General features: G+C 40.0%; 18 protein-coding genes and 2 pseudogenes across 23 annotated transcripts in view; 17 read left to right on the top strand and 3 right to left on the bottom strand.

Moving 5' to 3' along the window:
• Positions 1-8,608: 8,608 nt before the first annotated feature.
• Positions 8,609-26,148, bottom strand: LOC307053395 (protein C3orf33). Its single transcript, XM_079704786.1, has 5 exons — positions 26,019-26,148; positions 24,134-24,193; positions 16,732-16,879; positions 11,694-11,854; positions 8,609-9,404 (listed from the first exon to the last, which is right to left on the bottom strand). The coding sequence occupies exons 1-5, from the start codon at positions 26,130-26,132 to the stop codon at positions 9,003-9,005; spliced, it is 885 nt and encodes a 294-aa protein (XP_079560912.1). The 5' UTR covers positions 26,133-26,148; the 3' UTR covers positions 8,609-9,002.
• Positions 26,149-37,573: 11,425 nt separating this feature from the next.
• SLC33A1 (solute carrier family 33 member 1) lies at positions 37,574-58,763 on the bottom strand (the record flags this gene model as incomplete). The annotated part of the gene is made up of 6 exons (XM_079705406.1): positions 37,574-37,741; positions 38,431-38,646; positions 40,980-41,097; positions 41,369-41,553; positions 45,695-45,885; positions 57,989-58,763. 6 exons carry the CDS (start codon positions 58,761-58,763, stop codon positions 37,574-37,576), a joined length of 1,653 nt encoding a protein of 550 aa, XP_079561532.1.
• A 17,155-nt stretch (positions 58,764-75,918) lies between these two features.
• On the top strand, positions 75,919-155,859 carry GMPS (guanine monophosphate synthase; the record flags this gene model as incomplete). 2 transcript variants are annotated; one of them, XM_079704629.1, is made up of 16 exons in its annotated part: positions 75,919-75,963; positions 91,347-91,528; positions 95,201-95,315; positions 101,699-101,796; positions 104,467-104,570; positions 115,841-116,034; positions 116,436-116,601; positions 139,710-139,861; positions 140,953-141,126; positions 142,516-142,621; positions 143,990-144,105; positions 146,950-147,075; positions 150,272-150,387; positions 153,470-153,600; positions 154,510-154,682; positions 155,737-155,859. In XM_079704629.1, the coding sequence occupies 16 exons, from the start codon at positions 75,919-75,921 to the stop codon at positions 155,836-155,838; spliced, it is 2,100 nt and encodes a 699-aa protein (XP_079560755.1). In that variant the 3' UTR covers positions 155,839-155,859. The 2 variants fall into 2 exon arrangements, with proteins under 2 accessions (XP_079560755.1, XP_079560756.1); XM_079704630.1 differs by lacking the exon at positions 75,919-75,963 and adding an exon at positions 77,466-77,492.
• A 61,784-nt stretch (positions 155,860-217,643) lies between these two features.
• On the top strand, positions 217,644-470,675 carry LOC307053752 (vomeronasal type-2 receptor 1-like; the record flags this gene model as incomplete). Its single annotated transcript, XM_079705235.1, is given in 11 exon segments — positions 217,644-217,844; positions 217,846-217,886; positions 222,494-222,569; positions 222,572-222,671; positions 222,674-222,786; positions 225,344-226,216; positions 460,085-460,312; positions 467,394-467,517; positions 469,599-469,639; positions 469,641-470,006; positions 470,010-470,675. Coding segments are annotated over 11 exon segments (2,829 nt in total).
• Positions 270,310-271,092, top strand: LOC307053369 (proline-rich protein 23C-like; the record flags this gene model as incomplete). Its single annotated transcript, XM_079704748.1, has 1 exon — positions 270,310-271,092. The coding sequence occupies one exon, from the start codon at positions 270,310-270,312 to the stop codon at positions 271,090-271,092; it is 783 nt and encodes a 260-aa protein (XP_079560874.1).
• LOC307053164 (proline-rich protein 23C-like) lies at positions 284,944-285,726 on the top strand (the record flags this gene model as incomplete). The annotated part of the gene is made up of 1 exon (XM_079704472.1): positions 284,944-285,726. One exon carries the CDS (start codon positions 284,944-284,946, stop codon positions 285,724-285,726), a length of 783 nt encoding a protein of 260 aa, XP_079560598.1.
• LOC307053163 (proline-rich protein 23C-like) lies at positions 299,575-300,357 on the top strand (the record flags this gene model as incomplete). Its single annotated transcript, XM_079704471.1, has 1 exon — positions 299,575-300,357. The coding sequence occupies one exon, from the start codon at positions 299,575-299,577 to the stop codon at positions 300,355-300,357; it is 783 nt and encodes a 260-aa protein (XP_079560597.1).
• LOC307053162 (proline-rich protein 23C-like) lies at positions 314,212-314,994 on the top strand (the record flags this gene model as incomplete). The annotated part of the gene is made up of 1 exon (XM_079704470.1): positions 314,212-314,994. The coding sequence occupies one exon, from the start codon at positions 314,212-314,214 to the stop codon at positions 314,992-314,994; it is 783 nt and encodes a 260-aa protein (XP_079560596.1).
• LOC307053161 (proline-rich protein 23C-like) lies at positions 328,851-329,633 on the top strand (the record flags this gene model as incomplete). The annotated part of the gene is made up of 1 exon (XM_079704469.1): positions 328,851-329,633. One exon carries the CDS (start codon positions 328,851-328,853, stop codon positions 329,631-329,633), a length of 783 nt encoding a protein of 260 aa, XP_079560595.1.
• LOC307053160 (proline-rich protein 23C-like) lies at positions 343,491-344,273 on the top strand (the record flags this gene model as incomplete). The annotated part of the gene is made up of 1 exon (XM_079704468.1): positions 343,491-344,273. One exon carries the CDS (start codon positions 343,491-343,493, stop codon positions 344,271-344,273), a length of 783 nt encoding a protein of 260 aa, XP_079560594.1.
• On the top strand, positions 358,126-358,908 carry LOC307053159 (proline-rich protein 23C-like; the record flags this gene model as incomplete). The annotated part of the gene is made up of 1 exon (XM_079704467.1): positions 358,126-358,908. One exon carries the CDS (start codon positions 358,126-358,128, stop codon positions 358,906-358,908), a length of 783 nt encoding a protein of 260 aa, XP_079560593.1.
• On the top strand, positions 372,762-373,544 carry LOC307053368 (proline-rich protein 23C-like; the record flags this gene model as incomplete). Its single annotated transcript, XM_079704747.1, has 1 exon — positions 372,762-373,544. The coding sequence occupies one exon, from the start codon at positions 372,762-372,764 to the stop codon at positions 373,542-373,544; it is 783 nt and encodes a 260-aa protein (XP_079560873.1).
• LOC307053367 (proline-rich protein 23C-like) lies at positions 387,401-388,183 on the top strand (the record flags this gene model as incomplete). The annotated part of the gene is made up of 1 exon (XM_079704746.1): positions 387,401-388,183. The coding sequence occupies one exon, from the start codon at positions 387,401-387,403 to the stop codon at positions 388,181-388,183; it is 783 nt and encodes a 260-aa protein (XP_079560872.1).
• Positions 402,040-402,822, top strand: LOC307053158 (proline-rich protein 23C-like; the record flags this gene model as incomplete). The annotated part of the gene is made up of 1 exon (XM_079704466.1): positions 402,040-402,822. The coding sequence occupies one exon, from the start codon at positions 402,040-402,042 to the stop codon at positions 402,820-402,822; it is 783 nt and encodes a 260-aa protein (XP_079560592.1).
• LOC307053366 (proline-rich protein 23C-like) lies at positions 416,689-417,471 on the top strand (the record flags this gene model as incomplete). The annotated part of the gene is made up of 1 exon (XM_079704745.1): positions 416,689-417,471. One exon carries the CDS (start codon positions 416,689-416,691, stop codon positions 417,469-417,471), a length of 783 nt encoding a protein of 260 aa, XP_079560871.1.
• LOC307053365 (proline-rich protein 23C-like) lies at positions 431,303-432,085 on the top strand (the record flags this gene model as incomplete). Its single annotated transcript, XM_079704744.1, has 1 exon — positions 431,303-432,085. The coding sequence occupies one exon, from the start codon at positions 431,303-431,305 to the stop codon at positions 432,083-432,085; it is 783 nt and encodes a 260-aa protein (XP_079560870.1).
• On the top strand, positions 445,920-446,691 carry LOC307053370 (proline-rich protein 23C-like; annotated as a pseudogene). The gene has a single exon. The product of its transcript is annotated as a proline-rich protein 23C-like (transcript).
• LOC307053157 lies at positions 457,927-459,068 on the bottom strand (annotated as a pseudogene). The gene has a single exon. The product of its transcript is annotated as an uncharacterized misc_RNA (transcript).
• Positions 470,676-526,435: 55,760 nt separating the features above from the next.
• KCNAB1 (potassium voltage-gated channel subfamily A regulatory beta subunit 1) overlaps positions 526,436-576,716 on the top strand; it is a gene marked incomplete at both ends in the record, with an annotated part of 412,699 nt that continues 362,418 nt past the window's right edge. For 2 of the 3 annotated variants that reach the window (XM_079704949.1, XM_079704946.1), the window contains one exon: positions 526,436-526,710. In XM_079704949.1, coding sequence (XP_079561075.1) covers positions 526,436-526,710 — 275 coding nt within the window. Of the gene's footprint in view, positions 526,711-556,912; positions 557,155-576,716 lie in introns of those variants that run through there. The other variant, XM_079704947.1, reaches the window with a different exon arrangement.
• Positions 530,821-532,425, top strand: LOC307053218 (lupus La protein homolog). The gene is made up of 2 exons (XM_079704573.1): positions 530,821-531,482; positions 531,708-532,425. The coding sequence occupies exons 1-2, from the start codon at positions 530,862-530,864 to the stop codon at positions 532,314-532,316; spliced, it is 1,230 nt and encodes a 409-aa protein (XP_079560699.1). The 5' UTR covers positions 530,821-530,861; the 3' UTR covers positions 532,317-532,425.

The raw sequence follows: 576,716 nt of genomic DNA, 5'->3' as shown, positions 1-576,716 counted from the left end.
GAAGAGAGGCCTTCTTGCTTTTACCATCTGTAAATAAGATTGAAAGGGGGGCTTCCCTGGTGGCGCAATGGTTAAGAATCCACCTGCCAATGCAGGAGACACGGGTTTGAGCCCTGGTCTGGGAAGATCCCACATGACGCCGAGCAACTAAGTCCGTGTACCACAACTACTGAGCCCGTGTGCCACAACTACTGAAGCCCTCCCGCCTAGAGCCCGTGCTCCCAACAAAAGAATCCACTGCAATGAGAAGCCCGAGCACTGCAACAAAGAGTAGCCCCCGCTCACAACAAGAGAAAAGCCTGTACGCCGCATCAAAGACCCAATGCAGACAAAAATAAATAGATAAATAAATAAATTTATAAAAGAAAAAAGATTGAAAGGGATTCTAATTGACCTGGTTCAAGTCACGTGTCCATCCCTAGGCCAATTAATGTGGTCAGCAACAAATAGAGTATATATGTGGCCAGTTCCTGATTATACACCCACCCCTATAGGCAGGAAGGTGGGATACTATGAGTAGCAGCCCCATCAGAACTTGGTGGAGTCAGGGAGGATTTGCTCACCATAGTAAGGGGGTTGCTCTTCCCAAATGAGGATAGGAAGGGAATCTGGCAGATGAAAAAAGCAGGTGTTCCCTACAGTGCCCTCTCCTGAATGTGCCACTAAAGAAAGACAGGAACACCTTTTGTACAGATTCATATGTGTATGACAGAGAGAAAAATGAGAAGAGAAGCTTCCTGAGTCCATCAGGAAGGATGGGGGGTAGGGGAGTAGACCAGTGTAAGTGCCACCAATCTTTCCCTCCCTCGCTGGAGAGTCATGTGTCCACACATGTGGCCAACCATCATGCTGAGATGGAGATGGAGAGAAAGGAACATAAGCAGAATGGATGATCTTGGGAAGAGTTGCTTGGGTTTATGTTTTTTACTTTTTATCATGGAAATTTTCATACATACACAAAAGTAGAATAGTATAATGAAGCTCTATGTATTACCCAGTTTCAACAAGTATAAATACTTTGCCAATCTTTTATCTATTCAGGAATGTGGGAAATCCACTGGAATACTTAAATTCATAATGGAAGAAATGCATGCCTCCAAAATAACTAAAGTGAATAAGACCAGTACATGTGAAGCTTCTTAGCAAAGTGTCTGGTACAAAATGAGCTCTCAAAAATGTCAGTTATCTTTATTGCTGTCATTGGCAACCTGTTTCAAGCTTTTAAATGCTAACAAAGTCTACACGTTGAAATGTACTTGGCCTACAAAAGAGAAAACATTTTAAGGCTAAACTCTTTACCAATAGACAATAAATAACATTTTTAAATGATCCATTTTTAAATAGGCTATTCATATTCTTTTTTCTAAAAAGCCTTTATAATTGTTTCCCCTTTTATATGGAAATGTCAAAAATATTAAAAGCAAATGCAATTTTCACCTTACAAATAAGGAGAAAATATAGGTTAAATTGTTTGTCAAGATCAGGAATGAGTTTGGACTAGATATCCAAATTCTAAACTCTAGGTTCCCTACTTTAATACCTTGGGAAAGAAATTCATCCTGTGAATGCTGGATGAAGGTAAAAGAGCAGAGTTGTGGCTGCCTAAGTTCTTCAATTCAACTAAGATTTTCTTATACACCAGTTATACATCTCAAGAGAGCTTCAGTTCCCAGCATAGAATGAATACTTTAAAAGGCAGAAAGTATGCAATTAAAGTGAACTTTTCCCATTTTCTATTTTTTCCCAACTTATTGCGTTGTTTTTTTCTCTTGGGGGTTGAGGGAGGGAATGAAGTATTTTACAGGAAACAATAGTGTCAGAGAAGGACAGAGCCCCTTTTCCTTCCTCCTGAAAGCTTCACAACTCAGCTCTGTGCGTTTTGTTTCCAAAAAGACCTCCCACAGAGCCAATATCCACAACTTTCAAGATGGCCAGAGTCTGAGGGTCAGGACAGGCATATAACCGAAGTACTTCCTACAGCATAGGAAATAATATTAAAACTTTGAGATTACATGTTTCCATTATGGAATATACTGGGTTTCTCCCTCCTGTACCACACCATTAGAAATTCCTACAGAATCCCATAATATAATCAAAAGAAAAATGAATCTTCTTAAACTAATTGCAGACCAGTCATCTAATACAGCAATCATTTTTATAGACATTGAACAAAAGTTTAGGCAAATGAGCAAATGGTATTGCAGAGAGAAAATGTAGAAAGAAACTGGTAAGACAATATAAATTCTAAAACTTTGAAAGCTGGGGGCTGGATGAGGCAATTTACACCATGAGGAAAATTCTATTTGGACCCCCTAATGAGGCATGCACTCTCCATTACTAACACTTGTTTATTTAAACCAGACAACAAGTGGTTAGGTTTTCCCATACAAACACAGTGAAAGGGAAAACTGCATTTTAAAAACCATATGTTAGTTTTTGTTTTATTTGCATATTTAAACTAAATATATACTTAGGGGGCTTGATTTGTCCAAAATAAATATCATGTTCAAATTTGACAAGCTTAAAAAATGTGCTTTCAGACTATTTAAGGCAAATTAATCTTCTTGGTGTAGGATCATGAGATGTATAGGAGAAAATTAGACTGGGAAAATAGGTTTTGGTCAAAATGAGAAGGCAATGCTGTAATGGTCCACTTCATTCCTTATTTGATTCCTTTACCTAACAAATATTTATAGAGTTCCCCAGTGAGCAAGAAACTGAGCTAAATGCTGTGGATGGAGCAGAAATGATCCAAAATTTATAAGGTATCGTTTGAGTAACAGGACCCACCATACCTCGGATGTGAAAGAAGACAGGCAGATCTGCACATAATGTGTCAAGGGCTAAAATAGATATGTGTAGTGTTGTTGAAGAACAGAAGAGGGCGCTAATTACTCAATTTCATTGATGGTTAAAGTCTCTAGAAGATGTTTTCATAACCAAAACAAACGACCCCAGTGAACTCAATTTTTGTAAAACCTCATTTCTGTCTGAATTAGCTGTGGTCCTAACTTTAGTTATATAAATCTGTTGATTAGGCTTCTTCAAAAGAGTGTGTGCAGAATGAGAGCTTCGGTCGTGACTTTCAGTAACCCAAATATTTTTGCATTCCAAGCCAGTACACACATTCAAATATATTTGTAACAAAAAAATGTAACAAACCAACACTTATCTTTGCTATGTGCAATGCACTCTTATATATTATCTTCTGTTCTTTTATCTTTTTTAATTGCTAGTGGCAACCCAATAAATTGATTCCCCATCTCACTAATTATAGTTCATGGCCTACAGCTGAAAAACATGGTTCCAATACATCCTTTAAAAGTGAAAAGGAGGCAAAGCAGTAGTGTTCAGTACACTGATAGATATCAAAGCCATGCAGAATTAAATCTCTGGGAGAAAAAAAAAAGGCATGTGATTGCTCAACCCTCTGGCCATGAACCCACATCAACAGAAAGGGGCTTCTAAAGTTGTCCAGCCCTCAAAGGGTGGATCCTCCCCAATGCCTACTTGGAAGATAAGGGCAATCTTCCGGATAGCAGAACTGGGCACCCAGAATGACTGAGAAATTCACACACTGCCAGGACTGGGAGTCATCATTATCACTGTCCAGCAGGGTGAGACATATGCTATAAACTACTGACATTCTATTTTCCCTCCATGTTGTAGATTGGATGCACTGCCATTTGGTCTTAGGCTTCCAGATCATGAGGAACTACCTTGGGACCTAAGCAAAAGGAATTCGTACCACTCAGAGATTCCAAACTAGGGTATGGACTTACTTCCTAAATGAACTCACCTTCTTTCCTGAGAAATACTGAACCCTAGAATCATCAGTATCTTGATCAAACTCTTTTCATCATAGTTTGCAAAACTTCAAAATGTCTAGCTGGCAATGGCATTATTGATACACTGTTTTCCAACTTTGATACCATTTTTTTCCATTCTAATATTTGTTTGATATTTTGACATAATTTGAATAGAAGTTAAATGAGTGAGCTCAACAACCACCTTGAAATAGAAATACGGTTCATTTTTAAGCTTTTTTTTTTTTTTTTTTTACTATTTTACTTTTAAATTTCTGTTAACATTTTAATTTTTAATCCTGGGTTTCTTTATTTTCTTCACTCTTTTCATAAATTTGTATTACTTTCTTCCTGCGATTTGCCTTCAATGAAATAGCTACCTTGGTAATGGCATTAGAAAAGTTCCAAACCACTGGTGGGGTTTGGGACATGCTACCCCAAAATATGGCACTTTAGTATATTGAATATTTTAAGCGGAAGGAGTTTGAGAAAACAGCAGAAGGAGGAAGTTCACTCTGACCTCCTCCTTCCCTCACCCTTCTTCCCTGAAACAGGCCATAAAATCCTCACATGAGAAGTGCTGGAGGAAAGGAGCATCCTTATCTCCAAAGACAAAGGGATACCGAGAGGAATCCTAACAAACTTTTCCCCCAGTTTACAATTACCTCAGACTCCTTTCCCAATCATATTCCTCCATGAATGTGTACTCCTCATCAAGCCTACCATAAAGTACTCAGGTCTAACTATTGCTTTGGGTCTTTATTTCCTTATGAAGGCTCTTGTGTCATATAAAACTTGTATTAAATAAATATGTGTGCTTTTCTCCTGTTAATCTTTGTCAGTTTAATTTTCAAACCCAGCCAGGGACCCTCAGAAGGTCAAGGAAAACTTTTCCCTCCTCACACCAGAAAAAAGAGCCAGAAAATCATCTCCACCCTAGCTATCCCAGCAGCAGTTGCTTCTCCTTAGTATGTCTGTCATCTCTTTTAATGGTGACTTAAGCAATAATGACTCTGTTGGTGCCTTGAACTTCTGAAATGCTGCTGTTTCTTGGCTTTTTGAAATATGCTGTCTCTTTATGAAAAGTCACTGTCTTCAAACCAATGCCATATGCAACCATTGAATTTAGGACAGACGGTCAACAATATGCCCCTTGACAGCACATGGAATTACATTTCTCCAGGGAGAGACTCATATCTCAAAGATGTAAACTTCACCCTGGTGAGGAATCAAATGATGCTGGAGACACTTTTACACTGTTAGAGGGAATGTAAATTGGTACAGCCACTATGGAGAACAGTATGGAGGTTCCTAAAAAACCAAAAATAGAACTACCATATGATACTGCAATCCCACTCCATGGCATATATCCAGACAAAATGATTACAATTCGAAAAGATACATGCACCCCAATGTGAACCCCAATGTTCACTGCAGCACTATTTACAGAAGCCAAGACATGGAAACAACCTAAATGTCCATCGACAGATGAATGGATGAAGAAGATGTGGTACATATATATACAATGGAATACTACTCAGCCATAAAAAAGAATGAAATAATGCCACTTGCAGCAACATGGGTGGACCTAGAGATTATCACACTAAGTGAAGCAAGTCAGAGAAAGACAAATATCATATGGTATCACTTATATGTAGAATCTGAAAAAAAAAAAAGATACAAATGATGCTGGAGATATCCAGAAGAGGATACAACTCTTGGTACACCATTACCTGCCTGCTTCAGATGCAGTTAACTCTCCTAAAGCAGGTTTTGCAAGTGTACCAGGTTGGTATGAGGTACTGACTGGGATCTTTACCATGCTTGGAGTTACCAGAGATGAGAGACAGCAAAACTGTTGGGATCAGTGGCCCTAATTTTTCATTGACTCCAGTTTTTAAAAGATGGCATTTCAGGCAGCAGATTCCCCAGGCTTTCCCAGGGGTGGGAAAGGTCAAGCCAATTTAGAAGGTTCCATGACCAGGAGATATAAGAGGTCTTGAAGTAAGGAGGAGTTGGGCAGTTAGTTTGTCAGGCAGCAACCATCCCTGCCCTCTCCTATTTACATAGGGGAGAAAGACTTGACATTAGCACTGCACTCTCCTTTCTACAAGACTGAAGGTGCCATGTATCCTGTTTCCACTAAGTTTGGAAATAGTGATTATCTCTTTCCTGACATTTACTAAGCCACTGGACCTCATTTTCCTAAGGAGAAAGAAGCATGATAAAAAGAGGGAAGCAAAAGAGGAAGTGCCTAGTGGTCAGTTTGTGACTACAGGAGTTTCCTATAAGTTGGGCTGACATCATAGAAAGTGGCAGGAATGATCAGGCTTGCTAGTACACCCCCCGACATACACAGTGAGTGGAGTAACTAAGCCCAGTCACCTTCCACAAACAAACTCAAGTGTCCTTCCCATCCCAGATGGTGAGAATCCATCAGTCAAAGGCTGTGGACTAGACTGCCTTGGGAGTCAAGCAGGTGGGGAAAGAAGAGTTAAGAATCTCCCAAGCCTGAGGACTATGACAGCGAGCCCTTATGGAGCCCTCACTGAACAGTAATTGTCCCATGTACTAGAGAAGAGCCAGTATTTGTCCATTTGTCTCATGGATGGAACTAACAGAAACACCAACACAACAAACAGAAAGCAACATGCAAGGAGCCCTTAGTTGTCTGTTTTCCTCCTTTGGATGTTGCTGGAATATGCTTTTAGCTGCCAGTAATGACAGTGCTGAATGATATACGTATGGGCATAGTTTTCACTCTTCTCCCAAGTTTTGTTCACCATTAATTATGATAAAGCTGGTATTGCTATCAACATGGTATATATAAGAAGTATGATTGAAAAATGAAAAACAAATAAAACCCCCAAAAGGAAATGTGGATCTCAGACAAAATAGATTTGAAAGGGCCATAAAAATTCAATCTTTTAGAAATACAATAAGAACTAAACTCATTTGATAGAAATATATTTAAAAAGTAAAGGGTTCTAAATACCCAAGATACCAAAAGGAAAAAAGGTCAAGAAGACGGTGGTCATAGACCCTGTTGTTTTGAAGATAAGAGACTAAGAAGTAGTAAATCCTCTATTTGAAAAAGGTAAAGAACCTGGGCTTTAGTCAAAAATTCAGCCTAAAAGGACTTTTCCACTTTTTCAGATGGCCCTGTTATAACCATCTCCAGTGACAAAGATCTAGCCTCTCTGCAATTATCTAGTTCACCTTGCCCTTGGACTATCAAACAAACTGGTCTAATCAGGGTTCCCTATTATATCTTCAAGGGAAAGGTTAGACCAGGTCACCTAGTCCCCAGAAAGACCTGCACCAGCCCCACATTCACACAGCTTAACTGGAAAGACAAAAATGCACTGGCTGAGCTGGTAGAGGCCATCAGTGATAACTGTGATGAGATCTGACATCATTCTGAGGCAAACCAAGAAAAAAAAAAAAAGGCTCAAGAGCTTGCCACAAAACTAGTTTAACATCCCTAAATAAAGATCTTGTTAAAATCTCTACATAAAAATAAAACATTCTCGAGGGCTTCCCTGGTGGCGCAGTGGTTGAGAGTCCGCCTGCCGATGCAGGGGACGCGGGTTCGTGCCCCGGTCTGGGAGGATCCTACATGCCACGTAACGGCTAGGCCCGTGAGCCATGGCCGCTGGGCCTGCGCGTCCGGAGCCTGTGCTCCGCAAGGGGAGAGGCCACAACAGTGAGAGGTCCGCCTACCGCAAAAAAATAAAAATAAAAAATAAAATAAAAAAATAAAACATTCTCTTAAAACAAAACAAAAAGCTATTGAGGCATTAGACCCAGGGAATAAAAACTACCACATAACTTCCTAATCCTACCCCAAAGACGATGAAATAAAGTCACACACACAAAAAGTATCTTTGGAAGATTTGAGACCTCACTAAAAATTAATGTTGTTTAATTAGAAAATGTTGAGAAATCTACTTTGCTATGTTTTAAACAGGAAAGCAGCAGTTTCCTGTTTTAATCAGGTAGCAGCAGTAAACTTTTCATTCTGTATTACTGATTCTGACAGGAGTCAACTATTTAGACCAGATGATACCTCTGACTTTGGTCAGTATCACAAATCATTAAGAAGAACTTCTGGAGGGACTTCCCTGATGGTCCAGTGGTAAAGAATCTGCCTTCCAATGCAGGGGACACACGTTCAATCCCTGGTCAGGGAACTAAGATCCCACATGCTGCAAGGGAACTAAGCCCATGCACCACAACTACTGAGCCCACGCACCTCAACTAGAAAGAAGCCTGCACACTGCAAGAAAGAGTCCATGTGCTGCAACTAAGACCCGACTCAGCCATAAAGAAATAAATTAATTAATTAATTAAAATAAAATAATTATAAAAAAAGAAAAACTTCTGGAGACATTGTGGGTGGATTATTGCTGGTGTTGTGAAAGAAGCTTATACTGTCAGGAGGATTTTAGCAGCAAGTATGTGTGTATATCACATCCTCAAACCAACTAAAACTGGCTTTAAAAATAAAGAAATTTACTATCTCACGTAATAAGAAACTGGGAGGCAAGAGAGTTCAAGCCCTTAGGGGCTCGACAATGTCAGAAGGCATCCCTATTCTTTTTATCCTGTGTGCTGCCATCCTTGGCTCATTCATGATTTTGTCCTCAGGATTATCCCCCTCATCTAACAACAGGTAGAAATAAGCCACTCTTTACTAGTAGAAAATGGTCTAAGTGACCTTCTCTTGTAGCTCTGCTTCAAATTCACAAGCAGTTATAAAGCAGTGGAGAGAAAAGAGCAGCCTCAGACGTGATGCATAAAGAGTCCCTTTATTATAAGTAATCAAAAGTAAACAAATACTCTCCTTAAACAAAAGTTAAATATGGCTGCCCAAAATGACTAAAATAATACAATGGCCAATAGTTAAACTCCCTCTTCTTATATTATCACTACATGTATATTGCCCTCAACCTGATAACTTTTTATAGAGCGTTTCATTTTTCCTAAAAGGATATTACATTAATCACAATTTATTTAAATTATTCTGATATTACATTTATAAGAATCATCTCTTAAATATTTAAATACATTAGAAGGCAACTTTGATCATTTGGGGGAATTTCCCATTCCAACTCAATGAAAAATATCCATTATATTTATCCATTATATTTTATTCTTTTTGGAGTAGGTCACCTCCAGATCTCTTGGAATATTTCATCCTTTTCTACGAAAGTGTATGCGACTCAGAAGTTCTCTGAACTTCAGTATTAAGGAGTAGTTATTCATGTTTTCTTTCCATGTTTCATAAGTCCTTCTAAATTTGTCATAATAACTTTCTTTTTTCAAGTTGAAATCCGATCCAATTTTTTTAAAATAACTGTCTTTTTTCCATATTTCTCTCCAGGAGCCTTTGAATTTTTCCAAATAACTTTCTTTTTCAGATTCTTCCTTCCATATTCCTTCTCCTTTTTTTAAGGCTATTAATTCAGCTTTAAGTAAGTTTCTGTGAATTCTCCAATAGATTTTAGAATCATAATTTAGCCCTTTAACGAGAACAGTTTTGCCAAGGCCTCTTCTCAAAATTTCTTCATTCAGACTCACACTAAAAAATCTACCCTTGAATAAAAAAATAACACAAGCCAATTATTTAATAAAGTTACTAGCATATCTATAACACTTTATTTACTTTAACATCAGTCATTCTGCAACTTGAGTCCTCCAAATAAAAGTCAAAAATATAAATGCAAAAGGGTCCTTAAGAGCTTAAAACAGTTAATGCTAAATCCAAGAATTTCATTACTAGAAGAGACCATTGCTCAAAGACAATTCACTCTTTTATAACATATAGTTCTCCATGGGCTCACTGGTCTCCTACCCAAAAATGTGCAGAAGCAATAAAGCACAAAAAGGGTTTTTTGGTTTTATTGTTGTCATTTGGAGGGGAAATGGAGCACACACCAGATAGGTAAAATGACAGGAGGCCACAGCAAAAGAAAAACTAAAGAAAAGTAACGAAACTAAAAGGTAGACAAACGCAAAATGAAATGAATCATCACTGAACTGTTAATTTAGGTTCAGAATTCCAGTGTTGAGGAAGGCACTGGCATGTAAATACATTTTTAAAAGATGTCCCATAAAATAATGAACATAAAAATAGTCCTGGCCCTTGAATCTTCACCCTTCAGGAAATTTCATTCATACCTCACTGCCTAATGAAACCAGATAAATGGGATTTTTTTTTCTCGCTAATTTACAGTGTAAAGGAGATCCTGCTTAGCTATTTCCATAGTCCTTGTGGGATTTTAACTTAACAAGATTAATTTTAACAAAGTATTAGTAATTTTATAGCTTCATTAGACAAGTAATTCACAGTTAAATTTTTTTAATGTGAAAACTAAAAGTTTAAAGTAGGAAACATTTTCTAAGACTATATAAAGGAATAAAGTAACCTTTTGTTCCTTTAAATGCAGTAACTTTTGGTACATGATGATAAGTGGCTAAGAAATACAGTTTTAAAGGGATTATCATATTTGTCTCAATGTTTTAAATTTAATGAGCTGAACCAAAATAAAAATAATTAAAATTCAGCCTCACACTACAGTAAAATTCAACAGAAGTAAATTATCAAAATATGCATAAAGCATAATTTGGTCACCTTCTAGGAAAGAGTATAAGGTAAAGACAGACAAAGTGAAGTGTGGGCTCAGGAGCCAGGAAGAGCTGGGCTTGAATACCGGTTCTTTCACTTGGTTACCCAGAGTCCCCCCTGTAAATGAGAATGAAATGATTCCATAGAGGGGTTTTGAGGATAAATAATATATACTCCTCAATTGAAAAGAGAAGTTAATATTTTTGTAAGGCCTTTGGGATCTTTTATATACTTTTGTATTATCAACTTAGTCAAGTGTAAGATGCTTCAACCAATCGGTATTGGATAATTCTTATTTTGAAAGAACTGAATGTGATCTGGACATGCAAAAATTAATGGATTTCATTAGGTGTTCTATTAATAATTCAAAAAGCTTTTAATAATTAAAATGGTTACAATTCTAATCACTTTAATGTGAGGTTATTTTTCTCTTCAGATTATTCTTGTTTGTTATATGATAAGGAGCTTTAAAAGTAAGAAAAATTACCCTTAATCCTGTTATAATAACATTTCAACTATTTTATTTTTCCATGTTCTTTTTTCAGTAATTGTCCACCAAAAGAAATTTGGAAGAAGGCACATCGAAGGACTCAAGACAGTGACAGGGCAACAGTAATGAAGCTCTAAGGCATCCGCAGTTACAGAATGGCTAATAGCCACTCATAAAAGTAAGGAAACTCTGAGGCAATGTCTTCAGATGACTGACTACTGATCATGAATAGTATTTAAATAGGCTCAATTTAAATATGCCCAGTAGTATTAAATATGCTCAATGTTTTTAGAGTTCAAAGACTTATATGTTAAGGCATACCTATCTACAAGGTATTGGACCAGAATAAGCAATATTTACCTTCAGAAAACACCCTTGCTCTTTGCAATTTCCAGTTGACAAGTCGCACTCAACAAGTGGTTTATAATAACAAGTGTGATATAATGTCCATAAATAAATGTATAAGATACTCCTTAAACTGGCAATGTCCAGAGTCAATAATAATTCGAAGTTTTTTTTACTTTTTCTTAATTTTCTATTTTTTCTATAATAAACATATAAACATAATTTTTTCTATAATAAACAAATTTTATAGCAAAATTTATATATGAAACATCTAGTTCTCTATACATAATCACTGTGAGTAGTACTTTAAAAAGACAAAAAAATTCAGTCTCATGATATATTCAAGGTTCTGATTAATGATGAGTTTATGCATTAAATAATAAGAATAAAATATTGCTAGTTATTTCTTCACACTACTTACCTTATTCACTAAAAGGTAGCAAAAGAGTGCTGAATTCTCCTTTCCAAGAAGTTGGAACCATACTACTTGGGAAGGTTTTAGCTCTTTTTGTAACCACACCTTCCCAGTTTCAGTGAGTTCTACTCCAGCCAAGTTAACCAGCAAAGCACCACACGGCTCTTCTAAAAGGGTTAGGTAGAACAGAGTTTTAGCTTTAATAACACGTTGCAAAAGCAAATTCCAAAGTCATTTGGGCTCCAAAAAACAACTGGATATATTATGTTTATTTATAAATACCCAGACTCTCTAGATATAGATCCATTCATTTCTATAGTCAACTTGTCTTTTAAAACAATACAAGTATGTAACAGATGGAAATTTCAAAAACTCATTTCAGTAAGCACCAGAACAGGATGTGGGGTTTAACCAATTTACCTTTTTTAAAAAAATCTGCCAGATTTATTTCTCTGCACACATACACGTAATGCTACAAGATATGTCGTTCGATAATATAAGCTCCTACGACCAATAGGACTGTATAAACTGCGTTTTCACTTAATGTACTGAGGATATCTTCCCATCTCAATAAATATTGATTAATATCAACATTATTGTTTTTATATACATTTTACAAAACTGACTTCCAGACACTATTTTATCAATTTATTATCCAAGTAACGTAGTGATAAGAAAGTCTGGGCAAACTCTTGATAAAATTTTAACCAATTGAACTTTAATAACAGGATTTTATTGCAGAAAAAGTTTATAACTTTCCATAAAGGATAATGGCTGACAAAAAAAAATCTTAATGACTTTTTTTGAAAGAAATTATACATTTAACATATGTTAAACTCTTATACAAGTAGCTGAAAGTATAAAGTTAAGTTCATTTAATTGCTAGGGGAAAAGTAATACTTGAGTTCAGGAAGATATCCTAGAAGCTTGCCACAATATTATTTGATGATAGAAAAACATTTTCTTTAGGGCATGGGCTCTTGAAACCTGTCCTAGAGTTTCAGTTAGAGAAGTATCAAAAGGTGTAAGTAGGATTATGTCCTTAGAAAAATCTGTGACACAGTAAATACACAAATTAGATTAAGGCAGAACATATAATAAAGACTAGATGAATTCAAATCATTGGTACATAATGAGTTAAGGGAAGCCTGAAGATTCTGAGGTCTCTCTTCAATCCTTTAATGCTGCCATCAACACCAGCTATCTTCCAATAAAACACCCTCTAGTCTTTAAGACCAAAATTTTGGGGACCAAAAACATGAATCTAAGTCAACACTATCAACCTTAAGTATTAATGTCCTAATTCTTCACTTCACAAAAGGTCACTGGGATTCCTTTAAAATTAGCAATTCCCCACTAAGCATTTAAAATATGATGCACCCAATAAAAATTTAAAAATAAATCTTCCAAGAACTAATCTACTGAATAAGGTTAGTTATATCCATCATATATTTTTGCCCAAACAGTTGAGGTTTTCTTGAAAAAGGAGATGCAACTTTTAATGCTTATGATGTCTAATTTTAGCTTTGAGTGAATCCCTCTATCTTACCAGCTCTTCAACAAATCTTTCATGCACATATTTTAAAAAAGCCTAATTCATACTGGATTGGATGACACAGATGATGCCAAAGGTTATAAGGGGGCAGCAACATGGGCTCCAGTGGAAGAGCCCAAGAGCAGGACTTGGGTTTTGCAGAATGAACAGAGAGGCAGGAGGAGGAGTAGGAAGTGAGTATGTCAAGTAAGGGAAAGACCATGGGCACCTGGAAAAAACTGCAGACATAAGATGAATACGGAAGCAAATCACCACTAAGGAGTTTGTTATATTTCTGTTCCATCAGATGGGTTGGAAACTTCATGACTAAATATTCTTAAGGTTTTTATAAAGATAGTACATGATAGAAAAACAACTGATTTATACCCTCAATTTAGAAAACATTACAAGTGAATTCATGACAATGGACAATTTCACAAGACAGGAGTATCACATACGTCAAAAAGATTATTTTTTACCATCCGGGATAGGAGAAGCTTTGAGTAATATCCTCACTAGACTGCAGGTTTTGTGACTACTGTAGGATCACATCCATTGTTTGCCACTATATACTGAGACTGTGACAAAACAGCAGGCCTTCAGTAAACATTTATTGAAGAAATGAAGTGTCCTAAGAGTTCCACTTAATAAAAATTTTCAGCTCTGTGTGTGTTTGCCTCCTCATCATACACACCAAAGATAAGATCATAGAAGGAAGGGATATCACAGAATAGTCATGAGGAAGGAATCTTGGAAATATTATAATTCTCTTCTTTGATGGTGGTGGAAACCATAAGCCAAAACTAGAAATAGAACACAAGCTCTCCACGCCAATATACATTCTACTACACTACACAGACTCTACTCTGATGTAGTTTTCTGAGCTAAATCTTTTTGGTTAGAATGGCCTTAATTTGGGGAGCCTGAATCCTAGCCCTCCTTACAATAAAATCAAAAGTCCATCCCTGGGACTTCCCTGGTGGCGCAGTGGTTAAGAATCCGCCTGCCAATGCAGGGGACACGGGTTCGATCCCTGGCCCAGGAAGATCGCACATGCCGCAGAGCAACTAAGCCCATGCGCCATAACTACTGAGCCTGCGCACCACAACTACTGAAGCCCGCACTCCCCAGAGCCCACGTGCTGCAACTATTGAGCCCACGTACCACAACTACTGAAGCCCACATGCTCTAGGGCCCATGTGCCACAACTACTGAGCCCATGTGCTGCAACTACTGAAGCCCGCGCACCTAGAGCCTGTGCTCTGCAACAAGAGAAGCCACCGCAATGAGAAGCCCGCATACCGCAATGAAGAGTAGCCCCTGTTCGCCACAACTAAAGAAAGCCTGCGTGCAGCAACAAAGACCAATGCAGCCAAAACAATAAATTAATTAAAAAATAAAAATAAAAAAAAAATAAAAGTCCATCTCTACCCTACAGGCCAGGTAGTAAAAACAGTGAAAGGAACATAAGGAGCTTTCAATTAACAGCTATTTTTAAATGAAAAAGATTATGCTGTAACATCTCATTATATCATTCAAAATAGTGCTTGGAAAGCAACCTTCTAGTTCTACAACCATTTTATCAGTAAATAGGTTTAACTAATGAAAATGCAAAATGATCTCTTTAACACCAACAATTTATGTCAGTTACAAAAAGTATTAATACTACCGTTACATTTGTACTGGTCATCATCTATTGGGACGAATAAGACATGTCTGTTTCTTTAACTTTTGCATTTCTATACATAAAGTTGTGGACTGGGTAGCAGAAAATCTGTTTTCTACCTTTGATTTTATCAACTGTTAGGTAGATAGCTTCATACATGGCCTTTAACTTCTACAGAAAATATTTAAATAAGTGGGGGAGAAAAGTAAGTTTCCTTTCAGCTCTAAAATTTTGATTGTTTGTACCAACCTGATAAAGATTTTTATTTGATGTGAAACCCATTAATAACAATATGTGTATATGGCAGTTAGAGTGCTGTGGCACTGCTTGACTTCCGGGGCAGATTCCCACTGAATACCATCCCTGGAGTTGTGCGATGTACAGCGTGGATAATCACAAGTGATGACCTTGCTGTCTAAGCACTAAAGAATCATCACTATTTCAGACAGGAGAGATTTAAATTATTGTAGCATTACTACAACAACTGAGAGGGTAGAGGACTTATGAAGTATAAACCATGCTTAGAGCTGAAATGGCCATTAAATGGCCAAATAAACATCTCAGGTACCTTTCTTTAGGGAACAATACTGTTTGATTTGTTAAAGAAGTCAATCATGTCAGGTATGTTTGGGGAAAAAAAATTAATCTTATTCCTTTGCAGCCCTATCTAATTGAACAGAGTGATATTCATTCATCTGAGGCTAAAGAAATAAGAATTCCTTTCTTCAAAACAGTAAAATAATATTAAGAAGATCTTTAAATATAACTCAGTTAATTCATTTGACAAATTTTGCCAAGTCTCTGTTGGCTAACAATTATTTTTCTAGGGACTGTGAATAATGAGGTAGATAAGAAAAGTTCCCTGCCCACCAGGGGGTCACAGTTTAATAGAAGGATATAAACCTAGATACATAATTACAGGAAAATGTGTTTCAGTACTTTAATTGTAGTGTGTATAAATTGCTTGGGGGATAGGAAAGAAAGAGGCTAATTCTGCTTGGGAGTTAAGGAGAGCTTCACAGAAGAGCTGACATTTGAGCTAGATCCTAACCAATCCACAGGAGCCAAGTCACTCTGGGCAAAGAACTATGCCCAGGGCATGAGAACACATGGAAGCAGCAGGCATGTCTGTGTGGCTGGGGGCTTTGCCATGAAGCAGGGAGAAATGGGAATTGCAGCAGCAAAGCTATGGACTCTGCCCAGTTCTCCAGCCTCCTTTGGTGTCTCTTGTCCCCTTCTTCCCTATGCCCCGGCCAGACGAGCCTTCACGTGCTTACCAAAAGAGGCAACTCATCCCTGCGTATATTCTTCCTAGCCAGCCCCCTCCCATTCTTCGGGTATCTGATTAAATAGTAACTCCTCAGTGAGGCCTTCTCTGACCACTATATATGTAGGTTCGCCCTTCATACAACTTCCAATAATTCTCATCCTATACCCTGATCCTCTTCTTCATAGCTCTTAGGACAATTTCTCATTTGTCTGTTGCCCATCTTCCACCTGTACTATAAGCTCCAAGGGGTAGAGTGGTCTTGTTTATTTCACTCCGCACGTACGGCTAGCGTAGGACCTAGAACATAACATGTGATCAATATTTGTGGAATAAATGCTTGAATGCCTGAATGAACCACTGAGTGGTTGAATGAGAAAAGGAGGAAAGGAAGAAAAGAAATCTAGAGCCAAATTAAATAGTTCCTGTATGTAAGTGAAGAATTTGGACTTTCCCTCATAGACAATGGAGCGTTACTAAAAATTAAAATGACTTTTTTTTGCTATTTTTAAAATAACTTCTAATAAAGGAGCATTAAAATAGTTATTTAGTGTTATTATTTTTGCACCTTACTTACTTCTCCATGAAGATATAATAGGTAAAGTAATGGGAATATGTTCAATCTCTAAACCATTCTCGGTTATTCGGCGTAGTCGTCCTCGTAGTTTAACATTCCTTCTTATAAATTCTACTGGAATATCTGAAGAACTTGTGAATTTTGATGTCTGTTGATTTACAAGGAGAAAAATATAACATTTTATTACCATTTTCATATTAAAATTAAGCATGTCAAATTCTCTAAACATTTTAAAGAAGATATAACCACTGAAAATTTTTAATTTGGTTCTTAATTTTATATTAAAATTGTAATAAGATTTAACAGAAAGTGTTTATGGGAACATTATTTAGAAATCTTTAGTCATTATTTTACTATTTCAAGCTACTATATAGAGAACATTAAACAGACTCCTAACTTCTAAAAGCTTACATCCTCGAAATATGACACAATCCATCAAAAAGCAGTGAGTCTGAACATGGCACCACACAAATCTGACTAAATAGTCACTATCCTATACTATAGATGTACCATCTATTCATGCAGGCACTGCTGGGAGAACCTAACCAAAACTGAGGCAAGTTAAATTTGACTACTAATCAACAAGGTTTTTTTCCTTATTTTTTATCTCATAGGAGAAAAAGGCCCCTCCCAAAAGGCCAACATTAGGAATTTATTTAAATACCTAACACCTTGGAGTTAGTCAACATTTTATACCTGTGTCTTCCATATTAACAGTACTATAGAGACAAGCTTAATTCATAATCATGGCCGGGTGAGAGCCTCATACAGGCAGAAGGATAAATGAGTACCCCACTTCCTAAGATAGTAAAGTTGGTCTAAACATTAAAAAAAATGTTTCAAACAAGAAAAATATTGTAGCAGACAAATCCAGAATGTGGAACGTTAAAAATGGGATAAATGACTTGGTTACTCTAACAAATCAATGGCGTAAAGGGGAAAAAATGGGGGTGGGGTTCTAGACTGTTATAAAATAAATGAGTCATAAGAGATATAACAAACAAACGCAATATATGGACCATTTGAATCCTGATTTGAACAGATCATCTATTGAAAAAAGACACCACTGAGACAATCAAGGAACTCTTAATATGGTCTGGGTATTAGATGATGCTAAGGGGTTATTAATTATCTTAGATGTGATAATGTTCTAAGACAGACGGACACTGTGAGTCTCCTGATGCGGCACAACAGGAAGCAGTATACACCGTCACCTTCTTGTTCACCCTAAATCTACCAAGGAAACACAAATCTAGACTGTGGGACATTCTCTAAGACAAGTGGCTTGGGCTCTTCAAAAATGGCAGTGTCATGACAGACAAAAATTAAACATAAAGTGGGATAAAAGTCTAGATTAAAGGAGACTAAAGAGACATGACAACTAAATACAGTGTGTGATCCTGGACTGAACCTTAGACTGGGAAAAAAAAACAGCTTCAAAGGATATTTTCAGAAGATAAATATGAATATGAACTGAATTTTAGATATTACTGCAAAAATGTTAAATTTATTAGCTGTGATATTAATGTGACTATGTAGGAAAATATCCCTGCTCTTAGGAAGTACACTATGAAGTCCTTATGGGACAAGTTCCATCATGTCTGCAACTTGCTTTCAAATGGTTTCACTGAGGGAGAGAGAGAAAGCACAACCATGGCAAAATGTTAACAACTGGTGAGTCTAGATAAAAAGGAGGTGACTGCTTTTTCTGGAGAAAACACTGTGAGGAAAAAGATTCTGAAGGTATGTATTGTCAGCATTCATTCAAGAATGTGGAATATGCAGAACATAAACAAAAGGGAAGAGAAATCCTAAATCAAACACACATGAAAAGTTTGAGTGAGTCACCTGACAGAAGTTGTCTATGAAAAGTTTATGGGAAAGACAGAGAAATGTGGGCTAAACATCCACATAGATGGCTCCCAGTATGGTTCTGTGACATCCCTAGGGTAGCACCGATGAGTTAACGTCAATGGGAGGGGCACACTAGGAATAAGCCACAGGGCTCTGACCTGGATCCTCTCCTGTTTAATATGATCACCAGTGACTTGAATGAGAGCATAAGGATCGAACATCAGCAGGTCTGATGCTTGGAAGGGTATGAATACTAAGTCGGAGTTAGTATTTAAAAAGATCCTGACAGGGCTTCCCTGGCGGCGCAGTGGTTGAGAGTCCGCCTGCCGATGCAGGGGACGCGGGTTCGTGCCCCAGGCCGGGAAGATCCCACATGCCGCGGAGCGGCTGGGCCCGTGAGCCATGGCCGCTGAGCCTGCGCGTCCGGAACCTGTGCTCCGCAACGGGAGTGGCCACAACAGTGAGAGGGCCGCGTACCGCAAAAAAAAAAAAAAAAAAAAAAAAAAGATCCTGACAATTAGAATGAATGGCTACAACATAAAAGTCTGCCCCTGTATCCTCCCAAACTAAAGGATAGAAGAGAATAAAGTAGCATATATGGAAAAGATTCACAGGTTTTAGTTAATTGTGAACTCAAAATGAGTGAAAATGTGACAAGGCTGCCAAAAACAAAAAGTGCAAACTCCCTCTCCTCTTTGCCCAGCACCCCCACCACTCCCCTCTGCAAAGTTCCACCCAAAGCAACATATTAGAAGCAGGATCCAGAACAAGAGAGATGAGGGAGAGAATACTCTAAATCAGGCTCTAAGTGGAATCTATCAGGCTGCTCTGGGTGTCATATTGCATAAAAGACTTCATCGAACTGGAACAAAGCCAGAAGAGGAGAAAAAAGATGTAAAGAGCCTGGAAACTACATCAGATGAGAAAACCAAGAGTATTTTGCCCAAGGAAGGCAAGACTTAGAAGGAGTAGAGAGGGACATTAAAGATGTCTTCAACTACTACAGGTCCATCCTTTAAATTCTGAAGTGTTTTCATTAAAGGATACACATAAAAGGGCAAAAGTGTGCCTTGATGCTTGGAGTTTGGGAAGTTATTAAGAGCTAGGGGAGGAAACGGAAAAACGTAGAACCCAATGTTCTACTGTCACGAAGCTCACGGTCTATGTGAAGGACATCTAAAGGCAGATGCCACTGCATCTACCTCATGATGGGAGGAATCCAATAATCCCTCAACAGCCAAAAGTTCAGTGCAGCATTTCTGTGACATAGAAGGCACCATCTGGAAGACGAAAAGGCCATTTGCATAAAACCAGAATACAACTATAGAGCAACACATGAATAGGTTTAATATAAAGTGTAAGTGCTAAAGGGTCAAAATGGAAAGGATAGGAACACCTGAGGATAGGAACATCTTTCAACAAAAAAATCCTGAGTTTGTGATAAACACAGCCCGCTCTCCGGAGCAGGCAGAAAGATGATCCTACTAACAAGGGTGCTATGCCCAAGCTTCAGAGGGTGAAGGGCGTGTCCTAAAGGCAAACAGACAAAAGCTGGAAGCATCGCAGTGAAGAGAAAATAATAAGGGTTTTAAATTCAGGAAGACGTCATATGAAATCCAGTTCTGCCATGTACTAGCTGGATGATCTTGTCAGAGTTATTTCTCTGAACATCCATCTCCTCATCTATAGAAGTTAGGCATAAGAATACCTCTATCACAGAATTATTTTACCTATTAAATGAAATTATATATATAAAGGGCTCAGCACAGTACCAAACTTAATAATCTTTTTTATTTTTTAAATACGAAATTTGGAATTGTCAATCTGTAACTGAAAGAATATGAGAAACTGATAAACTCTCAGAGGGAAGAGGAAGGAGAGAAAACCAGCAATCCAAAAAGAAAGCTGGAGAGGAATTATCAAGGCTCCTTGTGGCAAGATATCAATGCAACATCCATTCCCAAACCCATTCTCCCTTGAGAACATGCTCTGTATGGGGTGGAAAAGCTAAATGGCCACTTGCCCAGCCTACTTGCCCCAGCTAGAGGTGGCCATGTGACAAAAGGATGTGTGCAAAGGTCTACAGAGGGCTTCCGGGAACGTTTTTGCTTTTTGCATAAAAGGAAAAGATGCGGTTGGCACCTTCCTTCCTTTTTTCTCTCCTCCTGCCTTGAGCAGGCTGCTATAGCAGCCATCTGTGCCATGAGGAAAGGCAAGGAAAATCAGACAGACCTAAATTCTATGTTACTGAGCTGGGAAAGCAATGCTAGCAGTCTCTAACCTCCAAACTTCTTGTGACATGAGAAAAATCAACTTTTTAATTGGTTAAGCCACTGCTGATTGGGGTTTCTCTTATTTCTAGCTAAACGTCTCCAACTGTTCTATAATATAGTTTTTTATCCCCTAATGTTCCAATGTTCTTTTTCTCTTCCTTAGTCTGCTCTTCTCATCACTATTATCAAAAACCATAAAATCTAAGAAAAAGAGACCAAACTTAAGTCTAAAATAAATAAACTCATAACTATATATATATATATATATATATATATATATATCATTGAATAATTTGCATAAGTCAATGACGTACCTAACATAAGCAGGATTAGGACATGAAAGTCAATGAGAAAAAAAAAAAGCATGAAAGTCAGTGAGAATAAAAGTGAACATAATAAACAGTAACACACTCTGCTTTTAATATTACCAAAGTGAAGTACTGAACTATATACTAAAAATAACGAAAAACTTACAATGATCTCTAATTGATTCATGTGTTTTTTTAAGGGCTAACAAGAGAAATGATCCCTCAGCACTATTTTCCCCTTAACTCTTAATCAGATAATTTAATATTTTGGCAATTTTGGAAACTTCAGAATACAGATATGTCATGGAATGTAGAGATATAAGAAAATGAAAAAAGTAGAACGAAAAGAACTAAAGTTTCAAAAGTTCCATTCTAGAAGAATATACATAGGCTAAAAATGAATGACTTACAAAATCATGGAGGTGTTATAAGAAAGAGCCTATTAAGTATAAGGTTAAAAATGAGTTCAAGCCCCTCCACCCCAAAAAAGACAGCCACTTCAATAAACGGTGTTGGGAAAACCGGACAGCTACATGTCAAAGAATGAAACTGGACTACACTCCATGCACAAAAATAAATTCCAAATGGATTAAAGACTTAAACGTAAGGCCTGAAGCCATAAACCTTCTAGAATAAAACACAGGCAGTATGCTCTTTGCCATCAGTCTTATTAGTACTTTTTTGGATATGCCTCCTCAGGCAAAGGAAACAAAAGTGAAAATAAACAAATGAGACATCAAACTAAAAAGCTTTTGCACAGTGAAGGAAACTGTCAACAAAACAGATAGGCAGCCTACTGAATGGGAGAAGATATTTACAAATGATATATCCAATAAGAGCTTAATTTCCAAAATATACACAGCAGTTATACAATTCAGCATCAAAAAAAACAAACAACCCAATTAAAATATGGGCAGAAGACCTAAAGATACATTTTTCCAAAGAAGGTATACAGATGGTCAACAGGCACTTGAAAAGATGCTCAACATCACTAATCATCAGGGAAATGCAAATCAAAACCACAATGAGATATCACCTCACACTTGTCCGAACGGCTATTATCAAATAACAAGTGTTGGTAAGGATGTGGAGAAAAGGGAACCCTCATGAACTGTTGGTGGGAGTGTAAATTGGTGCTGCCACTATGCAGAACAGTATGGAGGTTCCTCAAAAAATTAAATACAACTACCATATGATCGAGCAATTCCACTCCTGGGTATTTGTCCAAAGAAAACGAAAACACTAATTTGAAAAGATATATGTACCCACATGTTCACTGCAGCATCATTTACAGTGGCCAAGATATGGAAGCAACCTAAATGCCTATCGATAGATGAATGGATAAAGAAGATGTGGTATGTATATATACAATGGAATATTACTCAGCCATAAAAAAGAATGGAATCTTGCCACTTGCAACAACATGGATGGACCTAGAGGGTATTATGCTAAATGAATAAGTCAGACAGAGAAAGACAAATACTGTATGATTTCACTTATACGTGGACTCTGAAAAATAAATGAGCAAGTGCAACAAAACAGAAACACAGTCATACATACAGAGAACAAACAGGTGGTTGCCAGAGGGGAGGGGAGTGAGGGAAGGAAAGAAATAGGTAAGGGAGATAGGACTAGGAGATAAACTTCTAGTTACAAAATAAATGAGTCACAGGTATGAAGTGTACAGCATGGGGAATTTAGTCAGTAATTATGCAATATCTTTGTATGGTGACATAGTAACTAGACTCGTGGTGATCATTTTGAAACGTACTGAAATATCAAATCAGTACGTTGTGTAACAGGAAGTAACATAGTGTTGTAGGTCAATTTTACTTCAAAAACAAACTCAAAGAAAAAGAGATCAGATTTGTGGTTAGGAGAGGTGGGGGTAGGGGAAGGGGGAACTTGGAAGGTACAAACTTCTAGTTATAAGATAAATAAGTACTAGGGATGTAATGTTCAACATGATTAATATAATGAACACTGCTGTAAGTTATCTATGAAAGTGGTTGAGAGAGGAAATTCTAAGACTTCTCAACACAAGGAAAAAAAATTTTTTTCTATTTATTTAATTTCATATCTATATGAGATGATGGATGTTCACTAAATTTACTGTGGTGACCATTTCATGAGGTATGTAAGTCAAATCATTATGCTGTACATCTTAAACTTACACTTTCACTGTATGTCAATTACCTCTCAGTTTAAAAAGATGAGTGCAAGGCACTAAAACAAAAAGAAGGGAAAAGAGAGACAAAAGTTTTGAAATTGGTGTCTGGGTGAAAAGGCAACAGTTGGAAAAGATATAGTATGATAAAGTAATGGGGTGTAGTCAATGATAATACAAAACAATATAGAGATAAGTGTAGGAAATAAATATATATAGAAGCAATATATCCATTGCAGTTGGATGACACATGACACTGACACTGAACATGACACTGAAATTACATCCTATGATAACAATAAGGTGTATTAAAAAATACCTGTAAATCTTGAATTATCAAATGGATTTCCACAATGTCTATTATTAATACATGATTGAAAGGGCAAAAAAATACACTAAATGAAAGCATAAATTATTTAGTTCTAAGGGACATAATTCAATGGCGATTTAAATTTAATACCACCATAGGAAACACTTTTGACTGTTTTCAACATCTGAATTGCAAATTTAGCGGTTACACCATTCTAGCAAATTAAATCCTTTTCAGATTCCTCTTTAAGCAGGAAGAAAAATGATTATGGAAATACAGGCTGTGCAATTACTTTCCATAAAATCCTGTGGATGTGTTACTTTTAAACCAACATCTTAAAATATGTTCATTGTTCTAAAATACTATTTAAAAGCTTCTAATATGAATAACAAAATGATACACTGCTTGAGATATCATCTGTCTCGTTTGAAGTGAGAAAAATTAACTGTCTGGTGCTTATCGTAATGTCTTCTTCATTTTTTTAACTTACCAGTCGAACACTTCTTAGAAGTAACATTACTCCAGCTATGGCCATTACGGTGCTGATGTTCTTCAAAAAGAGATTTAATGATTAATCCTAATTATTATTCACAATAGTGAAAGTACTAATTAGAAGGCAGAAAAAAAAATCCTCTCTGTACCTAGCTGCCCAAATAAGGCATATCCTTCAACTAAAGGTTCACTTCTTCCAAAAAAACTAACTGCCCACCTGCCCATTAATCTTCCCTTTTTTCTCCAACCAAACTGGCACACACAGTAATTATATACATAATATGGTACTGCTCTCTATTGATTGTATTGCTTTAACCATGAGTTCCCTGAATGCATGAATTAGTCTAATACTTCTTCTTCAAGGCCCACAGGAACTCCATAACCCTGAGTCTGCAGGCAGAATTTAAGTATCTGGTAGAAAACTTTATCACCAAAACCTTAAAATATAGCACTTGGGAAATACATGTTGCAAACAGTTGGGAAAAACTTAGCGATGCCTTTAAAGTGCTTCGTTTAAACTGAAACAGACCTAAAGGAGTTTAATTAATTAATAAGGATCCTGTAATTCCCTCAAGTGGTAATCTAACATGCTTCCCTTCAATAAATACAACTAAGCATATAAGAGATGAAGTTGAAAATATACACAAGGGTACATTCTGTGATTGGATTATTTGGAATGAACTATCCATGTGCTTGCTAACTTAACACTGTTTCCTCCCCAGTGCTAATGAGGTTATTTTTTAATTTGTAATAACCAATGCATCTCTTCCTGCTTAACTGGAAGAACCAAGGCCTTGTCAATTAACATATATGTGTGTGTATATTCACATATATATATTGCATTAATGCTACAAATATTTATCTAGCACTTACTAAGTGGTATTTACTACTCTAAGGACTGAGCTGCACTGGTGAGTGAAAACAGACATGGTCCTGGCTCTTGTCCTGCTTGGCTGCAAAGTATTTGCAAAGCTGATGATCCTACTCAACTTCCCAGCAGAATTCAACAAAGTTAATCATTCCATCTGAAAACATACTCTTCACTTGGCTTCCAGGACACCTGGTTTTCCTGATTTTCCTCCTCTTCCCTGTCTGTTCCTTCCTAGTCTTTGCTGACCTCCTTTTCACGCCCCAAATTCTAAATGTTAGAGAGGCCCCCAGGTCTCAGATCTAGGGCTTCTTCAGGAGCTTTTCTGACTGGCTCCAAGACGTCATCCAAGCTTTAAATACTACTCAAGGTTTATGCAGCCCATTCTCAAAGTTATATGCCCAGTTCTGATTTCCCTTCAATACATGACTCCTGTCTCCAGTTGCCTAGAACATCTACAGCTACGTTTAGAAGTCTAATGACCATCTTCAAGTTCACACATCTCCATTTAGAGGTCTCACAGGCATCCTCAAGTTCACACGTGCAAAAAGCTCCCTAGATTTCCCTAACAATTAATTTATCCCAACTCCTCTGTATCAGCAATTTCCAACACCATTCACGAAGCAGGCAGCCCTCTTTATTCCTCTCTTTGTTAGAAAGAAAGGAATCACCACAATCCTCTCGTCTAGCCGCCGAAGCCCCCCTCCCCCCCGCCCCCGCCCTTTGTTGGAACTCCAATGGCCTCTCACTGCATTGAAGAAACGAACTCCTCCACTCTCCGCAGGCGTATGGAGTTACGTGCCCTGCTTTGGTCTCTGCCCGGCCCTTCCCAACTGCCCCCGCGGCCCCGCACACGCTGCCCTGACCGGGCGGCCCTCGAGCTGCTCCCCCGCGGCCCTCCATGCCTCCCTGGCCCGGCGGGTCCGCTGCCCGGGCCTCCCCAGGACGCGTCTCCCTCAGGCTCGCGCCGCGCAGCCCGCGCCCACCACCTGCCCGGCCGGCGGGTCAGCGGTACCCGGACGAGACGCAGGTGGTCGTCTGCCCATTGCGAGATCCACGCCACCACATTGGGCGCCGCTCGGTCCCGGTCCGGCGGCGGGGTACCGGCGGCCGCGGGCCTCCCCGCCATGTTCCCGGCCTCCCGCGAGCCCGCGCCGCCTCTTTGACCAGGCGACAGGGGGCGCCGCTCTCCGCGACCGGGCGGACGTGTTCGCGCTCCTCCGGCTGGAGGGGAAGCCGTCCGAGCCGACCGCCGGGTCCCCTTCTCCACAGCCTAGGAGTGGCCGGGGGCAGGCCTCCCAACCCATAATGAGATATCTTCACAGTGACCCCAGCATTTATGCGGGGTTTTCCCACAGCGCAGGAGCTCTCTGTGATACGGAGACAGGAGCTGCAGAATTCCTGGCCATGCTGATGGGAGATGATCACTTTCAACTCGCTTAACTCACATCAGTGTGGGTAGCATGTGCCACACAAGAAAGAAAACCGAAGTAGATCATTCCTTACACCTGCTCCCAAATATAACAAGATGCGTATTTCTTATAGTTGAATTGTTGCTTCCTAAGCCAAATATCAGATGCTCTAAATCTTTGAACTGTTAATTGATTAAATGTAGGGAGCTGACATATTCCAAAAATCAATACATGGATATTAACTTATTGCGGTAATCATTTTGCAATATATGCTTATATCAAATCATTATGGTGTACACCTAAAACTAGGAAGTGATATGTCAATTATATATCAATAGTGTATTTTAAAACAAACAAAAATAAGTCACAGTACAGTGCAAATTATATAATATTTATGTAAAAAAAATTGTGTGTCTGAACCATGAAAAGCTGTGCAAGAAACCTGTAACAGGGATTACCCCTGGGAGGAAGGATTTGGGGGTAGGAATGGGAGGGAGCTTTCACTATCTGCTGGCTCTAATAGAACATTTTGCAAAGACAGAAATGTTCTGTATCTGCACTGTCCAGTTTCATAGGTAATAGCCACATGTGGCTATTGTGTGCTTGAAATGTAGCTAGTGCAACTAAGGAACTGAATTTTTAATTTTATTAATTTGATTAATTTAAATCATCACAACTGGCTAGTGGCTACCATATTGAACAGTTTTGTTTTACCGTATGCATATATTCCCTTTAAAAGTCAAAATAGAGTATGCTGTATTCTAATAACACATATTATAAGGATTGCTTCAAGGAATGTATTGTCTGAGTACTATAGTCAATGCAAAGTAAATACAATAGCTAACACTTAGATCTTGCTTACTATGTGCCAGGCGCCGTCCTAAATACTTTTCATAATTAACACCTTTGATCCTCATAGCAACTTTATGAAGTAGACACTATTATTAATCTCAGTTTTAAAGAGGAAGTATTTACAGAGTGATTAAGCCAGTAGCCAAGGTCACCAGCCAAAAACTGGTGAGCTGGGACGTAGTGCTGGGATTCAACTCAGCCAGTTGGCTCAGTCTGTGCACTTAACAACACTGACTCCCACAAAGGCAATCAGCTAAATCACATAAATCCTTATAAATTTCCAGTGATGGTACAACCCAAATGATATTGGGGAAAATCCAAAAAAAAGATACACTACAACCAAAATCTTTAATCACTATTTCAAGTAAAAACAAAAGTTCTGTATATTAATTGATTTTGAATAGCGTTAGTTAATAAATGAAAAAATAAGATTACGGGCAATTATGTGCCTAATTCTGCTTCCTTTGCTTTTCCAATGTCCTGTATCTCTTACCTCCTTTCTGCTCCCACTCTCACTGTCCTAGTTGAAAATATCTAGTCTGTTCTCCCTACTTTCCATCCAGTCTTTTTTTCTGTACCCCAGATATCAGCCACCTGGGTGTCTCTAAGACTTCTCAAAAGGTCCTTCTCAATAATATTTCAGCATCATCCCAATAACCATTGATGTGAGAAGTATAGTGCCTGCCCCAGGATTTCTGCAGATTAACCAGCAATTTAACATTCTCCTGGGGTAGCTCCACCAAGGAACCCTGCTCCTTTTTACTGCTGGTGACCTCTGAGAACTCACTGGATATGTTGCTTAGGCGAGTGGAGAGGTAGGCAGAAAAAGGCACACTTAGATTCTCTGCCCATCCCTTAATTTCCCACAATACCATAGACACAAAAACTGTCTATAATGATTTTTTGAGGAAAGTTTGATATTAACTAGGTACAATTACATTTAAAAAAAATCAACTAGATATTAAAGTGAATGTTCCTAGAATCCAAAGAAAAAGGGGAAAAAAATCGAATGGGACCACTTACAAAACCCCCCCAGTTTCTATCCTTGGCTTCTGAAATCAGGAAGTGAGGTAGTAAAACTCTGAAATGTTTGCCTCCTGGGGTTATCACTACAGTCCTTAGCTCTTATTAAACTTACATGCACTGTTTACTTTCACTTCAGGGCATTAATCTGGTAATTAATTCTATGTAAGGAATTTCTGGCAGATCATTGCAAATTATATACAGACAAAATCTTTAATATATTAATATATATCCCTAATTTTAGCCTTTGCGGTAGAACTATATTTATTTTATTGAGCTCTTCTGTTGGCCAAGAACAGAGATTTACTTTGTCTACCTCAAATAAAAGAAATCAGGAATTCTCTTACTGTGGTCGGTATGTAGATTATGCAGTGAACAGAGTCTGTTGAAAAATGTGACAAGATCATGAAGATAATATGGATTTTATCACTTAGGGGAAGCAATTTACTCTAAAAAAGAGTTCATAATTTCTGACTGAATTTTGGAAGAACACTATAATATCTGTAGTGAGGAATATAGACATAGAACTGAGACTAAGAAGAACAATCAGAAGGCTATTGCACAATCCTAGATTGATAAGCACCTCAAAAAATACTATGATATTCACCATGAGGAGTATGAGTTTTGATAACAAAATTCCAACTCATAATTTTTTTTCTTATTTTTATCAGGACTGGAATAATGAAGAGGGTGTACCATTAGATTTTTCTACAGTAATAAATGTTAATTTTTAAAAAGAAAACTATGATCTTCATCCTGCCTTCTCCAGAACTTTGTCCTACAAATTTCCCCCTTTCTCCTTTGCACCCTTAATGGGTTCATTTCCCTGGCTCACTCACTGAACTCAAGAGAATGCTCAAGTCTCAATTCCTTCGGAAAAAAATGTTTGAAAGAAGTCCCTATTTACACTCATACTACCATCTTCTGATTAAAACTGCCTTCTCTTTCAAAGTTGCTCCCCCATCCACATTTCCTACATCATCTACACTCAAAGGTTCATGTCCTTGCTTCCTATAGTATCCAACTGTCCTTGCATTTCACCTTCACAATCACTGGAATCCATTTCCTCTTTAATATTACTATTCTAGTTTGGTCCCTGTCTATTCTGAAGGCCTTTAACTGATCTCTCCTCCAATTTCATTTTATTAGAAATTGGCAAAAAAGAAAAGAAAAACATCACTAATAAACCAATGCTTATAGCCTGCAAAATCTTAGCTTTTGCATTCTCCGACTATATATATACCTTATGATCCATGTATACGTCAATCTCAGTGTGGGCAGTATCTGATTAGCAATTTTAAAAAAATTTGAGGACTGAAAAGAAATGAATTTTTTAAAAACACTCTACTTTTGGTGTGGAGAAAAGGGGACCCTCCTACACTGTTGGTAGGAATGTAAATTGGTGCAGCCACTATGGCAAACAGTATGCAGGTTCCTTAAAAAACTAAAAATAGAGCTACCAAGCAATCCCACTCCTGGGCATATATCCAGAGAAAACCATACTTGGAAAAGATACATGCACCCCAATGTTCACTGCAGCACTATTTACAATAGCCAAGGCATGGAAACAACCTAAATGTCCATCGACAGATGAATGGATAAAGAAGTTGTGGTTCATATATATACAATGGAATACTACTCAGCCATAAAAAAGAATGAAATAATGTCACTTGTAGTAACATGGATGGACCTAGAAATAATCATACTAAGTGAAGTAAGTCAGACAGAGAAAGACAAATATCACATATCACTTATATGTGGAATCTAAAAAAGTTATACAAATGAACTTATTTACAGAACAGAAACAGACTCACAGACTTAGAAAATAAACTTATGGTTACCAAAGGGGAAAGGTGGGTTGGAGGGAGGGATAAATTAGGAGGTTGGGATTAACATATACACACTACTATACACAAGATAGATAATCAACAAGGACCTACTATATAGTACAGGGAACTCTACTCAATACTCTGTAATAACCTATATGGGAAAAGAATCTGAAAAAGAATAGATATATGTATAACTAAATCACTTTACTGTACACCTGAAACTAACACAACATTGTAAATCAACTATACGCCAACGTAAAAGAAAAATTTTTAAAAACTCGACTTTTTCTTTTATCAGAAGTTATTAACGTAGCAAACAAAGAAGTTCAAAAAACTGTAAAAGTTCAATTTTGAAATGGCTTCACCATTGCTTTTTTCTTTTTAACCCAGAGTTAGTTGTTTTTGCTTTTGTAATAATTTTCATCTCCTGACTTACAGGGTCTGGTTCCTTCACATATAACTTCCAGTTTTTGCCTCAGCTCATACCTCACTACTGAACTACTAGATTTACAATTTCCTCTACCCACAGGAGTGGAGTTTTTTATTATCACCTTAAGTTGAATTACTTAGATAATTTGCCCCATTTAGGCTAGGAGAAAATATAAAAGGAAACATCTAATCACTTGAGACTGAACTCTGGCTTCTAAGACACAGGTTTTCATAACCCCAGGCCTCTGACCATAATATAACCAAAAAATGTGAACTAAACAGAATTCAGTTTCAAGAAACATCAGCTAATACATGTCTGTTAAGTTATATTTATCCACATTGTACTGAAAGTACACACAGTCTCTGGAGCAGCGACAGATTTAATTATTACTTTTAATAACCACACTGGTTTCCCATACTCTAATTCTCAATTCTCACCTGTGCTGTGACTAATAAGAGCCAGACTGATAACAGCTTATCAGACTGATAACAGCCTACATATACTAGGTTTAGTACTATCGATGAGGAATCAAAATATGAATCTGGGGCCCTATATAGGACAGCTGTTATCAGTCCTATATGGAAGCCCTCCTCTCTTCCAGAGAAGGGAAGATAAACCTTACCTCCTTAATTTAAATAAATTCTCCTAGGAAAGGATCCTGTACTCTTACCCTTTGGAATGTAAATATATGTCTTTAGGGGCAAGACAAGACTTGTGTCTCCAGATTTACAGCCCAGAGATGTCCCCATGGTCTCCAGTCTCATACCCTCTTCAACTGTGCATAACAGAGATGTGAACATCTGTGTTATGGACTGAATTGTGTCTTTCCAAAATTCTTATGTTGAAGCCCTAACTTCCAATATGACTGTATTTAGCGATAGGACCTTTACAGAGGTAAATAAGGTTAAGTGAAGTCATAAGGGTGGGTGCCTTATTCAATAGAACTGGTGTCCTTATAAGAGGAAGAGACACCTCGGATGTGCATGCACAGAGAAAAGGTCATGTGAAGACAGCAAGAAGGTGGCAGTTTCCAAAACAAGGAGAGACCTCAAGAGAAACCAAACCTACTGCCACCTTGATCTTGGACTTCCAGCCTCCATATCTGTGAGAAAATCATTTCCGTTGTTTAAGCCTGTAGTCTGTAGTATTTTGTTATGGCAGCCCTAGCAAACTAATATATACTCAGGATGGTTTTTCACTATCTATTCAGTCACAATTTAACTTTGAAGGTTTCTCTTTGAGCCCAGGTTCCAAGTCTGAGTAAAATTTGCTCAGAAAGCTCTAACTCTGCAGAAACAAAATATTTTATCTACAGTCCCAAATTGCCCTTTAAAGAAATTTTCAAAACTGTAACTACTGACGAAGCCGTATCCAAACACAAATGTTTCAAGGGAAATTCTTTATAATCCCAAACTATCCATACATCATTTCCTCTTGAAGGAGAAGTGTTGTGCCTCCACCTGTTCTCCATTTTGCCCAGGTTACTAATAGTACAACCAATAATTCAGGCTGACTTCATTAAAACAGACAAAAGATTTGGTGGAAAGCGTACATCTCTTGAAATTACTGTATTTGTTTTTAATTATATAATGCCAAGCTAGTATAATTTTGATATGAATGATTTGAAGGTAAACTTGGTTATTACGTAATGAAAATGAAAATAAGAATCTTTCATTAATTTTTTTTTAGAGATTAATTGTTAAGTAATCATTTTGAGCATTTAAATAATCCTTTATATAAAAATCTGGAGAATTTATTTCATATATACTCTAAATATTTAAATACTGCATAAATATCAAGCTTTAACACACATCTTTTAATAAATTAGCCAAATAAACATTTCACATATACTAATGCTAAACTAACAAAGCTAATGCTAGATCTTCCAAAAATGATAATAGAAATGATTTTGGACTGTGCATTTTTAATTCAAAACTGGACACAGGTACAATGATTACATAAAAACCTCAACAATGAAAGCTTTCAACATTGAGTATTTTTTTCAGTTTTACACTAATCCTTGCAAAGGCTCTATCTGAGGACACAATAGATAATAGACTCACCAATAAAACTTGACAGTGGTAATCTATCAATTTATCAGATATGCCAAACTAACTTTTTAAATTAATCAAATTTCCCAACTTTATATTTTCCTAATTGTATAGTTGCATGTGATAAAAAAATTTCAATTTCATTAACTATAAGGTTATAAAAAGTAAACTTTTCCCAACATTTAAAGTCATTCTGGGGACTTCCCTGGCGGTCCATTGATTAAGACTCCACACTCCCAATGCAGGGGGTTACAGGTTTGATTCCTGGTCAGGGAATTAAGAATTACTGCATGCCACACAGCACGGCCAAAGGAAAAAAAAAAAAAAGATAAAGTCATTTTGATGAAAATAAGAAGTCTTTAATACTCATATTTTATATTGACTGATTTAATTGTAACTAAGGTGCTAAATTTTAGAAACTTAGGATAACTCCCTAAGAATTATACCAAAAACTTGTTCATTTCTATCACACTGTTTACTCATTATTCTTAACACTAAATTGTTATAAAAAGTTATGTCTATATTGACAAAAAACTATTAAAATGTAGCAACATTTTTGTCTATGCTTCAAGACTTCTTATAAACTATGCAAATTAATATTGCTGATATTTTAAGATGATCTTTTAAACTATACCCAGCAGGGCTTCCCTGGTGGCGCAGTGGTTGGGAGTCCGCCTGCCGATGCAGGGGACACGGGTTCGTGCCCTGGTCCGGGAAGATCCCACGTGCCACGGAGCGGCTGGGCCCGTGAGCCATGGTCGCTGAGCCTGCGCGTCCGGAGCCTGTGCTCCGCAACGGGAGAGGCCACAACAGTGAGGCCTGCATAACGCAAAAGAAAAAAAAAAAAAAAAATTGGCACTGTCAAATCAGGCAGAGATTAAACTGAAGTGGAAAAGTACCTATTATAGATACTTTAAATCTTCTAAGAGAAAATCAAATAATTATGCCTTACTACCTACCAAAGACATTGGTTTAAAAAAAAAAAAAGTAGTTACAAGGCACTATATTACCTTCCCTTCTGTAACTAAAATGGCTGTTAAATATATTAATCCTATTTATTATGAAATTATTTTTTAAATTTATTTTCTTTCTGTAATACTAAAGTAAAATACATTTTGGAAATCTGCATGGAATGTTCCCAACAGTTTGGTTCTTTACTTTTAGCAGGGTCTGAGTTATATAGTTTTACTCATTATTTCAAATACATGAAAAGACATTACCCCCAAAATACAAAAACAAATCTGGTCTTGTGTTATATTAAATAATGATCTCAACCATTTAATACAAAATAACATACTTTTTGGGGGGGTATGTTAACAAGGCAAAATATAAGTTGTTTATAGGAGGGAAAGGATTTAATGACTAAGATATGTCTTTTGTGGAATACCGTTCACCCTTATGTCCCTCTTTCACCAGTAATGTCTTATCTGCTCTAATCCCTTCAAGATTCAAGTTCAGTACTACAAACACAGAGATTTTCTAGTTTTCAGCATAGATTTTTCTTTTAACATTGTTTTCAGAATGCTTTAAACAATTAGTTTTACAACTATTGTATCAAATACATGTTTAAAATTCACAGTACAGCCCATATTCAATAAGGCCATAGCTTTTACATCTTTTTGGATCACAGACCATTTAATATTTTAATAAGAACTCTCTCCAGAAAAATTAAAAATTGCATATCCAGAGTTTTGCAAGTAGTACAGGGGTTTCAAGGCTCCAATGACAACTGTTTAGTATAAAAACCCTTGTCATAAAAGGATGAAATCAAACAATAGGTTTAGATTTCAAAGGTTTAATTTTTTTTTTTGGGGGGGGCGTGCTGCGCAGCTTACAGGATACTAGTTCCCCAACCAGGGATTGAACCCAGGCCCTCCGCAGTGAAAGCGCAGAGTCCTAACCACTGGACCACCAGGGAATTCTCTCAAAGGTTTATTATTTTTAAAAATAGAGAATTAGGGACTTCCCTTCCGGTCCAGTGGTTAAGACTTTGAGCTCCCACTGTAGGGGAGCTCCCTACAGCTCCCACTATAGTTCCCACTGTCCCTGGTCAGGGAACTAAGATCCCACATGCTGTGCTGCATGGCCAAAAAAATAAATTAAAAAAAAATTTTTTTAATAAAAATAAAAAATAGAGAAATCTATTTCAGGTGTTGAACAAATTTTTTGATTCATCAGGCAAAATTAAAATATTTACAAAGGAGTACCACGCAGCTTGCGGGATCTTCCCTGATCAGGGATTGAACCCAGGCAACCACTGTGAAAGCCCAGAATCCTAACCACTAGGCCACCAGGGAAGTCCAAGGAGTTTTTAGTTTTAGTCTCAGCTAATCTTAGCTAATCTTATAAGAGCTTTTCAAACTCATTTTTTGATTTAAACGGGTTGCAACCAATGTGCAAATGGAAATACTGATATAAAGAGATGTATATATATATATATATATATATGTATTTATAAATGTATATATGTATTTATATTCAATATTAGCCAGTAAATATATAATTCATTAACTGGAGTAGTTAATGTTCATACTTGAGGGTAGAGTTTATCAGGATCTGTCAGTAAGGAAAAACACATGCAAAAATAGGCAGTGTTTTCTAGCAGATTTACAACAGATCCTCACATTCAGGTAGATCATTTATAAGATGCCATCAGTGATCAGTGTATGCAACATTGATATTAACAAGTCATTTTTTTGGCAAACCTTACAAGCATGTATCCAAATAACCAAATGACTACAATTCAAAGCAAGTGTTCATTTCTAGAGCAAGTGCAATGAATGAAATGGCTTTCACCTTACAGTTAAGGCTTAAAATACATTTTAAAACTTCAAGTCATCAATGATTTATAAACTTAAAGTACGTTTGAAAGTATGTATAATTTGTAATAACATGGGGAAAATATAAAGGTAATTATGGCAATGTGAGCTTCTTAATCCAAAAGTTAAAAATCAAAATACAGGGCCTCCCTGGTGGTGCAGTTGTTGAGAGTCCGCCTGCCGATGCAGGGGACACGGGTTCGTGCCCCGGTCCGGGAAGATCCCATGTGCCGCAGAGCGGCAGGGCCCGTGAGCCATGGCCGCTGAGGCTGCGCGTCCGGAGCCTATGCTCCGCAAGGGGAGAGGCCATGACAGTGAGAGGCCCGCGTATCGCAAAAAAAAAAAAAAAAAAAAATCAAAATACATTTCACATATGATAGTGGGTTTTCTTTATTAAAGTAAACATTTTGATTATAATACATGACAAAGGACAACACACGTGACAAAGTACCGTAGTCTATGGTTTGGTATGTCTCTAGGACGATTTTCCAGGTGATTCTTCAGGATCTGACAGCGATGCCCAACACAGGCTTTCCAATGGCACTGCATGAGTTCTAGAAGCCACTGCCTCTATCTTTCTTCAGATGCTGAGTGCCATTTTCTCCCACCCATTTTACCCTCCATTACTTATAAAAACCCCACTCTAAAATTCAACCTATGTTATAAAATTAACAAAATCAAACATTAGTATGTATTTTCCCACAAAGATAGTAATTATTAAATAAGAGTCAACTGATATGGGGACATATGTATATGTATAACTGATTCACTTTTGTTATAAAGCAGAAACTAACACACCATTGTAAAGCAATTATACTCCAATAAAGATGTTAAAAAAATAAATAAGAGTCAACTTAATATCTCTTTTTATTTAACTTTTGAAGGCTTTATGTAATCTCTAAAGAGTCGGAGTACCATACAACACAAAATATGCAAAGAACCTTATTACCAGGTACACATAATATGTTGGAAATTGCTAAAGTACTCAAAAGCTTAATTCTCCTGGGATAGCAATTCTCCACTAGAAACTATAGTTTACAAACAGAAGGTTGTGTTTTAATAAGAGGAAACAGTACCTGATTCGGTATAATTGTGAGAGCTTTTCTCATTAGTACAGTGCTTAATTAAGAAATCTTTTTCCAACCCATTATTTGTCAAAGGCACAAAATGTCTTTGTCTCTCTCTTCAAAACAGTTTCTAAAATTACACTATTATTCATTTAAAATTCTCTTTATCAGTAAGTTTTACTGTTTTTCTCTCAATAATAAAAAGAAAACTACTTGAAGAAAAATGTTTAATTTTTATTTTCAAAACTTTGCCATGAACATACATACAACATTAAATTTGAACCACTTGTGAGCTGTCCATGTGACATGAAGCACTTAGGACAAAAAACCATATGTAAGCTTTAGGGTAAAATTAACAAGGAATCAAAATATCTTCCAAAAGGGGGAAGGGGGAGGGGAACCAATAAAAGTCATAGCTTTCATTTTATAAAAAATAGCTTGAATAATCTTCCTATAAATCTTTAATGCTTACAAAAGCAGGAAATACATTTAAAATGGTCTTTTTAACACAGATTCATTAACACAATGTGGTTATGGTCAGAAAAATTAAAACTAAAATGGTATTTCAGTAGTTTATATTCTCTTCTCAACAAATTCCACATAAAATTTAACCAATTTACAATTCAAAATAAGATTTAACTGCCAACAAGGCCAAACTAGTTGTAGTTAGTACCTGAATATCAAGCTCTGTTCCATTTAATATATTTTACCAAACTTTTTAATATAGCTCAATGATAGGTACTGGTAACAATACTTGACTGCATGGTTACCACCCATGACTACTGCATTGCAGCTTAAAACACGCTTTGGTCAGTAAATAAAAAATACATAAATCAAATAACAAGATCAGAAAAGTTGTTTTAGTACCAATTTCCTGACCTTAAGTAAACTTTAAATACATTGACAAGGCAAGGAAAAGTATATTTAAATATACAGAGAGGTCTCTATATTTTTAACCATTTGGCATTTTATATTAATAATTTCCTGTTTAAAATAATATTTTATACTCCTGTACACTGATTACCATAACTCTCTGAGTTAAAACTAAACTAGAGTTACCTTTCTAGAATGTCCAGTAGTGAATGCATTACTTGCTTCTTTTGCACTTCCATGAAGATGGTCCTTCATCCTGTAACTTTTTAAGTTTTGGACCAAGAAAGAACCACCAACCAAATCCAATAAAAACACAAATAATGGACTCCACATAATAACCATCCAGTGCTGTAACACATGAGCCACCGAGTTTTTTGCAAAGCTGTAAAAATAAAATTATAATATCAATAAATACTCCACAATTTCAAAATGGAATTATTCAGCAATTTACATGTTTCTACTTTGTTATTTAAAGGATTAATCAAAATATACTTTTGTTAAAACATTTCATTCACTCCAAGTGACAAAACAAGTTAATGTATCTTAACCTCTCTAATGCTACTAACGGTATTAAAAACAATTTTCAGCTCTTGCTGTAAACAATATTCATTTTTAAGATACAGCTTTTCATATTTGGAAATGTGAGGAAATTTCCAAGGAATTTACTCTAGAAGTGGGTTAATGTTACTTTGAAATAATTTATCAACAAACTACTAACCATTCAGTTTTACCACCATTTGTTATATGAATAGCCAATGGAATTCTCCTTCTTCTATCATTATATACCTTAGCTATTAATCATGCATTTATTAAATGCCTAGTGTATAAGGACAATGGTACACAAGGTGAAGGAGAGGGAGACTGCTCCTCCCTTGCTGAGAAGCAACTTCAAGTGAGCTTCACTTACTGATGTGAGTGTGTTTATACCCTCAGTTATGATGGGAAAGAAAAAACTATTAGAAACTATGGGCAGATACGATTTTAAAAAGATGTAGTACTTATAGAGTCAAAAACAAGGAAATTAATATCTTAATACTACCTTAACATTATCTAAAATTGCAACATACTTACCTCAACAGCATCATGTGTTTGGCAATTCTGGTTTGATGCTCCTACACACTCTTTCACTGTGAGGGGATCTACCAGCCAAAGAGCTACCGTAGAAGGCCAGTTTCCTCCCAGGTTGGACACAGTATTTAAAAGGGTCATATATGTTCCGCCAATAAGTGGATCACTAACCTTCGCATTGAAAGCCATTATGGAAACATACATGCTATACAATGTAACCTACAGGGAAAATGTAAAACATCTTCAGTACAATTAGACTTTAAAAAGCTATGGTCTAAATTAAGAACATTGAAAGCATAAACCAGAAAATTAATTTTCATGACCCTTATTAAACTCAATCAACAAACATTTATTGAGCACCTACTACAAGCCAGGCTTTATGTCCTGGTCATGGCAATACAAAGATGAATAAGACACAGTCCTTCTGTGCCCTAGCAGAATTCATGCTAAGCTGGGAAAATAGGGAATAAATAATTATGATGAAATGTGGTAAGTATTGAAAAAAGAAGTACACACATTGTGCTATCAGGGCCTAAATATATGGGAGATTAATTTTATCACAAGTAGTCAAGGAAGGCTCAACTGAGAATGACAGATGAGGTAGTACTGAAAGATCCATATAGTAATAAGTAAAACACTATATTTATACTATACCTAAATGTACCATATGTGTATAGTATATATGTATTATACATATAAGCACTCAAATATTCAAAGGGAATATGAATATATAATTATATGTATATAATTTTCTTATATATAATTCAAAATTTATGTGACAAACTGAAGAGAAAAATCTCCTTGAGAGGCAAGAATTAACCCTTCATTTAGGAACATGAAAACAACCCATGTTTCTAAAATAGAATTCCTTTGAATACTGTTCCATGGGATGTTCATAGAAAAAGGAGTTCCAAAGTCAAATAAGACTGAGAAACACTAAGTTACACAAAATTAGACTGTAGGCCTCCTGAAAGCCTTTAGAATATAAACTCCTTAAGGGTAGGGATTCTGGCATGATTTATTCACTGTTTTATTTTAGTACTTACAATGGTTCCTGGCATGGAATAGGTGTATTCACTTAATATTTGTTAAAGGAATGATTAAGATGCTACATAAAGAGGGGTGATGTCAGGTATCATTTCTCAAATTTACTTGGCCTTGTAATTTTTTTTACCACAAAGCATCTGGTTTTCTGAGTTTCGATGACTACACTTTGGAAAATTCTCTAATGAAATCCAAAGCCAAACAAATGATTTTTGGACAACTACATCATATTTTTCTTTACTTAACTCAAGAAGTGAAGCATTACTAAGCTAAACTACTTCTTTTAACTTCAATTTGGCACCTAGCATTAACTATGTGCAAAACAGAAAAAAAATTATATTTGACACCTTAGCCTCAATGTTTTTACATACAGCTAGTCAGACATGATCCACTACAGAATTCTCCTAAATGATATAAATGTATGCAAAAACTTACTGAGGTTACCTGGTAGCCATGTTTTTAGGTTTCAGTTAAAAACAGTGAGGAGTTGGTAAATATAATTTTCAGAGTTTAAACTAGGTACTATAGAAAAATTCAAAGTGAATCTGAAACACACATTAGCAATAACTGCAAGTGAGTCCAAAAGGTTACTACTGGGCATCTGCCATTTATTTGAACCATTTATTCCCAGGGAAAGAAAAACCCACTCTGCAACAGCAGCTTGGGTGAGACTATGGAAAAGTGGAGATCAGTTCTTTTGGGGATTACAAACACATTTAATAAAGAAAAAAAAGCAGATTAACACCCAGCTTCCAAAACCACAAAGACTAAGTCATAATTTTTAATACAGGGAATTCCCTGGTGGTCCAGTGGTTAAGACTCCATGCTTTCCTGCCAAGGGCCTGGGTTCAATCCCAGGTCAGGGAGGGAAGAAAGAAATGAAAGGAATGGAAGGAAAGGAAGGAAAGAAAGAGAGAAAGAGACAAAGAGAGAAAGAGAAAGGAAGAAAGAAAGAAAGGAAGGAAGGAAGAGAAGAAAGAAAAAGAAAGAAAGAAAGAAAGAAAGAAAGAAAGAAAGAAAGAAAGAAAGAAAGAAAAATTTAATACAGAATCTAAACCAAAAACCTGGGATGTATAATCTAGAAGCTGTCATTATTTCTCAATACTTTCAGAAAAAAGAAAATATCGGTACTAGAAGAAGGAAAGAATCCAAATCTAGGGATGAACTGAGGGATACTTAGCAAGGGTAGAATTCCTAACTAACTTTGGAATAAATTCTGAAATGTAACAAATATTTGTTGAATGAACAAAAGAAAAAAAAATGAAGTGAATGAAGAAGAAACTCTCTTTCTATGAATAAAACTCATTAAAATAAAATCCAAAAAATAAAAATATAAAAAAAATAAAATCCACAAGGTTTAAAGTTCACTGTCAAATAATTTCTTCAGAAACAGATTCATGCTTAAATCTTTAAATTTATTATCATTATTTTAAGGCAATTGTAGAAGAACTTCGTCTTTATTTTACATAGGACAGTTTACTTCCTGGGAAAAACCATGGCAAGCTTACCTGATGTAATGCATAACTGAGCAGCACTATAATATAGTAATATATAGGGAATCCCCCTTGATGTTCTACTTTAGGAGTCCACCAGACCAGTAGAGCATATTCTAATCCAAGCAATAATCTATAGAAAAAGAAAGAAAGTTGGAGCTGACCTCCATTTTAGGTTAAAAAACAATAACAAAAACAGAAATCTGTGTGCCTACCATATGAAAGAAGCCTGTATCTAAAACCTGTTAGGAAGTTAAAAAGAGATAAAAGTGCATATAAATGATACTGAAGTTAAAGATGTTTTTCAAGCCTTTTCCCATATACACTCTATACACAGATATTAGTGATACTGATGACCACTCTTTTAACCTCTCTTATTTAGTAAGGTTTCATTTCATTTTTACCTGTAGGGCATGGCTTTGTAAAATATGTTTAGTGGCTGGGGACCTGCAGTATATTTGCTGATAATCAGAGGCAATATTATTTGCAAAGGAACCATTGGAACTGCCAATAAGGCTAAATGTTCTTTGGGTACTCCCTCTTCTACCAATTTCAGTCCTGTTACTGCATCTGCTGCTGAAAAACCAATCTGCAATATAAAAACAAAAAAATATTTTAATTTGTGACTTATGAAATATTTTTCTCCAAGCATATGTAAGTAATTTAAGAACCTCAGTCTCATTATTGACCCATGCCAGTTACAAGTAAGTATCATATTATTATATCTGGTACAACAATCAAGTTACGGAGGCACACTTTGCCCTTATGGTCTACTAACAATACGAAGTAAAAACAAGTGAAAATTCAGCACTCTTAGGAACTGTAATTTTAATTACAACTAAATTCCATTTCAAAAAGTTCTATATCTTACAATAAACAGTGTCCAAGTCCAAACCTACTGATATGTATATTTTAAGTTTAAAAGAAAAGCCTTTGACTCCAAATAAATCTGGTTAAAATGAAGCATCATTGCTACAAACCATACACATTTTTGATGATTTCTGACTGACAACAAAATTTCCAAAATGTCATCTAGCTTTTCAAAAATAATTCTGAGAAAACATTATATCTAAGAGGTTGAGTTAAATGAGGGGTAAGAAAAGGTATAGTTAGGTTAATTCTTTTTTGTTTGTTTGTTTGCGGTACGCGGGCATCTCACTGCTGTGGCCTCTCCCGTTGCGGAGCACAGGCTCCGGACACGCAGGCTCAGCGGCCATGGCTCACAGGCCTAGCCGTTCCGCGGCATGTGGGATCTTCCCGGACCGGGGCACGAACCCGCGTCCCCTGCATCGGCAGGCAGAATCTCAACCACTGCGCCACCAGGGAAGCCCTAGGTTAATTCTTAAAAACAGCAAAAACAAATAAGAATGCTAAAAGTAGTGGGTAAAAGTTTGAGGTGAAATAAGATATTTAGATAGTCTCAAAGTATTTCCCCACAAATTAGTTTTTAATTACAAAAGGAAAAATAGTAACTTTGCAATGGATTAACAAGGTAATCAAGGTTAACAACAATAATTAATGGATAAAGGGACATGATATGGCTCCTGATATAATTCCCTGAAGATGTCACAGTATTATTTCTGTGATATTTCTGACATAAATACACAGCACGAACCTAAACATGAAGAAACATTAGACAACCATAAATGGAAGGCCATTCTACAGAATAACTAGTCTGTCTTCTTTAGAAGTGTCCAGGTCACCACATACTACTATGTATAAGGTAGATAACCAACAAGGACCTATTATATAGCACAGGGGACTCTACTCAATATTCTGTGATAACCTATATGAGAAAAGAATCTAAAAAAGAATAAATATATTGTATATGTATAACTGAATCACTCTGCTGTACACCTGAAACAAAACATTGTAAATCAACTATATGCCAATAAAATAAAATAATAAAATTTGTTTTTTAAAGTGTCCAGGTCATGAAGGACAAAGAAATGCTCATACTAACTAAATGCAATGTGTGATCCTGAACTGGATCCCTGACCAGGAAAAAATAAAGTTATAAAGGCTGCTCTGGGGACAACTGGTGAAATCTGGATATGCACTGTGATTAGAAAATAGTACTATATCAATTTAAATTTCCTAATTTTTTATTAAGTTGTGGCTTTGTAAAAGAAAGTCCTTGTTTTTAGGAGATACATACTTAAGGTATTTATGGATAAAGGGACATGATATGTACAAACTACTCTCAAATACTTCATAAGAAATATGTAAAATAGCACAATTTACAGAATAAAGAAAGTGGAGCTAAATGTTAAAAATCACAGAATTTAGATAAACATATATGACATTCTTTCAACTATACAAGTAAATTTTCAGTAAGTGTGAAAATATACAAATAAAAAAAAATTTTAATGATAAATATTACTTTAAATACTTTAACTTCTCGGAATGGAGCCAAAGAGCAAATTTCACATAAAAAATTAAAGGTCAGAGATATTTCATTTAAGTCCAGAAAAGAATTTCACTTATACTTAACACATTCTCTTTGTAAACATTAGATATACAAACTGACTTCAACATTTACTCTGTCTTAAAAGTGGTACAGGAGATATTTGTAATACACATATCTAACAAAAAAAACTCATATCCAGGATATATAAAAAATAAAAATTCTACAAATTTAAAGAGAAGGGTAACTCTGGATATTCAAATGGCCAATAATCATACGAGAAGATGCTCAACTTCTTTAGTCATCAGGGAAATGCAAATTATAACTATAATGAGATGCCACTACACACTCACCAGAAAGGTTAAAATTGAAAAGACAATACATGTGGTTTCAAGGCTGCGTAGTGATTAGAACTCCCTTACAGTGCTGGTGGTGGAGAAAATTGGAACAATGACTTTGGAACACTGTTTGGCAGTATATACTATGCTTTTCTTAATGAACAGCAATTCTACTCCCAGGTGTTTACCCATCAGAAATGTCCACCTATGTTCCCCAAAAGTAATTTACAAGAAAGTTCATAGAAGCGCTATTAATAATAGTCCAAAAGTAGAAATAACCTAAACATTTGCTGATAGAATGGATAAATTGTGGCATATTCATACAATGGCATTTATAAGCAATGAGATGAACAAACTATTGCTATAAATAACAATATGGATAAATTATACAAACATGATGTTGAGTGAAAGAGTACAAGAGCTAGACATAAGAATACATACTGGATATTCCATTTATATAAAACTCAAAAGCAGGGAAAACTAATCTATGGTGTTAAGTTAGGAGAGATGTTACTTTTGGTGAGGTTTACTCTACAGGGGGAACATGGGATTCTAGACTCTGTATTTGAAGCAACTCCTTATACATTGCTGGTGACAGTATAATTTATTATTAAAATCTTTTAAAAAGCAATTTAACCATCATATTCACTGATCCATTAATTGCTCACTTAAGAATCTATTGGAAGGAAATATTCAGAACACCAAAGAGTTACACACAAAAATATTCACTAGTGCATTTTTATAATTAAAATACATGGCAAATTAAATATACAACAATAGAAAAATGAGTACATTATGGCAAATTTATATACTGTGACAATTTATAGCTATTAAAAAGTATATTATAAAATATTATTTAATGATACAGGAATATGGAATAAGGCAATAACAAAATAAAAAATTATACACAGTATGATCCAATTCCACTTTTAAAGTATTTGTGTGTATATAAATATATTAATATTAATTCTTAATTATAATTAATGTATTAATTATATATATCAAGTTTATGTACACACATGTGCATGCACACACATACATACATAGGGGAAAAAAGGAGGCTGGAGGGAAATATACCAAAAATGTTACCAATGGTTATCTCTAAATGATATAATTAGATAATACTATTATCTTCCTTGAAACTTTTAGCATTTCTAAAGTTGAACCTTAAGTTTAAACCTTCCTAACATTTCCTAAAAATTTAACCCTCCTTATCCTTAGAGAGGAGGAAAAATTCAGTACTTCAAAACAATGAGGCTGTAATTTTTACATTAGGGTTATCAAAAGATAGCTGTGAAAGTGTTTATGTTGATAGGTTTAAATATAATATGAAAATCCTATAACTGATTTTATATTTTAGGATATTAATTCCAATACTAGCAATAGTTCACTATAACAAAATATACTTACCTTTCTTCTAACATAATCTCTTTAAAATGTTTTAGAACTATAAAATTAAGACAACTTAATACAGAAAACATACAGAATTCTTAAAAAGTAACCAAAACCCCCCTTTATTTGATAGTATATTTCCTTCTAACATTTTAAAATTATCCAACTGATTTTTAAATGGACTTCTAATAATCATACATTTCCATATCTTTGTAAATTACATTCTAAGTAAATAATTTTAATACCTTTGACATTAGGTATATACTCATTCTAACAGTGGAGAGCTATTATTTTTTTAAGGTATTCATTTCCATTCCAAGCATTAATATCATTCATTTAAAAACTCACATTTATTAGAAGTACTTCAAACTGCCATAATTTTTTTCAAGATCTTAAGACATTTAGCTTACTTTGAAGTTATGTTCGATTTGATATCATCACACCTTTTAAAACACATTTAATAAACAAAGTATATTAGTTTTTATTGTTAAATTCTAATATTACTGGAAAGGGACTTACGAAAAGGCAACAGAAGTATTCCATGATATTGTTAATTGTAACAGAATGAGGAATTTGCTTTATAAATCTCTTACCTTTGCAGTTAGAATCAGAAGGCAAAATGTCAGAACTGCAGGCATTTTTATAATTGCAAAAAGCAGCTTGTAAGTATCTGTGATCCCTTCGGTTTCTTCTTTTCCTACTGATACTTCTTTGTTTTCTTTTTTCAGAAGGGCAACTAAAGTTGTTGTTATCAAAAATACAGTTCCCCAGAAGAAAAGGAAGTCTGAAATTAAAAATGTTTTAAATCTATAATTAACCTTTGAAATAACATATCTTCATTGATACTAAATAATTCTGTACACAACTTTTCCTCAACTAAAATCTGTTAAAAAAAAAAAAAGAACACATAGGGCTTGTCATGTTCAAGGCACCAGATGAGGCACACCAGATGAATAAGACAGTCCTGTCTCTGTTAAACATACATTACATAGACAGTGATACTTAACAAGGAAAAAGGGAAGGGTTTAGTGGGTCGAATGAAATAAAAGTTACCAAACTGTGACATCTGCTGTGTCATTTTATTCAAGGAAACTGCTTAAGGGCAGGAGATGATCTTCATATCCCATAAGATCCATCTTAAGTCATGCTTCTTAAGCACTTAAACCATTTCAGTTCTTTATTAAATTTTGACAACTTAAACAACAGATGATCATTTACATTAGATTTTCTGCCTTTTGTTTTTAAACTTTGTTTTTAATCTGTTTAAGAATAACCTTCTCTTTCAATACTATGATACATAAGTAATTTTCTCGTACTTGTAGATGCACAAAAAAGACACATGAAGAGTACTATTTGGGTTGTTTCAGTGAAAGATGCCTGGGCCGTTAGCCCTTATTGCAAACAAATTAAGCGGAGGGAGTGAATAATGTCCTGGAAGATTCTGCATAACAGCTAAAAATAATAGTAATAATAGAGGCACCATTTCTTGAGTGCATACCATGTGCCATAAATGTGCTAAGCATCTTACATATATCATTTCCTTTACTACAACAGTACAACAGGGGAAGTTATTACTAGCCCCAATCTTCAGATGAAGAAACAGGCTGAGAGGTTACATTGCCTGATGTTACATTTTAAGTCAGTGCCTCATACAACTGATTTCAAAAACCTGTGTCTCCTTAACCACCCTAAGAAATGCATCTTATTTTGTCTCTATAAAACTTTCTCCAATACCTGTATTTTATGCTACATGTAATGGAGTTGAACCTTTTTATTATTTAGTAATTCCTATAACATGTTCCAATACTTTTCATTTTCAAGACTATTACTCTATTGTTTCATGGCATTTCTAGAAATATATCTCCATGAGATATGTACTTTGTTTCATATTGAAAAGTATAAAATTTACCTTTAATTCCTGTGTGCGTATCCTATGGTTATCTGCATGTATTATTTTTCATTATTCTAATAAAATTTATTTTTTAAAAATCCAAAACTTAGTGGATAACCCTCAGTTGCTTCATCTATGAGTTCCCCAGAAAATCCCAGATGTTTTCTAGCTCTAACATTCTAAAATCATATTCAGTTTTAAATGTGTTTGCTTTTTATTTTATTGCTCATGCAGCATAACTAACTGTTCATGAAGCCTAGTCGCCTTTTTCCAAAAAAAGGTCTACCATTCTTGAGTCAGGGTTTCCCTCTGTATTCAGTCTTGCTCGGCTGCTGTGCTGGGTCACTACAGCTTAACTCTCACTTACGATGGAGGCAGACAGCATCATTCATTTAGATCAACTTCCCTCATGCATAGACCAAATTCACCTTAGTATGTAAATGTTCCTTTCTTATAAGTTATTTCATTTGAGTTTTGTAGTAAACACGTGAGACAGGCAAAGTAGGCATTATTATACTATGCAGAGACAAGGAAAAGCTCAGAATATTTAAACCTTTGCCAAAAGTCAAGTTATTAACAGGCAGAACTTGAACCTAAATCTTCTGAATTTGAGATTCATACTCCTTCCATTATTTCACAGTGCCTATATAAAGACTTTAAAATTAATGTTGAATTAAGAATCTATTAGAATTGGCTAATTATGTAGTCTCCACAGCCTAACCAAAAACAAGGCTCTGCTATTCAAATTTTGCAAATTAAAGACGCTAAACTGCTTCAAACACATAGAAATTTGTATTCTGAGGTGAATTCTTTTCTCCATAATGTGAAATTTATACAGATGGTCCCTGACTTATGAAGGTCTCACTTGATTTTTCAACTTTATGATGGTGTGAAAGCGACATGCATTCAGTAGAAACTGTACTTCGAATTTTGAATTTTGATCTTTTCCCAGGCTAGCGATACTCAGTATGATCCTCTGTCATGATGCTGGCAGCATCAGCACAAGGGGCTTCCCTGGTGGCGCAGTGGTTAACAATCCGCCTGCCAATGCAGGGTACATGGGTTTGAGCCCTGGTCCAGGAAGATCCCACATGCCATGGAGCGACTAAGCCCATGCGCCACAACTACTGAAGCTTGCGCACCTAGAGCCCGTGCTCCGCAACAAGAGAAGCTACCACAATGAGAAGCCCGTGCACTGGGACAAAGAGTAGCCCCCGCTCGACATAACTAGAGAAAACCTGCACGCAGCAACGAAGACCCAACACAGCCAAAAATAAATAAATAAGAATAAATTTTTAAAAAACGTTAAGTGAAAAAAAAAGTTAAGTGAAAATTAAAAGTTTTCAGTTATATACTACTTTCAGCAAAGAAATTTTTTAATTTGCTTAGTATACACTCCCATTTTTTTTTTTTTTTTTTTGGCTGCGCCACAAGGCTTGCAGGATCTTAGCTCCTCGACCAGGGATTAAACCCATGCCCCCTGCAGTGGAAGCACAGAGTCCTAACCACTGGACCGCCAGGGAATTCCCTATTCTCCCAATTTTAATGAACAAAATCTTCATCGGAATTTAAACTCCTTGATACCAGTACCAAGGGAAAAAAGAACAAGTTAAACAGGTTTCAGTATTGTTTGCAGATAAGATTATTTCTAATTTATTTGTACTTTGAGGGTAAGATAACAGTAGGAAAGAAAGAAGTAGTGACAATAGGTCATTCAGAGCCCTCATTCAAAGGCTTTCCATTGCTCACAGAGACTGAAGAATGAAGTAATAGCTCAGAAAGAGAGGCTTAAACCACTGCCAGAAAATGTATTAAGATTTATGAACGCCATTACCATAAATACTATTATTAGACTATTGGCTATTGTTTATTAATACTGCTGGGATCCTACAGAACAACCATTGTCTGATATACCAACCAATGTAAAGATATTATTAACAAGAATAATCTAAATATTTCATTATTAACATTTTGGTTGATTCTGATTTATATATTTTATCTGCAAAAGCACTGTGACATATATATGCATGATCAAGATGTCAGAGCTGATGTTCAAGTTTCTTAAACACAATTTTGTGCAAAGACCTGTAAGACAAGTTAAATATTCTGAAGGGGCTACTAGATCTTACCTAATGCTCCAATGAGTGCAAAAATTAAGAGCATGTCACAATGCACCAGTAATCAAAAAGGATATAGTAGCCAGCACCTGAGCTCTTATTATGCCAAAGCAAAACACAGGACAGGGCAATAACCCTCAAACTCACTCTCCAAGACAAGCATTATTATTCCTGCTTTATACTCAGTGAAAGAGAATCACAAACCAGGAAGTGCCAGAGGTGGGATTCAAACTCAGATCTGACTCTAAAAAAGGAATGTTCTTCATTATACTACCCAGATGCTCAGAAACACCTACTGCAGGTAGGCTGTCTTCCTACTAAACAGATACACCTGAGAAAAAAGGTACTTACTGTAGCTCCAATCACCAAGTCTGGAACACAGACACTTAAGAATACTTCTTTGAACTGGTTACTTGTATTCCCCCCTCACCACCCCCATCTCCCCATATGGTAGTATGCCATAGGGTACGCAAACCAAACATGGTCCATCTTCCTAAACAGTTCATTTACTCAATAACTTAGAAAGACACATTTTCATGAAAAACATATATCATAGAGAAGGCAAAATTTCCATGAATTTTAAAGATAAAACATTAGATTTCAAAAAAATTTCAACCTTTCAAGGCTTTGGACCAGGCCCCCAGACCCTTCGTGGTACAGGTTCATTCTCTTCCACCATCAGAAGAGGTAGAAAAATTAAGAAGCACTGTCTGATACAACCATCCTTGGCTCAGGCCAGGTTCTCTCTCTAACTCTCACACTATGGAAATGAACTTTAGTCCTTCAGAAGTCGCAGGAAAACAAACTTTCAGTTTCTGTTCTAGATAACCATCAGGCCTTCCTTTCATCTTGCTTTCAGTACAGCTTTCTCTACTTCACAAGTTAGAGCATGAAGGGACTTTAGACACCTATCATCAGTCCACTGCTCTTTCACAATGGAAGAAACTGAAACAGATATACTATGTATCTGGCCCTGGGTCTCCAGCTAAGTCTTAGCAAGAAACAGAATTTTCTTTTATGTCACAAATCTCCCCCTTTTAAGCATTTGCTCGAAATTATGCTGAGAAGCACTCCCAGAAAATTCTGTTTTGATTATAATACAATATAGTCGTATCTTATTTGGGGATTAGATTTTTGAAAGACAGCATGCAATGCAAAAATTGACTAAATACAAAGCTAATTTTGAAGGCTTCCTAAGCGTTTGGTTTTCCTAACGCCTTAGGAAGGTGCCATGTTTACATCACATACTTTTTCATTAACTCCAACAATGCCAGGTTCTCCTCTGGGGTAGAAGAAATGGTTTCTTCAATCAAGCACTAGTTTAAGCAGCTGTCTGACTATCAAGATCCCTGTTGTCCCAAAACACTAGACTTAAACTCAGCCCAGGATGCAAGACTGAAGCTGAGAGGCCAATAGATTCAATGCTCCCACCTCATGCTAAATCTGGGGCCTGTATCACTGAATAGATGGAAATGAATCACTCTTTCCATTTTTTAAAATATGTTCAGGCCAAGCACAAAATCCATTTTAATTAAACATGTATGACATTATCTCTACTCTGATGCTATGATAGGAGGTTCTTGCATTCAGCTTTTGTACAACCTACATCCTGACACCCCTAAATCACTTTCTGTAAGCTGAAAGCTGAATTCAGACTTTTATAAAACAGTTGACAGTGAGCATTCCAAACTATCACATGAAGATGCAGGGTTCATGAGAATAGCTAAAATGAAAAATAATGGTAACATGAAATGCTGGCAAGGATGCAGAGAAACTGGATCACTCACGTATTGCTGGTGGGAAGATAAAATGACATAGCCACTCCAGAAAAAAATTGGGCAGTCGCTTTCAAAAGTAAAAATGCACTTAACATAAACAAGCATTTGTACTCTTGGGCATTTATCTGAAAGAAATGAAGACTTATTTTCACATAGCAATAGCCAAAAACTGAAAACTACTCAAATTGCCTTCAATGGATGAGTGGTAAAATATACTGTGGTATGTCTAACAAATGGAATATTTCTCAGCAATAAGACTGAACAAATCATTGATCCATGCAACAACTTGGATGAACCTCAAAGAAATTATTCAGAGTGAAAAGAGCCAACCTCCAAAGGATACATACTGCATGATTTCATTTATGTAACATCTCTGAAATAACATAATTATAAAGATGGAAAACAGATGAGTGGCTGCCAGGGATTAGGGACAGAGAAGAGGAAATGGGTACAGCTGTAAAGAGGCAACACAAGAGTCTTGTGGTGATGGTACAGTTGAGTATTTTGATAGTGGTGGTGGAGGTTATATAAAGCTACACATGATAAAATTACACAGAGGTACACACATACACACATAAATGAATACATGTATAACTAGTGAAATCTAAATAAGCTCTATGGATTGTACCAATGTCAATTTCTTGGTTTTGATATTGTACTATGGTTATGTAATAAGATTTTAACAATGGATGCTAGGGGAAGAGTGCATGGGACCTCTCTAAACATTTCTCTGCAACCTCCTGTGAATCCATAATTACTTTTAAATAAAGTTTTTAAAAACTAATGGGAAATTTAAGAATGCAAAAGTTCTACGACTGTGCTAGGAATAAGAAATGTAGGTCTCAAATACAAGACAATATAAAATATCTAAAAAGAAAGAAATCTTTAGGTGTTTTGAATCATGTATTCTGTAGCCTTAACTGATGATGATTGGACTTCAGCTATCATGTGTTCAAAAGTAAAGGGAAGGGAGACTTCTCTGGTGGTACAGTGGTTAAGAATCAGCCTGCCAATGCAGGGGACATGGGTTCAATCCCTGGTCTGGGAAGATTCCCACATGCCGCGGAGCAACTAAGCCCATGTGCCACAACTACTAAAGCTGCGCTCTAGAGACCGCGAGCCACAACTACTGAGCCCACATGCCACGACTGCTGAAGCCAGCGTGCCTAGAGCCCGTGCTCCGCAACAAGAGAAGCCACCGCAATGAGAAGCTCGCACACTGCAACGAGTAGACCCCGCATGCAGCAATGAAGACCCAATGCAGCCATAAATAAATAAATAAATAAAAGTAAAGGGGAAAAATTAAATTAAAAATATTTTTCTTAGATAACACCAAACCAAGAAATAGAAATTCTGTAATGGAACAAACATCTTGCTTTTTGAATATGCACCCCATCCTTAATAAATGTTTCAGCATGCACACTCACATATAAAATACATACTTGTATTGACACATACCAATGCTATATATATAAAATAGAAAACTAGTAAGAACCTACTGTATAGCACAGGGAACTCTACTCAATACTGTCATGGCTTATGTGGGAAAATAATCTAAAAAAGAGTGGATATATGTATATGTATAACAGATTCACTTTGCTGTACACCTAAAACTAACACAACATTGTAAATCGACTATACCTCAATAAAAATTAAAAACAAAAATATGTATTTGTGACATAAGATATATATATACACATTGTAAGGTAAAAACCCCACATTAAAAAATATGAAATAATAAAAAGAATGAAAAAGATGTATAAAATGCAACATTTATCCAAAATTGTATTTAAAAGAACAGGTGGAATCAGGGGTTTTATACTTTTCATTAAAAAAAAATAATATATTTATTTATTTATTTTTTTTTGGATGCGTTGCGTCTTCGTTGCTGCGTGAGGGCTTTCTCTAATTGCGGCGAGCGGGGGCTACTCTTCGTTGCGGTGCACGGGCTTCTCAATGCGGTGGCTTCTCTTGTTTCGGAGCTCGGACTCTAGGTGCGTGGCTCAGTAGTTGTGGCGCATGGGCTTAATTGCTCTGCGGCATGTGGGATCTTCCCGGACCAGGGCTTGAACCCGTGTCCCTGCATTGGCTGGCAGATTCTTAACTGCTGTGCTACCAGTAAAGTCCCTATATTTCATTTTTAATTTTCTAGGAAAACATCTTGTATTAGGTAAGTCTATTTTGCTTTCTCCAATTAAATTATAGCTTTCAGGAACACTATAAATGAAAGTAGGAGACTGCTTGTAATTAGTGAGGTTCTGACTTTTTTGTTGATAAATTTACACACTAAAGGCTAATTTAATTGGCCTCCAAATAAATTTCAATAAAATTAGAAGTGAAATTCAGAGTAAGACATATGCCAAATAAAATCAAATACTTTTTTGGTTTACAGTGTATTTTGTAAATTGGCTTTTATGCACCCCATCCACAAAAGCTATTCTACAGTTCTTTACTGGACAAGGAAAGCATACAGTACCATTTCTCCTTTGCTTTGTTTTAAAAAGAAAAAAGGCTTTAAACCTTCTTTCTGGGGTATGGTCTCCAGTTTTTGATATTTAATCTCTCCTGAATCTAGTAGCCCCAGTATTCCCGGCTATCTCACTTTACTACTAGGGCCCCAACATTTGAAAAGAAGTTCACTTCTTCCTTTGTCTATACTGAGATGTGAGATCCACCAGATTTATGAATTTGTTCCATTCAAGGCAAAAATAGAGTGAAACTGAAGGACTGTATGTCATATACTGTGTATGATATTTACCCAGGGATTAACTTGTAAGGTAATGGATTCCTTTTTTAAATTTTTAGAAATCTTAAGTAATTATACAGTAAAACAATTTTTTGGTGTACAGTTCTATGAATTTTAACACATGCATAAATTCAAATCATTACAGAACAGTTTCAACACCCCCAAAACTCCTTCATGCTATTTATTTATAGTAACCTTCTTACCCACAACCCCTAGCAACTACTGATCTGTTTTCTATCTCTATAGTTTTATCTTTTGAGAATGTAAGGGAATGTTTCAAGCCTAGATTTAGGTGCTAAAGAATGTATTACAGCCTACATAAGAATAACTGATCTAGAAATGGGTCAGTTAGTTCTGCCCAAATTCTAAATAGCATTTCTAATCACGTAAAATATATTAATGAGTACTGCTTCAGAAAGCAAGACAAAGAAATTTGTCACTAAGTCAGAATTAATGGTCCTGCTCTCTTCCTAATTCAAAGCATGAATATCATGAGTCTCCCTGGTGGTCTAGTGGTCAGAATTCAGCACTCTCTCTCTCAAAGCATAAATGTCTTAAAAATAATGTTTTTACTATTATTATCATCAGTTTGATTACCTTCATACTTAGAGCATCTGTTTTTTCAAAGCATCATTTCATTTTTCTCTGATTTACTCCTATATGTGCAGGCCTATCTATAGATAAACAGATTCATAGCTCTAATATGTTTGGCCCTCTTCTCCACTATCAGACTATACTGCTCCCTGTCTCAAAACCCAAATATACTGCTCCCATGCCAATCACTTCTATTCATTGTTGTTACCACTGCTTCTATTTTTTTTCCCTTTTTTTTGGCCATGCCATGCGTGTTATATGGGATCTCAGTTCCCTGACCAGGGATCGAACCTGCGCTCCTGCAGTGGAAGCACGGAGTCTTAACCCCTGAACCACCAGGGAAGTCCCTACCACTACTTCTAGAGGAGCAGGCCTCGACTACCAGTTCGCAGGCTGGATCTGGCCTAAGGACATATTTTATGATTATAGCAAATGTTTTTAAAATGAGGAAATAAAAACGGAATTTCCAGCTTCTCCTGAATACTCATAATATCTAGCAATCCTGGGATCCTACTGCCACAAGAGGACAATTTATTGGAGATGAAGCTACCTGCCTTTAAAAGGGCATGAGTTTTTCAGGTCATCACTGTCCCCTCCAATACCTACAGTCCTGCATCAACTCATCATTTTGGTTTGCAAACCTGCACTATAGACTATAAATTCCTTGCAAGCAGAGAATGTCCAGGTTTTATTCATCAAATTGTAACACCTACCACATGACCAGTACCAAACAGGCATTCAATGCTGAGTAAATGAATGACAGGGCCACTTTAAAATCAAAATAACAACACAACAAGAAACCCTTAGTCTGTAACTTCTGGGCATCTGGCATTCTGGGAGCATGTTGATGTGTTTTAGACATCAGCAGTCAGAGTGCTGATTTCTCTTATAGAAAAGCCCAATCAGCACATATTATATTCAGGTTTTGAGGCTTTTTTTTTTTTTTTTTTTTTTGAAGTTTTTCCTAGTTTCCTACCAACTGGAGGAAAAACACCAAATAAGGAGTCAGGAAACCTAAGCTGTAGGTATATCTATCTCTACCTCTAACTAGCCAGTTAGAATTTCCTGATCAGTTTCCTCATCAATAAGAATGAGGAACTGAAATATATGATCTTTTCAAGGCATAAAACTTTATGTTCTAATCTCTGTGTTCTACTGGGTTACTCTCACATTGCTTGAAGCTTAAAAGGTTATCTCTTTTTGCTACTAAAGGTCCTTGAAAACCAAGGGGGCAGGAGCAAAAAAAGGCTACCTCCGAGTTAAGGACTGTTCTGTATCCCTGAAGGTACCACAAAGCCAATCTCAGCATAATCAAGGTTTTCTTTCTAAGGGACTGTGTTTTCATCCTCTCCTTCCTGTTCTAAATTTACTATTTAGATTACTGCTTTCTAGATGGCAAAAACTGTTCTTTCTCAATATATTCTATCTCTATGTATCTGTAACTCAAAACAAAGTGCTAATAACAGAACGTATTTCAGAATTTTAAAAAATAATTATGTCTTGGGCTTCGCTGGTGGCACAGTGGTTGAGAGTCCACCTGCCGATGCAGGGGACGCGGGTTCGTGCCCCGGGCCAGGAAGATCCCACATGCTGGGGAGCGGCTGGGCCCGTGAGCCGTGGCTGCTGGGCCTGCGTGTCTGGAGCCTGTGCTCCGCAACGGGAGAGGCCACAACAGTGAGAGGCCGGCGTACCGCAAAAAAAGAAAATAATAATAATAATAATTATGCCTCTTTTTAATTTCCTCATTTTGTAAACATCTGCCTCAATGTTTGCCTCTTCATTTATTAGCTAAGCAACTGTATTTCCTTCATGATTCTTTCTGTGCTCTCTAAATTCCTCAAAGCCACTGGTTACTCTTAGTTATACTAAGTTCCAAAAAAAAAACCTATAAATGTGATATGTACAGTCATACAAAGGAGAATGAAAATGCAGGACTCTTCAACTCTTATTAAAAAGTAAGCTATTTTTACAATTTCCTGGAGAACAAAGTTCAAATTCCAGAACAAACAGCTATTCAAAATAATAAATCAGTGTAAATAAAAATCCAGTGGCACAATTTTGATTTTCCCATAGGGGAACAGTTAATGGCATTCTCTGGAATGATATTTTATTAATCACTCTTTTATCACACTTATGAGAAAGCTCTAATTTACTTAGTAATTTAGTTTCCATGGTCTCTTCAATCTTGATTTCTTTATTGAGACTTTCCCATGTTAAGTAACACATCATCCTATTATCCCTTTTTGGTGATATGAACAGTCCCAGTAAAAAAGGAAAAGCAAGACACATAAAAAAGCAACGATGCATTCATGAAGTATTTGTAAGCAGAGAATTATCCATATAGCAGGAGTGGGACCCCAGAACACTCAGAGACAAATCTGTCTAGGTGCAAAGCAATATCTCTCAACCATTTTTGGCCGTAAACCAACTGAGGAAAAGTATAACTATTATTTCATCAGTAGTAGTGGCTCACTGGCAGTTTGAGGAGGTAGCAAGGGGGTCACTTACAGGGTGTAGGGGTGTGGAGGGGGTGTATACGATTTCAGTAATACAGTTGGGAATCGCTTCCTCCCTTCCCTGAATATTATGAATAGCCCTTAAACTTCCCTCACCACACACCTTGCCCTGACATTTACCCTATTGGGAATCCCCTAGTACTAGGAAAATGAGAGAAAGTTTAGCTGTTTAAACTTCAAGAGACAGTCACCTAAACTGATCATCACTACCAGAATGAAGAATTCTACTATATTCCCAGTGTTGGTCATTCCTGATATTGGTAATTTTACTGTTTCTCAGTTGTTAGGAAAGTTAAAAAACAAAACAAAACAAAGAACAAGAAAACCTTACCGGGCCTTGTATTGTGCTCATGCAGAAAGAGGGGGAAATCTGTAGAATTTACACCCAATTTCCTACGGGATAAACTTCAAACTCTTACTCATAGCAACTAAAGAATTTGGTCAACAACCTTTAATTTGGTCACAACCTTTCTTTCAGCATCATTTTCCAAAATCAGGCCCCACAAAGACTGCTTCAGGTACTCTGAACATTGTATGTACTGTCTTGTATCTTTCTGTACTTTGTTGCTTCAGTGCATTTTCACCTGGTGTTTTGTGCATTCTGGAACTCTACTTACCCATTTCATGAAATCTTGTAATTCAACAACAGCAAATGCCAAGCCTGACTCTGGCAAGTTCTTCTTGTGGGCGGGACTTGGCTTTAATCATAGGAGGCCCTTTGAACCCTGTCACTTAGCCTGCTCATTAATGTTTAAATGAATTAACCCTGTTCCATTCACCAGAAGGCTAGATGAGGGCTCTTGGTATAAGGGTAGGGGTAGAAATGGACCAGAAAACATGGAGCTAGAAACCTCAGTCTAACAAAAGACGAAAGGAAAATTCTGAAATAAGGCTGGGCTCATGTCTTCACACTAGCCAGTCTTCTAACAAATGTGCATCTGAGTATTATTAGGCAAGTGCCAAGGTATCCCTAGACTCAGAGTTTTGTTTGCTATGACACAACAATGTTTACTGGATGGGTTGCCTTCCCCTGCTCACTTCAGAATACTGATCAATTATGATTGCTCTAATGTAATCATTGTGGCTGAAGCTCATTTTAGTAGAACAGAAAACTTACCTCGGATTATCTCCCATAAAATGATTTCCAGTACATTCAATAATGGTTCCTTCTAACACCACACACACTGTCAAAAGGATTCATAAACGTACAATAAACCTAACAGCATAATAAATTAAATACACTACCTGAAAGAGTAACGATTCCCCTGGGTTGAGGTTGAAACCGCAAATATTTGTTACAAAAGTCGGCAGATTCAAGGGCCAAAAACAAAACATTGCCCAAAAAGTAACCGGCTGTTTGGCCCACTGAATTGCAAGTAGAAGCATAACCCACGTTTTCCCGGGATAACATAGTTAACGCCCAACCATCCACAGCGATGTCCTGAGTAGCTGCCAGGAATTCAAACAAAAAGAATGTCACAGTGAGAGCAACCACATCGGGGGTTTTGCCACCTGTATTTCCGAGCAAATGGTCCACTTGAGTGGAGAGATATATCATGAAGAGTCCCAGTATATACTGTGTAGGGACAAGCCAAGATTTGCGACGACCAAAGTTCCTAAAGTAAACCGCATCAACCAACGGGGCCCAGAGCAATTTGAGACTGAAGGGCCAAAAGACAAAACTGAAGAAAGCTTGATCTGTATAGCTAACATTTTTGCTCTGTAAAATGAGTGGGATGCTTCCCGCCAGGCCCAGTGGAATACCCTGAAGCACGTAAAGAAAGAGCAACAGCAAAATGCTGCTTAATTCCGCCCGGCAGCTCCGTGGGGGTTTTGAGAAGTCACTAGCGCCGATATCCCGCAGAAGAGCTTCTTGGTCCCCTTCCCCGCCAACGAACTCCGGATAATTATCATCCCAGGCGCCCGGCGGCAGAGGACCGCTCTTCATATCTAGAGAGTGGTTAAAAGTCCCTGGCCGTCGTTGCCGACTGCTGTCCTTGTGGGAGATGGTGGGTGACATATCAGAGACGATGCAGAGCCCCGTCTGTAGGAGGCCAGGGCTTAGCGTCTTGGATCCGTCTAGTCCCAGGTCCAAGGCTGTCGCTCTGGACCAGGGTCTCGATGGCTCGGGGAGGGGGGCAGGGCGCGGATTGATAAGGGCACCTCTTACTGTGGCCCTGAGTGCTGAAGCCGGGAGTCAGTCTCCCGGCGGGAGGCCCAGGCGATGCCCAGGTAGATGCCCCTTGGAGCGGCGTCAAAGAGCCTGAAGGAGCCCCCCGGGAAGCCTCGCCGGGGTCTGGACTGGAGGAGGGGGCCGTGGTGCTGCGATGGAAACGGGCCCCTAGCTGCGGCGAAACCAAACAGCCAGTCCGCCGACCCACCGCCTGCTCTAGCCGTCACCAATGCGGAAGCCGGTACTTTCCCCACGGGACTCCAGAGATACCAGATAACTTCCTGTCTCGCGCTTCAGGAAGTGGTCCTAGTCTCAAATGAGTCCTCAGCCCGCCTCCAGAGCAAGCCAATTTGGAAACGCTCTCCCGGCCAAGTTCGGAAACAATGCTCGGTAGGAACCCGCAGCCCCAACGGCTGGGACCTCATGGGAGGATTAACGCGGGCGCACCGTGCGGCCGGGGCGGGGCGTCGCGCGAGCTCCGGCTCTGTGAGCACTTGCAGCGGCCTGGAAAGCGTGGGCGTCGGTCATTGGGCCCCTGCGGCCACGTGATGGCGGATTCCGCTAGGTCGCACCTCACCGCCGAAGGTTAATACGGTTCAATCTTTGAAGCCCGGGCGATGCTGTGAGGGCTCGTCACTAGGCTTGGGTGGGTAATACCCAAGCTCCAGGCTGGGAATTTTGTGATGCTCCTGCTTTCGTAGGCCGGGCAGAAACAGAGAGGAGGGGGATTGAAGTTTACGGAATTTCCTTATCAGCCGGCAGGGGCGCCTTGTGTCCCCAAAAGGGTAAAAAAGGCCTGGCTAAAACGTGAAGCGCGTCCCTTACAGTGCCTACTTACTCATGGAATGAATGAAACTGCTCAAGTGGCTCTAGGTTTCGTTGTAGTCCGTTTTTCCAAAGTGGTGGAAGAAGCGTAGGGGAACTGGTGTCTGGGTAACAAACTAGTTACATTGGGTAGATTGGAATGATAAGACTCGTTACATCCCTCTATTTTTGAGCTATTGTAAAAGATCTTGTAAGAGCCAAGTATTAAACTTTTGCTTCATGTTAACAGGTGTGAGTTACTGAAATGATCCTACAGAGAACTTAACCTTGAGTAACCAGTATCGTAATTTGTAATGTATAGAAAATACGTTACCTATACAAGTTACATATATACGTATATCTGTATATATGTTGGTTTCTATTGGGTAATTAAATACTAAAAACAAAAACTTAAAACCTATAATTAAAGTTAGGGCGTTCCCTGGCGGTCCAGTGGTTAGGGTAGGGCCCTTTCACTGCGGTGGCCCAGGTTCAACCCCTGGTTGGGGAGCTAAGATCCCGGAAGCCCGCGCAATGCGGCCAAAAAAAAAAAAAAAAAAAAAACCCAAAACAAAAAACTGTAATTAAAGTTAAACCTCACACCATTTAAAAGGTAAAACATGTTATAGCTGGCCTCTTACAAATATAAATGCAAATTTGAAGTAACTGTTCATCTCAAAATTATTCGGAAAAAAAGATTAGCTTCCTGAAGATGGACCTTAAAATTTGAATACAATATTGTATCTTGATCAATAACTCCAGAACTTGAATAGAGAGTTCTTGTATTTTATACATGAAAGTGCCATCAAGCCTCACATTCAGTAATGAATTACCCATACTGGTTAAGGATACCACCTACATTGTTAGTTCGATGAGAAAGAAAGAAAAGAAGTAGGAAGGGAAAGCAAGATCATTTTAGGCTTCTATTTTCTTGAACTCCCATAGCCAATTAATTGGTCACCTGTCAAACTTCTTGGAATATATCCTCATGACCCATTTTATGAAGTGTTTCCTGGCTATTCCTAATCTCTAGGAAAATGTGGTTATTCTGAACTCTTTGTTATCACTTTGCTTTAAAGCTTGCATTGATAATGTTTTTTCCTGACTTCCTTCTCTAAACTCATGTCAGGGCCTATGTTGTCTTCATGTTTGATTTTACAGTGGCCAATACAGTGCTGACACATGGTAGGTATCCAGTAAATATTTGTCAAGTGAATTGTGTCATAAGGTATCAGAGGCTGAATTAATAATATGGCCTTTTCAGAAATTGGCAGTATGACCAAGGATAAATTTCTTCATGTTTATTTTCAGTTTCCACATCTATCAATTGGGAATGTGCTGTATTATTTATCTTCAGCAAAGAGATGTTGAATGATAAACAAAGAGTCATTTAAAACAAAAATGAAGTGCTGGAGAAATGATAATGAATTATATTAGATTATGGAACTTGGAAAAAAATTGGAATACAAAAAATTACACACTTATTAAATGTAACCTAGAGCTTACACAGGAAACCAAACTATACAAATAGCACATTTCTGAAAACTAACATTATGCAATGTTTCAGGAAAGTTTTTGCAGGGATGGTAGTTCTTAAGTTCCATTTGTGGGCATCAAAGGTCTATTCACTTGCTGAGAATTTTTTTAAATACATATGCATAGTAAGTGACAAGTAAATACTTGCTGAATGATGAATTATGTAATAGAAAGTTTAATACTAAGCTATGTAAGTGAAAATTATTTGTATTTCAAGACTAATTTTATAACATATTACAAATTCCCATTCATACTGTCAGCATCCATTTAGATTTAAATATTGCAAAATAGCCTTTTGTGTGTGTGTGCTTTTTTATCTTGCCTGTAAGATCTTGGTACATTCATGATTAAATTCTATTCAATTTTTATATGGTTAGAGAATTTCTTCAATTATTTTTTAAGAGAGGATGTATAGGTAAATTGAACATTTGCTTATCCAAAAATTGTAGTTGTTGACTTCCAACTTCTACTATTACTGATAAGAAAGAAATATTCATCTTATTTTGTTTCTTTTGTAAATAGCTTGTTCTTTCTGTCTGATGCTTTAAGATTTTTTTCTTAATTTCTAGATGTGCCTTTAAAAAAATAAATCGTAATCCTTCCTGGTTATATTCATTATCTATTGCTGAGTAACATATTACTTCAAAACTTAGCACTTTAAAAGAGCAAACATTTTATCTCACAGTTGTTGGTTAGAATTCAGAAATGGCTTAGCTGAGTGGTTCTGCCTTGGTATCTCTCATGAGGTTGCAGTGAGATATTAGCTGGGGCTTCAGTCATCTGAACGCTTGACTGGGGCCGGAGAATCCACTTCCAAGATGGCACACTCACATGGCTGTTGGAAGGAGGCCTCAGTTCCTTGCCATGTGAGTCTCCCTGTAGAGCTGATTAGGTAGTTTTCCAACATGGCAGTTGGCTTCCTCCAGAGCAGGTGATCTAAGAGAAAGAGCAAGGAAGAAGTTACAATGCTTTTATGACACAGTCTCAAAAGTCACATACTGTCACTTTATTTATTTATTTTTTAAAAATCTCCACCATATTCCTTTCATCAGAAGCAAGTCACTAAGTCCAGCCTACACTCAAGGGAAGGAGAATAAAACTCCACCTCTTGAAGGGAGGAGTATCAAAGGATTTGTAAACATAGTTTAATACTATCACACTGGGTATCAGTGAATCATTTCAATCTGAAGATAAAAATCTTTTTCCAGTTCAGCAAAGTTTTCTTCTATTATTAAAAAAAATTACATGTAATAATTTACTTGTAGATTTTTAAGGGTTTTTAAAATTGAGACATTTTCAGGAAGGAAAGGTGCAATTTTGGCTTAACTCAGATGTAGGTGCCAATGGAAGGACTTTGCTATATTATAAATCATTTGAATTACAATCTGCTATTGTATTTGTCATCTAACCCCTAAATCCATAGGTTACTATTAGAGTTAATACTAACTATAGTTATAAGTATAGTTATATATCAATTTATAACTATAGTTATGTTATTATTGTTAATATTACTAACCCCAACACACCTACTCTGTATCTCTGATACTGATATTACTACTGTTACTGATGTTTCCTAGAGCCTCAAGGAAACTCCAGGGATGTCAAGGATAAAAAAAAAAAACATAGACTACTGAAATATGCTATAGTCCAATTATTTTCTTAGATATTCAGATGCTACAACAAAATATATTGAAGTCCATCAGACCAAGTAAATTTATATAGTAATTGGTACTTGTGGATTACTATAAATAAAAAAAATTGTATCTCCTTAGTGTAAACCCTCAGGAATATTCTTGTGTATTCAGATGGTCTTCATGTACTTACTCTATCAACTGTGACCTGTAGTTTTGACAGGTAATCCTGCATTTCCAAGTATTCGAAACAAACCTCTTAGGAACTTATTGTTTTTTAAAGCCCAGTTAACTTATCAGGAGGAGTCCAGGACATAGGTGTCTACACTGACTACAAGTTTCTAATCTAAAACAAGTGATCATACTGACCATGATACCAAAAAAACCCCCCCAAACAAGAAATTCAACAACTAATATAAATCTGATGTCTAAAATCATCCAAAATAATACAATTGCCCTTGACTATTTTCAGGCCAGCCAAGAGAGCCATACAATAGCTAATATATCTTGTACCCATCAAAAAAAAAAAGATGAAATGATTAGTCATTTTTTTAAAAGGCTGTTTGGTTAACTAAGGTTGATCAAACTGATCCTTGATATTTAGTCTCCTGATTAGGTACAGGCTGCCTAAAAAATTAAATACAAAATAGTTTCCAAACGTCTCATGATATTTATAATTGTCCTCATTATGCCATTCTCCACAATCTGCCAGAGGTTTAAATGTTACTACATGGCTATCCAGAGCTGACATTCAACTAATAATGCTGCATCAAAAAGAGCCAAATCCCTCTCGGTCAATTCCTCTCATTTAAGAGCAGAATTTTGACCAAAAGCACTTTGAGGGTGAGGGATAGTCAAGCAATTCTGATGTAGGATATGGTGCAGTCTTGGTGTAATTAAGGTGTAGGTAGCAATGTAATACAATGCCAGATATTACATATAGTAAGCCAGCTGGTCATACATAATGTATACTCCACATTGAGTATCTAAACTGTTGAGGTTTTTTAGAGGATCCAACCCTAACCCTAAAAACATATTATCTTCCCTGAACTTGATACGGCAGTTTTAAAAACATAGCTTCCAAATTCTTCACCCCTTCTCCCTTTGAGAGGTAGAGTCTGTGTCCCTTTCCTTGAATCTAGGCTCTGTGACCAATAGAATACAGCTTAGGTGATGCTGGAATAACTTCCAGGCTCAAGTCTTAAGAAACTGGTAGTTTTCACTTCCTGTCTCTTGAGATAATCACTCTTAGAACTGAGTTCCATGCCCATACTTATGATACTGATGACCATTTAGGTTCTTTCTGGTTTGATGGTTTGTTTTCCCAATACTCTCCCAAATACATACATAAAATGTAAGATTTATATCAATATTATAAATGTGTATAAAAATAAGACATATATTTTAGAAGTGAAATTTCTGGGTCAAAATATATATTTAAAATGTAATATATTGCCAAATAGTCCTCCAAAAAATACCTTTTGTACTAATGTATACTGTTTAGCTGTGATTAATTGGATTTGCTTGCCCCTCATCTACCCTTCGTATTTCAAACTTGTCAGTCTACACCAGTATGAAAGCACAAAAATGTGATGTTATTTTCATTGTAATCTATTAATGATAAAAGCATATGTGCATGTTTATGATATCAATTTTTAAAAATGTTATTTCTTCTTTCCTGTGACTTGAGGCTGAAGCTCTCAAAAACAAGATACGAATTACACCAAAAAAAGTTACTTATAACATATTATTATATGATTGTTTTCCACTATTGCCAACAAAAAAAATGTCACTCACCATCTGGTTCTATAAGAATGAAGTCACTAGCCACTGTAGTCACTGACCTTTAACACACCCTGAAAGGAATTCAGGGTGGAAATCAGAAATGAGGCACTCTATGCTCTGGGAAAACTGGCAGAACAGGCCTTCTCATAGTGAAATATTTTCAGGAGAAAATTTTATGAACCAAATTTCTTGCATCTTCTCTTACGTAGAAAAGCACTAAAATCATTAACGGAGACATCTGCTCCTCGTGACTAGCAGCAATCTTCTACTGAGATGTGTGCTTGATTGCATATATCTCTTTGCCAAAATCACACATATACTGACCTCCCCACCTTACCTCTTCTGAGTGCTTCCTCAGAACTCTCTGAAGGGCTGTCTCCCAGGCTATAGTCTATAGTCTTCAGTAACTCCCCAAATACAACTGAACTCAGAGCTCTCACATTGTGCTTTTTTTTTTTTTCCTTTCAGTTGACACCATCAATCCATTTTTGTTCCTTTGCTGGTATCCTGTTTTTCCATTTGGAAGCTTGTGGAGTTTTCTTTTTTTTTTTCAGAGTTCAGAATTTTCACCAGAATGTGTGAAGGTATGTGCATGTATGTTTTTCTGTTAATCTTATTCAACATTTATTAGGCCTTTTTGAAGAAAGTTCCAAATCTTTCATGAATTAAGGGAAATTTTCTTTTATAATATATTTGATTTTTCCTTTTTTTCTTTCCTCTTCATTAACTCCTCCTGGAAATCCTAGTAAACTTTTAGTTTGTTTACTGGACTTATCTCTTTAGTCTTCTCTTACAACTTTCCCTTTTCTGTTTTGCTTTATGTTATTATAAACTTCCAAACTAGGTCTGTCCAAAACAAATTGGAATTGTATAGTTAAACTTTGTGCATTTTGCCAGGGGTTAGGGAGAGGGAGGAATGAATAAGAGGAGCACAGATAATGTTTGGCAAAGTGAAAATACTCTGTATGACACCGTAGTGATAGTTATATGTCATTATGTATTTGTCCAAACCCACAGAATGTATGACACCAATGTAAACTATGAACTTTGGGTAATAATGATGTGTCAGTGTAAGTTCATCACCTATCACAAATGTACCACTCTGTGATGTTGATGATGGGGGAGGCTGTGCATGTGTGGGGACAAGGCATATGGGAAATCGCTGTACGTTCTGCTCAATTTTGCTGAGATAGAATAAGCCTATTTTTTAAAAACCTGTGCATTTCAAAATAATGTAAATTTATCTCATTAGAAAAATGACTGTAAAAAACTATTTGCATGAGGGTTGGAAGTGATGAAGGTTTGATGAATTAAGAATGGCAGATTATCAATAACTTGACGTTTGGTGATATTGGAGTTCATTATACCATTCTGTTTATTTCATACATGTTCAAAATTCTGTGTAATGAAAAGTAAGAAGAAAAACAAAACAAACAAACAAAAAGTTGGTTAACAGCCTTAGTAGTTCTGCTATTTGGTCTGTTTCAGAAAACAAAAACAAAAGCAGAGAGAGAGAATTTAACTGGAAGGATATTGATGGCTTCCCAGAATCAGTGGAAGCCTGGGAGACCTAGCTTAGCAAAAACACAGAAACCAATGCAGCTTAAGGCTTGACAGCAGGAGTTATAGCTATGGATTTATAGGAAAATTTTGAAAAAAACTGCTCCAGGCCTGTGATCTCTGAGCTTCCAGCATTTCCTGGGCTCTATTACAAAAATTAATACCACCATCTAGTGGCCTCTTCCTAAACCTGTGTGTAGTTGCAGATTTCTTGACTGCTTTTCCAGTTCACTACCATTCATATGCTAGTGGACTGGAATCTTCTATATATTCCTCAGAATTTTTTAATTGCTTTTTTCTTGGGGGGGTAAGGGGGATCAGGTTTACTGAGGTATAATTTATGTACAGTAAAACTTTAGTGTACAGTTCTATGAGTTTGGACAAATATAAACCATTTTCACAAATAGTTGTGTAACCACCACCACAGTCAAGATATGGAATAGTTTCATCACTCCAAAAAATTCTCCTGTGCTCATTTGAAGCCAGCCTCTCCACCCAGCCCACAGCCCCTGGAAACCCCTGATACGTTTTATCTCCCTATAGTTTTGTCTTTTCCAAAATGTCAAATAAATGGAATCGTACAATATGTAGCCTTTGAGTCTGGCTTCCTTCAGTCCACATAATGCATTGGGATTCATCCATGTTGCTGCCTGTATTGATAGTTCCTCCCTGAGTACTCCCCTACCCCCCATTTTTTTGGCTGAGTAGCCTTTCATTGTATGGATGTACCAACGTGTGTTTATCCATTCACCAGTTCAAGAACATTTGGACTATTTTCAGTTTTTGGAGATTATGAATAAAGTCACTATAAACACTTGCATACAGGTTTTTGTGTAAATAAAAGTTTCATTTCTCTTGGGCACTTACTTAGGATAGGATTGCTGAGTTGTATGGTATGTGTATATTTAACTTTATGAGAAACTGCCGAAGTATTTTCTAAAGTAGTTGTGCCATTTTGCACTCCTGCCAGAAACATTTTTCTCTGCTTATGACCTTCTACCTGTTTTTCTAATATTGCCACATTTTACTTAAAATTTTTTTCTTCTCTCATTTTATGGAATTTCAGAAAGCTGGGAAAATGATGCCAAAATATTTAAAATAGCATATCATGTTTATTAACTATTTGTACTGCCTAATTTGTGAATTTTGTCTCTACCTTTCTCAATTGGGGTCTTGGTAATTTTTGTTTTTATTTATTATAATGTGCTACATATACTTTAGAGATTAACATACCTGTTCTTCTACTGTTAAAGTTTCCCTATCTCTTGTCATGTTCCAATGTACATGGTTTTAAAAATGAGGACAGAATATATAATACTTACTACATCATTGGGTACCCACAATGTGCTAGGCAGTGGAATATATTCTGAAAATAACATTTTGTACAGTGTTTTATCATTTACAGAGTGCTTTCATATATATTATCTAATGCTATATAAGAAAATTAAAAGAGAAGAAACACAATTGAAACAGGAGGGAAGGGGGCAGGGTACAACATTTAAAAGAATGACATAGCCATTGAGGATACAACATAAATTGATTAGAACCAACTAGGTCCAAGATGGTAGAAGATTCGCCTTACAGTGGACCTTGAGCCTCATATGCTCATTGTAATTCATTAGCATATGCTAAATGACACACCCACCAGCGCCATGACAGTTCTGAGGCTGACCATAAAAGGCTAAAAAGCAGGCGGTGGCCCAAATCCGGGAAACCCCTGCCCCTACTCCAAAATAGTTGTAATAATCCTGCCACTCATTAGCCTATGAAATTACCCAGCCCATAAAAACTAACCACCCCATATTTCGGGGCCTCTCACCTTCTGAGGTGGCCCACACTCTGTCTCTGGAGTGTTTTACTTCCAGGGCTGCTCTTGCCTTTTGAGATGAGAGCATTCTGTCTATGGAATGTGTATCTCTCTAAATAAATCCCTTCTTACTCATTACTTTGTCTCTCGCCGAATTCCTTCTGTGCTGAGACATAAAGAACCTGAGCTTCATAAGTCCTGAGAGACCAGGTGTGCGATCTCAATTAAAAGACAGTGGGTTCAAGTCCCAATCTGGGTTTTGGCTGGGTTCAAGTCCCGTTTGAGTTGTACGATTTCACAATCACCCACAACCAAACATTCTTTTCATGTATATATTGTGGACAATTAAAGGGCACAGAGAAATGTCAAAATGAACAATAGAAGGACAGTCAAAAGATGTGTTGGGGCTTCCCTGGTGGCGCAGTGGTTGAGAGTCCGCCTGCCGATGCAGGGGACACGGGTTCATGCCCCGGTCTGGGAAGATCCCACATGCCGCGGAGCGGCTGGGCCCGTGAGCCATGGCCGCTGAGCCTGCGCGTCCGGAGCCTGTGCTCCGCAACGGGAGAGGCCACAACAGTGAGAGGCCCACATACCGAAAAAAAAAAAAAAAAAAAAAAGATGTGTTGAATTGGCTAAGGAGTGAAGAAAGTTGGAGAATGAGGTAACAAATGTGTGAGTGGGAGGCTGGCAAGTGGAGAAAGGAAGGCCATTCAAAGAGTTTTGGGTAAACATTCCCTTGGGTATCTTTACAATATACTTTCACATTTTTTTAAAAATCTATTTATTTATTTATTTATTTTTGGCTGTGTTGGGTCTTCATTTCTGTGCGAGGGCTTTCTCTAGTTGCGGCAAGTGGGGGCCACTCTTCATCATGGTGCGCGGGCCTCTCACTATTGCGGCCCCTCTTGTTGCGGAGCACAGGCTCCAGACGCGCAGGCTCAGTAGTTGTGGCTCATGGGCCTAGTTGCTCTGTGGCATGTGGGGTCTTCCTAGACCAGGGCTCGAACCCGTGTCTCCTGTATTGGCAGGCAGATTCTCAACCACTGCGCCACCAGGGAAGACCTACTTTCACATTTTTAAATAGTCTTTTGAAATGCTGCTTACCTATCTTTTCCAATAAGTTGTTCCCAGAGAAGGAATTTTACTTTGGGCAACTAACACCGCCACTAGGGAAAGAAATCTTAGGTAAAATGGGAGTAGGTTTGAAAAGGCAGACTTTGTGAAGTTTCTCCTTTCAGGAAAAGCATCTACTCTTGTAACAGTCCCTAAGTAAATTTGGGCCACGCCGCTTTTTTTTAGCCTCAGATTTGTGGTGTCTTGGTTGAATTGAGGCTCTGAATGTAGAGCTTATTACCAGAAAGATGCAGAAGTTTAAAGGCATCAAGCTATTGGTTACAAATTGAGCTCAAAATATATGCGAAACTGAGTCCCCTTAAAACTGAGCTCCCCTGCCAAATTTATGATTAACCTCTCTACCCAAAACTTGATTCCCTTTCTTGTCCCACTCCTGTCCCCCTCAGCATTGAGAAGTACCAAAGAAAAGGGGGGATTGAAACTGAGCAGGACCGTGCAGGGCCCTCACAAGTACGAAGGCCCCTCCTGTCCCCAGTTCTTTTTTGTTGAAAAAAAGAAAAAGGCTTTGGCCTCCTAGGCCTTCCCTGAGTTCCAAAGAGCAGACTCAAGCAATTAATTAAGGAAGTGAAAGAAACAAAGGAAAGCAGTTAAGAAACAATAGTTTAGCGATAAAACAGAGTCCCAGTTCCTTCTCAAGGGCTATACATAACAATCTGACACATATTTTGAGTTGTTCTGCAGGAACTAAGACCACCACCCAGGCGAAGGATGGTGGTTACCTTCTGAGCACAAGCACTAGTCCCCAGACTGGTTGGAACCAGAAGGTTGGTGACTGAGATTCCTGAAACACCACCCTGTTACTTCACCACCAACCAATCATAGGAAAGGCAGGTACCCTGCAGTCCTCATCCCAAATGTTGCCTTTAATAACCCTTCCCTGAAAGCCATAGGGAAGTTCAGGGTTTCTGAGCATGAGTTGCCTGTTTTCCTCACATGGCACCTGCAATAAACACTGTACTTTTCTTCACCACAACCTGGTGTCAGTAAATTGCCCTTACTGTGCGGCAGGTGAGTGGACCCAAGTTCACTTCAGTAACATATGTACTTGTATAAGTATTATGATTCCTATTGCCAGAATACTATATTCATGGACATTATGTAAAAAGTGATTTTGACATATGAAAACAGCTTAAAGTCCTAAATTTAAAAATTCCATGTAGGGACTTCCCTGGTTGCCTAGTGGGTAGGACTCTGTGCTCCCAATGCAGGGGGTCCAGATTCAATCCCTGGTCAGGGAACTAGATCCCGCATGCATGCCACAACTAAAAGTCCTCATGCCACAACTAAGGAGTCTGCACGCCGCAACTAAGGAGTCTGCATGCTGCAACAAAGATCCCGCGTGCTGCAACTAAGACCCAGCACAGCCAAAATAAATAAATAATTTTTTTAAAATTCCATGTAAAGTGTTATCATTACTTATACAAGAACAGAAAGCATACTACATTTCAAAACCTGAAGAGCTTCATTTTCTTCACCCTCACTGTGAGCTATTTTATGAGTTACCATGTTTCATTCCTATATTTTCAGTTTTTAATATATGAACATGCCAATAGCAGCATTATGCACAATAGCCAAGATGTGGAAGGAACCCAAATGCCCATAGACAGTTAAATGGATAAACATATGTATATATATTTCATATAAAATAGAATTTTATTCAGTCTTAAAAAGGAAGGAAGTCCTTTCACATGCTACAACCTGGTTGAAACTTGAGGGCATTATGCTAAGTGAAATAAACCAGTCACAAAAAGACAAATACTGTATGATTTGAGGTATTTAAAGTAGTCACATTCATAGAAACAGAAAATGGAATGGTGGTTATCAGAGGTTGAGAGGAGGAGGAAATGGGATGTGTTTTTTGCAGAATGAAAAAGTTACGGAGGTTTGTTGCACAACAATGTTAATATACTTAGCACTATTGAACTGTACACTTACAAATGGTTAAGATGGTAAATTTTATGTTGTGTATTTTTTTACCACAATTAAATATATAAACACCCAGTGAATTTGTGCCATGAATTTTGTTAAGGATAACCAATTCAAAAAAATTTATCAAAATCATGGCACTGCAAACAGATGAAAGAAACAGTGGTTAACAGGGCCATTACTCTGCTTTAAAATGTGCCCAGTAATACGCGTGGCTTTAAAGATTGTTTGGCAATGTATATTTTGAATATTTAATAAACAATAAAAGGCTAGAGCCAGTTGGCCTGGTTTGAATCTCAGTTTTGTGGTTTACTGTCTATATAACCTTAAGTTAGTCTGTCTCTCTGTCTTCTCAATCATAAAAGGGCAATGAGAAGATAATGTACCCATCTCATAGGACTGTTATGAGGATTAAATGAGTTGACATATATAAGGAATTTAGAATAGGGCCTTGGCATATAAAGTGCTATGTAAGATTACTACTACTACTACTACTACTACTACTACTACTACTACTACTACTACTACTACTACTGTTAAGGGTTTTCTTCATCACCAGTTTTAGAAACTTGTCAAAGGCAAGACACCAAAAATTGCATTCCTCCCTTTCCTAGAGATGATGAAGGGACAGGATTTGGCTGAATCAGTTCTCACCAGGAGGATGTCAGTTTGCCTCTAAGAGAAGGTGACCAAAATTTGAGAGAACAGTTGAGACAGAGGGCATAGCAGAGGTAATCAATAAAAATATAATTATGATAATAACATTCAATGATCTGCTTTAATGTGACATTCAAAAATATTGTATCATATATGGGTGGTTATTTCATTACACAATCATCTGTTGCTTTATGAAAGGATTAATCGTAAGATTTTTAAACAACAAGCTTTTATGGTGTGTCTTATTATTTTTATTTATTATTTCAAACTTATAGCAAAGTTGCAATAAAGAGCTCCCATAAACCCCTCTCTTAGAGCATTCAAGGTTTGCCAACTGACCCAATAGTACCCTTTATAGCAAAAGTTTCAATCTAGGTGCATGTATTTCTCTCAGCTTCAATCTAAAACAGTTCCATATACTGACCTTCATTTTTTTAAGATTACTGTAGCTGATTGTATTTTCCAAGCATTGCACCACATTTGCAGTTCCACATGCTCTTCCAGAACCCTCTCCTTGAATCTGGACAGGGCTTGTGACTTATTCCATGAATAGAATGCAGAGAAGTAAACGGTGACTTCAAGGCTAGATAGAAAAGGCCAGACAGGTTCTACCTGGTTCTCACTAGTTCTTTCTCTGTCTTGCTCTTGTGTGTGTGTCTCTCTCACACACTCACACTCCCTGGGAGTCCTGAGCTGACCCATAGGAAATCCAGTTACTGTGAAGCTGTGGTAATGGAGAGACCACATAGAGACAGAGATGCCAGATGGGCTGCAGCTGTTCCAGCTCTCAGTTGTTTGAGTCTCCCTGTTTGGGTGTTAAGAGATGTGAGTGGGAAAGCCTTCACGTGATTCTAGCTCCAAGCCTTTGAGCCACTCTAGCTGAGGTCTAGTGGAGCTGTGCTCGGCACTGTATTAGCTGACACATTAGGGCAAAGAAGAGCTGCTCCTGCTGAACCTGTCCAAATTGTAGTAAAATGAATAATGTTGTTTTAAACCACTAGATTCAAGGGTGTTTGTTGCAAAGCAAGAGATAACTGGAAAAATTACAGACCTGTTATTTTTTTAAACGTGCCTCCATTTGGGTTTGCTTGATGTTTACTCACCCTTAGGTTATACATTTTAGGCAAGCACTACTGAAGAAATACTATGGTTGCCTCATTACATTCATCAGGTGACACACGTTAATGATTTTTTCCTAACTTCGACCACTTGAGTAACGAGGTATCCTCAAGTTTTTCCACTGTAAAGTTACTATTTTCCTTGTATAATTATTATTTTGTTGGGAGATACTTTAAGACAATGTAAATAAAACCTGTTCTTGATCCTACTTTCATCCACGAATTTTACCATCCATTGATGTTTCTTGTCTGAATTTATTATTTGTGTGATGGTTGCCAAATGATGACTTTCCTTTTTTTTAAATTAATTTTTATTTTATATTGGGGTATAGTTGATTTACAATGTTGTGTTAGTTTCAGGTGTACAGCAAAGTGATTCAGTTGTACATATACATATATCCATTCTTTCTCAGATTCTCTTCCCATATAGGTTATTATAGAACGTTGAGTAGAGTTACCTGTGCTATAGTAGGTCCTTGTTGATTATCTATTTTACATAGTGTGTACAAATGATGATTTTCTAACTCAATTATTCCTTTGAACTTTATTAGTTGACTATTATATGGAACGGTTTTCTCCCCATTTAATCATTTATTTATATCATCAGAGACTGATGGATTCCTAATTTAATCAGAGCGTACAATCTGTTTAGCATCGCTATTTTGATATATTGTTCCAGATTTGGCCAGTAAAATCTTTTCAAAGTGACTCTGTGTCCCTCTGAAATGTGCCCATCACTCTCTGAGCACTTCCTAACTTCCTGGCACAAAAAGATGTTCCTGGTCACCTTGTCCCTGCCTCAGTCCTGAGATCAGCCATTTCTCCAAGAAGTCCTAGTTGTTCTTGTTGGAGACTGGTATTTAAAAACCAGTATCTGGGTGCTAGGTTTGCTTGTTGCTACTGGATGTTACTGTTTCCAGGGCTTTTCTGTGGACAGAGACGAGTGAACAGGTAACACTGTAGAGGGTAGTGAGTAATGATGAAGGAGAAAGGATTATGGGGGCACAAAAGAGAAAGAGACATCTAACCCAAGACTTCGGGGTTGTGCGGAGGGGAACAGAAATATTCTAGATAAAAGACATTTCTGTGCAAAAGGCCCAAGTCAAGAGAGATCATATCATATTTAAGGAATGAAAGAAGTTTAATATGGCTAGAGTGAGGAGGGCAGTGGTAATAGCAGGCTACAAGGTAAACGGGCTGATCAAATTTCCAAGTACCAAGTAAGCAATGTTAGAAGTTTTGGAGTTTATCCTGAGAGCAATGGGGGCCCATTAAGAAGATTCTGGGCAAAGGATGTATGATCAAATTTAGAACAGTTGTCTTCAAGTTTTTTTTATTTTTCTAACTCACATACCATCCTAAAATGATTTTGAAAAACTATGTACTTCCTTCCACATTTTAAGTTGACCTCTAATATTCTTTGTAAGTTTAAAAGTTAATTTTTTTGTTAAGGGAAGATCTAAAATATTAAACATTTGAAAGATGAAATAAGATGACCATGGATTATACATGAAATAAATACTTTATGATATGATACTCATCAAATCTGAAAAGTCACGTAAATTTTCTCTGTGGATTTTCTGAAATGTTTCTTTTAAAATTTATTGGTCCCAGAAACCACACAATTACATTTATAAGAATCAGTATCACTATTCTATGTTGCCTAAGTTGTTCTGAATTCAGGGCAATCTTCACCCTTAACCTTAATAATCATATAAAAATATGATAGAACAGGTAACAGAAGGAAGACCTTACAGGTTTAAGATGCCTCAACTAATCATTAAAACACTTCCACTTCTGCCAGAATGGAGTAACGAACTGGATGCACCCTCCTGGAAACAAAAATAACAGAAAACTCGGACAAAATATATGCAACAATGGTTGCAAGATACTGGCTATCAAGCAACAAAGGACAAATCCCTGAGAGACAGGAAGCAAAAAAGATGAGCCCTTCAATTGCCTCAGCTTACTGCCTTGATAATCTCCAGATTAAAGAAATAAACTTAACCATATCAATAATCACATTAAATGTAAATAGTAAAAACACTCCAATTAAAGCAAGATGTAATTATGTGCTGTCTACAAGAAACACTTTAAACATAAAGACACAAACAGGATAAAGGGTTGCAAAAGATATATCACGCCAAGAACCAGTCAGGAAAGCAGGCATGCTATTTTGGACACAGTAGATGTAAGAGTGAAGAATATTACTGGGGATCTAAAAAATATCATTTCATAACTATAAAGGGATCAATAATGATTCTAAACATTTATGATCCTAAAAACAGAGCTTCAAAATACACAAAGCAAAAACGGATAGAACTATAAGGAGAAACTGATAAAATCACAATTACCGTTGGAAATTTTAGTGCCCCTCTTTCAATAATTGATATATAAAATGAACAGGAAATTAACAAGAATAGTCTTGAACAACGTTTTGTTTCAGACTTGAGTTTGGGACCCACTATGACATTTAACATCTAACTGAGGATGTATACAGTGATAGGGACCTGGAGCTCAGAAGAGAGAGCTGTCATACAGCCTATTAAGGTGTTTTTAAGCAAGTCTATATTTTTAAATAAGTGCCCCAGGGAAACACAGGTGAAGAATAAGATGAGAAGAGGGCTAGGAATGGAAATACTGAAGAAAACCAATACTTAAGTTTCCTCCTATAGGAAAGATATACAAAGAGGGACAAGAAAAGGTGATGGAGAACAATCATGGAGGTAAAAAGACACCTCTATGGTGCCCTGTAAGGACATACAGTTTCAAGAAGGAGGAAGGGGTGAATAGAGTCAAAAGCTTCAGAAGACTTAAGCTATAAGGATTCTGGTACATGCTGACATTCTTAGCCATAAACACAAGTGACCACTAGAATATATTTAAATTAGACATTATCTAATACAGATGGGGTTTAGCCAATCCTTAATGCCGGCACATCACATTCCATTCCATTCCAGGTGGATGTTAATGCAATTCTCCTATTGGTTACCACACTGTTCTCTGGATTGTTCACTCAGACCTATCAAGAGAACACAGTCTCCATGGCTTTAGAAAGTTCAAGTATCCATTTTTCACCTCGAAAAAAGGTAAGTAAAATACTTTCCTTGAGTGTGAGGTCCAGGAGGGCCTTGGGCTTTTTGATCCTGTAAATGTTTTACTAACAAACTGTCTATCCCTTCCCAGGTCAGGTACCCCTTACCTCCTATATAGAGAGGCAAAAACACATAATCTCACTGGGCCTCAAATTTCTTATTAGTAAAAGTGGATAAGAACATCAATCTTACTGCACTACTTCCACGGGATTATTTAGAATAAAATGAGTTTTTGGAAGTCAGGGCAGTCTCACTCTAGCTCCTTAATACCTGGACTAGAGCTTGACACACAGCATGAGCTCAGCAAATATTGGCCGTATTATAATATTAACTGAATATCTGTTAAAAGGCTTTGTAAACGGAAAGCCGCCCCAAGTGTTATTATTTATTCCCCAACCCTGGTTTAGACCCACAGGTGACCAAATTCAAGGTACTGTAATACTTGCATTGACGGGTATCAGTGAGTAGCTGGAGAGACTACAGTTCCTCCCTTTCCCACAAACAATCCAAATAAAAATATTGCTGTGCAAACAGAGCTCTACTCCGCCGGTCCAGTTTCCCACCAGGTTGCTGCTCCCAAACCCCTTCCTTTTGGAAATTCTGCACCCGCTGGAGAACTTTTGAGGGACCTAAGTGATCAAATGTCACTTTTAAGTCCACGTTGAAGTCACCACGAAACTCTTCAAAGCAGCCTTGGCCTCTCCCATGACCCGCAACCTGGGATGAGGCCGCACCACCGGGTAAGCGTTCCCCAGCGACCCAGCTCTCTGGAGGCCTCCTCTTCAGTGCCACCAGCCTCTCTCGCATCGAAGGCTGCGGGCCGGCGGGCCAACAGTAAGCGCACGGCAGCTTGGGTTTTTCTCCGAGGCCGGCTTTAGCGGCAGGGGTGGGGCAGGGCGCCACCGGCCTTCCTCTCAGCGCCTGCTGCCGGGAACGGGGACGGGACCGGGGCAGCTAAGCTGGGCGCCGCGGGCTCCTCCTTCACAGGGCGGGCCAGACAGGGGCGGGGGCGCGGCCGGACGCCGCAGGCCCCTCCTCTTGTGGGTGGGCAGGCCTGAGACTTGCAGGTTTCTTCTCCCGGGGGCGGGCCTCGGCGGCCCGGACGGACCTGGAGGCGGGGCCGGGCGCCAAAGTCCCCTCCTCCAGAGGTGGGCTTATTGGGCTGCAGCAGCAGTGGCGGCGGCGGCGGCAGCTGCGGGTGTCCGCTGCTCGGCAGCCTAGCCACAAGGGCTCTGGCTCCTCCCAGTGGCCGGCCAGTGCGGAAGCAGGAGGCGGGGGCAGCGTGCGCGCTGCTGGTCTGCTCTCCCGCGGCGCTGGGGCCCGCGCTCCGCGGCTGCTGCTCCACTCGGCGCTTCGCAGGCGGCCAGCTCCTCTCCGCGCCTCCCGCCCGCTCCTCGACCAGGCCTCCTCCTCAGCCCCGGCCCGTGGCGTCGACCCCACCGGCCCTCTCCCGCCCCGTCTCATCTCTGGCCGCCGCCGCCGCCGCCCCAGACCCGATGGCTCTGTGCAACGGAGACTCCAAGGTCAGTCTCTGGCGTGGGGGGTCCCTGCCTCACCGCTTCCGGACGGAGGCAAGGCTCCGGGGCCGGGGAGCCACCGCGCGGGGCCCTTCCCCGCCTCCTCCCCCCAGCCCGCCAGCGGAGCCCTGCGGCCCTGGCAGCGGCGCGTCGGAGAGCCTCCAGTCGGGGCCTGTGGCATGTTTTCTCCTCGGGAGCGGCAGGTGCTTTGTTGATTTTTGTCTGCGTGTAGGGGTTCCTGCGCCCGCTGAGCTCCTGGCGTCGGGGAGGGCGTCAGCTTCCCGTGGTCGCACCGCTGGCCCCAGCCTCCCCCGCGTCGCTGTGGGGCTCAGAGCCCGCGGAGCGCGGTCGGAGGGTGGGGGTAGGGAGGCGAGCGGGCGTGTGTGTGTGTGTGTGTGTGTGTGTGTGTGAGTGAGTGTCTGTCTGTCTGTGAGGGGGGCTTCCTCAGCCCTCACCCAGCCCCTTCAGGAGTCGGGCAGCCTTTTGTGGAGCTCCCGGGGTCCTCCGAAGGCAGAGCGGGGTCGGGGCCTCGCGTGCGGCATTGGAGCTGGGCGGGCCTCCAGTCTTCCCGCCACCCCGTTTCCCGCCTGCCCTCGGTGGGGCTCGCCGGGTTCCCCCATTGGGGTCCGCGGCGGCGAGGCCGGCCCCGGATGAGGCCGCGTGACCGCGCGCCCTACCCCCCAAGCCCCCGTCAGCGCCCTCCCGGGGTCGGGGCCGGTGGCCGGAGGGTCGCTCACTCCGTTCCCCTCCCCCCATCCTTCTCCGAGGGAAGGAGCGTGTGTCCAGCCCCGCCCCCATCCCGCTCACTCTTTATTTTTCAAGTTGGTTTGAGACGGGATCCGCTCCCGCCCTTGCGAGCCCTTTCCGGGACGCAGGCCGCCGCCAGCGCGCCCGGGAACCGGGGGGGTCGCGAGTCCCGGGTGCGGGAGAAGTTAACTCAATGTGCCGAGTGGAGGGAGTAGTTTGGGCCGCCCCTGCGTTTCTCGCCACCTCCGACGCACTTCTTCAGACCTTCTTTCGTCTCGCTTCTGAATCGAGCACCTTCGCTTTCACTTCTGTGTTAAAATTTTCGTTGGCCTGGAGTTCTCTCAGACCCGCACAATCAGTGTTGTCAGCGGGAACCCGCGCGATTTTGAATTGCGATTTAAGCGAAATTTACCTCCCACACGCTGTTTAGGCCTGGCTAAAAGAAATTACTTCATTACGTTTCATTCAGGATGTGTGGAACTTTAAACATCAGGTGGCAGTTGGTGTTCTAAGTCAGGTAGAATTGTCTTTTCGGCAGTATTCTCTTATAAAGGTGGTGCCTAGTCACATCTTAGTGGGTCCTCTCCATGAATAATTGCTTACTCTCTAGTAAACATTCTAAGAAATATTTGTTGAACAAATTAGTAAAGATTAAGGTAGCTGATAAACTCCTTTAAACCCAGGAAAACTAATGCTCAGACTAGTTGGAGCTCTTTCTCAGGATCATAAAGGTGAATGAAGACACGCTAACCTTTAGTTTTTGGCCTCAGAAGCTTATGTAAACCTCAACATACAGCTCTTTCCTGTACACTAGTTAACTTACAAAGCATTTTTCTTCTCTCTTTAATTTTGAGCCGTAAAATCATTGAAAAGATTCATCTTTGTGCTGGTAAAGGAAATGACTGTTATTAGGAGGATTCAAACCTAATTTACAGACTTTGAAAAATATGTGCTGATTTGAAAACAGTATTTACACAAAATTGAGTGACAGCAGGAAGTTAAAAGATTCAGTTTCCAAGTTACCTGACTCCGGTGTACAGAGCATACAGTATTTTTGCTAGCTGGTATGTTTTTTTTTGTTGTTGTTCAACTTGAATTTTAAAGAAAATCTTATCAGTTTGATATATATGAGACCCAGGTGAATTGCTGGTTACCTTATTTTTATTTCAAGGTTCTTTATGTTTTGTAGCATAAACAAGCATGTGTCTTTTTCTTTCTTTCTTTCTTTCTTTCTTTCTTTCTTTCTTTTTTTTTTTTTTTTGGCTGTGCTGCTTGGCTGCTTGTGGGATCTTACTTCCCAGACTAAGGATCCAACCTGGGCCCAGGCAGTGAAAGGCCGGGTCCTAACCACCGGACTGCCAGGGAATTCCCATTGTTGTTTTTTTTACTTTACTAACAATTAGATGTAAAACAAATTGAAAGCATTTTCAAGAGGAGCAACCCAGGAAAATAACATTTCATCACATCTATGATTATTTCATGTACTCCTAAGAAGGGGGAAAAAAAAACCCTATAAGTAAGCCATGATATGTAAAAACTTTCTATTGATATGATCAATGATACACCATTGATCATAAGAAACATTTAAAGTAAAGAGATGTTTAAATATGGGGGGTTTTGCAGTTTAAAGTAAGTGAAATATGATATTCTGAGAGGTCCACCCAGAAATCTAAGTAGGCATCTATTTTCCATAGCTTACCACTGAAACCACCTTTCCCTCTGGTGTGAAATACGGGTACTGGACCCAAGCTTACATAGTACATCTGTTGTGCCTCTGACAGTTGTGTGTAAATCTTAGTTGATAAATTAAAGTGGGGAAAGAGCTCATTTTGATTCCTGTTCTGGTACATCTCAGTATTTTTCAGGGTTTTTGAAAAAGACATTTCTGCATGATAGAAATTAGGGAGAGACCTACCTAAATTCTGTAAAAGGATTTGGGCTGTTTTCATTTAGTTTTACCCACAGAGTATCATTTAGAGCTGGAAAGGACCTTTATGAGTTCTAGCTTCCTAAGCTGAAAAAACATAGCTGGTTTTTCTTTTTCTTCAGGGCTACTTTGGTTAAACATCCAAGGCAGAGATTATTCTTTTCCTTAAACAGCTGATATAATGTTATTTAGTTAAGATCTTATCTCATATAAACAAGAGCATAAGCAGTCAGCTTTTCTTTAAAAAGTTTTTACAACTATTCAGTGTTTTATATGAATATAGGTATGTAGCAAACATCAGACATAGTAACTTTTATCAGTTTTATTAAGGCAAGATTATAAGAGTAATGTTCTTTGGACTACTTGTCAAGTTTCCCACTTTTGGTCCCATCTAAGCCTTAGACTTTTTTTTTTTTTTTAAACATCTTTATTGGAGTATAATTGCTTTACGGTGGTGTATTACTTTCTGCTTTATAACAAAGTGAATCAGCTATACATATACATATATCCCCATATCTCCTCCCTCTTGTGTCTCCCTCCCACCCTCCCTATCCCATCCCTCTAGGTGGTCACAAAGCACCTAGCTGATCTCCCTGTGCTATGCGGCTGCTTCCCACTAGCTATCTATTTTAAATTTGATAGTGTATATATGTCTATACCACTCTCTCACTTCGTCCCAGCTTACCCTTCCGCCGCCCTGTGTCCTCAAGTCCATTCTCTACATCTGCATCTTTATTCCTGTCCTGCCCCTAGGTTCTTCAGAACCTTTTTTTTTTTTAGATGCCATATATATGTGTTAGCATACGGTATTTATTTTTCTCTTTCTGACTTACTTCACTCTGTATGACAGTCTCTAGGTCCATCCACCTCACTACAAATAACTCAGTTTTGTTTCTTTTTATGGCTGAGTAATATTCCATTGTACATATGTGCCACATCTTCTTTATCCATTCATCTGTTGATGGACACTTAGGTTGCCTCCATGTCCTGGCAATTGTAAATAGAGCTGCAATGAACATTGTGGTACATGACTCTTTTTGAATTATGGTTTTCTGAGGGTATATGCCCAGTAGTGGGATTGCTGGGTCATATGGTAATTCTATTTTTTAGTTTTTTAAGGAACCTCCATACTGTTCTCCATAGTGGCTTATCAATTTACATTCCCACCAACAGGGCAAGAGGGTTCCCTTTTCTCCACACCCTCTCCAGCATTTATTGTTTCTAGATTTTTTGATGATGGCCATTCTGACTGGTGTGAGATGATATCTCATTGTAGTTTTGATTTTCATTTCTCTAAAGATTAATGATGTTGAGCATTCTTTCATGTGTTTGTTGGCAATCTGTATATCTTCTTTGGAGAAATGTCTATTTAGGTCTTCTGCCCATTTTTGGATTGGGTTGTTTGTTTTTTTGTTATTGAGCTGTATGAGCTGCTTGTATATTTTGGAGATTAATCCTTTGTCAGTTGCTTCATTTGCAAATATTTTCTCCCATTCTGAGGGTTGTCTTTTCGTATTGTTTATGGTTTCTTTTGCTGTGCTAAAGCTTTTAAGTTTCATTAGGTCCCACTTGTTTATTTTTGTTTTTATTTCCATTACTCTATGAGGTGGATCGAAAAAGATCTTGCTGTGATTTATGTCAAAGAGTGTTCTTTCTATGTTTTCCTCTAAGAGTTTTATAGTGTCCAGTCTTAACATTTAGGTCTCTAATCCACTTTGACTTTATTTTTGTGTACAGTGTTAGGGAGTGTTCTCATTTCATTCTTTTACATGTAGCTGTCCTGTTTTCCCAGCACCATTTATTGAAGGGACTGTCTTTTCTACACTGTATATCCTTGCCTCCTTTGTCATAGATTAGTTGACCATAGGTGTGTGGGTTTACCTCTGGGCTTTGTATCTTGTTGCATTGATCTATGTTTCTGTTTTTGTGCCAGTGCCATATTGTGTTGATTACTGTAGCTTTGTAGTATAGTCTGAAGTCAGGGAGTCTGATTCCTCCAGCTCTGTTTTTTTCCCTCAAGACTGCTTTGGCTATTCGGGGTCTTTTATGTCTCCATACAAATTTTAAGATTTTTTTGTTCTAGTTCTGTAAAAAATGCCATTGGTAATTTGATAAGGATTGCACTGAATCTGTAGATTGCTTTGGGTAGTATAGTCATTTTCACAATATTGATTCTTCCAATCCAAGAACACGGTATATCTCTCCATCTGTTAATATCATCTTTAATTTCTTTCATCAGTGTCTTATAGTTTTCTGCATACAGGTCTTTTGTCTCTCTAGGTAGGTTTATTCCTAGGTATTTTATTCTTTTTGTTGCAGTGGTAAATGGGAGTGTTTCCTTCATTTCTCTTTCAGATTTTTCATCTTTAATGTATAGGCATGCAAGAGATTTCTGTGCATTAATTTTGTATCCTGCAACTTTACCAAATTCATTGATTAGCTCTAGTCATTTTCTGGTGGCATCTTTAGGATTCTCTATGTATAGTATCTAGTCATCTGCAAACAGTGACAGTTTTACTTCTTGTTTTCCAATTTGTATTCCTTTTATTTCTTTTTCTTCTCTGATTGCCGTGGCTAGGACTTCCAAAACTATGTTGAATAATAGCGGTGAGAGTGGACATCCTTGTCTTGTTCCTGATCTTAGAGGGAATGCTTTCAGTTTTTCACCAATGAGAATGATGTTTGCTGTGGGTTTGTCATATATGGCCTTTATTATGTTGATGTAGGTTTCCTCTATGCCCACTTTCTGGATAGTTTTTATCATAAATGGGTGTTGAATTCTGTCAGAAACTTTTTCTGCATCTATTGAGATGATCATGTGGTTTTTCTTCTTCAATTTGTTAATATGGTGTATCACATTGATTGATTTGCGTATATTGAAGAATCCTTGCATCCCTGGGATAAATCCCGGTTGATCATGGTGTATGATCCTTTTAATGTGTTGTTGGATTCTTTCTGCTAGTATTTTGTTGAGGATTTTTGCGTGTTTATTCATCAGTGATATTTGTCTGTAATTTTCTTTTTTTGTAGTATCTTTGTCTCATTTTGGTATCAGGGTGATGGTGGCCTCATACAATGAGTTTGGGAGTGTTCCTTCCTCTTCAGTTTTTTGGAAGAGTTTGAAGAGGATGGGTGTTAGCTCTTCTCTAAATGTTTGATAGAATTCACCTGTGAAGCCATCTGGTCCTGGACTTTTGTTTGTTGGAAGATTTTTAATCACAGTTTCAATTTCATTACTTGTGATTGGTCTGTTCATATTTTCTATTTCTTCCTGGTTCAGTCTTGGAAGGTTATACTTTTCTAAGAATTTGTCCATTTCTTCCAGGTTGTCCATTTTATTGGCATAGAGTTGTTTGTAGTAGTCTCTTAGGATGCTTTGTATTTCTGAGGTGGCTGTTGTAACTTATTTTTCATTTCTAATTCTATTGATTTGAGTCCTCTCCCTCTTTTTCTTGATGAGTCTGGCTAATGGTTTATCAATTTTGTTTAACTTCTCAAAGAACCAGGTTTTAGTTTTATTGATCTTTGCTATTGTTTTCTTTGTTTTTATTTCATTTATTTCTCCCCTGAGCTTTATGATTTCTTTCCTTCTGCTAACTTTGGGTTTTGTTTGTTCTTCTTTCTCTAGTTCCTTTAGGTGTAAGGTTAGATTGTTTATTTGAGATTTTTCTTGTTTCTTGAGGTAGGCTTGTATAGCTATAAACTTCCCACTTAGAACTGCTTTTTCTGTATCCCATAGGTTTTGGATTGTCATGTTTTCATTGTCATTTGTCTCTAGCTATTTTTTGATTTTCTCTTTAATTTCTTCAGTGATCTCTTGGTTATTTAGTAACATAGTGTTTAGCCTCCATGTGTTTGTGTTATTTATGTTTTTTCCCCTGTAATTCATTTCTAATCTCATAACGTTGTGGTTAGAAAAGATGCTGGATATGATTTCAATTTTATTAAATTTACTGAGGCTTGATTTGTGACCAAAGCTGTGATCTATCCCGGAGAATGTTCCGTGAGCACTTGAGAAGAAAGTGTAATCTGCTGTTTTTGGATGGAATGTCTTATAAATATCAATTAAATCTATCTGGTTTAGTGTGTCTTTTTTTTTTTTTTTTTTTTTTTTTTTTTTTGTGGTATGCGGGCCTCTCACTGTTGTGGCCTCTCCCGTTGCGGAGCACAGGCTCCGGATGCGCAGGCTCAGCGGCCATGGCTCACGGGCCCAGCCGCTCCGTGGCATATGGGATCCTCCCGGACCGGGGCACGAACCCGTATCCCCTGCATCGGCAGGCGGACTCTCAACCACTGCGCCACCAGGGAGGCCCCTAGTGTGTCTTTTAAAGCTTATGTTTCCTTATTAGTTTTCTGTTTGGATGATCTGTCCATTGGTGTAGGTGAGGTGTTAAAGTCCCCCACTATTATTGTGTTACTGTTGATTTCCTCTTTTACAGCTGTTAGTAGTTGCCTTATGTATTGTGCTCCTATGTTGGGTGCATATATATTTATACTGTTATATCTTCTTGGATTGATCCCTTGATCATTATGTAGTGTCCTTCCTTGTTTCTTGTAACATTCTTTACTTTAAAGTCTATTTTATCTGATACGAGTGTTGCTACTCCAGCTTTCTTTTGATTTCCATTTGCATGGAATATCTTTTTCCATCCCCTCACTTTCAGTCTGTATGTGTCCCTAGGTCTGAAGAGGGTCTCTTGTAGACAGCATATATATGGGTCTTGTTTTTGTATCCATTCAGCAAGCCTGTGTCTTTTGGTTGGAGCATTTAATCCATTCACGTTTCGGGTCATTATTGATACATATGTTCCTATGACCATTTTCTTAATTGTTTTGTGTTTGTTTTTGTAGGTCCTTTTTTTCTCTTGTGTTTCCCACTTAGAGAAGTTCCTTTAGCATTTGTCGTAGAGCTGGTTTGGTGGTGCTGAATTCTCTTAGCTTTTGCTTGTCTGTAAAGCTTTTGATTTCTCCATCAAATCTGAATGAAATCCTTGCTGGGTAGAGTAATCTTGGTTGTAGTTTCCTCCCTTTCATCACTTTAAGTATATCATGCCACTCCCTTCTGGCTTGTAGAGTTTCTGCTGAGAAATCAGCTGTTAACATTATGTGAGTTCCCTTGTATGTTATTTTTCGTTTTTCCCTTGCTGCTTTCAATAATTTTCCTTTGTCTTTAATTTTGCCAATTTGACTACTATGTGTCTCGGCATGTTTTTCCTTGGGTTTATCCTCCCTGGGACTTGCTGTGCTTCCTGGACTTGCGTGGCTATTTCCTTTCCTATGTTAGGGGAGTTTTTGACTACAATCTCTTCTAATGTTTTCACGGGTCCTTTCTCTCTCTCTTCTCCTTCTGGGGCCCCTATTATGCGAACGTTGTTGCAGTTAATGTTGTCCCAGAGGTCTCTTAGGCTGTCTTCATTTCTTTTCATTCTTTTTTCTTTATTCTGTTCCGCAGCAGTAAATTCCACCATTCTGTCTTCCGGGTTATCTGTTCTTCTGCCTCAGTTATTCTGCTATTGATTCCTTTTAGTGTAGTTTTCATTTCAGTTATTGTATTGTTCATCTCTGTTCGTTTGTTCTTTAATTCTTCTAGGTCTTTGTTAAACATTTCTTGCATCCTCTCGATCTTTGCCTCCATTCATTTTCCAAGGTTCTGGATCATCTTCACTATCATTATTCTGAATTCCTTTTCTGGAAGGTTGCCTATCTCCACTTCATTTAGTTGTTTTTCTGGGGGTTTATCTTGTTCCTTCACCTGGTATGTAGTCCTCTGCCTTTTCATCTTGTCTGTTTTTCTTTGAATGTGGTTTTCCTTCCACAGGCTGCAGGATTGTTGTTTTTCTTGCTTCTGCCGTCTGCCCTCTGGTGGATGAGGCTATCTAAGAGGCTTGTGCAGGTTTCCTGATGGGAGGGACTGGTGGTGGGTAGAGCTGACTGTTGCTCTGGTGGGCAGAGCTCAGGAAAACTATAATCCGTTTGACTGCTGATGGGTAGGGCTGGGTTCTCTCCCTGTTGGTTGTTTGGCCTGAGGCAACCCAACACTGGAGCCTACTTGGGCTCTTTGGTGGGGCTAGTGGCAGCCTCTGGGAGGGCTCATGCCAAGGAGTACTTTCCAGAACTTCTGCTGCCAGTGTCCTTATCCCTATGGTGAGCCACAGCCACCCCCCTCCTCTGCAGGAGACCGTCCAACACTAGCAGGTAGGTCTGGTTCAGTCTCCTATGGGGTCACTGCTCCTTCCCCTGGGTCCCGATGCCCACACTACTTTGTGTGTGCCCTCCAGGAGTGGAGTCTCTGTTTGCCCCAGTCCTGTCGAAGTCCTGTAATCAAATCCCACTAGTCTTCAAAGTCTGATTCTCTAGGAATTCCTCCTCCCGTTGCTGGACCACCAGGTTGGGAAGACTGACATGGGGCTCAGAACCTTCACTCCAATGTGTGGACTTCTGTGCTATAAGTGTTCTCCAGTCCGTGAGTCACCCACCCAGCAGTTATGGGATTTGATTTTGCTGTGATTGTGCTCCTCCTACCGTCTCATTGTGGCTTTTTCTTTGTCTTTGGATGTGGGGTATCTTTTTTGGTGAGTTCCGGTGTCTTCCTGTCAATGATTGTCCAGCAGCCTGTTGTGATTCTGGTGTTCTCACAAGAGGGAGTGAGAGCATGTCATTCTACTCCGCCATCTTGGTTCAGGCTTATACTATTAATTTTTATTCTCATCCCAGCAGTTGCTCCTTATTGTGAGCCCTGACCCAGAAGGGAGTCCTGGCCTGTCAGTTTCAAAGGTTCAGGGGAATTAAACCCATTCCACCCTTTAGGCTTTCCTTAGGTTCTCTTGCTGCCTCTGCTCTATTGGAGTGGCCACACCTCCTCCCAATGCAGCTGCTGTTCTTAAATTGGCCCCTGTGCCTTTTAGCTACTACCTGTTGGCCATTGTGGAATTCTCTGGTTTTCTTTAATGATTCCTGGTTGATTCCCACACAGATGCTGTAACACCAGGGATTGTGGCTCTGGTAGTTCATTCCCACCAGCTTGTATTTTGGGGTTCTTGGAGGAATAACTTGTCATTTAGTTATGTATGTCTTGGGTTCTGGTTTTGATATCCGGTGGTCAGTGATATGAGGAGATTCAGGAGGATCCAAAATGATGCCATTTCCATATTTATAGTATCTGCAAGATTCTTTTGCCTTATTCTTAAATAAGGTGCTGAATATGGTTTAGTTTTTACTTAACATTCTTGCTATCATAAAAGATATGAACATTACTTACTTTATTATGACTTCAGGTCACCTGAGAGGGTTAACCTTCGTGTTTAGTTTTAAATCAATTTTATACATAGGTAAAATAGGTTTTTCTGTGTTGTGATGTTGAATTTCATTTGTCTCGACTACTGATGTGACTCATGAGCTATTTTTCTCTTTAGGGTGCTCTTTCTAATCCCTTGAAGGTTTGGAAGCCTAATGATCAAACTTTACAACTCTGTGTGAAGTAAGAGTAAATAGATTCAAAGTTTTCAGGGAAAGGAACTTTTGCTTTTATTACTGGTGACGTTTTTGCTTTTCCCTGAGTTGTTGAAGCTTTTTGCTGGATAGGCAAGTTGATAGCTGAGGTAGAAAGAAGTGAGGCAAGGATTCATTGTTTCCTCAGTGATCTCTGATGTCATTTGATTGAACAGTTTCAAAACGTGCTAAGAAAACTATAAAATTTTCTTTTAAAACATTTATTTAAGAAAAAAATGGTTGATTTAAAGAAATAGACAGTCCTCACTGTATGATAGTAAAATGATCGTGAAAATGGACTTGCAAGCTGAAACCATGCAAAGCAATCATATAATCAATGGGAAAATTATGATGGTTTTGTGACGTTTTAAAAATTTTTGTTGAAATATTCTTATTGTTAATTATAAAGAATAGGGTAGTAGTGAAACTACTATTTAGTATAACTTAAAACTTTAGAAACATTGAGAATTGTGCTTTATTTTTAATTTTTTAATTTTTAATTTTTTTTTTTTTGCGGTACGCGGGCCTCTCATTGTTGTAGCCTCTGCCATTGCGGAGCACAGGCTCCGGACGCGGAGGCTCAGCGGCCATGGCTCACGGGCCTAGCTGCTCCGTGGCATGTGGGATCTTCCCGGACCGGGGCATAAACCCGTGTCCCCTGCATCGGCAGGCGGACTCTCAACCACTGCGCCACCAGGGAAGCCCTATTTCTTTTTAAACTACTCTTGATAAGATTTTTACACCATGCTTCCCTTCACATCTTTTCTATGCTTTGATGGCTTTCAACATTTTATCCTTTGCACTTTGAATGTCATGAAATATCTCCTAGAGTTTCTTTAATTTGAAGTATTTTCTCAGAGTGACTTCCTCTGGGACATTGTTATCTGTTTTATCACAACCATTCATTGATGTTGATAAGTTGCCTTCCCTAAGTTCCTCTGACTGCACATCTAGAGGGGCTTATACTGCAGCAGTGTCAACCTTGCCACAGCCAGCTATTTCTTCTATAATTGCATTTACATTGGATTCGAAATTCACTTCCAGCATATCACTTTTAATTTCTTTGCTGCACTTTCATCTTTGTTGATTATTCATATGTGTAAAATGGCATGTGGATTTATCACTGGGCAACAAGAAGGCAGCACAATTGCACTCTCGGCTGTTTGTTGTGCAGTGACTAATCACCAGTAGACTTTGAGAGAAGGGACATGATTGGCTACTGATCATGATGTTCATATTATTTATGTGATGATTTGTGAACTGAGGAGCAACGTTTGTACTCTATGTAATTATTATATGTTAATGTATGTTAACTGAAATTGGAGCCATGATATTGGGGACTGTTTGTAGTTAACTAAACCCTGGTATAAAGCATGGCATGAAATTCTTGTGTATCAGAATCATGCAAAGTGAGAACTCTGCCTGTAATATGAGAAAACAGGTTGTACTTGGATTTGGTGAAAATTGTGAAGGTGATAATGGACCTAAATCTGAGACATTTACACAATAACATAGTGGTCTTTAAAAAGTACTTTAGTCTTTACAAAAAATAAATTTAAAAAATTTTAGATGAATTCCTTAAAGGGGAATGTGTGTGTATATACGTATACTAAGACTAAGGGTAAAGGTCTGAAAGGAGAAAGTTTCAGCATTTCTTGCATTAATATATTTTATAAACTTCTGTTTTCTGTGATCTGATTATTCTACATTGCTTGATATTCTTATGATTAAAACCTTCATTTTGTGATCTGAGGAATTCTTTCTGGCCTATGGTTGGGTTCCTCTCACAAATCTTCCTCTGTAGATGCCTGTGATTGTTGCTTTTTCATTACTGCAGTGAAGAAGTGTTAGTGGTGTTGTGAAGTCTGCATTTGTTTTTATTTACTTTTTAAAAAAATATGTATGTATTTATTTATTTATTTGGCTACGCCGGGTTTTAGTTGTGGCACGTGGGATTTTTGTTGTGGTGTGAGGAATCTTTAGTTGCAGCACGCGGGATCTTTTGGTTGCGGCATGCAGGCTCTTAGTTGTGGCAGGCGGTATCTAGTTCCCTGACCAGTGATGGAACCTGGGGCCCCTGCATTGGGAGCATGGAGTCTTAACCTCTGGACCACCAGGGAAGTCACAGTCTGCATGTATTTATTCACTTAAATGGAGAGGGAAGAGGGATGAAAGTGTTACACAGATGCCTAAGGGGCTGGCTTAAGGTTTTTTGTTTTGTTTTGTTTTGTTTTTAATCTACATCTAGCACTTCAAGTGTTTCTTGTTTTTGTTTTTTTTAATTTTATTTATTTATTTATGGCTGTGTTGGGTCTTTGTTTCTGCGCGAGGGCTTTCTCTAGTTGTGGCAAGCTGGGGCCACTCTTCATCGCGGTGCGCGGGCCTCTCACTATCGCGGCCTCTCTTGTTGCGGAGCACAGGCTCCAGATGCGCAGGCTCAGTAATTGTGGCTCACGGGCCCAGCTGCTCTGCGGCATGTGGGATCTTCCCAGACCAGGGCTCGAACCCGTGTCCCCTGCATTGGCAGGCAGACTCTCAACCACTGCGCCACCAGGGAAGCCCTGGCTTAAGGTTTTTTTTAGTGTACAAATTTTACAACTGGAGAGGGAAAAACTACAAAAATATGCTTATTGTAAATATTTGAACATACTGAAGAGCATAAAGAAAAATTTTAAGTCACCTACTATAATTCCATTAGTACTCAGATACTGCCTCTGTTAATATTTTGGTGTATATCTGTCTATACATTCTTTTTCATACATTTACATACACTTTCACTTTTACACAAAATGTTTTAAAATGGGATCATATTGTATATGCTTCCTCCAAGTGGATTTACAGGGTACATACACATTTTAAAGCTTTTTCTTATGTAAAATATACAAAAACAGAATAGAGACTAAAGTGAACACAATATATGTATCACCCAACTTCAGTGGTTTCAGTGGTTGACCTATAGTCAATCTTGTTTCATCCATACCCACCTACCCTTGCATTATTTTGAAGCCAGTTCCAGGTAAATATTTTAGCATACTGTAGATAAATATTTCAGCACATATGGTTAAAATTTTATGTTTTGCCAAATTGCTCTCCAGAAAAGTGTTTTCAATGTAGACTTGTCAGAGATAAGATTAAAAAACATTTAAAAACTTAGTGTTATGGGTCAGATGCATATATATTTTTTCCTCAGGTAATACAAAAAATCCTAAGAAAGTGAATTTGGGTATGCTTATATACTCTGGGAGGAAACTTTCAGTTCCTCATCAGTATGTCCCTCATAGGAATGCTGTGACAATTAGATTGGGTGATCATATAATTTATTGCCCAAACTGGGCTGCTTTTGAGATTTGAAGGGGGCACTATTAATAATAATGCCAGTATAACAGGCATGGCATAAACCAGTACTTTATTTTGGCACAGCTGGACTGTATGCTTACCCTAGTATTGGATAATGTGCATAAGATGCATTAAACATAAAGTGACTATATCGTGTAGTCAGTAGATGGTAACTTATATTTATGCCTGTGTATGGATATGTATAAAAATCTTTTCTTAAAGAAGTGTTTGAACTGGCAACTCAAAATCCTAAGTTAACAGTTTCTGTGTGTTTTTGGAGCTGACAGTGACCACAGTTTTTAAAAGTAGCTCTAATTTTCATAATTTTCATAATTAAAAGACATTTGTGTTAATATTTGCAGCTGGAGAATGCCGGAGGAGACCTTAAGGATGGCCACCACCACTATGAAGGAGCTGTTGTCATTCTGGATGCGGGTGCTCAGTATGGGAAAATCATAGACCGGAGAGTGAGGGAACTGTTTGTGCAGTCTGAAATCTTCCCCTTGGAAACACCAGCATTTGCCGTAAAAGAGCAAGGATTCCGGTAGACTTTTAACTTACGTTTTTCTGAGGAGGCTGAGCTTAGATTGTAGGATATTTTATTATTTATTTGTTTGGGCACTGAATTACTTAATGAAAATAAGACATGGAATGGTTTTACAAGAAATTTCCCATGGGTCTGGGAATTAAAAGGAATTTAAATTAAAGGAAAAGATTACATTAATTTTATTTGCATAGTTTTAAGAATTTATCTTTTTTTTTTTGCGGTACGCGGGCCTCTCACTGCTGTGGCCTCTCGCGTTGCGGAGCACAGCCTCCGGACGCGCAGGCTCAGTGGCCATGGCTCACAGGTCCAGCCGCTCTGCGGCACGTGGGATCCTCCCGGCCCGGGGCATGAACCTGTGTCCCCTGCATCAGCAGGCAGACTCTCAACCACCGCGCCACCAGGGAAACCCAAGAATTTATCATTTGAACATCTTACATTTCATAGGATTTCTGGATCAGACTTAGATTTGGCTATTATGGTCATTCATTCATTCATTCATCCCAGAGCATTTGATCAAAGGAACATATATGTATAATGGCTAGAATACCTAAATTAGAGAGTTCTGTGTACAATGAGTCTCCTTTGCTTCCTATTCCAGGAAACTAGTTTCTAAATTATGAAGACTTCTAATTTAAGGGCTAATTCATAGTTTGTACACTTAAAACTAGTCAAAATGACATCCAACTTGTAACTTCTTCCTTTAACAACTGTTTCTGGTTAATGCTGTGTCTTTTCTCTTGGAATTAATGTTTTTTTTTTATTGAATGTTATTCAGAAGCAAGCAACTGCAGTTTATATCCTTAGTTAGTTCTTAAGCCTTAATGCTGTATTTCTTCCAAAATATAATGTTTAATTTTTCTTAAAAACATAATGTTTTTCCATTAGACAAATGGTTAACTTTTAAAAACTTCACAGATGAATATACATTATCCTTTGTTTCTTCTTTTTGAAATAGAGTGAATTGCAAATCAGAAAAAGCAGGTTTACTTTTAACTCTGTTCTTATTTTAGGATGTAGATGAAAAACAGGTATCTCTTTTAAGCTGTAGAATTTTGGAGTAAGAAGTTTATCTAATTGAACTGTCTTGATTTGCCAGTGAGAACCAGTTTTAAGGGAATCAAAAACTGCAAGAAATCTGAATAGCTCTCTGTCAGATCCAAGTTCCATCATTCTCCCAACCCAAAACAAACACAAAAATCCCCAGCAAACTAATCGACCAAATGTTTTGGAATAGGGTAACCAGTATTGGCAATAGAAGTCTGATTGTTTTTCTTGTCATCTGTCAACCGTTCCTAGGTCCTGCTTATGCCTATAGCTTCTTTTCTCTGTAGAAGAATAGGAACTATATAGCACTGTGGCTTTCATTACTATAATCCTTTCTGCTGAGATAGTTATTTTGACCACCCTTTTTCTAGAATAAACTTTAGATTTATGATTTGAGAGACATCTTAACCTACCTGTTTTTAGAACCTTGATTTGCTTGATACATAAAATTGGTATCTGGAATGCCTTAAGACTTCATGGGCCTTGTAATTGCAAGTTGTTTCAAAATAATAGCAGGGTTGAAATAGAAAACTCAGAATGAGTGATTAGCTCTTCTCAAGACTTACTGAGATAAGAATTTTCATAATTGGCTTAAGTGCAGCTTGAGTTTTATCCTTGACTAAGTCTGTTGCCTTTTCTTTTTAATAGTATTAAGAATCTTTATAGCCTTGAGTTGTTTAGCAGATTAATGAGGGATGCTGGGCAGTTGCATGGTGGTTATCCCTTATAAAACTAAATAGAAACTAAATACTGAAATTCTAGAGATTTTGATTATTAAGTATGTTTTAGAGAGTCTTAGCTTCTGCATTTTTAAGAGGCTAGGTTACATATCTACCCTTAGGGCTAGCCCCATTCCCCTTTAAAATTGTTATCTTAAAGGTGTCACATTTATCATCTGATTAGATTATCTTCAGTCTCTTTTGCAAGAGATAAGCTGACAGACATAATGTATACCAAAATTCATGTTACCAATACAAGGTTTAAAGAGTAGGGCTTTTGTGCTCACTTAAATTATTGTTATATATTTTTTAAAAATACATTATGGGCTTCCCTGGTGGTGCAGTGGTTGAGAGTCTGCCTGCTGATGCAGGGGACACTGGTTCGTGCCCCGGTCCAGAAAGATCCCACATGCCGTGGAGCGGCTGGGCCCGTGAGCCATGGCCGCTGAGCCTGCGCGTCCGGAGCCTGTGGTCCGCAACGGGAGAGGCCACAACAGTGAGAGGCCCGCGTACTGCAAAAAAAAAAGACCAAAAAAACAAAAAAAATTACCTTGTTGAGTAATTTTTATGAATTTGACTTATATTATTTTTCTGGATGTATTAAAGTCTAGCATTTTAGTTTATATATATTTTTGCATGGCAGGCAGCCACTAATTATAAGGTGAATTGTAATCCAATTTTGTTTGTAAGTAGATTTTGGTTATATCTTGGAATGCATTTTCCTTTAGAAATATAGATAAATCAGGATTCCTGCAAACTCAAACTTAAAATTAGTTTGAGGGTACTTTAAATTGATTAAAGGGCATAAGTATGCCTGTATTGTGTAAACTGGAGAGCATTAGTAGTCTGAAGGTGCAAGTCTCTCTGTGATTCCAGTTATTTGTGGCCATGTAAGGGTGAAAGTCCAGTATTAGCAGATTTTTTCCCTTGTTTTCCCTAAAGAAAATCTAGAAATCTGAATTTTTATGTAAAAATCATAACATTAAAGTGTTCTATAAAGTTTTTGATAGAATGCTGAGGATCAAAGTTAGCTGTATTAGAGGCCAGGTGAGGAATATAGGTCTCTATTTTCAGCTTTCTTTATATGAATAGTTCTATTCCCAAGTTAACCCATGGAATGCTCTATAAATTGTAATGTAGTTAAGTGATAATACTGACCATGGTTCTGAGAGCAGGGCATATGAGGCAAGTCGTGTTAGCTCTTATTCCTAGGTCTCAGGTAAAATTGTTGGGAACATTGGACAGGTTTTAAACAGGCAAAGTTAGGTAATTCTTCACATTTTCTGCCATTCTTTATTGTAGAGTATTTTACTCTGCATAATCCAGGGCCTTCATAATACCTTCAGTTGCCCTGCTGTGACCTGCTTCACTCCTGACCTCTCAGGAGACCTATATTTTCACCATCTCACTTTAGAATTCTCATTTACTTCCTCTGTTGATGAGGAAACAAAACAAATACAGGCTAACCTTCATAGATTGAAACATTGGTTTTATATATTTGGTAGTTTGTACTTATTAACAAGTGTTTGTTGAATTGATAAACTTTCATGTATTGCAATAAAGTAGAGTAAAAATAAGTAAGCTGTGTAGAGGACTTCCCTGGTGGTCCAGTGGTTAAGACTCTGTGCTTCCACTGCAGGGGGCACGTGTTCGATCCCTGGTCAGGGAAGGAAGATCCTGCGTGCTGTGGCCAAAAAAAAAAAAAAAAATTAAGCTGTGTAAGAGGCTGTTAATAGGCTGATAGAATCTGGATCTGCTATAGCATAGTGAAAACATCACAAAATCTCTGAATCTGTATCAAGTCTCCCTCAGTGGTACAAGCAAGAGAGGGCATAGACCTTGTATAAAAATTTGTATAAAAATTAGCAGTTAAAGATCTTCATTACTCTCTTCCTTAAATCCACAGTGCTATTATCATCTCTGGAGGACCTAATTCCGTGTATGCAGAAGATGCTCCCTGGTTTGATCCAGCAATATTCACTATTGGCAAGCCTGTTCTTGGAATTTGCTATGGCATGCAGGTATATGCATCTGTGAATTTGCCTTAAGAGTTAATTTATTCTGCTTTTGACTCCTACTGTATTAGTATTTTCTATCTTTAGAGTAAGTAAGATATTTAGTTATATGAGATAATTTGTTCATATTACAACTGTTTATGAATTGCTACACTAGTGTGGCAGAACTGACTTCAGTGGGGATTTTCAGAAAAGCAACTATATATTACTGCTTACAACAAAACACTGTCCATTAAAAAAAAACTTAGACATTTAAATACACATAAAAGTTGCAGAAGTAGTTCACAGAGCTCCTGTATACTTTTACTCATTTCCCCAGTTATGACATTTTTAACCATTTTGAGAGTAATTTGCAAACAAGGTGTTCTGTTACTTGTTGTATCCTAAGTACTAGAATTCTGTCCTACGGAACCACAGTATAGTTATCAAAATCAGGAAGTTAACATTGACTCAGTGTTAGCATCTGATCCACAGACTCCATTCACATTTCACTGTTGGTCTCATTAATGTCTCTTATAATTCATGAATCCAGTCTAGGACCATGTGTTGTATTAGGTTGTCATGTCGCTTTACATTACTTTAGTTTAGAATCATTTCTCAATCTTTCCTTCTCTTTCATGACCTTGGCAATTAAAAAAAAAGTACATTCCAGTTACCTTGTAGAGTAGTCCTCAGTCTTGGTTTGTTTGATGTTTACTCATTGTTAGATTCAGGTTATGTATTTTTGTCAGGAATACCACAGAAGTAATGCTTTGCTCTTCTCAGAGCATCTCATTAGGAGGCACGTGATGTCAATTAATATCATGATAGGTGACGTTCATTTTGATTATTTTGTTAAGATGGTGTCTGCCAGGTGTCTTCACTGCAATGTTAATTAAGTGTGTATGTAGGGGAGTGGCCAAGATGGTGGAATAGGAAAACCCTGAGCTCACCTCCTCTCATGGGCACACCAAAATTAACGACTATTTACAGAACAACTATTGATGAGAATCTAGCAGAAGAGGTCTTCTACAGCTAAAGATATAAAGAAGGAACCACAATGAGATGAATAGGAGGGTCAGAGTTACAGTCAAAACTCAGAGCCCTGTGTGGGTGACCCACAAATGGGAGAATAATTACAATTGCAGAGGTTTCCCCCAAGGTCAGAGCCCCATATTGGGCTCCCCAGCCCAGGGGTCCTGCACCAGGAAAATGAACCCCCAGAACATTTGGCTTTGAAGGCCATTGGGGCTTACTTTTGGGAGAGACAGAGGGTTGTGGGAAATACAGATTCCACTCTTAAAGGGTGCACACAAAATCTCACACGCTCCAAGACAGAAGCAGTAATTTAAAAGGAGCCTGGGTCAGACCCACCTGCTGATCTTGGAGAGTCTCCTGGAGAGGCAGGAGGCAATTGGAGCTCACCCTGGAGACATAGACACTGGAGGCAGCTATTTTTGGAAGCTTATTCTACCATGAGGACCCCAGTGTTGGTGCCATTTTGGGATCCTCCTCATTTTAGTAGTGAGCAGAACAGTGAATTGTCTTTTTTTTTAAACAACCTGGTTGAAACTTGTGTATTGATATGAATAATGCACAAAGGGAAGCTATTCAAAAGTTAGAAAGTGAACAGACCAATACATTTTCTAATAACTGTCTCTGGAGCTTTCAGTAAAGGAAGGAAACATAAATCAATGTTCACGTAAGAATGTGAATATTTTTATTATTATTATTATTATATTATTATTATTTTATTATTCTGGATACAAGGGCAGAATATTAGAAATCACTGGTCTGCAAAACAGCTTTACCAGATTTTGCTTCTTGTTAATTGATTGTTATGGTTTTCCATTGATTTAGAGGAAATGCTGACTAAAAATATATAAAATACAAAATCTATAATAATGGATTTTTCTTATCTAGGCAACAAGAATTTTATAGTAAAAGGTTCTTTCTCCCCTGTAATGTGCTCCGAAAAGTCAACTGGTGATTATAAATTTGACTTGGATAATAGCTTATTTTTAGATTTTCCCACCTAGTATTCTAATATGTTTTCTCATAAGAGCCTGTTTCCTGATCAGATTGAACATTGGAAATTGGCTGACTTTTTTTTTTAAATATGTCTTTGCCCCATGATGTAATGTATTTACATAATTTATTGATCTTCCTTGCCTGAGTAGTCAATATTAATCATAAAGTACAACTAATAATTACAATTTAAAAAAAAGAAAGTTTTGGCCATGCCACACAGCATGTAGGATCTTAGTTCCCCGACCAGGGATCAGACCTCTCCCCCGGGCTTCCCTGGTGGTGCAGTGGTTGAGAGTCTGCCTGCCAATGCAGGGGACACGGGTTCGTGCCCCGGTCCGGGAAGATCCCACATGCCGCGGAGAGGCTAGGCCCGTGAGCCATGGCCGCTGAGCCTGTGCGTCCGGAGCCTGTGGTCCGCAACGGGAGAGGCCACAACAGTGAGAGGCCCGCGTACAGCAAAAAAACAAACAAAAAAACAAAACCTGTCCCCCTTGCATTGGAAGTGTAGAGTCTTAACCACTGGACAGCCAGGGAAGTCCAGCACAACCTGTAATTAAATGGTTTTTAGTATATTGAGAGGTACTATAACATTTTGTAAGGAAGAGTCTCACAAGATATTTTTTTGGCACCCACTTAGAGTGGAATAGGTCTGGAAAATGCTCCCTTAATTTAAATGATAGTGGCTGACTGTTTCTCCATTATGTCAGTACCCCCTTATAATTGTAAGACCACATTTTTCTGTCATTCAGTAGGGGTCTGTGATAGCCGGAGCCTGGCCTGCTTATGTTAAATGCATAAAAAATTTTGCCTTTGTCATCTGAACTTTCATAGTAGTATAAGGGAATAGGCTGATCTTGCTCCTTTGGGCAGAAATTGTCTTTCTATAAAATATTGATAAATAAATAAATAATAATACCACGTAGCTAATATGCTGTTTGTAAAGGACTACCGCTTATTAGTGACTCTTAGTTGAGTAATTTTAGCACCAAAGTTCTCACTCTGGTATATACCTTTGCCCCTTCCATGGCATCCTGAAATTTTAGTTATTTCAGTGTCTTCTGTACCATCTTTTGCCATTAACTCTTGTCAAGAGTCTTTCTGATTGCTTCCTGGTAGTTCTTTGCTTTGGAAGAAAAAAGTCTGTCCTGCTCCTTGCTCCCTTTACCTCTATTACCGTTTATGCCCCACTCAGCATAAGAAATAGAATATTAGTAGAACTTCTAAAACTCTCTTCATGCTTTTTTCCATTCTACATTCTTCTCTCTTCCTGCAAGAGGTAACACTTTCCTGAAATGTTATTCATTCCCTTTCTTTTATTTGTAGCTTTATACATATTGTATTTCTAAATAATATTTTACTTAGTTTTGCCTATTGACCTTAATATGAGTGAAATCATACTTCATGTATTTTCATTTTTGGTTTTGAGATTCATTAATTTTATTTTCACTACTGAGTTTATTGTTTGAATGTAGCACAAATTAATTATACATTCCACTGTTAGTATCACTGGTCTTTTCCCAGGTTTTTGCTATTACAGATACTGCCATGAATATTTTTGGACTCTTCATCTGGTATTGTACATACACAGACTTTTCTCTAGGCTAATCATTAATTGAAATGCCGAGTCTCAGCTTCACGAGGAAATGATATTTGCCCCCAAAGTACATTCCCAGAGCAGTATATAAGTATATAAAAATTCCTTCTGCTCTATATCCCTGCCAGGACTTGACACGGTCAGCTTTTTTTTTTTTTTTTTCCCTGAATTTGCCTAGCTGAAGAGGTATTAAATGACATCATGTTGTAGTCTTAATGGTCATTTTCCTTATTTTGAGATTCATGTGTTTATTTGCCATTAGTCATTAGTGTCTGCTTTGCTGTAAAAGCTTATTTGTGATTTTTTGCACATTTTTCTGTTGAATTTTTTAGATTGTTTTTATGTATGCTGGATACTAAACTTTTGCCAATCATATATATTGCCTGTACCTTCTAGACTGACTTCTCTCTTCACTATAATTTCATTTTTTTTAAAGAAACATCTTTATTACAAGCATTTGGCTTCTTTATAGACTCCCACAGGTTTTTATTGGTGGAATTTCCTCCCGTTTCCCCCTCCCAAATCTAAGATTTATTTTAAAACTTTGGCATATAAGACAGATAAGAGGGAAGCTGACCCAATTAGAGTGGTAGACCTAGTAGACTTACAGGGGTGTTTTTTGAGGCATTTAGGACCTTGAGGTTACCAGGAATCCATACTGAAAACCATTTCCTTAAGTCAAAATAGAATATTAAAACAAAATTTTAACAAAGTAAAGTGTTTTACTCTACATAAAGTTATTCCCTCCTCCCACACACACACTTAGCTGGTCTTTCAACTCCTTGTATTTTCACCCTTAAGTAGCATACATAGTCAGGAATCAAGAATAAGCATGAAAGCCTTCTGAATAGGTGACATAGCTTTAAATTTTACTTCAAGCCTTTGGCTTTGTAAAAGCCTTTAATTTAGACTCTGTGAACTTTTAAATTGTGTAGCGTTCCAACAGCTTTGGTTATCTTGATCATTCAGCTGTCTTCTAATTAAGAACTGCAAATTAGAGGAGGCAGAGGTTCACAAGGTTCATTGAGTGGTGTAGAGGAAAACATTCATTTTTCATTCAGCAAATTTGAATGACTGACTGCTCTGGGCCACATACTTTCTTAGGCCCCTGGGACTGTGAAGAGACCTGAAGACATGGTGGGGGGAGAGAACACGGTCAGCTTCAGTAATCACACCAGTTTGAATGGCTGGAGTAGAGAATGACAGGGAAGATGAGAAGTGAAATTAGACGGGGGCAATGTATTGAAAAGTCTGTTCCATATTGGACTTTATCCTGTAGACAAGGAGTCAGCAAACTATAGCCTGCTGCCAAAGCTGGCCCACTGCCTGTTTTTGTATGACCTGCAAGCTAAGAATGGTTTTTATGATTTTAAAATGGTTTTTATGGTTGGAGTTGAAAAACATTTTAAAAAAATTATATTTTGTGACATGTGAAAATTAAGTGAAATTCAAATTTCAGTGCCCATAAATAAAGTTTATTGGAACACCGCCACATCCAGTCCTTTAAGTATTGTCTGTGGGTGCTTTTGTGTTAACGACGACAGGAGTTGAACAGTTGCTCCAGAGACAGTAGGGCCTGCAAAGGCTAAAATACTTACTCTTTGGCCCTTGACAGGAAAAATTTACCAACCCAGATGTAGATGATAGAGAGCCATTAAGAATTTAATAATGGACTAACAGAATCATATTTATATCTTAGTAGCTGACATTCATAGATCTCTGGAATATAGGCTGGAAGATAGGCAAGACTGGAGGCAAGGGGACTGATTAGACTGCAGCAGTGTTTCCTAAACTGTGTTGGTTAAGGTGCTGCAGAAAGTGTTTTACTTATGAGTCTTTAGTTTGGGAAATACCGGGTTAAACAAGGATTAGCAGGTTTTTTTTTAACTGCTGGACTTAACCCAAACCTTTATTGCAGGAAGGTTAATTGTGAATGTCTAAGAGGAGAATGTAGAGGGCAGCATTTGCTGATGGTTTTGAAGAATATGCTATTGTGCATCACAAGAATGAACATTTATTTAGCCCTCTGCCGACTTTTCTGTTGGGGGCTGGGTCAGCCTGCATCACATATTGTTGTGGCAGGTATCTTATGACATCTGTTGTGGAACAGACATACCAAGATGGGTTGTAGTGATTTTATTGATGCACATTTAATGTTCCTAAAAATCTTGTGTGTGTCTGGTGTTGGGGGTGTTTTGGACATACGTAAGTGATAAATAAGAAGATTGACACAAGAAGGGTCAGAATGTAGAGACCACTTAAAAGTCTGTAGGTGTATGGGATTTGAACAAATAAATTTAATTGAAAGACCATATTTTATTGCTTATCTCATCTCCACAGGACAGCCTTTTGCAGACTTTCAGACTATTCCTTTGGAACCAAAGATTAAACAGTTTGGAGGAATTTATATCTGCCTGGTTTTAATACCAACTAGGTACTTTCTAAGCTCAAAGTGCCTTTTAAAATTAAACAGATGTAAGTGTTAAAGAAATCCCTATTTTTAACAGATGAATTAAAGTACCCTAAATGGAAAATTTGCCAGTGTTTAGGAATTTGACCTGAGGTTAATTTTTATTAATTTAGTTTTGTTTTATAACTATGCCTTTTAAGAACTTTATAATTATATACAATAACACCAAGTTATCTACAGTTATCAGACTTCCTTTATTTTGGGGGCACAAATATAACAACTATCCTAAAAATAAGAAACATAAATTATTAATGTAAGAAATTGAGTAATTTTCTTTTGATTTATATTAACATCAATTTATTTTCTCTTGAACAGATGATGAATAAGGTATTTGGAGGTACTGTGCACAAAAAAAGTGTTAGAGAAGATGGAGTCTTCAGTATTAGTGTGGATAACACATGCTCGTTATTCAGGTATTAAAGATATTTTTAGATCAATAAGAATGTTAGTAGATTAACTAACTTACAGCTGGGAATGTTATTCTTCAAAATTGGAGATTCTGTAATTCTTAGACAAAATTAAGGCCACAGTAGTGGCCAAAGGTGTTAATTGTCATATTTGTCTTCCAGTTGAGTGTCAAGACAGCAGCAGATCGCAGTGATGCTAATTAGGGATAAGAAAAGCACTTAATGACATAATTTAAAAGTACCTGTGCAGTCTTGAACTCCTCTTTGGGACAGCATATTGTGATGCCAACATTTGTAGTTTTCCCTTTTCACTCTTTTAGTAGAGTGTGATTCTAAACATTAGTATGACAGACGTGGCAAATGGATAATGTTTTAAACTGTCCCGCATTTGTATACGTCTTCCTCTACCATGTTCTTGCTCTGGGTACTTAGCAAGCTACCCATTGCTGGACCCATTACTAAATATGTGTTTTATTTCCCTCTTCCTCACTTTCTCTACTGTATCTGAGCATAACTATACTTTGTGTACTGTCTTTAATACAGTGAATGTATTAATTTATTTTATTGCTAGGTGATAATAGATTAAGTACAGCAGCTCTAATGTATTTGAAGATTAGTGAATGAGCTGTTCATTGGCTTTCTAGAATCATTTATCTTCTGCCTTACTAAAAAAAATAGCTGAGTTTTCATTCAGCTTCCTGAAAGACCAGAAAACTTAAGTTTTAGTCACTTGCTTTCTTTTTTAGGGTTTTCTGATGTTTTGGATATAGTCCACCATTTAGGTGGACTGTTGATAGAGTTACTCACTTTTTTTTTAAACTAAATTTCATTTTTATTTAAAAATCACATTTCTCCCTAACTGCATTCAATCTGTAAAATACTGGCTGATGTCAGCTAATGTTGTTTTTATTATCATTTCTTATAACTGTACTAATTATTTTTTATAGATTCGTTTATTAACATATTCTTACAGCCTCCATTGAGTTGTGCCTAAATTAATTCTTAATGAATAGTGTTCTCCAAATCGGACAGATCAGAAATTTAAAAATTCAAGTTAAGAACTTTTATCTGAAATGGAGATTTCCCAGTTTTTACACAGAACTGGCTGTGGCTGGCTTTTCTTTAATACTGGAAAGAACAAAAATAAGCATATCTGTATTCAAGTATTCTTGTTTTCAAAGGGGTAGTAATAAAAAAAAGCCCGAGTTGCTCAAAATAATTTTAAGAACTGAAGCTGCTCATTGCCAAAATACGTTTTTGAAATCCAGTGCTTGTTCTACTTCATAATGGAGAGGTGTTGCTTACATTGATCTGTATCTCAAGTGACTACTCTTGAGAACTACTTCAGGAATCTTGCTGGTAGAAGGTGATACTACAGGAGGCTTTAAATGTAAAGATCTGGTTAAGATTTAAAGTTTTTCTGTCTTTGTAGATCTAAAATCCTGGTACTCACTTACAACCTACACAAATCCTAAGTAATAGTGATGACAATAATAACAACCTCAAAACATCCTTTTGCTTTTAAAATACTTTATCTTCTTGCTTTATTTAAAATTTTTTATTTCTTAATATTATTTAATACCAAGTCCTTGTTCAGATTTTTTCATAATGTAAAAAATATCTTTATGGTTGATTTGTTTGCATCAGGGTCCAAAGAAAGTCCACACAATTGCATTTGATAAATGTTACTTACATAGTTTTAATCCATGCCATTAATTACTTCTGTCCTTAAGATAAATTCCAATGAGATATAATTTTGAAATTATTATCTTATAGCCTCTTGAAATTGTGTATGTGTGGTGGTGGGGGACTTATATTACCAACTTTATTTATTTTTTACTCACAGACTTAGAGAACGAACTTACAGTTACTGGGGAGGGGGACGGGCTGGGGGGTGGGGAGAGTCAGGGCGTGTGGGACTGACATGTACACCTGCTGTATTTAAAATGGATAACCAACAAGGACCTACTGCATAGCACAGGGAGCTCTGCTCAATATTATGTAACAACCTAATTGGGAAAAGAATTTGAAAAAGAATAGATCCATGTATATGTATAACTGAATCACTTTGTTGTACACCTGAAACTAACACAACATTGTTAATCAACTATACTCCAACATAAAATAAAAAGTTAAAAAAAATAACAACTTTATATATTGTTTCAGTTTTCAATTTTTATGGATTGTCTTTTTCTGAAATTTATTATTGTTATTTGCTTTATAATGGACAGAATAAGTTTAAATTCTAGCAGTGTTGCACTGTTACATACTTTCTCTCTTTTCTTGATTTACACACAGAAGAAGCTAGTATTTCTAAAGCAAAAAACTACCAATTATAAGATGAATAAGTTCTAGGAATCTTATGTACAGCATGTAGACTACAGTTAACAACACCGTATTGTATATTTGAAAGTCGCTTAGAGAGTGGATCTTAAATGCTCTCACCACACACAAAAAATGGTAACTGTGTGAGGTGGTGGATATGTTAACTAACTTTTACTGTAGTAATCATTTCACAATATAGATGTATATGAAATCATCGATTGTACACCTTAAACTTACATAATGTTATATATGTTACTATGTCTCAATAAAGCTAGAAAAAAATAAAGCAAAAGAATCCATTAATCATGTCTAATAATTAAGCTATTTGTGTATTGTTTTATTTTTTATTAGGGGCCTTCAGAAGGAAGAAATTGTTTTGCTTACCCATGGAGATAGTGTAGACAAAGTAGCCGATGGATTCAAGGTTGTGGCACGTTCTGGGAGTATAGTGGCAGGTAAAAATTCTAAAACTTTTGCAAATTTCATTGTCAAAAATTTATCTGAGAAGCCTATAAGCATATGTTTCTGTATGAGGTACTGTTTTTGATGTTTCTTATTTTTTTAAAGATATTGTAAATGTCATAGGGTCAACCATTAATTTATGAAGGGTATTTAATATTAGAAGGATTATCTAGAAGTCACTTACTAGTTTGCTCTGAAATACTTTTAAAAATATTTATTCTAATATGTTTTCCAGACATAAAATACAGCTACAACTCAGGAAAAATTTGAGAACTATTTACCTCTCCAGCATGCTGTATTCATAATTGTCCTTTTTTTATGCTTTTCTTAGGTGTATATAGGCATGTATCTTGGATGCTATAAAACACCAGACTAAGCATTCAGGGCATTTCTCTGAACCAGGGTTGGCAGACTATTACCTCTGGGTCAAATCCAGCCTGTAGCCTGTTTTTGTATGTTTAGGAACTAAGAATGATTTTTACATTATTAAAGGGTTATAATAAACAATAGGGGCTATATGTATGTGTCCCACCAAGCTTAAAGCTTATACTGTCTAACCCTTTGTAGGAAGTTTGCCAACGCATGCTCTAAACCATTTTTTGTTCTCTGTTTTTTTGAGGAAGAGGAGTTAATTTTCTGGCAGTTTGTGATTTTTTTTTTTTACTTGCTTACTTGAATAATTGTAACGTAAATAATCACCAGTAATCCTGGATATCTGCAAAAGAAAAAAGTGGGGTTATCAATAAAGTTCTTGTTTGATATGCTACACCTAAAAAGTTGAAAAAAAATTCGTAATGGATAAATTGAATTGAGTATTCTACCTGCAGTTACTTAACAGATTAATGTATTAGCATAGGAATTATCAGGAATGGTTTTTATATTGACGGGTTTTTATTTCGTATATGAGATCAATAGTGGTAGATGAGCTTATGTATTTTAATTCATTTAACAAATATCTGAGTACCCACATGTGCCGGGCACAGTTCTAGGTGCCAGTGAACAAAATGGACAAAACCTCTGTTTAACGTTATAGTTGGTGAGGGCGGAGATGGGGGAGGGTTGGGACAGACAGAACACAGATAAATACAAAATAAGTCAGGTGTTGGACATGTTTAAATGCACTGAAAAAATAAATAGAAGAGAAGAGTGTTGTGGAATGTGTGATTAGGACTGTTACTGTTGTAGATAGGGTATTCAGAGATGGAGATGGTGTTCCTATTAGATGATATGAGACATGGAGGAAGTAAGTGCTGACCCTTTTGGATATTTAGGGAAAGAGTAAATAGCAGTACAGAGTTCCTGGGATGGGACCTTGTTTAAGGAACAGCAAGGAAGCCACATGGTTACAGCAGAGTAAGCATGGAGTGTGTGGTAGAAGATGAGGTCAGAGAGGTTGTTGGGAACCAGAACACCAGGACTTTTGAGGCCACTGTGAAAATGTTGGCTTTACTCATAGTGAGGTGGAGTTTTTAACAAAAGAGAGAGAGACACAATCTGATTTCAGGATTACCCTGGCTACAGTGAGGAGAAAAGAGACCGTTAAATGTAGAAGCAGAGACCAGCTAGAAATCTATGGTAGTAATCAGGAAAGGAGACTGTGTAAGAAACCAGGTGGTAGACGTAGAAGTGCTTAGGAGTGATTGGGTTCTCATATAGATCTTGTACATATTTTGTTAGATTTATACCAAAGTATTTGATTTGGGGGGGGCGTGCTAATGTTAATTGTATTTTTAATTTAAATTCCACTTGTTCATTGCTGGTGTATGGGAAAGCAATGAACTCTTGTGTGTTAACCTTGTATCCGGCAACTTTGTTGTAATCATTTATTAGTTCTATTTCCTTTTCTTGTCCTATGGCATTAGCTAGGACTTTCATTATGATGTTGAAAAGCAATTGTGAGAGGGAACATCCTTACTTTGTTCCTGATCTTAGTGGGAAAGTTTTGAGTTTCTCATGGTTAGGTATGATGTTAGCTGTAGGCTGTAGAAGATAGTCTTTATCAAATTGATGTCCCCCTCTATTTCTAGTCTCCTGAGAGTTTTAATCATGAATGGGCATTTGGATCTATTTCATATGCTTTATCTGCATCTATTGATATGATCATGTAATTTTTCTTTAGCCTGTTGATGTGATGGATTGCAGTAATTGGCTCTATTTCTAACAGAAGGATGTTGAAGTATCTTAACTGCAGTAGTTGATTCATGTATTTCTCCCTATAATTATATCAGTTTTTGCCTCATCTATTTTGTTGCTTTCCTGTTAGGTGCATACGCATTAAGGATTATTATGTCTTCTTTAGAAATGAACCCCTTTATCATTATATATATGCTCCTCTTTATCCCTGATAACTTTTCTTGCCTGAAGTCTGCTCTGTTTGACATTAATGTATCTACTCATGCTATCTTTAATTAGTGTTATCATGATATATCATTCTCTATCCATTTACTTTTGATCTGTGTCTTTATATTTAAAGTGGATTTCTTGTAGACAACATATATAGTTAGGTTTTCTTCTTGATCCACTATGACAACCTCTGTCTTTTAATTGAGGCATTTAGGTTATTGGAGTTTAAAGTGATTATTGATAGTGTTGGATTAATATCTACCATATCTGTTACTGTTTTCTATTTGTTGTCCTTGTTCTTTGTTCTTATTTTTGTCTTCTATTCTTTTTCTGCCTTTTGTGGTTTTAATTGGGCATTTTATGTGATCCCATTTTCTCTTTTCTGCATATCAGTTCTATTTCTTTTTTTACTTTTTTTAGAAAAAGTTGCCCTAGATTTTACAATATACATTTACAACTAACCCAAATTCTCTTTGAAATTACACTGTACCACTTCACAAGTAGTGTACCTTATAATAACAAAATAAACCTAATTCTTTCCTCTCATCCCTTGTACATTGCTGTCAGTTCATTTCACTTATAAGTAAGCATGAATAAGCATATCTATCTACAAGCATACATAAATGTATCACTGTTGATATTATTCTGAATACAGTTATCTATTACATCAATTAGGAAGAAGAAAATTTTAATTTTACCTTTATTTATTCCTGCTCTGATACTCTTTTTTATGTATATCCAAGTTTCTGATCTTTATCATTTTCCTTCTCTCTAAAGAACTTTTTTTTTGAATTTTATTTTATTTATTTTTTTATACAGCAGGTTCTTATTAGTTATCTATTTTAGACATATCAGTGTATACATGTCAATCCCAATCTCCCAATTCATCCCCCCCCGCAACCACTTTCCCCCTTTGGTGTCAATACGTTGGTTCTCTACATCTGTGTCTTTATTTCTGCCCTGCAAACCGATTCCTCGGTACCATTTTTATAGGTTCCACATAAATGTATTATTATATGATACTTGTTTTTCTCTTTCTCACTTACTTCACTCTGTATGACAGTCTCTACATCCATCCACATCTCTACAAATGACCCAATTTCATTCCTTTTTATGGCTGAGTAATATCCCATTGTATATATGTACCACATCTTCTTTATCCATTTGTCTGTCGATAGGTATTTAGCTTGCTTCCATGACCTGACTATTGTAAATAGTGCTGCAGTGAACATTGGGGTGCATGTGTTTTTTTGAATTATGGTTTTCTCTGGGTGTATGCCCAGTAGTGGGATTGCTGGGTCATACAGTAATTCTATTTTTACTTTTTTAAGGAACCTCCATACTGTTCTCCATAGTGGCTGTATCAGTTTACATTCCCACCAACAGTGCAAGAGGGTTTCCTTTTCTCCACACCCTCTCTACCATTTGTTGTTTGTAAATTTTCTGATGATGCCCATTCTAACTGGTGTGAGGTGATAACTCATTTTAGTTTTGATTTGCATTTCTCTAATAATTAGTGGTGTTGAGCAGCTTTTCATGAGCCTCTTGGCCATCTGCATGTCTTCTTTGTAGAAATGTCTATTTAGGTCTTCTGCCCATTTTTGGATTGGGTTGTTTGTTTTTTTTTACTGTTGAGCTGCATGAGCTGTTTATATATTTTGGAGATTAATCCTTTGTCCATTGATTTGTTTGCAAATATTTTCTCCCATTCTGAAGATTGTCTTTTTGTCTTGTTTATAGTTTCCTTTGTTGTGCAAAAGCTTTTACGTTTCATTAGGTCCCATTTGTTTATTTTTGTTTTTATTTCCATTACTCTAGGATGTGGGTCAAAAAAGTTGTTGCTGTGATTTATGTCAAACAGTGTTCTTCTTATGTTTTCCTCTAACAGTTTTATAGTGTCTGGCCTTACATTTAGGCCTCTAATCAATTTGAGTTTATTTTTGTGTATGGAGTTAGGGAGTGTTCTAATTTCATTCTTTTACATGTAGCTGTCCTGTTTTCCCAGCACCACTTATTGAAGAGGCTGTCTTTTCTCCATTGTATATTCTTGCCTCCTTTGTCAAAGACAAGGTGACCATATATGCGTGGGTTTATCCCTGGGTTTTCTATCCTGTTCCATTGATGTATATTTCTGTTTTTGTGCCAGTACCATATTATCTTGATTACTGTAGCTTTGTAGTATAATCTGAAGTCAGGGAGTGTGATTCCTCCAGCTCCGATTTTTTCCCTCAAGACTGCTTTGGCTATTCAGAGTCTTTTGTGTCTCCGAATTTTAAGTTTTTTTGTTCTATTTCTGTAAAAAGTGCCACTGGTAATTTGATAGGGATTGCATTGAACCTGTAGATTGCCTTGGGTAGTACAGTCCTTTTCACAATATTGATTCTTCCAATCCAAGAACATGGTATATCTCTTCATCTGTTGATATCATCTTTAATTTCTTTCATCAGTGTCTTATAGTTTTCAGAGTACAGGTCTTTTAATTCCTTAGGCAGGGTTATTCCTAGGTATTTTATTCTATTTGTTGCAGTGGTGAATGGGATTGTTTCCTTAATTTCTCTTTCTGATCTTCTGTTGTTAGTTCATAGGAATGCAAGAGATTTCTGTGCATTAATTTTGCATCCTGCAACTTTAGCAGATTCATTCTTTAGCTCTACTAGTTTTCTGCTGGCATCTTTAGGATTCTCTATGTATAGTATGTCATCTGCAAACAGTGACAGTTTTACTTCTTCTTTTCCAATTTGTATTCCTTTTATTTCATTTTCTTCTCTGATTGCCGTGTCTAGGACTTCCAAAACTATGTTGACTAATAGTGGTGAGAGTGGATATCCTTCTCTTGTTCTTGATCTTAGAGGAAATGCTTTCATTTTTTCACCATTGAGAATGATGTTTGCTGTGGGTTTGTCATATATCGCTTTTATTATGTTGAGGTAGGTTCCCTCTATGCCCACTTTCTGGATAGTTTTTATCATAAATCGGTGTTGAATTTTGTCAAAAGTTTTTTCTGCATCTATTGAAATGATCATATGGTTTTTCTTCTTCAATTTGTTAATATGGTGTATCACATTGATTGATACGCATATAGTGAAGAATCCTTGCATCCCTGGGATAAATCCCACTTGATCATCATGTATGATCCTTTTAATGTGTTGTTGGATTCTGTTTGCTAGTATTTTGTTGAGGATTTTTGCATCAGTATTCATCATTGATATTGGTCTGTAATTTTCTTTTTTTGTAGTATCTTTGTCTGGTTTTGGTATCAGGGTGATGGTGGCCTCATACAATGAGTTTGGGAGTGTTCCTTCCTCTGCAGTTTTTTGGAAGAGTTTGAGAAGGATGGGTGTTAGCTCTTCCCTAAATGTTTGATAGAATTCACCTGTGAAGCCATCTGGTCCTGGACTTTTCTTTGCTGGAAGATTTTTAATCACGGTTTCAATTTCATTACTTGTGATTGCTCTGTTCATATTTTCTGTTTCTTCCTGGTTCAGTCTTGGATGGTTATATCTTTCTAAGAATTTGTCCATTTCTTCCAGGTTGTCCATTTTATTGGCATGGAATTGCTTGTAGTCGTCTCTTAGGATGCTTTGTATTTCTGCGGTGGCTGTTGTAACTTCTCCTTTTTCATTTCTAATTTTATTGATTTGAGTCCTCTCCCTCTTTTTCTTGATGAGTCTGGCCAATGGTTTATCAATTTTGTTTATCTTCTTAAAGAACCAGCTTCTAGTTTTATTGATTTTGCTATTTTCTTTGTTTCTATTTCATTTATTTATACTCTGATCTTTATGATTTCCTTCCTTCTACAAACTTTGGGTTTTGTTTGTTCTTCTTTCTCTAGTTCCTTTAGGTGTAAGGTTAAATTGTTTATTTGAAATTTTTCTTGTTTCTTGAGGTAGGGTTGTATTGCTATAAACTTCCCTCTTAGCACTGCTTTTGCTGCATCCCATAGGTTTTGGATCATCGCGTTTTAATTGTCACTTGTCGCTAGGCATTTTTTGATTTCCTCTTTGATTTCTTAAGTGATCTCTTGGTTATTTATGTTTAGTCTCCACGTGTTTGTGTTTTTTATGGTTTTTTTTCCCTGTAATTCATTTCTACTCTCATAGCGTTGTGGTTGGAAAAGATGTTGATATGATTTCAATTTTCTTAAATTTACCAAGGCTCGATTTGTGACCCAAGATGTGATCTATCCTGGAGAATGTTCCATGTGCACATGAGAAGAAAGTGTAATCTGCTGTTTTTGGATAGAATGTCCCATAAATATCAATTAACTCTATCTTATCTGTTATATCATTTAAAGCTTGTGTTTCCTTATTAATTTTCTGTCTGGATGTTATGTCCATTCGTGTAAGTGAGTTGTTAAAGTCCCCCACTATTATTGTGTTACTGTGGATTTCTTTTATAGCTGTTAGCAGTTACCTTACATATTGGGGTGCTCCTATGTTGGGTGCATATAGATTTGTAATGGTTATATTTTCTTCTTGGATTGATCCCCCCTTGATCATCCTTCCTTGTCTCTTGTAACATTCTTTATTTTAAAGTCTATTTTATGTGATACAAGTATTGCTACTCCTGCTTTCTTTTGATTTCCATTTGCATGGAATATCTTTTTCCATCCCCTCACTTTCAGTCTGTATGTAGGTCTGATGTGAGTCTCTTGTAGACATTATATATATGGGTCTTGCTCTTGTGTTTTTTTTTTTTTTGTGGTACGCGGGCCTCTCACTGCTGTGGCCTCTCCCGTTGCGGAGCACAGGCTCCGGAAGCGCAGGCTCAGCGGCCATGGCTCACGGGCCTACCCGCTCCACGGCATGTGGGATCTTCCCAGACTGGGGCACGAACCCGTGTCCCCTGCATCGGCAGGCGGACTCTCAACCACTGCGCCATCAGGGAAGCCCTGGGTCTTGCTCTTGTATCCATTCAGCGAGCCTGTGTCTTTTGGTTGGAGCATTTAATCCATTCACATTTAAGGTAATTTTCGATATGTATGTTCCTATTACCATTTCCTTAATTGTTTTGGGTTTGTTTTTGTAGGTCCTTTTCTTCTCTTATGTTTCCCACTTAGAGAAGTTCCTTTAGCATTTGTTGTAGAGCTGGTTTGGTGGTGCTGAATTCTCTTAGCTTTTGCTTCTCTGTAAAGCTTTTGATTTCTCTGTCGAATCTGAATGAGATCCTTGCTGGCTAGAGTAATCTTGATTGTAGGTTCTTCCCTTTCATCACTTTAAATATGTCCTGCCACTCCCTTCTGGCTTGTAGAGTTACTGCTGAGAAATCAGCTGTTAACCTTACGGGAGTTCCCTTGTATGTTCTTTGTCGTTTTTCCCTTGTTGCTTTCAATAATTTTTCTTTGTCTTTAATTTTTGTCAAATTGATTGTGTGTCTTGTCATGCTTCTCCTTGGGTTTATCCTGCCTGGGACTCTCTGCTCTTCCTGGATTTGGATGGCTATTTCCTTTCCCATGTTAGGGAGGTTTTCAACTATAATCTCTTCATATATTTTCTCGGGCCCTTTCTCTCTCGGTTCTCCTTCTGGGACCCCTGTAATGCAAATGTTGTGTTTAATGTTGTCCCAGCGGTCTCTTAGGCTGGTTTCATTTCTTTTCATTCTTTTTTCTTTATTCTGTTCTGCGGCAGTGAATTCCACCATTCTCTCTTCCAGGTCACTTATCCGTTCTTCAACCTCAGTTATTCTGCTGTTGTTTGCTTCTAGTGTATTTTTCATTTCAGTTATTGTATTGTTCATCTCTGTTTCTTTGTTCTTCAATTCTTCTAGGTGTTTGTTCTTTAATTCTTCTAGGTCTTAGTTAAACATATCTTGGATCGTCAGGATCTTTGCCTCCATTCATTTTCCAAGGTCCTGGATCGCCTTCACTGTCATTATTCTGAATTCCTCTTCTGGAAGGTTGCCTGTCTCCATTTAGTTGTTTTTCTGGGGTTTTATGTTGTTCCTTCATCTGGTACAAAGTCCTTTGCCTTTTCATCTTGTCTATCTTTCTGTGAATGTGGTTTTCCTTCCACAGGCTGCAGAATTGTAGTTCTTCTTGCTTCTGCTGTCTGCCCTCTGGTGGATGAGGCTATCAAAGTGTCTTGTGCAAGCTTCCTGATGGGACGGACTGGTGGTGGCTAGAGCTCTGTGTTGCTCTGGTGGGCAGAGCTCTGTAAAACTTTAATCTGCTTGTCTGCTGTTGAGTGGGGCTGGGTTCCCTCCCTGTTGGTTTTTGGGCCTGAGGTGACCCAGCACTGGAGCCTACCTGGTTGTTTGGTGGGGCTAATGGCAGACTCTGGGAGGGCTCAAGCCAAGGAATACTTCCCAGAACTTCTGTTGTCAGTGTCCTTCTGCTTATGGTGAGCCACAGCCACCCCCCACCTCTTCAGAAGACCCTCCAACACTAGTAGGTAGGTCTGGTTCAGTCTCCTATGAGTCATTGCTCCTTCCCCTGGGTCCTGACGCACACACTACTTAGTGTGTGTCCTCCAAGAGTGGAGTCTCTTGTTTCCCCAAGTCCTGTCGAAGTGCTGCAGTCAAATCACGCTAGCCTTCAATGTCTGATTCTCTAGGAATTCCTCCTCCTATTGCCATACCCCCAGGTTTGGAAGCCTGACGTGGGGCTCACAGCCTTCACTCCAGTGGGTGGACTTCTGTGGTATAATTGTTCTCCAGTTTGTGAGTCACCCACCCTGCAGTTATGGGATTTGATTTTATTGTGATTGCACCCCTCCTACCATCTCATTGTGGCTTCTCCTTTTTCTTTGGATGTGGGGTATCTTATTTGATGAGTTCCAGTGTCTTCCTGTCAATTATTGTTCAGCAGTTAGTTGTGATTCCAGTGCTCTTGCAAGAGAGAGTGAGTGCATGTCCTTCTACTCCGCCATCTTGAACCAATCTTCCTAAAGAACTTCTTTAATATTTCTTGCAAGGTAGTCTCCTGGCAACAAATGGCCTCAATTTTTGTTCGTTTGAGAAAGTTTTTTATTTTTACTGAATTTTTGAAGGGTAGTTTCTCAGGGCACAGAATTTTAGGTTGGTGGGGTTTTTTCTCCCAACTTTTTTTAAAATTTAACTTTTCCAGCTTTATTGAGGTATAATTGACAAAATTATAAAATACTTAAAGGGTACAATGTGATGATTTGATATACATTGTGAAAGGATTTTTCCCCACTGAGTTAATTAACCCATCCATCAGCTCACATACAGTTGATCCTTGAAAAACACGGTTTTGAACTATGTAGGTCAATTTATACGTGGATCTTTTTCGCTAAATATGTCCTTCTGTAGTGTGTGATGTGTTGTTGGTTGAAACTGTGGATGTGGAATTGCAGATCCAGAGGGCTGACTGTAAAGTTATATGCAGATTTTTGAATGCACAAAGGGTAGGTAACCCTAAGCCTTGCATTGTTCAAGGGTCAACTGTATTTACTTTTTTTTGGTGAGAACATTTAATTTCTACTCTCTTAACACTGTATTGGATCCCTGAAATTTGCTATCAGCTATAGTCACCATATTATAGATTATATCCTCAGACCTTATTCATCTTAAACCCAATAATTTGTACCCTTTAACCAACCTCTCCCTATTCCCCTCGTTCCCTAGTCCCTAGGTCACCACTTTTCTACTTTGCCACTTTTGATAGAGATTGAATTGAATCTGTAGATTACTTTGGTGAGAATTGACATTTCAATAGTAGTAATTCTTCTAATCCATGAACATGGAATATCTTTTTATTTGTTCCTTCCTCAGTTTCTTTCATCAAGGTCTTACAATGTTCAGTATACAGATCTTTCACCTTTTTGGTTAAATTTATTCCTAAGTGTTTTATTGTTTTTGGTTTTGTTGATGGCAATGTTTTCTTAATTTTTCCTGCTGACAGTTTGTTGTTGGTACACACACAATTGATTTCTGTAGTTTGATTTTCTTCTCTGCAAGCTTGCTGAAATAATTTATTAGTTCTAACAGCATTTTGGTAGAATCTCTAGGGTTTCCTAGAGACAGTGTTGTGACATCTGCAAATAGAGACAGTTTTACTTCTTCATTTTCAATTTGGATGATTTTATTTCTTTTTTCTGGCCTGACTGTTCTGGCTAGGATGTCCAATACTTTGTTGAATTCTTGTTTTGTTGCTGATCTTAGAGGAAAAGCTTTTCACCACTGAGTATGTTAATTGTGGACTTGTTGTATATGGCCTTTATTATGTTGAGGTACGTTCCTTCTCTACCCAGTTTGTTGAGAGTTTTTATTACGTATGATGTTGAATTTTATCTATTGCTTTTTCTGTAACTATTGAGATGACCATATTATTTTTATCCTTCATTTTGTTAATGTGGTATATCACACTGATTGTCAGATGTTGAAAGCCTGGAATAATATCTCAGAGCCATACATACGGGGTAGTACATGTCTATGTAAAACATCTAGCCTAACATCTGCTGCTTTATAGATGATAAAGTGTCAGAAACACATTAATCAAGTCAATGAAGTTATATTTGGTTAATAGTACCCAAGAAAGAAACACTTAGAATATTCTGATAGGTTTAATGTATGAGGATTTTCTAATATAGAAAATTGGTATCTGCACATTGCATATGAAGGCATATGGGACCGAGACCTAAAATCAAGTTATCACTTCATTAAATAGACAAGACAATTGCAGTAACCTAGGTAGAGAACTGAGGGTACTGTGAATTATCTCTGTAGGACTTATTTCAAGGTCATGTAGTTCATTAATTGCTGTATAAGGAAAGACCTTTATAAAGCTGCACCATGGCAATGTAGTTTTTATTTGTATTTTTTTTCCCCATAGCTAAAAATCCACTAATTTGTATCAGTTTCCACATTTATGGAGGAAGAAATTGTGAGGAATTGCTGTGGGTTCTGGTTGAGTCTGTTCAATAGGAAAAATTTTTAATTTATGATTATTTTCTCTATAAAGGTATAGCAAATGAATCTAAAAAATTATATGGAGCCCAGTTCCACCCTGAAGTTGGCCTTACAGAAAATGGGAAAGTAATACTGAAAAATTTCCTCTTCGACATAGCTGGGTGCAGTGGGACCTTCACTGTGCAGAACAGAGAACTTGAGTGCATTCGAGAGATCAAAGAGAGAGTTGGCACATCAAAAGTTTTGGTAAGCAATTTACATCTGAAAGTGTATAAATTTATGTCAGTGATATTAGAACTCAGAGTTGGCTTACTCAGCATAGCCCTTAAATTTTGACTGGGTGATCATGTGCTTTTGAGTTGCACTGTTTCAGAGTGCTCTTTCAGTTACCATACATACCTTTCGTACAGACAGTGTTTTTTTGTTTTTGTTTTTTTGTTTTGTTTTTTTAGCTCTGCTGCACAGCTTGTGGGATTTTAGTTCCCCGACCAGGGATTGAACCTGGGTCCTTGGCAGTGAGCATGGAGTCCTTACCACTGGACTGCCAGGGAATTCCCCAAACAGTGTTTTTAGGTAGTGATTTAAGCTGATAACTTATCTTCTTTTTCCTTATTCTACTCAGTTTGAATTTTCATTTCACCCTGTAGGTTTTGCTCAGTGGTGGAGTAGACTCAACAGTTTGTACAGCTTTGTTGAATCGTGCTTTGAACCAAGAGCAAGTCATTGCTGTGCACATTGATAATGGCTTTATGAGAAAACGAGAAAGTCAGTCTGTTGAAGAGGCCCTCAAAAAGCTTGGAATTCAAGTCAAAGGTATTGAACTCCAGAAAAGTTAATTTACATGTCAGAACTTGTTTAGTCAAATATAGCGTATGATTAAGTGAGTACACTGCCTTAACTAAGTACAGTTTTTCCACTAAGCTTATGATTGAAAATGTTTTTTATTTTTACCTTGTAATTACTTTTGGTTCAAGAGGGGGCACAGTATAAATGTGGAAACTTAATTACTCCTAATGCTATATATAGATCAGTAAGCTACCTTTTTCCAGCTACTATTCTGTTCTTTCTGTTCATCTTCTTAGGCCTTAACTGCTTTTACATTTGTGGATATCTTTTATACTTTAAAAAAACAAGATGTAAGCAATAGCTATAATGAAATTAAGTCAGTAGTTCAGTGATATAAACTACATATTATTGATTTAATTGGAATTGATGCCAAAAGGTTGAGTATAAAATGAAGAGTTAAACATGTAGTTAAACATGAAGTAAAGATGAGTCTATTTCTTTCTCTTTTGGAAACATCACTAAAATAACAGTGCAGGCATAAAACAAGTATAATGCCAGAAGGATGAGGAATAGGGAGGAGGTAATAGGAGTCTGATGGTTCAAACAAAATGTTGGCAAGTGAAAAGCAGATGGATTATGCAGATTTTGTCTCTTAAGCTAATGAAGCTTAAATTTCTGGACTGCTCACTAGCCAAGCCTTTTCCAAAATCTGGGGAAGGACCCTAGTAGTATCTTCTCATAGTTACAATTTTTGTGCACTTTGCAAGTAAGATATTTTAATAATTTGCAGTTAATTTAGATTACTCTTTCTTTCCACTCTAACTTGCTCTCTTTTGGGTGGTTTTGTAGTGGCTGCAGGCATTTTGGGATTATACTAAGAAAACATTGAGTTGGGGATACATTTAGTCTGGGTCTGGTGCTATATTTGTGATTTGCAGTGTTTCTGTGTATAGTTGATAGTTTGTGTTAGCTGTGCTAGTATTAACTTGAGATTTAAAAAATGCCTGATTTGTTATTCTTTTTTTACATCTTTATTGGAGTATAATTGCTTCACAATGGTGTGTTAGTTTCTGCTTTATAACAGAGTGAATCAGTGATACATATACATATGTTCCCATATCTCTTCCCTCTTGTGACTCCCTCCCTCCCACCCTCCCTATCCCACCCCTCTAGGTGGTCAGAAAGAACCAAACTGATCTCCTTGTGCTATGCGGCTGCTTCCTACTAGCTATCTATTTTACGTTTGGTAGTGTATGTATGTCCATGCCACTCTCTCACTTTGTCAGAGCTTACCCTTCCCCCTCCCCATATCCTCAAGTCCATCCTCTAGTAGGTCTGTGTCTTTATTCCTGTCTTACCCCTATGTTCTTCATGACATTTTTTTTTCTTAAATTCCATATATATGTGTTAGCATACAGTATTTGTCTTTCTCTTTCTGACTTACTTCACTCTGTATGACAGACTCTAGGTCCATCCACCTCATTACAAATAGCTCAGTTTCGTTTCTTTTTAAGGCTGAGTAATATTCCATTGTATATATGTGCCACATCTTCTTTATCCATTCATCTTATGATGGACACTTAGGTTGTTTCCATCTCCTGGCTATTGTAAATAGAGCTGCAGTGAACATTTTGGTACATGACTCTTTTTGAATTATGGTTCTCTCAAGGTATATGCCCAGTAGTGGGATTGCTGGGTCATATGGTAGTTCTGTTTGTAGTTTTTTAAGGAACCTCCATACTGTTCTCCATAGAGGCTGTACCAATTCACATTCCCACCAGCAGTCCAAGAGTGTTCCCGTTTCTCCACACCCTCTCCAGCACTTACTGTTTCTAGATTTTTTGATGATGGGCATTCTGACTGGTGTGAGATATCTCATTGTCGTTTTGATTTGCATTTCTCTAATGATTAATGATGTTGAGCATTCTTTCATGTGTTTCTTGGAACTCTTCTTTGGAGAAATGTCTACTTAGGTCTTCTGCCCATTTTTGGATTGGGTGGTTTGTTTTTTTGTTATTAAGCTGCATGAGCTGCTTTTAAATTTTGGAGATTAATCCTTTGCAGTTGCTTCATTTGCAAATATTTTCTCCCATTCTTTTTTTTTTTTTTTATTAGTTTCTGCTTTATAACAAAGTGAATCAGTCATACATATACATCTGTTCCCACATCCCCTCCCTCATGCATCTCCCTCCCTCCCACCCTCCCCATCCCACCCCTCCAGGCGGTCACAAAGCACCGAGCTGATCTCCCTGTGCTCTGCGGCTGCTTCCCACTATCTATCTACCTTACGTTTGGTAGTGTATATATGTCCATGCCTCTCTTTCGCTTTGTCACAGCTTACCCTTCCCCCTCCCCATATCCTCAAGTCCATTCTCAAGTAGGTCTGTGTCTTTATTCCCGTTTTACCCCTAGGTTCTTCATGACATTTTTTTTTTTTAATTCCATATATATGTGTTAGCATATGGTATTTGTCCTTCTCTTTCTGACTTACTTCACTCTGTATGACAGACTCTAGGTCTATCCACCTCATTACAAATAGCTCAGTTTCATTTCTTTTTATGGCTGAGTAATATTCCATTGTATATATGTGCCACATCTTCTTTATCTATTCATCCGATGATGGACATTTAGGTTGTTTCCAGCTCTGGGCTATTGTGAATAGAGCTGCAATGAACATTTTGGTACATGTCTCTTTTTGAATTATGGTTTTCTCAGGGTATATGCCTAGTAGTGGGATTGCTGGGTCATATGGTAGTTCTATTTGTAGGTTTTTAAGGAACCTCCATACTGTTCTCCATAGTGGCTGTACCAATTCACATTCCCACCAGCAGTGCAAGAGAGTTCCCTTTTCTCCACACCCTCTCCAGCATTTATTGTTTCTAGATTTCTTGATGATGGCCATTCTGACTGGTGTGAGATGATATCTCATTGTAGTTTTGATTTGCATTTCTCTAACGATTAATGATGTTGAGCATTCTTTCATGTGTTTGTTGGCAGTCTGTATATCTTCTTTGGAGAAATGCCTATTTAAGTCTTCTGCCCATTTTTGGATTGGGTTGTTTGTTTTTTTGCTATTGAGCTGCATGAGCTGTTTATAAATTTTGGAGATTAATCCTTTGTCAGTTGCTTCATTTGCAAATATTTTCTCCCATTCTGAGGGTTGTCTTTTGGTCTTGTTTATGGTTTCCTTTGCTGTGCAAAAGCTTTGAAGTTTCATTAGGTCCCATTTGTTTATCTTTGTTTTTATTTCCATTTCTCTAGGAGGTGGGTCCAAAAGGATCTTGCTGTGATTTATGTCATAGAGTGTTCTACCTATGTTTTCCTCTAAGAGTTTGATAGTTTCTGGCCTTACATTTAGGTCTTTAATCCATTTTGAGCTTATTTTTGGGTATGGTGTTAGGGAATGATCTAATCTCATACTTTTACATGTCCCTGTCCAGTTTTCCCAGCACCACTTATTGAAGAGGCTGTCCTTTCTCCACTGTACATTCCTGCCTCTTTTATCAAAGATAAGTTGGCCATATGTGCGTGGGTTTATCTCTGGGCTTTCTATCCTGATCCACTGATCTATCTTTCTGTTTTTATGCCAGTACCACACTGTCTTTATAACTGTAGCTTTGTAGTATAGTCTGAAGTCAGGGAGCCTGATTCCTCCAGCTCCATTTTTGGTTCTCAAGATTTCTTTGGGTATTTGGGGTCTTTTGTGTTTCCATACAAATTGTGAAATTTTTTCTTCTAGTTCTGTGAAAAATGCCAGTGGTAGTTTGATAGGGATTGCATTGAATCTGTAGATTGCTTTGGGTAGTAGAGTCATTTTCACAATGTTGATTCTTCCAATCCAAGAGCATGGTATATCTCTCCATCTGTTTGTATCATCTTTAATTTCTTTCATCAGTGTCTTATAATTTTCTGCCTACAGGTCTTTTGTCTCCTTAGGTAGGTTTATTCCTAGATATTTTATTCTTTTTCTGGCAGTGGTAAATGGGAGTGTTTTCTTTATTTCACTTTCAGATTTTTCATCATTAGTGTATAGGAATGCCAGAGATTTCCGTGCATTACTTTTGTATCCTGCTACTTTACCAAATTCATTGATTAGCTCTAGTAGTTTACTGGTAGCATCTTTAGGATTTTCTCTGTATAATATTATGTCATCTGCAAACAGTGACAGCTTTACTTCTTCTTTTCTGATTTGGATTTCTTTTATTTTCTTTTCTTCTCTGATTGCTGTGGCTAAAACTTCCAAAACTATGTTGAATAAGAGTGGTGAGAGTGGGCAACCTTGTCTTGTTCCTGATCTTAGTGGAAATGGTTTCAGTTTTTCACCATTGAGGACGATGTTGGCTGTGGGTTTGTCATATATTGCCTTTATTATGTTGAGGAAAGTTCCCTCTATGCCTACTTTCTGGAGGGTTTTTATCATAAATGGGTGTTCAGTTTTGTCGAAAGCTTTTTCTGTAGCTATTGAGATGACCATATGGTTTTTCTCCTTCAATTTGTTAGTATGGTGTATCACATTGATTGATTTGCATATAATGAAGAATCCTTGCATTCCTGGAATAAACCCCACTTGATCATGGTGTATGATCCTTTTAATGTGCTGTTGGATTCTGTTTGCTAGTATTTTGTTGAGGATTTTTGCATCTATGTTCATCAGTGATATTGGCCTGTAGTTTTCTTTCTTTGTGACATCCTTGTCTGGTTTTGGTATCAGGGTGATGGTGACCTCGTAGAATGAGTTTGGTAGTATTCCTCCCTCTGCTATATTTTGGAAGAATTTGAGAAGGATAGGTGTTAGCTCTTCTCAAAATGTTTGAAAGAATTTGCCTGTGAAGCCATCTGGTCCTGGGCGTTTGTTTGTTGGAAGATTTTTAATCACAGTTTCAATTTCAGTGCTTTTGATTGGTCTGTTCATATTTTCTATTTCTTCCTGATTCAGTCTTGGCAGGTTGTGCATTTCTAAGAATTTGTCCATTTCTTCCAGGTTGTCCATTTTATTGGCACAGAGTTGCTTGTGGTAATCTCTCATGATCTTTTGTATTTCTGCTGTGTCAGTTGTTCCTTCTCCTTTTTCATTTCTAATTCTATTGATTTGAGTCTTCTTTTTTTTTCTTGATGAGTCTGGCTAATGGTTTATCAATTTTGTTTATCTTCTCAAAGAACCAGCTTTTAGTTTTATTGATCTTTGCTATCGTTTCCTTCATTTCTTTTTCATTTATTTCTGATCTGATATTTATGATTTCTTTCCTTTTGCTAAGTTTGGGGGTTTTTTATTCTTCTTTCTCTAATTGCTTTAGGTGCCAGGTTAGGTTGTTTATTTGAGATGTTTCCTGTTTCTTAAGGTAGGATTGTATTGCTATAAATTTCCCTCTTAGAACTGCTTTTGCTGCATCCCATAGTTTTTGGGTCGTCGTGTCTCCATTGTCATTTGTTTCTAGGTATGTTTTTATTTCCTCTTTGATTTCTTCAGTGATCACTTCGTTATTAAGTAGTGTATTGTTTAGCCTCCATGTGTTTGTATTTTTTACAGATCTTTTTCTGTAATTGATATCTAGTCTCATAGTGTTGTGGACGGAAAAGATACTTCATACAATTTCTATTTCCTTAAACGTACCGAGGCTTGATTTGTGATCCAATATATGATCTATCCTGGAGAATATTCCATGAGCACTTGAGAAAAATGTGTATTCGGTTGTTTTTGGATGGAATATCCTACAAATATCAATTAAGTCCATCTTGTTTAATGTATCATTTAAAGCTTGTGTTTGCTTATGTATTTTCGTTTTGGATGATCTGTCCATTGGTGAAGGTGAAGTTTTAAAGTCCCCTACTATGAATGTGTTACTGTCGATTCCCCCCCTCCTTTTTTTTTTTTTTGCGGTACGTGGGCCTCTCAGTGTTGTGGTCTCTCCCGTTGTGGAGCACAGGCTCCGGACGTGAAGGCTCAGTGGCCATCGCTCACGGGCCTAGCCGCTACGCGGCATTTGGGACCTTCCCAGACCGGGGCATGCACCCATGTCCCCTGCATCGGCAGGTGGATTCTCAACCACTGCGCCACCAGGGAAGCCCCGATTTCTCCTTTTATGGCGGTTAGTATTTCCCTTATGTATTGAGGTGCTCCTATGTTGGGAGCATAAATAATTACAATTGTTATATCTTCTTCTTAGATCGATCCTTTGATCATTATGTAATGTCCTTTTTTGTGTCTTCTAGTAGTCTTTATTTTTTATTATTTATTTATTTGTTTGTTTGTATTAATTAATTAATTTATTTATTTCTGGCTGCGTTGGGTCTTTGTTGCTGCCCGTGGGCTTTCTCTAGTTGTGGCGAGCGGGGGCTGCTCTTCATTGTGGTGTGCGGGCTTCTCATTGTGGTGGCTTCTGTTGTTGCGGAGCACAGGCTCTAAGTGCACGGGCTTCAGTAGTTGTGGCTCGTGGTCTCAGCAGTTGTGGCTCACGTGCTCTAGAGCTCAGGCTTCAGTAGTTGCGACGCATGGGCTTAGTTGCTCTGCGGCATGTGGGATCTTCCCGGACCAGGGCTCGAACCCGTGTCCCCTGCACTGGCAGGCGGATTCTTAACCACTGCGCCACCAGGGAAGTCCTAGTAGTCTTTATTTTAAAGTCTATTTTGTCTTGATACGAGAATTGCTACTCCAGCTTTCTTTTGGTTTCCATTTGCATGGAATATCTTTTTCCAACCCCTTACTTTCAGTCTGTATGTGTTTCTAGGTCTGAAGTGGGTCTCTTGTAGACAGCATATATATGGGTCTTATTTTTGTATGCATTCAGCCAGTCTGTGACTTTTGGTCGGAGCATTTAATCCATTTACATTTAAGGTAATTATTGATATGTAAGTTCCTTTTCCCATTTTCTTAATTGTTTTGGGTTTGTTTTTGTAGGTCTTTTCTTTCTCTTGTGTTTCTTGCCTAGAGAAGATCCTTTAGCATTTGTTGTAAAGCTGTTTTGGTGGTGCTGAACTCTCTCAGCTTTTGCTTGTCTGTAAAGGTTTTAATTTGTGCATCAAATCTTAATGAGATCCTTGCTGGGTAGAGTAATCTTGGTTGTAGGTTTTTCTCTTTCATTGCTTTAAATATGTCCTGCCACTCCCTTCTGGCTTGCTGAGTTTCTGCTGAAAGATCTGCTGTTAACCTTATGGGGATTCCCTTGTGTGTTATTTGTTGTTTTTCCCTTGCTGCTTTTAATATGTTTTCTTTGTATTTAATTTTTGACAGTTGGATTAATATGTGTTGGTGTATTTCTCCTTGGATTTATCCTGTATGGGACTCTCTGTGCTTCCTGTACTTGATTACCTATTTCCCTTCCCATATTAGGGAACTTTTCAACTATAATCTCTTTAAATATTTTCTCAGTCCCTTTCTTTTTCTCTTCTTCTTCTGGAACCCCTGTAATTCGAATGTTGGTGCGTTTAATGTTGTCCCAGAGGTCTTTGAGAGTGTCCTCAGTTCCTTTCATTCTTTTTTCTTTATTCTGCTCTCCGTTAGTTATTTCTGCTACTTTATCTTCAAGGTCACTTATCCGTTCTTCTGCCTCATTCTGCTATTGATCCCTCCTAGAGAATTTTAAATTTCATTTATTGTGTTGTTCATTGTTGCTTGTTTCATCTTTAGTTCTAGGTCCTTGTTAAATGTTTCTTGCATTTTCTCTATTCTATTTCCAAGATTTTGGATCATCTTTACTATCATTATTCTGAATTCTTTTTCAGGTAGACTGCCTATTTCCTCCTCATTTGTTAGGTCTGGTGGGTTTTTATCTTGCTCCTTCAATTGCTATATGTTTTTCTTTCTTCTCATTTTGCTTATCTTACTGTGTTTGGGTCTCCTTTTTGCAGGCTGCAGGTTCATAGTTCCCGTTGTTTTTGGTGTCTGTCCCCAGTGGCTCAAGTTGCTTTGTGTGTTGTGTAGGCTCCCTGGTGCAGGGGACTAGTGCCTGTGTTCTGGTGGATGAGGCTGGATCTTGTCTTTCTGGTGGGCATGTCCACGTCTGGTTGTGTGTTTTGGGGTGTCTGTGGCCTTATTACGATTTTAGGCAGCCTCTCTGCTAATAGATGAGATTGTGTTCCTGTTTTGCTAGGTGTTTGGCATGGGGTGTCCAGCACTGTAGCTTGTTGGTCGTTGAGTGAAGCTGGGTGTTGGTTTTGAGATGGAGATCTCTGGGAGATTTTCACCTTTTGATATTACGTGGAGCTGGGAGTTCTCTTGTGGACCAATATCCTGAAGTTGGCTCTCCCACCTCAGAGGCACAGCACTGACTCCTGGCTGCAGGACCAAGAGCCTTGCATCCACACGGCTCAGAATAAAAGGGAGAAAAAGTAGGAAGGAAGGAAGGGAGGAAGGGGATAAAAGAAAATAAAATAAAGTAAGGTAAAATAAAATAAAGTTATAAAAATAATTATTAAGAAAAAAAATATTTTTTAAGTAAAAAAAAAAAAACGGACAGATAGAACCATAGGACAAATGGTGAAAGCAAAGCTATAAAGACAAAATCTCACACAGAAGCATACACATACACACTCACAAAAAGAGGAAAAGCGGAAAAAAATAATAAATTTTGCTCTCAAAGTCCACCTCCTCAATTTGGGGTGATTCGTTGTCTATTCAGGTATTCCACAGATGCAGGGTACATCAGGTTGATTGTGGAGATTTAATCCGCTGCTCCTGAGGCTGCTGGGAGAGATTTCCCTTTCTCTACTTTGTTCGCACAGCTCCTGGGGTTCAGCTTTGGATTTGGCCCCGCCTCTGTATGTAGGTTGCTGGAGGGCGTCTGTTCTTTGCTCAGACAGGATGGGGTTAAAGGAGCTGCTGATTCGGGGGCTCTGGCTCACTGAGGTGGGGGGGAGGGAGGGGTGCGGAGTGCGGGGCAAGCCTGCGGCGGCAGAGGCCAGCATGACATTGCACCACCCTGAGGCGCGCCGTGCGTCCTCCCAGGGAAGTTGTCCTTGGTTCTTGGGACCCTCGCAGCGGCAGGCTGCACCGGTTCCCGGGAAGGGGGGTGTGGAGAGTGACCTGTGCTTGAACACAGGCTTCTCGGTGGCGGCAGCGGCAGCCTTAGCGTCTCATGCCCGTCGCTGGGGTCCGCGCTGTTAGCCGTGGCTCGCACCCGTCTCTGGAGCTCCTTTAAGCAGCGCTTTTAATCCCCTCTCCTTGCGCACCAGGAAACAAAGAGGGAAGAAAAAGTCTCTTACCTCTTCAGCAGGTCCAGACTTTTTCCCATACTCAGTCCCGGCTAGCCATGGTGCACTAACCCCTTCAGGCTGTGTTCACGCCTCCAGTCCTCCCCATTCGATCAGACCAAAGCCCGAGCCTCAGCTCCCAGCCCCGCCCACCCCGGCGGGTGAGCAGACAAGCCTCTCGGGCTGGTGAGTGCTGGTCAGCACTGATCCTCTGTGGGAATCTCTCCGCTTTGTCCTCCGCGCCCCTGTTGCTGCGCTCTCCTCCGTGGCTCTGAAGCTCCCCGCCCTCCGCACCCCATAGTCTCTGCCCATGAAGGGGCTTCTAGTGTGTGGAAACCTTTTCTCCTTCATGGCTCCCTCCCACTGGTGCAGGTCCCATTCCTATTCTTTTGTCTCTGTTTGTTCTTTTTTCTTTTGCCCTACCCTGGTACGTGGTGAGTTTCTTGCCTTTTGGGAGGTTTGAGGTCTTCTGCCAGCGTTCAGTAGGTGTTCTGTAGGAGTTGTTCCACGTGTAGCTGTATTTCTGATGTATCTGTGGGGAGGAAGGTGATCTCCGCGTCTTACTCTTCCACCATCTTCCCCCTCTCCTGATTTGTTATTCTTTTTCTTGAAGAGGACCTCCAAATTGTTTAAGTTTCAGCTCTACAAAAACCTGCATCTGTCCTTCTTAACTGACATAGTAGAATGGAGGACTCCAAAACCTTGGGGTGTGGGGTCAGGGAAGGAAGCCAACAAAACAGAAGACTTATGTGTAGGCTCAGGAGTTGGAAACATTGACTCCCCAGTGGGGCGTGGTTCACTGGGTTAGCCTAAAATGGATTGGTTAAAAATCTGAGAAGCAGATCCTTTTTCCTTAAAACAGGAACACATTGCTGCTATCCCTCCTTATCAGAAGACTGTGGATTTATTCTCTAGAGACTCTAGGCTAAACAAGAGAGAATTTGGTCTTGGGCATATCAATACCAGGCATAGCTGAGGGTGGAAGTAAGATGAAGTAAAAATGTTATGTACTGTATGGTATCTCCCTCCCCCTTTCCACTTCCTCTATTCAAACTATCACAATGCTGATAAGCAGGAAATAGGAGGTGTCTTCTCCGGGTAATTAACCAGCTTAAGAGAAAGACCTACAAATTCACTGGTGTCCTCCAGTGAAGTAGCCAGGTGCCTTGGCATCTTATAGTGAAGCTCATCAATTGTTCAGCCTTGCTACCAAATAAAGGTCCTAGTTTTTTAAATTCTTTGCTCTTTAGAAGGACAGCCAGGGGTGACGTTTGAGTGGGAGGCGGGGCCTAAGCTCAGGACACATGCAGCCAGAAAAGACCTTCGGGGCAGGGCCTAGGCAGGGCGATGTTCAGGCATGGGGTGGGGCCTCTGCTTAGGACCTCTGTGGAAGGGGAGAGGCAGCATGGCCAACAGGGGGCCTCTGGAGTGTGGGGTTTGGAGAGACAGCAGAAGGAAGAAGAACTACAATCCTGCAGCCTGTGGAACAAAAACCACCTTCACAGAAAGACAGACAAAATGAAAAGGCAGAGGACTGTGTACCAGATGAAGGAACAAGATAAAACCCCAGAAAAACAATTAAATGAAGTGAAGATAGGGAACCTTCCAAAAAAAGAATTCAGAATAATGATAGTGAAGATGATCCAGGATCTTGGAAAAAGAATGGAGGCAAAGAGCAAGACGATCCGGGAAATGTTTAACTAAGACCTAGAAGAATTAAAGAACAAACACCTAGAAGAATTAAAGAACAAACAGACAGAGATGAACAATACAATAACTGAAATGAAAAATATACTAGAAGGAAACAATAGCAGAATAACTGAGGCTGAAGAACAGATAAGTGACCTGGAAGACAGAATGGTGGAATTCACTGCCATGGAACAGAATAAAGAAAAAAGAATGGAAAGAAATGAAGACAGCCTAAGAGACCTCTGGGACAACATTAAATGCACCTACATTCACATTATAGGGGTCCCAGAAGGAGAACAGAGAGATAAAGGACCCGAGAAAATATTTGAAGAGATTATAATAAAAAGTTTCCCTAACATGGGATAGGAAAATGCCACCCAAGTCCAGGAAGCGCAGAGAGTCCCAGGCAGGATAAACCAAGGAGAAACACGCTGAGACACATAGTAAGCAAATTGACAAAAATTAAAGACAAAGAAATATTATTGAAAGCAACAAGGGAAAAATGACAAAGAACATACAAGGGAACTTCCATAAGGTTAACAGCTGATTTCTCAGCAGAAACTCTACAAGCCAGAAAGGAGTGGCAGGATATATTTAAAGTGATGAAAGGGAAGAACCTACAATCAAGATTACTCTAGCTAGCAAGGATCTCATTCAGATACGGCGGAGAAATCAAAAGCTTTACAGAGAAGCAAAAGCTAAGAGAATTCAGCACCACCAAACCAGCTCTACAACAAATGCTAAAGGAACTTCTCTAGGTGGGAAACACAAGAGAAGATAAGGACCTACAGAAACAAACCCAAAACAATTAAGAAAATGGTAATAGGAACATACATATCGATAATTACCTTAAACATGAATGGATTAAATGTTCCAACCAAAAGACACAGGCTTGCTGAAACGATAAAAAAGCGAGACCCATATATATGCTGTCTACAAGAGACCCACTTCAGACCTACAGACACAAACAGATTGAAAGTGAGGGGATGGAAAACGATACTCCATGCAAATGGAAACCAAAGGAAAGCTGGATAGCAATACTCATATCAGATAAAATAGACTGTAAAATAAAGAATGTTGCAAGAGACAAGGAAGGTCACCATATAATGATCGAGGGATCAATCCAAGAATATATAACAATTATAAATGTATATGCACCCAACATAGGAGCACCTCAGTACATAAGGCAAATGCCAACAGCTATAAAAGAGGAAATTGACAGTAACACAGTAATAGTGAGGGACTTTAACACCTCATTACACCAATGGACAGATCATTCTGACAGAAAATTAATAAGAAAACACAAGCTTTAAAGGACACAGTAGACAAGATAGAGTTAATTGATAATTATAGGACATTCCATTCAAAAACAGCAGGTTACACTTTCTTCTCAACTGCACACAGAACATTCTCCAGGTTAGATCACATCTTGGGTCACAAATCAAGCCTTGGCAAATTTAAGAAAATTGAAATCAAGTATCTTTTCCGACCACAGTGCTATGAATTAGAAGTCAATTTCATGGAAAAAATGTTAAAAAACACAAACACATGGAAGCTAAACAATAAGTTAAATAACCAAGAGGTCACTGAAGAAATCAAAGAGGAAATCAGAAAATACCTAGAGACAAATGACAACAAAAACACGACAATCCAAAACCTATGGGATGTGGCGAAAGCAGTTCTAAGAGGGAAGTTTATGGCAATACAATCCTATCTCAGGAAACAAGAAAAATCTCAAATAAACAATCTAACCTTACACCTAAAGGAACTAGAGAAAGACGAACAAACAAAACCCAGTTAGTAGAAGGAAAAAAATCATTTTCAGATCAGAAATAAATGAAAAGAAGTGGGGGGGGGGATGCTAGCAAAGATCAATAAAACTAAAAGCTGGTTCTTTGAGAAGATAAACAAAATTGATAAACCTTTAGCCAGACTTATCAAGAAAAAGAGGGAGAGGAGTCAAATCAATAAAATTAGCAATGAAAAAGGTAACGTTACAGTGGACAGCGCAGAAATACAAAGCATGCTAAGAGACTGCTACAAGCAACTCTGTGCCAATAAAATGGACAACCTGGAAGAAATGGACAACTTCTTAGTAAGGAATAACCTTCCAAGACTGAACCAGGAAGAAATAGAAAATATGAATAGATCAATCACAAGTAATGAAATTGAAACTGTGATTAACAATCTTCCAGCAAAGAAAAGTCCAGGACCACATGGCTTCACAGGTGAATTCTCCCAAGCATTTAGAGAAGAGCTAACACCCATCCTTCTCAAACTCTTCCAAAAAATTGCAGAGGAAGGAACACTCCCAAACTCATTGTATGAGGCCGCCATCACCCTGATACCAAAACCAGCCAAAGACACTACAAAAAAAGAAAATTACAGACCAATATCACTGATGAATGTAGATGCAAAAATCCTCAACAACATACTAGCAAATAGAATCCAACAACATATTAAAAGTATCATACACCATGATCAATTGGGATTTATCCCAGCGTTGCAAGGATTCTTCAATATACACAAATCAATAAATGTGATACACTATATTAACATATTGAAAAATACAAACCATATGATCATCTCAATAGATGCAGAAAAAGCTTTTGACAAAAGTCAACATCATTTATGCTAAAAATAAAAAACTGTTCAGAAAGTGGGCATAGAGGTAACCTATCTGAACATAATAAAGGCCATATACGACAAACCCACAGCAAACATCATTCTCAATGGTGAAAAACTGAAAGCATTTCCTCTAAGACTAGGAACAAGACAAGGATGTCCACTCTCACCGCTGTTATTCAAAACAGTTTTAGAAGTCCTAGCCATGGCAACCAGAGAAGAAAAAGAAATAAAAGGAATACACACTGGAAAAGAAGAAGTAAAACTCACTGCAGATGACATGATACTTATACTTAGAAAATCCTAAAGATGCCACCAGAAGACTACCAGAGCTAGTCAATCTGGTAAAGTTGCAGGATACAAAATTAATGCACTGAATCCTCTTGCATTCCTATACACTAACAACAAAAGATCAGAAAGTGAAATTAAGGACAGAATTCCATTCACCATTACAACAAATAGAATAAAATACCTAGGAAAAAACCTAGCAAAAGAGCTTAAAGACCTGTACTCAGGCGGCTAACACCATGGACCCCAGAGATGGGCATGAGATGCTAAGGCTGCTTCTGCAGCCACCAAGAAGCCTGTGTGCAAGCACAGGTCACTATCCACACCGTCCCTCCCGGGAGCCTGTTTAGCCTGCCACTGCCACGGTTCCGTGATCCAGGGACAACTTCCCTGGGAGAACACATGGCATGCCTCAGACTGGTGCATCGTCACTCTGGCCTCTGCTGCGGTAGGCTTGCCCCGCATTCCATACCCCTGCATCCCCCTGGCCTGAGTGAGCCAGAGCCCGCGAATCAGCTGCTCCTTTAACCCCGTCCTGTCTGAGTGAAGAACAGATGCCCTCAGGTGGCCTACACGGAGAGGCGGGTTCAAATCCAAAGCTGAACCCCAGGAGCTGTGTGAACAAAGAAGAGAAAGGGGAATTTCTCCCAGCAGCCTCAGGAGCAACGGATTAAATCTCCACAATGAACTTGATGTAGCCTGCATCTGTGGAATACCTGAATAGACAAGGAATCATCCCAAATTGAGGAGGTGGACTTTGGGAGCAATGACATATATATTTTTTTCCGCTTTTCTCTTTTTGTGAGGGTGTATGTGTATGCTTTTGTGTGTGATTTCGTCTGTATAGCTTTGCTTTTACCATCTGTCCTAGGCATCTGTCTGTCCGTTTTTCTTTTTTTTCAATTACTTAAAATAATTTTTTAAATAATTTTTTATTTTAATAACTTTATTTTATCTTCTTTCTTTCTTTCTCTTTCTTTCTTTCTTTTCTTCTCTCCCTTCCTTTCTTTCTTCTCTCCCTTTCTTTCTTTCTTTCCTTTCTTTCTCTTTCTTTCTTTCTCTCTCTCTCTCTCTCTGCCTTTCTTTCTTTCTTCCTTCCTTCCTTTCTTTCTTTCTTCTCTCCCTTTTATTCTGAGCCTTGTGGATGACAGGCTCTTGGTGCCTCAGCCAGGCATCAGGGCTGTGTCACTGAGGTGGGAGAGCCAAGTTCAGGACACTGGTCCACAAGAGACCTCCCAGCTCCAAGTAATATCAAACGGCAAAAATCTCCCAGAGATCTCCATCTCAATGCGAAGACCCAGCTCCACTCAATGACCAGCAAGCTACAGTGCTGGACACCCTATGCCAAACAACTAGCAAGACAGGAGCACAACCCCACCCATTAGCAGAGAGGCTGCCTAAAATCATAATAAGGCCAGAGACACCCCAAAACACACCACCAGACGTGGACCTGCCCTCCAGAAAGACAAGATCCAGCCTCATCCACCAGAATACAGGCACTAGTCTCCTCCACCAGGAAGCCTACACACCCCACTGAACCAACTTTAGCCACTGGGGATAGACACCAAAAACAGCGGGAACTACAAACCTGCAGCCTGCGAAAAGGAGACCCCAAACACAGTAAGTTAAGCAAAATGAGAAGACAGAGAACCACAGAGCAGAGGAAGGAGCAGGGTAAAAACCAACCAGACCTAACAAATGAAGAGCAAATAGGCAGTCTACCTGAGAAAGAATTCAGAATAGTAATAGTAAAGATGATCAAAAATCTTGGAAATAGAATGGAGAACATACAAGAAATGTTTAACAAGGACCTAGAAAAACTAAAGATGAAACAAGCAACAATGAACAACACGATAAATGAGATTTAAAATTCTCTAGAAGGGCTCAATAACAGAATAACTGAGGCAAAAGCTCGGATAAGTGACCTAGAAGATAAAATAGTGGAAATAACTACAGAATAAAGCAGAATAAAGAAAAAAGAATGAAAAGAATTGAGGACAGTCAGAGACCTGTGGGACAACATTAAACGCACCAACATTCGAATTCTAGGGATCCCAGCAGAAGAAAAGAAAAAGAAAGGGACTGAGAAAATATTTGAAGAGATTATAGTTGAAAAGTTCCCTTATATGGGAAAGGAAATAGTTAATGAAGTCCAGGAAGCACAGAGAGTCCCATACAGGATAAATCTAAGGAGAAACACACCAAGACACATATTAATCCAACTGTCAAAAATTAAATACAAAGAAAAAATATTAAAAGCAGCAAGGGAAAAACAACAAATAACACACCAGAGAATCCCCATAAGGTTAACAGCTGATCTTTCAGCAGAAACTCTGCAAGCCAGAAGCGACTGACAGGACATATTTAAAGTGAAGAAGGAGAAAAACCTGCAACCAAGATTACCCAGCAAGGATCTCACTCAGATTTGGCAGAGAAATTAAAACCTTTACAGACAAGCAAATGCTAAGAGAGTTCAGCACCACCATACCAGCTTTACAACAAATGCTAAAGGAACTTCTCTAGGCAGGAAACACAATAGAAGGAAAACACCTACAATAACAAACCCCAAAATTAAGAAGATGGTAATAGGAACATACATATTGATAATTACCTAAAATGTAAATGGATTAAATGCTCCAACCAAAAGACATAGACTGGCTGATTGGATACAAAAACAAGACCCTTATATATGCTGTCCACAAGAGACCCACTTCAGACCTAGCAACACATACCCACTGTAAGTGAGGGGATGGAAAAAGATATTCCATGCAAATGGAAATCAAAAGAAAGCTGGAGTAACAATTCTCATATCAGACAAAATAGACTTTAAAAAAAAGACTATGACAAGAGACAAAGAAGCATACTACATAATGATCAAAGGATCAATCTAAGCAGAAGATATAACAATTGTAAATATTTATGCACCGAACATAGGAGCACCTCAATACAAAAGGCAAATCCTAACAGCCGTAAAAGAGGAAATCGACAGTAACACAATAATAGTAGGGTACTTTAACACCCCACTTTCACCAATGGACACATCATCCAAAATGAAAATAAATAAAGAAACACAAGCTTTAAATGATACATTAAACAAGATGCACTTAATTGATATTTATAGAACATTCCATCCAAAACCAACAGAATACACAGTCTTCTGAAGTGCTCATGGAACATTCTCCAGGATAGATTATATCTTGGGTCACAAGTCAATCCTTGGTAAATTTAAGAAAATTGAAATCATATCAAGTATCTTTTCTGACCAGAATGCTATGAAACTGGATATAAGTTACAGGAAGAAATCTGTAAAAAATACAAACATGTGGAGGCTAAACAATACACTCCTTAATAACCAAGAGATCAGTGAAGAAATCAATGAGGAAATCAAAAAATGCCTAGAGACAAATGACAATGAAAGCACGATGACCCAAAACCTATGGGATGCAGCAAAAGCAATTCTAATAGGGAAGTTTATAGCAATACAATCCTACCTTAAGAAACAAGAAACATCTCAAATAAACAACTTAACCTGGCACCTAAAGCAATTAGAGAAAGAAGAACAAAAAAACCCCAAACTTACCAAAAGGAAAGAAATCATAAAGATTAGATCAGAAATAAATGAAAAAGAAACAAAGGAAATGATAGCAAAGATCAATAAAAGTAAAAGCTGGTTCTTTGAGAAGATAAACAAAATTGATAAACCATTAGCCAGACTCATCAAGAAAAAAAAGGACAAGATTCAAATCAATAGAATTAGAAACGAAAAAGGAGAAGTAACAACTGACACAGCAGAAATACAAAGGATCATGGGAGAGTACTACAAGCAAGTATATGCCAGTAAAATGGACAACTTGAAAGAAATGGACCAATTCTTAGAAAGATATAACCTTCCAAGACTGAACCAGGAAGAAATAGAAAATATGAACAGACCAATCACAAGCACTGAAATTGAAACTGTGATTAAAAATCTTCCAACAAACAAAAGCCCAGGACCAGATGGCTTCACAGGTGAATTCTATCAAACATTTAGAGAAGAGCTAACACCTATCCTTCTCAAACTCTATATAGCAGAGTGAGGAACACCCCCAAACTCATTCTACAAGGCCTCCATCACCCTGATACCAAAACCAGACAAAGATGTCACAAAGAAAACTACAGGCCAATATCACTGCTGAACATAGATGCAAAAATCCTCAACAAAATACTAGGAAACAGCATCCAACAGCACATTAAAGGGATCATACACCATGATCACGTGGGGTTTATCTCAGGAATCCAAGGATTCTTCAATATACGCAAATCAGTCAATGTGATACACCGTATTAACAAATTGAAGGAGAAACACCATATGATTATCTCAATAGATGCAGGCAAACTTTTGACAAAATTCAACACCCATTTATGATAAAAACCCTCTGGAAAGTAGGCATAGAGGGAACTTTCCTCAACATAATGAAGGCCATATATGACAGACCCACAGCCAACATCATCCTCAGTGTTGAAAAACTGAAACCATTTCCGCTAAGATTGGGAACAAGACAAGGTTGCCCACTCTCACCACTATTATTCAACATAGTTTTGGAAGTTTTAGCTGCAGCAATCAGAGAAGAAAAAGAAATAAAAGGAATCTAAATGAGAAAAGAAGTAAAGCTGTCAGTGTTTGTAGATGACATGATACTATACATAGAGTACCCGAAAGATGCTACCAGAAAACTACTAGAGCTAATCAATGAATTTGGTAAAGTAACAGGATATGAAATTAATGGACAGAAATCGCTTGCATTCCTATACACTAATGATGAAAAATCTGAAAGTGAAATAAAGAAAACACCCCCGTTTACCACTGCCAGAAAAAGAATAAAATATCTAGGAATAAACCTACCTAGGTAGACTAAAGACCTGTATTCAGACAATTATAAGACACTGATGAAAGAAATTAAAGATGATACAAACAGATGGAGAGTTATACCATGTTCTTGGATTGGAAGAATCAACATTGTGAAAATGACTCTACTACCCAAAGCAATCTACAGATTCAGTGCAATTCCTATCAAACTACCAATGGCAATTTTCACAGAAGTAGAACAAAAAATTTCACAATATGTATGGAAACACAAAAGACCCCAAATAGCCAAAGAAATCTTGAGAAAGAAAAACAGAGTTGGAGGAGTTAGGCTCCCTGACTTCAGAGTCTCCTACAAAGCTATGGTAATCAAGACAGTATAGTACCGGCACAAAAACAGAAATATAGATCAATGGAATAGGATAGAAAGCCCAGAGATAAACCCACGCACATATGGTCACCTTATCTTTGATAAAGGAGGCAGGAATGTACAGTGGAGAAAGGACAGCCTCTTCAATAAGTGGTGCTGGGAAAGCAGGACAGCTACATGTAAAAGAATGAAATTAGTACACTCCCTAACACCATATACAAAAATAAACTCAAAATGGATTAAAGACCTAAATGTAAGGCCAGACAGTATCAAACTCTTAGAGGAAAACATAGGTAGAATACTCTGTGACATAAATCACAGCAAGATCCTTTTTGACCCACATCCTAGAGAAATGGAAATAAAAACAAAAATAAACAAATGGGACCTAATGAAACTTCAAAGCTTTTGCACAGCAAAGGAAACCATAAACAAGATGAAAAGACAGCCCTCAGAATGGGAGAAAATATTTGCAAATGAAGCAACTGACAAAGGATTAATCTCCAAAATTTACAAGCAATTCATGCAGCTCAATAACTAAAAAACAAACAACCCAATTCAAAACTAGGCAGAAGCCCTAAATAGACATTTTTCCAAAGAAGATATACAGATTGCCAACGGACACATGAAAGAATGCTCAACACCATTAATCATTAGAGAAATGCAAATCAAAGCTACAATGAGATATCATCTCACACTAGTCAGAATGGCCATCATCAAAAAACCTAGAAACAATAAATGCTGGAGAGGGTGTGTAAAAAAGGGAACTCTCTTGCCCTGTTGTTGGGAATGCAAATTGATACAGCCACTATGGAGAACAGTATGGATGTTCCTTTAAAAACTAAAAATAGAACTACCATATGACCCAGCAATCCCAGTACTGGGCATATACCCTGAGAAAACCATAATTCAAAAAGAGTCATGTACCAATATGTTCATTGAAGCTGAATTTACAATAGCCAGGTTATGGAGGCAACCTAAGTGTCCATCAACAGATGAATGGATAAAGAAGATGTGGCACATATAAACAGTGGAATATTACTCAGGCATGAAAAGAAATGAAATTGAGTTATCTGTAGTGAGGTGGATGGACCTAGAGTCTGTCATACACAGTGAAGTAAGTCAGAAAGAGAAAAACAAATACCGTACGCTAACACATATATATGGAATCTAAAAAAAAAAAAAAAAAAGTCATGAAGAGCCTAGAGGCATATCGGAAATAAGGACACAGACCTACTAGAGAATGGACATGAGGGTTCGGGGAGGGGGAAAGTTAAGCTCTGACAAAGAGAGAGAGTGGCATGGGCATATATACAGTACCAAACATAAAATACATAGCTAGGGCTTCCCTGGTGGCGCAGTGGTTGGGAGCCCACCTGCCGATGCAGGGGACACGGGTTTGTGCCCCGGTCCGGGAAGATCCCACGTGCCGCGGAGCGGCTGGGCCTGTGAGCCATGGCCGTTGAGCCTGCACGTCCAGAGCCTGTGCTCCACAACGGGAGAGGCCACAACAGCGCGAGGCCCACATACCGCAAAAAAAAAAAAAAAAAAAAAAAAAAAAAAAAAAAAACATAGCTAGTGGGAAGCAGCAGTATAGCACAGGGAGATCAGCTCGGTGCTTTGTGACCACCTAGAGGGGTGAGGTAGGGAGGGTGGGAGGGAGGGAGATGCAGGAGGGAAGAGATATGGGGACATATGTATATGTATAACTGATTCACTTTGTTATAAAGCAGAAAGTAATACACCATTGTTAAGCAATTATACTCCAATAAAGATGTTAAAAAAAAGTGCATTAGAAAAAAAATACCTGTACTCAGAAAATTATAAGACACTGATGAAAGAAATCAAAGATGACATAAACAGATGGAGAGATATACCATGTTTTTGGATTGGAGGAATTAATATTGCGAAAATGACTATACTACCCAAAGCAGTCTACAGATTCAGTGCAATTCCTATCAGATTACTAGTGGCATTTTTTACAGAACTAGAACAAATCTTAAAATCTGTATCTCTGTATGGAGATACAAAAGCCCCCGAATAGCGAAAGCAATCTTGTGGGAAAAAAACGGAGCTGGAGGAATCAGACTCCCTGACTTCAGAGTATATTAAAGCTACAGTCATCAAAACAGTATGGTGCTGACATAAAAACAGAAATACAGATTAATGGAACAGGATAGAAAGCCCAGAGATAAACCCACACACCTGTGGTCAACTAATATATTAGAAAGGATCAAGGATATACAATGGAGAAAAGACAGTTTGTTCAATAAATGATGGGAAAACTGGAAAGCTACATGTAAAAGAATGAAATTAGAACATTCCTTAACACCATACACAAAAATAAACTCAAAATGGATTAAAGACCTAAATGTAAGACCAGACACTATAAAACTCAGAGGAAACCATTGGAAGAACACTCTTTGACATAAATCAAAGCAACATCTTTTTTGACCCACCTCCTAGAGTAATGGAAATGTAAACAAATGGGGCCTAATGAAACTTCAAAGCTTTTGCACAACAAAGGAAACTATAAACAGGGCAAAAAGACGAAAAGACAACCTTCAGAATGGGAGAAAATATTTGGAAATGAATCAATGGACAAAGGATTAATCTCCAAAATACATAAACAGCTCATGCAGCTCAATATTTAAAAAACAACCCAATCAAAAAATGGGCAGAAGACCTAAGTAGACATTCTCCAAAGAAGACATATAGATGGCCAAGAGGCACATGAAAAGCTGCTCAGCATCACTAATTATTAGAGAAATGCACATCAAAACTACAATGAGGTATCACCTCACACCAGTTAGAATGGGCGGCATCATCAGAAAATCTACAAACAACAAATGCTGGAGTGGGTGTGGAGAAAAGGCAATCCTCTTGCACGTTTGTGGAAATGTAAATTGATATAGCCACTATGGAGAACAGTATGGAGGCTTCTTAAAAAACTAAAAATAGAATTACTATATGATTCAGCATTCCCACTACTGGGCATATACCCAGAGAAAACCATAGTTCAAAAAGACACATGTACCCCAGTGTTCATTGCAGTACTATTTACAATAGCCAGGTCATGGAAGCAACCTAAATGCCCATTAGCAGACGAATGGATAGAAGATGTGGTACATACATACAGTGGAATATTACCGAGCCATAAAATGGAACAAAATTGGGTCATTTGTAGAGACGTTGATGAACCTAGAGACTGTCATACAGAGTGAAGTAAGTCAGAAAGGGAAAAACAAATACCGTATATTAACTCATGTATGTGGAGTCTAGAAAAATGGTACACGTGAACTGGTTTTCAAGGCAGAAATTCAGACATAGATGTACAGAACAAACGTATGGACACCAAGGAGGGAATGTGGAGGTGGGGGGTGGTGGGATGAATGGGAGGTTGGGATTCACCTATGTACACCAATATGTATAAAATAGGTAACTAATAAGAATCTGCTGTATAAAAAATAAACTAAAATTCAGAAAAAAATAAAGAGACAACCAAGGATCACTAAATATATGTTTATACATCTCTGTTTTTCAAGAGACTGGTCAGTGTGCACTTCTGAGGACTTTGATCCCTGTGTATGTGCCACTGCTTTGATTCCCTTGGGGTTATGCTTTTTGGGGGGCTTTTGCTTGTTGCTGTGGTGAAGCACTGAATAAGAGGGGAGGTAATTAGCATAATTTGTGATATTATGGCCCTAGATAATTAATATTTATTTATTTGGTTGCACTAGGTCTTAGTTGTAGCAGGCGGGCTCCTTAGTTGTGGCTCGCTGGCTCCTTAGTTGTGTCATGTGAACTCTTAGTTGTGGCATGCATGTGGAATCTAGTTCTCTGACCAGGGATCAAACCCAGGCCCCCTGTATTGGGAGCATGGTGTCTTAACCACTGCGCCACCAGGGAAGTCCACGGCCCTAGAATTAATGCCACACGATTCTCAACGGAACAAGATTCAGTGAGTGCCTGTGTATGGACTCTGTCAGTCATAGTTTACTGGTAGTTCTGGAATGTGTAGGCAAATTACGGGGAGATCAGAGGATCCATCTGGGTTTTCTTTTTGTAGTTTGACCTATCATTTATGATTTTCAAAAATCATGTTAGTTTAAAACATGCTTCTCTCCTCTTACCCAGTGATAAATGCTGCTCATTCTTTCTACAATGGAACAACAACTCTGCCAATATCAGATGAAGACAGAACTCCACGAAAGAGAATTAGCAAAACCTTAAATATGACTACGAGTCCTGAGGAGAAAAGAAAAATCATTGGGGATACTTTTGTTAAGGTACCTTTTTAATATCATCAGTGTGTACTATTTTCGATGTGAATTTTAGTATTTTTTTCTTATCATTATACCAAATAACCAAATTTTGTGACTAATTTTGATTCTTTTGTTGGCTAAGAGTTTTACCGTATATTGCTATTATACTGAATTAGTAAAAACTTTTATGTTTTTAAAAAACATGTACTTATGTTTTCAGTTTGTTTTCACTGCTTAAGAATAGATATTTTCAGTTGATATTAGATTTTAGTTCTTTGGGTATTTCAGTGGCTAGATCTTTTTAGGCTTTTGATGGGAATGTTCATATACCTTTTTGAATCACATTAAGCATGTGTTTTGAGGGTTTTTTTGACTTTTTAAAAAATTTTATTAGTGTATAGTTGGTTGACATTGACAATGTGTTGGGTTTTTAAAAAATTTTTATTGCTAATATTTTGTCTCTTTTTTACATCTTTATTGGAATATAATTGCTTTACAAAGTTGTGTTAGTTTCTGCTGTATAACAGCGTGAATCATCTATATGTATACATATGTTCCCCATACCCCCTCCTTCTTAAGTCTCATTCCCACCCTCCCTGTCCCACCCCTCTAGGTCATCACAAAACACGGAGCTGATCTCCCTGTGCTATGCGGCTGCTTCCCACTAGCTATCTGTTTTACATTTGGTAGTGTATATATGTCCATGCCACTCTCTCACTTCATCCCAGCTTCCCCTCCCCGCCCCCATCCCGTCCTCAAGTCCATTCTCTACGTCTGTGTCTTTATTCCTGTCCTGCAACTAGGTTCCATCAGAATCTTTTTTTTTTTAGATTCCATATATATGTGTTAGCATACAGTATTTGTTTTTCTCTTTCTGACTTACTTCACTGTGTATGACAGACTCTAGGTTCATCCACCTCACTACAACTAACTCAATTTCGTTTCTTTTTATAAGCATGTGTTCTTAAAGGAGTTTATTTTGGAGGATGGTAGATTTCATCTCCTGGTCAGTATTACAAAAGGACTCTTAAGAAATTTAGCTGAAAGTATAAAATTTTGCTGTCTTTTAGAAGAATTCATCTCTTAAAAGGCTGTTTTACTCCTGTTGTTTATAGATTGCCAATGAAGTAATTGGAGAAATGAACCTGAAACCAGAGGAGGTTTTCCTTGCCCAAGGTACTTTACGGCCTGATCTAATTGAAAGTGCATCCCTTGTTGCAAGTGGCAAAGCTGAACTCATCAAAACCCATCATAACGACACAGAGCTTATCAGAAAGTTGAGAGAGGAGGTAAAAGCTTATGAGAACTTTCGCATAAAACCTCCCTCCCTTAACCATTTTTAAGTGTACATTTCAATAGTGTCAAGTGTATTTGTATTGTTGTGAAACAGATCTCTGTAACTTTTTCATTTTTCCAAACTGAAACTCTATACCTGTTGAGCAACAGCTACCCTTTTCTCCCTCTCCCTAACCCCTGGTAACCTACCATTCTAATTTCTGTTTCAATGAATTTGACTACTTTAAATACCTCATAAGTGAAATCATACAGCATTTGTTTTTTCGTGACTGGCTTATTTCACTTAGTATAAGTCCTCAAGTTTCACCCATATTGTAGCATGTGATAGGATTTCCTTTTTAAGCTGAATAATATCCTGTTGTATGTGTGTGTGTGTGTGTGTGTGTGTGTGTGTGTGTGTGTGTGTGTGTGTGTATATATATAGTTAATTTATTTATCCACCGATGGACATTTGGATTGCTTCCACTTTCTTGTTGTTGTGAATTGTGCTGCTGTGAACATGGGTTTACAGATACCTCTTGGAGCCCCTGCTTTCAATTCTTTTGGATATGTACCAGGAAGTGGGATTTCTGAATCTTATGGTAGTTTTATTTTTAATTTCTTGAGGGACTTCCTTAATGTTTCCTTAGAAGTTATACGATATTACAGTCCCACCAACAGTGCACAAATCTTCCAGTTTCTCCATACCTTGCCCAACGCTTGTTCTTTTCTGTTTTTTTTTTTTTAATTAGCCATCCTAATAAGTGTGAATTGCCTGTACCTTTTTATTATTTTAGGCATCCTAGTGGGTGAGAAGTGGTAGGTTATCTCACTGTGGTTCTAATTTGCATTTCCCAAATAGCTAATGTCAATCATGTTTTTTGTGCTTATTGGCTACTTATATGTCACCTTTGGAGAAATATCTATTCGGATCTTTTGCCCATTTTTAACTTGGCTTATTTATCTTTTTATTATTGAATTGTATTTGTTCTTTATATTGTCTTGTTACAGCCCTTTATTAGATATATGATTTGCCTTCTGTAGGTTGTCTTCACTTTTTTGATGGTATCATTTGAAGAGTTTTAATAGTTAAACACTAGTATATTTTCTGATTTCCTTGTATTACAGTGAGAACTAGATCAGAGATTGGTGGGTAGGTTTGTTCTGATTTATTTCTATTTAAGAGGTTTACGTTTAAAATGTGTTTCAAAGAGAAATGTGGAGATCACTAAAATATCTAATTCCTTATAAGCACATAGGAAGAAATACTTTAAAAGATGAAGTTTTAAAAACTGATTTTTAAAGGTAAAAGACAATAGGAAAAGCCAATAATTTGTTACTTTTTGTTTTCCATGTCATTTTGGTTACTAATTTGTATTAATTGGCCTTTTTATTCCCTGTAGGGAAAAGTCATAGAACCTTTGAAAGATTTTCATAAAGATGAAGTAAGAATCTTAGGCAGAGAACTTGGACTTCCAGAAGAGTTAGTTTCCAGGCATCCATTCCCAGGTAAAAAATAGAATTCTGTTTGATTTGTTACTGTGCCTTCATGTTGAACAAAAATCAATTCAGACAGCTTTTGAAGTAATTTATCATCTTAGGGAATATGTAATTTTAAAGAAAGGAAGGGATGGATAGGGAATAAATATTCTTTTTAGTGCCTACTGTATATATTTCATTTTATTACTCATTTTTTATTGTATATATATTTAAATATTACATTATACTTGTGTAAATAGATTGTCATGTAATGTTGCCATCAGATGAGAAAGCCAAGAGATATTTTAATAACATCGCCACACAATTCTTAGTGTTAGAACTTGGGTTTATATGTTCTTTCTACTATACCATGATGTATTCCACAGGGATAAAACTCAGTTCTCTGAAATCCTTATCCCCTGACTTGTCTGAATGGCTGAACCATTTCTTTGCACAGTGCTGTATGTATTTAATTCATGACCAAATGAAAATATTCAGTTTTTAAATAGTCATTTGCTGTCATAAAATAAAATTAATTAGAGGTGGTATTTGTTAAAGTTAGGACTGTGAGTCTTAACCTGTTTTTGTTATGAGTTCTTGAGCTTGGCAAATCTTATACCTCAGTTTCTAGGTCTCTACAATAGTCATTGGGTGATGAGTTGAGGGAATGGTCTAATTAAATGAAAAAGCATAGTAATAGTTAACATTTCTTGAGTACTAGTATGTGCTAGGCATTCTGCTAAATACAGTATTTTACACATGTTGTCTTATTTGATCCTCACAATAGAAACTATTATGATCCTGTTGTCCAGCTGAGATAATTTTGGGACAGAGGCTAGTTTGCCAAAAGTTATGCAGGTTGGGTTTGGAACCAGGATTCTAGCCCCAGTAAGCTCTTCTCAGAGTTTGTTACGCTTAACTACCATATTGCCTCCATAAACAGTGTTACAAAGGTATAGCCCATATGGAGATTAGCACTTGTTTTTATTTTCAACTGTAGTAATTTGAGATGTTCAGTCCCTAACATGTGTTGGCAAAGGATTGTGTATGAAAGTAATTTTAAATAGATTGGCATGTATATTGTGAATTAAAAATATTTATTGGAGAATTTTGAGATTCTTAATACAGGGACTATTAAAATAAGAGGTGTATATCATTGATGTGAACAGAACTGAAACATTCTAAAAATGATGAGTTGGATGGGAAACTAATAGCTGCATTTCATATTAAACACTTTAAAAAACCTAAAGTGTATATGTCAATTATATTTCAATAAAACTGGTTAAAAAAACAATGGCAAGGGTGTTTTATATTTTGGGAATAGTGACCTTTTTTTATTTAAAATTTTATATTAAACATAACATTTATATTAAATACCATTGTTACTCTTCTCTTTAGGTCCAGGCCTGGCAATCAGAGTAATATGTGCTGAGGAACCTTATATCTGTAAGGATTTTCCTGAAACCAACAATATTTTGAAAATAGTAGCTGATTTTTCTGCAAGCGTTAAAAAGGTAATAATTTGTGTTGAATTTGGTTTTTTAGGAGCTTTAAACAGACACAGCTAATTGGTGCAAGGAATTGAATGGATTCTTGCTGTACTCCAGTCTTTACAATAAAATTGATTAGGGTTTCATTATTTGAAAATTCAGGGTAATTTAACCATTGGAGATGACTATGAAGAAAGTATTCTACAGACACTCTTAAATGCAGACTTCTCTTTTCAGCCATTCCATATATTTTAACAGATTGGATACCTTGAATCCCTGAAAATACTAGATACAAAGTATTTTAAAATACCCTTTCAGGGCTTCCCTGGTGGCGCAGTGGTTGAGAGTCTGCCTACTGATGCAGGGGACATGGGTTCGTGCCCCAGTCCGAGAAGATCCCACATGCCACAGAACGGCTAGACCCATGAGCCACGGCCGCTGAGCCTGCGCGTCCGGGGCCTATTCTCCGCAACGGGAGAGGCCACAACAGTGAGAGGCCCGCGTACTGCCAAAAAAAAAAAAAAAAAATACCCTTTCATATTTATTGCAAGAAGGCAAGGGAGATCATTGTAGTTCTAAATTGAGGGTGATGGAAATGTCTCCAGTTCTTCTGTATATTTGGTGCCTAAATTTATAATCTGTGTTAAAGTGGGCTTTGGTTGGTAGTGCTTCCAGGTGTCAGACAAGAAGCAATGTAAATTCTCTTTGGAGTCTCTTCAACCAGACCTCAAAGAATTCCCATAAATAGAGTTTCAACAAATATGAGTTTACAATAAAAAACTATAAAATAGATATAAAAGTAAGGCACCATGAATGAGAGCTAGTGGAAACAACTAGTAGAAGACCCTCAAGTACTTCAGATACTGGAATTAGCATATAGGCAACATTTAAAAGTACTGAGAATTAAGAGAAGCAATTTTTAATAAGAATAAGGTATATAAGAGACTAAAAAGTGACTGGGGAGCTTTGAAAAAAAAATTCCATTCTAGAAATGAAAATAACTAAAATTAAAAAGAGCTAAAGAGAGAATTAGTGAAGATTGATGTTAAATTATCCAGAAATTGGAACAAAGCATCAAAGACAAAATATGATTCAAAGAGGTTAATGTAGAATGAGAATGTCAACTTTAATGTATATCCAGAAGGAGATAATAGACAAAAGTATTGAAATTCCTCCACACTGGTGAAAGATACCATGCCTCAGATTCAGGAAGCATAATACATCCCAATCAGGATAAAGGAGAAGAATTTGACACCTAATAGGCATAACTATGGAAGCTACAGACTGCCAAAGACAAAGCAGCTGCAAAGAAAAGAGTGATTGCTGCATAAAGGAAAGGCTATTACTGGAAGCAGTAGTTAAAAGCAGGAAGAATTCAAAGTACCAAGAGAAAATAATTGTGAACAATAGTGAACAGATAAACTGTCTCAAAGAACTAGGGCAAAATAAAGACATTTTCACATAAACAGAATTTACTACCAACAGTCTGTTACTTAAGGAACTATAAAGGCAGTGGTTCTCAACCCTGGCTGTGTATTAGATTCAACAGGGGGAGCTTTTGAAGTATTCTATGCTTGGGTCCCTTCTCCCTAGAATTTATTTAATTGATATGAGATGGGACCTGAGCATACTAAGAAATTTGAGTGTATAGCTCAGGTTGAGAACCACTGTTTTAAAGAAATGACTTGAGGAGAAGCAAAAGGATACCAGTTGAAAGGTCTGAGATACAGGGACTGGTAAGCAAATAAAATGGTAAATGGATAAAATTAAATAGACATGGACTGTATAAACTGATCTAAATTTTGGTGTTTATTAAAAAAAACAGTATAACATTATATAGCTAAAATAGCATATAAGCCACAGGGGGATCAATTGGAGTTAAAGCATTCAAAGATCTTTGTATTTTGGGGGGCTTCCCTGGTGGCACAGTGGTTGGGAGTCCACCTGCCGATGCAGGGGACGCGGGTTCGTGCCCCGGTCCGGGAGGATCCCACGTGCCACGGAGCGGCTTTGGCCCGTGAGCCATGGCCCCTGGGCCTGCGCATCCGGAGCCTGTGCTCCGCAGCGGGAGAGGCCACAGTGGTGAGAGGCCCGTGTACCGCAAAAAAAAAAAAGATCTTTGTATTTTTTGCCATATGGGCAGAGATGATTCTCTTTTGTTAAATATCCCCACTTAAGGGGAAATGATAAAGAATAAAAATGGAGGGTTTAACTTCACAACTAGTAAAGGGGAAATAAATGAGCTGGGAGAAATCATCAGTTCAGAGGAATATAAAAAAGGAGAAAAATATAAAAAGTGGGGCAAATAGAAACTACTGAATTAAATGGTAGGATGGAATTCAACCATATTATTAACCCACAATTAAAAGGATTAACATCTTTAGTTAGGACGTAATTGTCAAACTAGATTGAGGAATAAAATCTAACTATAGTCTGTTTACTTTGGGATAGGAAGAGGGAAGGTAAAAGAACAGAAAAACATATACCAGGCAAATAAACCAAAAAAGAGGAAGTAGGTAGAGATATATTAATTTCAGACAAAGTTGACTTTATGGCAAAAAGTTTCCTTAAAGATAAGGAGAAGGTTTGACTCACGTGAGGTGTCCCTTGCTGTTGACAGAGGATTAAAGCCTCCATGTATGTAAATCTAATCTGTGTTTCTTGTCCTGATATTTAACTTCTCATAGCCCTGGCCCTCAGAAATGAAATTCTGACACACTGCATAGCACACACAAGTCAGAGAGAAATACCAAATAGAATCTATTGCTATAAACCAGAAAGTGTAGATACATAAGATAGTAAAATGTACCAAAAGAGTGAATACTGTATTTCTTGAAACCCTGAGAAGTGTGTCTTTGGTTTTCCTAGCCACATACACTATTACAGAGAGTCAAAGCCTGCACAACAGAAGAGGATCAGGAGAAGCTGATGCAAATTACAAGTCTGCATTCACTGAATGCCTTCCTGCTACCAATTAAAACTGTGGGTGTGCAGGTGAGTTGTGTGACTTCATTGACCTGTGACATAACTTTCTGCTGCTCTTTTTGCTAATATTAAAATAGGAATGCCTTAGGAAAATGAAATATGAAAGTATATATACCAAGTTTAAAAATGTAAAAAGGCAATATTTTATAGAATGTTTATGAAGTGAATAAGGTAATAGGAACTAAATATTCAGGCTGAGATTTTATAGATTTGAAATACCTGTCACTAAAATAAAATACCTGTAACTAAAGTAAAAAAAATTCAAAGAATGATTTGCTATAGGATTGGCTTGCTTGCTTCTGCCTTGAAGAACAGGTACCGAGAGGTCATGTCCTCATTTATCCTTCTTGATATGAAATATTCTGTGGCTTTAGAAGTCTCTAACTGCGAGAAGGCCCCCAGATGTACATGTTACACTATTTACGCATTGGTCTCAGCTTGTGTATTCCTTAAACCAGTGTCCTCTGCCTCTTCAACATGTCCCATCTCTCCCTCTCTCTCTCTTAGCTGTGATAACGTACAACTAACATTTTCAGTATGTTCTGTCTTTCCAATTGTAAGAGCGTATGACTGTAATATAGTTCTCATTTTTGAAATGCTATTCATAGATTATATTAAGTTCTTTATTTATATGATCATCAGGTGAGTTTCTGGGGGGAATAGCTTGGGAATCTAGGGAAGAGGAAGGTTTCTGTGATTTAGAATTTGAAGTTAAATGAAAACTAGAAAAGGTGTCAATAATTCAACTCAGAATGGTGCAAGTGCCAGTTAAGTGGTTAATGTGTTTATAATGTTCTCTTATAGTAGAATTATGCGTGGGAAGAAATTAAATACATTTTAGAGATTGTTCATCTAAAACTTAATATATACTCTTTTCCATAAATATGTGAATCTGAGCCATCCTTTTAAATTCCTCTTTCCCCTGAATTCAGGTAGCTCTGTTTGTAAATAAGACAATAAAAATTCATCGTTACTTTAAAATTAAGCTAAAATATTTTAGTTCATGGAAATGATAGGGCCAGCTATTTCCCCTCTTCTCCCTCTTTTTAAAGGTCCTATGTGAAAGCTACTTATATTGTTTTTAAATTATGTTGAAATAACCATTCCTGGAATTGTAGGAATAATTTTCTTTCAGTGGTGTATGGATTATCTCATTTATCATATACAGATTCATTTTGAAACTCATCATATGATATTTCAGGCAGATATTACCCTACTATATAAAAATAGAAGAGCAGACAAGTGGTATTTTTTGTTTTTGTTTTTGTTTTTTCCAGTCCTAAGTAGATCTGTTATAGAAAACTTCCAGCTCTGTATGCTAACTCCTGCTAGGCAGGGAGTTGAACTAGTTCCCCATTCCCCTTTTTTGATAAGTTCGTAGATAATGCTATGGATAAATACATAAATATAATTTGTTGGATGAGTGATTTCTTTTTTAAAAAATATGATTAACATATATATACACTACTATATATGAAATAGGTAAGCAACTGTATAGTACAGGAAACTATATAACCTGTAATGGAAAAGAATCTGAAAAAGAGTATATATATATGTGTGTGTGTATATATATATATGTATAACTGAATCACTTTGCTGTACACTTAAAACTAACACAACATTGTAATAACTACACTTCAATTAAAAAAAAATGAAGCTTATTCAGGCTCCACTATTTTTCCCATCAAAATAGAAGTTTCTTTTGTTGTTGGTTATCTTAACTTTATTTAGTCTCTTAGGCCTTTGAAGCTGAGACTCTTAGAAGTCCAGATAAAAATCATAATTCATGGTTAGTATAGCAATGAAGTTTATTTTCTAAATACCAAAATAAACTGCATTTGTAAAAAAAAATGTACAGTACATTTAAAAAGTAATTCTCCCTATTTCTGCTCTCCAGTTAAATGTTCCCTCCAGAACCATTTAGAAAGAAAATGAAAGGGAATTATTGACACATTGTTCATCACCTTTTTCTCTTAACTGAACATCATGAACTTCTTTTCATTCCATTGCAAGTAGATTCTTATTCTTAACTGCTGCCTTATATTCCATGTATGATTATACCATAATTTATTTAATCATTCCCCTACCAATGGACATTTAAACCATTTTTACTTTGTCACTATTATAGGCATTTCGGCAAGTAATAACTTATTTTTTCAAGCAGTTATTCATGTATTTCAGTAATATTTTCTGGATTAAAGAGCATGTACATTTTAAACTTTGATAGATACTATTATATTAACATTCAAATAGTCTGAATTCTTAAGTTTACTGTGTATTAGGTAGTTATCTAATGAATCTTACTTTTAAGTTGCTTTTCAGTTTAATTTTTTTTTTTTAAGCAAATGACTTGGATTAAACAGGACAGAGGAAACGGGAATCAGTATTATCAGTTTTATTCACTTATTTTAAAATTAACTTTCTTATTTTAAAGGAATAAATTATTTTTATATCTGACTTGAGAATCCTTTATCCATCTAAAGGATTTGGCAGCTCTTGTCTGCCAAATTAAGTGTGCTGGCTATCTGTAGTTCGGCAGGTATTTGGAATGAAATCCCAGTGAATCTCTGGTGTATGTTGAATAAATTATTGAAATTACCGTGACACTTCTTTTTAATGTCTGAGCTGATTTAGGTAGAATTTAACAGGGGATGTTAGGGACTTCCCTGGTGGTCCAGTGGTAAGGAGTCCGCCTTCCAGTGTAGGGGACACGGGTTCGATCCCTGGTCAGGGAACTAAGATCCCACATGATGTGGGGCAACTAAGCCCACACTGCTGAGCTTGTGTGCCTCAACTAGAGAGCCCGCGTGCCACAAACTACAGAGCCCACATGCTCTGGAACCCACACAACACAGCTACAGAGCTCACGGGCCCTGGAGCCTGTGTGCCACAACTAGAGAAGACAAAACCCGCACAGCACAATGAAGAGCCCACGCACCGCAGTGAAAGATCCCGCGTGCCTCAACTAAGACCCGACACAGCCAAAAATAATGAATAAATAAATAATACAAAAAAATGTTAAATAGGGGATTTTAATTTAGGATTTGTTTATATCATTAGCAAGCTATCCATATATACTTATAGTCAAGCATATTTTTGTTTAAAAAATTGCTATTAATGGTGTCATCATGCATGAAATATTTTCCAGTCCATCTTTTGAATTCTGTAAAATCATTAAAATTATCAATTGTATTTTTATTTTCAGGGTGACTGTCGTTCTTATAGTTATGTGTGTGGAATCTCCAGTAAGGATGAGCCTGACTGGGAATCTCTTATTTTCCTGGCTAGACTTATACCTCGCATGTGTCACAACATTAACAGGTATGTTCTGCAGGTGGTGGAGGGGTGAGATGTAATGGAAGGATGTGTTTTTTTTAAGGTCTTCCCATGTTGAAAGACCAGTGGCTCAAGTGTAGATACAGGTATGTGCTTAGGTCATAATCCAGCAGATATTTAATAATACCTTGTACTTTGTTCCTACATCACAGTGCAATCATCTGCTTATTAAAAATTTTTTTGCTTGAGAAATAGGAAGGTTTTTAATTGTAGTATGAAATACTAAAGACAGCTTTAAAAACATGTCTTCCCAATTAGCAATTTACACTACTTGTTTTATGATTAGATGTTTTATTCCAGAAGGATTGAAAGAATTGTACAGGTTATAGAATTACCGTTAGGGACTTAGTCAATTTAATAATAATTCCAGGGTAAATCAAAAGAAAGAGACATATGCCAGATATCGTCAAAGTAACAGCGTTAAATGTTTAAAAAATTTTGAATTTAGTTTTTCAGATCCAGTTTTCCTTTAATTTACACATTAATTTCTTATGTTGGATATATCAATAACTGATTTATTGATATAACCTTTATGTAATACTGAGCATTGTCTGTTATAAGTTCAAAAGTCTTACTCATTTAGTACCAGATTGCTAATTAAATGTTCTTATTTTACAGTGTTTCACTCTTTTCTATTTTCTTCGTGGGTTTTAGGCAGTTAACAACCAAAAAGAATTTCTTGAGATTTTAGTTTACTCAAATTAGCTACAGAAATTATAAACCTACTTGTTGATGTTTACTTAGCAGGGTATGTATATTTCTATACTGGTGTGGCTAGTATTTGTAGGCTGGTATGGCCTTCAAGACAAGAAGTCAAAGGGAAATCACATTTTTACTGATGGGAACATGTCCTTTAAAAGGCTTGCATAGATGAACCGAAGGCCCCCAAATACGGAAGCACCTTTAACACACTGAAAGGGTGAATTATTAATAAATAATGGTAAATTTGTAATTGCCTGTTTTGAATGAAGATAATTCTCTTGGTTAAAATAATGGTTCATAATTCATCTTCTGAAACATGCTAATACCTAAATAAACTTCATAGGCCATACAGAAAATTCCCTTTCACTAAGTTTGGCTCCACGGCTTTTACTATATAATTAATACATTTTTCATTTCACAACATTCTTGTTTCATCTGTCTCTCTGTCCTTTTCTTTTGCCGAAGAGCACTTACCCTTGTTTAAACTTTATCTTGGTCCTTTTATAGTCTGGTTTCTCTGCCTGTCTTTTCTTTTTTCCCCATTTGTCTCCCCCTCCATTCTTAACCCTTCCTCCCTCCCCAAAAAAAGGAAAAAAATAAAGTCTAACAACCAATAAACAAAAAACTAGATTTTAAATATGAACCTAGCAAGCCCTTAAAGGGTGTTGGTGAATTTTTGATTTCTTTGCCAGGGTCTTTTTTTGGGAATTGGAATTAAAAAAAAAAAAAAAAAAAAGCTTTCCATTTTTACCAGTCTTTCCCCCCTAATTTGCATGCTGGAATCTTTATACAGAGAGGGACGGTTCCAGTTTTACTGGAAGGCTGCCTCTCCCTGTACATTCTATGATCACTCTTGTTTGAACGAAATAAAAGAAAAAGGAGCAAGTTCATGGCATTCTTTTGCATAGTTGCTTTTTTCCTCTAAGGATTGTTTATGAGCTCTAGGAACTATTTTGTTTAGAAGTGTGGCTTACTTTCTATGCATGGAACAAAACCCTTCTTGTGACAGTATGTTTGGAAGGAGGCAATGAAGTATTTGGTGGTAGTGGTGGTTTTAATCTGATGTTTTTTTCTTCCATATGTTTTATTTTAAGTACCTATTAAGAAAAAAGAAAAAAACATTATTAAACTTCACCATGGTAGTTGCAGGGGAGATTTATTTTCTCTGCTAAAGACAGATAGGGCTAAGGAAAAGGGACAGTTGCCTGCTGGCTGGAGTTGGATTGGAAAGAGCCAGGTGGCACTCATCTCTACCCCTTCTCTCTCTTGTTTTCTGGGTGAAGGTTGTAGAACAGATTCCCCAAACCAGTGGCAAGATTCCCCTTGAACTGTTGTAATTATTTGATCCTAATTTCCTCAAGCTACCTTCCAAATCCTACTTTTATTAACATCTGCAGCATATCTTCATAAGTTTCAAACAGACATTTACTTGAAGCAGTAGTAAGTCATTCCTTTTCAACCAAGTCTTAACTTTGGTGATATTCTTAACCTTTCTTTGGGATCAGTGTTTTCCAAAATGTAAAAAAAAAAAAAGGTTGAGTTGGCAGTCAAATAAGTTTGGGAAATTCACTGTAGTAGTCTCATCTTGGAAGTTTCCAGCGCATATTAGCATATTATAGTTTCTGAAGTTTTGTTATAAAACCTATTTATTTAATTTAGTGTTTCCCCAGGAATTTCCTAGGGCTACCATAACAAATTTCCACAAACTGGAAGGCTTAAAACAACAGAAATCTATTATCTCACAGTTCTGGAGGCTGTTGAAGGCTATAAGTCTGAAATCAAGGGTGGTGTCAGCAGGGCCATGGCTCTCTCAGAAGGCTCTAGGGGGAGAATCCTTCCTCGTTTCTTCATAGTTTCTGTTGTTTGCTGGCTGTCGTTGGCTTGTGGCAGTATAACTCCAATCTTTGTCTCCATCTTTACATGGCTGTCTTTTCTCCATGTGTCTGTGTTTCCAGATTTCCTTTTTCTCAGAAGAACACCCACCAATCACTGGATTAATCCCCCCAAACACCATTATGACCTTTATTCGGTTACATTTACAAGGAGCCTCTTTTCACCCACAGATTCCAGATGGACATGAAGTTTTGGGGATACACTTCAATCCAGTACATTAAATGGAAAGAGGATTGTGATAATCACTTATATCTTTTTGCACCTTCTGAGATACTAGTATTCCAGAAAATATACTTTGAGGAAGGTTCATAGAATAGAGACCCTTCTATAATCTTATATCCTATCCTACCTATTTGGGGATTTGAAGTAGGTAAAGAGGGGCCTAAGAACAAATGGAAAGAATGTTATTTTATGTAATTTGCTTCTCTTACTAAAACGTATTTTCTCTATAATTTTCACTACCCCCTTCTAGAGTTGTCTATATATTTGGCCAACCAGTTAAAGAACCTCCTACAGACGTTACTCCCACTTTCTTGACAACAGGGGTGCTCAGTACTTTACGCCAAGCTGATTTTGAGGCCCATAACATTCTCAGAGAGTCTGGTAAGCTGCCCATTTTGTTCATCACTGAATGCTCTAATTAGATTTTGGAAGCATGGCATTATTATTTCTAGTAGGAGGACTCAGCTTTTAGTTTTATTATTTAATTCTTTGGGTAGTTCTGTGACATTGCCTTATCTGTATAAAATTTATTCACCTTTGTGGTCATTTGCGGACATGTACAAAGTGGCAAAAAATTCGAATTGCTCAACTCATATGTTTCCAGCTGAGGTTGAACAAGGCAATCCTCTGCCTTCTGGTTTCAGCTCTTTCTATAAACAAGTGTCCTTTTTGTGGTCTATTTAATGACATGTTTTTTGCATTTTTGTGCTTTTTGTTGGTGATTTCACTGTTTAAAATAGTGCTGAGGTGCTGTCTAGGTTCCTAAGCATGGGAAGGCTGTGATGTACCTTACTGAGAAAATAGGTTTGTTAGATAAGATTCATTCAGGCATGAGTTATAGTGCCATTGGCTGTGAGCTCAACGTTAATGAACCTACAATAAATATTGCATAAGGTGTCTTTAAACAGAAACACACATAAGCAAGGATATGTATTAATCAGTTGATGAAAGTGGTCAGGAACCTAACTCTGTATTTCCCCTAGGGTTAGTGGTTCAGTATTTTCTTATTCAGTGTCTGCAGTATAGAAGATAACTACTATGAATAATGAATTGACTTTATATTACATCACTGTAACATATCACTGCAGTCATCAAATTCTGTAATTTGTATTTGTGATTATGTTTACTTACAGTGCTATGAGAGTAGCTAAAAACAGTACATGATGACAGTCCTAAGAAGTGGTGTGTGTATGTGTGCAATTTTAGATCTGTCTAGGGGGATTTAATTGAGCAGAGAATGCTTTTCTATGGTGTGGTGATTGGTTTTGCATGTTAACTTCCTTTCTTTAGGGTATGCTGGGAAAATCAGCCAGATGCCGGTGATTTTGACACCTTTACATTTTGATCGGGACCCACTTCAGAAGCAGCCTTCGTGCCAGAGATCCGTGGTTATTCGAACCTTTATTACTAGTGATTTCATGACTGGTATACCTGCAACCCCTGGCAATGAGATCCCTGTAGAGGTAACTTATACTTTTTTTCCTAATGTACATTTTTAATACCTTATACATTTTATAATAATGGTGAATGGAATAGGCTATGGCAATGTTGGTATTTCTGAGGTTGGTTTTCTGTTCATAAAATAGGCTCTTTTTAATCTCCACGTAATTGGTTGTTTAATACACTATAGTAGAAAAAGGCCTTAAGTTTATTAAACTCCAGATTTCTGATTACTGTGTGGAGAATCACCAACTCTGATCTATCATTTTATCTAATCTTGCCAACCTCTACTTTATAAATAGTATCCTCCAAGTAGAGAAGAAAACACTAAGAGTGAAGAAGAGTTTATGAGACATAAGGGTGAGATTTGATGGCGTTATGGCCAGGCACCCATGAATTTCTTATTGCTCTGCCTATTACCAATTGCAGTTTTGATCACCATCTTCCTTTCTTATTATCCCTCCACTAGAGTGTTCCAGAGGAGCTATTTGCATAGTGGCAAATGAAAGTCAAAGTGAGACTTTATTAATTGGACCACTGTTCCAGGACTGTAATACAGGGCTCTGATTATATATAGCTAGATAGCTGGGTTGGAGAATGTGGCTTAGAGTTTGTTTTCCCTTAGGCTCACATTTGCCAAGTCTCTGGCCAGTCAAGTGACAAGGCCTTCCTCATCTATACATGTAGCAGTGATTATTATTACCTTGCATTACGTGCCACCTTGGTGGCCTCGACGTTGTAAGCCACAGATAATTTGTGAAGCATTGGCATAAACCCGTAAAATCAGATACTTGGATGCCACAGCAATGTCAAATTGCTATAAATGCTTCTAAACACTTGTTAAGGACCAGTAACAAACATGACTTGCAGACTGCACTTTGAGTAGTACTGAATTTAAGTCACTTAAATCTGTAGAGGGTCACTACATAAATTAATCATAAATATATCCCATATACAGAGAGGACAATAGTAAAAATAGATTGTGTTTTAATTTCAAATTACAATTGCAGGACTTCTAAGTCTGTTAGACACACAGTGGACCCTGGCTCTTTATTTATAATCTTTGTTTTATAACAGGTGGTGTTAAAGATGGTCACTGAGATTAAGAAGATTCCTGGTATTTCTCGAATTATGTATGACTTAACATCAAAGCCCCCAGGAACTACTGAGTGGGAGTAATAAACTTCTTGTTCTACTAAAGTTCCGTGTGCAGATTAAATTGATTAGAAACCATTCCTAGTATTGACATGCAGTACTGTCAAAACAGTTACTGGAGCAACTACATCACATCTGAGTTCTCTGCAGCAAAAATCTACGGCTTAAGAGCTGAGGTGGGGATAACTAAAAGGGACTGAAGAGTTTGTATGGGTATAATCAAAGCACCATTGCCTACACTCAGACAGACTGACACTGCTTTTGCCTTTACCTCTGCCTCACTTGTTCTTTATGTATAAACTCACTGTTGCTATTGATGTCTCTGTCATCGAAGATGTATGGGAGTGGGTGAGTTTGGGGTCTGGTAATGGACTTCTTTCCCCTTGCCAGTTTCTAAGAGATGTTAGAAACACCATTATTTACCAGTGTGACTTAGTATGTATTCCTTATGGAGAATCTGCGTTTACCGAAAAGTAACCTCATTCCTCCAAAGGTTCTGGGAAGGGGTCAACATATCAGATAAAGGTTTAGGTGGGCTATTCCATCCACTTTTGCAGGACACCGGAGCCATAAAATGGTAAGCTACCTTAAGATGGAAAAGCACCAGGAATTTGTTCAAGTACTTTGAATTTTATGTCATCACAGCCATGGGAGGAAGGAACTATGAATAGTCTCAGTTTAAAATGTTTTCAAATCATGCTCCACGTTGCATGCTGTCAACCTGTTCATTGGTAAGGAGCTTTATCCTCCCAGCCTTATTGCCAGCTCCCATAGCCTTGTAGAGGAAGTTTCTCTTCTCTCCCCAGAAGACACTGTCTTTGGTCTAGCATAGTTAAAGTTCAAGCATTTTAATCTTGTTTGGTCCGAGGAGCAGCTCTGAGATCACAGAAACTATCGTGCATGCCCACAACTTACAAATGCATGCCTGCAGTAATCTCGTAAAGAGTTTTAAAATGAACTCTTAGATGTAATCTATAAATACATTTTTTTATGCACTGCTCAGAAGATTGTGACCAGTCTTGGCTCGTGCGAAGTATTGCCAAACTTTGTACTCCTTTCTGCCAGCTGTAAGAGAAGATTTAAGAACTGGTGTAGGACTCTTTGCCATTGCCACCAGTTTCTAACAGATGCTTTTATAACATTCATAAAAATAGACAGTACTAGGTTTGAATTCTGCAGCCATTTCTCTCTCAGTATTTTAGCTGATGTTACTATTTTTAAATGTTACCATGTTTTTCTCATACCAGTTCCATCTCAGGTTGCTGCCTCTTACCTAATCTTCAAGATCTTTTGTATTAATCAGGTATATAATTTTGTTTGGGATTCAGTGTTAGGTAAATAATAAAATTATGCATGGCAGAAGTCTTCCTTTCATTCTGTTTGGCACAGGGTATAAGAAAACTGTTGCTGAACCAGCAAGGGAAGAGCTTCTGACTGCTGTAACAGGTATCTGTATCTGAGAAACAGGAGTATTTGATTTCTAGAAAAATTGAAGAGTTCATTCTCTGTACTAATGATGAGGAACTCATAATGGCTTTTTGCAAAAAGGGTATATTAGTGGTCTGGCCTTAACAGATTTGGAGGCATGTTATTTTAGAGCTGGAATAGACAACCTAAAAAAGGCTTATAAACATTTGTGTTTAGTGAAAAGAATTCCTCTTCTAGCAAAAGTATCTTAGGACACTTTTGGAACCTAGGAAGACTTTTTTCCTAAGGTGTATTCTGTGGAACACTGTTGAGATAAAGGGTTAGGTGATCATATAAGTTTGGAAAGTGCTGCTCACTTGTCCTTCCATCTTGGAGATTTATGGTATACGTTATTTTCAAAGCTCTGAGAAATTTTGAAGTTAGAAACAATTGTTTTTTAACTTAATGTTTTCCTGATATTTGTTCACTAAACTCCTTTTATATAATCCTTAAAACTGTAAAAATGGTTTCTCCAAAACACTTCTCGACATGATATAGTAAAAAAACCTAGAATTCAGAGATTTCTTAATATTTAGTACCCTCTCTTCCTTTGCAAAGAACTTTTTGCTTTGTGCCCTATAGTATTACTCTATACCTTCACAGTATTTCATCTGAGGACCTGAGAAAAGTTAAGATTGAAGTTCCATTTTACAGTTAAGGAAACAAGCTCAGCTTAGTAATGGCTACCTAAAGAGTTTCAGAATTAAATGTAGGGTTTCCCAGTTATTCTTTTTTTAAGTGAATTTTGGCACCTAAAATTATATAAACTTACTGGATGGTTATTTTTAACCAAGGCTTAGAACAGTGGCTCCCTGTCTAATAACATTCATTGGTTATCCTTGACAGCTCATGACTGCTTTCCTAACACTCACCACTTACCTGGGAATATATTCTATCTAATAAATATATTTTGTTTCTTTGTACCTATAGAAGGAGGAAGGCAGGTTAGTGAAAGCATCATCATTTATTCTTAAGATTGGTGGACACAAAAGAAACTTGAGAACCAAATAACCTTGCCCCACCTTTGTGGCCCCATCTAGCATCATCAGCTCTGTTAGAAGTAGCAACCTGGCATAATTGCCAAGAGTAGGTCTTTAGATGTATCTGGGAGATAGGGTTACCCGAGTTTCCCATCTTTTGCCACTCCTTTATCCTAAGATAGGTGCATGCATGTAGCCAAACAAGCATCTTAAAAGTTTGTTTCCTTGCTATGTTTGGGCTTATCCCCTGATAGCCCATTTTATTGAGTAACTTGAATCAAACCTCTAGAGCAGTTGTCCTCAACCCCTGGACCGCGGACTGCTACCAGTCTGTGGCCTGTTAGGAACTGGGCCGCACAGCAGGAGGTGAGCGGCGGACAAGGGAGCAAAGCTTCATCTCCCGCTCCCCATCGCTCGCATTACCGGCTGAACCATCCCCAGCCCGTCTGCGGAAAAATTGTCTTCCACGAAACCGGTCCCTTGTGCCAAAAAGGTTGGGGACCGCTGCTCTTGAGAATGAGGACATTCAGAGTAGGTAGGTAGGGCCATTCATCTTTAGTGCTTTCTCTTGCCATTAAACAGCTGTGTGAACTTGGTCATTTCTGTGTTTTTTTAACATGTAAGATGAGGCAGTTGAATTATATTTACATCAAATCCAACTCTAAATTCTTATTTTATAAATAACAAGAAAAAACATAGCAGGAGATAGAATGGAGAAATGGGATAGTTTTAAGTGCTTTTAACATCAGATATGACCCGGCCAAAAGTAAACATTAAAATATTGTAAAATCAGTTATTAATTACCATTTTTTGAACCTGAGGCATAGATCAAGGTTTGACTACTTAAGAATCTTTCTTCTGTTGTGGCCGTGACACTTGGAAGATACTCATCAACAACATGTTCCTAAGAGCAATCTATTTATGTGTTTTTGGAAAAGTTAAGAGTATGCTTTGGCTTTGAGACCAATGAAAAGTCTCCCATACTCAACTTATATATAGCTAATTGTTGGCAAAGCTAGAATCCAGATTTTCTGCTCTGTGCATTGAAGGGGTAATGCTCCAAGGCCCTTCAAGGCAAGGCTTAACAGGAAGTTCTCAGTGTGTAACTGACCATCAGGGATTAGTGTATTTCCAAGGTGTTAGTCATCTCCTTACAGCTAAGTGAGTATTAGTTTCTGGAAATAGTACTGTCTCTCAGAAATCTTCTGAAACTCTCATGCCCAATGTTATATCTCTGTTTCTTCCTACCTTTCCAAACAGCTCCCTTTCCTACTCCTAACACCCTCCTTCTCTCTTCCCCTCTCCTGAATTCTCATTGGACTGTGGTGAGAACACACCTTAGCTATTACCTCAGTAGATGCTTCTTTCATTTGCCCCCAATTAGAATTTTTTTGGACTGTTCGTAGTTTTATTTATTTATTTATTTATTTTTGTTTTTTTACCTTTACTCATTCTTTTTTTTTTTAATTTTTATTGGGGTATAGTTGATTTACCATGTTGTTGTAGTTTCAGGTATACAGCAAAGTGAATTTGTTATATATCTACTTTTTTTTAGATTCTATTCCCATATAGGCCATTACAGAGTATTGAGTAGAGTTCCCTGTGCTATGCAATAGGTCCTTGTTAGTTACCTATTTTGCATATGGTAGTGTGTATGTGTCAGTCCCAATCTCCCAATTTACCCCTCTTCCTCCCCCTCCCTTTACCCCTGGTAACCATAAGTTTAATTTCTACATCTGTAACTTTATTTCTGTTTTGTAAATAAGTTCATTTGTAGCCTTTTATTAGATTCCACATATAAGCGATATCATATGATATTTGTCTTTCTCCACTCAGTATGACAGTCTCTAGGTCCATCCATGTTGCTGCAAATGGCATTATTTCATTCTTCTTTATGGCTAATATTCCATTGTATATATGTACCACATCTTCTTTATCCATTTCTCTGTTGATGGGCATTTAGGTTGCTTCCATGTTCTGGCTATTGTTAATAGTGCTGCAATGAACATTGGGGTGCATGTGTCTTTGAATTATGGTTTTCTCTGGGTATATGCCCAGTAGTGGGATTGCTGGATCATATGGTAGTTCTATTTTTAGTTTTTTAAGGAACCTCCATACTGTTCTCCATAGTGGCTGTACCAGTTTACATTCCCACCAACAGTAATGAAAATAAAAACAAAAATAAACAAATGGAACCTAATTAAACTTAAAAGCTTTTGCACAGCAAAGGAAACCATAAACAAAACAAAAAGACAAACCTCAGGAGAAAATATTTGCAAATGAAGCAAGTGACAGGGATTAATCTCCAAAATATACAAACAGCTTATGCAGCTCAATATCAAAAAAACAAACAACCCAATCAAAAAATGGACAGAAAATCTACATAGACATTTCTCCAAAGAAGACATAGAGATGGTTAAAAAGCAAATGAAAAGATGCTCAGCATCACTAATTATTAGAGAAATGCAAATCAGAACTACAGTGAGGTATCACCTCACACCGGTCAGAATGGCCATCATCAAAAAATCTACAAATAATAAATGCTCTAGAGGGTGTGGAGAAAAGGGAACCCTCTTGCACTGTTGGTGGGAATGTAAACTGGTACACCCAATTAGAGTTTAATAGGGAAAACTGAATACAAGTTGAATGTCTCCACCCTTGGAAAGTACCCCGTTGTCCTTACTGAGGTAGTTTAGCCACACAGAAAATGTAGGAAACCATGGAATCTTTTTCATCAGTGTAGGGCCTGACAACAATAATGGTGGCATCCTTGGCTTTTATATTTCCAAACATTTCATTTAATGACAAAAGATTTGAAATCCCCCAAAGATTGTCAAAATGCCAGCACCCACCCTAGTCACATATTGAAGATGCCCAGGTATACCACCCAAATCTAACCTTTTTCAGTGGTTCTCAACCCTGGATGCCTGCTGTTACTACTTGAGAAGTTAACTCTGTATAGCACCCAGACCCCACAATCAGTTAAATTAGAATCTTGGTGAGGCCCAAGCATTGACAGTTTAAAATCTCCCAGTTATTGAGGGACATACCTGGCCTTTCTAATTGTAGCTTAAAATCTTTGTCAAACCTATAGGTGAGAAGAGAAGGCCCTAGGTACTGCCTTGGTGAAGATCCGTATAACTAAAGTAGTTCAAAGCTAGGGACCAGACTCTGGAACTGATTCTACCTATACAGGTTATCCCCACTATCCAAAAGTAGAGCTTTCCTATGAAAGCTTTTAGGCAAAATGTCGTAAAGCAAAGAAGCAATTACTTTAGGACACATCTGGCTAATGATGTATGAAATAAATCCAGATAAAGCACAGATGCTCACAGACAGAGTTCAAAGCCATGGCAGCCAGATGCTGAGTATAGTTCGAAGGGAAGGAGCTTGGGACCGCCACTCTTGCTGCTTGAGGTGTGCGCTGCCTCTGTATCAGCTCACTGCAGAACAAACGCAGAATGCTATTTTCACTTTTCATCCTTCTTCCTAAAAGCAAAAATCCTTTTCCAACTTCTTTCAGTTTGTGAAAACAGGAACTACTGTCGGTCTTTTGCAAAAGTGTAGTGGTGTAAAATGAACTTTCAAAAAGCAAGGAATACCTGTACTGTCTTGTAGGTCAGACACTCCACGGGCCCGTTTGGTAATACTCAGGGTAGCTGACATAGATGTTACTCCCTTTGAGGTCTGTGCAGCAGCTACACAGGCTTCTCTCTTTCAACCTCTTTTTTCCTGCTCCTTTTGCTTTTCGTCAAAGAGGAGAAATCCACCCCTATGCTGCAGCCAAGTCTCCAAATTGGACTTTAGCCAGATTATGAAACTGAGACTGAGCTATTACTCAGAAAGCCTTCTGGAGCCATGTCATTTCAATATAATTCTCTACAAAGCTAGAAATTACCTACCTGTAACCTCAGTTTCCTGAATGAAATCTTTTGAGCAGTTCCGTCTTAATTTACCCATTTAGGGTCTTTGTTCACTGGTGAATCCTGTGGCATCCCTTGACCTTGTTAATGACCCCTGAATTAGCAAAATCAGGAGACTGTGGGGGGAGTTTGGCTATTTCTTGGGTATACTAAGTTCAGTAGCTCCAAACTCCTCTGAGTGTTCCAGGAAGCCTGAACCTTGACTGATCCAAGTAGAGTATATACCTTTGGAGAATACAGATGTTTAAGGTAAGTAATTTTCTGTTTTTGAATCCACTATGACCATTGTTACAACCTTATGATATTAAATGAAGACGTGAATGTAACCTCCTTTCGAAGAGATTTTTTTATAAAGAAATATTTTGTTAACCGGAGTAACTAGTGTAGTTGTAAAATCACTATGTAATTGTTCATGGTATACTGAAATGTCTATTGTGTGTTGTGGTAATAAAGTTGGCATAAAATAGCTTTGCTAAATTAATGTGAAATGATTTTAATGCTTTTCTGTCTTCAATATACTTCCTAAAGGAGGAAATGATGACTTTCATATTTGTCATTAAGCTTCAGGGTTTGTGAGAAAAAGAAGGAGAAAAGAGGACAGACACTATCAGCATATGGGAAATAGGAAATTGCGTATGCTGTCAGAGGTTTCTGGATGATAAAGTTAATCTATTTCTCTTAGTTATATAGGAGGGTGTTAGTGTTTTACCTACAGTGTTAACAGTGGACACAGTAGACATAAAATATTGGGTATCTTTTTATTTAAATGATTAGCTAAAGGTGTTTGTATTTCCAAAATTAAAGTCATGTATGTACACATACATACTTATTTGATTTCTTACATATTCATTTATATATGATCAAAACTGTTCTCAATTTCTTAAAACATAAATTGCCTTTATTTAATACAGAAGTCAGATTCATTTCATTGTTTGGAACTATGTTATCAGAGTTGATCAAACCCATCAAAGTAAATGTTTGTATTAGTGAGTTACCAATATGAAGATTAGAGGAAATGACATTGTTCAGAACTGAATTCAGTAATTACTTTCAGGTGGCTACATTGCTCTGGTAGCTGGATCCTTTCAGATCAGTGACCTAGTCTGGCCTTCTGCTATCTGGGAAGAATGTATTTGGTTCATCTGTATTTTGTAAAGTTTTTACTGTTTTAACATGGCTCAAAACAAAAATATTACTGAGTTTTTATCTTGCACTCTCACAGATCTGTCATTTTACCTTTCAAAAAATTCTACTTTTATCAAAAGCTATATTTTACACCACAGCTAAGATTTTTCTTGGAGTGTCAGTGAATTATTTGAATGAGTTATATACATTAGATACTAGGAAAAGCAGCTAGGAATCCTACTTAAACCTCACTATTATCCAGATACTGTGTTGAATTCTAATGAAGAAAAATTTTTTTATGTTTCAGGATGCTGTTTCATATGCAACTGTATATTACTGTTCTTTTAGACAATATATAACCTGCCAACACATACACTTTTTAAAAAAATTAACACCATAGAGAAAACTATATTTTAAATTCCCACATTAAAATAGTGGAAAACATGAGCGCCTTTTGCCAAGATGCCTTTACCTAATTGCATTAGGACATTGATACTTGGTCTAAATAAGAAAAAAAGTTCCAGGGGACTAAATTTTAGTATTTAGCAAAGTGCAAGAAAATTCTTTGGAAAGCAACTACTATTGCAGTGTGAAGTGTGAGTGGTGAGGATATAATGAATTGAACTCTTATTTTTAGTCCCTATTCTGTGGAGTGCCTGAATGAACAGTTTGAGAACCATGTAGTCTCAGTATTTTCATTTCTTTTTCTTCTCAGTTTAGTTGTCTTAACTTCAAAGGGTATGTCTAAAATACACTTGTGTCCTTAATATTGAAAGAGTTGTCTTTCTTGGTTTTGACATTTAAGAATTGGAATATTTTGCAAAAGTATAGATATTTAAAAATCTTAAGTGCATCTTCCTAGGAGTGTAGAAACAGATATGCCATATATTATATAAAGTATATATGTATAGAATGTGCCTAGATCCAAGTTTGATATACACTTTCATTCACTTTGGAGCTTGTTTTGTCAGGTACCTGTTGTTACAACAGAGGCTTAAAACTATCCTATGCTTTTCAGACCTATATGTAGTAGTGAGTATTTTAATTTACTGGATTTAGACTATGCTAAATGTGCTATCTACAATTTGTTACTACTATATTAATTTCTCTTTGTAAAACAAGGGAAAACAGTCACATACCACACACACACTTTAAAAAAATCTTCGTTAAGTAGACAGTGATGGCATGGCCATCTCTTGAATGTGTTTTGAGAGTTTAGAGATGTCACTCTGTCTGGCAGAGAGAGGGAATCAGCACAGCTCACATTAGTTTGGGAATAAATTGAACTTCAGCTTATGAAGGGAGCATAACTGTCTTGTGTATAGTTTCACCATTGTGTGATTTCTTCACCCTAAGTCTCAGAAGAGAACCATTGTAGAAAATAAAAAGCTTCTGTCTGAGACACGGGAATAGAATCTATCATGAAATCTTAAGAGTATTAGTGACATCAAGTAAGATTCCTATTAAACTGGTAAGTGTAAGTTTGGGAATGTATTTTAGAAATAATATTTGTTCCTAATTCTGCTGATTCAACATTAGCCTGAAATCCAATAAACTTGATTAATTTCTGACTCTGACTCCGTGTAGCTATGTTACCTTGGGCCAGACGCCAATCTCCTGGGCAACAGTTAACTCAAATGTAATTTAGGAATAGTATTGCCTGTGTGGGTCAAGTATGAAAAATGAATATGTATGAAAATATTATCTGTAAAATGCTAGTGTAAGCATAACCTGTTACTTAAAACAGATGGCAGTGCACATAAAACACATGATACGGATTAATAATTTCCTTGTGCTCAATTAGCTGGGACAATTCAGATAAATTTACACTATGCCAGATCTCCAGATTTTGAGCTAATTCCTTTTAGCTGTACAAGGACTGTGTATTCGTTTTTATGAAATTTATACCATGTGATAATAACCCTGACCAAGGGAACAGATCTCACTGACTTCTGTCTTTTAATTTCCTACCTTGCACTTGAGAAGTACAAAAATTGTATGTCTACTTTCCTTTCTCTTCTGATTCTAGTGGTTTGTGCAATAATGAAACATTTGTCCTCTCTGTCTTTTGGTTGGGGAAAGAAATTTGGGACAATAACAGATGTGATAAGTTAGCATGTGAGTAATTGCAGAATAAAATATTCCGGCAATAATTTCCATAAAAAGTTGAGAGGTGAGGGCTTCCCTGGTGGCGCAGTGGTTGAGAGTCCGCCTGCCAATGCAGGGGACACGGGTTCGTGGTCCAGGAAGATACCACATGCCGCGGAGCGGCTGGGCCCGTGAGCCATGGCCACTGGGCCTGCGCGTCTGGAGCCTGTGCTCCGCAACGGGAGAGGCCACAACAGTGAGAGGCCCGCATACCGCAAAAAAAAAAAAAAAAAAAGTTGAGAGGTGAGGGAGAACACCTCAAGCTCATTTGATATTCAGATGCTTTATGTCACCCTTTGGATTGGAGCTGAGTCCTCGAAGTAGTCCACGGAGAGGTAGAAATTATGGAATATTCCTGGTGGGTGGAGGCCAGAAGGAGCCAGAAGTGAGTAAACTTTGACCAGCCTGAGTTGTTTGGGAGGATAAAATTGGAGAGTTAGTGCAAAATTATGGAGGGCTGTCAAGGGTTTGAATTGTGCCCTGTTGGGAGTGTGTACTGGCTAAGTCAAAAGGACTGGAAAAGCTGGTAGCCCACTTCCTCTGTAAGAAAGTGGCATCAACCCTTTTCCCTTGCTGTGAATAAGGTCTGTGATAAGCTATGGTCAGGCTAGTCAGTCACGAATAGTTTCTCCATACTACTTAATGTGCTTCAAGTGACATACTATATGTTTGAGAAAAGTGTTTAGTCTAGCTTCTAAGGCCCTCCACAGCCTAACTCTTGCCTACCCATCAGGCTTAAACTTGCCTTCTGCATCCAGGTGGATCCACTTGTGGGTCCTTCAAGCCCTTGGTGTTTCACTTCCCCCCTTTGCCCCTACTGCTCCATCTATCTGGAGTGCCAGCCCCAGGGCCCTTGATGTCTGCAAACATTTAGTCACAACTTTCAATAGAAGGTCTCCTCTATGAAAACGTCATACATTTTCCAAGCTCCCACTGCCTGTTGAGGAATCCCATGACTATTTGTTTATATTTTATTTCTTATTTCTCTTTTACTTGTTTGTATTCATTTTCTTCAGCCAGACTGTAAACTTTTTTTTTTTTTTTTTTTTTTTTTTTTTTTTTTGCGGTACGTGGGCCTCTCACTTCTGTGGCCTCTCCCGCTGCGGAGCACAGGCTCCGGACGCGCAGGCCCCGCGGCCATGGCTCACGGGCCCAGCTGCTCCGCGGCATGTGGGATCCTCCTGGGCCGGGGCACGAACCCTCGTCCCCTCCATTGGTAGGTGCACTCTCAACCACTGCGCCACCAGGGAAGCCCCAGACTGTAAACTTTTGAAGGCAAGGTCAACAATTAACTTATCTTTGAACTCTTAGAGCCTGGGTCATAAAATGTAAAATTGGAATGCTTTTTAGAAACCTGCAAAAAGAGGACAAAGCTTTTTTCAAAGGAATAAATGTCTAATAGTAGAATTCCAAATAACAGACACCTAGGTGAAAAAGCTAATCTCAGGCAGATAACCTAGCCTGCACCCTTGCTTCCACACTGATATCACCAAATAGGAAACCACTTATATTTTTAGTTACCTGTAGCTTCAGCCTTTTGTGTTACAGCCCTAAGTACAGTGCTGTGTTTTTTTAAAAAAATATTCTTTTTTTAACTCTAGGCAGTCTGTTTTTTTGTTTTTTTGTAAATTCTGTTTGAATTATAAATTAAAATATGAATGCTTAGAGAATAGCATTCAATTATTGGGGATTTGTTCAATAAGATTGGGTGGCTGGGGACTTCCCAGTGTGGGAAGCAATAAACCACAGAATTCAAAGAAGTGGAATGGTGGTCCTGACTTAAGGTGGTCTGAACAATTTCCACGGTGCTTATAGTTAGGCTAGTTGGCAGTTCAGGTTTCCTTTAGAAACTGTTCTTTAGTTCTGCTCTGGACATCTTGTAAGTACTCTTTTTCACAAGATTAAAGCAGAATTTTGGAAAAGGTTAGGCAATTAATCCTGAGTGAGGGTTTCAGTGTTGTTTTTCAGCTTTTGTTGCAGAAGGGAGACACTAGTTCATTACTCACAAAAGTAAAGAATAATGGTATTTATCTTATGAGGTTTTTTTTTTAATTATTTTTTTGGTCTGCTTTGGGTCTTTGTTGCTGCGCACAGGCTTTCTCTAGTTGTGGTGAGCGGGGGCTACTTTTTGTTGTGGTGCGTGGGCCCCTCATTGTGGTGGCTTCTTTTGTTGCGGAGCATGGGCTCTAGGCGCACGGGCTCAGTAGCTGTGGCTCATGGGCTCTAGAGCGCAGGCTCAGTAGTTGTGGCACACGGGCTTAGTTGCTCCGCCGCATGTGGGATCTTCCCGTACCAGGGCTTGAACCCATGTCCCCTGCATTGGCAGGTGGATTCTTAACCACTGTGCATGAGGTTTATTTTTGAGTACCAGTATGCTGCTGAGTGGCCTGGCAAATGTGAGGCAGCCATAGGCTGTTTTATATTGTGGCTTAATGGTAGAAGAGCAAGGGAGATTTATTATCTATTGTAATAATTAAACATTTTGCATTTATTCAATAAGGGGAAGGTGTATGCAACTTGACATTTATTATCCTCCAAGAAGCAAACACGCATTCATTCATGACAGTAACTGCTGGCTGAGCACTTGTTCTGTGCCTGCCTGGCACTGTGCTAGACTCCAGAGAACGAGGCTCCAAGCCTGGAGGAGATCGTTTTATGGTTGATTCCTCTGGCTCCTTCACCATACCCAACCCTCCACACATAAATCCACTTTGTTTTCAGATGACCTTGCCTCCTTCCAAGATGGCTCGTCAGTCTGCTCCTTTCCATTCCCAGCTTCAACCATAGTCTAGGCCCTTGGTTGTCCCTGATCTGTTTCATTGCAGTAGCAACCTAGGGGTTTTCTCTGCCCCTGGTTTCTTCCCTATCCACGCCTGTATCTCTGTTTCAAAACACAGATCATGGGCTCATAAAGATGTTCTGGTCACCTTATTCATCTGCTCAAAACACAGCAATAACTTACTGTCTGTGGAATAATGCCCAGACTGCTTTACCTGGCGTGTAATTATTTTTCCATCTTCATCTTCTAAGACTATCCTCCAGCCATTGGATTTCCTCCAACTTTAGGCATCTTTCTTCCCCTGTTGTGTGTCCAAGCTGTGCTCTGCCTAGGCTGGTGTGATATGAAGCCAGCTTGTGCTTTAAGGCCCAGCCCAAGTCACCTTTCTTAGAAGCTTCCCTCAGTTCCTTTAGGTCAGAGCATTTGCTCTCTCCTCTAAGTTTTATAGTATATTATGTGCATCTGTCTTACGGCTTTTATTCCATTCTGCTTTACTTTGCAGTTGTTTGCTTGCCTATTTCCCATACACAGTTGTCAACTTTGTGAGGGCAGAGAATGGGTCTTGCCTTTTGTGTCGCATCAACACCTGTAACTGTGTTTGGTCTGTAGCGGGTGCTCAGCAAATGTTTGATTGATGTTACGTTCTGTGTTTTGGGTGTATTTGTAATCGCTTGCCTTTTGGCCAGCAAACTGTCTTAGTTTTCATAAATTACCAGCATCAATGCTTAAAAAGGAAGCAACTCTCATCACCCAGACTTAACAGGGATTGGGTAATGAAGGTCAAAGGTGGTTTGTGCATGACAGGCAGGTCAGCAGAGTAGAAGTAACATGGGATAGGGAGTCCTTGAGGTTGTTTCTCCAGCTTCATCGGTTATATCAGCTGTATAATCTTGGACAAGTTACTTAATCTTTCTGAACTTTTTCCCTCACTTGTAATCAGATGCAAATATTACCTACTTACTGGGATTGTTGTAAGGACTAAATAAGATTAGATGTAGCACCTAGTGCAATGCTGGCACATAACAGTTTTCCAGCAAATGGTAGCGATATGCACACCTTGCCTGCTCTGCCCACAGCCTCTGCTGCTTTTGTGGACTGGTTCTGTTCTGTATGACCCTTCACACCCTAACTACCCTAACTACAACTGACAGGAACAGACAAAAGCAGTCTGTTCATAGACGGGCCAGTGACCTGAGATGTGGCCTGACATGAAGGCCTTCTCTCGGGTAGGGGTAATTATTATTTCCTGCCTTGGGAATTTAAACTAGGGGATCCTGAAAGACTGAGTTATTAGGGATGTGGGAACTTAAGATAAATTAGAGTTGGATCCTGAGAGGCTGTGTTGGCCCTGTGCAAGGTGAGGTTATAAGTAAGCAGGGGATGGTGGTTAAGTAAGAACAGAAGAGATGTCCAGAAAGGAGCCAGGGATATTGGGGGGGCGGGGGAGTGGGCTGAGAGTGGAGAGGGAGAGTGAGAGAGTGAGCAGACTCTAGGGCTGTAACAGTCCAGCTAGTTAGGCACATTCATGCAGAGCTGATGCCTGGTGTGCTTCTCTAGACAGAGTTACTGAAGAATTGTCTGCAGTATGATCTCTGGGTCCTTTTAGCATTGGAGAGTCATGACAGGAGCAGTCTTTGTTTCCCTGGAAGGCTCAAATGTGGTCACTTGGGGCACCAAGGTATAGGGTGCTGGGCTGGTAGATCCCAGTCATGACTCATAGGATGGATAGGAGCTTGGCATTAAGACCCAAAAGAACCAAAGAGCAGAGTTGGGGGTGGGAGTCCACAGAGTATGCAATTTACAGCTGAGATTAAATGATCAAAATGATGCCACAACTGTTGAAAATTTGAGTAACAAAGGGAAAAAAGCCTTAGTTCATTTTTGCAGTTTAGGCAATGAAACTGGGCTAATAAAATCCACGCATCCTTGTCTAATAGTTCAGAAATAATGTTAAGGTTTACCTAAGGGTCCTCTTTGCATAACAGCGTTTAAGCACTCCCCAAATCTCCAGCTCCCCCTCTCCTTCCTCCCACACCCAGATTGAGGCACAGAGCTCTTAACCAGCTTAGTTTCTGATTCAGCGTCAAAAAGAGTTCCTATTTTAATTGGTTTCTTTTCCTTCTCATCCTTTAGCACCAGAAGTCAGCCTGTCTCAATTTAAAATACTTTTGCAACCAGATGTCTGAAAAAAAAGAAAAAAAAAGATGTGAAGCCACTTTTTCTTTGTTTTAAACAATTGGATCATTTTATCACTCTGCTACAGCCTTTTGCCTTCTAGGAAAAACAAAAATAGGGTGTATAAATTGGTGGGTGCAGGCTGTTGAAGGTCATATAGTGTGGCTTGGTCCTATTATAATTTGTTTAAAAAGCTTTTTGATACCTACCTATCCATCCCTCAGTTATGTGAGCCTAATTATTTATGCCCTCTGTTCCCTGTCTTCTTACTGTCTGACTTTAGCTGTAGAACTGCTTGTTACCTTGGTCACTGGGAAGGAAAGAAGAGGGAAAGTCATAGAAACACTAATTTTATTTCTTGATAACTTCAGCCTATAAAGAAGTTTAGTGGGGTGGGAAATACTGTTAGCCTCAAGGCTATTCGCGACTTGTCTCTAGTTCATTCAGATTTCTAGAAGATGTGAATTGGTAAGGATCTGGGGAAAGAGTTGTATTTTATCCCAAAGGGCAACTAAAGCTCCAGTGATGGGAAGATTGCACAACTGGTTAGAAGTGGAGCTATGTAGAGGATTCCAGCCTGGGGGGCACGTCTCTCTACATCAGACTCTCGGCCCTGTAGAGCTTCATAGGACCCATCTCCCACCAGCCACAACCCCACTTGAGAGCAAATGTCTCTTCCCGTTGGTCTGGTCTATGTCTTGGGTCACTGACATGTCATTTGGGGCCTCCTGTCAAGTTTAGTTTAAAACTAAGAAGCCTGGGACTTTCCTGGTGGCGCAGTGGCTAAGAATCTACCTGCCACGCAGGGGATACAGGTTCGAGCCCTGGTTGGGGAAAATCCCACATGCCATGGAGCAACTAAGCCCGTGCGCCACAGCTACTGAGCCTGTGCTCTAGAGCCCGTGAACCACAACCACTGAGCCCATGTGCTGCAACTACTGAAGACCATGCGCCTAGAGCCCGTGCTCTGCAACAAGAGAAGCCACAGCAATGAGAAGACCGCATACCGCAACGAAGAGTAGCCCGCGCTCGCCACAACTAGAGAAAGCCCATGTGCAGCAACGAAGACCCAACACAGCCAAAAGTAAATTAATTAATTAATTTTTTAAGAAAGAAAGAAACCCATCCTGCTTCCTTCTTGGAAGCAAGACCAGAGTCCTGTTAGCAGAGAGAGAACCACCACCTGCAAGATCTTTTCCTCTTTCAAGCTAATTTGTATCAGATCATAGAGACTGATTTTTCAATCCTTAGTGGTCTTTCTAGAAAGCAGAATTTAACTTTTTAAAAAAATATTTATTTTATTTTTGGCTGCGTCAGGTCTCGGTTGCGGCACACAGAATCTTCGCTGGGATCTTTGTTGTGGCATGCGGATCCTCCACTGCGGCGTACAGGCTTCTCTCTAGTTGTGGTGCGTGGGCTCTCTAGTTGTGGCCCACATGCTCAGTAGTTGTGGCATGTGGGCTTAGTTGCCCCACGGCATGTGGGATCTTAGTTCCCCGACCAGGGATCGAACCCACGTCCCCTGCAATGGAAAGTGGATTCTTAACCATTGGACTACGAGGGAAGTCCCTAACTTTTTAAGCGCTTGAAAAAAGGATATTTAATGTCTTCAAAAGCTAATTTATTTAATAATTTAACCAACATTTGAATGCCCACTCCATGCTTGAATCATCTCATGACACTTAGGAGAGAATCATGATATGGTTTTCAGATACTTTGCTTCTGCTTTATATTTTAATCTATCTTGAGACAGAGCTAAGGAAGTGTTGTTTCTTTTTTGAAACTCATGGCTTTTTTCATGAGGACTCCTGGAATAGCAGTGGTAGGCCTGGATGAGACAGTCTTCCAACATGAGGGCTGGGGTGAGGACACCTAAACATGGTTTAGGCCTGTCCCCAATCCCCACATGTCCATGAATCCCAACCTCAGTATGGGGAGACGATCCCAGACTGAAGCAGCACCCAAGCAGGAACCAAGGCTTAGCTTCCATAAGTAGGGCTACAAGAGAGGCAGGGCTTTCAGTGGTTAAAAATACTGTGGAGTCAGGCTTGAGTGCATTTCTATGTACTACATGGATCACAGCTAAGGAACTAACATTGGTGCATTACTATTAATTAAACATGTTTTATTCATATTTCACTAGTTTATCCCTAATGTCCTTTTTCTGTTCTAGGATTCTATCTAGAATACTACCTTATAGTTAGTTGTTATGTCTCTTCAGCCTCTTCTTGTCTGTAACAGTGTCTAAGACTTTGTTTTTGATTACCCTGATGGTTCTGAGGTTTACTGGTCAGGTATTTTGTTGAGTGTGCCTCAGTTTGTTTTTTCTTTGTAATAATGGCTTTATTGTGATAGAAGTCACATACCATAAAATACACCCATTTAAAGTGTACAATTCAGTGGTTTTAAGTATATTTACAAAGCTGTGCAACCATTTCCACAGTCAGTTTTAGAACATTTTCATTACTTCAGAAAGACACTCCATACCTAATGGCAGTCATTCCCAGTACTCCCTTCCTCACCCCAACACCCCTACCCTAGGCAAACACTAATCTACTTTCTGTCTCTATGGATTTGCTTATTCTAGACATTTCATATAAATTGAATCATACAATAAGTAGCCTTTTATGGCTGACTTCTTTGACTCAGCATAATGTTTTCAAGATTCATCAGTGTTGTAGCTTGTATCAGTCCTTCATTCCTTTTTATGGCTGAATTCTTTTAAAAAATTTTATTTATTTTTGGCTGCGTTGGGTCTTCGTTGCTGTGCACGTGGCTTTCTCTAGTTGCAGTGAGCGGGGGCTACTCTTCGTTGCGGTGCGCAGGCTTCTCATCACAGTGGCTTCTCATTGCGGAGCGTGGGCTCTAGGCGCGCAGGCTTCAGTAGTTATGGTGCATGGGCTCAGTAGTTGTGGCTCACAGGCTCTAGAGCGCAGGCTCAGTAGTTGTGGCGCACGGGCTTAGTTGCTCCGCGGCATGTAGGATCTTCCCGGACCAGGGATTGAACCTGTGTCCCGTTCATGGCAGGTGGATTCTTAGCCACTGCGCCATCAGGGAAGTCCCAGTATTTCCTTAATTTGGATTTTTCTGCTGTTTTTCTTCTAAGAATGGAGTTATGTTTTTTTTTGAGGAAGATCACATAGATGAAGTACCCTCATGACATATCAAGGAGTACATGCTGTCTGTATGACTTATCACTGGTGATATTAATCTTGATCACCTGGCCAAAGTAGTGTTTGCCAGGTTTCTCCTCTGTAAAGTTGCTTTTCCCTTCCTTTCTCTACCCTACTCTTAGCCAGCACCTGGGGTGGGGAGTGGAAGGTGGGAATATTTACATAAATTATTTGGAGTTCTGTCTAGGAGATTTGGTTCTTTTCTCCCATTCAGTTATTTATATTAATATATTTCTTTATACTTTAGATATTTCATGGATGTTTGTTTTATACTTTGGGCCCATGTCATTTATTTTGTTACTCAAAGTGTTCTAGTTTTAGCCGTTGGGAGATCTTTTAGGTTGGCTCCTGTGTTGTGTCTCTTTGACATCCCGCCTCCGCACCCCCCCCCACCAACCGCCTTTTTGTTAAAGCCTTTTTTTCCTGTCACTGTAAGATGTTTCTGGCTCATCTTGTGTATTCCCTGCCCCAGCTCTAGAATCAGCAGTTTCTCCAAGGATTCTGATTTCTTTTATTGGATAATGGTATTGAGTATTAGAAGCCAGGATCTGGGTGCTGGGTGTGCTTTTTGCTACCGAGGTGTGTTTCACTGTTTCTAGGCTCTCTCACTGGACAAAGCTAGGAAATCTATGTATGTATATTAGCCCATGCATATACACATATCTATAATTATTTTGGTGTCTGTACCTAACACTAAACATGACTTTGAAGTAAGATCACTTTTAAAGAATTACACTGTGAGACGGGCAGAAAGGTTTAGTGTTTAAATACTGTGGCTTCTTTGTGCAGGGGAGAACCATTTGTTCCATAAGTAGAAGCAGTGCCAAAAAATCCTCTACCTGACAAGATTACCCATCTACATCTCATCACAAATGCATCCTCACCCTCCCCATCAGAAGACAACTCCCATTATGCTGTGGGGCTGCTCTTCTCAGGGTTTCTGGTTGGTGTCCACTCTCTTCTAGGTGCAAGTCCTCAGGGTCTGGTAACCTGAGGACAATAGCATATTGGTTAAATGAATTAAAGTACATTCATGTGATCATTAAAATTGATATTACAGAAAATCATCATAAGAAAGTAGTTTTTGTATGTAAAATATTATGAACTAAATGAACCCATTACTGCAAGAATATGCATATGAAAAAATTGTAAGGATATTCACTAAAATGTTATTGCTGTGTTAACTCAGGATAGTGAGATTAGAGGGGATTCTAAAATTTCCCCTCATTTTGTTTGAATTTTCTGAATTACCCACAATTAAATGCATGCTTTCACAGTAAGAAGAAAATTCTCATGAAACAAAAGTAGATACTCCTCTGAGAAGAAGGTCTAACCATACTTTAATTAGACCACAATTTTAGCTGGAGAAACCATAACCATTAGCTGAAGAAACCAGGAATAGGACTTTTAGATGAAGTTAATGGATTAAAAGAGCTTTTTAAGAGCCTGGAGGAATATGGGAAAGGACAAGTCTTGATAAAAGTAAACTTTTTGACACTTGGCAGAGGAGCATGAGTTCCCTGAAAGCCCAAGAAAAAGTGCAAAAACAAACAAACAAAAAAGCAGTTGCCTAACAGAAAACCTCCAGCCTTACGTTTTGGCCTGATGCCCTTGTTGGAAATTTTGAAATTAAGTGTGTCTAGGGAACCTGGGCACCTTGTAAGGAATGAGCTCCATGTTATTTAATGTGTTTAAATGTAAATCCATAGCTAGAAGCCACACAACTAGGGGCCTAGATTAGAGAGGGGACTCCACTCAGGCCCTTCCATTGAAGGTAAATAGTGGCTCTTGAAAGGTGCACATATGAGAAATGAGTGTGTGTGTATGTGTCGGGGTGGGAGCTTATAAGTAATGACATTCTTTGACATACATTGCTTTATTTTTGGTTATTTTGAATTTTAATATTGAATCACTGTCACTAATTAACTGTGGTTAATTGTTGTCCTAACCAGGAAAGTTTATTTAGAAAAACACAAACTGGTTTACAGTTGGTCCAAATCAGCCTAAGCCTGGACAAACTCCTTTTCTATTCCAAGTGTCAAATCTTGTCAGATAAGAGTTAAAGGAAAGGGAAGAAGCTTTCATAATTACTCAAAATTATTTAAAAATTCCTTAGTTTCTTTTTCATTTAGGTTTTGTATTGTCATGAGATTTTTAGATCAAGATTTAAATGAATATTTAAAAATATTTTGCTATATCATCAATTGCAACTGAGCACTCATTAAGAACAAGTGCTAAAAAACTTGCAGATGAGCAAAAAGGGTATTGAGTAGAACTTTTAGGTCACATCTCACCTCTATCATTCTTTGCAGTAAATTGGGAGAATTAATGAACCAGTAGTGAAGGGAAGCAGAAATTGAACAAATTGTAAAGGAGATGAAACACATCATTGGATATATGGCCTTGGACAAGTTACTCAGCCTCATATAACTTCATGACAATTCTACGAAGTAGGTATTGTTCTTATTATCCCTGGTTTACAGACAAGGAATAGGCAGAATACAAAGCCCTTAGATCAGAGCCTGGGCTATATAAAGTTCTATAGTAGAGTTGGTTAAATAAATAACATTAAAAAGGGGACTGAAAGACCATATTGTGTCTGTGACCTTGTCTGTTTTTGAATCTTTCAGCCTCTGAGGAATCAAAGTTGATTAGTTCAACTTATTTTCCAGAATAATAATTAAATTCAGATCCTCTGTTGCTTCTGGATCACTCAATATTGTACATTCTTTGTAAATACAATCTTAATTCCAAGTTTGGTGACTAGGCCTGCAGGAGAGGAGAGGAAAAACTATCCCTCATCTGATCTCTACCTTGGTTTAATAGGAGCTGGCCCAGGTATGTAGACAAAAAAGTGCTTTCCAAAGTATTTTGTAACAATGTCCTAGAATTCAGGGGATTGCAGGACAAGGGTGGTATTCTGTGAAATTCAACTTCTGATTCCTAAAATCTGTAAAGCCATTTAGTCTACAGAGCTATATTTTTTCACTGAAAATCCAGAAAATGGAGGATCTGAGAAAAGTTTCTCCTTCTGTATTTTAAGTAAGAATTCTTAAACTTGGCAGATTTATCTGTATTTTTGGACTTTAAAAAGCTGAGAAGCTTTGTTTTAGAAAATGTGTGGACCAAGTGTATTATTAATACCAGGCCCATTGAGCTTCAGAAAGAGCAAAGATTTCGTCTGTCTCTTCCTTTCTCCCTCACTACTCTTCCCTTTTTTCCCCTTACTCAACTGTGTTCTTGCCTATGCATACTAGAGAAATGATGTCTGTTTTTTAAATTACTTATATATATTTAATGCAATGTGTGTTTCTTGGTCTTAATTCTATTGCAGCACTTCACAATTCTCTTTATAAAGGAAAACTATTAAGTTGGCTTTAATTATACATTCACCTTGAGTTCATGTAATGATTCATGACACACAGATTTTTGACTTATATAAGGATTATCATGGTAGAAATGTATTTAATGATATAAGATAGGGAAAAACACCTTGTCCATCCAGAGAACAGTAGAACAAAATAGGGTTCATGCCTAATCTAGTATTCATGTAGCTGCTAAAAAGAATAAAAAGCTCTATGTGCTGATATGAAAAACTCATATATAGCTTAATCATACTTAAATGTAATTCTATAAATGCATGAAAAAGAACTATGAACTGTCTAAGTTAGTTGCCTTTGGGATAGGTCAGTGGAGGGGGGAAATTGGGACTTCAACATTTTGCTCTATTCTGTATGCTAGAACCTTTCAAGAGAATAAATTAATGTATTATTTCCATTTCTGTATTACAATTTCTTCAAGTCCACACTAGGGATACAGTGTTCCTTATCATTTGTGTACGTGGATAGAATATTGCAAAACTCTGAAGAGAAGTTTTTCTTCCTCTTGAAATCCTGTTTCCTATTCCTCCTTCTGAGCAGTGATCTGGTACATATGCCACTCTTCTCCAGTGGCCAGTAGCTTCTGAAAGAACCTCCCTGTGATGTTAATACTTCAAGTTTATTGCTCCATTTGCTCCCATTAAAATTTATATATACCCATCTCTTTCTCCTGGAGCTTTCCTCCTTATTACATGAAAATGGGAAGCCAGTACCAACAAAAGCTACCTCAAAAGCCTTTTGGAAGCAGAGAACCAATCAATAATATATTAAAGAATAACTTATATACTAGTTGGTAATGCTAAAACTATAACTTTTATCACTCTATTTAAAAATTCCATGTAGCACAAATGTCTGCTCTAGGTCACTCCAGATTGGGGTTTGGCGATACTCTAGTTGGCCCAGTCCAAACCCTCAACTCAGGTGTGTATATGGCATCTTCTTTGCCCCTACACCTTGCAGTGTTGAGTGATCCTCTTGAACCTTGTCTGTGTCTAAAGGCATTTGGACAGCAGCAATTTTTTCAATACCACTAATTTTCTCCTAGTATGCATTTTTTTCTTCTCTCTCCCTGTATCTACATTTCTTTCTTTCTTATTCTCAATGTCAACTTCAACTATTTGTTTGAAGCTCCTCTTTCTGTGTGTCTTACTCTATTATCTTAAAACATTTTTTTTTAACTATATGAGACTGCCTCATTTGACCACCCACAGGAGCAGGGCTCACTGCTCCAACAGATTTGAGAAATTAGTTCTTTTCCACCTTTGTCCTTTTTTTTTTTTTTTTTTTTTTTTTTTTGCAGTACGCGGGCCTCTCACTGTTGTGGCCTCTCCCGTTGCGGAGCACAGGCTCTGGACACGCAGGCTCAGCAGCCATGGCTCACGGGCCTAGCCGCTTCACGGCATGTGGGATCTTCCCGGACCGGGGCATGAACCTGCGTTCCCTGTATCGGCAGGCGGACTCTCAACCACTGCGCCACCAGGGAAGCCCTCCACCTTTGTCCTTTTGAATCCAACTTAGCCATCTAGTTTTATCCTAATTCAGTTTCTCTCTAAGCTCCTGTACAATCACCTTAAAATTCTTCCAGTTACCACCAACAAAGGAACTAACATTTTGGGGAGCCCAGATCCTCACCTAATGTGGACACTTACTAGCTGGTCCCTATGTATAAATGGCCATCCCAAGTTTTGCCCTACTACTTGACTCTAATGTCTTTAGTTGCCCTAAAGCTGTTGCAATTACCACCAAAAAAGGAACTACCACTTTCTAGTACTCTGGTCCTCATTCAGTATGAACACAATCATAATTGTCCCTATGGATAAAAATGGGCTAAGTTTTGTCTTACCAAATATTTCACTATAGCCTCCTCTGTAGTCACTGTCAAGCACTTCCAATTACCATCAACAAAGGAGCTAACATTTTCCAGCACCAGTTCCTCACCAATGTGACCACTACCTGGCTTGTCCCTATTAACTAAGGTTGGTCACCCAAGTTTTGTCCTATCACAGTTTCACTCCACCTACCTCTGTAGTGTATCTTACATTCCTGCAATTAGCATTAACAGGAGAGCCAACATTTTGTAGGGTCCAGTCCTCACTAATGTGGGCCCCACCTGGCTCTCTAGATTCAAGCATACTGTTATAAAGAGGCAACTCCAGGAGCCAATTCTTTGCCCAGTTAAGATGCTAGTTCTCTGCATGCAGGAGAAGACTCCCTATACAACAACCACAGCTTCTGTCCTTATATCTCTACCCATTCCATGCTCAGAAACCAATGCACTAGTGTTGGCACTTGTCAGTCCAGTGCCCCCAGATCTACCTAGGATTCCAAACTTCTGGACATCCTCCCAATAGCTGCAGAAGTGATACTCAAGGGGTAAAACTAGGACCCTTGTGATACATCCATTGTCTGGTAATTTCTCCCTTTCCTTGCACCCTCTTATCTCATTGCTTTCTGACACCCTCATCTCTTTCCCTCCCTTTGTCTATGTGGATTTAGAAGTGACATCAGAGAATTTCTCCCATTAGAGTGAAGCAAATGCCGCTCTCAACAAAACACAACAGGCAATTCCTTTGTTTTGACCCCAGCCTTAGAAAGAAGTGGCTAGCTCTCCAAAAGTTAGTCTTGGATCACTTCATGCTTCAACTGTTTTTTATGGTTTTAATGGCCATGTGCCTTTTTTCATCCCCTCTTCCCCCTCTACCTTTACCTTCTCATTATCATGAGCAAAGAAAAAACAGACATTCCATCTCCCCTCCCGACCTAGCCCGCTACCACTGAATCTGCAATTATCCTATGTCCCTTACATTCCACAAAGCTCCCTCAGACACTTGAGAGGCTCTGCCTTCTTAAGGAGAAACCTTAAGATTCTGGAATATCAATCTGTGCCCTGTCCTAAGGCTGGCAATACTTTCCCTCCTAGGAGAGAGGAGCTCCTTAACTACACCATGTGCAGTTATTTTTCTTTATGTCTCAATAAACAGCTCAGCCCTCAGAAATTTTCTTTCCTGCATAGAGAAGTGGCACCCAGAAATCTCAGATGTCCAAGGTAAACATCTTTTTTTTTTTTTTGCCGTACGTGGGCCTCTCACTGCTGTGGCCTCTCCCACCGTGGAGCACAGGCTCCAGACGCGCAGGCCCAGCGGCCATGGCTCACGGGCCCAGCCGCTCTGCGGCACGTGGGATCCTCCCAGACCGGGACACGAACCCGCGTCCCCTGCATCAGCAGGCGGACTCTCGACCACTGCGCCACCAGGGAAGCCCAAGGTAAACATCTTTTACAGCAGCTGGAGCTAAAGCCGCCAGTTAAGGAACTGACCATTACATACATATATACCTAGTTTATGAAGTGAACTTAGAATATTTTGCAGTGAATTAAATATTTTCCGTGAATCTCCTTCCTCCTGAAACAGGCTTTATTGCACTCTGAGGATCTGGGTCAGCCACGCTGCATCTAGTTCCCACTACATTTATCAGCCCAAACCCCCATAATGTTTCTTAGTTGGCTCTGCTGCCTTCCTCCTCCCCACCATTATCTGTCGATTGAAAAGAAATCAATAATCTCTACCCCTTTGTTTTCCCAATGGGAAATACGACTAGGAAGTTCAGCAATCAAGAGCTGCTCTGCTTCAGTCCCAAAGCTGGTAGTGTTCCTCTTGTCCATGATCCCCTAGCTTCTGAGCAGTCTAAGAGCTGTCTGTCAGGGGCTCCAAGACTTCCTGGCAGGGTTTCCCTGGCTTCCAGGCAGGGGTTCTAAGACCTCTGTCAGAGTTTCCAGGCAGTGAATCCTGTCAGTTCCCAAGGATTTCAGCAGGTGGTGCTGGGGAGCAACAGCTCATTCATCAGCAAAGCTTTTTTGGTGCTGCCCTTAGTAGCTGCTTTCCTCAGCCAGTTTCATTTATTCAGCAATCATTTAAGGGGACTCTACTAAGCACAGTTGTGGAAGATGATTATGAGACATGATATCAACCCCCAAACACCTCATTGCCCCTTGTGGGAGGACCTTCTCCTCGAGAAGCTGGTTTCTAAAACAGGTCTGTCTTCAGTTTCCAGGGTGCATCGTTTCTCTGCCTACCGGCTTCCAGTAGACCCGACAACTCTGTATTCCACTTCTACCTTCACATGGCCGGGGAAATTCCTAATGAGTTCCCTAGCAGTGGACCTAGTCCAAGCTCCTCCAGGGAGTGTATCCAGCCTCTTCTGGATTGGTGTTAAGGGAGCAATCATCTTTTAAATTTACCTTTAAGCTTTCCTTTTGCTATTCTCTGAGCCAGGAGGAAAGATCCCCAGATTATCCTTGCCTCTAGGGAACCCTCATATCTCCAAAGAGGAGCTCCAGGGTTCATAGGAGAGAGCTCAAGAACACAGTTATGGAATCCTGGGATTTCCAGAGAGTGGGCATTCAGAGATCATTCAGTCATTCAACAGCTCTGCTTAGCCCCACCCCCTAGACCTACTTATGTACTTTCCACCTCATTTTCTTCATCCTGGGTGTGGAATTCCACTGACAGCCAGACAAAATGAGTGGAAGCGCTGAAAGCACATACTTTGTTATTCAAAGCTGTTCTTAATTATGCTATAAAATTTTGTAATTGGGAAAACAAGGTTCTCATATAGCACTGAATGAAAAAAGCAAAACACAAAATTATGTTTACCCTGTGCTCATGCCTGGATAAAAATGTGGATGCTTGTAGACCAGATCTGGAAGGGAATACAAAACTGAACATGTGTGTTAGGGATGTGGGTTCATAAGTGATTGTATTGTACAAATTTGTTTTCCTTTGTGATTATAATTTTTCATTAATTTATGCAAAACATATACAATATAGTCAGAAAATGAAAATAAGCAGAAGAAGGAACTGGGACAGAAGAGAAGGGAGATAAGGAGAACTGCCGAGTAAAGTCTGGTAACTGCTGCATCTCGACAGACCCAAGAGGCCTGGTAAGTGAGCATGAAGCAGGAGGACTGCAGGGCCGGCCACCACAAGCTAGGGATCTGGGCCCTGCTGCGCGAGAAAGAAAAAGCAGCCCCTGACAGCCGTGAGCTGGAGCTGGCCTGGCACTCACGGATAGGCTGTGGTGTTCTGTTGAATGTTAACTGTTTCACAAAACCAGTATCTACCAAGGTCATTCTGTGTCTGAGATGGAGGGAGACAAAACCAGACCACTCTGTAATCATGTCTGAGCACAGACAAAAAAGAACATGGTGCAAAATGCAAGAATACCTAACATCCTCTCACGTGGCTCACACCAGTGACCGTTGCTTATCTACCAATTACAGCATTCTCCCCACCGTTCCTTCTGCCTGCTAGATACAAATTATCAAGATGTCCCAGTATACAGTTGCCCCTGCTCCCTGGGAACACTCAATCCAGAACAAAACCATGCTTATCGAATCTTCCCCCAAACATCTAACACAAGTCCAAATCATATAATAAGCTTTTCCTAAGAAACTTAACCGAGAGGGCCCATGGCTTTCCGTGCTTGCAGATATTCCATCAAACCTAGCTTTTTTTGGATTATAGATGTGTTCCTGCATTTAACTTCCTCTGGGTTTTTGGACAAGGAATTCAAGCTTACCATAACTAACTTGCTTTTATTTATTCAATGGAGAAGGTAATCTCTGGAAGAAAAAATGAGAAATTGCATGTGAAAGTACATTATAAACTATACAATGTTATATGTACCCTTTACTTCCTTTGAAAACATGACATTCTCTCACTTCCATGGCTTTACATATGCTTCTCTCTCTGCCTCAAAAAACCTTCCCCCAGCTGCCTTCAAACTCTTATTCATGGTTTGGCTCCACGTGCTGAAGATATTGGTGTATTCATTTTCCATTGTTGCTATAACAATTTACTACAAATTTAGTGACTTTAAACAGCATAGATTAATTTTTTTTTTATAGTTCTGGAGGTCAGAAGCCCAAAATGGGTTTCACTGAGCAAAAACGAAGTTATTGCAGGGCTGTGTTCTTGCTGAGGCCCTGGGGGGAGAACCCATTCTCTTGCCTATTCTAGCTTCTAGAGGCCTGCATTCCTTGGCTTGTAGCCCCTTCCTCTACTTTTGACACCAGCAATAGCCAGTTGAATCTTTCTTACATCACAGGACTCTGACCTCTGCTTCTGTCATCACAGCTCTCCGATTCTCCTGCCTCCCTCTCTCACTTACAAGGAAATTAGTGATTACACTGGATTACATTAATCCAGAATAATCTGCCCATTGCATGGTGTTTAACTTAATCACATGTGCAAAGTCTCTTTTGCCATGTAAGATAACGTGTTTACAGTGTCCAGGGATTAGCATGTGCACACTTGCTGAAGGGAGCCTTATTCTGCCTACCTTAATCAGCAGTGAAGAAAACAAAGGTCCTACATTTCAGTAGTGAGAGACTGGCAATAAACAAATGAGAAACTTAATAGTGACAGATAATCTTTCTATGAAGAAAAATAAAGCAGGGCAAGGGGCTAGAAAGTTGCTGAGGGTATGCTAGTCTTTTATATGGTGGACAGACAACGCCTGTCTGATTGGGTGATGGGTGAGCCAGGACCTGAGTGAAGTGAGGGCAGGGAGCCACACATATCTTGGGAGGAACGGTTCCAGAGGAGGAGGATGGGGATAGCTCCAGGAGCCAGGTCAGAGAAGTAGCCGAGGCCTGGTTAATGTAGGACCTTGTAGGCCGTGGGCAAGTAAAATGCTCATTCCTGAGTGCTTTCCAGCAAGCTGACCAGAGGTCAGTCTTTCAGGATCAGTTTCCTTGATGCATTCTAATAGCAAAGCAGAACCTACCTGAAATCTGTCCCTCTGATTCCTAACCAGACTAAGCCTGCAGAAGCAGGGACTGCCGTGTTCACTGTTACATCCCTAAACAGCAGCATGGTGCCTAGGCACTCAGTAAACATCCATTATACAATGGGGGGCTACACTGGTTCAGTTTAGGGTAATCAAGCTTGAGGCAGAAGTGGAACTACTCTGCCCAGGTTTGGATTTGAGATAGGCATGTACCTCCTGGTGTTTGGGGGACCAACTTTGTTCTGTCTGGGAAGGAGAAGAAACATTTGAAACGGTCGGTAGGACTGGGAGATGCTGTGGCCAGAAGCAGTGCTCGGTACCTACCAGTGCCACTAGCATCCAGCATGGTGGCACAATAGCAGCAATATTGATTGAGAGAAGCAGCAAGGCGAAGGCTGCAGCTGGGGAAAATGGTGCCCGCCTGGCCCTGGGGAGGCCATCCTGTCAGCCAGGTGGCAGAGTTGACAGCCAGAAGCATCATCCCTGACTCCAATGCTCAGTCAGAGGGGGTCACGGTTACAGAGGGCTGAAGTAAGGAATGGTGAGATTCCCCCATTAGGGAAAGGAAGAGTCTGGGGTGGGATCCAGCATTCAGGCCTAGCAGGGGTCAGCCAAAAGCTATGGATTTTGTCATCATATTTTAGTTACATCCCAAGACTGCCATTTCTCAGGGTGGTGGTTAGAGAGTGTACTACGTGAATCAGGCATCAGAATCACTTCTCAGTGAGGTCCTCCCTGTGACAGCTGCAGATTCCTCAGGCATTGCTGCTAGGAGAGGTAGCACCTGACTCCCTGTCTTCATTCATTCACTCACTCCTTGGCTGAACTTACTGGTGTGTCTAAGCTGACTCTCACCCACTTTATATTCAGTGATATCATGTTGGCAGCTTGAAACTGGCCATAGTGGGACTATTTACATCATGGAACTGGGCAAATACTATAAATCAGCCCCCTATCCCCACCCCCAAGAACTGGTTGTTAAACATTTACCAGCACACCACTGGGGGTAGTAGAGATGTAAGGGTAGTAGAAATGCGATGCAGAATATAGACCCCAGAACCAGGCTGCCTCTGTTTGAATCCTGGTTTCGCTACTGTTAGCTTTGGTATGTCAGGTGAGTTACTTAATCCTTCTGTGCCTTGATTTCTCCATCAGTTTAATAGGGATAGTAATGGTACCTGCCTCGGGGGGAGTTTTGATGAGAAAATAAGATGGGTAAAGTGTTTGGAACAGGGTGTAACATGTGAAAAGCATAAATACCATTTTAGGTACTGTGGGCATCGATCTGCTGCTAATTGTCATGTCATATTTTCACCTTAGAGTGAACACTCAGAATCTCAGCCGCTGGAAGCCTAGTCCCCAGAATAGCTAGAGAGTAAGTGTTCTGCTGGAGTATGCATCTTTCTTTGTCTGGTCCTTCCATGACCTATTTCTCTGCACAACCCTGAGGACAGAGGACAGTGCATGTCGGGCATTTTCGAGCCCTGTCACTGGTCTGTGCATCCTGTAATTGCCTTGGCACCCTGAGGCAGTGACTTGGCCTTCAGAACTCTTACAGCAGAAAGGGGCAGATAGCTGCCAACGTCCGCATGAACATTTGTCAAACATTTGCTTCCTACTTTCCATACAACAGGCAAAGGTATACTTAGAGCTAGCTGTTCTTGTAAAAGGAGGGAGTCTAAACTCTGTTCGAAAGGGCAAGTTCGGTGTCCAGATTAACCCTTATCTAATTGTGGAACCCAATTATTTTATTATTATAAAGTTACAGGGAGTGAATGATACATAGGAAAAAGCACTGTACTAAAAGTCCAGAGTTTAGTACTTAAGTCCTGGTTATATCATTTCTAGTTCTTGACTAGAATTTAAATATTTGGTTGTTGAATTAACCCAGATTATCTTAAAGGGCTCTTTCTCCTAGGACATGTTTTTTAAAAAATTGTGAAAGTGAATATTCTAGTTCCCTCAACCAGACCTACTCATTTGAATTCAAGGTACAGGGCAATTTATAACAAAAATAAATAGGAAATATTTCTTGTAAGAAAACCTTAGGTGGCAGTCCATTATCTATGCAGCCAGTGAGTTGTGAAGATTTGAAATTATTGTGCAGGGGTAAAGGCTGGCTGGGCTTCTGAGTCTGTAGGGAAAGTACATGCTTGTTGGAAGCATTGGGCTCAATGTTTTGGGCAAAGCCTTGTGACAGTGTTTAGAAGGTGGTTTGATAAAGGAACTGAGCTGAGACCTTCCTCCCATAAAGAAATTCTGAGAGGAAAGAGAAGTAACAACTTAATCTTTAAATATCTGATTCACCCAGTAAATGGATGCCAATAGGGGGTGAGTTGTTGTTTTGTTTTTGTTTTTGTTTTTTTTTTGCCGTACACGGGCCTCTCACCGCTGTGGCCTCTCTCGTTGTGGAGCACAGGCTCCAGATTCGCTGGCTCAGCGGCCATGGCTCACGGGCCCAGCCGCTCCACGGCATGTGGGATCCTCCCAGACCGGGGCACGAACCCACGTCCTCTGCATTGGCAGGCGGACTCTCAACCACTGCGCCACCAGGGAAGCCCGGGGTGAGTTTTTATACAGACATTGATCGTGATCCATGGTGAGGAGCCCTGGGAAGCCTGAAAGAGGAAGTGGGCAGGATTCTGTGTGGTTTTTATTTTCTCTTGTTAATGCAAACCGCTCCCTTCTCAGCTTTTCCTCTTTCACATTGAAAGTCCCAATCATTGTTTCTGTGTTCCTTCCCCTTTCCCTTCTCTCTCCAATCTGTCCCTCTCCTCTCTCTGCCTGAAGTGACTCATTTATGTTCATATTTTATAGTCTCTTTGAGTTATTTGGTGACCTGGAGTTAATAAAAATTGGCCTTTATACAGTTAGCATCTTTATTAGTTTGCTAGGGCTGCTGTAACAAAGTACCATAATTTGAGTGGCTTAAATAACAGAAAGTTATTGTCTCTCAGTTCTGGAGGCTGGAAGTCCAAGATCAAGGTGTTGGTAGGGGGGGTTCCTTCTGAGGACTGTTATAGACAATCTGTTTCATGCCTTTTCCCTAGCTTCTGGTGTTATGTTGGCAATCTTTGGCATTCCTTAGCTTGTGGATGCATCATCCTGATCTCTGCCTTCATGTTCACAGGGCACTCTCCCTGTGTTTGTGTCTGTATCTGTGTCCAGATTTCCTCTTTTTATAAAGATACCAACCATATTGGATTAGGGCTTACCCCTAAAATGACCTCATTTTAATTTGATTGCCTTTGTAAATGCCCTCTTTCCAAAATCGGGTCACATTCTGAGAGTTAGGACTTTAACATTTTTGGGGGGTGGGCAAGGATGAGTGGACAGAGTTCAACCCATGACAGCATCTAAGGGAACAGCAATCAGGTGTCTAAATGGTTCAGTAAAGTAATTAAAGATGTTATGGAGCATTTCCTATGGGCTGGGCACTTTATACATGTTACCTTACTTCTTAAAAGAGTGAGATACGTATTATGCTGATCCCCATTTTACAGATGAAGAAAGCGAGGCTTGGAATAAGTGACCTACCCACAGTCACATGGATAGTACGTAGCAACACCAGGTTTCAAGCTCAGGACTAACTCTAGCCTCTGAATTTGTAACCTCTATGCATTCTACCTCTGGGATAGACCACCTGGCCTAGAATAAAAGATTTTTCATAGAAAGAAAAAGCTCTATGCTCTTTATTTCATTTTTATTAAGTAAAACCTATTCACCTTTTACTCCGTTTCTGACAGGAAAGTTGAGCCCTATAGGCCAGTTCCCCCTCTTATTGTTTAAGATATTATTCTGTTGAATTTTGGTAATTGCACAGTCATGTAACACCACCACAATCTAGATTAGAATAGATCCTTCACCCTAAGAAGGTTCATCCTGGCCCTTTACAATTGATCCCCGTCCCTGTCCCCCACCCCCAGGACTAAGCATCCATTGATCTGTTCTGTGTCATTATAGTTTTGTATAGGCCCGGTTTTGGTTTATAAGCGCTAAGATCCTAAAAAAACCAAGTCTTCATTATTAACCAAAGAAAGCTGAACAAGGAAAGCAGAGAAGGTCCCTCTCTCCTGCGGTTACAGAGGGAGAGAGATAACTTTTTGTTAAACTTGTTAAAATAGTTTGATTTGTTGGGGCTTTCCTGGTGGCGCAGTGGTTAAGAGTCCGCCTTCCAATGCAGGGGACGCGGGTTCGTGCCCCTAGTCCGGGAAGATCCCACATGCCCTGGAGCGGCTGGGCCCGTGAGCTATGGCCACTGAGCCTGCGCGTCTGGAGCCTGTGCTCCGCCAACGGGAGAGGCCACAACAGTGAGAGGCCCGCATACCACAAAAAAAAAAAAAAAAAAGTTTGATTTGTTAAGAGTTAATTTGACAGCATTCACAAGATTATTAGGTTTCCTACTCTGTTATTTTAAAATTCATCTATTTTGCAATTTGAATTGACCTTTGACCCATGTATAATTTTATAACATCATGCATTGGTCATTTGGAGAATATTGGCTTGCTGTTATACAGTTCTTCTGAAAGTGGCACATTGCCGTATACAATTAAAAAAAATCATCTTTGTTAATGTCACCACTGATCTCATCAGAAAAGCCTTTGAGGGTTGGGAAGCTGTCAAGTTCGTGGTGGCCATCATAAGTTTCCAAAGATTTTAATGTCATCTTTAAAACTTGAATTTTATTATTAGCGACAAACACTGTAAGGTGTTTTCTTTGAAGTGACAGGCTCGCTTCGTTCATTTTTGAGAAAATGCCTACCAAACCCAAATCTGAATAACCTAGTTTATCTGTCAGCTATTCTTTCAAGTAAAAATGGTGTTCCATGGGCTTCCCTGGTGGCGCAGAGGTTGAGAGTCCGCCTGCCGATGCAGGGGACACGGGTTCGTGCCCCGGTCTGGGAGGATCCCACATGCCGCGGAGCGGCTGGGCCCGTGAGCCATGGCCGCTGAGCCTGCGCGTCCGGAGCCTGTGCTCTGCAACGGGAGAGGCCACAACAGTGAGAGGCCCGCATACCACAAAAAAAAAAAAAAAAAAAAAAAAAAAAAAAATGGTGTTCCATGCAAAAAGCAGTTCAGCTTGCAAATGAAACAGCTGCACAAGTGCTTTCTCTGAGACAACTATCAGACGTGGGTGTGCGGCAGAAGGACTCTATGTGTACTCTCCATTTCATGCCACAAAATATGTAAGAGACATCTGCTCAAGTAAGATAAAATGTAATTGTTTTTACTGCTTCATCAAGGACATTGACAAGTGACCTGGCTCCTTCCCCCAGGCCCCAGCCCCTGCAGGTGCGTGGAGGTGAAGAATGCAATAGCTACTAGCATAGTTGGTGCCACTGTGCTGATTCATGCTAAAAAGCCAACGTTTTACCCACTATTGCTTTTGCACCATCAGTGCAAATGTCAACACCCTTTAAAAATGCAAAAAATGTTAGTGTTATTGTGAAAGTAGTTTTGACCTCATGAAATTCTTGAAAGGATCTTGGTCCTCCCAGGGATCTGCAAAAACCACATTTTAAGAACTATTCTTCTAGTGGATGAAGCAAAAACCAGAGTGAGCCTCTATCAAACAATATGTTTTCAAATCAGTAGCACACAAATGAGGGGCTACAGTGCTATATAAAGTAGATATATTGAAATCTTCTGAACACACAAAACAGAAAATGTCTACAAAAGTCACCTTATAGCCATGAAAATATCTTCAACTGAAGTAGAATTTTTAAAGAAAAAATCAGAACTTCTTGCCTTATCAGTAGATTGCAACACATTCAGCAATCAAAATTACAGATGGCACATGACACGTCTTGTATAGGACATGTTTTAGAGTTAAGGCTCTCTAGACATGTTAAGAGTCTTAAAGAGTCATGTAGTAAAAGACTAAGGAGCTGCCCTGTTTCATAAGGATATTTCAGAACTCAACTTCAGCCTGGATTTTCCTGGGTCCAGGCTACTGCCAACCAAAAATCAGTTTAGTATTTAAAATTTTGTTTAATTAGTTAATATTTTATTTATATACAAATGTATACAGCACAGATGTAAGTTATAAGGCGTAATAATGAAATAAACACTGATGAATTCACAACCTAATTTAAGAGAGCTTTGCCAATGCCATTTAACCCGTCAGTTCTCCTCCTCCTTTCTATCCCTTGCCTACCAGAGGTAGATGTTATCCTACATTTCATTTTTTTAAGTAAATAGTTTTATCGCATATATCACTAAATCATATTTTATTTTTGTGCTTTATAAAATTGTTTTTAAACTGCATGTAGTCTTTTATTTTTATTTTTATTTTTTTATTTTTTGCGGTATGCGGGCCTCTCACTGTTGTGGCCTTTCCCGTTGCGGAGCACAGGCTCCAGATGCGCAGGCTCAGCGGCCATGGCTCACGGGCCTAGCCGCTCCGCAGCATGTGGGATCCTCCCGGACCAGGGGACCAGGGCCCGAACCCATGTCCCCTGCATCAGCAGGCGGACTCTCAACCACTGCGCCACTAGGGAAGCCCTGCATGTAGTCTTTTAAAACATGGCTTTTTTTCAGTCAGCTTTATTTTCTAAGATTCATTCATGTTGCATGTAACTGTGATCCATTAATTTTTATCTCTGTATAGTTTTCCATTGTATGAATACACCATAATTTACTCATCCATTCTCTTGTCAGTGGTCCTTTGGGTGTTCCAAGTACTTATCTGTCTTGAACAATGCTTGTGTAAAAATAGTTGTACATGTCTCCTGGTTCATATGTGTAAGAGTTTCTCATGGGTGTATAACAAGGGGTGGGATTGCTGAGTTGTAAGATTCACACATACTTACCTTTACATGATAATGTCAAATTATCCTCTAAAGTTTCTGTACCAATTTGTAGTTCCATTTAGGGTTTAGGAGTGTGGGTATGTGTGAAAAATATATATATATATCCATTGATCTACTCCTTTCCAATACTTGCTATTGTCAGACAATGTAGTGAGTATACAATGGTGTCTTATTTATTTTCTATTTCCTTGAGAAGACTGAACATCTTTCTATATTTATATTCACCATTCTTGCTTCCTCGTCCTTGAAATACCTGCTGATGTCTTTTGCACATTTTTCTATTATATCCTTTTTTATTGATTTGTAGGAGTTCTTACATTCTTGGTATTGATTCTTTGTTAGATATATGTGTTGCTAATATCTTCTCTCAGGTTGTGGCTTGTCTTTTCAGTTTCAAAGTTATCAATGTTTTGTTTTACGGGTAGCACTTTTTCGTATTGCTTACATCCCTATCCTGAAGTCGTAGAGTGTTCTCCTGTTAATCCATCTGGCTGAGGCCTGTAATTCAGAGTTGAACTGAAACTATTGAGGAGTGTCTTAGTCTGCTGGGGCTGCCATAACAAAATACCACAGACTGGGTGGCTTAAACAACAGAAATTTATTTTCTTACAGTTCTGGAGGCTGGAATTCTCAGGTAGAGATGCCAGCAGGTTTGTTTTCTGATGAGGCCTCCTTTCCTGGCTTTCAGATGACCATCTGCTTGCTGTGTCCTCACATGGTCTCTTCTCTGTGCATGATGATGTTTAGAAGAACAACATCAGTTCTGTCAGATTAGGGCCCTAACCTTATAGCATCACTTAACTTTTATTACATCCTTACAGGCCTTATCCCCACATGCAGTCACATTGGGGGTTAGGGCTTCAACATATGAATTCTGGGGGGGACGCAATTCATAACAGAGGGTGTCTTAATCTTTTTCTTGACTTTAAAGGGAATACTTATATCATTGAGAATTATGTTTGCTCTTGTTCTTCAGTCTTTATGTGTATTTTATCAAGGTAAACAAGGTTCCTTTTTTTTTTAAGAGGTTTGTTTTTTTGGGGGGCCCCACTGTGTGGCTTGTGGGATGTTTCCTGACCAGGGATTGAGCTCGGGCCACCACAGTGAAAGCCTGGAATCCTAACCACTGGGCCACCAGGGAACTCAGCAAGGTTCCTTTGATTCCTAGTTTGGTAAGAGGGTTTTGTTGTTGTTAAATCATGATTGCATATTGAATCTTATCAAATGTTTTTTATAAATCTATTGAAATGATTATATGTATGGTTTTTCTTTTTTAATCTATTAACATGATAAATGCATTTACAGATTTTATACAGTTTAACTATCCTTGCATTTCTGGTATTAACCCAACTTGGTCAAGATGTACAGTTGACCCTTGAACAACATGGGTTTGAACTGCACAGGTCCACTTATAAACAGCTTTTTTTCAGTAAATACATTAGAATACTACACAATCCAAGGTTGGTTGAATTCACAGATGTATAATGGTAGATACATAGGGCTGACTATAAAGTTATACACAGAATTTTTATTTCTGAGGAGGCGGGCAACGTCCCAACCCCCAAATTGTTCAAAGGTCAACTATATTATCATTTTTATGGGTTTGTTGTGTTAATGCTTTGTTTAAAATTTTTGCATTTATGTTCATGAGTGGCTTTATGTTCATGAGTGGGTAATAATACTTTCCCATGTGCTACTTGTCTGATTTGATCTTGAGTTTATACTTACTTCATAGAATGGATTGGAGAAGTGCATCCTCTTTTTCTGTTCTCTGGAAGAGGCACTGTAGTATAGTGGTAAAGGACATGGATTCCTAAGGTCCCAGACTATGTGTGGATGAGTTACGTAGCTGTCATTGCCAGGTACTGTGAGAATAACTTGGTGATGAGGCCAGTGGGACTGTTAATACCCAAACTCAAATTCCTTTTCAGAAATCCCCAAGTGATAAGGTCTATTAAGTTAAAAGCTAGAAAAAATAATATGCTTGTAAGCCTTAAAAGAAAAAGCAGGTGCTACTTACTGTTGAGTGATGTTACTGGCTATCATCCTAAAGTCCTAAATTTTCTCAGTGTTTCCACTTTAATCACAAGTGTAGAATATTATAAATGTTAGAAATGTCAGTGTCAAACTGTAGACATGATTCAGTATCCTTATAAAATGGCTATGGAATGTTAAAATACTTACTGTAGCAACTGGATGCCCACAGGGTACTCTTTCTTTCCAGGAAGCCAGGTGGGATGTAAAGAAGAATTTTCAGAGATACAAATAAAAGAAAGAAACCCATAGATATTCACCTGGATTTCCCTTGTGTGTGCTCTGTATTTCTCCAGCTGTCTAAGAGAAACCAAACCTTTGTTTGTTGGCAAGACTGTCTTCAGAGCTTTAGGACAAAACAGATGCTGGGGAGAGTATTGTAAGATAAGTTACTAGTGTTCTAGTGCTTTATTTTCACTATGCCGCTGGTCCTCTATTTCAGCTCAGAAGGTGACAAATGCAACAGCAAGGGGAAACCTCACTTCTCTGCTGGCAGGAATAGATGTTGGTTGGAGTGTTCAGAGCTGTAACTGGCAGTTGTTTTTTCAGATTCTTCCGTCTCATAATTTTGAATGCTGCTCAAAGGGAAGCTGCCCTATAAAGATGACATTTGGAAACTCAAGGATTCCAAATGGAGAGTTTTCTGTTTTTTAAATTTACATTATTTATATTTAAAACCCCCAATAATAGAACTCTTGCCATACTTCAAGCACGGAGATTCTTTCCTCAGCTGTGCTCAGTCTACTAATAAGCCCATCGGAGGCGTTCTTTATTCTGTTACAGTGGTTTTGATCTCTAGCATTTCTTTTGGATTCTCTTAGAATTTCCATCTCTCTACTTACTTTACCCATCTGTTCTTGCATGTTGTCTATTTTTCCCATTAGGGTCCTTAGCATATTCATCACAGACGTTTCAAATTCACGGTATGGTAATTCTAACATCCCTGCCGTATCTGAGTCTGGTTCTGATGTTCGCTCTGTCTCTTCAAACTGAGTTTTTTGCCTTTTGGTGCATCTTGTAATTTTGTTGAAAGCCAGACAGGATGTACTGAGTGAAAGGAACTCCAGCAAATGAGGCTTTGGCGGTGTGGTGGTGAAGAATCTAGGGAAGTGCTCTTAGTCCTGTGATTGATTAGGTCTCCGTCTGTTTGTGAGCCTGTGGCCCAGGCCTGTGAAATTCACAAGTGCTGCTCAGCCTACGGCCAACTCCCCACCCCCTTAGGTGGGATGGGATGGCTACCTGTGAGCTGGAGTTGCTATTTCCCTTCCCCCAGGCCAGTTAGCCTCTGATAAAACCCCAGTAGAGAATGGACTTGAGGATGTGGGGAGGGGGAAGGGTAAGCTGGGACGAAGTGAGAGAGTGGTATGGACATATATATACACTACCAAATGTAAAATAGATAGCTAGTGGGAAGCAGCCACATAGCACAGGGAGATCAGCTGAGTGCTTTGTGACCACCTAGAGGGGTGGGATAGGGAGGGTGGGAGGGAGACGGAAGAGGGAGGGGACATGGGGATATATGTATACATATAGCTGATTCACTTTGTGATAGAGCAGAAACTAACACACCATTGTAAAGCAATTATACTCCAATAAAGATGTTAAAATGAAAATAAAAGAAAAAAAAAGAAAACCTCAGTAGATAAGGCTGTGGTAAAATTGTTTCTCTGGAGGGCTGGCCTTGTTGCAAAGAATAGAACGTTCGGCTGTATTTCCAAACGGTTGCATCTCTCTTCCCCCTGCTGGAATCATAAGAGGGTTTTCCTCTGATACGCGCTGTGAGAATCTGGTTCAGCGCCAGGAGGTGAAACTCACAAAAGCGTGGGGGAACGCCCTCACCCCCTGGGGTTTTAACTCTCAGAGTTGTCCACACGGAGCCTCCAGCTGTGCATCAGTTACAGTTCCCTTCCCACCTTGGCAATGGTTCCTGCGGAGGTGTCTGCTCTCCTGCTTTGGCTCTGGTAAGTTGTGATTCTCTGTATCTGCCTATCTCTACAATTTGGGGGGTAGCAATTTACCCTGTGACCTCTCTTTTCTGATGGCTCTAAGAAGAATTGTTGATTTTCCCATTTGTTCAGCGTTTTTTTTTTTTTAAGTTTAACTGATTTTATTAAGATCAGTCTTTTAAAAAAATATTTAATCAACTAATTTATTTTTTATTTTATTTATTTTTGGCCGCATTGGGTTTTAGTTGTGGCACACGGGATCTTTCGTTGCAGCGTGCAGGCTTCTCTCTCTCTAGTTGTGGTGCAGGGGCACCAGAGCACGTGGGCTCTGTAGTTTGTGGCACAGCAGGCTCTCTAGTTGAGGTGTGCGGGCTTAGTTGTCCCATGGCATGTGGGATCTTAGTTCCCTGACCAGGGATCGAACCCTTGTCCCCTGCATTGGAAGGTGGATTCTTTACCACTGGACCACCAGGGAAGTTTAGTTCAGCTTTTTATTTGTTAGCACAAAGTGGTGACTTCTAAGCACCTTACATGCCACACTGGGAAGTAGAAGCTGGTACATGAGAGAACTCTTTAAAATTTATTTTAACTTACTCCTAAATTCTCAAAACGCTTTTCAGGGACATTAAGTGGTATGCTTAGTAGGCTGGGGAAAAGAGTACTTGGTGTTAGGAGACAGAGGTAACATAATAGTAATTGTATTTATTAAAAGATAATTTCAAAACAACAAAACAAAAAATCACTGCTTTTAAGACAGTTAGTGAGAGAATATAAAGCATTCTGAATTGTTTGGAAGAAAAATGTCTAAAATGCAAGTATCATGAATTTGTTGTAGTAAATTTTATCTGTCAGCTTAGGCTCAGTTATGCTGTGGCAGCAAGCAGCCCCAAGATCTCAGTGGCTTATGAAAACAAAGACCTGTTTTTCACTCATGCTGCATTTCCATTGCTGAGACTTTGCTCCATGTTATTTTACTCTGTGACTGAGGTTGAAGGAGCAGGCTATCCCTGTGACATGCCAGTCAAAGGAAAATAGGATTTTGTTCAAAAGAGGCACACAGCACCTCTCTTCACACATCTTTGCCAAAGTAAGTCATGTGGCTACTCCTGCATTCAAAAAGATGGGCTCCAGGAAAGGGTACTACAAGTCACATGGCCACGTATGACAGCAGCACAGTGGAAGGTGTAATCTTCCTACAGAAAGGGTGTCAGATATTTTGAATATTAATGCAGTTTACCCTAGTTTCTACCAAGTTCTTCTCTAGTTTATTGTGAGTTGGCCAGCTAGAATTCTCTTATCCGAGTTGTTCCAGGACTGTGCTTTTTGCTACTGTGCAAAATTTCAATTGGCCATCTCCATACCTACTTTGAATTGAGTTGTTGTTGTTTTTTTTTTTTTTTACATTCACTTGCTAGAGGATGAGGGGACAAAGGAATCCTCAGTTAAACGCTTCTGTGAGGAGCTCCTGGGCATTGAGTGGGAGTGAAGACACAGCACTTGTTTTCAAGGTATTTACAAAACAGCTCCCTCCAGCCAGTCATTGGTGTAGGCACATATGTTCCTGGAATCTGCGTTGTGAGACAGATGGTAGAAAAATAACTCCTCTTTTATGCCACATCAGAGTTTGGTTCTTGAGAAACATGTGGCTACCCCTCTTGCCATCATGTTGCATTTGTGTACTGATAAGGAAATAAGTTGAGTGATGGTTGGTTATTTCTTCTATACAGAGATGGGGATAAAAACTACTAAATTGGGAGAATTAGGAACAGGTTAGGAATAGGTAAGCTCTGTTAAATAAATGGGTAGAGAAAATGCAAAGCAGTGAAAACAAAAATTGCTTGTTCTGACAATAGAGTACAAAGCTACAAAGCTGCAAAATATTAAAGAGAAAATCTGTGACTCAAAGGTCACAAACTGGCAGCTCACAAGGATGAGTCTCGGCTCCTATATATGTTTGGGGGAGGCCACAGTATGTTTTAAATATCAGGCAATATTACATAGAATTATGGCTTCTCTTGAAAGTGAAAATATTTTCCATTTTTGTTGATATTCCTGGATTTGGTAAAGTTGGCTAGAGCTGCATTGCTAGCTTCCCCTTGGGAGCTAGCATGAATCTCCAGTTCTCCACATGGAATCTAGGTGGATTAAAGACCTTAATATGAAAAGTAAAACTTTAAAGTGTATGAAAGAAAATGCAAGAGAATATTTTTGTCATGTTGTTTGAGAACAGATTCCATAAATAAGACTCCAGATAGTCTACAGTATACATTAAAAATTATTTTTTATCAAAATTAAGGATTCCTATTCAACAATGGCCATCATAGACAAGCAACCTATAGGAAAAGAGATTGGAAAAGCTATTTTCAATGTATAATACCAACAAAGAATTAATATCTAGAATATTCAAGGAATTCTTGAACATAATTTTGACTCATAGCAAGAAAAGTCAGAAATCAAAGACTGTTAATAAGTAATTAATAGAGAAGGAAACGTATAATCATTAAATATCTTAAGTGAATATAATCAGAAAAATGCAATTTAAAATAAAATGACTCCATTTGCCAACAATCCAGTTGGCAAGAATTATGAAATCAAGTATCATCAAATACTGACCAAAGATGTGGGGACATGAGAATCCTCCTATGTTACTGGTGGAAATATAAACAGCTGTTCCAGTGAGCTATCTTGGCAGTGCAGAGTGAAATTAAGGATATGTATATACTATGCTTAGAAATTCCATGCCCAGAGAAACTTCAGCATCCAGAGAACCACTTGCATGGTTTTACAAAAAAGATGTCCTCAGAAAAACATATGAGAATGTTCATGGCAGTATTACGTGTTCTAACAAAGGTCAGAAATCACATAGGTGTCTATCTACGTCTAAATGTCTAAATGAAATGTAATACATGAATTTAATGGATACTATGCAACAGGCAAAGGCTTGATATAAACAAGATTTACATATAATATAGATATACATATATCTAAATAAATATATATGAAAGATAGCTCGAAAGATCAAACTTTAAATGTACCAGAGTGGTTGTTTATACTACCTGGGAAGAGATTGGGACTGGGAATGGGAAATAAAGTGATTTAAAATAAAACAAACTGAAATAGAATATAATAGCCTTGTGGGTGCCACTGATGATAGCATACTGTGAATTGAGGAATACGGTCCATTCCATTCTGTAAAACCTGAAGTTATAAAAGACAGCAACAAAAAAGAGTTACTATTCCTTTATGTTTCGGTCAAAGATAATTCTTTTATTATTATTTTTTTTGAATTTGTAAAGGTGGAATAAATTCTATGGTTTGTCCTGACTTGAGCAGCTCCACTGCCAAACATTAATCTAGTTGTTGTAATTTCTTACTATTCAGGCATACATTTGTGATCTCCCTATTTTGTTGTTTTCTGTGTGTTTGTTCATTTACCTGCACTCAGTAAAGCCCTCCATGGGACTTCCCTGGTGGCACAGTGGTTAAGAATCTGCCTGCCAATGCACGGGACACAGGTTTGAGCCTTGGTCCGGGAAGATCCCACGTGCCACAGAGCAACTAAGCCTGTGCACCACAACTACTGAGCCTGTGCCCTAGAGCCCGCGAGACATAAGTACTGAGCCTGGGTGCCACAACTACTGAAGCCCTCAGGCCTAGAGCCCATGCTCTGCAACAAAGAGAAGCCACTGCAATGAAGAGTAGCCCCTGCTTGCCGCAACTAGAAAAAGCCCCCGCGTAGCAACGAAGACCCAACGCAGCCAAAAATAAATAAATAAATAATTTATACTAAAAAAATAATAACGAAGTCCTCCTATGTATAACTGCCAGGTGACCTACTCCACCTTTGCCTAAGCAGTGTTTTTCTAGAAGCCAGAAGGAAAATGTCTGCAAATTAAACTACCTTAGTGCTGCTGGATTTGAAGTGCAGATGGTGGTTGGATTTTACAAGTCCCCTTTGCCCTCTTCCTTCATTTTCTGCCTGCTTTTATATTAATCCTCCCTGTGTAGATCTGGCTAAGTGTGTGAAGCACACTCCAAGGAACTCTGTTAATGATTAAGCCCAAAGCTAGGTCTCCAAAAAGTCATACGGCCTTTCATTTGCAGGGTCTGGGAAGCCCCTTCCGGCCCTTACCATATTAAAGTTTTGCAGCAACTGTGATATTTAGAGAGAACACACATGCAGGATGGGGTTGGAGGGTATGCCCGCCTTCGCAGCACAGGGCCTCCCAGCAGGCTGGATTTATTGGATTTTTCACTTTCTTTCACCATTTGTATTTCCAAATACTTTTTATTAGTTCAGTCTTTAAAGTTGAGAAATTAAGCCAAATTGTAATGAAACACTGTAGCCTTAGTCCCCTGGGGCCTAAGAACAACTGATGAACTCTTCCAACTTGGCTGCACAGCAACTTCTGCTTCAGTCTCCTGTGCTTGCCTCCTCATCCAAAGGGACATCACACTTGCCGTGCCAGGATTTATGATTTATGAATCTTATACATCAGTTTTTTCAAAATCCTATGCTTCAAGTTAATGTTTCTACTTTAGGAGTAACTGAAGTGATTTCACAAGGCTTACCAGAGCAAGATTTGTTCCTTAGTTTTGAGTCCTTCATTCGTTCAGTAAGTATTTTCCAAGCATATGTGTAAAATATATGGCTCTAACACTCACCAGGTATGGTTAGGTTGTCCTTTTCCTTTGGTGATGAGCTGTTGTATTATTTTTTTTGGACTACTCCGATCATACTTCTGTGAGATGAATAAATGCTGGAAATTAAGTTTCCATTCTCTTGTTAATTTGCTACATGGCTTTTCAAATTATTAAATAAGGAGTTGATGTTCTTGGAAGCAGAAGGAAGAAATGGGTGCCTTACATCTCTGACTTAAATTCTCACTCAGCAGTAATCTTTACTGTTAGGTTTTAGTCAACATCAGCTACTTTTCACACTGTGCTGCAGTGAGACATAGTATGGTATGGTGTAGTATTTTATAGTATAGTACATTACAGTACAGTATAGTGGGTAGACCTCAGATTCACATAATATCTCAAGCATCAACTTTGCTATTATCTAGCTTTGTGATCTTGGGTAAGTGTCTTAAATTTCTGTGCCTCACTTTACTTAAAATTATAGGAGTGTCTGTGCTTGGAGTTATTGAAAAAAATTAGGTGAGGAACTGTAGGCTCACAGCACATAGTAGATGCTCATTAAATGTCAGCCTCTCCTACAGCCATCTAAGAGGAACATAAAGGAGGTAGAAAGCCCAGGCCTAGTCCTCAGGGACTAAGAGTCTAGTCAGGAAGATGAGACGTAGACTCTATGTAAAACCACCGGGGAAAATGCCTCTCAGAAGAAACCTAAATAGCATAAGTTAATAACTCTGTCCCCTCATTACCACCAATTCTGGAAATGAAAGACAGGCTCTTCTCATCAAAGCATGTTTACACTTGATGTGTATAATTGATGTCCAGAAAGCTTTCTATAAACTAACAACCCTTCTTGGGGGAAATGAAGCACTTGGGTTTTAAATTTGGCTCAAACACACACTCACACTCACACACTCACATGAACATTATAGTGACTTAGGGTTCCATCAGACTTTCATCTGAAAGTTGTGCAAATGTTTCATCCATCTGGTGACTGCTCATAGAACATGTTATTTCTAGTGTTTGCAAATAATTATCTAAATAGATGTCTGCTTGAAAAGGTTCTATTCAATGTGTATATTCTGAAAAATAATTTCCTTTGCCATTTTATGTATTAAAAGAATTGAAAACCTTCCTTACATTTACATGTCCTCATGCTGTTTGAGGTGCAGGTCATGGCTGTAGAGTTTGAATGTGTCATTTGATAGTGCTAGGTCCATGTGGGTATGTCTCTATCAGGGGCCTCTTTCTGAAGTGGTTATTTAAAATCCTCAGTGGTCTTATGCCAGCAGGTTCCATGGAAAAAGCAAGGGCCTTGAAGCTAATGAGACTTAGGTCCCTTGGAATGAGGTATTCAAAATTTGCAGGGATGGTGGTAGTCACATTTGTATAGGGGGTATATGGAACCTTCTGGAATCAAGGATTGATGCTTTTCCTTTTCATGTTAACTGCTATTAAAAGATCTCTGATGGTTAGAATCGTTCCAAGTGGTGAGCAGTGTAAGAAAGGCCACGCGGGATCTCCCCAAGGGGCACTTCCTAGGAAGGTGAGCCCCAGCCCCATGCCAGTGCCTCAGTTATCTTGGGGAAGGAGATGGTTCTGGATATAGTTTGTGTCTGAAGTTGGAACTCGAATGCTTACTCTTTGGCAGTGAGCTTAACAACACTTTGGAGGAACTCCTAATAACCTGCTGCATGTCTGCTGACTTTACATCTCACAAAGTTGCTGGTGTCACATGCAGGGGCAGTGTAGCTGCAGGTTCTTCAGTGATCAGTTTCTGGAGGTGACTATGCTATTCTGAAGCCTCGAGGTGGCGCCTGTGAGCTTCAGTTGCATTAGTGAACTTGTAGGATGGGGGGGTGTCGTGGAGGTACAAGGGTGGAGGGTTGGGAATAAAGTAACTCTGGGTGTGGTGACAGCCAGGGAAGGGGACTGACTGACTCCTGTAGGGTTAGGGACTGGGCGCACCTAATCACCCCTCCCCTTGGAGAAGTAACTAACGAATTAAGAGCAGAGCTGGGACTTGAATGCAGGTCTTGTTCGGCCTCCAGTCCTCAGTGTCTCTCCAGTCTGGCCATCCTTAATGAAATGATGTAGGGATCTGGAGGAGACAGGAGTAGCTTATTTGGCTAAACCTTTTCCTTGATGCAGGAGTGCCCAGGGCTCAGGCGTCAGTGGCCACTATTCCTGAACCCATGCACAGCTCAATTGGGGGTGCTTCTACATCCCCCAGTGCATTTTTTTTCTTTTTTTTTTTTGCGGTACGCGGGCCTCTCACTGCTGTGGCCTCTCCCGTTGTGGAGCACAGGCTCCGGACGCGCAGGCTCAGCAGCCATGGCTCACGGGCCCAGCCACTCCGCGGCATGTGGGATCTTCCCGGACCGGGGCACGAACCCGCGTCCCCTGCATCGGCAGGCGGACTCTCAACCACTGCGCCACCAGGGAAGCCCCCCCCCCCAGTGCATTTTTTTGACAGGGTAAATTTAAGCTTCTGGCTCTTTCCTTGACTACTTTTCCTGTGTTATTCTCAGGAGTGAAGAATTCAGAGCTCTACATAGCATTGTTCACAGCTCCTTGAATGAACTTGCACAAGTCTTAACCTCAGTGAGTGTTGGGGACAAAAACACTTATCTTACTTGCTTTACATGTTTGATGCTAGATTAAAGAGAAAAAATGTGTATGAAGTGCATTGCAACAAGACTCTATTAGAAATGGAAGAATACAAAGCATGCAGCAAGAAGCATTTTTAAGGGTTCCTAGAAGATCAGAATGAAATTTAATATTCCCTTAAAGTAAGTAAGTTTTTCCCTGTTAAAGCCCATCAACAAAAGATCATTAGGAACGCACTTATTAGAGTAAAAAGAAATTCAGTTTATTTTTCTTGCTGTAACAAGACTGAAGCATTGCAAAGGAACCATGAGGAGTTGGGAGATGCTTCTTACAGGATATGGGTTTGTGCTGGATGATTCAAGGTGAGTTTAAGGGAGTGGAGGCCAATTCTGGATGACATATTTCAGGCGGCAGGAGCAATTTTGTGATTGTGTATCTTAACAATATTTATTGCTCAGATAGGAGGACCACAGCGGGATGGGCCTCTCCTTGGTGAGGTAAAGGAGCAGCAGTCATTCCTGTTAGGCAGAAGAGAGGGATGCTTCACCGTTTTTGTGGTTGCAGAGTGGCCTTATTCTGTCTCATTCTAAATATTGTCATGGAGTGGCCTGGTTTAGACATTGTTTCTGTTCTGTGAGTATGGTTTATATTCAACTGGGAACATCATGGCCTAGCTGCCAGCAGGACTGCTTTCTCATCTGGTTTTAGGTGTATTTATTTGTTCCCTTTTCTGGAAGGCAAAGAAGGAAGTCATATTCTAGAGGGGTGCCAAGGCTTAACACTAGGGTAGAGGGTCTCCAACTGGCTGTATAAAGAACAATTAAGTTACAGAACCAAAACGGGGAACAAAATCGCCACCAAAAACTAAGGAGTAGGGCATATCAAGCAGGGTGAATGGATGTGGGGTGGTCTTGAAGCAATTCCAGAGATGGAATGCAGCTTCTCCTTTAAGTATGTGTCTCCTCATGGCTACAAGTGAGGAGTTGGGCAGGATTCCTGTTTCCTGACTTTAAATCCAGGGACCAGAATCCCTTCCCAACATCAAGGCAATGTTATCCCTTGTACCTCCCTATTACCTTCTTGTGATCCCCTTTCTGTAAGGTCTGGGTCTATATACGTAATCTTCACTTCAGGTAAAACTGGAAGTGGTCAACTATTAACACTGGTTACTTCTGGGAAGTGATACCTAAGGGTTCAGGGAGAAGTCATCACTCTTTGCTTAATACACTCATATATTATTGAAATTTTATGAGTCAACTTATTTTTCAATTAAATTATTAAGAACAAAAATGAAACAATATAAGAAATGGCAGTGGTGGTGGAACATGTGTTTTGCCACTGGGGATGCTCCCTGAGGGATGATTTTAGAATTAGTATTTCCCTTGTTTTGAAAGGAAATTCAAAATTCACTTTTGTGAAGGGGATGGTATTGGTGTCTTGGACCTGTTCAAAAGATAATTTTGGTTAAAAGCCAAAAAATCATGATTCTCATACAAATATAAAATGAAAGATATCAATGCTTTTAATTGATTCATTAATTAATGGGAGAACCAGTAAGATGTATAACCAGTTCAAGAGAATTCAAAGAGCAGACACACACATAGACAACTAGGAATGCTGAACTGAATTTACTTAATAAATGTAAAACCGGTTTCTTGGAGAGAGGGAAATCAATTTGCACCTCTACCTGAGATAATTCATTTACAGTCTATGAATGAGAGACATTTGCCTGCTACCAGTAATCTACATTAACCGAAATAGTTCAAAGACAATGAAAGGCAGACACACCCATAATTATGCACTGGACAGGACACTATTCATCTTACTTGCCTGTTTTAAAATTTTCACATTTTTTCTTGCCAGCTCAGAATAACATTTGTTAAAAGTCAGGTGTTTCTGCCCAAGACCTGTACTTATGATTACGTGTCTTAAAAGAGAAAAGGATATTTGTCATAAGTTTATTTTGATATTTATATTTTGGGTGATAAATGACCAACCCAAAAGGACTGTAAAAAATAATTCACTGATTTCAAGAACATGTTAATGACATAATTATCAGTGAATAGTTTTAAATTTGCTTTTATTTTCCATTTTATCTTCTGGAGTGGAGCAGAGAGCAAGCATCTATTATGATAAACAGGATAATTTTAAAATTTCTTTCTACCCTGTATATAAGATTATCCACATCTGTTTGCTTGGGTTTTTTAAGTTGGTTTCGTGCATGCACACACACACGTACATGGGCACATACATGCCCCATTCCCCTAATGGAAGAAAGCTTTAAAAATCGGATTTAATTGCAACCAGGAGTGGGTAAGCTGTGAGTCTGATACCGACCAGGGTTCTTGGCTTTCCCCAATCAGTCGAAATTGATAAGAGGCCAGTTAAGAAATTCAGTCAAGGCTTTACTGGGGGAGGGGGCAAGCTGGTTCCTTATATGGGGTGAGGGTAGGGGTGTGTCCATGGGGTCTGGCCTGAGGGGTGGCTTAGGTGTTTTGCCCACCCCTTTGGTGGTGTTGAGTGCAGGGGGCATGCTCAGTACCCTGCTTTTCCTCCTGACGCCCTGTTTTTGCTCCTGGCTCTTCAGAAATGGTAGTTGGGTTTTTTTGGTCTTTTTGTGTCTTGTTGTCCAGGATTTGCCCCAACCGCACATGCATGCAGTTATTTTTAGTCCATTATAGTTTCTTTGTTGCTCTAGGAGACATTTGTCCAGGTGCAAGCACTGCAGCCAAGGGGCCAGGTCCCAGCCTGTCTCAGGAAGGGGAGTGGAACTGTTGAGGAGAAGTTAATAGGAAGGGAGTCATAAAAACATGCTTATGTTCAGCTGATCCGTTTGAACAAAATTAAGGGAGTTTATTTCTCTCACCTCCTTTTCCCATGCCTTCCTTGTCATTTCTTTGCTATTTTTCATGTCACTGCAAGGTTGTGCTTATTGGGTGCTCTAATGTTTGTGTCTATAATGAAAATTAATGGAGTTTTATTTGGAAATGAAAAATTTTAAGTTTGGGAAAAGGATGAGGAAGAGAAGAGAGTTGGAAGAGAGATTTTGTAATTTTTAAAGGGAATAGCACTAGTTACTCTTCTCTCATACCAAACCAAACAAATTTATTACCAAAACAGGGAAAGGAGATTCAGAATTCCTCCTGATTATGGAAATAAGATGAAAATTTAAAATAAAGTAAGAGGGACATTTTGGAGGTAGTATCAGTCAGATTCTTCCCTGTATTTATTTGCTGCACTGGGACAGTATCCTCATGTCCCAGTGGTAGGGGGAGTTGCTATGACTCAAGGAGAGCAGTAAAGTTTTTTCAAGTCCTCTCCTTTGTTTTGAAAGAATTACCCCCAAAATTTCAAAACATTTTTCTTAAATAGCATATTGTTCACATTTCCTCAAATGTAGATTCTGCAAAACCAAAGAAGTAGACTGTGTTAATTATGAAGACAGATAACCCTCCAGGGGAGCAGTTCTGCCTCTGGTTCTAAATGCTATAGCGTCTCCTTGCTTTAGGCTCCACACATTCTTAATTCCATAGGGACTAGTCTGAGGTTTGCTCAGCAAGCCCTTTCTTCACAGATGGTGAAAATTAATACTATAAATAAGACTCTGATAGTGTCTAGGGTGGTAGTAATTTATATTCATAAGAGCAGCTATATTCCAGGCAACCTAGAAATATCATTTGGATATTTAGTTAAGTTAAACACATATTTATTATTTAGACTGCTAGGTTTAGAGGAAAATGGAAAAATTATGCTTTCTGATGTGGGTTATTGAAATTGCAAATCTGGCTTATTTTGAAGAGCTCTCTCAACCACAGTTTGGATGAATGAACCAATGAACAAAGGACTATCATAGCCCAATTTAAGTTATTATATATATCTCACTAAATTAAAATATTTTTTGTTCCCCAGATCTCTCCATAATGGTAGTTTCTAAAGAATTGCATTTGGTTCAAGGCAGTTATGTGATAACATTTTGTGATTAAATAAAGCTTAATTAGAGAGCATGACTGTGAGCCTAGGAAATGTATTGGCTTGTTTCACTGAACTGCATTTGGACAACGAGATAAATGATTTTAGCCAGGTTCCAAAATGCTTCTAGTGCATTCAGAAGTGACTTTGACAATTAAACCACAATAATCAGATATTACTGAACACTTAACAATTGTACACAGAAAACTATGTACCGATAATAGCATTTATTAAAGTATAAAAAGAAACATTTTCAATGCTATAAAATATATAGTATTAAATAGATCATTTAAAATGTGCAAACATCTTTTCTGGTTGGTTTTAATGTGCATGTGTGTGACAGACCCTACATTTTCACCTAAGATTTTGTTGGGTTGACTTGAACTACGCCCTTTCTCAGAAAGCCAGAATCTACCGCTTTCCAAGGTCTTAATGAATTCTACCCAATGCAACATTGCCATCTAAGGTTAGTCAGGCAGCTCAGCAATGACCTCCTGCAAGGAGATCTAAAACACAGAGGTAGAATTTTATGGATGTTGTAGGAAATGAAAATAATGGGTATCCTTTGTTTGTTTAGTGTCCCTTTTCTGCTGTTCACAATGTGAATAGTGTTTATGTTGAATTTCTTATATGAAATTTAATAACCTGAGTGAATAGCTACCTTAATACCTAAGGGACAAAGAAACATTGTTAATTTCTGATGTTACCTAGGCACTTCATTGTGTGCCAGTGCCTGTGTTGAGTGCCACACCTGCTATTTCACAGTCATGCTTAATCCTCATAACAAGCTTAATATTGTCTCTGTTTTTTACACATGAGAAGACAAATATAGAAGAGTTAAGTGACTTGCCTAAGGTTATGCATTTAGAGCCAGGCTTCTAAATCCTGGAGAAAGAGCTTCACACTTAACCATTGCTATTGTAAAGAAATAGATTTTTTTGACTTAAACAACAGACATTTATTTCTCACAGTTCCTGAGGCTGGAAGTCCAAGATCAGGGTACTACTGTGATTCGGTTCTGGTGAGGACCCTTTTCTCGCTGTGTCCTTACACAGTGGAAGAGGAGAGAGAACAAGATCTCTGGTGTCTTTTCTTTAAAAGGCACTAATCCTATTATGAAAGCCCCAGGCTCATGACCTCATATATCCCTAATTACCTCACAAAGGCCCCATCTCCATATATCATCACATTGGGCATCAGGCTTCAACATATGAATTGAGGGGGACACAATTCAGTGGATGGAAAGAGAAGGCTTCTCCAAGGAGGAGCCCTTGGAGCAGCTTCCTGGGTAAAATGAGGGAAAAGGGATAAGAAACGGCTATTTAAAAAATAATTCCTAATGTACTTGCCTCTTGGTAATTATTTTTCTGAGGTCCTTCCACCATCAGGGCAAGATCCTAAGGCTTTTTATGCCAAGAAAGGGAAAAGATATTCACCTGTAAAAAGAAGCTCATGGGATTGGTAAGAAGGAGGCTATGACATAAGGAAAGTTGTTTCCAGAAGGGAGAGTAAGTAGAAAGTCCTTCTGGTACTAGGAGAAGAGGGGGGCTGAAAAAAAAGAGGAGGGCCAGATAAGAGTTTCTTGGCTCTTCCGGTTCTCAGGGTTGAACATGAGTTGGGTGTGGTTAAACATCTAAACAGGTTTGGGTCTGTCAGAGAGTGTCTAGATTGGAGAGACTGTAAGCTGTGGAGGGAAGCCTGGGTTTGTGATGGTACCTTGTTCAGTGTGGCACCACTGCATGGGCTCAATTCAGAAGTGAATGTTATAGAGAGGTGTTTCCATGGATGGGCCTAAAATAGTGTCTCTGTTCCCTGTGGCCTGTACCATCACATACTGGAGAGTCACAAGTAGTTGCAGACTGTGTGAAGTGGAGAGGAATTTGGAAGCTGAGAGGACGAATAGATTAGAAGCAGCCTGGAGTCATGGAAAGGAGGTCACAGAGTACAGGGCCTTGTGAATGGAGGCATGACTAGAGGTCTGCAACATTGTTGGTGGGTACCAATATGAAAGCCACAACAATGACAAGTGGGGTGAGGCCCGCAAAGACCCAGAAGATGGCACATGGACCAGAGGCTCTTCCCCACCTTGTCATGAACTTCACTTCAACTAAGAGGGAAGAAGAATTGGTCAGGGAGACTCCTTAAGAGGAAAGGAACCACCATAATGAAGATTCTAAATGTGAAATACACTGGTTCTTTACCTTAACAGAGCATTAAAAATGGAAAGAGATGCTATTACCTTTATTTGGCAGAATCAAGTGTTCCTCCCCAGCATTATCCCAACTCTACCTCAATGGCCATCAGCAGAAATGGAGCCAGAGCAAGCTGGAGCACGATGGGAACAGTTGTGGAAAATAAAGTTGTATTTAGTGCACATTTGAATTATTATAAATTCTGATTCTGCTATCTCATATTGATGTATGACATAAATATTAGAAGTCACTTCTGGCAAGTTGAGCAGTAACCTACTTCCCTTAAAAACAAACTGATTGGCATGACCCCTTAGGCACTAGAAATTCCTTGAGCCTTGAGCAGATGTCAGTCAGCAATTTCTGGCTACATTTTCATCCTCATTGGAAATCCCCAATGGAGTGGGGGAGCTACTGGTAATGCCTCCCACTTTTTTTTCTTAAAGACAGATAGGCAGTTAGGATATGTGTAATCCCCTGGGCAGATCACTGACTAGAAAATTCATTGACACCGCTAAGGACTTTGGGACCTTGAGAATATTGGTTAACTTTTCTGAGCTCCAGGTTCTTATGTACAAAATGGAAATCATAGTAAAATAGTATTTGTTGCATATAGTTTTTGCAAGGGTTAGTGAGCAATGAGAAAAATATACTGTGGAATATAAAACTATTATTGCTATTGTTAACATTATTACCATTGCTATTACTGTTGTTATTACCTGGTATATTTTGAACTAATAGTTGGGGGATCCTGATGTGGATAAACACCTAAGCACATGCAAAGCTGGGTGTATGGTTTTGTCAAATACTACCTCATTATTCTCCTAAAATTCAACATTTTATTGTGTATTATTTCATTTTAAATTTATTTTATTTAGTTTTGTTGATTCTCATCATCTAAGTGACCATTTCTAGGCAGGCACTGTATCTTATGGCACATAAATACCCATTTCTGTAACAGAGGTTCTAATATATGTCTAGTACATACAAAAGCTATATAAAATATGAACTGGAGGTTAGAAGTACTCATTTTCAACCAATTTATACAATAGAAAAGTTCTTGAAAACAATGCTGAACAAATAATATAGGAAAAGCTGGATGCATATAAATTAAAAATTAAGAAATCAAGTCCAGTCAAGCTCTTAAAATTTCCAAGTCCTTCCCTTTATTTTCTTTTCATTCATTGCTTAAGATTATTTTATTGCCTTTCTCCCTTATTATTTATTTTTTTTTATTTTTTATTTTTTTGCGGTACGCGGGCCTCTCACTGTTGTGGCCTCTCCCGTTGCGGAGCACAGGCTCCGGACGCGCAGGCTCAGCGGCCATGGCTCACGGGCCCAGCCGCTCCGCGGCACGTGGGATCTTCCCGGACCGGGGCACGAACCCGTGTCCCCTGCCTCGGCAGGCGGACTCTCAACCACTGCGCCACCAGGGAAGCCCCCTCTCCCTTATTATTACAAAAATAATGCAGCCTTAGGCTCATTGCAGATTAAAAAATTAGCATAAAGAATACCCATTATCTGTTCGTGTGCACCCAGGAACTCCAAAAAACAAACAAACAAAAACCCCACAAAAAAAACCCAAAACAAAAAAACAACAACAAAACAAAGAGTACTCATTATTCTATGCACTTTAAAAACTAGATGGATAGCCTTCTAGAGCACCTTTAATATATTAAAAAATTGATCAAATCACACTTAATCTTTTGAAAATTATCAGAAGTTATATAACCAGTTCCATCCTGTGGACATTTAGGTTGTTTCCAACTAACCCTTCTTATTGGATATCCAGGTTGTTTCCAACGTTCTTTTGTTGCATATTAGGTTATTTCCAACTCATTACTATTACCTATTGTTGCTGTAACAGATTACCACACATTTAGTGGCTTAAAACAACACAGATTTATTCTCTTACAGTTCTGGAGATCAGAAATCTGAAACCAGCCTCACTGGGCTAAAGTCAAGATGTCAGCAGGGCTGGTCTTTTTGGAGGTTCTGAGTGAAGAATCTATTTCCTTACATTTGTCAGCTTCCAGAGACTGCCAGCATTCTAATCTCTGCTTCTGTCACTTTGCCTTCTCTTCAGCATATATCTCCCCCTATTTTCCCCTTATGAGGACACTTGTGATTACATTATTGGGCCTGCCTGGATATGCAGGATAATCTCCTCATCTCAAGATCCTTAACTTAATCACATCTGCAGAGTCCCTTTTGCTCTATAATGTAACCTATTTGCAGGTCCTAGGAATTAAGACATGCACATCTTGAGGGGCAATCATCCAGACAATAACAAAATATATAAATAGTATAAGCTGGTAGAATAGTCTGGGAAAAATACTAGGAAAAAGAAATCCTGAAAATTTTATGAAAAGTGATAAAAATGTTGAGACATACAAACAGTTGTAAGATTGCCAAAATTCCCAATACTGCCTGAAATAGGGACCAGTGTCCATTGGTATCCATGTCAACCACGATATTTCAACCAGTTTGAAGTCTTGATCAACCTGTTTTCTATCAAGTAACCTAAAGTCCACCATGTAAGTACAAGGAAAGATAAGTGAGGTAGTCTGTGGGGCCTGTGTATCTCAGGATACAAGTCTCAGAGGAAGTGAAAAATGAGCTGAGATCTGAAGGAATAGTCATGAATTAGGTGATAGGACATACGGGGAAAAGCTCCTAAAAACACAGGGAAGGAGGTGTGTGTGTGAGTGAAGAAAGACCTGGAGATAAAGGAACATTGTGTTTTTAGGGAACTGAAAGCAGGCTTATGTGGCTAGTGGTGTATTTTGAGTTGGCAGTGGGAGGGGATTCCTGCAAACGAGGAATCTGGTTAACTAGGGGCTGGATCAAGGTGGACCTCGTAAAGCCTGTTGTTCATGGATTTTTATCTTAAGCCAGATGCAGGGCCCTTGAAGATGAGTTGAGTCCCCAGATAATAATATCATTAATATGGCAACATTCCCCAAGTTGATCTGCAGATTTAACACAATCCTTATCAAATTTCCACTTTTTCCCCCAGAAATTGATGAGCTGACCCTAAAATTCATATGGAAATGGAAAGGACCCCAGAATTGTTAAAACAATCTTGAAAAAGAAAAGCAAAGTTGGGGGATTTACATTTCCTGATTTCTTACTACAATAATGAAGATACTAGAATAATGAAGATAGTACAACATTGACATAAGGATAGACACATAGACCAATGGAATAAAAACCCTCACATTTATATAGTCAGTTGATTTTTGACATGGGGTCATGATAATTCAATGGGGAAATAATAGTCTTTCCAACAAATGGTGCAGAAATAGTTATTTACAATTAAAAAAAATAACGAACTTAGAGCTTACCTTATACCATACACAAAAATCAACTGAAAATGGATCATAAACATACATGTAAGAGTTAACATTTGAAAGTGTCTAGAAGAACACATAGCTTTCTTTGAGTCATTAGCTATTAGGGACATGTAAATCAAAACCACAGTGAAATACCACTTTATTTCCACTAGAACGGCTATAATAAAAAAGGACTGGTAATAACAAGTAGTGGCAAGGATGTGGAGATATCCGAGCCATCATACATTACTAGAGGGAATGTAAAATGATACAACCACTTTAGAAGAGAGCTTGGCACTTTCTCAAAATGTTAAATATATAGTTACCATATCAGCAATTCCACTTCTAGATATCTACCCAAAAGAATTAAAAATATATGTCCACACAAAGACTTGTACAAGAATGTTCATGGCAGTAGTGCTCATAACAGCCAAAGAATGGCAACAACCCAAATTTCCATCAGCTGTTGAATGGACAAATAAAATGTGGTATATCCATATGACAGAATTTTATTTGGCAATAAAAAGTAAACAAAAGGAATAAAGCACTGATAATATGCTAAAACATGGATGAACCTTGAAAACATTATGCTAACTGAAAGAAGTTGGTAAAATGATCACATATGATTCTATTTATGTAAATGCCCAGAATAGAGACATCCTTAGCAGCCAAAAAATAGATTAGTGGTTGTCTGGGGATGGGGTGATGGTGGGGGAGACTGGGGAGTGACTCCTGATGTGTATGAGTTTCTTTTTGCGGTGATGAAAATGTTCTAAAATTAGATTTTGCTGATGGTTGCACAACTCTGTAAGGATACTAAAGCCCATTGAATTGTACATTATAAATGGGTGAATTTTATGATGTGTAAATTATATCTTAATAATGATATTTTAAAAATGAAATCTAATACAAAGTACAACATGAATAAACCTCCCGACATTATGCTTTGTCAAAGAAGCCAGGCACAAAAGACCACATACTGTAAGATTCCATTTAAATGGAATGTCCAGAATAGGCAAATCTATAGAGACAGGAAGTAGATTTAAGTGGTTGCCTAGAGCTTGGTGTGATGGAAGACTGGGAATTGAGGTTTCCTTTTTTTTTTTTTAATATATATTTATTTTATTATTTATTTGGCTACGTTGGGTCTTCATTGCTGCACACAGGCTTTCTCTAGTTGTGGTGAGTGGGGGCTACTCTTCCTTGTGGTGTGCAGGCTTCTCATTGTGGTGGCTTCTCTTGTCGCAGAGCACGGGCTCTAGGTGCACCAGCTTCAGTAGTTGTGGCACGTGGGCTCAGTAGTTGTGGCTCATGGGCTCTAGAGCGCAGGCTCAGTAGTTGTGGAGCACGGGCTTAGTTGCTCTGTGGCATGTGGGATCTTCCCGGACCAGGGCTCGAACCCGTGTCCCCTGCATTGGCAGGCTGATTCTTAACCATTGCACCACAGGGAAGTCCCGGAATTGAGGATTCCTTTTAGGATAATGGAAATGTTCCAAAGTTAGATTGTAGTGATGGCTGCTCAAGTCTGTAACTATGGTAAAAACTATTGAATTGTTCATTCTACATAGATGAATTTTATGGTATATAAATTATATCTCAATAAAGCTGTAAAAAATTTTTTTAGTGGCCGGAGGGTTGACATGGTCAGTTTCCTTCAGTGTGGGGATGGATTAGAAAGGGGCCAAAGTGGAGGGCAGGAAGGCATGCTAAATTTTTCAAATGAGAGTTAAAGCTGGTCAGGATTTTTCAGTTTCAGATTTTATTAAAAGTAGATGTTTGTTCTCTAGAAGACTGTGATGATAATGGTTTCCCAGCTCTAGTCAGTTGCTTACCATCTTCACCATTTTTGTTGCAGCCACAGCTCACTATAGCTATGTAACAGGTGATGCACCCTGGGAGAAAGCATGCATTGTTTCTGAATGTTAATAGTTTGCTGCTTATTGAGTCAGCTGATTCAGAGACAGGGCATTAATCAGGCTGTCAGAGTTATTTCCCTGAAAATAGAAGGAGCAGAAGAGATAGTAACCTGTGGCTTTCTTAAATCAGCAAGGCAGCCATTTAAAACTTTGTATGCCTGTAGTGTCTGAGTGTCTCTCTCCTTGGCTATAATTGAAGGCTTTCTCTATTGAGACACACAGGAGACACTTCTGCAACAAGTGGTTAGTACTGACGTGTTAAATATAAAAAGCGAAAGCCTGCTTCTTATACATCTCCAGGCCTCTCATCAATAACTTGCACCTCATATAACAATACACTTATGAAAACTGATTTATTTTTAGTCTTCTTTCAGGTAAGCCATCATGTCATAATATCACAAAATTTAATACAGGTAATAATTTTTAACTGTTGGAAACATACATTTAAAAAACTAGTATGTGTATCATAAAGACAGCAATTTAAACACAGGTAACTAAGTGTTGGTTCATTCCTTGACTGTTTAGAAGGACAGCTCCGCATGGGGAATAAGAAAATGGAGTAGATTAGTGTATCCATTCATCTGATGCTGTGGCATGAGTATTACCCAGGATTCTAAATGATTATAAATGTAAGGGAATGACAGAGAGGAATATAAAAGCCAAGTGATATCTAACAAGCTGAGCCTGACTACGAGACTGAAATCCACCGTGAATTCACTATGGCTGCTGTCGTGCTGGGGCTTTGCTGAAACTTGCAGCAGTGTTCCCCTGCAGTTGATATGGAGTTTGAGCTTTTCCTGGAAACCATGTAAACAGCCTTTAAATACTTTTATAGGCTTCGTTATTAAGATCGTTCTCATAACCTTTAGGGGCTCAGATGTTTTCCTTTGCTTGAAGGCAGAGACAAGCCTGGGCAGAATGTGTTATTGTTCTTGGAAGGGAACCTGACCTTCGCCAGGGCCCTGGGAGAACAGCAAGGATCAAACAAGTCTGCGAGAGGGTGGTGAAAACATACAGCGCACAGACTCAGACCTAAGAGTCTGGGTGTGACACATGGGACTAAATACCCGTGGCCATTTGTAGCAACATTCTGATGTCTTTTGCTTTCATTGGGGGTTCTTGAAATCAGAGCCCCATGGAAATAAAAATTAGGTTCAAAGTATTATTGAGTAAACAATCTCACCTTGATAGTTAACAAAACAACTTGCTACTGCTTCCTCTAACAGCATATTAATAGGCTATCACTGAACAGAGCCTCGAAAGGCTCACCCCCAAACCAGAACATCGCTGATTCCTTTATCACCATAGACCCTGGGAAAGGCCAGTTAGTCCAGAGAGATGGAGAGGGCTGGGCCGCGAAGAAGCTGGACCTAGGGTCCACCCTCCCGGACTCGGTCTGTGTCCTGTCTCTCTACTACAAGGCCTTAGAAAGGACATAGGCTTTGGTATCTGCATGTTTGCACGTACTAGCCATGTGAACTCATTTGTAAAGTGAACAGAAGAAAACCAGTCCCATAGGGTGTCATGAGGGCGAGGTGAGGTGTTGAACATCCATCACGGTGCATTTAATAAAAATGCTCTGCCTTAGAGCACGGATGTTGTTTTTCCTATTCTCTGCCTCATCTTTGATGAATTCTACTACATTTGGAGGATGTAGTCATGTGGCCCCAGCAAAATATACTATCATCCTGGGAATTATTGGATATCAGAAGCCTCATCAACACTGAATCCATTTCCTGACCTAGAGGAAGAATAATGCATGTGGAAACAATTTGTACAATATAAAATGCTATAAAAATGCTAATTTTTGTTATTTGTATAAATTAATCAATTTTAATGATTTTTATGACACCTAGTGCAGCTTTTGCCCAGAGGATTAAGACAAAACAACTTTGGTAATAAACATATCTTTGTGCAAGGGTAGCCCTTGGCAACAAGAAGCGTAATTGCTTAGAAACAGCTGCCTTCTGGTAAAAAGGAAGAGCAAACATGAGTGAGGAATAGATCCAGATAGTTCTGAGAAAGCCCTGGACTAAATCTTTTCAGCTCAAGAGAGGGGTTCTCAGGCTATTGTTGAGGAATGGTCTGTCACCCAGAGTGCCATTTTGTTTGGATGAAGCCAGACTCTGGAGCCTGTCAAGGAAGAGATTTTCCTGGTAATCCATCTTTTCCTTTAAGTCATTTCAGTATCATTTTTAAAGACTGAGGGTGGAATCTGTGGACCACGCACATTTTAGAAAACTAAGACTAGTCAGATATTTGACAGACAGATGTCAATCAGGGGCCAAGGGCATGCCATCCACTAGCTCGCTTGTGAAGGTCTAGTCAGATATGGGGGGCTGTGGTGTGGGCCTGCAATTCCACCAGTGAAGTGGTAATGGGAGGCTCTCTTTTGGGATTCCCCAGAGTCAGGTGAGATTATACTTAACCAACAAATATGTACTGGAAATTCTTCAGTGGAGAAGTAAAGGAAATGACTTTTGTGTGGAAGGGTTGGTGGGACCCAGGTGACTGATGATGATGATATTAGGGGAGTAACTGTGTGTGTTCGTGTGTAGAGGGGATTGCAGTAGAATGTGCATGTGTGGAGGAGTTGTAAAACGGGGGGATTTTTCTTACAGTAGCATCTTTTCTGTTTATAAAAGAAGTACAGGAATATTGTAGAACATGTGGGAAAATATGGAAAAGTATAACGAAGAAAATTAAAATCACCCATAATCTACCACCAAAAACTAACTAAAAGTACTGCAGGGGTGTCAGTCTGGGCTGGCAATGAACATGGAAACATGAAAATCATTGGTTCATTAAAACAGTAGGAAAAGGGATTTTTATTCTCCTTTTTTCTTTTTATTTCAGTTTGCAGTGGTTTCTTCTAGTGCTTTTAATGGAAATATGTGTAGGAAAGAGAGCTGTAATATATTGGTAAAGTTTAGAAATTTAGAGTACGATTGTATACACTGGTTTGTTAGCTGTTATCTTTGTGTTAAGCATATTGAAAAATTTTTAAAAATTATTTATTTATTTGGCTGCATCGGGTCTTAGTTGTGGCATGTGGGATCTTTCCTTGCGTCGCACAGGCTTCTCTCTAGTTGTGGCACGCGGGCTGTAGAGTGTGCGGGCTTAGTTGTCCCGCGGAATATGGCATCTTAGTTCCCTGGCCAGGGATCGAACCCGTGTCCCCTGCATTGGAAGGCAAATTCTTAACCACTGGACCACCAGGGAAGTCCCAAGCATATTGAAATTTTATGTTGTGAATAAATATTTTTCTAAAACATGATTCAAATGGCTCCTTTGTTTTCTGTCATGTGAATAGATTGTAATTGATTTTAGAAACTCCCTACTGTGTATATTTAGTTCGTCCAATTTTTTCACTCTTATAAATAAAACTGTACTCAATATTCTTATGCATTATGTTTATGTGGATCTCTATTGCTTCCTTGGGATAAATACTTTGAAGTAAAATCACATGATCAAAGGGTATACACATTTTTCATGTTCCTGATACATATTGCTGGACTGCATTCTGAAAATACTCTATGAATTTATACTCCCATGGGGGATGTTTGAGAAGGGCCAAAGGTGACTGGGAATCTATGATGAATTGACCTGGAGAGAGAGATTGGAAGACGTCTCTGAGAGGGGCCAAGAAAGAAGGCACAAGAGGGGATTCTGAGGAAGGAGCCCAGAAATTCTCAGGGATTTGTGCCTGAACCAGTGACGAGGTCAGCAACGTGAGCTGAGGGCAACACTTCACCTTGAAGAGGAGATGAAAGAAAATGATGTATACGAAAAATATTCCTTGAACTCTACGGGCTTTACAGAATTTTTCTAGGGCAGCTTATTATCATCCTAGTCACTAATGAGGAACTTGAGGCATAGAAATTAAGTGACTTTCCCACCATCACACTAATACAAGTGGCAGAACACAGATTCAAAATGATGTCTTCTAGTCCAAATCCCCCATGGTTTTCCATTCAACTTTTTCTATACCCCTAAGGAAAGAGCTTGACCTGATGTCTCCTGTTTTTATACTTCGTGATGAATCAGAGTGCCCTTCTTCACTTTTGGGGCAAGTGCAGCTCCCACAAGGCTGGCTGAAGTGAGAATGAATGAGGCTGATAAACAAGAAAGGGACAATTTCTACAACGTGAAAGACTCTAAACTCAGAATCCCCTATTCTGTCATTATATAATATTGCTAAGCATAAAAGAGATTTTTATGAGGCTCTTTTCAAAAGGATTACTCAGCTCCTAGTGCAGATGCATAAGTTGCAGGTGAGTGTGAGGCTCTGTGATTGACTGAGGCATGACAATTAGGTAGCAAGTAGTGGCAAGCTGAGTCCCCTGTGATGGGGCATGCACATACTCACTGGAACGCTCTCTCAAGGTACCTCGTTAAAAGTTTTAACACTGGTCATTTCTCCCAAACTCTCCTTATTAAAATGGCTAGCAGAAAGAAATGCTTGGTTCTAGGACTGCTTGCCTTTTTATGGGCTGAATTGGGCATTGAAGGCAAAGAAGAGGAAGAAGAACAGACCTGTCAGCTGCTGGGCAAGTTTGATTTGAATGGGTATGTAGGTGCCAGAAACCCTTCACTTGTTATTGGAGGACTGTTTCCTATTCATTCCAGGACCACCCCCAGCAAACGAGTCTGTTTTGGAGCCAGTATCAGCAAAATGTGAAGGGTAAGCCATTCTTTTTTCTTCTTTTTACATCAGTTGTAGGAGGTGGGGGTAAATGAGTGGTGGGTGTGGGAATCAGAGTCTGGAACTGGAGCCATGATGCCAGCCCTGACTTTGACACTATTTATTTGACTCAGGATAGGTACTTGCTATTTCTGTGCCTCAATTTCTCCGAGGTAGACATTCTAGGATTGCTTAGAAACAAGAAGGAAAAAAGACAGGTTTTATATGCTATACAACATTGCTCCTCAGAGGGTGGTCTGTGGACCACCAGCATCAGCATCATCTAAGAGCTTGTTAGAAATGTAGAATCTCAGGCTGCAGCCCACATCTGCTGAATCAGAATCTGCATTTTGACAAGACCTCCTGATGACTCATGTACACAATAAGGTTTGAGAAGCATGATGTAGAGTTGTGCAGTGTTGCAGCTTTACTTTGAATTGTTATTAGACTAAAGTCTCCCCAGGTGAAAATACACAATGCTGGAATGCTGATTTATTTATGAGCTAGTGTTCATAGCGAGATTCCTCCAGTTGGAAGGCTTCTGCCCTACTCCCCTCATCCCAAAATTGTCATGTCAAGAAATGGGATCCATGACTGACAATCTGAATTTGCAAGGAATCCATTGTAAGAAAAGCAAACATGGGTTATATTTCTGGGTGTGAAACACACACACACTTTTGATATGAAAAGAATGCCAGAAATTAAAGGAAAATTACTGTCCACACTGTTCTACTACCATAATAAAGCAGCTCTTTCCTTTCATTTCCATATATTCTTTCTCAGCCCTTTATATAAATGCAACTGTAATTTTTTTCATAATGTGGCAATAGCATGGACACAGTTTTATATTGGGCATTTTACATCATATCTTAATCACTTCCCATGATGCTGCGTGGTAATTATAATTACAAATGCATGCTGTAAAAATTTTGGCTGCTTCTTATACAACTAAATCTTTACTGATCATAACTCCTTCCCTTTGGTCATATATCATGCTACATATTTGAAATACCACTAAAGGGGTGGATAAGCTGTATGTTGGCAAAAAGAAAGGATTGCAGTCAGTCTGTACTTAACTCTTCCCTGGACCTTCTAATTCTTTTCCATTCTTACAGTGAAGCAAAGGGAAGTGGGAAAGAAGCACTTCTGCTCATGGCTACATTATTTAGAGTCAGTTTATTATTTATCAGAGAAGTTTTCACTGATTTAATCTTTAATAACATAAAATGAAAACCAGAGTTTGTCACAGTATAGTACACTCATATTTCATCAGTGGAATCACTTAATTTGTTCTTCACCCTTCATTGGAGCTTCTGAAGGTTATCTTCCTAGCAAGGTAAAATAGAAAGGCCAATATACATATTTTTAGTAAAAATCCACTCCCTTATTAAAAAATAGTTTGGTATATCCACTGTGATTGACACAGTGGTGAGAAGTAAGTATGTCCCATTTAAAAAAATAATTCACTGTATCAGGGATAATTTGGGTTTTTTTAAAAAATAAATTATTTATTTATTTTGGGCTGTGTTGGGTCTTCGTTGCTGTGCATAGGATTTCTCTAGTTGTAGCAAGTGGGGGCTACTCTTCGTTGCAGAGCGCAGGCTCTAGGCACGTGGGCTTCAGTAGTTGTGGCACGTGGGCTCAGTAGTTGTGGCGCACGGGCTTAGTTGCTCCACAGCACGTGGGATCTTCCTGGACCAGGGCTTGAACCCATGTCCCCTGCATTAGCAGGCAGATTCTTAACCACTGCACCACCAGGGAAGTCCCCAGGGATATTTTGATTTCCATCTCTAGTCCACTGTTCTTATTTAATTTTCAGAGTAGTCTGATAGTTGCTTTATATGTTCAGTCCAGGGATCTTAATTGTAATCAGTGGGAGAGAGCGGGTGGTGTGTGCTTACTCCATCTTGACTTTAACTCAAAGCCTAAGGATCCTTGAAAAGATTACTTCGGCATCTTCTGACTGCCAGTGTTGCTGCTGAGAAGTCTGATGACATTCTGATTCTTCATATTTTGTATGAAACTTGTTTCACATGATCCAGGGCATCTAAAAAGCCAGTTCCTTGTCCTGAATGTGGATCAGAAATGTAAGGCATCATTGCGGGGGTTCTGCTTGTCTCCCAGCTTGTTGACTGAAACCCAAATTTCTCATCTTCACTCCATACAAGCCTAAAACTTTCCCAGCACTTAAATCCATCCTAAACATATCTATTGGATATTAATAACATCCCATATTTACACTTTTTGATATATGTTCTTCAAAATTAGAGCTATATAATGACTTTTCACCAATAACCATCAACAGTTTCTATCTATCTGTACCCAATTCCAATGTTCTCCTAGCCTCCCTCCCAATGGGAGAACCCTCATGGGAGGCCTGGATAGGTGGTACTCAGGAGCTGGGCGTAATCAGATAACAATTTCATTTTGGCATCATTAACGTTTACCTATAACTGATCTAGATATGCAAGTTGGAGTTTGGAGAAGTCTCATTCTGAAACCCACAATTTTAACAGGATAATAGTTGTGGTTGGCCATCAGCCAAAGTGAACAGACGAGGAAGACTTTTATTTTGAAAATCTTCAGAGCAGAGAAGACAGTGAAATGGAGGGAAGAAGGGAGTATTTTAATTCTTGTTTTGGTTGATCTAAACAAAGTTAGGATTTAGAGAAATTTTCTGCAGAACAAAAGGTATACATTGTATAACGATACTGTGAGTATCACAATGGAAATCAACAACTGAAAGAAAAATCATCCCAAATCCCACCCTTTCAGTAATTATCCTGTACTCATTTAAACTTTTTACCTGTTGATAGTTTTCCAAATGTTCACATAATTTATGTGTAGTTTTAATTATAGTATAGAAACAACTTTGCATACAGACTGTTTTACCTAATATTATATGCATGCTGCAGTGTAATTTCTCTAATCATAGTTTTTTAATTATGGAAAATGTTCCTATCAAGTCAGTGTACCATAATGAGCATGTAAATTCTTTCCAATTTTTCAATATTATAAATAATTCTAAAATGAACAGTTTGGAACATACCTAGTTTTTTTCTTTTGGGAAGAACAGTACCTTCAGATAAATTCTCTGGGGTGTAATTATTGATTCAAAACAGGTGAACATTTTCTAGCTCTTGAAATGTATTACTCTCTCACCTTAAAAAAGATATTGCTATATTTATTTCAAAAATATATATGCCAATTTGTATGGCCATCCATGTAAATTTAGAGGCCAGTTGTCTTAGGACGATAAAGCCCTTCATGTTCAGACTCCTGATTCTCCAGTCTCCTCTTCCCATGCCATACCTATTCCTACCCTGTTCTCCAAGTGTCCTGATCTTCCCATTCCTAGAATGTTAGGTTCTCTTGTTGTCATGCCTTCACACATACCGTGCCCTCTGCTTACAGCATTCGTCCCCTGTTTTTACATTACCCTTCAAGACTTAGCTTGGCTGTTAAGTCCCCCAGGGCAAGGTTCCCCACCCCTTTAACTGCTGGTCCCTATGTCTACCCCTATCGCTGTCTTTATCATTTTGTGCATGGCTATTTTTCTGTTTCTTTGCCTAGACACTGCAGTGCCTATCTTTTTCACTGTTGCATTTATAGTGTCTCGCACCAGTGCAACTCAGTAACTACGTGTTGAATAAAAGGCAAAGCTAAACTAAACTAAAAAACCCAGTTAAAGAGACATGGAGGAAAAATCTAATCTGCCAACAGGGCTATTTGCTATTAGATATTTGATTCAAAAATATTTATTGAGTAAAGATAGGTAGTTAGATACTAGAGCTACAGAGGACATTAAGAGAAAACATCCTTGAGGTCCTTGCTTTCAAATAGGTTAAAGTTTGGTTAAAACTGGGAAGAAAGAAAGAGAGTTGGAAATAGAATATTTATTTTTAATGGAGAAGAAATTGAAAAAAAATGTGCTGATGGACTAAAGGGAAGTAATTTTCCTTTTTGTGGCTAGGGAATGGAAAGGAGGAGGCATCTCATTCATGGTTAAATGTAAGAGTGATAGGAAAGAGATGTTTCTTAATTTAAAAGTCTCAACACTAACGATCAAATCATGGCAGGAAAAATTATCTATTGGAGTCATAATATATATCGTATATATAAATATTATGTACTGCTTTTATGTAGTCCTATCATAAGTATTTTCATGTATTTACAAAACTTTTATTATTATAATTAACATCTAGAAGAAACCAGGAGAAACCTATAGGAAGGTAAGGAAGAGGGAAAGGAGACTGACTCATAGGGTACTGGGGACTTCCAATGAATGGGGAAAAATGTATTGAGGAATTATTGCGTGTTCTGCATGGTGGAGAGAATTGCGAATATAAGAATATTTTTGTGAAAAGAGATAATCAGCTGTCCAAAAAGATGCTTCCCAGCCCAAGCCAATCAATAATGAATATGATTCATACTTGAACCCTTTAAATTGCAATATCTTTTAATGAAATATTAACATGCTCACACAAGGCAGGTGCCCCCTGAAGTTTTGGCAAAATGCTCTCAGCACCAATCCCAGCTAAAAGCTGCTTTCCCCTCCACAGATCCACCCACTGACTAAGGCCTTACAAAAACTATTTCCTTTTCAGTTTCAACTTCCGGGGCTTCCGCTGGATGAAAACCATGATCCACACCATCAGGGAGATTAATGAAAGGAAGGATATTTTTTGCCCAACATCACTTTGGGCTATCAGATCTTTGATACCTGTTTCACCATCTCCAAATCCGTGGAAGCGGCATTGGTATTCCTCACAGGGCAGGAAGAAAACAGCCCAGTTTTAGAAACAGCACCAGGGCAATGCTGGCAGGAATTGTTGGAGCAGGTGGATCATCCTTATCAGTTGCTGCTTCAAGAATTCTAGGGTTGTATTACTTACCTCAGGTATTTCAGAATATTTGTCCTGGGTACTAACTTATAAAGAAACACAAGGTATGTGAAAATTGCTGCAAAGAGTAAGTTAGGTGCTCAGGTGAGGCTGGGATAAGTTACACAGACAAACAGGATGGTGGTGATGCTGATGCCCCTAATTACTCTGTTCAGCCTGGCCTCAGCAAGTGTGACTGGTGATTTCAGACTCTTCTACATCCCTTAGGATCCTGCCTTAGTTTTGAGCTTGAGATAGTGACCTAGTGATTTGTATGTTGACATCTCAGTAGGCAATACACTCGAAAACACTGGGTGAAGCACAGAGTAGGTGATTGAGAAATACTTGTTGGTTGATTGATAGATGGTATAAGGAACTCATTTTGTTTCTGGCCTGTATTAATACTTAGTAATCATGACCCTTTTTGTTCATACGCTAACATACTGAAACGAGCTGGGATGCTCATTTACGGATTATTTTAAATTCAGGGACAGTGACACATTTCAACCTAAGAATAGATGATATTAGGAAGAATGGATGAGGACACGGGGAGGGGGAAGGGTAAGCTGGGACGAAGTAAGAGAGTGGCATGGACTTATATGCACTACCAAATGTAAAATAGATAGCTAGTGGGAAGCAGCCACATAGCACAGGGAGATCAGCTGAGTGCTTTGTGACCACCTAGAGGGGTGGGATAGGGACGGTGGGAGGGAGGGAGATGCAAGAGGGAAGAGATATGAGGATATATGTATACATATAGCTGATTCACTTTGTTATACAGCAGAAACTAACACACCATTGTAAAGCAATTATACTCCAATAAATATGTTAAAAAAAATAAAATAAAATAAAATATAAGTAAAGCTCTATATTTATTTCCAGGGGTGGTTCACAAAAATATCAAGTCAGGACTTATTAATGTGAAGGATGATTAAGCTTATTTGTGTTACTGAAGTAATGGGAGAAGTTAAAATAATTGTTAAAAAGTAGCATTTACAAAGTGTGTCTTATAAAGCTGCAAATACAAAGGTAGGGGGAACAGGGTAATACTGAGGAACAGAACCAAGAGGAGGGGTCAGGTGACACAGCCGACATCTTCAATGTGGGCTTCATGCAGCTTAGACAAACTGCTGCTGCTGTGAGCTCTGCTTCCCACCAAATACCGACTGTGGTCCAGGCACCTGCTAGAAACCTCTAGATAGATCTTCTCATTTAAGTCTTGTAGTAAATCTGCAAAGAGGGTAAAAGAAATCTTACGTACAACAGACACTTTCACGTGTGTTGTCTCATTTAATATGCTGAGCAACGTTGAAATGTAGATGTCATAACCCTGATTTCACTCATGGGGAAACTGATTTCAGCAGGTTTTAGTATCCAATCTTACACTGATTATGTAGCTGGAATCAGAAATCAGGTGTCTCTGCTTCCTAAATGAGATTCTTTCCTACATATGGCTTCCATGATGTTGGTGCTTGAGGTTCCAAAGAAGAATGTAAACTTTAGCCAGTGGAGTAAGGATAAGACAAAGGATAAAGAGAAAAATAGGAATAATCTGTCACTTATGAAAGAATTGGCAATCATGGAGCTATGTAATTATAATATAGGAGGTCTTATTGGAGGTGATGCAGTAATAACATGGGATGGCAATGGGATGGGATAGGAGAGAATGTGACATATCTTCTTAACGGCAGAGTCGCTGAGACTGAGAGTAAGGTACAGCAGAAATGTATGTAAGATTGTCAGAAATTCATGTTACTGGCCATTCTACTTTCATTCTTAAGTTCTTGCTGATAGAACATATGCACAAGAACCACTGGCAAGATAAGAAAAATACCTCTTCGTTTATCTAGCAAGTGCCTATAAAATGAGGGCCTCTAGTAACTCTGTTGGAGACTGAGACTTAAACCTGAGGTGGTAGTGGAGTTTCCTACCGTATTTCTCAGTCTAAGTCTTAGGACTTTAATACCCAGAAGTCCTGGCAGAGAGAAACAAGGAAAGAGAAGAGGAGAAAAAGAGAGAAAGCAGTGGTGACAGAGAGGGAGAGAGAGGGAGAGAGAGAGAGAGAGAGAGAGGAGAGAGAGAGAGAGAAAGAAAAGAAAAGAAAAAAAAGAAAGAGGAACTGGGCCTGACAAATAGATTATGAGTCTGCTTACTCCATCACCTGTATGGATGAGGAGTTAGATCAGAGAAAGAGCCTGGATGGCTTGAATCACACACCTAGTCTCAAGAAAACATAGATGAACGGACTGGTCACCTCCCTTTCCGAGTATTTGACCCCGAGTATGAAAAGTGGTGCATTGAATGTCATCACCTTAATAATTAGCTCCTCCAGCTACCTTGGGGTGGGGTGGGGTGGGAAAAGGGTGGATAGGGAGGCCCAAAGTGCTCCCTCTAACAGTCCCCACCACCCACAGAGCAGGGAGAGGAGTAGAAGTCCTTCTGTCTCTGGAAGGGTGTGAGAATAAAGGGAGAACTGTTAAGTTCCCTCCTTCTCCAATACAGATACTCAGAGGTTGTGTAATTTGAGGTTTGGCTATTGCTTTCTAATAACTGCATGAATATTTTCAGTTGTAGGTGGGTTACGCCTCTACCTCCTCACTTCTTAGTGACAAATACCAGTTTCCATCTTATCTTCACACAGTAGCCAGTGATAAGATCCAGTCGGAGGCCATGGTACAACTCATCCAGCATTTTGGTTGGGTCTGGATAGGCACCATAGCAGCTGATGATGATTATGGAAAATACGGAGTAAAGATTTGTAAGGAAAAAATGGAGAGTGTCAACCTCTGTGTTGCATTCTCTGAAACCATTCCCAAAGTCCGTTCTAATGAGAAAATGCCAAAAACTATTGATGCTATAAGGAACTCCACTGCCAGAGTCATTGTGCTCTATGCATCTGATATTGACCTAAGTCCTTTCATGCTGGAAATGGTTTACCATAACATAACTGACAGAACATGGATAGCGAGTGAAGCCTGGATTGCCTTCGCTCTCATCACAAAGCCTGAATATTTCTCGTATTTTGGTGGAAGTATTGGATTTTCAATACCAAGAGCTGATATACTGGGATTAAAAGAACTTCTTTATGATGTACATCCTGGCAAGGATCCAAATGATGTCCTGACCATTGAATTTGGGCAAACTGCTTTTAACTGTACTTGGCCCAATAGTAGTGTTCCATACAACACTGACCATAGAGAGAATATGACTGGTAAAGAGGACAGATTACATGCCATGTCTGATAAATTCTATACTGGAAAGGAGAAGTTGGAAGATCTTAAAAATACCTATCTGGATGTGTCTCCGCTAAGAATTACACACAATGTCAACCAAGTTGTGTATTCTATGGCATATGCCCTGGATCGTCTAAGTAGATGTGAGGAAGGACACTGGCCACATATTTCAGGAAACACCTGTGCATATATACTGATTTTTCAGCCTTGGCAGGTAAGTTGTGGTGTGTTTTACTTCATGATATAGTTTGACATAAAAAGCATTCATACAATTAAAACCATTGATCTGCTTTTGTACTTCATGGACATGATTTTATCACATGCCCCCTAAAAGAATGGCTTGCTTATGTTACCTAAATGGGCATTTTAGAGTTTCCATTTGTTAACAGAGTTATTATTAGGTTTGTTGTGAATGATAGAAACCGCCCCCCTGCCAAACAGTGCTTTAAACAAGACAGTTTTTTTTCCTTCACATAAATGAAGTTTGGAGGTTAGCATTCTGGGACTGAAAGAGTGGCTTAGGGATTGAGGTTCCTTCTACCTTGTCATTTCATCACTCTGAATCTGTGGGTTCACCTCATAATTCCATATGGCTAATTGGGCTTCAACCATCATGTTCACACTCTAACCAGCAGGAAGGGGAAAAGACAAAGATGCGTATATGGCTCCATTTAAGGACATTTCCTGGAAATTACGTACAATTCTCCTTACATCCCATTAGCCGGGATCTAGTTATATGGTCACATGTAGCTGCAAGGGAAACTGGAAGATGTAGTCTTTGTGCAGTGTCAGAGGGGCCATGCTAGGGCGTGAAGGCAAGGAGGTGAAGATTATTAGGACCACCTTGGAGATTGGCTCTCGCATCTCCTGTCTCAGGTCTGACGTCCCAGCAATTCATGTTGGGACACAGAAGCCCTAATGGTCTCACCAAGATGCACACCTAATCAGAGGGTTCCTCTGCTTACATCCTTCAGTACCTCCCCTCTCCTATATAGGATAAAGCATGAGCATCCCTGGTCTGACACTGTCAGCCTTCTACGATCTAGGCCATCAGCATCTCTGACTCCATTGCTCTTTCCATGACCCTCACCACTTTATTTTCCAGCAACACCAAATTGCTTGTCCCAACAGGGTCCACAGTGGCTGGAACAACTGCATCTTCACTTTTATTTTTATTTTCTAATTGATCCCACAATGCACTTAGTTTTATATTCTTTAGCCTCCACCAATCTGTGGCAGTTCTTCATTCTTCCCTTTTTTTTTTTTTTTTTTTTTTTTGCGGTACGCGGGCCTCCCACTGCTGTGGCCTCTCCCGCTGCGGACCACAGGCTCTGGACGCGCAGGCCGAGCAGCCATGGCTCACGGGCCAAGCCGCTCCGCGGCATGTGGGATCCTCCCCGACCGGGGCACGAACCCATGTCCCCCGCATCGGCAGGCGGACTCTCAACCACTGCGCCACCAGGGAAGCCCTATTTATTTATTTTTATTCATTTATGTTTGGCTGCGTTGGGTCTTTGTTGCTGTGTGCGGGCTTCCTCTAGTTGCAAAGAGCTGGGGCTGCTCTTCGATGCAGTGCACGGGCTTCTCATTGTGGTGGCTTCTTTTGTTGCGGAGCATGGGCTCTTGGCCTGTGGGCTTCAGTAGTTGTGGCACGCAGGCTTCAGTAGTTGTGGCTCGCGGGCTCCAGAGCACAGGCTCAGTAGTTATGGTGCATGGGCTTAGCTGCTCCGTGGCATGTGGGATCTTCCCAGACCAGGGCTCGAACCCGTGTCCCCTGCATTGGCAGACAGATTCTTAACCATTGCACCACCAGGGAAGTCCCTCCTTAATCTTTTTTATTGGATATCACTTCAAATCCAGATCAACTGGTATAGTCAATAGGGTCATCCCTTTCTTTTTCTTTTGTGTTTTTGAAGTATAGTTGATTTACAATATTAGTTTTTGGTGCACAACAAAATAATTCAATATTTTTATAGATTATTTTCCAGTTAACGTTATTACACACAATGGGTGTATATTCCTCTGCTGTGCAGTATGTCCTTGTTTCCCCCGTACTGTGTACACAGTAGTTTTAACCCCTCAGTCCTCTACCCTCTCTTGGTCCTCCCTCCCCTCTCCCCGGTGACAACCACTACTTTGTTCTCATTATATGTGAGTCGGTTTCTGTTTTATTCTATGCATTTATTTGTTTTATTTTTTAGCTTCCACATATGAGTGATAACATAAGAGTATATGTCTTTCTCTGTCTGGCTAATTTCATTAAGCAGAATATACTCTAGGTCCATCCACGTTGTTGCAAATGGCAGAATTCCATTCTCATCAGACTGGCATCCATTTGCACACACTTTGCAGTGGGTATTCAATAAAACCAAATGAGCCTTTCTTCTCCTGATTTTCTTTTGCCCTGATAGTTTGGCTTTAATCCAGAAAGAGTGTTCTCTTTGGTGTCAGGTGGTGGAGGCTCTGGAGTCTGCATTCAGAGAAGTCATGTTGGGGCCTAAGTCATGAGATGTACAAGCACCTCGTTTACCCACCATTGCCAGCTCTTATGGGGTAGTGTAAGTGTAGAGCTTCTACTCTTCCAGGAAAGATGCCTGCTTCTTACATGTCATCTCATTCAACTCCTCATAGCTTCACTAAGGAGGATTTGGCTTGAACAAAATTGTGCATTTGAGAGGCTCCTTCGATAAGAAGGGGAGAAGATTTCTCCGTTTCAATGGGCAGCATATTTTGATTTGGTATAAGGAGGCTTCCAAACAAAACTCTGAATCAAAAGCTGCTTCATCACATCATTCTCTGGCCAAAGCTAATGACCAATTTGGAAAACAACTAGACCTATTTCTCTATTAAGTCCTCCAGTTGCCTTTCCCAGACCTCCCTCTGCCTCTCCTCCTGCCATTCTCTCTCCTTCTGAATTCCACTGACTCCTCCTTTAATTCCCCTTGTCCCGGTCCCCTGCCTTTGCCCAACAAACCTCCAAGAACCTAAAATGCTAGCTGCCTCTGAAGCTCCACCCCCATGCACCAGGTATTCAGACAACTTCAGAGTTTAAACCTTGGACCTGAGCTGAATTAAGAGCTATTTGTAAAAATGTCTCTAAATTCAGACAAGACCAGCAAATATTCAGAGAAGAATTTAGCGTTCTATTGGGTGCATAAGCCCCAGACTTGTCTTGACACAAATCACTCATACACATATTGGTCAGAACTGCTGATGCTCATTTCTGGCTGGCAAAGCAGACTGGACTGACCCAGGAAAGGACCTGCAGGATCTCTCTTACCACAATACACCTAAGGGTTCAATAACAAGCCTGAAAAGTTGGGCAAAGTCTCCTAAAAATCATACCTGAAACATTTCCAATAAAAATCAATGCAACTGCTACTCTTTCTATAATAAGCCCTGCTGCCACCTTTGCTCAGCCTCTTCCTCGGCATAAACATCCCACGCATGTGATCAGTATTTCAAATAATGCACAGATTTTCCCTGTCTCCCAGCCTTTATATGTAACCCTTGAGCCCTCTGACTGGAAACATTCCTTCCTGCTCCGTGACAACACACCTGCCAATCTAACAGGGTAGAACTTAACTTTACACATAGAATTGTTATATGAGAAGCACACCAGAGGGACTATTTCTTGAGTTTTCAGAGGAGTTCTCTATTCATAATCAATTGTGTCTGGTCTGAATATAGCTTTACATTCCACATTATATTTGATAGATACTCCAGATAAATGTCTTGACACAACATCTGACCTTTATGAGTTAGAAATTTCACTGACGTAGGAAAGATAATGGGAGCAGAACTTATTAAAGTTCAGATACATTCTACAAAACCATTACCCAAACTTCCCACAATATCCCTTGATTCCAAAAGAAGAGCTCAAACGTATAGTTGAATGCCTTCTACAAAGGTCTTCCCATGCACTGCCTTTGTAACACGCTCATCCAGCAAGAAATGAAGCCAAACAGACAACGATTTTGATTTGTTCAAGACCTTAAGGCCATCAATAAAATAGGTATACCTCATTTCCTGACAAAAATTTACCCAAAAAACCGTTTTATCATCAATTCCACATGAAGCCACTTGCTTCACTCTACTGAATCTCTGCTCTGCCTTTTTCAATGTGTTTCTAGACCAAGACAGTCAATTTTCACCTTCACCTGAGGAGGACAATAATATACCTGGACAGTCATGCCCCTGGAGTACATTGGAGCCCCCTTCTATTTTTCCCTGGTTCTGGATCATCACTTAAAAGGTCTAAATTTCCCTTCTGATTCAGTTCTTAATACAATGTGTAAGATAATTTACTTTGTTCAAAGAACAAAGAAGCCTGTAAAAGGAATCCATTGACTTACCCCAGCCTTATCAAAAAGGAGGCATAAAATTTCAAATATAAGTTATAATTTTGCCAAAATACAGTCCATTATTTAGAGTATACCCATTTCAGGAGGGGAAAAACTTCTTTTCTGATAAAGACAATTCAAACATATCCTAGACCCCTCACAAAAGACAATTGAGAGTATTTCTGGTTTTAACTGAATATTTGCAGACAATGGATGCAAGTTTTACTAGACAGAAACACCTCTTTATGAATTGACACTCCCCTCAGTAAGAGACCCTATCCTGGGGAACTCAAATGTGAAGAGGTCTTCTGTAACCTGAAGAAGACTGTTCAACAGCCTCTTTCTCTATTCAAGTCTAACTACTAAGAAATTTTGTGTCTATTTTTGAATAAGCTATCTGACAAGTGTTTGAGATTTTAACTCAGCTTGATGAAAACTATCAAAAACCCATTGCTCCTAAAACTGGAAACAAGTAAGATGTCTTTCAATAGGTGGAGAAATATCTGTGATTATACATAATCTATATATCTATATATAATACATATATATCATATATATATAATATATGGAATATTATTCAGGTTAAGAAAAAAAGGAAATGAGCTACCAAACCAAGCAATAAATAGAATAATCCTAAAGGCATATTGCTAAGTTACAGAAGTCAGTCTGAAAAGACCACATACTGTGTGAATCCAACTATATACATTCTGAAAAAGGCAAAACTATAGAGACAGTAAAAAATCAGTGGTTGCCAGGGGTTCAGAAGGAGCTGGGTAAATAGGTGGAGCGCATGTGATTTGTAGGGTGGGTATCTACTCTCCACGACATTATATGGAGTGGTTCATATGGGAATTCTACCAAATACTTAAGGAAAAGTTATACCTATTCTTCACAAACTACTCCAAACAGTTGACGTGGGGAGAACATTTTTTTTATCTTTATTTTTTTTTTGCTTTATAACAAATTTAATCAGTTATACATATACATATGTTCCCATATCCCCTCCCTTTTGCGTCTCCCTCCCACCCTCCCTATCCCACCCCTCCAGGCGGTCACAAAGCACCGAGCTGATCTCCCTGTGCTATGCGGCTGCTTCCCACTAGCTATCTACCTTACGTTTGGTAGTGTATATATGTCCATGCCGCTCTTTCACTTTGTCACAGCTTACCCTTCCCCCTCCCCATATCCTCAAGTCCATTCTCTAGTAGGTCTGTGTCTTTATTCCTGTCTTACCGCTATGTTCTTCATGACATTTTTTTTCTTAAATTCCATATATATGTGTCAGCATACAGTATTTGTCTTTCTCTTTCTGACTTACTTCACTCTGTATGACAGGCTCTAGGTCCATCCACCTCATTACAAATAGTTCAATTTCGTTTCTTTTTATGGCTGAGTAATATTCCATTGTATATATGTGCCACATCTTCTTTACCCATTCATCCGATGATGGACACTTAGGTTGTTTCCATCTCCGGGCTATTGTAAATAGGGCTGCTATGAACATTTTGGTACATGTCTCTTTTTGAATTATGGTTTTCTCAGGGTATATGCCCAGTAGTGGGATTGCTGGGTCATATGGTAGTTCTATTTGTAGTTTTTTAAGGAATCTCCATACCGTTCTCCATAGTGGCTGTACCAATTCACATTCCCACCAGCAGTGCAAGAGTGTTCCCTTTTTCCCACACCCTCTCCAGCATTTATTGTTTCTAGATTTTTTGATGATGGCCATTCTGACTGGTGTGAGATGATATCTCATTGTAGTTTTGATTTGCATTTCTCTAATGAGTAAAGATGTTGAGCATCCTTTCATGTGTTTGTTGGCAGTCTGTATATCTTCTGTGGAGAAATGTCTATTTAGGTCTTCTGCCCATTTTTGGATTGGGTTGTTTGTTTTTTTGTTATTGAGCTGCATGAGCTGCTTATAAATTTTGGAGATTAATCCTTTGTCAGTTGCTTCATTTGCAAATATTTTCTCCCATTCTGAGGGTTGTCTTTTGGTCTTGTTTATGGTTTCCTTTGCTGTGCAAAAGCTTTTAAGTTTCATTAGGTCCCATGTGTTTATTTTTGTCTTTATTTCCATTTCTCTAGGAGGTGGGTCAAAAAGGATCTTCCTGTGATTTATGTCATAGAGTGTTCTGCCTATGTTTTCCTCTAAGAGTTTTATAGTGTCTGGCCTTACATTTAGGTCTTTAATCCATTTTGAGCTTATTTTTGTGTATGGTGTTAGGGAGTGATCTAATCTCATACTTTTACATGTCCCTATCCAGTTTTCCCAGCACCACTTATTGAAGAGACCGTCCTTTCTCCACTGTACATTCCTGCCTCCTTCATCAAAGATAAGGTGACCATATGTGCGTGGGTTTATCTCTGGGCTTTCTATCCTGTTCCATTGATCTATGTTTCTGTTTTTGTGCCAGTACCATACTGTCTTGATTACTGTAGCTTTGTAGTATAGTCTGAAGTCAGGGAGCCTGATTCCTCCAGCTCCATTTTTCGTTCTCAAGATTGCTTTGGCTATTCGGGGTCTTTTGTGTTTCCATACAAATTGTGAAATTTTTTGTTCTAGTTCTGTGAAAAATGCCAGTGGTAGTTTGATAGGGATTGCATTGAATCTGTAGATTGCTTTGGGTAGTGTAGTCATTTTCACAATGTTGATTCTTCCAATCCAAGAACATGGTACATCTCTCCATCTATTTGTATCGTCTTTAATTTCTTTCATCAGTGTCTTATAATTTTCTGAATACAGGTCTTTTGTCTCCTTAGGTAGGTTTATTCCTAGGTATTTTATTCTTGTTGTTGCAATGGTAAATGGGAGTGTTTCCTTGATTTCACTTTCAGATTTTTCATCATTAGTATATAGGAATGCCAGAGATTTCTGTGCATTAATTTTGTATCCTGCAACTTTACCAAATTCATTGATTAGCTCTAGTAGTTTTCTGGTAGCATCTTTAGGATTCTCTATGTATAGTATCATGTTATCTGCAAACAGTGACAGCTTTACTTCTTCTTTTCCGATCTGGATTCCTTTTATTTCCTTTTCTTCTCTGATTGCTGTGGCTAAAACTTCCAAAACTAGGTTGAATAAGAGTGGTGAGAGTGGGCAACATTGTCTTGTTCCTGATCTTAGTGGAAATGGTTTCAGTTTTTCACCATTGAGGATGATGCTGGCTGTGGGTTTGTCATATATGGCCTTTATTATTTTAAGGAAAGTTCCCTCTATGCCTACTTTCTGCAGGGTTTTTATCATAAATGGGTGTTGAATTTTGTCGAAAGCTTTCTCAGCATCTATTGAGATGATCATATGTTTTTTCTCCTTCAATTTGTTAATATGGTGTATCACGATTGATTTGCGTATATTGAAGAATCCTTGCATTCCTGGAATAAACCCCACTTGATCATGGTGTATGATCCTTTTAATGTGCTGTTGGATTCTGCTTGCTAGTATTTTGTTGAGGATTTTTGCATCTATGTTCATCAGTGATATTGGCCTGTAGTGTCTTTCTTTGTGACATCCTTGTCTGGTTTTGGTATGAAGGTGATGGTGGCCTCGTAGAATGAGTTTGGGAGTGTTCCTCCGTCTGCTATATTTTGGAAGAGTTTGAGAAGGATAGATGTTAGCTCTTCTCTAAATGCTTGATAGAATTCGCCTGTGAAGCCATCTGGTCCTGGGCTTTTGTTTGTTGGAAGATTTTTTATCACAGTTTCAATTTCAGTGCTTGGGATTGGTCTGTTCATATTTTCTATTTATTCGTGATTCAGTCTTGGCAGGTTGTGCATTTCTAAGAATTTGTCCATTTCTTCCAGATTGTCCATTTTATTGGCATAGAGTTTCTTGTAGTAATCTCTCATGATCTTTTGTATTTCTGCAGTGTCCGTTGTTACTTCTCCTCTTTCATTTCTAATTCTATTGATTTGAGTCTTCTCCCTTTTTTTCTTGATGAGTCTGGCTAATGGTTTATCAATTTTGTTTATCTTCTCAAAGAACCAGCTTTTAGTTTTATTGATCTTTGCTATCGTTTCCTTCATTTCTTTTTCATTTATTTCTGATCTGATTTTTATGATTTCTTTCCTTCTGCTAACTTTGGGATGTTTTTGTTCTTCTTTCTCTAATTGCTTTAGGTGCAAGGTTAGGTTGTTTATTCGAGATGTTTCCTGTTTCTTAAGGTGGGATTGTATTGCTATAAACTTCCCTCTTAGAACTGCTTTTGCTGCATCCCATAGGTTTTGGGTCGTCGTGTCGGGGAGAACACTTTGAAACTCATTCTACAAGGCCAGCATTACCCCGATACCAGAACCAGAAAAAGACACTAAAAAAAAAAAGAAAATTACAGGCCAATATCATTGATAAACTACATGCAAAAATCCTCCACACAATATTAGTAAACTGAATTCACCAATACATAAAGAGGATATTACACCACAATCTAGTGAGATTTATTCCATGGATTAAAGGATGAGTTCATATCACATCACATATGAATGTGATGTGATACAACACATTAACAAAACAAAGGATAAAAATTATATGGTCATCTCGTGTATGCATAAAAAGCATTTGACAAAATTCAACATACATTCATGATTAAAAACTCTCAACAAAGTGGGTATAGAGGGAACATACCTCAACATAATAAAGGCCATACATGACTAAGCCACACTCACATCATACTCATTGGCCAAAAAAACTGAAATCTTTTCTTCCAAGATCAGAAACAAGACAAGGATGCCCACTGTTGCCATTCCTATTTAACATAGTAGCGGAAGTCCTAGTGACAGCAATCAGACAAGAAAAAGAAAAGGTATCCAAATTGGAAGGGAAGAAATAAAGCTGTCACTATTTACACATTACATGATACTATATACAAAAAAACCTTAAAGATTTCACAAAAAAACCTGTTAGAACTAATAAATGGATTCAGTAAAGTTGCAGGATACAAAATTAATATTTAGAAGTCTGCTGCCTTTCTATATACTGATAATAAACTATCAGAAATATAAATCAAGAAAACAATCCCATTTACAATTGCATCAAAAGGAATAAAACACCTAAGAGTAAATTTAGCCAAAGAGATGAAAGACCTATACTCTGAAAATTATAACACACTGATGAAGGCAATAGAAGTCAATATAAATAAATGGAAAGATATCCCATGTTTATGGATTGGAAGAATTAATATTGTTAAAATGTCCCAACTACTCAAAACAATCTACAAATTTTTTGCAATTCCTATCAATAAACACACATTTTTCACATAACTAGAAAAATAATTCTAAAATTTATATGAAATCACAAAAGACCTCAAACAGTTAACCTTGAGAAAAAGAACAAAGCTGGAGGTATCATGCTCCCTTGCTTCAGGCTACACTAGAAAGCTAGAGTAATCCAAACAGTATGGTACTGGCACAAAAATAGATAAATAGGTCAATGGAACAGAATAGAAAGCCCAGAAATAAACTCATGCACACGTGGTCAATTAACCTACAATGAAGAGGGCAAAAATATATAATGAGGAAAAGCCAGTCTCTGCAACAAAGGGTGTTGGGATAATTGGAAAGCTACATGTAAAAGAACAAAATTAGAACATTTTCTCACACCATGTAGAAAAATAAACTCAAAATGGATTAAAGACCTAAATGTAAGAACCTGAAACTGTAAAACTCTTCAAAGAAAATATAGGCAGTATGCTTTTTGACATAGTTTTTAGCAGTATTTTTTTTTAATCTGTCTCCTTAGGAAAGGAAAACAAACAAACAAAAAAATGGACTACATCTAACTAAAAAGCTTCTGTAAAGTGAAAGAAACCATCAACAAAATGAAAAGCCCATCTACTGAATAAAGAAGATAGTCACAAATGATATATCCAACACAGGATTAATATTGAAAAATATATAAAGAACTCATACAACTCAATATAAAAAGATAAAAACTACCTGACTATGAAACAGGAAGAGGATCCAAATAGACATTTTTCCAGAGAAGACATACAGATGGCCAATAGGCACATGAAAAAATGCTCAACACCTCTAATCGTGAGGGATATGCAAATCAAAACCACAATGAGATACCACTTCACACCTGTCAGAATGGCTATCATCAAAAAGACAAGAAATAATAAGTGTTGGCAAGGACGTGGAGAAAAGGTACACTAGTACACTGTTGGCAGGAATGTGAATTGGTGCAGCCACTATGGAAAACAATTCAAAGGTTCCTCAAAAAATTAAAAATAGAACAACCATATGATCCAGCAATTACACTCCTGGGTATATATCCAAAGAAAATGAAAACAGTAATTTTAAAAGATATATGTACCCCAATGTTCACAGCAGAATGCCAAGATATGGAAGTAGCATAAGTATCTATCAACAGATGAATGGATAAAGAAGTTGTGGTATATATAAATATATATATACATATATGTAATGGGATATTACTCAGACATAAAATACATATAATGGAATATTACTCAGCCATAAAAAAAGAATAAAATTTTGCCATTTGTGACAACATGCATGGACCTAGAGTGTATTACGCTTAGTGAAATAAGTTGAACAAATACTTCATGTTTTCATTTATATGTGGAATCTAAAAAATAAAACAAATAAACAAATATTACAATTCAGAAATAGACTCACAGATGTAGAGAACAAACTGTTTGTTACCAGAGGAGAGAGGGTTGTGTGGGGAGAGACAATATAGGTAAAGGGAATTAGAAGGTACAAACTACTAGATATAAAATAAATAAGTGACAAGGATGTAATGTACAGTACAGGTAATATGACCAATATTATATAATAACTTTACATGAAGTACATCTATAGAAATATTGAATCACTATGTTGTATAGTTGAAACTAATATTGTAAGCCCACTATAGTTCAATATAAAATAGACATAATTAATTCATTAATTAAAATGATGGGTAAAAATGCCAACAGTTTTTTTGCATACATAGAAAAACCCACCCTAAATTCATATGGAATCTCAAAGAGCCCCAAATAGCCAAAACAATCGTGAAAAAGAAGAATAAAGTTAGAGCTCTCACATTTCCTGATTTCAAAAATTATTACATAGCTACAGTAATCAAATCAGTGTGGTGCTGGCATAAAAACAGACCAATTGATTAGAATACATAGCCCAGAAACAAACTCTTGCATATATTGTATAATGAAATTCAGCAAGGATGCCAAGTCTACTCAATGGGGAAAGGATAACCTTTTCAAACAATTTGGTTGGGGTGGCAGGAGTTTTGAAATAAGTAAAGGGGATTAAGAGGTACAAACCTCCAGTTATAAAATAAACAAGCCATGGGGATATAATATACAGCATAAGGGATTTGGTCAATACTATTGTAATAATGTTGTATGGGAACAGATGATTACTAGACTTATCATGGTGATTATTTCATAATGTATGCAAATGTAAAATCACGATTTAGTGCATCTGAAACCAACATAATATTGTTCTTCAATTATATTTCAATAAAAAATTTTTTGTTTTTGGGAAAAACTAGATATCCACATGCAAATAATAGATGAAGTTGAACCCTTACCTTACACTGTATACAAAAATTAACTCAAAATGGGCCAAATACCTAAACATAAGACTTAAAACTATAAAACTCTTACATGAAAACATAAGGGGAAAGCTTCATTATATTGAACTTGATTTCTTGGATATGATACCAAAAGACAGACAACAAAAGTAAAATAGATAAATTGGACTACATAAAAATTTAAAACTTTTGTGTATAAAAAGACACAACTAATAGAGTGGAAAGGCAACCTACAGAATAGGAAAATATTTGCATATCGGCTATGTGATTAATATCCAGAATACATTAAGAACTACAACTCAACAGGAAAAAATACCTGACATTTAAATGGGAAAAAGACTTGATAGTCATTTCTCCAAAGAAAATATACAAATATATATAAGCATACAGGAAGCATATGAAAAGATGTTCAACATCACTAATCATTAGGGAAATGCAACCTACCATGAGATGTCACCTCACACCTATTAGGGGGTTTGCTATTAAAAGAAAAAGAAAAAAGAAAAAACCAAGTGTTGGCAAGGATGTGGAAATTTTGAGACCATTGTACACTGTTGGTCAGAATGAAAATGGTATAGCCTTTATGGGAAATAGTATGTCAGTTCTTCAAGGAATTAAAAATAGAACTACTGTATAATCCAGGAATTTTGACTATATATCCAAAGGAATTGAAAACAGGATCTTAAAGAGATATTTGTACACTCCTATTGATAGCAACATTATTCACAATAACCAAAGGTGGAAGCAGCCGGAATGTTCATAAAAGGATGAATCGATAAACAAAATGTAGATGCATACAATAGAATATTACTCAGCCTTAAAAAGGAAGGAAATTCTGGGGCTTCCCTGGTGGCGCAGTGGTTGGGAGTCCGCCTGCTGATGCAGGGGACATGGGTTCGTGCCCTGGTCTGGGAGGATCCCACATGCCGCGGAGCGGCTGGGCCCGTGAGCCGTGGCCACTGAGCCTGCGTGTCCAGGGCCTGTGCTCCGTGGCTGGGGGGGCCACGACGGTGGGGGGTCCGCGTGCCGCAGAGAAAAAAGAAAAAAAAAGGAAGGAAATTCTGACACACATTACAACCTGGGTAAATACTGAGGACATTATGCTAAGGGAAATAAATCAGTTACAAAAGATAAATACTGTATGATTTTACTTACATGAGGTATCTATAGTAGTCAAACTCATAGAAACAAAAGTAGAATGGTGGTTTCCAGAGGCTGGAGAGAGGGGGCAATGAGGAGATGTTTAAAAAGTAGACTGTTGGGGCTTCCCTGGTGGTGCAGTGGTTGAGGGTCTGCCTGCTGATGCAGGGGGCGTGGGTTCATGCCCCGGTCCAGAAGGATCCCACGTGCCGCGGAGCGGCTGGGCCCGTGAGCCATGGTCGCTGAGCCTGCGCGTCCAGAGCCTGTGCTCCGCAGCGGGAGAGGCCACAGCAGTGAGAGGCCCGCATACTGCAAAAAAAAAAAAAAGAAAAAAAACAAAGTAGACTGTTGGGCTTCCCTGGTGGCACAGTGGTTGAGAGTCCGCCTGCTGATGCAGGGACATGGGTTCATGCTCCGGTCCGGGAAGATCCCACATGATGCGGAGCGGCTAGGCCCGTGAGCCATGGCCGCTAGGCCTGCGCGTCAGAGCCTGTGCTCTGCAATGGGAGAAGCCACAACAGTGAGAGGCTCACGTACCGCAAAAAAAAAAAAAAAAAAAAGTACAGACTGTTAGTTTCGCAAGATAAAAAGTTATGGAGACTGGTTACACAACAGTGCAAATATACTTAACACTACTAAACTGTACACTTAAAATGGGTATTTTATGTTATGTGTATCATCACAATTTTGTTTAAAACACATCTGAGGTTATTTCCAGGTCGTATGTCATCTGTCAAAAACATGATCCTGGAAAAACTGTAAAAATGGGACATAGCCAAGAAAAATGTTTCAAAGGCCCTTTGAACACCTTCAGATAGGTTTTTTTCCCCAGCTTCCACTCTTCATGAGATTTGAACAGGTTTAAATCCATTTTCAGGATGGGTTAAATCATTTCCAGGTTGAATATCTACAGTCGTTACAGTTGCTAAAAATCTGCTTCCTATGGTGTTTCCAACCTGGATCATACCAGTGACCAAGGCACATACTTTACAGGAACCATCATAAAAGAGTTCTCTAAGGCATTGCCCCTTACTCATAAACTATACTGCCCTTACTAGCCTCAATCTCCTAGAGAGGTTAACAGCACCAATGTCATCCTTAAGTTAAAATTAGGAACATTTTAAGAAACCCTTGTGCTCCCTTGGCCAATTGTACTCCTGCTAGATCTCATGAAGCTATACTTTCCACTTCCTTGGGGACATATTGATTATCCCCCTATGAATTAGTAAAGCCCATGAATTTAGGGATTTCATCTCCAATTCTAGATTATACTCTATTATATATAGACATGGCAAAATATTTCAGAAGACTCATACACGTACCCAGTCCTATCACCAGCAGGTTAAGTCCACCTCTCAACCAAGTCTTCCTAAAATGCCACTTTATGATCTTTAGCCAGGAATTTCATCTACTAGAAGAGATATAAAAAAAAAAAACCTGCTCTTGAACCTCATTGGAAGAAACTTTATCAGTTACCATTAACAATAAACACATCCAGGAAACTCCAGGAAGTTAACACTTTCACATTCACAACTAAAGAAACAATTCAGAGTTCCATAAAATTTAAAATGTATTCCACTAGGGGATATCAAATTGAGGTTTCTCAGAGTACTCTAGAAGAAGCCAATCTTTAGAACCATAAAGCTAAAGAATGACATCAACCAGAAAGCAGAATAGGAAATCCCCAGCACCCTTCCCCCAGACAGAAACAATGATTTGACTGCCATCCATGGGTAAAAGTTCCTTTGTAGGAGCCTTGGGACTAGCTAGGAGGTTGTGAAATCCCAGTGGAACTCAAGACCAAGGAGGGTGCTTTGACAAGGAAGGCCCTAGTGGCAGGCCCACTGACTGATGTGGTAGCAGCTGTAGTTTCAAAAACTGCCACATTCCTCTGTGGACTTGGCTCCATCCCCACTTGTCTGAGATCCTCCCACCAGGCCCATCCACCAAGGAACACAGGAGGAGCCACTCCATCAGCACCCTCAGTAACAGGCCACCGACCATGGACCCAACTGCAGACCCTAAAAGCAGCCCTGTAATCCAGCTCCAGTCCTGTTTGACCACAGTCCCAGAGATAGTCCCATAATTCTGGAAATCCAGTAGGAGAAGCTTTTACTAGGCAAAACCAGTTCCTTAAAGATTTTAAGAGGTGTCTGCTCCTTCAGATGCACAGACATCAATGCAAAGCTACAAGGATCATGAAGAGTTAGGCAAACATGACACCACCAAAACAAAAATAATAAAGCTCTGTAACCAATCCTAAGGAACTGAAAATCTGTGAACTACTGGACAAAGTATTTAAAATAATCATCGTAAAGAAATTCAATAAGCCACCAGAGAACATAGGTGGACAGCTAAATAAAATCAGGAAAACAATATGTAAACAAAATGAGAAGTTTTATTAAAGAAATAGCATAAAAAAAGAACCAAACATAAACCTTGGAGCTAAAGAATATGATGACTGAACTGAAAAATTCAGGGTAGAACATAATGAAAGATTCAGTCATGTAGAAGAAATAAACAGAAAACTCAAAAAGAGGTCATTTGAAATTATCCAGCTAGAGGGACAAAAAGAAAAAACAATTTAAAAGAGTGAAAAAAGTATATGAGACTTATGTGAAACCATCAAATGAAATAAGATACACATAATGAGACTGCAGAAGGATAAGAAAGGGGCAGAAAGCTTATTTAAAGAAATAATGGCTGGAGAGAACTTCAAGATGCTGGAGGAGTAAGACATGGAGATCACCTTCCTCCCCACAAATACATCAGAAATACATCTACATGTGGAACAACCCCTACAGAACACCTACTGAACGTTAGCAGAAGACCTCAGACTTCCCACAAGATATATATATATTTTTCTTTTTCTCTTTTTGTAAGTGTGTATGTGTATGATTCTTTGTGTGATGTTATCTGTATACTTTTGCTTTTACCTTTTGTGATATGGTTCTGTCTGTCCTTTTGGGGGGGTTCTTTTTAGTATAGTTTTTAGCACTTGTTATCATTGGTGGATTTGTTTATTGGTTTGGTTGCTCTTTTTCTCTCTTTTTTTTATGACGTTTTAATTTTTTCTTTTTAATAATACTTTTTATTCTAATAACTTTATTTTATTTTATTGTTTGTTTCCTTCTTTCTTCTTCTCCCTTTTCTTCTGAGCCGTGTGGCTGAAAGGGTCTTGGTGCTCCAGCTGGGTGTCAGGCCTGTGCCTCTGAGGTGGGAGAGCCAAGTTCAGGACATTGGTCCACCAGAGACCTCCCACCTGCACATAATATCAAATGGCGAAAACTTTCCCAGAGATCTCCATCTCAATGCTAAGACCCAGCTCCACTCAACGACCAGAAAGCTACAGTGCTGGACACCCAATGCCAAACAACTAGCAAAATCACAATAAGGTCAAAGACACCCCAAAACACACCACCAGACGTGGTCCTGCCCACGAGAAAGACAAGATCCAGCCTCATCCACCAGAACAAAGGCACTAGTCCCCTCAAATTGGAAGGCTACACAACCCACTGAAACAACCTAAGCCACTGGGGGCAGACACCAAAAACAACAGGAACCACAAACCTGCAGCCTGTGAAAATGATACCCAAACACAGGAAGTTAAGCAAAATGAGAAGACAGAGAAACACACAGCAGATAAAGGAGCAAGGTAAAAACCCACCAGACAAAACAAATTAAGAGGAAATACGGGGGTTCCCTGGTGGCACAGTGGTTGAGAGTCCGCCTGGCAATGCAGGGGACACAGGTTCGTGCCCCTGTCCAGGAGGATCCCACATGCCGCAGAGTGGCTGGGCCCGTGAGCCATGGCCACTGAGCCTGCACATCCGGAGCCTGTGCTCCGCAATGGGAGAGGCCACAACAGTGAGAGGCCCGCATACTGCAAAAAAAAAAAAAAAAAAGAGGAAATAGGCAGTCCACCTGAAAAAGAATTCAGAGTAATTATAGTAAAGATTATCCATAATCTTGGAAATAGAATGGAGAAACTGCAAGAAACGTTTAACAAAGACCTAGGGAACTAAAGAACAAACAACACAATAAATGGAATTAAAAATTCTCTACAAGGAATCAATTGTGGAATAACTGAGGCAGAAGAACGGATAGGTGACCTGGAAGATAAAATAGTGGAAATAACTACCAGAGAGCTGAATAAAGAAAAAAAACAATGAAAAGAATTGAGGACAGTCTCAGAGACTTCTGGGACAACATTAAATGCACCAACATTCAAATTATAGGGGTCCCAGAAGAAGAAGAGAAAAAGAAAGGGACTGAGAAAATATTTGAAGAGATTATAGTTGAAAACTTTGCTAATATGGGAAAGGAAATCATCAATCAAGTCCAGGAAACAGAGAGTCCCATACAGAATAAATCCAAGGAGAAACAAGCCAAGACACATATTAACCAAACTATCAAAAATTAAATACAAAGTAAAAATATCAAAAGCAGCAGGGGAAAAAAAACAAATATATACAAGGGAATCCCCATAAGGTTAACAGCTGATCTTTCAGCAGAAACTCTGCAAGCCAGAAGGGAGTGGCAGGACATATTTAAAGTGATGAAAGAGAAAAACCTAAAACCAAGATTACTCTACCAGGCAAGGATCTCATTCAGATTCGACGGAGAAATTAAAACCTATACAGAGAAGCAAAAGCTAAAAGAATTCATCACCAATAAACCAGCTTTACAACAAATGCTAAAGGAACTTCTCAAGTCAGGAAACACAAGAGAAGGAAAAGACCTACAATAACAAACCCAAATCAATTAATTGATTGTAGTAATAGAAATAGAATATTTCTATTACAATAGAAATTGTAATAGAAACATACATATCGATAACTACCTTAAATGTAAATGGATTAAATGCTCCAACCAAAAGACATAGACTGGCTGAATAGATATAAAAACAAGGCCCATATATATGCTGTCTACAAGAGACCCACTACAGCCCTAGGGACACATACAGACTGAAAGTGAGGGGATGGAAAAAGATATTCCATGCAAATGGAAATCAAAAGAAAGCTGGAGTAGCACTTCTCATATCAAACAAAATAGACTTTAAAATAAAGATTATTACAAGAGACAAAGAAGGACACTACATAATGATCAAGGGATCAATCCAAGAAGAAGATATAACAATTGTAAATATTTATGCACCCAACATAGGAGCACCTCAAGACATAAGGCAAATGCTAACAGCCATAAAAGGCAAAATCGACAGTAAGACAATCATATTAGGGGACTTTAACACCCGACTTTCACCAAAGGACAGATCATCCAAAATGAAAATAAATAAGGAAACACAAGCTTTAAATGATGCATTAAACAAGATGAACTTAATTAATATTTATAGGACATTCCATCCAAAAAGAACAGAATACACTTTCTTTTCAAGTGTCCATCGAACATTCTCCAGGATAGATCATATCTTGGGTCACAAATCAAGACTTGATAAATTTAAGAAAATTGAAATCACATCAAGTATCTTTTCCAGCCACAATGTTATGAGACTAGATATCAATTACAGGGAAAAAAATCTGTAAAAGATACAAACACATGGAGGTTAAAAAATACACTACTAAATAACCAAAAGATCACCGAAGACATCAAAGAGGAAATCAAAAAATACCTAGAAACAAATGACAATGAAAACACGACAACCCAAAACCTATGGGATGCAGCAAAAGCAGTTCTAAGAGGGAAGTTTATAGCAATACAACCCTACCTAAAGAAAGAAGAAACATCTCAAATAAATAACCTAACCCTACACCTAAAGCAATTGGAGAAAGAAGAACAAAAAAACCCCAAAGTTAGCAGAAGGAAAGAAATCATAAAGATCTGATCAGAAAGAAATGAAAAAGAAATGAAGAAAATGATAGCAAAGATCAATAAAACTAAAACCTGATTCTTTAAGAAGATAAACAAAGTTGATAAACCATTAGCCAGACTAATGAAAAAAACAACGGAGAAGACTCAAATCAATAGAATTAGAAATGAAAAAGGAGAACTAACAACTGACACTGCAGATATCCAAAGATCATGAGAGATTACTACAAGCAACTATATGCCAATAAAATGGACAACCTGGAAGAAACCAACAAATTCTTAGAAAAGCACAACCTTCTGAGACGGAACCGGGAAGAAATAGAAAATATAAACAGACCAGTCATAAGCACTGAAGTTGAGACTGTGATTAAAAATCTTACAACAAACAAAAGCCCAGGATCAGATGGCTTCACAGGTGAATTCTATCAAACATTTAGAGAAGAGTTAATTCCTATCATTCTCAAACTCTTCCAAAATATAGCAGAGGGAGGAACACTCCCAAAATCATTCTATGGGGTCACCATCATCCTGATACCAAAACCAGACAAAGATGTCACAAAAAAAGAAAACTACAGGCCAATATCACTGATGAACATAGATGCAAAAACCTGAACAAAATACTAGCAAACCAAATCCAACAGCACATTAAAAGGATCATACACCATGATCAAGTGGGGTTTATGCCAGGAAAGCAAGGATTCTTCAATATATGCAAATCAATCAATGTGATACACCATATTAACAAATTGAAGGATAAAAACCATATGATCATCTCAATAGATGTAGAAAAAGCTTTCAACAAAATTCAACACCCATTTATGATAAAAACCCTCTAGAAAGTAGGCATAGAGGGAACATACCTCAACATAATAAAGGCCGTATATGACAAACCCACAGCCAATATCATTCTCATTGGTGAAAAACTGAAACCATTTCCTCTAAGATTAGGAAAAAGACAAGGTTTTCCACTCTTACCATTATTATTGAACATAGTTTTGGAAGTTTTAGCCACAGCAATCAGAGAATAAAAAGAAATAAAAGGAATCCAAATAGGAAAAGATGAATTAAAGCTGTTACTGTTTGCAAATGACATGATACTATACATAGAGAATCCTAAAGATGCTAACAGAAAAATACTAGAGCTAATCAATGAATTTGGTAAAGTAGCAGGATACAAAATTAATGCACAGTAATCTCTTGCATTCCTATACACTAATGATGAAAACCCTGAAAGAGAAATTAAGGAAACACTCCCATTTACCTTTGCAACAAAAAGAATAAAATACCTAGGAATAATTCTACCTAAGGAGACAAAAGACCTGTATGCAGAAAACTATAAGAGACTGATGAAACAAATTAAAGATGATACAAACAGATGGAGAGATATACCATGTTCTTGGTTTGGAAGAATCAACATTGTGAAAATGACTATACTACCCAAAGCAATCTACCGATTCAATGCAATCCCTATCAAAATACCAATCGCATTTTTCACAGGACAAGAACAAAAACTTTCACAGTTTGTATGGAAACACAAAAGACCCAGATTACCCAAAGCAATCTTGAGAAAGAAAAACAGAGCTGGAGGAATCAGAGTCCCAGACTTCAGACTATACTACAAAGCTACAGTAATCAAGACAGTATGGGTAAAGTAGCAGGATACAAGGTAAAGTAGCAGGATACAAAATTAATGTACAGAAATCTCTGGCATTCCTGTACACTAATGATGAAAAATCTGAAAATGAAATCAAGAAAACACTCCCATTTACCATTGCAACAAAAAGAATAAAATATCTAGGAATAAACCTACCTAAGGAGACAAAAGACCTGTATGCAGAAAATTATAAGACACTGATGAAAGAAATTAAAGATGATACAAATAGATGGAGAGATATACCATGCTCCTGGATTGGAAGAATCAATATTGTGAAAATGACTCTACTACCCAAAGCAATCTACAGATTCAATGGAATCCCTATCAAACTACCACTGGCATTTTTCACAGAACTAGAACAAAAAATTTCAAAATTTGTTTGGAGAAACAAAAGACCCCCGAATAGCCAAAGCAATCTTGAGAATGAAAAACGGAGCTGGAGGAATCAGGCTCCCTAACTTCAGACTATACTACAAAGCTACAGTAATCAAGACAGTGTGGTACTGGCACAAAAACAGAAAGATAGATCAATGGAACAGTATAGAAAGCCCAGAGATAAACCCACGCACATATGGTCAACTTATCTTTGATAAAGGAGGCAGGAATGTACAGTGGAGAAAGGACAGCCACTTCAATAAGTGGTGCTGGGAAAACTGGACAGGGACATGTAAATGTATGAGATTAGATCATTCCCTAACACCACACACAAAAATAAGCTCAAAATGGATTAAAGACCTAAATGTAAGGCCAGAAACTATCAAATTCTTAGAGGAAAACATAGGCAGAACACTCTATGACATAAATCACAGCAAGATCCTTTTGGACCCACCTCCTACAGAAATGGAAATAAAAACAAAGATAAACAAATGGGACCTAATGAAACTTAAAAGCTTTTGCACAGCAAAGGAAACCATAAACAAGACCAAAAGACAACCCTCAGAATGGGAGAAAATATTTGCAAATGAAGCAACTGACAAAGGATTAATCTCCAAAATTTATAAACAGCTCATGCAGCTCAATATCAAAAAAACAAACAACCCAATCCAAAAATGGGCAGAAGACTTAAATAGGCATTTCTCCACAGAAGATATACAGACTGCCAACAAACACATGAAAGAATGCTCAACATCATTAATCATTAGAGAAATGCAAATCAAAACTACAATGAGATATCATCTCACATCAGTCAGAATGGCCGTCATCAAGAAATCTAGAAACAATAAATGCTGGAGAGGGTGTGGAGAAAAGGGAACACTCTTGCACTGCTGGTGGGAATGTGAATTGGTACAGCCACTATGGAGAACAGTATGGAGGTTCCTTAAAAAACTAAAAATAGAATGGCCATATGACCCAGCAATCCCACTACTAGGCATATACCCTGAGAAAACCATAATTCAAAAATAGACATGTACCAAAATGTTCATTGCAGCTCTATTCACGATAGCCCAGAGCTGGAAACAACCTAAGTGTCCATCATCGGATGAATGGATAAAGAAGATATGGCACATATATACAATGGAATATTACTCAGCCATAAAAAGAAACGAAACTGAGCTATTTGTAATGAGGTGGATAGACCTAGAGTCTGTCATACAGAGTGAAGTAAGTCAGAAAGAGAAAGACAAATACCGTATGCTAACACATATATATGGAATTAAAAAAAATGTCATGAAGAACCTAGGGGTAAAACGGGAATAAAGACACAGACCTACTTGAGAATGGACTTGAGGATATGGGGAGGGGGAAGGGTAAGCTGTGACAAAGCGAAAGAGAGGCATGGACATATATACACTACCAAAATAAGGTAGATAGATAGTGGGAAGCAGCCACAGAGCACAGGGAGATCAGCTCGGTGCTTTGTGACCGCCTGGAGGGGTGGGATGGGGAGGGTGGGAGGGAGGGAGATGCATGAGGGAAGGGATGTGGGAACAGATGTATATGTATGACTGATTCACTTTGTTATAAAGCAGAAACTAATAAAAAAAAACTGAAAAAAAAATCTTCCAACAAACAAAAGCCCAGAACCAGATGACTTTACAGGCAAATTCTATCAAACATTTAGAGAAGAGCTAACACCCATCCTTCTCAAACTCTTCCAAACAATTTCAGAGGAAGGAACACTCCCAAACTCATTCTACGAGGCCACCATTACCTTGATACCAAAACCAGACAAGGATGTCACAAAGAAAGAAAACTACAGGCCAATATCACTGATGAACATAGATGCAAAAATCCTCAACAAAATACTAGCAAACAGAATCCAACAGTACATTAAAAGGATCATACACCATGATCAAGTGGGGTTTATTCCAGGAACTCAAGGATTCTTCAATATACGCAAATCAATCAACGTGATACACCATATTAACAAATTGAAGGAGAAAAACCATATGATCATCTCAATAGATGCAGAGAAAGCTTTCCACAAAATTCAACACCCATTTATGATAAAAACCCTGCAGAAAGTAGGCATAGAGGGAACTTTCCTCAACATAATAAAGGCCATATATGACAAACCCACAGCCAGCATCGTCCTCAATGGTGAAAAACTGAAACCATTTCCACTAAGATCAGGAACAAGACAAGGTTGCCCACTCTCACCACTCTTATTCAACCTAGTTTTGGAAGTTTTAGCCACAGCAATCAGAGAAGAAAAGGAAATAAAAGGAATCCAAATTGGAAAAGAAGAAGTAAAGCTGTCACTGTTTGCAGATGACATGATAATATACATAGAGAATCCTAAAGATGCTACCAGAAAACTACTAGAGCTAATCAATGAATTTGGTAAAGTAGCAGGATACAAAATTAATGCACAGAAATCTCTGGCATTCCTATATACTAATGATGAAAAATCTGAAAGTGAAATCAAGGAAACACTCCCATTTACCATTGCAACAACAAGAATAAAATATCTAGGAATAAACCTACCTAAGGAGACAAAAGACCTGTATGCAGAAAATTATAAGACACTGATGAAAGAAATTAAAGATGATACAAATAGATGGAGAGATGTACCATGTTCTTGGATTGGAAGAATCAACATTGTGAAAATGACTCTACTACCCAAAGCAATCTACAGATTCAATGCAATCCCTATCAAACTACCACTGGCATTTTTCACAGAACTAGAACAAAAAATTTCACAATTTGTATGGAAACACAAAAGACCCCAAATAGCCAAAGCAATCTTGAGAACGAAAAATGGAGCTGGAGGAATCAGGCTCCCTGACTTCAGACTATACTACAAAGCTACAGTAATCAAGACAGTGTGGTACTGGCATAAAAACAGAAAGATAGATCAATGGAACAGGATAGAAAGCCCAGAGATAAACCCACGCACATATGGTCACCTTATCTTTGATAAAGGAGGCAGGAATGTACAGTGGAGAAAGGACAGTCTCTTCAATAAGTGGTGCTGGGAAAACTGGACAGGGACATGTAAAAGTATGAGATTAGATCACTCCCTAACACCATACACAAAAATAAGCTCAAAATGGATTAAAGACCTAAATGTAAGGCCAGACACTATAAAACTCTTAGAGGAAAACATAGGCAGAACACTCTATGACATAAATCACAGGAAGATCCTTTTTGACCCACCTCCTAGAGAAATGGAAATAAAGACAAAAATAAACACATGGGACCTAATGAAACTTAAAAGGACCTAATGAAACTTAAAAGCTTTTGCACAGCAAAGGAAACCATAAACAAGACCAAAAGACAACCCTCAGAATGGGAGAAAATATTTGCAAATGAAGCAACTGACAAAGGATTAATCTCCAAAATTTATAAGCAGCACATGCAGCTCAATAACAAAAAATCAAACAACCCAATCAACAAATGGGCAGAAGACCTAAATAGACATTTCTCCACAGAAGATATACAGACTGCCAACAAACACATGAAAGAATGCTCAACATCTTTACTCATTAGAGAAATGCAAATCAAAACTACAATGAGATATCATCTCACACCAGTCAGAATGGCCATCATCAAAAAATCTAGAAACAATAAATGCTGGAGAGGGTGTGGAGAAAAGGGAACACTCTTGCACTGCTGGTGGGAATGTGAGTTGGTACAGCCACTAAGGAGAACGGTATGGAGGTTCCTTAAAAAACTACAAATAGAACTGCCATATGACCCAGCAATCCCACTACTGGGCATATACCCTGAGAAAACCATAATTCAAAAAGAGTCATGTACCAAAATGTTCATAGCAGCCCTATTTACAATAGCCCGGAGATGGAAACAACCTAAGTGTCCATCATCGGATGAATGGATAAAGAAGATATGGCACATATATACAATGGAATATTACTCAGCCATAAAAAGAAACGAAATTGAGCTATTTGTAATGAGGTGGATGGACCTAGAGTCTGTCATACAGAGTGAAGTAAGTCAGAAAGAGAAAGACAAATACTGTATGCTGACACATATATATGGAATTTAAGAAAAAAAAATGCCGTGAAGAACATAGGGGTAAGACAGGAATAAAAACACAGATCTACTAGAGAATGGACTTGAGGATATGGGGAGGGGGAATGGTAAGCTGTGACAAAGCAAAAGAGCAGCATGGACATATATACACTACCAAACGTAAGGTAGATAGCTAGTGGGAAGCAGCCGCATAGCACAGGGAGATCAGCTCGGTGCTTTGTGACCGCCTGGAGCGGTGGGATAGGGAGGGCGGGAGGGAGACGCAAAAGGGAGGGGATATGGGAACATATGTATATGTATAACTGATTAAATTTGTTAAATAAAAAAAATAAAAAAAATAAGACTAGTTTATATGCTGCCTACAAGAGATTCACTTCAGATGTAAAGACACACAGAGACTGAAAGTAAGGGTATGGAAAAAGGTACTCCATGCATATGGAAATCAAAAGAAATCTGGAATAGCAATACTTACATCAGACAAAATCGACTTTAAAACAGACTGTTACTAGAGACAAAGAAGGACATTACATGTTGCTCAAGGGATCAATCCAAGAAGAAGATATAGCTATTGTAAATATATATACCCCCAACATAGGAACACCTAAATACATAAAGAAAACATTAACAGACATAAAGGTAGAAATTGACAGTAACACAATAATAGTAGGGGATTTAAACACCTTACTTACAGCAATAGATCATCCAGGAGAAAATCAATAAGGAAACACTGGCCTTAAATCACACTATACCAGGGAGACTTAATAGATATATATAGAACATTTAATCCAAAAGCAGAATACACATTCTTTTCAAATGCACAGGGAACATTCTCCAGGACAGATCACATGGCAGGCCACAAAACAAGCCTCAGCAAATTTAAGAAAACTGAAATCATATCAAGCATATTTTCTGAACACAATACTATGAGACTAGAAATCAGCTACAAGGAAAAAAACTGGAAAAAACAGAAAAACACAGAGTCTAAACAACATGCTGCTGAACAATGAATGGGTCACTGAAGAAATTTAAAAATACCTAGAAACAAATGAAAATGGAAACACAATAATTGTAACAAATCTATGGTACACTGAAAAAGCAGTTCTAAGAGGGAAGTTCATAGAGATACAAGCTTACCTACGGAAACAAGAAAAATCTCAAACAACCTAATCTTACACCTAAAGGAACTAGAAAAAGAAGAACAAATAAAACCCAAAGTTAGAAGGAAAGACATCATAAATCAGAGGAGAACAAAAAAACAGAGGCTAAAATAACAATAGAAAAGGTCAATACAACTAAGAGCTGACTCTTCAAAAAGATAAACAAAATTGACAAAACTTTAGCCAGATTCATCAAGAAACAATAGAGAGGGCCCAAATAAATAAAATCAGAAATAAAAAAGGGGAAGTTACAATCAACACCACAGAAATACAAAGGATCAGACCATGAACAATTACACGCCATTAAAATGGACAACCTAGAAAATGGACAAACTCTTGGAAATGTACAATCTCCCAAGACTGAGTAGTAAGAAATAGAAAATATGAACAAATTACCAGTAATGAAATTAAGTCAGTAACTTTTTAAAAACTCTCATTTGACAGAGACTTATAGGCAGACAAAGAAGTGAGAAAACTTTGTAGTGGAAGAAGGGAGGGCTTCAGGTATGTATCACTGGCGGTTGCTGGCACAGAGAAGCTGGAGACACACTAACTAGAAGCAGACAATCCTATTTATTTGGTTGGTTTGGTTTGTGTACTTTATGTCTTAGGCATAGCATATTTGACTTTCTTTAGTTGGTCTTGAGCTGGAAATGGGGGTGAAAATTGGGGAAGTTGGCAGTTGTTGACCAAGTCCTCATCAACTGGGGCCAGTTACTGCAGAGGTTATGGTTTTACTTCTGGGATGGTTGCTACAAAGGATGTGGGTCAGAATTCTATTGTCATATGTGATCTGGCCATTGTTCACTTGTATATTATATCTTTCAGATCCTATTATCCCTGTGGCTACCAAGGAAGCCAGCCATCTCCTGCCATCACTGGCCAACCCTGGCCTGCTGAACTCAACCATATTAGTGCCTGGAGGCATTCCTTTTTGCTTTGCTATACAACACCTCTCAAGGCCCTCCCCACACTTCATAGTAGGTGATATATTATTCAGCCTTAAGTAGTATATCCACTGTACCATATCCACTGTGCTGAACTTTTTTATCTTTATTCTATTGTATTGTGCTTAACTTTAGTTACTGGGCTTTAGTTACTGGCCCCTTTTCCCAACAACTCTCCCAAGAACCCAAAATACCAGCTGCCTCAGAAGATATGCCCCCATGCATCAGGTAGAGTTTCAACATTGGACATGAGCTGAATTAAGAGCTATTAGTTACACACTACTATATATAAAGTAGATAAACAACAAGGACCTACTGTATAGTTTAGGGAACTAAATTCAATATCTTGTAATAACCTATAATGGAAAAGAATCTGAAAGAAGTGTGTGTGTGTATAGAGTCACCTTGCTGTACACCTGAAACTAACACATTTTAAATCACCTATACTTTAATTTTTTAAAGAGCTATTACTAAAAATTATTCTAAATTCAGACAAGACCAGCAAATATTCATAGAAGAATTTAAAACTATTTTGGGTGCATATGACTCAGAGTTACCAATACCTGCCATATATCATTCATACACATATTGGTCAGAACAGCAGATGTTAATTCCTGGATGAGAAAGATTGGATTGATCTAGGAAAGGACTTACAGCATCTCTTTTACCAAAAGAGAGGGTCCAAAAACAAGCCTGGAAAGTTGGGCAAAGTCTCCTAAAAACCATACCTGAAACATTTCCAATAAAATCTATACAAGTGTTACTGTTTCTATATTAAGCCCTGCCACCATTGCTCAGCCTCTTCCTTCAAGCAAACATACAACACAGGTGATCAATATTTTAAAAACTCACAGATTTTCCCTATCTCCCAGGCTTTAGCTGTAACCCTTGAGCCCTTTGACTGGAAACATACCTTCCTGCTGTGTGATAACACACCTACAAATTTTCCCATACAATGCCGTAAGTAAAGAAGCCAGTCTGAAAGGACTACATACTATGTAGATCCAACTATGTAATATTCTGAAAGAGGCAAAACTATAGAAAGAGTAAAGTGATCAGTGGTTGCCAAGGTTTCAGAGGGATGGAGGTGAATAGGTGAAGCACAAGGGATTTGTAGGGTGGGGAAACTACCCTGTATGATCCTGTATGGATGAATGACATTATGCATTTGTCAAAAGTATAAGCTATACAACACAAAAGGGTGAATCTTAATGTAAACTATGAATTTTAGTTAACCATAATGTATTAATATCAGTTTGTCAATTTTAAGAAGTGTACCATAGTACTACGAGATATTAATAACAGGGGAAACTGTGTGGGGGAGACGGGAGGTATATCTGTGCTAATAAAAACACTAATTTGAAAAGATACATGCACCTCAATGTTCACTGTAGCATTATTTACAATTGCCAATGTATGGAACAACCTAAGTGTTCATCAACAGATGAATGGATAAAGAAGATGTGGTGTATATACACAATGAAATATTACTCAGCCATAAAAAAGAATGAAATTTTGCCATTTGTGACAATATGGATGGACCTGGAGGGGATTATACTCAGTAAAATAAGTCAAACAGAGAAAGACAAATACTGTATGTTTTTATTTATATGTGTAAGCTAAAAATTAAACAAACGAACAAATGTAACAAAACAGAAACAAACTCACAGATACAGAGAACTAGTGGTTACCAGGGGAGAGAAGTGGGGGGAGAGAAGTTACAAAGATGTAATGTACAGCACAGGGAATACAGACAATATTATATAATAACTATATACAGTGTACAGTCTATAAAAATATTGAATCAGTATGTTGTACACTTAAAACTAATAAAATATTGTAAGTCAACTATACTTCAATGCTAAATAAATAAATAAATAAAATGGGAAAATCGAAAAATGTCAACAATTTTTATTGCTTAAATAGAAAAATTCATCCTAAAATTCATAGGGAATGTCAAAGGATCCCGAATAGCCGAAACAATATTGGAAAAGAAAAATAAAGTTAATGTTCTTATATTTTCCAATTTCAAAACTTATTATAAAGCTACAGTAATCAAAACAATGTTCAACTGGCATAATGACAGACACAGAGACCAATACAATAGAATAGAGAGCCCAGAAATAAACTCTTGCATGTATGCTATAGTGATTTTTAGCAAGGGTGCCAAGACCATACAATGCAGGAAGGACAATCTTTTCAAAAATCTTTCTGTGTTAGAGAGGGTGGACAGTGAAATAGGTGAAGGGATTAAGAGCCAGTTACAAAATAAGACATGGGGATGTTAATATTTGGCATAAGGAATATGGTCAAGAATACTGTAATATTCAATACATATATTGTAATAACTTTATATGCAGACACATGGTTACTAGACTAATCATTGTGATTATTTTAATGTATGCAAATGTCAAATCACTATGTAGTACTTCTGAAACTAACATAATACTGTATGTCAACCATATTTCAATAAAACAATTTGGGGGGGGAACTGGGTATCCACATGCAAAACAATAAATGAAGTTGAACCCTTACCTTAAACCACATACAAAAATAAACTCAAAATGGATCAAAGACCTAAAATAATAAAACTCTTGGATGAAAACATAAGGGAAAAGCTGCATAACATTGAATATGGCAATGATTTCTTGGATATTACACCAAATACATAAGCAACAAAGGTAAAATATGTAAACTGGGATACATCAAAATTTAAAACTCCTGTGCATCAAAGGACACAGTATATAGAGTGAAATGGCAACCTATGGAATGGGAAAAATATTTGCAAAATATCTAAATATCTGACATGTGGTTAATATCCAGAAAATATAAAGAACTACAACTCAATGGCAAAAAAATAAATAAACTGCTGTTTAAAAGGGTAAAGAACTTGAATAGACATTTCTGCAAAGAAAATATACAAATGGCAGTCAAGCATATGAAAAGATGTACAACCTCACTAATAATTAGAGAAATGCAAACCAAACTGCAATGAGATGTCACTTCATACCTATTAGAGTAGTTGCTATAAAAAACAAAAAAAAAGGACTTCCCTGGCAGTCTAAGGGTTAGGAGTCCATGCTCCCAGTGCAGGGGCACATGTTTGATCCCTGTTCAGGGAACTAATATCCTGCATGCTTCAATGAGTGGCCAAAAAAAACAAAACAAACAAAACAAAAAATCAAGTGTTGGCAAAGATGTGGAAAAATTGAAACCATTGTGCACCATTGGTCAGAATGTAAAATGGTGCAGCTATTATGGAAGATAAAATGACAGTTCATCAAAAAATTGCAAATAGAACTACTATATAATGCATTGATTCCACTTCCAGTATATATCGAAAAGAATTGAAAACAGGATCTCAAAGAGATATTTGTACAGTCATACTGATAGCAACATTATTCACAATAGCCAAAAGGTAGACGCAAACCAAATGTCCATAAAGGAATGAATGGATAAACAAAATTTGGTAGATGCATACAATGGAATATTATTCCACCTTAAAAAGGAAGGAAAATCTGATAAATCCCACATCATGGAATAATACGGAGAACATTATGTTAAGTGAAACAAGCCAGCCACAAAAGATAAATACTGTATGATTTTACTTATATTAGGTATCTAGTGTAGTCAAACTGACAGAGACAGAAAATAGAATGGTGGTTTCCAGTGGTTGGAGAGAGGAGGCAATGTGGAGTCATTGCTTAAACGTTTGCTGAAAAGTAGTTGTTGCTAAGAGTCTATAGACTTTTAGTTTTGCAAGATGAAAAAATTAGGGAGATTGGTTATGCAACAATGCAAATATACTTAACACTACTGAGCTGTACACTTTAGTGTGATAAATTTTAAGGTATGTGTCTTTTATGTTATGTGTATCGAAAGCAATTTTGTTTAAAAGACAACTAAGGAAAGGACTTCCCTCATGGCACAGTGGTTAAGAATCCGCCTGCCAATGCAGGGGACACGGGTTAGAGCCCTGGTCCGGGAAGATACCACATGCCGCAGAGCAACTAAGCCCATGCACCACAACTACTGAGCCTGCACTCTAGACCCCATAAACCACTACTACTGAGCCCACGTGCCACAACTACTGAAGCCCATGTGCCTAGAGCCTGTGTTCCACAACAAGAGAAGCCACCACAATGAGAAGCCCATGCAACACAACGAAGAGTAGCCCCTGCTCGCCACAACTAGAGAAAGCCCACGTGCAGCAACAAAAACCCAATGCGGACAAAAAAATAAATAAAAAAAAAAGACAACTGAGGAATTAGGGCCAGAGCAACTCCCCAGCACCTGCAGGAGCTGTGGGGCAAGGCGCCCCTACACTGTGACTCTGATTAGGGCAATGAAAAGTCCATGAGCTCCGGACATTAAAGGACAGGAGGTATGAGTGAAACCCCTTAGGATGAGCCTGGAAGGAGGGGCCTTCACACCAGGGCACCCACCTGTTTCTCACCACAGGACTCCCCTGCCGGGCACCAGCATCTCCTGAGATCCTGTGAGATCTGTCTTCCCAGGAAGTGTAGTCTTGGCCATAGCGCCTGAGGTGATTCTGCCTTTCTCTGAGGGGTCCCTGGTGCTCTGAGCATCCCAGCCCATCCAGCCAATCCTCTCTCAGCCCCATCACTGGCAACTTTTAAAAGAGCTGTTTTGGTAGTGATGTGAGCAAAAGCTGACTGAAGTAGATTGAGAGGTGAGTGGAGTTGAGAAAGCAAGAAGAGACAAAACTTGTACTAACTCCAGCCTCCGTGAATGAAGTCCGAGAGGCATTTTGACTTGAACTGAATTACACCACTGGCTTTACTGGTTCTCCAGCTTGCAGATGGCAGATTATGGGACTTCTCTGCCTCCATAACCAGGGGGCAGACAGCAGAAGCAAGAGGAACTATGACCCAGCAGCCTGCAGAAAGAAGACCACAAACACAGTAAGTTAGACAAAATGAGATGACACAAATATGTTGCCAATGAAGGAGCAAGGTAAAAACCCACAAGAACAAATAAATGAAGAGGAAATAGGAAATCTACCTGAAAAAGAACTCAGAGTAATGATAGTAAACATGATCCAAGATCTTGAAAATAAAATGGAGGCATGGATCAAGAAGGTACAAAAAATGTCTAACAAGGACCTAAAAGAACTAAAGAACAAGTGAACAGTGATAAACAACACAATAACTGCCATGAAAAATACACCGGAAGGAATTGATAGCAGAACAACTGAAGCAGAACAGATAAGTGAGCTGGAAGATAGAATGGTGGAAATAACTGCCACAGAGCAGAATAAAGACAAAAGAATGAAAAGAAATGAGGACAGTCTCAGACACCTCTGGGACAACATTAAACACACCAGCATTCGAATTATAAGGGTCCCAGAAGAAGAAAAGGGAAAGGGCCAGAGAAAATATGTGAAGAGATTAGAGTCGAAAACTTCCCTAACATGGGAAAGGAAATAGCCACCCAAGTCTAGGAAGCACAGAGCGTCCCACACAGGATAAACCCAAGGAGAAACATACCGAGACACATATTAATCAAACTAACAAAAATTAAATGCAAAGAAAAAATATTAAAAGCAGCAAGGGAAAATCAACAAATAACATACAAGGGAATCCCCACAAGGTTATCAACTGATTTTTTAGCAGAAACTCTGCAAGTCAGAAGGGAATGGGATGATATATTTAAAGTGGTGAAAGGGAATAAGCTACAACCAAAATTACTCTGCCCAGCAAAGATCTCATTCAGGTTTGACAGCAAAATCAAAAGCTTTAAAGACAAACAAAAGCTAAGAGAATGCAGCACCACAAAAACAGCTTTACAACAAATGCTAAAGGATCTTCTCTAGGTGGGAAACACAAGAGAAGAAAAAGACCCACAAAAACAAACCCAGAACAACTTTAAAAATGGTAATAAGAACATACATATTGACAGTGACCTTAAATGTAAATGTATTAAGTGCTCCAACCAAAAGACATAGACTGGCTGAATGGATACAAAAACAAGACCAGTATATATCCTGTATAAAGAGACCCACTTCAGGGACTTCCCTGGTGACACAGTGGTTTAGAATACACCTGCCAGTGCAGGGGACATGGGTTCAATCCCTGGTCCGGGAAGATCCCACATACCGTGGAACAACTAAGACCACGTGCCACAATTACTGAGCCTGCACTCCACAGCCCATGAGCCACAACTACTGAGCCTGCGTGCCACAACTACTTTAGTCTGCGCACCTAGAGCCCATGCCCCACAACAAGAGAATCCACTCCAATGAGAATTCCCCACACCGCAACGAAGAGTAGCCCCCACTCACTACAACTAGAGAAAGCCCATGCACAGCAATGAAGAACCAATGAAGCCAAAAATATATAAACAAATAAATTTTTTTTAAAGTAAAGAGATCCACTTCAGACCTAGAGACACATACAGACTGAAAGTGAGGGAATGGAAAAAGATACTCCATGCAAATGGAAATAAAAAGAAAGCTGGAGTAGCAATACTCATATCAGAGAAGACAGACTTTAAAATAAAGACTATTACAAGAGAAAAGGAAGGACACTACATAATGATCAAGGGATCAATCCAAGAAGAAGATATAACAATTGTAAATATTTATGCACCCAACATAGGAGCACCTCAATACATAAAGCAAATGTTAACAGCCATAAAAGGGGAAATGAACAGTAACACAGTAAGAGTGGGGTTCGTTAATACTCCTCTTACATCAACAGACAGATCATCAACATGGAAAATTAATAAGGAAACACAAGCCATAAATGACACATTATAACAGATAGACTTAATTGATATTTATAGGACATTCCATCCGAAGGCAGCAGAATACACTTTCTTCTCAAGTGCACAAGGAACTTTCTCCAGGATAGATCACATCTTGGGTCACAAATCAAGCCACAGTAAATTTTAGAAAATCGAAATCGTATCAAGCATCTTTTCAACCACAATGCTATGAGATTAGAAATCAATTACAGGAAAACACAAACACATGGAGGCCAAACAATATGTCATTACATGACCAATGGATCACTGAGGAAGTCAAAGAGGAAATGAAAAAACACCTAGAAACAAATGACAGGGAAAACACAATGACCCAAAATCTATGGGATACAGCAAAAGCAGTTCAAAGAGGGAAGTTTATGGCAATACAATCCCACCTCAGGAAACAAGAAAAATCTCAAGTAAAGAACTTAACCTTAAGTTAAAAAAACCAAAGAAAGGAAAACAAACAAAACCCAAAGTTAATAGAAGGAAAGAAATCATAAAGATCAGAGCAGAAATAAATGAAATAGAAATGAAGAAAACAATAGCAAAGATCAATGAAACTAAAAGGTGGTACTTTGACAAGATAAACAAAATGGATAAACCTTTAGCCAGACTCATCAAGAAAAAAGGGGTGAGGATTCAAAGCGATAAAATTAGAAATGAAAGAGGAGACGTAACAACTGACACTGCAGAAATACAAAGGATCATGACAGATTACTGAAAGAAACTATATGCCCTAAAAATGGATAAGCTGGAAGAAACGGACAAATTCTTCGAAAGGTACAACCTTGCAAGACTAACCAGGAGGAAATATAAAACATGAAAAGACCAGTCACAAGGAATGAAATTGAAATTGTGATCAAAAATCTTCCGACAAATGAAAGTCCAGGATCAGGTGGCTTCACAGGCAAATTCTATCAAACATTTAGAGAAGAGCTAACACCTATCCTTCTCAAACTCACCCAAAAAATTTCAGAGGAAGGAACACTCCCAAGCTCATTCTACGAGGCCTCCATCACCCTGATACCAAAACCAGACAAAGATGTCACACACAGAAAAGAAAATTACGGGCCAATATCACTGATGAACATAGATGTAAAAATCCTCAACAAAAGACTAGCAAACAGAATCCAACAACACATTAAAAGGATCATACACCATGATCAAGTGGGATTTATCCCACAGATGCAAGAATTCTTCAATATACGCAAATCAAAAATTGTGACACACCATATTAACAAACTGAAGAATAAAAACCATATGATCATCTCAATAGACAAAATTTGACAAAATTCAACACACATTTACAATAAAAACTCTCCAGAAAGGGGGCATAGAGGGAACCTACCTCAACATAATATAGACTATATAATACAAGCTCACAGAAAACATTATTGTCAATGGTGGAAAACTGAAAGCACTTCCTCTAAGATCAGGAACAAGGCAAGGAAGCCCACTCTCACCACTTTTATTCAACATAATTTTGGAAGTCCTAGCCACAGCAATCAGAGAAGAAATAAAAGGAATCCAAATTGGAAAAGAAGTAAAACTGCCACTGCTTGCAGATGACATGATACTGTACATAGAAAATCCTAAAGATGCCACCAGAATACTACTAGAGAACTTCCCTGCTGGCACAGTGGTTAAGAATCCGTCTGCCAACGCAGGGGACATGGGTTTGAGCCTTGGTCCGGGAAGATGCTGCAGAGCAACTAAGCCTGTGTACCACAACTACTGAGCCTGTGCTCTAGAGCCTGCAAGCCACAACTACTGAAGCCCACGCATCACAACTACTGAAGCCTATGCTCCTAGAGCCCGTGCTCCACAACAACAGAAGCCACCATGATGAGAAGCCTGCACACTGCAAGGAAGAGTAGCCCCGGCTCTCCACAACTAGAGAAAGCCCGCATGCAGCAACGAAGACCCAACACAGCCAAAAATAAAACAAATTAAATAAATAAATTATTTAAAAGAAAAGAATACTACTAGAGCTAATCAATGAATTTGGTAAAGTTTCAGGATACAAAATTAATACACAGAAATCTCTTGCATTCCTATACTCTAACAATGAAAGATCCGAAAGAGATCCCATTTACCATTGCAACAAAAAGAAAAAATTCCTAGGAATAAACCTACCTAAGAAGGCAAAAACCTGTACTCGGAAAACTGCAAGATACTGCTTAAAGAGATCAAACACAACACAAACAGATGGAGAGATATACCATGTTCTTAGACTGGAAGAATCAATATTGTGAAAATGACTATACTACCCAAAGCAATCTATAGATTCAAGGCAATCTCTATCAAATTACCAATGGCATTTTTCACGAAACCAGAACAAAAGATGCTACAATTTGTGTGGAAAAACCAAAGACCATGAATAGCCAAAGCAATCTCGAGAAAGAAAAACGGAGTTGGAGGAATCAGGCTTCCTGACTTCACAGTATACTACAAAGCTACAGTAATCAAGAAAATATGAGCAACCAAGACTGTGCGCCACACTACTGAGCCTGTGCTCTATAGCCCATGAGCCACAACTGTTGAGACGATGTGCCACAACTACTGAAGCCCAGGAAGCTAGAGCCCATGCTCTGTAACAACAGAAGTCTCCACAGTGAGAAGCCTAAGCACCACAATGAAGAGTAGCCCCTGCTTGCAACTAGACGAAGGCCATGTGCAACAACAAAGAACCAACGCAGCCAAAAATAAACAATTTTTTTAAAAACACAGTATGGTACTGGCACAAAAACAGAAATATCAATCACTGCAACAGGATAGAGAGCACAGAGATAAACCCACACAGCTCTGGTCACCTAATCTATGACAAAGGAGGCAAGAATATACACAGGAGAAAAGACAGTATCTTTAAAAAGTGGTGCTGTGAAAACTCAACAGCTACATGTAAAAGAATGAAATTACAAAACTCCCTAACACGATACACAAAAATAAACTCAAAATCAATTAAAGACCTAAATGTAAGGCCAGACACTGTAAAACTCTTAGAGGAAAACATAGGCAGAACACTCTATGACATAAATCACAGCAAGATCCTTTTGGACCCACCTCCTAGAGAAATGGAAATAAAAACAAAGGTAAACAAATGGGACCTAATGAAACTTCAAAGCTTTTGCACAGCAAAGGAAACCATAAACAAGACCAAAAGACAACCCTCAGAATGGGAGAAAATATTTGCAAATGAAGCAACTGACAAAGGATTAATCTCCAAAATTTATAAGCAGCTCATGCAGCTCAATAGCAAACAAACAAACAACCCAATCCAAAAATGGGCAGAAGACCTAAATAGACGTTTCTCCAAAGAAGATATACAGACTCCCAACAAACACATGAAAGGATGCTCAACATCACTAATCATTAGAGAAATGCAACTCAAAACGACAATGAGGTATCACCTCACACCAGTCACAATGGCCATCATCTAAAAAATCTGCAAACAATAAATGGTAAAGAGGGTGTGGAGAAAAGGGAACCCTCTTACACTGTTGGTGGGAATGTAAATTGGTACAGCCACTATGGAGAACAGTATAGAGGTTCCTTAAAAAACTACAAATAGAACTACCATATGACCCAGCAATCCCACTACTGGGCATATACTCTGAGAAAACCATAATTCAAAGAGTCATGAACCAAAATGTTCATTGCAGCTCTATTCACAATAGCCCGGAGCTGGAAACAACCTAAGTGTCCATCATTGGATGAATGGATAAAGAAGATGTGGCACATATATACAATGGACTATTACTCAGCCATAAAAAGAAACGAAATTGAGCTATTTGTAATGAGGTGGATGGACCTAGAGTCTGTCATACAGAGTGAAGTCAGTCAGAAAGAGAAAGACAAATACCATAGGCTAACACATAGATATGGAATTTAAGGGAAAAAAATGTCATGAAGAACCTAGGGGTAAGACAGGAATAAAGACACAGACCTACTAGAGAACGGACTTGAGGATATGGGGAGGGGCAAGGGTAAGCTCTGACAAAGCGAGAGAGAGGCATGGACATATATACACTACCAAATGTAAAACAGATAGCTACTGGGAAGCAGCCGCATAGCACAGGGAGATCAGCTCAGTGCTTTGTGACCACCTAGAAGGGTGGGATAGGGAGGGTGGGAGGGAGGGAGACACAAGAGGGAAGAGATATGGGAACATATGTATATGTATAACTGATTCACTTTGTTATAAGGCAGAAACTAACACACCATTGTAAAGCGATTATACTCCAATAAAGATGTAAAAAAAAAAAACAGTTTATACAACTCTCCTCAATACTCTGTAATAACGTATATGGGAACAGAATCTAAAAAACAGTGGATATATGTATGACTGATTCACTTTGCTGTACACCTGAAACTAACACAACATTGTAAATCAACTACACTCCAATAAAAATCAATTAACAAAAATGGGCAGAAGAGGTGAACAGACATTTTTCCAAAGAAGACATACCAGTCGGGCAACAGGCACATGAAAAGATGCTCAACATCACTAACCGTCAGAGAAATACAAATCAAACCACCATGAGATACCACCTCACACCTGTAAGAACACCTAACATCAAAACGACCACAAATAACAAATGTTGGCTAGGTTGTGAAATAAAGGGGACCCCCGTACACTGTTGGTGGGAATGTGAATTGGTGCAGCCACTGTGGAAAACAGTGTGGAGGTTCCTCAAAAAACTAAATAGAATTACCATATGATACAGCAATTCCACTCCTGGGTATACATCCAAAGAAAACAAAAACACTACTTTGAAAAGATACATGCAGCTGAATGTTCATGGCAGCATTATTTATGACAGCCAAAATATGGAAACAACCTAAGTGTCCATCAACAGATGAACAGCTAAGGAAGCTGTGATGTGATACATATATGCATGTGTGTGTCTGTGTGTATGTATATACTCAGCCATAAAAAAAAAAGAGTGAAATTTTGTCATTTACAACAACATGGATAGACTTGTAGGGTATTATGCATAGTGAAATAAGTCAGACAGAGAAAGACAAATACTGTTATGTTATCACTTAAACATGGAATCCAGAAAATAAAACAAACTAGTGAATATAACAAAAAAGAAACAGATTCACAGATATAGAGAACAAACTCGTGGTTACAAGTGGGGAGAGGCAAGATGGGGTAAGAGATGAAGAGGTATAAACTACTATGTTTAAAGTAATTAAGCTACAAGGATATATTGTACAACACAGGGAATACAGCCAATATTTATGTTTTGGCCGTACCCCGCAGCACACGGGGATCTTAGTTCCCTGAACAGGGACTGAACCCGGGCCCCCTGCAGTGGAAGCATGGAGCCTTAACCACTGGACCGCCAGGCAAGGGTCCATAGCCAATATTTTATAATAACTATAAATGGAGTATAATCTTTAGGAATTGTTCATCATTATCTTGTACACCTGAAACGTAACACTGTAACTCCATTATATCCCAATTTTTAAAAAACTAAAAAAGAACCCGACAACGACATATCACTTCATACCTGTTAGAATGGCTTTTATCAAAAGGCAAGAAATTAAAAGTGTTGGCGAGTACGTGGAGAAAAGTGAGCCCTCCTGCGGTGTCGGTGGGAATGTAAACTGGCACAGCCACTATGGAGAACGGTATGAAGATTCCTTAGAAATGCAGGAATAGAACTACCATATGATCCAGCTATCCCACTTCTGAGTATTTATCCAAAGTATATGAAGACACTAACTTGAAAACACTTATGCACCCCCATGTTCATTGCAGCATTATTTACAATAGTCAAGGTATAGCAACAACCGCAGTGCCCATCAACCAATAAATGAATAAAGAAGATGTGAAACACAATATATACAATACAGATACAGCCATAGAAAAAAAATAAAACCTGGCCATTTGCCACAGCATGGATGGACACTGAGAGTATTATGCTAAGTGAAAGAAGTCAGCTAGAGAAAGCCAAATACCATATGATTTCACATAGATAGGGAATTTTAAAAAAAACATACAAAGTAAATGAACAAACCACACCAAACAAAAACAAACATGTAGATACAGAGAACAGAGTAGTGGCTACCAGAGGGGAAAGGGTGAAATGGATAAAGAGGATCAACTCTGTGGTGACTATACAAACTAAATCTTTGTTGGTGAGCATGCTGTAGTGTGTACAGAAGTAGAAATATAATGGTGTCCATATGAAACTTATATAATGTTATAAACAAATGTTACCTCAATAGAAAATAATTTTTAAAAAAGATATACATATAGCAATGATTAAAATGACTATTCGTGGAATTTAAGTTCCAGTTATGGAGGGAAGTGAAGAACTGATAGTTTAAGTTTCACTGAAAAGATGAATTTTTCCAGAAGGGCATAAGCATTGATGGAGTTTGGATATGTAAAGGGCTAAGCTAGAAAGTTAGGAGGTAGCCACTACTCTGAGAATAAATCTTTTAAATTGTGATTACAGAGGGGGTCCCAATTTGGAGTAATTGTTACTGAGCCACGTTCATTTGCCTCACACACAGAAAGCCCAACTCTGAGATAGAGAGGTTTGCAGCAGAGAAAGGGTTTATTCACAAGGCAGTCAAGCAAGGAGAAAGGAGAACAAATCTCAAATCCATCTCCCCAAAGGCCAGGGGCTAGGGATATTTACTGGATAAAGAATTAGGGTGGCCTGAGGTGCAGGGAGTGTGGGGAAAGGTGACTGGAAATGAGAAAAAGATTGGGTCGGGACTTCCCTGGTGGCACAGTGGTTAAGAATCCGCCTACCAAAAAAAAAAAAAAAAAGAATCCGCCTACCAATGCAGGGGACATGGGTTCGAGCCCTGGTCTGGGAAGATCTCACATGCCTCGGAGCAACTAAGCCCTTGAGCCACAAGTACTGAGCCTGCACTCTAGAGCCTGCGTGCCACAACTACTGAGCCCGTGTGCCACAACTGCTGAAGCCCACGCTCCTAGTGTCCGTGTTCCACAACAAGAGAAGCCACCACAATGAGAGGCCTGCACACTGCAACGAAGAGAAGCCCCCGCTCACTGCAAATAGAGAAAGCCCGCATGCAGCAACGAAGACCCAACGCAGCCAAAAATAAATAAATTAAATAAATAAATACATTTAAAAAAAAAGATGTATCGTTATTCTCGGCAGGTGCAACTAAGCTACGTGCTTCTTCAGAGGATGCATGTTCAGAAAACGGCGACATTAGCATATTCTTAGGGTGGAGGTTTTGGCCCTCTGACATCAAATGGCCACCGATCAGACACTCTCGCATGCCCGAGGGGAGAGGCGGTTGTCCCAACCAGTCTTAACCAGCTGAAGTTCAAACTGGACAACTGACTCCAAGTTCCAAAAAAACAACTCGGGCAAACACCTTAAGACTCTTACATCAGACGTACTTATCTGTAGGGGTCGTGAAGAGGCCTTGTAGCTTACTCTTTAGGCTACATCATGCTTGGGGGATATGCAAGTTTTTGTAAAAACAGTTAAAGTGAGCTTGACCAGCGAAGGCAGTTTACAGTTTACTATTTACTAATTAAGTTATAGTCTGATGGATGTAACTGATGACTACCATATAAGTTTCATAATGACAAGGTAAAGAGTATGAGTCAGTGAGGTAGGAGGGAGGACAAAATTACTGAAGAGGAAGAGAACTGAGAAGCCAAGATGTGGGGGGAGGAGGGATCCATGACAATATTAAACTCACCACAAACTACAGCAGATGTGCAATGAGTGAGAATTACAGTGAATCAAGTGCGAAAGTCTTCAAAGACTGTGATAGAGACATTTGCTACACATACATTTGATAAGTGACTGGTAGTAGTATGACTGAACCCCAATGTCTTTAAACAATATTTTGTTTATTTACAGAATGTGGTAATACTATGAAGGCCATAGAGAGAGGGATGAGATAGAGAGTAAGTGAAGAAACCATTCCAAACAAAATGGTCAGAAATGCCCTTTTCAAGAAAGTGCCCTCAGAGTTGGTCTTTGAAGAACGAACCAGCACTGCAAAATGTTGGAGGAAAAGTTGAAACCTAATTTTTTTTAAGTAAAAAAAAACCCAAGAAGATGGGAATATTTCAAAGAATTAAATATAATATTGGCTAATAAGCATGTGAAAAAAATGATCCACCTTGACTGGCAATCAGAAATGCAAAATGAAAACACAATGATATAGCATTTTACTACACCAGGTTGGAAAACAGTTAAGAGTCTATCAATAAGAAATGTTTACAAGGATGTCATGAAATGGAAACATACTCCGCTCACAGGAGTTTAAACTGTGAAAAATATTTTGGGGAAAAAAAAGAGGAAGGCGTTACCTATTAACATTTTTTAAATCTTTTTTTATAATTTTAAAATTTATTTATTTGTTTATTTATTTATCTATTTATTTATTTTTGGCTGTGTCTGGTCTTCGGTGCTGCATGCTGGCTTTTCTCTAGTTGAGGCCAGCAGGGGCTACTCTTGGTTGCAGTGCGCGGGCTTCTCATTGCAGTGGCTTCTCTTGTTGCAGAGCACAGGCTCTAGGCACAAGGGCTTCAGTAGTTGTGGCGCACGGGTTTTGCTGCTCTGCAGCATGTGGGGTCTTCCCAGATCAGGGATCAAACCCATGTCCCCTGCATTGGCAGGCAGATTCTTAACCACTGCGTCACCAGGGAAGTCCCTACCTATTAACTTGAAAAGACACACACAGGACCAATTATAGTAATTCACTCTTAGGTGTATGCAATAAATGTATGAGTTAAGAGTTCATGATTTAAAACCAGAGAAGTCTGCATTGGATGCCTATATGTAACACAAACTTGGTACATATTTAATTTTTGAAACCTCACTTGACCACTCTGAGCTTCAGGTGTTGTGAAAAGTAAAAAAGATCATTTTTTTTTTTTCAGAGAGGGCAGGAAGACACTTTTGCAGGTCATAGATAACTTTTATGGTTTTGATTGTGGTGATAGTTTCACGAGTGTATTCTTATCTACAAACTCAAGTTGTTTACATTAAATGTGTACAGCTTTTAGTACATACCTTAACTACTGCGCCACCAGGGTCCTGGTGGCGCAGTAGTTAAGAATCCGCATGCCGGGTTCGAGCCCTGGTCCGGGAAGATCCCACATGCCGTGGAGCAAATAAGCCCATGTGCCGCAACTACTGAGCCTGCACTCTAGAGCCCAAGAGCCACGACTACTGAGCCTGCGTCCCACAACTACAGAAGCCCGTGTGCCTAGAGCCCGTGCTCCGCAACAAACAGAAGCCACCGCAACGAGAAGCCTGTGCACCGCGGCGAAGACTAGCCCCCGCTCGCTGCAACTAGAGAAAGCCCGCACGCAGCAACAAAGACCCAACGCAGCCAAAAGTACATAAAAATAAAAAATTTTTTCAGAACAAAGATCAGGGCTTCCCAGGTGGCACAGTGGTTGAGGGTCCGCCTGCCGACGCAGGGGACACGGGTTCGTGTCCCGGTCCGGGAAGATCCCGCATGCCGCGGAGGGGCTGGGCCCGTGAGCCATGGCCGCTGAGCCAGCGCGTCTGGAGCCTGTGCTCCGCAACGGGAGAGGCCACAACAGTGAGAGGCCCGCGTACCGCAAAATAAATAAATTAATTAATTAAATTTAATTTAATTTAGTAAATGAAGATCATTTTTTAAACCTCAGTAGAATGGTTGACATATAATAAATACTGAATACAACAATTTAATTATACTAAGATTGCTTTAATTTTATAACAGCTTTTATCTTCAGGAAGGAACTGCCACAAATATTTGACCATTAAGACAGAGCTTTACCTAAACATATATGAGTATTTTCCATTTACTCCTGAAATGAAAGCACAAGCATTAAAGGAATTTCATGGAACGTTTAGATAGGTCCGTTTTATGTTGCCAGGGGGGTGGTCTATTTGAGTGGTTCTTTTCTCTAGAATGCCTGAAATCAAAGGAAAATATTAACCTTAAAGGTGACTAATATTTAAAGTTCCATTTTCGGTGTATCTTTTTTTCTCTAAAAATGAAGTACACGAGTATTCTGGCCCCTGGAGGACTTTAACAGTAGCTTTCTACCAACCACAGCCCCGGCTATTGGGCAGCACAGATACCGCGAGGTCTACGGGGCGGAGCCTTGGAGGGGGCGGGGCTTCGCGTGACATTTTGCGACTAGGATTTCACTGGCTTCACCCGCAACATCTTTCGCTGTCTGTTGCGTAGACGAATCGGCGTGACGAGCTGAAGATTCGAAGGCGCCAGGCCCAGCCCCGCGCCAGACGCCGTTCCCCTAGAAACCTGAACTGCAGGACCAACTGCAGGAGGCGGCCCCGGAGCTCCGAGGACTCGTCCCGTATCGCGCCGTCCTGCCGTCCCCGCATCGCGCCGCCCCGCCCCGGCTTGCCTCAGCCGTCGTCGAAACCCGTCACAGCGTGCAGGATCGAGCGCCTCCTCGCCCTCTGCCAGGCCCCGGGGGCGCCGTCCGTCGGTCGAGGTCATGGGCACACGGCCCCGCAGGCCCAGTGCCTACCCTGCGGACTGGTGGGGACCGCAGACCGAAGGACCCGGCCCCGCCAAGCGCCGCCGGACGGAGGAGCCCGAGGAGCCCGAGTCCGAGTCCGAGGCGGCGCCCAGCCTGGACAACCTGACGGGACCTCCGGCCGCGGACGCGCTCACTTCCGTAGTGGTCCTGCCCGCCGGCTGGGCCCTGCACCTGCCCCTAGATGGCGTCGACGTGCTGCTGGAGCCCAAGCCCACGTCCGTGCTGCAAGTGTCTCTCGGAGATCACATCCTCATGCTGGTCCCCGAGGCCCTCCTGGGCTGGGGCGTGGAAGGCCCGTGGGGACAGGGCCTGCAACGGGCCGCTTTCCTGAGCGCTCCAGGGGAGTACATGGCCCGGGAGCCGGGATTCTTCTGCGCAGCTGTCCCAGAGATCGCCCGCCAAGAAGAGGCCAACCAGGAGGAAGCAGACGCCGAGCTCCTGCCGCCTGGGATGGAGGCTGAAGCCGGCTCCGTCGCTGAGCTCCGCAGCCCCACCGCAAGGGTGTCGGGACCCAGCGCGCAGGGCTTTGTCCCAGAGCCCCGTCCTCGGGCGCCCAATCCTAGTCCAGAGAAACGCTCTCCTCACCACGACGACAACCTGCACTTGCGCCTTCGGGAGCTCTCCCTCGACTCACCACTCCAACCTCTACCTCCCTCTCCGAGTCCGGGTCCTCACGAGCGCCCCCAACGCCCTTACCGTCCTAAGCGCGAGGCCCAGAGATGTCTGTTCCCGGAATGAACTGCACCCCGGTGTACACACACACACACACACACACACACACACACACACACACACAAATTCTGGCTACCATCCTGGAGGCCCAATGGATTTCCCGGCGTCTTTTACACTGAATGTCCTACAACCTGGAAATTAAGCATCTCGTGGGCCAACAACTCCTCTTCCCCTCCAGACTGGCTATAGTAGCAGGAGAAGACGTCAGGAAAAGAAAGCAGACTCTAGACCTCATCTTTGAAATGGAAAATCTGCCCAGGGATACCGGACAATGTGTGTTCAGACGTCTGGACTTCTTTACAACATCATTCTCAGGCCTATCCATTCCCGCTCGTTTGCATTGGTTATTTTCTCTCAAATTCTTCTCTCTCCAGCACCATACCCTATTGCTACCCTATTTCTCCCCAAACCAATAAATAACTGGATTTCTCATGTTATATGTTTTCCCATGCATTTATGAAGATTTTTAGCCATGGCTTTTCTCTTTCTTGGTGTTTTGAGCTGCTCTCCTGGAAAGTTGCAAAATAGTATGATGGTTACTATACATAATTGTATGATGTTTGTTCATAGCTTCCTCTTAACCTGAGGAAGTTCTCTTCCAGTCAAGTTCACTTTTCATTATGAATAAATGCTGGATTTTTTTTAATTAGTTTCTGCTTTATAACAAAGTGAATCAGTCATACATATACATCTGTTCCCACATCCCTTCCCTCATGCATCTCCCTCCCTCCCACCCTCCCCATCCCACCCCTCCAGGCAGTCACAAAGCACCCAGCTGATCTCCCTGTGCTCTGCGGCTGCTTCCCACTATCTATCTACCTTACATTTGGTAGTGTATATATGTCCATGCCTCTCTTTCGCTTTGTCACAGCTTACCCTTCCCCCTCCCCATATCCTCAAGTCCATTCTCAAGTAGGTCTGTGTCTTTATTTCTGTCTTACCCCTATGTTCTTCATGACATTTTTTTTTCTTAAATTCCATATATATGTGTCAGCATACAGTATTTGTCTTTCTCTTTCTGACTTACTTCACTCTGTATGACAGACTCTAGGTCCATCCACCTCATTACAAATAGCTCAATTTCATTTCTTTTTATGGCTGAGTAATATTCCATTGTATATATGTGCCACATCTTCTTTACCCATTCATCCGATGATGGACACTTAGGTTGTTTCCATCTCCGGGCTATTGTAAATAGGACTGCTATGAACATTTTGGTACATGTCTCTTTTTGAATTATGGTTTTCTCAGGGTATATGCCCAGTAGTGGGATTGCTGGGTCATATGGTAGTTCTATTTGTAGTTTTTTAAGGAACCTCCATACCGTTCTCCATAGTGGCTGTACCAATTCACATTCCCACCAGCAGTGCAAGAGGGTTCCCTTTTTTCCACACCCTCTCCATAAATGCTGGATTTTATCAGATGTTTTCAGCATGTATTAGGATATGCATTTCCTTTTTAAATCTCTTCCTCCGGTTATTTTGTCTCAGAGACTGATGTAAAATGTTTGCACTCCTGCTATTCCACATTATTCATACCTTTTAAATTCTACCCCGAGTTTTTCTTTTATAAATCAAGCCTCTAACTTTTAAAACATTAATTTAGGGGCCTCCCTGGTGGCACAGTGGTTAAGAATCTGCCTGCTAATGCAGGGGACATGGGTTCGAGCCCTGGTCTGGGAAGATCCCACATGCCGTGGAGCAACTAAGCCCATGAGCCACAGCTGAAGCCCACGCACCTACAGCCCATGCTTCGCCACCAGAGAAGCCACTGCAGTGAGAAGCCCGTGCACCTCAACGAAGAGTAGACCCCCGCTCACCGCAACTAGAGAAAGCCCGTGCGCAGCAACGAAGACTCAATGCAGCCAAAAATAAATAAATAAAAAATTTAAAAAATAAAACATTAATTAATTACCATATTTCTTTCACATTTTTATAAAAGAAATAAAATCTACAGGTAAAGCCGAAAACAAGATGGTTTCAGTTTTTTTAAACAGCAATACTATTTATATTCACCAACATGCTTTACCATTTCCTCTCTACCTTTTTATTCTTATATTCCACTCTCAAAGTCTAGCCTCAATTTTCTTCTTGCTGAAGAATATACTTTAATAGTTCTTTCCACTATACCCTATGTGTAGTAAATTATCTTGGTTTTGTAAATCTCAACATGTTTTGTGTAGTACACTCTCATAGTCTTGTATATCTGAAAATTTTTATTATGTATTCATTCCTAATTCTAAAGTGTTATTTAAGTACTTTAAAGACATTACTCCATTGTTCTGCCATTTTTTATTGTTGTTGCAGGCAAGAGGTCTCTGCCAATCAAGTTGTTGTTCCTTTTATATTTGACTCAGCTGTTCATTAGCACATTTTTAAATTTTATTTTATTTTTTAATTGAAGTATAGTTGATTTACATTGTTGTGTTACTTTCTGGTGTACAGCAAAGTTATATATTTTTTCCATATTCTTTTACATGGTTATGGTTTATTACAGGATATTGAATATAGTTCCCTGTGCTATACAGTAGGACCTTGTTGTTTATCTGTTTTACACTGAATACATAATAGTTTTATATCTGCTAATCCCAAACTCCTAATTTATCTCTCCCCCACCCTCTTTCCCCTTTGGTAAACATAAGGTTGTTTTCTATGTCTGTGAGTCTATTTCTGTTTTGTAAATAACTTCATTTGTATCATATTTTAGATTCCACATACAAGTGATATCATATGATATTTATCTTTCTTTGACTTACTTCACTTAGTATGATAATCTCTAGGTCCATCCATGTTGCTACAAATGGCATCATCTCATTCTCATTTATGGCTGAGTAGTATTCCATTGTATAGGTATGCCACATCTTTTTATCCATTCATCTGTAGATAGACATTTAGGTTGCTTCCATGTCTTGGAAGCATTTATTTATTTATTTATTTATTTATTTAATTTTTGGCTGTGTTGGGATTTGTTGCTGCACGTGGGCTTTCTCTAGTTGCAGCGAGCGGGGGCTACTCTTCGTTGCAGTGCGCAGGCTTCTCATTACGGTGGCTTCTCTTGTTGCAGAGCACGGGCTCTAGGCACACGGGCCTCAGTAATTGTGGCATGTGGGCTCAGTAGCTGTGGCTCGTGGGCTCTAGGCTAGCGGGCTTCAGTAGTTGTGGCACACGGGCTTAGTTGCTTGGTGGCATGTGGGGTCTTCCCAGCCCAGGGCTCAAACCTGTGTCCCCTGCACTGGCAGGCAGATTCTTAACCACTGCGCCACCAAGGAAGTCGCCAGTTGGCTATTTTAAATAGTGCTACTATGAACATTGGGGTGCATGTATCTTTTCAAATTAGAGTTTTCTCGGGATATTTGCCCAGGAGTGGGACTGCTGGACCATATAGCAACTCTTTTTAGTTTCTTAAGGAATCTCCATACTGTTCTCCATAATGGCTGCACCAATTTACATTCCCTTCAACACTGTAGGAGAGTTCCCTTTTCTCCACACCCTCTCCAGCACTTATTATATGTGGACTTTTTAATGATGCTCATGCTGACCAGTGTGACGTGATACCTCATTGTAGTTTTGATTTGCATTTGTCTAGTAATTAGTGATGTTGAGCATATTTTCATGTGCTTCTTGGCCTTCTGTATGTCTTCTTTGGAGAAATGTCTATTTAGGTCTTCTGCCCTTTTTTTTTTTTTTTTGCGGTATGCGGGCCTCTCACTGTTGTGGCCTCTCCCGTTGCGCAGCACAGGCTCCGGATGCGCAGGCTCAGCAGCCATGGTTCACGGGCCCAGCCGCTCCATGGCATGTGGGATCTTCCCGGACCGGGGCACGAACCCGTGTCCCCTGCATCGGCAGGCGGACTCTCAACCACTGCGCCACCAGGGAAGCCCTAAAGTCTTTAATGCATTGAGATGACTTTTGTGTGTGGTGTGAGATAGTGGTCTAGTTTCTTTTTTTTTTTTTCTTAGCATGTGGCTGTCCAGTTTTCCCAACGCCATTTTTTAATCTAAATTTATTTATTTATTTATTTTTGGCTGCGTTGGGTCTTCGTTGCAGTGCATGGGCTTCTCATTGCAGTGGCTTCTCTTGTTGCGGAGCACAGGCTCTAGGCACACGGGCTTTGGTAGTTGTGGCACAGGGGCTCAGTAGTTGTGGCTCGCGGGCTCTAGGGCACAGGCTCAGTAGTTGTGGCGCACGGGCTTAGTTGCTCCGTGGCATGTGGGATCTTGCCAGACCAGGAATCGAACCCGTGTCCCCCTGCATTGGCAGACGGATTTTTAACCACTGCACCACCAGGGAAGTTCCCCTGTCACCATTTATTGAAGAGACTGTCCTTTTCCATTGTACGCTCTTTGCTTCCTTGCCATGAATTCATTATCCGTATATGTATGGGTTTACTCCCAGGTTCTCAGTTATGTTCCATTGACCTATGTATCTGCTTTTCTGCAAATATAATGGTGTTTTGATTATTGTAGCTTTATAATATAGTTTTAAATCAGAGAGTGTGATACCTCCAACTCTGTTCTTTTTATCAGGATTGCTTTGGCTGTTCAGGGTCTCTTATGGTTTCATGTAAATCTAAGACTTTTGTATTCTATTTTTGCGAAAAATATCCTTGTGACTTCGATAGAGATTGCATTGAATCTGAAGATTGCTTTAGGTAATAGAGACATTTGAACGATGTTATTTCTTCCAATCCATGAGCACAGAACACTTTTCCACTTATTTGTCTCCTCAGGCAAGGGAAACACAGGCAAAAGTAAACAAATAGGATTACATCAAACTAAGAAGTTTCTGCACAGTAAAGGAAACCAGCAACAAAATGAAAAGGGAACCTACCTAATGGAAGAAGATGCTTGCACATCATATATCCAGTAAGGGGTTAACATCCAAAATATAGAAAGAACTCACAACAACAACAACAAAAATAAAACAACCCCAAAATGGGTATAGGACATTTTCCAAAGAAGACATAGATGGCCAATAGACATATGAAAAGATGTTCAACATCACAAATTATTAGAGAAATGCAAATCAAAACCACAAAAATCTATTCCTCTTAAAGTCTATGTCTCATGTAAGTATTGCTCCCCAGCTTTCTTTTTATTTCCATTTGCATGGAGTATCTTTTTCCATCCCCTCACTTTCAGTCTATGTGTGTCTTTAGATCTGAAGTGAGTCTCTTGTAGGCAGCATATATATGGGTCTTGTTTTTGTATCCATTCAGCCACTCTTCTTTTTTTTCAAAACAAACAACTTTTTATTGAAGTATAGTTGATTTACAATGTTGTATTAGTTTCAGGTGTACAGCAAAGCGATCTATATATGTATATATTCTTTTTCAGATTCTTTTCCATTATAAGTTATTATATACAAAATATTGAATAGAGTTCCCTGTGCCATACAGTAGGTCCTCATTTATCTATCGCCCTATGTCTTTTGATTGGAGCATTTAGTCCATTTACTTTGAATAATTATTGATGTGTATGTTCTTATTGCCATTTTATTAATTGTTTTGACGTTGTTTTGTAGTGCTTTTTTCTTCCTTTCTTCTTCTTTCATTCTTTTGTCTTGTGATTTGATGACTATCTTTAATGTCATGTTCAAATTCTTGCCTCTTTTTTCTGTGTGCATCTATTATAGATTTTTCTGTTTGTGTCTATCATGAAGTTTATATACAGTGATATGTTGTTATATGTGATTGTTTTAAGTTGCTGATCTCAAATCTCAAATGCATTTAACAACCCTACAATTGTACTCTCCTCCCCTTATGATTACTGTTTTTGACATCATATTTTACATCTAATTATTTTGTGTATCCCCAAACTGCTTACTGTAGATACAGATGATATTACTACTTTTGGCTTTTAACCTTCCTACTAGCTTTGTACATGGTTGATTTTCTATCTTTACTGTATATTTTTTTAATCTGTCTCCTAAGGCAAATGAAACAAAAGCCAAAATAAACAAATGGGACCTAATGAAACCTAAAAGATTTCACACAGCAAAGGAAACCATCAACAAAATGAAAAGACAACCTACTGACTGGGGGAAAATATTTGGGAATGAGATGACCAATAAGAGGTTAATATCCAAAATATATAAACAGCTCATACAACTCAATAGGAAAAAGCAAGCCACCTGATTGAAAAATGGGCAGAAGGAACAGGATAGAAAGCCCAGAGATAAACCCACGCACATATGGTCACCTTATCATTGATAAAGGAGGCAGGAATGTACAGTGGAGAAAGGACAGCCTCTTCAATAAGTGGTGCTGGGAAAACTGGACAGGTCCATGTAAAAGTATGACATTAGACCACTCCCTAACACCATACACAAAAATAAGCTCAAAATGGATTAAAGACCTAAATGTAACACCAGAAACTATCAAACTCTTAGAGGAAAACATAGGCAGAACACTCTATGACATAAATCACAACAAGATCCTTTTGGACCCACCTCCTAGAGAAATGGAAATAAAAACAAAGGTAAACAAATGGGACCTAATGAAACTTCAAAGCTTTTGCACAGCAAAGGAAACCATAAACAAGACCAAAGACAACCCTCGGAATGGGACAAAATATTTCCAAATGAAGCAACTGACAAAGGATTAATCTCCAAAATTTATAAGCAGCTCATGCAGCTCAGTAGCAAACAAACAAACAACCCAACCCAAAAATGGGCAGAAGACCTAAATAGACATTTCTCCAAAGAAGATATACAGACTCGCAACAAACACACGAAAGAATGCTCAACATCATTAATCATTAGAGAAATGCAAGTCAAAACTACAATGAGATATCATCTCACACCAGTCAGAATGGCCATCATCTAAAAGTCTAGAAACAATAAATGCTGGAGAGGGTGTGGAGAAAAGGGAACACTCTTGCACTGCTGGTGGGAATGTGAATTGGTACAGCCACTATGGAGAACAGTATGGAGGTTCCTTAAAAAACTACAAATAGAACTACCATATGACCCAGCAATCCCACTACTGGGCATATACCCTGAGAAAACCATAATTCAAAAAGAGTCATGTACCAAAATGTTCATTGCAGCTCTATTCACAATAGCCCAGAGCTGGAAACAACCTAAGTGTCCATCATTGGATGAATGGATAAAGAAGATGTGGCACATATATACAATGGAATATTACTCAGCCATAAAAAGAAACGAAATTGAGCTATTTGTAATGAGGTGGATGGACCTAGAGTCTGTCATACAGAGTGAAGTCAGTCAGAAAGAGAAAGAAAAATACCATATGCTAACACATAGATATGGAATTTAAGGGAAAAAATTGTCATGAAGAACCTAGGGGTAAGACAGGAATAAAGACACAGACCTACTAGAGAACGGACTTGAGGATATGGGGAGGGGCAAGGGTAAGCTCTGACAAAGCGAGAGAGAGGCATGGACATATATACACTACCAAATGTAAAACAGATAGCTACTGGGAAGCAGCCGCATAGCACAGGGAGATCAGCTCAGTGCTTTGTGACCACCTAGAAGGGTGGGATAGGGAGGGTGGGAGGGAGGGAGACACAAGAGGGAAGAGATATGGGAACATATGTATATGTATAACTGATTCACTTTGTTATAAGGCAGAAACTAACACACCATTGTAAAGCGATTATACTCCAATAAAGATGTAAAAAAAAAGTTTATACAACTCTCCTCAATACTCTGTAATAACGTATATGGGAACAGAATCTAAAAAACAGTGGATATATGTATAACTGATTCACTTTGCTGTACACCTGAAACTAACACAACATTGTAAATCAACTACACTCCAATAAAAATCAATTAACAAAAATGGGCAGAAGAGGTGAACAGACATTTTTCCAAAGAAGACATACCAGTCGGGCAACAGGCACATGAAAAGATGCTCAGCATCACTAACCGTCAGAGAAATACAAATCAAACCACCATGAGATACCACCTCACACCTGTAAGAACACCTAACATCAAAACGACCACAAATAACAAATGTTGGCTAGGTTGTGAAATAAAGGGGACCCCCGTACACTGTTGGTGGGAATGTGAATTGGTGCAGCCACTGTGGAAAACAGTGTGGAGGTTCCTCAAAAAACTAAATAGAATTACCATATGATACAGCAATTCCACTCCTGGGTATACATCCAAAGAAAACAAAAACACTACTTTGAAAAGATACATGCAGCTGAATGTTCATGGCAGCATTATTTATGACAGCCAAAATATGGAAACAACCTAAGTGTCCATCAACAGATGAACAGCTAAAGAAGCTGTGATGTGATACATATATGCATGTGTGTGTCTGTGTGTATGTATATACTCAGCCATAAAAAAAAAGAGTGAAATTTTGTCATTTACAACAACATGGATAGACTTGTAGGGTATTATGCATAGTGAAATAAGTCAGACAGAGAAAGACAAATACTGTTATGTTATCACTTAAACATGGAATCCAGAAAATAAAACAAACTAGTGAATATAACAAAAAAGAAACAGATTCACAGATATAGAGAACAAACTCGTGGTTACAAGTGGGGAGAGGCAAGATAGGGTAAGAGATGAAGAGGTATAAACTACTATGTTTAAAGTAATTAAGCTACAAGGATATATTGTACAACACAGGGAATACAGCCAATATTTATGTTTTGGCCGTACCCCGCAGCACACGGGGATCTTAGTTCCCTGAACAGGGACTGAACCCGGGCCCCCTGCAGTGGAAGCATGGAGCCTTAACCACTGGACCGCCAGGCAAGGGTCCATAGCCAATATTTTATAATAACTATAAATGGAGTATAATCTTTAGGAATTGTTCATCATTATCTTGTACACCTGAAACGTAACACTGTAACTCCATTATACCTCAATTTTTAAAAAACTAAAAAAGAACCCGACAACGACATATCACTTCATACCTGTTAGAATGGCTTTTATCAAAAGGCAAGAAATTAAAAGTGTTGGCGAGTACGTGGAGAAAAGTGAGCCCTCCTGCGGTGTCGGTGGGAATGTAAACTGGCACAGCCACTATGGAGAACGGTATGAAGATTCCTTAGAAATGCAGGAATAGAACTACCATATGATCCAGCTATCCCACTTCTGAGTATTTATCCAAAGTATATGAAGACACTAACTTGAAAACACTTATGCACCCCCATGTTCATTGCAGCATTATTTACAATAGTCAAGGTATAGCAACAACCGCAGTGCCCATCAACCAATAAATGAATAAAGAAGATGTGAAACACAATATATACAATACAGATACAGCCATAGAAAAAAAATAAAACCTGGCCATTTGCCACAGCATGGATGGACACTGAGAGTATTATGCTAAGTGAAAGAAGTCAGCTAGAGAAAGCCAAATACCATATGATTTCACATAGATAGGGAATTTTTAAAAAAAACATACAAAGTAAATGAACAAACCACACCAAACAAAAACAAACATGTAGATACAGAGAACAGAGTAGTGGCTACCAGAGGGGAAAGGGTGAAATGGATAAAGAGGATCAACTCTGTGGTGACTATACAAACTAAATCTTTGTTGGTGAGCATGCTGTAGTGTGTACAGAAGTAGAAATATAATGTTGTCCATATGAAACTTATATAATGTTATAAACAAATGTTACCTCAATAGAAAATAATTTTTAAAAAAGATATACATATAGCAATGATTAAAATGACTATTCGTGGAATTTAAGTTCCAGTTATGGAGGGAAGTGAAGAACTGATAGTTTAAGTTTCACTGAAAAGATGAATTTTTCCAGAAGGGCATAAGCATTGATGGAGTTTGGATATGTAAAGGGCTAAGCTAGAAAGTTAGGAGGTAGCCACTACTCTGAGAATAAATCTTTTAAATTGTGATTACAGAGGGGGTCCCAATTTGGAGTAATTGTTACTGAGCCACGTTCATTTGCCTCACACACAGAAAGCCCAACTCTGAGATAGAGAGGTTTGCAGCAGAGAAAGGGTTTATTCACAAGGCAGTCAAGCAAGGAGAAAGGAGAACAAATCTCAAATCCATCTCCCCAAAGGCCAGGGGCTAGGGATATTTACTGGATAAAGAATTAGGGTGGCCTGAGGTGCAGGGAGTGTGGGGAAAGGTGACTGGAAATGAGAAAAAGATTGGGTCGGGACTTCCCTGGTGGCACAGTGGTTAAGAATCCGCCTACCAAAAAAAAAAAAAAAGAATCCGCCTACCAATGCAGGGGACATGGGTTCGAGCCCTGGTCTGGGAAGATCTCACATGCCTCGGAGCAACTAAGCCCTTGAGCCACAAGTACTGAGCCTGCACTCTAGAGCCTGCGTGCCACAACTACTGAGCCCGTGTGCCACAACTGCTGAAGCCCACGCTCCTAGTGTCCGTGTTCCACAACAAGAGAAGCCACCACAATGAGAGGCCTGCACACTGCAACGAAGAGAAGCCCCCGCTCACTGCAAATAGAGAAAGCCCGCATGCAGCAACGAAGACCCAACGCAGCCAAAAATAAATAAGTTAAATAAATAAATACATTTTTAAAAAAAGATGTATCGTTATTCTCGGCAGGTGCAACTAAGCTACGTGCTTCTTCAGAGGATGCATGTTCAGAAAATGTCGACATTAGCATATTCTTAGGGTGGAGGTTTTGGCCCTCTGACATCAAATGGCCACCGATCAGACACTCTCGCATGCCCGAGGGGAGAGGCGGTTGTCCCAACCAGTCTTAACCAGCTGAAGTTCAAACTGGACAACTGACTCCAAGTTCCAAAAAGACAACTCGGGCAAACATCTTAAGACTCTTACATCAGACGTACTTATCTGTAGGGGTCGTGAAGAGGCCTTGTAGCTTACTCTTTAGGCTACATCATGCTTGGGGGATATGCAAGTTTTTGTAAAAACAGTTAAATTGAGCTTGACCAGCGAAGGCAGTTTACAGTTTACTATTTACTAATTAAGTTATAGTCTAATGGATGTAACTGATGACTACCATATAAGTTTCATAATGACAAGGTAAAGAGTATGAGTCAGTGAGGTAGGAGGGAGGACAAAATTACTGAAGAGGAAGAGAACTGAGAAGCCAAGATGTGGGGGGAGGAGGGATCCATGACAATATTAAACTCACCACAAACTACAGCAGATGTGCAATGAGTGAGAATTACAGTGAATCAAGTGCGAAAGTCTTCAAAGACTGTGATAGAGACATTTGCTACACATACATTTGATAAGTGACTGGTAGTAGTATGACTGAACCCCAATGTCTTTAAACAATATTTTGTTTATTTACAGAATGTGGTAATACTATGAAGGCCATAGAGAGAGGGATGAGATAGAGAGTAAGTGAAGAAACCATTCCAAACAAAATGGTCAGAAATGCCCTTTTCAAGAAAGTGCCCTCAGAGTTGGTCTTTGAAGAACGAACCAGCACTGCAAAAAGTTGGAGGAAAAGTTGAAACCTAATTTTTTTAAGTAAAAAAAAAACCAAGAAGATGGGAATATTTCAAAGAATTAAATATAATATTGGCTAATAAGCATGTGAAAAAAATGATCCACCTTGACTGGCAATCAGAAATGCAAAATGAAAACACAATGATATAGCATTTTACTACACCAGGTTGGAAAACAGTTAAGAGTCTATCAATAAGAAATGTTTACAAGGATGTCATGAAATGGAAACATACTCCGCTCACAGGAGTTTAAACTGTGAAAAATATTTTGGGGAAAAAAAAGAGGAAGGCGTTACCTATTAACATTTTTTAAATCTTTTTTTATAATTTTAAAATTTATTTATTTGTTTATTTATTTATCTATTTATTTATTTTTGGCTGTGTCTGGTCTTCGGTGCTGCATGCTGGCTTTTCTCTAGTTGAGGCCAGCAGGGGCTACTCTTGGTTGCAGTGTGCGGGCTTCTCATTGCAGTGGCTTCTCTTGTTGCAGAGCACAGGCTCTAGGCGCAAGGGCTTCAGTAGTTGTGGCGCACGGGTTTTGCTGCTCTGCAGCATGTGGGGTCTTCCCAGATCAGGGATCAAACCCATGTCCCCTGCATTGGCAGGCAGATTCTTAACCACTGCGTCACCAGGGAAGTCCCTACCTATTAACTTGAAAAGACACACACAGGACCAATTATAGTAATTCACTCTTAGGTGTATGCAATAAATGTATGAGTTAAGAGTTCATGATTTAAAACCAGAGAAGTCTGCATTGGATGCCTATATCTAACACAAACTTGGTACATATTTAATTTTTGAAACCTCACTTGACCACTCTGAGCTTCAGGTGTTGTGAAAAGTAAAAAAGATCATTTTTTTTTTTCAGAGAGGGCAGGAAGACACTTTTGCAGGTCATAGATAACTTTTATGGTTTTGATTGTGGTGATAGTTTCACGAGTGTATTCTTATCTACAAACTCAAGTTGTTTACATTAAATGTGTACAGCTTTTAGTACATACCTTAACTACTGCGCCACCAGGGTCCTGGTGGCGCAGTAGTTAAGAATCCGCATGCCGGGTTCGAGCCCTGGTCCGGGAAGATCCCACATGCCGTGGAGCAAATAAGCCCATGTGCCGCAACTACTGAGCCTGCACTCTAGAGCCCAAGAGCCACGACTACTGAGCTTGCGTCCCACAACTACAGAAGCCCGTGTGCCTAGAGCCCGTGCTCCGCAACAAACAGAAGCCACCGCAACGAGAAGCCTGTGCACCGCAGCGAAGACTAGCCCCCGCTCGCTGCAACTAGAGAAAGCCCGCACGCAGCAACAAAGACCCAACGCAGCCAAAAGTACATAAAAATAAAAAATTTTTTCAGAACAAAGATCAGGGCTTCCCAGGTGGCACAGTGGTTGAGGGTCCGCCTGCCGACGCAGGGGACACGGGTTCGTGTCCCGGTCCGGGAAGATCCCGCATGCCGCGGAGGGGCTGGGCCCGTGAGCCATGGCCGCTGAGCCAGCGCGTCTGGAGCCTGTGCTCCGCAACGGGAGAGGCCACAACAGTGAGAGGCCCGCGTACCGCAAAATAAATAAATTAATTAATTAAATTTAATTTAATTTAGTAAATGAAGATCATTTTTTAAACCTCAGTAGAATGGTTGACATATAATAAATACTGAATACAACAATTTAATTATACTAAGATTGCTTTAATTTTATAACAGCTTTTATCTTCAGGAAGGAACTGCCACAAATATTTGACCATTAAGACAGAGCTTTACCTAAACATATATGAGTATTTTCCATTTACTCCTGAAATGAAAGCACAAGCATTAAAGGAATTTCATGGAACGTTTAGATAGGTCCGTTTTATGTTGCCAGGGGGGTGGTCTATTTGAGTGGTTCTTTTCTCTAGAATGCCTGAAATCAAAGGAAAATATTAACCTTAAAGGTGACTAATATTTAAAGTTCCATTTTCGGTGTATCTTTTTTTCTCTAAAAATGAAGTACACGAGTATTCTGGCCCCTGGAGGACTTTAACAGTAGCTTTCTACCAACCACAGCCCCGGCTATTGGGCAGCACAGATACCGCGAGGTCTACGGGGCGGAGCCTTGGAGGGGGCGGGGCTTCGCGTGACATTTTGCGACTAGGATTTCACTGGCTTCACCCGCAACATCTTTCGCTGTCTGTTGCGTAGACGAATCGGCGTGACGAGCTGAAGATTCGAAGGCGCCAGGCCCAGCCCCGCGCCAGACGCCGTTCCCCTAGAAACCTGAACTGCAGGACCAACTGCAGGAGGCGGCCCCGGAGCTCCGAGGACTCGTCCCGTATCGCGCCGTCCTGCCGTCCCCGCATCGCGCCGCCCCGCCCCGGCTTGCCTCAGCCGTCGTCGAAACCCGTCACAGCGTGCAGGATCGAGCGCCTCCTCGCCCTCTGCCAGGCCCCGGGGGCGCCGTCCGTCGGTCGAGGTCATGGGCAAACGGCCCCGCAGGCCCAGTGCCTACCCTGCGGACTGGTGGGGACCGCAGACCGAAGGACCCGGCCCCGCCAAGCGCCGCCGGACGGAGGAGCCCGAGGAGCCCGAGTCCGAGTCCGAGGCGGCGCCCAGCCTGGACAACCTGACGGGACCTCCGGCCGCGGACGCGCTCACTTCCGTAGTGGTCCTGCCCGCCGGCTGGGCCCTGCACCTGCCCCTAGATGGCGTCGACGTGCTGCTGGAGCCCAAGCCCACGTCCGTGCTGCAAGTGTCTCTCGGAGATCACATCCTCATGCTGGTCCCCGAGGCCCTCCTGGGCTGGGGCGTGGAAGGCCCGTGGGGACAGGGCCTGCAACGGGCCGCTTTCCTGAGCGCTCCAGGGGAGTACATGGCCCGGGAGCCGGGATTCTTCTGCGCAGCTGTCCCAGAGATCGCCCGCCAAGAAGAGGCCAACCAGGAGGAAGCAGACGCCGAGCTCCTGCCGCCTGGGATGGAGGCTGAAGCCGGCTCCGTCGCTGAGCTCCGCAGCCCCACCGCAAGGGTGTCGGGACCCAGCGCGCAGGGCTTTGTCCCAGAGCCCCGTCCTCGGGCGCCCAATCCTAGTCCAGAGAAACGCTCTCCTCACCACGACGACAACCTGCACTTGCGCCTTCGGGAGCTCTCCCTCGACTCACCACTCCAACCTCTACCTCCCTCTCCGAGTCCGGGTCCTCACGAGCGCCCCCAACGCTCTTACCGTCCTAAGCGCGAGGCCCAGAGATGTCTGTTCCCGGAATGAACTGCACCCCGGTGTACACACACACACACACACACACACACACACACACACACAAATTCTGGCTACCATCCTGGAGGCCCAATGGATTTCCCGGCGTCTTTTACACTGAATGTCCTACAACCTGGAAATTAAGCATCTCGTGGGCCAACAACTCCTTTTTCCCTCCAGACTGGCTATAGTAGCAGGAGAAGACGTCAGGAAAAGAAAGCAGACTCTAGACCTCATCTTTGAAATGGAAAATCTGCCCAGGGATACCGGACAATGTGTGTTCAGACGTCTGGACTTCTTTACAACATCATTCTCAGGCCTATCCATTCCCGCTCGTTTGCATTGGTTATTTTCTCTCAAATTCTTCTCTCTCCAGCACCATACCCTATTGCTACCCTATTTCTCCCCAAACCAATAAATAACTGGATTTCTCATGTTATATGTTTTCCCATGCATTTATGAAGATTTTTAGCCATGGCTTTTCTCTTTCTTGGTGTTTTGAGCTGCTCTCCTGGAAAGTTGCAAAATAGTATGATGGTTACTATACATAATTGTATGATGTTTGTTCATAGCTTCCTCTTAACCTGAGGAAGTTCTCTTCCAGTCAAGTTCACTTTTCATTATGAATAAATGCTGGATTTTTTTTATTAGTTTCTGCTTTATAACAAAGTGAATCAGTCATACATATACATCTGTTCCCACATCCCTTCCCTCATGCATCTCCCTCCCTCCCACCCTCCCCATCCCACCCCTCCAGGCAGTCACAAAGCACCCAGCTGATCTCCCTGTGCTCTGCGGCTGCTTCCCACTATCTATCTACCTTACATTTGGTAGTGTATATATGTCCATGCCTCTCTTTCGCTTTGTCACAGCTTACCCTTCCCCCTCCCCATATCCTCAAGTCCATTCTCAAGTAGGTCTGTGTCTTTATTTCTGTCTTACCCCTATGTTCTTCATGACATTTTTTTTTCTTAAATTCCATATATATGTATCAGCATACAGTATTTGTCTTTCTCTTTCTGACTTACTTCACTCTGTATGACAGACTCTAGGTCCATCCACCTCATTACAAATAGCTCAATTTCATTTCTTTTTATGGCTGAGTAATATTCCATTGTATATATGTGCCACATCTTCTTTACCCATTCATCCGATGATGGACACTTAGGTTGTTTCCATCTCCGGGCTATTGTAAATAGGACTGCTATGAACATTTTGGTACGTGACTCTTTTTGAATTATGGTTTTCTCAGGGTATATGCCCAGTAGTGGGATTGCTGGGTCATATGGTAGTTCTATTTGTAGTTTTTTAAGGAACCTCCATACCGTTCTCCATAGTGGCTGTACCAATTCACATTCCCACCAGCAGTGCAAGAGGGTTCCCTTTTTTCCACACCCTCTCCATAAATGCTGGATTTTATCAGATGTTTTCAGCATGTATTAGGATATGCATTTCCTTTTTAAATCTCTTCCTCCGGTTATTTTGTCTCAGAGACTGATGTAAAATGTTTGCACTCCTGCTATTCCACATTATTCATACCTTTTAAATTCTACCCCGAGTTTTTCTTTTATAAATCAAACCTCTAACTTTTAAAACATTAATTTAGGGGCCTCCCTGGTTGCACAGTGGTTAAGAATCTGCCTGCTAATGCAGGGGACATGGGTTCGAGCCCTGGTCTGGGAAGATCCCACATGCCGTGGAGCAACTAAGCCCATGAGCCACAGCTGAAGCCCACGCACCTACAGCCCATGCTTCGCCACCAGAGAAGCCACTGCAGTGAGAAGCCCGTGCACCTCAACGAAGAGTAGACCCCACTCACCGCAACTAGAGAAAGCCCGTGCGCAGCAACGAAGACTCAATGCAGCCAAAAATAAATAAATAAAAAATTTAAAAAATAAAACATTAATTAATTACCATATTTCTTTCACATTTTTATAAAAGAAATAAAATCTACAGGTAAAGCCGAAAACAAGATGGTTTCAGTTTTTTTAAACAGCAATACTATTTATATTCACCAACATGCTTTACCATTTCCTCTCTACCTTTTTATTCTTATATTCCACTCTCAAAGTCTAGCCTCAATTTTCTTCTTGCTGAAGAATATACTTTAATAGTTCTTTCCACTATACCCTATGTGTAGTAAATTATCTTGGTTTTGTAAATCTCAACATGTTTTGTGTAGTACACTCTCATAGTCTTGTATATCTGAAAATTTTTATTATGTATTCATTCCTAATTCTAAAGTGTTATTTAAGTACTTTAAAGACATTACTCCATTGTTCTGCCATCTTTTATTGTTGTTGCAGGCAAGAGGTCTCTGCCAATCAAGTTGTTGTTCCTTTTATATTTGACTCAGCTGTTCATTAGCACATTTTTAAATTTTATTTTATTTTTTAATTGAAGTATAGTTGATTTACATTGTTGTGTTACTTTCTGGTGTACAGCAAAGTTATATATTTTTTCCATATTCTTTTACATGGTTATGGTTTATTACAGGATATTGAATATAGTTCCCTGTGCTATACAGTAGGACCTTGTTGTTTATCTGTTTTACACTGAATACATAATAGTTTTATATCTGCTAATCCCAAACTCCTAATTTATCTCTCCCCCACCCTCTTTCCCCTTTGGTAAACATAAGGTTGTTTTCTATGTCTGTGAGTCTATTTCTGTTTTGTAAATAACTTCATTTGTATCATATTTTAGATTCCACATATAAGTGATATCATATGATATTTATCTTTCTTTGACTTACTTCACTTAGTATGATAATCTCTAGGTCCATCCATGTTGCTACAAATGGCATCATCTCATTCTCATTTATGGCTGAGTAGTATTCCATTGTATAGGTATGCCACATCTTTTTATCCATTCATCTGTAGATAGACATTTAGGTTGCTTCCATGTCTTGGAAGCATTTATTTATTTATTTATTTATTTATTTAATTTTTGGCTGTGTTGGGATTTGTTGCTGCACGTGGGCTTTCTCTAGTTGCAGCGAGCGGGGGCTACTCTTCGTTGCAGTGCGCAGGCTTCTCATTACGGTGGCTTCTCTTGTTGCAGAGCACGGGCTCTAGGCACACGGGCCTCAGTAATTGTGGCATGTGGGCTCAGTAGCTGTGGCTCGTGGGCTCTAGGCTAGCGGGCTTCAGTAGTTGTGGCACACGGGCTTAGTTGCTTGGTGGCATGTGGGGTCTTCCCAGCCCAGGGCTCAAACCTGTGTCCCCTGCACTGGCAGGCAGATTCTTAACCACTGCGCCACCAAGGAAGTCGCCAGTTGGCTATTTTAAATAGTGCTACTATGAACATTGGGGTGCATGTATCTTTTCAAATTAGAGTTTTCTCGGGATATTTGCCCAGGAGTGGGACTGCGGGACCATATAGCAACTCTTTTTAGTTTCTTAAGGAATCTCCATACTGTTCTCCATAATGGCTGCACCAATTTACATTCCCTTCAACACTGTAGGAGAGTTCCCTTTTCTCCACACCCTCTCCAGCACTTATTATATGTGGACTTTTTAATGATGCTCATGCTGACCAGTGTGACGTGATACCTCATTGTAGTTTTGATTTGCATTTGTCTAGTAATTAGTGATGTTGAGCATATTTTCATGTGCTTCTTGGCCTTCTGTATGTCTTCTTTGGAGAAATGTCTATTTAGGTCTTCTGCCCTTTTTTTTTTTTTTTTTTGCGGTATGCGGGCCTCTCACTGTTGTGGCCTCTCCCGTTGCGCAGCACAGGCTCCGGATGCGCAGGCTCAGCAGCCATGGCTCACGGGCCCAGCCGCTCCATGGCATGTGGGATCTTCCCGGACCGGGGCACGAACCCGTGTCCCCTGTATCGGCAGGCGGACTCTAAACCACTGCGCCACCAGGGAAGCCCTAAAGTCTTTAATGCATTGAGATGACTTTTGTGTGTGGTGTGAGATAGTGGTCTATTTTCTTTTTTTTTTTTCTTAGCATGTGGCTGTCCAGTTTTCCCAACGCCATTTTTTAATCTAAATTTATTTATTTATTTATTTTTGGCTGCGTTGGGTCTTCGTTGCAGTGCATGGGCTTCTCATTGCAGTGGCTTCTCTTGTTGCGGAGCACAGGCTCTAGGCACACGGGCTTTGGTAGTTGTGGCACAGGGGCTCAGTAGTTGTGGCTCGCGGGCTCTAGGGCACAGGCTCAGTAGTTGTGGCGCACGGGCTTAGTTGCTCCGTGGCATGTGGGATCTTGCCAGACCAGGAATCGAACCCGTGTCCCCCTGCATTGGCAGACGGATTTTTAACCACTGCACCACCAGGGAAGTTCCCCCGTCACCATTTATTGAAGAGACTGTCCTTTTCCATTGTACACTCTTTGCTTCCTTGCCATGAATTCATTATCCGTATATGTATGGATTTACTCCCAGGTTCTCAGTTATGTTCCATTGACCTATGTATCTGCTTTTCTGCAAATATAATGCTGTTTTGATTATTGTAGCTTTATAATATAGTTTTAAATCAGAGAGTGTGATACCTCCAACTCTGTTCTTTTTATCAGGATTGCTTTGGCTGTTCAGGGTCTCTTATGGTTTCATGTAAATCTAAGACTTTTGTATTCTATTTTTGCGAAAAATATCCTTGTGACTTCGATAGAGATTGCATTGAATCTGAAGATTGCTTTAGGTAATAGAGACATTTGAACGATGTTATTTCTTCCAATCCATGAGCACAGAACACTTTTCCACTTATTTGTCTCCTCAGGCAAGGGAAACACAGGCAAAAGTAAACAAATAGGATTACATCAAACTAAGAAGTTTCTGCACAGTAAAGGAAACCAGCAACAAAATGAAAAGGGAACCTACCTAATGGAAGAAGATGCTTGCACATCATATATCCAGTAAGGGGTTAACATCCAAAATATAGAAAGAACTCACAACAACAACAACAAAAATAAAACAACCCCAAAATGGGTATAGGACATTTTCCAAAGAAGACATAGATGGCCAATAGACATATGAAAAGATGTTCAACATCACAAATTATTAGAGAAATGCAAATCAAAACCACAAAAATCTATTCCTCTTAAAGTCTATGTCTCATGTAAGTATTGCTCCCCAGCTTTCTTTTTATTTCCATTTGCATGGAGTATCTTTTTCCATCCCCTCACTTTCAGTCTATGTGTGTCTTTAGATCTGAAGTGAGTCTCTTGTAGGCAGCATATATATGGGTCTTGTTTTTGTATCCATTCAGCCACTCTTCTTTTTTTTCAAAACAAACAACTTTTTATTGAAGTATAGTTGATTTACAATGTTGTATTAGTTTCAGGTGTACAGCAAAGCGATCTATATATGTATATATTCTTTTTCAGATTCTTTTCCATTATAAGTTATTATATACAAAATATTGAATAGAGTTCCCTGTGCCATACAGTAGGTCCTCATTTATCTATCGCCCTATGTCTTTTGATTGGAGCATTTAGTCCATTTACTTTGAATAATTATTGATGTGTATGTTCTTATTGCCATTTTATTAATTGTTTTGACGTTGTTTTGTAGTGCTTTTTTCTTCCTTTCTTCTTCTTTCATTCTTTTGTCTTGTGATTTGATGACTATCTTTAATGTCATGTTCAAATTCTTGCCTCTTTTTTCTGTGTGCATCTATTATAGATTTTTCTGTTTGTGTCTATCATGAAGTTTATATACAGTGATATATTGTTATATGTGATTGTTTTAAGTTGCTGATCTCAAATCTCAAATGCATTTAACAACCCTACAATTGTACTCTCCTCCCCTTATGATTACTGTTTTTGACATCATATTTTACATCTAATTATTTTGTGTATCCCCAAACTGCTTACTGTAGATACAGATGATATTACTACTTTTGGCTTTTAACCTTCCTACTAGCTTTGTACATGGTTGATTTTCTATCTTTACTGTGTATTTTTTTTAATCTGTCTCCTAAGGCAAAGGAAACAAAAGCCAAAATAAACAAATGGGACCTAATTAAACCTAAAAGTTTTCACACAGCAAAGGAAACCATCAACAAAATGAAAAGACAACCTACTGACTGGGGGAAAATATTTGGGAATGAGATGACCAATAAGAGGTTAATATCCAAAATATATAAACAGCTCATACAACTCAATAGGAAAAAGCAAGCCACCTGATTGAAAAATGGGCAGAAGGAACAGGATAGAAAGCCCAGAGATAAACCCACGCACATATGGTCACCTTATCATTGATAAAGGAGGCAGGAATGTACAGTGGAGAAAGGACAGCCTCTTCAATAAGTGGTGCTGGGAAAACTGGACAGGTCCATGTAAAAGTATGACATTAGATCACTCCCTAACACCATACACAAAAATAAGCTCAAAATGGATTAAAGACCTAAATGTAACACCAGAAACTATCAAACTCTTAGAGGAAAACATAGGCAGAACACTCTATGACATAAATCACAACAAGATCCTTTTGGACCCACCTCCTAGAGAAATGGAAATAAAAACAAAGGTAAACAAATGGGACCTAATGAAACTTCAAAGCTTTTGCACAGCAAAGGAAACCATAAACAAGACCAAAGACAACCCTCGGAATGGGACAAAATATTTCCAAATGAAGCAACTGACAAAGGATTAATCTCCAAAATTTATAAGCAGCTCATGCAGCTCAGTAGCAAACAAACAAACAACCCAACCCAAAAATGGGCAGAAGACCTAAATAGACATTTCTCCAAAGAAGATATACAGACTCGCAACAAACACACGAAAGAATGCTCAACATCATTAATCATTAGAGAAATGCAAGTCAAAACTACAATGAGATATCATCTCACACCAGTCAGAATGGCCATCATCTAAAAGTCTAGAAACAATAAATGCTGGAGAGGGTGTGGAGAAAAGGGAACACTCTTGCACTGCTGGTGGGAATGTGAATTGGTACAGCCACTATGGAGAACAGTATGGAGGTTCCTTAAAAAACTACAAATAGAACTACCATATGACCCAGCAATCCCACTACTGGGCATATACCCTGAGAAAACCATAATTCAAAAAGAGTCATGTACCAAAATGTTCATTGCAGCTCTATTCACAATAGCCCAGAGCTGGAAACAACCTAAGTGTCCATCATTGGATGAATGGATAAAGAAGATGTGGCACATATATACAATGGAATATTACTCAGCCATAAAAAGAAACGAAATTGAGCTATTTGTAATGAGGTGGATGGACCTAGAGTCTGTCATACAGAGTGAAGTCAGTCAGAAAGAGAAAGACAAATACCATATGCTAACACATAGATATGGAATTTAAGGGAAAAAATTGTCATGAAGAACCTAGGGGTAAGACAGGAATAAAGACACAGACCTACTAGAGAACGGACTTGAGGATATGGGGAGGGGCAAGCGTAAGCTCTGACAAAGCGAGAGAGAGGCATGGACATATATACACTACCAAATGTAAAACAGATAGCTACTGGGAAGCGGCCGCATAGCACAGGGAGATCAGCTCAGTGCTTTGTGACCACCTAGAAGGGTGGGATAGGGAGGGTGGGAGGGAGGGAGACACAAGAGGGAAGAGATATGGGAACATATGTATATGTATAACTGATTCACTTTGTTATAAGGCAGAAACTAACACACCATTGTAAAGCGATTATACTCCAATAAAGATGTAAAAAAAAAGTTTATACAACTCTCCTCAATACTCTGTAATAACGTATATGGGAACAGAATCTAAAAAACAGTGGATATATGTATAACTGATTCATTTTGCTGTACACCTGAAACTAACACAACATTGTAAATCAACTACACTCCAATAAAAATCAATTAACAAAAATGGGCAGAAGAGGTGAACAGACATTTTTCCAAAGAAGACATACCAGTCGGGCAACAGGCACATGAAAAGATGCTCAGCATCACTAACCGTCAGAGAAATACAAATCAAACCACCATGAGATACCACCTCACACCTGTAAGAACACCTAACATCAAAACGACCACAAATAACAAATGTTGGCTAGGTTGTGAAATAAAGGGGACCCCCGTACACTGTTGGTGGGAATGTGAATTGGTGCAGCCACTGTGGAAAACAGTGTGGAGGTTCCTCAAAAAACTAAATAGAATTACCATATGATACAGCAATTCCACTCCTGGGTATACATCCAAAGAAAACAAAAACACTACTTTGAAAAGATACATGCAGCTGAATGTTCATGGCAGCATTATTTATGACAGCCAAAATATGGAAACAACCTAAGTGTCCATCAACAGATGAACAGCTAAAGAAGCTGTGATGTGATACATATATGCATGTGTGTGTCTGTGTGTATGTATATACTCAGCCATAAAAAAAAAGAGTGAAATTTTGTCATTTACAACAACATGGATAGACTTGTAGGGTATTATGCATAGTGAAATAAGTCAGACAGAGAAAGACAAATACTGTTATGTTATCACTTAAACATGGAATCCAGAAAATAAAACAAACTAGTGAATATAACAAAAAAGAAACAGATTCACAGATATAGAGAACAAACTCGTGGTTACAAGTGGGAAGAGGCAAGATGGGGTAAGAGATGAAGAGGTATAAACTACTATGTTTAAAGTAATTAAGCTACAAGGATATATTGTACAACACAGGGAATACAGCCAATATTTATGTTTTGGCCGTACCCCGCAGCACACGGGGATCTTAGTTCCCTGAACAGGGACTGAACCCGGGCCCCCTGCAGTGGAAGCATGGAGCCTTAACCACTGGACCGCCAGGCAAGGGTCCATAGCCAATATTTTATAATAACTATAAATGGAGTATAATCTTTAGGAATTGTTCATCATTATCTTGTACACCTGAAACGTAACACTGTAACTCCATTATACCTCAATTTTTAAAAAACTAAAAAAGAACCCGACAACGACATATCACTTCATACCTGTTAGAATGGCTTTTATCAAAAGGCAAGAAATTAAAAGTGTTGGCGAGTACGTGGAGAAAAGTGAGCCCTCCTGCGGTGTCGGTGGGAATGTAAACTGGCACAGCCACTATGGAGAACGGTATGAAGATTCCTTAGAAATGCAGGAATAGAACTACCATATGATCCAGCTATCCCACTTCTGAGTATTTATCCAAAGTATATGAAGACACTAACTTGAAAACACTTATGCACCCCCATGTTCATTGCAGCATTATTTACAATAGTCAAGGTATAGCAACAACCGCAGTGCCCATCAACCAATAAATGAATAAAGAAGATGTGAAACACAATATATACAATACAGATACAGCCATAGAAAAAAAATAAAACCTGGCCATTTGCCACAGCATGGATGGACACTGAGAGTATTATGCTAAGTGAAAGAAGTCAGCTAGAGAAAGCCAAATACCATATGATTTCACATAGATAGGGAATTTTTAAAAAAAACATACAAAGTAAATGAACAAACCACACCAAACAAAAACAAACATGTAGATACAGAGAACAGAGTAGTGGCTACCAGAGGGGAAAGGGTGAAATGGATAAAGAGGATCAACTCTGTGGTGACTATACAAACTAAATCTTTGTTGGTGAGCATGCTGTAGTGTGTACAGAAGTAGAAATATAATGTTGTCCATATGAAACTTATATAATGTTATAAACAAATGTTACCTCAATAGAAAATAATTTTTTAAAAAGATATACATATAGCAATGATTAAAATGACTATTCGTGGAATTTAAGTTCCAGTTATGGAGGGAAGTGAAGAACTGATAGTTTAAGTTTCACTGAAAAGATGAATTTTTCCAGAAGGGCATAAGCATTGATGGAGTTTGGATATGTAAAGGGCTAAGCTAGAAAGTTAGGAGGTAGCCACTACTCTGAGAATAAATCTTTTAAATTGTGATTACAGAGGGGGTCCCAATTTGGAGTAATTGTTACTGAGCCACGTTCATTTGCCTCACACACAGAAAGCCCAACTCTGAGATAGAGAGGTTTGCAGCAGAGAAAGGGTTTATTCACAAGGCAGTCAAGCAAGGAGAAAGGAGAACAAATCTCAAATCCATCTCCCCAAAGGCCAGGGGCTAGGGATATTTACTGGATAAAGAATTAGGGTGGCCTGAGGTGCAGGGAGTGTGGGGAAAGGTGACTGGAAATGAGAAAAAGATTGGGTCGGGACTTCCCTGGTGGCACAGTGGTTAAGAATCCGCCTACCAAAAAAAAAAAAAAAGAATCCGCCTACCAATGCAGGGGACATGGGTTCGAGCCCTGGTCTGGGAAGATCTCACATGCCTCGGAGCAACTAAGCCCTTGAGCCACAAGTACTGAGCCTGCACTCTAGAGCCTGCGTGCCACAACTACTGAGCCCGTGTGCCACAACTGCTGAAGCCCACGCTCCTAGTGTCCGTGTTCCACAACAAGAGAAGCCACCACAATGAGAGGCCTGCACACTGCAACGAAGAGAAGCCCCCGCTCACTGCAAATAGAGAAAGCCCGCATGCAGCAACGAAGACCCAACGCAGCCAAAAATAAATAAGTTAAATAAATAAATACATTTTTAAAAAAAGATGTATCGTTATTCTCGGCAGGTGCAACTAAGCTACGTGCTTCTTCAGAGGATGCATGTTCAGAAAACGGCGACATTAGCATATTCTTAGGGTGGAGGTTTTGGCCCTCTGACATCAAATGGCCACCGATCAGACACTCTCGCATGCCCGAGGGGAGAGGCGGTTGTCCCAACCAGTCTTAACCAGCTGAAGTTCAAACTGGACAACTGACTCCAAGTTCCAAAAAAACAACTCGGGCAAACATCTTAAGACTCTTACATCAGACGTACTTATCTGTAGGGGTCGTGAAGAGGCCTTGTAGCTTACTCTTTAGGCTACATCATGCTTGGGGGATATGCAAGTTTTTGTAAAAACAGTTAAAGTGAGCTTGACCAGCGAAGGCAGTTTACAGTTTACTATTTACTAATTAAGTTATAGTCTAATGGATGTAACTGATGACTACCATATAAGTTTCATAATGACAAGGTAAAGAGTATGAGTCAGTGAGGTAGGAGGGAGGACAAAATTACTGAAGAGGAAGAGAACTGAGAAGCCAAGATGTGGGGGGAGGAGGGATCCATGACAATATTAAACTCACCACAAACTACAGCAGATGTGCAATGAGTGAGAATTACAGTGAATCAAGTGCGAAAGTCTTCAAAGACTGTGATAGAGACATTTGCTACACATACATTTGATAAGTGACTGGTAGTAGTATGACTGAACCCCAATGTCTTTAAACAATATTTTGTTTATTTACAGAATGTGGTAATACTATGAAGGCCATAGAGAGAGGGATGAGATAGAGAGTAAGTGAAGAAACCATTCCAAACAAAATGGTCAGAAATGCCCTTTTCAAGAAAGTGCCCTCAGAGTTGGTCTTTGAAGAACGAACCAGCACTGCAAAAAGTTGGAGGAAAAGTTGAAACCTAATTTTTTTAAGTAAAAAAAAAACCAAGAAGATGGGAATATTTCAAAGAATTAAATATAATATTGGCTAATAAGCATGTGAAAAAAATGATCCACCTTGACTGGCAATCAGAAATGCAAAATGAAAACACAATGATATAGCATTTTACTACACCAGGTTGGAAAACAGTTAAGAGTCTATCAATAAGAAATGTTTACAAGGATGTCATGAAATGGAAACATACTCCGCTCACAGGAGTTTAAACTGTGAAAAATATTTTGGGGAAAAAAAAGAGGAAGGCGTTACCTATTAACATTTTTTAAATCTTTTTTTATAATTTTAAAATTTATTTATTTGTTTATTTATTTATCTATTTATTTATTTTTGGCTGTGTCTGGTCTTCGGTACTGCATGCTGGCTTTTCTCTAGTTGAGGCCAGCAGGGGCTACTCTTGGTTGCAGTGCGCGGGCTTCTCATTGCAGTGGCTTCTCTTGTTGCAGAGCACAGGCTCTAGGCACAAGGGCTTCAGTAGTTGTGGCGCACGGGTTTTGCTGCTCTGCAGCATGTGGGGTCTTCCCAGATCAGGGATCAAACCCATGTCCCCTGCATTGGCAGGCAGATTCTTAACCACTGCGTCACCAGGGAAGTCCCTACCTATTAACTTGAAAAGACACACACAGGACCAATTATAGTAATTCACTCTTAGGTGTATGCAATAAATGTATGAGTTAAGAGTTCATGATTTAAAACCAGAGAAGTCTGCATTGGATGCCTATATCTAACACAAACTTGGTACATATTTAATTTTTGAAACCTCACTTGACCACTCTGAGCTTCAGGTGTTGTGAAAAGTAAAAAAGATCATTTTTTTTTTTTCAGAGAGGGCAGGAAGACACTTTTGCAGGTCATAGATAACTTTTATGGTTTTGATTGTGGTGATAGTTTCACGAGTGTATTTTTACCTACAAACTCAAGTTGTTTACATTAAATGTGTACAGCTTTTAGTACATACCTTAACTACTGCACCACCAGGACCCTGGTGGTGCAGTAGTTAAGAATCCGCATGCCGGGTTCGAGCCCTGGTCCGGGAAGATCCCACATGCCGTGGAGCAAATAAGCCCATGTGCCGCAACTACTGAGCCTGCACTCTAGAGCCCAAGAGCCACGACTACTGAGCCTGCGTCCCACAACTACAGAAGCCCGTGTGCCTAGAGCCCGTGCTCCGCAACAAACAGAAGCCACCGCAACGAGAAGCCTGTGCACCGCAGCGAAGACTAGCCCCCGCTCGCTGCAACTAGAGAAAGCCCGCACGCAGCAACAAAGACCCAACGCAGCCAAAAGTACATAAAAATAAAAAATTTTTTCAGAACAAAGATCAGGGCTTCCCAGGTGGCACAGTGGTTGAGGGTCCGCCTGCCGACGCAGGGGACACGGGTTCGTGTCCCGGTCCGGGAAGATCCCGCATGCCGCGGAGGGGCTGGGCCCGTGAGCCATGGCCGCTGAGCCAGCGCGTCTGGAGCCTGTGCTCCGCAACGGGAGAGGCCACAACAGTGAGAGGCCCGCGTACCGCAAAATAAATAAATTAATTAATTAAATTTAATTTAATTTAGTAAATGAAGATCATTTTTTAAACCTCAGTAGAATGGTTGACATATAATAAATACTGAATACAACAATTTAATTATACTAAGATTGCTTTAATTTTATAACAGCTTTTATCTTCAGGAAGGAACTGCCACAAATATTTGACCATTAAGACAGAGCTTTACCTAAACATATATGAGTATTTTCCATTCACTCCTGAAATGAAAGCACAAGCATTAAAGGAATTTCATGGAACGTTTAGATAGGTCCGTTTTATGTTGCCAGGGGGGTGGTCTATTTGAGTGGTTCTTTTCTCTAGAATGCCTGAAATCAAAGGAAAATATTAACCTTAAAGGTGACTAATATTTAAAGTTCCATTTTCGGTGTATCTTTTTTTCTCTAAAAATGAAGTACGCGAGTATTCTGGCCCCTGGAGGACTTTAACAGTAGCTTTCTACCAACCACAGCCCCGGCTATTGGGCAGCACAGATACCGCGAGGTCTACGGGGCGGAGCCTTGGAGGGGGCGGGGCTTCGCGTGACATTTTGCGACTAGGATTTCACTGGCTTCACCCGCAGCATCTTTCGCTGTCTGTTGCGTAGACGAATCGGCGTGACGAGCTGAAGATTCGAAGGCGCCAGGCCCAGCCCCGCGCCAGACGCCGTTCCCCTAGAAACCTGAACTGCAGGACCAACTGCAGGAGGCGGCCCCGGAGCTCCGAGGACTCGTCCCGTATCGCGCCGTCCTGCCGTCCCCGCATCGCGCCGCCCCGCCCCGGCTTGCCTCAGCCGTCGTCGAAACCCGTCACAGCGTGCAGGATCGAGCGCCTCCTCGCCCTCTGCCAGGCCCCGGGGGCGCCGTCCGTCGGTCGAGGTCATGGGCACACGGCCCCGCAGGCCCAGTGCCTACCCTGCGGACTGGTGGGGACCGCAGACCGAAGGACCCGGCCCCGCCAAGCGCCGCCGGACGGAGGAGCCCGAGGAGCCCGAGTCCGAGTCCGAGGCGGCGCCCAGCCTGGACAACCTGACGGGACCTCCGGCCGCGGACGCGCTCACTTCCGTAGTGGTCCTGCCCGCCGGCTGGGCCCTGCACCTGCCCCTAGATGGCGTCGACGTGCTGCTGGAGCCCAAGCCCACGTCCGTGCTGCAAGTGTCTCTCGGAGATCACATCCTCATGCTGGTCCCCGAGGCCCTCCTGGGCTGGGGCGTGGAAGGCCCGTGGGGACAGGGCCTGCAACGGGCCGCTTTCCTGAGCGCTCCAGGGGAGTACATGGCCCGGGAGCCGGGATTCTTCTGCGCAGCTGTCCCAGAGATCGCCCGCCAAGAAGAGGCCAACCAGGAGGAAGCAGACGCCGAGCTCCTGCCGCCTGGGATGGAGGCTGAAGCCGGCTCCGTCGCTGAGCTCCGCAGCCCCACCGCAAGGGTGTCGGGACCCAGCGCGCAGGGCTTTGTCCCAGAGCCCCGTCCTCGGGCGCCCAATCCTAGTCCAGAGAAACGCTCTCCTCACCACGACGACAACCTGCACTTGCGCCTTCGGGAGCTCTCCCTCGACTCACCACTCCAACCTCTACCTCCCTCTCCGAGTCCGGGTCCTCACGAGCGCCCCCAACGCTCTTACCGTCCTAAGCGCGAGGCCCAGAGATGTCTGTTCCCGGAATGAACTGCACCCCGGTGTACACACACACACACGCACACACACACACACACACACACACACAAATTCTGGCTACCATCCTGGAGGCCCAATGGATTTCCCGGCGTCTTTTACACTGAATGTCCTACAACCTGGAAATTAAGCATCTCGTGGGCCAACAACTCCTTTTTCCCTCCAGACTGGCTATAGTAGCAGGAGAAGACGTCAGGAAAAGAAAGCAGACTCTAGACCTCATCTTTGAAATGGAAAATCTGCCCAGGGATACCGGACAATGTGTGTTCAGACGTCTGGACTTCTTTACAACATCATTCTCAGGCCTATCCATTCCCGCTCGTTTGCATTGGTTATTTTCTCTCAAATTCTTCTCTCTCCAGCACCATACCCTATTGCTACCCTATTTCTCCCCAAACCAATAAATAACTGGATTTCTCATGTTATATGTTTTCCCATGCATTTATGAAGATTTTTAGCCATGGCTTTTCTCTTTCTTGGTGTTTTGAGCTGCTCTCCTGGAAAGTTGCAAAATAGTATGATGGTTACTATACATAATTGTATGATGTTTGTTCATAGCTTCCTCTTAACCTGAGGAAGTTCTCTTCCAGTCAAGTTCACTTTTCATTATGAATAAATGCTGGATTTTTTTTTATTAGTTTCTGCTTTATAACAAAGTGAATCAGTCATACATATACATCTGTTCCCACATCCCTTCCCTCATGCATCTCCCTCCCTCCCACCCTCCCCATCCCACCCCTCCAGGCAGTCACAAAGCACCCAGCTGATCTCCCTGTGCTCTGCGGCTGCTTCCCACTATCTATCTACCTTACATTTGGTAGTGTATATATGTCCATGCCTCTCTTTCGCTTTGTCACAGCTTACCCTTCCCCCTCCCCATATCCTCAAGTCCATTCTCAAGTAGGTCTGTGTCTTTATTTCTGTCTTACCCCTATGTTCTTCATGACATTTTTTTTTCTTAAATTCCATATATATGTATCAGCATACAGTATTTGTCTTTCTCTTTCTGACTTACTTCACTCTGTATGACAGACTCTAGGTCCATCCACCTCATTACAAATAGCTCAATTTCATTTCTTTTTATGGCTGAGTAATATTCCATTGTATATATGTGCCACATCTTCTTTACCCATTCATCCGATGATGGACACTTAGGTTGTTTCCATCTCCGGGCTATTGTAAATAGGACTGCTATGAACATTTTGGTACGTGACTCTTTTTGAATTATGGTTTTCTCAGGGTATATGCCCAGTAGTGGGATTGCTGGGTCATATGGTAGTTCTATTTGTAGTTTTTTAAGGAACCTCCATACCGTTCTCCATAGTGGCTGTACCAATTCACATTCCCACCAGCAGTGCAAGAGGGTTCCCTTTTTTCCACACCCTCTCCATTCATGCTGGATTTTATCAGATGTTTTCAGCATGTATTAGGATATGCATTTCCTTTTTAAATCTCTTCCTCCGGTTATTTTGTCTCAGAGACTGATGTAAAATGTTTGCATTCCTGCTATTACACATTATTCATACCTTTTAAATTCTACCCCGAGTTTTTTCTTTTGTAAATCAAACCTCTAACTTTTAAAACATTAATTTAGGGGCCTCCCTGGTGGCACAGTGGTTAAGAATCTGCCTGCTAATGCAGGGGACATGGGTTCGAGCCCTGGTCTGGGAAGATCCCACATGCCGTGGAGCAACTAAGCCCATGAGCCACAGCTGAAGCCCACGCACCTACAGCCCATGCTTCGCCACCAGAGAAGCCACTGCAGTGAGAAGCCCGTGCACCTCAACGAAGAGTAGCCCCCACTCACCGCAACTAGAGAAAGCCCGTGCGCAGCAACGAAGACTCAATGCAGCCAAAAATAAATAAATAAAAAATTTAAAAAATAAAACATTAATTAATTACCATATTTCTTTCACATTTTTATAAAAGAAATAAAATCTACAGGTAAAGCCGAAAACAAGATGGTTTCAGTTTTTTTAAACAGCAATACTATTTATATTCACCAACATGCTTTACCATTTCCTCTCTACCTTTTTATTCTTATATTCCACTCTCAAAGTCTAGCCTCAATTTTCTTCTTGCTGAAGAATATACTTTAATAGTTCTTTCCACTATACCCTATGTGTAGTAAATTATCTTGGTTTTGTAAATCTCAACATGTTTTGTGTAGTACACTCTCATAGTCTTGTATATCTGAAAATTTTTATTATGTATTCATTCCTAATTCTAAAGTGTTATTTAAGTACTTTAAAGACATTACTCCATTGTTCTGCCATCTTTTATTGTTGTTGCAGGCAAGAGGTCTCTGCCAATCAAGTTGTTGTTCCTTTTATATTTGACTCAGCTGTTCATTAGCACATTTTTAAATTTTATTTTATTTTTTAATTGAAGTATAGTTGATTTACATTGTTGTGTTACTTTCTGGTGTACAGCAAAGTTATATATTTTTTCCATATTCTTTTACATGGTTATGGTTTATTACAGGATATTGAATATAGTTCCCTGTGCTATACAGTAGGACCTTGTTGTTTATCTGTTTTACACTGAATACATAATAGTTTTATATCTGCTAATCCCAAACTCCTAATTTATCTCTCCCCCACCCTCTTTCCCCTTTGGTAAACATAAGGTTGTTTTCTATGTCTGTGAGTCTATTTCTGTTTTGTAAATAACTTCATTTGTATCATATTTTAGATTCCACATATAAGTGATATCATATGATATTTATCTTTCTTTGACTTACTTCACTTAGTATGATAATCTCTAGGTCCATCCATGTTGCTACAAATGGCATCATCTCATTCTCATTTATGGCTGAGTAGTATTCCATTGTATAGGTATGCCACATCTTTTTATCCATTCATCTGTAGATAGACATTTAGGTTGCTTCCATGTCTTGGAAGCATTTATTTATTTATTTATTTATTTATTTAATTTTTGGCTGTGTTGGGATTTGTTGCTGCACGTGGGCTTTCTCTAGTTGCAGCGAGCGGGGGCTACTCTTCGTTGCAGTGCGCAGGCTTCTCATTACGGTGGCTTCTCTTGTTGCAGAGCACGGGCTCTAGGCACACGGGCCTCAGTAATTGTGGCATGTGGGCTCAGTAGCTGTGGCTCGTGGGCTCTAGGCTAGCGGGCTTCAGTAGTTGTGGCACACGGGCTTAGTTGCTTGGTGGCATGTGGGGTCTTCCCAGCCCAGGGCTCAAACCTGTGTCCCCTGCACTGGCAGGCAGATTCTTAACCACTGCGCCACCAAGGAAGTCGCCAGTTGGCTATTTTAAATAGTGCTACTATGAACATTGGGGTGCATGTATCTTTTCAAATTAGAGTTTTCTCGGGATATTTGCCCAGGAGTGGGACTGCGGGACCATATAGCAACTCTTTTTAGTTTCTTAAGGAATCTCCATACTGTTCTCCATAATGGCTGCACCAATTTACATTCCCTTCAACACTGTAGGAGAGTTCCCTTTTCTCCACACCCTCTCCAGCACTTATTATATGTGGACTTTTTAATGATGCTCATGCTGACCAGTGTGACGTGATACCTCATTGTAGTTTTGATTTGCATTTGTCTAGTAATTAGTGATGTTGAGCATATTTTCATGTGCTTCTTGGCCTTCTGTATGTCTTCTTTGGAGAAATGTCTATTTAGGTCTTCTGCCCTTTTTTTTTTTTTTTTTTGCGGTATGCGGGCCTCTCACTGTTGTGGCCTCTCCCGTTGCGCAGCACAGGCTCCGGATGCGCAGGCTCAGCAGCCATGGCTCACGGGCCCAGCCGCTCCATGGCATGTGGGATCTTCCCGGACCGGGGCACGAACCCGTGTCCCCTGTATCGGCAGGCGGACTCTCAACCACTGCGCCACCAGGGAAGCCCTAAAGTCTTTAATGCATTGAGATGACTTTTGTGTGTGGTGTGAGATAGTGGTCTATTTTCTTTTTTTTTTTTCTTAGCATGTGGCTGTCCAGTTTTCCCAACGCCATTTTTTAATCTAAATTTATTTATTTATTTATTTTTGGCTGCGTTGGGTCTTCGTTGCAGTGCATGGGCTTCTCATTGCAGTGGCTTCTCTTGTTGCGGAGCACAGGCTCTAGGCACACGGGCTTTGGTAGTTGTGGCACAGGGGCTCAGTAGTTGTGGCTCGCGGGCTCTAGGGCACAGGCTCAGTAGTTGTGGCGCACGGGCTTAGTTGCTCCGTGGCATGTGGGATCTTGCCAGACCAGGAATCGAACCCGTGTCCCCCTGCATTGGCAGACGGATTTTTAACCACTGCACCACCAGGGAAGTTCCCCCGTCACCATTTATTGAAGAGACTGTCCTTTTCCATTGTACACTCTTTGCTTCCTTGCCATGAATTCATTATCCGTATATGTATGGATTTACTCCCAGGTTCTCAGTTATGTTCCATTGACCTATGTATCTGCTTTTCTGCAAATATAATGCTGTTTTGATTATTGTAGCTTTATAATATAGTTTTAAATCAGAGAGTGTGATACCTCCAACTCTGTTCTTTTTATCAGGATTGCTTTGGCTGTTCAGGGTCTCTTATGGTTTCATGTAAATCTAAGACTTTTGTATTCTATTTTTGCGAAAAATATCCTTGTGACTTCGATAGAGATTGCATTGAATCTGAAGATTGCTTTAGGTAATAGAGACATTTGAACGATGTTATTTCTTCCAATCCATGAGCACAGAACACTTTTCCACTTATTTGTCTCCTCAGGCAAGGGAAACACAGGCAAAAGTAAACAAATAGGATTACATCAAACTAAGAAGTTTCTGCACAGTAAAGGAAACCAGCAACAAAATGAAAAGGGAACCTACCTAATGGAAGAAGATGCTTGCAAATCATATATCCAGTAAGGGGTTAACATCCAAAATATAGAAAGAACTCACAACAACAACAACAAAAATAAAACAACCCCAAAATGGGTATAGGACATTTTCCAAAGAAGACATAGATGGCCAATAGACACATGAAAAGATGTTCAACATCACAAATTATTAGAGAAATGCAAATCAAAACCACAAAAATCTATTCCTCTTAAAGTCTATGTCTCATGTAAGTATTGCTCCCCAGCTTTCTTTTTATTTCCATTTGCATGGAGTATCTTTTTCCATCCCCTCACTTTCAGTCTATGTGTGTCTTTAGATCTGAAGTGAGTCTCTTGTAGGCAGCATATATATGGGTCTTGTTTTTGTATCCATTCAGCCACTCTTCTTTTTTTTCAAAACAAACAACTTTTTATTGAAGTATAGTTGATTTACAATGTTGTATTAGTTTCAGGTGTACAGCAAAGCGATCTATATATGTATATATTCTTTTTCAGATTCTTTTCCATTATAAGTTATTATATACAAAATATTGAATAGAGTTCCCTGTGCCATACAGTAGGTCCTCATTTATCTATCGCCCTATGTCTTTTGATTGGAGCATTTAGTCCATTTACTTTGAATAATTATTGATGTGTATGTTCTTATTGCCATTTTATTAATTGTTTTGACGTTGTTTTGTAGTGCTTTTTTCTTCCTTTCTTCTTCTTTCATTCTTTTGTCTTGTGATTTGATGACTATCTTTAATGTCATGTTCAAATTCTTGCCTCTTTTTTCTGTGTGCATCTATTATAGATTTTTCTGTTTGTGTCTATCATGAAGTTTATATACAGTGATATATTGTTATATGTGATTGTTTTAAGTTGCTGATCTCAAATCTCAAATGCATTTAACAACCCTACAATTGTACTCTCCTCCCCTTATGATTACTGTTTTTGACATCATATTTTACATCTAATTATTTTGTGTATCCCCAAACTGCTTACTGTAGATACAGATGATATTACTACTTTTGGCTTTTAACCTTCCTACTAGCTTTGTACATGGTTGATTTTCTATCTTTACTGTGTATTTTTTTTAATCTGTCTCCTAAGGCAAAGGAAACAAAAGCCAAAATAAACAAATGGGACCTAATTAAACCTAAAAGTTTTCACACAGCAAAGGAAACCATCAACAAAATGAAAAGACAACCTACTGACTGGGGGAAAATATTTGGGAATGAGATGACCAATAAGAGGTTAATATCCAAAATATATAAACAGCTCATACAACTCAATAGGAAAAAGCAAGCCACCTGATTGAAAAATGGGCAGAAGGAACAGGATAGAAAGCCCAGAGATAAACCCACGCACATATGGTCACCTTATCATTGATAAAGGAGGCAGGAATGTACAGTGGAGAAAGGACAGCCTCTTCAATAAGTGGTGCTGGGAAAACTGGACAGGTCCATGTAAAAGTATGACATTAGATCACTCCCTAACACCATACACAAAAATAAGCTCAAAATGGATTAAAGACCTAAATGTAACACCAGAAACTATCAAACTCTTAGAGGAAAACATAGGCAGAACACTCTATGACATAAATCACAACAAGATCCTTTTGGACCCACCTCCTAGAGAAATGGAAATAAAAACAAAGGTAAACAAATGGGACCTAATGAAACTTCAAAGCTTTTGCACAGCAAAGGAAACCATAAACAAGACCAAAGACAACCCTCGGAATGGGACAAAATATTTCCAAATGAAGCAACTGACAAAGGATTAATCTCCAAAATTTATAAGCAGCTCATGCAGCTCAGTAGCAAACAAACAAACAACCCAACCCAAAAATGGGCAGAAGACCTAAATAGACATTTCTCCAAAGAAGAGATACAGACTCGCAACAAACACACGAAAGAATGCTCAACATCATTAATCATTAGAGAAATGCAAGTCAAAACTACAATGAGATATCATCTCACACCAGTCAGAATGGCCATCATCTAAAAGTCTAGAAACAATAAATGCTGGAGAGGGTGTGGAGAAAAGGGAACACTCTTGCACTGCTGGTGGGAATGTGAATTGGTACAGCCACTATGGAGAACAGTATGGAGGTTCCTTAAAAAACTACAAATAGAACTACCATATGACCCAGCAATCCCACTACTGGGCATATACCCTGAGAAAACCATAATTCAAAAAGAGTCATGTACCAAAATGTTCATTGCAGCTCTATTCACAATAGCCCAGAGCTGGAAACAACCTAAGTGTCCATCATTGGATGAATGGATAAAGAAGATGTGGCACATATATACAATGGAATATTACTCAGCCATAAAAAGAAACGAAATTGAGCTATTTGTAATGAGGTGGATGGACCTAGAGTCTGTCATACAGAGTGAAGTCAGTCAGAAAGAGAAAGACAAATACCATATGCTAACACATAGATATGGAATTTAAGGGAAAAAATTGTCATGAAGAACCTAGGGGTAAGACAGGAATAAAGACACAGACCTACTAGAGAACGGACTTGAGGATATGGGGAGGGGCAAGCGTAAGCTCTGACAAAGCGAGAGAGAGGCATGGACATATATACACTACCAAATGTAAAACAGATAGCTACTGGGAAGCGGCCGCATAGCACAGGGAGATCAGCTCAGTGCTTTGTGACCACCTAGAAGGGTGGGATAGGGAGGGTGGGAGGGAGGGAGACACAAGAGGGAAGAGATATGGGAACATATGTATATGTATAACTGATTCACTTTGTTATAAGGCAGAAACTAACACACCATTGTAAAGCGATTATACTCCAATAAAGATGTAAAAAAAAAGTTTATACAACTCTCCTCAATACTCTGTAATAACGTATATGGGAACAGAATCTAAAAAACAGTGGATATATGTATAACTGATTCATTTTGCTGTACACCTGAAACTAACACAACATTGTAAATCAACTACACTCCAATAAAAATCAATTAACAAAAATGGGCAGAAGAGGTGAACAGACATTTTTCCAAAGAAGACATACCAGTCGGGCAACAGGCACATGAAAAGATGCTCAGCATCACTAACCGTCAGAGAAATACAAATCAAACCACCATGAGATACCACCTCACACCTGTAAGAACACCTAACATCAAAACGACCACAAATAACAAATGTTGGCTAGGTTGTGAAATAAAGGGGACCCCCGTACACTGTTGGTGGGAATGTGAATTGGTGCAGCCACTGTGGAAAACAGTGTGGAGGTTCCTCAAAAAACTAAATAGAATTACCATATGATACAGCAATTCCACTCCTGGGTATACATCCAAAGAAAACAAAAACACTACTTTGAAAAGATACATGCAGCTGAATGTTCATGGCAGCATTATTTATGACAGCCAAAATATGGAAACAACCTAAGTGTCCATCAACAGATGAACAGCTAAAGAAGCTGTGATGTGATACATATATGCATGTGTGTGTCTGTGTGTATGTATATACTCAGCCATAAAAAAAAAGAGTGAAATTTTGTCATTTACAACAACATGGATAGACTTGTAGGGTATTATGCATAGTGAAATAAGTCAGACAGAGAAAGACAAATACTGTTATGTTATCACTTAAACATGGAATCCAGAAAATAAAACAAACTAGTGAATATAACAAAAAAGAAACAGATTCACAGATATAGAGAACAAACTCGTGGTTACAAGTGGGGAGAGGCAAGATGGGGTAAGAGATGAAGAGGTATAAACTACTATGTTTAAAGTAATTAAGCTACAAGGATATATTGTACAACACAGGGAATACAGCCAATATTTATGTTTTGGCCGTACCCCGCAGCACACGGGGATCTTAGTTCCCTGAACAGGGACTGAACCCGGGCCCCCTGCAGTGGAAGCATGGAGCCTTAACCACTGGACCGCCAGGCAAGGGTCCATAGCCAATATTTTATAATAACTATAAATGGAGTATAATCTTTAGGAATTGTTCATCATTATCTTGTACACCTGAAACGTAACACTGTAACTCCATTATACCTCAATTTTTAAAAAACTAAAAAAGAACCCGACAACGACATATCACTTCATACCTGTTAGAATGGCTTTTATCAAAAGGCAAGAAATTAAAAGTGTTGGCGAGTACGTGGAGAAAAGTGAGCCCTCCTGCGGTGTCGGTGGGAATGTAAACTGGCACAGCCACTATGGAGAACGGTATGAAGATTCCTTAGAAATGCAGGAATAGAACTACCATATGATCCAGCTATCCCACTTCTGAGTATTTATCCAAAGTATATGAAGACACTAACTTGAAAACACTTATGCACCCCCATGTTCATTGCAGCATTATTTACAATAGTCAAGGTATAGCAACAACCGCAGTGCCCATCAACCAATAAATGAATAAAGAAGATGTGAAACACAATATATACAATACAGATACAGCCATAGAAAAAAAATAAAACCTGGCCATTTGCCACAGCATGGATGGACACTGAGAGTATTATGCTAAGTGAAAGAAGTCAGCTAGAGAAAGCCAAATACCATATGATTTCACATAGATAGGGAATTTTTAAAAAAAACATACAAAGTAAATGAACAAACCACACCAAACAAAAACAAACATGTAGATACAGAGAACAGAGTAGTGGCTACCAGAGGGGAAAGGGTGAAATGGATAAAGAGGATCAACTCTGTGGTGACTATACAAACTAAATCTTTGTTGGTGAGCATGCTGTAGTGTGTACAGAAGTAGAAATATAATGTTGTCCATATGAAACTTATATAATGTTATAAACAAATGTTACCTCAATAGAAAATAATTTTTTAAAAAGATATACATATAGCAATGATTAAAATGACTATTCGTGGAATTTAAGTTCCAGTTATGGAGGGAAGTGAAGAACTGATAGTTTAAGTTTCACTGAAAAGATGAATTTTTCCAGAAGGGCATAAGCATTGATGGAGTTTGGATATGTAAAGGGCTAAGCTAGAAAGTTAGGAGGTAGCCACTACTCTGAGAATAAATCTTTTAAATTGTGATTACAGAGGGGGTCCCAATTTGGAGTAATTGTTACTGAGCCACGTTCATTTGCCTCACACACAGAAAGCCCAACTCTGAGATAGAGAGGTTTGCAGCAGAGAAAGGGTTTATTCACAAGGCAGTCAAGCAAGGAGAAAGGAGAACAAATCTCAAATCCATCTCCCCAAAGGCCAGGGGCTAGGGATATTTACTGGATAAAGAATTAGGGTGGCCTGAGGTGCAGGGAGTGTGGGGAAAGGTGACTGGAAATGAGAAAAAGATTGGGTCGGGACTTCCCTGGTGGCACAGTGGTTAAGAATCCGCCTACCAAAAAAAAAAAAAAAGAATCCGCCTACCAATGCAGGGGACATGGGTTCGAGCCCTGGTCTGGGAAGATCTCACATGCCTCGGAGCAACTAAGCCCTTGAGCCACAAATACTGAGCCTGCACTCTAGAGCCTGCGTGCCACAACTACTGAGCCCGTGTGCCACAACTGCTGAAGCCCACGCTCCTAGTGTCCGTGTTCCACAACAAGAGAAGCCACCACAATGAGAGGCCTGCACACTGCAACGAAGAGAAGCCCCCGCTCACTGCAAATAGAGAAAGCCCGCATGCAGCAACGAAGACCCAACGCAGCCAAAAATAAATAAGTTAAATAAATAAATACATTTTTAAAAAAAGATGTATCGTTATTCTCGGCAGGTGCAACTAAGCTACGTGCTTCTTCAGAGGATGCATGTTCAGAAAACGGCGACATTAGCATATTCTTAGGGTGGAGGTTTTGGCCCTCTGACATCAAATGGCCACCGATCAGACACTCTCGCATGCCCGAGGGGAGAGGCGGTTGTCCCAACCAGTCTTAACCAGCTGAAGTTCAAACTGGACAACTGACTCCAAGTTCCAAAAAAACAACTCGGGCAAACATCTTAAGACTCTTACATCAGACGTACTTATCTGTAGGGGTCGTGAAGAGGCCTTGTAGCTTACTCTTTAGGCTACATCATGCTTGGGGGATATGCAAGTTTTTGTAAAAACAGTTAAAGTGAGCTTGACCAGCGAAGGCAGTTTACAGTTTACTATTTACTAATTAAGTTATAGTCTAATGGATGTAACTGATGACTACCATATAAGTTTCATAATGACAAGGTAAAGAGTATGAGTCAGTGAGGTAGGAGGGAGGACAAAATTACTGAAGAGGAAGAGAACTGAGAAGCCAAGATGTGGGGGGAGGAGGGATCCATGACAATATTAAACTCACCACAAACTACAGCAGATGTGCAATGAGTGAGAATTACAGTGAATCAAGTGCGAAAGTCTTCAAAGACTGTGATAGAGACATTTGCTACACATACATTTGATAAGTGACTGGTAGTAGTATGACTGAACCCCAATGTCTTTAAACAATATTTTGTTTATTTACAGAATGTGGTAATACTATGAAGGCCATAGAGAGAGGGATGAGATAGAGAGTAAGTGAAGAAACCATTCCAAACAAAATGGTCAGAAATGCCCTTTTCAAGAAAGTGCCCTCAGAGTTGGTCTTTGAAGAACGAACCAGCACTGCAAAAAGTTGGAGGAAAAGTTGAAACCTAATTTTTTTAAGTAAAAAAAAAACCAAGAAGATGGGAATATTTCAAAGAATTAAATATAATATTGGCTAATAAGCATGTGAAAAAAATGATCCACCTTGACTGGCAATCAGAAATGCAAAATGAAAACACAATGATATAGCATTTTACTACACCAGGTTGGAAAACAGTTAAGAGTCTATCAATAAGAAATGTTTACAAGGATGTCATGAAATGGAAACATACTCCGCTCACAGGAGTTTAAACTGTGAAAAATATTTTGGGGAAAAAAAAGAGGAAGGCGTTACCTATTAACATTTTTTAAATCTTTTTTTATAATTTTAAAATTTATTTATTTGTTTATTTATTTATCTATTTATTTATTTTTGGCTGTGTCTGGTCTTCGGTACTGCATGCTGGCTTTTCTCTAGTTGAGGCCAGCAGGGGCTACTCTTGGTTGCAGTGCGCGGGCTTCTCATTGCAGTGGCTTCTCTTGTTGCAGAGCACAGGCTCTAGGCACAAGGGCTTCAGTAGTTGTGGCGCACGGGTTTTGCTGCTCTGCAGCATGTGGGGTCTTCCCAGATCAGGGATCAAACCCATGTCCCCTGCATTGGCAGGCAGATTCTTAACCACTGCGTCACCAGGGAAGTCCCTACCTATTAACTTGAAAAGACACACACAGGACCAATTATAGTAATTCACTCTTAGGTGTATGCAATAAATGTATGAGTTAAGAGTTCATGATTTAAAACCAGAGAAGTCTGCATTGGATGCCTATATCTAACACAAACTTGGTACATATTTAATTTTTGAAACCTCACTTGACCACTCTGAGCTTCAGGTGTTGTGAAAAGTAAAAAAGATCATTTTTTTTTTTTCAGAGAGGGCAGGAAGACACTTTTGCAGGTCATAGATAACTTTTATGGTTTTGATTGTGGTGATAGTTTCACGAGTGTATTTTTACCTACAAACTCAAGTTGTTTACATTAAATGTGTACAGCTTTTAGTACATACCTTAACTACTGCACCACCAGGACCCTGGTGGTGCAGTAGTTAAGAATCCGCATGCCGGGTTCGAGCCCTGGTCCGGGAAGATCCCACATGCCGTGGAGCAAATAAGCCCATGTGCCGCAACTACTGAGCCTGCACTCTAGAGCCCAAGAGCCACGACTACTGAGCCTGCGTCCCACAACTACAGAAGCCCGTGTGCCTAGAGCCCGTGCTCCGCAACAAACAGAAGCCACCGCAACGAGAAGCCTGTGCACCGCAGCGAAGACTAGCCCCCGCTCGCTGCAACTAGAGAAAGCCCGCACGCAGCAACAAAGACCCAACGCAGCCAAAAGTACATAAAAATAAAAAATTTTTTCAGAACAAAGATCAGGGCTTCCCAGGTGGCACAGTGGTTGAGGGTCCGCCTGCCGACGCAGGGGACACGGGTTCGTGTCCCGGTCCGGGAAGATCCCGCATGCCGCGGAGGGGCTGGGCCCGTGAGCCATGGCCGCTGAGCCAGCGCGTCTGGAGCCTGTGCTCCGCAACGGGAGAGGCCACAACAGTGAGAGGCCCGCGTACCGCAAAATAAATAAATTAATTAATTAAATTTAATTTAATTTAGTAAATGAAGATCATTTTTTAAACCTCAGTAGAATGGTTGACATATAATAAATACTGAATACAACAATTTAATTATACTAAGATTGCTTTAATTTTATAACAGCTTTTATCTTCAGGAAGGAACTGCCACAAATATTTGACCATTAAGACAGAGCTTTACCTAAACATATATGAGTATTTTCCATTCACTCCTGAAATGAAAGCACAAGCATTAAAGGAATTTCATGGAACGTTTAGATAGGTCCGTTTTATGTTGCCAGGGGGGTGGTCTATTTGAGTGGTTCTTTTCTCTAGAATGCCTGAAATCAAAGGAAAATATTAACCTTAAAGGTGACTAATATTTAAAGTTCCATTTTCGGTGTATCTTTTTTTCTCTAAAAATGAAGTACGCGAGTATTCTGGCCCCTGGAGGACTTTAACAGTAGCTTTCTACCAACCACAGCCCCGGCTATTGGGCAGCACAGATACCGCGAGGTCTACGGGGCGGAGCCTTGGAGGGGGCGGGGCTTCGCGTGACATTTTGCGACTAGGATTTCACTGGCTTCACCCGCAGCATCTTTCGCTGTCTGTTGCGTAGACGAATCGGCGTGACGAGCTGAAGATTCGAAGGCGCCAGGCCCAGCCCCGCGCCAGACGCCGTTCCCCTAGAAACCTGAACTGCAGGACCAACTGCAGGAGGCGGCCCCGGAGCTCCGAGGACTCGTCCCGTATCGCGCCGTCCTGCCGTCCCCGCATCGCGCCGCCCCGCCCCGGCTTGCCTCAGCCGTCGTCGAAACCCGTCACAGCGTGCAGGATCGAGCGCCTCCTCGCCCTCTGCCAGGCCCCGGGGGCGCCGTCCGTCGGTCGAGGTCATGGGCACACGGCCCCGCAGGCCCAGTGCCTACCCTGCGGACTGGTGGGGACCGCAGACCGAAGGACCCGGCCCCGCCAAGCGCCGCCGGACGGAGGAGCCCGAGGAGCCCGAGTCCGAGTCCGAGGCGGCGCCCAGCCTGGACAACCTGACGGGACCTCCGGCCGCGGACGCGCTCACTTCCGTAGTGGTCCTGCCCGCCGGCTGGGCCCTGCACCTGCCCCTAGATGGCGTCGACGTGCTGCTGGAGCCCAAGCCCACGTCCGTGCTGCAAGTGTCTCTCGGAGATCACATCCTCATGCTGGTCCCCGAGGCCCTCCTGGGCTGGGGCGTGGAAGGCCCGTGGGGACAGGGCCTGCAACGGGCCGCTTTCCTGAGCGCTCCAGGGGAGTACATGGCCCGGGAGCCGGGATTCTTCTGCGCAGCTGTCCCAGAGATCGCCCGCCAAGAAGAGGCCAACCAGGAGGAAGCAGACGCCGAGCTCCTGCCGCCTGGGATGGAGGCTGAAGCCGGCTCCGTCGCTGAGCTCCGCAGCCCCACCGCAAGGGTGTCGGGACCCAGCGCGCAGGGCTTTGTCCCAGAGCCCCGTCCTCGGGCGCCCAATCCTAGTCCAGAGAAACGCTCTCCTCACCACGACGACAACCTGCACTTGCGCCTTCGGGAGCTCTCCCTCGACTCACCACTCCAACCTCTACCTCCCTCTCCGAGTCCGGGTCCTCACGAGCGCCCCCAACGCTCTTACCGTCCTAAGCGCGAGGCCCAGAGATGTCTGTTCCCGGAATGAACTGCACCCCGGTGTACACACACACACACGCACACACACACACACACACACACACACACAAATTCTGGCTACCATCCTGGAGGCCCAATGGATTTCCCGGCGTCTTTTACACTGAATGTCCTACAACCTGGAAATTAAGCATCTCGTGGGCCAACAACTCCTTTTTCCCTCCAGACTGGCTATAGTAGCAGGAGAAGACGTCAGGAAAAGAAAGCAGACTCTAGACCTCATCTTTGAAATGGAAAATCTGCCCAGGGATACCGGACAATGTGTGTTCAGACGTCTGGACTTCTTTACAACATCATTCTCAGGCCTATCCATTCCCGCTCGTTTGCATTGGTTATTTTCTCTCAAATTCTTCTCTCTCCAGCACCATACCCTATTGCTACCCTATTTCTCCCCAAACCAATAAATAACTGGATTTCTCATGTTATATGTTTTCCCATGCATTTATGAAGATTTTTAGCCATGGCTTTTCTCTTTCTTGGTGTTTTGAGCTGCTCTCCTGGAAAGTTGCAAAATAGTATGATGGTTACTATACATAATTGTATGATGTTTGTTCATAGCTTCCTCTTAACCTGAGGAAGTTCTCTTCCAGTCAAGTTCACTTTTCATTATGAATAAATGCTGGATTTTTTTTTATTAGTTTCTGCTTTATAACAAAGTGAATCAGTCATACATATACATCTGTTCCCACATCCCTTCCCTCATGCATCTCCCTCCCTCCCACCCTCCCCATCCCACCCCTCCAGGCAGTCACAAAGCACCCAGCTGATCTCCCTGTGCTCTGCGGCTGCTTCCCACTATCTATCTACCTTACATTTGGTAGTGTATATATGTCCATGCCTCTCTTTCGCTTTGTCACAGCTTACCCTTCCCCCTCCCCATATCCTCAAGTCCATTCTCAAGTAGGTCTGTGTCTTTATTTCTGTCTTACCCCTATGTTCTTCATGACATTTTTTTTTCTTAAATTCCATATATATGTATCAGCATACAGTATTTGTCTTTCTCTTTCTGACTTACTTCACTCTGTATGACAGACTCTAGGTCCATCCACCTCATTACAAATAGCTCAATTTCATTTCTTTTTATGGCTGAGTAATATTCCATTGTATATATGTGCCACATCTTCTTTACCCATTCATCCGATGATGGACACTTAGGTTGTTTCCATCTCCGGGCTATTGTAAATAGGACTGCTATGAACATTTTGGTACGTGACTCTTTTTGAATTATGGTTTTCTCAGGGTATATGCCCAGTAGTGGGATTGCTGGGTCATATGGTAGTTCTATTTGTAGTTTTTTAAGGAACCTCCATACCGTTCTCCATAGTGGCTGTACCAATTCACATTCCCACCAGCAGTGCAAGAGGGTTCCCTTTTTTCCACACCCTCTCCATTCATGCTGGATTTTATCAGATGTTTTCAGCATGTATTAGGATATGCATTTCCTTTTTAAATCTCTTCCTCCGGTTATTTTGTCTCAGAGACTGATGTAAAATGTTTGCATTCCTGCTATTACACATTATTCATACCTTTTAAATTCTACCCCGAGTTTTTTCTTTTGTAAATCAAACCTCTAACTTTTAAAACATTAATTTAGGGGCCTCCCTGGTGGCACAGTGGTTAAGAATCTGCCTGCTAATGCAGGGGACATGGGTTCGAGCCCTGGTCTGGGAAGATCCCACATGCCGTGGAGCAACTAAGCCCATGAGCCACAGCTGAAGCCCACGCACCTACAGCCCATGCTTCGCCACCAGAGAAGCCACTGCAGTGAGAAGCCCGTGCACCTCAACGAAGCGTAGCCCCCGCTCACCGCAAATAGAGAAAGCCCGTGCGCAGCAACGAAGACTCAATGCAGCCAAAAATAAATAAATAAAAAATTTAAAAAATAAAACATTAATTAATTACCATATTTCTTTCACATTTTTATAAAAGAAATAAAATCTACAGGTAAAGCCGAAAACAAGATGGTTTCAGTTTTTTTAAACAGCAATACTATTTATATTCACCAACATGCTTTACCATTTCCTCTCTACCTTTTTATTCTTATATTCCACTCTCAAAGTCTAGCCTCAATTTTCTTCTTGCTGAAGAATATACTTTAATAGTTCTTTCCACTATACCCTATGTGTAGTAAATTATCTTGGTTTTGTAAATCTCAACATGTTTTGTGTAGTACACTCTCATAGTCTTGTATATCTGAAAATTTTTATTATGTATTCATTCCTAATTCTAAAGTGTTATTTAAGTACTTTAAAGACATTACTCCATTGTTCTGCCATCTTTTATTGTTGTTGCAGGCAAGAGGTCTCTGCCAATCAAGTTGTTGTTCCTTTTATATTTGACTCAGCTGTTCATTAGCACATTTTTAAATTTTATTTTATTTTTTAATTGAAGTATAGTTGATTTACATTGTTGTGTTACTTTCTGGTGTACAGCAAAGTTATATATTTTTTCCATATTCTTTTACATGGTTATGGTTTATTACAGGATATTGAATATAGTTCCCTGTGCTATACAGTAGGACCTTGTTGTTTATCTGTTTTACACTGAATACATAATAGTTTTATATCTGCTAATCCCAAACTCCTAATTTATCTCTCCCCCACCCTCTTTCCCCTTTGGTAAACATAAGGTTGTTTTCTATGTCTGTGAGTCTATTTCTGTTTTGTAAATAACTTCATTTGTATCATATTTTAGATTCCACATATAAGTGATATCATATGATATTTATCTTTCTTTGACTTACTTCACTTAGTATGATAATCTCTAGGTCCATCCATGTTGCTACAAATGGCATCATCTCATTCTCATTTATGGCTGAGTAGTATTCCATTGTATAGGTATGCCACATCTTTTTATCCATTCATCTGTAGATAGACATTTAGGTTGCTTCCATGTCTTGGAAGCATTTATTTATTTATTTATTTATTTATTTAATTTTTGGCTGTGTTGGGATTTGTTGCTGCACGTGGGCTTTCTCTAGTTGCAGCGAGCGGGGGCTACTCTTCGTTGCAGTGCGCAGGCTTCTCATTACGGTGGCTTCTCTTGTTGCAGAGCACGGGCTCTAGGCACACGGGCCTCAGTAATTGTGGCATGTGGGCTCAGTAGCTGTGGCTCGTGGGCTCTAGGCTAGCGGGCTTCAGTAGTTGTGGCACACGGGCTTAGTTGCTTGGTGGCATGTGGGGTCTTCCCAGCCCAGGGCTCAAACCTGTGTCCCCTGCACTGGCAGGCAGATTCTTAACCACTGCGCCACCAAGGAAGTCGCCAGTTGGCTATTTTAAATAGTGCTACTATGAACATTGGGGTGCATGTATCTTTTCAAATTAGAGTTTTCTCGGGATATTTGCCCAGGAGTGGGACTGCGGGACCATATAGCAACTCTTTTTAGTTTCTTAAGGAATCTCCATACTGTTCTCCATAATGGCTGCACCAATTTACATTCCCTTCAACACTGTAGGAGAGTTCCCTTTTCTCCACACCCTCTCCAGCACTTATTATATGTGGACTTTTTAATGATGCTCATGCTGACCAGTGTGACGTGATACCTCATTGTAGTTTTGATTTGCATTTGTCTAGTAATTAGTGATGTTGAGCATATTTTCATGTGCTTCTTGGCCTTCTGTATGTCTTCTTTGGAGAAATGTCTATTTAGGTCTTCTGCCCTTTTTTTTTTTTTTTTTTGCGGTATGCGGGCCTCTCACTGTTGTGGCCTCTCCCGTTGCGCAGCACAGGCTCCGGATGCGCAGGCTCAGCAGCCATGGCTCACGGGCCCAGCCGCTCCATGGCATGTGGGATCTTCCCGGACCGGGGCACGAACCCGTGTCCCCTGTATCGGCAGGCGGACTCTCAACCACTGCGCCACCAGGGAAGCCCTAAAGTCTTTAATGCATTGAGATGACTTTTGTGTGTGGTGTGAGATAGTGGTCTAGTTTCTTTTTTTTTTTTCTTAGCATGTGGCTGTCCAGTTTTCCCAACGCCATTTTTTAATCTAAATTTATTTATTTATTTATTTTTGGCTGCGTTGGGTCTTCGTTGCAGTGCATGGGCTTCTCATTGCAGTGGCTTCTCTTGTTGCGGAGCACAGGCTCTAGGCACACGGGCTTTGGTAGTTGTGGCACAGGGGCTCAGTAGTTGTGGCTCGCGGGCTCTAGGGCACAGGCTCAGTAGTTGTGGCGCACGGGCTTAGTTGCTCCGTGGCATGTGGGATCTTGCCAGACCAGGAATCGAACCCGTGTCCCCCTGCATTGGCAGACGGATTTTTAACCACTGCACCACCAGGGAAGTTCCCCCGTCACCATTTATTGAAGAGACTGTCCTTTTCCATTGTACACTCTTTGCTTCCTTGCCATGAATTCATTATCCGTATATGTATGGATTTACTCCCAGGTTCTCAGTTATGTTCCATTGACCTATGTATCTGCTTTTCTGCAAATATAATGCTGTTTTGATTATTGTAGCTTTATAATATAGTTTTAAATCAGAGAGTGTGATACCTCCAACTCTGTTCTTTTTATCAGGATTGCTTTGGCTGTTCAGGGTCTCTTATGGTTTCATGTAAATCTAAGACTTTTGTATTCTATTTTTGCGAAAAATATCCTTGTGACTTCGATAGAGATTGCATTGAATCTGAAGATTGCTTTAGGTAATAGAGACATTTGAACGATGTTATTTCTTCCAATCCATGAGCACAGAACACTTTTCCACTTATTTGTCTCCTCAGGCAAGGGAAACACAGGCAAAAGTAAACAAATAGGATTACATCAAACTAAGAAGTTTCTGCACAGTAAAGGAAACCAGCAACAAAATGAAAAGGGAACCTACCTAATGGAAGAAGATGCTTGCACATCATATATCCAGTAAGGGGTTAACATCCAAAATATAGAAAGAACTCACAACAACAACAACAAAAATAAAACAACCCCAAAATGGGTATAGGACATTTTCCAAAGAAGACATAGATGGCCAATAGACACATGAAAAGATGTTCAACATCACAAATTATTAGAGAAATGCAAATCAAAACCACAAAAATCTATTCCTCTTAAAGTCTATGTCTCATGTAAGTATTGCTCCCCAGCTTTCTTTTTATTTCCATTTGCATGGAGTATCTTTTTCCATCCCCTCACTTTCAGTCTATGTGTGTCTTTAGATCTGAAGTGAGTCTCTTGTAGGCAGCATATATATGGGTCTTGTTTTTGTATCCATTCAGCCACTCTTCTTTTTTTTCAAAACAAACAACTTTTTATTGAAGTATAGTTGATTTACAATGTTGTATTAGTTTCAGGTGTACAGCAAAGCGATCTATATATGTATATATTCTTTTTCAGATTCTTTTCCATTATAAGTTATTATATACAAAATATTGAATAGAGTTCCCTGTGCCATACAGTAGGTCCTCATTTATCTATCGCCCTATGTCTTTTGATTGGAGCATTTAGTCCATTTACTTTGAATAATTATTGATGTGTATGTTCTTATTGCCATTTTATTAATTGTTTTGACGTTGTTTTGTAGTGCTTTTTTCTTCCTTTCTTCTTCTTTCATTCTTTTGTCTTGTGATTTGATGACTATCTTTAATGTCATGTTCAAATTCTTGCCTCTTTTTTCTGTGTGCATCTATTATAGATTTTTCTGTTTGTGTCTATCATGAAGTTTATATACAGTGATATATTGTTATATGTGATTGTTTTAAGTTGCTGATCTCAAATCTCAAATGCATTTAACAACCCTACAATTGTACTCTCCTCCCCTTATGATTACTGTTTTTGACATCATATTTTACATCTAATTATTTTGTGTATCCCCAAACTGCTTACTGTAGATACAGATGATATTACTACTTTTGGCTTTTAACCTTCCTACTAGCTTTGTACATGGTTGATTTTCTATCTTTACTGTGTATTTTTTTTAATCTGTCTCCTAAGGCAAAGGAAACAAAAGCCAAAATAAACAAATGGGACCTAATTAAACCTAAAAGTTTTCACACAGCAAAGGAAACCATCAACAAAATGAAAAGACAACCTACTGACTGGGGGAAAATATTTGGGAATGAGATGACCAATAAGAGGTTAATATCCAAAATATATAAACAGCTCATACAACTCAATAGGAAAAAGCAAGCCACCTGATTGAAAAATGGGCAGAAGGAACAGGATAGAAAGCCCAGAGATAAACCCACGCACATATGGTCACCTTATCATTGATAAAGGAGGCAGGAATGTACAGTGGAGAAAGGACAGCCTCTTCAATAAGTGGTGCTGGGAAAACTGGACAGGTCCATGTAAAAGTATGACATTAGATCACTCCCTAACACCATACACAAAAATAAGCTCAAAATGGATTAAAGACCTAAATGTAACACCAGAAACTATCAAACTCTTAGAGGAAAACATAGGCAGAACACTCTATGACATAAATCACAACAAGATCCTTTTGGACCCACCTCCTAGAGAAATGGAAATAAAAACAAAGGTAAACAAATGGGACCTAATGAAACTTCAAAGCTTTTGCACAGCAAAGGAAACCATAAACAAGACCAAAGACAACCCTCGGAATGGGACAAAATATTTCCAAATGAAGCAACTGACAAAGGATTAATCTCCAAAATTTATAAGCAGCTCATGCAGCTCAGTAGCAAACAAACAAACAACCCAACCCAAAAATGGGCAGAAGACCTAAATAGACATTTCTCCAAAGAAGATATACAGACTCGCAACAAACACACGAAAGAATGCTCAACATCATTAATCATTAGAGAAATGCAAGTCAAAACTACAATGAGATATCATCTCACACCAGTCAGAATGGCCATCATCTAAAAGTCTAGAAACAATAAATGCTGGAGAGGGTGTGGAGAAAAGGGAACACTCTTGCACTGCTGGTGGGAATGTGAATTGGTACAGCCACTATGGAGAACAGTATGGAGGTTCCTTAAAAAACTACAAATAGAACTACCATATGACCCAGCAATCCCACTACTGGGCATATACCCTGAGAAAACCATAATTCAAAAAGAGTCATGTACCAAAATGTTCATTGCAGCTCTATTCACAATAGCCCAGAGCTGGAAACAACCTAAGTGTCCATCATTGGATGAATGGATAAAGAAGATGTGGCACATATATACAATGGAATATTACTCAGCCATAAAAAGAAACGAAATTGAGCTATTTGTAATGAGGTGGATGGACCTAGAGTCTGTCATACAGAGTGAAGTCAGTCAGAAAGAGAAAGACAAATACCATATGCTAACACATAGATATGGAATTTAAGGGAAAAAATTGTCATGAAGAACCTAGGGGTAAGACAGGAATAAAGACACAGACCTACTAGAGAACGGACTTGAGGATATGGGGAGGGGCAAGCGTAAGCTCTGACAAAGCGAGAGAGAGGCATGGACATATATACACTACCAAATGTAAAACAGATAGCTACTGGGAAGCGGCCGCATAGCACAGGGAGATCAGCTCAGTGCTTTGTGACCACCTAGAAGGGTGGGATAGGGAGGGTGGGAGGGAGGGAGACACAAGAGGGAAGAGATATGGGAACATATGTATATGTATAACTGATTCACTTTGTTATAAGGCAGAAACTAACACACCATTGTAAAGCGATTATACTCCAATAAAGATGTAAAAAAAAAGTTTATACAACTCTCCTCAATACTCTGTAATAACGTATATGGGAACAGAATCTAAAAAACAGTGGATATATGTATAACTGATTCATTTTGCTGTACACCTGAAACTAACACAACATTGTAAATCAACTACACTCCAATAAAAATCAATTAACAAAAATGGGCAGAAGAGGTGAACAGACATTTTTCCAAAGAAGACATACCAGTCGGGCAACAGGCACATGAAAAGATGCTCAGCATCACTAACCGTCAGAGAAATACAAATCAAACCACCATGAGATACCACCTCACACCTGTAAGAACACCTAACATCAAAATGACCACAAATAACAAATGTTGGCTAGGTTGTGAAATAAAGGGGACCCCCGTACACTGTTGGTGGGAATGTGAATTGGTGCAGCCACTGTGGAAAACAGTGTGGAGGTTCCTCAAAAAACTAAATAGAATTACCATATGATACAGCAATTCCACTCCTGGGTATACATCCAAAGAAAACAAAAACACTACTTTGAAAAGATACATGCAGCTGAATGTTCATGGCAGCATTATTTATGACAGCCAAAATATGGAAACAACCTAAGTGTCCATCAACAGATGAACAGCTAAAGAAGCTGTGATGTGATACATATATGCATGTGTGTGTCTGTGTGTATGTATATACTCAGCCATAAAAAAAAAGAGTGAAATTTTGTCATTTACAACAACATGGATAGACTTGTAGGGTATTATGCATAGTGAAATAAGTCAGACAGAGAAAGACAAATACTGTTATGTTATCACTTAAACATGGAATCCAGAAAATAAAACAAACTAGTGAATATAACAAAAAAGAAACAGATTCACAGATATAGAGAACAAACTCGTGGTTACAAGTGGGGAGAGGCAAGATAGGGTAAGAGATGAAGAGGTATAAACTACTATGTTTAAAGTAATTAAGCTACAAGGATATATTGTACAACACAGGGAATACAGCCAATATTTATGTTTTGGCCGTACCCCGCAGCACACGGGGATCTTAGTTCCCTGAACAGGGACTGAACCCGGGCCCCCTGCAGTGGAAGCATGGAGCCTTAACCACTGGACCGCCAGGCAAGGGTCCATAGCCAATATTTTATAATAACTATAAATGGAGTATAATCTTTAGGAATTGTTCATCATTATCTTGTACACCTGAAACGTAACACTGTAACTCCATTATACCTCAATTTTTAAAAAACTAAAAAAGAACCCGACAACGACATATCACTTCATACCTGTTAGAATGGCTTTTATCAAAAGGCAAGAAATTAAAAGTGTTGGCGAGTACGTGGAGAAAAGTGAGCCCTCCTGCGGTGTCGGTGGGAATGTAAACTGGCACAGCCACTATGGAGAACGGTATGAAGATTCCTTAGAAATGCAGGAATAGAACTACCATATGATCCAGCTATCCCACTTCTGAGTATTTATCCAAAGTATATGAAGACACTAACTTGAAAACACTTATGCACCCCCATGTTCATTGCAGCATTATTTACAATAGTCAAGGTATAGCAACAACCGCAGTGCCCATCAACCAATAAATGAATAAAGAAGATGTGAAACACAATATATACAATACAGATACAGCCATAGAAAAAAAATAAAACCTGGCCATTTGCCACAGCATGGATGGACACTGAGAGTATTATGCTAAGTGAAAGAAGTCAGCTAGAGAAAGCCAAATACCATATGATTTCACATAGATAGGGAATTTTTAAAAAAAACATACAAAGTAAATGAACAAACCACACCAAACAAAAACAAACATGTAGATACAGAGAACAGAGTAGTGGCTACCAGAGGGGAAAGGGTGAAATGGATAAAGAGGATCAACTCTGTGGTGACTATACAAACTAAATCTTTGTTGGTGAGCATGCTGTAGTGTGTACAGAAGTAGAAATATAATGTTGTCCATATGAAACTTATATAATGTTATAAACAAATGTTACCTCAATAGAAAATAATTTTTAAAAAAGATATACATATAGCAATGATTAAAATGACTATTCGTGGAATTTAAGTTCCAGTTATGGAGGGAAGTGAAGAACTGATAGTTTAAGTTTCACTGAAAAGATGAATTTTTCCAGAAGGGCATAAGCATTGATGGAGTTTGGATATGTAAAGGGCTAAGCTAGAAAGTTAGGAGGTAGCCACTACTCTGAGAATAAATCTTTTAAATTGTGATTACAGAGGGGGTCCCAATTTGGAGTAATTGTTACTGAGCCACGTTCATTTGCCTCACACACAGAAAGCCCAACTCTGAGATAGAGAGGTTTGCAGCAGAGAAAGGGTTTATTCACAAGGCAGTCAAGCAAGGAGAAAGGAGAACAAATCTCAAATCCATCTCCCCAAAGGCCAGGGGCTAGGGATATTTACTGGATAAAGAATTAGGGTGGCCTGAGGTGCAGGGAGTGTGGGGAAAGGTGACTGGAAATGAGAAAAAGATTGGGTCGGGACTTCCCTGGTGGCACAGTGGTTAAGAATCCGCCTACCAAAAAAAAAAAAAAAGAATCCGCCTACCAATGCAGGGGACATGGGTTCGAGCCCTGGTCTGGGAAGATCTCACATGCCTCGGAGCAACTAAGCCCTTGAGCCACAAGTACTGAGCCTGCACTCTAGAGCCTGCGTGCCACAACTACTGAGCCCGTGTGCCACAACTGCTGAAGCCCACGCTCCTAGTGTCCGTGTTCCACAACAAGAGAAGCCACCACAATGAGAGGCCTGCACACTGCAACGAAGAGAAGCCCCCGCTCACTGCAAATAGAGAAAGCCCGCATGCAGCAACGAAGACCCAACGCAGCCAAAAATAAATAAGTTAAATAAATAAATACATTTTTAAAAAAAGATGTATCGTTATTCTCGGCAGGTGCAACTAAGCTACGTGCTTCTTCAGAGGATGCATGTTCAGAAAACGGCGACATTAGCATATTCTTAGGGTGGAGGTTTTGGCCCTCTGACATCAAATGGCCACCGATCAGACACTCTCGCATGCCCGAGGGGAGAGGCGGTTGTCCCAACCAGTCTTAACCAGCTGAAGTTCAAACTGGACAACTGACTCCAAGTTCCAAAAAAACAACTCGGGCAAACATCTTAAGACTCTTACATCAGACGTACTTATCTGTAGGGGTCGTGAAGAGGCCTTGTAGCTTACTCTTTAGGCTACATCATGCTTGGGGGATATGCAAGTTTTTGTAAAAACAGTTAAAGTGAGCTTGACCAGCGAAGGCAGTTTACAGTTTACTATTTACTAATTAAGTTATAGTCTAATGGATGTAACTGATGACTACCATATAAGTTTCATAATGACAAGGTAAAGAGTATGAGTCAGTGAGGTAGGAGGGAGGACAAAATTACTGAAGAGGAAGAGAACTGAGAAGCCAAGATGTGGGGGGAGGAGGGATCCATGACAATATTAAACTCACCACAAACTACAGCAGATGTGCAATGAGTGAGAATTACAGTGAATCAAGTGCGAAAGTCTTCAAAGACTGTGATAGAGACATTTGCTACACATACATTTGATAAGTGACTGGTAGTAGTATGACTGAACCCCAATGTCTTTAAACAATATTTTGTTTATTTACAGAATGTGGTAATACTATGAAGGCCATAGAGAGAGGGATGAGATAGAGAGTAAGTGAAGAAACCATTCCAAACAAAATGGTCAGAAATGCCCTTTTCAAGAAAGTGCCCTCAGAGTTGGTCTTTGAAGAACGAACCAGCACTGCAAAAAGTTGGAGGAAAAGTTGAAACCTAATTTTTTTAAGTAAAAAAAAAACCAAGAAGATGGGAATATTTCAAAGAATTAAATATAATATTGGCTAATAAGCATGTGAAAAAAATGATCCACCTTGACTGGCAATCAGAAATGCAAAATGAAAACACAATGATATAGCATTTTACTACACCAGGTTGGAAAACAGTTAAGAGTCTATCAATAAGAAATGTTTACAAGGATGTCATGAAATGGAAACATACTCCGCTCACAGGAGTTTAAACTGTGAAAAATATTTTGGGGAAAAAAAAGAGGAAGGCGTTACCTATTAACATTTTTTAAATCTTTTTTTATAATTTTAAAATTTATTTATTTGTTTATTTATTTATCTATTTATTTATTTTTGGCTGTGTCTGGTCTTCGGTACTGCATGCTGGCTTTTCTCTAGTTGAGGCCAGCAGGGGCTACTCTTGGTTGCAGTGCGCGGGCTTCTCATTGCAGTGGCTTCTCTTGTTGCAGAGCACAGGCTCTAGGCACAAGGGCTTCAGTAGTTGTGGCGCACGGGTTTTGCTGCTCTGCAGCATGTGGGGTCTTCCCAGATCAGGGATCAAACCCATGTCCCCTGCATTGGCAGGCAGATTCTTAACCACTGCGTCACCAGGGAAGTCCCTACCTATTAACTTGAAAAGACACACACAGGACCAATTATAGTAATTCACTCTTAGGTGTATGCAATAAATGTATGAGTTAAGAGTTCATGATTTAAAACCAGAGAAGTCTGCATTGGATGCCTATATCTAACACAAACTTGGTACATATTTAATTTTTGAAACCTCACTTGACCACTCTGAGCTTCAGGTGTTGTGAAAAGTAAAAAAGATCATTTTTTTTTTTTCAGAGAGGGCAGGAAGACACTTTTGCAGGTCATAGATAACTTTTATGGTTTTGATTGTGGTGATAGTTTCACGAGTGTATTTTTACCTACAAACTCAAGTTGTTTACATTAAATGTGTACAGCTTTTAGTACATACCTTAACTACTGCACCACCAGGACCCTGGTGGTGCAGTAGTTAAGAATCCGCATGCCGGGTTCGAGCCCTGGTCCGGGAAGATCCCACATGCCGTGGAGCAAATAAGCCCATGTGCCGCAACTACTGAGCCTGCACTCTAGAGCCCAAGAGCCACGACTACTGAGCCTGCGTCCCACAACTACAGAAGCCCGTGTGCCTAGAGCCCGTGCTCCGCAACAAACAGAAGCCACCGCAACGAGAAGCCTGTGCACCGCAGCGAAGACTAGCCCCCGCTCGCTGCAACTAGAGAAAGCCCGCACGCAGCAACAAAGACCCAACGCAGCCAAAAGTACATAAAAATAAAAAATTTTTTCAGAACAAAGATCAGGGCTTCCCAGGTGGCACAGTGGTTGAGGGTCCGCCTGCCGACGCAGGGGACACGGGTTCGTGTCCCGGTCCGGGAAGATCCCGCATGCCGCGGAGGGGCTGGGCCCGTGAGCCATGGCCGCTGAGCCAGCGCGTCTGGAGCCTGTGCTCCGCAACGGGAGAGGCCACAACAGTGAGAGGCCCGCGTACCGCAAAATAAATAAATTAATTAATTAAATTTAATTTAATTTAGTAAATGAAGATCATTTTTTAAACCTCAGTAGAATGGTTGACATATAATAAATACTGAATACAACAATTTAATTATACTAAGATTGCTTTAATTTTATAACAGCTTTTATCTTCAGGAAGGAACTGCCACAAATATTTGACCATTAAGACAGAGCTTTACCTAAACATATATGAGTATTTTCCATTCACTCCTGAAATGAAAGCACAAGCATTAAAGGAATTTCATGGAACGTTTAGATAGGTCCGTTTTATGTTGCCAGGGGGGTGGTCTATTTGAGTGGTTCTTTTCTCTAGAATGCCTGAAATCAAAGGAAAATATTAACCTTAAAGGTGACTAATATTTAAAGTTCCATTTTCGGTGTATCTTTTTTTCTCTAAAAATGAAGTACGCGAGTATTCTGGCCCCTGGAGGACTTTAACAGTAGCTTTCTACCAACCACAGCCCCGGCTATTGGGCAGCACAGATACCGCGAGGTCTACGGGGCGGAGCCTTGGAGGGGGCGGGGCTTCGCGTGACATTTTGCGACTAGGATTTCACTGGCTTCACCCGCAGCATCTTTCGCTGTCTGTTGCGTAGACGAATCGGCGTGACGAGCTGAAGATTCGAAGGCGCCAGGCCCAGCCCCGCGCCAGACGCCGTTCCCCTAGAAACCTGAACTGCAGGACCAACTGCAGGAGGCGGCCCCGGAGCTCCGAGGACTCGTCCCGTATCGCGCCGTCCTGCCGTCCCCGCATCGCGCCGCCCCGCCCCGGCTTGCCTCAGCCGTCGTCGAAACCCGTCACAGCGTGCAGGATCGAGCGCCTCCTCGCCCTCTGCCAGGCCCCGGGGGCGCCGTCCGTCGGTCGAGGTCATGGGCACACGGCCCCGCAGGCCCAGTGCCTACCCTGCGGACTGGTGGGGACCGCAGACCGAAGGACCCGGCCCCGCCAAGCGCCGCCGGACGGAGGAGCCCGAGGAGCCCGAGTCCGAGTCCGAGGCGGCGCCCAGCCTGGACAACCTGACGGGACCTCCGGCCGCGGACGCGCTCACTTCCGTAGTGGTCCTGCCCGCCGGCTGGGCCCTGCACCTGCCCCTAGATGGCGTCGACGTGCTGCTGGAGCCCAAGCCCACGTCCGTGCTGCAAGTGTCTCTCGGAGATCACATCCTCATGCTGGTCCCCGAGGCCCTCCTGGGCTGGGGCGTGGAAGGCCCGTGGGGACAGGGCCTGCAACGGGCCGCTTTCCTGAGCGCTCCAGGGGAGTACATGGCCCGGGAGCCGGGATTCTTCTGCGCAGCTGTCCCAGAGATCGCCCGCCAAGAAGAGGCCAACCAGGAGGAAGCAGACGCCGAGCTCCTGCCGCCTGGGATGGAGGCTGAAGCCGGCTCCGTCGCTGAGCTCCGCAGCCCCACCGCAAGGGTGTCGGGACCCAGCGCGCAGGGCTTTGTCCCAGAGCCCCGTCCTCGGGCGCCCAATCCTAGTCCAGAGAAACGCTCTCCTCACCACGACGACAACCTGCACTTGCGCCTTCGGGAGCTCTCCCTCGACTCACCACTCCAACCTCTACCTCCCTCTCCGAGTCCGGGTCCTCACGAGCGCCCCCAACGCTCTTACCGTCCTAAGCGCGAGGCCCAGAGATGTCTGTTCCCGGAATGAACTGCACCCCGGTGTACACACACACACACGCACACACACACACACACACACACACACACAAATTCTGGCTACCATCCTGGAGGCCCAATGGATTTCCCGGCGTCTTTTACACTGAATGTCCTACAACCTGGAAATTAAGCATCTCGTGGGCCAACAACTCCTTTTTCCCTCCAGACTGGCTATAGTAGCAGGAGAAGACGTCAGGAAAAGAAAGCAGACTCTAGACCTCATCTTTGAAATGGAAAATCTGCCCAGGGATACCGGACAATGTGTGTTCAGACGTCTGGACTTCTTTACAACATCATTCTCAGGCCTATCCATTCCCGCTCGTTTGCATTGGTTATTTTCTCTCAAATTCTTCTCTCTCCAGCACCATACCCTATTGCTACCCTATTTCTCCCCAAACCAATAAATAACTGGATTTCTCATGTTATATGTTTTCCCATGCATTTATGAAGATTTTTAGCCATGGCTTTTCTCTTTCTTGGTGTTTTGAGCTGCTCTCCTGGAAAGTTGCAAAATAGTATGATGGTTACTATACATAATTGTATGATGTTTGTTCATAGCTTCCTCTTAACCTGAGGAAGTTCTCTTCCAGTCAAGTTCACTTTTCATTATGAATAAATGCTGGATTTTTTTTTATTAGTTTCTGCTTTATAACAAAGTGAATCAGTCATACATATACATCTGTTCCCACATCCCTTCCCTCATGCATCTCCCTCCCTCCCACCCTCCCCATCCCACCCCTCCAGGCAGTCACAAAGCACCCAGCTGATCTCCCTGTGCTCTGCGGCTGCTTCCCACTATCTATCTACCTTACATTTGGTAGTGTATATATGTCCATGCCTCTCTTTCGCTTTGTCACAGCTTACCCTTCCCCCTCCCCATATCCTCAAGTCCATTCTCAAGTAGGTCTGTGTCTTTATTTCTGTCTTACCCCTATGTTCTTCATGACATTTTTTTTTCTTAAATTCCATATATATGTATCAGCATACAGTATTTGTCTTTCTCTTTCTGACTTACTTCACTCTGTATGACAGACTCTAGGTCCATCCACCTCATTACAAATAGCTCAATTTCATTTCTTTTTATGGCTGAGTAATATTCCATTGTATATATGTGCCACATCTTCTTTACCCATTCATCCGATGATGGACACTTAGGTTGTTTCCATCTCCGGGCTATTGTAAATAGGACTGCTATGAACATTTTGGTACGTGACTCTTTTTGAATTATGGTTTTCTCAGGGTATATGCCCAGTAGTGGGATTGCTGGGTCATATGGTAGTTCTATTTGTAGTTTTTTAAGGAACCTCCATACCGTTCTCCATAGTGGCTGTACCAATTCACATTCCCACCAGCAGTGCAAGAGGGTTCCCTTTTTTCCACACCCTCTCCATTCATGCTGGATTTTATCAGATGTTTTCAGCATGTATTAGGATATGCATTTCCTTTTTAAATCTCTTCCTCCGGTTATTTTGTCTCAGAGACTGATGTAAAATGTTTGCATTCCTGCTATTACACATTATTCATACCTTTTAAATTCTACCCCGAGTTTTTTCTTTTGTAAATCAAACCTCTAACTTTTAAAACATTAATTTAGGGGCCTCCCTGGTGGCACAGTGGTTAAGAATCTGCCTGCTAATGCAGGGGACATGGGTTCGAGCCCTGGTCTGGGAAGATCCCACATGCCGTGGAGCAACTAAGCCCATGAGCCACAGCTGAAGCCCACGCACCTACAGCCCATGCTTCGCCACCAGAGAAGCCACTGCAGTGAGAAGCCCGTGCACCTCAACGAAGCGTAGCCCCCGCTCACCGCAAATAGAGAAAGCCCGTGCGCAGCAACGAAGACTCAATGCAGCCAAAAATAAATAAATAAAAAATTTAAAAAATAAAACATTAATTAATTACCATATTTCTTTCACATTTTTATAAAAGAAATAAAATCTACAGGTAAAGCCGAAAACAAGATGGTTTCAGTTTTTTTAAACAGCAATACTATTTATATTCACCAACATGCTTTACCATTTCCTCTCTACCTTTTTATTCTTATATTCCACTCTCAAAGTCTAGCCTCAATTTTCTTCTTGCTGAAGAATATACTTTAATAGTTCTTTCCACTATACCCTATGTGTAGTAAATTATCTTGGTTTTGTAAATCTCAACATGTTTTGTGTAGTACACTCTCATAGTCTTGTATATCTGAAAATTTTTATTATGTATTCATTCCTAATTCTAAAGTGTTATTTAAGTACTTTAAAGACATTACTCCATTGTTCTGCCATCTTTTATTGTTGTTGCAGGCAAGAGGTCTCTGCCAATCAAGTTGTTGTTCCTTTTATATTTGACTCAGCTGTTCATTAGCACATTTTTAAATTTTATTTTATTTTTTAATTGAAGTATAGTTGATTTACATTGTTGTGTTACTTTCTGGTGTACAGCAAAGTTATATATTTTTTCCATATTCTTTTACATGGTTATGGTTTATTACAGGATATTGAATATAGTTCCCTGTGCTATACAGTAGGACCTTGTTGTTTATCTGTTTTACACTGAATACATAATAGTTTTATATCTGCTAATCCCAAACTCCTAATTTATCTCTCCCCCACCCTCTTTCCCCTTTGGTAAACATAAGGTTGTTTTCTATGTCTGTGAGTCTATTTCTGTTTTGTAAATAACTTCATTTGTATCATATTTTAGATTCCACATATAAGTGATATCATATGATATTTATCTTTCTTTGACTTACTTCACTTAGTATGATAATCTCTAGGTCCATCCATGTTGCTACAAATGGCATCATCTCATTCTCATTTATGGCTGAGTAGTATTCCATTGTATAGGTATGCCACATCTTTTTAGCCATTCATCTGTAGATAGACATTTAGGTTGCTTCCATGTCTTGGAAGCATTTATTTATTTATTTATTTATTTATTTATTTAATTTTTGGCTGTGTTGGGATTTGTTGCTGCACGTGGGCTTTCTCTAGTTGCAGCGAGCGGGGGCTACTCTTCGTTGCAGTGCGCAGGCTTCTCATTACGGTGGCTTCTCTTGTTGCAGAGCACGGGCTCTAGGCACACGGGCCTCAGTAATTGTGGCATGTGGGCTCAGTAGCTGTGGCTCGTGGGCTCTAGGCTAGCGGGCTTCAGTAGTTGTGGCACACGGGCTTAGTTGCTTGGTGGCATGTGGGGTCTTCCCAGCCCAGGGCTCAAACCTGTGTCCCCTGCACTGGCAGGCAGATTCTTAACCACTGCGCCACCAAGGAAGTCGCCAGTTGGCTATTTTAAATAGTGCTACTATGAACATTGGGGTGCATGTATCTTTTCAAATTAGAGTTTTCTCGGGATATTTGCCCAGGAGTGGGACTGCGGGACCATATAGCAACTCTTTTTAGTTTCTTAAGGAATCTCCATACTGTTCTCCATAATGGCTGCACCAATTTACATTCCCTTCAACACTGTAGGAGAGTTCCCTTTTCTCCACACCCTCTCCAGCACTTATTATATGTGGACTTTTTAATGATGCTCATGCTGACCAGTGTGACGTGATACCTCATTGTAGTTTTGATTTGCATTTGTCTAGTAATTAGTGATGTTGAGCATATTTTCATGTGCTTCTTGGCCTTCTGTATGTCTTCTTTGGAGAAATGTCTATTTAGGTCTTCTGCCCTTTTTTTTTTTTTTTTTGCGGTATGCGGGCCTCTCACTGTTGTGGCCTCTCCCGTTGCGCAGCACAGGCTCCGGATGCGCAGGCTCAGCAGCCATGGCTCACGGGCCCAGCCGCTCCGTGGCATGTGGGATCTTCCCGGACCGGGGCACGAACCCGTGTCCCCTGTATCGGCAGGCGGACTCTAAACCACTGCGCCACCAGGGAAGCCCTAAAGTCTTTAATGCATTGAGATGACTTTTGTGTGTGGTGTGAGATAGTGGTCTAGTTTCTTTTTTTTTTTTCTTAGCATGTGGCTGTCCAGTTTTCCCAACGCCATTTTTTAATCTAAATTTATTTATTTATTTATTTTTGGCTGCGTTGGGTCTTCGTTGCAGTGCATGGGCTTCTCATTGCAGTGGCTTCTCTTGTTGCGGAGCACAGGCTCTAGGCACACGGGCTTTGGTAGTTGTGGCACAGGGGCTCAGTAGTTGTGGCTCGCGGGCTCTAGGGCACAGGCTCAGTAGTTGTGGCGCACGGGCTTAGTTGCTCCGTGGCATGTGGGATCTTGCCAGACCAGGAATCGAACCCGTGTCCCCCTGCATTGGCAGACGGATTTTTAACCACTGCACCACCAGGGAAGTTCCCCCGTCACCATTTATTGAAGAGACTGTCCTTTTCCATTGTACACTCTTTGCTTCCTTGCCATGAATTCATTATCCGTATATGTATGGATTTACTCCCAGGTTCTCAGTTATGTTCCATTGACCTATGTATCTGCTTTTCTGCAAATATAATGCTGTTTTGATTATTGTAGCTTTATAATATAGTTTTAAATCAGAGAGTGTGATACCTCCAACTCTGTTCTTTTTATCAGGATTGCTTTGGCTGTTCAGGGTCTCTTATGGTTTCATGTAAATCTAAGACTTTTGTATTCTATTTTTGCGAAAAATATCCTTGTGACTTCGATAGAGATTGCATTGAATCTGAAGATTGCTTTAGGTAATAGAGACATTTGAACGATGTTATTTCTTCCAATCCATGAGCACAGAACACTTTTCCACTTATTTGTCTCCTCAGGCAAGGGAAACACAGGCAAAAGTAAACAAATAGGATTACATCAAACTAAGAAGTTTCTGCACAGTAAAGGAAACCAGCAACAAAATGAAAAGGGAACCTACCTAATGGAAGAAGATGCTTGCAAATCATATATCCAGTAAGGGGTTAACATCCAAAATATAGAAAGAACTCACAACAACAACAACAAAAATAAAACAACCCCAAAATGGGTATAGGACATTTTCCAAAGAAGACATAGATGGCCAATAGACACATGAAAAGATGTTCAACATCACAAATTATTAGAGAAATGCAAATCAAAACCACAAAAATCTATTCCTCTTAAAGTCTATGTCTCATGTAAGTATTGCTCCCCAGCTTTCTTTTTATTTCCATTTGCATGGAGTATCTTTTTCCATCCCCTCACTTTCAGTCTATGTGTGTCTTTAGATCTGAAGTGAGTCTCTTGTAGGCAGCATATATATGGGTCTTGTTTTTGTATCCATTCAGCCACTCTTCTTTTTTTTCAAAACAAACAACTTTTTATTGAAGTATAGTTGATTTACAATGTTGTATTAGTTTCAGGTGTACAGCAAAGCGATCTATATATGTATATATTCTTTTTCAGATTCTTTTCCATTATAAGTTATTATATACAAAATATTGAATAGAGTTCCCTGTGCCATACAGTAGGTCCTCATTTATCTATCGCCCTATGTCTTTTGATTGGAGCATTTAGTCCATTTACTTTGAATAATTATTGATGTGTATGTTCTTATTGCCATTTTATTAATTGTTTTGACGTTGTTTTGTAGTGCTTTTTTCTTCCTTTCTTCTTCTTTCATTCTTTTGTCTTGTGATTTGATGACTATCTTTAATGTCATGTTCAAATTCTTGCCTCTTTTTTCTGTGTGCATCTATTATAGATTTTTCTGTTTGTGTCTATCATGAAGTTTATATACAGTGATATATTGTTATATGTGATTGTTTTAAGTTGCTGATCTCAAATCTCAAATGCATTTAACAACCCTACAATTGTACTCTCCTCCCCTTATGATTACTGTTTTTGACATCATATTTTACATCTAATTATTTTGTGTATCCCCAAACTGCTTACTGTAGATACAGATGATATTACTACTTTTGGCTTTTAACCTTCCTACTAGCTTTGTACATGGTTGATTTTCTATCTTTACTGTGTATTTTTTTTAATCTGTCTCCTAAGGCAAAGGAAACAAAAGCCAAAATAAACAAATGGGACCTAATTAAACCTAAAAGTTTTCACACAGCAAAGGAAACCATCAACAAAATGAAAAGACAACCTACTGACTGGGGGAAAATATTTGGGAATGAGATGACCAATAAGAGGTTAATATCCAAAATATATAAACAGCTCATACAACTCAATAGGAAAAAGCAAGCTACCTGATTGAAAAATGGGCAGAAGGAACAGGATAGAAAGCCCAGAGATAAACCCACGCACATATGGTCACCTTATCATTGATAAAGGAGGCAGGAATGTACAGTGGAGAAAGGACAGCCTCTTCAATAAGTGGTGCTGGGAAAACTGGACAGGTCCATGTAAAAGTATGACATTAGATCACTCCCTAACACCATACACAAAAATAAGCTCAAAATGGATTAAAGACCTAAATGTAACACCAGAAACTATCAAACTCTTAGAGGAAAACATAGGCAGAACACTCTATGACATAAATCACAACAAGATCCTTTTGGACCCACCTCCTAGAGAAATGGAAATAAAAACAAAGGTAAACAAATGGGACCTAATGAAACTTCAAAGCTTTTGCACAGCAAAGGAAACCATAAACAAGACCAAAGACAACCCTCGGAATGGGACAAAATATTTCCAAATGAAGCAACTGACAAAGGATTAATCTCCAAAATTTATAAGCAGCTCATGCAGCTCAGTAGCAAACAAACAAACAACCCAACCCAAAAATGGGCAGAAGACCTAAATAGACATTTCTCCAAAGAAGAGATACAGACTCGCAACAAACACACGAAAGAATGCTCAACATCATTAATCATTAGAGAAATGCAAGTCAAAACTACAATGAGATATCATCTCACACCAGTCAGAATGGCCATCATCTAAAAGTCTAGAAACAATAAATGCTGGAGAGGGTGTGGAGAAAAGGGAACACTCTTGCACTGCTGGTGGGAATGTGAATTGGTACAGCCACTATGGAGAACAGTATGGAGGTTCCTTAAAAAACTACAAATAGAACTACCATATGACCCAGCAATCCCACTACTGGGCATATACCCTGAGAAAACCATAATTCAAAAAGAGTCATGTACCAAAATGTTCATTGCAGCTCTATTCACAATAGCCCAGAGCTGGAAACAACCTAAGTGTCCATCATTGGATGAATGGATAAAGAAGATGTGGCACATATATACAATGGAATATTACTCAGCCATAAAAAGAAACGAAATTGAGCTATTTGTAATGAGGTGGATGGACCTAGAGTCTGTCATACAGAGTGAAGTCAGTCAGAAAGAGAAAGACAAATACCATATGCTAACACATAGATATGGAATTTAAGGGAAAAAATTGTCATGAAGAACCTAGGGGTAAGACAGGAATAAAGACACAGACCTACTAGAGAACGGACTTGAGGATATGGGGAGGGGCAAGCGTAAGCTCTGACAAAGCGAGAGAGAGGCATGGACATATATACACTACCAAATGTAAAACAGATAGCTACTGGGAAGCGGCCGCATAGCACAGGGAGATCAGCTCAGTGCTTTGTGACCACCTAGAAGGGTGGGATAGGGAGGGTGGGAGGGAGGGAGACACAAGAGGGAAGAGATATGGGAACATATGTATATGTATAACTGATTCACTTTGTTATAAGGCAGAAACTAACACACCATTGTAAAGCGATTATACTCCAATAAAGATGTAAAAAAAAAGTTTATACAACTCTCCTCAATACTCTGTAATAACGTATATGGGAACAGAATCTAAAAAACAGTGGATATATGTATAACTGATTCATTTTGCTGTACACCTGAAACTAACACAACATTGTAAATCAACTACACTCCAATAAAAATCAATTAACAAAAATGGGCAGAAGAGGTGAACAGACATTTTTCCAAAGAAGACATACCAGTCGGGCAACAGGCACATGAAAAGATGCTCAGCATCACTAACCGTCAGAGAAATACAAATCAAACCACCATGAGATACCACCTCACACCTGTAAGAACACCTAACATCAAAACGACCACAAATAACAAATGTTGGCTAGGTTGTGAAATAAAGGGGACCCCCGTACACTGTTGGTGGGAATGTGAATTGGTGCAGCCACTGTGGAAAACAGTGTGGAGGTTCCTCAAAAAACTAAATAGAATTACCATATGATACAGCAATTCCACTCCTGGGTATACATCCAAAGAAAACAAAAACACTACTTTGAAAAGATACATGCAGCTGAATGTTCATGGCAGCATTATTTATGACAGCCAAAATATGGAAACAACCTAAGTGTCCATCAACAGATGAACAGCTAAAGAAGCTGTGATGTGATACATATATGCATGTGTGTGTCTGTGTGTATGTATATACTCAGCCATAAAAAAAAAGAGTGAAATTTTGTCATTTACAACAACATGGATAGACTTGTAGGGTATTATGCATAGTGAAATAAGTCAGACAGAGAAAGACAAATACTGTTATGTTATCACTTAAACATGGAATCCAGAAAATAAAACAAACTAGTGAATATAACAAAAAAGAAACAGATTCACAGATATAGAGAACAAACTCGTGGTTACAAGTGGGGAGAGGCAAGATGGGGTAAGAGATGAAGAGGTATAAACTACTATGTTTAAAGTAATTAAGCTACAAGGATATATTGTACAACACAGGGAATACAGCCAATATTTATGTTTTGGCCGTACCCCGCAGCACACGGGGATCTTAGTTCCCTGAACAGGGACTGAACCCGGGCCCCCTGCAGTGGAAGCATGGAGCCTTAACCACTGGACCGCCAGGCAAGGGTCCATAGCCAATATTTTATAATAACTATAAATGGAGTATAATCTTTAGGAATTGTTCATCATTATCTTGTACACCTGAAACGTAACACTGTAACTCCATTATACCTCAATTTTTAAAAAACTAAAAAAGAACCCGACAACGACATATCACTTCATACCTGTTAGAATGGCTTTTATCAAAAGGCAAGAAATTAAAAGTGTTGGCGAGTACGTGGAGAAAAGTGAGCCCTCCTGCGGTGTCGGTGGGAATGTAAACTGGCACAGCCACTATGGAGAACGGTATGAAGATTCCTTAGAAATGCAGGAATAGAACTACCATATGATCCAGCTATCCCACTTCTGAGTATTTATCCAAAGTATATGAAGACACTAACTTGAAAACACTTATGCACCCCCATGTTCATTGCAGCATTATTTACAATAGTCAAGGTATAGCAACAACCGCAGTGCCCATCAACCAATAAATGAATAAAGAAGATGTGAAACACAATATATACAATACAGATACAGCCATAGAAAAAAAATAAAACCTGGCCATTTGCCACAGCATGGATGGACACTGAGAGTATTATGCTAAGTGAAAGAAGTCAGCTAGAGAAAGCCAAATACCATATGATTTCACATAGATAGGGAATTTTTTAAAAAAACATACAAAGTAAATGAACAAACCACACCAAACAAAAACAAACATGTAGATACAGAGAACAGAGTAGTGGCTACCAGAGGGGAAAGGGTGAAATGGATAAAGAGGATCAACTCTGTGGTGACTATACAAACTAAATCTTTGTTGGTGAGCATGCTGTAGTGTGTACAGAAGTAGAAATATAATGTTGTCCATATGAAACTTATATAATGTTATAAACAAATGTTACCTCAATAGAAAATAATTTTTTAAAAAGATATACATATAGCAATGATTAAAATGACTATTCGTGGAATTTAAGTTCCAGTTATGGAGGGAAGTGAAGAACTGATAGTTTAAGTTTCACTGAAAAGATGAATTTTTCCAGAAGGGCATAAGCATTGATGGAGTTTGGATATGTAAAGGGCTAAGCTAGAAAGTTAGGAGGTAGCCACTACTCTGAGAATAAATCTTTTAAATTGTGATTACAGAGGGGGTCCCAATTTGGAGTAATTGTTACTGAGCCACGTTCATTTGCCTCACACACAGAAAGCCCAACTCTGAGATAGAGAGGTTTGCAGCAGAGAAAGGGTTTATTCACAAGGCAGTCAAGCAAGGAGAAAGGAGAACAAATCTCAAATCCATCTCCCCAAAGGCCAGGGGCTAGGGATATTTACTGGATAAAGAATTAGGGTGGCCTGAGGTGCAGGGAGTGTGGGGAAAGGTGACTGGAAATGAGAAAAAGATTGGGTCGGGACTTCCCTGGTGGCACAGTGGTTAAGAATCCGCCTACCAAAAAAAAAAAAAAAGAATCCGCCTACCAATGCAGGGGACATGGGTTCGAGCCCTGGTCTGGGAAGATCTCACATGCCTCGGAGCAACTAAGCCCTTGAGCCACAAGTACTGAGCCTGCACTCTAGAGCCTGCGTGCCACAACTACTGAGCCCGTGTGCCACAACTGCTGAAGCCCACGCTCCTAGTGTCCGTGTTCCACAACAAGAGAAGCCACCACAATGAGAGGCCTGCACACTGCAACGAAGAGAAGCCCCCGCTCACTGCAAATAGAGAAAGCCCGCATGCAGCAACGAAGACCCAACGCAGCCAAAAATAAATAAGTTAAATAAATAAATACATTTTTAAAAAAAGATGTATCGTTATTCTCGGCAGGTGCAACTAAGCTACGTGCTTCTTCAGAGGATGCATGTTCAGAAAACGGCGACATTAGCATATTCTTAGGGTGGAGGTTTTGGCCCTCTGACATCAAATGGCCACCGATCAGACACTCTCGCATGCCCGAGGGGAGAGGCGGTTGTCCCAACCAGTCTTAACCAGCTGAAGTTCAAACTGGACAACTGACTCCAAGTTCCAAAAAAACAACTCGGGCAAACATCTTAAGACTCTTACATCAGACGTACTTATCTGTAGGGGTCGTGAAGAGGCCTTGTAGCTTACTCTTTAGGCTACATCATGCTTGGGGGATATGCAAGTTTTTGTAAAAACAGTTAAAGTGAGCTTGACCAGCGAAGGCAGTTTACAGTTTACTATTTACTAATTAAGTTATAGTCTAATGGATGTAACTGATGACTACCATATAAGTTTCATAATGACAAGGTAAAGAGTATGAGTCAGTGAGGTAGGAGGGAGGACAAAATTACTGAAGAGGAAGAGAACTGAGAAGCCAAGATGTGGGGGGAGGAGGGATCCATGACAATATTAAACTCACCACAAACTACAGCAGATGTGCAATGAGTGAGAATTACAGTGAATCAAGTGCGAAAGTCTTCAAAGACTGTGATAGAGACATTTGCTACACATACATTTGATAAGTGACTGGTAGTAGTATGACTGAACCCCAATGTCTTTAAACAATATTTTGTTTATTTACAGAATGTGGTAATACTATGAAGGCCATAGAGAGAGGGATGAGATAGAGAGTAAGTGAAGAAACCATTCCAAACAAAATGGTCAGAAATGCCCTTTTCAAGAAAGTGCCCTCAGAGTTGGTCTTTGAAGAACGAACCAGCACTGCAAAAAGTTGGAGGAAAAGTTGAAACCTAATTTTTTTAAGTAAAAAAAAAACCAAGAAGATGGGAATATTTCAAAGAATTAAATATAATATTGGCTAATAAGCATGTGAAAAAAATGATCCACCTTGACTGGCAATCAGAAATGCAAAATGAAAACACAATGATATAGCATTTTACTACACCAGGTTGGAAAACAGTTAAGAGTCTATCAATAAGAAATGTTTACAAGGATGTCATGAAATGGAAACATACTCCGCTCACAGGAGTTTAAACTGTGAAAAATATTTTGGGGAAAAAAAAGAGGAAGGCGTTACCTATTAACATTTTTTAAATCTTTTTTTATAATTTTAAAATTTATTTATTTGTTTATTTATTTATCTATTTATTTATTTTTGGCTGTGCCTGGTCTTCGGTGCTGCATGCTGGCTTTTCTCTAGTTGAGGCCAGCAGGGGCTACTCTTGGTTGCAGTGTGCGGGCTTCTCATTGCAGTGGCTTCTCTTGTTGCAGAGCACAGGCTCTAGGCACAAGGGCTTCAGTAGTTGTGGCGCACGGGTTTTGCTGCTCTGCAGCATGTGGGGTCTTCCCAGATCAGGGATCAAACCCATGTCCCCTGCATTGGCAGGCAGATTCTTAACCACTGCGTCACCAGGGAAGTCCCTACCTATTAACTTGAAAAGACACACACAGGACCAATTATAGTAATTCACTCTTAGGTGTATGCAATAAATGTATGAGTTAAGAGTTCATGATTTAAAACCAGAGAAGTCTGCATTGGATGCCTATATGTAACACAAACTTGGTACATATTTAATTTTTGAAACCTCACTTGACCACTCTGAGCTTCAGGTGTTGTGAAAAGTAAAAAAGATCATTTTTTTTTTCAGAGAGGGCAGGAAGACACTTTTGCAGGTCATAGATAACTTTTATGGTTTTGATTGTGGTGATAGTTTCACGAGTGTATTCTTATCTACAAACTCAAGTTGTTTACATTAAATGTGTACAGCTTTTAGTACATACCTTAACTACTGCGCCACCAGGGTCCTGGTGGCGCAGTAGTTAAGAATCCGCATGCCGGGTTCGAGCCCTGGTCCGGGAAGATCCCACATGCCGTGGAGCAACTAAGCCCATGTGCCGCAACTACTGAGCCTGCACTCTAGAGCCCAAGAGCCACGACTACTGAGCCTGCGTCCCACAACTACAGAAGCCCGTGTGCCTAGAGCCCGTGCTCCGCAACAAACAGAAGCCACCGCAACGAGAAGCCTGTGCACCGCAGCGAAGACTAGCCCCCGCTCGCTGCAACTAGAGAAAGCCCGCATGCAGCAACAAAGACCCAACGCAGCCAAAAGTACATAAAAATAAAAAAATTTTTCAGAACAAAGATCAGGGCTTCCCAGGTGGCACAGTGGTTGAGGGTCCGCCTGCTGACGCAGGGGACACGGGTTCGTGTCCCGGTCCGGGAAGATCCCGCATGCCGCGGAGGGGCTGGGCCCGTGAGCCATGGCCGCTGAGCCAGCGCGTCTGGAGCCTGTGCTCCGCAACGGGAGAGGCCACAACAGTGAGAGGCCCGCGTACCGCAAAATAAATAAATTAATTAATTAAATTTAATTTAATTTAGTAAATGAAGATCATTTTTTAAACCTCAGTAGAATGGTTGACATATAATAAATACTGAATACAACAATTTAATTATACTAAGATTGCTTTAATTTTATAACAGCTTTTATCTTCAGGAAGGAACTGCCACAAATATTTGACCATTAAGACAGAGCTTTACCTAAACATATATGAGTATTTTCCATTTACTCCTGAAATGAAAGCACAAGCATTAAAGGAATTTCATGGAACGTTTAGATAGGTCCGTTTTATGTTGCCAGGGGGGTGGTCTATTTGAGTGGTTCTTTTCTCTAGAATGCCTGAAATCAAAGGAAAATATTAACCTTAAAGGTGACTAATATTTAAAGTTCCATTTTCGGTGTATCTTTTTTTCTCTAAAAATTAAGTACACGAGTATTCTGGCCCCTGGAGGACTTTAACAGTAGCTTTGTACCAACCACAGCCCCGGCTATTGGGCAGCACAGATACCGCGAGGTCTACGGGGCGGAGCCTTGGAGGGGGCGGGGCTTCGCGTGACATTTTGCGACTAGGATTTCACTGGCTTCACCCGCAACATCTTTCGCTGTCTGTTGCGTAGACGAATCGGCGTGACGAGCTGAAGATTCGAAGGCGCCAGGCCCAGCCCCGCGCCAGACGCCGTTCCCCTAGAAACCTGAACTGCAGGACCAACTGCAGGAGGCGGCCCCGGAGCTCCGAGGACTCGTCCCGTATCGCGCCGTCCTGCCGTCCCCGCATCGCGCCGCCCCGCCCCGGCTTGCCTCAGCCGTCGTCGAAACCCGTCACAGCGTGCAGGATCGAGCGCCTCCTCGCCCTCTGCCAGGCCCCGGGGGCGCCGTCCGTCGGTCGAGGTCATGGGCACACGGCCCCGCAGGCCCAGTGCCTACCCTGCGGACTGGTGGGGACCGCAGACCGAAGGACCCGGCCCCGCCAAGCGCCGCCGGACGGAGGAGCCCGAGGACCCCGAGTCCGAGTCCGAGGCGGCGCCCAGCCTGGACAACCTGACGGGACCTCCGGCCGCGGACGCGCTCACTTCCGTAGTGGTCCTGCCCGCCGGCTGGGCCCTGCACCTGCCCCTAGATGGCGTCGACGTGCTGCTGGAGCCCAAGCCCACGTCCGTGCTGCAAGTGTCTCTCGGAGATCACATCCTCATGCTGGTCCCCGAGGCCCTCCTGGGCTGGGGCGTGGAAGGCCCGTGGGGACAGGGCCTGCAACGGGCCGCTTTCCTGAGCGCTCCAGGGGAGTACATGGCCCGGGAGCCGGGATTCTTCTGCGCAGCTGTCCCAGAGAGCGCCCGCCAAGAAGAGGCCAACCAGGAGGAAGCAGACGCCGAGCTCCTGCCGCCTGGGATGGAGGCTGAAGCCGGCTCCGTCGCTGAGCTCCGCAGCCCCACCGCAAGGGTGTCGGGACCCAGCGCGCAGGGCTTTGTCCCAGAGCCCCGTCCTCGGGCGCCCAATCCTAGTCCAGAGAAACGCTCTCCTCACCACGACGACAACCTGCACTTGCGCCTTCGGGAGCTCTCCCTCGACTCACCACTCCAACCTCTACCTCCCTCTCCGAGTCCGGGTCCTCACGAGCGCCCCCAACGCTCTTACCGTCCTAAGCGCGAGGCCCAGAGATGTCTGTTCCCGGAATGAACTGCACCCCGGTGTACACACACACACACGCACACACACACACACACACACACAAATTCTGGCTACCATCCTGGAGGCCCAATGGATTTCCCGGCGTCTTTTACACTGAATGTCCTACAACCTGGAAATTAAGCATCTCGTGGGCCAACAACTCCTTTTTCCCTCCAGACTGGCTATAGTAGCAGGAGAAGACGTCAGGAAAAGAAAGCAGACTCTAGACCTCATCTTTGAAATGGAAAATCTGCCCAGGGATACCGGACAATGTGTGTTCAGACGTCTGGACTTCTTTACAACATCATTCTCAGGCCTATCCATTCCCGCTCGTTTGCATTGGTTATTTTCTCTCAAATTCTTCTCTCTCCAGCACCATACCCTATTGCTACCCTATTTCTCCCCAAACCAATAAATAACTGGATTTCTCATGTTATATGTTTTCCCATGCATTTATGAAGATTTTTAGCCATGGCTTTTCTCTTTCTTGGTGTTTTGAGCTGCTCTCCTGGAAAGTTGCAAAATAGTATGATGGTTACTATACATAATTGTATGATGTTTGTTCATAGCTTCCTCTTAACCTGAGGAAGTTCTCTTCCAGTCAAGTTCACTTTTCATTATGAATAAATGCTGGATTTTTTTTTATTAGTTTCTGCTTTATAACAAAGTGAATCAGTCATACATATACATCTGTTCCCACATCCCTTCCCTCATGCATCTCCCTCCCTCCCACCCTCCCCATCCCACCCCTCCAGGCAGTCACAAAGCACCCAGCTGATCTCGCTGTGCTCTGCGGCTGCTTCCCACTATCTATCTACCTTACATTTGGTAGTGTATATATGTCCATGCCTCTCTTTCGCTTTGTCACAGCTTACCCTTCCCCCTCCCCATATCCTCAAGTCCATTCTCAAGTAGGTCTGTGTCTTTATTTCTGTCTTACCCCTATGTTCTTCATGACATTTTTTTTCTTAAATTCCATATATATGTATCAGCATACAGTATTTGTCTTTCTCTTTCTGACTTACTTCACTCTGTATGACAGACTCTAGGTCCATCCACCTCATTACAAATAGCTCAATTTCATTTCTTTTTATGGCTGAGTAATATTCCATTGTATATATGTGCCACATCTTCTTTACCCATTCATCCGATGATGGACACTTAGGTTGTTTCCATCTCCGGGCTATTGTAAATAGGACTGCTATGAACATTTTGGTACGTGACTCTTTTTGAATTATGGTTTTCTCAGGGTATATGCCCAGTAGTGGGATTGCTGGGTCATATGGTAGTTCTATTTGTAGTTTTTTAAGGAACCTCCATACCGTTCTCCATAGTGGCTGTACCAATTCACATTCCCACCAGCAGTGCAAGAGGGTTCCCTTTTTTCCACACCCTCTCCATTCATGCTGGATTTTATCAGATGTTTTCAGCATGTATTAGGATATGCATTTCCTTTTTAAATCTCTTCCTCCGGTTATTTTGTCTCAGAGACTGATGTAAAATGTTTGCATTCCTGCTATTACACATTATTCATACCTTTTAAATTCTACCCCGAGTTTTTTCTTTTGTAAATCAAACCTCTAACTTTTAAAACATTAATTTAGGGGCCTCCCTGGTGGCACAGTGGTTAAGAATCTGCCTGCTAATGCAGGGGACATGGGTTCGAGCCCTGGTCTGGGAAGATCCCACATGCCGTGGAGCAACTAAGCCCATGAGCCACAGCTGAAGCCCACGCACCTACAGCCCATGCTTCGCCACCAGAGAAGCCACTGCAGTGAGAAGCCCGTGCACCTCAACGAAGCGTAGCCCCCACTCACCGCAACTAGAGAAAGCCCGTGCGCAGCAACGAAGACTCAATGCAGCCAAAAATAAATAAATAAAAAATTAAAAAAATAAAACATTAATTAATTACCATATTTCTTTCACATTTTTATAAAAGAAATAAAATCTACAGGTAAAGCCGAAAACAAGATGGTTTCAGTTTTTTTAAACAGCAATACTATTTATATTCACCAACATGCTTTACCATTTCCTCTCTACCTTTTTATTCTTATATTCCACTCTCAAAGTCTAGCCTCAATTTTCTTCTTGCTGAAGAATATACTTTAATAGTTCTTTCCACTATACCCTATGTGTAGTAAATTATCTTGGTTTTGTAAATCTCAACATGTTTTGTGTAGTACACTCTCATAGTCTTGTATATCTGAAAATTTTTATTATGTATTCATTCCTAATTCTAAAGTGTTATTTAAGTACTTTAAAGACATTACTCCATTGTTCTGCCATCTTTTATTGTTGTTGCAGGCAAGAGGTCTCTGCCAATCAAGTTGTTGTTCCTTTTATATTTGACTCAGCTGTTCATTAGCACATTTTTAAATTTTATTTTATTTTTTAATTGAAGTATAGTTGATTTACATTGTTGTGTTACTTTCTGGTGTACAGCAAAGTTATATATTTTTTCCATATTCTTTTACATGGTTATGGTTTATTACAGGATATTGAATATAGTTCCCTGTGCTATACAGTAGGACCTTGTTGTTTATCTGTTTTACACTGAATACATAATAGTTTTATATCTGCTAATCCCAAACTCCTAATTTATCTCTCCCCCACCCTCTTTCCCCTTTGGTAAACATAAGGTTGTTTTCTATGTCTGTGAGTCTATTTCTGTTTTGTAAATAACTTCATTTGTATCATATTTTAGATTCCACATATAAGTGATATCATATGATATTTATCTTTCTTTGACTTACTTCACTTAGTATGATAATCTCTAGGTCCACCCATGTTGCTACAAATGGCATCATCTCATTCTCATTTATGGCTGAGTAGTATTCCATTGTATAGGTATGCCACATCTTTTTAGCCATTCATCTGTAGATAGACATTTAGGTTGCTTCCATGTCTTGGGGTTTTTTTTTCATTCATTTATTTATTTATTTAATTTTTGGCTGTGTTGGGTTTTGTTGCTGCACGTGGGCTTTCTCTAGTTGCAGCGAGCGGGGGCTACTCTTCGTTGCAGTGCGCAGGCTTCTCATTACGGTGGCTTCTCTTTTTGCAGAGCACGGGCTCTAGGCACACGGGCCTCAGTAGTTGTGGCATGTGGGCTCAGTAGCTGTGGCTCGTGGGCTCTAGGCTAGCGGGCTTCAGTAGTTGTGGCACACGGGCTTAGTTGCTTGGTGGCATGTGGGGTCTTCCCAGCCCAGGGCTCAAACCTGTGTCCCCTGCACTGGCAGGCAGATTCTTAACCACTGCGCCACCAAGGAAGTCGCCAGTTGGCTATTTTAAATAGTGCTACTATGAACATTGGGGTGCATGTATCTTTTCAAATTAGAGTTTTCTCGGGATATTTGCCCAGGAGTGGGACTGCTGGACCATATAGCAACTCTTTTTAGTTTCTTAAGGAATCTCCATACTGTTCTCCATAATGGCTGCACCAATTTACATTCCCTTCAACACTGTAGGAGAGTTCCCTTTTCTCCACACCCTCTCCAGCACTTATTATATGTGGACTTTTTAATGATGCTCATGCTGACCAGTGTGACGTGATACCTCATTGTAGTTTTGATTTGCATTTGTCTAGTAATTAGTGATGTTGAGCATATTTTCATGTGCTTCTTGGCCTTCTGTATGTCTTCTTTGGAGAAATGTCTATTTAGGTCTTCTGCCCTTTTTTTTTTTTTATGCGGTATGCGGGCCTCTCACTGTTGTGGCCTCTCCCATTGTGCAGCACAGGCTCCGGATGCGCAGGCTCAGCAGCCATGGCTCACGGGCCCAGCCGCTCCGTGGCATGTGGGATCTTCCCGGACCGGGGCACGAACCCGTGTCCCCTGCATCGGCAGGCGGACTCTCAACCGCTGCGCCACCAGGGAAGCCCTACACTAGAGTCTTTAATGCATTGAGATGACTTTTGTGTGTGGTGTGAGATAGTGGTCTAGTTTCTTTTTTTTTTTTTTCTTAGCATGTGGCTGTCCAGTTTTCCCAACGCCATTTTTTAATCTAAATTTATTTATTTATTTATTTTTGGCTGCGTTGGGTCTTCGTTGCAGTGCATGGGCTTCTCATTGCAGTGGCTTCTCTTGTTGCGGAGCACAGGCTCTAGGCACACGGGCTTTGGTAGTTGTGGCACAGGGGCTCAGTAGTTGTGGCTCGCGGGCTCTAGGGCACAGGCTCAGTAGTTGTGGCGCACGGGCTTAGTTGCTCCATGGCATGTGGGATCTTGCCAGACCAGGAATTGAACCCGTGTCCCCCTGCATTGGCAGACGGATTTTTAACCACTGCACCACCAGGGAAGTTCCCCCGTCACCATTTATTGAAGAGACTGTCCTTTTCCATTGTACGCTCTTTGCTTCCTTGCCATGAATTCATTATCCGTATATGTATGGGTTTACTCCCAGGTTCTCAGTTATGTTCCATTGACCTATGTATCTGCTTTTCTGCAAATATAATGGTGTTTTGATTATTGTAGCTTTATAATATAGTTTTAAATCAGAGAGTGTGATACCTCCAACTCTGTTCTTTTTATCAGGATTGCTTTGGCTGTTCAGGGTCTCTTATGGTTTCATGTAAATCTAAGACTTTTGTATTCTATTTTTGCGAAAAATATCCTTGTGACTTCGATAGAGATTGCATTGAATCTGAAGATTGCTTTAGGTAATAGAGACATTTGAACGATGTTATTTCTTCCAATCCATGAGCACAGAACACTTTTCCACTTATTTGTCTCCTCAGGCAAGGGAAACACAGGCAAAAGTAAACAAATAGGATTACATCAAACTAAGAAGTTTCTGCACAGTAAAGGAAACCAGCAACAAAATGAAAAGGGAACCTACCTAATGGAAGAAGATGCTTGCAAATCATATATCCAGTAAGGGGTTAACATCCAAAATATAGAAAGAACTCACAACAACAACAACAAAAATAAAACAACCCCAAAATGGGTATAGGACATTTTCCAAAGAAGACATAGATGGCCAATAGACACATGAAAAGATGTTCAACATCACAAATTATTAGAGAAATGCAAATCAAAACCACAAAAATCTATTTCTCTTAAAGTCTATGTCTCATGTAAGTATTGCTCCCCAGCTTTCTTTTTATTTCCATTTGCATGGAGTATCTTTTTCCATCCCCTCACTTTCAGTCTATGTGTGTCTTTAGATCTGAAGTGAGTCTCTTGTAGGCAGCATATATATGGGTCTTGTTTTTGTATCCATTCAGCCACTCTTCTTTTTTTTCAAAACAAACAACTTTTTATTGAAGTATAGTTGATTTACAATGTTGTATTAGTTTCAGGTGTACAGCAAAGCGATCTATATATGTATATATTCTTTTTCAGATTCTTTTCCATTATAAGTTATTATATACAAAATATTGAATAGAGTTCCCTGTGCCATACAGTAGGTCCTCATTTATCTATCGCCCTATGTCTTTTGATTGGAGCATTTAGTCCATTTACTTTGAATAATTATTGATGTGTATGTTCTTATTGCCATTTTATTAATTGTTTTGACGTTGTTTTGTAGTGCTTTTTTCTTCCTTTCTTCTTCTTTCATTCTTTTGTCTTGTGATTTGATGACTATCTTTAATGTCATGTTCAAATTCTTGCCTCTTTTTTCTGTGTGCATCTATTATAGATTTTTCTGTTTGTGTCTATCATGAAGTTTATATACAGTGATATATTGTTATATGTGATTGTTTTAAGTTGCTGATCTCAAATCTCAAATGCATTTAACAACCCTACAATTGTACTCTCCTCCCCTTATGATTACTGTTTTTGACATCATATTTTACATCTAATTATTTTGTGTATCCCCAAACTGCTTACTGTAGATACAGATGATATTACTACTTTTGGCTTTTAACCTTCCTACTAGCTTTGTACATGGTTGATTTTCTATCTTTACTGTATATTTTTTTTAATCTGTCTCCTAAGGCAAAGGAAACAAAAGCCAAAATAAACAAATGGGACCTAATGAAACCTAAAAGTTTTCACACAGCAAAGGAAACCATCAACAAAATGAAAAGACAACCTACTGACTGGGGGAAAATATTTGGGAATGAGATGACCAATAAGAGGTTAATATCCAAAATATATAAACAGCTCATACAACTCAATAGGAAAAAGCAAGCCACCTGATTGAAAAATGGGCAGAAGGAACAGGATAGAAAGCCCAGAGATAAACCCACGCACATATGGTCACCTTATCATTGATAAAGGAGGCAGGAATGTACAGTGGAGAAAGGACAGCCTCTTCAATAAGTGGTGCTGGGAAAACTGGACAGGTCCATGTAAAAGTATGACATTAGATCACTCCCTAACACCATACACAAAAATAAGCTCAAAATGGATTAAAGACCTAAATGTAACACCAGAAACTATCAAACTCTTAGAGGAAAACATAGGCAGAACACTCTATGACATAAATCACAACAAGATCCTTTTGGACCCACCTCCTAGAGAAATGGAAATAAAAACAAAGGTAAACAAATGGGACCTAATGAAACTTCAAAGCTTTTGCACAGCAAAGGAAACCATAAACAAGACCAAAGACAACCCTCGGAATGGGACAAAATATTTCCAAATGAAGCAACTGACAAAGGATTAATCTCCAAAATTTATAAGCAGCTCATGCAGCTCAGTAGCAAACAAACAAACAACCCAACCCAAAAATGGGCAGAAGACCTAAATAGACATTTCTCCAAAGAAGATATACAGACTCGCAACAAACACACGAAAGAATGCTCAACATCATTAATCATTAGAGAAATGCAAGTCAAAACTACAATGAGATATCATCTCACACCAGTCAGAATGGCCATCATCTAAAAGTCTAGAAACAATAAATGCTGGAGAGGGTGTGGAGAAAAGGGAACACTCTTGCACTGCTGGTGGGAATGTGAATTGGTACAGCCACTATGGAGAACAGTATGGAGGTTCCTTAAAAAACTACAAATAGAACTACCATATGACCCAGCAATCCCACTACTGGGCATATACCCTGAGAAAACCATAATTCAAAAAGAGTCATGTACCAAAATGTTCATTGCAGCTCTATTCACAATAGCCCAGAGCTGGAAACAACCTAAGTGTCCATCATTGGATGAATGGATAAAGAAGATGTGGCACATATATACAATGGAATATTACTCAGCCATAAAAAGAAACGAAATTGAGCTATTTGTAATGAGGTGGATGGACCTAGAGTCTGTCATACAGAGTGAAGTCAGTCAGAAAGAGAAAGACAAATACCATATGCTAACACATAGATATGGAATTTAAGGGAAAAAATTGTCATGAAGAACCTAGGGGTAAGACAGGAATAAAGACACAGACCTACTAGAGAACGGACTTGAGGATATGGGGAGGGGCAAGGGTAAGCTCTGACAAAGCGAGAGAGAGGCATGGACATATATACACTACCAAATGTAAGACAGATAGCTACTGGGAAGCGGCCGCATAGCACAGGGAGATCAGCTCAGTGCTTTGTGACCACCTAGAAGGGTGGGATAGGGAGGGTGGGAGGGAGGGAGACACAAGAGGGAAGAGATATGGGAACATATGTATATGTATAACTGATACACTTTGTTATAAGGCAGAAACTAACACACCATTGTAAAGCGATTATACTCCAATAAAGATGTAAAAAAAAAAGTTTATACAACTCTCCTCAATGCTCTGTAATAACGTATATGGGAACAGAATCTAAAAAACAGTGGATATATGTATAACCGATTCACTTTGCTGTACACCTGAAACTAACACAACATTGTAAATCAACTACACTCCAATAAAAATCAATTAACAAAAATGGGCAGAAGAGGTGAACAGACATTTTTCCAAAGAAGACATACCAGTCGGGCAACAGGCACATGAAAAGATGCTCAGCATCACTAACCGTCAGAGAAATACAAATCAAACCACCATGAGATACCACCTCACACCTGTAAGAACACCTAACATCAAAACGACCACAAATAACAAATGTTGGCTAGGTTGTGAAATAAAGGGGACCCCCGTACACTGTTGGTGGGAATGTGAATTGGTGCAGCCACTGTGGAAAACAGTGTGGAGGTTCCTCAAAAAACTAAATAGAATTACCATATGATACAGCAATTCCACTCCTGGGTATACATCCAAAGAAAACAAAAACACTACTTTGAAAAGATACATGCAGCTGAATGTTCATGGCAGCATTATTTATGACAGCCAAAATATGGAAACAACCTAAGTGTCCATCAACAGATGAACAGCTAAAGAAGCTGTGATGTGATACATATATGCATGTGTGTGTCTGTGTGTATGTATATACTCAGCCATAAAAAAAAAGAGTGAAATTTTGTCATTTACAACAACATGGATAGACTTGTAGGGTATTATGCATAGTGAAATAAGTCAGACAGAGAAAGACAAATACTGTTATGTTATCACTTAAACATGGAATCCAGAAAATAAAACAAACTAGTGAATATAACAAAAAAGAAACAGATTCACAGATATAGAGAACAAACTCGTGGTTACAAGTGGGGAGAGGCAAGATGGGGTAAGAGATGAAGAGGTATAAACTACTATGTTTAAAGTAATTAAGCTACAAGGATATATTGTACAACACAGGGAATACAGCCAATATTTATGTTTTGGCCGTACCCCGCAGCACACGGGGATCTTAGTTCCCTGAACAGGGACTGAACCCGGGCCCCCTGCAGTGGAAGCATGGAGCCTTAACCACTGGACCGCCAGGCAAGGGTCCATAGCCAATATTTTATAATAACTATAAATGGAGTATAATCTTTAGGAATTGTTCATCATTATCTTGTACACCTGAAACGTAACACTGTAACTCCATTATACCTCAATTTTTAAAAAACTAAAAAAGAACCCGACAACGACATATCACTTCATACCTGTTAGAATGGCTTTTATCAAAAGGCAAGAAATTAAAAGTGTTGGCGAGTACGTGGAGAAAAGTGAGCCCTCCTGCGGTGTCGGTGGGAATGTAAACTGGCACAGCCACTATGGAGAACGGTATGAAGATTCCTTAGAAATGCAGGAATAGAACTACCATATGATCCAGCTATCCCACTTCTGAGTATTTATCCAAAGTATATGAAGACACTAACTTGAAAACACTTATGCACCCCCATGTTCATTGCAGCATTATTTACAATAGTCAAGGTATAGCAACAACCGCAGTGCCCATCAACCAATAAATGAATAAAGAAGATGTGAAACACAATATATACAATACAGATACAGCCATAGAAAAAAAATAAAACCTGGCCATTTGCCACAGCATGGATGGACACTGAGAGTATTATGCTAAGTGAAAGAAGTCAGCTAGAGAAAGCCAAATACCATATGATTTCACATAGATAGGGAATTTTTTAAAAAAACATACAAAGTAAATGAACAAACCACACCAAACAAAAACAAACATGTAGATACAGAGAACAGAGTAGTGGCTACCAGAGGGGAAAGGGTGAAATGGATAAAGAGGATCAACTCTGTGGTGACTATACAAACTAAATCTTTGTTGGTGAGCATGCTGTAGTGTGTACAGAAGTAGAAATATAATGTTGTCCATATGAAACTTATATAATGTTATAAACAAATGTTACCTCAATAGAAAATAATTTTTTAAAAAGATATACATATAGCAATGATTAAAATGACTATTCGTGGAATTTAAGTTCCAGTTATGGAGGGAAGTGAAGAACTGATAGTTTAAGTTTCACTGAAAAGATGAATTTTTCCAGAAGGGCATAAGCATTGATGGAGTTTGGATATGTAAAGGGCTAAGCTAGAAAGTTAGGAGGTAGCCACTACTCTGAGAATAAATCTTTTAAATTGTGATTACAGAGGGGGTCCCAATTTGGAGTAATTGTTACTGAGCCACGTTCATTTGCCTCACACACAGAAAGCCCAACTCTGAGATAGAGAGGTTTGCAGCAGAGAAAGGGTTTATTCACAAGGCAGTCAAGCAAGGAGAAAGGAGAACAAATCTCAAATCCATCTCCCCAAAGGCCAGGGGCTAGGGATATTTACTGGATAAAGAATTAGGGTGGCCTGAGGTGCAGGGAGTGTGGGGAAAGGTGACTGGAAATGAGAAAAAGATTGGGTCGGGACTTCCCTGGTGGCACAGTGGTTAAGAATCCGCCTACCAAAAAAAAAAAAAAAGAATCCGCCTACCAATGCAGGGGACATGGGTTCGAGCCCTGGTCTGGGAAGATCTCACATGCCTCGGAGCAACTAAGCCCTTGAGCCACAAGTACTGAGCCTGCACTCTAGAGCCTGCGTGCCACAACTACTGAGCCCGTGTGCCACAACTGCTGAAGCCCACGCTCCTAGTGTCCGTGTTCCACAACAAGAGAAGCCACCACAATGAGAGGCCTGCACACTGCAACGAAGAGAAGCCCCCGCTCACTGCAAATAGAGAAAGCCCGCATGCAGCAACGAAGACCCAACGCAGCCAAAAATAAATAAGTTAAATAAATAAATACATTTTTAAAAAAAGATGTATCGTTATTCTCGGCAGGTGCAACTAAGCTACGTGCTTCTTCAGAGGATGCATGTTCAGAAAACGGCGACATTAGCATATTCTTAGGGTGGAGGTTTTGGCCCTCTGACATCAAATGGCCACCGATCAGACACTCTCGCATGCCCGAGGGGAGAGGCGGTTGTCCCAACCAGTCTTAACCAGCTGAAGTTCAAACTGGACAACTGACTCCAAGTTCCAAAAAAACAACTCGGGCAAACATCTTAAGACTCTTACATCAGACGTACTTATCTGTAGGGGTCGTGAAGAGGCCTTGTAGCTTACTCTTTAGGCTACATCATGCTTGGGGGATATGCAAGTTTTTGTAAAAACAGTTAAATTGAGCTTGACCAGCGAAGGCAGTTTACAGTTTACTATTTACTAATTAAGTTATAGTCTAATGGATGTAACTGATGACTACCATATAAGTTTCATAATGACAAGGTAAAGAGTATGAGTCAGTGAGGTAGGAGGGAGGACAAAATTACTGAAGAGGAAGAGAACTGAGAAGCCAAGATGTGGGGGGAGGAGGGATCCATGACAATATTAAACTCACCACAAACTACAGCAGATGTGCAATGAGTGAGAATTACAGTGAATCAAGTGCGAAAGTCTTCAAAGACTGTGATAGAGACATTTGCTACACATACATTTGATAAGTGACTGGTAGTAGTATGACTGAACCCCAATGTCTTTAAACAATATTTTGTTTATTTACAGAATGTGGTAATACTATGAAGGCCATAGAGAGAGGGATGAGATAGAGAGTAAGTGAAGAAACCATTCCAAACAAAATGGTCAGAAATGCCCTTTTCAAGAAAGTGCCCTCAGAGTTGGTCTTTGAAGAACGAACCAGCACTGCAAAAAGTTGGAGGAAAAGTTGAAACCTAATTTTTTTAAGTAAAAAAAAAACCAAGAAGATGGGAATATTTCAAAGAATTAAATATAATATTGGCTAATAAGCATGTGAAAAAAATGATCCACCTTGACTGGCAATCAGAAATGCAAAATGAAAACACAATGATATAGCATTTTACTACACCAGGTTGGAAAACAGTTAAGAGTCTATCAATAAGAAATGTTTACAAGGATGTCATGAAATGGAAACATACTCCGCTCACAGGAGTTTAAACTGTGAAAAATATTTTGGGGAAAAAAAAGAGGAAGGCGTTACCTATTAACATTTTTTAAATCTTTTTTTATAATTTTAAAATTTATTTATTTGTTTATTTATTTATCTATTTATTTATTTTTGGCTGTGCCTGGTCTTCGGTGCTGCATGCTGGCTTTTCTCTAGTTGAGGCCAGCAGGGGCTACTCTTGGTTGCAGTGTGCGGGCTTCTCATTGCAGTGGCTTCTCTTGTTGCAGAGCACAGGCTCTAGGCACAAGGGCTTCAGTAGTTGTGGCGCACGGGTTTTGCTGCTCTGCAGCATGTGGGGTCTTCCCAGATCAGGGATCAAACCCATGTCCCCTGCATTGGCAGGCAGATTCTTAACCACTGCGTCACCAGGGAAGTCCCTACCTATTAACTTGAAAAGACACACACAGGACCAATTATAGTAATTCACTCTTAGGTGTATGCAATAAATGTATGAGTTAAGAGTTCATGATTTAAAACCAGAGAAGTCTGCATTGGATGCCTATATGTAACACAAACTTGGTACATATTTAATTTTTGAAACCTCACTTGACCACTCTGAGCTTCAGGTGTTGTGAAAAGTAAAAAAGATCATTTTTTTTTTCAGAGAGGGCAGGAAGACACTTTTGCAGGTCATAGATAACTTTTATGGTTTTGATTGTGGTGATAGTTTCACGAGTGTATTCTTATCTACAAACTCAAGTTGTTTACATTAAATGTGTACAGCTTTTAGTACATACCTTAACTACTGCGCCACCAGGGTCCTGGTGGCGCAGTAGTTAAGAATCCGCATGCCGGGTTCGAGCCCTGGTCCGGGAAGATCCCACATGCCGTGGAGCAACTAAGCCCATGTGCCGCAACTACTGAGCCTGCACTCTAGAGCCCAAGAGCCACGACTACTGAGCCTGCGTCCCACAACTACAGAAGCCCGTGTGCCTAGAGCCCGTGCTCCGCAACAAACAGAAGCCACCGCAACGAGAAGCCTGTGCACCGCAGCGAAGACTAGCCCCCGCTCGCTGCAACTAGAGAAAGCCCGCATGCAGCAACAAAGACCCAACGCAGCCAAAAGTACATAAAAATAAAAAAATTTTTCAGAACAAAGATCAGGGCTTCCCAGGTGGCACAGTGGTTGAGGGTCCGCCTGCTGACGCAGGGGACACGGGTTCGTGTCCCGGTCCGGGAAGATCCCGCATGCCGCGGAGGGGCTGGGCCCGTGAGCCATGGCCGCTGAGCCAGCGCGTCTGGAGCCTGTGCTCCGCAACGGGAGAGGCCACAACAGTGAGAGGCCCGCGTACCGCAAAATAAATAAATTAATTAATTAAATTTAATTTAATTTAGTAAATGAAGATCATTTTTTAAACCTCAGTAGAATGGTTGACATATAATAAATACTGAATACAACAATTTAATTATACTAAGATTGCTTTAATTTTATAACAGCTTTTATCTTCAGGAAGGAACTGCCACAAATATTTGACCATTAAGACAGAGCTTTACCTAAACATATATGAGTATTTTCCATTTACTCCTGAAATGAAAGCACAAGCATTAAAGGAATTTCATGGAACGTTTAGATAGGTCCGTTTTATGTTGCCAGGGGGGTGGTCTATTTGAGTGGTTCTTTTCTCTAGAATGCCTGAAATCAAAGGAAAATATTAACCTTAAAGGTGACTAATATTTAAAGTTCCATTTTCGGTGTATCTTTTTTTCTCTAAAAATTAAGTACACGAGTATTCTGGCCCCTGGAGGACTTTAACAGTAGCTTTGTACCAACCACAGCCCCGGCTATTGGGCAGCACAGATACCGCGAGGTCTACGGGGCGGAGCCTTGGAGGGGGCGGGGCTTCGCGTGACATTTTGCGACTAGGATTTCACTGGCTTCACCCGCAACATCTTTCGCTGTCTGTTGCGTAGACGAATCGGCGTGACGAGCTGAAGATTCGAAGGCGCCAGGCCCAGCCCCGCGCCAGACGCCGTTCCCCTAGAAACCTGAACTGCAGGACCAACTGCAGGAGGCGGCCCCGGAGCTCCGAGGACTCGTCCCGTATCGCGCCGTCCTGCCGTCCCCGCATCGCGCCGCCCCGCCCCGGCTTGCCTCAGCCGTCGTCGAAACCCGTCACAGCGTGCAGGGTCGAGCGCCTCCTCGCCCTCTGCCAGGCCCCGGGGGCGCCGTCCGTCGGTCGAGGTCATGGGCAAACGGCCCCGCAGGCCCAGTGCCTACCCTGCGGACTGGTGGGGACCGCAGACCGAAGGACCCGGCCCCGCCAAGCGCCGCCGGACGGAGGAGCCCGAGGACCCCGAGTCCGAGTCCGAGGCGGCGCCCAGCCTGGACAACCTGACGGGACCTCCGGCCGCGGACGCGCTCACTTCCGTAGTGGTCCTGCCCGCCGGCTGGGCCCTGCACCTGCCCCTAGATGGCGTCGACGTGCTGCTGGAGCCCAAGCCCACGTCCGTGCTGCAAGTGTCTCTCGGAGATCACATCCTCATGCTGGTCCCCGAGGCCCTCCTGGGCTGGGGCGTGGAAGGCCCGTGGGGACAGGGCCTGCAACGGGCCGCTTTCCTGAGCGCTCCAGGGGAGTACATGGCCCGGGAGCCGGGATTCTTCTGCGCAGCTGTCCCAGAGATCGCCCGCCAAGAAGAGGCCAACCAGGAGGAAGCAGACGCCGAGCTCCTGCCGCCTGGGATGGAGGCTGAAGCCGGCTCCGTCGCTGAGCTCCGCAGCCCCACCACAAGGGTGTCGGGACCCAGCGCGCAGGGCTTTGTCCCAGAGCCCCGTCCTCGGGCGCCCAATCCTAGTCCAGAGAAACGCTCTCCTCACCACGACGACAACCTGCACTTGCGCCTTCGGGAGCTCTCCCTCGACTCACCACTCCAACCTCTACCTCCCTCTCCGAGTCCGGGTCCTCACGAGCGCCCCCAACGCTCTTACCGTCCTAAGCGCGAGGCCCAGAGATGTCTGTTCCCGGAATGAACTGCACCCCGGTGTACACACACACACACGCACACACACACACACACACACACAAATTCTGGCTACCATCCTGGAGGCCCAATGGATTTCCCGGCGTCTTTTACACTGAATGTCCTACAACCTGGAAATTAAGCATCTCGTGGGCCAACAACTCCTTTTTCCCTCCAGACTGGCTATAGTAGCAGGAGAAGACGTCAGGAAAAGAAAGCAGACTCTAGACCTCATCTTTGAAATGGAAAATCTGCCCAGGGATACCGGACAATGTGTGTTCAGACGTCTGGACTTCTTTACAACATCATTCTCAGGCCTATCCATTCCCGCTCGTTTGCATTGGTTATTTTCTCTCAAATTCTTCTCTCTCCAGCACCATACCCTATTGCTACCCTATTTCTCCCCAAACCAATAAATAACTGGATTTCTCATGTTATATGTTTTCCCATGCATTTATGAAGATTTTTAGCCATGGCTTTTCTCTTTCTTGGTGTTTTGAGCTGCTCTCCTGGAAAGTTGCAAAATAGTATGATGGTTACTATACATAATTGTATGATGTTTGTTCATAGCTTCCTCTTAACCTGAGGAAGTTCTCTTCCAGTCAAGTTCACTTTTCATTATGAATAAATGCTGGATTTTTTTTATTAGTTTCTGCTTTATAACAAAGTGAATCAGTCATACATATACATCTGTTCCCACATCCCTTCCCTCATGCATCTCCCTCCCTCCCACCCTCCCCATCCCACCCCTCCAGGCAGTCACAAAGCACCCAGCTGATCTCCCTGTGCTCTGCGGCTGCTTCCCACTATCTATCTACCTTACATTTGGTAGTGTATATATGTCCATGCCTCTCTTTCGCTTTGTCACAGCTTACCCTTCCCCCTCCCCATATCCTCAAGTCCATTCTCAAGTAGGTCTGTGTCTTTATTTCTGTCTTACCCCTATGTTCTTCATGACATTTTTTTTTCTTAAATTCCATATATATGTGTCAGCATACAGTATTTGTCTTTCTCTTTCTGACTTACTTCACTCTGTATGACAGACTCTAGGTCCATCCACCTCATTACAAATAGCTCAATTTCATTTCTTTTTATGGCTGAGTAATATTCCATTGTATATATGTGCCACATCTTCTTTACCCATTCATCCGATGATGGACACTTAGGTTGTTTCCATCTCCGGGCTATTGTAAATAGGACTGCTATGAACATTTTGGTACGTGACTCTTTTTGAATTATGGTTTTCTCAGGGTATATGCCCAGTAGTGGGATTGCTGGGTCATATGGTAGTTCTATTTGTAGTTTTTTAAGGAACCTCCATACCGTTCTCCATAGTGGCTGTACCAATTCACATTCCCACCAGCAGTGCAAGAGGGTTCCCTTTTTTCCACACCCTCTCCATTCATGCTGGATTTTATCAGATGTTTTCAGCATGTATTAGGATATGCATTTCCTTTTTAAATCTCTTCCTCCGGTTATTTTGTCTCAGAGACTGATGTAAAATGTTTGCATTCCTGCTATTACACATTATTCATACCTTTTAAATTCTACCCCGAGTTTTTTCTTTTGTAAATCAAACCTCTAACTTTTAAAACATTAATTTAGGGGCCTCCCTGGTGGCACAGTGGTTAAGAATCTGCCTGCTAATGCAGGGGACATGGGTTCGAGCCCTGGTCTGGGAAGATCCCACATGCCGTGGAGCAACTAAGCCCATGAGCCACAGCTGAAGCCCACGCACCTACAGCCCATGCTTCGCCACCAGAGAAGCCACTGCAGTGAGAAGCCCGTGCACCTCAACGAAGCGTAGCCCCCACTCACCGCAACTAGAGAAAGCCCGTGCGCAGCAACGAAGACTCAATGCAGCCAAAAATAAATAAATAAAAAATTTAAAAAATAAAACATTAATTAATTACCATATTTCTTTCACATTTTTATAAAAGAAATAAAATCTACAGGTAAAGCCGAAAACAAGATGGTTTCAGTTTTTTTAAACAGCAATACTATTTATATTCACCAACATGCTTTACCATTTCCTCTCTACCTTTTTATTCTTATATTCCACTCTCAAAGTCTAGCCTCAATTTTCTTCTTGCTGAAGAATATACTTTAATAGTTCTTTCCACTATACCCTATGTGTAGTAAATTATCTTGGTTTTGTAAATCTCAACATGTTTTGTGTAGTACACTCTCATAGTCTTGTATATCTGAAAATTTTTATTATGTATTCATTCCTAATTCTAAAGTGTTATTTAAGTACTTTAAAGACATTACTCCATTGTTCTGCCATCTTTTATTGTTGTTGCAGGCAAGAGGTCTCTGCCAATCAAGTTGTTGTTCCTTTTATATTTGACTCAGCTGTTCATTAGCACATTTTTAAATTTTATTTTATTTTTTAATTGAAGTATAGTTGATTTACATTGTTGTGTTACTTTCTGGTGTACAGCAAAGTTATATATTTTTTCCATATTCTTTTACATGGTTATGGTTTATTACAGGATATTGAATATAGTTCCCTGTGCTATACAGTAGGACCTTGTTGTTTATCTGTTTTACACTGAATACATAATAGTTTTATATCTGCTAATCCCAAACTCCTAATTTATCTCTCCCCCACCCTCTTTCCCCTTTGGTAAACATAAGGTTGTTTTCTATGTCTGTGAGTCTATTTCTGTTTTGTAAATAACTTCATTTGTATCATATTTTAGATTCCACATATAAGTGATATCATATGATATTTATCTTTCTTTGACTTACTTCACTTAGTATGATAATCTCTAGGTCCACCCATGTTGCTACAAATGGCATCATCTCATTCTCATTTATGGCTGAGTAGTATTCCATTGTATAGGTATGCCACATCTTTTTAGCCATTCATCTGTAGATAGACATTTAGGTTGCTTCCATGTCTTGGGGTTTTTTTTTCATTCATTTATTTATTTATTTAATTTTTGGCTGTGTTGGGTTTTGTTGCTGCACGTGGGCTTTCTCTAGTTGCAGCGAGCGGGGGCTACTCTTCGTTGCAGTGCGCAGGCTTCTCATTACGGTGGCTTCTCTTTTTGCAGAGCACGGGCTCTAGGCACACGGGCCTCAGTAGTTGTGGCATGTGGGCTCAGTAGCTGTGGCTCGTGGGCTCTAGGCTAGCGGGCTTCAGTAGTTGTGGCACACGGGCTTAGTTGCTTGGTGGCATGTGGGGTCTTCCCAGCCCAGGGCTCAAACCTGTGTCCCCTGCACTGGCAGGCAGATTCTTAACCACTGCGCCACCAAGGAAGTCGCCAGTTGGCTATTTTAAATAGTGCTACTATGAACATTGGGGTGCATGTATCTTTTCAAATTAGAGTTTTCTCGGGATATTTGCCCAGGAGTGGGACTGCTGGACCATATAGCAACTCTTTTTAGTTTCTTAAGGAATCTCCATACTGTTCTCCATAATGGCTGCACCAATTTACATTCCCTTCAACACTGTAGGAGAGTTCCCTTTTCTCCACACCCTCTCCAGCACTTATTATATGTGGACTTTTTAATGATGCTCATGCTGACCAGTGTGACGTGATACCTCATTGTAGTTTTGATTTGCATTTGTCTAGTAATTAGTGATGTTGAGCATATTTTCATGTGCTTCTTGGCCTTCTGTATGTCTTCTTTGGAGAAATGTCTATTTAGGTCTTCTGCCCTTTTTTTTTTTTTATGCGGTATGCGGGCCTCTCACTGTTGTGGCCTCTCCCATTGTGCAGCACAGGCTCCGGATGCGCAGGCTCAGCAGCCATGGCTCACGGGCCCAGCCGCTCCGTGGCATGTGGGATCTTCCCGGACCGGGGCACGAACCCGTGTCCCCTGCATCGGCAGGCGGACTCTCAACCGCTGCGCCACCAGGGAAGCCCTACACTAGAGTCTTTAATGCATTGAGATGACTTTTGTGTGTGGTGTGAGATAGTGGTCTAGTTTCTTTTTTTTTTTTTTCTTAGCATGTGGCTGTCCAGTTTTCCCAACGCCATTTTTTAATCTAAATTTATTTATTTATTTATTTTTGGCTGCGTTGGGTCTTCGTTGCAGTGCATGGGCTTCTCATTGCAGTGGCTTCTCTTGTTGCGGAGCACAGGCTCTAGGCACACGGGCTTTGGTAGTTGTGGCACAGGGGCTCAGTAGTTGTGGCTCGCGGGCTCTAGGGCACAGGCTCAGTAGTTGTGGCGCACGGGCTTAGTTGCTCCATGGCATGTGGGATCTTGCCAGACCAGGAATTGAACCCGTGTCCCCCTGCATTGGCAGACGGATTTTTAACCACTGCACCACCAGGGAAGTTCCCCCGTCACCATTTATTGAAGAGACTGTCCTTTTCCATTGTACGCTCTTTGCTTCCTTGCCATGAATTCATTATCCGTATATGTATGGGTTTACTCCCAGGTTCTCAGTTATGTTCCATTGACCTATGTATCTGCTTTTCTGCAAATATAATGGTGTTTTGATTATTGTAGCTTTATAATATAGTTTTAAATCAGAGAGTGTGATACCTCCAACTCTGTTCTTTTTATCAGGATTGCTTTGGCTGTTCAGGGTCTCTTATGGTTTCATGTAAATCTAAGACTTTTGTATTCTATTTTTGCGAAAAATATCCTTGTGACTTCGATAGAGATTGCATTGAATCTGAAGATTGCTTTAGGTAATAGAGACATTTGAACGATGTTATTTCTTCCAATCCATGAGCACAGAACACTTTTCCACTTATTTGTCTCCTCAGGCAAGGGAAACACAGGCAAAAGTAAACAAATAGGATTACATCAAACTAAGAAGTTTCTGCACAGTAAAGGAAACCAGCAACAAAATGAAAAGGGAACCTACCTAATGGAAGAAGATGCTTGCAAATCATATATCCAGTAAGGGGTTAACATCCAAAATATAGAAAGAACTCACAACAACAACAACAAAAATAAAACAACCCCAAAATGGGTATAGGACATTTTCCAAAGAAGACATAGATGGCCAATAGACACATGAAAAGATGTTCAACATCACAAATTATTAGAGAAATGCAAATCAAAACCACAAAAATCTATTTCTCTTAAAGTCTATGTCTCATGTAAGTATTGCTCCCCAGCTTTCTTTTTATTTCCATTTGCATGGAGTATCTTTTTCCATCCCCTCACTTTCAGTCTATGTGTGTCTTTAGATCTGAAGTGAGTCTCTTGTAGGCAGCATATATATGGGTCTTGTTTTTGTATCCATTCAGCCACTCTTCTTTTTTTTCAAAACAAACAACTTTTTATTGAAGTATAGTTGATTTACAATGTTGTATTAGTTTCAGGTGTACAGCAAAGCGATCTATATATGTATATATTCTTTTTCAGATTCTTTTCCATTATAAGTTATTATATACAAAATATTGAATAGAGTTCCCTGTGCCATACAGTAGGTCCTCATTTATCTATCGCCCTATGTCTTTTGATTGGAGCATTTAGTCCATTTACTTTGAATAATTATTGATGTGTATGTTCTTATTGCCATTTTATTAATTGTTTTGACGTTGTTTTGTAGTGCTTTTTTCTTCCTTTCTTCTTCTTTCATTCTTTTGTCTTGTGATTTGATGACTATCTTTAATGTCATGTTCAAATTCTTGCCTCTTTTTTCTGTGTGCATCTATTATAGATTTTTCTGTTTGTGTCTATCATGAAGTTTATATACAGTGATATATTGTTATATGTGATTGTTTTAAGTTGCTGATCTCAAATCTCAAATGCATTTAACAACCCTACAATTGTACTCTCCTCCCCTTATGATTACTGTTTTTGACATCATATTTTACATCTAATTATTTTGTGTATCCCCAAACTGCTTACTGTAGATACAGATGATATTACTACTTTTGGCTTTTAACCTTCCTACTAGCTTTGTACATGGTTGATTTTCTATCTTTACTGTGTATTTTTTTTAATCTGTCTCCTAAGGCAAAGGAAACAAAAGCCAAAATAAACAAATGGGACCTAATGAAACCTAAAAGTTTTCACACAGCAAAGGAAACCATCAACAAAATGAAAAGACAACCTACTGACTGGGGGAAAATATTTGGGAATGAGATGACCAATAAGAGGTTAATATCCAAAATATATAAACAGCTCATACAACTCAATAGGAAAAAGCAAGCCACCTGATTGAAAAATGGGCAGAAGGAACAGGATAGAAAGCCCAGAGATAAACCCACGCACATATGGTCACCTTATCATTGATAAAGGAGGCAGGAATGTACAGTGGAGAAAGGACAGCCTCTTCAATAAGTGGTGCTGGGAAAACTGGACAGGTCCATGTAAAAGTATGACATTAGATCACTCCCTAACACCATACACAAAAATAAGCTCAAAATGGATTAAAGACCTAAATGTAACACCAGAAACTATCAAACTCTTAGAGGAAAACATAGGCAGAACACTCTATGACATAAATCACAACAAGATCCTTTTGGACCCACCTCCTAGAGAAATGGAAATAAAAACAAAGGTAAACAAATGGGACCTAATGAAACTTCAAAGCTTTTGCACAGCAAAGGAAACCATAAACAAGACCAAAGACAACCCTCGGAATGGGACAAAATATTTCCAAATGAAGCAACTGACAAAGGATTAATCTCCAAAATTTATAAGCAGCTCATGCAGCTCAGTAGCAAACAAACAAACAACCCAACCCAAAAATGGGCAGAAGACCTAAATAGACATTTCTCCAAAGAAGAGATACAGACTCGCAACAAACACACGAAAGAATGCTCAACATCATTAATCATTAGAGAAATGCAAGTCAAAACTACAATGAGATATCATCTCACACCAGTCAGAATGGCCATCATCTAAAAGTCTAGAAACAATAAATGCTGGAGAGGGTGTGGAGAAAAGGGAACACTCTTGCACTGCTGGTGGGAATGTGAATTGGTACAGCCACTATGGAGAACAGTATGGAGATTCCTTAAAAAACTACAAATAGAACTACCATATGACCCAGCAATCCCACTACTGGGCATATACCCTGAGAAAACCATAATTCAAAAAGAGTCATGTACCAAAATGTTCATTGCAGCTCTATTCACAATAGCCCAGAGCTGGAAACAACCTAAGTGTCCATCATTGGATGAATGGATAAAGAAGATGTGGCACATATATACAATGGAATATTACTCAGCCATAAAAAGAAACGAAATTGAGCTATTTGTAATGAGGTGGATGGACCTAGAGTCTGTCATACAGAGTGAAGTCAGTCAGAAAGAGAAAGAAAAATACCATATGCTAACACATAGATATGGAATTTAAGGGAAAAAATTGTCATGAAGAACCTAGGGGTAAGACAGGAATAAAGACACAGACCTACTAGAGAACGGACTTGAGGATATGGGGAGGGGCAAGGGTAAGCTCTGACAAAGCGAGAGAGAGGCATGGACATATATACACTACCAAATGTAAAACAGATAGCTACTGGGAAGCAGCCGCATAGCACAGGGAGATCAGCTCAGTGCTTTGTGACCACCTAGAAGGGTGGGATAGGGAGGGTGGGAGGGAGGGAGACACAAGAGGGAAGAGATATGGGAACATATGTATATGTATAACTGATTCACTTTGTTATAAGGCAGAAACTAACACACCATTGTAAAGCGATTATACTCCAATAAAGATGTAAAAAAAAAGTTTATACAACTCTCCTCAATACTCTGTAATAACGTATATGGGAACAGAATCTAAAAAACAGTGGATATATGTATAACTGATTCACTTTGCTGTACACCTGAAACTAACACAACATTGTAAATCAACTACACTCCAATAAAAATCAATTAACAAAAATGGGCAGAAGAGGTGAACAGACATTTTTCCAAAGAAGACATACCAGTCGGGCAACAGGCACATGAAAAGATGCTCAGCATCACTAACCGTCAGAGAAATACAAATCAAACCACCATGAGATACCACCTCACACCTGTAAGAACACCTAACATCAAAACGACCACAAATAACAAATGTTGGCTAGGTTGTGAAATAAAGGGGACCCCCGTACACTGTTGGTGGGAATGTGAATTGGTGCAGCCACTGTGGAAAACAGTGTGGAGGTTCCTCAAAAAACTAAATAGAATTACCATATGATACAGCAATTCCACTCCTGGGTATACATCCAAAGAAAACAAAAACACTACTTTGAAAAGATACATGCAGCTGAATGTTCATGGCAGCATTATTTATGACAGCCAAAATATGGAAACAACCTAAGTGTCCATCAACAGATGAACAGCTAAAGAAGCTGTGATGTGATACATATATGCATGTGTGTGTCTGTGTGTATGTATATACTCAGCCATAAAAAAAAAGAGTGAAATTTTGTCATTTACAACAACATGGATAGACTTGTAGGGTATTATGCATAGTGAAATAAGTCAGACAGAGAAAGACAAATACTGTTATGTTATCACTTAAACATGGAATCCAGAAAATAAAACAAACTAGTGAATATAACAAAAAAGAAACAGATTCACAGATATAGAGAACAAACTCGTGGTTACAAGTGGGGAGAGGCAAGATGGGGTAAGAGATGAAGAGGTATAAACTACTATGTTTAAAGTAATTAAGCTACAAGGATATATTGTACAACACAGGGAATACAGCCAATATTTATGTTTTGGCCGTACCCCGCAGCACACGGGGATCTTAGTTCCCTGAACAGGGACTGAACCCGGGCCCCCTGCAGTGGAAGCATGGAGCCTTAACCACTGGACCGCCAGGCAAGGGTCCATAGCCAATATTTTATAATAACTATAAATGGAGTATAATCTTTAGGAATTGTTCATCATTATCTTGTACACCTGAAACGTAACACTGTAACTCCATTATACCTCAATTTTTAAAAAACTAAAAAAGAACCCGACAACGACATATCACTTCATACCTGTTAGAATGGCTTTTATCAAAAGGCAAGAAATTAAAAGTGTTGGCGAGTACGTGGAGAAAAGTGAGCCCTCCTGCGGTGTCGGTGGGAATGTAAACTGGCACAGCCACTATGGAGAACGGTATGAAGATTCCTTAGAAATGCAGGAATAGAACTACCATATGATCCAGCTATCCCACTTCTGAGTATTTATCCAAAGTATATGAAGACACTAACTTGAAAACACTTATGCACCCCCATGTTCATTGCAGCATTATTTACAATAGTCAAGGTATAGCAACAACCGCAGTGCCCATCAACCAATAAATGAATAAAGAAGATGTGAAACACAATATATACAATACAGATACAGCCATAGAAAAAAAATAAAACCTGGCCATTTGCCACAGCATGGATGGACACTGAGAGTATTATGCTAAGTGAAAGAAGTCAGCTAGAGAAAGCCAAATACCATATGATTTCACATAGATAGGGAATTTTTAAAAAAAACATACAAAGTAAATGAACAAACCACACCAAACAAAAACAAACATGTAGATACAGAGAACAGAGTAGTGGCTACCAGAGGGGAAAGGGTGAAATGGATAAAGAGGATCAACTCTGTGGTGACTATACAAACTAAATCTTTGTTGGTGAGCATGCTGTAGTGTGTACAGAAGTAGAAATATAATGTTGTCCATATGAAACTTATATAATGTTATAAACAAATGTTACCTCAATAGAAAATAATTTTTTAAAAAGATATACATATAGCAATGATTAAAATGACTATTCGTGGAATTTAAGTTCCAGTTATGGAGGGAAGTGAAGAACTGATAGTTTAAGTTTCACTGAAAAGATGAATTTTTCCAGAAGGGCATAAGCATTGATGGAGTTTGGATATGTAAAGGGCTAAGCTAGAAAGTTAGGAGGTAGCCACTACTCTGAGAATAAATCTTTTAAATTGTGATTACAGAGGGGGTCCCAATTTGGAGTAATTGTTACTGAGCCACGTTCATTTGCCTCACACACAGAAAGCCCAACTCTGAGATAGAGAGGTTTGCAGCAGAGAAAGGGTTTATTCACAAGGCAGTCAAGCAAGGAGAAAGGAGAACAAATCTCAAACCCATCTCCCCAAAGGCCAGGGGCTAGGGATATTTACTGGATAAAGAATTAGGGTGGCCTGAGGTGCAGGGAGTGTGGGGAAAGGTGACTGGAAATGAGAAAAAGATTGGGTCGGGACTTCCCTGGTGGCACAGTGGTTAAGAATCCGCCTACCAAAAAAAAAAAAAAAAGGATCCGCCTACCAGTGCAGGGGACATGGGTTCGAGCCCTGGTCTGGGAAGATCTCACATGCCTCGGAGCAACTAAGCCCTTGAGCCACAAGTACTGAGCCTGCACTCTAGAGCCTGCGTGCCACAACTACTGAGCCCGTGTGCCACAACTGCTGAAGCCCACGCTCCTAGTGTCCGTGTTCCACAACAAGAGAAGCCACCACAATGAGAGGCCTGCACACTGCAACGAAGAGAAGCCCCCGCTCACTGCAAATAGAGAAAGCCCGCATGCAGCAACGAAGACCCAACGCAGCCAAAAATAAATAAATTAAATAAATAAATACATTTTTTAAAAAAGATGTATCGTTATTCTCGGCAGGTGCAACTAAGCTACGTGCTTCTTCAGAGGATGCATGTTCAGAAAACGGCGACATTAGCATATTCTTAGGGTGGAGGTTTTGGCCCTCTGACATCAAATGGCCACCGATCAGACACTCTCGCATGCCCGAGGGGAGAGGCGGTTGTCCCAACCAGTCTTAACCAGCTGAAGTTCAAACTGGACAACTGACTCCAAGTTCCAAAAAAACAACTCGGGCAAACATCTTAAGACTCTTACATCAGAGGTACTTATCTGTAGGGGTCGTGAAGAGGCCTTGTAGCTTACTCTTTAGGCTACATCATGCTTGGGGGATATGCAAGTTTTTGTAAAAACAGTTAAAGTGAGCTTGACCAGCGAAGGCAGTTTACAGTTTACTATTTACTAATTAAGTTATAGTCTAATGGATGTAACTGATGACTACCATATAAGTTTCATAATGACAAGGTAAAGAGTATGAGTCAGTGAGGTAGGAGGGAGGACAAAATTACTGAAGAGGAAGAGAACTGAGAAGCCAAGGTGTGGGGGGAGGAGGGATCCATGACAATATTAAACTCACCACAAACTACAGCAGATGTGCAATGAGTGAGAATTACAGTGAATCAAGTGCGAAAGTCTTCAAAGACTGTGATAGAGACATTTGCTACACATACATTTGATAAGTGACTGGTAGTAGTATGACTGAACCCCAATGTCTTTAAACAATATTTTGTTTATTTACAGAATGTGGTAATACTATGAAGGCCATAGAGAGAGGGATGAGATAGAGAGTAAGTGAAGAAACCATTCCAAACAAAATGGTCAGAAATGCCCTTTTCAAGAAAGTGCCCTCAGAGTTGGTCTTTGAAGAACGAACCAGCACTGCAAAAAGTTGGAGGAAAAGTTGAAACCTAATTTTTTTAAGTAAAAAAAAACCCAAGAAGATGGGAATATTTCAAAGAATTAAATATAATATTGGCTAATAAGCATGTGAAAAAAATGATCCACCTTGACTGGCAATCAGAAATGCAAAATGAAAACACAATGATATAGCATTTTACTACACCAGGTTGGAAAACAGTTAAGAGTCTATCAATAAGAAATGTTTATAAGGATGTCATGAAATGGAAACATACTCCGCTCACAGGAGTTTAAACTGTGAAAAATATTTTGGGGAAAAAAAAGAGGAAGGCGTTACCTATTAACATTTTTAAAATCTTTTTTTATAATTTTAAAATTTATTTATTTGTTTATTTATTTATCTATTTATTTATTTTTGGCTGTGTCTGGTCTTCGGTGCTGCATGCTGGCTTTTCTCTAGTTGAGGCCAGCAGGGGCTACTCTTGGTTGCAGTGTGCGGGCTTCTCATTGCAGTGGCTTCTCTTGTTGCAGAGCACAGGCTCTAGGCACAAGGGCTTCAGTAGTTGTGGCGCACGGGTTTTGCTGCTCTGCAGCATGTGGGGTCTTCCCAGATCAGGGATCAAACCCATGTCCCCTGCATTGGCAGGCAGATTCTTAACCACTGCGTCACCAGGGAAGTCCCTACCTATTAACTTGAAAAGACACACACAGGACCAATTATAGTAATTCACTCTTAGGTGTATGCAATAAATGTATGAGTTAAGAGTTCATGATTTAAAACCAGAGAAGTCTGCATTGGATGCCTATATGTAACACAAACTTGGTACATATTTAATTTTTGAAACCTCACTTGACCACTCTGAGCTTCAGGTGTTGTGAAAAGTAAAAAAGATCATTTTTTTTTTTCAGAGAGGGCAGGAAGACACTTTTGCAGGTCATAGATAACTTTTATGGTTTTGATTGTGGTGATAGTTTCACAAGTGTATTTTTACCTACAAACTCAAGTTGTTTACATTAAATGTGTACAGCTTTTAGTACATACCTTAACTACTGCGCCACCAGGACCCTGGTGGTGCAGTAGTTAAGAATCCGCATGCCGGGTTCGAGCCCTGGTCCGGGAAGATCCCACATGCCGTGGAGCAAATAAGCCCATGTGCCGCAACTACTGAGCCTGCACTCTAGAGCCCAAGAGCCACGACTACTGAGCCTGCGTCCCACAACTACAGAAGCCCGTGTGCCTAGAGCCCGTGCTCCGCAACAAACAGAAGCCACCGCAACGAGAAGCCTGTGCACCGCAGCGAAGACTAGCCCCCGCTCGCTGCAACTAGAGAAAGCCCGCACGCAGCAACAAAGACCCAACGCAGCCAAAAGTACATAAAAATAAAAAATTTTTTCAGAACAAAGATCAGGGCTTCCCAGGTGGCACAGTGGTTGAGGGTCCGCCTGCCGACGCAGGGGACACGGGTTCGTGTCCCGGTCCGGGAAGATCCCGCATGCCGCGGAGGGGCTGGGCCCGTGAGCCATGGCCGCTGAGCCAGCGCGTCTGGAGCCTGTGCTCCGCAACGGGAGAGGCCACAACAGTGAGAGGCCCGCGTACCGCAAAATAAATAAATTAATTAATTAAATTTAATTTAATTTAGTAAATGAAGATCATTTTTTAAACCTCAGTAGAATGGTTGACATATAATAAATACTGAATACAACAATTTAATTATACTAAGATTGCTTTAATTTTATAACAGCTTTTATCTTCAGGAAGGAACTGCCACAAATATTTGACCATTAAGACAGAGCTTTACCTAAACATATATGAGTATTTTCCATTTACTCCTGAAATGAAAGCACAAGCATTAAAGGAATTTCATGGAACGTTTAGATAGGTCCGTTTTATGTTGCCAGGGGGGTGGTCTATTTGAGTGGTTCTTTTCTCTAGAATGCCTGAAATCAAAGGAAAATATTAACCTTAAAGGTGACTAATATTTAAAGTTCCATTTTCGGTGTATCTTCTTTTCTCTAAAAATGAAGTACACGAGTATTCTGGCCCCTGGAGGACTTTAACAGTAGCTTTCTACCAACCACAGCCCCGGCTATTGGGCAGCACAGATACCGCGAGGTCTACGGGGCGGAGCCTTGGAGGGGGCGGGGCTTCGCGTGACATTTTGCGACTAGGATTTCACTGGCTCCACCCGCAGCATCCTTCGCTGTCTGTTGCGTAGACGAATTGCCCTGACGAGCTGAAGATTCGAAGGCGCCAGGCCCAGCCCCGCGCCAGACGCCGTTCCCCTAGAAACCTGAACTGCAGGACCAACTGCAGGAGGCGGCCCCGGAGCTCCGAGGACTCGTCCCGTATCGCGCCGTCCTGCCGTCCCCGCATCGCGCCGCCCCGCCCCGGCTTGCCTCAGCCGTCGTCGAAACCCGTCACAGCGTGCAGGGTCGAGCGCCTCCTCGCCCTCTGCCAGGCCCCGGGGGCGCCGTCCGTCGGTCGAGGTCATGGGCAAACGGCCCCGCAGGCCCAGTGCCTACCCTGCGGACTGGTGGGGACCGCAGACCGAAGGACCCGGCCCCGCCAAGCGCCGCCGGACGGAGGAGCCCGAGGAGCCCGAGTCCGAGTCCGAGGCGGCGCCCAGCCTGGACAACCTGACGGGACCTCCGGCCGCGGACGCGCTCACTTCCGTAGTGGTCCTGCCCGCCGGCTGGGCCCTGCACCTGCCCCTAGATGGCGTCGACGTGCTGCTGGAGCCCAAGCCCACGTCCGTGCTGCAAGTGTCTCTCGGAGATCACATCCTCATGCTGGTCCCCGAGGCCCTCCTGGGCTGGGGCGTGGAAGGCCCGTGGGGACAGGGCCTGCAACGGGCCGCTTTCCTGAGCGCTCCAGGGGAGTACATGGCCCGGGAGCCGGGATTCTTCTGCGCAGCTGTCCCAGAGATCGCCCGCCAAGAAGAGGCCAACCAGGAGGAAGCAGACGCCGAGCTCCTGCCGCCTGGGATGGAGGCTGAAGCCGGCTCCGTCGCTGAGCTCCGCAGCCCCACCACAAGGGTGTCGGGACCCAGCGCGCAGGGCTTTGTCCCAGAGCCCCGTCCTCGGGCGCCCAATCCTAGTCCAGAGAAACGCTCTCCTCACCACGACGACAACCTGCACTTGCGCCTTCGGGAGCTCTCCCTCGACTCACCACTCCAACCTCTACCTCCCTCTCCGAGTCCGGGTCCTCACGAGCGCCCCCAACGCCCTTACCGTCCTAAGCGCGAGGCCCAGAGATGTCTGTTCCCGGAATGAACTGCACCCCGGTGTACACACACACACACACACACACACACACACACACACACACACACACACAAATTCTGGCTACCATCCTGGAGGCCCAATGGATTTCCCGGCGTCTTTTACACTGAATGTCCTACAACCTGGAAATTAAGCATCTCGTGGGCCAACAACTCCTTTTCCCCTCCAGACTGGCTATAGTAGCAGGAGAAGACGTCAGGAAAAGAAAGCAGACTCTAGACCTCATCTTTGAAATGGAAAATCTGCCCAGGGATACCGGACAATGTGTGTTCAGACGTCTGGACTTCTTTACAACATCATTCTCAGGCCTATCCATTCCCGCTCGTTTGCATTGGTTATTTTCTCTCAAATTCTTCTCTCTCCAGCACCATACCCTATTGCTACCCTATTTCTCCCCAAACCAATAAATAACTGGATTTCTCATGTTATATGTTTTCCCATGCATTTATGAAGATTTTTAGCCATGGCTTTTCTCTTTCTTGGTGTTTTGAGCTGCTCTCCTGGAAAGTTGCAAAATAGTATGATGGTTACTATACATAATTGTATGATGTTTGTTCATAGCTTCCTCTTAACCTGAGGAAGTTCTCTTCCAGTCAAGTTCACTTTTCATTATGAATAAATGCTGGATTTTTTTTATTAGTTTCTGCTTTATAACAAAGTGAATCAGTCATACATATACATCTGTTCCCACATCCCTTCCCTCATGCATCTCCCTCCCTCCCACCCTCCCCATCCCACCCCTCCAGGCAGTCACAAAGCACCCAGCTGATCTCCCTGTGCTCTGCGGCTGCTTCCCACTATCTATCTACCTTACATTTGGTAGTGTATATATGTCCATGCCTCTCTTTCGCTTTGTCACAGCTTACCCTTCCCCCTCCCCATATCCTCAAGTCCATTCTCAAGTAGGTCTGTGTCTTTATTTCTGTCTTACCCCTATGTTCTTCATGACATTTTTTTTTCTTAAATTCCATATATATGTGTCAGCATACAGTATTTGTCTTTCTCTTTCTGACTTACTTCACTCTGTATGACAGACTCTAGGTCCATCCACCTCATTACAAATAGCTCAATTTCATTTCTTTTTATGGCTGAGTAATATTCCATTGTATATATGTGCCACATCTTCTTTACCCATTCATCCGATGATGGACACTTAGGTTGTTTCCATCTCCGGGCTATTGTAAATAGGACTGCTATGAACATTTTGGTACGTGACTCTTTTTGAATTATGGTTTTCTCAGGGTATATGCCCAGTAGTGGGATTGCTGGGTCATATGGTAGTTCTATTTGTAGTTTTTTAAGGAACCTCCATACCGTTCTCCATAGTGGCTGTACCAATTCACATTCCCACCAGCAGTGCAAGAGGGTTCCCTTTTTTCCACACCCTCTCCATAAATGCTGGATTTTATCAGATGTTTTCAGCATGTATTAGGATATGCATTTCCTTTTTAAATCTCTTCCTCCGGTTATTTTGTCTCAGAGACTGATGTAAAATGTTTGCACTCCTGCTATTCCACATTATTCATACCTTTTAAATTCTACCCCGAGTTTTTCTTTTATAAATCAAACCTCTAACTTTTAAAACATTAATTTAGGGGCCTCCCTGGTGGCACAGTGGTTAAGAATCTGCCTGCTAATGCAGGGGACATGGGTTCGAGCCCTGGTCTGGGAAGATCCCACATGCCGTGGAGCAACTAAGCCCATGAGCCACAGCTGAAGCCCACGCACCTACAGCCCATGCTTCGCCACCAGAGAAGCCACTGCAGTGAGAAGCCCGTGCACCTCAACGAAGAGTAGCCCCCGCTCACCGCAACTAGAGAAAGCCCGTGCGCAGCAACGAAGACTCAATGCAGCCAAAAATAAATAAATAAAAAATTTAAAAAATAAAACATTAATTAATTACCATATTTCTTTCACATTTTTATAAAAGAAATAAAATCTACAGGTAAAGCCGAAAACAAGATGGTTTCAGTTTTTTTAAACAGCAATACTATTTATATTCACCAACATGCTTTACCATTTCCTCTCTACCTTTTTATTCTTATATTCCACTCTCAAAGTCTAGCCTCAATTTTCTTCTTGCTGAAGAATATACTTTAATAGTTCTTTCCACTATACCCTATGTGTAGTAAATTATCTTGGTTTTGTAAATCTCAACATGTTTTGTGTAGTACACTCTCATAGTCTTGTATATCTGAAAATTTTTATTATGTATTCATTCCTAATTCTAAAGTGTTATTTAAGTACTTTAAAGACATTACTCCATTGTTCTGCCATTTTTTATTGTTGTTGCAGGCAAGAGGTCTCTGCCAATCAAGTTGTTGTTCCTTTTATATTTGACTCAGCTGTTCATTAGCACATTTTTAAATTTTATTTTATTTTTTAATTGAAGTATAGTTGATTTACATTGTTGTGTTACTTTCTGGTGTACAGCAAAGTTATATATTTTTTCCATATTCTTTTACATGGTTATGGTTTATTACAGGATATTGAATATAGTTCCCTGTGCTATACAGTAGGACCTTGTTGTTTATCTGTTTTACACTGAATACATAATAGTTTTATATCTGCTAATCCCAAACTCCTAATTTATCTCTCCCCCACCCTCTTTCCCCTTTGGTAAACATAAGGTTGTTTTCTATGTCTGTGAGTCTATTTCTGTTTTGTAAATAACTTCATTTGTATCATATTTTAGATTCCACATACAAGTGATATCATATGATATTTATCTTTCTTTGACTTACTTCACTTAGTATGATAATCTCTAGGTCCATCCATGTTGCTACAAATGGCATCATCTCATTCTCATTTATGGCTGAGTAGTATTCCATTGTATAGGTATGCCACATCTTTTTATCCATTCATCTGTAGATAGACATTTAGGTTGCTTCCATGTCTTGGAAGCATTTATTTATTTATTTATTTATTTATTTAATTTTTGGCTGTGTTGGGATTTGTTGCTGCACGTGGGCTTTCTCTAGTTGCAGCGAGCGGGGGCTACTCTTCGTTGCAGTGCGCAGGCTTCTCATTACGGTGGCTTCTCTTGTTGCAGAGCACGGGCTCTAGGCACACGGGCCTCAGTAATTGTGGCATGTGGGCTCAGTAGCTGTGGCTCGTGGGCTCTAGGCTAGCGGGCTTCAGTAGTTGTGGCACACGGGCTTAGTTGCTTGGTGGCATGTGGGGTCTTCCCAGCCCAGGGCTCAAACCTGTGTCCCCTGCACTGGCAGGCAGATTCTTAACCACTGCGCCACCAAGGAAGTCGCCAGTTGGCTATTTTAAATAGTGCTACTATGAACATTGGGGTGCATGTATCTTTTCAAATTAGAGTTTTCTCGGGATATTTGCCCAGGAGTGGGACTGCTGGACCATATAGCAACTCTTTTTAGTTTCTTAAGGAATCTCCATACTGTTCTCCATAATGGCTGCACCAATTTACATTCCCTTCAACACTGTAGGAGAGTTCCCTTTTCTCCACACCCTCTCCAGCACTTATTATATGTGGACTTTTTAATGATGCTCATGCTGACCAGTGTGACGTGATACCTCATTGTAGTTTTGATTTGCATTTGTCTAGTAATTAGTGATGTTGAGCATATTTTCATGTGCTTCTTGGCCTTCTGTATGTCTTCTTTGGAGAAATGTCTATTTAGGTCTTCTGCCCTTTTTTTTTTTTTTTTTGCGGTATGCGGGCCTCTCACTGTTGTGGCCTCTCCCGTTGCGCAGCACAGGCTCCGGATGCGCAGGCTCAGCAGCCATGGCTCACGGGCCCAGCCGCTCCGTGGCATGTGGGATCTTCCCGGACCGGGGCACGAACCCGTGTCCCCTGCATCGGCAGGCGGACTCTCAACCGCTGCGCCACCAGGGAAGCCCTAAAGTCTTTAATGCATTGAGATGACTTTTGTGTGTGGTGTGAGATAGTGGTCTAGTTTCTTTTTTTTTTTTTCTTAGCATGTGGCTGTCCAGTTTTCCCAACGCCATTTTTTAATCTAAATTTATTTATTTATTTATTTTTGGCTGCGTTGGGTCTTCGTTGCAGTGCATGGGCTTCTCATTGCAGTGGCTTCTCTTGTTGCGGAGCACAGGCTCTAGGCACACGGGCTTTGGTAGTTGTGGCACAGGGGCTCAGTAGTTGTGGCTCGCGGGCTCTAGGGCACAGGCTCAGTAGTTGTGGCGCACGGGCTTAGTTGCTCCGTGGCATGTGGGATCTTGCCAGACCAGGAATCGAACCCGTGTCCCCCTGCATTGGCAGACGGATTTTTAACCACTGCACCACCAGGGAAGTTCCCCTGTCACCATTTATTGAAGAGACTGTCCTTTTCCATTGTACGCTCTTTGCTTCCTTGCCATGAATTCATTATCCGTATATGTATGGGTTTACTCCCAGGTTCTCAGTTATGTTCCATTGACCTATGTATCTGCTTTTCTGCAAATATAATGGTGTTTTGATTATTGTAGCTTTATAATATAGTTTTAAATCAGAGAGTGTGATACCTCCAACTCTGTTCTTTTTATCAGGATTGCTTTGGCTGTTCAGGGTCTCTTATGGTTTCATGTAAATCTAAGACTTTTGTATTCTATTTTTGCGAAAAATATCCTTGTGACTTCGATAGAGATTGCATTGAATCTGAAGATTGCTTTAGGTAATAGAGACATTTGAACGATGTTATTTCTTCCAATCCATGAGCACAGAACACTTTTCCACTTATTTGTCTCCTCAGGCAAGGGAAACACAGGCAAAAGTAAACAAATAGGATTACATCAAACTAAGAAGTTTCTGCACAGTAAAGGAAACCAGCAACAAAATGAAAAGGGAACCTACCTAATGGAAGAAGATGCTTGCACATCATATATCCAGTAAGGGGTTAACATCCAAAATATAGAAAGAACTCACAACAACAACAACAAAAATAAAACAACCCCAAAATGGGTATAGGACATTTTCCAAAGAAGACATAGATGGCCAATAGACATATGAAAAGATGTTCAACATCACAAATTATTAGAGAAATGCAAATCAAAACCACAAAAATCTATTCCTCTTAAAGTCTATGTCTCATGTAAGTATTGCTCCCCAGCTTTCTTTTTATTTCCATTTGCATGGAGTATCTTTTTCCATCCCCTCACTTTCAGTCTATGTGTGTCTTTAGATCTGAAGTGAGTCTCTTGTAGGCAGCATATATATGGGTCTTGTTTTTGTATCCATTCAGCCACTCTTCTTTTTTTTCAAAACAAACAACTTTTTATTGAAGTATAGTTGATTTACAATGTTGTATTAGTTTCAGGTGTACAGCAAAGCGATCTATATATGTATATATTCTTTTTCAGATTCTTTTCCATTATAAGTTATTATATACAAAATATTGAATAGAGTTCCCTGTGCCATACAGTAGGTCCTCATTTATCTATCGCCCTATGTCTTTTGATTGGAGCATTTAGTCCATTTACTTTGAATAATTATTGATGTGTATGTTCTTATTGCCATTTTATTAATTGTTTTGACGTTGTTTTGTAGTGCTTTTTTCTTCCTTTCTTCTTCTTTCATTCTTTTGTCTTGTGATTTGATGACTATCTTTAATGTCATGTTCAAATTCTTGCCTCTTTTTTCTGTGTGCATCTATTATAGATTTTTCTGTTTGTGTCTATCATGAAGTTTATATACAGTGATATATTGTTATATGTGATTGTTTTAAGTTGCTGATCTCAAATCTCAAATGCATTTAACAACCCTACAATTGTACTCTCCTCCCCTTATGATTACTGTTTTTGACATCATATTTTACATCTAATTATTTTGTGTATCCCCAAACTGCTTACTGTAGATACAGATGATATTACTACTTTTGGCTTTTAACCTTCCTACTAGCTTTGTACATGGTTGATTTTCTATCTTTACTGTATATTTTTTTAATCTGTCTCCTAAGGCAAAGGAAACAAAAGCCAAAATAAACAAATGGGACCTAATTAAACCTAAAAGTTTTCACACAGCAAAGGAAACCATCAACAAAATGAAAAGACAACCTACTGACTGGGGGAAAATATTTGGGAATGAGATGACCAATAAGAGGTTAATATCCAAAATATATAAACAGCTCATACAACTCAATAGGAAAAAGCAAGCCACCTGATTGAAAAATGGGCAGAAGGAACAGGATAGAAAGCCCAGAGATAAACCCACGCACATATGGTCACCTTATCATTGATAAAGGAGGCAGGAATGTACAGTGGAGAAAGGACAGCCTCTTCAATAAGTGGTGCTGGGAAAACTGGACAGGTCCATGTAAAAGTATGACATTAGACCACTCCCTAACACCATACACAAAAATAAGCTCAAAATGGATTAAAGACCTAAATGTAACACCAGAAACTATCAAACTCTTAGAGGAAAACATAGGCAGAACACTCTATGACATAAATCACAACAAGATCCTTTTGGACCCACCTCCTAGAGAAATGGAAATAAAAACAAAGGTAAACAAATGGGACCTAATGAAACTTCAAAGCTTTTGCACAGCAAAGGAAACCATAAACAAGACCAAAGACAACCCTCGGAATGGGACAAAATATTTCCAAATGAAGCAACTGACAAAGGATTAATCTCCAAAATTTATAAGCAGCTCATGCAGCTCAGTAGCAAACAAACAAACAACCCAACCCAAAAATGGGCAGAAGACCTAAATAGACATTTCTCCAAAGAAGATATACAGACTCGCAACAAACACACGAAAGAATGCTCAACATCATTAATCATTAGAGAAATGCAAGTCAAAACTACAATGAGATATCATCTCACACCAGTCAGAATGGCCATCATCTAAAAGTCTAGAAACAATAAATGCTGGAGAGGGTGTGGAGAAAAGGGAACACTCTTGCACTGCTGGTGGGAATGTGAATTGGTACAGCCACTATGGAGAACAGTATGGAGGTTCCTTAAAAAACTACAAATAGAACTACCATATGACCCAGCAATCCCACTACTGGGCATATACCCTGAGAAAACCATAATTCAAAAAGAGTCATGTACCAAAATGTTCATTGCAGCTCTATTCACAATAGCCCAGAGCTGGAAACAACCTAAGTGTCCATCATTGGATGAATGGATAAAGAAGATGTGGCACATATATACAATGGAATATTACTCAGCCATAAAAAGAAACGAAATTGAGCTATTTGTAATGAGGTGGATGGACCTAGAGTCTGTCATACAGAGTGAAGTCAGTCAGAAAGAGAAAGAAAAATACCATATGCTAACACATAGATATGGAATTTAAGGGAAAAAATTGTCATGAAGAACCTAGGGGTAAGACAGGAATAAAGACACAGACCTACTAGAGAACGGACTTGAGGATATGGGGAGGGGCAAGGGTAAGCTCTGACAAAGCGAGAGAGAGGCATGGACATATATACACTACCAAATGTAAAACAGATAGCTACTGGGAAGCAGCCGCATAGCACAGGGAGATCAGCTCAGTGCTTTGTGACCACCTAGAAGGGTGGGATAGGGAGGGTGGGAGGGAGGGAGACACAAGAGGGAAGAGATATGGGAACATATGTATATGTATAACTGATTCACTTTGTTATAAGGCAGAAACTAACACACCATTGTAAAGCGATTATACTCCAATAAAGATGTAAAAAAAAAGTTTATACAACTCTCCTCAATACTCTGTAATAACGTATATGGGAACAGAATCTAAAAAACAGTGGATATATGTATAACTGATTCACTTTGCTGTACACCTGAAACTAACACAACATTGTAAATCAACTACACTCCAATAAAAATCAATTAACAAAAATGGGCAGAAGAGGTGAACAGACATTTTTCCAAAGAAGACATACCAGTCGGGCAACAGGCACATGAAAAGATGCTCAGCATCACTAACCGTCAGAGAAATACAAATCAAACCACCATGAGATACCACCTCACACCTGTAAGAACACCTAACATCAAAACGACCACAAATAACAAATGTTGGCTAGGTTGTGAAATAAAGGGGACCCCCGTACACTGTTGGTGGGAATGTGAATTGGTGCAGCCACTGTGGAAAACAGTGTGGAGGTTCCTCAAAAAACTAAATAGAATTACCATATGATACAGCAATTCCACTCCTGGGTATACATCCAAAGAAAACAAAAACACTACTTTGAAAAGATACATGCAGCTGAATGTTCATGGCAGCATTATTTATGACAGCCAAAATATGGAAACAACCTAAGTGTCCATCAACAGATGAACAGCTAAAGAAGCTGTGATGTGATACATATATGCATGTGTGTGTCTGTGTGTATGTATATACTCAGCCATAAAAAAAAAGAGTGAAATTTTGTCATTTACAACAACATGGATAGACTTGTAGGGTATTATGCATAGTGAAATAAGTCAGACAGAGAAAGACAAATACTGTTATGTTATCACTTAAACATGGAATCCAGAAAATAAAACAAACTAGTGAATATAACAAAAAAGAAACAGATTCACAGATATAGAGAACAAACTCGTGGTTACAAGTGGGGAGAGGCAAGATAGGGTAAGAGATGAAGAGGTATAAACTACTATGTTTAAAGTAATTAAGCTACAAGGATATATTGTACAACACAGGGAATACAGCCAATATTTATGTTTTGGCCGTACCCCGCAGCACACGGGGATCTTAGTTCCCTGAACAGGGACTGAACCCGGGCCCCCTGCAGTGGAAGCATGGAGCCTTAACCACTGGACCGCCAGGCAAGGGTCCATAGCCAATATTTTATAATAACTATAAATGGAGTATAATCTTTAGGAATTGTTCATCATTATCTTGTACACCTGAAACGTAACACTGTAACTCCATTATACCTCAATTTTTAAAAAACTAAAAAAGAACCCGACAACGACATATCACTTCATACCTGTTAGAATGGCTTTTATCAAAAGGCAAGAAATTAAAAGTGTTGGCGAGTACGTGGAGAAAAGTGAGCCCTCCTGCGGTGTCGGTGGGAATGTAAACTGGCACAGCCACTATGGAGAACGGTATGAAGATTCCTTAGAAATGCAGGAATAGAACTACCATATGATCCAGCTATCCCACTTCTGAGTATTTATCCAAAGTATATGAAGACACTAACTTGAAAACACTTATGCACCCCCATGTTCATTGCAGCATTATTTACAATAGTCAAGGTATAGCAACAACCGCAGTGCCCATCAACCAATAAATGAATAAAGAAGATGTGAAACACAATATATACAATACAGATACAGCCATAGAAAAAAAATAAAACCTGGCCATTTGCCACAGCATGGATGGACACTGAGAGTATTATGCTAAGTGAAAGAAGTCAGCTAGAGAAAGCCAAATACCATATGATTTCACATAGATAGGGAATTTTTTAAAAAAACATACAAAGTAAATGAACAAACCACACCAAACAAAAACAAACATGTAGATACAGAGAACAGAGTAGTGGCTACCAGAGGGGAAAGGGTGAAATGGATAAAGAGGATCAACTCTGTGGTGACTATACAAACTAAATCTTTGTTGGTGAGCATGCTGTAGTGTGTACAGAAGTAGAAATATAATGTTGTCCATATGAAACTTATATAATGTTATAAACAAATGTTACCTCAATAGAAAATAATTTTTTAAAAAGATATACATATAGCAATGATTAAAATGACTATTCGTGGAATTTAAGTTCCAGTTATGGAGGGAAGTGAAGAACTGATAGTTTAAGTTTCACTGAAAAGATGAATTTTTCCAGAAGGGCATAAGCATTGATGGAGTTTGGATATGTAAAGGGCTAAGCTAGAAAGTTAGGAGGTAGCCACTACTCTGAGAATAAATCTTTTAAATTGTGATTACAGAGGGGGTCCCAATTTGGAGTAATTGTTACTGAGCCACGTTCATTTGCCTCACACACAGAAAGCCCAACTCTGAGATAGAGAGGTTTGCAGCAGAGAAAGGGTTTATTCACAAGGCAGTCAAGCAAGGAGAAAGGAGAACAAATCTCAAATCCATCTCCCCAAAGGCCAGGGGCTAGGGATATTTACTGGATAAAGAATTAGGGTGGCCTGAGGTGCAGGGAGTGTGGGGAAAGGTGACTGGAAATGAGAAAAAGATTGGGTCGGGACTTCCCTGGTGGCACAGTGGTTAAGAATCCGCCTACCAAAAAAAAAAAAAAAGGATCCGCCTACCAGTGCAGGGGACATGGGTTCGAGCCCTGGTCTGGGAAGATCTCACATGCCTCGGAGCAACTAAGCCCTTGAGCCACAAGTACTGAGCCTGCACTCTAGAGCCTGCGTGCCACAACTACTGAGCCCGTGTGCCACAACTGCTGAAGCCCACGCTCCTAGTGTCCGTGTTCCACAACAAGAGAAGCCACCACAATGAGAGGCCTGCACACTGCAACGAAGAGAAGCCCCCGCTCACTGCAAATAGAGAAAGCCCGCATGCAGCAACGAAGACCCAACGCAGCCAAAAATAAATAAATTAAATAAATAAATACATTTTTTAAAAAAGATGTATCGTTATTCTCGGCAGGTGCAACTAAGCTACGTGCTTCTTCAGAGGATGCATGTTCAGAAAACGGCGACATTAGCATATTCTTAGGGTGGAGGTTTTGGCCCTCTGACATCAAATGGCCACCGATCAGACACTCTCGCATGCCCGAGGGGAGAGGCGGTTGTCCCAACCAGTCTTAACCAGCTGAAGTTCAAACTGGACAACTGACTCCAAGTTCCAAAAAAACAACTCGGGCAAACATCTTAAGACTCTTACATCAGACGTACTTATCTGTAGGGGTCGTGAAGAGGCCTTGTAGCTTACTCTTTAGGCTACATCATGCTTGGGGGATATGCAAGTTTTTGTAAAAACAGTTAAAGTGAGCTTGACCAGCGAAGGCAGTTTACAGTTTACTATTTACTAATTAAGTTATAGTCTAATGGATGTAACTGATGACTACCATATAAGTTTCATAATGACAAGGTAAAGAGTATGAGTCAGTGAGGTAGGAGGGAGGACAAAATTACTGAAGAGGAAGAGAACTGAGAAGCCAAGGTGTGGGGGGAGGAGGGATCCATGACAATATTAAACTCACCACAAACTACAGCAGATGTGCAATGAGTGAGAATTACAGTGAATCAAGTGCGAAAGTCTTCAAAGACTGTGATAGAGACATTTGCTACACATACATTTGATAAGTGACTGGTAGTAGTATGACTGAACCCCAATGTCTTTAAACAATATTTTGTTTATTTACAGAATGTGGTAATACTATGAAGGCCATAGAGAGAGGGATGAGATAGAGAGTAAGTGAAGAAACCATTCCAAACAAAATGGTCAGAAATGCCCTTTTCAAGAAAGTGCCCTCAGAGTTGGTCTTTGAAGAACGAACCAGCACTGCAAAAAGTTGGAGGAAAAGTTGAAACCTAATTTTTTTAAGTAAAAAAAAACCCAAGAAGATGGGAATATTTCAAAGAATTAAATATAATATTGGCTAATAAGCATGTGAAAAAAATGATCCACCTTGACTGGCAATCAGAAATGCAAAATGAAAACACAATGATATAGCATTTTACTACACCAGGTTGGAAAACAGTTAAGAGTCTATCAATAAGAAATGTTTATAAGGATGTCATGAAATGGAAACATACTCCGCTCACAGGAGTTTAAACTGTGAAAAATATTTTGGGGAAAAAAAAGAGGAAGGCGTTACCTATTAACATTTTTAAAATCTTTTTTTATAATTTTAAAATTTATTTATTTGTTTATTTATTTATCTATTTATTTATTTTTGGCTGTGTCTGGTCTTCGGTGCTGCATGCTGGCTTTTCTCTAGTTGAGGCCAGCAGGGGCTACTCTTGGTTGCAGTGTGCGGGCTTCTCATTGCAGTGGCTTCTCTTGTTGCAGAGCACAGGCTCTAGGCACAAGGGCTTCAGTAGTTGTGGCGCACGGGTTTTGCTGCTCTGCAGCATGTGGGGTCTTCCCAGATCAGGGATCAAACCCATGTCCCCTGCATTGGCAGGCAGATTCTTAACCACTGCGTCACCAGGGAAGTCCCTACCTATTAACTTGAAAAGACACACACAGGACCAATTATAGTAATTCACTCTTAGGTGTATGCAATAAATGTATGAGTTAAGAGTTCATGATTTAAAACCAGAGAAGTCTGCATTGGATGCCTATATGTAACACAAACTTGGTACATATTTAATTTTTGAAACCTCACTTGACCACTCTGAGCTTCAGGTGTTGTGAAAAGTAAAAAAGATCATTTTTTTTTTTCAGAGAGGGCAGGAAGACACTTTTGCAGGTCATAGATAACTTTTATGGTTTTGATTGTGGTGATAGTTTCACAAGTGTATTTTTACCTACAAACTCAAGTTGTTTACATTAAATGTGTACAGCTTTTAGTACATACCTTAACTACTGCGCCACCAGGACCCTGGTGGTGCAGTAGTTAAGAATCCGCATGCCGGGTTCGAGCCCTGGTCCGGGAAGATCCCACATGCCGTGGAGCAAATAAGCCCATGTGCCGCAACTACTGAGCCTGCACTCTAGAGCCCAAGAGCCACGACTACTGAGCCTGCGTCCCACAACTACAGAAGCCCGTGTGCCTAGAGCCCGTGCTCCGCAACAAACAGAAGCCACCGCAACGAGAAGCCTGTGCACCGCAGCGAAGACTAGCCCCCGCTCGCTGCAACTAGAGAAAGCCCGCACGCAGCAACAAAGACCCAACGCAGCCAAAAGTACATAAAAATAAAAAATTTTTTCAGAACAAAGATCAGGGCTTCCCAGGTGGCACAGTGGTTGAGGGTCCGCCTGCCGACGCAGGGGACACGGGTTCGTGTCCCGGTCCGGGAAGATCCCGCATGCCGCGGAGGGGCTGGGCCCGTGAGCCATGGCCGCTGAGCCAGCGCGTCTGGAGCCTGTGCTCCGCAACGGGAGAGGCCATAACAGTGAGAGGCCCGCGTACCGCAAAATAAATAAATTAATTAATTAAATTTAATTTAATTTAGTAAATGAAGATCATTTTTTAAACCTCAGTAGAATGGTTGACATATAATAAATACTGAATACAACAATTTAATTATACTAAGATTGCTTTAATTTTATAACAGCTTTTATCTTCAGGAAGGAACTGCCACAAATATTTGACCATTAAGACAGAGCTTTACCTAAACATATATGAGTATTTTCCATTTACTCCTGAAATGAAAGCACAAGCATTAAAGGAATTTCATGGAACGTTTAGATAGGTCCGTTTTATGTTGCCAGGGGGGTGGTCTATTTGAGTGGTTTTTTTCTCTAGAATGCCTGAAATCAAAGGAAAATATTAACCTTAAAGGTGACTAATATTTAAAGTTCCATTTTCGGTGTATCTTCTTTTCTCTAAAAATGAAGTACACGAGTATTCTGGCCCCTGGAGGACTTTAACAGTAGCTTTCTACCAACCACAGCCCCGGCTATTGGGCAGCACAGATACCGCGAGGTCTACGGGGCGGAGCCTTGGAGGGGGCGGGGCTTCGCGTGACATTTTGCGACTAGGATTTCACTGGCTCCACCCGCAGCATCCTTCGCTGTCTGTTGCGTAGACGAATTGCCCTGACGAGCTGAAGATTCGAAGGCGCCAGGCCCAGCCCCGCGCCAGACGCCGTTCCCCTAGAAACCTGAACTGCAGGACCAACTGCAGGAGGCGGCCCCGGAGCTCCGAGGACTCGTCCCGTATCGCGCCGTCCTGCCGTCCCCGCATCGCGCCGCCCCGCCCCGGCTTGCCTCAGCCGTCGTCGAAACCCGTCACAGCGTGCAGGGTCGAGCGCCTCCTCGCCCTCTGCCAGGCCCCGGGGGCGCCGTCCGTCGGTCGAGGTCATGGGCAAACGGCCCCGCAGGCCCAGTGCCTACCCTGCGGACTGGTGGGGACCGCAGACCGAAGGACCCGGCCCCGCCAAGCGCCGCCGGACGGAGGAGCCCGAGGACCCCGAGTCCGAGTCCGAGGCGGCGCCCAGCCTGGACAACCTGACGGGACCTCCGGCCGCGGACGCGCTCACTTCCGTAGTGGTCCTGCCCGCCGGCTGGGCCCTGCACCTGCCCCTAGATGGCGTCGACGTGCTGCTGGAGCCCAAGCCCACGTCCGTGCTGCAAGTGTCTCTCGGAGATCACATCCTCATGCTGGTCCCCGAGGCCCTCCTGGGCTGGGGCGTGGAAGGCCCGTGGGGACAGGGCCTGCAACGGGCCGCTTTCCTGAGCGCTCCAGGGGAGTACATGGCCCGGGAGCCGGGATTCTTCTGCGCAGCTGTCCCAGAGATCGCCCGCCAAGAAGAGGCCAACCAGGAGGAAGCAGACGCCGAGCTCCTGCCGCCTGGGATGGAGGCTGAAGCCGGCTCCGTCGCTGAGCTCCGCAGCCCCACCACAAGGGTGTCGGGACCCAGCGCGCAGGGCTTTGTCCCAGAGCCCCGTCCTCGGGCGCCCAATCCTAGTCCAGAGAAACGCTCTCCTCACCACGACGACAACCTGCACTTGCGCCTTCGGGAGCTCTCCCTCGACTCACCACTCCAACCTCTACCTCCCTCTCCGAGTCCGGGTCCTCACGAGCGCCCCCAACGCCCTTACCGTCCTAAGCGCGAGGCCCAGAGATGTCTGTTCCCGGAATGAACTGCACCCCGGTGTACACACACACACACACACACACACACACACACACACACACACACACACACAAATTCTGGCTACCATCCTGGAGGCCCAATGGATTTCCCGGCGTCTTTTACACTGAATGTCCTACAACCTGGAAATTAAGCATCTCGTGGGCCAACAACTCCTTTTCCCCTCCAGACTGGCTATAGTAGCAGGAGAAGACGTCAGGAAAAGAAAGCAGACTCTAGACCTCATCTTTGAAATGGAAAATCTGCCCAGGGATACCGGACAATGTGTGTTCAGACGTCTGGACTTCTTTACAACATCATTCTCAGGCCTATCCATTCCCGCTCGTTTGCATTGGTTATTTTCTCTCAAATTCTTCTCTCTCCAGCACCATACCCTATTGCTACCCTATTTCTCCCCAAACCAATAAATAACTGGATTTCTCATGTTATATGTTTTCCCATGCATTTATGAAGATTTTTAGCCATGGCTTTTCTCTTTCTTGGTGTTTTGAGCTGCTCTCCTGGAAAGTTGCAAAATAGTATGATGGTTACTATACATAATTGTATGATGTTTGTTCATAGCTTCCTCTTAACCTGAGGAAGTTCTCTTCCAGTCAAGTTCACTTTTCATTATGAATAAATGCTGGATTTTTTTTATTAGTTTCTGCTTTATAACAAAGTGAATCAGTCATACATATACATCTGTTCCCACATCCCTTCCCTCATGCATCTCCCTCCCTCCCACCCTCCCCATCCCACCCCTCCAGGCAGTCACAAAGCACCCAGCTGATCTCCCTGTGCTCTGCGGCTGCTTCCCACTATCTATCTACCTTACATTTGGTAGTGTATATATGTCCATGCCTCTCTTTCGCTTTGTCACAGCTTACCCTTCCCCCTCCCCATATCCTCAAGTCCATTCTCAAGTAGGTCTGTGTCTTTATTTCTGTCTTACCCCTATGTTCTTCATGACATTTTTTTTTCTTAAATTCCATATATATGTGTCAGCATACAGTATTTGTCTTTCTCTTTCTGACTTACTTCACTCTGTATGACAGACTCTAGGTCCATCCACCTCATTACAAATAGCTCAATTTCATTTCTTTTTATGGCTGAGTAATATTCCATTGTATATATGTGCCACATCTTCTTTACCCATTCATCCGATGATGGACACTTAGGTTGTTTCCATCTCCGGGCTATTGTAAATAGGACTGCTATGAACATTTTGGTACGTGACTCTTTTTGAATTATGGTTTTCTCAGGGTATATGCCCAGTAGTGGGATTGCTGGGTCATATGGTAGTTCTATTTGTAGTTTTTTAAGGAACCTCCATACCGTTCTCCATAGTGGCTGTACCAATTCACATTCCCACCAGCAGTGCAAGAGGGTTCCCTTTTTTCCACACCCTCTCCATAAATGCTGGATTTTATCAGATGTTTTCAGCATGTATTAGGATATGCATTTCCTTTTTAAATCTCTTCCTCCGGTTATTTTGTCTCAGAGACTGATGTAAAATGTTTGCACTCCTGCTATTCCACATTATTCATACCTTTTAAATTCTACCCCGAGTTTTTCTTTTATAAATCAAACCTCTAACTTTTAAAACATTAATTTAGGGGCCTCCCTGGTGGCACAGTGGTTAAGAATCTGCCTGCTAATGCAGGGGACATGGGTTCGAGCCCTGGTCTGGGAAGATCCCACATGCCGTGGAGCAACTAAGCCCATGAGCCACAGCTGAAGCCCACGCACCTACAGCCCATGCTTCGCCACCAGAGAAGCCACTGCAGTGAGAAGCCCGTGCACCTCAACGAAGAGTAGCCCCCGCTCACCGCAACTAGAGAAAGCCCGTGCGCAGCAACGAAGACTCAATGCAGCCAAAAATAAATAAATAAAAAATTTAAAAAATAAAACATTAATTAATTACCATATTTCTTTCACATTTTTATAAAAGAAATAAAATCTACAGGTAAAGCCGAAAACAAGATGGTTTCAGTTTTTTTAAACAGCAATACTATTTATATTCACCAACATGCTTTACCATTTCCTCTCTACCTTTTTATTCTTATATTCCACTCTCAAAGTCTAGCCTCAATTTTCTTCTTGCTGAAGAATATACTTTAATAGTTCTTTCCACTATACCCTATGTGTAGTAAATTATCTTGGTTTTGTAAATCTCAACATGTTTTGTGTAGTACACTCTCATAGTCTTGTATATCTGAAAATTTTTATTATGTATTCATTCCTAATTCTAAAGTGTTATTTAAGTACTTTAAAGACATTACTCCATTGTTCTGCCATCTTTTATTGTTGTTGCAGGCAAGAGGTCTCTGCCAATCAAGTTGTTGTTCCTTTTATATTTGACTCAGCTGTTCATTAGCACATTTTTAAATTTTATTTTATTTTTTAATTGAAGTATAGTTGATTTACATTGTTGTGTTACTTTCTGGTGTACAGCAAAGTTATATATTTTTTCCATATTCTTTTACATGGTTATGGTTTATTACAGGATATTGAATATAGTTCCCTGTGCTATACAGTAGGACCTTGTTGTTTATCTGTTTTACACTGAATACATAATAGTTTTATATCTGCTAATCCCAAACTCCTAATTTATCTCTCCCCCACCCTCTTTCCCCTTTGGTAAACATAAGGTTGTTTTCTATGTCTGTGAGTCTATTTCTGTTTTGTAAATAACTTCATTTGTATCATATTTTAGATTCCACATACAAGTGATATCATATGATATTTATCTTTCTTTGACTTACTTCACTTAGTATGATAATCTCTAGGTCCATCCATGTTGCTACAAATGGCATCATCTCATTCTCATTTATGGCTGAGTAGTATTCCATTGTATAGGTATGCCACATCTTTTTATCCATTCATCTGTAGATAGACATTTAGGCTGCTTCCATGTCTTGGAAGCATTTATTTATTTATTTATTTATTTATTTAATTTTTGGCTGTGTTGGGATTTGTTGCTGCACGTGGGCTTTCTCTAGTTGCAGCGAGCGGGGGCTACTCTTCGTTGCAGTGCGCAGGCTTCTCATTACGGTGGCTTCTCTTGTTGCAGAGCACGGGCTCTAGGCACACGGGCCTCAGTAATTGTGGCATGTGGGCTCAGTAGCTGTGGCTCGTGGGCTCTAGGCTAGCGGGCTTCAGTAGTTGTGGCACACGGGCTTAGTTGCTTGGTGGCATGTGGGGTCTTCCCAGCCCAGGGCTCAAACCTGTGTCCCCTGCACTGGCAGGCAGATTCTTAACCACTGCGCCACCAAGGAAGTCGCCAGTTGGCTATTTTAAATAGTGCTACTATGAACATTGGGGTGCATGTATCTTTTCAAATTAGAGTTTTCTCGGGATATTTGCCCAGGAGTGGGACTGCTGGACCATATAGCAACTCTTTTTAGTTTCTTAAGGAATCTCCATACTGTTCTCCATAATGGCTGCACCAATTTACATTCCCTTCAACACTGTAGGAGAGTTCCCTTTTCTCCACACCCTCTCCAGCACTTATTATATGTGGACTTTTTAATGATGCTCATGCTGACCAGTGTGACGTGATACCTCATTGTAGTTTTGATTTGCATTTGTCTAGTAATTAGTGATGTTGAGCATATTTTCATGTGCTTCTTGGCCTTCTGTATGTCTTCTTTGGAGAAATGTCTATTTAGGTCTTCTGCCCTTTTTTTTTTTTTTTGCGGTATGCGGGCCTCTCACTGTTGTGGCCTCTCCCATTGTGCAGCACAGGCTCCGGATGCGCAGGCTCAGCAGCCATGGCTCACGGGCCCAGCCGCTCCGTGGCATGTGGGATCTTCCCGGACCGGGGCACGAACCCGTGTCCCCTGCATCGGCAGGCGGACTCTCAACTGCTGCGCCACCAGGGAAGCCCTAAAGTCTTTAATGCATTGAGATGACTTTTGTGTGTGGTGTGAGATAGTGGTCTAGTTTCTTTTTTTTTTTTTCTTAGCATGTGGCTGTCCAGTTTTCCCAACGCCATTTTTTAATCTAAATTTATTTATTTATTTATTTTTGGCTGCGTTGGGTCTTCGTTGCAGTGCATGGGCTTCTCATTGCAGTGGCTTCTCTTGTTGCGGAGCACAGGCTCTAGGCACACGGGCTTTGGTAGTTGTGGCACAGGGGCTCAGTAGTTGTGGCTCGCGGGCTCTAGGGCACAGGCTCAGTAGTTGTGGCGCACGGGCTTAGTTGCTCCGTGGCATGTGGGATCTTGCCAGACCAGGAATCGAACCCGTGTCCCCCTGCATTGGCAGACGGATTTTTAACCACTGCACCACCAGGGAAGTTCCCCTGTCACCATTTATTGAAGAGACTGTCCTTTTCCATTGTACGCTCTTTGCTTCCTTGCCATGAATTCATTATCCGTATATGTATGGGTTTACTCCCAGGTTCTCAGTTATGTTCCATTGACCTATGTATCTGCTTTTCTGCAAATATAATGGTGTTTTGATTATTGTAGCTTTATAATATAGTTTTAAATCAGAGAGTGTGATACCTCCAACTCTGTTCTTTTTATCAGGATTGCTTTGGCTGTTCAGGGTCTCTTATGGTTTCATGTAAATCTAAGACTTTTGTATTCTATTTTTGCGAAAAATATCCTTGTGACTTCGATAGAGATTGCATTGAATCTGAAGATTGCTTTAGGTAATAGAGACATTTGAACGATGTTATTTCTTCCAATCCATGAGCACAGAACACTTTTCCACTTATTTGTCTCCTCAGGCAAGGGAAACACAGGCAAAAGTAAACAAATAGGATTACATCAAACTAAGAAGTTTCTGCACAGTAAAGGACACCAGCAACAAAATGAAAAGGGAACCTACCTAATGGAAGAAGATGCTTGCACATCATATATCCAGTAAGGGGTTAACATCCAAAATATAGAAAGAACTCACAACAACAACAACAAAAATAAAACAACCCCAAAATGGGTATAGGACATTTTCCAAAGAAGACATAGATGGCCAATAGACATATGAAAAGATGTTCAACATCACAAATTATTAGAGAAATGCAAATCAAAACCACAAAAATCTATTCCTCTTAAAGTCTATGTCTCATGTAAGTATTGCTCCCCAGCTTTCTTTTTATTTCCATTTGCATGGAGTATCTTTTTCCATCCCCTCACTTTCAGTCTATGTGTGTCTTTAGATCTGAAGTGAGTCTCTTGTAGGCAGCATATATATGGGTCTTGTTTTTGTATCCATTCAGCCACTCTTCTTTTTTTTCAAAACAAACAACTTTTTATTGAAGTATAGTTGATTTACAATGTTGTATTAGTTTCAGGTGTACAGCAAAGCGATCTATATATGTATATATTCTTTTTCAGATTCTTTTCCATTATAAGTTATTATATACAAAATATTGAATAGAGTTCCCTGTGCCATACAGTAGGTCCTCATTTATCTATCGCCCTATGTCTTTTGATTGGAGCATTTAGTCCATTTACTTTGAATAATTATTGATGTGTATGTTCTTATTGCCATTTTATTAATTGTTTTGACGTTGTTTTGTAGTGCTTTTTTCTTCCTTTCTTCTTCTTTCATTCTTTTGTCTTGTGATTTGATGACTATCTTTAATGTCATGTTCAAATTCTTGCCTCTTTTTTCTGTGTGCATCTATTATAGATTTTTCTGTTTGTGTCTATCATGAAGTTTATATACAGTGATATATTGTTATATGTGATTGTTTTAAGTTGCTGATCTCAAATCTCAAATGCATTTAACAACCCTACAATTGTACTCTCCTCCCCTTATGATTACTGTTTTTGACATCATATTTTACATCTAATTATTTTGTGTATCCCCAAACTGCTTACTGTAGATACAGATGATATTACTACTTTTGGCTTTTAACCTTCCTACTAGCTTTGTACATGGTTGATTTTCTATCTTTACTGTATATTTTTTTAATCTGTCTCCTAAGGCAAAGGAAACAAAAGCCAAAATAAACAAATGGGACCTAATTAAACCTAAAAGTTTTCACACAGCAAAGGAAACCATCAACAAAATGAAAAGACAACCTACTGACTGGGGGAAAATATTTGGGAATGAGATGACCAATAAGAGGTTAATATCCAAAATATATAAACAGCTCATACAACTCAATAGGAAAAAGCAAGCCACCTGATTGAAAAATGGGCAGAAGGAACAGGATAGAAAGCCCAGAGATAAACCCACGCACATATGGTCACCTTATCATTGATAAAGGAGGCAGGAATGTACAGTGGAGAAAGGACAGCCTCTTCAATAAGTGGTGCTGGGAAAACTGGACAGGTCCATGTAAAAGTATGACATTAGACCACTCCCTAACACCATACACAAAAATAAGCTCAAAATGGATTAAAGACCTAAATGTAACACCAGAAACTATCAAACTCTTAGAGGAAAACATAGGCAGAACACTCTATGACATAAATCACAACAAGATCCTTTTGGACCCACCTCCTAGAGAAATGGAAATAAAAACAAAGGTAAACAAATGGGACCTAATGAAACTTCAAAGCTTTTGCACAGCAAAGGAAACCATAAACAAGACCAAAGACAACCCTCGGAATGGGACAAAATATTTCCAAATGAAGCAACTGACAAAGGATTAATCTCCAAAATTTATAAGCAGCTCATGCAGCTCAGTAGCAAACAAACAAACAACCCAACCCAAAAATGGGCAGAAGACCTAAATAGACATTTCTCCAAAGAAGATATACAGACTCGCAACAAACACACGAAAGAATGCTCAACATCATTAATCATTAGAGAAATGCAAGTCAAAACTACAATGAGATATCATCTCACACCAGTCAGAATGGCCATCATCTAAAAGTCTAGAAACAATAAATGCTGGAGAGGGTGTGGAGAAAAGGGAACACTCTTGCACTGCTGGTGGGAATGTGAATTGGTACAGCCACTATGGAGAACAGTATGGAGGTTCCTTAAAAAACTACAAATAGAACTACCATATGACCCAGCAATCCCACTACTGGGCATATACCCTGAGAAAACCATAATTCAAAAAGAGTCATGTACCAAAATGTTCATTGCAGCTCTATTCACAATAGCCCGGAGCTGGAAACAACCTAAGTGTCCATCATTGGATGAATGGATAAAGAAGATGTGGCACATATATACAATGGAATATTACTCAGCCATAAAAAGAAACGAAATTGAGCTATTTGTAATGAGGTGGATGGACCTAGAGTCTGTCATACAGAGTGAAGTCAGTCAGAAAGAGAAAGAAAAATACCATATGCTAACACATAGATATGGAATTTAAGGGAAAAAATTGTCATGAAGAACCTAGGGGTAAGACAGGAATAAAGACACAGACCTACTAGAGAACGGACTTGAGGATATGGGGAGGGGCAAGGGTAAGCTCTGACAAAGCGAGAGAGAGGCATGGACATATATACACTACCAAATGTAAAACAGATAGCTACTGGGAAGCAGCCGCATAGCACAGGGAGATCAGCTCAGTGCTTTGTGACCACCTAGAAGGGTGGGATAGGGAGGGTGGGAGGGAGGGAGACACAAGAGGGAAGAGATATGGGAACATATGTATATGTATAACTGATTCACTTTGTTATAAGGCAGAAACTAACACACCATTGTAAAGCGATTATACTCCAATAAAGATGTAAAAAAAAAGTTTATACAACTCTCCTCAATACTCTGTAATAACGTATATGGGAACAGAATCTAAAAAACAGTGGATATATGTATAACTGATTCACTTTGCTGTACACCTGAAACTAACACAACATTGTAAATCAACTACACTCCAATAAAAATCAATTAACAAAAATGGGCAGAAGAGGTGAACAGACATTTTTCCAAAGAAGACATACCAGTCGGGCAACAGGCACATGAAAAGATGCTCAGCATCACTAACCGTCAGAGAAATACAAATCAAACCACCATGAGATACCACCTCACACCTGTAAGAACACCTAACATCAAAACGACCACAAATAACAAATGTTGGCTAGGTTGTGAAATAAAGGGGACCCCCGTACACTGTTGGTGGGAATGTGAATTGGTGCAGCCACTGTGGAAAACAGTGTGGAGGTTCCTCAAAAAACTAAATAGAATTACCATATGATACAGCAATTCCACTCCTGGGTATACATCCAAAGAAAACAAAAACACTACTTTGAAAAGATACATGCAGCTGAATGTTCATGGCAGCATTATTTATGACAGCCAAAATATGGAAACAACCTAAGTGTCCATCAACAGATGAACAGCTAAAGAAGCTGTGATGTGATACATATATGCATGTGTGTGTCTGTGTGTATGTATATACTCAGCCATAAAAAAAAAGAGTGAAATTTTGTCATTTACAACAACATGGATAGACTTGTAGGGTATTATGCATAGTGAAATAAGTCAGACAGAGAAAGACAAATACTGTTATGTTATCACTTAAACATGGAATCCAGAAAATAAAACAAACTAGTGAATATAACAAAAAAGAAACAGATTCACAGATATAGAGAACAAACTCGTGGTTACAAGTGGGGAGAGGCAAGATAGGGTAAGAGATGAAGAGGTATAAACTACTATGTTTAAAGTAATTAAGCTACAAGGATATATTGTACAACACAGGGAATACAGCCAATATTTATGTTTTGGCCGTACCCCGCAGCACACGGGGATCTTAGTTCCCTGAACAGGGACTGAACCCGGGCCCCCTGCAGTGGAAGCATGGAGCCTTAACCACTGGACCGCCAGGCAAGGGTCCATAGCCAATATTTTATAATAACTATAAATGGAGTATAATCTTTAGGAATTGTTCATCATTATCTTGTACACCTGAAACGTAACACTGTAACTCCATTATACCTCAATTTTTAAAAAACTAAAAAAGAACCCGACAACGACATATCACTTCATACCTGTTAGAATGGCTTTTATCAAAAGGCAAGAAATTAAAAGTGTTGGCGAGTACGTGGAGAAAAGTGAGCCCTCCTGCGGTGTCGGTGGGAATGTAAACTGGCACAGCCACTATGGAGAACGGTATGAAGATTCCTTAGAAATGCAGGAATAGAACTACCATATGATCCAGCTATCCCACTTCTGAGTATTTATCCAAAGTATATGAAGACACTAACTTGAAAACACTTATGCACCCCCATGTTCATTGCAGCATTATTTACAATAGTCAAGGTATAGCAACAACCGCAGTGCCCATCAACCAATAAATGAATAAAGAAGATGTGAAACACAATATATACAATACAGATACAGCCATAGAAAAAAAATAAAACCTGGCCATTTGCCACAGCATGGATGGACACTGAGAGTATTATGCTAAGTGAAAGAAGTCAGCTAGAGAAAGCCAAATACCATGTGATTTCACATAGATAGGGAATTTTTTAAAAAAACATACAAAGTAAATGAACAAACCACACCAAACAAAAACAAACATGTAGATACAGAGAACAGAGTAGTGGCTACCAGAGGGGAAAGGGTGAAATGGATAAAGAGGATCAACTCTGTGGTGACTATACAAACTAAATCTTTGTTGGTGAGCATGCTGTAGTGTGTACAGAAGTAGAAATATAATGTTGTCCATATGAAACTTATATAATGTTATAAACAAATGTTACCTCAATAGAAAATAATTTTTTAAAAAGATATACATATAGCAATGATTAAAATGACTATTCGTGGAATTTAAGTTCCAGTTATGGAGGGAAGTGAAGAACTGATAGTTTAAGTTTCACTGAAAAGATGAATTTTTCCAGAAGGGCATAAGCATTGATGGAGTTTGGATATGTAAAGGGCTAAGCTAGAAAGTTAGGAGGTAGCCACTACTCTGAGAATAAATCTTTTAAATTGTGATTACAGAGGGGGTCCCAATTTGGAGTAATTGTTACTGAGCCACGTTCATTTGCCTCACACACAGAAAGCCCAACTCTGAGATAGAGAGGTTTGCAGCAGAGAAAGGGTTTATTCACAAGGCAGTCAAGCAAGGAGAAAGGAGAACAAATCTCAAATCCATCTCCCCAAAGGCCAGGGGCTAGGGATATTTACTGGATAAAGAATTAGGGTGGCCTGAGGTGCAGGGAGTGTGGGGAAAGGTGACTGGAAATGAGAAAAAGATTGGGTCGGGACTTCCCTGGTGGCACAGTGGTTAAGAATCCGCCTACCAAAAAAAAAAAAAAAGAATCCGCCTACCAATGCAGGGGACATGGGTTCGAGCCCTGGTCTGGGAAGATCTCACATGCCTCGGAGCAACTAAGCCCTTGAGCCACAAGTACTGAGCCTGCACTCTAGAGCCTGCGTGCCACAACTACTGAGCCCGTGTGCCACAACTGCTGAAGCCCACGCTCCTAGTGTCCGTGTTCCACAACAAGAGAAGCCACCACAATGAGAGGCCTGCACACTGCAACGAAGAGAAGCCCCCGCTCACTGCAAATAGAGAAAGCCCGCATGCAGCAACGAAGACCCAACGCAGCCAAAAATAAATAAGTTAAATAAATAAATACATTTTTAAAAAAAGATGTATCGTTATTCTCGGCAGGTGCAACTAAGCTACGTGCTTCTTCAGAGGATGCATGTTCAGAAAACGGCGACATTAGCATATTCTTAGGGTGGAGGTTTTGGCCCTCTGACATCAAATGGCCACCGATCAGACACTCTCGCATGCCCGAGGGGAGAGGCGGTTGTCCCAACCAGTCTTAACCAGCTGAAGTTCAAACTGGACAACTGACTCCAAGTTCCAAAAAAACAACTCGGGCAAACATCTTAAGACTCTTACATCAGACGTACTTATCTGTAGGGGTCGTGAAGAGGCCTTGTAGCTTACTCTTTAGGCTACATCATGCTTGGGGGATATGCAAGTTTTTGTAAAAACAGTTAAAGTGAGCTTGACCAGCGAAGGCAGTTTACAGTTTACTATTTACTAATTAAGTTATAGTCTAATGGATGTAACTGATGACTACCATATAAGTTTCATAATGACAAGGTAAAGAGTATGAGTCAGTGAGGTAGGAGGGAGGACAAAATTACTGAAGAGGAAGAGAACTGAGAAGCCAAGGTGTGGGGGGAGGAGGGATCCATGACAATATTAAACTCACCACAAACTACAGCAGATGTGCAATGAGTGAGAATTACAGTGAATCAAGTGCGAAAGTCTTCAAAGACTGTGATAGAGACATTTGCTACACATACATTTGATAAGTGACTGGTAGTAGTATGACTGAACCCCAATGTCTTTAAACAATATTTTGTTTATTTACAGAATGTGGTAATACTATGAAGGCCATAGAGAGAGGGATGAGATAGAGAGTAAGTGAAGAAACCATTCCAAACAAAATGGTCAGAAATGCCCTTTTCAAGAAAGTGCCCTCAGAGTTGGTCTTTGAAGAACGAACCAGCACTGCAAAAAGTTGGAGGAAAAGTTGAAACCTAATTTTTTTAAGTAAAAAAAAACCCAAGAAGATGGGAATATTTCAAAGAATTAAATATAATATTGGCTAATAAGCATGTGAAAAAAATGATCCACCTTGACTGGCAATCAGAAATGCAAAATGAAAACACAATGATATAGCATTTTACTACACCAGGTTGGAAAACAGTTAAGAGTCTATCAATAAGAAATGTTTACAAGGATGTCATGAAATGGAAACATACTCTGCTCACAGGAGTTTAAACTGTGAAAAATATTTTGGGGAAAAAAAAGAGGAAGGCGTTACCTATTAACATTTTTTAAATCTTTTTTTATAATTTTAAAATTTATTTATTTGTTTATTTATTTATCTATTTATTTATTTTTGGCTGTGTCTGGTCTTCGGTACTGCATGCTGGCTTTTCTCTAGTTGAGGCCAGCAGGGGCTACTCTTGGTTGCAGTGCGCGGGCTTCTCATTGCAGTGGCTTCTCTTGTTGCAGAGCACAGGCTCTAGGCACAAGGGCTTCAGTAGTTGTGGCGCACGGGTTTTGCTGCTCTGCAGCATGTGGGGTCTTCCCAGATCAGGGATCAAACCCATGTCCCCTGCATTGGCAGGCAGATTCTTAACCACTGCGTCACCAGGGAAGTCCCTACCTATTAACTTGAAAAGACACACACAGGACCAATTATAGTAATTCACTCTTAGGTGTATGCAATAAATGTATGAGTTAAGAGTTCATGATTTAAAACCAGAGAAGTCTGCATTGGATGCCTATATGTAACACAAACTTGGTACATATTTAATTTTTGAAACCTCACTTGACCACTCTGAGCTTCAGGTGTTGTGAAAAGTAAAAAAGATCATTTTTTTTTTTCAGAGAGGGCAGGAAGACACTTTTGCAGGTCATAGATAACTTTTATGGTTTTGATTGTGGTGATAGTTTCACGAGTGTATTCTTATCTACAAACTCAAGTTGTTTACATTAAATGTGTACAGCTTTTAGTACATACCTTAACTACTGCGCCACCAGGGTCCTGGTGGCGCAGTAGTTAAGAATCCGCATGCCGGGTTCGAGCCCTGGTCCGGGAAGATCCCACATGCCGTGGAGCAAATAAGCCCATGTGCCGCAACTACTGAGCCTGCACTCTAGAGCCCAAGAGCCACGACTACTGAGCCTGCGTCCCACAACTACAGAAGCCCGTGTGCCTAGAGCCCGTGCTCCGCAACAAACAGAAGCCACCGCAACGAGAAGCCTGTGCACCGCAGCGAAGACTAGCCCCCGCTCGCTGCAACTAGAGAAAGCCCGCACGCAGCAACAAAGACCCAACGCAGCCAAAAGTACATAAAAATAAAAAATTTTTTCAGAACAAAGATCAGGGCTTCCCAGGTGGCACAGTGGTTGAGGGTCCGCCTGCCGACGCAGGGGACACGGGTTCGTGTCCCGGTCCGGGAAGATCCCGCATGCCGCGGAGGGGCTGGGCCCGTGAGCCATGGCCGCTGAGCCAGCGCGTCTGGAGCCTGTGCTCCGCAACGGGAGAGGCCACAACAGTGAGAGGCCCGCGTACCGCAAAATAAATAAATAAATAAATTTAATTTAATTTAATTTAGTAAATGAAGATCATTTTTTAAACCTCAGTAGAACGGTTGACATATAATAAATACTGAATACAACAATTTAATTATACTAAGATTGCTTTAATTTTATAACAGCTTTTATCTTCAGGAAGGAACTGCCACAAATATTTGACCATTAAGACAGAGCTTTACCTAAACATATATGAGTATTTTCCATTTACTCCTGAAATGAAAGCACAAGCATTAAAGGAATTTCATGGAACGTTTAGATAGGTCCGTTTTATGTTGCCAGGGGGGTGGTCTATTTGAGTGGTTTTTTTCTCTAGAATGCCTGAAATCAAAGGAAAATATTAACCTTAAAGGTGACTAATATTTAAAGTTCCATTTTCGGTGTATCTTTTTTTCTCTAAAAATGAAGTACACGAGTATTCTGGCCCCTGGAGGACTTTAACAGTAGCTTTCTACCAACCACAGCCCCGGCTATTGGGCAGCACAGATACCGCGAGGTCTACGGGGCGGAGCCTTGGAGGGGGCGGGGCTTCGCGTGACATTTTGCGACTAGGATTTCACTGGCTTCACCCGCAGCATCTTTCGCTGTCTGTTGCGTAGACGAATCGGCGTGACGAGCTGAAGATTCGAAGGCGCCAGGCCCAGCCCCGCGCCAGACGCCGTTCCCCTAGAAACCTGAACTGCAGGACCAACTGCAGGAGGCGGCCCCGGAGCTCCGAGGACTCGTCCCGTATCGCGCCGTCCTGCCGTCCCCGCATCGCGCCGCCCCGCCCCGGCTTGCCTCAGCCGTCGTCGAAACCCGTCACAGCGTGCAGGATCGAGCGCCTCCTCGCCCTCTGCCAGGCCCCGGGGGCGCCGTCCGTCGGTCGAGGTCATGGGCAAACGGCCCCGCAGGCCCAGTGCCTACCCTGCGGACTGGTGGGGACCGCAGACCGAAGGACCCGGCCCCGCCAAGCGCCGCCGAACGGAGGAGCCCGAGGACCCCGAGTCCGAGTCCGAGGCGGCGCCCAGCCTGGACAACCTGACGGGACCTCCGGCCGCGGACGCGCTCACTTCCGTAGTGGTCCTGCCCGCCGGCTGGGCCCTGCACCTGCCCCTAGATGGCGTCGACGTGCTGCTGGAGCCCAAGCCCACGTCCGTGCTGCAAGTGTCTCTCGGAGATCACATCTTCATGCTGGTCCCCGAGGCCCTCCTGGGCTGGGGCGTGGAAGGCCCGTGGGGACAGGGCCTGCAACGGGCCGCTTTCCTGAGCGCTCCAGGGGAGTACATGGCCCGGGAGCCGGGATTCTTCTGCGCAGCTGTCCCAGAGATCGCCCGCCAAGAAGAGGCCAACCAGGAGGAAGCAGACGCCGAGCTCCTGCCGCCTGGGATGGAGGCTGAAGCCGGCTCCGTCGCTGAGCTCCGCAGCCCCACCGCAAGGGTGTCGGGACCCAGCGCGCAGGGCTTTGTCCCAGAGCCCCGTCCTCGGGCGCCCAATCCTAGTCCAGAGAAACGCTCTCCTCACCACGACGACAACCTGCACTTGCGCCTTCGGGAGCTCTCCCTCGACTCACCACTCCAACCTCTACCTCCCTCTCCGAGTCCGGGTCCTCACGAGCGCCCCCAACGCTCTTACCGTCCTAAGCGCGAGGCCCAGAGATGTCTGTTCCCGGAATGAACTGCACCCCGGTGTACACACACACACACACACACACACACACACACACACACACACACACAAATTCTGGCTACCATCCTGGAGGCCCAATGGATTTCCCGGCGTCTTTTACACTGAATGTCCTACAACCTGGAAATTAAGCATCTCGTGGGCCAACAACTCCTTTTTCCCTCCAGACTGGCTATAGTAGCAGGAGAAGACGTCAGGAAAAGAAAGCAGACTCTAGACCTCATCTTTGAAATGGAAAATCTGCCCAGGGATACCGGACAATGTGTGTTCAGACGTCTGGACTTCTTTACAACATCATTCTCAGGCCTATCCATTCCCGCTCGTTTGCATTGGTTATTTTCTCTCAAATTCTTCTCTCTCCAGCACCATACCCTATTGCTACCCTATTTCTCCCCAAACCAATAAATAACTGGATTTCTCATGTTATATGTTTTCCCATGCATTTATGAAGATTTTTAGCCATGGCTTTTCTCTTTCTTGGTGTTTTGAGCTGCTCTCCTGGAAAGTTGCAAAATAGTATGATGGTTACTATACATAATTGTATGATGTTTGTTCATAGCTTCCTCTTAACCTGAGGAAGTTCTCTTCCAGTCAAGTTCACTTTTCATTATGAATAAATGCTGGATTTTTTTATTAGTTTCTGCTTTATAACAAAGTGAATCAGTCATACATATACATCTGTTCCCACATCCCTTCCCTCATGCATCTCCCTCCCTCCCACCCTCCCCATCCCACCCCTCCAGGCAGTCACAAAGCACCCAGCTGATCTCCCTGTGCTCTGCGGCTGCTTCCCACTATCTATCTACCTTACATTTGGTAGTGTATATATGTCCATGCCTCTCTTTCGCTTTGTCACAGCTTACCCTTCCCCCTCCCCATATCCTCAAGTCCATTCTCAAGTAGGTCTGTGTCTTTATTTCTGTCTTACCCCTATGTTCTTCATGACATTTTTTTTTCTTAAATTCCATATATATGTGTCAGCATACAGTATTTGTCTTTCTCTTTCTGACTTACTTCACTCTGTATGACAGACTCTAGGTCCATCCACCTCATTACAAATAGCTCAATTTCATTTCTTTTTATGGCTGAGTAATATTCCATTGTATATATGTGCCACATCTTCTTTACCCATTCATCCGATGATGGACACTTAGGTTGTTTCCATCTCGGGGCTATTGTAAATAGGACTGCTATGAACATTTTGGTACATGTCTCTTTTTGAATTATGGTTTTCTCAGGGTATATGCCCAGTAGTGGGATTGCTGGGTCATATGGTAGTTCTATTTGTAGTTTTTTAAGGAACCTCCATACCGTTCTCCATAGTGGCTGTACCAATTCACATTCCCACCAGCAGTGCAAGAGGGTTCCCTTTTTTCCACACCCTCTCCATAAATGCTGGATTTTATCAGATGTTTTCAGCATGTATTAGGATATGCATTTCCTTTTTAAATCTCTTCCTCCGGTTATTTTGTCTCAGAGACTGATGTAAAATGTTTGCATTCCTGCTATTCCACATTATTCATACCTTTTAAATTCTACCCCGAGTTTTTTCTTTTGTAAATCAAACCTCTAACTTTTAAAACATTAATTTAGGGGCCTCCCTGGTGGCACAGTGGTTAAGAATCTGCCTGCTAATGCAGGGGACATGGGTTCGAGCCCTGGTCTGGGAAGATCCCACATGCCGTGGAGCAACTAAGCCCATGAGCCACAGCTGAAGCCCACGCACCTACAGCCCATGCTTCGCCACCAGAGAAGCCACTGCAGTGAGAAGCCCGTGCACCTCAACGAAGAGTAGCCCCCACTCACCGCAACTAGAGAAAGCCCGTGCGCAGCAACGAAGACTCAATGCAGCCAAAAATAAATAAATAAAAAATTTAAAAAATAAAACATTAATTAATTACCATATTTCTTTCACATTTTTATAAAAGAAATAAAATCTACAGGTAAAGCCGAAAACAAGATGGTTTCAGTTTTTTTAAACAGCAATACTATTTATATTCACCAACATGCTTTACCATTTCCTCTCTACCTTTTTATTCTTATATTCCACTCTCAAAGTCTAGCCTCAATTTTCTTCTTGCTGAAGAATATACTTTAATAGTTCTTTCCACTATACCCTATGTGTAGTAAATTATCTTGGTTTTGTAAATCTCAACATGTTTTGTGTAGTACACTCTCATAGTCTTGTATATCTGAAAATTTTTATTATGTATTCATTCCTAATTCTAAAGTGTTATTTAAGTACTTTAAAGACATTACTCCATTGTTCTGCCATCTTTTATTGTTGTTGCAGGCAAGAGGTCTCTGCCAATCAAGTTGTTGTTCCTTTTATATTTGACTCAGCTGTTCATTAGCACATTTTTAAATTTTATTTTATTTTTTAATTGAAGTATAGTTGATTTACATTGTTGTGTTACTTTCTGGTGTACAGCAAAGTTATATATTTTTTCCATATTCTTTTACATGGTTATGGTTTATTACAGGATATTGAATATAGTTCCCTGTGCTATACAGTAGGACCTTGTTGTTTATCTGTTTTACACTGAATACATAATAGTTTTATATCTGCTAATCCCAAACTCCTAATTTATCTCTCCCCCACCCTCTTTCCCCTTTGGTAAACATAAGGTTGTTTTCTATGTCTGTGAGTCTATTTCTGTTTTGTAAATAACTTCATTTGTATCATATTTTAGATTCCACATACAAGTGATATCATATGATATTTATCTTTCTTTGACTTACTTCACTTAGTATGATAATCTCTAGGTCCATCCATGTTGCTACAAATGGCATCATCTCATTCTCATTTATGGCTGAGTAGTATTCCATTGTATAGGTATGCCACATCTTTTTATCCATTCATCTGTAGATAGACATTTAGGTTGCTTCCATGTCTTGGAAGCATTTATTTATTTATTTATTTATTTATTTAATTTTTGGCTGTGTTGGGATTTGTTGCTGCACGTGGGCTTTCTCTAGTTGCAGCGAGCGGGGGCTACTCTTCGTTGCAGTGCGCAGGCTTCTCATTACGGTGGCTTCTCTTGTTGCAGAGCACGGGCTCTAGGCACACGGGCCTCAGTAATTGTGGCATGTGGGCTCAGTAGCTGTGGCTCGTGGGCTCTAGGCTAGCGGGCTTCAGTAGTTGTGGCACACGGGCTTAGTTGCTTGGTGGCATGTGGGGTCTTCCCAGCCCAGGGCTCAAACCTGTGTCCCCTGCACTGGCAGGCAGATTCTTAACCACTGCGCCACCAAGGAAGTCGCCAGTTGGCTATTTTAAATAGTGCTACTGTGAACATTGGGGTGCATGTATCTTTTCAAATTAGAGTTTTCTCGGGATATTTGCCCAGGAGTGGGACTGCGGGACCATATAGCAACTCTTTTTAGTTTCTTAAGGAATCTCCATACTGTTCTCCATAATGGCTGCACCAATTTACATTCCCTTCAACACTGTAGGAGAGTTCCCTTTTCTCCACACCCTCTCCAGCACTTATTATATGTGGACTTTTTAATGATGCTCATGCTGACCAGTGTGACGTGATACCTCATTGTAGTTTTGATTTGCATTTGTCTAGTAATTAGTGATGTTGAGCATATTTTCATGTGCTTCTTGGCCTTCTGTATGTCTTCTTTGGAGAAATGTCTATTTAGGTCTTCTGCCCTTTTTTTTTTTTTTTTTTTGCGGTATGCGGGCCTCTCACTGTTGTGGCCTCTCCCGTTGCGCAGCACAGGCTCCGGATGCGCAGGCTCAGCAGCCATGGTTCACGGGCCCAGCCGCTCCGTGGCATGTGGGATCTTCCCGGACCGGGGCACGAACCCGTGTCCCCTGCATCGGCAGGCGGACTCTCAACCGCTGCCCCACCAGGGAAGCCCTACACTAAAGTCTTTAATGCATTGAGATGACTTTTGTGTGTGGTGTGAGATAGTGGTCTAGTTTCTTTTTTTTTTTTCTTAGCATGTGGCTGTCCAGTTTTCCCAACGCCATTTTTTAATCTAAATTTATTTATTTATTTATTTTTGGCTGCGTTGGGTCTTCGTTGCAGTGCCTGGGCTTCTCATAGCAGTGGCTTCTCTTGTTGCGGAGCACAGGCTCTAGGCACACGGGCTTTGGTAGTTGTGGCACAGGGGCTCAGTAGTTGTGGCTCGCGGGCTCTAGGGCACAGGCTCAGTAGTTGTGGCGCACGGGCTTAGTTGCTCCGTGGCATGTGGGATCTTGCCAGACCAGGAATCGAACCCGTGTCCCCCTGCATTGGCAGACGGATTTTTAACCACTGCACCACCAGGGAAGTTCCCCCGTCACCATTTATTGAAGAGACTGTCCTTTTCCATTGTACGCTCTTTGCTCCCTTGCCATGAATTCATTATCCGTATATGTATGGGTTTACTCCCAGGTTCTCAGTTATGTTCCATTGACCTATGTATCTGCTTTTCTGCAAATATAATGCTGTTTTGATTATTGTAGCTTTATAATATAGTTTTAAATCAGAGAGTGTGATACCTCCAACTCTGTTCTTTTTATCAGGATTGCTTTGGCTGTTCAGGGTCTCTTATGGTTTCATGTAAATCTAAGACTTTTGTATTCTATTTTTGCGAAAAATATCCTTGGGACTTTGATAGAGATTGCATTGAATCTGAAGATTGCTTTAGGTAATAGAGACATTTGAACGATGTTATTTCTTCCAATCCATGAGCACAGAACACTTTTCCACTTATTTGTCTCCTCAGGCAAGGGAAACACAGGCAAAAGTAAACAAATAGGATTACATCAAACTAAGAAGTTTCTGCACAGTAAAGGAAACCAGCAACAAAATGAAAAGGGAACCTACCTAATGGAAGAAGATGCTTGCACATCATATATCCAGTAAGGGGTTAACATCCAAAATATAGAAAGAACTCACAACAACAACAACAAAAATAAAACAACCCCAAAATGGGTATAGGACATTTTCCAAAGAAGACATAGATGGCCAATAGACACATGACAAGATGTTCAACATCACAAATTATTAGAGAAATGCAAATCAAAACCACAAAAATCTATTTCTCTTAAAGTCTATGTCTCATGTAAGTATTGCTCCCCAGCTTTCTTTTTATTTCCATTTGCATGGAGTATCTTTTTCCATCCCCTCACTTTCAGTCTATGTGTGTCTTTAGATCTGAAGTGAGTCTCTTGTAGGCAGCATATATATGGGTCTTGTTTTTGTATCCATTCAGCCACTCTTCTTTTTTTTTCAAAACAAACAACTTTTTATTGAAGTATAGTTGATTTACAATGTTGTATTAGTTTCAGGTGTACAGCAAAGCGATCTATATATGTATATATTCTTTTTCAGATTCTTTTCCATTATAAGTTATTATATACAAAATATTGAATAGAGTTCCCTGTGCCATACAGTAGGTCCTCATTTATCTATCGCCCTATGTCTTTTGATTGGAGCATTTAGTCCATTTACTTTGAATAATTATTGATGTGTATGTTCTTATTGCCATTTTATTAATTGTTTTGACGTTGTTTTGTAGTGCTTTTTTCTTCCTTTCTTCTTCTTTCATTCTTTTGTCTTGTGATTTGATGACTATCTTTAATGTCATGTTCAAATTCTTGCCTCTTTTTTCTGTGTGCATCTATTATAGATTTTTCTGTTTGTGTCTATCATGAAGTTTATATACAGTGATATGTTGTTATATGTGATTGTTTTAAGTTGCTGATCTCAAATCTCAAATGCATTTAACAACCCTACAATTGTACTCTCCTCCCCTTATGATTACTGTTTTTGACATCATATTTTACATCTAATTATTTTGTGTATCCCCAAACTGCTTACTGTAGATACAGATGATATTACTACTTTTGGCTTTTAACCTTCCTACTAGCTTTGTACATGGTTGATTTTCTATCTTTACTGTATATTTTTTTAATCTGTCTCCTAAGGCAAAGGAAACAAAAGCCAAAATAAACAAATGGGACCTAATGAAACCTAAAAGATTTCACACAGCAAAGGAAACCATCAACAAAATGAAAAGACAACCTACTGACTGGGGGAAAATATTTGGGAATGAGATGACCAATAAGAGGTTAATATCCAAAATATATAAACAGCTCATACAACTCAATAGGAAAAAGCAAGCCACCTGATTGAAAAATGGGCAGAAGGAACAGGATAGAAAGCCCAGAGATAAACCCACGCACATATGGTCACCTTATCATTGATAAAGGAGGCAGGAATGTACAGTGGAGAAAGGACAGCCTCTTCAATAAGTGGTGCTGGGAAAACTGGACAGGTCCATGTAAAAGTATGACATTAGATCACTCCCTAACACCATACACAAAAATAAGCTCAAAATGGATTAAAGACCTAAGTGTAACACCAGAAACTATCAAACTCTTAGAGGAAAACATAGGCAGAACACTCTATGACATAAATCACAACAAGATCCTTTTGGACCCACCTCCTAGAGAAATGGAAATAAAAACAAAGGTAAACAAATGGGACCTAATGAAACTTCAAAGCTTTTGCACAGCAAAGGAAACCATAAACAAGACCAAAGACAACCCTCGGAATGGGACAAAATATTTCCAAATGAAGCAACTGACAAAGGATTAATCTCCAAAATTTATAAGCAGCTCATGCAGCTCAGTAGCAAACAAACAAACAACCCAATCCAAAAATGGGCAGAAGACCTAAATAGACATTTCTCCAAAGAAGATATACAGACTCGCAACAAACACACGAAAGAATGCTCAACATCATTAATCATTAGAGAAATGCAAGTCAAAACTACAATGAGATATCATCTCACACCAGTCAGAATGGCCATCATCTAAAAGTCTAGAAACAATAAATGCTGGAGAGGGTGTGGAGAAAAGGGAACCCTCTTGCACTGCTGGTGGGAATGTGAATTGGTACAGCCACTATGGAGAACGGTATGGAGGTTCCTTAAAAAACTACAAATAGAACTACCATATGACCCAGCAATCCCACTACTGGGCATATACCCTGAGAAAACCATAATTCAAAAAGAGTCATGTACCAAAATGTTCATTGCAGCTCTATTCACAATAGCCCGGAGCTGGAAACAACCTAAGTGTCCATCATTGGATGAATGGATAAAGAAGATGTGGCACATATATACAATGGACTATTACTCAGCCATAAAAAGAAACGAAATTGAGCTATTTGTAATGAGGTGGATGGACCTAGAGTCTGTCATACAGAGTGAAGTCAGTCAGAAAGAGAAAGACAAATACCATAGGCTAACACATAGATATGGAATTTAAGGGAAAAAATTGTCATGAAGAACCTAGGGGTAAGACAGGAATAAAGACACAGACCTACTAGAGAACGGACTTGAGGATATGGGGAGGGGCAAGGGTAAGCTCTGACAAAGCGAGAGAGAGGCATGGACATATATACACTACCAAATGTAAGACAGATAGCTACTGGGAAGCAGCCGCATAGCACAGGGAGATCAGCTCAGTGCTTTGTGACCACCTAGAAGGGTGGGATAGGGAGGGTGGGAGGGAGGGAGACACAAGAGGGAAGAGATATGGGAACATATGTATATGTATAACTGATTCACTTTGTTATAAGGCAGAAACTAACACACCATTGTAAAGCGATTATACTCCAATAAAGATGTAAAAAAAAAAACAGTTTATACAACTCTCCTCAATACTCTGTAATAACGTATATGGGAACAGAATCTAAAAAACAGTGGATATATGTATAACTGATTCACTTTGCTGTACACCTGAAACTAACACAACATTGTAAATCAACTACACTCCAATAAAAATCAATTAACAAAAATGGGCAGAAGAGGTGAACAGACATTTTTCCAAAGAAGACATACCAGTCGGGCAACAGGCACATGAAAAGATGCTCAACATCACTAACCGTCAGAGAAATACAAATCAAACCACCATGAGATACCACCTCACACCTGTAAGAACACCTAACATCAAAACGACCACAAATAACAAATGTTGGCTAGGTTGTGAAATAAAGGGGACCCCCGTACACTGTTGGTGGGAATGTGAATTGGTGCAGCCACTGTGGAAAACAGTGTGGAGGTTCCTCAAAAAACTAAATAGAATTACCATATGATACAGCAATTCCACTCCTGGGTATACATCCAAAGAAAACAAAAACACTACTTTGAAAAGATACATGCAGCTGAATGTTCATGGCAGCATTATTTATGACAGCCAAAATATGGAAACAACCTAAGTGTCCATCAACAGATGAACAGCTAAGGAAGCTGTGATGTGATACATATATGCATGTGTGTGTCTGTGTGTATGTATATACTCAGCCATAAAAAAAAAAAGAGTGAAATTTTGTCATTTACAACAACATGGATAGACTTGTAGGGTATTATGCATAGTGAAATAAGTCAGACAGAGAAAGACAAATACTGTTATGTTATCACTTAAACATGGAATCCAGAAAATAAAACAAACTAGTGAATATAACAAAAAAGAAACAGATTCACAGATATAGAGAACAAACTCGTGGTTACAAGTGGGGAGAGGCAAGATGGGGTAAGAGATGAAGAGGTATAAACTACTATGTTTAAAGTAATTAAGCTATAAGGATATATTGTACAACACAGGGAATACAGCCAATATTTATGTTTTGGCCGTACCCCGCAGCACACGGGGATCTTAGTTCCCTGAACAGGGACTGAACCCGGGCCCCCTGCAGTGGAAGCATGGAGCCTTAACCACTGGACCGCCAGGCAAGGGTCCATAGCCAATATTTTATAATAACTATAAATGGAGTATAATCTTTAGGAATTGTTCATCATTATCTTGTACACCTGAAACGTAACACTGTAACTCCATTATACCTCAATTTTTAAAAAACTAAAAAAGAACCCGACAACGACATATCACTTCATACCTGTTAGAATGGCTTTTATCAAAAGGCAAGAAATTAAAAGTGTTGGCGAGTACGTGGAGAAAAGTGAGCCCTCCTGCGGTGTCGGTGGGAATGTAAACTGGCACAGCCACTATGGAGAACGGTATGAAGATTCCTTAGAAATGCAGGAATAGAACTACCATATGATCCAGCTATCCCACTTCTGAGTATTTATCCAAAGTATATGAAGACACTAACTTGAAAACACTTATGCACCCCCATGTTCATTGCAGCATTATTTACAATAGTCAAGGTATAGCAACAACCGCAGTGCCCATCAACCAATAAATGAATAAAGAAGATGTGAAACACAATATATACAATACAGATACAGCCATAGAAAAAAAATAAAACCTGGCCATTTGCCACAGCATGGATGGACACTGAGAGTATTATGCTAAGTGAAAGAAGTCAGCTAGAGAAAGCCAAATACCATATGATTTCACATAGATAGGGAATTTAAAAAAAAACATACAAAGTAAATGAACAAACCACACCAAACAAAAACAAACATGTAGATACAGAGAACAGAGTAGTGGCTACCAGAGGGGAAAGGGTGAAATGGATAAAGAGGATCAACTCTGTGGTGACTATACAAACTAAATCTTTGTTGGTGAGCATGCTGTAGTGTGTACAGAAGTAGAAATATAATGGTGTCCATATGAAACTTATATAATGTTATAAACAAATGTTACCTCAATAGAAAATATTTTTTAAAAAAGATATACATATAGCAATGATTAAAATGACTATTCGTGGAATTTAAGTTCCAGTTATGGAGGGAAGTGAAGAACTGATAGTTTAAGTTTCACTGAAAAGATGAATTTTTCCAGAAGGGCATAAGCATTGATGGAGTTTGGATATGTAAAGGGCTAAGCTAGAAAGTTAGGAGGTAGCCACTACTCTGAGAATAAATCTTTTAAATTGTGATTACAGAGGGGGTCCCAATTTGGAGTAATTGTTACTGAGCCACGTTCATTTGCCTCACACACAGAAAGCCCAACTCTGAGATAGAGAGGTTTGCAGCAGAGAAAGGGTTTATTCACAAGGCAGTCAAGCAAGGAGAAAGGAGAACAAATCTCAAATCCATCTCCCCAAAGGCCAGGGGCTAGGGATATTTACTGGATAAAGAATTAGGGTGGCCTGAGGTGCAGGGAGTGTGGCGAAAGGTGACTGGAAATGAGAAAAAGATTGGGTCGGGACTTCCCTGGTGGCACAGTGGTTAAGAATCCGCCTACCAAAAAAAAAAAAAAAAGAATCCGCCTACCAATGCAGGGGACATGGGTTCGAGCCCTGGTCTGGGAAGATCTCACATGCCTCGGAGCAACTAAGCCCTTGAGCCACAAGTACTGAGCCTGCACTCTAGAGCCTGCGTGCCACAACTACTGAGCCTGTGTGCCACAACTGCTGAAGCCCACGCTCCTAGTGTCCGTGTTCCACAACAAGAGAAGCCACCACAATGAGAGGCCTGCACACTGCAACGAAGAGAAGCCCCCGCTCACTGCAAATAGAGAAAGCCCGCATGCAGCAACGAAGACCCAACGCAGCCAAAAATAAATAAATTAAATAAATAAATACATTTTTTAAAAAAGATGTATCGTTATTCTCGGCAGGTGCAACTAAGCTACGTGCTTCTTCAGAGGATGCATGTTCAGAAAACGGCGACATTAGCATATTCTTAGGGTGGAGGTTTTGGCCCTCTGACATCAAATGGCCACCGATCAGACACTCTCGCATGCCCGAGGGGAGAGGCGGTTGTCCCAACCAGTCTTAACCAGCTGAAGTTCAAACTGGACAACTGACTCCAAGTTCCAAAAAAACAACTCGGGCAAACACCTTAAGACTCTTACATCAGAGGTACTTATCTGTAGGGGTCGTGAAGAGGCCTTGTAGCTTACTTTTTAGGCTACATCATGCTTGGGGGATATGCAAGTTTTTGTAAAAACAGTTAAAGTGAGCTTGACCAGCGAAGGCAGTTTACAGTTTACTATTTACTAATTAAGTTATAGTCTAATGGATGTAACTGATGACTACCATATAAGTTTCATAATGACAAGGTAAAGAGTATGAGTCAGTGAGGTAGGAGGGAGGACAAAATTACTGAAGAGGAAGAGAACTGAGAAGCCAAGATGTGGGGGGAGGAGGGATCCATGACAATATTAAACTCACCACAAACTACAGCAGATGTGCAATGAGTGAGAATTACAGTGAATCAAGTGCGAAAGTCTTCAAAGACTGTGATAGAGACATTTGCTACACATACATTTGATAAGTGACTGGTAGTAGTATGACTGAACCCCAATGTCTTTAAACAATATTTTGTTTATTTACAGAATGTGGTAATACTATGAAGGCCATAGAGAGAGGGATGAGATAGAGAGTAAGTGAAGAAACCATTCCAAACAAAATGGTCAGAAATGCCCTTTTCAAGAAAGTGCCCTCAGAGTTGGTCTTTGAAGAACGAACCAGCACTGCAAAAAGTTGGAGGAAAAGTTGAAACCTAATTTTTTTAAGTAAAAAAAAAACCAAGAAGATGGGAATATTTCAAAGAATTAAATATAATATTGGCTAATAAGCATGTGAAAAAAATGATCCACCTTGACTGGCAATCAGAAATGCAAAATGAAAACACAATGATATAGCATTTTACTACACCAGGTTGGAAAACAGTTAAGAGTCTATCAATAAGAAATGTTTACAAGGATGTCATGAAATGGAAACATACTCCGCTCACAGGAGTTTAAACTGTGAAAAATATTTTGGGGAAAAAAAAGAGGAAGGCGTTACCTATTAACATTTTTTAAATCTTTTTTTATAATTTTAAAATTTATTTATTTGTTTATTTATTTATCTATTTATTTATTTTTGGCTGTGTCTGGTCTTCGGTGCTGCATGCTGGCTTTTCTCTAGTTGAGGCCAGCAGGGGCTACTCTTGGTTGCAGTGCGCGGGCTTCTCATTGCAGTGGCTTCTCTTGTTGCAGAGCACAGGCTCTAGGCACAAGGGCTTCAGTAGTTGTGGCGCACGGGTTTTGCTGCTCTGCAGCATGTGGGGTCTTCCCAGATCAGGGATCAAACCCATGTCCCCTGCATTGGCAGGCAGATTCTTAACCACTGCGTCACCAGGGAAGTCCCTACCTATTAACTTGAAAAGACACACACAGGACCAATTATAGTAATTCACTCTTAGGTGTATGCAATAAATGTATGAGTTAAGAGTTCATGATTTAAAACCAGAGAAGTCTGCATTGGATGCCTATATCTAACACAAACTTGGTACATATTTAATTTTTGAAACCTCACTTGACCACTCTGAGCTTCAGGTGTTGTGAAAAGTAAAAAAGATCATTTTTTTTTTCAGAGAGGGCAGGAAGACACTTTTGCAGGTCATAGATAACTTTTATGGTTTTGATTGTGGTGATAGTTTCACGAGTGTATTCTTATCTACAAACTCAAGTTGTTTACATTAAATGTGTACAGCTTTTAGTACATACCTTAACTACTGCGCCACCAGGGTCCTGGTGGCGCAGTAGTTAAGAATCCGCATGCCGGGTTCGAGCCCTGGTCCGGGAAGATCCCACATGCCGTGGAGCAAATAAGCCCATGTGCCGCAACTACTGAGCCTGCACTCTAGAGCCCAAGAGCCACGACTACTGAGCCTGCGTCCCACAACTACAGAAGCCCGTGTGCCTAGAGCCCGTGCTCCGCAACAAACAGAAGCCACCGCAACGAGAAGCCTGTGCACCGCAGCGAAGACTAGGCCCCGCTCGCTGCAACTAGAGAAAGCCCGCACGCAGCAACAAAGACCCAACGCAGCCAAAAGTACATAAAAATAAAAAATTTTTTCAGAACAAAGATCAGGGCTTCCCAGGTGGCACAGTGGTTGAGGGTCCGCCTGCCGACGCAGGGGACACGGGTTCGTGTCCCGGTCCGGGAAGATCCCGCATGCCGCGGAGGGGCTGGGCCCGTGAGCCATGGCCGCTGAGCCAGCGCGTCTGGAGCCTGTGCTCCGCAACGGGAGAGGCCACAACAGTGAGAGGCCCGCGTACCGCAAAATAAATAAATTAATTAATTAAATTTAATTTAATTTAGTAAATGAAGATCATTTTTTAAACCTCAGTAGAACGGTTGACATATAATAAATACTGAATACAACAATTTAATTATACTAAGATTGCTTTAATTTTATAACAGCTTTTATCTTCAGGAAGGAACTGCCACAAATATTTGACCATTAAGACAGAGCTTTACCTAAACATATATGAGTATTTTCCATTTACTCCTGAAATGAAAGCACAAGCATTAAAGGAATTTCATGGAACGTTTAGATAGGTCCGTTTTATGTTGCCAGGGGGGTGGTCTATTTGAGTGGTTTTTTTCTCTAGAATGCCTGAAATCAAAGGAAAATATTAACCTTAAAGGTGACTAATATTTAAAGTTCCATTTTCGGTGTATCTTTTTTTCTCTAAAAATGAAGTACACGAGTATTCTGGCCCCTGGAGGACTTTAACAGTAGCTTTCTACCAACCACAGCCCCGGCTATTGGGCAGCACAGATACCGCGAGGTCTACGGGGCGGAGCCTTGGAGGGGGCGGGGCTTCGCGTGACATTTTGCGACTAGGATTTCACTGGCTTCACCCGCAGCATCTTTCGCTGTCTGTTGCGTAGACGAATCGGCGTGACGAGCTGAAGATTCGAAGGCGCCAGGCCCAGCCCCGCGCCAGACGCCGTTCCCCTAGAAACCTGAACTGCAGGACCAACTGCAGGAGGCGGCCCCGGAGCTCCGAGGACTCGTCCCGTATCGCGCCGTCCTGCCGTCCCCGCATCGCGCCGCCCCGCCCCGGCTTGCCTCAGCCGTCGTCGAAACCCGTCACAGCGTGCAGGATCGAGCGCCTCCTCGCCCTCTGCCAGGCCCCGGGGGCGCCGTCCGTCGGTCGAGGTCATGGGCAAACGGCCCCGCAGGCCCAGTGCCTACCCTGCGGACTGGTGGGGACCGCAGACCGAAGGACCCGGCCCCGCCAAGCGCCGCCGAACGGAGGAGCCCGAGGACCCCGAGTCCGAGTCCGAGGCGGCGCCCAGCCTGGACAACCTGACGGGACCTCCGGCCGCGGACGCGCTCACTTCCGTAGTGGTCCTGCCCGCCGGCTGGGCCCTGCACCTGCCCCTAGATGGCGTCGACGTGCTGCTGGAGCCCAAGCCCACGTCCGTGCTGCAAGTGTCTCTCGGAGATCACATCTTCATGCTGGTCCCCGAGGCCCTCCTGGGCTGGGGCGTGGAAGGCCCGTGGGGACAGGGCCTGCAACGGGCCGCTTTCCTGAGCGCTCCAGGGGAGTACATGGCCCGGGAGCCGGGATTCTTCTGCGCAGCTGTCCCAGAGATCGCCCGCCAAGAAGAGGCCAACCAGGAGGAAGCAGACGCCGAGCTCCTGCCGCCTGGGATGGAGGCTGAAGCCGGCTCCGTCGCTGAGCTCCGCAGCCCCACCGCAAGGGTGTCGGGACCCAGCGCGCAGGGCTTTGTCCCAGAGCCCCGTCCTCGGGCGCCCAATCCTAGTCCAGAGAAACGCTCTCCTCACCACGACGACAACCTGCACTTGCGCCTTCGGGAGCTCTCCCTCGACTCACCACTCCAACCTCTACCTCCCTCTCCGAGTCCGGGTCCTCACGAGCGCCCCCAACGCCCTTACCGTCCTAAGCGCGAGGCCCAGAGATGTCTGTTCCCGGAATGAACTGCACCCCGGTGTACACACACACACACACACACACACACACACACAAATTCTGGCTACCATCCTGGAGGCCCAATGGATTTCCCGGCGTCTTTTACACTGAATGTCCTACAACCTGGAAATTAAGCATCTCGTGGGCCAACAACTCCTTTTTCCCTCCAGACTGGCTATAGTAGCAGGAGAAGACGTCAGGAAAAGAAAGCAGACTCTAGACCTCATCTTTGAAATGGAAAATCTGCCCAGGGATACCGGACAATGTGTGTTCAGACGTCTGGACTTCTTTACAACATCATTCTCAGGCCTATCCATTCCCGCTCGTTTGCATTGGTTATTTTCTCTCAAATTCTTCTCTCTCCAGCACCATACCCTATTGCTACCCTATTTCTCCCCAAACCAATAAATAACTGGATTTCTCATGTTATATGTTTTCCCATGCATTTATGAAGATTTTTAGCCATGGCTTTTCTCTTTCTTGGTGTTTTGAGCTGCTCTCCTGGAAAGTTGCAAAATAGTATGATGGTTACTATACATAATTGTATGATGTTTGTTCATAGCTTCCTCTTAACCTGAGGAAGTTCTCTTCCAGTCAAGTTCACTTTTCATTATGAATAAATGCTGGATTTTTTTTATTAGTTTCTGCTTTATAACAAAGTGAATCAGTCATACATATACATCTGTTCCCACATCCCTTCCCTCATGCATCTCCCTCCCTCCCACCCTCCCCATCCCACCCCTCCAGGCAGTCACAAAGCACCCAGCTGATCTCCCTGTGCTCTGCGGCTGCTTCCCACTATCTATCTACCTTACATTTGGTAGTGTATATATGTCCATGCCTCTCTTTCGCTTTGTCACAGCTTACCCTTCCCCCTCCCCATATCCTCAAGTCCATTCTCAAGTAGGTCTGTGTCTTTATTTCTGTCTTACCCCTATGTTCTTCATGACATTTTTTTTTCTTAAATTCCATATATATGTGTCAGCATACAGTATTTGTCTTTCTCTTTCTGACTTACTTCACTCTGTATGACAGACTCTAGGTCCATCCACCTCATTACAAATAGCTCAATTTCATTTCTTTTTATGGCTGAGTAATATTCCATTGTATATATGTGCCACATCTTCTTTACCCATTCATCCGATGATGGACACTTAGGTTGTTTCCATCTCCGGGCTATTGTAAATAGGACTGCTATGAACATTTTGGTACGTGACTCTTTTTGAATTATGGTTTTCTCAGGGTATATGCCCAGTAGTGGGATTGCTGGGTCATATGGTAGTTCTATTTGTAGTTTTTTAAGGAACCTCCATACCGTTCTCCATAGTGGCTGTACCAATTCACATTCCCACCAGCAGTGCAAGAGGGTTCCCTTTTTTCCACACCCTCTCCATAAATGCTGGATTTTATCAGATGTTTTCAGCATGTATTAGGATATGCATTTCCTTTTTAAATCTCTTCCTCCGGTTATTTTGTCTCAGAGACTGATGTAAAATGTTTGCACTCCTGCTATTCCACATTATTCATACCTTTTAAATTCTACCCCGAGTTTTTCTTTTATAAATCAAACCTCTAACTTTTAAAACATTAATTTAGGGGCCTCCCTGGTGGCACAGTGGTTAAGAATCTGCCTGCTAATGCAGGGGACATGGGTTCGAGCCCTGGTCTGGGAAGATCCCACATGCCGTGGAGCAACTAAGCCCATGAGCCACAGCTGAAGCCCACGCACCTACAGCCCATGCTTCGCCACCAGAGAAGCCACTGCAGTGAGAAGCCCGTGCACCTCAACGAAGAGTAGCCCCCGCTCACCGCAACTAGAGAAAGCCCGTGCGCAGCAACGAAGACTCAATGCAGCCAAAAATAAATAAATAAAAAATTTAAAAAATAAAACATTAATTAATTACCATATTTCTTTCACATTTTTATAAAAGAAATAAAATCTACAGGTAAAGCCGAAAACAAGATGGTTTCAGTTTTTTTAAACAGCAATACTATTTATATTCACCAACATGCTTTACCATTTCCTCTCTACCTTTTTATTCTTATATTCCACTCTCAAAGTCTAGCCTCAATTTTCTTCTTGCTGAAGAATATACTTTAATAGTTCTTTCCACTATACCCTATGTGTAGTAAATTATCTTGGTTTTGTAAATCTCAACATGTTTTGTGTAGTACACTCTCATAGTCTTGTATATCTGAAAATTTTTATTATGTATTCATTCCTAATTCTAAAGTGTTATTTAAGTACTTTAAAGACATTACTCCATTGTTCTGCCATCTTTTATTGTTGTTGCAGGCAAGAGGTCTCTGCCAATCAAGTTGTTGTTCCTTTTATATTTGACTCAGCTGTTCATTAGCACATTTTTAAATTTTATTTTATTTTTTAATTGAAGTATAGTTGATTTACATTGTTGTGTTACTTTCTGGTGTACAGCAAAGTTATATATTTTTTCCATATTCTTTTACATGGTTATGGTTTATTACAGGATATTGAATATAGTTCCCTGTGCTATACAGTAGGACCTTGTTGTTTATCTGTTTTACACTGAATACATAATAGTTTTATATCTGCTAATCCCAAACTCCTAATTTATCTCTCCCCCACCCTCTTTCCCCTTTGGTAAACATAAGGTTGTTTTCTATGTCTGTGAGTCTATTTCTGTTTTGTAAATAACTTCATTTGTATCATATTTTAGATTCCACATACAAGTGATATCATATGATATTTATCTTTCTTTGACTTACTTCACTTAGTATGATAATCTCTAGGTCCATCCATGTTGCTACAAATGGCATCATCTCATTCTCATTTATGGCTGAGTAGTATTCCATTGTATAGGTATGCCACATCTTTTTATCCATTCATCTGTAGATAGACATTTAGGTTGCTTCCATGTCTTGGAAGCATTTATTTATTTATTTATTTATTTATTTAATTTTTGGCTGTGTTGGGATTTGTTGCTGCACGTGGGCTTTCTCTAGTTGCAGCGAGCGGGGGCTACTCTTCGTTGCAGTGCGCAGGCTTCTCATTACGGTGGCTTCTCTTGTTGCAGAGCACGGGCTCTAGGCACACGGGCCTCAGTAATTGTGGCATGTGGGCTCAGTAGCTGTGGCTCGTGGGCTCTAGGCTAGCGGGCTTCAGTAGTTGTGGCACACGGGCTTAGTTGCTTGGTGGCATGTGGGGTCTTCCCAGCCCAGGGCTCAAACCTGTGTCCCCTGCACTGGCAGGCAGATTCTTAACCACTGCGCCACCAAGGAAGTCGCCAGTTGGCTATTTTAAATAGTGCTACTATGAACATTGGGGTGCATGTATCTTTTCAAATTAGAGTTTTCTCGGGATATTTGCCCAGGAGTGGGACTGCGGGACCATATAGCAACTCTTTTTAGTTTCTTAAGGAATCTCCATACTGTTCTCCATAATGGCTGCACCAATTTACATTCCCTTCAACACTGTAGGAGAGTTCCCTTTTCTCCACACCCTCTCCAGCACTTATTATATGTGGACTTTTTAATGATGCTCATGCTGACCAGTGTGACGTGATACCTCATTGTAGTTTTGATTTGCATTTGTCTAGTAATTAGTGATGTTGAGCATATTTTCATGTGCTTCTTGGCCTTCTGTATGTCTTCTTTGGAGAAATGTCTATTTAGGTCTTCTGCCCTTTTTTTTTTTTTTGCGGTATGCGGGCCTCTCACTGTTGTGGCCTCTCCCATTGTGCAGCACAGGCTCCGGATGCGCAGGCTCAGCAGCCATGGCTCACGGGCCCAGCCGCTCCGTGGCATGTGGGATCTTCCCGGACCGGGGCACGAACCTGTGTCCCCTGCATCGGCAGGCGGACTCTCAACCGCTGCGCCACCAGGGAAGCCCTAAAGTCTTTAATGCATTGAGATGACTTTTGTGTGTGGTGTGAGATAGTGGTCTAGTTTCTTTTTTTTTTTTCTTAGCATGTGGCTGTCCAGTTTTCCCAACGCCATTTTTTAATCTAAATTTATTTATTTATTTATTTTTGGCTGCGTTGGGTCTTCGTTGCAGTGCCTGGGCTTCTCATTGCAGTGGCTTGTCTTGTTGCGGAGCACAGGCTCTAGGCACACGGGCTTTGGTAGTTGTGGCACAGGGGCTCAGTAGTTGTGGCTCGCGGGCTCTAGGGCACAGGCTCAGTAGTTGTGGCGCACAGGGTTAGTTGCTCCGTGGCATGTGGGATCTTGCCAGACCAGGAATCGAACCCGTGTCCCCGTGCATTGGCAGACGGATTTTTAACCACTGCACCACCAGGGAAGTTCCCCCGTCACCATTTATTGAAGAGACTGTCCTTTTCCATTGTACGCTCTTTGCTTCCTTGCCATGAATTCATTATCCGTATATGTATGGGTTTACTCCCAGGTTCTCAGTTATGTTCCATTGACCTATGTATCTGCTTTTCTGCAAATATAATGCTGTTTTGATTATTGTAGCTTTATAATATAGTTTTAAATCAGAGAGTGTGATACCTCCAACTCTGTTCTTTTTATCAGGATTGCTTTGGCTGTTCAGGGTCTCTTATGGTTTCATGTAAATCTAAGACTTTTGTATTCTATTTTTGCGAAAAATATCCTTGGGACTTTGATAGAGATTGCATTGAATCTGAAGATTGCTTTAGGTAATAGAGACATTTGAACGATGTTATTTCTTCCAATCCATGAGCACAGAACACTTTTCCACTTATTTGTCTCCTCAGGCAAGGGAAACACAGGCAAAAGTAAACAAATAGGATTACATCAAACTAAGAAGTTTCTGCACAGTAAAGGAAACCAGCAACAAAATGAAAAGGGAACCTACCTAATGGAAGAAGATGCTTGCAAATCATATATCCAGTAAGTGGTTAACATCCAAAATATAGAAAGAACTCACAACAACAACAACAAAAATAAAACAACCCCAAAATGGGTATAGGACATTTTCCAAAGAAGACATAGATGGCCAATAGACACATGACAAGATGTTCAACATCACAAATTATTAGAGAAATGCAAATCAAAACCACAAAAATCTATTTCTCTTAAAGTCTATGTCTCATGTAAGTATTGCTCCCCAGCTTTCTTTTTATTTCCATTTGCATGGAGTATCTTTTTCCATCCCCTCACTTTCAGTCTATGTGTGTCTTTAGATCTGAAGTGAGTCTCTTGTAGGCAGCATATATATGGGTCTTGTTTTTGTATCCATTCAGCCACTCTTCTTTTTTTTCAAAACAAACAACTTTTTATTGAAGTATAGTTGATTTACAATGTTGTATTAGTTTCAGGTGTACAGCAAAGCGATCTATATATGTATATATTCTTTTTCAGATTCTTTTCCATTATAAGTTATTATATACAAAATATTGAATAGAGTTCCCTGTGCCATACAGTAGGTCCTCATTTATCTATCGCCCTATGTCTTTTGATTGGAGCATTTAGTCCATTTACTTTGAATAATTATTGATGTGTATGTTCTTATTGCCATTTTATTAATTGTTTTGACGTTGTTTTGTAGTGCTTTTTTCTTCCTTTCTTCTTCTTTCATTCTTTTGTCTTGTGATTTGATGACTATCTTTAATGTCATGTTCAAATTCTTGCCTCTTTTTTCTGTGTGCATCTATTATAGATTTTTCTGTTTGTGTCTATCATGAAGTTTATATACAGTGATATATTGTTATATGTGATTGTTTTAAGTTGCTGATCTCAAATCTCAAATGCATTTAACAACCCTACAATTGTACTCTCCTCCCCTTATGATTACTGTTTTTGACATCATATTTTACATCTAATTATTTTGTGTATCCCCAAACTGCTTACTGTAGATACAGATGATATTACTACTTTTGGCTTTTAACCTTCCTACTAGCTTTGTACATGTTTGATTTTCTATCTTTACTGTATATTTTTTTAATCTGTCTCCTAAGGCAAAGGAAACAAAAGCCAAAATAAACAAATGGGACCTAATTAAACCTAAAAGTGTTCACACAGCAAAGGAAACCATCAACAAAATGAAAAGACAACCTACTGACTGGGGAAAATATTTGGGAATGAGATGACCAATAAGAGGTTAATATCCAAAATATATAAACAGCTCATACAACTCAATAGGAAAAAGCAAGCCACCTGATTGAGAAATGGGCAGAAGGAACAGGATAGAAAGCCCAGAGATAAACCCACGCACATATGGTCACCTTATCATTGATAAAGGAGGCAGGAATGTACAGTGGAGAAAGGACAGCCTCTTCAATAAGTGGTGCTGGGAAAACTGGACAGGTCCGTGTAAAAGTATGACATTAGATCACTCCCTAACACCATACACAAAAATAAGCTCAAAATGGATTAAAGACCTAAATGTAACACCAGAAACTATCAAACTCTTAGAGGAAAACATAGGCAGAACACTCTATGACATAAATCACAACAAGATCCTTTTGGACCCACCTCCTAGAGAAATGGAAATAAAAACAAAGGTAAACAAATGGGACCTAATGAAACTTCAAAGCTTTTGCACAGCAAAGGAAACCATAAACAAGACCAAAGACAACCCTCGGAATGGGACAAAATATTTCCAAATGAAGCAACTGACAAAGGATTAATCTCCAAAATTTATAAGCAGCTCATGCAGCTCAGTAGCAAACAAACAAACAACCCAATCCAAAAATGGGCAGAAGACCTAAATAGACATTTCTCCAAAGAAGAGATACAGACTCGCAACAAACACACGAAAGAATGCTCAACATCATTAATCATTAGAGAAATGCAAGTCAAAACTACAATGAGATATCATCTCACACCAGTCAGAATGGCCATCATCTAAAAGTCTAGAAACAATAAATGCTGGAGAGGGTGTGGAGAAAAGGGAACCCTCTTGCACTGCTGGTGGGAATGTGAATTGGTACAGCCACTATGGAGAACGGTATGGAGGTTCCTTAAAAAACTACAAATAGAACTACCATATGACCCAGCAATCCCACTACTGGGCATATACCCTGAGAAAACCATAATTCAAAAAGAGTCATGTACCAAAATGTTCATTGCAGCTCTATTCACAATAGCCCGGAGCTGGAAACAACCTAAGTGTCCATCATTGGATGAATGGATAAAGAAGATGTGGCCCATATATACAATGGACTATTACTCAGCCATAAAAAGAAACGAAATTGAGCTATTTGTAATGAGGTGGATGGACCTAGAGTCTGTCATACAGAGTGAAGTCAGTCAGAAAGAGAAAGACAAATACCATATGCTAACACATAGATATGGAATTTAAGGGAAAAAAATGTCATGAAGAACCTAGGGGTAAGACAGGAATAAAGACACAGACCTACTAGAGAACGGACTTGAGGATATGGGGAGGGGCAAGGGTAAGCTCTGACAAAGCGAGAGAGAGGCATGGACATATATACACTACCAAATGTAAAACAGATAGCTACTGGGAAGCAGCCGCATAGCACAGGGAGATCAGCTCAGTGCTTTGTGACCACCTAGAAGGGTGGGATAGGGAGGGTGGGAGGGAGGGAGACACAAGAGGGAAGAGATATGGGAACATATGTATATGTATAACTGATTCACTTTGTTATAAGGCAGAAACTAACACACCATTGTAAAGCGATTATACTCCAATAAAGATGTAAAAAAAAAAGTTTATACAACTCTCCTCAATACTCTGTAATAACGTATATGGGAACAGAATCTAAAAAACAGTGGATATATGTATAACCGATTCACTTTGCTGTACACCTGAAACTAACACAACATTGTAAATCAACTACACTCCAATAAAAATCAATTAACAAAAATGGGCAGAAGAGGTGAACAGACATTTTTCCAAAGAAGACATACCAGTCGGGCAACAGGCACATGAAAAGATGCTCAACATCACTAACCGTCAGAGAAATACAAATCAAACCACCATGAGATACCACCTCACACCTGTAAGAACACCTAACATCAAAACGACCACAAATAACAAATGTTGGCTAGGTTGTGAAATAAAGGGGACCCCCGTACACTGTTGGTGGGAATGTGAATTGGTGCAGCCACTGTGGAAAACAGTGTGGAGGTTCCTCAAAAAACTAAATAGAATTACCATATGATACAGCAATTCCACTCCTGGGTATACATCCAAAGAAAACAAAAACACTACTTTGAAAAGATACATGCAGCTGAATGTTCATGGCAGCATTATTTATGACAGCCAAAATATGGAAACAACCTAAGTGTCCATCAACAGATGAACAGCTAAAGAAGCTGTGATGTGATACATATATGCATGTGTGTGTCTGTGTGTATGTATATACTCAGCCATAAAAAAAAAGAGTGAAATTTTGTCATTTACAACAACATGGATAGACTTGTAGGGTATTATGCATAGTGAAATAAGTCAGACAGAGAAAGACAAATACTGTTATGTTATCACTTAAACATGGAATCCAGAAAATAAAACAAACTAGTGAATATAACAAAAAAGAAACAGATTCACAGATATAGAGAACAAACTCGTGGTTACAAGTGGGGAGAGGCAAGATGGGGTAAGAGATGAAGAGGTATAAACTACTATGTTTAAAGTAATTAAGCTACAAGGATATATTGTACAACACAGGGAATACAGCCAATATTTATGTTTTGGCCGTACCCCGCAGCACACGGGGATCTTAGTTCCCTGAACAGGGACTGAACCCGGGCCCCCTGCAGTGGAAGCATGGAGCCTTAACCACTGGACCGCCAGGCAAGGGTCCATAGCCAATATTTTATAATAACTATAAATGGAGTATAATCTTTAGGAATTGTTCATCATTATCTTGTACACCTGAAACGTAACACTGTAACTCCATTATACCTCAATTTTTAAAAAACTAAAAAAGAACCCGACAACGACATATCACTTCATACCTGTTAGAATGGCTTTTATCAAAAGGCAAGAAATTAAAAGTGTTGGCGAGTACGTGGAGAAAAGTGAGCCCTCCTGCGGTGTCGGTGGGAATGTAAACTGGCACAGCCACTATGGAGAACGGTATGAAGATTCCTTAGAAATGCAGGAATAGAACTACCATATGATCCAGCTATCCCACTTCTGAGTATTTATCCAAAGTATATGAAGACACTAACTTGAAAACACTTATGCACCCCCATGTTCATTGCAGCATTATTTACAATAGTCAAGGTATAGCAACAACCGCAGTGCCCATCAACCAATAAATGAATAAAGAAGATGTGAAACACAATATATACAATACAGATACAGCCATAGAAAAAAAATAAAACCTGGCCATTTGCCACAGCATGGATGGACACTGAGAGTATTATGCTAAGTGAAAGAAGTCAGCTAGAGAAAGCCAAATACCATATGATTTCACATAGATAGGGAATTTTAAAAAAAACATACAAAGTAAATGAACAAACCACACCAAACAAAAACAAACATGTAGATACAGAGAACAGAGTAGTGGCTACCAGAGGGGAAAGGGTGAAATGGATAAAGAGGATCAACTCTGTGGTGACTATACAAACTAAATCTTTGTTGGTGAGCATGCTGTAGTGTGTACAGAAGTAGAAATATAATGTTGTCCATATGAAACTTATATAATGTTATAAACAAATGTTACCTCAATAGAAAATATTTTTTAAAAAAGATATACATATAGCAATGATTAAAATGACTATTCGTGGAATTTAAGTTCCAGTTATGGAGGGAAGTGAAGAACTGATAGTTTAAGTTTCACTGAAAAGATGAATTTTTCCAGAAGGGCATAAGCATTGATGGAGTTTGGATATGTAAAGGGCTAAGCTAGAAAGTTAGGAGGTAGCCACTACTCTGAGAATAAATCTTTTAAATTGTGATTACAGAGGGGGTCCCAATTTGGAGTAATTGTTACTGAGCCACGTTCATTTGCCTCACACACAGAAAGCCCAACTCTGAGATAGAGAGGTTTGCAGCAGAGAAAGGGTTTATTCACAAGGCAGTCAAGCAAGGAGAAAGGAGAACAAATCTCAAATCCATCTCCCCAAAGGCCAGGGGCTAGGGATATTTACTGGATAAAGAATTAGGGTGGCCTGAGGTGCAGGGAGTGTGGGGAAAGGTGACTGGAAATGAGAAAAAGATTGGGTCGGGACTTCCCTGGTGGCACAGTGGTTAAGAATCCGCCTACCAAAAAAAAAAAAAAGAATCTGCCTACCAATGCAGGGGACATGGGTTCGAGCCCTGGTCTGGGAAGATCTCACATGCCTCGGAGCAACTAAGCCCTTGAGCCACAAGTACTGAGCCTGCACTCTAGAGCCTGCGTGCCACAACTACTGAGCCCGTGTGCCACAACTGCTGAAGCCCATGCTCCTAGTGTCCGTGTTCCAACAAGAGAAGCCACCACAATGAGAGGCCTGCACACTGCAACGAAGAGAAGCCCCCGCTCACTGCAAATAGAGAAAGCCCGCATGCAGCAACGAAGACCCAACGCAGCCAAAAATAAATAAATTAAATAAATAAATACATTTTTTAAAAAAGATGTATCGTTATTCTCGGCAGGTGCAACTGAGCTACGTGCTTCTTCAGAGGATGCATGTTCAGAAAACGGTGACATTAGCATATTCTTAGGGTGGAGGTTTTGGCCCTCTGACATCAAATGGCCACCGATCAGACACTCTCGCGTGCCCGAGGGGAGAGGCGGTTGTCCCAACCAGTCTTAACCAGCTGAAGTTCAAACTGGACAACTGACTCCAAGTTCCAAAAAAACAACTCGGGCAAACATCTTAAGACTCTTACATCAGACGTACTTATCTGTAGGGGTCGTGAAGAGGCCTTGTAGCTTACTCTTTAGGCTACATCATGCTTGGGGGATATGCAAGTTTTTGTAAAAACAGTTAAAGTGAGCTTGACCAGCGAAGGCAGTTTACAGTTTACTATTTACTAATTAAGTTATAGTCTAATGGATGTAACTGATGACTACCATATAAGTTTCATAATGACAAGGTAAAGAGTATGAGTCAGTGAGGTAGGAGGGAGGACAAAATTACTGAAGAGGAAGAGAACTGAGAAGCCAAGATGTGGGGGGAGGAGGGATCCATGACAATATTAAACTCACCACAAACTACAGCAGATGTGCAATGAGTGAGAATTACAGTGAATCAAGTGCGAAAGTCTTCAAAGACTGTGATAGAGACATTTGCTACACATACATTTGATAAGTGACTGGTAGTAGTATGACTGAACCCCAATGTCTTTAAACAATATTTTGTTTATTTACAGAATGTGGTAATACTATGAAGGCCATAGAGAGAGGGATGAGATAGAGAGTAAGTGAAGAAACCATTCCAAACAAAATGGTCAGAAATGCCCTTTTCAAGAAAGTGCCCTCAGAGTTGGTCTTTGAAGAACGAACCAGCACTGCAAAAAGTTGGAGGAAAAGTTGAAACCTAATTTTTTTAAGTAAAAAAAAACCCAAGAAGATGGGAATATTTCAAAGAATTAAATATAATATTGGCTAATAAGCATGTGAAAAAAATGATCCACCTTGACTGGCAATCAGAAATGCAAAATGAAAACACAATGATATAGCATTTTACTACACCAGGTTGGAAAACAGTTAAGAGTCTATCAATAAGAAATGTTTACAAGGATGTCATGAAATGGAAACATACTCCGCTCACAGGAGTTTAAACTGTGAAAAATATTTTGGGGAAAAAAAAGAGGAAGGCGTTACCTATTAACATTTTTTAAATCTTTTTTTATAATTTTAAAATTTATTTATTTGTTTATTTATTTATCTATTTATTTATTTTTGGCTGTGTCTGGTCTTCGGTGCTGCATGCTGGCTTTTCTCTAGTTGAGGCCAGCAGGGGCTACTCTTGGTTGCAGTGTGCGGGCTTCTCATTGCAGTGGCTTCTCTTGTTGCAGAGCACAGGCTCTAGGCACAAGGGCTTCAGTAGTTGTGGCGCACGGGTTTTGCTGCTCTGCAGCATGTGGGGTCTTCCCAGATCAGGGATCAAACCCATGTCCCCTGCATTGGCAGGCAGATTCTTAACCACTGCGTCACCAGGGAAGTCCCTACCTATTAACTTGAAAAGACACACACAGGACCAATTATAGTAATTCACTCTTAGGTGTATGCAATAAATGTATGAGTTAAGAGTTCATGATTTAAAACCAGAGAAGTCTGCATTGGATGCCTATATCTAACACAAACTTGGTACATATTTAATTTTTGAAACCTCACTTGACCACTCTGAGCTTCAGGTGTTGTGAAAAGTAAAAAAGATCATTTTTTTTTTCAGAGAGGGCAGGAAGACACTTTTGCAGGTCATAGATAACTTTTATGGTTTTGATTGTGGTGATAGTTTCACGAGTGTATTCTTATCTACAAACTCAAGTTGTTTACATTAAATGTGTACAGCTTTTAGTACATACCTTAACTACTGCGCCACCAGGGTCCTGGTGGCGCAGTAGTTAAGAATCCACATGCCGGGTTCGAGCCCTGGTCCGGGAAGATCCCACATGCCGTGGAGCAAATAAGCCCATGTGCCGCAACTACTGAGCCTGCACTCTAGAGCCCAAGAGCCACGACTACTGAGCCTGCGTCCCACAACTACAGAAGCCCGTGTGCCTAGAGCCCGTGCTCCGCAACAAACAGAAGCCACCGCAACGAGAAGCCTGTGCACCGCAGCGAAGACTAGCCCCCGCTCGCTGCAACTAGAGAAAGCCCGCATGCAGCAACAAAGACCCAACGCAGCCAAAAGTACATAAAAATAAAAAAAATTTTCAGAACAAAGATCAGGGCTTCCCAGGTGGCACAGTGGTTGAGGGTCCGCCTGCCGACGCAGGGGACACGGGTTCGTGTCCCGGTCCGGGAAGATCCCGCATGCCGCGGAGGGGCTGGGCCCGTGAGCCATGGCCGCTGAGCCAGCGCGTCTGGAGCCTGTGCTCCGCAACGGGAGAGGCCACAACAGTGAGAGGCCCGCGTACCGCAAAATAAATAAATTAATTAATTAAATTTAATTTAATTTAGTAAATGAAGATCATTTTTTAAACCTCAGTAGAATGGTTGACATATAATAAATACTGAATACAACAATTTAATTATACTAAGATTGCTTTAATTTTATAACAGCTTTTATCTTCAGGAAGGAACTGCCACAAATATTTGACCATTAAGACAGAGCTTTACCTAAACATATATGAGTATTTTCCATTTACTCCTGAAATGAAAGCACAAGCATTAAAGGAATTTCATGGAACGTTTAGATAGGTCCGTTTTATGTTGCCAGGGGGGAGGTCTATTTGAGTGGTTTTTTTCTCTAGAATGCCTGAAATCAAAGGAAAATATTAACCTTAAAGGTGACTAATATTTAAAGTTCCATTTTCGGTGTATCTTTTTTTCTCTAAAAATGAAGTACACGAGTATTCTGGCCCCTGGAGGACTTTAACAGTAGCTTTCTACCAACCACAGCCCCGGCTATTGGGCAGCACAGATACCGCGAGGTCTACGGGGCGGAGCCTTGGAGGGGGCGGGGCTTCGCGTGACATTTTGCGACTAGGATTTCACTGGCTTCACCCGCAACATCTTTCGCTGTCTGTTGCGTAGACGAATCGGCGTGACGAGCTGAAGATTCGAAGGCGCCAGGCCCAGCCCCGCGCCAGACGCCGTTCCCCTAGAAACCTGAACTGCAGGACCAACTGCAGGAGGCGGCCCCGGAGCTCCGAGGACTCGTCCCGTATCGCGCCGTCCTGCCGTCCCCGCATCGCGCCGCCCCGCCCCGGCTTGCCTCAGCCGTCGTCGAAACCCGTCACAGCGTGCAGGATCGAGCGCCTCCTCGCCCTCTGCCAGGCCCCGGGGGCGCCGTCCGTCGGTCGAGGTCATGGGCACACGGCCCCGCAGGCCCAGTGCCTACCCTGCGGACTGGTGGGGACCGCAGACCGAAGGACCCGGCCCCGCCAAGCGCCGCCGGACGGAGGAGCCCGAGGACCCCGAGTCCGAGTCCGAGGCGGCGCCCAGCCTGGACAACCTGACGGGACCTCCGGCCGCGGACGCGCTCACTTCCGTAGTGGTCCTGCCCGCCGGCTGGGCCCTGCACCTGCCCCTAGATGGCGTCGACGTGCTGCTGGAGCCCAAGCCCACGTCCGTGCTGCAAGTGTCTCTCGGAGATCACATCCTCATGCTGGTCCCCGAGGCCCTCCTGGGCTGGGGCGTGGAAGGCCCGTGGGGACAGGGCCTGCAACGGGCCGCTTTCCTGAGCGCTCCAGGGGAGTACATGGCCCGGGAGCCGGGATTCTTCTGCGCAGCTGTCCCAGAGATCGCCCGCCAAGAAGAGGCCAACCAGGAGGAAGCAGACGCCGAGCTCCTGCCGCCTGGGATGGAGGCTGAAGCCGGCTCCGTCGCTGAGCTCCGCAGCCCCACCACAAGGGTGTCGGGACCCAGCGCGCAGGGCTTTGTCCCAGAGCCCCGTCCTCGGGCGCCCAATCCTAGTCCAGAGAAACGCTCTCCTCACCACGACGACAACCTGCACTTGCGCCTTCGGGAGCTCTCCCTCGACTCACCACTCCAACCTCTACCTCCCTCTCCGAGTCCGGGTCCTCACGAGCGCCCCCAACGCCCTTACCGTCCTAAGCGCGAGGCCCAGAGATGTCTGTTCCCGGAATGAACTGCACCCCGGTGTACACACACACACACACACACACACACACACACACACACAAATTCTGGCTACCATCCTGGAGGCCCAATGGATTTCCCGGCGTCTTTTACACTGAATGTCCTACAACCTGGAAATTAAGCATCTCGTGGGCCAACAACTCCTCTTCCCCTCCAGACTGGCTATAGTAGCAGGAGAAGACGTCAGGAAAAGAAAGCAGACTCTAGACCTCATCTTTGAAATGGAAAATCTGCCCAGGGATACCGGACAATGTGCGTTCAGACGTCTGGACTTCTTTACAACATCATTCTCAGGCCTATCCATTCCCGCTCGTTTGCATTGGTTATTTTCTCTCAAATTCTTCTCTCTCCAGCACCATACCCTATTGCTACCCTATTTCTCCCCAAACCAATAAATAACTGGATTTCTCATGTTATATGTTTTCCCATGCATTTATGAAGATTTTTAGCCATGGCTTTTCTCTTTCTTGGTGTTTTGAGCTGCTCTCCTGGAAAGTTGCAAAATAGTATGATGGTTACTATACATAATTGTATGACGTTTGTTCATAGCTTCCTCTTAACCTGAGGAAGTTCTCTTCCAGTCAAGTTCACTTTTCATTATGAATAAATGCTGGATTTTTTTTATTAGTTTCTGCTTTATAACAAAGTGAATCAGTCATACATATACATCTGTTCCCACATCCCTTCCCTCATGCATCTCCCTCCCTCCCACCCTCCCCATCCCACCCCTCCAGGCAGTCACAAAGCACCCAGCTGATCTCCCTGTGCTCTGCGGCTGCTTCCCACTATCTATCTACCTTACATTTGGTAGTGTATATATGTCCATGCCTCTCTTTCGCTTTGTCACAGCTTACCCTTCCCCCTCCCCATATCCTCAAGTACATTCTCAAGTAGGTTTGTGTCTTTATTTCTGTCTTACCCCTATGTTCTTCATGACATTTTTTTTCTTAAATTCCATATATATGTGTCAGCATACAGTATTTGTCTTTCTCTTTCTGACTTACTTCACTCTGTATGACAGACTCTAGGTCCATCCACCTCATTACAAATAGCTCAATTTCATTTCTTTTTATGGCTGAGTAATATTCCATTGTATATATGTGCCACATCTTCTTTACCCATTCATCCGATGATGGACACTTAGGTTGTTTCCATCTCCGGGCTATTGTAAATAGGACTGCTATGAACATTTTGGTACGTGACTCTTTTTGAATTATGGTTTTCTCAGGGTATGTGCCCAGTAGTGGGATTGCTGGGTCATATGGTAGTTCTATTTGTAGTTTTTTAAGGAACCTCCATACCGTTCTCCATAGTGGCTGTACCAATTCACATTCCCACCAGCAGTGCAAGAGGGTTCCCTTTTTTCCACACCCTCTCCATAAATGCTGGATTTTATCAGATGTTTTCAGCATGTATTAGGATATGCATTTCCTTTTTAAATCTCTTCCTCCGGTTATTTTGTCTCAGAGACTGATGTAAAATGTTTGCATTCCTGCTATTCCACATTATTCATACCTTTTAAATTCTACCCCGAGTTTTTTCTTTTGTAAATCAAACCTCTAACTTTTAAAACATTAATTTAGGGGCCTCCCTGGTGGCACAGTGGTTAAGAATCTGCCTGCTAATGCAGGGGACATGGGTTCGAGCCCTGGTCTGGGAAGATCCCACATGCCGTGGAGCAACTAAGCCCATGAGCCACAGCTGAAGCCCACGCACCTACAGCCCATGCTTCGCCACCAGAGAAGCCACTGCAGTGAGAAGCCCGTGCACCTCAACGAAGAGTAGCCCCCACTCACCGCAACTAGAGAAAGCCCGTGCACAGCAACGAAGACTCAATGCAGCCAAAAATAAATAAATAAAAAATTTTAAAAATAAAACATTAATTAATTACCATATTTCTTTCACATTTTTATAAAAGAAATAAAATCTACAGGTAAAGCCGAAAACAAGATGGTTTCAGTTTTTTTAAACAGCAATACTATTTATATTCACCAACATGCTTTACCATTTCCTCTCTACCTTTTTATTCTTATATTCCACTCTCAAAGTCTAGCCTCAATTTTCTTCTTGCTGAAGAATATACTTTAATAGTTCTTTCCACTATACCCTATGTGTAGTAAATTATCTTGGTTTTGTAAATCTCAACATGTTTTGTGTAGTACACTCTCATAGTCTTGTATATCTGAAAATTTTTATTATGTATTCATTCCTAATTCTAAAGTGTTATTTAAGTACTTTAAAGACATTACTCCATTGTTCTGCCATCTTTTATTGTTGTTGCAGGCAAGAGGTCTCTGCCAATCAAGTTGTTGTTCCTTTTATATTTGACTCAGCTGTTCATTAGCACATTTTTAAATTTTATTCTATTTTTTAATTGAAGTATAGTTGATTTACATTGTTGTGTTACTTTCTGGTGTACAGCAAAGTTATATATTTTTTCCATATTCTTTTACATGGTTATGGTTTATTACAGGATATTGAATATAGTTCCCTGTGCTATACAGTAGGACCTTGTTGTTTATCTGTTTTACACTGAATACATAATAGTTTTATATCTGCTAATCCCAAACTCCTAATTTATCTCTCCCCCACCCTCTTTCCCCTTTGGTAAACATAAGGTTGTTTTCTATGTCTGTGAGTCTATTTCTGTTTTGTAAATAACTTCATTTGTATCATATTTTAGATTCCACATATAAGTGATATGATATTTATCTTTCTTTGACTTACTTCACTTAGTATGATAATCTCTAGGTCCATCCATGTTGCTACAAATGGCATCATCTTATTCTCATTTATGGCTGAGTAGTATTCCATTGTATAGGTATGCCACATCTGTTTAGCCATTCATCTGTACATAGACATTTAGGTTGCTTCCATGTCTTGGGGTTTTTTTCCATTTATTTATTTATTTATTTAATTTTTGGCTGTGTTGGGATTTGTTGCTGCACGTGGGCTTTCTCTAGTTGCAGCGAGCGGGGGCTACTCTTCGTTGCAGTGCGCAGGCTTCTCATTACGGTGGCTTCTCTTGTTGCAGAGCACGGGCTCTAGGCACACGGGCCTCAGTAATTGTGGCATGTGGGCTCAGTAGCTGTGGCTCGTGGGCTCTAGGCTAGCGGGCTTCAGTAGTTGTGGCACACGGGCTTAGTTGCTTGGTGGCATGTGGGGTCTTCCCAGCCCAGGGCTCAAACCTGTGTCCCCTGCACTGGCAGGCAGATTCTTAACCACTGCGCCACCAAGGAAGTCGCCAGTTGGCTATTTTAAATAGTGCTACTATGAACATTGGGGTGCATGTATCTTTTCAAATTAGAGTTTTCTCGGGATATTTGCCCAGGAGTGGGACTGCGGGACCATATAGCAACTCTTTTTAGTTTCTTAAGGAATCTCCATACTGTTCTCCATAATGGCTGCACCAATTTACATTCCCTTCAACACTGTAGGAGAGTTCCCTTTTCTCCACACCCTCTCCAGCACTTATTATATGTGGACTTTTTAATGATGCTCATGCTGACCAGTGTGACGTGATACCTCATTGTAGTTTTGATTTGCATTTGTCTAGTAATTAGTGATGTTGAGCATATTTTCATGTGCTTCTTGGCCTTCTGTATGTCTTCTTTGGAGAAATGTCTATTTAGGTCTTCTGCCCTTTTTTTTTTTTTTTGCGGTATGCGGGCCTCTCACTGTTGTGGCCTCTCCCATTGTGCAGCACAGGCTCCGGATGCGCAGGCTCAGCAGCCATGGCTCACGGGCCCAGCCGCTCCGTGGCATGTGGGATCTTCCCGGACCGGGGCACGAACCCGTGTCCCCTGCATCGGCAGGCGGACTCTCAACCGCTGCGCCACAAGGGAAGCCCTAAAGTCTTTAATGCATTGAGATGACTTTTGTGTGTGGTGTGAGATAGTGGTCTAGTTTCTTTTTTTTTTTTCTTAGCATGTGGCTGTCCAGTTTTCCCAACGCCATTTTTTAATCTAAATTTATTTATTTATTTATTTTTGGATGCGTTGGCTCTTCGTTGCAGTGCCTGGGCTTCTCATTGCAGTGGCTTGTCTTGTTGCGGAGCACAGGCTCTAGGCACACGGGCTTTGGTAGTTGTGGCACAGGGGCTCAGTAGTTGTGGCTCGCGGGCTCTAGGGCACAGGCTCAGTAGTTGTGGCGCACAGGGTTAGTTGCTCCGTGGCATGTGGGATCTTGCCAGACCAGGAATCGAACCCGTGTCCCCGTGCATTGGCAGACGGATTTTTAACCACTGCACCACCAGGGAAGTTCCCCCGTCACCATTTATTGAAGAGACTGTCCTTTTCCATTGTACGCTCTTTGCTTCCTTGCCATGAATTCATTATCCGTATATGTATGGGTTTACTCCCAGGTTCTCAGTTATGTTCCATTGACCTATGTATCTGCTTTTCTGCAAATATAATGCTGTTTTGATTATTGTAGCTTTATAATATAGTTTTAAATCAGAGAGTGTGATACCTCCAACTCTGTTCTTTTTATCAGGATTGCTTTGGCTGTTCAGGGTCTCTTATGGTTTCATGTAAATCTAAGACTTTTGTATTCTATTTTTGCGAAAAATATCCTTGGGACTTTGATAGAGATTGCATTGAATCTGAAGATTGCTTTAGGTAATAGAGACATTTGAACGATGTTATTTCTTCCAATCCATGAGCACAGAACACTTTTCCACTTATTTGTCTCCTCAGGCAAGGGAAACACAGGCAAAAGTAAACAAATAGGATTACATCAAACTAAGAAGTTTCTGCACAGTAAAGGAAACCAGCAACAAAATGAAAAGGGAACCTACCTAATGGAAGAAGATGCTTGCAAATCATATATCCAGTAAGTGGTTAACATCCAAAATATAGAAAGAACTCACAACAACAACAACAAAAATAAAACAACCCCAAAATGGGTATAGGACATTTTCCAAAGAAGACATAGATGGCCAATAGACACATGACAAGATGTTCAACATCACAAATTATTAGAGAAATGCAAATCAAAACCACAAAAATCTATTTCTCTTAAAGTCTATGTCTCATGTAAGTATTGCTCCCCAGCTTTCTTTTTATTTCCATTTGCATGGAGTATCTTTTTCCATCCCCTCACTTTCAGTCTATGTGTGTCTTTAGATCTGAAGTGAGTCTCTTGTAGGCAGCATATATATGGGTCTTGTTTTTGTATCCATTCAGCCACTCTTCTTTTTTTTCAAAACAAACAACTTTTTATTGAAGTATAGTTGATTTACAATGTTGTATTAGTTTCAGGTGTACAGCAAAGCGATCTATATATGTATATATTCTTTTTCAGATTCTTTTCCATTATAAGTTATTATATACAAAATATTGAATAGAGTTCCCTGTGCCATACAGTAGGTCCTCATTTATCTATCGCCCTATGTCTTTTGATTGGAGCATTTAGTCCATTTACTTTGAATAATTATTGATGTGTATGTTCTTATTGCCATTTTATTAATTGTTTTGACGTTGTTTTGTAGTGCTTTTTTCTTCCTTTCTTCTTCTTTCATTCTTTTGTCTTGTGATTTGATGACTATCTTTAATGTCATGTTCAAATTCTTGCCTCTTTTTTCTGTGTGCATCTATTATAGATTTTTCTGTTTGTGTCTATCATGAAGTTTATATACAGTGATATATTGTTATATGTGATTGTTTTAAGTTGCTGATCTCAAATCTCAAATGCATTTAACAACCCTACAATTGTACTCTCCTCCCCTTATGATTACTGTTTTTGACATCATATTTTACATCTAATTATTTTGTGTATCCCCAAACTGCTTACTGTAGATACAGATGATATTACTACTTTTGGCTTTTAACCTTCCTACTAGCTTTGTACATGTTTGATTTTCTATCTTTACTGTATATTTTTTTAATCTGTCTCCTAAGGCAAAGGAAACAAAAGCCAAAATAAACAAATGGGACCTAATTAAACCTAAAAGTGTTCACACAGCAAAGGAAACCATCAACAAAATGAAAAGACAACCTACTGACTGGGGAAAATATTTGGGAATGAGATGACCAATAAGAGGTTAATATCCAAAATATATAAACAGCTCATACAACTCAATAGGAAAAAGCAAGCCACCTGATTGAGAAATGGGCAGAAGGAACAGGATAGAAAGCCCAGAGATAAACCCACGCACATATGGTCACCTTATCATTGATAAAGGAGGCAGGAATGTACAGTGGAGAAAGGACAGCCTCTTCAATAAGTGGTGCTGGGAAAACTGGACAGGTCCGTGTAAAAGTATGACATTAGATCACTCCCTAACACCATACACAAAAATAAGCTCAAAATGGATTAAAGACCTAAATGTAACACCAGAAACTATCAAACTCTTAGAGGAAAACATAGGCAGAACACTCTATGACATAAATCACAACAAGATCCTTTTGGACCCACCTCCTAGAGAAATGGAAATAAAAACAAAGGTAAACAAATGGGACCTAATGAAACTTCAAAGCTTTTGCACAGCAAAGGAAACCATAAACAAGACCAAAGACAACCCTCGGAATGGGACAAAATATTTCCAAATGAAGCAACTGACAAAGGATTAATCTCCAAAATTTATAAGCAGCTCATGCAGCTCAGTAGCAAACAAACAAACAACCCAATCCAAAAATGGGCAGAAGACCTAAATAGACATTTCTCCAAAGAAGAGATACAGACTCGCAACAAACACACGAAAGAATGCTCAACATCATTAATCATTAGAGAAATGCAAGTCAAAACTACAATGAGATATCATCTCACACCAGTCAGAATGGCCATCATCTAAAAGTCTAGAAACAATAAATGCTGGAGAGGGTGTGGAGAAAAGGGAACCCTCTTGCACTGCTGGTGGGAATGTGAATTGGTACAGCCACTATGGAGAACGGTATGGAGGTTCCTTAAAAAACTACAAATAGAACTACCATATGACCCAGCAATCCCACTACTGGGCATATACCCTGAGAAAACCATAATTCAAAAAGAGTCATGTACCAAAATGTTCATTGCAGCTCTATTCACAATAGCCCGGAGCTGGAAACAACCTAAGTGTCCATCATTGGATGAATGGATAAAGAAGATGTGGCCCATATATACAATGGACTATTACTCAGCCATAAAAAGAAACGAAATTGAGCTATTTGTAATGAGGTGGATGGACCTAGAGTCTGTCATACAGAGTGAAGTCAGTCAGAAAGAGAAAGACAAATACCATATGCTAACACATAGATATGGAATTTAAGGGAAAAAAATGTCATGAAGAACCTAGGGGTAAGACAGGAATAAAGACACAGACCTACTAGAGAACGGACTTGAGGATATGGGGAGGGGCAAGGGTAAGCTCTGACAAAGCGAGAGAGAGGCATGGACATATATACACTACCAAATGTAAAACAGATAGCTACTGGGAAGCAGCCGCATAGCACAGGGAGATCAGCTCAGTGCTTTGTGACCACCTAGAAGGGTGGGATAGGGAGGGTGGGAGGGAGGGAGACACAAGAGGGAAGAGATATGGGAACATATGTATATGTATAACTGATTCACTTTGTTATAAGGCAGAAACTAACACACCATTGTAAAGCGATTATACTCCAATAAAGATGTAAAAAAAAAAGTTTATACAACTCTCCTCAATACTCTGTAATAACGTATATGGGAACAGAATCTAAAAAACAGTGGATATATGTATAACCGATTCACTTTGCTGTACACCTGAAACTAACACAACATTGTAAATCAACTACACTCCAATAAAAATCAATTAACAAAAATGGGCAGAAGAGGTGAACAGACATTTTTCCAAAGAAGACATACCAGTCGGGCAACAGGCACATGAAAAGATGCTCAACATCACTAACCGTCAGAGAAATACAAATCAAACCACCATGAGATACCACCTCACACCTGTAAGAACACCTAACATCAAAACGACCACAAATAACAAATGTTGGCTAGGTTGTGAAATAAAGGGGACCCCCGTACACTGTTGGTGGGAATGTGAATTGGTGCAGCCACTGTGGAAAACAGTGTGGAGGTTCCTCAAAAAACTAAATAGAATTACCATATGATACAGCAATTCCACTCCTGGGTATACATCCAAAGAAAACAAAAACACTACTTTGAAAAGATACATGCAGCTGAATGTTCATGGCAGCATTATTTATGACAGCCAAAATATGGAAACAACCTAAGTGTCCATCAACAGATGAACAGCTAAAGAAGCTGTGATGTGATACATATATGCATGTGTGTGTCTGTGTGTATGTATATACTCAGCCATAAAAAAAAAGAGTGAAATTTTGTCATTTACAACAACATGGATAGACTTGTAGGGTATTATGCATAGTGAAATAAGTCAGACAGAGAAAGACAAATACTGTTATGTTATCACTTAAACATGGAATCCAGAAAATAAAACAAACTAGTGAATATAACAAAAAAGAAACAGATTCACAGATATAGAGAACAAACTCGTGGTTACAAGTGGGGAGAGGCAAGATGGGGTAAGAGATGAAGAGGTATAAACTACTATGTTTAAAGTAATTAAGCTACAAGGATATATTGTACAACACAGGGAATACAGCCAATATTTATGTTTTGGCCGTACCCCGCAGCACACGGGGATCTTAGTTCCCTGAACAGGGACTGAACCCGGGCCCCCTGCAGTGGAAGCATGGAGCCTTAACCACTGGACCGCCAGGCAAGGGTCCATAGCCAATATTTTATAATAACTATAAATGGAGTATAATCTTTAGGAATTGTTCATCATTATCTTGTACACCTGAAACGTAACACTGTAACTCCATTATACCTCAATTTTTAAAAAACTAAAAAAGAACCCGACAACGACATATCACTTCATACCTGTTAGAATGGCTTTTATCAAAAGGCAAGAAATTAAAAGTGTTGGCGAGTACGTGGAGAAAAGTGAGCCCTCCTGCGGTGTCGGTGGGAATGTAAACTGGCACAGCCACTATGGAGAACGGTATGAAGATTCCTTAGAAATGCAGGAATAGAACTACCATATGATCCAGCTATCCCACTTCTGAGTATTTATCCAAAGTATATGAAGACACTAACTTGAAAACACTTATGCACCCCCATGTTCATTGCAGCATTATTTACAATAGTCAAGGTATAGCAACAACCGCAGTGCCCATCAACCAATAAATGAATAAAGAAGATGTGAAACACAATATATACAATACAGATACAGCCATAGAAAAAAAATAAAACCTGGCCATTTGCCACAGCATGGATGGCCACTGAGAGTATTATGCTAAGTGAAAGAAGTCAGCTAGAGAAAGCCAAATACCATATGATTTCACATAGATAGGGAATTTAAAAAAAAACATACAAAGTAAATGAACAAACCACACCAAACAAAAACAAACATGTAGATACAGAGAACAGAGTAGTGGCTACCAGAGGGGAAAGGGTGAAATGGATAAAGAGGATCAACTCTGTGGTGACTATACAAACTAAATCTTTGTTGGTGAGCATGCTGTAGTGTGTACAGAAGTAGAAATATAATGTTGTCCATATGAAACTTATATAATGTTATAAACAAATGTTACCTCAATAGAAAATATTTTTTAAAAAAGATATACATATAGCAATGATTAAAATGACTATTCGTGGAATTTAAGTTCCAGTTATGGAGGGAAGTGAAGAACTGATAGTTTAAGTTTCACTGAAAAGATGAATTTTTCCAGAAGGGCATAAGCATTGATGGAGTTTGGATATGTAAAGGGCTAAGCTAGAAAGTTAGGAGGTAGCCACTACTCTGAGAATAAATCTTTTAAATTGTGATTACAGAGGGGGTCCCAATTTGGAGTAATTGTTACTGAGCCACGTTCATTTGCCTCACACACAGAAAGCCCAACTCTGAGATAGAGAGGTTTGCAGCAGAGAAAGGGTTTATTCACAAGGCAGTCAAGCAAGGAGAAAGGAGAACAAATCTCAAATCCATCTCCCCAAAGGCCAGGGGCTAGGGATATTTACTGGATAAAGAATTAGGGTGGCCTGAGGTGCAGGGAGTGTGGGGAAAGGTGACTGGAAATGAGAAAAAGATTGGGTCGGGACTTCCCTGGTGGCACAGTGGTTAAGAATCCGCCTACCAAAAAAAAAAAAAAGAATCTGCCTACCAATGCAGGGGACATGGGTTCGAGCCCTGGTCTGGGAAGATCTCACATGCCTCGGAGCAACTAAGCCCTTGAGCCACAAGTACTGAGCCTGCACTCTAGAGCCTGCGTGCCACAACTACTGAGCCCGTGTGCCACAACTGCTGAAGCCCATGCTCCTAGTGTCCGTGTTCCACAACAAGAGAAGCCACCACAATGAGAGGCCTGCACACTGCAACGAAGAGAAGCCCCCGCTCACTGCAAATAGAGAAAGCCCGCATGCAACAACGAAGACCCAACGCAGCCAAAAATAAATAAATTAAATAAATAAATACATTTTTTAAAAAAGATGTATCGTTATTCTCGGCAGGTGCAACTGAGCTACGTGCTTCTTCAGAGGATGCATGTTCAGAAAACGGTGACATTAGCATATTCTTAGGGTGGAGGTTTTGGCCCTCTGACATCAAATGGCCACCGATCAGACACTCTCGCGTGCCCGAGGGGAGAGGCGGTTGTCCCAACCAGTCTTAACCAGCTGAAGTTCAAACTGGACAACTGACTCCAAGTTCCAAAAAAACAACTCGGGCAAACATCTTAAGACTCTTACATCAGACGTACTTATCTGTAGGGGTCGTGAAGAGGCCTTGTAGCTTACTCTTTAGGCTACATCATGCTTGGGGGATATGCAAGTTTTTGTAAAAACAGTTAAAGTGAGCTTGACCAGCGAAGGCAGTTTACAGTTTACTATTTACTAATTAAGTTATAGTCTAATGGATGTAACTGATGACTACCATATAAGTTTCATAATGACAAGGTAAAGAGTATGAGTCAGTGAGGTAGGAGGGAGGACAAAATTACTGAAGAGGAAGAGAACTGAGAAGCCAAGATGTGGGGGGAGGAGGGATCCATGACAATATTAAACTCACCACAAACTACAGCAGATGTGCAATGAGTGAGAATTACAGTGAATCAAGTGCGAAAGTCTTCAAAGACTGTGATAGAGACATTTGCTACACATACATTTGATAAGTGACTGGTAGTAGTATGACTGAACCCCAATGTCTTTAAACAATATTTTGTTTATTTACAGAATGTGGTAATACTATGAAGGCCATAGAGAGAGGGATGAGATAGAGAGTAAGTGAAGAAACCATTCCAAACAAAATGGTCAGAAATGCCCTTTTCAAGAAAGTGCCCTCAGAGTTGGTCTTTGAAGAACGAACCAGCACTGCAAAAAGTTGGAGGAAAAGTTGAAACCTAATTTTTTTAAGTAAAAAAAAAACCAAGAAGATGGGAATATTTCAAAGAATTAAATATAATATTGGCTAATAAGCATGTGAAAAAAATGATCCACCTTGACTGGCAATCAGAAATGCAAAATGAAAACACAATGATATAGCATTTTACTACACCAGGTTGGAAAACAGTTAAGAGTCTATCAATAAGAAATGTTTACAAGGATGTCATGAAATGGAAACATACTCCGCTCACAGGAGTTTAAACTGTGAAAAATATTTTGGGGAAAAAAAAGAGGAAGGCGTTACCTATTAACATTTTTTAAATCTTTTTTTATAATTTTAAAATTTATTTATTTGTTTATTTATTTATCTATTTATTTATTTTTGGCTGTGTCTGGTCTTCGGTGCTGCATGCTGGCTTTTCTCTAGTTGAGGCCAGCAGGGGCTACTCTTGGTTGCAGTGTGCGGGCTTCTCATTGCAGTGGCTTCTCTTGTTGCAGAGCACAGGCTCTAGGCACAAGGGCTTCAGTAGTTGTGGCGCACGGGTTTTGCTGCTCTGCAGCATGTGGGGTCTTCCCAGATCAGGGATCAAACCCATGTCCCCTGCATTGGCAGGCAGATTCTTAACCACTGCGTCACCAGGGAAGTCCCTACCTATTAACTTGAAAAGACACACACAGGACCAATTATAGTAATTCACTCTTAGGTGTATGCAATAAATGTATGAGTTAAGAGTTCATGATTTAAAACCAGAGAAGTCTGCATTGGATGCCTATATCTAACACAAACTTGGTACATATTTAATTTTTGAAACCTCACTTGACCACTCTGAGCTTCAGGTGTTGTGAAAAGTAAAAAAGATCATTTTTTTTTTCAGAGAGGGCAGGAAGACACTTTTGCAGGTCATAGATAACTTTTATGGTTTTGATTGTGGTGATAGTTTCACGAGTGTATTCTTATCTACAAACTCAAGTTGTTTACATTAAATGTGTACAGCTTTTAGTACATACCTTAACTACTGCGCCACCAGGGTCCTGGTGGCGCAGTAGTTAAGAATCCACATGCCGGGTTCGAGCCCTGGTCCGGGAAGATCCCACATGCCGTGGAGCAAATAAGCCCATGTGCCGCAACTACTGAGCCTGCACTCTAGAGCCCAAGAGCCACGACTACTGAGCCTGCGTCCCACAACTACAGAAGCCCGTGTGCCTAGAGCCCGTGCTCCGCAACAAACAGAAGCCACCGCAACGAGAAGCCTGTGCACCGCAGCGAAGACTAGCCCCCGCTCGCTGCAACTAGAGAAAGCCCGCATGCAGCAACAAAGACCCAACGCAGCCAAAAGTACATAAAAATAAAAAAAATTTTCAGAACAAAGATCAGGGCTTCCCAGGTGGCACAGTGGTTGAGGGTCCGCCTGCCGACGCAGGGGACACGGGTTCGTGTCCCGGTCCGGGAAGATCCCGCATGCCGCGGAGGGGCTGGGCCCGTGAGCCATGGCCGCTGAGCCAGCGCGTCTGGAGCCTGTGCTCCGCAACGGGAGAGGCCACAACAGTGAGAGGCCCGCGTACCGCAAAATAAATAAATTAATTAATTAAATTTAATTTAATTTAGTAAATGAAGATCATTTTTTAAACCTCAGTAGAATGGTTGACATATAATAAATACTGAATACAACAATTTAATTATACTAAGATTGCTTTAATTTTATAACAGCTTTTATCTTCAGGAAGGAACTGCCACAAATATTTGACCATTAAGACAGAGCTTTACCTAAACATATATGAGTATTTTCCATTTACTCCTGAAATGAAAGCACAAGCATTAAAGGAATTTCATGGAACGTTTAGATAGGTCCGTTTTATGTTGCCAGGGGGGAGGTCTATTTGAGTGGTTTTTTTCTCTAGAATGCCTGAAATCAAAGGAAAATATTAACCTTAAAGGTGACTAATATTTAAAGTTCCATTTTCGGTGTATCTTTTTTTCTCTAAAAATGAAGTACACGAGTATTCTGGCCCCTGGAGGACTTTAACAGTAGCTTTCTACCAACCACAGCCCCGGCTATTGGGCAGCACAGATACCGCGAGGTCTACGGGGCGGAGCCTTGGAGGGGGCGGGGCTTCGCGTGACATTTTGCGACTAGGATTTCACTGGCTTCACCCGCAACATCTTTCGCTGTCTGTTGCGTAGACGAATCGGCGTGACGAGCTGAAGATTCGAAGGCGCCAGGCCCAGCCCCGCGCCAGACGCCGTTCCCCTAGAAACCTGAACTGCAGGACCAACTGCAGGAGGCGGCCCCGGAGCTCCGAGGACTCGTCCCGTATCGCGCCGTCCTGCCGTCCCCGCATCGCGCCGCCCCGCCCCGGCTTGCCTCAGCCGTCGTCGAAACCCGTCACAGCGTGCAGGATCGAGCGCCTCCTCGCCCTCTGCCAGGCCCCGGGGGCGCCGTCCGTCGGTCGAGGTCATGGGCACACGGCCCCGCAGGCCCAGTGCCTACCCTGCGGACTGGTGGGGACCGCAGACCGAAGGACCCGGCCCCGCCAAGCGCCGCCGGACGGAGGAGCCCGAGGACCCCGAGTCCGAGTCCGAGGCGGCGCCCAGCCTGGACAACCTGACGGGACCTCCGGCCGCGGACGCGCTCACTTCCGTAGTGGTCCTGCCCGCCGGCTGGGCCCTGCACCTGCCCCTAGATGGCGTCGACGTGCTGCTGGAGCCCAAGCCCACGTCCGTGCTGCAAGTGTCTCTCGGAGATCACATCCTCATGCTGGTCCCCGAGGCCCTCCTGGGCTGGGGCGTGGGGACAGGGCCTGCAACGGGCCGCTTTCCTGAGCGCTCCAGGGGAGTACATGGCCCGGGAGCCGGGATTCTTCTGCGCAGCTGTCCCAGAGATCGCCCGCCAAGAAGAGGCCAACCAGGAGGAAGCAGACGCCGAGCTCCTGCCGCCTGGGATGGAGGCTGAAGCCGGCTCCGTCGCTGAGCTCCGCAGCCCCACCGCAAGGGTGTCGGGACCCAGCGCGCAGGGCTTTGTCCCAGAGCCCCGTCCTCGGGCGCCCAATCCTAGTCCAGAGAAACGCTCTCCTCACCACGACGACAACCTGCACTTGCGCCTTCGGGAGCTCTCCCTCGACTCACCACTCCAACCTCTACCTCCCTCTCCGAGTCCGGGTCCTCACGAGCGCCCCCAACGCCCTTACCGTCCTAAGCGCGAGGCCCAGAGATGTCTGTTCCCGGAATGAACTGCACCCCGGTGTACACACACACACACACACACACACACACAAATTCTGGCTACCATCCTGGAGGCCCAATGGATTTCCCGGCGTCTTTTACACTGAATGTCCTACAACCTGGAAATTAAGCATCTCGTGGGCCAACAACTCCTTTTCCCCTCCAGACTGGCTATAGTAGCAGGAGAAGACGTCAGGAAAAGAAAGCAGACTCTAGACCTCATCTTTGAAATGGAAAATCTGCCCAGGGATACCGGACAATGTGCGTTCAGACGTCTGGACTTCTTTACAACATCATTCTCAGGCCTATCCATTCCCGCTCGTTTGCATTGGTTATTTTCTCTCAAATTCTTCTCTCTCCAGCACCATACCCTATTGCTACCCTATTTCTCCCCAAACCAATAAATAACTGGATTTCTCATGTTATATGTTTTCCCATGCATTTATGAAGATTTTTAGCCATGGCTTTTCTCTTTCTTGGTGTTTTGAGCTGCTCTCCTGGAAAGTTGCAAAATAGTATGATGGTTACTATACATAATTGTATGACGTTTGTTCATAGCTTCCTCTTAACCTGAGGAAGTTCTCTTCCAGTCAAGTTCACTTTTCATTATGAATAAATGCTGGATTTTTTTTTATTAGTTTCTGCTTTATAACAAAGTGAATCAGTCATACATATACATCTGTTCCCACATCCCTTCCCTCATGCATCTCCCTCCCTCCCACCCTCCCCATCCCACCCCTCCAGGCAGTCACAAAGCACCCAGCTGATCTCCCTGTGCTCTGCGGCTGCTTCCCACTATCTATCTACCTTACATTTGGTAGTGTATATATGTCCATGCCTCTCTTTTGCTTTGTCACAGCTTAACCTTCCCCCTCCCCATATCCTCAAGTCCATTCTCAAGTAGGTCTGTGTCTTTATTTCTGTCTTACCCCTATGTTCTTCATGACATTTTTTTTCTTAAATTCCATATATATGTGTCAGCATACAGTATTTGTCTTTCTCTTTCTGACTTACTTCACTCTGTATGACAGACTCTAGGTCCATCCACCTCATTACAAATAGCTCAATTTCATTTCTTTTTATGGCTGAGTAATATTCCATTGTATATATGCGCCACATCTTCTTTACCCATTCATCCGATGATGGACACTTAGGTTGTTTCCATCTCCGGGCTATTGTAAATAGGACTGCTATGAACATTTTGGTACATGTCTCTTTTTGAATTATGGTTTTCTCAGGGTATATGCCCAGTAGTGGGATTGCTGGGTCATATGGTAGTTCTATTTGTAGTTTTTTAAGGAACCTCCATACCGTTCTCCATAGTGGCTGTACCAATTCACATTCCCACCAGCAGTGCAAGAGGGTTCCCTTTTTTCCACACCCTCTCCATAAATGCTGGATTTTATCAGATGTTTTCAGCATGTATTAGGATATGCATTTCCTTTTTAAATCTCTTCCTCCGGTTATTTTGTCTCAGAGACTGATGTAAAATGTTTGCATTCCTGCTATTCCACATTATTCATACCTTTTAAATTCTACCCCGAGTTTTTTCTTTTGTAAATCAAACCTCTAACTTTTAAAACATTAATTTAGGGGCCTCCCTGGTGGCACAGTGGTTAAGAATCTGCCTGCTAATGCAGGGGACATGGGTTCGAGCCCTGGTCTGGGAAGATCCCACATGCCGTGGAGCAACTAAGCCCATGAGCCACAGCTGAAGCCCACGCACCTACAGCCCATGCTTCGCCACCAGAGAAGCCACTGCAGTGAGAAGCCCGTGCACCTCAACGAAGAGTAGCCCCCACTCACCGCAACTAGAGAAAGCCCGTGCACAGCAACGAAGACTCAATGCAGCCAAAAATAAATAAATAAAAAATTTTAAAAATAAAACATTAATTAATTACCATATTTCTTTCACATTTTTATAAAAGAAATAAAATCTACAGGTAAAGCCGAAAACAAGATGGTTTCAGTTTTTTTAAACAGCAATACTATTTATATTCACCAACATGCTTTACCATTTCCTCTCTACCTTTTTATTCTTATATTCCACTCTCAAAGTCTAGCCTCAATTTTCTTCTTGCTGAAGAATATACTTTAATAGTTCTTTCCACTATACCCTATGTGTAGTAAATTATCTTGGTTTTGTAAATCTCAACATGTTTTGTGTAGTACACTCTCATAGTCTTGTATATCTGAAAATTTTTATTATGTATTCATTCCTAATTCTAAAGTGTTATTTAAGTACTTTAAAGACATTACTCCATTGTTCTGCCATCTTTTATTGTTGTTGCAGGCAAGAGGTCTCTGCCAATCAAGTTGTTGTTCCTTTTATATTTGACTCAGCTGTTCATTAGCACATTTTTAAATTTTATTCTATTTTTTAATTGAAGTATAGTTGATTTACATTGTTGTGTTACTTTCTGGTGTACAGCAAAGTTATATATTTTTTCCATATTCTTTTACATGGTTATGGTTTATTACAGGATATTGAATATAGTTCCCTGTGCTATACAGTAGGACCTTGTTGTTTATCTGTTTTACACTGAATACATAATAGTTTTATATCTGCTAATCCCAAACTCCTAATTTATCTCTCCCCCACCCTCTTTCCCCTTTGGTAAACATAAGGTTGTTTTCTATGTCTGTGAGTCTATTTCTGTTTTGTAAATAACTTCATTTGTATCATATTTTAGATTCCACATATAAGTGATATCTTATGATATTTATCTTTCTTTGACTTACTTCACTTAGTATGATAATCTCTAGGTCCATCCATGTTGCTACAAATGGCATCATCTCATTCTCATTTATGGCTGAGTAGTATTCCATTGTATAGGTATGCCACATCTTTTTAGCCATTCATCTGTAGATAGACATTTAGGTTGCTTCCATGTCTTGGGGTTTTTTTCCATTTATTTATTTATTTATTTAATTTTTGGCTGTGTTGGGATTTGTTGCTGCACGTGGGCTTTCTCTAGTTGCAGCGAGCGGGGGCTACTCTTCGTTGCAGTGCGCAGGCTTCTCATTACGGTGGCTTCTCTTGTTGCAGAGCACGGGCTCTAGGCACACGGGCCTCAGTAATTGTGGCATGTGGGCTCAGTAGCTGTGGCTCGTGGGCTCTAGGCTAGTGGGCTTCAGTAGTTGTGGCACACGGGCTTAGTTGCTTGGTGGCATGTGGGGTCTTCCCAGCCCAGGGCTCAAACCTGTGTCCCCTGCACTGGCAGGCAGATTCTTAACCAATGCGCCACCAAGGAAGTCGCCAGTTGGCTATTTTAAATAGTGCTACTATGAACATTGGGGTGCATGTATCTTTTCAAATTAGAGTTTTCTCGGGATATTTGCCCAGGAGTGGGACTGCTGGACCATATAGCAACTCTTTTTAGTTTCTTAAGGAATCTCCATACTGTTCTCCATAATGGCTGCACCAATTTACATTCCCTTCAACACTGTAGGAGAGTTCCCTTTTCTCCACACCCTCTCCAGCACTTATTATATGTGGACTTTTTAATGATGCTCATGCTGACCAGTGTGACGTGATACCTCATTGTAGTTTTGATTTGCATTTGTCTAGTAATTAGTGATGTTGAGCATATTTTCATGTGCTTCTTGGCCTTCTGTATGTCTTCTTTGGAGAAATGTCTATTTAGGTCTTCTGCCCTTTTTTTTTTTTTATGCGGTATGCGGGCCTCTCACTGTTGTGGCCTCTCCCATTGTGCAGCACAGGCTCCGGATGCGCAGGCTCAGCAGCCATGGCTCACGGGCCCAGCCGCTCCGTGGCATGTGGGATCTTCCCGGACCGGGGCACGAACCCGTGTCCCCTGCATCGGCAGGCGGACTCTCAACCACTGCCCCACCAGGGAAGCCCTACACTAAAGTCTTTAATGCATTGAGATGACTTTTGTGTGTGGTGTGAGATAGTGGTCTAGTTTCTTTTTTTTTTTCTTAACATGTGGCTGTCCAGTTTTCCCAACGCCATTTTTTAATCTAAATTTATTTATTTATTTATTTTTGGCTGCGTTGGGTCTTCGTTGCAGTGCATGGGCTTCTCATTGCAGTGGCTTCTCTTGTTGCGGAGCACAGGCTGTAGGCACACGGGCTTTGGTAGTTGTGGCACAGGGGCTCAGTAGTTGTGGCTCGCGGGCTCTAGGGCACAGGCTCAGTAGTTGTGGCGCACGGGCTTAGTTGCTCCGTGGCATGTGGGATCTTGCCAGACCAGGAATCGAACCCGTGTCCCCCTGCATTGGCAGACGGATTTTTAACCACTGCACCACCAGGGAAGTTCCCCCGTCACCATTTATTGAAGAGACTGTCCTTTTCCATTGTACGCTCTTTGCTTCCTTGCCATGAATTCATTATCCGTATATGTATGGGTTTACTCCCAGGTTCTCAGTTACGTTCCATTGACCTATGTATCTGCTTTTCTGCAAATATAATGCTGTTTTGATTATTGTAGCTTTATAATATAGTTTTAAATCAGAGAGTGTGATACCTCCAACTCTGTTCTTTTTATCAGGATTGCTTTGGCTGTTCAGGGTCTCTTATGGTTTCATGTAAATCTAAGACTTTTGTATTCTATTTTTGCGAAAAATATCCTTGGGACTTTGATAGAGATTGCATTGAATCTGAAGATTGCTTTAGGTAATAGAGACATTTGAACGATGTTATTTCTTCCAATCCATGAGCACAGAACACTTTTCCACTTATTTGTCTCCTCAGGCAAGGGAAACACAAGCAAAAGTAAACAAATAGGATTACATCAAACTAAGAAGTTTCTGCACAGTAAAGGAAACCAGCAACAAAATGAAAAGGGAACCTACCTAATGGAAGAAGATGCTTGCAAATCATATATCCAGTAAGGGGTTAACATCCAAAATATAGAAAGAACTCACAACAACAACAACAAAAATAAAACAACCCCAAAATGGGTATAGGACATTTTCCAAAGAAGACATAGATGGCCAATAGACACATGAAAAGATGTTCAACATCACAAATTATTAGAGAAATGCAAATCAAAACCACAAAAATCTATTTCTCTTAAAGTCTATGTCTCATGTAAGTATTGCTCCCCAGCTTTCTTTTTATTTCCATTTGCATGGAGTATCTTTTTCCATCCCCTCACTTTCAGTCTATGTGTGTCTTTAGATCTGAAGTGAGTCTCTTGTAGGCAGCATATATATGGGTCTTGTTTTTGTATCCATTCAGCCACTCTTCTTTTTTTTCAAAACAAACAACTTTTTATTGAAGTATAGTTGATTTACAATGTTGTATTAGTTTCAGGTGTACAGCAAAGCGATCTATATATGTATATATTCTTTTTCAGATTCTTTTCCATTATAAGTTATTATATACAAAATATTGAATAGAGTTCCCTGTGCCATACAGTAGGTCCTCATTTATCTATCGCCCTATGTCTTTTGATTGGAGCATTTAGTCCATTTACTTGGAATAATTATTGACATGTATGTTCTTATTGCCATTTTATTAATTGTTTTGACGTTGTTTTGTAGTGCTTTTTTCTTCCTTTCTTCTTCTTTCATTCTTTTGTCTTGTGATTTGATGACTATCTTTAATGTCATGTTCAAATTCTTGCCTCTTTTTTCTGTGTGCATCTATTATAGATTTTTCTGTTTGTGTCTATCATGAAGTTTATATACAGTGATATATTGTTATATGTGATTGTTTTAAGTTGCTGATCTCAAATCTCAAATGCATTTAACAACCCTACAATTGTACTCTCCTCCCCTTATGATTACTGTTTTTGACATCATATTTTACATCTAATTATTTTGTGTATCCCCAAACTGCTTACTGTAGATACAGATGATATTACTACTTTTGGCTTTTAACCTTCCTACTAGCTTTGTACATGGTTGATTTTCTATCTTTACTGTATATTTTTTTAATCTGTCTCCTAAGGTAAAGGAAACAAAAGCCAAAATAAACAAATGGGACCTAATTAAACCTAAAAGTTTTCACACAGCAAAGGAAACCATCAACAAAATGAAAAGACAACCTACTGACTGGGGGAAAATATTTGGGAATGAGATGACCAATAAGAGGTTAATATCCATAATATATAAACAGCTTATACAACTCAATAGGAAAAAGCAAGCCACCTGATTGAAAAATGGGCAGAAGGAACAGGATAGAAAGCCCAGAGATAAACCCACGCACATATGGTCACCTTATCTTTGACAAAGGAGGCAGGAATGTACAGTGGAGAAAGGACAGCCTCTTCAATAAGTGGTGCTGGGAAAACTGGACAGGTCCATGTAAAAGTATGACATTAGATCACTCCCTAACACCATACACAAAAATAAGCTCAAAATGGATTAAAGACCTAAATGTAACACCAGAAACTATCAAACTCTTAGAGGAAAACATAGGCAGAACACTCTATGACATAAATCACAACAAGATCCTTTTGGACCCACCTCCTAGAGAAATGGAAATAAAAACAAAGGTAAACAAATGGGACCTAATGAAACTTCAAAGCTTTTGCACAGCAAAGGAAACCATAAACAAGACCAAAGACAACCCTCGGAATGGGACAAAATATTTGCTAATGAAGCAACTGACAAAGGATTAATCTTCAAAATTTATAAGCAGCTCATGCAGCTCAGTAGCAAACAAACAAACAACCCAATCCAAAAATGGGCAGAAGACCTAAATAGACATTTCTCCAAAGAAGATATACAGACTCCCAACAAACACATGAAAGAATGCTCAACATCATTAATCATTAGAGAAATGCAAGTCAAAACTACAATGAGATATCATCTCACACCAGTCAGAATGGCCATCATCTAAAAGTCTAGAAACAATAAATGCTGGAGAGGGTGTGGAGAAAAGGGAACACTCTTGCACTGCTGGTGGGAATGTGAATTGGTACAGCCACTATGGAGAACAGTATGGAGGTTCCTTTAAAAACTTCAAATAGAACTACCATATGACCCAGCAATCCCACTACTGGGCATATACGCTGAGAAATCCATAATTCAAAAAGAGTCATGTACCAAAATGTTCATTGCAGCTCTATTCACTATAGCCCGGAGCTGGAAACAACCTAAGTGTCCATCATTGGATGAATGGATAAAGAAGATGTGGCACATATATACAATGGACTATTACTGAGCCGTAAAAAGAAACGAAATTGAGCTATTTGTAATGAGGTGGATGGACCTAGAGTCTGTCATACAGAGTGAAGTCAGTCAGAAAGAGAAAGACAAATACCGTATGCTAACACATAGATATGGAATTTAAGGGAAAAAAATGTCATGAAGAACCTAGGGGTAAGACAGGAATAAAGACACAGACCTACTAGAGAACGGACTTGAGGATATGGGGAGGGGCAAGGGTAAGCTCTGACAAAGCGAGAGAGAGGCATGGACATATATACACTACCAAATGTAAAACAGATAGCTACTGGGAAGCAGCCGCATAGCACAGGGAGATCAGCTCAGTGCTTTGTGACCACCTAGAAGGGTGGGATAGGGAGGGTGGGAGGGAGGGAGACACAAGAGGGAAGAGATATGGGAACATATGTATATGTATAACTGATTCACTTTGTTATAAGGCAGAAACTAACACACCATTGTAAAGCGATTATACTCCAATAAAGATGTAAAAAAAAAAGTTTATACAACTCTCCTCAATACTCTGTAATAACGTATATGGGAACAGAATCTAAAAAACTGTGGATATATGTATAACCGATTCACTTTGCTGTACACCTGAAACTAACACAACATTGTAAATCAACTACACTCCAATAAAAATCAATTAACAAAAATGGGCAGAAGAGGTGAACAGACATTTTTCCAAAGAAGACATACCAGTCGGGCAACAGGCACATGAAAAGATGCTCAACATCACTAACCGTCAGAGAAATACAAATCAAACCACCATGAGATACCACCTCACACCTGTAAGAACACCTAACATCAAAACGACCACAAATAACAAATGTTGGCTAGGTTGTGAAATAAAGGGGACCCCCATACACTGTTGGTGGGAATGTGCATTGGTGCAGCCTTGTGGAAAACAGTGTGGTGGTTCCTCAAAAAACTAAATAGAATTACCATATGATACAGCAATTCCACTCCTGGGTATACATCCAAAGAAAACAAAAACACTACTTTGAAAAGATACATGCAGCTGAATGTTCATGGCAGCATTATTTATGACAGCCAAAATATGGAAACAACCTAAGTGTCCATCAACAGATGAACAGCTAAAGAAGCTGTGATGTGATACATATATGCATGTGTGTGTCTGTGTGTATGTATATACTCTGGTTTCTCTTCAGATCGTATAAATCTTTCGTCTTTTCTTTTTTTTTTAATGAACATGATACTTTTCATAAGTACTGGACAGCTATTTGTAACATGTTTTTCAGTTTATGTTTGTCTAATTTTTTTCCTCATGATTACATTTAGGTTATGCGCTTCTGGCAATAATACTGTAAAGGTGATATGTATCCTTTCCTATGTCTCATATCAGGAGGTACATGATGTCACTATGTCTCATTAATGGTGACATTAACTTTGATTACTTAGTGACAGTGATGTCACCATGTTTTTCCATTATAAAGTTACTATGTTTCCCTTTGTAATTAATAAATATATTGTGAGGCAATATTTTGAAGCTCTGAAAATATTCTGTTTTACATAATGCTTTGATCCACAAAGTTTAGCATCCTTTGATGATGATTATTGCCTGAAACAACTATTACTGTGTTATTTTTTAAATGGTAATTTTTTTTCTATTTCCCTCATTCCTTCTACATTTATTAAATGGAATTATACTTTTCCCTCACCAATTTTTTTGCATCACATGGACTCATGGATATACTGTTCTATGAGTATAATAATTCATAACTATCATTACGCATTTTGTTGCTCAAAATTCTCCAGGTTGGACAATTGGGAGCCACTATGAGTAGGCTCCTATTTCGTTTTGACATGTCACTGTAATTTCTGATTAATTTACTTTCTGGAACGCTAAGATGTTCCAGGCTTGTCTTGTATTTCTCTGCCCCAGTCTTGAAGTAGCCATTTCTCCAGAGTCCTATTTCCATTTACTGGAGAATGGAATTTAGAAAGCAAGATCTGAGTACTAAGTTGTTCATCGGTACTAGGGAAATTGTGGTAAATTCAAAATGAGAAATTAAGTTATGCTACAGGTGAGTTCTTTCATTTTAAAAGAAATCCTCTGAGTACTTCTTTTTTAACAAAAAGGATCTTTTTATATGGTAAACAACAATGCTCTAATTTATTATTTGAAGATTTCAATATTACAATTTAAATTTGCTCAAAAAGCAACAAATATGTGTTAGGATTGCAGAGAAAAGAGTTTTTAGGGAGGGTCTATGTACCACATAGTGTCAGGGTGAATGGTGGTGGTGTAGTCCAAGCAAGAATTCATGCTCCTTGACACACTCCTGGAATGATGTAAGTAAAAACTGAAAAGTAAGACCTCACGGTAGAGAGAGTCAATAGGCACATTTAAGGATGCTTCATAAATGCATCAAAAAGTAAAAAATTATGATTTATTTAAAACCAGAATGATAATGCACTCCATAATCATTTTTCTCAGCTTATCTCATTAGCAGACTTGGTCAGAACATATATATATGTGTGTGTGTGTATATATATATATATATATATATATATATATATATATATATATATACATATACACACACACATATATATATATGTATGTAAAACCGTTTTACTCTTGTGGTTTATTTGGACATTTCTAAATTATTTTTCATGCCTCGTGATAGGAAACTGTGTCCTACCATCCAATGATGGTAAACAGATGGAATTATGGAAAGGCTGTAAGGTTGCAGCCTTTGAAAATTTCCTTGCTTGAGTCTTCTGAAGACTGAGAAAGAAAAATGTGCCTCTCCCCAGTGGACTTGGCAGTAAAAGTCACCCTGTTGTGAACTCTGATGTAGATTTCATGTTGACTGAGAATAGCATACAGTAAAAGAGGGAGAGATAAAAGGGCAAGTGACCTGGAGTAGCCCTACTGGTAGATGGTGATTATTATAATACTTACCTTTGTATACTGACTTACTAAAAGCTTCTAGTATATTACCTTAATCTCTACAACAGAGGTAGGGCAGGGATGATTTCCCTTCTTTTACAGACTAGGAAACTGATGCTTAGTTAGGATATATGACTTGCCTAAGGTTATGTCATTTGACAGAGCCAAAATATGACTCCAAATCATCATACACCATAATTCAGGCTCTTTCTGCTATGTTGTTTCTCTGGTTTGTAGAGGGTTAGGGATTGGACTGGGCCCTCTGGTTGGGAGACATAAGTCTAGCATGTGGTGCTGATAAAGACCAAGGGCACAGGATATATCTCAGTGCAGACTGGTTACCTTCATACTAAAGAACATATGCTCTTACCCCAGCTAAGGTTGACTGGGTAAAGCAAGAGTACTAGAGGTATTATTTTGTTAGGGGGTTCCTATTGATGTCTATGAAGTTATTCTGCAGGTGTACAATCAGCTCCATCCACTTTTGTACTCTTAGCAATGGCCTCTTTGGCACACCCTTGTCTCACATATTATTCCCTTGGCTTAGAATCTCTTTGATTCCAGTATTTGTCAGGCAACTTGCTACTATGTTTTTTCTTTTTCTGAGCTGTACTCTAATCCTAGGTTTATCCAACACAATTCTTTTCTCTACACAACAAAGTACAAACACAATATTATCTAAAATGCCACAAAGTTACAAAACTCAAAACAGAAAATGTATAGTACTGACTGTACAATAAAAGCCAAAAAAGCAATGTACACGTTGCCAAGGTAACCTGCAGGACCACCATGAATACCGACACAACGGTGGGGGGTGGGGGGAGCTTCTGTGATGACCCGACAGAGCTGGGTCTCAACTAACGAGTTCCAGAGAGAAAGGTGGATGTGTGTGTGTACACACATGAGTACACGTGAAAAGAACCAGTTTGGGTATTAGGCCCTAGAGGTCAGAAGAGGACTCAAGCAGAGGAGCAGCGCCAGGCTAACTGGAACGGCAGCTGCGTAAAATCACACCCTTTCCTGTGGGACCCTGCAGGCCAACAGGTTAGGGCACGAGCAGGCCACCAGATCGGCCCCAGGTCACCTGTGGAACGGGAAAACATGCTCCCAGGCTGGGGCTGTACCGCCTCCTGGAGCCCCCTGCTCATCCCTGCTGGCTTTGCCACTAAACTGACTCTCAGGAACTAGAAATGTGGAAGCTTTCTAGCCAGAAAACTGGAGGGCATCTTTATAAACACGACCCCAAACCAACAACACTCCTGCAGCCGGAACTCTGCCGCCAGGGGAAATGTAGCAGTTACTGCCTTCACCTTCGAAGCCTGCCTCTGAGTGAGGGATTTCTTTCTTACCGATCCTCCTTCGGCTATAAAAGTGACAAAAGTGAGTTGGATGGGAGTCCAAGTCACAGGGCAGAGCTTCGGTGGCCCTGTGTATAGGGAGGAGTTGAAGCTGGAGCGGCTCCTGTGGCTGCGGCGGCCGGGGGACCACGCCAAGAGGAATGTGACCTTCTCCTCATCCGTGGGGGTGACCTGCGCCACATGGGAGGCGGTGGCAGCATTCTCCTGGGAGGGCTGAATCGCCGGGGGCGGGGGTGTGTGGCTGAGGCCAGGGGGCCAGCACAGCGGTGGTAGTGATCTCCTGGCCATCGATGTGTCCTCCGTCCATGTGCTTCAGCGCCTTCTCGGCCTCATCTGGATTCTCAAACTCCACATATGCGTAGCCTTTAGACAGATGCGGGTGCATCCTTTCTACAGGCACGTCAATCATTTTAATTATCCCATAGGTGGAGAATATCTCCATGATATGATCCTTGGTCACATTCCTGGTGAGCCTTCCAATGTGCACTGTGGTGGGTTTAGGCGAAGGGCTCCGCCTTTTCCTTTCCTTTTCATCTCTTTTGGGTGGTTTGGATTTGGAGCGGGAACGCCGCCTGTTGTCCTGCCTGCGCCGACAAGGACTCGGAGAGCCAGGGGAGCTGCCGGAGCTGTAGCTGCGGGATGTGCTGGAACTTCCTGAGCGGCTCGATGCTGAAGATGAGCTGGAGCTGCTGCTAGAGCCCGTGCTGGTGCTCGAGCCCGGGCTCGAGCTGGACCGAGACCTGGTGCTGCTGCTACCACTGGAGGCGCTGCGCCTCTTTCGAGTTTCATCCCTGCCACGATCCTTCTCGCTGGACTCCTTGGCGGCCCCCTTATCTTTAGAGCGATCCTTGGACTTCTCCTCAGAGCGGTCTTTGCGTTTGGTAGGAGAAGGAGCCCCAGTGCTGGACTTTTGTATTATTTTCTTTGACTCCTAGCAAGCTCTTCTTTATCACTCCTGATAAATCCATTCTCCCCTTCTGAGGTGTTCAAAGCAGCAATGCCCTTCTGACTTGAGTCTGAGAAACGATCCTTAATCGATTGCAATTTACGCCAAAGTGCAGCATCTTCCAGCCGCCGCGACCTCCTCCCCCTCTCCTCAGCCTCTGAGGCCGGCGCCGCTCTGGCGTCAGGATTAGGGAGCGGGAAGGCCTAATTTTTTTAAAACCCAGCTCAGATGGCTACTTCCTGGGGAAACCTTCAGTTTTCCTAAGGCAATTAGTCAGCCACTCCCTCATCTACGCCCTCTCAACACTATTTCCACATCAACAACACAGAGTACATTGAATTTACTATTAGTACCTGTTTATTTGTCTAGCCCTTCTACTGGACTGTGAGCTTTGCAAGGGTGGGGAATGGGTCTTGATCTTCCCGTCTCTAGCACTTGACATGCAGGGAAGGGAATGATGGTAGTAGGGTAGACTGGTACGTATTAGTGAAGAAATCTAAGAGGGAATATCCTCTCTTCCCTAGGTTTGTAGGTATTAGGAAATATTAGGCATCACTTTACCTTGGTATAGATCAGTACTGTCCAATAGAAATTTAAAAGCCACACAGGTAATTAAAATTTTTATAGTAACCAAATTAAAAAATAAAAAGGAACACATGAAGTTAAATTTAATATATTTTATTTAACCCCAAATAATATTTTAACATTTGGTCATAATCAGGATAACTTAATATAAAAATAATTACATGAAATTATTAAGGAGAGAGTTTACATTTTTTGAACTAATTTTGCAACCCAGTGTATATTTTACCCTTATAGCCCATCACAATTTGGCCAGCCACTTTTCAAATTTCAATTGTCATATGTGGTTAGGAGCTGTTGTATTAGACAGCAAAGGTATAGAGGAATAGGAAAAAATTCAGTCCCATGAATTAGATATGAATTTTGAGATTATTTTCTTTATAAACCCTGTTTTCTAGGCAATCAAATTTTTAAAAATTGTTTTTTTCCCTGTTGTTTTTCCTCCTTTTTTTCTAGTTAATGTATTATTTGAAGACACTTAAGTTTACAACCCATAGTGGAATGAGAATAGAAATTGATGATAATGGAGATGTGACTGGATACTATGATATTCTAAATTGGCAATTAGGTGATAATGGAGAGATAGCCTTTGTGAAAGTTGGAGAATATATATTCACAAACTCTAAATTTGAACTCGTGATGATTAAGAATGTGACAATGTTTTGGAACACCGAATCATCAGAGGTTAGTTACTCTGGCATCTTATTTTGTTTATATATAGAGACAATTGCATCTCTATACTCTTTTAGGTGCTATGGAATATCAGAAACCTAGAGCTGGCTATTCCAAGTTAATTTTCCCAAATAAAATACATATCTTTTCTATATATAGGTTCAGATCTTTTGCTTTTGGAACTTTTTTTGATTATAGCTTTAAATATTAGTTCTATGATTTTGTTTTCCTTCTTCAAGTACTCCAAAGTGTTTGACTTCCTTTGTCTCTTCCTTTTATTCACCTTCTCTCTGATAATTTTTGCTTTACTCTTTATTTCATCCTTATTCTCTTTATTGTTTTCCTGCCTTTATTCAATGCCCCTTATTAACTTTTCACTCAAGTATATATATTTTGAACACCTTGTGACTTTTATCTTAATTTCTGAAATAGTTTTTTTCCTGAGACATATGAACTTTTTTCATTTCTTCCAGTCTTATATCCATTGATGTTTTAAATTTTAAAATATCTGGTTCGAGATATTTTTGACATCTACAAGTGCTTTTCTGAGAATACTTAATTGAAGTGCTAGGATATCTATTTAAAGTATTCTTTTGCTTAATGGTTGTGTGTGTACATTTTAGAGGGGAATTTTAACTTACTGGAATATTTTTAAAAAATTTTTATTGAAGTATTGTTGATTTACAATGTTGTGTTAATTTCTGCTGTACAGCAAAGTGATTCAGTTATATATATATATATATATATATATATATATATATATATATATATACTTTTCTTTTCCATTATGGTTTATCACAGGATATTGAATATAGTTCCGTGTGCTACACAGTAGGACCTTGTTGTTTATCCATCCTATATACAATAGTTTGCATCTGCTAATCCCAAACTCCCAGTCCTTCCCTCCCCCACCCCCCTCCCTCTTGGCAACCACAAGTCTGTACTCTGTATCTGTGAGTCTGTTTCTGTTTCATAGATATGTTCATTTGTGTTGTATTTCAGATTCCACATATAAGTGATATCATATGGTATTTGCCTTTCTCTTTCTGCAATGAACATTGGGGTGAATGTATCTTTTTGAATTATGGTTTTCTCTGGATATATGCCCAGGAGTGGGATTGCAGGATCATGTGGTAGCTCTATTTTAAGCTTTTTAAAAAATTTTTCATTGGAGTATAGTTGCTTTGCAATGTTGTGTTAGTTTCAGGTGTACAGCAGAGTAAATCAGTTATACATATACATATATCCACTCTTTTAGATTCCTTTCCTATATAGGCCATTACAGAGTATTGAGTAGAGTTACCTGTGCTATACAGTAGGTCCTTATTAGTTATCTATTTTATATATAGTAGTATGTATATGTCAATCCCAACCTCCCAATTTAGCCCTCCCCCTCATTACCCCTTGGTAACCATAAGTTTGTTTTCTACATCTTTAACTCTATCTCTGTTTTGTAGATAAGTTAATTTGTAGCCTTTTTTTAGATTCCCCATATAAGTGATATCATATGATATTTGCCTTTCTCTGTTTGACTTACTTTGCTCAGTATGACAATCTCTAGGTCCATCCATGTTGCTGCAAATGGATTATTATTTTTTTATGGCTGAGTAGTATTCCATTGTATATATGTACCACATCTTCTTTATCCATTCATCTGTCAATGGACTTTTAGGTTGCTTCCATGTCCTGGCTATTGTAAATAGAGCTGCAATGAACATTGGGGTGCATGTGTCTTTTTGAATTATGGTTTTCTCTGGGAATATGCCCAGGAGTGGGATTGCTGGGTCATATGGTAGTTCTATTTTTAGTTTTTTAAGGAACCTCCATACTGTTCTCCATCGTGGCTGTATCAATTTACATTCCCACCAACAGTGTAGAAGGGTTCCCTTTTCTCCACATCCTCTTCTGCTGGAATGTTTCGATTTTCATTTTTTGTTTTCTTCCTATAGTAAACTTATATGGAGGCACAATTCTATCTTTAGTTGTTTCTGTGGACAAGGATGTGGGTTTTGGGTGGATCACAAGTCTCTATTTCAAGACTGCCTTCTTCTGTTAGTAGACTGCAGAGCAATTTATTTAAGAGATGACTTTTGTGTGGAAAGGGAAGGCTTAACTTGTCTTTTGATTTTATGGTTCACTCTTGTTTCTATGGAGTTCTTAATTTTCCTTTCTTACCTTTTACCCTTTCTATCACTTCTCCTTCTGTATACTTTCTGGTCTCACTGCAGGGATGAAACCATTGCTTTGAGTCCCACCTTCAAGACCTTGCCTTATAGCCTGACATTTTCTTTCTAGGAATGTTTTGTCTACTCTCCAATAACCTTGGCTTGTCTTCTCCCCCTTACTCTTTTCTGCACAGTTTCCCCAGAGTTCCATCATTTCCCATATACCTAGGGATGAGGAGGGAGGTCTAGAGGTGGCCTTGCTGGCTATTTCTCTAGTTATAATTACTTTGAAATTCATAATATTTTCAGGCTCTTTATGATGCTGAAGTTGTGGGTCATGTGTGGTTTTATTTACTCTTTTTTCCTTTTAAATCTGTATGGTGTTTTTCAGAGACTGTGTGGAGAGATTCACAGTTTAGTAGTTACCATTACCCTGGGACAACCCAGAAGTCCTTCCCTTCCCTCTCTGACCATAGTTCTGGAGGAACTTTATTTCTTCCTCTTTTTTTTTTTCTTATTTATTCCCAGGGTCAAGGAATGTGAAGTAGGATTTACAAGTTCATAATATAATTTGATGTAGGGAACATTAGCTTCCATAGTATATATATATATATATATATATATATATATATATATATATATATATATATACACTCACATGGGTGCATAGACATGTCATTAAGCTTTAATATATCATTCAAAAAATCCTTTATGGAGAAATTATAGGAGAAAAGGGTGAGTTTCATAAATTTCAAAATTCTTTAAAAAAATTGTTTTCAAAATCGTTCTGGAAAGCAGTGAATATGAGGTTTGAAGATTTGGTTGTAAAGTACTTACTCCAGATAAAAAGCCGTTATTTTCATTATTATTGTTATTAATTTTTACTTATTAATAATGAATTATTATCCATTATTATTACAATTTTAATTCCTCCACTTCCTATAGCAACAGGCGGGCTTTGCTCTGCAGAACTGCAGCTCTGAACATTTTAGAAGAGAACCTAGAGACAGGGTGCCCTGGTTACACAATGTAAAGATAACACCTAGAGAAGCACTTGGGAAACCTCATCACTTACCAGACCGCTGAACTTTTTACCCTTAATGAAATATTAGTTCTAGGAGAGAAGAACTGTAGGGCTTTTGATATTCCAGTTTAGTGTTTATCTGTAGTGTTACGGTAAACCGATAGGGTGATGGAAGAGCATTGGCAATTTAATCTTCCATGTGAATATTCTGGAGGAAGCAGCAGGAGTGAGAGAGAGCTGTAAGTGGGTGTCAGGACAGCCAGCAGTTTTTCTTTGCTGCTGCAAGACATTTTTGGGGGGAGGATGTCTTTCTTCATCTTGTTTGTTATTCATGTATCTTCCCTCTTCTTGTGTGGCCCTTTTGACCTGGGATCTGAGATCCCCAAATAGTCTTCTGAATCATACTGGGAAAGGACATAAGAATACAAGAAAATTAAGATTTCCAAGCTCCTGTGCTGTGCCAGATACCAAGGGGATCTTTTTATCTCTTTTTTTGGTCCTTGGTTTTCCATGGGTATCAATAAACATATACAGACTCATGTATACTCACAGATACATACACACATACATACATGCATACATGCTAGTTCCTCCCTTTCTTAACCCGACCTTAAGCAACTCTTGAATACATTTTGGCAGGATAAAAATCAAAACTTAGTGTTTGCCACTGTAGGGGCCATAGTTCTTCTGCATTTTATTTCTTTGGCTTAGAGCTGCTCTGTCCAATACAGTTGTCCCTAACCACATGTAGTTTTTAAAATTAAAATTAACTAAAATTAACTGAAATTAAAAATTTGCTTCCTTAGTCATATTAGTTACATTCCAAGTACTCAACCGCCACGTGTGGCTAGGGGCTACCGTATTGGACAATACAGATATATAACACTTCCATCATTGCAGAAAGACAGAGCTGCCCTAGGCCTAGCATATAAACCACCTTTTGTGGCCCAGAGCCCTCTCCCTGACTGGGGCCTGAGACTCTTCCCTTTTGTATTCCTGGTGCTAGCCATAGAGCAGGTGCTCAGTATAATGTTTTGCATGAAACAAGAGAAGATGCTATTGCTTGTATAAGCAAAGTTCATAGAATGCTCATTCTACTAAAAATTGATAGAAAAGTAGTAAAATGTACTAGTAGATTTCTATTTTAATAATGTTTCATTAGAGCATAGTAATTTTATTTTTCTCATCTTTATTAAAATTTATTAAAATTAGGGTTATTTTGTTTTTTTAAATAAATTTTATTTTATTTTTTCCCCCAGCCATGCTGGGAATTTTAGTTCCCTGACCAGGGATTGAACCCATGCCATCCTCAGTGAACGTTCGGAGTCCTAACCACTGGACCGCCAGGGCATTCCCAAGGTTATATTTGTATAATGAAATTGGTTCAAATGTAATTCATTACAAATTCACTAAGCATGTACTATGAGTCTACCTCTGTCTTAAGCACTGCAAAAACAACACTGCCCTCGCAGCACTTAAAGTCTAATCATTAATTAATTGAACAGATATTTATTGAACACAATATTATATGTGCTAGACACTGTTCTAGGAACTGGGGATGTGTTAATGTACAAAACAGAACAAATCCCTGCCTAATAGGACTAACATTTCAGTGGGAAGAGACAGGCAATATACAAGATAAATATATAAGTGATATAGTGTTTTAATGGATGATAATGTTAGGGAGAGAAAAATAGCAGGGATTGAGATAGAGGGTGCTGGCAGGAGTGTTGTAATCTCACATAGTGTGGTCAGGGAAGACCTCACTGGGGTGACATTTGAACGAAAACTGAAAAGACAGTGAATCCATGCATTATCTAGGGGGAAAGCATTCCAAGCAGAGGAAACAGCAACTTTTAAACCCTGAGGTAGGGGTATTTTTCCTGTTTAGAAGAACAGGAAAGAGTTCAGTGTGGCTGGAAAGAGTGAGAGAGAGAGAGAGTAGTGGGAGAGGAGGTAAGAGGGGTGAGAGAGGGTCAGATCACATAGAGCCTTGTGGGCTGTTGAAGGACTTTGGCTTTTACTCTGAGTGGAATGGGGAGCCATGGAAGAGTGTTGACAGAGGAGAGTCATGATCCAACTTAGAGTTTACAGAATTATTCTATCTGCCATGTTGCAAATAGACTGAAGGGGACAAGAGTAAAATCCACTGGATTTGCTGATGGACTGGCCTTGGAAGTGTCCTGCACCAACAATTAGTAGATGGTATAAGGCATGATTTAACTCATGATAATAAACTGAATCTGTAGGTTGGTAAGCAGATGGGCCTGAGTGAAGGTATGTGTAGGCAAGTAATCGAAGATATGGTTGGAGAAGATGGGTGAGACTGGTGGTGTCAGTGACAGAAATAGGGAATTCGGGAGGAGGAATAGGATAAATGGGGGTAGTTTTGGACATGTTGAATTTGAGGTGATGGTGGAATCTCAGAGTAGGGACATGTTGGGAGTTTAGGATATGGAATTAAAGGTCAGGTGGGAAAAGTTGGTGCTACAGTCAAGTTTTGGATGTTCTTAGGTAGAGGTGCTGGTTGAAGACAAGAGAATGAATGAGCTGCTTTATATTGAGAGATAAAAGCAGAGGATCAAGGACTAGAGCCGAAAAAACAACAAACAAACAAACAAAAAACACCCACAGTGATGCAGTAGGTAGAAGAAGTAGAACCAACAAAAGAAATAAAAGGACCCAATGGAAGCCAAGGGAGCCTGCATCTCAAGGAGGAGTTGATCAAGAGTGCCAGATATCCAAGAGAAAGGAGAACGGTACTAGAGGAAGAGCTGTCAGACTTGGCAAGAAACATTTTAGTGAGGTGAGTGGGCTGGAAGCTAGATCATGAGGGTTGAGAAGGGAAGGGATACTGAGAAACAGAACAAAAAGACATCAGCTTACTGTGATGATTTTCAAAGAAAGGTATATGGAGAGCCCTTTTCAGAACACTGGGTCAGGAGAGAGGAAATATAGTCATTCTGTGGTGATACACACACACACACACACACACACACACGCATGCGCATGTGCGTGCACACAACCCTTTTAAGAAGCCTATCTATTGTGTTTAGCAATACATACTTAAGTAATCTTACATACCATAACTGAGCTCATAGATTTCTGATATTTTCCATTGTTATCTAATTCAGATTATCTTGGGAAACTCAACATAGGAAAATTCTGATTTCCAAAATGAATCTTGTCACTTTCCAAAATGAATCTTTGCTTAATGGGGAAATACAGCTTCTCTCCTTTTTAAGTAGGAAGCTCCTCATTTACGTTTAGATATAAACCGATTTACAAACATTGCATTTATAGTGGGTTTCAATGTGCACAACCATGTAGAATGTAAAGGGAAACCTATGTTTACCACTGAGTTTTCTAAGCTCTTTTTGTGAGAAAATATTCCAGTGCTGTGCCTTGTCCACTTTTCCTTTTTGCCATACAATTTTCCACATGGAATAGACCTTTCATTGTTATTTTGTACTGATTCTGTATGACACATCTTCAGACTGTGTTGGATGACTTTGCTGAGAAGTCTTTCTCAGTCACTCAAGATGATTCTTGGGGTCCCCCCTCAAGCAGAAACAGACTTGACAAATTATCCTCTCCTCAGAGCCCCATGGACATGGAGCCTGGTCTGAGTCTTCAAGGTTAGAAAGAGTTAGGTTTGGGATTAGCTTTGATATTTTCTAGAATCAACCACAGGACTTTTCTAGAATCCCATTTCTAGAATCAACTATAGGACTTTTAGCAAAATTCCTCTAGGCTTTCCATGTTATTATTCTCTTTGTCTGTTATTCTTGCCCAGCTATCCTGGGTTACCCAAGATATTACAAAACTTCCACAGAAATCCAGGTGGAAACTTTCTTAGCCTGGCAAAGGGCTTTGTTACATGCATTGTATTTGTCTTTGCTAGCTTCCCCAATCAGTGTGTACTGACCTGTGTCAGCCTGGGACCCGGAAGGGAATTCGTCATGGGGAACTAATATGTTGCTTTGACTGCATCCTGTGTGCTGATGGGCATGTGTCACGGGAACCAGGTAGAGATGGTCATTTTTTTCACTGATATTAAAATGGAAGGAGATTAAAGATGTTTGGGCAAAGAGGGCCTTGGGAGCCTTCTTTATAAATAGATGTGAACAACTTATGACAAAAATTATAATCCATCAAACTATTGGATGTTCTGTGCAGTGCAAAAAATTATAACATTGCGTTTTTTTAATATAAATTTATTTGTTTTATTTATTTATTTTTGGGCCTCCGTTGCTACGCGTGGTCTTTCTCTAGTTGCAGCGAGTGGGGGCTACTCTTCATTGTGGTGCGCAGGCTTCTCATTGTGGTGGCTTCTCTTGTTGCGGAGCATGGGCTCTAGGTGTGCGGTCTTCAGTAGGTGTGGCACGTGGGCTCAGTAGTTGTGCCTTGCAGGCTCTAGAGCGCAGGCTCAGTAGTTGTGGCGCACAAGCTTAGTTGCTCTGCGGCATGTGGGATCGTCCTGGACCAGGGCAGTTTTAGTTCCAAAGCTGCTACATTTGGGCAAAAGACCAACATCTGTGAATTTAAGAGGGGAAAAAATTTTTTTAATGAAATGTGAAATATGAATACATGGGTTCTCAAAAAAAAAGTATTTAAAATTATTTCAATTTCTGAAATAGATTAAATATTAAATATTAGTTATGGAAAAATGTGAATGAGTAGTAAATAAGTGAATTACAGTTCTATGTTTTACAGAATTATCTCTAATTTAGAAATATAAGATTTAGAAGTACATCCCTAAAGGCAAAGACCATAATTACTCAAAGTCTGTAGGACAAGTGAATTCTATATCTACTGCTCTATGAATTTTTCACTACAACCTGTTGAATTGCTGTTCTTGACCAGAATTTTAGTTGGGCTTGGTATGCTTAGCCCTATGGAGCATGTTGCAGCAGGTTTATTTTTATCTCTACCTTCTGTTCAAGATAACAAATTGTATGTCTCTTGCCAAAAGACCCTCTATAGCAATTTAGTTAAAAGAGGATTTTAAAAATGTAAAATTTTCGGGCCTCCCTGGTGGCGCAGTGGTTGAGAGTCCGCCTGCTGATGCAGGGGATACGGGTTCGTGCCCCGGTCTGGGAGGATCCCATATGCCGCGGAGCGGCTGGGCCCGTGAGCCATGGCCGCTGAGCCTGCGCATCCAGAGCCTGTGCTCCGCAACGGGAGAGGCCACAACAGTGAGAGGCCCGCGTACCGCAAAAAAAAAAAAAAAAAAAAAAAAAAAAAAAAAAAATGTAAAATTTTCCACAAATGGAAAACAAGCACAAGGTAATCTGAATAACTCCTTGGACCCCATGTGGCCCAGTCTCTGCACAGAAACAAGAGAAGTCCAATCCAGCAGTCGGAAGTGATTGAAAGGGAATTCCAGTCTTTACCTGCATCTCTCATAGAACAGTGAAGAGATCCATTTCATAATCTACCACAAATTCATCTCAGATTTTTTCTTATGTTGCAATATTCTCCTTTAGAGCCTCTGCCCAGCTAAATGCCCCAAAAGTTTTTTCAACCTTAGTCAATGTGGTTGTTGTTTTTGTTTCCTTTCTTCTAATTCTCAACCTTTCTTTACCTCTTCTCTCAAATCTGGAGGGTGAGGAAAGGAAAGCTGAGTGGGCAAAGACAAAATTCTCTTCAGTAGGTGGAGGAGAAGCTGAATGCAAGATTGAAAACTCTCGTATTTTAATCAACCTTATCACTGTCACAGTACTCTTAATTGTTTCACCTTAGTAGCTTTAATGTTCTCATATATTTGTGGATTGTTCTTGAGCTTATGAGGGTACAGACCTCCCTTCTCAATTAGGTAATTGGAAGAAAAAGAAAGAGGCATCTTACTGAAAAAGGCCCATGCAGGAAGAGCTGAAACCAAGATGGGAGACTGAATTTCCAAAATTGAAATCAATTCTCAATCTGTAATGTTAGCTGCACACTCTAAGACCATTTTATCACTGCTCTTTTTTTTTGAGATATTATATATTCTCTGTAGAAAATTTCAGTGAGTCTTGCATTAGGCCTTTGGCTCCTCTGGGCTATTCGCAGCTGAAGGGGGCAAGTGGATTTCTTTGCAGTCAGTCCTCTGTTCTTTGTTCATTAGGTCAAAGGGAGTGTGAACAATGTGGTGAAGACTATTGGTCCAAATGCACAAAAGAGCGAGTGTGTGCTGAAAGAGGTGGAATTCCTTGCTTATGATGAGGTCCTGGGATTCACGCTTGTCATTCTCTCCATCTTTGGGGCGCTTGTGGTTTTGGCAGTCACAGTTGTGTATGTGATATACAGACACACTCCGCTCGTGGCTGCCAATGACCGGGAGCTGAGCTTTCTCATTCAGGTTTCTCTTGTCATCACGTTGCTGTCTTCCATGTTCTTCATTGGCAAGCCATACAACTGGTCCTGCGTGGCCCGTCAGGTCACTCTGGCACTGGGCTTTTCACTTTGCCTGTCTTGTATTCTTGGAAAGACTATTTCGCTGTTTTTAGCCTACAGAATTTCCAAATCCAAAACCTGACTTATATCCATCCACCCTCTTTATTGGGAAATCATTGTGCTAATCTCTGTTCTAGTCGAAATTGGCGTATGTACTGCCTACTTAGTATTAGAACCCCCAAGTGTGTACAAGAACACAGAATCTCAAAATATAAAGATTATTCTGGAATGTTATGAAGGTTCTAGAGAATTTTTGTGCTCTATATTTGGGATGGATGTCTTCTTGGCCTTGATTTCTTACAACCTTGTGACTCGCCAGTTGCTGGATAATTACTATGAAGGAAAATGCATCACCTTTGGGATGCTGGTCTTTTTTATTGTCTGCATCTCTTTTATCCCTGCTTACTTGAGCACCATAGGCAAGTTTAAAGTGGCCGTGGAAATATTTGCAATCTTGGCATCCAGCTATGGTTTATTGGGTTGTATATTTGCTGCCAAGTGCTTCATTATTTTGCTGAGGCCAAAGAGGAACACAGATGAAATTGTTGGTGGAAGAGTTCCCACTGTAGGTAAGAACATCCAACTGACTTCAGCCTCTGTGAGCAGTGAGCTCAACAATACCATGGTGTCAACTGTTCGGATGAGTAGAGTCATGGGTTGCATGTGTCCCTCAGAGCTGCAATGGTGGTATGGTTCAACATTCCCTTTCAGGTGGTTCCCACAGCAGCTGCCTGATGTTCTGGGGTAATTCTGAGGATTTGGGTTCTGGTAGTGTAGTCAAAGCATGGCATATGAAGTCTCATACCATTTAGCAAGAATTCGAATAACTGTTACTATTTTTTTTAACATCTTTATTGGAGTATAATTGCTTTACCATGATGTGTTAGTTTCTGCTTTATAACAAAGTAAATCAGTTATACATATACATATGTTCCCACTTCTCTTCCCTCTTGCGTCTCCCTCCCTCCCACCCTCCCTATCCCACCCCTCTAGGTGGTCACAAAGCACCGACCTGATCTCCCTGTGCTACGCAGCTGCTTCCCACTAGCTATCTATTTTACATTTGGTAGTGTATATATGTCCATGCCACTCTCTCACTTCGTCCCAGCTTACCCTTCCCCCTCCCCATGTCCTTGAGTCCATTCTCTACATCTGTGTCTTTAGTATTGAAATTGTAAACCACTTCATTAAAACCTTTCAAATACTTTGGTATAAGGAGTGCATGGCAGGGAATATAATAGGCACAAGTAACCTAACGTAGTGGATACAAATATTTGGGTCTTGAATATGTTTTTCCCCCCTATATCATGGGTGTCTGATCTAGAAATTTACATTAGACAAAGTCACCTAGTGGGGACCGAAACAGACATCTTGTTCTACATCCTGTTAATGCCTCTACGGAATAGACAGCTTTGCACTGACTGAGGCAAGAATTACATACAGCTCATAAACTTTCACTTGGAGCAGAGCATTTGGTAAGAGAATTTTTGTTTCAAAGGACTCTGCATCACGCAGAGAATATTGAAGGAATTGAAATGTGAACAAAACTCAGTTCTTTCTTGAATTCATAATGGAAATCGACAAGTTTCTCCCAGAGGGAAGGCAAGGCCTACCTGCTCCAGATTTTCCTGGAGAGTAAGTAGTAAAGTATTTGAGTTTCAAAGCAGTCTTCTTAAAAAATAAAAATGAAGGGAATTAAGTGTCAGCAAAGCAGTTATTAAGTTGATTATATAGTGAATATCCAGCTGGCAAAAAAAGCAAATGTTTACCTACAGCAGGTATTAGAATGAAAGATTTTTTAAGATAAATTAAGTGATAAATATTTGCCCTCTGGTTATCCAGAGTTAACTGGACTGTTATAAAAATGTTTTCAATCTTCTTTCAGATATGAAAGTTTTAAAATGACCTATATATATTTATGTGCATATGAATTAAGTGTGTAGAAAAACAGAACTTGTAGAAATGTTGATCAACAATGGGTTTGGGAAACTAGAGAAAATAAATGTTATGAAAAACAAAATATCAACTGAACTTGCCTGTTTAATGTTTACTGGTATAACCTTACAATTTTTTTTTTTTTTTTTTTTGCCGTATGCGGGCCTCTCACCGCTGTGGCCTCTCCCATTGTGGAGCACAGGCTCCGGACGCGCAGGCTCAGCGCCCATGGCCCATGGGCCCAGCCGCTCCGCGGCATGTAGGATCCTCCCAGACCGGGGCACGAACCCGCATCCCCTGCATCGACAGGCGGACTCTCAACCACTGCGCCACCAGGGAAACCCAACCTTACAATTTTAAGATGCAAATTTGATCTAAAGTGGTCTGAACTTATCACTTGATGATTTGGTACACATACATTGTTATAGAAACCGGCTTATGGCAGATAAATCGAACAATATGTGATTGTCAAAGGATGATGGTGTAATTTTTATTATTGATTTATTCTTTGTAATTAGTTACCTATCAAGTATTAAAATGTTTCTCATAACATTCCAAGATAATATCTCTTTGGATGAATGTGTCATTTAAAAATTATTTCTTGTGAAAAAAATGACTGTATTCTCTATTAGCACCCGTTGCCTCAGAAGAGAATCTCATATAGAAGTCACTATTGATGCTCCCTGCTGTGGGTGAGCATTTGCTGGTAACCACATGCTGGGCCTTTGGGAGCAGCTCAAAATTAATTTCAGAGTGTTGCATCAAAATAATGTGGTTGTCGGCTTAGGGAGTAATGTAAAGACTAATTGTTTGAAAGAAAAAAATTGCAAAAACAACACTTTACTCAAGGCTGACCTAGACACATGCAGGTCTGAGCTCTTTTGAAAAAAGAAATGTTTATCAGGGCTGCTCAAGTCCACAGTATAATATTAATTCCTTTGGGTTAAGCAAAGAAAATTCTTGATGAAAAATGAACATATTATTGAAAAAGGAAAAATATTCCAACTGCCAGATTAATTGCCTTAAAACATGGCTCTGATCTTATTATTTCCTGGCTTGTCAACTCCCAGTGGCTCTCCACTCTCTACTGCATGAATCCAGCTGCCTTAGCTTGGCATTCAAGACACTACAAACTGTTTTCCATCTTCTATTTCAACATTTGTCACCTGCCACCTTCCTGCCCACATTCTTATAACACAATCCAACTGGACTCCTGCAATTCCTAGAACCTACCTTCTATTCTCCTGTTATCATGTTGCTCACACAATTCCCCTTTTCCTCTAATGCTTTAATAGCACTTCAGTCATCCATCCATCCATCTGTCCATCCATCCATCCATCCATCACTGAAAGCTTAGTGTGCACCAGATTCAGAGCTGGACATTGAAAATATACAAAGATAAGGCATTGTTCCCCACTTCCAGGTACTTACCATCATTTTGGATGATAAATAATAAACTAACAATTATCCAGTCATTTGATAAAGCTTTGATTGTGGGAGCATAGAGGAAAGGCTGGGTGAGTCAGGTCAAGAAAGTCTTCCTGGGTGAGGTGACACTTGAATGAATTCCTGAAGGACAAGAAGGAATTAGCCATATGAGAGAAAGATAAACTAATGTATGCATTCTACCTAGCCTAGTGCTTGGAGCATGGTACATGCCAGCTTTCTTTTCCTTTTCTCTAAAGGACTTTAGAGAAACTAAGCTAGGACTTTATCTGTGCCTCTTTTATGTCACTAGCCATTTTCTGCCTTATGCTATGGTTATCTGCTTCTCTGTCATATCTCTATTGCAATGTTATAATTTATTTTGTGAAGAGACCTTGCCATATATATATATATATATATATATACACACATATATATGTATATATATATATGCCTATCTATCTATCTATCTATCTATCTATCATCTATTTCTCTTTGTAGACTTAACATCTAGAATATACCTTGCACTTAATAGGTGTCCAATGATTTTATTAAAAAAAGTGAATGAATGGATGAATGAAGTTATCAAGATAGCTAACCACTCACCTCACAAGGCCCAGGGGCAATGTTTCAATGTAAGTTAAGGAAGCCTGGAGCACAGAGAGGTGGAAGAGGTAGAAAGAGCCTATTGGGGAAACACAGTGCATTTCCAAGACAGCAGGGACCAGTTTAAGAGCAAGAGCCACTTCAGTTTGGGAAGGGAGAGGAACACAGGACTGAAAGGAAAGAGGTGAGTTGAATGGGAGTGGGCAGTCTTGAAAAGAATTTTTCTATGGTATTCATTTGACTATTGTCCCATGGTATTTTCTCCTTATAGTCTCATTTTTGAAGAATAAATGCAGTATTTTATACTCCCTCACAATTTCTTCCCTTTTGAGCTGTCATTATAAAAAGCAGCAGTTTGGAACATCTGAAGGCAGAGTAATTATTTATAACCTCAAGGTAGAATTATTTACAAAATATGTAAAAAAATCTCTGAAATAGACTTGCTTACATTTTTAGAGGATTGTTATACATTTCCCCTGATAGTTTTGGAAAAACAGTTTGGATATAAAAGGCATAATGTGAAAATACAAATAGACCATATATATTAGTTAGGGTAGGTTAACTGCTGGAACAAACAACCCCTAAATCTTAGAGGTTTAACAGATTAACACTTAACACACACTAAGACTAATGTATGGGTTCTTTGTCAGACTGCTCTCCTGGATGGCTCCCTTCCAAGCAGTGATTCAGGGGTGCTGCTGGATAATCTGTATTTGTCCCACCAGACCCATTCTCTGCCCCTATAGACTGCATCACATTAACTCCCTTGCCCTATGGCTTCCAGTGGGTTTTACTTATGAGAAGCACCAATGGGAGACTGCAGAGAGAGAGGAGAGATCAGGGTCTTTGTTGTTTCAGCCATGGCTCATTCTTCTACTTGTAGTCCTCTCCCCTGACTACAGCTCTCACCAGATGCTATGTTTAATGATCTGTCCCCTTCTCCTTTTCCACCTGAGTGTAAGAACAACTTCCCATTGTTCCTAGTCCAAGGTGCTTCGCCATCCTTTGTTAGATCCTTTAACTTTGCCCACTCATGTCGATAGTCCTTCTTTAAACTCTCTTCCCTTCTGAGTATATCAGCTGTTTCCTGCTGGGACCCTGACTCATACAGTGACCAAGTTTCTTTCATTTTATGATGCTGCATTCTTCAATGCAAGCTTTGCAGACTCCAATTCGTGGATGAATGTAAATAGGCTGTGGGAAGGTCTGATGGTGACTAGTCTGGGTGTAGGCCTTATAAACTCTTGAAATATTAAACAATAGTACAACTCAAGGACAAAGCTTCCACTGAGGAGAAAATACTAGGAGTAGGATCCTAACTGGTCAGGACAAAGACAACAGGGGCAAAGAAATAAAAGATTCAATCCAAGTGATCAAAGTAAACCTTACTGATTTAAAACTTTGTCATAGGGACTTCCCTGGTGGTCCATTGGTAAAGAGTCTGCCTTACAATTCAGGGGACGTGGGTTCAATCCCTGGTCAGGGAACTAAGATCCCACATGCCACGTGGCAACTAAGTCTGCGCACCACAACTACAGAGCCCACGCATCCTGGAGCCTGTGCACCACAACTAGAGAGAAGCCCGCGCACCGCAACGAAAGATCCCGCATGCCTCAACAAGGAACCCGCGTGCCGCAACTAAGACCCGATGCAGTAAAAAATAAATTAAATAAATAAATAAATAATACATAAATCTAAAAAAACCCTGTCACGTTGAAATATATGATAGAGTTGGACTTAGGTCTAAAGGTTTTAGATGCTTTAGGATAATGATTATAGTCAGTTATTTTTGCTAATGGGATGAAACAATAGCAAAGATAATCTCAAATTATTCATTAGCTATTACTGTCATATGACTAATTTTATCAATAAACGTTCCAGGACTATTAGTGTGTTTGTTGCAAAGTGGTATGGGATGTTACTGACCATTTTCCCATCAATACAACATCACTCAGAACACTTTGGAGTGCCTCATGGAAATGCTTTGGAGTGTGGAACACATTGTTTTCAATATCCTCAATTATGAAGAATTTATTTTTTCAGAATGATTAGATTTTTTACATTTTTTTTGTGTGTGTGTGGTACGCGGGCCTCTCACTGTTGTGGCCTCTCCTGTTGCGGAGCACAGGCTCCGGACGCGCAGGCTCAGCGACCATGGCTCACGGACCCAGCCGCTCTGCAGCATGTAGTATCTTCCCGGACCAGGGCATGAACCCGCGTCCCCTGCATCGGCAGGCAGACTCTCAACCACTGCGCCACCAGGGAAGCCCTTACATATTTATTTATGGTTAAACATTGAAAGGAAAATATAAGAGAAAAACAGAAAGTATGTATAAGGCTGAATAGAATAAGAAATAGGGTAAAGCAAAACAAAAATGCAATGTTAATTACCACTTTGGGAAACTATTTGCACTATCTACTGAAGCTGAACATATACCTACCCTATGACCCAGCAAATTTACTCTCAGGAATATACTAACTAAATTATGTCTGCATGCTTACCAAAAAGATGAATTGGGTAATTTTGATTATTTAAGCAAGAAACTACCCAAATGCCCATCAAAAGTATAACGGATAAATCAATTTAGATGTACTCACTCATGAAATACTGTACAGCAATGAGAATAAAAGGACTGCTTTGTGGGGAAAAGACTGCAGGCAGGTAAGCTTGAGAGCTAGGAGACCAATTTAGAAATGATTACTGTCATCTAGATGACAGATCATGATGGCTTGGACCAAGAGCAGAGCTCTCAGCAGTTTGTGGCTAAGCAGACACTGTCACATCAGATTTCCTGATATAATTTAGACATTTGACAGTTGCACATTTGAAGCGCATGTTCAAAAGAAAAGGGAACACATTAGTAAGCTACCATTTAAGCACGTAGTATTACTTCCAAAAGTAATCCCATTATTTTGTACTGGCTTTTACTGCCTTTTGAAATTCTGTTTAATAAGGGAATCATTTAAGCTGATAAAGCCACCTGGGTAGAAAATGATTTTCTCAGAGTGGTTGCCAGAGCTCTTTAGTAATTAAAAAATTGAGTGAAAGATTTCCTGCTTCTTTCCCACGTTAAAGTTTAAATATCTGCAGGTAAACACAGACCTTTTTTCCATTCTATCTTTATTTTGTACAGTTATTCTTTTAGAAGTGCTGCTAAGAGAAGAGCACATATTCTGGGTGGTGTCCAGAGAATGAAAATGGATGTAGGATGCAGATGCTGTTTCTGTCCTTTGAAAAATTGCAGGCTAACACAGAAACCATGGCTTGGTAGAAATTATGTGTGAAACAGAAAAACACAGTCTCTCTGAGTCACTTATAAATCTGAAGACATGCAAAGAATTTAGAGTTATAGCCTAAATAGCAAATGCCTTTTTTCCTACTCCCAAAGACATCAAAATTAAGTTCTACCCTTCTCTTTGAAGCTTCTCTCCACGTTGCCCTGCTTTTTTGGGCTGCAGTATATTGATTTATAGGTAAAGCATAAGGGTTTCTAAGGGTAAGCACAAATTATTTACTACATTCTTATTGGTGGAAGTGTTTTTGGCCTTGCTTTATCAATTTCACTTTAAAAGTAAGTCTCCCCACAGTGGTAAGCAGACTGACAGAGTAGCCAACATGCTTAGCTAAGGCCTTTGATTGGGGAAGACAAAGACACAAGGACTTACATGGCACCCTAGTCTCTCAGAACTGGTTGGAAACAGCAGAACAAACTGAGTAAATGCAAAGAATTTAGAATAACATGGCTTGCAATCAGTAGTATACATTCCTGCTGTTTAAACCGAGGTGAGTTACCTTTTTTCTCTAAGCACAAGTCCTGGCACGTAGTAAACATTCAATAACTTTTAGCTGGTGTCTTAGTCTGCTTGGGCTGCTATAGCAAAATGCCACAGACTGGGTGGCTTATAAACAAGAATCACTTCTTTCTCCCAGTTCTGGAGCCTGGGAAGCCCAACATCTTGGCAGTGACAGATTTGGTGTCTGGTGAGGGCCTGCTTCCACATGGTGGGAGGGATCTCTCTGGGACTTGTTTATAAGGGCACTAATCCCATTGATGAGGGCTCTGCCCTAATGACCCATCACCTGCCAAAGACCCCACAACCTAATACCATCACCTCAGGAGTTAGGACTTCAACATATGAATTTTGGGGGGAACATAAACTTTCAGACCATACCCTCTAGTTACATCGGTAACTAACCCTAACCCTAACCTGACCTTAACCCTAATTTTAACAGAGAGAAGTGAACTGTTACCTATTAGTATAATTGTTATTAGCTAGATATCTCCTATGTCTATTTAGTCCCAGCCCCATGGACTGAACATTTTAAATTCCAGTGGGGCAGTGAGCCCTCCTTTAGTTCCTGTGATAGTCAGTGGTGCTTCAGAGTCTCATCTGAGATCAGAAATCTGGGAATCATTAAAAACATTTCCTTTTCCTTTACCTGTCACCTCCATCCACCTTCCAAGCCCCACATACAGCACGATTATCCACTAATTCCTGTCACCTCCATCCTCAATATGGCTCTCATATCAGTTCTTTCCTCTTTATTCACCTAATCCATCAGACACCCTTTGCCCCAATACTTTTTGTCCCTCTTACCCTGCTTCTCTCTGCAGCAAGTGTCCTCCTTCTAAGATGTGTATCTAATTTTGTCACCTCCTGGCTAAAATCATTCACCATTCAGTTCTTGTTCTTTGTTAATCTTTCTCTCTGGATACTCTTTCTTCTTGACCCTTTGTGGCCTCCTTTCCCTGTAGCTAAATTATTTCCAATTCCTTGAATTCATCTCCTCTGAGAAAAGGTGACTTCTTCTTCCTGAATATTACCTCATTCTCTGTCCTCCTGTTGGCAGCTATCTTCCTCCAATCCTTGAAGACTCAGGTAACACGTCACTTCTCCGTGGAAGTTTTCTGAGCACCCTCTCTCCACTAAGTTGGCTTTAGGCACCTTCTCAGTGCTTTGTAGCACTCCACGCCTACTTTGATTGTAGCATTTACCATCCTGTATTGTGATGGCCTTTGGAAGGGAGCACCATGGGCTCAGGGAGCTCTGTATGTTCATCTTCATATTTCTTGTGCCTGGGACACATGATAGGTGCTCAATGAATGCATTCTGCATACCACCATCCAGTGCCAGGTGGCTGCTGTACTGGGAGGCTGGTGTTTTGGGTCACTGTAATCAAGATACAGAAGAAACTACACATAATAAGTTGTGTTCATTTTTAAAGTTTCTAAGCAGCACTGGCATCAGGTTGTATTTTAGTCCCTGATTGTGGCTATATTGGACCTTCCTCAAACATAGCCCTGCTCTGGGACTTCCCTGGCGGTCCATGGTTAAGACTTTGCCTTCCAATGCAGGGGGTGTGGGTTTGATCCCCGGTCAGGGAGCTAAGATCCCACATGCCTCAGGGCAAAAAAACCAAAACCTAAAACAGAAGCAATATTGTAACAAATTCAATAAAGACTTTAAAAATGGTCCACATCAAAAAATGTTTTAAAAAAGCCAAAAACATAGCCCTGCTCTGTAATAAATGCCATAGTAACAGGTACATAAAGCACCATAACAGAATCTGAGATCACTTGCCTCTGGAGAAACAGTCTTTAGCCTATGGACAAACCACCATAAGCCATAGTCACCCATCAAGGTCAGTATAACATGTTGCTGGCTTGGGGTTTTCCAGACCACATCAGCTAAAGCTGGTTTAATATAAACCTCTGCAAACCACTAAGATCAAAATGCCGTGCCTACTCACTGAAGTTCAAGGCTCACAACCACATTTCCTGCTCCTACCAAAAGCCTATCTGCATGAGTATTTTGCCCTCCCCAGTTCCATACCTTTGCTTAATTATGAAATGTTGCATTGAGAATGCACCAAGCAAATTAAACCCTCCTTTCTGGGTTTATAACAAATTAAGATATGTCAAACATTAACACATTTGAGACCAAAATGCCGTCTTTAATAGGATAAACACCTAGTTGAGGATGTAACTTATTGTGAGAGTCAAGGGGGTTTCCTGAATCTGATCCCAAGAATTAAGTCAAATTACCTCTCCAGTCACAAGCAATCTGGGATTGAGACAGGCCTCCCCACAGTGAGGAACTGGCCAGGTAAGACTTGAGTTGTGGGAAAGCAAGGGAAAATTGCCACATCCTAGGAACATCTCATTCCCAAAGAAAATGACAGACAGCATGTCTGAGCTGGGCATGTCATTCCACTTCCCCTCAGGGGTGAATAAGCAGCAGAGAGATGCCAAGGGTGTTAGACTAGTTGAGCTTCCTCAATATGGAAGCGGTCAGGAGTAGGGTAGAAGCATTTCTACCCAGCACTGGCTCATGATAGGGACTCAAATAACTTCTGTGATTTATCAATAAAAATGTATATATAGGAGGTGTTATTGTTCCATATCAGTATTTTGTTCCTTTTAGTTCCTGTAGTTGCCTGCTGTACTGGACTAATTATGGGTAAATATATAGTAATTTTGCAGCAGTCAAGAGGAGGCGGGATGAATCATTTGTGGATGGCTTACCAAGACTAATGGTGGTTACATAAAACGTCTGCCTTATTTCTTACCTGTATTTTGATACTACGCATCACAACACAAACTGGAAAAGTTTCTAAGCCTTGAAGCATGGAAAAAATAATAGTGAACTTTTTTCCATGATTTTTTTGCATTCTTTATTTTCTACTTCAAAGGAAGTGAAATATTCCTAAGAACAAGTTGACTCAATTTATTTTCAAACTGTAACCTCTTTTCAGACTTCTAATTTAAAAGCCAGTAATGGATACGTAGCTTTCACCATAACACATTAATGTTGCATTTTCAAAGCAGGGTAATATGGGGCCATGGGAAGTTTCGCAGATTTAGAAGCCTAATCACTTAATAATGTCACTGTCGCTATCATTATACCATATCAGGTGGCTGCTGAACTGGAGGCTGATGTTTTAGGTCAGTGTAACCAAGATACGGAAGGAAGTGGTAAGCATAGCTGACCCTTCAGAAAGCCTTATGATGTAAAAATGTCCCAACAAGCAGGCTTATTGGGGCTCCCAAAGGAAGTACAAGTGTAGTAAAAAAGAAGTACTGTGCCTCTATTTGTCCATTCATGGCGATGGCATTTCCCTGGCAGATTGGGATATAAAGTCTGGGGTTGGACGAGGTGACTTATAAAGATACTTTGGGGCAGTTATTGGCAAGAGTTAGGATTCCACTGGTCAGTTTGAAAAATCACCAAGTACTTGCTCATTTCTTGCTGTGGCTCCAGCAGTGAGGTCTGTTTGACAGTGAGGGGAAGGAAAATGGAGGAGAGGCGGAGAGGCTGTGGGAGAATGATGACACAGCCCTTATCTTGGGGGTCTACATTCTAGTCAGGGAAACAAAACAGATGCACACAATCATTTGAAGAATGCCAAAAGTTTGGTCAGTAAAAGAGACAGTTTAAGGACATGTAAAATACCCTGGTCCCATCACTTAGCATCCCTGAGAATTTTATCCTTTCTGTCTAAATTTCCTCATCTGTTATAAGGCTGTCCTAATAGCATCTACCTAGTAGTGTTAAGAGAAAATTGTATGAGATGATGCTTATAAGGTGCTTATGATGTTGGCCTTAAAAAACACTAAATGCTAGACTTGTGCCATTAAATCATTGTAACGCAAAGTGCAAAGTGCCTGGATCATGTTTTCTCTGATTTCTGTGGAAAAGTTTTATTAACATTTAATGTTACAGCATTTTGTACAGGGTTGACGTGAGAAACATTTACTTTCCTCAAAACCAGAATTTTGCATTGTCCATTATATAACTCTTCTGTAAACACCTGAATGATAAATCCTTCCAAATCCAAAAGTGAAATGAGAAGAGGATATGAAAGGGAAATTCACAAAAGAAGACATACAGTCAGCTAGTGAATATCAGAAAACAAAGATGCTCAACATCATTAATAAAGAAATGAAAACTAAAATGTCAATGAGACATTATTTTCGTGGGTCCCATTGTAAAGATTAAAATGTAAATTCTTAGTATAAAATGCAGAAATGGGCTTTCTCATATTTGTATAGGTGAAAATTGGTTCAAACTTTCTGGAAAGAAACTTGACAATAGTAAAAAGAATTTTCCTGGTTTCAACCCAATAATTCCACTTATTGAAATTTATCCCTGGGAAATAGTCATGGATATATGAAAGGATTTATCTTCAGCATTGCTTTTATTTGATGTAAACTCCCTCTCAAATCCTTAAATTACAATAGGAAGTTAGCTAAATAAATTATATTATGGAAATACAGTGAAATACTATACAACTATTTAATTTTAGGGGCTATTTGACAGAGAATAGCTTTATTCATGTAGCCTTATATGAAGAAAGTACAGAGTATTCAAGATTTTATTAAATGTTGGTATTGAAAAATGACATTCATAATTACCATTTTTCCAATTATGTGGGAAAATATTCGTATCATGTAGTTAAGAAAAAATAGATTACAAAACAATATTATAGTATAATTGTAATTTTATATAAATGTATATTTCTAGATGATATTGGAACTTTATACATCAAAATGAGAATAATGATTATTTCTGGAAGCTAGGATTATGTATGATTTTAATTTTACCATTTATGTTTTCTTATATTTTATGATTTTTCTTTTAAAATTTAGTTTTAATTATACAAGTAATAGCACACACATATTCACTGTAATAAAATACTCAAACAATACAGAAGTGGAGAGTACAAAGTGAAAGTCCACTTTCCATTGCATTTCCCCCAAGCGCCCAATGCTGATGCTTGTTAGTTATGATTTTGGGGTGCCTTCCCAGAACCCTTTCTGGGGGTTCAGGAACTCCCTACTACCTTCTCTGCATCATTCTAGTTTGCTGGCCATAGACTGGCTGCTCTCAGCCATCTTTCCTGGGCTCTTCTGGCCGCTGTGCTCTGCTGAATGTGGGGCTCCTTTGAGAGGCTCTCAGTACCCCTGGCTCTACCAGGGGAACAGAGTCTCCCTGGGAGTCCCTCTGACCCTCCCCTCCACGTTACTGACCTGAGAGGATCTAATATTGTGCCCTTTTCTTCTCTCCTCCTCCTCTTCTCTCAGTCAGATGTTTCCACCTTCTCCTTAGGTGGGTGTTAACTTCTGAACTTTCTGTACCTTTGGTTTTTGAAAATTTCTCAGCTGGCTGAGGCTTGGTTTATAAGGGAATCTTTAGAATAATGGGATTCATTCTCAATAAATCTTGGCATTCAATAATTTCTTTCTCCTCTCCCTGCTTATCCATCCCTTCCTCTATTTCTCCCTCTCCATTTCCCCCTTCCTCTCCTCCCTCCCTCCTTCCTTCCTCTCTTTCTGCTGTAGACTAAAACATCTCATTTATAAGTCCTCTACCTAACACTGACTCTTTTCATTTTTATTTCTCCTCAAACAATCCTCAGCCTCTAGCTGAATTAGGAGAAGTTCAAATACAAGGAAAAGGGGGAAAAAAGAACACAATGACATATTTTAAAAAAATTCTTATCAAGGTACAGAGTTAAAAAAGGTTATACTGCACATACACTTTTTAACATCGTAATTGGAGTCTAATTGCTTTACAATGTTGTGTTAGTTTCTGCTGTATAACAAGTGAATCAGCTATATGTATACACATATCCCCATATCTCCTCCCTCTTGCGTCTCCTGCCCCTCTAGGTGGTCACAAAGCACAAAGCTGATCTCCCTGTGCTATGTGACTGCTTCCCACTAGCTATCTGTTTTACATTTGACACATACAGACTTTTTAAGGTCAAGTTTATAGAGGTCTAACTTACACATAGTAAAACTCACCCTTTTTAGGTCTATAGTGGATGAGCTTTGCTAAAGGCATGCAGCAACATAACCAAGACCACAATCAAGATGTAGAACATCTGCATCACCCCAAACGGTTCCTTCCTGCCCCTTTGTAGTCAGTTTCTTCCCCCGACCCTCAGCCTCTTGCAGCCACTGATGTGATCTCTAGTTTTGCCTTTTCTAGAATGTGATATAAATTGCAGTATGTAATTTTAAAAATCTGACTCCTTTCACTTAATATGATGCTTTTGAGATTCATCCATGTTGTGTATTAGTACTAGTTCAATCTTTTATTACTAGGTAGTATTACATCATATGAATATACAATAATTTGTTTATTTACTTACCAGCTAATAGACATTTATGTTGCTTCTAGTGTTTTGGTAATGATGAACAAAGCTACTATAAACATTTATGTATAGTTCTTTCTGTGGACATACATTCTCGTTTCTCTTAAGTAAATATCTAGGAGTAGATTGCTAGGTAGTATAAGTGTATGGTTAACTTTGAAAGAACTTTTAAAATGTTTTCCAAAGTGGCTATACCATTTAGCCTTACCACCAGCAATGTATGAGAGTTCCAGTTACTCTGCATCTGATATGGCACTTGCTATTGTCAGGTTTTTCCTTTTTTTTTTTTTTTGTTTAATCTTAGCTTTTCTAATAGGTGTGTAGTGGGATTTTGTTGTGTTTTAAATTGGTATTTCTCTAATTTTAAATAATGTTTAGCATCTTTTTGTGTACTTATCTGCCATTGGTATCTCTTCTTTGGTGACATGTCTGTTTAAAAAATTGAATTGTTTCTTATTTTGAACTGGAAGATTTTAAAATATATTTTGGATACAAGTCTTTTATCACATATGTATTTTGTGAATATTTTCTTCCAATCTGTGGTTTTGTCTTTTAATTTTTTTAATAGTGTCTTTCAAAGAGTGGTAGTTCTTAGTTTAAATGAAGTCCATTTTATGGATTTTTTAATTGCTTGTGCTTTTTGTGTAATATCTAAGAAATCTTTGCTTAACCCAAGGTTGCAAGTCATTTTTTAAATTTTATAGTTTTAGGTTTCACATTTAGGTGTATGATCCATTTTGAGTTAATTTTTGTATATGGTATACAGTAAGTTTTGCAATTCATATTTTTGCACATGGAGAACCAATTATTCCAGCACCATTTATTAAAAAGACTATCCTTTCTCTATTGTATTATTTTGGTACCTTTGTCAAAAATCACTTGATCATATATGTGTTTATTTCTGGACTTTTTATTCTGTTCTGTTAATCTATATGCCTTTGCTTATGCCAATACCACACTCTCTTGATTACTGTAGTTTTATAAGATGTCTTGAAACCAGGTAGCGTGAATCCTCCAACTTTGTTTCTCCAAAGTTAGTTTGTCTATTCTAAGTCCTTTGCTTTTCTATATAAATTTTATAGTCAGCTACTCAATTTCTACAAAGAAGCTGGAATTTTTATTGGGATTACGTTGAATTGATAGCTCATATTGGGCAGAACTGATATTTTAACAACATTGAGTCTTCCCATCTATGAACACAGTACATCTGTTCACTTACTTAGGTCTTTTGTGATTTGTTTCATCATTGTTTTGTGGTTTTTAGCATAAAAATTGTGCACGTTTTGTTAGGTTTATCCCTAAGTATTTATGATTTCTGATGGTATTATAAATGGTAACTTTATTTAAATTTCAATTTCCAGTTTTTCATTGCTGATTTATAGAAACACAATTGACTTTTGTGTACTGATTTTGTATTTTACATCTTTGCTAGATTCATTTATTATTCTATTAGGATTTTTCTAAGTTATTTGGGACTTTCTTTGTAAACAGTCAGTTTTATTTCTTCATTTCCAATCTTCTATTATTATTATTATTTGCTGTTTCACACTGGCTAAGCCCTGCAGTACAATGTTCAATAAGTTTTTTTTTTTTTTTTTGGCTGTACTGTGTGGCTTGTGGGATCTTAGTTCCCCTACCAGGGCTTGAACCCCAGCCCTTGGCAGTGAAAGCATGGAATCCTACCACTGGACCACCAGGGAATTTCCCAATGTTCAATGAGTTTTAAGAGCAGACATCCTCGATATGGATATTTTCAATCTTTTAAATTATTGTCACTTTAGTGAGTGGAAATGGTATATCATTTAAAAAGTTTGCATTTCCCTGCTTACTAGTGAGTTGAATATCTTTTAATATATTTATTGATAATAAATAAATAAATTGTGATAATTGCCTCCATATATCCTTTGTAAATTTTTCCTTCAATTGTTTAACTTCTCTTACTTGATTTGTATGTACTTTTGAAGTATTCTGGTTATTAATCTTGTATATGTTGCAACTATTTTCTCCCAAGATGCTGCTCATCTCAATTTAATAAAATGGGCTTTGGAATATAGAAGTTTTAAATGTCATGGAGTCAAATGTATCAGGCTTTTTTTCTTTTATGATTTCTGAGTTTGTAGCTTGCATAAGAGGGCTGTTCCACTCCAAGATAATACAGATATTATCCTATAGTTTATTTTTCTACTTTTATAGTTTTACTTTTGAACCTTTAGCTCTTTAATCCATCTGGAATTTCTCTTTCTGTGTAGTGTGTGAAAGATGTACTTTTATAGTTGTATAAATGGTTAACCAGTTGTTCCAACACTCATTTAATCAAATATCTTATATTCCCTCCACTGCTTTGAAAGCCTTATTTATCTTTTACTAAATGTTCATATGGCAATGAGTGTCTTTCTGTATTCTGATTTTTTTCCCTTTGCCTTATTTTTCTGAAGTTTTGCTAGTACCATACAATTTTTTTTTAATTGGGGTATAATTGCTTTACAATGTTGTGTTAGTTTCTGCTGTATAACAAAGTAAATCAGCTGTACATATACATATATCCTCATATCCCCTCCTTCTTGCACCTCCCTCCCACCATCCCTATCCCACTCCTCTAGGTGGTCACAAAGCACGCAGCTGATCTCCCTGTGCTATGCAGCTGCTTTCCACTAGCTATCTATTTTACATTTGGTTGTGTGTATATGTCCATGCCACTCTCTCACTTCATTCCAGCTTACCCTTCCCCCTCCCCGTGTCCTCAAGTCCATTGTCTACGTCTGCATCTTTATTCCTATCCTGCCCCTAGTTTCATCAGAACCATTTTTTTTAGATTCCATATATATGTGTTAGCATACAGTATTTGTTTTTCTCTGACTTACTTCACTCTGTATGACAGACTCTAGGTCCATCCACCTCACTACAAATAACTCAGTTTCGTTTCTTTTTATGGCTGAGTAATATTCCATTGTATATATGTGCCACATCTTCTTTATCCATTCATCTGTTGATGGACACTTAGGTTGCTTCCATGTCCTGGCTATTGTAAATAGAGCTGCAGTGAACATTGTGGTACGTGACTCTTTTTGAATTATGGTTTTCTCAGGGTATATGCCCAGTAGTGGGATTGCTGGGTCGTATGGTAGTTCTATTTTTAGTTTTTGAAGGAACCTCCATACTGTACTCCATAGTGGTTGTATCAATTTACATCCCCACCAACAGTGCAGGAGGGCTCCCTTTTCTCCACACCCTCTCCAGCATTTATTGTTTCTAGATTTTTTGATGATGGCCATTCTGACCGGTATGAGGTGATACCTCATTGTAGTTTTTTTGCATTTCTCTAATAATTAGTGATGTTGAGCAGCTTTTCATGTGTCTCTTGGCCATCTGTATATCTTCTTTGGAGAAATGTCTATTTAGGTCTTCTGCCCATTTTTGGATTGGGTTGTTTGTTTTTTTGATATTGAGCTGCATGAGCTGCTTGTATATTTTGGAGATTAATCCTTTAAACAAGATGAAAAGACAACCCTCAGAATGGGAGAAAATATTTGCAAATGAACCATACGATTTTGATTTCTAGAGATTTTCGTGTTTTGCTCTTGTAGAGGGATTCTACTTGGGACAACCTGTGGAGAGGCTTCATCAACATCCATTCCAACCCCTTCAAAAGTGGGAAGGCTAAAGGCTGTGTTGCATAGATTCTCTTGTAGTTGAAGTTCTGTTTGACCTTTAATATTTAGGAGGCAAAGTGGATTGCAGTGTTTTGGAGGCTGCTCTTCGCCACTCTGCTGGTGAGCACACAGGAGGATACATTTGGTTTTTCTACAGCAGTTGTAGCAGAGATGCCATTGTCTGGCCCCTGCTTTGGTGCAAATTGTGACAAATATGGAGCATGATGCAGTCAGTAACTACCTGACTCTGTGAGAAACAGCTGCTCTATTGGAGGCCTAATTCTGCATTGAGGCTTTGGGAGATGGTCCTGGACACTCAGCCCCGGTTTGTTTTGTTCAACTTCCCAATTGATCTGGTACAGTAATTAATATTTAGAATGATTCTCCTTGTTGCTAATTAGATGAATTCTGTTTTCTGAAGATGAGCGCTGACACAATACATCTGCCATCATATTTATTCTTTGTTGGTTGGGAGATGGGGTATAAAGAAGACTTAATTCTTATAATATGCTCTTTTGTCCTTTTTGTCTTTTGTACCAATGTATATGTTACCTATTCTAATAATAATAATAATAAAATCCAAGTTCACAACATTTGTAAGTGATGAAAATTTCATTGTAGATTTTGCAGGAAGATGGTTTGGGCTAGTCTTTGCATATCTCCTGATAAAACTTAAGAAAAATCCTCCATAGAGACTTCAGTTCTCCTCCCAAAGTTCTTCTCAGCTGTCATTTTCTAAATTTCTTTCCCAGTTCATTTCCCACAGGCCTCTTTTTGCTGTCTGAATCCCTCACTTTCCTCCCCTCTCCACACATATCATGAGATTAGTGCAATATTAAATCACTTCAGAATAAACAAACTTAGAGAGAAATATTTCCTTGGAAAAAAATAAAAGAAACCATACAGGTGTGCACTGTTTTGAGCAGCTGGTGTTTCCCATTAAAAGGTTTAGATTCTAAGCAGTAGTTAGAAAGTGTCATTCTTCCCAAATTTGCATAAAAAGACCGAGACTCATTCACCTCACCCTGTGATTAAAGGAAGCCAAGTAATTAGCTTCCTCAGGATCTGTTCATCTCGGTTATTAAAATATTGTCTTTAAAATTCAAATCCAACCTTGATGTTTTGCTTTGTGATGTCCCAGCGGGGACTGCAAACTGCATTTTCTGCTTCGATAGCTGGCTCTGTTAGACTCTGTCAATAGGGGGGGCTAGAGGGAGCCTGGAGGTTGGCAGAGGGAGAAGGACTTGCTGCTTTCTGCTCGCCTTCTGATTCTGAGTGTCATTCCAGCAATGCTTCTTTACCCTGGCAGCAGCAGTTCATTCCCTTAGTAGCAGCTGAGTCCAATTTGCAGCTTTTGTAGCACATGTAAAAGCAGTTTCACTGCGTGTCCCCTCAGAGGCACCAGCAGGCTGATGCCCCACAGGGGATCGTTCATCTGGTTCACGGTTGTATCTCCAGCATCTAGAACAATGTTTTATAGAAGGAATCTAATAAATATTTTATAAATGAATAAATTTTAAAACTTAGGCTGGAAATATGGTAGATTTCAAATGTCAAAAAAGAGTCTCTTTTCCACCCCTCCAAATCAAGATACTATCTTAGGGGCTTTGCATTAATTTTACTAAAGTAGGCATTAATTGTTCCATTTTTAGATGAGGAAATTGAGGCTCAAAGGCTTAAGTAAATCAAATACTTACCCAACTTTACTAATCTTATAAACAACAGAATTGGACTTCAAACTCTAGTCCCATCTGAGCCTTAAACCTGGGCTCTTTTCCCTCTGCCCTACAACAATGGTAACATTTTATGGACCAGGGGGAAGAGTCACTGACAAAGTATACATGTTCCAGTGTTACATATGTATACATTAAGGGCGTGTATCTATGAGGAGCAAAGATTTTAGAAATAGTACTATTATAATTTTCATAAATCTAATGAAAACTCATGGAAATTTGTGATAAAAATGCTTTATAAACTCTGAGAATGACCAGCAGCATACATTCTGGGGAGACAGGAGACTGTGGGTTCTATTTCTGGCTCTGAGGCTAATTAGCTTTATGACCTTGGGTGGCCCCAGGATCTCCTTGTGTTTCACTTCTCTCATCTGCAAGGTGAGGGCTGCAGTTGCTGGGACTTCTAATGCACATACCATCTTAACTTGGCAATTCTATATGTGATATAAAAGTGAACTAGCTTGCACCCTGCAGACAGTGGGAATCATCTAAATGTAAGTCAGATAATAAATAAACAGAAGCATAGACCCACTATTCTTCCATTGAAATGTTTATATTACCACCCATGAAATTTTATTTTTATAATTTATGGTTTGTGCTCTAGGAAGAATTTGCAAAAACATTAAGTAATGTAACATATTTTTAAAGCTTGAATTAGCTACCTTGAAGCTAAAATGATTTCTGAAGGTCTGTGTTGTTTAGAAACTTTATTCTTCACATTGAAAAATTAAGTGGAGGACTCGGTTTTCTCTTACTGGCATCATGGAAGGGTCTATTGAGAGGCTTATCCCATTAGGGGAATGAAATAAGGCTTCCTACTTATTTGTTCTTGAATTATTTCTAAAAGGAGGCACTAAAATATCTTGGTTAAATTCTCTTCGCTTTGTGGCTTTGAAATTCAGTTATTTTGGGGGGATGTATCAGAAAGAATTTTTAAAATGACTCAATTAAAAAGAATAGTTGCATCACAAGTTAAATTCACTGAAATGTCTATTCGTTGACCACATAAGGAACCCCCAACATTCTCACGGATTTATGGATCTCCAAAATTTGTGACCACTGTAGCTTAAGGTAATAAAGATGCCACCTCCTTTCCTCCAAAGGTGCCAATCTCTCTCACCTCCAAGGGAGAGAGTGGAAGAGAGAAGGGCAGAATTTCAGTAGAAAGCGCCCTGGACTGGGGCTTGGTAGTCCTGAGTTACAGTTATCCACTGGCCAGGGCTTTCTTTTCATTTGGGGCAAGTGCACATCTTTCTCTGGGACCCACCTGTAAAGGGAAGAGTGCAGGAAAATATCCTGGAGACTCTTTCTGGTTCTACTAATCTATGATTTTAGAGCTGAATTTTGGGGACATCCATAGTCTAGAGGAGACTGGGTGAAGGGGAGCTGTTTGAAGGAGTTGCCTCAACAGAGGCTGATTTTGAGTAAGGAATACTTGGAACTGAAAAGGCGGAGAGCTCACCACGATGGCATCTTCCCAATGGCTGTGTTTGGATCCCTACCCACAGACAAGCACGCAGCCCAGGATTACCTTTAGTTGGATTCCTGTTCCAGATAAGTAAGGCTGTCTGGGGTGATGCTAACAGAGACCTAACTGGCTTTTCCAGAGGAGTCAGGAGAGGGCTTTAATCTGGTGAAGGCTATTTGACTAATTGGCTTTGTGCAGCTTGTCCTGGGAGCAGCAGAACAAGAACCAGTTCTCCCAGGAGGAGAAAGTACTATTTGTTCAGGCAGTTATATTTAATAACCCATGACCTCCTGAGACAGATACTGATAAGAGAAAAATGTTATTTATTCTCCCTTCACAATCCAAAGTGTCACATTCTTCTAGGTCAAATTTTTGCTTTTCATTTCCACCTGATTTTAATGCAGATAATTTCTATTTTACTAACAACCTCCAAGAATCCTATCTATCAAGGAGAGAAAGAAAAATGGACTAAAGAAAAAAATCCCTTAGGTTAAATATTTTAAAATTACAGTTTATTTGGCTGTTGATGCAGTAAAACTAGTGTCCAGATAATGGTCTCATTCATTCTAGACTTTCAATCTTGTTGTTTTATTATAGTTAGTCATGTTGAAGAGTCTCAGGACTGGAGGGGACTTTTAGAGACAATCTGGTCCATGGTGTGCTGGTAAACTGGCTCTCTGAAAACAAAGGTCCAGATTTGTAGCATTTGCTGATATCTGTGGTGTGAATACTCTCACAGTAGCCAATTTCAAGGTGTCAGTGTGATGTCAGTGAATCTGGAGTTGGGAGATGCACAAATTGGCTCTGGTGATCTGGTAAGAGCCAGTTTCAGCACATCCCTGAACATCCTCAATGAGTAGATATTCTAAGGGATGCAGAGATGATGCAGTTTATTAGTGGAGGATATCTATAGGACTGGTATGATTTAAGGAGTGGGCAGCTTCTGAGAGGTACAATGAGCCAATGTGAATTTTAGATGATTATTAAAAGTGAAATTGAAGCATATAGGTGAATATAAATGTCTGATCTTGGGATGAAAAAAAATAGCTTTTTCCTAAACTTAAAAGTGATTTTAAAAAGGTGGAAAAAATTAATAGAAGAAATTACAAGAAAAATGCCAATCATTTCAATTATATAATATTTAAAACTTCTTAATGTCAAAAAAAAGCATACAATACTAATGGAAAAAGCAATAGTTTGGAAAAGCTCTGTACCTAACTATGAGAGAGAATTGGTTAATAACCTTTATATGTAAAAAATTCATACAAATCAATTAAAAACACTGACACTATAAAAGTAAATGAGCAGAGGATAGATGAGGAGACACTAATGACTAATTAAACCAGATAGCAAGTATATGCAAATTAAAACAGTAAACATGTTAAAAATGAGCATACCCAATTCTGGGTGGGGTGTGCCAAGCAGTGCTTTCTCGTATTGCTAAAAGGTGTGAAAACTGATATAATTTTTTTTTCTGGTAGCAAATTGAAATTTAGACCTTTCGATTTCTTAATTCCACTTCTAGGAATTTAGAAGCTAAAAATAAAAAGGATGAATACGAAGGAAAAATTAAAATAGTTTGTGGAATAATAGTTCATAAATTATGAAACATTCATTTGCAGTAATATTATATAACCATTAAAATATTTCTAGGGTTTTTAATGACTTTGCTGTGTAATAGAGCAAAGAACCTCGAGTTGGGTATATGGTATAATCTCAACAATATGAAATATACTATATCACTAATATATATAAAATTGATAACTAATAAAAACCTGCTATATATAAAGAAAAAGAAATATAGTATATGACAGAGAAAAGAATGGGTGAAGTGTGCCAACAGTGGTTATTATAGGAGGGTGGCATTATGATGTCTGTGTCTCTATTTCTGTTTTGTAAATAAGACCATCTATATACCATTTTTCTAGATTCCACATATATGTGTTAATATATAATATTTGTTTTTCTCTTTCTTACTTACTTCACTCTGTATGACACTCTCTAGGTCCATCCACATATCTACAAATGCCTTTTGGGTAAACTTTGAAAAGGCTTCTATAAAGTGCCATTTTCTTTAACATCCCAGCCATTAGACTTTTTGTTTAGTCCTCTGTCACTAAGAGATTTATAACCTATAAGCATAAAATAATATAAAATATGGACAACAGTAATTAAAATTACATGGATGAGAGGATTTCCAAAAATGTTAAAAATGGATACCTTTTTGTCAAATGTCTTTGACATTTTGAAAAAAACTCTCAAATCTATAGTAAGCTCTCACATGACATCAGCTATTTGCCAAATTGAGCAACATTTGTATTGTGCTTTACCCTTTAAAATGTATGTACATTCATTGTCTCACTTCTTTGCTAATCTTCACAAAACTCAGGGTCAGGAATAATTACTGTCATCTCCAATTTACCACTAGAAAGCCAACTCAGGGCTCATGATTCAAATCTGGATCTTCTCATGAGAAATCCCAAGCACACTACTGTACTCCACAGTTTTTCTACAGTTTTCAAGTAATCCAATAGGGTCCTGACAACAAAAACCAGAAATGTAAAATAAATTTTTGTTACAAGAGTTTTTAGATTTGAAGCTCTATTTTAATTTTGGAAACCGTGATACCATCTGGAATTGCTATCCCATTTAAAGCTGAGACAGTGAGTCATGATTTTCTGACCCATATATATTGTTTACTAGTTTTTTTTTTCTTCTTCCTAAGATTCTCTCTACTAGACAGGAGACAGATGGCTGAAACCTTGTGACAGCTAGAGCTGTTGCACTGTACAGCTCCAGGGAGCACAATTCACATCATAATCCATGAAAATGGCATCTTCTGGAATGGTGTAGTGCCCAGTCTGTGTAGCTGTACATGGCTTTGGTGACACTGGCATGAATCTTGCCTTTCACTGTGTTACTCAGTTCAGATAGTGTTAGTCCTGAGGATGGTGACCAGCATAGGGGTCTAAATCCTTGCATCCTAAATTTTGCCCCAGTCCTAGGTGATATATGTAGCACAGAGGACACTCCAAGAATGCAAATGTTTTGTTATTAACTAAGCTACAATTCTCTTACCCTAACTCAGTGGTTTTCAACCCTGGGCACAGTGGCAATGTCTGGAGATAATTTTGGTTATGACAACTGGGTACCTAGTGCTATTGGTCTCTGGTGGGTGGAGAGTCCAGGGATACTGCTAAGCATCCCAAAGAACATGGGACAGGCCCCCTCACAACAAAGAACTGGCTCAAAATGTCAACTTCCTTTTGGTGAGTTGGGCTAGTTCATTTTCAAATCTTAAGGATTTTCTTGGCTCTTTCAGTCAGGGCTTGAATAAAAGAAAGCTAGAAGGTTCCTATCTCCTAAATCCACACCCTCTTGGGAATTTTCTATTTCCTCTTAGAAAGAGAGAAACAAAAGTCCTTTCTGAGGTGAAATTTTCTGAGCCATTTACCCAATGTCCTTTCTTTCCTATAAGTTTTGGTGCAGCCAGTGGTGTGAAATATTTCTTAGAGCAGGAAATGCATGGTTGGAATCCCCCAGAGGGCATGGGCCTTGAGCACCCCTGAGAGTTCTCACTACTGCATCCCTGAACTCCTACAAGTGGAGAAGAAAGAACGTGTACCTCTAAGGGAATGAGGGTCCTAGCCTGAAGCAGGCCACTGACATATCTTTGAATTCTCTCATTTTATCTTAAAAATATATATGAATTTTTTCCACTCTGAATGTCTATATTAATTTTATATAACTTTTAAAAAGTATACTTCATTTTGTTTCTCCAAGTCTTCAAATAAAATTTAAGTTCCATGAACATGTACGTGTTTACCCTGTTGCTTTGCTTACAGGGCCATGTAGAGTTTCTCTCCATTGGCCCTCTTCAGGGTACTAGGAAGGAACCTACCCCCTTTCTACACTAGGGAGAGAACACCTGATTACTTTGGGTTGGGCCAGGGTTAGAAATGCTGAACTGTGCTGTGGTGTCCAGCTCCACCTGAATCAAAAGGAATGGTCCATCATGGTATCCAAACTCTTAGGAGGGGAGTGTTGAACACACCAGTGGATGCATCATGAGTGACAAAGGGGCTCTTTTTTTTTTTTTTTGGCCACACTGCGTGGCTTGTGGGATTTTAGTTCCCCTACCAGGGATCAAAACAGGGCCCTCGGCAGTGAGAGTGTGGAGTCCTAACCACTGGACCACCAGGGAATTCCCTGAATGCTCCTCAAAAGAAGAGGGATGAAGGGAAGACAGCTGTAGTCTTGGGACTCGAGGTATAGCAAGAGTTTAACAGTGTTTCAGCCAGAAAGCCAGGACTGTGCCTTGCTGGATAAGATACCAGACCAGTTTCTGTGCAGAATTCCAGGGAGAGATGCCAGAAGACTGGCCTTTGGAGGGAGGCCCGTGCCCTTAGTTGTCTGTCAGCCCCCTGAGGGATATGGCAAAGTTGGTCAAATGGCTTAAGCAGCAATGACTCTGGTGGCTCCACTGGGACCCTGGCCAGATGGTCTTGAACTGACAGCACAACGAGTAATGTGGCCTGCGCTGGCTGTTATCAGGTAATGAAACCCAAAAATTTGTATGGGTGGGGCTGCTCAGAGAAGGTGTTCATGAAAAAACATACTAAGGAAGTATCACGAGAATGAAATATCTCAGAGACAGACTGTGGGTGGGTTATGGGTTATGGAGAAATTTTAAGACTCCACCTGCAGGAGGTCTGCATGTTTAAGGCCCAAATCCACTGGGTTGGTTTCGAGCAAATCACTGGGCAGAAATGCAACAGTATTCTTGTCACCTCAAAGAATAAAACTTTTTCAGCCTAAAAGTTTTCTGATTAGTAGTGAGATTAGGGGAATTTTTCGTTAGGCAGTAGAGAAGGGACAGTGGGACATGTTATAATGGCCTGGACCTGCCGGTGCAGGTGAGAGGCACTGGGGTGGGATTCTCTTGATTGCCTTCCAGCTGCAGGATCGGCCTGAGGATCCGGACAAGCCTCCCTCTTGTCACAGTTAATGGTGTGTGCATGGTGGGCGGGGAGTAAGGGGAAGCCAGGGCAACGGAGAACTACAAGAAGAGTGTAGGCGATCAGAATAGGCCACCCCAAAATATCTCCGTTTGGCATAAGGATTACTTTGAGCTGAAGACAACTGAGAAACAGCAGATGCCAAAAGAAGTTCTCTGCCCTCCCCCACTTTTTGCCTAAAATCAGACATAGACTCTTTTTTTGTATTGAAGTATAGTTAGTTTACAATGTTTCAGGTGTACAGCAAAGTGATTCAGCTATATATATATTCTTTACAGATTATTTCCATTATAGGTTATTACAAGATATTTAATATAGTTCCCTGTGCTCTACAGTAGGTCTTTGTTGGTTATCTATTTTATTTTTTTATGGGTTTTTGCATTTCTATTGCCTATTATATATTTCTATTTAAATGTGAGAAAGTTAGCTGTTTGATTCCATTTATACATATTCCAAAACAGGTAACAATAAGGTTATCTATTTTATACACAGTAGTGTGTGTCTGTTAATCCCAAATTCCTAATTTATCCCTCCCCCTCCTTTCCCCTTTTGTAACCATAAGTTTGTTTTCTATGTCTGTGCGTCTATTTCTATATGTAAATAAGTTCATTTTTTAAATTCCACATATAAGTGATATCACATGATATTTGTCTTCCTCTGTCTGACTTTACTTAGTATGATAATCTCTAGGTCCATCCATGTTGCTGCCTATGACATTATTTCATTCTTTTTTATGGCTGGGTAATGTTCCATTGTATATATATACCACATCTTTATTCATTCATCTGTCAGTGGACAATTAGGACTTTTTAATGATGGCCATTCTGACCATTGTGAGGTGATGCCTCATTGTAGTTTTTTTTTTTTTTTTTTTTAAATAAATCTATCTATTTATTTATGGCTGCATTGTGTCTTTGCATGCAGGCTTTCTCTAGTTGTGGTGAGCAGGGGCTACTTCGTTGTGGTGCGCTGGCTTCTCATTGCGGTGGCTTGTCTTGTTGCACGGGCTCTAGGTGCGCGGGCTTCAGTAGCTGTGGCGCAGGGGCTTAGTTGCTCTGTGGCATGGGGGATCTTCCCAAACCAGGGATCGAACCTGTGCCCCCTGCATTGACAGATGGATTTTTAACCACTGTTACACCAGGGAAGTCCCCTCATTGCAGTTTTGATTTGCAATTCTCTGATAATTAGTGATGTTGAGCATCTTTTCATGTGCCTTTTGGCCATCTGTATGTCTTCTTTGGAGAAATGTCTGTTTAGGTCTTCTGCCCATTTTTTGATTGGGTTGTTTGCTTTTTTATTGTTGAGTTGTATGAGCTGTTTTTTTATTTTGGAAATCAATCCCTTGTCGGTCGCATCATTTGCAAATATTTTCTCCCATTCTGTAGGTGGTCTTTTTGTTTTGTTTATGGTTTCCTTAGATGTGCAAAAGCTTATAAGTGTGATTAAGTCCCATTTGTTTATTTTTGCTTTTATTTCTATTGTTAAGGCATTGACTCTTAATCACTGGAGACAACTCTGGACTCTTAACAGCCACTGAGAAGAATCTACCTAACAAATCTTACTAAATTACCCCTTATCTTTCATTAGTTTTCCTCCACATATTATTTTCCCACAATTTTCCATCCCTAAAAGCCTAAACCACTTTTCCTTTGTCTTGTTGATTCTTCTACAGATTTGTTGTTTTCTGTTGAGATGCTATTTAAGTCTAAGTTCTGTCTCTTTGAGTTACTCACTTCCCTGCATGTATTTGTACTGAATGTGTTAATAAACTTGTTTTTATCTTGTTAATCGGTCTTTTGTCAGTTTAATTATCAGGGTCCCCGGCCACTGAACCTAGGAGCATAGAGGGAAAAAATTTCTTCCCCTACAAGAGGAAACCGCAGGATGCATCTAGACTTGAGCTCAGATCATGGAGGATGAGACTGACAGCCGTAAAGAGGCAGGCAGGCCAAATGTTGGCTGCTCACGTGGCACGGTGGAGAATCTAGAACCTCTCAGCCTCTTAGCTGAGATCCTTAATGTAGAAAAGATGTACCAATGCCAGGGGGTGGTCAGGAAATGAGCTTGGAGCCCCAGGCTGGCTCCCTATGGCACCAGTCTCCCCTCCTGTGGACACTCCAGACCCTCTCCACACAAGGGCTGCTCAGCATTTCTGCCCTTCTTTTCCATACCCTCCTCCTCTCACCTCATCTCCAGATCAGCAGGGTAGTAGTAGGTTGTGTTAGTCAGCACCTAACCAGGAAAACAGAATCCTCATCTGGTACAGAGGGAATTTAGTATGGTGAAGTGGTTTTTGGAAGAGCTGTATGGCCAAACTGGAGACAGTGAGGCAGCCCAGAAATTAACAATAGCAAGAAGCTCAGAAATGTAGTTTGCAGGTGTCAACCTCCTGCAACACAGAGCAAAGCAGGGGAAGTATGGGGGGAATGGAAGCAAAAGCAAATGGAGAGCTAATCAGCACACGGATGAAGATGTCAGGACAGAGGGAGGGTTCTAGGACCCTATAGTTTATTTTAGTTAGTCTGTGCATAGACTCTTACAAGACCTTATAGGACTAGCTTCTGTACTCTAAGTATCCCTGGACCTTGAATGCCTAAAGGAAGTTGTGGGGATCTCTGGGCTCTTAGACCCAGCCAAGGTGCTGAGCACAGAAGTATGTGGTCTGGTCTGAGTATGTGTCCTAAGGAAGACCAGTCTCAGCATCTCCATTCTGCGTAACCCATGAGCTAGCATGTGCATCACAGAGAGGCATTCTGACAAGCTCTAGCTAACAGAGGCTCAGTGGGACGGGCCTGAGGAATGAATTAACTTCAGTGATTTCCCAGGGCCTGTGGAATGGAAGGCAAACTAAAATTGGAAGCTTGTAGCAGGAGTGAGGGGTGCAGCTTGTGGAAAAGAGATACAGTTTGTGGAAAGCAGAGCAGCACTGGGTAGAGTTATAGTACTCTGTGCCTTTTGAGGTGTTTTAAAGGACTACTCCATCAGAAATCAATGATATAAGCAGTCTATTACAAACCTCATAATGGCATTTCAGGGTCTGGAGTGAAACAGGAGGGGAGAATTTTGAATTTTGACTCTGCTGTTTACCGGCTCTGTGACCTCAACAAAGTTATCTAGTCTCCCACAGACTCAGTCTCTCCTCTATAAAATGAGGATAATTGTAATATCTCATAAGATTGTTGAGATGATAAATATAAAATGATTTTCTCTATGCTTGGTATATAGTAAGCACTCAAAAAACATTGTTAAGTTTTACTGAGTGCTCACTGCATGCCCAACAATAATTTTTTGTATTGTTTATAACAATACTTAGAATAATAATTATTATTGTGGGAGTTGTTATACATATTAGCCCATGACTAGAGTGGGACTTCTAGAATGGATCTACCATAATCTGCTAACTTAAGATTCTCTCGGGAGATAAAAATGAGGGTCAAGCCCTCCCCAATGTCCAGGATATAGCAAAGGAGGACACCTGTCTTTGAATGTCAGTCTATAGGTGAGCTACAAAGATGCAAATTGTATGAATCCTCACACTGCAGCAGCTGTGTTTAGGGAGAGATGTTTTAAACACATGGTGTCCCAGCTGTCATATAAGCTCTCTAAGGCCCTTTTGCCATCAGCCTATGCCGTGAACCTCTATCTAGAAACTGCTGTTGGACATAACTGAGAGGTCCAGTATTATGATAGGATCTTGCCCAGCAAGTTGGGCAGTCTGGTATATTGCAAAGAGCAGGGAATTTGAGTCAAAGGATCTGGATTCCAAACCTGGCTGAATGGGATCTTAGGCTTAATAGACTCTGAGCCTTAGTTTGTCCATTTGTAAAATAGTGATAATATAATCTGTACTCTTCTTAACCACAGAGTTTTTGTGAAAGTTTTTGGAAATGATAAACATTTACATGTGTTGATATTATCATTTTGATATTATCATTACTGCCCTCAGGCACAATAGAAAGTCTTCTTTATCTATATAAATATAGAAAAATAAGAAACGTACTAAAGGGATGAGAGGAGATGTTTTGTTCAGAAACCTAGAGAGATCTGATTTAGCTAAGAAGCTTTTGCCTACAGAAAGACAAGTACTGCATGATATCACTTACATGTGGAATCTAAAAAAGTCAAACTCATAGAAGCAGAAACTAGAATGGTGGTTACCAGGGGATGGGGGTGCATAGGGACAATGTTGGTCAAAGGGTTTAAAGGTTCAGTTATGCAGGGTGAATACATTCTGGGGATCTCATGTACAACATGGTGACTATAGTTAACAGTATCCTACTGTATACTTGAAATGTGCTATGAGAGTAGATCTTAAATTGTCATCACATACACACATACTATGTGGTAACTATGTGAGGTGATAGATTTGTTAATTAACTTGATTGTGGCAATCATGTCACAATGAATATGTATATCAAAACATCACATTGTATACCTTAAATGTATACAATTTTTCTTTGTCAATTATACTCAATAGAGCTGGAAATAAAATATAAAAAAAGAAGCACAGAAGACCATTGGAGTCTATGTAATTGTGCCCTTCACCCCACAGTGAGGTACCACCCCTCTGTCCTCCTATGGTTGTGACAGTTAAGAAGTAGCTTCCAAAAAAAAAGGTAGTTTCTGAATCACATGCAATCTGCCCAGCACTGCAGACTTTCTAGGATGTATATAATGACTCTTATGAAGACAATTTTCTGAATCATTTGGGGGTAATGCTTCTCAGATCTTCATTCTGACATCTCAGTTAGAGATGGACACTTTGATGACATATGTTGGATGAGCCCACTGCTCTCATTTACAAAAATTGCCTCTATTTGAATCCAGATGACTAGATCCCTTTTCCCCAAACATCTGCTTGGCTTATGTAAAGGGAGCTGGATGGTGTTCACAATCAGAGCTTAAAAATCTGTATGGGTCTGTCTGTAGGTTTCTCTCTTCCCAGAAAAGTTAAAGAGGAAATGAATTCAGATTTATGCTAAGTTTTGAATTAGTCTGTCCTCATTACAGTATTGGGTAAGTCATTTGCTCAGAGGGTATCAAAGTAAAATGGCTTTCCAACAGAATACCAAGCAATTACTTCTCTGTAAACTTTCCCACAGTCCTTACATACGGACAGGCTCTTCTGTTCGAACACCCGTCTCTCTTCTAAATACTCAGGATACAGGCTAGTCTTACATCCTTTGATTAATAATACGCCCTTTGAGGTTTGCGATTATACAGAATGATGTTTCATTGTACCAAGTTTTCAGCCTGAAGTGGAGATCATGGAGACAATGAGAATTCACATCAACATTCAATTTAGTTCTTTTTCACTAAAATCCAGTTTGGAATGAACCAAAAGAGCTCATCTGAAATTATAAATGACTATGAATACATTAAAGGGATAAAACAAGACAGCTCTTTGGAAAAGAGCAAAGGATAAATTAGTCAAGAATTATACTAAAATATCAATGAAGAGATTTTTAAAATATTATACTTCACATTTTCTTTGCTCTTTTTTTCAGGTTTTGTGATCCTTTAATGTCTTTTCAGCTTTAGATACTCAGGATTAAAATAATTACTTTCTATATAGTTTATTCTGCTTCCTTGGTAGATCTTTCTTCAGAGACTCAGTTTAGTCATTCTCCAAACTTAGCTTTCTATTAAGTGTGGCCTCTGAAATCTAATACTGGTCTAGGAAATCAGAAGCTTATAAGAATTGTGTCAACTTCACATACACATACACTCTTATTTTTTCTTTCTTTTTTTTTAAAAGTCTTTCCTCTGAAAAGAATCCACATCAAGTTTCCAAGAGTGGACAGTAGCTGTTGCCCCACTGATAGAGCACAACTCAAGTCCAGCTCACTCATGACCTTCCTTCTGCATTTCCAAATTCCTCCTTCTCTTTTTCTAGACCTGTACAAGCCATCACTGTCTGCCCCATGTCTTAGACTTCAAACCTTATAGTTGGAAACATTGGATTTTGCTTCCCCTCTTTCCATCTAATCCAATTAGCCACCAAGCCCAATTCCGCTGATGAACTATTTTTCTAAACAATTGTGTTCAAGTCACTCTTCTGAACCAAAAAGATTCAGTGCTCCATATTGTTTATAGAATAAAGATCAAATTCCTCAACCTGGTACTGTAGAATCTCCATGTCTTCATCCCAACCTACCTTTGGCCTTATGTCTAATTTACCCATGTGTTTATTTTATGCTTCTGGGAAACCAAGTTTATAAAGGTTTCCTGATTATATCTGGTTCTAAATCATACAAATTTCTACCATTATTTTACATTAATTTAAAAAGTTATATAGTAACATATGGTGATTTTAGAAACCATAGAAAATACAAATGAGCAAAATTTTTAAAAATCTATAATTCAAACTCAGAGATGATTACTGCCAACATTTTGCTGTATTTTCTTTCAGACTTTTTTCCATATATATATATATATATATATATATATTTTTTTTTTTTTTTTCCTTGCTGCATGCGGACCTCTCACTGTTGTGGCCTCTCTTGTTGCAGAGCGCAGGCTCAGCGGCCATGGCTCACGGGCCCAGCCGCTCCACGGCATGTGGGATCTTCCCGGACCGGGACACGAACCCGTGTCCCCTCCATCGGCAGGTGGACTCTCAACCACTGCGCCACCAGGGAAGCCCTCCATATATATTTTATACATATGTAAATTTATAAAACTGAATTTTATTATACATATACTGTAGCCTAAGTGTTTCAATAATTATATTTCTGAACATAATTACATGTTTATATTTCCATTTCTTGGCTATCAAATGTATGGATGTTTAATTATTTATCTGATCTCTTATTTTGATCACGTAGGTTGTTTTCAATTTTTTTCACAATTAAATTTTTTTTCCTACAAACTTTATTGTAGCAAACATTTTGTACAAATTCTTAGTTAATTTCTTAGGGTTAATTCCTACAAGTGAAATTGGTTCTTGAACATCTTTAATGTTTTCTTATCACTCATTTTCTAACCTGTAATAATTTTGATATTTCTTTTTTGGATCCAATTCAACTTCTTTCCATTTTTATTAATGTTTGAAGATTAAACTCAGAACTGTTATTCTAAGAAAAGATCAGACCACTGTACAGCACAGGGAACGCTGTTTCACTTCGCTATACAGTAGAAACTAACACAACATTGTAAAACAACTATATCCCAGCTCATGAGGACCTATTGTTAGAGTTTCAGGAAATTTGCAGTATAGTTGATACCACTTGGAATAGCTTGAATTCTGCCATGGTGGGAATATTTACACTACAGAAACCAGCAAATGCTACAAATCAAGTCCCCTCCCCCAAGCCAGTTGCTAAACATTTACCAACACATGAATGGATGTATTTAACTCCATACACCAGGGTGGGAAGTGGCAGCGAGTAGAAGTGAGAGGTAGGTATGATAAATGGTCATTGGATGAGCCAAGCAGCAGCATCTACCAAGCTTACCATCTGATGGGGAGAGTTAGATGCAACATATGGAAAAGGTTATTAGTCTTTTTATTTAGAAAGACTAAAGTTAACCTTTAGCTAAGGTTATTCCCTACTGTAAACAAGTATGGATCAAAATTAGATGTGTTCTACTGGGTATGTTAGTTATATTCTTAAATTTCCAATACATTGGTTTTTACTGTACTGTAGTGAGATCAAATTTGATATTTTGAACAGTAAACTGTTTAAAGGTCTTTTAATACCAGTGACTGCAGAAAATCAGAGCTGGGGAGGACCTCTCGAGATCGTCTAGGACAGCGCCTTCATCAACCAAAGGGAACCTGAGGCTCCAAGGGAATGTGCTTTGCCCCAGACCACAAAGCCAGGGAGTGGAGCGGTCCTCCTGGAACCCAGATGTCCTGACAGTCCAGTATTCATTCCAATACCTGAGGGTTTATGACCCACCTTTCTGCTTCCTGCTTCTTCCCTCTTCTCTGTACATGCTCACGCTGGTATCCTTTTTACCAGCTTTGGTACCAGTACATGCTCACGCTGGTATCCCTTTTACCAGCTTTGGTGGTGCTAGGAAGTTTTGCTGCTATCTGCCATCTGTCTCCCAGGAAACCTATTTTAAACTGCTTTGTTTCAGATTTTAGAGAATAGAGCATTGTTTTTTGGTTTTGGTTTTGTTTTTTTTTAATGAGAGAAGCTTAAAGAATTTGATCTCTGCTACAGTACAGTACAAATTGATATTTGAAATTTAAGAATATGCCTAATATACCTAATTGGAACATACTTAATTTCGACCAAAAAAAAAAAAAAAAAAGAAAAGAAAAGATCAGATCAGAGCTAAGGATAAGGTAGAGATGACATTTTGGCTCTTACAGTTCATAACGCTTGTTAACTGCAACCAGAATTACATGTGCTGCTAATACAAAACTTGCTCACAACATGGTTTATGTTTGGTTGGCCCCCATCCTCTCATCTCTGAGTGAATCAGCTCAGTCACTTCCCACAGTGCTGTTGATCTAGTTTAAGCTTTGTTACTGTGATATAAACTTTGTTAATTTAGGTTTGCCTGGCTAGCTGCCAGAGACTGTCTTTCTTCTTAAGGGCAGTTGGTCTGTTATTCAGGTAATCCACCACTGAATGGATGTTCATTTTATTCCCTTCTACTTAATTGAAAAAAGCATTTATTGAGTCCTCTTGTGAAGATGACTCTGCTAGGCTCTGGGACACAGTGACAAATAGGACAGGCTCTCCCAAGATGCTTAAGTTCTAGTAGGAGAGGCTGACATGCAAATACCTAGATTCTTTCTCTGTGTCACGTGCAGCAATAGAAGCACATGCAAGGTAACAGAGATAGTAACTCTTTAGGGAGGGGTCAGGGGAGGCAGCCTAGAACTGGGGACAGCTGAGATGCCTTTTTGAGGATAAACAGGAGTTTCTTTTTTGGTTGTGTAGTGAGATGGGTGGCGAAGAGAGGGAAGAGGGAGAGCAGTATTTTTAAACACAAAGGAGACTGAAACAATATGGTGTACTTAGGAAACAATATGCAGTCTGTATTATCGGGAAAAATGCTGTGGGGAGAGGAAAGAGTGTGTGACAAGGTTTAGAGGAGGCCAGTGGCCAGGTCATGAATGGCTTTGTGCTATCGTGAGCTTGGACTTGACTCTGGAGGCATTGGTGACTTGATGAGATTGTTGTTTTAGAAAGATGTATCAGATAGCAACACAGTGCCTGGATTTCAGATGAGAGGTACTGGAAAACAAGAAGACTAGTTAGGAGATAATAATAATTACCCACGAAAGAAATGAACAGAGTTGGGGACAGGAGAGTGATGATGGTAGAAAAGTACAGATGCCCAGGGTACTGGACCAGGGCAGGGATCTAGAGGGCTTGAATGGGCACAACACTGAGACAGGACTTGAAAAAAAAAAAACAAAAACAGGGCAGGGCAGTTGAATGATTTAGGAGCATCCAGGGGGGACAAAATTGAGAGCCAGTGATTCTAAAAGAGAGATGAGCAGGACAAGGTAGAGTAGAGAGCAGAAGCCACGTGAGATACAACAGACTGGGCTCTGGGAATGCCATGTAATACCCAGAGTGTAAAATCCATGAATTTTGTAAGTAGGACAAACAAAAAAGCATCAACAGGGATATCCATAAATAGACTACAAAGTAAAATTTTCCTCCAACCTGAAAATCTGTAAAATACCAGCAAAAGAGAAGTCCTTGCAAAAAAATGCCGAATTGATTCCATGGTAATCTTGATCTGGATGTGGAAATCTCATTTAGAATAAAATTCCCTGGGCAACTCTAATAGGCACTGAACACTTCCCCTATTTTACTGGCTTCTTTATATCTCTGGTAGGGAGAAATTTTGTATACTTGCTTATAACCTTTACTGGATAAAGAGGCAAAAATATGTCATTTATAGATGCTGAAAACCATCCATCTAAGTGCTAACATTTGCCAGTTACCCTCTACTTTTCCATGGGTATCATTCACTTCCTTTGGTTTGGACTGTGTTCTAGTTATGTAACTCTGTGTAAACAAACCAGTTCAAAAGTTAGTGGCTTAAAACAACAATATTTTGCTTATGAACCTGTAACTTAGCAAGGTCTTGGCTGGGGCAGCTTGACTCTGATCCATTTGATGTAAGCTTTGGCAGAGGCATGGAAAGCTCCCCACTGGCATATCTGGTGCAAGACTCAAACAGATGGGGTATGGAACAACTGGAGCTCCATGGCCATCTCTCACTGTTTCTATGTGATCTCTCTAGTACGGTGGCTTCAAGGTAGCCAGACATCCTTTGTATGTTGGTAGAGGGCTCCCAAGGCATGGAGAGAGGAAGAGAGAGAGAGAGAGAGTGTGAGAGCAAGAGCCAGGAGGGAGCCATAATGCCTTTTCTCACCTACCTTAGAAGACAGCAAGTATCTCTTTTGCTATATCAAAGTTATTAAAAATGAGTCACTAATGCCAGCCCATATACAGGGGAAGGGAATTAGATTCCACTTTCGGTAGGAGTGACAAATAATTTGTTTTAAACCAAAGCAGTCTAACTGAGGGATAGTTTGCAGGAAAGGAGAGCAGACCTACCATTGTAGCCATAGTTTGGTTGTAGACCCTTTATTTTAGAGACTCATACCAGAGACCTTTTTGATTCCTCCCAAACCCTGTTTGGGTTCCACCTGACCTAACCTTCCCAACTTCAGGCTTCCATAACTTCTGATGGCCCCAAAACAACATGGTATAGTGGGAAGAGCAGGTATTCAGAGTCAGAAAGGCCTGATTAGTACTCTACTGGTCTCAGGTGAGCTACTGACTTACTATGGTTGCCCTGTGACTCAGACAAGCTTCTCACGGGGGCGGGGTGGGGGCGGTTTGGTCAGACCACAGTTAATAAGCTTTTTCCTTTAGTTAGAAACAACCATAGGATTTATGTATGGAGCAATTAGCAAGTTTTCCTGAGCTCTTCTTACATGAAAAATGTTTGCTGGGCTCTGTGGAGGCACCAAAGACTGGCCCAGGAGCAGTAGGGCCTGGTTCTAATCAACAAGTGGGAGCAGGCTGTGCAGACAGAAACCAACAGCATTATTGTACTTAGACCTGGGGCAAGTGAAGCTCCCTGTGCCATCCACTGCTCCTCTCCCCTGGCCCCCATAGACTGCAGGGCTCCTATGCTTTGAAATACCTTCCTCAAATTTTTCTAAGTGCCTCTCCAGTGTTCGTTCCAGCTAGGGCCCTTAGTGCCATCTGAGCAAAGGTGCTCTGACTCTGTACCAGGTCCAGCATAGGCCCTGGTCTCCCTTTCTCTCCTTCAGGGTGCTCTCTGACTCTACACCTCTGTGTGTAGGGTTGACCAGATGTCCAGGAGCTTCAGGACTCATGACTGTAGGGTTGTTCCAGGACTCTGTGGCAGGGTCCAGGTTCTAGAAAAGCATGCTGGCAAGCAGATAGCTTCTCTTGGCTAGCAGAACATTTCTCTTGTAGGTGACTTATCAGAATGGTGCTGACATGCTGATTCTGAGGCCTGAGAATGTGAATTTCTAACAAGTTTCCAGATGATGTGGTTGATGCTTCTGGTCATAAACCACTGCACTAGCAAGAAACTGTGCCTTTTGAGTGAACTGTGTTCTATTCTTTTTAATCCTTTGAGAACTTTTGTTCTTACATCCTGTGGTATTGGTAAAATGCCTAGCTCAAGAGTAATACAGGTCTAAATTTCCTCATCCCAATACTAAATACACACAGTGAAACTGACTCAGGCATTGCCCCGTGAAACGACCTCTGTAAATGCCTTGCCCGGCTGACCTGCACTGTTGGTCACTGCTCGATCAGAGCAATGAGTTTCTCATCTGTGTGGCTCATACAAACATGATACATGATAGGCCAAGTACTTGGCTTGAGGACCAGAAGGGTGACTCTGCAGCTCTAGGACTATCTGATTCTTACTGTGGTTAAATGCCATGGGGGTTGGTATGAGTGTGCCTTCTTTTACATATTTTCTCAAATTTTTGGTGAAAATAGCGTTTTAAAAAATCGAATCAATGTTTGCTGGAGGAAGTAGCTCTTCAAAGGAAAATGATAATGGATATTTGAAAGGCAGCATTGCTTTGGGAGTTTGGATTGTAAAGAAGGGGCTGAGTTTGTGGCCAGGGTTTCTGAAGTAAAAGAGACTGAAGTCACCCAAAGGGGACCAGCAGGCCAAATGATCCCTGAAGGGTTTTGGGACTTTGCAAAGACATCTCTAGTCCCTATGACTGAAAACAGCAGGGGATCTTCATCAGTCAACATTTACTAAATAACAGGTGACGACCGGGTCCACCCCAAGATGTGGGTTCAGATGATGTGGAGGCCTTCTGGGGCTCAAGTACAGTTGCCGCACATATAAGCCACTAAGGAGCATTGCTGAGCAGGGAGGGAACTGAGAGGTGTCAACCAGGTGGTGATGCAGAAACCAGGAGAGGGAGGTGTGTGTGTGGAAAAGTGGAATACAGTAAGGATTCCCATAAGTTATCTTCGTTGACATTCTATTTACTTAAGGAGGGATTATTATTCTTCTTTTCTAGGACTCAGGGGTTTGCTCGAGATCCTACAGCTAAAGTATCGCAGTCAGGATTTCAATCATCTACACATACATCGTGTATGTAGAAACGGATCTCTAGAATAGGTGATCTGTGTCAAATCATCACTCAACCATCTACTGGCTAGTTAGCTCTTATAGAAAATAGGGTTGTTTACATAAACCAGGCTTATCAAGAGGAAGAGAGAGACAAGAGATGTAAAGTGCCTAGCCTGGTGTTGGACACAAAGTAGATGCTAGAAAGCTTGGCTTCCTTTCCTTCCCTTCTCTTCTCTGCCGAGGAGCCTAAGGACAGGGCTTCACTCTGATTCACCAAGAGGCACAAAACACAGGTTTTCTCTCAAGCAATTTACTTAACCTTTTCAGGCCTCAATTGCCTCATTTACAAAATGGAGATAATAATGCTTCCTACTTTATGGAGTTGTTGGGGCGTTTAAATGGGAAAATGCTTGTCAAGGTCTTAGCATAATGCACAGCATGTGATTAGTACTCAATAAATGTTAACTGTACATAATAATAATACAAATGCAAAGATTTAAGAACCTAGGGTCGTCGGAGCCAGAGGAACAGTGAGCCCTATACCTGTAGATTTGTACCCTGTGCCTGGCATGCCCTTCAATGCCGAGTTAGGGCAGGCCCAGGCCCAGGAGAAGGCCTAGAGGCCCCAGGAGGAATTCGGGACTCTTCTGAGTCATCCTATTTTATTTACTGTGCATGCTATGCAGCTCTTGCCAAGGAGATGGCAGGATTTTCTTTCAAATAAAACTGAATTTTGCACAGTTCTAAGAAAGGATTTTTTCCCCCTCTGTTGCTAAACTAAGCTTCCTAAGGGCTTCTTGCTGGAATGAAGAGAATGGAATGCTTGACTTTTCGATAACAGCCTCTAGTTTAATAATTAGACATTCCAGGAATAACTGCTTTGGCAGAAGTCAGCTACCTTTTATTTTGACAGTGAAAGTGTCTTCTATTTTCTCCCTTCTTCCTATCCCATCATAATAATGGAATAAGCTATTTGGAAGCCTGGTGTTTTTGTAACACATTTCATTGTTTAAGGACATCATGTGCGCTAAGATTTTCCCCAAAGGTCACAACTAGAAATATTTTATGGTGGAGAGATCATGCAAAAGGCCAACTTCCTGTGTATCCCAGCCAGTAGTATCAACCTGAGAAGTTTTCAACTTAAAGCTATATTATAACTCCTCAAAATTTCATTCTATCTTTGCAATAGGGGGCTGGCGCTGTGGAGTTTAAAGACTGGGAAGCTTTGGGGTAGAGAGACCAAAGCATGGATTCCAGCCCAGCCATTAACTTGTCCCTGGCAAGTTATTGAAAATCTGTAACCCTCAGTGTCCTCATCTGGAAAATGCTGGTGATAAACCAATGTTGCAGGATGGTTTGAAGGACGAAGAAATGTATATAAAGCCCACAGTGTGGCTTGTGGTTAGCACTCACTCAGTACATTTCAATAAATACTGGATCTTTTCACTCACCTCCTCCACTGCTTTATAATTAGGTAATCATAGGCAAGTCTCTTAGGCCCCCCTGGTATCAGTTTACTCATCTGTAAAGTTAAGGGGCTTGGCCAGGGACCAGAAAAGTCTATGATTTATAATTCTTGATGATGTTATCATTCACTCACAAGCTGCTCCAACACTGAACTGAATCAGCTCCAAGGTGAAAGGTGGAATGACCACAGGGGGCTGGATGGCCTGTGTGGCCAAGGTGGACCCTGGAAGACTTGGGTTTACAATTCAATGGGAAGAGATCCTCTCTCCCCGCATGTCCACATACCAAATCCTGTGGAAGGGCTCTGATTGGATTTTGTTCATTATAGCTTGTAAATGACATACCACAGTGCTCAAAATACAAAGGCCTGGATGATGTGGCCAGCAATATGATGTAGGCCTTGTGATTTATAGTCCAATGATATCTACATGGAATAGAGGAGTTGCCATTTACCAACAAAAAAAGACATGCCAGGCAAAAACTAACAATCACAACCCAAGAGATACCCATGGCAGGAGCCCCAGCAAGCAGAACTAAATCCTTGTATTGATCTCAGCCTCCTGTCCACTCAGCCCTGACCCTTCAGAGACCACAGAGAAACAGCAGTGAACCAATGAGCCTGGCCTGCAAGAACCTGACCTTTTTTTTTTTTTTTTTTTTCTATCAGCAGCTTCTTCTTTTCAGTGTCTTGTTCACAGATCTTACATATCATTAGCCATCATATGTCTTTCCAGTGCCAATTTCCTCAACCCCCCCATTGGGCTTCCATCCCACCTGCCTGAAAAAACCCAGCTTTGGGTCAACCAAACCATCCCATTTCTCCATGCTTACACCTCGACTGCTGAGTACTCCAGGGACAACCACAGGCCAGCACTCACAAGTGTCACTGAAATTCATGGCCTCCCGCCTCAGGCAGGCCCCATCCCTAGGCAGCTCCTCATCCATCTTCCACAGTGGCCATTTCAAACATTCTCCACTTGCTGGTTATTTGCTGTTTCTCCTGTGGATCAATTCTCCCCCATGTCTTTTCTGTGCCCTGACTGTCTGAACTCTACAGATGACATCATCTGGTTTCTTGCCCTCTAGCTTCCTGTTGGGTTTGATCAAGGGAGGCGCCCACCAATGAATCAGAGGCCAAGAGGACAGAGAGGTTGGGTTTTCTATTTCCCTGCTTCCTCCCTGTCTCCCCATGGGCCTGGCAAGGGCCAGGTCCCTCTGACTAATGTCTGTGTTGAGCAATTCCCCTTTCGTGGCTCCAGCACTCAAGGGCCCCTTCCCTCTTCCTGCCCACTGTTGCTAGTTCCTGGTACCTCAGCCTCCCTTATTTGTTCCCTTAACCCAGTCCACATCTGTTTGACTCATCCCCTTGTTAATAATCTTTAGTTAAACTCTTTGGAGTGTGCCATCTGTTTCCTCCTGCAAAGTACCTGAGCATATCCTCTCCTCAAACACATGGCCTCGCCAATGACTCCTTCATCCCCATAAGGGAAGTGACCCCTTCATTATTACATCACAGAGAGGACAGAGACCACCAGAAGGCAACCTCCTCAACTTCCTTCCATTAACTCTAAACCCTCCTGCATCTGTATCCACCCTCTTCCCACCATTTCTCCTGTGGTACTAACAGATTGTCCAGCCCCTGCCTGAAACCAATATATCTACCTGTGCTCTGGACTCTCTGACCCCATCTACTGGGGACCTTGTTCTGTCTGTCGTCTTTTCTTTCTAGGATCTTCAGCCTGTCCCTCATACTGGATTCTCCCTTCCTGATAGCAATCAAACTTGCTCGAGACTGTCCCATCTTTAAAACTCCCCCTCAACACCTACTTCTCCTTAGCTACCATCATATTCTCTCCCCCACATCACTGCAATCTTCTGAAAAAGATTGTCAGCAATCTCCATGTCCTCATCTCCTGTTTTCTGGGATGACACATGGCCTCTCTAGCCCCAGATGGGCAGCATATCTGTTTAGAGGATCACACCATCCTTTACTGATACATTTATAAAACACTCTAGGTGTTAAAATGTAAATAATGTAACAATAAATGATAAGATGTTATCATAATAATGTCTACAGTTTTATTGAGCACTATACTTTCTACTCATTATCTATAATTCTCATAGAAATTGTAATCTGTACTTCCTGCTTGTGCCAATGGGGACACTAGGACTCAGAGAAGTTAATCAAACTTCCCAGGTCACACAGCTCATTCGCAGCAGAGCCTGGGTTGCCAACCTCTGTCTGATGTGAAATCTCATTAAACTACTGCTTCTCCAGATTTAAGTGATCTCTCAGACTCTCTTTTCATTACACAACCACTTCCTTAAATACATGTCTTGTTTTACTTTTGCCAGTCACGTTCTCATTCATAACGTTTGTGGATTTTATTAATGAGACTCCTCTTAACTTGAGGAAATGTGATCATCACATTGGAAAATATCAGTGAGAGGTTTCTTCAAAATATTTTAGTGAGTTTAATCTTAAACAAAATGGTATTCCTGAGGATCAAGAATGGGTGGGAAATGGAGTCACTTTTTCTACCAGGTAGTGAGGCAGTATCAGCCTACAAAAGGTGGGAACAATACATCAGAAATGTGGGCCATTACTTGCTTTTCCACTGTGGGGCTGAAGAAATATTTGAGTTCATACTGAACTGCATGCTAAGAGCCCAGGTTTGTTATTTTTATTGTAAGTGATTGAATTGGGGTCAGCCCTTAGGACTGGGACCTAAATAGGAACTTGATCAAAATTATCACCGCATCAATACTCCAACAAGAGAGGAGTGGATTTAGATATTGGACCCCAAAATAGTTTTTATGAACTGGAAGTGCTTTCTAAGTCTATTAACAAGTGGTCTTTCAAGTTTTAAAGGAATAAGTTTGAGTGAATTATAGCATTAAAGGGCAAAGCTTGGGACAGGATTGTTGTTGGTCTGACATCCCATACGTTTCCTGTAATATCACAAAATATCATCGATCCTGGTTGTAGCCTAGGAATAGGGCCTGCCTCAGGTTCGAGGCCATGAATTTAAGTGGCACTTATCATCAGAACTTGTCTACCTTAAAAAATAAGAAAATAATTACCTTCCATTTTACACACTCTCTACTTTTCCTTTTTGGGACCCCTCTTCTCCTTCAAAGGGGAGAAGATGGAGAAAATGTAGATGATTTCTAAGTCTCTAGATTCTGTAAGAGGCTATAAAGCCTCATAGAAGAGAGTCATTTTTTCCTGTTAAGCATTTTTTAATTTAATTATAGTTGATTTATAATGTTGTGTTAGTTTTTGGTGTATCACAAAGTGATTCTGTTTTGTGTGTGTGTGTAAACACATATATTCTTTTTCATATTTTATTCCATTATGGTTTATTACAAGATATTGAATGTAGTTCCCTGTGCTATACAGTAGGACCTTATTGTTTGTCTGTTTTATGGACAGTAGTGTGTATCTGCTAATCCCAAACTCCTAATTTATCCCTCCCCATCTCTTTCCCCTTTGGTAACCATAAATTTTTTTCTATGTCTGTGAGTCTGTTTCTGTTTTGTAAATAAGTTCATTTGTTTCATACTTTAGATTCCACATACAAGTGATATCATATGGCATTTGTCTTTCTCCTTCTGACTTACCTCACTTAGTATGCTAATCTCTAGGTCCATCCATGTTGCTGCAGATGACATTATTTCATTCTTTTTTATGGTTGAGTAATATTCCATTATATATATGTACCACATCTTCTTTAGCCATTCATCTGTTGATGGACATTTAGGTTGCTTCCATGTCTTGGCTATTGTAAGTCGTGCTGCTATGAACACTGGGGTGCATGTATCTTTTCGAATTAGAGTTTTCTTCAGATATATGCCCAGAAGTGGGATTGCAGGATCATACTGTAACTCTATTTTTACTTTTTTAGGAACCTCCATACTGTTTTCCCAAGTGGTTGTACCAATTTACATTCCTACCAACAGTGTAGGAGGGTTCCCTTTTCTCCATACCAAGAGTGTTTTTTTCTGATGTTTCCTTAAAGCAGTGATTGCAGAGATAGCATAGCTTTCAGCACACATAGCACTGATGGCTTCAGGGTGTTTTCTTTGTTTACCAAACACTTAAATATTTTCAGAGAGGGTTGCTCCATGCTTTATAAATAGCAATGTTCTAAAATCTATCAAGAGGAACTGCATTTTCTTTCAACAATGATATTCTAAAAGAAATGTGTAGCCTATTAAAGCAGCAAAAATGCTGTAGGAATACAAAGTGACTCACTACACAGTGTTAAGCATTTAAAAGATAATAAAGATGACCAATAGCAATTCATGGTTAGCAAATTAACAGGAAAGAAGAAACCAACCTTATAACAAGCAGGTAAAGAAAAAAATCCAAGGCTTTAGTGGAGCAAAGAACCCATGTGCTGTTTATTAATATCATAAACTGAGAGTGACAGGAACTGACCTCTTAAGAAATATTCAGTGCATAGAGAGTTTGCTCCTGGATAGAATCCAGATTATTGGTGGTGTAAAGGACTCTTCTCCATGTCTCTGGGTGCTAGTCCTTAAACTGGCAATTTGGGAAGAAGTATGGTCTATGAAACATGGTATCTGGCTTTGAGTCCCTGAAAGCTGGTTAAAGTCAAGCAAGGCACACAGCCTCTCTGGACCTGCATTTCCTCATCTAAAAATGGAGAATGAAATGTGAACACATGTGAAAGTGATTCAAATCTCTAACCACATGGGTATTAGCCATTGTGATAAATATTGTTGTTATTCTGACTGAAAGTAGTGACCCTCATTTGGAAAAGGCTCTGGTTCAAACTTCTTCCTGCTGAGACTTGAAGGTTAGTATCCTCATGCTCTTCCCTCTAAACTCTACCCATCATAGCCTATATATGCAATCCCGCGTGTGGCAGATATATGTGTGATTCACTTACCTGGGAATGGCCTGACGGGTTCCACTAAGTTCCACCAAGTTCAGATGACGCAGGGGGACATTGAAACTATAAAAATATCAACAGTCTTAGGACGAGGGTTGAAAGAGTTTTAAATTTTACACAGACATGGCAGTCAGGAATACAGAAATATCAATATTCCTCAGGGTCTAGCTTACAAAACCTTCATTTCCATTGAGAACTGAACAAAAATTCTGCCAATTCAAGATCAACAGTCACTTTTGAATGTTAAATTCAGTCAGTTTCAGATTGTCTCCTTGCCTCCTTTCTTTTTTGGGTGATCTAAGTTTCTAGGCGGACTTGTATATTGTCTTGACCATAGGAAGACTGTCTGGTCTCAGTGCAATCCTCAACCCTGACAGGCCTGTACTTCAGGGCTGCTTGTCCCCCTGGGGTAAGAGTTCCTTCCCTCACATCCGGCCACTTTGCAATTCCTTTATCTTGACCCAGCTTTCATCACTGCTGGCTTCCCTCAGTCATTTCTGGATGCCTTTTGATGGGAAGGACCACTGCTACAGAAACAGTGGATGCTGTTCCATATGATGCTGAGGGTTAGGGTGGACACTGCCAGGTTTCGCCTGTTGTTTCTATGTAATTGTTATTAAAAGCACTCTCTTCACTCTCAAACCTGTCCCAGTTTCACAGTACATTCTACAGTCACCTTGGTATGTGGGACCCAGGGAGCCCTGCCCCCTCAGGCCCACATGGCCAAATGCCTCCCTCAGCCATGCTTTCCTCCCACTCAGATGCCTTCTTTGATACAGAGTAGTAGACAGCTCCCAGTGGCATCTCAGTCCTAATAACTCCACTCCTATTCTCTCATCCTGCCTCAAGTTTCTTTTTGTCCTGAGAGAAAGGAGAGGAGGAAAATAATTCTTATGTAATCAAATATCCTTCCCCACATCATGAACTTATGCTCTACGCTTTCACTCTTACTATTTAAATACAAGTTTCTAGAAATAAAGCAAAACAAAACCTTTCTTTTTCAGGTTCCTGGCCTTGTCATTGGCCTTCAAGAACCATGTTGGTGATGAAAGAGAAAGGTACAGTGGATAGGCCGCTGAAGGTGTGTGTGAAAGGAGGTACAGAGGAGAGAGACTAAGAGTAGGTGAAAGGGGGCAGGACATACATCAGAGAGAGCAAAATAGTCCAAGACAACAGTAAAGAAGTTGTCACAAAAGCATGTGTGAACAAGGTACCCTAATTAGTTCAGACAATAGGGATGAAATGAACAGTGAAGGAAATGCTCCTTTCAGGCTATAGGAGTCAGAGGAGGCCTATGACAGCCTGGGATTTCAATGAGGAAATAAGAAAGTGGGTAGGTAGAAAGCATTACTAATGGGAAGAAAGGGGAAGCGGTGATAAAAATGAAGTGGCAGGAAACAGTAGGTACTTTAGGGGACCAGTCAGGAAACCAGGAGTAAAGCAGTCGAATTAGAACACATTCTTTGTGGAGAGAGGCAGCTGGATATGAAACTGAAAACCTAGACTGGAGACAGATAATGATTCACCTTTAAAATCAGTTTGATAGAGAGTTCCCTGGTGGTCCAGTAGTTAGGACTCCGGGCTCTCACTGCTGAGGACCTAGGTTCAATCCCTGGTTGGAGAACTAAGATCCCACATCCACAAGCTGCAAGCCATGGCCAAAAAAATAAATAAGTAAATAAAATCAGTTTGATGAATTTCAACATTATCCTCTGGTATAAGGGAAACATTGAAGGATTTGGGGCAAGATAGAGATATAATTTAAACATGTTTCTCTTCCCCCACTTCCATTTGTTTGTTTGTTTTTAAGAGAAATTTATCTGTCAGTTATGTAGACTGGGTAAAACTTTGAAATGATTAGTGAGAGAAAGACCAGATAACGATTTAAAATCAGCTATTATAACTCTGCTCAGTGAGGTAAAGGAAAATATGCTTGCAGTGAATGAAAAGATAAGAAATCTCATCTGAGTAATAAAACTATAGAAAACAACCAAATGAAAATTCTAGAACTGAATAATACACAATCTGAAATTAAAAAGCTACTGGATACACTTAACATCAGAATATAGACAAAATGAGCTTGAAGAGAGATCAATAAAATTATCCAATCTAAAGAAGAGAAAAATAAGAATGAAAAACAATGAACAGAGCCTCACAAATATGAGGAACTGTATCAAAAGATCTAATATAAGTATTATTGGAGTCCCAGAGGAGAAGAGACTATAAAAATAATGGCCAAAGTTTCTCCATATTTGGTGAAAGGCAAAAATTTACAGATTCAAGAAGCTCAGCAAATCCCAAGCAGTATAAATACAAAGAAAACCTGAGCACATCAGGGCCAAACTGTTCAGAACCAAAGATAGATAGAAAATATTGAAAACATCCAGCAAGAACTCAACCAACTGCAAACGAGGAAAAATAACTTGACATCACTGATTTCTCATCAGAAAATGTGGAGCTCAGAAGACAAGATGAAAAAACATCTTGAAAGTTATGGAAGAAGAAGAACCCAGAGAAAATACCCTTAAAGAATGAAGGTAAAATAGAGTTAGTTTTAGATAAAAGAGAATTTGTTGCTAATAGATCTATAAGAAATATTGAATGAAGTTCTTCAGACTGTAGGAAATGATAATGGATGGAAACATGGATCCTCAGAGCATCAAAAATGGTGAATATGTGAGTAAATACAAAGCAACCCTCTAATTACACACACCCCCACCCAGCAAACTTGAGGCTCCTGCATCTTCCCAGTCTCAGCAAATGGCTCAGGTCAAAATCCTTTGGGCCATTCTTGACTCCTCTCATTCTTTTATTCTGCTTTCCTGGTAGCAGTCCACCAGGAAATTCTGTCCTTTTCACCTCCAAAATATGCATGCAGTCTGAACAGTTTTTTTTTTAACCTCCATTGTTTACCCCCTGGTCGTCTCTCCTAGATTATTGCAGCAGTCTCCAAACTGCCCTCTCTTCTGCTTCCCTTGAACCCCTACAGTCTGTTCTAGCAGAGTAGCCAGAGAGGTGCTTTTAATAAATAAACCTGAGCATATCACTCCTTTCTCACTGCCTTCTAAAACTCCCTATTTCAGGGTTTTCTGGGGATAGATATTAATACATAATTTAAAAATGATACAACATTGTGATTTTTATATGTTTATCTGAGAAGACATTTAAAGAATGAACAATTTTACTATAGTAAAAAGTCTTTAATTTCCATTTATTTATCTATATGAACAAGGTCTCCCAGAACATATATCTTTAAAAGTAGAAAAAAAAAAAAGGGAATAGACTTGATACTGAATCTTGTCTCATTCTACCGATAAATACTATTACTCTATGGATACATGACCTAATTCAGAAAAAAAAAAAAATCCCAACCATATCCATGTCATTAAAAGATACATTTTCAACAAAATTTTATTTTTTATGTTAAGCAGTAACTTATCAAAATTTAGAAAATCTAGTTTTGACCAATTATGTCCAATAATAATTGTCACAATAACTCAACCCCTAAGATATTTTATAATACTTAGAATCTTATGGACACAGAATATAAAAATTTAACATTTTAATTTATGTCCATATATTTGTTGCAGGGAATTATTTGATAGGGACATCTGTAAAATATTTTCCCACATACAAGTATTTTATATCAGAATAAAATTCTAGGTGAGGGGTAAACAAACCTAAGGAGAAACACGCCAAGATACATAGTAATCAAATTGACAAAAATAAAAGACAAAGGAAAATTATTAAAAGCAACAAGGGAAAAATGACAAATAACATACAAGGGAATTTCCATAAGGTTAACAGCTTACTTCTTAGCAGAAACTCTACAAGCCAGAAAGGAGTGGCATGATATATTTAAAGTGATGAAAGGGAAGAACCTACAACCAAGATTACTCTACCTGGCAAGGGTCTCATTCAGATTTGACAGAGAAATCAAAAGCTTTACAGACAAGCAAAAGCTAAGAGAATTCAGCACTACCAAACCAGCTCTACAACAAATGCTAAAGGAACTTCTCTAAGTGGGAAACATAACAGAAGAAAAGGACCTACAAAAACAAACCCCAAACAATTAAGAAAATGGTAATAGGAACATACATATTGATAATTACCTTAAATTTGAATGGATTAAATGCTCCAACCAAAAGACACAGTCTTGCCGAATGGATACAAAAACAAGACCCATATTTATGCTGTCTACCAGAGACCCACTTCAGACCTAGGGACACATACAGACTGAAAGTGGGGGGATGGAAAAGATATTCTATGGAAATGGAAAACAAAAGAAAGCTGGAGTAGCAATACTAGTATCAGATAAAATAGACATTAAAACAAAGAATGTTACAAGAGACAAGGAAGGTCACTACATAATGATCAAGGGATCAATCCAAGAAGAAGATATAACAATTATAAATATACATGCACCCAACATAGGAGCACCTCAATACATAAGGGAACTGCTAACAGCTATAAAAGAGGAAATGGACAGTAACACAATAATAGTGGGGGACTTTAACACCTCACTTACGCTAATGGACAGATAATCCAAACAGAAAATTAATGAGGAAACACAAGCTTTAAATGACACAACAGACCAGATAGATTTAATTGTTATTTATAGGACATTACATCCAAAAACAGCAGATTACACTTTCTTCTCAAGTGCACATGGAACATTCCCCAGGATAGATTACATCTTGGGTCACAAATCAAGTCTCAGTAAATTTAAGAAAATAGAACTCATATCAAGCATCATTTCTGACTGCAACGCTATGAGATTAGAAATAAATTACAGGGGAAAAAACGTAAAAAACACAAACACATGGACGCTAAACAATACGCTGGTAAATAACCAAGAGATCACTGAAGAAATCAAAGAGGAAATCAGAAAATACCTAGAGACAAATGACAATGAAAACATGATGATCCAAAACCTATAGGATGCAGCAAAAGCAGTTCTAAGAGGGAAGATTATAGCAATACAATCCTACCTCAAGAAATAAGAAAAGTCTCAAATAGACAATCTAACCTTACACCTAAAGGAACTAGAGAAAGAAGAAAAAAGAAAACCCAAATTTAGTAGAAGGAAAGAAATAATAAAGATCAGAGCAGAAATAAATGAAATAGACACAAAGAAAACAATAGCAAAGATCAATAAAACTAAAAACTGGTTCTTTGAGAAGTAAACAAAATTGATAAACTTTTAGCCAGACTCATCAAGAAAAAGAGGGAGAGGACTCAAATCAATAAAATTAGAAATGAAAAAGGAGACGTTACAATGGACAACGCAGAAATACAAATTATCATAAGAGACTACTACAAGCAACTTTATGCCAATAAAACGGACAACCAGGAAGAAATGGACAAATTCTTAGAAAGGTATAACCTTCCAAGACTGAAGCAGGCAGAAACAGAAAATATGAACAGACCAATCACAAGTAACAAAATTGAAACTGTGATTAAAAATCTTCCAACAAACAAAAGTCCATGTCCAGATGGCTTCATAGGTGAATTCTATCAAACATTTACAGAAGAGGTAACACCCATCCTTCTCAAAATCTTCCAAAAAATTGCAGAGGAAGGAACACTCCCAAACTCATTCTACGAGGCCAAGATCACCCTGATACCAAAACCAGACAAAGATACTACAAAAAAAAAAAAAGTACAGACCAATATAACTGATGAATATAAAAGCAGAAACCCTCAACAAAATACTAGCAAACAGAATCCAACAACACATTAAAAGGATCATACACCATGATCAAGTGGGATTTATCCCAGGGATGCAAGGATTCTTCAATATATACAAATCAATCAATGTGATACACCATATTAACAGATTGAAGAATAAAAACCATATGATCATCTCAATAGATGCAGAAAAAGCTTTTGACAAAATTCAACACCCATTTATAATAAAAATTCTCCAGAAAGTAGGCATAGAGGGAACTTACCTGAACATAATAAAGGCTATATACAACAAACCCACAGCAAACATCATTCTCAATGGTGAAAAACTGAAAGCATTTCCTCTAAGATCAGGAACAAGACAAGGATGTCCACTCTCACCACTATTATTCAACATAGTTTTGAAGTTCTAGTCATGGCAATCAGAGAAGAAGAAGAAATAAAAGGAATACAAATTGGAAAAGAAGAAGTAAAACTGTCACTGTTTGCAGATGACATGATATTTAGGATTTTCTAAATCCTAAATCTTTAGGATTTTAAAAATCCTAAAGATGCCACCAGAAAACTACTAGAGGTAATCAATGAATCTGGTAAAGTTGCAGGATACAAAATTAATGCACAGAACTCTCTTGCATTCCTATACACTAACAATGAAAGATCAGAAAGAGAAATTAAGGAAACAATCCCATTAACCATTTCAACAAAAAGAATAAAATACCTAGGAATAAACTTATCTGAGGAGGTAAAAGACCTGTACTCAGAAAACTATAAGACACTGATGAAAGAAATCAAAGATGACACAAACAGATGGAGAGATATACCATGTACTTGGATTGGAAGAATCAACATTGTGAAAATGACTATACTACCCAAAGCAATCTACAGATTCAATGCAATCCCTATTAAATTACCAGTGGCATTTTTTATAGAACTAGAACAAAAAATCTTAAAATTTGTATGGAGACACAAAAGATCCCAAATAGCCAAAGCAATCTTGAAGGAAGAAAACGGAGCTGGAGGAATCAGACTCCCTGACTTCAGACTATACTACAAATCTACAGTAATCAAGACTATATGGTACTGGCACAAAAACAGAAATATAGATCAATGGAACAGGATAGAAAGCCCAGAGATAAACCCACACACCTATGGTCAACTAATCTATGACAAAGGAGGCAAGAATATACAATGAAGAAAAGACAGTCTCCTCAATAAGTGGTGCTGGGAAAATTGGACAGCTACATGTAAAAGAATGAAATTAGAACACTCCCTAACACCATACACAAAAATAAACTCAAAATGGATTAAAGACATAAATGTAAGACCAGACACTATAAAACTCTTAGAGGAAAACTTAGGAAGACACTCTTTGACATAAATCACAGCGTGATCTTTTTTGACCCACCTCCTAGAGTAATGGAAATAAAAACAAAAATAAACAAATGGGACCTAATGAGACTTAAAGCTTTTGCACAGCAAAGGAAACTATAAACAAGCCAAAACGACAACCCTCAGAATGGGAGAAAATATTTGCAAATGAATCAATGGACAAAGGATTAATCTCCAAAATATACAAACAGCTCATGCAGCTCAATATTAAGAAAACAAACAATGCAATCCAAAAATGGGCAGAAGACCTTAATAGACATTTCTCCAAAGAAGATATACAGATTGCCAAGAAACACATGAAAGGATGCTCAACATCACTAATCATTAGAGAAATGCAAATCAAAACTACAATGAGGTATCACCTCACACATGTTAGAATGGGCATCATCAGAAAATCTACAAACAACAAATGCTGGAGAGGGTGTGGAGAAAAGGGAACCTTCTTGCACTGTTGGTGGGAATGTAAATTGGTACAGCCACTCTGGAGAACAGTATGGAGGTTCCTTTAAAAACTAAAAATAGAGTTACCATATAACCCAGCAATCCCACTACTGGGTATATACCTAGAGAAAACCATAATTCAGAAAGACACATGCACCCCAATGTTCATTGCAACACTCTTTACAATAGCCAGGTCATGGAAGCAACCTTAATGCCCATTGACAGACGAATGGATAAAGACGATGTGGTACATATATACAATGGAATATTACTCAAGCATAAAAAGGAACAAAATTGAGTCATTTGTAGAGACGTGGATGGACCTAGAGACTGTCATACAGAGTGAAGTAAGTCAGAAAGAGAAAAACAAGTATCGTATATTAACACATATATGTGGAATATAGAAAAATGGTATAGATGAACCGGTTTGCAGGGCAGAAATTGAGACACAGATGTAGAGGACAAACATACTGGACACCAAGGGGGGGAATCTGGGGGTGATGGTGGTGGTGGGATGAATTGGGAGATTGGGATTGACATATATACCCTAATGTGTATAAAATAGATAACTAATAAGAGCCTGTGTATAAAAAAATTAAATTAAATTAAAAAAAAAGAGACTGAGGGCTTCCCTGGTGGCACAGTGGTTGAGAGTCCGCCTGCTGATGCAGGGGACACGGGTTCGTGCCCCGGTCCGGGAAGATCGCACATGCTGCGGAGCGGCTAGGCCCGAGAGCCATGGCTGCTGGGCCTGTGTGTCCGGAGCCTGTGCTCCGCAACGGGAGAGGCCACAACAGTGAGAGGCCTGCGTACCACGAAAAAAAAAAAAAAGAGAGACTGAGGCAGTAAAAAAAAAAAAAAAAAAAAATTCTGGGTGAGGAAGAGACTGGGAAAACAAGTTCAGAAAGGAAAAGGAAGAATGTAAAATTTCCAACTGCTAAAGAAGAGCATGTTCATGGATTTTTAATATGGATGATAGATATCAAATAGTTCTAGGATTTAAATTCCATGGGATACATTTAAGATAGTGATGTAACAATATCATTTTAAAAATAGCAATACTTATAATATGCTGGATGTGGCATCCTTTGTGGCTATTTAAGTTTATGATGACAAATGTTGCATATTTAAAAATGTTTAAGTTGATGCTTAGTTTTTCAAATATTTAAAAGGGAAACATAAACAGAAAGTTTGAATTCTAGTGCTGCAGTAGAATCTACCCTGGAGAATAAATACTTATTAAATGTTAATATATGCTAGACATTGTTCTAAGTATTTTATAACATTTTGTTAAAGATTTACAATAAGGGTATATATAATAATTATGATTCAGACTTTATTAGCGGTAAGAAAGCAACTTTTATTTAGCTCACAATGCTGTGGGTTAGGAATTTGGGCAGGGCTTGTGCCGTTCTCACTTGGGATATCTCATACAGTTGCAATCAGATGGTGGCTGGGACTAGTCATCTGAAGGATTGACTGAGCCCGAACACCCAAGCTGGCTTTTTCCCAGAGTTGGTGGTTGACGTTGGACATTGTCTGGGAACTTGTCTGGGGCTACTGATGAGAGCACCTACATGAGACTCTCCACCATGACGCTCTCAAGGTAGTCAGGTTCCTTACATGGTAGCTCGCTTCCTCCAGAATGAACGTTCCAAGAGTGATGGATGAAAGCCATATGGCCTTTCCGAGGTAGCTGTGGAAGTCATATAGCATCTCTTTTACCATATTTTACTGATGAAAGCGTAAGGGGGCGAGGCAGGCGTGCGGCCGTGAGCGCACGACCATCATCTCGCGAGACTCTTAGTTCGGTGGTTAGAGGTTGCGCTCTGCCAATGGTCGGCGGCGGGACGGTAGTCCGCGCAGCGGAGAGTGAGGTGAGAGGTGGATAGAATTTCTCCCCTGGGTTATCTGGCCTCGGGCTGGCTGGTGAGCGGGGGTGGGGTGGGGTGGGGGCGGCCAGGGACAGGCTGAGGGCTGTGTCCTGCAGAGCTCCAGAGCCCTCGCCAGTGCTGCACACTGGCCGGGCCCAGGCCTGGAGGCAGCCGCTAACCTCTCCCCGATCCCCGTCTCCGCGACCTAATGGCAGTGGCTGTCACCCTGGGTTGCAGTCCACGGAACCTAGTCCCCCGTCCCCCATTTGGGCGGCCTGAGGAGCTTCAGGGCCGGCTGGGCCCTGGGCACCTGGCTCCCTCAGTGATGACAGACAGCTGGGCAGGGTCTGGGGACCTGGTCCTGAGGGCCTTGCCAGCTGAGATCTGCCTCCTCAGCTGGGCCTGGGCACTGATGGGAGGACCCAGACTGGGTGCTGGGCTCCGGGGCAGGGTAACCGGCCCCCGCAGGGACCCCCTCCTCATAGCCAGGACCCGGACCTCAGAGGGCGAAAGTTGAGCCTTGGGGCCTTGCCCTTTCTTGTCAGAACAGAGAATAGTATTTCGGTGGAGGTTTCCGGGAACATCGTGACCTGACCTCAAGAACAAAGTGTCTGACAGCAAGAATTTTGCAATAACTAATTGCACCCCTCCCTTGCCTTTCCTACAAGAGGGCTTTGCCGAAAGCTTTTGGGATTTGGGGTTTTTAAGGCATGAGCCTCGCATTTCCTTGCATGGCCCTGCAATAAATCTTTCTCTGCTCCAAACTCCGACCTTTTGGTATTGCTTGGCCTCACTGTGCCTCAGGCACAGGGACTTGTGTTCGGTAACAAAAGCAGTCAGAAGCCCACTCAGACAAAGGGGAAGGGAAACAGACCCCACCTCTCAATGAAAGGAATGTCAAAGAATTTGAGGGCTGTATTTTAAAACTGCCACACATATAAAATTACCTCTGGTTGTTGTTGTTGTTGTTGTTTTTATTAGATGAGGAAACTAAAGCACGGTGGGGTTAAGTGATTTGCCTAAGATCACAGAGCAGGTGGGTGATGGAGTTAGGATTCAAATCCAGGCAGTCTGACTCCAGAGCAGAGCTCTTAAACAAAACAACCCTGCCTCCTGAGAAAGGCAAGCCAAGGGGAGTGTGAAGCCCCCTTGGCTGAATGAGCATAGACTCCTCTCCCCAGTTCTACCGCAGAGCCCCCTGTTGACACATCCCCAACAATATCAATCTGGGGAGACTGTCCCCAGAGTCTACACTTTCAGGAGTCTGTTGCTATGGATACCGTGTTGCCAGAGCTCTTCAATGACTCAAGGGATGGAGTGCAGGGAGAGGAGCTGGAGAGGCTGCAGCCACTGGTGTTACAGGTTCCTGAACCCCCAGACTCAGGTGGGACAGATCTGGTGCTTGGTAGCAGCTGTCCTGTGGCCCTTTGATAGTTGTTTCAGGTGGCTCACGGCTTGGTGGTCACGGTTCTAAGACTACCCTGGATACTAATATTAAAAAGCTTTTACCTAAATGTGGGAGAGTCCATGTGGTGTGAATCAGTTATGGTAGGCTGCAGAAATGAAAGCATGTTTGACATATGTGGTTCACTGACATTCGAAAAACCTCCTTCTCCCAAAGGATTATAAAATAGATTGAAAATATTATTTTAAGGTTTACACAAAAGGAATAATCCTGCCCGTGCTTTGGTATTGTTAAATTTATTTGAGGAAATTCACATTAAAACTTTAAAAACTCTAAGGGGACTCTAATTAAGAATGCCTAATGAGCCTCCAGTTGTTTTTTTTATAACTCTAAAATGATGAACAAATATAATTTACCAAACTCTACGGTTCAGACTTATCATTGTTAAATGAAGCAGAAGTCCAAACTTTGCAGAAGGAATAGCACCATAAAACTTCAGTGTTACAAAGTCGTTGGGGGTTGTTTTTAAAATTTCCATGTTCCAGGATATCACAAATAGTGGCCGCCTTAGCTCTTCCTTAGGAAACTTAGAGATACCCTTTCATCCCCAGCCGGCTCAATTACAGCTTTGCGGCAGGATAAGGTTAAGGGGATGGGGGAGGACAGGAAAGAGGAGGGAGGCAGAAACAGAAAAATCAATTCAAATTACTTTGATGACAGTGACTTCGAGTCTTCTCTGAAAGACACGAACCTCCAGGATGATGGCAGCCCAGACCCGGACGGCAGGGAGTCAGATCTCGGAAGAGAACCCCAAGTTAAGGAAACCATCTGGGCTTCCCATAGAGAGCAAAGACACATCTCCCAAGAAAGCTTCAGAAAGTGGGAAAGACAGCAGCCTCAGCCCCTCGGGGCAAACCCAACTCAGGGCTCGGCAACTGGCTCTGGTGCGGGAAGTGGAGGTGAACTGGTACCTAAAACTCCGGGAGCTGTCCAGTGAGCACACCACCGCCTACACCACCGGCATGCCTCACAGGTAAGCCTTACCCCTTCCCGCACTGGCTTTATGAGACCCTGTTTGAAAGTGCTCTCCAGAGTGGATGCTTAGATTTCTTTTCCCGTGCTGCTGGAGATTTAACAACTCTAACTGCCTTACAGATGATTGACATTTCAGAATGTGTAACTACAAAGAGCAGGAACTTGGTGAAAATGTCAAATAATACTCCCTGGATTGTTATTCAGAAAACACTCTTGTAAGGAGGCAGTAGACACTCAAGGGCTGAGAGGAAGAAGGAGTATGGCATTAAGATTTGTCTTAAGTAACAATCAGAGAAGTTCAAAGATTGTGTGAAAATGCCCCCTTCCAAAGCAACAACAAATTCTTTGCAATCTTTCACCACTTCCTTTACCTTAAGACCTTGGGGATGAGGGAGGGAAATGTGTTTTGCCTGTTTGAAAAGTGTACAGTTGAATAGTGTGAATTTGTTGAATGAGAGCTCAGCATGCACTGGGGGTACAGAGGAGAACACATTGTCCACCAACCTGGGGATCTGGGCCCCCTGTCTAAGAGAACATCAGGAGAAAAAGGTACTTTTTTTTAAAAAAGAGGTCAATGTAAGACAAATCCCTGTAGATTTTCTCTCTGTCCTTTTCTCAGCCTCAGCTTCAAATAATGCAGAGGAGGAATAATTTCACAAATCCCAATCTTATAAGGCAAAATGTATGGAGTAAAAGTGTCTGGAGTCCTGAAATTTAAGAATACTTATTCACTGTAATGGTTACTTTCAATGAAATGGTCAAAGAGTGGAAAACTTCTTTTGTAGAGACTGGTAGCATAGAAATTCTGGAATGTATTCTGTTTATCAAAGCATCCCAGTTTGCTCTGAGCTGCCCCATTTTTATATTTCTAATTCTAAAAAGATATTATAGAAAAACATTTAGCAATTGAATTAACTGATGCATATAAATTAAAAATTTGTTGGACCACAAACTTCAAAATGCCTGAACTTTCATTTACAAACCTTTCCAAGGCAGGAATAAAATAGATATTTCCAAATCTAAGCCACTATTTAAAAATCAGCATTTAAAAAGTAAAAGAGGATAAAGTGTCTGGAAGTGTTTGGTGAAACACATTTACTATTTATGGCTGAAGCGATTTGTCTGAAGCTCCTGTAAGCTGCGGTGCCTACATTTGGGATATAATAGAGGAAGGAGCAAGAACGTTCTCAGTCAAAGAAAGCATGAATGAGTTTGTCGGTGTTGGGAATGTACCTCATATCTATAAATCTTAAACCTTAAAGCCATTATTAAAGAACTTCTGGAAAAAGAGTTAGATGGCAAAGGAAAGTCTCGATAATGTTTTCCTTCCTTAACATAGTCTTTTACTTACTCCAGACCAGAAACTTTCCTTAAAGGAGTCTAACAGAGGACTATAAAATTCCTACACTATATTACATTGGAATAACATTTATCAGGTCAGAGGTGAATATAAATTAAGGTAATCAGTTTGAGCCAGCAACTTTTGGGAAAAGAAAAACAAACTCCCTTCTTTTCTGCTTTACTCAGACAATAACAATTTGTCATTATTCAGGAGAGATGATCTGGAAGTAATTGTTTCCATGGTAACAATGGGCATATTATTAATCATCGATTCACAATAGCCTTGTGAGTCCCTTGTCTAGTGACTCTGTTAAAGAACAGTGAAACTCATGTCTATCTTACATCATCAAAAATGAAAAATGTCTCCTCCCCCTTTATTTTTACAGCCTGACATTTCCAGGAGGAAACTAGTGTGTGCAGATGGCACTAAGCCCATTTATAAATTAGATTTATTGCAGAGCTCAATGTGTGTATAATTCAGAAAAAGGCAGTTTTACTTACCGCCAGCTCCTTTCCATTTTACACCCCAGTGTTAGAACTACTGCCTCAGCTGAGTTCTTGAGATTAGTGGGGCAATGACAATTACCGTGACAACGAGCCATGGTGCAATCCCTTCAAATTGTAATGTAAGCATTAGAACGTGCAGTTTCCCAAGCCACCTGTTTTTCTTTCATTTATAGATGTTGCCTGGGCAGAAGTTACAGAAAGTTTTTCTGGACTTTAAACTGTCCTTTCTTCCAACAGCACAGCCCAAGAGTGATATCTTCATTAGAGACCTGTATGTAGAAGATAAATATGATTAATATAAAATATAAACAAACGTATCCATCTGTGAAATTTTACTTACAGGACAGAATATGAAATGCTTTGAAGAGTGCTTGAAGACATTACACATTTGCTATGGGCAATAATTCTTTGGGTCTTTGGTTAATGGCCATCAGTAGGGAATTGCTAGAGGGCTCTCACTCCAATTTCTTTTCTGAGAAGATGGAATGAAAATATTTTACAGCAGGTTAATTCTAGTTCATGAGGGACTTGAGGACTGTCTTATGCCCAGATTCAATGGTAACTTATATTTGAAACAAAAGGTATTATTAAATGATTGGAAGAAATTGTTAGAGAAGGGTCCAGTAGTTTTGGTATATTTAAGAAATAAAATTACAGGAATCAGGGCAGGCAATGCACATTAGTCTGGTGGTAAGTGGTTCTGACTCCCTTTCTGGGACTGTGTTTGCATATAGGACTATATATGAAACAATCTAATATAATTTGCTTCATATTGACTGACCATTTTGCATAGTTGTCTGATGACCCAGTGATGCTGATGTATTTTATATGATGGCTCATTCCTCTGCATAGCGAGGGAGGGTAGTGCAGGGGCCACAGTCCTGGAGTTGGAGGCAGAGGGCTAGCTTTTACTTCCTGCGTAACTGTGGATGTGATTTTTAAAAAATTTATTTGTTGTTTTTATTTTTTATTTATTTTTTATAAATTTATTTATTTTATTTATTTATTATTTTTGGCTGCGTTGGGTCTTCATTGCTGCACACGGGCTTTCTCTAGTTGCAGCGAGCGGGGGCTACTCTTCGTTGCGGTGCGCGGACTTCTTATTGCAGTGGCTTCTCTTGTTGCTGAGCCCGGGCTCTAGGCGCATGGGCTCAGTAGTTGTGGCTCACAGGCTCTAGAGTGCAGGCTCAGTAGTTGTGGTGTACGGGCTTAGTTGCTCCGCAGCATGTGGGATCTTCCCAGACCAGGGCTCAAACCCGTGTCCCCTGCATTGGCAGGCGGATTCTTAACCACTGCACTACCAGGGAAGCCCTGTTGTTCTTAAATAACGTTTTTTTTTTTTTTTTTCATTTTACAGAAGTAACATCTGAACTTGGTAGGAAGTTTTAAAAACAGAAACATAAAAAAGAAAGGGTAATCACTGGTACTATTTTGGTGTGCTTTCACCTAGCCTTTTGAATTGGAATGATACTATATATTTTCACTTAATAGTATGACAGCCTATTTTGTTATCTTAAAAACCACTTACAATTTTCTGAGGACTATATATTATGGCTATATTATTGCTTAGCCATTCTTATTTTACTATTTATCATTATCATAAATAATATTATAATAAACATCTTTATATCAGACTTTAAAAAATCGTATCTCTGGTTATTTTCTTAGGCTCTATTTCTAGAATTGGAATTAATGGGAAATATTACATATATAATATTACCTATACATATATAAACTTGTATATATTTATTTTTAATGCAATTGCTTTCTGAAAATATTTTTGCAGTGTACATTCCCTCTGGTAATATTCTAGAGTGCTTATCTCATTGTTTTTTCTATACTAGATAGTGTTTATATGGAATCTATAGGTTGAGTTTTATAGTTTAATAATTTGTTGGGTAGGTTAATTAAATTTCCTGAGTTTCAGTTTCTTCAACTGCAAAAGAGGACTAATAGCATTATAAAGGACTGTTGTAAAAATTAAATGAGATAATGTAGAAATGATTTGAAAAATAATGTATTTTGCTTTCAAACTCTTTGAAGTAAGGGTCAAGATGAGTCCCTATGTTGTGTATGGTGTATTTAAGGCTTATGAAGATAATTAAGGGTGACTCAACATATCTAGCAAAAATTTACACTTCACCTAGCACCTGACTGCCAAGGATCCTATTGTGCTCAATTAAAATTTATGAGAGAGGCACGTTGGGCAAGCCGGCGGCGCTAGGGATAGGAGACGTTGCTGTCGCTGTTAGTGACCCTGTGGCGCGTCTCTGTGGGACCGGGAACTTAAAGATAGCCAGAATGGCAGAAAATGGTGATAATGAAAAAATCGCTGCTCTGGAGGCCAAAATCTGCCATCAAATCGAGCATTATTTTGGTGACTTCAATTTGCCATGTGACAAATTTTTAAAGGAACAGATCAAACTGGATGAAGGCTGGGTACCTTTGGAGATAATGATAAAATTTAATAGGTTAAACCGTCTAACAACAGACTTTAATGTAATAGTAGAAGCATTGAGCAAATCAAAGGCAGAACTTATGGAAATAAGTGAAGATAAAACTAAAATTAGAAGATCTCCAAGCAAACCCCTCCCTGAAGTGACTGATGAGTATAAAAATGATATAAAAAACAGATCTGTTTATATTAAAGGCTTCCCAGTTGATGCAACCCTTGATGACATAAAAGAATGGTTGGAAGATAAAGGTCAGGTACTAAATATTCAGTTGAGAAGAACATTGCACAAAGCATTTAAGGGATCAATATTTGCTGTATTTGATACCATTGAATCTGCTAAGAAGTTTGTTGAGACCCCTGGCCAGAAGTACAAAGACACAGACCTGCTAATACTTTTCAAGGAAGATTACTTTGCAAAAAAAAATGAAGAAAGAAAGCAAAATAAAATCGAAGCTAGGGCTTCCCTGGTGGCGCAGTGGTTGAGAGTCCGCCTGCCGATGCAGGGGACGCAGGTTCGTGCCCCGGTCTGGGAAGATCCCGCATGCCGCGGAGCGGCTGGGCCCGTGAGCCATGGCCACTGAGCCTGCGCATCCGGAGCCTGTGCTCCGCAAGGGGAGAGGCCGCAGCAGTGAGAGGCCCGCCTACCACAAAAAAAAAAAAAAAAAAAAAATATCGAAGCGAAATTACGAGCTAAACAAGAGCAAGAAGAAAAACAAAAGTTAGCAGAAAATGCTGAAATGAAATCTCTAGAAGAAAAGATTGGCTGCTTGCTGAAATTCTTGGGGGACTTAGATGATCAGACATGTAGAGAAGATTTGCATATCCTTTTCTCAAATCATGGTGAAATAAAATGGATAGACTTTGTCAGAGGAGCCAAAGAGGGAATAATTCTGTTTAAAGAAAAAGCTAAGGAAGCACTGGATAAAGCAAAAGACGCAAATAATGGTAACCTACAATTAAGGAACAAAGAGGTCACCTGGGAAGTACTAGAAGGAGATGTGGAAAAAGAAGCATTGAAAAAAATAATAGAAGATCAACAAGAATCCCTAAACAAATGGAAGTCAAAAGGTCGCAGATTTAAAGGAAAAGGAAAGGGAAATACAGCTGCCCAGATTGGGTCTGCTAAAGGAAAAGTACAGTTTCAGGGCAAGAAAACTAAATTTGATAGTGATGATGAACATGATGAAAATGGTAAAAAGGGTAAGAGAAGTAAAGCAGTAAAAAGAGCAAGGGAAGAAACAGACCAAGAAGAACCTTCATCAAAACAACAGAAAACAGAAAATGGTGCCGGAGACCAGTAATTTAGTAAACATTTTTTATTCATTTTAATTAGATTTTAAGCTGCTTTTGTCTTTGGAGGCTTTTAAAAAGAAAACCGAATTAGGTCCACTTCAATGTCCACCTGTAAGAAAGGAAAATTTTTTTGTTGTTTAACTTGTCTTTTTTTGTTGTTGTTATTGTTACCAAAATGAGTATTTTTTTATGTATAATTCTGTTTGTGTTCTTTCAGATTATTCAAATATCAAAAGAAACATTCTTCCACTGAATTGCCTTTGTAATATGAGAATGTATTAGTACAAAGTAATAAAATGTATACTGCATAAAAAAAATTTATGAGAGACCACTGTGTGTTCTTACAGAGGCTTTTTAGGAATTCATATGATCACCACTCTCCTGGAGAAAAGTGACTTAGGGATAGAATAGAAAGAGCTTTTAAATACTATCAGAATTAACATTCCAAACCAGAACTGACTGAACCTATTTATTTGAACTGACTGGACATTTAGTAGGACAAGGCAACATATGAATGAATGTTGAGCTATAGCATTTCAATAGTGATTTCTACCATCTTAATAAATGTTTATTAGCTGGAGAGTAGTTACACTGAGTAGTTATATTTCTAAAATTTCCTCTCTGCTGTCAAAGCTCCCTGACTTCTTAGAAGTCATTAACTTCTGTGTGCTTCCAGAGGATCAGACGTGGTCCTATGGGAAGACAGGCAGTTCTCCCAGGTGAGTTTTGGTGGACTCAGTTCCTGCCAGCAGGGCAGCAGGTGATCCATGAGCATAGCAACCTCTGGCTTGGGTTTATGCAGGAAGATCTGGCTGTTGAGAATCAAGCCTGCGGTCAGGGAATGAACACTGAAGAGCTGTTGATTGAACATCCTCTCTGTACAAAGACCTGTAGGTGACACAAAGGTGAATTAATTAAGAATTCTGCCCTCAAGTTAGGTGCAGCTTAGGGGAGATGAGACATGTATGTAAATAAGAAGTGCTACATAAAAGAATCATAACAAAGCTCGGAGGAAGGAATGAGTGCTCCCAGCTGCAATGATTAGATCTGGAACCGCAAGATGCACAGGACTTGAGCAAGAGGAGATGGGGGCCGGGGAAGGCAACCCATGTGGGGAAGAGTGTGAGCAAAGGCACAGACGTTTGAAAGTATGGAGTGGGAATGGAGAGCTGCTTCTATTCACGAGGCTCCTGCAAGCATCCTGGAAGGGTTCTTAGAGGCTGGAGCTGGGAGTGTGGCCAGGAGAATGAGAAGAGAGGAGACCATTTCAGAGACTTGGGAGTTGGGCAGAGACCAGGTGTAAAGGAGAGGCGGAGCATGGAGGCTACTCTCAAGAAGATACAGTGGAGGTGGGGAGAGAGAATGATAGTTGAAGTCTGAAGCAGGGTCGGGGAGAAGTATGCAGGAGAAAGCAGATGTGTAGAAGTTTGTGAGCAGATTGGAGGAATCCAGGGGATAGAGAAAGTATGTAATGCAAGCAGTGAAGCAAAGTCCCTAAGGAGGAAGAAAATGGATTTAAGGGCACCAAATGCAGGTGCTGGCTTTGGCAAAGGGAAGTGTCGGTGGAACCCGGTGATGAAGAACACACTTCTGTAGTCCTGTAGTCTGCAGGCTGCACCCCAGTGGCACCACCTACCAGATGGAAGCTCTGGGCCTGACAGAGGCAGCTGACTTGGGGATTAAGGTCATAGATCCTGGAGCCAGGTTGTTGGGTTCAAGCCCTGCCTCTGGCACATAGTAAGTGTATTATTATACAAAGGTTCTAAGCATAATCCCTGCCCTTGTTATTATCATAGAACTATTATTGGATCTACCAAAATTAGGGATGCCTCCACTTTCTTCAGTCTACTGACTCTACTCTGGTTCTGTAAATGGGTATAAGAATACCTAACTCAGGGCTTCCCTGGTGGCGCAGAGGTTGAGAGTCCACCTGCCAATGCAGGGGACACGGGTTCGTGCCCCAGTCCGGGAAGACCCCACATGCCACGGAGAGGCTAGGCCTGTGAGCCATGGCTGCTGAGCCTGCATGTCTGGAGCCTGTGCTCCTCAACGGGAGAGGCCACAACAGTGAGAGGCCTGCGTACCACAAAAAAAAAAAAAAAAAAAAAAAAAAAACCCCAAAAAGAATACCTAGCTCAGAAGACTAGTTTTAAATGATGTTTAAAACTAGACATGTTTTAAGTGATGTAAAACATGTGCTGTAGATTGGACACGTGATCAATTTTGGTCCCCTTGTCACTTCCTCTTCCCCCTCCTCTATCGACCTAGAACATAGTGAACAGCACCAGTAAAATGATGTCAGGAACTAGACAAAGATGTCTCAAATAAAGAAAACTACAGGCCAATATCACTGATGAACATAGATGCAAAAATCCTCAACAAAGTACTAGCAAACGGAATCCAACAGCACATTAAAAGGATCATACACTATGATCAAGTGGCATTTATCCCAGGAATGCAAGGATTCTTCAATATATGCAAATCAATCAATGTGATACACCATATAAACAAACTGAAGGAGAAAAACCATATGGTCATCTCAATAGATGCAGAGAAAGCTTTTTACAAAATTCAACACCCGTTTATGACAAAAACCCTCCAGAAAGTAGGCATAGAGGGAACTTTCCTCAATATAATAAAGGCCATATATGAAAAACCCACAGCCAACATCATCCTCAATGGTGAAAAACTGAAACCATTTCCACTAAGATCAGGAACAAGATAAGGTTGCCCACTCTCACCATTATTATTCAACATAGTTTTCGAAGTTTTAGCCACAGCAATCAGAGAAGAAAAAGAAATAAAAGGAATCCCAATTGGAAAAGAAGAAGTAAAACTGTCACTGTTTGCAGATGACATGATACTATATATAGAGAATCCTAAAGATGCTACCAGTAAACTACTAGAGCTAATCAATGAATTTGGTAAAGTAGCAGGATACAAAATTAATGCACAGAAATCTCTTGCATTCCTATACACTAATGATGAAAAATCTGAAAGACAAATGAAGGAAACACTCCCATTTACCATTGCAACATAAAGAATAAAATATCTAGGAATAAACCTACCTAAGGAGACAAAAGACCTTTTGTATGCAGAAAATTATAAGACACTGCTGAAAGAAATTAAAGATGATACAAATAGATGGAGAGACATGCCATGTTCTTGGATTGGAAGAATCAACATTGTGAAAATGACTCTACTACACAAAGCAATCTACAGATTCAATGCAATCCCTATCAAACTACCAATGGCATTTTTCACAGAACTAGAACAAAAAATTTCAAAATTTGTATGGAAACATAAAAGACCCCGAATAGCCAAAGCAATCTTGAGAAAGATAAACAGAGCTGGAGAAATCAGGCTCCCCGACTTCAGACTATACTACAAAGCTACAGTAATCAAGACAGTATGGTACTGGCACAAAAACAGAAATATAGATCAATAGAACAAGATAGAAAGCCCAGAGATAAACCCACACACATATGGTCACCTTATCTTTGATAAAGGAGGCAAGTATATACAGTGGAGAAAAGACAGCCTCTTCAATAAGTGGTGCTGGGAAAACTGGACAGCTATATGTAAAGGAATGAAATTAGAACACTCCCTAACACCATACACCAAAAATAAACTCAAAATGGATTAAAGACCTAAATGTAAGGCCAGACACCATCAAACTCTTAGAGGAAAACATAGGCAGAACACTCTTTGACATAAATCACAGCAAGATCCTTTTTGACCCACCTCCTAGAGAAATGGAAATAAAAACAAAAATAAACAAATGGGACCTAATGAAGCTTAAAAGCTTTTGCACAGCAAAGGAAACCATAAACAAGATGAAAAGACAACCCTCAGAATGGGAGGAAATATTTGCAAATGAAGCAACTGACAAAGGATTAATCTCCAAAACATACAAGCAGCTCAATATCAGAAAAACAAACAACCCAATCCAAAAATGGGCAGAAGACCTAAATAGACATTTCTTCCAAGAAGATATACAGATTGCCAACAAACACATGAAAGAATGCTCAACATTAATCATTAGAGAAATGCAAATCAAAACTACAATGAGATATCATCTCACACTGGTCAGAATGGCCATCAGCAAGAAATCTACAAACAATAAATGCTGGAGAGGGTGTGGAGAAAAGGGAACCCTCTTGCACTGTTGATGGGATTGTAAATTGATACGGCCACTATGGAGAAGAGTATGGATGTTCCTGAAAAAACTAAAAATAGAACTACCATAGGACCCAGAATTCCCACTACTGGGCATATACCCTGAGGAAACCATAATTCAAAAAGAGTCATGTACCAAAATGTTCATTGCAGCTCTATTTACAATAGCCAGGACATGGAAGCAATCTATGTGTCCATCGACAGATGAATGGATAAAGAAGATGTCACACATATATATAATGGAATATTACTCAGCCATAAGAAGGAACGAAACTGAGTTATTTGTAGTGAGGTGGATGGACCTAGAGTCTGTCATACAGAGTGAAGTAAGTCAGAAAAGGAAAAACAAATATTGTATGCTAACACATATACATGGAACCTACAAAAAACAAAAAAAAAGAAAAAGAAAATGGTCAGAAGAACCTAGGGGCAAGACGGGAATAAAGATGCAGACCTACTAGAGAACGGACTTGAGGATATGGAGGGGGGGAAGGGTAACCTGGGACAAAGTGAGAGAGTGGCATGGACATATATACACTACCAAACGTAAAATAGCTAGCTAGTGGGAAGCAGCTGCATAGCACAGAGAGATCAGCTCGGTGCTTTGTGACCACCTAGAGGGGTGGGATAGGGAGGGTGGGAGGGAGGGAGATGCAAGAGGGAAGAGATATGGGGATATATGTATATGTATAATTGATTCACTTTGTTATAAAGCAGAAACGGATACACCATTATAAAGCAATTATACTCTAATAAAGATGTTAAAAAAATGATATCAGGGATGACAGAGTGATGGAAATAGGCTACAATGGAATAACTCTAAATTTTTAAACCGATATTTTTTTCTTAGAAAACACTCTTGATTAGATATTTTCTTATTAAAGAGAAAGCTCTTCTTTTCTTAAAAAGATGATATATATTTCTTAGAGCAGGCACACTTTCTTTAAGTCTCTAACTCTTGGAATATCTATATGAGAAATTACATAGAAGTATCTTTGCAGAGATATTAGAATATGAGGACATTGTTGGGTAGTTTACTGTGATTTTAGACATATGCTAGAAAGATTGCTTCCTAGCTCGTTGTCCTGTTGTTTTGAATGTTAGTGTAAATCTTAGTCTGCTGAACGATTGGATGAGGAATGAGAGGGTGAATCTGAATAGGACAGGGATTAGGTAGCCAGAGGAAGTTCCTAGCATCCCAGCAGCAGCCTCTGGGGAGATGTGGGTCCTTAATGGTGACGATGATGTCCTGTGACTTAAGGACCATAAGGCTGTACTTGCCATGTGCAGCTGTACCCCCAGGGTGGTGAGTCAGAAGCAGACAAACCTGGGCAGGCACACCCACCCTCACCGTAGAGACTTGCTTCAGTCTGCATCTCTGTGATTGCTATTTGGGTTGTCTGGAGAAAACTGAGCCAGTTTCTCACTGTTACATTCCTATGTTGGGCCATGTTTCTGTGTGTCCAGTTCCTTCAGAAGGATTGCGGACACCTTGAAGGCACTGTCTATGTCTTGGTCCTCTGACTTGCTGTCAGGGTTCTCTCCTAACTGGATGTTAGTGGATTATATAGAGCACAGCAACTCCAGTTCCTCTTACCCTGGTATCCTCTGCCTTTCCAGAGGCCAGGCTCGTGCAATGGCAGGAGCATTGGTTGAGGGGTTTGGAGACATGATTTGAATCCCATTTTGCTCTGTGACCATAGTTAGGTTTTAAAAGTTCTCCAGAACCACTGCCCCCTCTGTAAAATAGAAGACTAGGCAAGATGATCTCTTGGGCTCTTTCCAGCTCTGAGAATACATGGTATAATGATATCATAATCCAGAGCAAAGGAGCAGAGTTTGATTTTCTGCTCACTGACCTTTACAGGGACTGTGCAGTTGTGTTAACTCTGAAAGAAAAAGGAAATGAGTTGATGCTTCGTTCTGAAGTCCTAAGAGCAGTAGAAAATTCTCTTTGATATTTAGAGTATATCATTTTAGTAATTGGTTGATCATTGCCAGATATGTTTGATTTTTTAGAAAATAAATTCTTTAATAGAAGGAGAGTCACACCAACACCTTCAATTTGTAATGTCCCTGCTTATGAAATGTTTTCACCTTCATTATCTCGTGTGCCTTCTCGCAGCATAAATCACATGTTCTTATCTCCTACTTTCTGATGGGAGAACATGCCTCATGAATGTGGCCTGTCTGATCGTCCAGGCCTAGACCTTGGGTCTCCTGGTACCTCAGCCAGGGCTCTTTACTTGCTTTCAGTGTTTCCAAAACTATGGCACACTAGTTGTACCTGAGATGATATTGGGGGACATGTGGACATTAAATCTCTCAGTGGTTTTATATTTGTTTTCATGAGCATTAGGAAAAAATGTATAACTTACACCTTAAACTTATGAATTCATGGTTATCGTGGCAGGGGACAAAGCTAAGTTCTAAAGTAAGTGAGTCAGTTTAAAGGAAAATATTCAGTAAATATGAGTAGAGGTGGAACTCAGATCTGACAAAATCCTGAAGATGGTTCACAAAAGACTATTTAGTTCATCTCCTTCACATTTATCAAGCACCTATAGAGCGTCATGCCATCTGCCCAGGGCTTCTTACATTCATTCCATTTAATCCATACAACAGACCCATGGACTTGTTACAACCCACATCCTCACTGATGAAGAACATGGCTCTACTTATTAACTTTCTGTCTATTGCTGCTTAATTTTTTCTTCTTTTCCCCTCAAGAGACTAAAAGATTCCCTGGGCTGCCTCTCTGTGAATAGGCTCAAGTATATTCCAGGTTACCTCTTTGAGCCACTGCTATTTTACTCCATGTCCAAGGTCAGCCTTTCTAGTTCTGTCTCTATATATTGAATATTCTTCTCCTGGGGTGGGGTAACATCATGCTGTGATTTTAAAATTTAGCTTTAGTTATTTAGCTTTGTTTTATTTTATACAGCTTAGGTATATTTTATATAGCTTGGTTTATTAATTTTTTACATTCACCCTTCAGCTTGTTGTGTACTTCTGGTGTTAGTCAACGAGAGACATTGTACATCTTGCTTTCTATATAAGCCTCCGGGGCTATGTAACCTGGGGCAGTTCAGCATGAGCTCTGATGTCAGGCCAGCCCAGTTCTGAACTCTGATTCCACTGTGCACTACTCACCACTATCTATGTGACCTTGGACCTCAGTCTCCTTACTTGTAAAATGGGAATAACAATATTAGACATTCATAGAGTTGGGAGGATTAAATGAGATATCTATCAAAGTTCTAGCACGGTGCTGAGTGCATAGAAAGGACCCTTCAGCAAATGCTGTTATCACTGTTCCCCTTTGGAATGCCATCAGCCTTCATCTGTTACTTTACTTCCACAGTCTTTCTTTCTCTGGATTCCTTCCATGTGCTCCCTAAGCCTGGGAAAATTCCTGGACTCTAAGAGAAAGGTCTTGACATGCTGCTTCCCTCCTTGCTTCACTTAGAACCCCGTTCTTCTAAGATTTACATTTATGCCCTCATTTAAAATCCTTTCTGATTAGCAAGGACCAAATGTCTGTCTGACATGTCCTCTCTCCATGTGGAGAGGATCAGTCCATTGTCTTTGGAATAGAGAGGCCTGGGTTTAAAGTATGGCTCTGTTGCTGGTTAGCTGTGTGGATTTCAGCAAATCGTGTAACATCTCTGAGCCTCAGTTTGTTCATCTCTATGGTGGAAATAGAAACATCTGCATTCTCTATCTTCTAGGATTTTAAAGGTTAGATCCAATAGTATGTGTGAAAATCCTTGGTATGCTATAAACCATTATCTATATATAAATAATCTATATATCTATATCTATATAAACCATAACCACTATATGTTTGCTACTTTATTATTTTTATTTTCTTCTGCCCTGAGACGTTGGCTCTGATTCAGTCTAGAACATGACTTGAGAGCATGGTTACCCCTAATCTGCTTCTCTAGTAAACACAAGGGTAGATACAGCCACACTTCTCTCCCAGACCCTGGGCAGGGTTTCTTGGGTACACTGCAGAGACCATAACACCTGCCTTCCTTTCCTAATATCAGCAACTGCTTACTGAATACCTATTATAGACCCAGCCCTTTCCTTATATTATTCAATTTAATCCTTTCTAATAATCCATGGTGTGGCTATTTTTTATCATCTCCACTTTATGGGAGGAAACTGAAACTTAGAAAAGATCCTCCCCATGGTCAGATTCAAGTAAGCAATAGAAATAGCACTTGAACCTGGATAGTGGGCTGCAGATGTTACCTCTTAACCCCACAGAATATTTCCTCCCCAAGTTTGGGTTAATTGTGAATGGCTACTGAGATGTTACTTTAGTAGTTTTACCTTCCACTTTCCATCACAGTACAAGGTTCCTTACTGGAACACAGTAAGGAATCACAGCTTCCCTCTTCCTGCTTAAGGTCCTTGCCTTTGCCCTGTGAAGGGCTGGGAGATGTCAGGCAGCAGCTCAGATGGGGAGGAAGTCACTCAGGTGGAGAGCAAAACTCTGTGCAATAGAGTGGACTATGGATTTCAATATTTCTTCAGGCTTCTGTCCATCAAAAGAGCTATGTAAGAACAGAGGCCCTGGAGCCCCCCCAAGCAGCATCCTCTATTAGATGAATTTAACTCAATTTCAGATCTTAGGTTTGAGTCAGACTTTGGCCATCTCCCCTCACACAAGCTCTAAGAGGATGCAAAGGTTACACAGCAACAGCTGCCCTGGACTTTCCAATTTTAGATTATGATTGTCACTAAATGGCATGTGCTAACGTTCTGCCAGAGATTTTCACTGTTGTATTTTGTGCTTTTGCTTTGCGGAGGAGGAAGCCGCATAGTTCTGAGGAGCACTTGCTCCCAATTCTCTGGAAAGGACAGTTGAAACAATGTTTCCTTTCCCCAACAGCCTTTCTAGCGACCAGATGTATCATCAGGTGTCAGTCTTACAGTTTTGGAGGAAAATCTCCATTCCAAGGCAAGACAAATTGGGAGTTTTTTGTGCATTGGCACACACATTGCAACCTAATCACAAACAAAGACTTGCCAAATATTTCTTCAGTCATCAGGAAATTAAACTGGGCTCCAGACCAGATATTTGGTTCTGGTTTCCAATCCAGAAAGAGCTTATTAAGGTTAGGCTGTGGGTAAATGCCCTTTACAAAATAATAGTCCATTGATTTTTTAATTAAAGGTAACCCTAGCTGCTAAATCCTGAAACCTCATTGACCTGATATAAGAAAGTTTATTTCCTACTCATGTAAGTCCAATCAAGGGTAGGAAGTTCCAGTTAGGTGGGATCCAGGCTGATGCAAATTCTATCATCTTCAGCTTTTGTTTTCTAAGCTGGCTGGTGGCTGAGTATTGACATTGATCCAGCAGACAGGAGAAGAATATGGAGGATCATACGGAAGATCACTGTAAGTGGCAGCTGTGGATAGAAGTCACATTGGCTGGAATCCAGTCACATGACCACACTGAACTGCAAGGGAGGCTGGGAACTGTAGTGCAAATGTGTGACTAGGAAGAGAGGCAAGCAGGCACGGTGAACAGCTGGCTGGTCTCTGCCACAGAACCATGGTCAGAGCAGAGTAAGGAGGTGCTGAGGTAGAGTCTGGCTGCTTCCTGTAACAGGGAGGGGCCAAGGCACTCCTTTCCCTTCAACGTTATTCCTCTCATTCGAGGCCTGACCCCCCTGACCTGGCCTTTGCCACCTGGTGGGTAAATCTCTTCTGGCTTCTCTACTTGGAACTCAATTTCCTGTTTCACTGAGAAGATTGAGAAGATCGATGGCCTCTCAGAAGCCTGCAGATGGTGATTTGATATCAGCTTGGCAGGCATTTGGAACACAGCCTTGCTAATGTCAATCCATGGGTGCTCAGCTCCCATTTTGAACCTCTCAGAGTTTTTTAAAATTGCCCTAAGAATCACATATGGCTGAATGAGCCAGGAGCCTTCCTGCAGTTTCTGTTTTATTCCTACTGCAGGCAGTTGTGAGGTGGAGTTGCCACAGGGCAGCAGGTCACCCCTTCCCATGGTAACAGCCACAGGCTCTGGCTGACAGCTCATGAGGCAGGAACAGGCACATGGAAACAAAGACCAGAGAACCTTGTTTAGAGCCAAGAGAGCTCACTGATTCAGTCTGTTATTTCAGAACTGGACAGGTATGTGTCTTTAAGAGGAGTATCTACGATAGTATGTTCATTCAAACAATGTAATCATTACATATGTTTTTCTATAATGCACTTGCAGGATTCTTGAAGACAGATAAGCCAGTTGCTCTGTTCCCAGCAGCAGGGTGCACCATGGTTTTGAATATAATATTATTAGTAAAACTGCATATCATTTATGATGTTCTGGCATTCCTTCTCTGTTTCGCTATTCTCACACAAGATACATGCACATTTTTGTGTGGAAGGGTGAGGAATTTGAGGAAAAATTCAAGAGCCATTTTTTAATCACAAATTTGAAATAGTTCACTTAAAAAAAATCAAAGCCCAAAGTGCATTTTGTAGCTTAATCTTAATATTTAATTTGATTATAGCAGTGAACATTAGGCATGAAACAAGCTGCCCAAAAGGACTGTTGAATTATTTAATTACCTATGGGACTGAGGAGGTGATAGTCAGCATAAACAATTCCACAAGTGGGGTGCATTAGAAACATCAGCTCTTTCTGTCTCCAAGCTTAGTAAATTGTATTATGTGACTATCCAAACAGCAATTGCTTGTTGAACAAACTATTAAATGCTTAAGTCTATTTACAATATTTTAGGTTCCAGATGGTCATTTATCTAAAAGAAATGGCAAAAAAATATTAAGTGTAAATGTGTTTTAAATGTATCTTCAGTTGAATGAATTTCCAATGAAGTCAATATTCAGAATTCAAGGACACTCTTTCCATATATACAATATTGAAAGAATTTCTAACAATCAAACTAGAAAATTGAACAGAAATGCATTCAAGAGGTTTGATCATCTGTTATGTTCATTTCTGGGAATATGGTGATACATGAGGCAGGCGTCTTGCCCTGAATAATCTCAGAGTTTTCTCAGGGAAGACAAGTCTACAATAACATTTGTATCGGTGTGATGTTTGAAGTGTGAATGAAGTGCTATGGAAATAAAGATAAGGAAATAATTAGTTCTACCAGGAGGCGGGGAGACAGGGAATAGAAATGTCAGGGAAAAATACACACAAAATGCACCATTTTGACTTTTATAAGAATATGCAGGAATTTTTGTGCATGTGAACCAGCAAAGAGGCAGGTAGGAAAGGGGCAGCAGAAAGAAGTGTGTAGTCTGTAGCTCAAAAACAAAGTTGACTCTTTCCTGGGCTAGGAATCAGCTAAGCCAATAAGTTACTAGTAACAGGGAGAAAGTTGGTGAGAATGGTCAAGATAATATTCCTAAATGCAGAAAATAATTCACTGTTAGGCCTCGTTCATTTGACATTGTCAGAGAGTGAAAATTTTCAGTCAAGCGATTTTCCCCAGTACCTGAAGCTTTCTAATTTAACTGTCAAGAATTTATTTTAACTTTTTAAACCTGAATAAGCAACTTGACACCTCTAGTTTATCTCAATAAATGTCAACTATTGTGCTATGTTAAAGTGTCTTCAGGGACTATTAAGGTCTATAGAACTATGTGCCTTGAAAATTAGAGGCCTTGTTTTGCTATTTTATTTTTAAATGTTGGCTTCTGTATTTTTCCCCCTCCGTGACTTTTTCTGTATCCTTACCTTGCTGTAAATTTTCCTGGCGACTGTCAGGATGCCTACCTCTAATAGCCCTTTTCATCTAATTTGCTATCTTTGCTGAGGAATGGGAAATAAGAAAATCTGTCTTACTTGAATTATGATCAAGAAGGAGTGGGTTTATGAATTGAGGTACTCTCCCAAGAGGTTTGAAATGTGGGCATTGTGATATCTTATTTGTTCATTTGTAGATTCTTGGCAATGTTATATCTAACAAGGTTGCTAAAAAGGTGACCTCTAAAAAAATTCAGTTGTGTTTTTTAACATCTTTATTGGAGTATAATTGCTTTACAATGGTGTGTTAGTTTCTGCTTTAAAACAGAGTGAATCAGCTATACATATACATATATCCCCATGTCCCCTCCCTCTGCATCTCCCTCCCACCCTCCCTATCCCACCCTCTAGGTGGTCACAAAGCACTGAGCTGATCTCCCTGTGCTATGCAGCTGCTTCCCACTAGCTATCTGTTTTACATTTGGCAGTGTATATATGTCCATGCCACTCTCTCACTTCGTCTCAACTTACCTTTCCCCCTCCCCATGTCCTCAAGTCCATTCTCTATGTCTGCGTCTTTATTCCTGTCCTGCTCCTAGGTTCTTCAGAACCTTTTTGTTTCTTTTTGGATTCCATATATATGTGTGAGGGTATGGTATTTGTTTTTCTCTTTCTGACGTACTTCACTCTGTATGACAGACTCTAGGTCCATCCACCTCACTACAAAGAACTCAATTTCGTTTCTTTTTATGGCTGAGTAATATTCCATTGTCTATATGTGCCACATCTTCTTTATCCATTCATCTGTCGATGGACACTTAGGTTGCTTCCATGTCCTGGCTCTTGTAAATAGAGTTGCAATGAACATAGTGGTACATGACTCTTTTTGAATTATGGTTTTCTCAGGGTATATGCCCAGTAGTGGGATTGCTGAGTCCTATGGTAGTTCTACTTTTGGTTTTTAAAGGAACTTCCATACTGCTCCCATAGTGGCTGTAACAATTTACATTCCCACCAACAGTGCAAGAGGGTTCCCTTTTCTCCACACCCTCACCAGCATTTATTGTTTATAGATTTTTTGATGATGTCTCTTCTGACTGGAGTGAGGTGATACCTCATTGTAGTTTTGATTTGCATTTCTCTAATGATTAGTGATGTTAAGCATCCTTTCATGTGTTTGTTGGCAATCTGTATATCTTCTGTATATCTGTTCATTGGTGAAAGTGGGATGTTAAAATCCCCTACTATGATTGTGTTACTGTCAGTTTCCCCTTTTATGGCTGTTAGCATTTGCCTTATGTAATGAGGTGCTCCTATGTTGGGTGCATAAACATTAACAATTGTTATATCTACCTCTTGGATTGATCCCTTGATCATTATGTAGTGTCCTTCTTTGTCTCTTGTAATAGTCTTTATTTTAAAGTCTATTTTGTCTGATATGAGAATTGCTACTCCAGCTTTCTTTTGATTTCCATTTGCATGCATATCTCTTTTCATACCCTCACTTTCAGTCTGTATGTGTCCCTAGGTCTGAAGTGGGTCTCTTGTAGACAGCATGTATACGGGTCTTGTTTTTGTATCCATTCAGCCAGTCTGTGTCTTTTGGTGGGAGCATTTAATCCATTTACGTTTAAAGTAGTGATCGATATGTTTGTTCCTATTACCATTTTCCTAATTGTTTTGGGTTTGTTATTGTAGGTCTTTTCCTTCTCTTGTGTTTCCTGCCTAGAGAAGTTCCTTTAGCATTTGTTGTAAAGCTGGTTTGATGGTGCTGAATTCTCTTAGCTTTTGCTTGTTTGTAAAGGTTTTAATTTCTCCGGCGAATCTGAATGAGATCCTTGCTGGGTAGAGTAATCTTGGTTCTAGGTTTTTCCCTTTCATCATTTTAAATATGTCCTGCCACTCCCTTCTGGCTTTTGGAGTTTCTGCTGAAAGATCAGCTGTTAACCTTATGGGGATTCTCTTGTATGTTTTTTGTTGTTTTTCTCTTGCTGCTTTTAATTATTTTTTTTTGTATTTAATTTTTGATAGTTTGTTTAGTATGTGTCTTGGTGTGTTTCTCCTTGGATTTATCCTGTATGGGACTCTCTGTGCTTCCTGGACTTGATTGACTGTTTCTTTTCCCATATTAGGGAAGCTTTCAACTATAATCTCTTCAAATATTTCTCAGTCCCTTTCTTTTTCTCTTCTTCTTCTGGGACCTCTATAATTCAAATGTTGGTGCATTTAATGTTGTCCCAGAGGTCTCTGAGACTGTCCTCAATTCTTTTCATTGTTTTTTCTTTATTCTGCTCTGCAGTAGTTATTTCCACTATTTTATTTTCCAGGTCACTTATCTGTTCTTCTGCCTCAGTTATTCTGCTATTGATTCCTTCTAGAGAATTTTTAATTTCATTTATTGTGTTGTTCATCATTGTTTGTTTGCTCTTTAGTTCTTCTAGTTCCTTGTTAAATGTTTCATGTATTTTCTCCATTCTATTTCCAAGATTTTGGATTATGTTTACTATCATTACTCTGAATTCTTTTTCAGGTAGACTGCCTATTTCCTTGTCATTGTTTGGTCTCGTGGATTTTTACCTTGCTCCTTCATCTGCTGTGTGTTTCTCTGTCTTCTCATTTTGCTTAACTTACTGTGTTTGGGGTTTCCTTTTCATAGGCTGCAGGTTCGTAGTTCCCGTTGTTTTTGGTGTCTGCCCCCAGTGGCTAAGGTTGGTTCAGTGGGTTGTGTAGGCTTCCTGGTGGAGTGGACTTAGGCCTGTGTTCTGGTGGATAAGGCTGAATCTTGTCTTTCTGGTGGGCAGGACTGCATCTGGTGGTGTGTTTTGGGGTGTCTGTGACCTTATTATGATTTTAGGCAGCCTCTCTGCTAATGGGTGGGGTTGTGTTCCTGTCTTGCTAGTTGTTTGGCATGGGGTGTCCAGCACTGTAGCTTGCTGGTTGTTGAGTGGAGGTGGGTCTTAGCGTTGTGATGGAGATCTCTGGGAGAGCTTTTGCTGTTTGGTATTACGTGGAGCCGGGAGGTCTCTGGTGGACCAATGTCCTGAACTCGGCTCTTTCACCTCAGAGGCACAGGCCTGACACCTGGCTGGAGCACCAAGACTGTGTCAGCCACACGGCTCAGAATAAAAGGGAGAAAAAAAGAAAGAAAGAAAGAAAGAAAGAAAAGTAAAATAAAATAAAGTTATTAAAATAAAAAATTATTAAAAATTTTTAAAAAGCAAGCAAGAAAGAAGAGAGCAACCAAACCAAAGAAGAAATCCACCAATGATATCAAGCGCTAAAAACTATACTAAAAAAAACAAAAACAAAAACGGGACAGACAGAACCCTAAGACAAATGGTAAAAGCAAAACTATAGAGACAAAAATCACACAAAGACACATACACGTGCACACTCACAAAAAGAGAAAAAAGAAAAAATATATATATATCTATATAAAAAAAAGGAAGAGAGCAACCAAATCAATAAACAAATCTACCAATGATAATAAACTCTAAATACTAAACTAAGATAAACATAAAACCAGAAACAAATTAGATGCAGAAAGCAAACCCCAAGTGTACAGTTGCTCCCAAAGTCCACCGCCTCAGTTTTGGGATGATTCGTTGTCTATTTAGGTATTCCACAGATGCAGGGTTCATCTAGTTGATTGTGGAGATTTAATCCGCTGCTCCTGAGGCTGCTGGGAGAGATTTCCCTTTCTCTTCTTTGTTCGCACAGTTCCCAGGGTTCAGCTTTGGGTTTGGCCCCATGTCTGTGTGTAGGTCACTTGAGGGTGGCTGTTCTTCACCGAGACAGGACGGGGTTAAAGGAGCAGCTGATTCGGGGGCTCAGGCTCACTCAGGTGGGGGGAGGGAGGGGTACTGAGTGCAGGGGGAGCCTGTGGCAGCAGAGACCGGCATGACGTTGCACCAGCCTGAGGGGTGCCATGTGTCCTCCCGGGGAAGTTGTCCCTAGATCACGGGACCCTGGCAGTGGCGGGCTGCACAGGCTCCCGGGAGGGAGGTGTGGGTAGTGACCTGTGCTTGCACACAGGCTTCTTGGTGGCTGCAGCAGCAGCCTTAGCGTTTCATGCCCATCTCTGCGGTCCGCGCTGATAGCCGTGGCTCGCGCCCGTCTCTGGAGCTCCTTTAAGCAGCGCTCTTAATCCCCTCTCCTCGCGCACCAGGAAACAAAGAGGCAAGAAAAAGTCTCTTGCCTCTTCGGCAGCTCCAGACTTTTTCCTGGACTCCCTCCCAGCTAGCCGTGGTGCACTAACCCCTTCAGGCTGTGTTCACGCCGCCAACCCCAGTCCTCTCCCTACATCCAACCGAAGCCCGAGCCTCAGCTCCCAGCCCCCTCCCACCCTGGCGGGTGAGCAGTCAAGCCTCTCGGGCTGGTGAGTGCTGGTCAGCACCGATCCTCTGTGCGGGAATCTCTCCGCTTTGCCCTCCGTACCCCTGTTGCTGCACTCTCCTCTGTGGCTCTGAAGCTTCCCCCCCGCCCACCCCCATCTCTGCCCGCGAAGGAGCTTCTAGTGTGTGGAAACCTTTCCTCCTTCACAGCTCCCTCCCACTGGTGCAGGTCCCGTCCCTATTCTTTTGTCTCTGTTTTTTTTTTTTTTTTGCCCTACCCACGTACGTGGGGAGTTTCTTGTCTTTTGGGAGGTCTGAGGTCTTCTGCCAGCATTCAGTAGGTGTTCTGTAGGAGTTGTTCCACGTGTAGATGTATTTCTGATGTATTCGTGGGGAGGAAGGTGATCTCCACCTCTTACTCCTCCACCATCTTGAAGGTCTCCTCAGTTGTGATTTTATTTGAATCAACATTGGAATCTTTGGGAAAATGCCAAAAGCTGTACGTGCCTCCAGTTGAAGTTTATCTTGGAATAACCCTTAAAGACTTTAGAAAAGCAAACCATGTAGATGCAATTTTTCAAAATGTTGATGGGACACTTGTGCTCTTAATTGTATAAATTTCCCCAGCTGAAAAGAACATTCTATCATAAATAAAGTAAGCAAAGTGAAGCTATTCATTTGTCTTCCACGGCAGAAGCACAGGGCGAGTTTTTCAGCAGATTGTTTTTCAACAGAATTGCCTTGGCACTTCAGTCAGTGATGAAACATTTACTATTATGATGCAGTGAAATGACATTTCAAGAGGCAAGGTAGTACATGTGGGGCTTCAAAATACATAAACCAATTTAGCGTAGTTAACTCTGAGGAGGTAATATTGTTTTCCCCATTTTTCTGAGGAAGAAACAGAAAACTCAGAGAGCACTCACATCACACAGTAGTACATTGTTGGGCAAGGCTTTAAACTCCTGTCCGTCTGGCTTCTAAAGCTCCTGGAAACTTGTACTTTATTCCAGTCCTTACAATAACTGACTTTTAATGTTGCCAATTTACCTGCATGTTTCTTTCCTCATTGGTAAAACAAGAGAATTGAAACAGCTGATTTCTAAGATTTCTTACAGTTTCAGTAGAATCATAGATTTTTTAGATTAATCTTAAGTGCCCAGAAGAAGATGATGAAGAGGTAGATTGGTTCAGACAGAATGATCCCAATAAGACCTCTCAGCAGTGTGTCGTATCACAGCACTGAAACTATACATTTTTAGGCCTTGGTTTGTTGCTGAGGTTTACCTATAGGCCTCCCAGCCTTGTCTCGGACAAGTTTTAGACCCTGAAAGAATAATGTGCAGAAGACGATGGATGGGCCCGTTGGCAGAGCAGGAGCAGTAACCGCAGAGGTGAGGGATTCTCTGCCGCTTTCAAATCTGCTTTCTGAGTAGATGCTTAAGGAGGGATGGAGGGATTTCTCGCCAGATGAGGAAGAAATCAACTTTATCCAGATAATCTTTCACGTCTCTTTAGGAAGGAGAAAGTGAAGAGGGTAGAGGCCGTAGACCCATATTTAAAGCCATCCTGTCCATTTTGCAGTCATGTAACCCATAGCATTGAAATCTCCTGAAAATTGTTGCTTGCATAGTCTGTCCACATCGGATGCATACAGCCAGGCCTGCTGTTCACTGCAACACAAGGGCATCATCCACACAGGCTGCAGTGTCGATGGGCAATCCCTGGAGTTGTGCAATGCAGCAGGTGCTATAACAACAACCACTGTTCATTCTGTGCCAGCTATTCAAATACCATATTCCCTTTAATCTTTGCAACAGCCTGTGTTGTAATATGGTGAGGTGTATTTTCCAGAGGAAGAAATGGCACTCAGAAAGTGCCCATGGTCAATCCACTACTGTGCTGTAGGGGTAGGAATCGAACCCAAGTCTTCCTGCTTTCACAGTCCATGCTCTTTCTACCATACTCCGCCCCAAATCCGTGGAAATTCTCCAAGCCAGGCCAAAGCAGACTGGGATAAGGGGGGAATGTGCTCTTAGTATTTTGGAAGCATTGCTTCAGTGATGATTCGACAGCATGTGACCACAATACTATCCTGACCTCAAACCTTCTGTGGCTCAACATTACTTAAAAAGAGAGTGTGAAGCCCATATAATAGGACTAAGGCCTCACCTCCCACCTTGCTTCCTCCTCACCTACCTCTTCTCCAAGGCACTCTGTGTCCCCAGTGGCCATCTCTCAAGGCATTTCTGGCCACAGAGTGTGCTTTTGCACATTGCGGCCCCATTGGCCACTTCCTTTGCATTAGCCTTAGAACAAAGTCCACGTTTTGTCATCTTTTGGGACACTTGCAGAAAGAGCAAGAGAGTCACACCCAAAGTAGTGAAGGGAGACTTGCTCCAAATGCCAAAATTCAAAGATGCTTTCTGGTTGTAGATGTGGGTCAGTGTGGGATAAATGAAGGTGCAGTGAAATACCAAGGGTCAGCCCTGCCCACAAGCCCTTTAGTCAAGGAAGAGACCCGAAGACCTCGTAGCCCTTAAGTATGCTTCTGTTTTTCCTAAGACAAGGCTACAATGTATATATCTATGCATATGTTAGCAATATGACAATTACACCTCGGGGAAGGGTTGTTTTTATGTTGTAGTGTAATAGTGTATAATATACGAGCTGCGGGGATAAGGAGAAGAGATAAAGTGGGCTGAGACTGAGGTGGAGGTGCTGTCTTTGGGAGCTGAGGCTGCCTTAACAGGGGCTCTCCATTATTCCCATGCTGTAACCCCATGCACTGAATGTATGTCCCCTCCCCAGTCCTGCTGGGACTGTTTTATTCTATTCCTAAATACATTTTGGCCTAAAAGGAGGTAAGAGGGATTGTCTAGAAAAGGTCCAATCAATGATAAACAGACTTTCAAGATTAGCCTTCTTGCTTGATTGCAAACCTCTGAAAGAACTCCCTCCACCCTTCCAACCCCTTCCCTTTCCTGCTGCTGTCACTGACGCTGGGTTTCCATGTCTCCTCACTGCTTGCCGGTATTGTAGCTCATAGTGCACTGCTCTGTAGCCTTTACTGGTCTCCCTCCTCCCCTCTACTGTGAGCTTCTCGCAGTAAAGAGCAAAGGTAATGTTTTCTTCATTGTGTGGTGTTCATACCACCCGCACATCTTTAACTGTGCTCTCACCACATACAACTAGACCTGCAGGGAGCTCTGGCAAAGGTGAAGAGAAGATGGTAATGACAAGAAGAGAAACTTCTCTGATGGTTCTCAGTGGGATTGGAGGCAGACGTTTCAGTCAGGTGACTGCTTTCTGTCACAGCATCACCTGCAGAGCAAAAGGACGTAGTTCCCATAAGTAATCGGAGTGGGAAGGCAGGGTCGGATCTGTGGTCTGGTGTCTCTTGTCTCAATTCATTTGGACAGAACCAGCAGTCCTTCACCCCAGCCATGGAAACACAGTCCCATTCCCCTGGCCTCACTAGCTCCTGCCTCGGTTTTTAACTGTAGTCCAAGACAATTTTTAGATGACTGTACCCTGTCCATAAATCTAGGATACGGTGTTTAATAAGTCACCTCTTTAGCCAACAAAAGTAAATAAATACAATTGGTATATTCCAAGAATAATAGCATCAATCTCATGGGCCTGGTATCTTAGAGAACTAGCTAATAATTCATTGAGTCAACACAGGAAGGGTCTTCATCTCTGCAGAATGTTTAGCCCAAGTAATTTTTAAGACTCACAGGACATCAGATCTAGAAGAATCTTAGAGATTACTTAAGTCTGAGCCCATAAAAAAACTAAGGGGACAGAGAGGTCAAGACCTGCCCAAGGTCACACAGTTATTTATGAATGCTGAGCAGGTGTGGATAAAGCCTGTTCACCATCCAGGGCTATGTGAGCTTCTATTTGTGACTTCTAAGTCCCAGGGCCTCTTGCACCACATCAACAGAACATGGTCGGAAGCATCACTCTCATCAGTTGGCCATGTCATTTTTCCCACACTCTGCTGACCCTGGGTTTGCATAATACTTAAAGATTCTGAACAGTATGTAATAATTATCATCCCAAGACACAGAAAGACAGAAAGACAGACATTACCTGTCCCCCTAGCTGCTCAGAGCCATTTCTTATAGTCTTATACTTGTCATTTAAAATTGATTTGCGTTTGCATTGACAGCCAAAAGGACACACAGTTCCCTTATATAGTTTCTACTCCCCATCTTCAAACTGGGACTTTTTATGACAGTTTTCAACTTTTAGAACTTAGTGAAAAGAAACTTCAGTTTCAGACAAATACTGGCTTTCTCATCCCTCTCTCCTCCCTTGGGCCTGGTTCCATATTCAGAGGGCAGAAAAAAACATTGAAGGGGGCTCATGTCTCATTATTCATGACTGCTCTTCTAGTTCACCTCTGTTTCTTCCTTGGCGGGAACTCCACTGGAGGAACCACTTCTGTGGCTGATTTAACCAGTGGCTAGTGTAAGTGATTGAACAATAGATACAACTTTACTTGGGAATTTGAGTTTCTCTTTAACTCTGTCCTGCTGCCTGATTTCTCTTCTAACTTTTCTGGCCTTCTCTTTGTAAGCTTTTATTTCTCTCTTGAGGCTCAGAGCTTTGGCTGCTGGGGTGAAAATGGAAACAGATTGACAAGGGGAAAGGTAGCTTTGGGGAATTTAAAATTCAAGCAAGTAAACCATTAATATCTTTGAAGTGTCGATCGTGCGCAGAACACCATGCTGATTATTATGGAGGTCGCAAGCTTTTGCCAGATACGGTCGTCCCTCCCCTCAAAGAGGAGTAAGTCTAGAGGGGGAGTTAGATGTGCACTTGCAGGAGGAGGTATCTAATACTCTGGGGCAACATATTATCATTCTGTGTTTCTCAAGGTAGGTACAAGTACCACTGGTGGACAAGGAGATGATTTTAGTGTGTACACAGATAGGGCATTAAATAAATTTGATTCCAATTGTGAAGGTGGTATATTCCAGTTTCAATTTCCTCTCAATTCTTCTGATAACCTAAAAAAAAAAGAGAGAGGAAAAAAAGAAAGTCTCAGATCTGTGTTAAAATACCTTAAATACCTCTCTAACTCCTTTTAATCTTCTCAATAAAAACCGAAAAGATAGGACATTTGGACACCAATAATTTCCACCTACAATTTAATACTATTCCTCATTTTAAATTTTATTTATTTTTTACAGTTTGCATCCTATTTTATTACAAGTGATAAAGTTTTTCTTTTTGTGATGCTTGTAATATAATGTTTCCTTACTGAATGTCTTAGTTAGGGTTGCTATAACAAATTACTATAGAGTATGTGGTTTAAGCAACAAACACTTACTTTTCATAGTTCTGGAGGTTAGGAAGTCCAAGATCAGGGTGTCAGCATGGTCAGGTTCTGCTGAGAGCCCTCTTCCTGTTTTACAGACAACCATATTTTGCTGTGTCCTCATATGGCAGAAGGAGAGTGAGTTAGCTCTCTGGCCTCATCTTGTAAGGGCACTAATCCCATTCATGAGGGCTCCACTCTCATGAGTTAATCACCTCTCAAAGACCTCATTTTCAAATACCATCACAATGGAGATTAATTTCAACACATGAAAATTTGGAGGGACACAAACATTCAGTTCATAACATTTAGGTTAAAAAACACAAGCTAACTCCAAACAGTAAATAAATAATGGTACAGGTGTTACAAAAATATGGCAGAAACCATTGGGGATGTGCAAATGTTTGGGAACAGTTTAGAATTGTTAAATGAATGCCTTAGAAGTGAATTGCAAGATGAATTTCAAGGAATGATTGTATACCAGGGGCTGGGATCTCGGGGAAGAATTCCTAGAGGAGGTGAGCTTTAAGGGAACATTTGAAGGGACTGGCTAGAAGCCAAGTGAGCAAAGATATGGTGATTGGTGGGCTGGGAGCAGGAAGCCTGTTGAACTGGATGAACCATTCATGTCCAGGAGTCATGGTTGGAGGAGAGTCACAGCTGGAATCACAAGGTGGAAGGACCTTATATGAGGAGACTCTTTGCTTTTTTTAAAACTTTTTATTTTCAGATAATTATGGACTCACATGCAGTTGTAAGAAACAATACAGAGAGACCCCATATCCCCCTTAGCCAGTTTCCCCCAATGATGACATCTTACATAACTACAGTTCAACATCACAATTAGGAAATTGACAATGATACAAGCCATTGAACTTATTCAGACTTCACTCATTTTACATGCACTCTGTGTGTGTGTGTGTGTTTGTGTGTGTATTTAGTTCTATGCAATTTTAGCACATGTGTAAATTGGTGTGTCCGCCACCATAGTCAAGACACATAACAGTCCCAGCACAAGAAAGCCTTGTCTACCCTTTTATAGCCAGAGGCACCTTCCCTGCCTTCTTCCCTCTCACCTGGCAACCACTAACTGGTTCTCCATCTCTATAATTCTGTCAGTTCAAGAATGTGATATAATTGGAATCATACAGTGTGTAACCTTTGGCATTGGCTTTTTGTCATTCAGCATAAGATTTACCCACAATATTTGTATCAGTAGTTCATTCCTTTTTATTGCTGAGTAGTATTCATAACATGGACATACCATGGTTTACCATTCATCCTTTGTAGAAAATTTGGGCTGTTTCCAGTTTGGGGCTGTTATGAATAAACCTTCCATGAACATTTGTGTACAGGTTTTTGTGTGAACATAGATTTCATTTCTCAAGAGTAAATTTCTATTTCATATGGTAAGTTTGGTGTGTTTAGCTTTATAAGAAACTGCCATACTCTTTTTGGAAGTGGTGGTACAATTTTATATTCCTACCAGCAGTTTATGAGTGATCCAGGTTCTCTGAATCCTTGTCAGCATTTAGTGTTATCATTTTTTTTTTTTTTTTTGCGGTACGTGGGCCTCTCACTGTTGTGGCCTCTCCCATTGCAGAGCACAGGCTCCGGACGCGCAGGCCCAGTGGCCATGGCTCACGGGCCCAGCCGCTCCGCGGCATGTGGGATCCTCCCGGTCTGGGGCACGAACCTGTGTTCCCTGCATCGGCAGGCGAACTCTCAACCACTGCGCCACCAGGGAAGCCCCAAGTGTTATCATTTTATTTTAGCTATTTTGATAGGTGTGTAGTGATATCTCATTGTGAATTTAGTTTGCATTTTCCCTAATGGTTAATAATTAAACATCTTTTCATGTGCTTATTTGCCATTCCTCCTCAGTGAAATGTTTGTTTATACCTTTTGTCCATTTGCTCATTGGATAGTTTATGCTTTTATTCTTGAGTTTGAGTTTTTGTTTCTTTATATGTTCTAGATATAAGTTCCTTGTTGGATATGTGATTTGCAAATACTTTCTCTCAGTCTGTAATTTGCTTTTTTCATTCACTTTACAGGGTCATTCACAGATCAAAAGTTTTGAATGTTGATGTGATACAATCTATAATTTTTTCCTTTTATGGATTGTGCTTTTGGCATCAAGTCTAAGATTCTTCTCTTAGCCCTAGTTCCTGAAGGTTTTCTCCTAAGTTTTTACCTAGAAGTTTTCTAGTTTTACATTTTACATTTATGTCTGTGATCCATTTTGAGTTAATTTTTGTAAAAATGTGAGGTTTTAGTCAAGGGTTCATTAATTTTTTTTTTTTGTTTTTGCTTATGAATGTCCAGTTGCTCCAGCACCATTTGTCAAAATGCCTATGCTTCTATTGAATTGCTCTTGCATCTTTGTCAAAAATCAGTTGGGCATATTTGTGTGGGTCCTTTGCTTTTTAAAGTCACCTTATTAATATTTCCTATCATTTGACTGTAACATCTGAAAAAGAAAAATGTTAGTGGGTCTTTCACCCAATTGAATCATGTCACTAGTATAATAAATATTTGATTATGGAATATTTGATGATTTAGAGAGGTCTCATTACACACTCATGAATCATCCCCAAGGCTTATGAGAAGAGAATATTTGGCCTATCTCCCACCAAAATATTTCCTTTTACCTAAATAGAAAGACATGGGGAAGGGTGCCCATACTTTTTTTTTCCCCAGGGCCAATAAGAGGTTGCTTAAGTTCGACTTTGTAAACTTTACAGGGACAAGAAATGCGATTGGCCTTGGTCAGGCTTCGTTTTGCACAGGCTTTGGCAGGGACTTATAACCAGCAGAATAACCAGCAGTTCTGCCAGGAGCTTAGGAGCCTGCTCGCATACAAAAACGATAAGGGACATCTAAGGAAAACAAGCTGCTACCTTTTAGGGACACACCAAAGCTAGATAACCCAAGATAATCATAGCAAGATACAGCCAGTCTTAGAGCTAGTTACTGTGAAGTTATCTTTGCTTCCTTGAGTTTTTGAAGCATGCATCTGTATAAACCTGCTTGTGCAGACATCCCCAGCCCCAAGCTGGGTCTGCCCAAATCCAGCGAATCGGCTCTGAAATGTAGATGGCACCTAGCAGTAACAAAGCCTCCGCCTCAGGCAGCCTGTTGGCCTGTTAGGCCCAGTGGAGCAGCGGAACGGAAATATCTGGAGAAGTTTTTACGTGTCCATGGAATTTCGTTGCAGGAAACCACCAGGGCAGAGACGGGCATGGCTTACAGGTACTTGCTGGTTGCAATGTTATCCAACCAGGGCACTGCACTGAAGTCAGATGTTGTTGTTATTAAAGAAAGAAGGATTGAAATAGCAAAAAAAAATACTATATAGCAATAGGAAAAGAAAAATGAACGCAGTGAGCCCTCTTCTTGGGCTGCCGTATTTTTTCAAGCTTTAATTTGTCCACTTTCTCTTCGCTTGAAAGATTACATAAAGATAGTCAAATTCACCTGTGGAAGTTCCCAACCTTGTGCCATTAGAAATGTCTTTGGCTTGATACTTAAGCAAAAGTATGTGATTTAGCAGGTCATAATGAAGAATGGGTGCTCTCTTCTTCTTAAGGGAATTTATAAATTAAGACTAGAATTTTTTTAATGCTGCCTGGCCTTCAAGGCTGTTATTTTCTTTTAAGCCTGAATCATGTGGTTGTGCTAATAGCTAATAAAGTAGTTCATGAGGCTGAGCAGATTCTTGAAATGACAGCACTTTTTATCAGTGTAGCCCAAGATAAATTACTGGTTGTTCTCTAACCTTCCAATACCATCATTTATTCTGTGAAAGATTAACAAAAGGGAGAAATTTTTTCCTAGTATGGGGTTGGATGTATAATCTTTTAAGATTGCTCTGGAATGGGAAGATCATTCTTTTTCTGAGCAATTATTGTTCAAACCTCTATAAGATATGTCTGTGCTTAGCTAAATCACCCAGCTGTACCCGCACAAGTACTTCCTTGACAAATGCCTAGAGTTTTAAATATCCAGGAAGCTGAGCAAAAGCTGTTCAGAAGGACAAAGGTGCTGGAAACTGAAAACAAAAACAAAAACAAAAAACAAAACCCCAAGCCCTTAGCATTTATAAAGAACAGTTGTCTTAGCTCAAGTCAAAACTTCCAGTTCACAGAATAAGATTGTTTCTGCATAGACAAGATGTCCCTAAATTATTTTATTTTTCTATAATCAAAAGGTCTATTTTAATGCAGTACCTACTGCTCTAGTTATCAGCTAGTTTGATTAATAAAGCAATTTGCAATGAGATAGCTCATCTCTGGAGAGCAAAGTATTTCACACAGACTCTTTATGCAATAAAGGGCTCCTGCAGAAGAGGAATGAACTCTTCTAGGTTTATAGGGCATATAAACATAAGACAGCTCACCCCATCATGCTTTAGAAGTGGAGCCTAAGAAGAATCCAACAACCTTTCCAAGAGAACCTATGGCTCCACACCCTGGGATGGAGGAGGAGATGATGTCATTCCTCACCCACCTTTCCTGAATCTGTCTTTACTAGAAGGAGCTGCCTTCTCTCTGCCTCTCCATATTCTCTCACTCTATTCTCCATGCTTTCCTTGACCCTCAGTGGTAATAGTGGTGGAATATAGATCTGGTGAAGATGGACTGTTTCACTGTTTGAAAAACAATCTTGTCTTTGCATCTTTGTCCCAGGATGGGTGGTATCACCATGAACACTTTTATAAATCTTCAGAGGGCAGGCCTCTTTCTCTTAAAGTCCTGGTTTGAATATGTACTACATATTTTGTGATGTGTGCCAGTGTTCAGACAAAGATATGTTCTAGGACAGTGTTTTTTAAGCACTTATGGAGCACAGGAATGCTCCCTTCAAATAGGTAAGAACAAAGGTGTCCTAGTTGAGGGTGGGGGCTTGGAGCCCACCTGCTTGAGGGGAGCAGTCATCCCAGCCTGGTTTCCCAGGCACACCTACAGATCCCATCCTCTGCATGGCTTGAGAGTACAGTTCTGAGGTGACTCTTCAAGATGCCTTGGAGAGCAAGGCTGGCAGGTCCTTCTCACAGAGGCAGGCTCTTAGGCAAGCATATGTGCCACTAGACCACATTCTAGTAAGAAATGGGACTTAGAAGATCATTGTTCCTAGATCAGAATATGAGGAGAGAAAGTACAGTTAAATAGATACTTGGCCCCAGAAAATAGCCAAGGCTTTGAATTATGATGAACATGCTATTCTCTGCCACCTCTTCCTGACACATGTCACCTTTACCCCTCCCCACTCCTTTCTCCAAATGTCCATAGTACTTTGTCTATTCTTTTTTCAAGGCACTTATTAAGTATCCTTATTTAAAACATTCTCCTTTAAGCATTAGGGATGGATTTTTAAGGAAGAGTATCCAGGTTCTCTTGGTTCCTGCCCAACCTGGCTTTTGACCTTGACTTCTTATAGGCATAGTTGGGGTTAGGTGAGGAGACTTTTATATTCTTCTTTACCTTGGTTTCCACCTCCCCCCAAGACCATGGCTATGTTAAAAGACCTCATTCAACCTGCCTTTTCTATTTTCTTCTTTCTGAAGGGTATTATTTCATGTGTAGTGGAAAGAGAATGGGCTTTGGAGTTAATCAGGCCAGAGTTCAAATCCCAGCTCTTCTGCTTTACAAACTGTGTGACACTGGGAGTCATATAAGTAGGTGTGACATGTAAGTTCCTAACACACAGTAGGTGTTCACTAAATGTAGGTTCCCTTCCTGCTTATTCTGTGTCTCCTGTCAGTCATTCTGGGGGCAGGGGATGTAAGCCCCCTATAGCTGAAACATACAAATGGATAAGATAGAGTATTCTCAGAAAGAAAAGAAAGAATTAAAAACTTTGCAGTAATAACCCTGTGAATATGCTAAAAATCATTATGTTGTACTTTAAATGGGTGAATTGTATGTATGTAAATTATATCTCAATAAAGTGGTTAAAAATAATAAGAGAAGGTTTTAAAAAATCTGCAGTAATTCACAATCTGTGTAGGTTTCCATGCTGAGCTTAGAATTCTGAGAGGTCTGGAAGAGCCGGGTAAGCTGTTTTCTCTTCCTAATTTGGTCAGATGCCATTGCAGCCTTCAGCCCAATACCAGCTGCTTGGGTCCCTCGATCATCTGTGAGAGAGCATTATGTTGTGTTTCCATGGAGACTTGGTTATATTTCTAACTAAGGGTGACCAGGGGAAGAAAAAAAATCAGTAAATATGCAAACACATGTATCAACTGAAAAGAAATGCGAGGAAATTGTTTGAATGTGGTGTAAAAAGTGCCAAGTTGCTGTGTCGATCCTTCTGTTGGCTTAGAATTTTCAGCAAAAATAGAAGTTTTTTGTGAATTCATTTTTTAAATATCTATGAAATAGTCACCCAAGAGGTTCCTTCAGTTATTTCTAAGAGGCTATCTCTATTACAAAGCATTGAACTCTGAGCCAGACAGTGAACCTGAGCTTGGGTCAAAGTAGAAGTACACTGAGAATTAGTTTTATGGACAAAGCACAGAAACAATCTAGATGGAGTAAGGATGCAGTAGACACCCAGCTTTGAAGCAATTTTATAATACATAAGCCAGGAGGAACTCAAATGGATGTAAAATGAAGGTCTAATCCAAGGGACCCCAAACTTTTTCTGTAAAAGGCCACATAGTAGATATTTTAAGATCATGGGCCACATCTGCCTTTGTCCTACCTGCTGAACTCTGCCCTTGTAGGTGGAAGCAGCCATCGACAATAAGCAAAAGAGTGGGTGTGGCTATGTTCCAATTACACTTTACTTATGGATGCTGAAATTTGAGTTTCATATAATTTTCTCATACCACAAATCTTCTTCCTTTTTTTCCTCCCAAACCATTAAAAAAAACAGCCAATCTTATCTTACAGACCATATGAAAACAAGTGGCAGGCCAGATTTGGCCAGTAGGCCATAATTTGCTGACCCCTGGTCTAGAAAACAAAGCTTTCAGCTGTACAGACTATTTGTTGTGTTTATTTATTTATTTTTAAACCTCCTTGTTTCCAGAGGTATTTAAGGTGCCCAACTGCATATGATTCAGAAAGATAAAAATAAATTAAAAAAGAGGTAATTCACTGGTGGTCCAGTGGTTAGGACTCCGTGCTTTCACTGCTGAGTTCAATCCCCTGGTTAGGGAACTAAGATCCCACAAGCCGCGTGGCATGGCCAAAAAAAACAAAAAGAGGATGAGACCTAGAAAAATTAAGAACAGGAAAGGAAGGCAGCCTGGGGTGACTGAGGGTGACACGGGCAAGCCATGCCCTTGCACCTGGATTTGGCTCTGTGCTTTCCAGTAGCACCAAGCTGGGAAGAGGGCCATGGAGCTCTTTACAGAAGTCTCAGAGTCCTTTAGGTGAACACGAGCCAGCTGCTCAGGGATGGAACACTTCTCTCTGATGTGGAGATCAGAGAGAAAGTTCTCTCATGGTTCTTCGTTGTGTAATTAATATCTTCAAAAAATATCCTTATAGTAAACACAGCAGTGGGATTCCTCGGGCTCTTTCTCATGGGGCCTCTAATATTAAAAAGGGGCATTATATAAAATAACAATTCAGCAAAAGCAAGTGGGTGTGGTAGAAGAAATGACATTGGTTTAATAGAAACTGCATCAATTAGTTTGAAATTATTTACACTTAAAAAATTCCCCAATAATAATGACACAGATTTTGCTATTTTATAATGACAGGGCTTGTCCAGGTTCATGGAATGAAACAATTGTTTCTCACATTTAAAACAAATGCTATTTGCCAACCAAAGACAAAATTTTCTATAGGCTTGAGCAGAAGGTGGGAGGGGACAAAAGAAGAAAAGGAGAGGTAGGGCGAAGTTTTGGAATTATTGATGTGGGACAGACCTCGGAGATAATCTGCTCCAATTTCTGGTCTTACAGCTGGAGAAAACTGAAGCTCAGAGATGTTGTGTTTCCAGCCAACAACAAAGCCCTTGTCCTTTGGGTCCCAGTCCAGTGCTCGCTCCATAATCCATATTTATTCCCAGCCCTCCAACCCCCATCCCACCCTATGCCAACACACACCCTCACACACACACCCCACACCATACACATGCCATACACACACACCACACACACAGACACACCCCTACCATACGTACCCTCACATACATCACATATACATACACACCCACATATCCCCTTAATCCACACACCACACACACATACCCATACCCACATACCACATATACACACCCCCCACACACTCCATATCCCCACACACCACACACACACACACATCACATACACAAACATACACCCATACACCACACATACACGTACACACACACCCACATACCACACACACACACCTGCACCCACATACCACATATACACACCCCACACACACTCCATATCCCCCCACACCACACACACACACCCCACACATCACATACACAAACATACACACCCACACACCACACACACACTCCATATTCCACACACACCGCACACTCACATCCCACACAGCCCCCACACACCTCCTCCCCTCCCCACACCCCCCTACACATTCCACATCCCCCCCACACACCACACACCACACGCCCTGCCTCCCGGGGATGCTGCAGTCCCCCTCTAGTCCAGTCTTCCAGGCACTGCTCTCATTGCTCTGCTCTGCAATCTGCCTCAATCCTACTTCTTGGCACACTGGCCCTCCATCCCTGTCCTGAAACATCGAGTCTCACTCATCATTGCTTTCTCCATCTAGAATATTCTCACACGTCACCCTTGCCAAGACAAATCCAAACTACAGGCTCTCCCTTCTCTCTCACAGAATGACTTGTCTTTGTTCCATATAGTTTGGATTGTTTGTTTGTGTGTGTGTGTGTGTGTGTCAAAAGTATGCTGTTGTCACCTTGAGGAGAACAACTAGAGCTTGTACTATTTTGCAATCCTCCTGTGCTTTGCACTTAGATAGCGTGTATTGCTACTTTGAGGTATATGCATTCAGAAGTTGGGGAACAGAAAGAAAGACTCCAAAGACAAGTAGGAATGTCCCTTTCCCCCATTTATAGTGCTCTAGCCCCGTATTTTCTCCTGTATCTTAGATACAGTATGTTACTTAGCCTTGCTGAGTCTCAGTTTCCTCTTTTGTAAAATGGGCCTAATTCAACTTACCTCATGACAATGTAAGAATTAAATGAAGTCACATTTATGAAAGTGCTTAGCTCACTGCCTGCCATGGTGGGAGCCTAACAGGGTTTCCTCGCTTCACCTCCTTCTTAACCAATCCTAGGAATCCATCATTTAGTCATCTTTCAGAGATTGAAAGAAAAAGGGTGTGGTGTTGTATCTAAAAAAGAGAGAGGGGCAGAAAATAAACACGTGTAATTAAATCTTGCACAGTTCTGAGCATATCACTCTCCTTTCTTCACTTGCTTACATACATTCTTTTTTTGCTTCTACTATTGGAATATATTCTCAGGATCTATTGAGAAGGTTTTTTTTTTCTTTTTACTTCACACATGGCTTCCTATGTAATAAAAACAGCCTCAGGAAACATTGGAATAAGTTACTCTCCAAGTGGTGTAATAGAATGATAAAAATCATCTTTTATCAGTCTGTGTATTTCCAGTGCCTAGCATTGTGTCTAGAACAGAAATATTTGAAACAGAATGAAATTAAAAGGGCTAAAATACCCACTGGTACCTTCTAGTACCTCTCCCATTCACTTGCCACACTGCCTGAGAATTTCTTCAACTAGAAGCTCCAGTTCTCCTGTTAAAATGGAGGTGTGTAATCTAAGCTAATAGGCAGCAGAGCAAGAAGGAAACAGGACATCGGCCAGGCCGATCTGAAAACAGAGAAGATAGGAAAGAAGGTTCTAGACTGGAACCAAGGGGCAAGCTTGGGTGTCGGGGCGTGGCACAGTGGTACAGGGGCTGTGCGGGGACACCGGCGGGCAGGCCTGAATAAGAGGGCGGGAAAGCTAGAGAGAAACCTCACTCACCTACCAGCTTGTAACAAAGGTGTCCTGGCAAAGTGTTTGAAAACATTCATTAACTGATAGAATTTTCATTGATCTCTAAATGAAGATTCTAATGATAAGTAAGAACTAGTTTTCGCTCTGAAAACTCTTTCCCTGGGTTCTGTCAAAGTGAGAATGTGGTGTCCTGGCTGGAGGATTTGAAGACCACCTTCCCCCCAGTGCCTTTCTCTGATCCTCTGATTCCTTATCTATGAAATGAAAATGCACATAAAGCCCTCCTCCCAGGATAGTGCTATTCACGCAGAGTCACATAGTGGAAGCTTAGGAAAGACTATCCCCCTCCTGACTTTTCCGCTTTTCATGATTTCCATGACAGTGTGGAAGTTGAAAATTATTTTTGTTCCTAAATTGAACTCACTGTCTTCCTCCCAGCCACCCCCTGCCCAACCCTCCAAACCCTCCTTCACTGCATACTCCGCTGACCTACTTTTTTCATGGAACGCTTGGCACACTCAGACCTGCTTGAAAAGTAGCTATGGCCATGGCCATGAAAATCAAAAGCCTAGAAAAAAATGCTAGCTGAGCAGGGGGTTGTATTTTCCACATTAAAAAGAAAAAAGCCTACATGAGTTATTTTAGACTGGCCTCATTTTGGTCAGTCTCGGGGCCTGTGCTAATTTTCTCTGAGTCCTCTGGCTGTGGCTCTCCTGGCATCAACTGGGCTAGAGGAATGTGCAGACACTGAGATGGTCCAGGCTCAGAGCCTATGTGACTACTTGAAACCGTAAGAGCCTGCTGGTAAAGGACCTAGAAGGCTTAGTGAAAGGGGCCTGTTCAGAATGGGGCCGAATATTTATTTACCATTGAACGGAACAGAAGTTCTAAAACGAGTATGTTTTAGAAGTGTCAGTTTAGATAGAAAATGCTTTAAAATTTAAGCAAAAGTGAGAGATGAGTGCCCCTTGGATTTGAAATATTATTTTCATTCTGTTTTGAAATTTCCACTTGTGGTTTTCCAGAGGGAAATTTGCTTTATGCATAATGAAAACACTGGAAATTCAGGGCTCAAGAACAACACTGTGTTATATGAATACTCCCTTTCTCATATAGGAAAAATTTGCAGCAGTTTCATATTAAAAACAAAGCATTTTGAGACCTGGTTTTCCTGCACAAGGAACAACTGTGAGTCAAATATATTTTTACCCAAGGGAAAAAACCAAAAAAACAAAACCTCTTCCTAAATTTCTCTGCAGTGCCTGTAAGTGCCACTAGGATGCACTATTTCATTAAAAAAATGAAGTGCTTCATTCAGTTCCCTGAACCACAGAAAGCAGAAATCTTTTAACTTTTTCCAGACAATCCTAGACCAGAACTTAAACTTGAATCTGTATATTTCCCTTGATTGTGAAAATTAAGAAGCACCTCTTTTTACATCACAATGGGAAATCTTCTATAGTGAGAAAAAGTAAGAAGTTATGACCAGTACACTTAGGATTCTGAGAATCTTGTAGCAAGGATATGTTATCATAACCTAACCCAGTTAGATTATTTGATAGAGCAAATTTTCTACGTCTGGGAGTTTCCAAGAATGGGATTCTGAACCACACTACAGACCTCTGTGGGTGACTGGTGGAGAAAAGAAAGGCAGACATGTCATCCCCTTGGCCTTCCTTCAGAGAATGTTCTGTTGATGTCTTCTGCCCCAGCTCAGGTGAAAGCATCTTGTCGCACAGTTAAGATGGAGCAGATGTAGTGAATCTGGAAGGATTGTGTTGTCAGGATTGCCTGGGAGAAGTCTGGCTCAGAACCCACGAATGTTCTTAGAACCATGACCCTGCAGGTCTGGCTCAGCACCAAATTAGAATGTGGTCGAATAATGGTGCCCTTCCTCCTCTGTAACCAGGGCTCGTTTTTGCTTATCATGGGACACCTCTCCACGCCTAACACTTTAGCCTCTCATCAGTGATTCCTCTGCCTTGCCCTTAGCTAGTTATCAACTGATGTTCCCTAAGATTTCAATTATACATTTTGTGATGTGCGCCAATGTTCAGATGAAGATACATTCCAGGACAGTGTGTTTCAAACAATTATGATGCAGAAAAACACATGAAGGCAAAGCGGTCCCAGTTGAAGCTGGGGTCCTGGGGTACCTGTAAAATATGTCATATCCAAAGAAACCTCTAACGGTGGAAGTTCAGGTAGTAGAGGAGCTATTTTTAGACAACCTGTCTAAAAATCAGATTATGAAAAAAAACCTTTTTTATTTGAAAATAATTTCAAACATACAGAAAAATTGCAAGAATAATATATAGAATATCTGTAGCACTTTAATCTTTAATATATTGTTAACATTTTGCTCCATTTGATCGTCTTTTTACCTGCTTGCTTTCTGCATCCTCCCCCCACCTCCAATGTATTTTTCCAAGCCTTTTGAGAGTAAGTTACATCCATAATAGCCCTTTACCCCTCAGTACCTCCTAAGAGTAAGGATATTCTTTCATACACCCCCAAGTACAATTACCAACTTCAGTCAGATTTACCTAGTTTTTATCTGATCTACTGTCTGTATTCTCATTTTGCCAGCAGACACAATAGTGCCCTTTATAGCAATTTTTTTACTCCACCAGTACTGCATCTAGTTCAGGATCACATATTGTATTTTGTTGTCATGGCTTTTTCATTTCCTTCAATCTGGCATAGTTCGGACTGGAATTAGTTTTAGCATAGGGAGGAGGTCAGTGGGAAAGAGGGTGGTGACTAATTGCAGTGTCTGCTTTGGGTTGGGAGGTGGTGCTATGGTGCCAACACAATCTATAAGTTCGGCCCGAAGGCCTCCTGGCTACAGCTACCAATTCCGCATCGAGGACTGTGTCTTCCACAGCTCCCCAACAAGGCCACCACATCGTCATCTTGACCTTTAGGTTCAAAGCTGAGGTGGATCTCAAAGACATACTGACCTAACTGACCTACATAAATTCAGTCCCCTGTGTTTATCTGCTTAGCACTTCTGCTGCGGGGCGTGCCCTGTGGGGGGCTATTGAGAATTACCAGGACCTGAGTGAGGTCCTCTGAGCACTGACAGGCAGGGAGGGCAGGCAAGGCCAAGTATGCGATTACCTGGGACTCTCTAGCCTCCAAATCAGGCACCCATAAAGCTTGGCCAGGGAACCACCCCAAGAAACTAAAGCAGCAGCCAAAGGGAGAGGCCTCTTCCAAACTGGCTGCAGAGCAGAAGAGTGTGGCTTCTGGCCACACATCCTGGTGAGCCCACTGGGAGAGGTGGGAGTAGCTGAGAGGCCACAGCAGCCAGGGAGACACAGGCTCTCAGTGGGTCACGTGGAATATTTTTAGCTAAGGGAGTTTTGACCCAATTGTCTATTTTTCCCTCCATGATATTCCTTTTAATTTGTTAAGGCAGAATGAGATAGAAGCTCTGAAAATTGTAGAGTGTGGGTGCAGAATGTGCAGCTCATTAAGTATCTAAGCTCTTGCTTTAGCATTTGGGGGGTCTGTAACAGATCACTGATTCACCCTGCTTTTGAAATTTTGCAGCATTCAATAACTCAACACACAGTGACAACATGTGCATTTAGAACCTGGTTATGGCTTTTAAAAGGAGCTATGATTGCTTCTTGACATGACCATTGTGTAAGACCAGAATCTCTATGCATAATTTCCCAAAAGGTTAATCCTTGCTGTAACATCTTTGTAAAATTCATCAAATTAGCACCTCCTTCCTTTACCCCTATTTTTGCTCTTACCACTCTTTTTTTTCCCCTTATGTTTTATGGCTCTAATGTCTTATTTCAAAAGGTCTTCCCCATAAAAGATATGTCTTTCCGCAATGTATTCTAGCACATTTATGGTTTCATCCTTCATATGTAAGTCTCTATCACAGCTCAAAGTTCTTGTATGAGATAGCAACTTAAATTTATACTTTTAAAATTCCCAAAGTCATTTTTGATAGCCTAAATTTCCCCCACTGATTTGAAATTACAACATATATAGCCCAAATATCAGAAAAGCTTACCTTATCTTTTGCGCATCAGATGAAATGGTCTTGAACTGGAAACATAGAATTCCTTCTACTCTCCAGATATTCTTGTGGAAGTTTCTGTTCTTCTAGTCGTTTTGGGCTTAAATTGAATGACCTCAGTTTTTGTTTGTCTGAAAGAAAATTGTATTTAGTTTTCTTTTTCTTCTATTTTTTTTTCCTCTTACCACTTGTATTTGTTTGTTTCCGTATTGTTTGTCTCTTTCACTGGAGTGTGAACTCCAGGAGGACAGGGATGTTATTTGTATGGTTAATTGCAGAATTCCCAGAATCTGGTATCTAGTGTAAAACTCAATAAATGTTTGCTGAATAAATGAATGATTAAGCAAGAGTATGAGGAATAAGCCCTCATTTTTCACTGGCAGACAATCTGCTGGATTATCAGACACAGAGGGTTGCTCCACCAGACTTTCCATCCACAGCCTCCTTGCCACTTACTTCCCAACCTTCTCTCTTTACTGAAAAGATCCAAAGTGCCCTCATTTGTTTTAGTGGTACTTGGGGGACAGCATTGTTCTCATAGGAAATAGGTCCTTAAATCTTGGATGTTAGAATCCTTTGAAGCTGCCCATTATAATGTCATAAGTCCACTTTATTGTTTCTTCTCCTCAGATATCCATCTCGTTTCACTTTCCATTTACTCAGTTACTTCACTCTATTCACAGAGTCTTCACTGTACTTTCCTCCAGAAAGTTCTCTGTGATGTCACTGTCCAGTCCTAGTGGAGTCCTGGGTTGTGACCAGACGAGATACTCACAGCATTCACTCTGAGTATTCCTTGCTTCTCCTCAGATGTGGTGCTAACATGTCCACATTACGGAGTTATGGGTCTCTCCTCCACTCCTTCCCACCACAAGCTCTCCCCTTCTTACCCCTGTCCATCAATCCCATAGACTAGCCCTCTTTAGTTTACTCTTTTCCTAATCAATTTCCATTTCCATCTCATTACAAGAAGGGTATCGTCTCATTATAATACCCAGGTGTCATTTCCCAAAAGACCGAGATGAGTCTGGAGGGTCAGCCCTCCTGTTGGGATTCCTGGATGATTCTACATCATCCTAAATATACTAGAGATTCTCTACTCAGCACTTGTGGATGATTGTGAGTTCTGATTTGATCTTCTTGTTCTTGGTACAGATCAGACTTTTCCAGGAACAACATGGCATGCAACAAAGGCACTCTTCAGCTGGTGATTAACAATTGCAAGATGATACCTTGGGGTATCATTAGGTCATTGTGGGGTTTCTCATTTGAGCCTGGCCCCATTCCACCTCCTGAGCAAGACCCTGACCTGTTCAATTCAGTGTTAGTGGGATGGGCAATGGCAACAATAGGGTCGTACTTATCCACTCAGGGGCTTTAATTGCTTGAGGGAGCCTGGTTGAGACTCAATGACAGTGGACAGAGTCCAACTATCTTCTTTCTGCTCCTTCCTCACAACCATTTCCTATCCAAGGACCTTCCATTTCTGACTCCATGTCCACCTATTCTTGGTTTCTGCATGTCCTGTATAGGTTAAATATTTTCCCTGCTATATCTCATGACCCCTTTAAATTGTTGGGTGATCCAAAACATATTCTCTCAGAAGATGGAAAATCAGGTTCACACAGCCAAATCTACAAATCCATATTTTACTATTCATTGGTGGCACTCTTTTATGAAGTTATTTTGTACGACCACTAACCAGTCCTTATTGTTTCGGGTGTAGTATCTATTGTTTTGTTGAACTCTTTAGCTTATTTCCTCCCAGACAGACACAGATTTTATTCTTTCATTCAAGAGCTATTGCTGAGTGCTCACCTATATTATACACTATTCCAGACATGGGGGACACAGCAGTGACAAAACAGACTAAGTTCCCTGCTTTCCTTAAGATTTCATCCTAGTTGGGGTGAGGTAGACAATAAACTAACAAAATAAAGTGTGTAACATTTCAGAAAGGATAAGTTCTCTATAGAAACACAATACATGGAAGGAAGATGAGTATATGTGTCAGGAGAGAGTTACAGTTTTGTTTTTTTTTTTAATTTTATTTATTTATTTATTTATGGCTGTGTTGGGTCTTCGTTTCCATGCGAGGGCTTTCTCTAGTTGCGGCAGGTGGGGCCCACTCTTCATCCCGGTGCACGGGCCTCTCACTATCGCGGCCTCTCTTGTTGCGGAGCACAGGCTCCAGATGCGCAGGCTCAGTAATTGTGGCTCACGGACCTAGTTGCTCCACGGCATGTGGGATCTTCCCAGACCAGGGCTCGAACCCGTGTCCCTTGAATTGGCAGGCAGATTCTCAACCACTGCGCCACCAGGGAAGCCCGAGTTACAGTCTTAAATAGTGTAGCTAAGGAAGGCCCACTGAGAAGACAGCATTTGGATAAATGTCTGAAGGAGGTGAAAAGGGCAATCATATGGGCTTCTAGGGGAAGAGTACTCCAGACAGAGTGTACAGCACAAGCTGAGAGTAAAAGTGTATAAGGGAGAAACATCACAGAAGCCAGTGGGACATGAGCAGAGTGAATGATCAGTAGAGTAGCAAGAAAACATGTTGAGAAAGTAAAGGAAGTGCTGCAAGTTCAGGAGGTTCCCAAGACCTGCCTAAGGTTCAGTGATTCATTATAAGGACTCACAGAATTCAGCAAAGCTTTTATATTCACACATATAATTTTTATAGGAGAAAGATACAGATTACAATCAGCATAGGGACGAAGTGCCCAGAGTGGGGTCTAGGAGAACCAGGCACAGAGCTTCTAGCTGCCCTTTCCAGTGGAGCCATGTGGAGAGCGCTTTTCTCCCAGCAACAGTGTGTGACAATGTGCATAGAACGTTACCAACTAGGGAAGCTTAGCAGAGCCTTGGTGCCCAGAATTCTCATTGCAGATCGGCCACATAGACACACTGACCACCTGCGTGGTTGACCTTGGTCTCCTGCCTGTATGGAGGTCAAGCTGATTCTTTGTGGCTCAAGGACCCTACTATAAAACACACATTTAGCATAGACCATCAGGCATGGCCCAAGGCCTCCAGGTAGATAAACACACTCCTGGTGGGTAGAGCATTCCAAGGGCTTAGAGGTTACCTCTCAGGATCTGGGGGCAAAGGGTCAGACCTTTCTTTGGTCAAGGTTAATACTTCACTGCACAGAAGCCAGATCATGCAGGTCTTTGTAGGCCATTTACAAGATGTTGGCTTCCAGTCTGTTTGAGATGGAAGACTTTGGAGAGTATTGGTCAGGAGAGTGACATGATTTGATTTATTTGTACACAGGGTTTCTTTTTTTAACAGGACCATCATGGAATGCATAACATTCCAACAGCTAAGTTGGAAAACAGACTGAAAGGTAGAAGCAGGGCTACTGATTAGGAAGTTACTATTGTGGTCCAAGTAAGAGGTATCAGTAGGTTGAATGAGGGTGAAAATGGTGAGAAGCAGTCTGATTTTGGGTCACTTTTAATAGTGGAGTTAAGAGCATTTACAAATAAATTAGATGTAGCATATGATAAAATGAATAATCAAAGATGACTCTAAGTTACTTGGCTGAGCAATTGGGACAGTCAAGTTGCCCTTAAATGGGATGAGTTAAGACTGCAGGGGAAGAAGAGTAAGAGCATGGCTTTTGGACACGTGAGGTCGAAACACCTATTAGACCACAAGGGAAAAGTATCAAGTAGGCAAGAGCCTGGAGTTCATGGGAGAGGTCTGGGCTGCAGGTTTATATTCAAGATATAAAGATATACATCTTGAAGTCATCAGTCTATCATGAGAGTGTCAAGCCATGAGACTACCAAGTAAGTGTCAACAGAAAAGAGAAAAAGCCTAATGAAGAAAAAGCCAAATGAAAGAGGCTGGAGAGATGAACTATGTTAAATACTGCTGAGAGGTCAATAAGGTGAGAACTGAGAGGAGACCAAATGGATTTAGGAACATGGAGGCTACTGTTAACCTTAGTAAGAGCAGAGAGAGCTACGTATTTTGTTTTAGACCCAGAGATATGCTTGATAGAAGAACAAAAAATACTTAGGAAAAATTTTTAAATTAATTCGGAACTCCTAATTAACAGAACTCTGACTACCACCCACTGAACAGCATCTCTGGATTTCCTCCTACCTATGAACAAAGAGAAAAATATACAAAATCATAGCTGAAAACTTAAATTGGCCCAACATATAACCAGAAAATAGAGTGATTTTCTAATAATAATTATGTTTGTAAAGCTGGATTATTAAACAGATAACTCATGGAGTTATCTGTTTGCCTCATGAAACAGAGCTTCTCTGCTTCCTGAATGACATAATGCCTGTACCCTGTTGTCTGCTTTTCTGATTTTGGTGCTCCCTTTGTTTTGACATCTGGAGATTTCCCTTTCTAGGCCTTAAACTTGCATTTAAATTTATTTTGTTACATTTTATTCAGCAATTCTTTTTGCTTGGAGTGCATATGTGTGTGTGGGATGTTCCACATCAATTTAGTCTTTCATATTGACCTGAAGTTCACTTTTTAAATCAAGACGAATAGATATCATACTTAACAATCTGAATGGACTCAATTAAAGAAAAAAGGACAGCAAAAAGTTTAGAAGAAAAAACAACCAAATATTAGGAGTTGTTACTTTTAGGTGATAAGAATATGAATGATTTTTCCCCCTTCCTCTATTCCTAATTTCCAAATTTGTGTATTACTATTACAAAAGGGAGGAAAATTGCAATTAAAATTAGATTCTAAGAATTTAAGGTACATACTTTTGAAGTTCTTTTCTGAGCTACCTTGGATCTAAAACAAGTATTGAGATTCGGCAGTTTGATCTGCAGTAAGGTTTACAGATAAGGACTCCCGTTCTGAATTTAACCTGGAAAAAAATTTGTGCCTTTATGTAGATAAGAAATTGAAATGCATTCTATCAGAATGCTTTCATTCTGTAGATAACCTTGAATAGCATAGACCATTGATCAGAAATATATGGGTTTTTTATTGTTGTTGTTGTTGTTTTGTTTTGTTTTGTTTTGCAAGTAACAGAAAAACTAACTCAAGCTGGCTTAAGTAACAAAGGAAACTTACTGGCACATGTAACTAAAAAGTCCAGAGATAGGGAAAACTCCAGAGATAGGGTGGATTTAAGGTACAAACACTGTAGATAGGATCTAGTTTCTCTCTCTCTGTACTTGTGACTTTCTTTTGGGTAATGGCTCCACACTCAGCTCTGTACGATGGTGGGTCTCTGACAGCTCCAAGCTCTTCTCTCATCTTCAAGATGACTGACAAAAGCACTCATTCACTTCCAGAAGGAAGGAAGAAAGAAGGAGCTTTCTTTTCCTAGGAGTTCCATCTTCTAATTGATTCCTTGGTTTTGATTGGATGACCTGTCCACCCTGGACCACTTCCTGGATCTGGGTGATGGGAGAAGCTAACTGACTTCTGTGGCTTCATGCTCCACCCCTCGCTGAGAAAGGAGGGGCAGACTACTCTTGTTGGGAGAAAAGGGGAGTAGATTATGGTGAGGCGAAATCGACTGCATATGTTGACCACACTCCCTACGGATCATATCTGGAGGGAACAGCATGGCAGTGAACTCATGGCAGTAAGATTCCAGTTAGTCAATCATCTGGAAATTGGGGATGAGGCTACCTCACCATTAACCACCTGTATGCTGTCTCCATTCCTTGAACTTTAGATCTGGTTCTTAGTTCTCTTCTGGCTCTAAAATCCTCTTTTCATATTTAGAGGGATATTTTCCAATATTAGTCTACATCTCAAGTAGCTTGTGCTACTTAATCATATAACCAAAATAAGCAGAAATCTCATTTAACTAAAGGTAAGAAGGGAAATATCGGCTTTTTTTTTAACATCTTTATTGGAGTATAATTGCTTTACAATGTTGTGTGAGTTTCTAGTGTATAACAAAGTAAATCAGCTATACATATACATATATCCCCATATGCCCTCCCTCTTGTGTCTCCCTCCCACCCTCCCTATCCCACCCCTCTAGGTGGTCACAAAGCAACCAAGCTGATCTCCCTGTGCTATGCAGCTGCTTCCCACTAGCTAATTCACATTTCGTAGTGTATATATGTCCAAGCTACTCTTTCATTTCGTCCCAGCTTACCCTTCCCCCTCCCTGTGTCCTCAAGTCCATTGTCTACATCTGCGTCTTTATTCCTGTCATGCCCCTAGGTTCATCAGAACTGTTTTGTTTTTTTTTTAGATTCCATATATATGTGTTAGCATATGGTATTTGTTTTTCTCTTTCTGGCTTACTTCATTATGTATGACACACTCTAAGTCCATCCACCTCACTACAAATAACTCAATTTCATTTCTTTTTATGGCTGAGTAATATTCCATTTTATATATGTGCCACATCTTTATCCATTCATCTGTCGATGGACACTTAGGTTGCTTGCATGTCCTGGCTATTGTAAATAGTGCTGCAATGAACATTGTGGTACATGACTCTTTTTGAATTACGGTTTTCTCAGGGTATATGCCCAGTAGTGGGATTGCTGGGTCATATGGTAGTTCTATTTTTAATTTTTTCAGGAACCTCCATACTCTTCTCCATAGTGGCTATATCAATTTACATTCCCACCAGCAGTGCAAGAGGGTTCCCTTTTCTCCACACCTTTGCTAGCATTTATTGTTTGTAGACTTTTTGATGATGGCCATTCTGACTGGTGTGAGGTGACACCTCATTGCAGTTTTGATTTGCATTTCTCTAATGATTAGTGATGTTGAGCATCCTTTCATGTGTTTGTTGGCAATCTGTATATCTTCTTTGGAGAAATGTCTATTTAGGTTTTCTGCCCATTTTTGGATTGGGTTGTTTGTTTTTTTGATATTGAGCTGTATGAGCTGCTTGTATATTTTGGATATTAATCCTCTGTCAGTTGTTTCATTTGCAAATATTTTCTCCCCTTCTGAGGGTTGTCTTTTCATCTTGTTTATGGTTTTCTTTGCTGTGCAAAAGCTTTTGTTTCATTAGGTCCCATTTGTTTATTTTTGTTTTTATTTTCCTTTCTCTAGGAGGTGGGTCAAAAAGGATCTTGCTGTGATTTATGTCATAGAGTGTTCTGCCTATGTTTTCCTCTAAGAGTTTTATAGTGTCTGGCCTTACATTTAGGTCTTTAATCCATTTTGAGTTTATTTTTGTATATGGAGTTAGGGAGTGTTCTAATTTCATTCTTTTACATATAGCTGTCCAGTTTCCCAGCACCACTTATTGAAGAGCCTGCCTTTTCTCCATTGTATATTCTTGCCTCCTTTATCAAAGATAAGGTGACCATATATGCATGGGTTTATCTCTGGGCTTTCTGTCCTGTTCCATTGATCTATATTTCTGTTTTTGTGCCAGTACCATATTGTCTTGATTACTATAGCTTTGTAGTATAGTCTGAAGTCAGGGAGCCTGATTCCTTCAGCTCCGTTTTTCTTTCTCAAGATTGCCTTGGCTATTTGGGGGTCTTTTGTGTTTCACATACAAATTGTGAAATTTTTTGTTCTAGTTCTGTGAAAAATGCCATTGGTAGTTTGATAGGGATTGCATTGAATCTGTAGATTGCTTTGGGTAGTAGAGTCATTTTCACAATGTTGATTCTTCCAATCCAAGAACATGGTATAGTTCTCCATCTGTTTGTATTGTCTTTAATTTCTTTCATCAGTGTCTTATAGTTTTCTGCATATAGGTCTTTTGTCTCCTTAGGTAGGTTTATTCCTAGGTATTTTATTCTTTTCATTGCAGTGGTAAATGGGAGTGTTTCCTCAATTTGTCTTTCAGATTTTTCATCATTAGTGTATAGGAATGCAAGAGATTTCTGTGCATTGATTTTGTATCCTGCTACTTTACCAAATTCATTGATTGGCTCTAGTAGTTTTCTGTAGCTTCTTTAGGATTCTCTATGTATAGTATCATGTCATCTGCAAACAGTGACAGTTTTACTTCTTTTCTGATTTGGATTCCTTTTATTTCTTTTTTTAAAAATTAATTAATTAATTAATTAATTAACTTTTGGCTGCATTGTGGCATCATTGCTGTGCGCGGGTTCTTCTCTAGTTGTGGTGAGTGGGGGCTACTCTTCGTTGTGGTGCGCTAGCTTCTCATTGTGGTGGCTTCTCTTGTTGTGGAGCACGGGCTCTAGGCACGCGGGCTACAGTAGTTGTGGCACGTGGGCTCAGTATTTGTGTCTCACAGGCTCTAGAGCACAGGCTCAGTAGTTGTGGCGCATGGGCTTAGTTGCTCCGCGGCATGTAGGATCTTCCTGGACCAGGGCTTGAACCCACGTCCCCTGCATTGGCAGGTGGGTTCTTAACCACTGTGCTACCAGGGAAGCCCCTCCATTTATTTCTTTTTTGTCTCTGATTGCTGTGGCTAAAACTTCCAAAACTATGTTGAACAATAGTGGTGAGAGTGGACAACCTTGTCTTGTTCCTGATGAAACGTCAGCTTTAAATGCTATTTAATTTAGCATGGAAAGTAATGCATTTTTAATATGGAACACATTAAAAACTCATCAAGTGGTTTATTTATGAGATGGTTAGCCTCTCCCCCCATTACCCCATAAATATAGTCAAGTTCCATCAACAATTCAGCAAATGCAATTATACAAATGCTGTGTTTCATTTTGCATCTTATTACAGTAGTTTTCCCTCCACACACACTGTATGCAAAGAGTAAGTGCACAGAATTTTAGAATCTGAGGAGATATTGGGGATAATTCAGTATCTCATCCCCAATTCCTCCATTAATTTTACCAATAAGTTTTCTGAGGCCTGAAGAGGTTAAACAATCTGCTAATACTCACATAGATGGTTTG

This window comes from Hyperoodon ampullatus (assembly GCF_949752795.1).
Source record: "Hyperoodon ampullatus genome assembly, chromosome: 5".
Classification (NCBI taxonomy): Eukaryota; Metazoa; Chordata; class Mammalia; order Artiodactyla; family Ziphiidae; genus Hyperoodon; species Hyperoodon ampullatus.
Note: the sequence above shows the minus strand (reverse complement) of the source record. Positions and strands in the feature narration are given on the sequence as shown.

Coding starts and splice junctions, on each gene's coding strand:
- LOC307053218 (XM_079704573.1), top strand. CDS start 530,862: ATGGCAGAAAATGGTGATAATGAAAAAATCGCTGCTCTGGAGGCCAAA. Junction 531,483..531,707: donor TCGAAGCTAGGGCTTCCCTG/GTGGCGCAGTGG, acceptor AAATTACGAGCT/AAACAAGAGCAAGAAGAAAA.
- LOC307053395 (XM_079704786.1), bottom strand. CDS start 26,132: ATGGCGGGGAGGCCCGCGGCCGCCGGTACCCCGCCGCCGGACCGGGAC. Junction 16,880..24,133: donor TTCTAAGAAGTGTTCGACTG/GTAAGTTAAAAA, acceptor GTAAATCAACAG/ACATCAAAATTCACAAGTTC. Junction 11,855..16,731: donor TATTATATCTTCATGGAGAA/GTAAGTAAGGTG, acceptor TAACCCTTTTAG/AAGAGCCGTGTGGTGCTTTG.